Source organism: Candoia aspera, chromosome 6 (assembly GCF_035149785.1).
Source record: "Candoia aspera isolate rCanAsp1 chromosome 6, rCanAsp1.hap2, whole genome shotgun sequence".
NCBI lineage: Eukaryota > Metazoa > Chordata > Lepidosauria > Squamata > Boidae > Candoia > Candoia aspera.
This window is the reverse complement of record NC_086158.1, coordinates 77,299,828-77,876,543: the sequence shown is the minus strand read 5'-3', so window position 1 is coordinate 77,876,543 and position 576,716 is coordinate 77,299,828. Positions and strand designations below refer to the sequence as shown.

General features: G+C 38.9%; 1 protein-coding gene and 1 pseudogene across 1 annotated transcript; both read left to right on the top strand.

Moving 5' to 3' along the window:
* Positions 1-216,902: 216,902 nt before the first annotated feature.
* Positions 216,903-574,753, top strand: PCDH15 (protocadherin related 15). Its single transcript, XM_063307469.1, has 36 exons — positions 216,903-217,023; positions 250,402-250,467; positions 281,135-281,295; positions 296,738-296,893; positions 320,731-320,850; positions 324,172-324,282; positions 329,250-329,420; positions 357,758-357,866; positions 364,918-365,030; positions 373,418-373,624; positions 379,967-380,101; positions 382,527-382,676; positions 389,796-389,989; positions 393,523-393,655; positions 396,443-396,522; positions 402,915-403,008; positions 409,757-409,885; positions 428,037-428,342; positions 429,821-430,045; positions 461,527-461,643; positions 478,155-478,295; positions 481,605-481,717; positions 492,302-492,411; positions 492,605-492,745; positions 511,357-511,484; positions 531,331-531,546; positions 534,739-534,827; positions 539,805-539,981; positions 545,617-545,835; positions 548,643-548,651; positions 549,615-549,725; positions 562,802-562,823; positions 564,244-564,282; positions 566,587-566,660; positions 567,833-567,968; positions 574,038-574,753. Exons 1-36 carry the CDS (start codon positions 216,933-216,935, stop codon positions 574,587-574,589), a joined length of 5,145 nt encoding a protein of 1,714 aa, XP_063163539.1. The 5' UTR covers positions 216,903-216,932; the 3' UTR covers positions 574,590-574,753.
* On the top strand, positions 272,208-272,351 carry LOC134500592 (U2 spliceosomal RNA; annotated as a pseudogene).
* Positions 574,754-576,716: the final 1,963 nt, after the last annotated feature.

Here is a 576,716-nt window from a genome sequence, read left to right as displayed (position 1 = left end):
TAATAAATAAATATAAATATGGAATCCAAGTGGGAAATTTCCATTCGGTAGGGAGAACTCTACATCACCAGCCACCCCCAGGAAGACCTATTGTCCTTCCCATCCCAAGCAAGGTGGCAGAACCAGGTCTTCAAACCCTTACGGAAGGTCGGGAGTGAAGGGGCCTGCCTCACTTAGTGGGGTAGAATGTTCCACAGGGCAGGCGCCACTGCAGAGAAGGCCCGCCTCCTGGACCCTGCCAGATGAAAGTCTCTTACAGATGGGGTCCGCAACATGCCCTCTCTGTATGATCGGGTGGGGTGGGTCAATGTTATCTGGATGAGACGGTCCCTCAGGTAACCTGGCCCCATGCCATGTAGGGCTTTAAAGGTGATAACCAACACCTTGAATTGGACCCGGAAGCAAATTGGAACCCAATGCAGCTCACGCAGTAAAGGTGTTATGTGTGCTGATCTTGGAGCACTCATCACTGTTTGCGTGGCTGCATTTTGGACCAACTGAAGCTTCCAGACACTCTTCAAGGGTAGTCCCATGTAGAGCGTGTTGCAGTAGTCTATATGGGAGATGACCAGAGTATGAGTGACTGTCCGGAGGGCATCTCGATCCAGGAAAGGGCGTAACTGGCGCACAACCTGAAGTGCGAAGGCCTTCCTGGCCACGACTGCCACCTGCTCTTCGAGCAGGAGTCATGAGTCCAGGAGGACCCCCAAGTTACTCACTGGTTCTGAATGGGGCAGTGCAACCCCATCCAAAACTAAAGATGACAACTTCCCGGATACCGAGGAGTCATTAATCCACAGCCACTCGGTCTTACCAGGGTTCAGCTGAAGCCTGTTGTTCCCCATCCAGACCCCCACAGCCCCTAGGCACTGAGAGAGGCAGTCACCGCATCACTTACTTCACCCGGGATGAAGATATATATCTGAGTATCATCAGCATACTGATGGTACCTCATCCCATGGTGACGGATGATCTCACCCAGCGGTTTCATGTAGATGTTAAATAGGGGAGGGGAGAAAACTGAACCCTGCGGCACCCCGCACAGCAGGGGTCGATGGTCGGATCTCTCATCTCCTATCACCACCAACTGGGACCGGCCCTGGAGGAAGGAGGTGAACCAGCACAAAACCACGCTGCCCACCCCCAACTCCCTGAGCCGTCCCAGAAGGATACAATGGTTGATGGTATCGAAAGCCGCTGAGAGGTTAAACAGAGTGAGGATGGATGCACTGCCTCCATCCCGCTCCCATCAGAGATCATCCATAAGTGCGACCAATGCAGTCTCTGTCCCATATCCCAGCCTGAAACCTGACTGAAAGGGGTCTAGATAATCCGTTTCATCCAGAATCTCTGAAGTTGTAATGCCACCACTTTCTCAACCACCTTCCCCAAAAAAGGGGAGGTGGGAGACTGGACAAAAATTGTCCAGAACAGCAGGGTCCAGCGATGGCATTTTGAGGAGGGGGTGTACCAGTGCCTCTTTAAAGGCAACTGGAACCACTCCCTCTCTCAAAGATGCATTAACCATCACCTGGACCCAACTACATGTCACCCCCAGGTGACATCCGAGAATCTCTAGTAGCCTTCAGGGATGCTGCTCCACAGGTGGCCGGTTGAGAGAACCTGTTTTTCAAATTGGGTTCCCAGGAACAGTTGGGAGTGTTGCTGCTGTACCAGCCTCCCTGCTGCATGGCAACCTCCCTGCCTGAGCTGCTTAAGGCCATCTCGGGGCTGGCGGTGGAGTTCCCCAGGCTTACGGTCTTGAGGGACTTCAACCTGCCTTCCCTGGGGCATGCCTCAGATGCAGCTCAGGAGTTCATGGCTACCATGGCAACCATGGACCTGGCTCAGATTATTCGGGACCCAACTCAAGACAGTGGCCTCACTCTGGACTTCGTTTTCTTGTTGGAGCAGTGGCAATGTGATCTGAGGGGAGAGCTAGATCATCAAAACTGGGGTGTAAAGTCATATTTCCCAGTTGAGAAAACTTCTTAGGAAACCTGACAATAAGATTAAAAAAGGAGTTGCTTTCACAAGCCAGGAAGGGGATGGGTCTAGATGACACTTGGTGGCCTTTACAGTCCGGAGGATCCTGTCCACTTCCTCAGGCCCAACACGATCAAACTGTTCCCAGATAAAAGGGTAAGTACATTCCCTCAGCATTTCCCCAGACTCTGCCCCATGCTTAGAGTCCAACTTGGACCGAATCTGAGTGATTTTATCCTGCAGATGCTCAGCAAATTCCTCCACACGGCCCTGTAGGTGGGAGGCAGAGCCACCCCTACCTATAATGATCACATAATTTTAAACAGGGCCGTTGGGTGGCATTCTGCGGATGCAATAAGAGCGGAGAAATATTGGCGTTTCGCCATTCTTACCACCACAAGGTAGGCCTTAATAGCGGCTCTAGCTTGTGTTCGGCCAGATTCAATCTTTGTCTTCCTCCAGTGGCGCTCTAGGTGTCTCTTAACCCTCTTCAAAACCTGCAGTTCCTCCTTGAACCATGGGGACTGCTGGGTTTGAGTGGGCAAAAGAGGCCGCACAGGTGTAATCCTGTCCAAGGCCCCGACCACTCTCCTATTCCAGGTTGCGGCCAGGACCTCCACTGGACCATGTAGCAGATCCCTGGGTATAACCCCCAGCTCCTTCTGAAATCCTACTGGGTCCATCAGTCGCCAGGGGCGGACCAACCGAATGGGTCCTGCCTCCCTGTGGAGGGGGGCAGCACAAGAGAATCTCAGGGCCACCAGGGTGTGGTCTGACCATGACAATGGAGACAGATCTAGCTCTCCCCTCAGATCACATTGCCACTGCTCCAACAAGAAAACGAAGTCCAGAGTGAGGCCACTGTCTTGAGTTGGGTCCCGAATAATCTGAGCCAGGTCCATGGTTGCCATGGTAGCCATGAACTCCTGAGCTGCATCTGAGGCACGCCCCAGGGAAGGCAGGTTGAAGTCCCTCAAGACCGTAAGCCTGGGGAACTCCACCGCCAGCCCCGAGATGGCCTTAAGCAGCTCAGGCAGGGAGGTTGCCATGCAGCAGGGAGGCTGGTACAGCAGCAACACTCCCAACTGTTCCTGGGAACCCAATTTGAAAAACAGGGTCTCTCAACCGGCCACCTGTGGAGCAGCATCCCTGAAGGCTACTAGAGATTCTCGGATGACAACTGCCACCCCACCTCCCCTGCCCTGGTTTTGCGGCTGGTGCCACATCTGAAACCCATCTGGGCACATTTCTGAAAGGGCTACCCCCTGTTCCTGACCCAGCCAGGTCTCGGTGATACACGCCAGGTCTGCCCCCTCCTCTGTGATCAAGTCACTTATAAGGGGGACTTTGTTGTTGACTGATCTGGCGTTCAAAATCAGCAGCCGGAGACCAGGGCCCTCAGGGATCTGCTGACCAGGACCTGGCTATGAACCTGGAGGGCCAGAACATGCTACTTGTAACAAACACCAGGAGCATCTTCCCTGGAGATGGCCTGCCCTCCAGTTCCCGTCATAACTTCCCCAGCCCGTCACCACCTCGATAGTGAAACCTGCCCTATAACCCCCAGAGTTGCCAGGCCCAGTTGCCTCCACTCCCGAACCATCGGCCACCCTGGGATAGCGCAAGGGTCCCCTCCCCCCTGCACACATCCTCCCACCCTCAATCAACCTCAGGTGGAGGCAGGCCCTCCAGTGCACCAGCTCCTGCTCTCGGCGCTCTTAGGGCCTACCCCCCTGTCCACTCACTCAGTGTGTCCACCCTGCCACCTCTCTCACTGGTCACGGGGGGGGCACCCCACCCATTCCTACCCACCTCCTGTCTCTCAGTCAGGGGTGGATACTCTTACACACCTCACCCAATCTTGGGCTCCCTCCACATCTCTCACCCCGGAGGTAAGCCCACATTCACTCTGAGGGGCCCACAAAACCACTCTGCCGCCTCTAACAAAATGCGCATACTCCCCCCTACTGCCAGGGCCTGCTCCATCCACAACCCCTGGGTCCCCTGTGCTATGCAAAACCCCCCAAGAAGTCACCAGGCCTTCCATATACTGTTCACCATTTCCCCGGGCCCCTGAACACGGAGCCCAAGAACCCCCAACAATCCCCAGTCCACCAATGTCTATGAGGGTTCCACCAGAGTCCTGCCAGAGTTCCCAAGATCCACCACTGTCCCAAGGGGCCCGTGGTCTTCTGTTCTACACCATGGGACTCCACCCCAAGGCCTCCCATATTCTGCCACCTTGTGAAGGCCGTCCAGATCTGCCAGGGTCTCTCAGGTCTGCCAGGGTCTACCAGAGTCCTCCAAGATCTGCCCGGGACCACCAAAGATCTCCCCTGGTCTACCAGGGTCTACTGCTGTCCCAAGGAGGCCGCGGCTGCTATTTCCCACGAAGGGAATCCGCCCCAGGGCCTGTCGCATTCTCCCAAAATCTTGCAAGCACTGCCTCATTCTGTCAGGTGTCTGCCAGGGCCTCTGAGGTCCAACCAGGTATCCAGGGTCCACCCGGGTCTGCGGAGGTCTCCCTGAATCCACGGGAGGTTCCCTCATCCAGGGAGGCTCTATGGAGTCTGCAGCCGCCCCAAAGGTCCGCCGCCTTCCTCCACTCTGCCGCGCTCTGCTGCTCCACCTGGGGGGGGGGCTCCCACTGTCTTTAATGCCGGCAACAGGTGTCAGAGGCCAGAGAACCCCAAATTTTAACGGGGTCTGTCTGTCCCCCCAAGCCCCTTACGAAGAAAGGGGCTGGGAACAAGGCCCACTGGGTTCTCAGAGACCCGAATCCCTTCTCCAGGAGCCGCGATCAGCGTCTGCTTCCGGTCGCCATCTTGGTTCCAACTATTTATGCATATTCCAAAATTAGCTTCAGTAATGAATGGAGGTTTGCTGTCAAGCTCTTAGCAGCCACTTACAACCAAAAAGTAAGATTCTCACGTGGAGAAGGCCAGTAACTAGCTGCCAGTTGCTGATCCTGCCTAGAAGTTGCTGTACAAAATTAGCCAAGGCATCAAAACAGCCAGAGTCACCAGCAGCTAATAGTAATGGAGGGTGATAGAAAGGACTGGGAGAATGCCCTATACTAGTCCCTCTGAGCTCACTCCCAAATAATTGCCTGCTGGTGGTGATAGGGAAGAGAGAAGGCTAGTTGCTAAATTAGTGGCAAGGAGTCTGAAATAAGAGGAACAAGCCAGCAGTCCTCTTTTCTATAGGAGAGTAAGGAAGAGGCAGGGAAAAGTAAATTGCAGAGATGCCTTTTGTAAAGTGAAAGGAAGAAGAAAAAGCTGCTGTTTTCTAACCAAGTGTTTTGTGGAAGTCAGACAGCCATGGAAGAAATTCTATGACAAATTTATTCCTCTTCCTGATGAATAGAACATGTTCACCCAAACAAGACGCTGGAAGGTTTCACGTGCTGCCTAGGTAACTCAGTATGTCAGAAGAGAGAAGAAACACAAGCATATTGCAAAGGTGCAAATTATAAAGATTAACAAGGAATGAAATATATATTTGATATATTTGCATCTTGGCAAATTAAAGGTAGTTTATCATGCATACATAATCTCTTTCAGTAAAGGGAGGTTTTATTGACATATGTACTGTATAATGCACACAGAATCAAAAGGTCAAGGAATTCCTTTAGGGAGTATCAAAAATACAATAAACTTCAATTATTTTACTTGAGGATATTAGTAAGTTAAATCAAAATACAAAATAAAGGAATACATTTTAAATGAAGCCCAAAGTGAATGTTACCTAGGCAGAATTCAAACAGAAAAATAAATTGTTTTAGAATTGACACTGGGCTATGGTTAAGACCCTGTTTGCAAATTTGGATGGGAATTGGTATGTCAGACTTTTGGTTACTTCACTTTACATGGAACTGTCTTAAATAGAAAATAAGATTTGCTTGAGAAAGACTGCCTATAGGCCAGGCTGGGAAATAGGGTAAATTGATGAAAGGAGTCTTGAACAGGATATTGAAAAAAATATGGTAAAATTGAAAAGGGCAGATACATATTCACTACATATTCACCTACTGAGTGCATGGGAAGGCTCCTGTTTGAGACCAACCCTTTCCCTTGAGGCAGAAATGTCCCACTCACAGTCTGGTGTATAGCTGGAGAGGGGGTGGTATGCATCTAAGTCACAAAATAACAGTAAGGATCAAAATACCACAGTGATGTAAATCTCTGAGTTCCATTTTCTGTTTTCTTCCTTGTCTGGGGACTTACAGGTAGTCCTCGAGTTATGCCCACAATAGGGACCAGAAAATTCATTGTTAAGTGATGCAGTCGTTAAGTGAAGCATCACGTGACCACACCCAATTTTTACAACATGGTTTGCAGTGCTCATTAGTGAATCACCACAGTCTTTAAGTGAATCATGCAGCTTCCCCATTGTTTTTGCTTGTTGGAAGCCAGCTGGGATGGCTGCAGATGGTGATCACATGACCCCAGGATGCTGCAACAATCGTAAATACATGCTAGTTGCCAAGTGCCTGAATTTTGATCACATGACACTGAGGATGCAGCGATGGTCATAGGTGCGAGGACTGGCCATAAGTTGCGTTTTTCCAGCACCGTTATAACTTCAAATGGTCGCTAAATGAATAGTCGTAAATTAAGGACTACCTGTACTCTATAAGTGGCTGGAATGGAAAAAATAGATGTTACATATTTATAGCTTGATTAACCTAGTAGCTATGAAGTGAGATCCATTCTGCCTGGATTAGCACATGACCAGGAGTATAGATGATGATCAGGTGCCTCCTTGAAGGTATGCTTGTCATATCCAGGTATTTAACAACAGCACAGAGTCTTTTTTGTGTTCCTTTCTTTTCCTAGAAATAACATTTTAACATTTCTTGAGAAATAAGATTAATAGGGAGAAAACACATCTCTTGATGCCTAGGCCTTTTTACCTTGTGACTGCACTTTTCCAGAGTAAAGATGGGGGAACATTGCATTCTAAAATTCAGAGGTCATATTATGGCCAATATTTGGTACATGTAGGCAATAGCAGAGAGCCAATTTGATGTACTAATTGAAGGTACCAGCCTAGAAACCAGGACACTGAGTTCTAATCTCATACTAGGTATAAAGCCAGCTGGGTGACTTTGGAGAAGTCATTTTGTCTCAGCCAAAGGAAGAAGGCAGTGGCAAGCCACTTTTGGAAATCTTGTCAAGAAAACTGACTTGTCCAGACAGTCTTCAGGAGTCAAGACTGACTTGAAACCACAAAATTATTATTATAGACAATATCAACTTTAAGAAGGAGGTTACTTACAGCAGCATTTCAGGCCTTCCCAGACTGGTCCCAATTTGCTAAAATGTATTTCATGCTATTGAGGATACCTCAGCTGGGTCAAGAAGTATTCTCAGACTGATCTTGCAGAGAGATCCTGACTCATTTAACATACTTTGAATCCTCTGTCCCCAAATGAAAAAAATCCATCTATATTATCTTCATCTTAATGAAGGATTGAATCTTAATTTATTTACCCAAGGTCTCAGCAGGTGACAGTAGCTGGCTAGCCATATCTGCTTTTGAAAGTTAAGCTAGTTAGTTCTTGGATGGGAGATGCTCAGAAAATTCCAAGGCTTTATGCCAGACTGGGAATAATTTAAAAAAAAATTCCAGAAGAACACAATGGAAAACTCTGTACATCCTTTTCCCAGCAATTACAGTGCATGAATATGTCCATGAAGTTACTGGACCTGAACTCAACTTGAAGGAGATATTATGTTTTTAAATTTTTAATCGAGCCAAGAATAGCTTAGACTCCAATTTAGCTATCTACCAGACCACTTTACTTAGATGACAAGGACTAATAAGAGCTTAGTGTCATAAAAGCACTGGCAGTTCTTTTCCCAAGTCCCTAGATAATGTATCGCACTTATAACAGGATTAAAAAGCAAGGGGAATAACACTCTATTGATGCTAACCATGCAAATGAGTGCAGAACAATTATATGAGCATTCCACAAATTTCCCAAGTCACAGAGTTAATTTGAAGCTGCTTAAAGAAAATAGTATAAACATAATATTATGACCACCTGCTTTTAAAATAATAATTCTGAATAAAAATTACTGTATTTTGTGTATGCTGTCATTTTAAAGCCTTGGCAACTCTCATCATTGTCAGTCTCTTGCATACTTCTGTCTTTAATAAAGAAACATGAAAATATAAAAATCAATATAAATATAATTGCAAGTTTGATTGCTGCTCTTTTTTTTCTCCAAATGTCACATGTAGCCAGCTCCTGAGAATTCAATTTTCAATATGTTTAGAAGATTACTTGCAATCTAGGCAACATGTTGTATGAGACAAATGCCTTGCAGTTGAGCAATCTAGTCACATTTTCTGCTCTGTTTATAATATATATATTAAGCATTTTTACTTTACTTTTTACGTATTTTAATGTAATGTATAGTGTTTGTAACATCAACCATTAAGTCAGTTCATCTACCTTGTTAAACTTTGTGTAACAACAAAATACAAAATTAATACTTCTATCTTCTTTTTTACCTTTAACTGTTGCAATCAGTCATGTTGTTTATTATTTATTTAATAAAGCAAATATACCCACCACAAACTGTATTCAGCAGATTTAGAATATAAACTCATGTGTGAACTATATGCAGGGCTTCTGAAAACAGATGCTAGTTTCTCTACTTCCAAAACCTGCCCTGTGGTTAGAGCCAACCAGAGCAATTGGTAGAGCAGGGCAGCCTCATCATGCAATTAAAATTTCAAGCCAGTTTAATCTTGATTGTGTGTGTGTGTGTGTGTGTGTTTCAGCCTGTGCTTTCCCACTATTGAAAATGTTGTTAGTCTATTATGGAAATCAAGCTCAGCATCCTCAAACTAGTATTTTAATGTGTGCATAGATAAAAAAAAATCCCTTCTCACCCCTATGGGTGGTATATGTCTTTTTCAACCTCAGGTCCTCTACCAGGGACCTGGGAGTTTGAGGGTTCTGCACAGTATCTTAGCTGTTCCTAGCACTGCACTCTTCTGGACAGAGAGCTCTGATGTTGTTCCTGGGATCTGTTGGAGCCACTCTCCCAGCTTGGGGGTCACAGCCCCAAGTGCCCCTACCACCACTGGGACCACTTTGGCCTTCACTTTCCACATCCTCTCTTGTTCCTTCTTCAGGCCCTGGTAGTTCTCCAGCTTCTCATACTCCTCTTTCCTGATGTTGCTGTCACTTGGCACTGCTACATCTATCACCACTGCTGTCTTCTGGTCCTTGTCTATTACTATGATGCCCTGTTCATTGGCCAGTACCTGCCTGTCTGTCTGTACCTGGAAGTCCCACAGGATCTTAGCCTTGTCATTCTCCACAACCTTCTGTGGAATCTCCCATCTGGACTTGGGAGGGTCTAGCCCATACTCTGTGCAGATATTACTGTACACAATGCCAGCTACTTGGTTGTGCCGTTCAGTATATGCTGTTCCTGCCTGCATCTTACAGCCTGCCACTATGTGTTGGATTGTCTGAGGCCTCTCTGCACAGTCTGCACCTCGGGTCCTGTCTAGTGTGGTAGACCCCTGCTTCTATGGATCTGGTGCTTAGTGCCTGTTCTTGTGCTGCTATGATCAGTGCCTCAGTGCTGTCTTTTAGTCCAGCCCTGTCCAGCCACTGGTAGGATTTCCCAGTCTCATATTTAAGGTAGGCAGGTGAAGCATTAGGGGTCTTTGCCCAAGGACCCCTACTGGTAAAGTAAGTGAAGCTGGGATTTGAACCCCAGTTTCCCGCTCCAAAGGCAGCATTTATATATATAAAATAGTTTGCTTTTCCATGACCTTCAATAGATTAAAATGTACTTCGTTTTCAAATAAGTAAGAAATGCCCAATGCTATTCACAACACAATTTGCATATGCATGACTTACTGATCCATCACTTTACAAATTGCAGGGTTCATTGATCCTTGAGCTTCATGGAGAGCAATCTGAGATTAGAAATACCTGATGTCTATGTTCCAGCAATGCCTTGAAATCTGTTTTGGATCACTAATTTTTTTATTATTACAATTATTCACATTGGTATTATTTTCAGCTGAAATTTATTTCAGATGGCCACACATCTAATGCAGGAAATTATCTGCAGATGAGAAGGATGTCACTGAAATAAAAATTCCTTACATGTCACTGAAATAAAATTTTTGATAAGTTGCATCAGGGAACTTTCAGTGACTATGGCGTAGTTCAACAGTACATTCAATAGGAGTTGGTTCATAGCTATTAGTACTTAATAGCCATGGATTTGATTCCCATTCAAATTAATTGGAAGAATTAAAAAAAATGGGGACTACCAACCCTAGCCATTTTATTTATAAAATCTTCCAAAGTCCCTGATCAATTCAATTTAATTATTAACACATGAAATAATTTTATTTCTAGTGAATGATTTATGCCAATAGCAAATGTGTATTTTTTGTTGGATTTGATTAGTTAGAATTTGTTTCTACTTGAACAACTCAAATTGTGTTGTTAAAGTAAACACCAATAAAACTTTATTTCTGTTTATGTTGATTGTATGATTCTATTTACATTGAAATAGTTTTCTCCAATTCCTAAACCTTACCATAGTCATTTAATTTTCATACAAAATAGCTAACTAATACCTAATGTGATGTATATATTTATGGGGAATTCTGCTGTATTACTGTGATTTTCTGAAGTTCTCTCTGATCCCATTTTTGGAATATGTCTAAAAATGATATTCCTGCAGCAAGTTCTTCACTTTGCCTGCAGCCTGCAACCAAAATGAAGAGTCACACAGATACAGAGTAGGCAGGTTTATTGCAATGAGCAAGAAGGTTATGTTATAGGATCATAGAAACTAGATCTGTGTATATTGGTCAATTTATCAGCAAGTAATTTAAGGCAGAAACTCCCTGTTGCCTTTGATCTTCTTTCTAACGTATTTATCTTTTATTTATTTGCTATGCAGTTATAGACCCAAAAAGACAATAAAGGAAAGGAAGGAAATGCTAACATAAATCACATAAAAGCAATTGACAATGGATTAGAAGCTAAAAGAGAAAGAAGAGAGAAAGGAAGATACGTGTGTACAGTATCTAGGTAGATATGTCAGTGATATCATGGGGGAAGGGTTCTCAGAGTGAATTAGCTGAAGTTGAGGGAATTGTAACTGAATTTTGGCTTAATGGGAAGGAAGCTAATTGTTTATTTGATATCACAAAAATGGCCATTTGTGGTTTTTCTGCAGTACTTTGGAAACATGTTTTCATCCCAAGGCCAGAGAATTCCATCACCCCTCTCACTGTCCCCCCTCCACTCCCACAGACTTAGAAAATAGAGGAACACCTTTTCCGAATGAAGAGCCAGGAGTTTGTCTAAATCAGGGCCTTGCTCCCCAGGGACAGAAGAAGAAAGGGCAGGAGAAGGGATTCCCTCATCGCCACTGTTTTGGAGGAAGGTAGCAAAGCAGAATTCAAGAGAGTGACACAGACAGATACACTCTCTGCATGAGTGGTTTTTGGTTGACGGTGCATGCTGGTGTGGGAGAGGGAAACTTCCACAGAGAATCATCATCAGGATATCTGAAATGCAATTCTTAGCCCTCCCTGTTAGAGGCAGTAGGGGGAGAGGATGTGGTTATGAGGATATTAGAGATGCAACTGACAAAAATGTTGGAGTGGGAGAATATCTGCAGTAGCTTCCCAGGACTTCTGTGCATCAGGGTAGCCTTTCCAATGAATGAAATATCTCAATCTGCCATTTTTTCATCTGGCATCCAAAATATATTCTACCTCAATTTCCCCGCCCCCCACAAACAATAGCAGCTAGTGGGGGGGCTTCCATGGAATGAAAAGCTCAGAAGGGCTTTCAAGAAAAAGCAGGGAACAATGAAATTCTGCATGGATTTTCTGGAAATCTACCAGCTGTAAACAGAAGGCCTTTGGGCCACTTTAAGCTGTTGATGAGAATGAGCCAATAAATTTAGAATCCAATTTCTTGGAGACATGTGAGGAAGGGAAAAGCTTAGTAGAAAGCCTGTCATAATGTCCCATAGCAATAGGAGGAATCATCCAGCATGTTATGCTTAAACATGCTGATGAACACCCTTGGCAAGATCCAGCTGTTTCTTGAGGAGAATTTGTGTTCCTTGTAGCTCTTGTAGGAAGTTAGAGGACTGAGGAATATAAGATGAGGGGGTCATGGGACTTAACAGCCTGGAATGGGATGTTCCAACAGAATTCATGGATTTGTTATATGCAAGTTCAGCTAGAGGTCACAAATGAGGCCAATTGTCCTTCTGTAGTTGAATTAGAGGCACAAGTATTGCTATAGAGTATTGCTATAGAGTTGCATTAGTTCATTTTGTTTCACCATCTTACTGAGACTGATGGGCAGAGGATAAATGAATCTGATCCTCAAGAACCAAGCTTTCCAGAAACATTATATAAATTAAATGTCACAATCCATAATAATAAGATTAGTCATCCCTCTGTATCAGAAGATATGCCCAATGAACAGTTTTGTAGTTTCTGGTGCTGAGGAAAGGTCAGTAATAAAATCCAAAGAGACAGTTTCCCCAGCCTTGAAGGAGAAGGGAGGGATGTAACATCCTGGCTAGCTTAACTGTTAAAGGCTTGGCAAGAAAACAAAAGAAGCATCTGCTTTTGCATCTGCTATTATGCAAGGCTGCCAAAATCCTAAAGTAAAAAAAAAAATAAGGTTTTGAAGATGTCAAACTGCCCAGCAATTTAATTTTCATGGAATAACAGATAATTGTGGTGGAATGCTTGTCCCTCAGCCCAAGAAAAGTGAGAGAAAGCTTAGGCGAGTCCTTTGAAAACTATTAATCTAAAGCTGAACATATGGGTTTTGTTGCTATGATGAGCCTTCCCTGTTCCAAAATCTTAGGTGGTGTTTGGTGATGGCCAAACATTTTCTGGCTCCAGGATAGTGGTTGGAGAATCATAGGAAATATAGTAGTCAGGCTTATGAAGAGCATCTTGCTTGCTTTGTGAGCTAGGAACACTGGTGATGTAAAAGTTAAACCCTCCCAAAATGTGCTCATCCAATTTGACATTGAATAAATTTCTATGCAGTCTGTACATGTACTAAGTTCTTATAATGAGTCCATATTTGGATGGCATGTGCTGAAGTTGTCTCCAGTGTTGGAAAGAATCTTTTATGGCTAACAGTTCTTTGTTGAAAACATCATGGTTCCATTGACTTTGTTCAAGAAGTTTGGAATAAAAGGCACAAAGCAACAGTTCTCTTTGCCTTTCAGTATCAGTTTGAAGAATAGCACCTAACTGTCTGATACATCAGTTGGAACAATGAAAGAATGGTTAAGATCTGGATGGTGCAACAGGGCTGGGATATGGCCATGTGCAAGTAATGGTGGGTTTTGTATCTTCTAAGGAAGATCCATATAGAAATTATCTGACTTTCCAGTGTTTCACTAAGAGAGAGAGCGAGAGAGGAAGCAAATTGAGTTACTTTGAAGTATGATTAATACCTTTCTTGGTGCCTTTTCAGAATTCAACAGACATCCCTCTGCATAGACATTGTATAATGCACCTCCCTCTAGGTCTTCTGCTCAGCCTTTCTCAGTCTGGGGCTTCTCCAAAGGCTCTAGGTGTCTGTGGTAGGCTTGGCCCTCTTGGCAAAACCCAGAATTAAGTACCAATTGGTTTTGTCTACAATTCCAAAATACTGCCACTATTGCTCTTTTCAGTCTGAACGAGGTTTGTGATATTATGGAGGCATTATCAGTATGGAGGAGTATGGGAAGTTTACAGCGTGCTAGTTTGGGAGTGGGTTATGAAGATGGTTCACTATAAAACTCATGTACAAATTAAAGAGAGATAGGGCAAGAATACTGTCCTGTTTCACTCCTTTCTGGACGCATAGTATGTTGTTGGAAAGGGACCCTTGGGGATTATACCTCACTCATATAACTTCTATATCAAAAAAGAAGGCATCTATCTGTGGTTTTATTCCTTAATTTTTCCCAGAGGGCATGTCTGGATATTGAGTCAAAGATTTGTTTAAAATCTAAAAATGCCACAAAGAGTAAGGATTTCTTTTCAGGAGTATATTTTTGCCTAAAATGATGAAGAACAAATAAATAGCCTATTGTTGACCTCCCTTCTCAAAATCTTGCCTGCTCATCTTGGATTACGCCCTCTATCTCTGTCCAGTCTTGAAACCATTTGTCAAGAGTCCAAGAACAAAGGCTACTAAGCTATGATTTGTGGTGAATTCAGCTGGTCTCCCAGAAGTATACAGCTCACATGAGATGGTGGAAGGCTTGTACTGTCCTGAGCTCCATTATAATTGTTTTGTTAAGATTGTGGAGAGTTCTGGAATTGTTAAAACAATGGTATCTCCTAAAGGGCTTGGCACAGCTGTTTGAAAGCTCTCTCTCTCTCTGTGTGTGTGTGTGTGTACTTGATTGGCAGGCCTGATGGAAGTTTGCATGAACATATAGGTGTAAATAACTGGGGAAAACCATTGTAATAATTGCTCCAAGCCTCCTGAGGATGTAACAGTATTAAAACTTCACTTCAAGAAGAGGCATTCCACTTGCATCAAACACCTTACAAAGTATCCTTTTAAAATGTTTTGCATCAATTATCAGAGAATTAAATTATTAAATTAGTTGATATTTTTTAGCCAGTATCTACTATTAATGTTTTTATAAAAATAGTTCAGTCTTTGAGAATATTATAGGATGAAATGTGAATCCTTTGCAGTCATTTCGAACTCCACTATTATTGCCCTGATTAATGACATTCTAGGAGGAATGTGTGTGTGTGTAAATGTTAACGCTAACATTTACTTCTCTGGTTTTCCTACTACTACTCTTGAAGAAATATTCCTCTCTTACTTCAGTTTATGAAAGTGGTGTGAAGGAAAAGATACCGTTTTATAACTGCTACCAGGTAGATATTGGGTTCTCTTTTCGTCCTGCTATTCTCAAAGAAAGCAGTAACAGTAAATAGAATAACAAAAGATAAAACAATGCAATATTCTATTTCAAGACTACATCTCAAAAATGAAACAAGATTTATTTTTCTTCCATATTTGGATCTTTACTTTAAAAGTCCAGAAAAGATTATATTTTAGTTTAGTTATTTTTTGAGCGTATAAAGAAATGTGTATGCACCCTGCATGAATTTGTGTTTTGTTGGTGTTGAGCTTAAGAGAAATTAAAATACTATATCATGGTTTGCATAATGGTCATAGAAAACATTGCTCTTGTCTTTTGCTTGTGAGCTTCAAATGCAGGCATGTGTTTGGCAGAGCTTGGCAAAACAGTAGCAGGAGTTATTAGTGTTGTGTGTTATCCCCTTATAATACATTAACAAAGCTTATTCAGCTTTGTTATCCCCTTATAATGCATTAACAAAGCTTATTCAGCTATTGTAGTTAAACAGCAATAGCTCTTTCTATTTCTATGCAACCAATTCAGCCACCCATATGCAATATTTGGAAACATTTTTAAAGAAACCTGTAGTAGACAAATCAAATTAGGATGTACTAACTGCTAATAAAGAATGAGAGAGAATTGGCTCTTTCTCTTTCTACTTGTTAGATACAGAGCCTCATTGTAGGAATAGAGAATTTTCTGTTCTGTCAGTTAGAGCAGTCTTGGATTTTGCGTGCATGTGTTTTCACTTTTTTTAAAAAAAAAACAAACCCTTTTACTAATCTTTCAACAAGTTGGATGGCCAGTAGAAGTTAGCAAGGAAGGCACCCCAGCTATTTTTATGATGCTGTGGTAAAAAACAAAAGTGAAAGGGTCTCCCACAAGGCTTTTATTGTTTTGCATGAATGGAACATTTGAAACATTTTTAATTTTGCTGCAACGGAACTTTCAAACTGTTCTCTGTTTTATTCTATTGCAGTGTAGCCAAGTTGGATCATGCTTTTATTTAAATAGCATATATTTTCTGTTTTGTGCATATCTGCCACTTCCACTGTTGGATGAGCAATGATACAAACTTCGCATGTATACCTCATTCTGAACTGTTAATATCCAGATATGCTGAGTCTGACGATGATTCAGGGCCATTGGTTTTCCATCTGAGAAGCCTTCGCTGCCTGATCCCCTGCAAACGCCCCTTCTTTTATCCCCAGAAGCAGACAGTGAGATACTCAAGATTTTAACAATGGACAACCTGGCTTCAGCCAGTACTAAAGTTGCAGCCCTTTCCAAGTTCCAGAGTGGTTGAGGCTACATTGTGAACGATTCTCTGAACATTCTAGAGAGCTCAGGTGGCAGGAAATCAGAGCAGAAGCAACATCAGTACAGAAACCTGGTTTCTCTCTTCTCATATCTTTGTGTCCAAGCTTGCCTACTACTGCCTGACAGCCTGCTTATTTGCTTTGATCCCTTTCTGCTTTACATTGTGAACCACAAGCTGCTATCCTTCAGCACAGCTACAATAGGCCACTGGAATAAAAACACTGTCCTGCTTCTGATCTTAACAACCCACCACAACATATCTCTTGTTCAAACTCTGTGACAAGCCAGCTTTGGAGATGCCTTATGCTAGGGTTGACAGTAGACACTCTGGTTCAGTGTTGTTTAGACATATGCTACCTATTTAAAAAGATCACTGTGAAGCATTCAGAGGTCTTCACTCTAAAAAAAAAGTGAATTGGACAAGAATAAAGGTAGCAGAGGAAGCCAGGATGAAAGCTCAGTTGTGCTCTCCAGGTGTTTCATTGTTTTTCTTTCAGTTACATTAAAATTATATCTCGATGGCAACTTTTGGAGGGGTTCTGGGCTGCACCTAACTTTGGAGGGCTATGTGCAGGTCTGATTAACAGCTGTTCTGTAGAGTTTCTCCCAGGAGCTTTTCCCAGCTTTATCTTGTGATGCTGGAGATTGATCCTCTGCCCTTTTTCCTTTTCTGTTTTTTTTTTCCACCCACACATGTTCTTTGGCCCTTGCATGTGCCTTCCTTTGTATTAATTTTAACTGGCCATGCGTTTGTATTGTGTTTCTTGGATTGGAAAAAAAATATGGAAGAAGTCTTGAATTTAAATTGTTTTGCAGCTTTATTTTAATTGAAAGGGGAATGATGAGAACACGTTTAAAGAAGGAATGTGGTTTCTGTACTAAAACTAAATCTCCTCATCTGCCTGGAAACATAGTGTTGAGATGTGTCTTTGTTAAAGGCTGGATTAGTGTTTGGCAACCTTTGCATAAGAAACTTGTTGTGATCGTGATTCCATGCCTCTTAATCATACAGTCTGCTACCAAGAATTAGCTGTCAGTCCTCTCAGTATGTTCTATCTTCCTTATCTAAGGCACAAGAAGAATAGTTGAAAGGGGAAAGGGGTTAAGGTTTTCCAAATTTTAGTGGGCTCTTCAAATACCTGTCGGGGCCTTAGGCAGGTGTCCCGTGTCCTGGAGACTTCTGTTGTCACAATGAAAGTAGAAGAAATTGTCCTAACAGTCAGGAACCATGCTGAGATGAGGAATAGGTCTCTAGTGTTTATTACTGCTAAAATCCTAACAAACTGAAGAAGCGTGGGAAAAACCCAGACAGATAAACCCCAAAAGTTAAGGCGGGTCTGATCTGTATCTCTTTGAATGGCTGCTTAATTCCTCAGTACTATGCATGCGTTTTCCCCCCTGGATAGAGGCCTCCTCCTGCCCACCATCAGTACTCATGACATCACCCTCCCCTCCAGATTCACATTCCATTTCAGCCCCCTCCCTTCCAGAGGTCTCATAAGAGTCCATCTCCCCCTCTAAGCTCCCATGGGAACTGGGCAACGATGGAAATTCTTCAAAGGAAAACTCCTCCAAGGATGAATCAGTGCTGCTCTCCAGGTCTGATAACGCTTCTGGCCCAGGTGGCTGCTGCTGGAAAATAACTAGATAATTAGAAGATTCTTCCCCCCTCCCCCTTGGGAAATGCAAGCCCAAGGTGGAGGGCTGAGGCCCTCCCTCCTCCTCTGTTTCTGGTCTCAAGGCTTCAGGCGGGGGTGGGGGCTGCAAACTTACGAAGTCCTCTGCTTGGAATTCCTCTGCTTGCTCAGCCAAGTGAGGAATCTCTGGTAGACTGCCCTGAGATCTCAAGACTACTGGCAGAGCTGCTGCTGCTGCTGCTGGCACCGGTTGTGGGTTAACCGGAGCTGGTTGTTGTAACTGCTGTAGCATAGCTGCTTGTAATGTGTTGATCTGGAGATCTACTTGTTGTTGGTGTTGTTGCAGGGCTGCTGCCAATTGTTGGATGGCTTGCTGAATTTCCTGGTTTTCTGAAGACATTTTCCCAAATGTCTCTCCTTTATTTTTCTTTGTTCCTCCCTCTTTCAATGGGAGTAAGAGTTTGTTAGGATTGATGTCCTAACAGTCAGGAATCACGCTGAGACGAGGAATAGGTCTCTAATGTTTATTACTGCTACATAAGACAGAAAATCCGAACAAACTGAAGAAGTGTGGGAAAAACCCAGACAGATAAACCCCGAAAGTTAAGGCGGGTCTGATCTGTGTCTCTTTGAATGGCTGCTTAATTCCTCAGTACTACGCATGCGTTTTCCCCCCTGGATAGGAGCCCCCTCCAGCTCACCATCAGTGCTCATGACAGAAATGCTTGTTTAGGTATACAGAAATTTTTCAACTAGTATTTACTTGGTCGGGGTCTTCCCCACTAACTTCATCTTTAATATTTAAAGTTAATGAAGCAGATGCTTTCATTAGTTTGCTAATAATTAAAACAAAATAACACATGCAGAGAAAATATTTGTCAAGTTTAAAAGATTGGTTAATATTAACAACTTCAGTTTTTATATTTTTCATCATTTATTTCTAAATTGGAAACTAAGTTATTTTTGTTGCACTGGAACATGTGTTAGGAAAATTAATGCCTGATAGACATGAATATTTAGCTCTTTTTAAGTAATTTTGCAGTACAAATGCATAAATGATAAAAATAAATCCAAATTACTATACAAATAAAGCAGATTTGATAATTAAAAATAATATCCTTTTAAAACAATAAATTAAGTCTCTAGAAGCCAATTTCTTATAAACAAATTATAAATCTCTAGCAGATAGTGGTTTGGACAACAATTCAACTATTTTTGAGACAACAGATTGCTAAGCATTACAGTAACCTTTACAACTTTGGAATTTTGAGAACAGGCCAAGAAATATTCTTTAAAAAATTCTAGCCTTAGGAAGGTGATCCTATTCACAAATGGTTGCCATTACTGGTTATGGAATACCTATTTAAGGAAGAAAAACTGGTGAAATTCCTTCTAACCATCCCCCAATTTAGCTCTTTTCTTTTCTTCTGGGCAGTGGGCATGCTAAACTAAGTAATAATAGAGGACGCTCAGGGTTGGAGTTGGGAAATAAAGATGACCCTGGTGTGTCTGAAATCTACCTGAGGGACACAATAATTAGGAGTTATATAGACTCTCTTAAGGATCATAAATCAGACAGGCAGTCTGAATCCTGTAGCCTCTTGAAAAGCAGAACTGAAAATCTGCTTCATTCAGGATTCACCTCACCCAGTTATGGGCAGTTAGAAACACATCAATAATTTCCCATCTCCAAAGGAACCAATGCAGACTTCTTTACCCCCTTAAAACAAAAAGGCATCCTGTTATCCCTAAGAGAGGCATTTATGATGTTTACTAAGACTTCACTTCACTAATAATTTATTTGCTAGACAATATAAGCATTTTGGGCAAGGATTAAGAAGACAAATGGTAGAACGTCTGCTCTAAATAGCCTATCAACATGATTGGTACCACAAATTGAAACTGACCCAATCTAGTACACAGGAGAAATTAATGGACACCTCACTTATTGATTCTATATCAAGGGTGGCATATATACTAGCCTGAATGTGAAAGATTTTATTCACTTAAAAAAAATGAAAAACTTTACAACAAGCCATGGAAGTTTCTGTGATCAAACTCAGGGAAGATGTGGCACAGGTGACCACAGCCTGGGAAGAAAAACAAAACAAAACTAAACTAAGATGCTTGTTGATCCCTCTACTAAACTCCAGCTGACTACTTTAGCTATTACAGTTTATCTTTGAGACTCTTATTATGGGACTATTTATAAGCAAGTTGGGATGGGCACTTAGAAGCAATTTATATCAAATACTCTAGTAACTCCAGGACCCAAACAGAACATCAGCAGAATAACTGAAGAGACCATCAATCGTTTCAAGACCTCTTGCAAATTGAAAGTGTCCAGTATTGGCACTATAGTGGGATATAGCCACAACTCAACCTTAAATAGAAGGTGGACCATCCGTGACCCTGGGCTGAAATGAGGTGTCCCTTTCTGTAGGGTACCAGTAGTCAAAACAACAGGAAGATCTCTTTCATGTTTTGACTCCATGGCTAAATTGAGCCTCACTGATTCCACTGGATTCCAGTAATTCAAAGCATGACTGTTTCTGGACCAAATTCAACAGTTATTGAATAAATGACTCCAAATATTCACATCTCTTCTTTTTGTCTCTAACTTTACACAAAGTAATTTACTTCATTTTCTGATGAAAATCTTGTAATGCTTTAGAGCTGTTCAACTGATATTAAAACACAAAGCATTTTCTTCCAGAGTTCGTTTGTCATCTCGTATGAGTCACATGACTAAAGAGATGTCACAAAACAAATCTTAACCACTGGATAAATTGAAAAAAGTTTCCACTCTCTACAGTTAATATATTAATAAGGCAAACAAATCTATGACTAATTAAATATAAATTTATTTCATTTTTAAAAGAGAAAAATCCAGTCTGAACACATGGTTAGTAATTTTGCACTGAGATAGAAAAGAAAAAAATATATTTACTCTGAGATGTCTCTCATCTCTCAATAAAATATGATGACAATTAATGAGAAAATAGCTAAATTTATTGCGGATTTATTAACTTAAATTTAAAGAAAATTCTTTCTTTGATACCACTGGAATTAAAATTAGCATAAACTCACATTCTTTGTTAATACTAATGGAATTTGTTATATTATTTATACAATATTATTTTTTTGCTTTGTTTTTGATTATAAGATTAGAAAGTCCCTGTTTTGAGCTCATAATTTAGAAGCAAAGGCTAATTTTAGATTGTTTTAAAGCACAAAAATGTTACACTACAATGTTTTAGAAACTCTTTTTACTTCTTGCATGTTTCAAAATGTGTTCAAAGAATCTTTCTGGCTTAATCTAAAAACGTTGCTGTGAGCTTTAATTATACTTCTCATAATTATGAAATACTGCCAGAATTGTGATAAGGCTGTTCCGAAATGAAAGTTCCTATTTCAAAAGCTTGATGAGTCACTGTGACAAGACTATTTTTTTATGGGATTATGTTTTTCTGTGTTTAAAGAAAAAAATGGAAAGAAACACAATATAATAATTCTGTGCAGTATAGTAGAGGAAAAATTGCATCTGTCTTCAAATATGCCTTTAATATTTCCTATAGGTATATCAGTACAATGCATGTACTCAAGATTCTGGTTCAACATATTTTAAATTTCAGAGTATTTTTGTAGTAATCTTGGAAATGGCATATAGTACATTAGTTATTCACCAGTTTTGATTCTGGGGTAGACACAAGTCTTTCTGATAGGGTTAATCTTTTTCTTATGTTTTAGCTTTACTCTTCTTTCCCTGCTGATTCAATGCTTCCCTTCTTCTCCATGTTTATTTCTGGCTGATGTTTCCTTCTGCCTGGCTTAGTTACACATATTTTGCAGAGCTTCCTTGATAAAATTGCAGGGTGCTCCCTCCCTTGGGTAAGAACTGATAGCAGCAGGTATGTGATTATCCATATGGATTCCAGTTGCCCATAAGGAATCCATAGGGTATGACCGGGCTAAGCAAAATGTGGAGAGAGCTCTTTTAAATTTTCTCTCCAGTCTATCTCTTTTGGCGTCCACTACTGTCAGTCCGTCCGTCCGTCCTTTATTATGGTTAATGATCAGAAGGTCCACTACAGTTAGCCTGTCCAGAAACAGGCTTGACCTGGACAGGTGTCTCTTTACACTGTGTAGGAAGCATTTGGCTTCTCAGGTTCAGGAGAACCTCAGGCTGAGTGTTAACAACTTGAAACAGCTCTTTAGCAGATGGTATAGCAGCTTTGGACTCAGCCTAATTATCTACAGCCTTTAGTGCTGAGGCTGGGATAGACAGTGTCAAATCATTTTCAAAAGAATCTACGTAAGATAGAGTGGAATCAGAACTTTTAAGAATGTGGAGGGTAATATTCTAAGCTATCCTCACCTTTAAAACATTTAAACTTCTCTTATACAGATGCGTGATTGAAATGAGGGCTGACTCGTTCATAATTTGAAGAAATGAAAGATTCAAAAGTGCTTTTAATATTAACCGTTAATTCAGATTGCTGTTTGAAGCTGTATGAAAAAGAAAGGTGTGTCCATGTAAGGTGGATTAATTTTGTATAATTAAAATATCAAGCTCAAATTTTCTATAACATACCTAACTCAGTCCAAAATGCATAAGGCAATCTTCTCAAAACTGTTGCCATTCAGATGTGATGTGCTGAATTACAACTCCCCTCATTTCCAAACATCATGGCTATTGGCATAGGTTTGAGACAGTTGCAAATGTGATAGATGGATAGCTAGATGAAAAAGCCAAGAAGAAATAAACTTGCAGTGCAAATGTGGCTTTTAAAAATCTGAAATATTTCATCTAAATTTGCCACGTTTCTTTTTAAATTAAGATATATTCTTCACAACAAGAAATGTATTTCCTTGTGGAAAAGATGCCTTAAGATAAAAAATCACATAGGCAGTCCCTATTGGCAGATATATGAGCAAAAGCATTGTACCTAATTAAATTGTACATAAATTGTACATTTACAGTTTATAAATAACATGACAGCATAATGGTAAGTAATAAAGATTACATCTCTGCCTAACAGGATGGATTTATTTCACTGATGATAATCTTAAATCATTTTAACCACCAAAAGAGAAAAACTAAACATATAATTTAAATAATACTGTAAAATTTTTCTTATTTAGGTCATCCATTTTGGAGCAAGTGAGCCTACTGTTTGGTTGCTATATTTAAAACCTCTTTTTTGTTGTTTATCTGTTTAGTCGCTTCCGACTCTTCGTGACTTCATGGACCAGCCCACGCCAGAGCTTCCTGTCGGTCGTCAACACCCCCAGCTCCCCCAGGGACAAGTCCGTCACCTCTAGAATATCATCCATCCATCTTGCCCTTGGTCGGCCCCTCTTCCTTTTGCCTTCCACTCTCCCTAGCATCAACATCTTCTTTCACCTTCATCATAAGGCTCCTCACTTCCTCTTTACTTTCAGCCATCAAAGTGGTATCATCTGCATATCTGAGATCGTTAATGTTTCTCCCAGAGATTTTAACTCCAGCCTTGGATTCCTCAAGCCCAGCTTGTCTCATGATGTGTTCTGCATACAAGTTGAATAGGTGGGGTGAGAGTATACAGCCCTGCCGTACTCCTTTCCCAATCTTAAACCAGTCCGTTGTTCCGTGGTCTGTTCTTACTGTTGCTACTTGGTCGTTGTACAGATTCTTCAGGAGGCATACAAGATGACTTGGTATCCCCATACCACTAAGAACTTGCCACAATTTGTTATGGTCCACACAGTCAAAGGCTTTAGAATAGTCAATAAAACAGAAATAGATGTTTTTCTGAAACTCCCTGGCTTTTTCCATTATCCATCGGATATTGGCAATTTGGTCCCTAGTTCCTCTGCCTTTTCTAAAGCCAGCTTGTACATCTAGCAATTCTCACTCCATGAACTGCTGAAGTCTCCCTTGCAGGATCTTGAGCATTACCTTACTGGCATGTGAAATGAGTGCCACTGTTCGATAGTTTGAACATTCTTTAGTGTTCCCCTTTTTTGGTATGGGGATATAAGTTGATTTTTTCCAATCTGATGGCCATTCTTGTGCTTTCCAAATTTGCTGGCATATAGCATGCATTACCTTGACAGCATCATCTTGCAAGATTTTGAACAGTTCAGCGGGGATGCCGTCGTCTCCTGCTGCCTTGTTATTAGCAATGCTTCTTAAGGCCCACGCAATCTCACTCTTCAGGATGTCTGGCTCTAGCTCACTGACCACACCGTCAGAGCTATCCCCGATACTGTTATCCTTCCTGTACAGGTCTTCTGTATATTCTTGCCACCTTTTCTTGATCTCTTCTTCTTCTGTTACATCCTTGCCATCTTTGTTTTTGATCATACCCATTTTTGCCTGGAATTTACCTCCAATGTTTCTAATTTTCTGGAAGAGGTCTCTTGTCCTTCCTATTCTATTGTCGTCTTCCACTTCCGCGCATTGCTTGTTTAAAAATAATTCCTTATCTCTTCTGGCTAACCTCTGGAATTTTGCATTTAATTGGGCATATCTCCCCCTATCACTGTTGCCTTTTGCTTTCCTTCTTTCTTGGGCTACTTCTAGTGTCTCAGCAGACAGCCATTTTGCCTTCTTGGTTTTCTCTTTCTTTGGGATGTATTTTGTTGCCGCCTCCTGAACAATGCTGTGAACTTCTGTCCGTTGTTCTTCCGGGACCCTATCTACTAAGTCCAGTCTCTTAAATATATTCTTCACCTCCACTGCATATTCCTTAGGAATATTAGTGAGCTCATATCTAGCTGATCTGTGAGTCTTCCCTAATCTCTTTAGTCTGATCCTAAATTGTGCAGTAAGAAGTTTGTGATCTGAACTACAGTCAGCTCCAGGTCTTATTTTTACCGACTGTATAGATGTCCACCACCTTTGGCTGCAAAGGATGTAGTCAATCTGATTTCGGTGTTGTCCCATCTGGTGAAGTCCATGTGTAAAGCCATCTCTTAGGTTGTTGGAAGAGAGTGTTTGTATGCAGAGTGAGTTGTCTTGGCAAAATTCTATCAGCTTATGTCCTGCTTCGTTTTGTTCTCCCAGGCCATGCTTACCTGTAATTCCAGGTGTCCTTTGACTGCCCACCTTAGCATTCCAGTCTCCCGTGATGAAAACAACATCTCTTTTAGGCGTGTTGTCCAGTAGGTGCTGCAGATCCTCATAGAACTGCTCTACTTCAGCTTCTTCAGCATTTGTGGTTGGGGCGTATATTTGGATCACTGTGATGTTAGATGGCTTGCCCTGAATTCGAATTGAGATCATTCTGTCGTTTTTTGAATTGTATCCAAGCACTGCTTTAGCCACTTTACTATTAATTATGAAGGCTACTCCATTTCTTCTGTGGTCCTCTTGTCCACAGTAGTAGATCTGATGGTCATTTGATGTGAAGGGCCCATTCCAGTCCATTTCAGTTCACTGACGCCCAGAATGTCTATCTTTAATCTTGACATCTCACCAATAACCACATCCAATTTGCCCTGGCTCATAGATCTTACATTCCAGGTTCCAATAGTGTGTTGATCCTTAGAACATCGGATTCGCCGTTCACCACCAGCACCGTCGGCCGCTAGCCGTCCTTTCGGCTTTGAGCTAGCTGCGTCATCACGTCTGGGGCTAGTTGAACTCATCCTCTGTTTCTCCCCAGTAGCATTTTGACCATCTTCCGACCTGGGGGTCTCATCTTCCGATGGTGTACCGACATATCTCTGGTTGTACTGATCCATTTAGTTTTTTTCTGGCAAGAATACTGGGGTGGGTTGCCATTACCTTCCCCAGGGATCGCATTTAGTCTGACCTCTCTGTCATGACCTTCCCGTCTTGGGAGGCCCTTCATGGCTTAGCTCATGGCATCATTGAGGTGCTCAAGCTCCAGCACCACAACAAGGTAACGATCCTTTTCTGAAGTAAAACCTCTTGACTGAACTTAAATGGAGACTCTTCCTAGTAGATGGCATAACTATGAAATTCAATCCATCATTATGCAATTTTTAAAGAGATATTATTGTAGAATAATATGTATGATTTCCAAACTCCCTTACAACTTATTTTTCAAGGTACAATATCTGTTTAGAGAGGGAAAAAAAGAGATAGCAAATGAAAGTGGAGGATAATACAGATTTCCACAATCTCTGTAAACCATGATTACATCAACTGAAAGCAGTGAATACTGATTTCGTTGCTGTGATGTTATCATTCAGCTCAGAGTCTTTTCTGAATATAATATAACCTATTTTATTTGAGGAACCAAGAAAAGTTATCTATGGAAGAGTTAATGCCCCAGAGATTCAGACAGTGCCCTCTCTCCTAGGGTTCCAAAGCACTAAATCCCTGGCTGTGTCCCAGCCTGGGATTGATGTATTTGTGGGATCCCTGGTTTGGTTTGGTTTTTCATTGATTGTTTTAGTCCAGGCTGCCTATGGGGTTGTATGTTTTTAATGGTTTTAGTGTTTTGGATTTGTATTAGTATGTTGCCCAAAGTCTATGGGAGTGGGCAGCTATACTAAAGTTAAATAGTAGTAATACCAAGAACAAGAGGAAATAGGAATATTTGCATTAATCTACACAAATATTTTTCACTCTGTGTATTAGAAAAACGAGATAGTTTCAGTAATAAATGTTCAAATAATTAATAATACCCTCATTTTGAGAGGTTATTGCAGCCCAGTTCCTAACAGAAATCTACTTTCCACCTAAATATAGTAACAGGTTCCCTCACTTTTTCTGGATTAATTGTGGAAACAGCATGACCATTCTTATCAGAATAATTATGACTTCTAATGTAATTTCCACTCTCATACTGACACGGACTAGAACCAGTGCAACCCTTTGTGTTCAGAGTATATGCCGTATCTGATATATCTGCTGTACATTCTAGCACTTAAGTGCAAATACAGAAATTACATGTGGGAGAGCAGATTGTTGTTTGGCCTACCTCTAATATGCTGATTTTAATGTGTGTGTGTGTATGTGTGCGTATGTGTGTGTGTGTATGCATGTATGTGTGTGTGTGTGTGTGTGTGTGTGTTTGTATTGCGATTGGGGTGGCATGTAAAGGTGATGAATTCATTTAAACTCACATTGTTTCTGTATTTTATACTTATTTTATTACATCTTGCATTTTTACCTTACAATTTTATCTCTATTTTACCCTACTGTATTTTATTGTATTTTATCTCACCATAGTATATTTTCGTTAATTTTACTGTATTTTAGCTGTTTTATGGTATCATATTTTATATTTTATATCTTATAGCGGCTGATGCCCAACTTTCTGATATGGTCATTTGACTAATCAATAAAGTTATTCATTCATATATATATATTGCCTTAAAATGGTCCTCATATATGTATGAACCAAATGAGAATTTCATCTGCCATCTTGATCCCATTTTATACTGTGTATTTTATATGTTATATTTATATTGTGTGTATTATATCTTGTTTTTATTGTATTTTATTCTTTTAGCTTTATCGTAAACAGCCCAGAGTCCCTCCTTTGGGGGAGATGGGTAGTAGCAAAATTTGATAAATAAATAAATGATGTTGTATTTTGTATATCCACATAGTGGGAGCTTTCAAATATTTAATATCCCTGCAAACTAGACTTCCACAGGCCACTTATAAAGACATCTGATCAGTCTAAATATATAGCTCAGAGACCATTTAGATATAATTAGGAAGTGGCTAAAGTTTCTTCTTGCTGTAAGTCATGCTCTTTCATAGAGAAATCAAAAGCTTCAGACAACTGGTGCAATGCTTGCAGCTGTGTTGCTCCACATTTTTGTTTGAAGAACCCAACATTTTACAAATCTGAGATAAATATACCACTGATTGTCCTTTCTGTCGATTTTTTATTAGTGCTATTGAGTACTTTCAACACAGTCACAGGAATGAAACAAAATTAGAATGAATTGCATTTTTTACATTTCCTAAGAGAACTATACAGAAGGCATACTTCTGTAGTGATTATTTGCAATTAGGTTACTTTAGAGAAGAAGAAATATCTGGCTCCCATAATACCTTTGAAAGCTATTACAGTATTCAATGGCTTACTGAACCAGGGAAATAAAAAGAAAGGTGCTTTTTTTCTGCCTACTGAACATTTGTTGTTTGAAGGTTATTACTCAGTTGGAACACTTGTGTCAGGGTGGCTTCATAAATGACTCAACTGCAGGCACTGATCTTTCACATTTTCAAAATACTGCTTCTATTTCTTTCATTAAGTCTGATATAAAGCAGGCTGGGAACCACACTGCATTTGTTAACTTTAAGTTGGCATAGTTTTTAATCTCTGGCAAATGCTTTGGATTCTTGGCAATTATTTTTTAAAAAAGACAGTTCAGTAGTAACTTCTCTTTTTCCTGTCATGAATACAAAGGGTATTGGATTTTCTAAAGAGGCCACATCAGTTGGAAGAGCTAACTCTGGAGATAACCTGAATGAGAATTCACATGCATTTTCATACTCTGGATATAATTTTTGAAAGCTATTCAAACTATTATAGATAGCTACTGTGTGAAGTGAAAGGTGAAAGGTCCCCTGTGCAAGCACCGAGTCATGTCTGACCCTTTGTGGGGACGCCACTTTCGCGGCATTTTCTTGGCAGACTATATGTACCTCCCATTCATTCATTCATTCATTCATTCAATTTTTGTAGCTGCCCATCTCACCTCAGTGACTGGGTGGCTCACAACAATTAGCGGCTCACAACAATTAAAACAATGCCCAAATCACAAAAAGATTAATTAAAGCTTAGAATGAATGAATGAATGTCGCTCCTATCAGAATGTTTGGAACACTTTGAAGGCTTCAGTCTTGAAGGCCAGGCCCTTATTTATTTATTTATTTAATCATATTTATATAGCTGCCCATCACAAAATGTGACTCTGGGTGGTGTGCAATAAAAAAACAGACCATAAAATGGACAATATTAAAAAACATCCACAGTTAAAACATTCTATTATTATTATTGTTGATGTTATTGCTATTATTATTATTATTTAAGTCTCTTGATGTATGTTCTTCATTGAACGTATCAGTGGAGTTAGAAGCATCGTACAAAGCACTCCCAAAGGAACAAGGGAATCCCTGCTTCATAGGGACTTTATGCGTTCCACTTTTTTCTTACCAATGCAGGCAGTGCACTGTGTGGAAATGGATGGAGTGGGCTGCTTGACTTCAAACTCACAGGCTGTTCCATCCTTTGGCTTTCCATCCTTTGGCCATGGACACTGTGGAACTGAGGAGGAAAAAAAAATAGGATTAGGATGTACATTTGGTAGTCAGGTGATAATAATTTATTGAAACAATTTATCAACTTACATTGACCAGTTGCAAATAATGGAAACCCTCAGCCTGTGTTCTTGTTTTCCTGACTCAGAGTATCCTGTGCTTTTCTCTGCCTCAGAAATCCAACTTTGCCAGTCTCTGGCATTTCCCATTTAACAATGCTGCTAGCAGTACTGATGACATCCATTGCTAGCATTTAGAGTTTGTTTGGAAGAAATATAACACATGAATGTGAAGCTTTGTGTTGTCAGTAAGTGTAGTCACAATGAAATGGATCTCTGGCATATTATAAAAACAACAGATCTGTCACAAGATTATCTTTCTGGATAATAAACAATTGTTTTTCTTGAAGGTTTTTTTTAGGATGATGTGTTCGGCAGTTTATGATTTTTGTATGGCTGAAAATGGCTTTTTTCCCCTCCCAAATATTTCTTTTAAGATTTTGGAAATTAAGTATGGTTCCATTATCTTTTGAGTTGTGGGGTAGGGTAGAATGGGGAGGACTAGGTTACTGCTACTCTGAGAGAGGTTAGGTAGATAAGAGCTCTTTTACTCCTTTTCCATCAAATAGATCTGTGCAACGTGAATTGAGACATTTATTAATGATGAAAAAAGAGATATCTTGCCCCCCACCCCCAAGAAAAAAGGTTCAACCAGCCTTTTCAACCTTTTGACACTGGAGGAACCCTTGAAATATTTTTCAGGCCTCAGGGAACCCCTGCACACTCAGGCTCAAGTATAGGCCAGAAGTTATAAAATTATTATATTCCTGCCATGTGTAGGCCTGTATATATGCATTAACAGTGTTAAAATAACTAAAAATAAAGAATGAAACTTACCTCTTTAATGTGAAGTTGCCCGAATTTGAAATAATTTTTAAAATAAATTGTGATCTCCCATGGAACCCCTAGTGACCTGTCACGGAACCGTAGGGCTCCACGGAACCCTGGTTGAGAAACCCTGGATTCAACACGTATCTGTAATAATCAGGAATGTTCCAAAACACTTAAGCATGTAACCGTCATAGCTAGACCCAATGTGAAAGTGTTTCCTGGATTCAGAAAACAAATAAGCAACTAACTCTTCCACTAAAATTGATATCCCTACAAAATATATGCATGCAAAAAGGGCAGAAATGAAGTTAAGCCATGCCTCCCCCCCACCCTCAGTTCCAGAGTTATAACTTTTTGAAATACCTTTGTCTCAACACTGTGCTCTATTCTAGTAGAGGTCTATGATCATCAAATGTCAGAGAAAATTGCTTCTTCTCCCCAGTGATAATGATCATATTGCAAGCCAAGTCATGTCTTCCCAACCTGCATCTTCGGGTGATGCTGCATTTTAAGAGAGGAGTGCTGACAGATAGCACTGTTTGTTCACATTACATACTGCAAGCAGATGCCATTTGCCGCTCTGGGGGGGGTGAGTTTGAGATTGCCCGAACTGCAGCCGCAGCCTCCGTTTATGGTTTGAGGTTTTTATGGGGGCTGAAGAAAACAATCCAAGCCCAAATTGGGAGTTGGTGAAATCCGCCCCCTGGACAGAGTGGTAGGAAGCAGTGGGCCCTGTTGCAACGGCCTCTTATCGGAGCCAGAGTGGGAGTCGTTCCTCCCTCCCCTCCTGTCCCTGCCTCCACTGGAGTCCCTGGTTGAAGCGGGGGAGGTAGTGTTCCCACGGCAAGGCCTTGTGGCTTTGAGTCTCTGGGGTGCCTGGTGGTGGGCGAAGCAGCAAGCAGCCTGGCGGCTGGCAGTGAGGCATTCGGGCGACTGGCAACTGGGCGGCTGGCAGCGAGCGGTGGGCAACTGAGCAGCTGGCAGTGAGCGGCGGGCAACCGGGTGGCTGGCAGCGAGCAGCAGGCAACTGGGTGGCTGGCACCGAGCAGCGGGCAACTGGGCAACTGGCAAGCAGCAAACCTGGGATGCTAGCCCGGCCTTGGCGGGGCGGCGGAACCGGGCAGTGTGATGGACTCTGGTGGCTGGAAGAATCTGGCAGCGTTAGATCAACCAGCTGGCCGGGGGCATTGGGGCAGAAGACAACGGACAACGAACAAGAGGCTGGAATTGAGAATTCGGCGGACTGGGGGTTTGAGGCACCGATGAACTGCAGCACGATAAAGCAAGCCGGGCAGTCTTGAGAATATCGAGATAGAGATTATAGCAAATTAACTGACCATCCCTTCCTAACCATCCCAGGATATAATTAGGCTATTAGGGATCCCTAGATGGTGAATGGTGGGCCCCTTCAGGTGTGAGAGACGCAAGAGGGTGCCCAGGTTTGGATGGGTAGTGCGAGAATACTCACCTCCTTGAGTGAGAGGCAAGAGGTGAGGAGGCCCTGTTTAAGATTACCCGATATCTTTTAGGGAAAGGGGAGTCAGACTTCCATTTACAGGGCCGTGCGGAGGAATTTTCAGGGCACCTGTAGGATAAAATTGCTTGGATCTGGACCGAGTTAGACTCCAAGTGTGAGACAGAGTCAGAGGAGATACCCAGGGAACGTTTGTTGTTTATTCGTTTAGTCGCTTCCGATTCTTTGTGACTTCATGGACCAGCCCACGCCAGAGCTTCCTGTCAGTCGTCAACACCCCCAGCTCCCCCAGGGACGAGTCCTAGAATATCATCCATCCACCTTGCCCTTGGTCGGCCCCTCTTCCTTTTGCCCTCCACTCTCCCTAACATCAGCATCTTCTCCAGGGTGTCCTGTCTTCTCATTATGTGGCCAAAGTATTTCAGTTTTCCCTTTAATATTCCCTCAACTGAGCAGTCTGGCTTTATTTCCTGGAGTATGGACTGGTTTGATCTTCTTGCAGTCCAAGGCACCCTCAGAATTTTCCTCCAACACCACAGTTCAAAAGCATCAATCTTCCTTCTCTCAGCCTTCCTTATGGTCCAGCTCTAGCAGCCATATGTTACTACGGGGAACACCATTGCTTTAACTATGCAGACCTTTGTTGTCAGTGTGATGTCTCTGCTCTTAACTATTTTATTGAGATTTGTTATTGCTCTTCTCCCAAGGATTAAGCGTCTTCTGATTTCCTGACTGCAGTCAGCATCTGCAGTAATCTTTGCACCTAGGAATACAAAGTCTTTCACTGCTTCTACATTTTCTCCCTCTATTTGCCAGTTATCAATCAAGCTGGTTGCCATAATCTTGGTTTTTTTGAGGTTTAGCTGCAAGCCAGCTTTTGCACTTTCTTCTTTCACCTTCATCATAAGGCTCCTCAGTTCCTCTTTGCTTTCAGCCATCAAAGTGGTATCATCTGCATATCTGAGATAGTTAATGTTTCTTCCAGCGATTTTAACTGCAGCCTTGGATTCCTCAAGCCCAGCATGTCGCATGATGTGTTCTGCGTATAAGTTGAATAGGTAGTGTGAGAGTATACAGCCCTGCCGTACTCCTTCCCCAATCTTAAACCAGTCCGTTGTTCCTTGGTCTGTTCTTACTGTTGCTACTTGGTTGTTATACAGATTCTTCAGGAGGCAGACAAGATGACTTGGTATCCCCTAAGAACTTGCCACAATTTATTATGGTCCACACAGTCAAAGGCTTTAGAATAGTCAATAAAACAGAAATAGATGTTTTTCTGAAACTCCCTGGCTTTTTCCATTATCCAGAGGATATTGGCAATTTGGTCTCTACTTCCTCTGCCTTTTCTAAACCCAGCTTGTACATCTGGCAATTCTCGCTCCATGAATTGTTGAAGTCTCCCTTGCAGGATCTTGAGCATTACCTTACTGGCATGTGAAATGAGTGCCACTGTTCAATAGTTTGAACATTCTTTAGTGTTCCCCTTTTTTGGTATGGGGATATAAGTTGATTTTTTCCAATCTAATGGCCATTCTTGTGTTTTCCAAATTTGCTGGCATATAGCATGCATTACCTTGACAGCATCATGCAAGATTTTGAACAGTTCAGCTGGGATGCCGTCGTCTCCTACTGCCTTGTTATTAGCGATGCTTCTTAAGGCCCATTCAACCTCACTCTTCAGGATGTCTGGCTCTAGCTCACTGACCACACCGTCAAAGCTATCCCCGATATTGTTATCCTTCCTATACAGGTCTTCCATATATTCTTGCCACCTTTTCTTCTCTTCTTCTTCTGTTAGGTCCTTGCCATCTTTGTTTTTGATCATACCCATTTTGGCCTGGAATTTACCTCCAATGTTTCTAATTTTGTGGAAGAGGTCTCTTGTCCTTCCTATTCTATTGTCTTCTTCCGCTTCCACGCATTGCTTGTTTAAAAATAATTCCCTATCTCTTCTGGCTAACCTCTGGAATTTTGCATTCAATTGGGCATATCTCCCCCTATCACTGTTGCCTTTTGCTTTCCTTCTTTCTTGGGCTACTTCTAGTGTCTCAGCAGACAGCCATTTTGCCTTCTTGGTTTTCTCTTTCTTTGGGATGTATTTTGTTGCCGCCTGTTGAACAATGTTGCGGACTTCTGTCCATAGTTCTTCCGGGACCCTATCTACTAAGTCCAGTCCCTTAAATCTATTCTTCACCTCCACTGCATATTCCTTAGGAATATTAGTGAGCTCATACCTAGCTGATCTGTGGGTCTTCCCTAATCTCTTTAGACTGATCCTAAATTGTGCAAGAAGAAGTTTGTGATCGAAACTACAGTCAGCTCCAGGTCTTGTTTTTACTGACTGTACAGATGTCCGCCACCTTTGGCTGCAAAGGATGTAGTCAGTCTGATTTTGGTGTTGTCCATCTGGTGAAGTCCATGTATAAAGCCGTCTCTTAGGTTGTTGGAAGAGAGTGTTTGTTATGCAGAGTGAGTTGTCTTGGCAAAATTCTATCAGCCTATGTCCTGCTTCGTTTTGTTCTCCCAGGCCGTGCTTACCTGTAATTCCAGGTGTCATTTGACTGTCCACCTTAGCATTCCAGTCTCCTGTGATGAAAATAACATCTCTTTTAGGCGTGTTGTTCAGTAGGTGCTGCAGATCCTCATAGAACTGCTCTACTTCAGCTTCTTCAGCATCTGTGGTTGGGGCGTATATTTGGATCACTGTGATGTTAGATGGCTTGCCCTGAATTCGAATTGAGATCATTCTGTCGTTTTTTGGATTGTATCCAAGCACTGCTTTAGCCACTTTACTATTAATTATGAAGGCTACTCCATTTCTTCTGTGGTCCTCTTGTCCACAGTAGTAGATCTGGTGGTCATTTGATGTGAAGTGGCCCATTCCAGTCCATTTCAGTTCACTGACGCCCAGAATGTCTATCTTTAATCTTGACATCTTACCAATAACCACATCCAATTTGCCCTGGCTCATAGATCTTCCATTCCAGGTTCCAATGGTGTGTTGATCCTTAGAACATGGGATTCGCTGTTCACCACCAGCACCGTCGGCCGCTAGCCGTCCTTTCGGCTTTGAGCTAGCTGTGTCATCACGTCTGGGGCTAGTTGAACTCATCCTCTGTTCCTCCCCAGTAGCATTTGACCATCTTCCGACCTGGGGGTCTCATCTTCCAATGGTGTACCGACATATCTCTGGTTGTACTGATCCATTTAGTTTTCACGGCAAGAATACTGGGGTGGGTTGCCATTACCTTCCCCAGGGATCGCATTTAGTCTGACCTCTCTGTCATGACCTTCCCGTCTTGGGTGGCCCTTCACGGTTTAGCTCATGGCATCATTGAGGTGCTCAAGCTCCAGCACCACGACAAGGTAACGATCCTTTTCTGAAGACCCAGGGAACGACCAGGTTATCTGGGACCAGTTCGATCCTGTTGAACCCCAGGAAGTGGACAGGATCCTTGAGACTATAAATGCTACCACGTCCCAATTAGACCCATGCCCCTCCTGGCTGATGAAAGCAGCTCGGGAGGTGACATGTGGTTGAGTCCAGGTGATGGTTAATACATCCTTGAGGGAGGGGGTGTTTCCAGCTGCCTTTAAGGAGGCACTGTTACAACCCATCCTCTAGAAACAATCGTTGGACCCTACTGTACTGGATAATTTTCGCCCAGTCTCCCACCTCCCCTTTTTGGGGAAGGTGGTTGAGAAAGTGGTGGCTTTGCAGCTCCAGAGGATTCTGGATGAAACGGATTATCTAGACCCCTTTCAGTCAAGTTTCAGGCCTGGTTATGGGATGGAAACAGCATTGATCACACTTATGGATGACCTCTGGTGGGAGCGGGATGGAGGCAGTGCATCCATCCTTCTCTTCCTGACCTCTCAGCGGCTTTCCATACCATCGACCATGGTATCCTTCTGGACCAACTTAGGGAGTTGGGGGTGGGTGGCGTGGTTCTGCGCTGGTTCACTTCCTTCCTCCAGGGTCGGTCCCAGTCGGTGTTGATAGGGAACGAGAGATCCAGCCCGCAGCCCCTCCTTTGTGCGGAGTCACAGGTTTCGGTACTATCTCTGCTCCTTTTTAACATCTACATGAAATCACTGGGCAAGATCATCTGTCACTACGGGGTGAGGTATCATCAATATGCAGATGATACCCAATTATACATCTCCATTCCAGGTGAAGTAAGTGATACTGTGGCCACCCTTTCTGAGTGCCTGGGGCCTGTGGGGGCCTGGATGGGGGACAACAGGTTGCGGCTGAACCCGGGGAAGATGGAATGGCTGTGGATTAATGGCTCCTCGATTTCTGGGAAATTGTCATCTTTAGTTCTGGATGGGGTTGCACTGCCCCAGACAGACCTGGTGTGTAACTTGGGGGTCCTCCTGGACTCACGGCTCCTGCTCGAAGAGCAGGTGGCAGCTGTGGCTAGGAGGGCCTTTGTGCAACTTCATGTTGTGCGCCAGTTACGCCCCTTCCTGGAGCGAGAGACCCTTTGAACGGTCACTCATGCCCTGGTTATCTCCCATAGAGACTACTGCAATGCGCTCTACATGGGGCTACCCTTGAAGAGTATCCGGAAGCTACAGCTGGTGCAAAATGCAGCTGCACGGGTGATCTTGGGTTTCCCAAGATCAGCACACGTCACTCATTTGCTCCGCAAGCTGCATTGGTTGCCAGTATGCTTCTGGGTCCAATTCAAGGTGTTGGTTATCATCCTTAAAGCCTTACATGGCACGGGTCCAGGTTACCTAAGGGACCATCTCCTCCCCATCACATCAGCCCGTCCCACCTGGTCGTGTAGAGAGGGCATGCTACGGACCCCGTCTGCAAGAGAATTCCATCTGGCGGGGTCCAGGAGGCGGGCCTTCTCTGCAATAGCACCTGCCCTTTGGAATATCCTTCCCCCAGAAGTGAGATTGGCTCCCTCCCTCCTGGACTTTAGGAAACAGCTAAAGACCTGGTTCTGTAATTATGCCTGGGGCGGGAGGGAGAGTAGCCATTCCTGGGGATGGTTAGTTTCTTAGAAGGACCCAGCTCTGCCTGCAAATCATAAAGAACTTTTAACCATCGAGGTTTTTATTATATTTATTGTATTTGTATTATAGGGTTTTATAGTTTTATATTTTTATCTATGTTTTATTGTAAACCGCCCAGAGTCCCTTTTGGGAGATGGGCAGTGATAAATTTGATGAATAAATAAATCATATTGCAAGCCAAGTCATGTCTTCCCAACCTGCATCATCGGGTGATGCTGCATTTTAAGAGAGGAGTGCTGACAGATAGCACTGTTTGTTCACATTACATACTGCAATACTTTGTAGCCTAAACTATTAATCTGCCAAGTATGAAACACCTCAGCAAACTGGCATAAAGCTCTGTAAGACAACTTGGTAAAATGTATACAAATGAGGGACAAGTCATTTCCACTGTCTCTATATATTATGTGCTGGAAATCTTTAAAATGGCCAATGGTCACAAAAATGTAATCAGTTGTGGCCAGTAGGTTGAGACGTTTCAGAACTTGTGGGCAATAAAAAGAATAATTTGAGAGCTCGTAGGAATACATGGCAGGCATTCTTGCTTTCTGCATGTTTGGTGTCACCTGTGAGATCTTTGGTACTGTCCATGTGTTATTCTTCATGGATAAAATTAATTCTAGTACTAGCAGAATATGTTTCAGTGTCTCCAACCATCATCATCCTTCTAAATGTGTGGGCAATGTTTGTAAAAAGAAATCTTTTAACTGTGTAGTTTAACATACAGTACGTGTCTGGGGAAACACAATGCACTGAATATTGATAGACAGTTTCTCCTTCCTTCTTTTGTTCTGCTTTAATACCCTTCTGATGAGGTTCGTGAAGCATCTGCCAAGGTGCCTTCCTTCTCAGTTTTCATAAAATGCATCCCTATTTTTCCAAGGAATCCTATAAATAGCATAAACCATTGTCATAGAGGAGGGACTAGCCACATTCTTATCCATCAGAGATGAAACTTCTTTGTCTTCTGTTTGCAGGGCATAATTAAACTTGTACTTTCATCACTTAGAAATCAAATTGAAAGGAGTCCAGTTAAATAACTCACACAGTATTCAGTCCAGTTCATTAAATTAGTTGGACGAGGAGGAGGAGGATAGGGAATGAACAAGGCAACTACTTAGGCCTCTATGCCTGCAGAAGTCAGCCACCTTTCTGGGTGAGGACGAGCCATCTCTTTCTTGACCTCTGTCAAACTCCATTTCACTGTCCCTGTTTGCTTACTCAGTGAGTTTGCTCTTTGACAACTGGATTTCTTATACTGTATGTGTCCTAACAGTCAGGAACCATGCTGACGAGGAATAAGTCTCTAGTGTTTTATTACTGCTACATTAGATAGAAAATCCTAACAAACTGAAGAAGCGTGAGAAAACCCAGACAGATAAACCCCAAAAGTCAAGGCTGGTCTGTTCTCTGTGTCTTTGAATGACTGCTCAACACCTCACTACTACGCATGTGTTTTCCCCCCTGGATAGGGGCCCCCTCCTGCTCACCATCAGTGCTCATGACAGTATGCCCCTCTGAGCTGTCTCAGGTCAAAGCAAAGCAACTTTATTACTGTCTTAGGCATATCTAGATAAGATCCTTCATAATTCATAAATACAATAGTAGAGTAGGGTCCAAAAAGCAACAGGAAATAATCTATTTCAGTAAAAAAGGAAAAAGAATTTTCATGCATTTGTAATGTGCATTTATCTGGACTGAATTTGGGAGACAAAGTTGGTATCCAATGAAGACGAAGAGGATTAGCTTTGCTGCTTTACCCCTCCTCCCCAGGCCAGATTGGCCCCCATCTTGGTTTCCTTCAGAAGAACAGTAAAAACTGTTCCATTCTGGAGAGCATTTAGAGAGGAAGAGACTTACTTTGGATAATAGCATGTGGAATGTTGTGTTTATATTTATATAATGTATTGTTTTAATAGTTTCATTTTTCAATGTAAGCTGCCTAGAATCTTGTTAAACAGGCAGCTTACAATCTTTGTAATAAATAAATACATAATAAGCCAGCAAGCCATGCTCTAGACTTTCCACTTAAATACAACTATGATTGAGTCTTGCACATTTCCCCCTCAGGCACACTAACCCAGGCAAAGTGATTGTCCATTTTCCTTTTTTCCTTGGCAGAAGTTTAGCAGGCTACTTCTGCCTGAGCTGATTGAGCAACTGCAATGAAAGATAAATGGCTCAGTTGAAATCGGGATGGAATGCAGGGACAGACAACAGTCTCGGCCATTGGGAGAACGGACCACTGCAAACTCCAGGGTTGCAAAAGAAAAGACCAATTGAGCTCTGGTTTCAAGTAAACAGGTGCATAATCAGAATAAAATCTCAATCATCTCTCAGAACAGGTCAACATGATTTGATCGGACAGGTCCAGTGTAAATTTTGAATGAACACAAGATCTACATGTGGCAGTGCCCTATAGATATTTGCATAGATATAAAGCAACTTAAACATGTTCCATGATCTGGATTTTATACAGGGCTTCTTGTTCTGGGCTGCAAGAATCCAAATACTCAGAAAATGATAGCATCTCTTCACTGCTACCTAGAAGTGATCTGGTTTTTTGCAGCCCAGATCTGACAGTGCTAGTTTATTACATAGGTGCCAATAAATTAGTCTGCAAACAGCCAAGAATATACTTTCATTCTCAACAGAGTGCAGAATAGAGCATCTCCCCTCCCTATTTTTCCTTCAAAGAAGAGGTACCTTATGGAGATATGGAAAGGCTATTTCTGTCAATCAACAAAACCATCCTCAAGCTTCATATGCAGACCTTGTGAGCTTTCCTGCCAATTCCTGCATAATTATCGATATAAATCTTTTAATTTTTATCACACCCCTTCTCCCACCCTGCAAAACTTACACATAAACACACAGAGAAACATACATTTTGCACTGGTGTTAAGAACATAAAGCAACTGTACCCCCAGAGCTGTGTTAAAAGCAAATTATCCTGCTCCTCCTCCTTCATGAACACCACTTAAGCCTTTGCTCATCTACTTAAAAATAACCTTATTTCTCACTTTCAGTGCATTGCTGAGTATTTCAAGAATACCCTCAAAAACAGAGATGCTGTGTCAGAATCTTCTGTGAAAATCTAATACCGAAGCATGCTACTTTGCATTACTGTCCCGAACATTACCTTGCAAGTAGCTTCCAGTGATTTGATTTCAAGAGGTCTATTAAGCCTATCTAGAAGCCTTTTACAACTAGTTTGTCTGTGTGACAGAAATACCATCTGGAATAAAGTTCTCTGAACAAATATTAAATACATACCAATTCATTCAGTTAAGACGATGGCTTGCACGGATCTGGCTGGAGATGATACATTCTTTGAATTCATGCCAGAATATAAAGATGTACTTTTTGCTGTTGTTCAGTCATTCAGTGGCTTTCAACTGTTCATGACCCAGTGGACACAATTTTGCCAGGATTATCTGAGTAATAGCTTCAAGGTCTTGTAAGCTCATGCCTATACTGTCAGTGTTTTCAGCTGGCATTATAGGTAGAAATTTTGCACAACTGGAAAAGAACAGCTTTCAGTTTTCCTCCATGCTCTATTAAATTGAAGATTGTTCTTAGAAGAAAAGGGAGAACATATAGCAAGGAGGGCCTGCCTAAAAACATCCAAGAAGTAGGCCAGATTATTGCTTTCCAGATTTTTTTTTTTTTTTGGCAAGAATCCTGAATATGCACTGAAACCAAAGATCTTATGAAAAGATCTAATTTATGGTTAGGTTAATGAGCAGATGTATAATTCCCACTTTTCCATGTCCCAATAAATTCCTTGTTGTTAGCCTGAGAGTTGGCTTCATTGAAAGGAATTTCTCATTAAAACCTTCCTCCCATGCAATACTGCATAGCTCCCCTTTAGGTCAGCAGAGAGTTTGTTATGTTCTGTATTGCCGTCTGTTTTTTCTAGAACTTGGTTGAAAGGCGGACCCACACAGAAACGCTTACTAGCCTAAGATAGCTGTTTTTCATGGGAAAGCTCTTGGAAATAAGGGTCTGCAAAGAAATTTAAAATTACTCTACCTCTCATTAAGTAAGAGTCCTACATTGTCACAACGACAAGAAAAACATGTGGAAAGTGGTGCCAGTATATCCTCCTTTATGCACAGTCACAGCAGATCTTAAATTTCCCTTTACATTTTTCATTGTATAAAATAAGTATGTTCAAGATTCTGTACCATGACCTTCTATTTATAGATTTGATCTACTGCTTTTATTCACTTTGACATATGCCTCAAGGCCTCGTTGTGGTAGATGTATGCATTAAAACAATCAGGGTGAAATGCCTGACAAGATGTTGAAATGCTGTCAGTTCTAAGCTCAAGTTATTTCTAATATTTCAGGGAAACAGAGACTATTTGCTCCTGTGCTGTTGTTATTTTATTTTGGTTTCCGTTCTATTTACTCTTAATATGAGAACCGACAAAATCAACGTCATGCGTGTTTCTTTCAGTAAACTCAAATGATTGTTCATTCTGATAATGTGGTTAAATCGGTTGGCTTTTGTCAGCTCGTTTGCATTAAAGTGAATTTTTTGTAAAGTTTATTGAGGAATTTTCCACACATTCTGTTTTTGAAACAAACTATTCAGAGGACTTTAAGCTTATCAGTTGGCTTGATAATATTAGAACAAAACAGTCAAACAGATATTGTTGATTTATTTTTAAAAGTCTTGAGACTTGAGTCTTGAGACTTTTTAAATTATTTTGTTGCCTTTGAGTCATTGTTGACACCTGGCGACTGCCTGAACTAATCCCTGCAGTTTTTTTGGCAGGATTTCAGAAGTGGTTTGCCATTGCCTGCTTCCTGGGGCTAAGAGTGAATGACTGGCCCAAGGTCACCAGCTGGCTTTGTGCCTAAGGCCAGACTAATTTTGTGGCTTGTCATGATTTTAAAAGTTAACCTTACTTCCACCCATTGATGTGGTACCATGTCACTCTATCTTTTGGAGTCCTTGGTGCTCTCTGAGCTTGGTTGTTTGCTTGCAGATGTTTCATTACCTGACTAGGTAATCCCACACTGCCTCGCACTGATGATGTTACCTAGTTGGGTAATGAAACGTCTGCAAGCAAACAACCAAGCTCAGAGAGCACCATGGACTCCACAGTTCAGCCCTGAGCTACAGATACTATCTTCTGTTGGGATTCTACCTTGGAATATTATCAAAGCAGAACAAGGTAACGACAGACCACTTCCATATCATTACCAAGAAAATGCACAGATGTGTTGATGGGGTCAGCAACAGTCAGGTTGAACTTGAAGAAGAGTATAGCTTACCTAATCACAGTCATTTACAATTAGTGCACCTGGCAACATTTGCTTTATGTGATAAAAGACACCACCCTTTTATGCAAACATAATTTATCTAGCAATCACCATTTCCCTAGCACCCTAATTATTGTATATTAAAAATTCTCCTTAGAGTGTACTGATTGCCTGGAAAAATATTTTGTAAATTATTTCTCCTTTGTAACAATCATTTCAGGAAGAAGTTTGACACTGCATTCAAACAGAAGAACTAAACTCTTGCTTCAGGAACGCTTCCTTGTTTATAAATACTTGCAATGGTGCTCTAAATATTCAAAGTGCAAAAGTTGACCATTCCAATTATTGCAATCATGAAAATCATTAAAACATTGCATTGAAACAATCACATCCTCAACACAATCTCCATTTGATGGAGTTGTAAGCAATGAAAACCAGACATTTATCAAGCACTGTCATCATCATACTGCTTACTTGCAAGTAGCTCCATTGAATTCAATGAAATTTCTCAATAAACATAGTAATTATGTTTTGTTGTTGTTGTTGTTTATTCGTTTAGTCGCTTCCAACTCTTCGTGACTTCATGGACCAGCCCACGCCAGAGCTTCCTGTCGGTCGTCAACACCCCCAGCTCCCCCAGGGACGAGTCCGTCACCTCTAGAATATCATCCATCCATCTTGCCCTTGGTCGGCCCCTCTTCCTTTTGCCTTCCACTCTCCCTAGCATCAGCATCTTCTCCAGGGTGTCCTGTCTTCTCATTATGTGGCCAAAGTATTTCAGTTTTGCCTTTAATATCGTTCCCTCAAGTGAGCAGTCTGGCTTTATTTCCTGGAGGATGGACTGGTTTGATCTTCTTGCAGTCCAAGGCACTCTCAGAATTTTCCTCCAACACCACAGTTCAAAAGCATCTATCTTCCTTCTCTCAGCCTTCCTTATGGTTCAGCTCTCGCAGCCATATGTTACTACGGGGAACACCATTGCTTTAACTATGCGGGCCTTTGTTGTCAGTGTGATGTCTCTGCTCTTAACTATTTTATCGAGAATTGTCATTGCTCTTCTCCCAAGGATTAAGCGTCTTCTGATTTCCTGACTGCAGTCAGCATCTGCAGTAATCTTTGCACGTAGGAATACAAAGTCTTTCACTGCTTCTACATTTTCTCCCTCTATTTGCCAGTTATCAATCAAGCTGGTTGCCATAATCTTGGTTTTTTTGAGGTTTAGCTGCAAGCCAGCTTTTGCACTTTCTTCTTTCACCTTCATCATAAGGATCCTCCGTTCCTCTTCACTTTCAGCCATCAAAGTGGTATCATCTGCATATCTGAGATTGTTAATGTTTCTTCCAGAGATTTTAACTCCAGCCTTGGATTCCTCAAGGCCAGCTTGTTGCATGATGTGTTCTGCATACAAGTTGAATAGGTAGGGTGAGAGTATACAGCCCTGCCGTACTCCTTTCCCAATCTTAAACCAGTCCGTTGTTCCGTGGTCTGTTCTTACGGTTGCTACTTGGTCGTTATACAGATTCTTCAGGAGGCATACAAGATGACTTGGTATCCCCATACCACTAAGATCTTGCCACAATTTGTTATGGTCCACACAGTCAAAGGCTTTAGAATAGTCAATAAAACAGAAATAGATGTTTTTCTGAAACTCCCTGGCTTTTTCCATTATCCAGCAGATACTGGCAATTTGGTCTCTAGTTCCTCTGCCTTTTCTAAAGCCAGCTTGTACATCTGGCAATTCTCGCTCCATGAACTGCTGAAGTCTCCCTTGCAGGATCTTGAGCATTACCTTACTGGCATGTGAAATGAGTGCCACTGTTCGATAGTTTGAACATTCTTTAGTGTTTCCCTTTTTTGGTATGGGGATATAAGTTGATTTTTTCCAATCTGATGGCCATTCTTGTGTTTTCCAAATTTGCTGGCATATAGCATGCATTACCTTGACAGCATCACCTTGCAAGATTTTGAACAGTTCAGCTGGGATGCCATCATCTCCTGCTGCCTTGTTATTAGCAATGCTTCTTAAGGCCCACTCAACCTCACTCTTCAGGATGTCTGGCTCTAGCTCACTGACCACACCGTCAAAGCTATCCCCGATATTGTTATCCTTCCTATACAGGTCTTCTGTATATTCTTGCCACCTTTTCTTGATCTCTTCTTCTTCTGTTAGGTCCTTGCCATCTTTGTTTTTGATCATACCCATTTTTGCCTGGAATTTACCTCCGATGTTTCTAATTTTCTGGAAGAGGTCTCTTGTCCTTCCTATTCTATTGTCTTCTTCCACTTCCGCGCATTGCTTGTTTAAAAATAATTCCTTATCTCTTCTGGCTAACCTCTGGAATTTTGCATTTAATTGGGCATATCTCCCCCTATCACTGTTGCCTTTTGCTTTCCTTCTTTCTTGGGCTACTTCTAGTGTCTCAGCAGACAGCCATTTTGCCTTCTTGGTTTTCTCTTTCTTTGGGATGTATTTTGTTGCCGCCTCCTGAACAGTGCTGCCAACTTCTGTCCATAGTTCTTCTGGGACCCTATCTACTAAGTCCAGTCCCTTAAATCTATTCTTCACCTCCAATGCATATTCCTTAGGAATATTAGTGAGCTCATATCTAGCTGATCTGTGGGTCTTCCCTAATCTGTTTAGTCTGATCCTAAATTGTGCAAGAAGAAGTTCGTGATCTGAACTACAGTCAGCTCCAGGTCTTGTTTTTACCGACTGTACAGATGTCCTCCACCTTTGGCTGCAAAGGATGTAGTCAGTCTGATTTCGGTGTTGTCCATCTGGTGAAGTTCATGTATAAAGCTGTCTCTTAGGTTGTTGGAAGAGACTGTTTGTTATGCAGAGTGACTTGTCTTGGCAAAATTCTATCAACCTATGTCCTGCTTCGTTTTGTTCTCCCAGGCCATGCTTACCTGTAATTCCAGGTGTCATTTGACTGCCCACCTTAGCATTCCAGTCTCTTGTGATGAAAATAACATCTCTTTTAGGTGTGTTGTCCAGTAGGTGCTGCAGATCCTCATAGAATTGCTCTACTTCAGCTTCTTCAGCATTTGTGGTTGGGGCGTATATTTGGATCACTGTGATGTTAGATGGCTTGCCCTGAATTCGGATTGAGATCATTCTGTCGTTTTTTGGATTGTATCCAAGCACTGCTTTAGCCACTTGACTATTAGTTATGGAGGCTACTCCATTTCTTCTGTGGTCCTCTTGTCCACAGTAGTAGATCTGGTGGTCATTTGATGTGAAGTGGCCCATTCCAGTCCATTTCAGTTCACTGACGCCCAAAATGTCTATCTTTAATCTTGACATCTCACCAATAACCACATCCAATTTGCCCTGGCTCATAGATCTTCCATTCCAGGTTCCAATGGTGTGTTGATCCTTAGAACATGGGATTCGCCATTCACCACCAGCACCGTTGGCCGCTAGCCGTCCTTTCTGCTTTGAGCTAGCTGCGTCATCACGTTTGGGGCTAGTTGAGCTCATCCTCTGTTCCTCCCCAGTAGCATTTTGACCATCTTCCGACCTGGGGGTCTCATCTTCCGATGGTGTACTGACATATCTCTGGTTGTACAGATCCATTTAGTTTTCATGGCAAGAATCCTGGGGTGGGTTGCCATTACCTTCCCCAGGGATCGCATTTAGTCTGACCTCTCTTTCATGACCTTCCCGTCTTGGGTGGCCCTTCACAGTTTAGCTCATGGCATCATTGAGGTGCTCAAGCTCCAGCACCATGACAAGGTAACGATCCTTTGCTGAAGAATTATGTTTTAGAAGTGCTAATCCAATAAATTGAGGCTGCTTCTTACCTAGCTAATTCCTAAATCCTTGTAAGTTTGTAAGAATCTCATTTGTTTTACTGCAAGTAGCAATCATTAATGAGATCCCAAATATTTTTCTGGAATCACTTTACAGTAACTGTAGATATATTGAAAATTAACGAATGGAAGGTACTTTGTTAGTAGAGCTGTATATGCTCTGAAAATGATTCCAAATAAATGCTTTTGGCCTTGTATAAGCACAAGTGTTCTCTCATATTTATTAAAGCACTTACATCTTTTTTCAGCTTATTCGTGAAGCTGAAAAAAAAACATGCTGCTCATCAAAGGAATCTGTTTAGTAAAGCTAATCAAGAGTTTTATTAAAGCAGCCACAACTTTTTTTCAAGATTACATGGAAATCTGAGAAAAGGTATGTGATAATGAAGAGCAATGATGTTCTGTGCTCATGTTCACTTAATGCCCCAAACACTTCTAAATTATTTTTAAAGTATGCACAACCCTTCCTAATATCAGGCTTATTTTGACTGATACCAGAGCTCCATGATGTACAGACTGATTCAAAGATTCACATCTCTGATAAGCAAGTTTAATGCAAGAACCAGAGAAGCTATTAAGAAAGAATTCCAGCAACTACCAAGTATAAAATGGAAGCTCTGTTTATACTCAATTCCAAGTGGAATTCTTGCATGTCTTCTTGCTGCCGATGTGAAGCAACAGGTTCAAAGTCTCCCACTTTTCTTGTGAGAAAGAGTTGCCATCTGCCCCTTGTTACCTTATTGTATAGCCTTGTTTCAGCCTGTTTGGTTCTGCCTTGGCTAAATTAGCTTTCACCCTTCTTACCTCCCTTCATAGATGAATATATGATATATAAATTTGAATTTAAAGTATTAGCAAGAAATTGACAAAATTATTGGATATGGAGGAACACTAAAAAAATACATAGTTTAGTTTCTTTGCCATACCTATTAATTATTCAGGGTTGTAGGTATGGCCATGGGATCATTTTTGTGTTAACTTAGTATCTGGTAAATTGTATAGCATATAAGAGATTTGGGCAGATGGGAATTGAGATATTTCTTCCTACCAACTGAACACGTCTGGACCAGCATGCTAATTACTTTGCCACTATTCTTTAAGCCCCAGCATTTTCCCTCAAGTTTCTTTTCTACAGCCTACATGGATGCCTAATAGTTGCAAGTAAACAGTAGGGCTGGCAAGGAAATTCAGATTCACTTTAATAAAACAATTTGGAAATTGCAAACCTGATCCATTTTGCTGAAGCAGAGGGGCCATTTGATTTGCCCAAGCAAAGAGATTTTGGATCACTGAACCTGCTTTATGCCAGTGCTGGAAGAGGAGGCTCCTCTCAAGGCTTCTCCCTCCAGGCCTTGCCCACCACCCACCAGACTCCCTCCAACACTTACTGGCCAGAAGGGGTGGTTGGATTTTTGGCCAATGTTTTTCTCTAGCACTTGCCAACCAAAGCTTCTAGACAGCAGGTCTGAGAGGGAATGGGTAGGTGGGTGTTCCTGGGAGGCAAGCAAGCAGTGCTACCTACCTAGATGTGAAGGCAATCTGGTGGTGACATCTGTCACTCCACAGATTGCCAGGGATGATTCAATTGATCTGGGTGACTATGTGCATTTCCCCTTCCTCCCTCACCACTCCATGTGTGTACCCCCTATAGCTGAGCCCACAGTGGAAGAGGATGGCCATCCCAGATAGAAGGAGTGTTCTGTTTTTCAATCAAGGGTATATAGTAGCTGTTCTTCCTGTTAGAACCTCCAGACAAGCTACTCACCCGTTGCAATGGTATGTGAGAATGACCTGGTGAGGTCAGGTGAAGAGATACTGCCTAGGGAATGGTCAGATAAGAGAGGGATCTCTTTCAAATGCTGCAGTTCACATAAGCAGTTACTGATGCTGTTATTGAAGCTGTAACATTCTTTCCCAAATGTTCCATGTAATCTTTCCCAAATCCTGTGGAATATCTCAAGTGTAACTATGTTTCTAGTAACAGCCATTTCAATCAAGAAAGGGGGAATAAAAGTGAAAGAAGAGCTTTTTTTTCTCCCCCCCCTTCTGTAGATCATTAAGCCTTAGTCCCATTCAACACTCCATAGTTCTGTAGTCAGATGGTCTTTAGCAACTCTCCATTATCTTTTGTTTTGCAAAGCTAACCAATCATTATCTCCAATTAAAGCAAACAAAACACTTTCCTACAGAGGTGTGTGTGTGTGTGTGTGTGTGTGTAAATTGTTTCAAAAATACTTTAAAGTCTATAATTCCAAATTCAGCTATCCATTTAGTTCATTTTAAACTTTCTTAGTTTAAACTTTTGGCAAGCTTTTTGCCTTTAATTATTTTTAAAACATTTCAATTGGTTTTTTTTGTTTGTTTTGTTCTTATCTTTAATCAGGGATAAAGAATCACTCACCAGGTGGCTTGATTGCTCTGCTGCTCTGAAGATCTCTTTAAGATAATTGTCTTCGAAATATGTTTTAAGAAAGTGGGGTATTTTTTTGTGAACCAAAATGCAAGCTCTACTCTGTCTGTGAGCTCACTGTCTCTTCCACGGCTCCTGACACTCAGACTCACAGGATGCCTGCAAAATCTCTTCGGATCTTGCAGGTCTGTTCATGAGGAGCAGCCTTTCAGGGCACAACTTGGCAATCTCCCAGCTTCTCCTTATCCAGAGAAGCACGGTTGACCCGGGTTTAATGCCTGGCCACCAGTCTTTGCTGCAGCATTGTCTCTGCTGTTCATGGGATGCATCAGTCCTTCATTTCCCCCACCCCACCCAGAAGCCCTGTTTTATAGTAATAATTTCTTATAGTTTTCTATGGGATTCTTATGTGCATTATCAGTTCTGTTTATGAGCAGGCATGAAAAAATGAATCATTTTTACTTTCACTAAGTCATGATATGATGGAAGCAGTACATTTAGCATATGCTATGTTTTTGGTGGAGAAAGTAAACAGAGAATGGCTGACATTCTCAGACTGGCTGGCTGCAGATCTCTGCACACAACTCCTGGCTAATGTGGGCTGAGAGATGATTAGATGAAAGTGCAGGATAAAAGCTGCAGACCCACATATGGATGCAGTCAGGGAAAAAGCAGTGGTATTTGTATCTGTAGACTGCTTGAATCTTTTTGGAATATACAGTATTTATGCAGCATTAAGTAGGATTGAAGTCTAAATATTATTTATGTCTGAATATTATAACTAATGTCTGTGCATTCCTCTTCAAAAATAGGCAGGGCAGCCTAGGCTTGCTCTTATCTGGGATGGAGTGAGTCTGGCACATTGTGAGATGCCATGTTACCTCTGTGTAACACTGGACCAAACATTAACCCTGAAAAGACATTGTTGCAACTTAAAGCAACAGATTTCCACCCGTAATAATCTTCTCAGGAAGCTGGCTGGTACTACTTGCGGTGCTCACCCTACTACTCTACGCATGGCCACCCTTGCATTGTGCTACTCGGCGGGAGAGTATGCCTGTCTCGTTTGGGGTCGCTCTGCACACTCTACGCAGGTGGATAGGGTGCTTAGTGACACATACCACATTGTTACCAGATGTTTACCCCCCACTCCACTTGATAAATTATATATCTTAGCGGGAATAGCCCTGCCAGGCATTAGAAGGAGTGTGGCACAAGGCGTGGAATATGGAAGGGTGTTACATGATCCAGCACACCCATTATTTGGCCAAGTACCTCCTACAAAAAGATTGAAGTCAAGAAGGAGCTCCTTAGACTGCGCTGAGGAGATTGCTATTACACCTCAAACAGAACGATTAAAAAGATGGAAATCCCAAGTAAAACATCTTCATAATTGGATAGAACCGCTTGAGGAGTTGCCTGGAGGTTCGGAGGAGGAGTGGGCGGTTTGGAGATGTTTAAACAGATTGCGCACTGGTTTGGCCAGAACTGAAGATTACATGGAAAAATGGGGGGTTCTCCCTGAGAGCAAGGATATTTGCTGCGAATGCTGCAATATTCAAACAACTACCCATCTTTTACAGTGCACACAGAGTGACTTATTGATCGGAAACACCGCTGCCATCAATGTGGCCCAGCATTGGGCTAGAGTTATTTAAATTTTTACTAAATGTTTTCAACTTTTAAGTTTTTAATTAATACTTTCTATTCCCTGCATTTCTGACACAAAATGAGATGAGAAGCAGAACTGCTTTTAAGATATCCAAAGTGAAAGGTGTTTGGAATATGATTCTAGAGCGGTGTTTCTCAACCTTAGCAACTTTACGTGAAGGCTGAGAAACACTGTTCTAGAGCTCGCCATAAGGTTTGTCTCTCCCTGTCTCCATTGCTTCCAAAAAATTGCTTTTTTGGAAGAAAGTTTGAATTTGAACCTTATTGAAATTTTCTCTGCGTATAGCTTTTCATATAGAATACTTCAGCCACTATGAGTTAAAATTGGTGTAAAAGTCACTTCAGAATTTAATTGAGCACAAGACTTGAGCCCTATATTATTTCCTTACCTACAATGCTTTTATATATATATATATATATATATATATAAACCCAGCTGAAGTCTTGTGAACTGCAACAGTTCCCAATAACTCTTCATTGGACAAGACAACCTGAGCACATTTTAAAAGTGAGTGAGGGACAGCTTTCATTGCTATAAAATGAGAGGTGTATGATAATCCACTTTGCAGATTAAGTATGATAATCCATTTTGTGTCTGATTAAGCTTCAGATCATTGTAACAGCTGCAATCTATAATAGTGATGTCTGTGAGCCCATGCTTCTTCGTATGCATGAAAATTTGTGCGCTTTGTTTCATTTTTCAGCAGTACTGATATGTGTTAGGCATATCTGATCTGTATATGTTTTTCTTGACCTGATTTGCAATGTACTTGAACAGGTCCTTTAAAAATTACTGAAAAGAAACCTAAATATGCACGCACAATGGCAAACGGTTTTCTTGTCTCTGTTCATTGACATTTTGTGCAATGCTCTTTTAAGAAGTTTATTTGTGTACTCTCATCAAACCCCAACACTAGATGTGTTTAGCATTATGTGTTTGTTTATGAAAGGCATGGAATGAGTAGGCTGCTTCCCTACCTCTAGTGTCACCCAGCCATTTATCGCTGATCTAGTAGGAAGGGGTAAATAATAATAAGTTCGCACGGATGGGTTTATCTAAATTATTCCAATGTCACACTGTAATTTCCAGTGGGTCTGCCTTTTTCTTTGTTTTGCCTTTTCCTTTCTTTGCCTTGCAATGTAGCGGGCCATAGGTATACAAGCGGTGGTTCAGTGTTTGCTCATGGCCGCGCAACGAAGTATCAAAGCTGTATTACTGATTGCACGCAAATAAAAGTATGTTGCATCTTCAAAGTGATTTGGTTGCTTTAGGTGAGCCAGGTTTTGGCCACAACAGCTTGGTGCTGTCACTCAAATCGGAAGGATGAGTCAACACCCGCAGCACACTTCTGCCATTTCACAGGCTTGTCTGCCATCTCCCTTTTGCCTCTCCAATCCTGAACCCATTTGAAGATACACTTGAGAGAATTTTAATTTGGCCAGGGGAGTTTTTATTTTGGGACAATCCAGTGAGGTAACAATTCTGGTGATACAGGTAGTCTTCACTTAACAACCAGTCGTCCAGCAACCGTTTGAAATTATGATGGCACTAAAAAATGGCCTTACAGCCTGTGCCCGAAATTACGACTGTTGCAGCACCCCTGCAGTCACATGATCAAAATTCAGGCGCTTGGCAGCCAATCTGCAGTTACTACTGTGGGGGTGCTTCAACTCCCCTCACCTACCTATCTCCCCCCATCTCTGCCCTTTTGGAAGCCCTGCAATCCGACTTGGGGGCAGGAAGTCCACCTGCGTGGGGGTCCCATCCTGTTATGGAATGTGTCTCTGAAGGGGGTGATGTGGTAGATTTCAGCAGTGCCACTGGTTCTCAGGAAGGAGGGAGCACATTCCAAGGAGGTGGAGGAGATAAGTGGAGAAATAGTCTGGGAGGCAGTGGTGAGAAAATAAAGAGGTTCAGGATAGCCCTGCCCTAGAGTCTCACAGATTATTTCCCTTTAGGTTAGGTAGAATAGCTTTAGTCTGGCAAGATTCTGTCTATATGGTGTGAGCAAATAAAGAACTGGAGTTGGAATGGACTGACTTTTCATTGTTCTTGGGCTGGGCCTGACACGTCCTGTCCTGTCCCATCCTACCTGCATGGGCACGAGGCCACCAATAGCAAGTTCTACCCTCCCCAGCCTTCATTCCTTCACCCAGCTGCCTCCTCTCCCACTTCCCTGCACCTATCTTTGCCTTTTCCACTCAGCCCCCACAGGAGGAGCAGAAGCAGAAGCAGTTGCCTGCCTTTTTGAGTCCTTTTTGGACCCAGCTTCTTGATAGTTTCTTCCACATGGCTTCCTTCAGAATGCTATCTTCTCACCTTAATGCTATCAGCAGCGCTGAGAAAATAGAATAAGCTGAGAAGATAGCGTAAGATGAGAAGATAGCATTCTGAAGGGAGCCACGTGGAAGAAACAATCGAGAATCTGGGTCCAAAAAGGACTCAGAAATGCAGCCAGGAGTTTTTGCTTTGGATGTATATCTTACCGCAATAAGCAATATATTTTATTGTATAATATAAATGGTATTTTAATGCAATACATTCATACAATTATTCTAGATATTGTAAGATATTTCAACCATGTTAAAATAATTTTATTTTTATTTTCAGGTTTTATCTGCAGACTTGTGATAATGGAACGCAAACTACAGAATGTCATCTCATTGTGAACCTCAGCCCAGCATCATGTCTCCTAATTCCTGGTAAGAAAAAGCTTTTAATATTGGGTTATAATAAAATCACTTTCAATGGAGAACTGAAGAGAAGACTTGGAAGAAAACTTCCATGAAGGATCATAACAAAAAAAATCATTCCCTTTTTGTAAGTGTTTATGGGGACATTACCAAATGAACTTTGCTTAATCTAAAAAAAATCCAAGAAGGGTCGAACATGTTAGAAATTTAGATGGGAGATCTCCAGGACTGTAAAATATACTGGAATGTTTAAAAGAAGGGGGAAAAGTCACTAATTTTCCTGGAAAAGACTGAGATAAACTAGTTACATATTTGACTCAAAGGAGCCTTGATTTGTTGGCAGATCAAATAACTATTTACTAACAACAAATTATTTACTGAGGGTCAAATGAAATGTAAAATCAACTGCATTTATTCACAGATCAATTAATTGCAAAAGCAGAAAAGCTAATTTTTGCAACCAAATATTCATGTGGGTGAATACAAGCTATTTTTTTTTCTTTCCTTCAGCATTTCCTTATTATGCCCATCATACAAAATGTTTATCTTAGCAGCTGATATCAACACCAAATTAGTAAAAACATGTCTGAAGGAAATTATTAAAATAATTTGTGCTCCATTCCCCACCAGCTTATACCTCTTTGGATATTAAAGATCATATTCTCCTTCAGGGTGTCAATAGGTCAAGTTAAAGAACTCCTGCTACATACAGTTGGATCCTAATTTATTTGTTATTGACATAGTCAACTATATTAAAAAGTGTATTAATCATCTGATATTTATTTTAATAAAAGGAGAATAAATCTGTATAAGAATCTAGCACAAGAAAGACAGCCATTAAACTCACTGTGACCTGCTTTCAGTGCTGAAAACAGAACAAATACTGAAAAAGAAAATGGCAAGCGAGAGAGGTGTAGAATTACTTCCCAGCGGTACTGTAATTAGAAAGCTTTGATTGTTCTACTTGATGTAATGCATTTGGGCTGTAAGAATTATTGTGATGGTTGTAGTTCTTAATATACTTATTCCTGCTTTCAAAGAGCAGAATGATGGCAAGATTAGGAAGAATTGTGTGATGTATAACACAACAAATTTGCATGGTTTTTAAGGTAGCTTTTTAAAAATTAATCAAAATTAGTATTAGCCTACATAAAGCACAGATTATCCTGACATGAAAAGCACTGCTGAGTTGAAGCAAATATTATTTAACTTTTAATAGATAAGATGTAAAAGAAATTGTCCATGAAATTTTAAGGGAACAGATAATCATCTCATCATAGAGGAAAAGCGTTATATGCTACATGCTGGTGTCTATTTTGTTGTTGTTCTTTGAATTTTAAATTTCTAAAATATTAATAACAAAACCAATGAAAAACAATTAAACTTAACTTCAAGAGATTTGTTGATGTATTTTGTTGATAATCTAACAATTATCCATTATTTATTCAAAGAACAAGTAGAGTCTTCCTTTCTCTTAAAAGGTATTTCCAAGCATTTTAGTACCTAGGTTCAGTTTGCCAAGAGTCAGTATCACCCTGTTGAACTCTCAACATCTTAAAGTCAGGGAGAATGTCCTTAATGCTGGCAATTTGACTGATAAATGCCATGATAAATAATGTGAGTTCTGTTTTTGTCACTTTAACATAAACATGTTTTAGGAGCTCTACCACTGTGCCAGTTTAACTCCAGGTTTCATCTGGGCTCTAAAACTGCCAGTGTAATTTATAAGATAACCTCCTGTGTGGAAAGAAGTAATTATGCAAAGCTTCAAAGCATTTCAGAAAAAGTTTTCATATTGTCCTTATACAACTGGAACAAAAGAAGTCTGAATGAATACCTACAACAGAGTTCTGTAGATTGGCTGAAGCTGGTAATGCAAGCAAAGGTTTGGTCTGATGGCAGTAAAATGTTATCTTATGCCTGGAATATTTAAACAATAATAATATGTAGATTAGATATGAGCTGGTAGGCTCCTTTCTCTGTGGTTTAAAGAGAAGATCCATAGGCAGAACTGTACAATCTGCATAAACTAATGTAGTTCAAACTGAAGTTGTCATTTTGCAAATTTGTAGTTAGCTGCATTCTTTTCACTTCTGGATCCTGAATATGTATAAGTATACTGCATGGATCTCTTAGCTGGTGGGATGTGGGCAGCTATGTTGGTTCTCATTAGTCTCTAGATTAGCAATCCTAACTTGTATAGAATAACATGAGCATATTAGAGGGAAACCCAGTCTTTGGTTGCTTTTGTTGCACTTATAGCATACTGGGAAAATGTGACAAATCTGGTCGGTATTGTTGTTGCTGTTAGAAGGTAAATGTGGCATTTGAGTGATTGTGATTGGTATCCTAGTCTAGACTAGTGTTATATTCTTCAAAAACATTATGTGAAGGTTGTTATTTTTTTTTTATTCCGTTCACTTGTGTCCAATTCTCGGAGACTGCTTGGACAAGTCTCTGCAGTTCTCTTGGCACGGTTTTTCAGAAGTGGTTTGCCCTTGCCTCCTTCCTAGGGCTGAGAGAAAGTGACTGGCCCAAGGTCACCCAGTTGGCTTTGTACCTAAGGCAAAACTAGAACTCATGGTCTCCTGGTTTCTAGCTTGATGCCTTTAACCACTACACCAAATCAACTGAAAAAAGCCATTGTGAACATCAGAAGTCAATATCTATGAGCCCATCTGATGACTCCTTTTTTGTGTTAGAATGTAGATCATCTTCCTGTCTTTTTCTCCTATGCTTGCAACTTAAGACAAAAATAATGCAAAAGATGTCAACCTTCCAATGTAATGCAAAGTTCAATAATGTAACACAAAATTCAAAACCATATTTAGACAGTATGCCTCAACAGAATACCGGAATGAATGTAGGAAGGACAGGTATATGCCTCTCAGACCAATCCATCTGGAGATTCAGATGGCTGGGTCTTGGAGATTCAGATGGCCCCGACCCTGTTAGCCTTTTGCAAGGCATTGAAGACCTGGCTATCTCCCCAGGCATTTGAGTCAGGGAGTAGACGTGTTCTGCTACTATTGATGGTAAGTGGGGTTAGCAGTTTATTCTTGGGCACTGGGGGGTTGTGTTTGGAGGGCTGGGTTTTTTAATCTTGCAAGCTGTCCAGAGTCACTTGTGTGAGATGAATGGCTATATAAATCATATATATAAAATCTGTGCGATCTTTTGGTGATGAATGAAAAGATAAACAGGTTCCTTTTACTTTCATTCTCTTGAACACTGATAGATTGCTTTGATTGGTACTGATAGATCACTTTTTGACTGGGGCTACTGATAAATCAAAACTTTGGTCTTCAGCAGTTGTGTAAGAGAGTCAAATAGAAGTCCCTACTCTTCATGCCACAGAATGGAGCCACTTCATGTGTAGTTTCATTCTCTGAATGTGATTAGTGATATGCTTTTGAAGAAGAATATTTACATGTAGTTTATATAACTTAAGTCTAGTTCTCCTTTTCAGCAGGGGGGAGACTCTCATTTTGGGATACTGTGGCCCAAACAGAGTCAGCAAAACCAAATGCATTTGCTAGCAATGCAAAGCAATCTTTAGTCATAGTTTGGGCTTATCTAACCCAAGGGTCTCAATTACGCTCTTATATTAGCAGTAAGATTCCAGTACCATTCCTGTATCTCCTTTATTTTCTAGGTTTAGTTTGCCATAGTCAGTACTGTCCTGTTGAACTCTCAGCATCTTAACATCAGGAAGAATGTTCTTAATGCTAGCAATTGAACGTTGGCTGAAACCCTAGATCTGTAGCCATTTTGTTGCATCTAGATTTAAGGTATTTGAAGCAGAACTAGAAAGACTACAGTGATAAGGAAAGGGTAGAAATTCCACTTCTGACAGCCTGACTGCTTAAATCTGAATCCAATTCTTTGCAGTACTCTGAAAATTACATCAAAACAGTTGTTGTTTGGTTCTTTTGTGACAAGTATGGAATTAACACAAAGCCAGAAAAAAAAACTTGTAAAGTGAAAAGAATGTATAAGTGTTGGAGCATTGGCTTTAGTCACTGGCTCAGATTTTAGGGCTTGTTTCAGTCCATACATGTTATTAATCTGAAATAACTCAAATTCCAGATACTCAAATTCCAGATACACACTACTATTGGATATAGTTAATTCATTTACAAAGCCATTTTTTAATGTCACCCTCATATGGCAAATGTGTTGTTTAAAATGGCAATCATGGCATGTTGAACACATGAGATAAAGAAACTGAAACTTGTGTCAGTCTGAAATGCAAATTTTAGGGCTAGGTGAGCATCCTTGTACTCAGATCATTAAGGACTTGTGGTCCTAGCCACAGGGACAGAGGCACGAGTCAACAGAATATTGAAGGTGCCAGTTAAATAGACCCTGTTTACTTTACACATGCAGTATTTGTTGCAACATTCATTTGGCCTGAATGTCTGTTTCCACCATAAATGCATTCCTTCTTCTATTATTCTGTGTCAGCAGTTTAACATTCTGATGAATTATACACAAGAGTTTGATCTTATTTGTTCAAACATTTTGAAAGTATACACCCACGATGCTTACCTTGTTTCTAATTTCAATTGCTACACTGACTGTCTTCCTGCCACTTTAAAAACTTGTGTGAAAATGTATGAAAAGTAATCTTGCTCTGCCTGGTCATTTCAAAACTTACTCACTTACTTACTTACTTATTTTTGCTACATTCCATAGGCATACACTATCTGTCTCTCTATCTCAATCTCAATCTCAATCTCAATCTCTACCTCTACCTCTACCTCTACCTCTACCTCTCTATCACCTATCATCAATCATCAATCATCAATCATCAATCATCAATCATCAATCATCAATCATCAATCATCAATCATCAATCATCAATCATATAGGTTTATACCTTCAGAAAGTACTTCCTTACATTTGTTCAGGAAGTGAAAAATTTCCTTTCCCTACATCTTTCATCTGCCGAAAACATCTTTATGTTTCAGGCTTGCAAAAGTAGCTGTTCAAAATTCCAAAATGATATATTTCCATGGGACAGTGTCTCCTGTCCAACGTCTTGTGTACCATGAGAATCCCATACATTGTCTTGGTTTGATTCTTCAAGGAGACACAGAGTGTCCTCTCTCTGACCAATTTCAAGCAGAAAGCTGAATCACTGCTTTACTTCAGATTTATCGTATCAGTTATACCACTGATAATGTTATATCATGATATATGGAGTTCACTTGAAAAATACACACACAGATAGACACAGAAGAATGGTTGGCCTTCAAAGAACTTTTTAAAGATCATGGAGTCCTAAATAAAGAACTCTGAATTGTAGTTATGCTTTCCTAGTGGGAGTAAATAATAGGCTATTATCCATCAGATGCCATTTTTATCATTAACTACCAAAAACTCATTAAAAAAATAATATAACAATGTTAACAATATACCTAGATAACCAAGATATAGGGACTGTTTACTTGGTTTTAGTCATTGTGGTTGTTTCATCCATTCTGCATTGCTCACTCAAACAAGGCAATTTGGATTTTCCTGTTTTTGCTCATTAATAAGCACCCATTTTGCACATGTAGTCCCAAGTATTCACACTATATTTCTTCATCTAAAAATATATGCATGAGCTGTAAATAAATTCATGGTAGAGTACAAAAATATAACTAATGTGTAAAATCTGGAACAAATTGTTGCTATATTGAAAGTCAGCCAATAATATGTCATTTCCTTTAAACTCCATTCTGCCTTCTGTGCTGCTGAATGCGTTCAGTTTTCTTCCTCAAACTCTCTTGTTTTCAGGGGGCAGGGAGGGGAAGCTCTGCAATTCTTTTTCCCCAAGCCTGGATATTGTTATTTTAAACTGCAGAATGATTTCTACTATTAATGTATGTGGAAAAACTGTGATTTGTAATTTGGCTTTAAATAACCCAAAGTGATTCTGACAGGTTTGGTTTGAATAAACAGAGGGTATATTTGGTCAGTGAATTAGATAATCCAAATAACAGCTTTACCGAAAAATACGGGTTACGGGTTTTATTCAGTAGCAGTGCAAGCATGTATAATATATACCCCATTCCTCTCTCCAGTTGAATCCTTCCATAACCTTTGAAAAAAAAATATTTAGAATAGGGATCATGGGGAAATGGAATGGGGCTGCAGTAGGAACAGGGAATTGGTAAAACTAGGCAACAACAGCTAATATAAATCAAAAAGGTGCTACACCTCATTTCCACAGAACCCGTTTAAGTTTTCCATCTCAAATACTAGACATTTTCTTTTTTGCTAATGTTGTACTGATGTCTCACAATGATGTTCAGATACTTCAGATGACACAGTCCTTGAGCCACCACTGTCTGCTTATCTGTCAATTGGCAAAAAGAGGAAAAAGCAGCATTTGCTGTCAATTGTTGTCCTGTTTTCTTTCATTTCTTTTCTCCTCCTTCACTAATACCTATTTTCTTATTCTCCAGCCCATTCAGTTTCTAGATAAATAAACAGATGGTCACACTGTCAGATTTGAAGAAATTACTTGCAATACACAACTTCAATACTATCTTATTTAAATGTTTGTTAAATGTACAAGCTCAAATTTGAAGACACAAAATTAAACAATGTCGAAAACTTGGTCAGAAAACAGTTCCATTCACTGGTTTGTGTGGGTGAGTGACATCAGATAAATAAATTGTAGCCTCTCTTTTCTTAGTTAATTAATTTTAATTTTGTGCAGTCCTCTCCAGGCTTAGTAATAAAGATCCCACTGGGTGCATTTACCTGAAATTTAGCCATTATTTATTCATAAGATTTATGCTCTGTCTTTATGTCAATAGCTTTTACTGCCAAAGAAGTACTATATGTTTTGGATTTCAGGATAGACATTTTATTATTTATTTTACTCATTATTTATTTATTTAAATTTGATTTATACATTACCTTTCTACTCAAGTGAATACTCAATATTTTTTTTTCAGTTCTAATATGATCTATCCACAGTCTTTATTATTTATTCACATCCCACTTTTCTGCCTATAGAATGCTCAAGGCAAGTGATGTCTTCCGTTTCTTAACTTTTTTTTTTAATTCAGTTAATCTCTGAGTGAGAAAAGAAAAAAAATGTACTTGCTGGTAGGTTCCTTCTTGTCAAAAAGCTGAAGATAGAACTTGTTTTCTGTCAGTTGCTATTTTCAACCAAGAGAGACATTATTTTGACCTTTAGGATTAAGTTTACATCAATAAGTGTCATCCATCTGATTGTCACTCCTATGCCAGAGCCTATGATCTAATCTTTTATCATGGCTCAATCAACTATGAATAATATGGATTGCCTTTTGCTGCATTTTTAGAATTTTTGCATACTTTTAATCTTGGCAGTTTTGTCTAATGCACAATTCTCATCTGAAACAAAAATATCAAACATTCAAATAGACTGAGGAAACTTGAGTGAACTGTGATTTAAATTTAGAATACGTGCTTCATCTTTTGCTTAATATAAAATGCCTATTGCATAATTTTAATATATAATTCCTTGATAATTTTATTAAATAAATGGGAACATGATGACTGAAGGAAAAGTAGGTGCTACTTTTCTGATTTTTTGGGGGGGGGATGAATAACAATGGCACATGCCTACTGTTTTTTTTTTTTCTTTTCTTTTCTTTTCTCAGAAGGCACTCAGATGATAGTCTTTCCAGGCAATTTTGAGGTGACCAATAGGGCATTTTCAATTTCAGTGTTCTGGAACAGTGGCATTACAAATGATTATCAGCTGGCAACAAGGAAGATAATATCTTGTCATGCTTGTTGTCATCATGTTTGAACAGATTAAAGCAAAAAGGTGAAATCTACCACCTGATGCTCATTGAGTAGTATACTATGGGCAGTTTATGCATTTTTTTCATATTTCAAGTTAACATTAACACATTTTTATTAATAGATTTAATCAGTTTATATAGCCCTCTCACCAAGGTGATCCTGGGCAGCATACAAAATTAAAACCAAAAATCCATAACACATATCAAAAAATTGATATTAAAACCAAATCGTACTATATCATATTTCTGGGGGCCAGAGAATCATACTACTTCAATCACTAAAATACAGATAATCCTCACTTAATGATCACAATTGGGACTGGCAACTCCATCACTGACTTGGACTGGACTTAACGGCATCAGTTCCACTGTAGTCGGTCATTAAGTGAAATAACATGTGACTGTTACTTGTGATTTCACTGCTGGCTTCTCCATTGACTCTGGTTGTCAGAAGCTGATTGTGAAGCTCACAAATGGTGTTCACATGACTGCGGGATGCTGCAATGGTTGTAAATGTGTACCAGTTGTGAAGTGCCCAAATCGCAATCGTGTGACTGTGGGGATGTTGTAACATTTGTAAGTTCAAAGACCAATTATAAAGTTACTTTTTCAGCTCTGTTGTAACTTCAAATGGTCACTAAACAGGGCAGTCGTTAACCAAGGACTACCTGTAATAATAAAACAGTTCTAGATGAGTCCTGTTTGAACTCCTGGCCCAAATGCCTGAGGAACATCCAGGTTTTTAAAACTTATGAAAGGCCAAAAGGCCGGCACCATCCAAATCTGAGATAGTGCTGTTCCATAGGTGCTGGGTCAGAGATGTAGGTTCCACAAGATGACATTGTCTAATAGACAGGAGCTGGTTCATGCCAACTTTCCCAGTTCTGCTGGGATAAGCAGAGACAATTAGAAACCAGCAGTCCTGCATGTACCTGGCCCTATGCTATGTAGGACTTTATAGGTTATAGCTAGTACCTTGAATTACATCTGAAAGCCCATTGGGCGCCACTGCACATCACAGAGCAGAGATTTTATATGGGTGCATTGTGAAATGCCTCAAACTGCCCACACTACTGCATTGTGGACCAGCTGCAGTTTCCAAATACTCTCCAAGGGCAGGGCCATGTAGAACATATTACAGTAGTCCAACTGGGAAGTGGTTAAAGCATAAGTCACTTTGAATTGGGCCATCCAAACCAGAAGTAGTCACAATTGATGCAACAGACAAAGGCAAAGTCCCTCCTAACCACAGCTTTGAGCAAGAGCCACAAGCACAGGAAGACCTCCAAATTGCACACCAACTTTGTCTGGGGGAATGCAACCCCCATTCAGAGATAAGGATGGAAAGTCTCCAGATTCAGAGGATATCAAAATCCACAGCCAATTTGTCTTGTCAGAGCAAAGCCTGTTCTTCCCCATTCAGGTTCCCACAACCTCCAGACTCTACAAAAGAATCTCAATGTGTCACACAGAGATGTGTGATTAGGTATCATCTGCATACAGATGATACCTCAACCCATGTCAATGGATGACCTTACTCAGTGGCTTCATGTAGACGTTAAATAGGAGTAGGGAGAGAAGAGCCCAGAAAACAGGGGCTTGGGCTTGAACTCTCCTCATCTGCCAATATTGACTGGAACCAGCCCTGGAGAAAGGAGGGCTGACATTGGTTCAGTTTTAATTCCTGATCATGGACCTGTATGGACAAAAGTCTCAGATAGATATGCTGAAAGCTTATGGAACAATTAAAAAAAAACCACTTTTCTTTCAAATTAATAGTGGTTCAGCCCATTTGGGGATAGCTTTATATTTAAAGCTTTTATTCATGGTAAAATAACAGCCTATAGCTCCTGGCAGAAAAAGTTGCATTAATCACTGCACTGAAAACTTTAATTAGAAGTAAAACAAAAAAAAATGTTTTACAACAAAGTAAAACAATATCCTTGACAAGAAATTCCCAGGACCGATTACTTTAATCATAATGAAATTAATTTTCATTTTTTAAAAAAAATATATAAGCATTTATATTTTATACATGTGGATATAGTTAGTGAGTAATAGATGCTTTTTAAAAATGTAATAAATCTCCCAGAAATTTTAGATATACAGCTTGGTGACTTGACTGCTCCTCATCCATTATAGGAAATCAATGGTACAATTGATAGGAGGAATGACCCATGGGCCAGGTATAATAAATATACAATGATATAAAAAAAGTAGCTCCTATACTTCTAAAAATATGTTGGGCATCATATGGAAATAAAGCTCTGACAAGTTCCGTGAAGCTTATATCACTGTAATTTTGAAAGCTGGTAAACCATTTTACCATTTGTTAGGACTTTCCATATTATGTGTTCTGTTGCCATTTGATAAAAATGTTTGTTCACTTTAATTTGGTGATTCAACAGTGATTCAACAGTTTACTTAGCGATTAATATACCCAGTAACTTCACATTTCACATTTCTTCAATTTATAAATACATTTTTAAAAAGGTCTGTGTAGTGTTTTGTTTACTGAAAAGGGTATGATTTGGGAGAGCAGCATTCAAGTATTTAAAACAAAAATAATGTGTAATCATTTAAAATTGAGAAATCAATAAAACGTAGTAATGATTTCAGTGAGCCTAATTTTAGTGGATCTATTCTAACTGATTAAATCCAATGTGTTTCTTGTTATCCATTGGATCCAATGGATAACAAGAAACAGTGTCTTATAGTAAACAGAACAAAATCAAAACAAAACAAAACACCTAAGCAACGTGAATGCTGAAAGATTTTAATACACTTTCTAATACTTCCAGGCATGTTCTCCTTTTACATAGGATCAAGAGCTGCAGAACAAAACAAAAGGAAATAATAAAGAAAATCAGATATTAAAGAAGGTAATGTAGTAGCTAAAAGCAAGTTAGAGAGCATGAAATAAACCTATAGTTACATACAAAATAGAATTGATAGCTTCCTAACATCTCTTAGGTAAAGGTAAAGGTTTCCCTTGACGTAAAGTCCAGTCGAGTCCGACTCTAGGGGGCGGTGCTCATCTCCGTTTCTAAGCCTTGGAGCCAGCGTTGTCATAGACACTTCCGGGTCATGTGGCCAGCATGACGACACGGAACGCCGTTACCTTCCCGCCGAAGCAGTACCTATTGATCTACTCACATTTGCATGTTTTCGAACTGCTAGGTGAGCAGGAGCTGGGACGAGCAACGGCAGCTCAGCGGTTTAACCCGCAGTGCCACCGCGTCCACATCTCTTATCCTATGGCAAAATCCTACAAAATACAGTCACTACAATACTAAGAGCAATGTACCTCTGTAAGCAAACAAAAGACTGTTTACCAGAACATGTGAATTCCCATTTCTGTCATTTTTCAGTCAAATTAGTGTTTAATTACAGATTGAACTTTCTGAAGTGACTGAGAGGATCCAAATGCATGTTATCTCTTTGTAAACAAATATTTATGAAAATCCTGTTGTATGAGTCTAAAGTTTTAAGACCTATGAATCAAGATATATGGCAACCTGGAGATTCCCAATGCAATTTATTCAAGACTTGAATAAATTCTTCATACAATATGGGAACTTAGATTTTAGAGTAATGGCATATAGTATGCCTTGAATTGGTCAAAATGGTGGTGGGGAAGGAATCCTTAAAGAAACTTTGGAGTGTTAGTCACTTCTTAATTTACTGGATAACAAAATCAACCATAAAACTACTTTTACAGTGTTCAAGAGACCGAAGCATATAGATGCCATATTGAGTAATTTCATCTACATAATGCCAGTGGTTTTGGTCATCTCATGTTTTTCAAATAAGTAACATCAGATTCACGAAATTTAATGCCCAGAGTCCAGGATATATTGTTCACTTATTAAAGTATCTTGAACGATTTGTGACCTTCCCAAAGAAAGAAAGCCTCAGCTGTAGCGTACAGGATATATCTTGGGGGAGATGGGCGGTAATTAAATTTGAATAATAAATAAATAAATAAATAAATAAAATAAAATATCCAAGGGTAAACAAAACACTTCTAATGCCACGGGGCAATCATTTTATAATGAAAATTTTGTCAGGAACTTAATTCCCCATCAGAGTGCTTGCTGTAACAATGACAATCCTCAATAGAGAAATATTAGGTAACATCATTTTCTTTTAACTGAATAATAAAAAGAGCCTCATGGTAAAGAACCCTCTGTTCAGAGAGCACTGGTAGCAGCAAATAATTTCTCTCCTTTTCTAGCATTAATTTGTCATCACTTCTCCAGACAGCAACCTCTTTTAGCTCTCAGTAACAAAGTGTATTCTTAACAATGTTAAGAATATGCTTTGTTAGGTAAAGGTAAAGGTTTCCCTTGACGTAAAGTCCAGTCGTGTCCGACTCTAGGGGGCGGTGCTCATCTCCGTTTCAAAGCCTTGGAGCCGGCGTTGTCCATAGGACACTTCCGGGTCATGTGGCCAGCATGACTCACGGAACGCCGTTACCTTCCCGCCGAAGTGGTACCAATTAATCTACTCACATTTGCATGTTTTCGAACTGCTTGGTGTGCAGAAGCTGGGACGAGCAACGGGAGCTCACCCCGCCGCGCGGTTTCGAACCGCCGACCTTCCGATCGACAGCTCAGCGGTTTAACCCGCAGCGCCACCGACTAAAAGAGGTTGCTGTTGAAATATAAAAAAAGTATCTTGAAGAAACAGGTAACTTCTCTTTTTAATTAATAGAACTTTATTTACATTTTTGTGGGCATAGGGGATTCTTAAAAGCTGATACAGCTTCAAGAAGAAATAAAATTGCCTGCAGGGAAAAAGAGAAAAGAAAAAAAAAACTAGTTTGATTATGTTAGTGCCATTATGCTGGTCTATGACTGCAACAAAAGCTTGATTTGATTTGATATCAGTGCCACTATTTAAGAAGGACATAAGCCAAAGTTTTTTTTTCTTTTTTCTTTTGTTTTAGAAGAGTCAAGAAGTGCAGAAAAAGTAGTGCTTCAAAAATTGAAATACCTTATCACTGTACAACATTTGAGAAGGCCAGAATTGTAAAAATAGCACCATTTTATCCATAGGATGTAGAGACAAAGTCAGACAGTTGGCAAACACTGAGCCCAAATTAAAGGATTTTGAAGACATCATATTCTTTATATTATTCAAAAATATTGATTATATAAAAATTGAAATGTATACGTTAAACCACTCTACACTTCTCTTAGATCATTTTGGTACTTTTCTGCCATCCTAAATTCTTTATGGTTATATTTTTCACTTTCATCTGCAAAAATGTATCTGTGCACTAGTGATAATACTATCTTTCTGACAAGAAATGTTTATACAATTAAAATTGAACTCATAACATATCAGGAAGGAAGCTACTCAATTACACTGAACTTCTGGGAGTTAAATATCAGTTTTTAATGCATACACAATATTAAACTGCCATGAAAGAATCTGAGGAAACTTGCAAATACCCATATGACCCTCAAACTCTGGATAATATTTTGCTATCTGATCCCCACAATGTATATCTATTACTGGAATTACGTATTCTGCTCTAGTGAATTATAGCTCAACAAGCATGTTTACAAATAGAAACTTTTTAAAATGAAAACTACCCCATCCTTAGTATCTTAAGGATATTTCCTTAATATTAAGGAATTCCCTTAATAGTAGATTCGGCCAGAATTGCTAGCATGCAGATTTTAGAAAGATCTCTCTCTCTCTCATTCTCTCTCTCACATACACAATAATTCAGAATGTTAGGAAATCACTAAATATTCTTCCCCACTATGCTCTATGCATAAGACAGTCAAACTACAGTAGTATATTATCTTCATACCGACAAGAACAGGTTTTATATCCTTAAGGTGAGATTAAGCTTAGCATGTGCTTTATATTTAAGCCTTTCAGTCAATGTCAGCTACATTATAGATCCTGAAAAAGGTCAAGTCGTTCTAACCTTTGATACTTATACCTAGGAAATATGGTCACCCACAGAATAACACGCTGATCATCCTTGCAAGGAAGGCAACAAGAATTTCAGTGGAACTTAAATATACAATAAAGGTTTCGACGTCCCTTGTAAACTTAACATGCTTCTTTGTTTTGGGTTTTTTTTTCCTTCCTCCAGCCTGCAAAATTATGCAATGTGTTATTTTTAAAGTTAACTACATTTGTTCTGGCACCTTTTGCTGTAATTGTCAGCAGCGCCAGCTTTGTATAGTGTTGTGTGTTGTATGAAGAAGCTGCACAGTGGCCTGCAGGTACATTCACAAGTCTGTTTAGTAATGAAAGACTTTTAGTTAATTAAAAAAGTTGCTAAATTGCACAAGCTTAAGCCTTTTCTTCAGAAGCTTCCTTCTTTCTTTGTGTTCTATTTGAAAAAGTTTATACCCAAGTTTCTCGGTGTGCATATGTTTATAGAGCCTGGCAAAACCTGACAGAAATCATAATCTTGAAATAGCCTTGAAAACTGAAAAAAAAGTTGCTGGCAGAAATTTTAACCACATACAATTCTTTTGATAATTGTGACTCTTTAAAAACTTAATGAGAATCTTCCCGAAAGTATATTACACAGTGTAAAGCCTACTTGCATAAGCAATCATGTTTTAACTGTTTTTGAACATGTGACAATTTTGGAACTGCTCTGGAAGAAATCAGTATAACTAGGCCATTCAAGCAATAAAGATGAAAATATAATATTTACCTAGCAGTGGATGGAGACCATTTGGTGTAAATTCTTGTAGTTTAAACAGTTTTAATTAACTTGTTTGTACATTAAAAAAAAATTGATAATGCTAGGAGAAGTTTGAGCCATCAGAATAATTCATACAATCAAGAGAATATTTATATTCATTCATTACCTTCTGAATCAACCACATAATCCTGCAATTTACAATAATAAACATATCATACATAAAAACAAAAAGAATTTTAAAATATAATAAAATCCAGTTACATTTGACATCTATAAAAATCAAGGCTTCTCAGAGTCATTTCTGATTGCAGCAACCCATAAGCCCAATTAACAAAGAAATAAAACAAGCAAAGTAAAACAGACTAGAACAAAGAAATAAATATGTGACAGGTAGTTTCAATACCAGGAATTAACACTGTTGCATTTAAAACATTAAAGGAGGAAAAAAAGAATTTAACATATTTATTTCCTCCCCTGGGGCTTCCTCAGTACTTCAGTTTTACTCATTTTAAAAAACTAATTATCTTTCCTGTAAAGAAGCAAAAAACCAAATCCAAACCAAACCAAAACTATGTATGTTGCACCATACATAGTTTTGCCTGTTCGAAGTCATTTTATGTAATTCATAGATAGGAATAATTTTTGTTTTTGATTTTTTTTATATTGCTTCCTTATAACTTGAAAAATCATGAGACACGCAATAGCCAGGATCTGCAAATAGCCCTAGCCCAGTCAGCCATGACAGATACTGCGCATGTTCAGAGGTGCCTTCATCAAATAGCAATTACCCTTTTTTTACTCCCAATGTACAGACTTCCCAGATTTGGTAAATTTTAATTTCAGTGAATTTTACTCCATTGATTGCTATGAAAAACGCAATTAAATCCATTAGAGTTGAAAATAAAGTCTACATCTTGTAAATTTTATTCATATTGTTAATGAAATCTGGGGTAGCAACTGTGACCTAGTGGAGGAATAACAGTAGGGGCATTGCAAAAAAAAATTGCTGTCTTAGCCGTATTTCCTATAAACTTCAGGCTTGTGAAAGTGTCTGTCTCCCTCATATTATTCTGGCTCCTTATCGGATTATTTATTTATCTATCAAGTTTTGCCAACGCTCATCTCCCCCCAGAAGAGGGACTCTGGGCCGTTTACATTAAGCGAACAAGTTAAAAACGATAACCATAAATAGCATATAAAATATAAATACAAATATAAAAGATAAAGATGAAAGATAAAAATAAAATCCAAATGGCGATAAAAGATCTAATTCAGTTCGTATATATGTGGGGAATACTCTAAGGTGCCAGCCAACCCCAAGAACTACTACTCCCCTTCCCGCCCCAAGCAATTTCGTTATAAATCATTAAATTATAAGATACCATTGTGTTGGATGGCCACTTGGCTTAGAATATGACTCTCAGAAGTCTAATTGCTGACTTTAAAATGACAATGTTCAAGTTTCCAAGGGGGAGGGAAGAAAGGCACAAAGACTTCTGCCTCTTCCTTCCATGGTGCCACAGAAGCAGCCATGATGGCCAAATATGGATATATGAAAGGTCATGCAATTCAAGTCTCCATGGCCCCTAAGACAGGAAACAGTTCCAATGTATTCCCAATGCTGTCCCAATGACAGTGTGTATTATATTAATGTAATTCAGAATAAATTAGAGGTAAACCCCAAAGCAACAGCTAGCTTTGACTTCTTAAGAAAATGATTAAGTTTACAAAGTCCAGTTACAATCCAACTGTTTGTTTTCTTGATTTCTTTTCTGAATTGTGGTTGGCCTACTGAATGCTTTTAGCTATGATTTTTCTTAATATTTATGCATTTCAGACTAGATGTTTGCTTAATTATTATCTATTTACTATTTTTATTGAATTTATGATGTCCTATGGTTCTACTGGATTTTATTGCTTAAACTCCTTGAAAGGATTTTACTCTTGAAGGTGGTGAAAACATTTCCTTAGTAAACGTTGAAAATATTAAATTTGCTAATTGTCTGAATTTTTGAATTCTTGTTAACTAGAATTTACTTTTTCAAATGTGTACAGTATCTGATCAGTAGTTTTGAGATATTTATTTTAAATTCTTTAATTGTTTCTATAGAAATTATTATTCAACAAGTAGTATATGATGTTCTTATGCATACATACAGACATAGTTATATGAACTTACACATTGTTCATATACATACACGCACACACAGCATACAAACATAGTTTCCATCTGCATAAATATTGTGAAATAAGATTGACTCCATCTGTTTTTGATCTTGCAAATAATAACCTCAGGGTATTTTGCTATAAATGGAAAAGTTATCTCCTAATTACACATTATTGCTGACATTTTATCCTAATGCTAACGTCTTATCCTAAATCTTGATAATCTACATTGTTAACATTGTTAAATAATAATCTCATTAATGAACTTGGGGGACTAATTGCAACCAGTTGGTGGTAATAACGTCTATACTTAAGGATAAATAGTTAGATATGAGACATTCATTAGCATTGATTAAACAGTGCTGATGAAAATAATTGCCAGAGCTGTTCAAAGCCCCCAAAGCAGCAGTTGTTGTTTTCAAATAGTGTTTAACAAGAAAGACCTAACTTAAAAAAGAAGAAAAAACTAATAAAAGCAGATTACATCTTGAAATGAAGTCAAGAACAAATTGTCCTCTTCTGTTATTCATGGATATAATGTAACTTCTGTAGTTGCAAAGGTGGCTCATTTGCTATTAGGAATTAGATTGGTCCATTGGACAAGTGTTGGCAGGTGATCCAGGATCCAAGTGAATACAAGTAAAGCCAATTGAATTGATCAGCCAATATTCAGACAGTATGTAAGAAACCTTGTGATCATTTCTGGACAACACAGTCACTTCCAGTTTCAACTTGACTCTTTCATTTTAAAAAAATCCACAAACATTTTAACAAACACCAAAGGGATACTTAAATATACAGTATATTTACCAATCTCAGGGACAATGTGAACAAGTTACCACTAATTAGTTCCCACTAGCAATTATAATTCAGAATCTCTTTCCCAATTAAACACAATACTGGCAGCACATTGGCAACAAGAAATGTAACTTATAGGTATGACATCAGAGATGAGTATGTCCTATGTATTGAATCCACATTCTAATAGCTAAAATTTTCTGAACACAAAACCAGTTAAGTCTTGGTATTTGAAGAAAATATATAGTGGTATGATCTTCTGTGAAACATGAGAAAAATATTAAAAAGAAAGCATTTCTTCTTCATATGGTCTCCAAAGGGCAACTATCTGATTCACATTAGTAATTCAAGGTCCTATTAAAAATACTCACAGAAAAACAGATGCCAATGCACAACAGATATATTCTCAGAGGTTATCCTATTTTAGCACCGAACTCCAAAGAACAGGAACTATAATACAGTGGCCAATATGTTCTGCGTGATGATTAACTTCTTAGAGTGAAGGAGCTAAGGTCAATTTTTAGTGTTTCAGGAAAACTCACTCCAATGCTAGAAAAGCATGGTGTCAGACTTCGGGACACATTGCAAATGTAATATGAGTCTTTCTGTTTATTTTGAGCACCCACAAACACTTCAGTGTAGAGTGGTATAGAATTACGCTTACCATGTATTCTTTATCATGACCTTCCAATTTCAGCAAAACATCATTAATACATGACATCTATGCTTGTTAGAAAAGTTGAGCCTAATACTTGAATGTGAAAATTAGATTACTTGGATGGATGTAATGAGTTCCAGAATATGAGTCAGTGCAGAAATCCTTCCTGATCTTGTATTTCAAATATTGGCATTGATTATGTGTCATGAATGTTGCATGTCGAAATGCTATCTTTATTGAAATATATTCTTTATCTGAGTTTTGATATTATATTCTGAAATGTTTTGCAAGTTGTTGACAAAACATTTCAGTTTCTCTCTCAAAATGGCTCTTAGGCTGGACAAATGCAATGCTTTCCAAAAATATTATTGAATTGTCCGATTACTTTCCTCTTTCACCATCTTCTCTTCTCTTCTCTCTATCTTTTATCATTCTAGGAATGATACCTTCAGAGGAATAAGAAGCATTTGGGTTTTTTCAACTAAAATAGGCCAAAGTATTCTTCATGTCCTTACTAAATCGTCTTTTTATCTTGACAACAAAGAAAAATAGGAATGAACTAAAGGTAATTGTGATTGTCCTTGTTTTCTATCTTTGTGGATAGCAATTGTTGACAAACTGTACAAATGAAACATAATGTATGATAATTTTAATTGTCTTTATCTTGGTCATGCAACCTAAAGAGCTATTTTTTTTAAAGGTTTTGTCTGATATTAGTAAATAACCTATTAAAATAAAGGTAAAAGTTTCCCTTGACATTAAGTCCAGGCATGTCCGACTCTAGGGGGCAGTGCTCATCTCCGTTTCAAAGCTGAAGAGCCGGCATTTGTCCGTAGACACTTCCATGGTCATGTGGCCGGCATGACTAAACGGAACGCTGTTACCTGCCTGCCGAAGCGGTGCCTATTAATCTACTCACATTGGCATGTTTTTGGACTGCTAGGTTGGCAGGAGCTGGGACTAGCAACGGGAGCTCACCCCGTCATGCAGATTCGAACCGCCGACCTTCTGATCGGCAAGCTCAGCAGCTCAGCGGTTTAACCCGCAGCGCCACCGCATCCCAAATAACCTATTACCTGTATCAAAATATGAAGAGTACCTTATTGGAATATACTTTAATGTACTCTTTATTTAGTATATTTATATACTGTACTTTAAGCAATATATAAATATTATAAATATATAATATCAAGAATTCACAAGTGCCATTCATAGTTATATAGTCATATATAAGTTAGTTATAACTATGCCCCATTGAAATTAATAGAACTTAAAGTTTAATAAAGACCAATTGTCTTATCAATCTCAATTGGGCTTCTTACTGAATTCCTCAGTTCTTACAAACAAATAATGAACATTTTGAAACACAGTATTAAATAAAACAGCACAGCTATTATAAAAACCATGTATCAAACAATTTGAACAATTGATATGATAAATTGAGGTTGTTTTTTGTCCTGTTCATCTTTTTTCCATTACTATTGCTGGTGACTGATTGCAGCATTGAGAAGAATCTTGTCAATCATGATCACTATGTAAAAATCAGGACATCACAGATCAAAATGCATACTCACATAAAGCTCCCCATTTTTCAGTTCTTCAGAATAACCACTGCTTTTCTCGTCCCACTTGTCTTTCATATGAAAAACGTGTATCTGGTTGATGCAGGAATGCGTAAGGCAAATGAGCAACATGTTAGTAAGTGCACCAGAGGCTTGAAATATGTTTCTCCACTTCAGAACATCATCTTTCATTTTACTATTCCTAACTTACCAAGATTGCTTTGAGTTCTGTCAACTTATTGTGTAATAGATCCTTATTTAACTGTAACATCCTCAGAAGAGAAAGCTTTTCTACAAAATTGTCTGAATAAAAGATCTAACTGGTACTTTGAACTAACCAATTTTCCTTTGAAAATATGTACCATTTCTCTAGTAATGTTATCACACAGATTAGAAATCCTTAGAAATCTGTGTTTTATTACCTAATGAAGATAAGTCCTTTATTTTGATTTGATTTTATTATTTTCCACTTGTAAACTTGCTGTTTGTTTAGGATCTCTTCTTTCTTGCCAGAGGTACTTAAGGCAGCTATCAGTAAAATATAAAATGTAAACAGTTAAAATCTGAGAAAACCAGTTAAATCAACCAGTTAAAACTGAAAAGGCGTTGTTAAAGAAGAAGGTCCTACAAGCAGAAAGAGTAGGAGCAGATGAAGTTTCTGAGAAATTTATTTATTTATTTATTATTCAAATTTCTGTTAGATTCCATATCTTGGTAGCAACACATTTTAATCCCATATGTGAAACAGTTCTTAAAGAAACAGGTGGTAAGCCTAGAGTGTGGACATAGAGAGAAAGATGGTAAGGAGTCAGCAAGTCATTCCCACTCATGAACTGAATTACTTCAAGTAGACTCAAAGCAAGATCAAAGAGACAGTGGTTATATAGGATTAGATAGATTAGGTTACCAGTAGAGGCATCTGCAGAGAGGGGGATGAAGAGGGGGCAAATAATGAAATAAAATAAAGACACGAAAGGTGGAGTATCTGCAGGACATAATCAATTCAGAGTAAACTCTAGTAACAAGAAAACCACTATAATAAATTGTCCTTGACATTTGTAGTGTGGTTGATTTTATGTGTTATAGTCACATCTATCCTGGACAAGTACTGTGTCAAAGAGATTTATTAAGCATTACGTATTGGGTATTCTATTTGGCACAGCAAGAGTCACGGCATGCCATATTTTTATTGTTCTCATATATTGCTGTAATAATACTTCTTTCTTTCCTTAACAAAATTTATCAGTGGCAAAACATGTATTATTATCTTGACAAATGTTTTATATTTACAAAGATACAATAAAGCAACATCTAATCATACCAATCTAGGGACGCGGTGGCGCTGCGGGTTAAACCGCTGAGCTGTCGATCAGAAGGTCGGCGGTTCGAAACCGCGCGGCGGGGTGAGCTCCCGTTGTTAATCCCAGCTCCTGCTCACCTAGCAGTTCGAAAACATGCAAATGTGAGTAGATCAATAGGTACCGCTTCGGCGGGAAGGTAACGGCGTTCCGAGTCGTCATGCTGGCCACATGACCCGGAAGTGTCTATGACAACGCCGGCTCCAAGGCTTAGAAACAGAGATGAGCACCGCCCCCTAGAGTCGGATTCGACTGGACTTTACGTCAAGGGAAACCTTTACCTTTACCTAATCATACCAAAAACGTAAACATGTAATGTTTATCAAAGATTTGGCTTAGGGAATTGATTGGATTGAATTTCTTCTTAGCAACGATTTATGTTTTATTAATTAAATTAAATTTTGCTAGCTGTAATACACTTGCTATTTAAAGAGAAATTGCTTTTTAAAGCTTTTTAAAGCTCTCCAATGGGTCGTGTCCACTGAGTCCAATGGAACAATGATTTTTTTTTAAATAGTTACTATAGTTTTAGTGGATGGCAGGTAATTACATATAATCAAGGAAGAGGTTGTTCAAGGTTCATATGTGCTATAATTCTTCACTATCTTTCTCATGCAGACATTTGCCCTAGAGGATATCAAATTTTTTATGGTGTTTCTTTTGTAAAGATTCAACCACTGCAAGTGAATTATGTCCTCATTTCTGCAAAGTAGGATGAACTACACTAATGAGATTTGGACAGCAGATTCGTTTTCAGAATGGTAAGTCCTTATCTTTTAGAAATTCCTTCTGTGCAAACCTGAAGCAAATGAGAAATGATGCAAATTGCATTTCTGATTTTAATTTTGAAAGAGATGTCTGTAATATATTCACATTTTAAGAAAATGAATGTGGATATTTCATAACGTAATTTGGTTGGTCTTTTTGGCATAGGCAAGTATTTTGCTTCTGCTTTGGAAATTACCTTCCTTGGAATCCCAACTCTGTTTTCTAATCTATAAACTGAGAAGTAGTATTTGAATATCATTAATATTCTCTTCATGGCATGCAAAAGTTTCTGGCTTGTCTGAGTTAGTTTTCTGCCTTTGCCACAGTGTTTTTATCCAAAGTGAAAAGATTGCAGAACAAAAATTAGTGAAAATCCATACAAAATTCTAATTTTGAAGCAGGAGTAAGAACTGAAGTATACCAGATCTTGAAAAGGCCACTGGAGCAATAGTTAATCGACCAACTTTTAAAAAAATCTTAGTACAGGTACCTTCTCTCCTTATTTTTAAGGGAGCGTCTTCCTTCAAAACAAGATGAAGTGTCCGTTCCTTTTAGATTTTAACAGAATCTATATATTCATTGTTTCTTTTGTATATCTTCAGCTAAATCTTCACATTATCCATAATACTCCTTGCTTGCCCTTGGAAGCAGAGATAACCTGCTGAGGCTCTCAAGCATGACTGACATATAAATTTGTTCTGAACATTAATTAAACACAACGTTACTGAAAAATAAAAGGAATGTGCAGAACTCAGCTGTTTGTGCGTGAATACATTTGTAGCATTCTGGAATCTTGGCAATTAATCCAAGTTCAAAAATCTAATATTCCTTTGCACTATATGGGATATCCTGTTTTAGCAGGAAGTTCTGGACTGGGCATGGCAACTCTTCTACTTCTATGAAAAACATGATTCCCGTATTAAGAATTATGAGTTTAACTGTAAGATGTGAAAGAAACACACAGTTACATTAATGTTTTTCCCACTTCGAATAAGAGTGCCAGTTCTCCAGGACTATGCAAGTCACGTTTTTTTTTTAATTGAACTAATTACATTTAAAGACTTTGAAATTTATTTCAGCTAGCTAGATAGCTAGCTATCCATGTGCTTCAGATTTCAAAAAGTGCTTCAGAGTATAGATGTCTGAAGCATATTAAGGAAGCCATTGTTTTTATCAACTATATTTTTAGTTTTATATTTTTATTTATGTTTTATTGTAAACTGCCCAGAGTCCCTTTTGGGAGATGGGCGGTGATAAATTAGATAGATAGATAGATAGATAGATAGATAGATAGATAGATAGATAGATAGATAGATAGATAGATAGATAGATTGATTATACTTCCCATAGTTCCTGGAAGTCAAGACAGGAAGAATATGAAGAGATCAGGTCTCGCCAGAAATGGTGGCCCATCCTTAAATTAGATAATTTTCTAACTATTTTGAAGTATGAGTTTCAATGAGAGTGGGAAACAATGGAAACATGATTGGAATCTTACTCGAAGCTTTTTAAAAAGAATACATAAAACATAATATACTTTTGATAAAGTTTTTTTTTTTTCTTGCAATAAATCTGGGAAAGTCAGTGCGAAACCTTGACTGGCCTTATGTAGTAAAGCTCATGATGATCATGGGCAAATGTCCTAAATGCTGTAGCTTTCTGAGGTATAAACTATTACTAAAAATGAAATGAAACATTTTTAAGACCTACACAGATTCCATAGTGTGACAGATGACATTGAATTGACATCGATTTTGGCTAAAAATTAAGACTTTTAAATTTTCTGAATGTTAGATAACAGAATTGGAGTATATGGACAAATTCTCCTGTAACTTTTTCTGTGCACTGTTGCAAAATAAGAATCAGGGAAAATAAGAATATCAAGAAAACTTGGAATAATAGCAGTATAAACATTACTGACATGAAAAGGCTCCAGGAAGTTGAGGTCATCATGCCATTTCTCCCCAACACAGACAGAGAAACAGAGAATTTAGCCTGGAAAGAATCTGCAGATGTACTAGATTCTGTTGGAGGAGGGAGCCATCTAAGCAGGCCTGGTTAAAAACAGAGTACAGCAGATGATGCTGAAATGCTGTCTGAACCTTCACCTCTAAATGTTAAAGAAAGAAGATACCTGAAGGTGCAGGTTTAGAGATGTAGAGCTTATTTACAACAGAGTCTTCATAGACCAGTGAAAGTCCTGTAGACTTGTGAATATGTGTCCACACTGGTGCTGCCTAAAGCTTCAGTATATATAGAAGATTACTCCATCTAACTGACATTCTGGATTTCAGACACCTTAAACTTTCAGTTCAGCCTAGCCTGTGACCTTGCACTGAATCAGATTCCCAAACTCTCAATGCCTTTCTAGCTTAAAGTTTGTGAGTGATACTGTTGACTTGGTGAAAGGGAATTGTTTTGCCTTCCTTGACTTCTGGATTCCTGACTCTAAAAACAAATCTTACCTTGTGCTTGCAAGACCTTAAATGTTATTTGTCTGTTCAATGTCTTTCAGCATCATTTAAAAAAGTGATGCAACATAGCATGGCACAGTGCTATCTATTTTTCCTTGGTTGCCCTTGAAATCTAGGCTGACTCATAATGTTGTATCTAGATTATTTTATAAATCAATTTGTTCAAACCAATTTAAATACATAACATGTTTACAGAATTTTTTGTTTTCTTAAGAGAATGTGGAGTATTCAGTGCCATGGTAACAAATGAATTCCAATTCATTGGGGGAATATCTGTAGACAACATCATTGGCATATATTACAGAGAACCAATAGCTTCCCCAGTATTCTTATTGTTGAGTAGAAAACTAAATAATTCTTAACCAGCACCAATGGTTAAGGTGCTGGACTAGAAACCAGGAGCTCTAGAAACCTCTGTGAGTTCTAGTCCCGCCTTAGGCATGAAAGCTGGCTGTGTGACCTTGGGCCAGTCCCTCTCTCTCAGCCCAACTCACTTCACAGGATTGTTGTGAGGAAAATAGGAGGAGGGAAGAATATTAGGTATGTTCACTGCCTTGAGTTATTTATAAAAATAATAAAGGCGGGACTGTAAATCAATCAATCAATCAATCTACAATTCTGAGAATGCTTATTTGAGAATAAGTCCTATTATATAAAGTGTGTAATTTCTAAGGAAACTGTTAAGAATTGGGCCGCAGAAGTGTTGTGGCAGCGTTTGCCTTAATTGCATTAGTAAAGCAAAAAGTGGACAGTTAGAAAATTCCAGTTTTCAATAAATACAGGATGATTATAATGAAAATAATCTTAAAAGAAGCTCATGTCTGTGGTTATTCATATGAATATCTGCAATAGATACGCAGGAAAAGAGAGGTTGTTACTATCAATGATGGACATGAGAGACCAATCAAGGAAACCTATTTTTTATTTTAAATGGTAGAATATAGAATTAGTAATGCAGAATTAGAAGATAATGAATGAGATTTTACTCTAAGCAAAACCCTATTTGGCCTTTTATAGCCCCTCCTTTTCTTCTTCCTCCTCCTCCTCCAATAGAAAATAATAAAAAAATAATAATATTCGTGTTACTGGTGAGGCAGGGATTCTTCTTGTAATTCCTATCTCTGGAAACAAATCATTCAAAATACAGAATACATACAGACATACTAAATTGTTTGCCAACTAACAGAAGTTACTAATAAATTAAGAAAAAGCCCAGAAAGGCATTCATTGGCACATTTAAGTCCTAGGCTCTTTGATTTTTACAAGTCAAACAGTGAGTATATAAAGACCCTACCTGCCTCCAAGTTCTAGAACATTCCAGCCCTGTTCCTGTCCACTCGCCCTGAGCTAGGATTCGAAACATGCCTAGTAAATTTGCCTTCTCACTAATAAATGAGAGCTGGAGGTTCATACTGAGTTCCTTGTTCTATATTTTACCCCTAATTTTTGCATTAAAACTCCTTTCTGAAGTCTGCATAATTCTTGCTTCCTTGATTGAGCTCTGTGGTATGGATCTTGACAGCTCTGACCTTCACTTGCAGCCATGTAATCACTAAAAGTGTTACGCACTTTAACTTTTCGTGCCCCCAAATCTGGGCACTTGCACATGGCTAGTATCAACACATCTCAGATCATTAGATGGTTGCTGTGAAGATCCACAATGGTCCTGATTGCTACCACTGTAGGAAAAAGTGGAGCTGAACTGCATTCCTACCAGGGCAGAAATCTGCCCGTGGAGATCTTGTCAACCATTCTTCACCATGTTTGCTCACACAGGTACTTTTCCTCATCCCCACCTCCAATTCACAAGGGACGTTCATTATATTTGAAGAACAACGTAGATTTATTAGGAAATACATAAAGACAGAAAAGCTTCACTTTGAGAAAGTTCCATTTTGTCTCAAAAGTACACAGATTCATTTAACTAACAATGGGCCAAGTGAGAGACAGAGGAACAGCCTGTGAAGGTTCTTTCCCCCTTTTTATCTCTATTTGTCATAGTGGTCAAAACAGGTCAGTTCCAAGAAACTGAGTTTCCAACATAATGGCATCAAAGCCTCATGTAGAAGTGCTCCTTGCTTTTATGCAACCACTTAAAAAAAAACTTATTTCTGCCACAAAGGAAAGATACTGTATTTGTTCTTACCCATATAAATTTGCTATTAATTGTTTAACACTATGCATTGCCAGCCGTCTGTACTTTTGAACTGGTTAAAAGTGCTGAGGCAAATCAAAGGAACAAATCAGAGTGATATGTTCTGAAGTAGCATCAATAACGGGCCACTGAGTTATGTTATATATGGGTACTATCTCTTTATCTATAACATGGAAAATAGAAAACATATATATTTACGCGTATTACAAAATGCACAGCCTTGTAGCATCCGCAGTAACGTTTCTTCATTTCATCTAAAAATAAAACAGAACGGATGAATACCCCATGTTTGGGATGCATGGTATGTTTGAAAATTGCACACCCAAACTAAGTAGCAACAAACTTCATTGTGCAGAGACTTTGTTAGATAAACTAAAACAGCTATTAATTATAATGAAACTAGTTCTCAATATTCTTGTCCCATGTACAATTATCGATCTCACTGTTATGGTCAAGAAACCAGGATAAGGCTATCCAGGAAAGAACAGGATTAATACTGTATTGTATTATTGGTAGTATAGTGAACACAGTTGATTTAATCTACACTCTACCCTAATGGTAACTTTGAAGGAATGTATCTATCATCTGTCTGTCTGTCTATCTCACCCATCCATTCCTATGAGGAAAGTAAATAAGAGCTAAAGAAGATAGATAGTTAAAGTACAGTAAAGTATTGTTAGAAAATAAGAAAGAAAAGGCAAACTGAGAGAAAAGGAAAGAACAGAGTTGAATTAATATATCTGTAGAGGAAGAATAGGTGTATCAGAATGAAGAGAGGAAAGAACAGGATTACCTTGTCAGTTGAGAACTCCACTAATTAATATTAATACATGAAGAATATTTTGCTATAATGAAGGACATATCAACATATATTGTGAACTATTCATTTACTGCTGTCTTATGACTCATTAAACTCTAATAAATTTATTTTGGCATAGATATTTGGATTAGAGTTCCAGTTCAGATCTCACCCTTAGATGGCTGGTATACAGTATATGATGGACCAACTAGATTAACTACATTAACATTTAAAAGTGTATCCTCATTTTTCAAAGCAGCATTGATTATAATGCAGATATTGTGGTGTGTCTAAGTTAAGCCCTGTAGTGGGTAAAACAAATATCATGATTGAGATTACAGGTAATAAAACTGAACTTTTTGACAAACTGGTTGCTGAATCTCCTTTTCGAAGTGTGTTTATTCATGAATGGCTACTCTAAGGTCAGTGAGAGCATGTCCTGCAAGGTCAAGATATTATCTTACTAACTTCTGAATTTTGTTCTTTCTGGTGACAGATTTGTGTCCATTTATTCTTTTGCATAAAGATTGACCTATCTGTCCTACATAGAATTACAGGAGAGCATTACTGGCAGAAGATGGCATATATTGCATTGAAAGATAAGCAGTTGAATGAATAATTCAAAGCAACTGGAATTAGTCCCTTTTAGTGCATTTTAACATATACCTGTCCTGACTCCCAGGAAACACTCTGAGACAGGGAACTGTTCTCTAATGTTTTATTGCTAATACATAACAGTAATCCTAACAAACTGAACAAGCGTGGGAAAAACCCAGCCATATAAACCCCGCAGGTTAAGGCGGTCCCAATCTGTGCCTCTTGGAATGGCTGACCAATTCCTCAGTGCTACGCATGCGCTTAACAGTCTGGAAGGGAGCCCCCTGCTCGCCATCCTTACTCATGACAATACCAAACACTTCACTAATGCACTCCATTGATGTGCTAGGTACTTCTTATGTGCTTTATAGAAAAGAATTGAGATGCTGAAGCTGGATGCTAGCTTGTTAACAACTATCACCTGTTACAGGATAGTTTTCACTTATAGGTGAAAGTCCTTATTTGGCATGAAAGCCGGCTGGGTGACCTTGGGCCAGTCACTCTCTCTTAGCCCAGCTCAGCTCACAGGGTTGTTATTGTCGGGAAAATAAGAGGAGGAAGGAGTATTAGGGATGTTTGCCCCCTTGAGTTATTTATAAAAATAATAAAGGTGGGATAGAAAATCTAAAACAAAAAATTCAGTTTTTGAGAAGTGTTTTCATGGTAGTCATGGTTTCACTTAGCAACTGCTTTACTTAACAACCAAGTTGCCAGTCCCAATTGTGGTCGCTAAATGAGGACTATCTCTACTTCTCCAAGAAAAGCCTGTGATGTATTTTTAAATGCTTTGTTTTGTAGGACCAACTGTGTTTGAGTGGACTATGGATAACATTATTACATAGCAGCAGCAATGTCCTAGGTACTAGAATTTGTTCCCACCATTTTTCTTTTAAATTTGTCCAGAAAACAATGCAGTCTGGCTCAGTGAAAAAGTCAGTATACAGGTTCCTTGGCATAGAATTAGTGCTCCTGCCAGCAATATTGAATTCTGGATGTTTCTGAGAAGCAGAAAGCCCAGTTGGCAACATGGGAGCAGCAGTGGGATCATATCCTATTTATACCAATTGACTGGAAATCCACCAGGAACCTTCCTCAGTTTTATAGATGTAATTATAGCCAGTATTGCTTTAAGAAAAAGATTAAATGAGGTTGATAACCTGTTCCTGGCATAGTTTTGTGAACCTGACATTCCAGAGGAAAAAAGTTAATCTTCTCTGATGAAGACCTGAAGCTATATTGTTTAGTGGGTTTTTTTTGGTGGGGAGGAGAGAATGGTTAATAGATCTAGAATACTTGTACATTTTCTCACATTATCAAACATTAAAGATACAAAAATAATTTTGTTGCTTTTTAAAGTCTATATCATTTAAAATCATTTGCTTAATTAATTCTTCAGCATTCAACACAGTCAAATATTCTCACCTGCCCCAGAGAAAATTCTTTTCTTTCCTTTTAACCCCAATATTTGCTCAAAACACCTTTTCCCTCAGAAAATAGAAACACAAAGTATCACATTTTATTGACAGATAATGGATGTAGAACTAGCATGACATTGGCCTGTTCCCATAACGTATTTCACCTTAGTCATATCTAGATATCCTTACCTTGGAGCTGATAATCATACTAACTGTATTAAAAAAAAAAACCATTTTCAGAATAGAAAGCTCCCATACCACTGATCTAATATTCCATGAATTGCCTTACACCAGGAGGATACTGCAAAACTTTATTTCATCACTATGAATCACTTCCATACTCCTTGGTCACACAAGCAAGAATAGACATGATTGACCATTCCAATCTGTCACTAGTTGGGAAGTGGATTCTACAAGGGAGAGACTTGCTTCTTCAGCCTATTTTTCTCTACAGTTCTTAAGAGGGTTTGGTTTGGTTTGGTTTTTTGTTCCTTTGGGTCAGTCTTTGACTCCTGGCAACTACCTGGACTAGTCCCTGCAGTTTTCTTAGCAAGGTTTTTGGGAAGTGGTTTGCCTTGCCTACTTCCTAGGGCTGAGAGAAAGAGACTGGCCCTTTGTGTCCAAGACAGGATGAGAACTCTCAGTCTTCCGGTTTCTAGTTTGGTGCCTTAGCCCCTACACCACCTTGGCTCCTTTAGAGGATTAGGTAGGCAAAATACATACATTGACTGGGCTTAGTGTTTCCATAAAATGGCTGACATTAGTTTAAATCCATGCAAGAATGCATCTTATAGGCTAAATCTAGCTATCTTGAGACTAGTTGACATAGACTGTAGTCCCCTTTGATAGTATTGCAACAACATATTACCACTTCCATTGACCCAATTAAGTGTGCTGTGGGAACTGGGCCAAGCAGAAACAGCATTGGAATAATCCAAAAAAGGTCACATTATTGCTAGCAAACCAAACACAATGAATGCATTACACACTTGCATAATTACTAGTACAAAACTTTATTGCTGGGGATCATAAATCAGCTTGATTGATTGGATCATAATTTTTCCCAAGCTATAATGTCTCCACTGGCTTCCTGGTAATAAAAATGATTTTTGTTCTTTATCTCTTCTTCCTATCTTTGCATGTCTTAACCTTCTTACAATTCACTCCTAGTGGTCTAGGTGGGCCTGGTAGAGGGAGTTGGCTATGTTTGGCTTCTTCCTTGTGTCACTCTGATTGTAGCATGTACTGTTTTTTTCTTCCATTTCCTCAAGATGTTACCTTTATTTCATCCAAAATCCATAGTTGAGGCAGTTTAGAGTTGGCCTTACCTGTAAAAATTTTAAAGAAGTGTTTCCCTGAGATTACTTTTGCTCTTGATTTAATGTGGCACACATTGCTGGCAATGGAATTGCTGAGAGTGGGTGGAATCTAACCAACTCCTATTGACCACTTTAGGCTAGGAGAGCAAATCTCCTCTCGTCCAGTTGCTTGGGTCTGCTCTTCATGGAGAAATTACCAGGCACATGATTTCTGCAGAAGTATCTCCTTTCTTAGTTCCTGACTGGCACTTTCCAAAGCATGGGCCAGCTCTTACACAAGCTTCTGATAAACAAGAGTTTAGCACTCTTTTTTCCTGTACTGCACAGACGTTTGATTTAAACTGGGAAATTCTGCTAGCTCTGTGTTGGTAGTTCTATTGGATGAATTATAGAGTCATGTTCTGCCTACAAGGGCTTTTGGGCAGCCATAGAGATTTTATGACCAGGGGGAGAGGGGCACTAGTGTGACTACTTCATTCCAACTTTGGTAACATTAGGTGCCATAGTGATGACTCTTGTTATTCTAAAAGGCCAATCAAATTCCACTTTTCCATGGCCATTCACCCATTATTCTAGGGTGGTGGTGATGAAGTCAGAACTGGGCTTCTTGGTTACTTGCAGCCAATGCTATCATTCTCTTAAGATGGAGCTTGCTTATAATAATTACTTTCTATTTATCCCATGGCCTTCCTCAAAGCCTTATACCTGTCAATCAAACCATTGAATGTAGGTTTAACATTCTTTCAGAAGAGTGCTAGAACCATGTTCAATAATAGCCCAACTGATGGGCAGGGAGTGGGGGATAGGCAGACCAGGAGCACTGGGACAACTCCCTCCTGCCCCTCTTTCTCCATCTATGATTTGTTAGCTGGTCTATTTTTAGTTACAGGTTTAGGACTTATCTGCTGAGTATTAGATCTAAGTTCATAAATAGCTTGAGTGACAATTTTCAGGTGAGGAGAAGGGGGTGTACTGAGCAGAACAATGATACAAGTGCTCCTTCCCACTTCACCTGGCACACCCCTTATGTCTGCATCCTATTAGTTGGACAACTTGATGAGTGGCTAAGCCACCATCTGCCTACACTTGCCCAACTCTGCCCTACATCGCATAAGGATGATTGATTACTGTTTTCCTACCAACAGGTGGAAAAAGAAATGCACTCTGGAAAATCCACCTATCTCTCTTCTTAACTTGCCTGTAATAGAAACTAAGCCATGTTACTGTTGCAGCATAGGAATTGGCAAATGGAGCAGCACACTTATGCTATCTTACATTTTTGTTGGCTCATATACAGGGATGTAGCACATTGAAGTGACCATTAGAAAGAGCCCTAACCAACTCATGTAGCTGCTACTCCTTTATATTAAGTTTTCGTAACAAATGAGCTGTCAAGTGATTGATGGGACTACACTGAATTCATCAAATTAATTGGCTCTTTACACAAAGATTTCAGTGGCCCTTTAAATTGTGCTAAGAGACCAATATTCACACAGCCTTTCTTTTCAGGGACATATTGCCATTGGCTGGAATATTCAGATTTCTATCTTCAGTTTTGATTTAAGCAGCATTAAATCAAATCAAACCTTTATTATGGCCTCCGGCCCAGAAAGCACAACAATAAAATACAGTACACAGACCTGTAATTATTAATAAAACTTTCAAAAATGCAATAAAATTACATAAAATACATTATTATAGTAACTGCAGTACAAATAGCAGTAGCAATCTCCAAAATTTGTGCTAAACTTCAACCATAGGTAGGATGGATACAACAAATGATAGCACAAAATTGGGCAACCTGGAAAGATGTGTCAGGCTCCTAGTCAGACAGAAGCGGTGACAGATAAACCTTGTGCTCTTTACCAGGGTTGTTCATTAAAATGGGATAAATATATATCTACCTTGATTCCCTGTTGAGAGAGCAACAAAGGAACATAGGGCTTAGGGATTCCACAGAGCCATCTCCACATGGGCAGAAGCACTGTGGAAAAGGATGTTTTTATACCACCCCCACAGGACTGCAGAGGGTAGTGCATTCAATCTGGCCAAGGTGAAAGCCCAGTGAAATTTCAGAATTAGAACTGAAGAGAGAGAAAATGATGGCCCATGCCCATTTGAGAAGAAACCATAAACTGTAGGGTTGGATACTAGGCTTAAACTGGTTTGAAAATCAATATCCCAGATACATTGTTTAAGATGACTTCCTGCCATTTTCAAGCCCTAGTGAACAGAGGCTGTCCAAAGAGAATCCTAAGGGATGGAGTTTGCTATTTGCTTTTGATAGCCGGGTTGATTTAAACAGCCTCTGAGAAACAGTGAAGCCAGACCCACAGGAGAAAAAAAAAATCATTTTTTTTTCAGCATTAAAAACACCTCATCTAGAACATTCTGTCTAGCATAATCTCTCCCTACTAGAACTGACATACAGTATTCAACAATGAAATATATTTGTCAGCTGATTTGGATTCTTTCAGAGCATGAACTAAAACAGCCTAGTGAAACTTCACCATTGTCCTTATAAATGACGACAAGCACTGAAATTGGAAGGAAAATGGTACCAAAAAAAAAAGGAAATAAAAAAAAGAACATGCTTTGTTATTTTATTTGCACATCAGAATCTCATTGGTAACTTCTCCACTCCATCTCATATGTATTTGTCTGATTATTATCTCCCTGTAATTATAGGCTTCACTTTAAGGTAACATACATGTCTGTGGTTGTGAACAAAAGCATATATCTCTAACATAAATGTGTCAAGATAGAACTTAGTTCTGAGATAAATCCCAGTTAACTCTGTAAAAAAAATAATTTTAGCATTTACTGTAGATTACTTAGAATACTGATGTGTACATATCTTCTTCTAGATTGTTATTTGGGCAGAGAAGAAACATATGCTGATACATTCCATCATTTCTTTTTATAGTAACCCAGAATAATTGTATTAAATGTTTTTTTTTTTTTTGCATTAGAGGACATGGAGTTGCATTCCCAATCTAATTACAACCTACCATGTAATTGTTTTACTGAGTGATGTTCTAGGGTTATTTTAGAGTTCAGTTACCATTATAGACATTTAGTTATTAATTAGCATTATAATAGAACAGAATATAATTAATATTGAAATAAATGTTTAAAAGTGTTACTACAATGAATAACTGCAAAATTTAATGGACTAATGTAAGTCTCAAAATAATGAGAAACAGCACTAATGTGAATGAATTCAAAACTGAAAAAAATGTTATGCTTAATAATAGAAATAGGTTTGATAGTACTTTCTACCCTTTTTTATGGAAGAGACTTTAATGGTATGTGGGAATAACCTCGGGAGACAGGAGGAAGAGCTGCTGCCTAGACAACCATCATGCAAGAGGTATCTCAGTCCACAGAAGCAGAAGGGGAGTGGGAAGCGTTCCAGAAGGGACCCTCTCTAGTTTTCCAGAGAGTAAAAGGAAAGGAGAAGGGGAATACTTTCAGACTTGCAAGATTCTGTTAATGTAACCTTAGAATAAAGATAGAGCTAGTATTCATTGTTGTGCTTCTTGTCTGGACTACCTCGAAGGGCTAACAGAGACTTATCACCAAATTCAGACTGGGCTCAGATACTGTGTTCAGCTGTTGTTTGTTGAACCAGGGTTCACTGATTTATTAGTAAAGGGTTTGGTTCAGACAACATGCTAATTCATAAAGTAACAGAGCTGGGTTCACGTAGCATGCTATGCTACAGGTTGTATGCCTTGGTGGATATGCTGAAATTATCAATTATTTATTTTAAAATTCCTTGATACACAGTGTGATCAAACCATAAAAATGATCTGAAATGTGTAGTGTTATCATAAAAATGGAAATGTTGCAGCTGTGATTTTATATTTCCTTGTAATGTAATTCATCTGCAACGTATGACAGAATAACATTTTTTTCTTATTTAGAATAAGCCTATATTAAATAAGTATCAAATTCATTTGAAAGACATCTACAGGAAACTACTGTAAATGTTATGTTGATTTCTGTTCAGAGGGAGTTTCTGGCTCTATTCTACTTAAGCCAGTGTCACAAGTATAACTGGACAAATACTGCAACCATAAAAAGGAAAACCACAGGAATTAGTGGCTATGCTGAGTCAAGTACATGTTAGTGCTTGAGAAATCAGCAGAATCTAGGAAGTCAAGAGTATTGATAATGCTTCTGCCCTTGGCTCAATAAATGAACTGGGTGACATTTTTGCAACCAAGCTTTGGACTGAGATGAATTGAAAGACTAGACAGGTAGTCCTTGCTTAACAACTGCCCTTTTTAGCGACTGAAGTTACAGTGGTGCTGAAAAGGTAACTTTATAAATGATCCCCACACGTACGACCGTCGCAGAATCTCCACAGTCATGTGATCGAGATTCGGGTGCTTTGCAACCAGTGGGTGTTTATGACTGTTGCAGCATCCCACAGACACGTGATCGCCGTTTGTGTGCTTCACGGCCAGCTTCCAACAAGCAGAGTCAATGGAGCTGGCAGTAAAATTCGCGGTCATGTGATGTCTTGCTTAACAACTGTGTCACTTAGCAACTAGACTACTTGTATAGACACTTCCACTTGGGTTCTTTATACTTTTTTTAATGCTCACAAAAATGCATGTTATGCTCTATTGATTCAACTTTAAAATGCAGTCAGGATTGACCTTGTGTCATGTTCATCGTTCCAATGTACTGAATACATCGTATTCGTACGTTTTGCATGTCAATTTCCTGATCCGTGTCTCACGTTTGCTGGGAGGAGATTTTCAGCCGTGCCAGGCTGTAATCTCCTTACTGTAACTGAGGAATGTATGTTTGGGTTATTGCATGTGTTCAAGGTTACTTTCTCAGGCTGATGTGTGATGGTTGCCAACACCTGGGAGGGGGTGGTTGCTAAGTGGGAGCTAGGGCAGGATCGGGTTTGAAGCGAGGGTTTTTAGTTTGTATTTGGCACGCTTTTGCTCATTCCCAGCTTTCTTTGTATTTGCACACTATTCTTTCAATAAACCAGTTTTCCTTAAGCACCTGCTTGTGAGACTGAGTCTGTTAGAATAGGCAACCCTTACATAAAGCTGGGAATCCTAAAAAACTTATTCCGCTAGTCCCTATCCAGATCCATCTGTGAAGGGGAGCGCTAGCGATGAGCGAACCGAGATGGCAAGAGATGGAGAGCGAGGCATTGAGTGAAGGGGAACCGGATGCCACGGTGGTGAGAGCGGGGAAGGTACCCTGCAGCGACGCTCCGGAGGGTCGGGCAGAACCCGACCCCAACCCGAAGGAGAAGGAGGGACGTCAAAAAGCACCAGAAACGACCAGTAGTTCGGCCGGTGATTACATCACTTGGGACGAGGACTCGGTTACTGGGGCAACTCAAGCCTCCTGGAAGCGGCGGTACCCGCTGTCACCTAAGGTGGTCAGAAAAGAGGCCCCTGAGGGATCACCCATCCCTGACCGTATAAAGGTGTTGGAGTCAAAGTTAGACTCGGTCAAATTCATGCTGAAAAAAATGTCAATGGGCTGGGGTTCGCCCGAAAGAGGAAGGGAAGGGTCCCACCGCAGGCATTCCACCCCACCATCACCCCTAATATCCCCCAGAGGGAGAAGCAGGACCCAGCGCCGAGGAGAGGAGAGGGGCCCGAGGGTGACAATTTCGAGGTCCCCTCCAGTGGAGAGGCGCTCGCTAGGGGCCGTGCCAAGGGCTGAGTGACCAGAAGCGGCGAGACCCCCACCCTTCACGGTAAAGTTCGATGGGGACCCTACCAAATTGTCCTTCTTCATAACTAATGCTAACAGTTATATGGAGGACTGGGAACACGGGTTCTGGTCAGAACGGGGCAAAATAAATGCCATTGCCACCAAGCTCAAGGGGAGGGCGGCTGATTGGTATGTACAGCTGTGCCAATCGGACGCCCCGGAGTTAGAAGACTTCGAGGAGTTCCTGTGGGCGTTAAGGCAACATTTTGAAGACCCGTTAGCTCAGGAAAGAGCGAAGCGGGCATTAAAGGGACTGTACCAAGGGTCACGATCCGTAGCGGATTATGCGCTGGAATTTAAAGCTCTGGCTGGGAAAGTGGAGGATTGGTCTCAATCCACGTTGGTGGAGATGTTCAGGGATGGACTGGAAACTGAGGTTCTGAAGTGGTCCCTGGGGCGAGAAGACCCAAAAACCCTGTATGACTGGATTCAGCTGGCGGGCAGCGCTGAGCATGCCCTAGAGACATTTGCCCACCGAAGATTGGCGAGGTATGGGAGATTCAGTAAAGGGTCCTGCACCCCGGCTCCTCCAGGGAGATCCAGCCAATGGACCTGGGAGGAAGAGAAGGAGCGACGCTATGTGCAAGGCCAGTGTCTGCAGTGCGGAAAGGAGGGACACCGAGCAGCGGCGTGCCCGAAGGGAAAGACCGAGGACCGGCCAGGAAAGTCGTCCGGGAAATCTCCTTCTCTACCGAGAAAGATGAAGGCGGCGCTGGCGGAGGCTGAACCGGAGGAAGTCCCTTTCTTTGGGTATGAGGAGGAGGCTGTTCTTAATCAACCGGCGGGAAACGCCAGCCACCTGCTTTAAAGGGCACCGCTGGGCAGGTGGAAGAGGAAGGGCGCGATCACGCTTCGGTGAGTGGAAACTTCCCTACACTGACAGTGAAGGTGAAATTGGGGTCCCGCACTCGAACGGTGGAATTGTGGGCGATGATTGATTCGGGGTGTTCTAGGTGTTTGATGCACCCTGACGTGGTGGCTGCGTTAGAATTACCCACGTTCCCTTTGAAACGTCCTATGATCTTCACGCAATTGGATGGATCTACAGTGGGAGGGTCGCCTGCGACTCTTTCCACAGGGTTGGTGGCGTTGCAGATGGGCAGTCACTGGGAGAAACTGCCTTTTGTGGTGGCGCCTGTGGGGGGTCCGTTTGTCATTTTGGGAATGCCTTGGTATGTCCAACAAAACCCCCATATAAATTGGGTGCACAGAACTGTGACATTTGCAGATGGTTTCTACAAAGCCCCTGAGGGGGATGATACGGACGATGGGACAGTGGGGAGGGCGGCAGCGGCAACTCCGCATTTCCTCAACGGTCCGCTAGACGGGCTACCGGCACAATACCAGGATTTTGCAGATGTGTTTGGTGAAAAGGAGGCTGATCGGCTGCCACCGCACCGAAAAACTGACTGTGCCATAGAATTTATTCCTGATATGAAACTGCCGAAGCCAAAAATCTATCCTATGTCCCAAAAGGAGCTGGCAACGCTAAGGGAGTTTGTTGACAAAAATCTAGCTAGAGGTTTCATTGAACCAGCCAGTAGGGGGTCCTGTGCTCTTTAGACCAAAGAAAGATGGAACTTTGAGACTCTGTACAGATTTCCGTGGATTGAACGCAGTATCAATATTAAATAAATATCCGGTACCATTAATCAAAGACATGTTAGCACATCTGGCGAGGGGGAAAATATTCTCCAAGTTAGACCTGAGAGAGGCATATTTCCAGATTCGCATTCGGGAGGGGGATGAATGGAAAACTGCATTCAATTGCCCTCTGGGATCTTTCCAGTATAAAGTATTACCTTTTGGGTTGGCGGGAGCGCCTGGGGTCTTTATGCAATTAATTAATGAGGTCTTGCATGACCATTTATTCAAGGGGGTCTTGGTGTATTTGGATGATGTATTAATTTATACTGAAACCATGGAAGAACATGTAGAACTGCTCAGACAAGTGCTCAGCAAGCTGAGAAAGGCTGAACTGTATGCTAAATTGTCCAAATGTGCTTTTCATAAATCTCAAATTGACTATTTGGGCTATAGAATTTCAGACAAAGGTATTGAAATGGATCCAGCTAAGATTGAAGCCATTTTGGCATTGGAGCCGCCACGCATACGTAGGCAGCTCCAAAGTTTCCTCGGATTCGCAAACTACTATCGGCAGTTCATCCAGGGGTTTGCAGAGATAGCGTTGTCCCTCACTGAGTTACTGAAAACAAAGGGGTAGGGGGACACACGGAGGGCAAAAAATCCGGGGGCGTTGCTCAAACGGACGCCCGCTTGCCAGGTGGCCTTTGAAAAGCTCAAACAGCTATTCACAGATGAACCTATTCTACAGCATCCCGATCCTAACAAACCATTTGTGGTGCAAGTGGATGCCTCTGATTTCTCCATTGGAGCGCTCCTGCTACAAGCAGATGAGTCGGGATGTTTGAAGCCTTGTGCTTACCTATCCCGCAAATTCTCTGAAACAGAAAGGCGGTGGCATGTTTGGGAGAAAGAGGCTTTTGCTGTTAAAGCTGCTTTAGACACCTGGCGCCACTTGTTGGAGGGGGCTACCCACCCTTTCGAGGTTTGGACTGATCATAAGAACCTCAAAGCGCTCAGTGCACCTCATAAGCTCAACCCAAAACAAATCAGATGGGCTCAATTCTTCACCCGGTTTGACTTCAAATTAAAATTTATTCCGGGAAAGAAAAACTTTCTGGCTGATGCACTTTCCCGCAGACCTCAAGATTCCAGTACTGTGCCTGATGTAGTAGGCACACTGTGGACGGAGCCGCAATTGAGTCTGGCAGCTGTGACTCACAGCCAGACTCGCGCACAGCAAACCGACGCTTCACTTTCACCCCGTCCGGGATGCTTGCCAATTTCCTCAGACTTGCAACAACAGTTTCTTTCCCAATTGAAATCTGACACTTGGTTGCAAGCAAATTTACACAGTGTTACTTTTGACCATGATTTCGCTTGGAAGCACGATCGTCTTTATGTGCCTAATGCTTTGTGCAAAGACATTTTGCTCCGTTCCCATGATGACAAGCTGGCTGGGCATTTTGGGTTTGTGAAAACACTCCATTTGGTCAGACGCCAATTCTGGTGGCCAACACTAAGGCGTGATGTTAAAGACTATGTTGCATCCTGCCCTGTGTGCGCTGGCTCCAAACAGAAGATTGGTAAGCCCCAGGGGTTGCTCCAGCCAGTGGCCAGTCCCTCTCACCCCTGGGAGGAAATCTCTATGGATTTTATCGTGGATTTACCTCCAAGCCAGAGGAAGACTGTAATCTGGGTTGTAAAAGACTTTTTCTCAAAACAAGCCCATTTCATTCCATGCGCTTCCATTCCCTCAGCACAGCAGCTAGCCCGCCTCTTCTTTGTACACGTGTACAGGCTCCACAGGAGCCCCTCCCGTTTGGTGACTGACAGAGGCACACAATTTACTTCCCAATTTTGGCGGGCTTTTATGAAATTGGTGGGCACTAAACAAGCGCTGTCCACTGCGTTGCATCCTGAGACTGACGGATCTACAGAGGCGCTTAATTCCACACTGGAGCAATATTTGCATGCTTTTGTTAACTATCAGCAGGATAATTGGGTCGATCTACTACCCTTTGCTGAAGTCGCCTACAACAATGCCATGCATCAGAGCACTGGGCAGGTGCCATTTCGTACTGTCTTTGGTCAAGATTTTGTGCCCATTCCTGAGATGCCTCGACCAACTTCTCCTCCTTCGTCCCCTGCAGACTGGGCAGCACATCTGGCCGACTCCTGGCCTAAAATCCAACAAGCTCTTGCCGATGCACAAGCCACTTACAAACACCATGCTGACACCAAACGCGCACCTCAACCACCTTTCAAAGTGGGTGATAAAGTTTATCTCTCCACAAAATTTATCAAATCCCCGCAGCCCTCTAAGAAATTGGCACCCAAGTTCGTGGGGCCCTTCCCTATTGTGGCTCAAATCAATCCTGTTACTTTTAAATTGGATTTGCCTCATAATCTTAAACGTTTGCATCCCGTTTTTCATTGCAGCTTGCTCAAACCGTTTCACCAATCGGATCGCTGGCACCCACAGCCTTCACCCCCTGCACCCATTATGATTGATGGCCAGCAACACTTCGAGGTCCAGGAGATTCTCGATTCTCGGCGCCTTCGTTCTACCCTGCAATACCTTATCCGATGGAAACATTTCCCTCATCCTGAGTGGGTCGCTGCCCGCGATGTTCACTCCCCTCTTTTAGTGGCCCGTTTTCATGCTGCCTACCCTGCCAAGCCTGCTCCTTAATTTAGTTTTTTTTAAGGGGGGCGGTATGTCATGTTCATCGTTCCAACGTACTGAATACATCGTAACGTTTCGCATGTCAATTTCCTGATCCGTGTCTCACGTTTGCTGGGAGGAGATTTTCAGCCGTGCCAGGCTGTAATCTCCTTACTGTAACTGAGGAATGTATGTTTGGGTTATTGCATGTGTTCAAGGTTACTTTCTCAGGCTGATGTGTGATGGTTGCCAACACCTGGGAGGGGGTGGTTGCTAAGTGGGAGCTAGGGCGGGATCGGATTTGAAGCGAGGGTTTTTAGTTTGTATTTGGTGCGCTTTTGCTCATTCCCAGCTTTCTTTGTATTTGCACACTATTCTTTCAATAAACCAGTTTTCCTTAAGCACCTGCTTGTGAGACTGAGTCTGTTAGAATAGGCAACCCTTACACCTTGGCTGTTTTGAGGCTTTACAGATCCTAGCAGCTTTTACCCAGGTGAAAGGAAATGGAGAAGCATAAACTGCCAATAAATTTATTTGTTTTCCCCTTCCTTTTTTGAACGGGACCAGCCATGCTCAATGTGCCAGACCGCTGGGGTTAGGTGAGAAACCACTGGATCCTGATGACATCCTCCAGTTCTTAAAGTTCTTAAAGTATTGTTTAAAGTCAAATGTGAAATTGCTGATTTCCTAGCAAGAATATTTAACATGCCTCAATTGAAGCTTAGTGCTAGAGGACTAAAAAATAATTAAGGTGACATCAGTTGTTTAAAAAAAGAAGTAATAAGAAAAGGATTGTAATGCTTTCATACAAATTTACAGTACATCATCCACACCCAGAATTCTGTGTACTATTTGCCATCATGAGGCTGGATATGGCAGCAAACAAAACCAATTAATAAATTAATAAATTAATTTGAAAGAGACTATATTAGGGCTGGATAAATTTCTGAAGAGGGGAACTAGAATGAAAATTGGGCTGGGGAAATTGCTGAAGAGGGCAACTAAAATGAAAGGAGGGCTCAGACATTTTTCTTACAAGAAAAAGGCTGCAACCTTTGCATCCTTTTAGATTAGAATGAAAACAATTGGGAAGGGGCATGATCAAAATACATAAAATCAGGCATGATGTGAGGAAAGTGCATAGAAAAAAAGTTCTTTCTAAGCCTCAAACCCAAAATCCTAATCATTACGGTTAAGGATCATCCCATGATGCTCATTTGAAGAGGATAGAACAGACAAAAGAAAGCGCTTCTTCCCGCAACATTTAACTGGCTTGTGGAATTCGTTACATAGAGGTGGTGATGGTCCCTAATTTGGATGGCTTTAAAGGGGGATTGGATACATTCACAGGGGGCAGGTCTATCAAGTACCATGCTATTAGTCCCAAAGACTTAATAGTACTTCTAGGTTTGGTGCAACATGTTTAAGAATACCAGCTGCAGAGGAATAATGGTAGGGGAATGGTTATGTCCCCATCTCCTGGGGGTGAGCACTCCAGAGACCATGTTGGAAAACAGAATATTGGGTTGTGATGGGCTTCAGTCTGTTTCAGCAGTCTTTGCTTAAATACCTTGCAAGTACTTCATAAGTTATCAGAATATGTCTCTTGAAAAAGAGCAGCAGCACAATCAATTCTCCAGTGCAGCATAGTAGTTAATATCCTGTTCTTTACATTTGATTGTATAAAACAGTTTTTTTTAACCTTGGTGACTTCAAGATGTGTGGAATTCAACTTCTGGGAGTTGAAGTCCACACATGTTGAAGTTGTCAAGATTGAGAAACACTGGTATAGAGGATAATACTGCATCTTTCAAACAGTTGGTCATTTAAGAAAAAGCAACAGCGGAAATAAACTATCAATTTAACAAGCTGCAATCATACTATTTTAATCTAGTAAAATAAAGACCATCATCAGGAATATATGTTTATTTCAAAAATATAGAATACCTACCAGGGGCGTCTTGGTATACCACCTTTGGAAAAGTATCATTCATAATTTGGACAAAATAAATTTTATTTAAAAACAACAACTGCATAGTGGCTTTGTTATTGTTGAAATAAGCTGTACTTGAGCTAACTATGGCCAGACATCTGAAGTTGTACATTGTTTAGCAAATGCCACCGCTTACACCAAATCCTGGATCATGTCCATCAATAATAGTCCTGTTAAGGATGGCAAATCTATATACATTCCCAGAGTTAGAAAATGTAATTCTTAAGAATTGTAATCCATTTCTGCTTTTGGGGAATAAGGTCAAACTGCAGAATTGAGATATCAAGAAAATGTTAAGATAAACAAAGTTTTGATCATGAACATATGAGATGTCTGATAGCAAAGTAATAATGGTTTCAGTCTGTAAAAATTCAAATATGGAAATGCATCCAATAACCAATCAGTTGTAATATGCTAAGCAGTTCTCACTTGGTATCTCATAATAGCTAATAGCTGTGCAAGATACTAATGTACTTGTTAGCTGCCATGGTTAAATCAGTATTTTTTTTAGTGATACATATATACACAGTATGTATGTGTATATATATACATATATATATATATATATATAGAGAGAGAGAGAGCAAGCACACTCTCCCACAAATCTTTATGTTTGGATAGATATATCCTAAGAGAGGTATTCTCAAGTGGAAACATTTAGGGTCTTCAATGTCATTACTAAATCTTGAAGTTTGACAAGCAATCCTTTTATGCTTAGTATTATGTAAGCTTCAAAGATGTTCCAGATATTTGAGTCCTTCACAAGGTGCAGCTTCTTAGTTTTCTCCAAGGGCATACTTATATGAAGTGTGTTCACTATTCTAACTCAGAGGTTAGACTGTGGCAAGGCCATTCATATCCAAGAAAGATTGAGCTCAAGAAATTCAAACCAGGCAGTGAAGGTCACATGGCTTCAAATGACAGAGCTGACTCTGGAGCAACGGCAGGGCTGTACGACTTGCATGTTCAGCAGGAGTACAGCCCTACTGTGGGAGACATAATTCCTAGACTCATGGCTTACCAATCTACAGTTTCTCTGTTTTATAAGGAATCACTCTCAGTTTATTAGCCATCATCCATTTTACTGCAGCAACCAAACACTGGTCCAACACTTACACCATCATTGTCAGGCTCCATAGACCAAGTCTTGGCTGTAAATCTTCAATCCTTGACTTTACACAACTAACTAGGATCTAAGCTCTTTTGGGTAATGCAGGTAAAGGGACAATGAGGAAGTAAGTCTCTATGCTGCTCTCCTCAGTCAATACTGCCATCTTCCACACCACCAAGTTGCCCTCCTCCTCAGTTCCAGCACCATTTCTTTCAAAGTAGTAGGGATTATCCCTTGGTGTAATGAGGCATTTAAAAAGATACATTTCCTTGAAAACAAGCTTAAATGGCCATGTAGCTTGCCTGGCAGCAAAGTAAGTATTTTGCTAGTGCCTTTTTCTGAGAAGCTTTTTTAACCTTTGCGGTTCAACCAATAGCCCTGGAGATATCCTATCTAAGTACTAACCAGATTTGACACTGCTTATCTTCTGTGTACAGAAGAGGTCAGGCAGATGCTTACAAATTCTAAGAGAACACTCACTAAATCATCCTGTCAACCCCCCTGTGCTTGATTTTGATACCTAAGATGGGTAAAAATGGAGCCAATAGGTGGTAGGCCAGGCAGATGCATCTTGTCCACATCCTCAGAAACTAGAGTTATGGAAGTTAACACGAACAGGTAATATTATATGAAATATATTCATTATAGATATGAGAATGTTTTTTACTTTCTAACATGTGTAAACTTCCAATTAAGAACAGTGAAAATATAGCTGACTTGAAGACTATTCTTACTTTATTTTCATTCTTCCTTTATTCTTGTATATTTTACTTTTCTCTTGCTATTTCACAGGATTTTTTAAAATTAAAAAAAAAAACATCTCATGGGCCTGAAAGATAAATTTCCTTTATAAAAATATGCTGAATTCTATCTCGGGGTGGGGGGGAGGGGGGGAGAAAAAGAAAAAAAAATCAACAACTTCCTTACTTGCTTAAAAAAAAAATCCCTATCATGATTTTTTTTATCACTTCTGCTTATCAATCTGCTTTATATTTCCGTATCATTTTTACATGAGACATGGTTTGTGTTCTTTATATGAATAACTTTTATTTTTATAGCTTGAGAACTTATATTTCAAGGTTGTCACTTCAAATTCTGAAAAAGATCTCAGGGCAGGAGTATGCATAACTTTAGGGAAGAACACTTTTCCATACATTTTCTGTTAGGTTCCATCCAAGATGCAGAAACTAATATTTTTATTACTTCTTCTATCGCTAGTATTGATGACATTGGAGTTAAGCCTGAAAGGGCCATAATGATGGAAAGCTTGCTCCTATGATATAACCAACCGCTACTAAAACACATTGTAAGTAGCTTCAGGATTCCTAAGTAATAATAATTTAATAATTATCAATTTATTATTTATTAACTTACTAATGCTTTAAAAAGCTGGAACATATTATGTTTGAAATTTGGAGAATAAAATCAATCATAGAAATTCTCCCAAAAGCTAATATGGGTGCATTATCACTCTACTTCTTTTTCCAGAGAGTTTTGCTCCAATATTCTGTAAATAGTATCATGTCATAATTTTACCCTTCCCCAAGTAATTTAATTATATAGTTTATGTTTATAAATGATTATTTGAATCAAGTCCACACTATCAGATATATCCTCAAGCCTGGCATTTACTTCAGGGGTCGCAAAGCTGAACTTTTCTTAATTAGACAGATTTCACTTAATTTGTTTATCTAGTTTGTTTTTGAAATCAGTGCAGTGTAAATAAATTAAAGCAAGCCTAATTAAACTATCTTAATTTTATCTACATCTTGATTTTGTTGAATGGATTTAGTATGTTTGCTATTATAAACTTTGGTTTTTGTTTTTTGCTTTGCTTCTGTTTAATATTTTGCCAATTCTAGCTTGCTGTTGCATAGTAGGAAACCCCCACCCTGGCAATTTAGTATCTATCTATCTATCTATCTATCTATCTATCTATCTATCTATCTATCTATCTATCTATCTATCTATCTATGGAAAGAGAAGAGCTGAAGTGAAGGACAAGTTAAAAATGTGCAGTGTGTATTAGTTTTAAACTCTCAAAGTGATCCAAATATATTTTAAAAACAATATTCATTTAAGGAAGTTGAAATACAGTATTATATCTTGGATCCTAGAATTAGTTAACTGAATTAAATTTATGAGATATGCTTTTTGCCCCCCTCCCCCCCCTTTCTCTCTTACAGTCATCTTTGCCCTTTGCAAAACCTCTCTGAAGACTCAGGGGCCTTTCTAACAGCGTGGGATAGATTTTTAGGAATTGCTAATTATGTATATTAAGCTGGGTTGGATGGTGGTTAGCTGGATTGGTTTCATCCCTCTTCTACAGCCAGTAGGTCAGTCTCTATTCTGCTATATGTTGATGATGATGCAGTCGTGTTTCCCAAGTAGGGCTGTGATGCAGCCTTCATGCATTAGCATCGTATCACCAATCTGAAATGCTAGAAACCAACCATGTGAAAACCAAGGTGGTTGTATTCAACATGTGGCGTGCTAAACATCCCCATGTCTAGAAAAGTCAAGTTTTTCAGATATATTGTCATCTACTTCCAGTCACCTTCTTCTTGGAAGCTTCACTCTTCAAACCTTTCATTGTGAGCTCAAACAGCCTCTAATACAATTAATAGATATTTAACCCATGAGGGTAACAAGTATGTGCCTGCAGCAATTAAATTTTTAAAAGCCAAAATGCAAAGTGTTTTGCTGACCAGTGCATCGTGTTGCATTTACAAGGACTTCCATGTCACAGAAGCTGCACAATCTAAATTTCTGAGTTCTCTTGCAAATGTACTTCTCTGGCTAGTACCTGGCTGTATCTTAGTCAAGGCTTTATTATAACTCTGTTGGTTGAAGCACTGGCTTCAACAAATTTGGGGAGGTGAATCTCTACCCGAATTAGCCCTGACAGACAGATACAGGTCTTTTTGGAAGAAACAAATAATGAATGACCAGGCTTATTGTACACTCATTCCCCAGTCTGTATCAGTCAGCCCTTCAAGGCAGACCAGACTAGGAAACCAAAATTATGAATGCTAATACTTTCATTATAATGTTATAGTAACAGAATCTTGCAAATCTAGATAATGCTTCCCTGCTTCCTCCCTCCCTTTATCTTTGTAATAACTAGGGAGAGTCATAACTGAGATACTTTCTCAAATTACATTTCTACCCAGATTCAGATTTGTTTTGTCTAACCATCGTCTTGGGTGCGGCTCTTCCTCCTGTTCCTCAAGGTTATTCTTTCTGCCCATTACAGTATCCATGGTATGCTTGGATGAAACCTGGAGTGATGGTATGTGGGAAATACCTTGGGAGACTAGCCCCAGAGATGCTGCCAAGGGAACAGTCAGATTATAGATAGCATAACCTGTAACTGGATAGTGGGCAGGGCAAGAGGCTCAGAAGAGACCCTTCCTAGTTTCTCAGGCAGTAAAGGAGATGGCAGGAGAATTGTACCTTCAGACTTGCAAGATTCTATCAATGTAGCTTGACAGTAAAGTAGAATTAGTTTATCTGGTTGTGATTCCTGTCTGGTTTACCCTGTGAGGCTAACACCTAGAGAGATCTGAAGCAAAGAAAGATCTTGATTTACAAAGAGACAAAAGCAACACTTCTCATCTTTACTACAAATTGCTCACATGCTCTCCTTTTCTAATTCCCCAATACCCGTATCATTTATTAGTCCCATCTCACAGGAGGGTCCTCACATTGGCATGTTTGGATGCTCTCCACTCAATGATACCATTGGACAGATATACTGGTATCCCTTGCCGAGAGTAGTTGTCTTTCTGCTCAGAATATGAAATTGAGACAGCGGCACACAGGCTTCCAACACGCCCTATCACTTTTGGAGAGCGGAGTTAATCTCACTGTAACTACAAACTATTCAAACCACTTTCATATGGCAATCATATACTACCTATTAAATGGCCAGGATTCAGAAGTCTCCAGAATTGTAGCCAAACCTTGTACCATTGCTATGTCAATTACTTGATTGTTTTTCTAGGTGTATCTTGTGCAGGCATGAACAGTTGTTTTAATTGTTGTTCTTATTGTATGCTGTGTAATGTATTTTTTTAACTTCTGTATGTTTGATCTGTGAATGTATATTTTAATAAAATAAACTTGCTAGGAGGGAAATACCCATGTTAGAGTTAGACTCTAGAAATTACTCAGAGTTAGAAGTCTCTGTGCTCAGTTGAGCTTCTTACTTCTCACTTCTTCTCTGAAGTTTTTGCTCCCCTCAAAAAAAGAGTCCTGCTCTGAAGGACCTCTCCACCTCCTGGACTAGATTTTAACGATATGCAAGGAGATGAAAGAGGAAAGGCAATTATTCCCCTTCTAGTTTCACTGATACAAGAAGTCCCATCAGTGAAAACAGCATTGGATCCCACCCAGAATCTGGATTGATACTGTTGTATGTGTGTGCGCACATGCATGTATAATCATTTTATTTAAATTACTGTTTTATCTGTGTTGCTGTCTATCAAAATATCGGTGACTTTGTAGAGCAGTTTTCTCCTTGTTACAAACAATATGAAATTGTACCTGAAACATAATAATAGTGATGTTTGACAGAATGAAATATATAATACAGGAAATAGCTGGAGTAATTCCAATTACAGGTCATGAATGTGATGGCCTTGTCATTTTCTTGGCCATACAGAAGTAACAAATGCATTTCATTCTATCTCATGTGATCATCAGAATGGTACCTTAATTTCATGGGAGAAGCACACTCAATTGTGTACAAATTCAGCCCTATTAGAGTAGATAATTTGAGGATGGAAGTTAGGCAATACGACTTTTACAGAGTGCATGAGAATGTTCCTTCATACAGTATCAAATCTACAGAAAGAAAATTAATTCAGCAGAATGAAGTAGAACATTTCTTCAAAGATCTGTATTACCATTTATCAAAGCAACCTTATGGCCTCCAGAAGATGACTGCTAACAATGGAGAACGAATTGCACCTATTGGATGCACAGTTTGCAAAAATCATGTGTACTCTCAACATGTTAGAAATGTCTTCCCACTATATGTCTTTCTGGTTGAAGCACAACTTTTATGGACAATGGAATCAGTGCTATCATACTGACTTTCAAACTTCTTCTACTGAGTATTCCTAACAGTTTTCCTCAATGGGTATTCAGAATGCAGTGGCTATGATTCACAAGTTGATTCAAGACAATATAACAATTATAAAAATTACTGTCCTATGGGATAAGAACGTTGATTCAGATAGATGAATATGGATGATGATTTTATTCATCAAGGAATAACACAGTATAAAGAACAAACAAAAAGCATCACATATTTAATTGATATTCATTGGAAATTAGAGTTCCAGCCTGGAACATAGGAATTATCTAAGTAACATTGGGAGCAAGGTGGGCACAAATTCACAATTGATAGAGCCAAAATGTCTAGTTCTTGCAAAGCATTGTTTAATTTGTTCAATATTCCACCTAATGCACCAATAACTATAGAGATGGCTTGTAAGAGATGACTTTTCCATGATGATCAGTTGTCATGCGCTGCCTACCTCTGAATAACGTTCAGACACTGGGTTGCAAAGCAGGCTCTGGTTTATTTCAGGATAGGTACAACGTTGTTAGAAAAAGCTGAGAGTGACAGGAGCGCGCCGGTGCGGGGTTTAAATACCCCGCGCCGGTCAGCGCCCCCTCGCTCTCGGTCACGTCACCCCCCTTTGTCCCATGCGTTGCCCTGCCATTGGTTGAGGGTTTCTAGGATCGCCCATCCTCAGGTTTTCATTCTTCTGCTGATTGCTTTCAGCTGGGCGATCCCCGTGGTATTGCTGCTGATGGCTTGGGTGGCTCCGTGATCCGTTTATCTATTGTTTGTTAGCCGTTAGTCGTTGTGGGTTGATGGCTACTTAACTTGTACCCCTTCACCTATTTCCTTGTCATTGTCATGAGTGCCATTGCGCTGATTACTTTAGCTCAACGGCACTCATGACATACTGCCCCCTTTCCGAATAGTGTTCTCCCCCGGGTTTCTGGGTTTCCCCCATGGAGCTGTCAAAACGCCATTTTTTTTTTTTTTTTTTTTTTTTTTTTCAAAGTTCCCGCCGGAGTAGTTGTCGCCCCTCCCTTTGCTCCTCCCTCTACCACGTGCCTTCCCAGGGTGTGTCCATGGTGCGCATGCTCGGGTTCTGACCTGGCGTGCGCATGCTCCAACCACACCCTGTTTGTTTGGCTCAGTTCGGCGAGGCGAGAGGCGTGGCTGGTCGGGTGCTGCTCAGCTCCAGGTAGGGCCCTTTTTTGCTTATTTGGAGTGCGTCGCCTTTGTTGTGTCTCCTGGGCGTTGCCCCCAGGTTGCCCTGTTGACTTGCTTGCCACTCCCCCGCGGCCAGGGGGCGGGGGGAGGGTGCTGGCGATCGTTTGTCACCACCCCGTGGGCCCGGGGCGGGGGGAGTGAGTCCCGGGGGGGGGAAGGTCCACCCAAGTCGCGGGCTTGGGGGGGGGCCCTTCCCTTGGGGCACGGGAGGCGGGGGGAGGCCTGCGGGGGGGGGGGTTGGTTTTGCTGACCTTGATTGCGGTTTGTCGGGGTATGCCCGGTGGAATGCTCTGGTCAGGTCAGGCGCTTTGACGTTGTGCGCCGCCACCCATTCCGGGTGGGGGAAGTGTTTCCACCTGACCAGATAGTGTAGGGTTCCTCGTTGCTTGCGTGAGTCGAGGATGTCCCTTATCTCGAAGTGGTGTTGCCCGTCGATCATAAGCGGTGCGGGCTGAGGCGTGCTTGGGTGCCATCGGGAGGTGGTTGCCGGTTTTAGGAGGCTGGTGTGGAACACCGGGTGGAGCCTCCGGAGGTTGTGTGGCAGGTCCAGGCGTATTGCTACCGGGTTCACTATTTGCGTGACTCGGAACGGCCCGATGTACTTAGGCCCCAGTTTTTTCGAGGGTTGGGTTGACTTTAGGAACTTGGTGGAGAGATAGGCCATGTCCCCCGCCTGGAACGTCGGTTGTTGGCGCCGGTGCTTGTCGGCCTGCTCTTTGTAAGCAGCCTGTGCCTCCTTCAGCGCCGCCGTGATTACTGGCCATGCTTCCGCGATCTTCCGTCCCCAGTCGCTGGCGTCCACCTGGGGTTCCGGGGGTTGAGGTAGCTCCGGTATGGGGACGAAGTCGCGCCCCGAGACTACTTCGAACGGGGTTTTTCCCGTGCTCGTGTGGACGGCGTTGTTGTATGCGACTTCGGCGAACGGGAGCAGTTCAGCCCAGTCGTCCTGGTGGTAGTTCGTATAGGATCGTATAAATTGCTCTAAGGTGGCATTAAGAACCTCAGTGGCTCCGTCCGTCTGCGGATGCCAAGCCGTAGACAGGGCCTGTTGGGTCCCCGTCAGCTTCAAGAAGGCCCGCCAGAATTTGGAGGTGAACTGTGTGCCCCTGTCGGTCACCACACGTGCGGGACATCCGTGTAGCCTGTACACGTGGATGAGGAAGAGTTTGGCTAGTTGTTGTGAGGATGGGACTGACGTGCAGGGGATGAAGTGGGCCTGCTTTGAGAAGTAGTCCTTCACCACCCAAATGGCCGTTTTCTTCTGGCTGGGTGGGAGGTCCACTATAAAATCCATAGAGATTTCCTCCCATGGGCGGGAGGGTTCTGCCACCCGTTGCAATAGCCCCGCGGGTTTGCCTGGTGCCCGTTTGGCCCGAGCGCACGTTGGGCAGGACGCCACGTAGGTTTTTACGTCTCGCCTGAGCGCGGGCCACCAGAATTGCCGCCGTGTTAGGTGTAGGGTCTTGAGGAACCCAAAGTGTCCCGCTTGCTTGGCGTCGTGTGACCTATGCAAGATCGCCTGGCGTTGCGAGTCCGGGACGTAGATTCTGCCTTCCCCCCATGCTAGGTCTTGCGCCATCGTTACCTTGTCGGGGTTTGCCAGGAACCAGGGGTCGGTTTTGAGGGCGGCGGCGAGGTCCGTGCGCATTCCCCCTGGTAGTTGCGGTTGCCTTCTTTCCGTCGCCGGTTGTCCCGCCGTCGGCTGCGCCGTAGCGTCGAGCTGCCTCCGTGCGCCGCTTCGGGTGGTCACGGCCATCCCCAGTTGCGAGGCGGATAGGACCGTCCCAATGGTGTCTGGGGCGGGCTCTTCGTCTTGGGGCAGCCGGGAGAGGGCGTCGGCCAGGAAGTTCTTCTTGCCCGGCATGAACTTCAACTGGAAATCAAAGCGGCTGAAGAATTGTGCCCATCGGACCTGTTTTGGGCTAAGGCGTCTAGGCGTTCGTAGGGCCTCGAGGTTCCGGTGGTCCGTCCAGACCTCGAATGGTTGGGTGGCTCCCTCGAGTAGGTGACGCCATGTTTCTAGTGCCGATTTCACCGCAAAGGCTTCTTTCTCCCAGACGTGCCATCGCCTCTCTGTCTCGGAGAACTTCCTTGACAGGTAGGCGCATGGTTTCAGGAGCCCCGTGGAGTCTTTTTGTAGGAGGATGGCTCCCAGGGAGAAGTCTGAGGCGTCGGCTTGGACCACGAACGGCCGTTCTGGGTCCGGGTGCGCGAGGATTGGCTCCGTCGTGAACAGCGCTTTCAGCTTGTCGAATGCGGTCTGGCACGCGGGAGTCCAATTCAGCACTGTGCCTGGGTTCTTGGCGCGTCTGGTGTCCCCCACCCCTTTGGTTTTGAGGAGGTCCGTTAAGGGTAGGGCTATCTCAGCGAACCCCCGGGCGAAGGACCTGTAGAAATTCGCGAATCCCAGGAAGCTCTGTAGTTGCCGTCTGTTGCGGGGCCGCTCCCAGTTTAGTACCGCTTCGACTTTTGCGGGGTCCATCTCGATGCCGTCCCCGGAGATTCGATACCCCAAATAGTCTAGGCGGTCTTTGTGAAACTCGCACTTTGTGGGCTTTGCATAGAGCTGCGCCCTTCTGAGCTTGTCGAGGACTTGCCTGACTAAGGTTACGTGTTCCTCGTATGTTTTTGTGTAAATAAGGACGTCGTCGATGTAGACCAGGACCCCTTTAAACAGATGTTCATGCAGTACCTCATTGATGAGCTGCATGAACACCCCAGGGGCCCCCGCGAGTCCGAAGGGCAGTACCTTGTACTGGAAAGCGCCTAGGGGGCAGTTGAACGCCGTCTTCCATTCGTCCCCCTCCCTGATTCGGATGCGATAGTACGCCTCGCGCAGGTCCAATTTGGAAAAGACTTTGCCCGTGGACAGGTGGGCGAGCATGTCCTTCACCAGGGGTAAGGGGTATTTGTTGGACAGGGAAGCCGCGTTTAGGCCCCGGTAGTCGGTACAGAGCCGTAGGGTCCCGTCTTTCTTCTCCCGGAATAGGACGGGGGCTCCGACCGGTGAGCATGCTGGCTCTATAAATCCCCTGTCTAGGTTTTTATCGATGAACTCCCGGAGGGTTGCCATCTCCTTCGGGGTCATCGAATAGATCTTTGGTCTAGGTAGGGGGACGTCGGGCAGTAGGTCGATTCGGCAATCCGTCTTGCGGTGGGGGGGTAGTTGGTCTGCCTCTGCTTCTCCGAAGACCTCGGAGAAGTCGGCGTATTGTTCCGGTAGGTCTGCAGTGGTAGCGGCGTTGTCTTGTGTGGTCGCCTCCGCTCGTCCTACCGTGGGGTTGCTTTTGCCAGCTGGTACTGGTGCTCGATACTCGCCGTCGCCGAATGTGAAGGTGCGGGTCGCCCAGTTGATCCGCGGGTTGTTTTTCGCGAGCCATGGCATCCCCAGGACTGCAATGGGCCGTCCGATGGGCGTGACTACGAACGATGTGCGCTCGGTGTGAGTGCCCATTTGCAGGGTGACCGGCTCGGTTTGTAGCGTGGCTGGTTTCCCCCCCGCTGTGGAGCCGTCCAGCTGGTGGAATGCCAGCGGCGTGGGGAGGGGGAAGCAGCGGAGTTCGAGTTTGGCGACTAGGTCGGGGTGGATAAGGTTTTTTGAGCACCCCGAGTCCACTAGTGCCGCGGCCGTGGTGGCTCCGTTGCCGGCAGAGAGTTGAATTGCTGCCAATATTACGGAGCTTTTGTCGTTTCGTTGAGGTGGTTCGCGTTGCTGTCCCGCCGCCTGCCTCGCCACGCGTTTCAGGGCAAGCGGGGAGCATTTCCCGCCGGCTGGTCGGGGTCGGTATTGTCCTCTTCTCCCCAGTAAGCGTCCCAGCCCTCTTCCGGTGTCGCTGTGGCCACGGTCATTCGGCGGTGAGGGGGCGGCCCCGGGTTGGGTGGTTTGGGGCTAATTTTCGGGGCGGGCTTGGGCGCGCTGGTCGGCGGTCGGTTGGCGAAGCAGTCCGCCGTCTTGTGCCCTAATTTGCCACACCTCCCGCAGGGCTCCCGGTTGAACTTCTTTTTAGGGTATATGGGGCCGGCCATCCCCCCGTGTGGTGCGGGTACCTTTTTCCCGACGTAGTTTGTGTCTTCCGTGGTTGTCATAAGGAAGGTGCGGTGCGCGTGTTCGGCTTTCCCCGCGAGGTGGATCCACCCGTGTAACGTTTCTGGGTCGTCGCGGTAGAGGGCCCATTGGAGAACGTCGCGGTTGAGCCCCTTTTTGAAGATTTCCAGCAGGGTGGTCTCAGACCAGTCGCAGACCTTTCCCGCGAGGGCTTTGAACTCCAGGGCGTAGTCAGGGACCGTGCGTGCGCCCTGTTTAAGTCTCTGGAGTGCGCTTTTCGCCCGTACTTTGGCTAGGGGGTCTTCGAAATAGTTTTTCATCTCGTTGATGAAAGCAGGGAAGGTGGCGAGGGCGGGGGAGCTGGACTCGTACAGTTGGACGTACCAGTCCGCCGCCCTGTCTTGGAGTTTGATTGCCACGGCGCCGATCTTGTCGGCCTCGGAGTCATAGGAGTGTCCGTGCCTCCCCATGAACTCCCTAGCGTTGGTGACGAAAAACGAGAGTTTTGAGGGGGTCCCATCGAAGAAGATGGGGAAGTCCTTTGGGGCCCGGGCGTTTTGCGCGGCCCCGCCTCTCGCTTCCCGGGATGTGGTGTCGGCCGCCTGTGCCGTCTGCTGGCTTTCCGCTGGCTCGTGTGGGTTCGGTGCTTCGCTCGGGGTGTGGGCTTGTGCGGGGACGTCATTGGGTGGCGCGGGGGGCATAAGCGCCTGGAGCATGGTCCGGAGTTCCGTCAGCTGAGCCCGCATGGCCGCGAGTTCAGCTCGTGCCTCCTCGTCCACAGCCCGCACCGCCGCTGGGGCCGGTTCCGTTGGCGCGTCCTCGGGGGGGGGGGTTCATCGTCCCTCCGCCGCGGGTCCGCTTCCTCCTCCGTCTGATGGGTGTCTCCGTCGTCCTCCTCCGTGTCGAGCACCGTGGGGCTGTCGCTCCACGCCCGTTGCTGGGGTGCGATGTGGGGCGCGGGGTCCTCCGCTGGTTTCGGAAGTCGTGCTGCTCCCTCCCGCGGTCGGGTTGCCTCCGTCGCCATCTCCCCTTGGGGTTGGAGCTGAGGCTCGGGTCGGGTGGGGCGGGCGTCCATGGCTCCGGGAGTCCGCGGTGCCTCTGGCCTCGGTCGGTCCTCCTCTGTCTCTTGCCGCGCGGCTCGCCCTCCTTGCCCGCGCCGTTCCGGCCTCATCTTGCTGGTCTTCTCGTCGTCTACTCCTCCCGCGGCTCGTTGTCGTCCGGTGGGGCTCGGCGAGGCTGAGTTTATGACTCTCAGCTTTATGTCATGCGCTGCCTACCTCTGAATAACGTTCAGACACTGGGTTGCAAAGCAGGCTCTGGTTTATTTCAGGATAGGTACAACGTTGTTAGAAAAAGCTGAGAGTGACAGGAGCGCGCCGGTGCGGGGTTTAAATACCCCGCGCCGGTCAGCGCCCCCTCGCTCTCGGTCACGTCACCCCCCTTTGTCCCATGCGTTGCCCTGCCATTGGTTGAGGGTTTCTAGGATCGCCCATCCTCAGGTTTTCATTCTTCTGCTGATTGCTTTCAGCTGGGCGATCCCCGTGGTATTGCTGCTGATGGCTTGGGTGGCTCCGTGATCCGTTTATCTATTGTTTGTTAGCCGTTAGTCGTTGTGGGTTGATGGCTACTTAACTTGTACCCCTTCACCTATTTCCTTGTCATTGTCATGAGTGCCATTGCGCTGATTACTTTAGCTCAACGGCACTCATGACATCAGTTTGCATGCAAAAATCCCATAACATTTTAACATAATGTTCAACATTTTCCATGCTGTGATTGTAAGAAATTTGAGTAACTCGGAAATTATAACTTTGCACAGATGCTAATGGATCATATTGGCTACTCTGTCGTGACATTATTTTTAGTTAGACTGAGGAATTTTGTTAATTCCATTAATTTTATGATCCATAATTTCATCTTTTATTTCACCAAGTCTGCATTTACTGCTGTTTGATACATGTTAAATCCTTGATTGCATCATGCTTGTTTGTAATGCTGCTTCTTTGGTAGTGAAAATTAATCTTTCTGTTTCCTTCTTGATGGTGCCAGCCTGTAATCTTATCCAGTTCCTCATCTTTCAGTTTCTTTTATGTGTTGGCCATTTACTTGGTTTACTTCTCCAATTTTCTAAATATTTCTCCAACAATTCGTTTTTATTGTCTTTTTTTGCTCCTGCTACTTTTGGGATATTTTCTTTGCTAACTGCAACTACTACTACTACTAATACCTTTTAGGATAACAGATGTATTCTTCAAGTAAAAATTGAATTGGTACTTCCCCCTCCCCCCTCCTTCAACCATTAGACATTATTTTGTTATTTTGATGCTCCGAAATCCTGTACCCAGAATGTTCTTATAAAAAGTTACATGGAGAAAGTGATGTTTGACCCACTTCATTCATGTTGACAAGTGCTGTTTGGAGGCTTCCTAAGAGTTTCAAATTTCATAGGCTTGCAGATACCTATATGAGGTACCGATGGCTACTTTGGTGACATAATGGAGAAGGGGGTGGATAACATTCTGTCTTTCTTGCCTGTTGGCATCTGGAACTCTGTTGTGGTCCTTGGAAGTGTAAGAAGAGGAGATGGCACCCTCTTTCAATACCAGTCACTACTACAGCAACAGACTTAGTGGAAGGGAACAAGATATTTCTTCTCTGCCACTGATTAAAAATTAAACTAGAGGAAATTTTGGATGGCTGTTATTTTAAAATTTAGAATTTGAGCTGCTAAGAGTCATATTCTAAGCCTTCAAGCCATGCAATTTAGTGATATTTAATAATCTAGTGATAATTGGATTTATACTGGCAATTAGAAGCCACTTTGTAATATAATGCAGGGTAGAGACTGACAAAGGAGCTTTTAATTTGGTTAAAAGGGATTTGGATTGAAGTTACATAAGAAGCTGGGTAAACCAGCAATAAATACTTTGGGCTCTATCTCTGTCTAAATGAGAGATAGAAACAACCATCAAGATAAATGTCATAGACATAGAATATTTGCATGTCTTCAAATGTAATATTGTAGTTTGCTCTCAACAAATAACCTAAAAAGTTGAATCAGACCTGAATGCTACCAGAACATTTTGTATTGTTGTTATTGGTCAAAACAACATGGATTTTTTTAGCATATTTAAATTGTTTTTATATAGAGATGAAGGGGGACACAAATGCAATCTGGATGCAAATTTCCCATTTTTAATATAACTAAACATTATTGGAAAAATATAAATGTATAAATTATAGGTATAAACACATTTTATTTTATGAGATTTATAGGAAAATGCAAGCCCTGGAGGGCTGAATGTTCTAAATTTTACTCGATGTCATGTACATCTACATTAATCTTGTGTTAGTGTCTAGATTCTTAATTGACAAATGTTTTCTTAGAATATGCAAACTCTGTAAAAGAATGCCTCAAGTTTCATAATTATTTGTTTTATTAAAGCATCCAAGATAAGAGCATAAAATATCTGCTAAGAAATGTTTTACAACTAATTATGCCCTTAAGAAGTGACATAGGAGCTAGGTGTAATAAACTATAAGCAGAGATTTGTAATAAGTAGATTTATTATTATTTTTTATTTTGTGCATAAATATGTAAGCAAAAGACCTACAAATAAGTGGATTTGTTGTTTCCAGGCCACCACAATAAATGCTGTATAGGACTCTGAGGAAATTCAAATACATTTTGCATTCAACAGCATAACGAAGTTCAAATCCATTATATGGTTTCACTTCTTCCCAAAATATAAACAACTATGCATTCTAAAGTCAGAATATGGAAATTTCTATATAGGAGGAAAGATGCATGGCAAAGAAAATGCCTGTGCTTCTCACTCTCCAAATTCCTTATAAGGGCCCTGCTCTTCCCTTACTACTTGGAGTGCCCACCCTTTAAAAAGGAATCTGGCTGAAGAGAAAACTATAGCAAAGAAAGGAAGAGAAAATGTGGATTGCTGAAGGAGATGCAGAAGAGGAGTTATGGTGGTGGTCATGGTAGTGGTGGAGGAGGGGAAAAGGGAAGGGGAGGAGGAGGAGGAGAAGGAGGTTAGAAGAACAAAGGGTTGAAGAGAAGAAGTACAAGAGAGGAAAAAATAAAAGAGAGAAACTTAGCAAAACCCTCCAGGAAACTGAAGAACATTGGCACTGGATAAGAAGGGAAGATCTGATTAGCTGGTGGTAACCATTCCATTGATAAATAGTTAAATAACATAGAATCCAATTCTAAGCAAGATCCTTCTCCTTGAGAAAAATAACTCCCTGGATACTTCAAGAGTTAGGCATTTAGTACAGAACTAACATTTTCATTATTTCAGTTCTTAAAAAGTATCCATGGAATGACACTGTTTTCTTTCATCATTTTGCAGTCAACAGCAGAGGACAGGACACTTCAGGGGAGTCAAAGATAATAGACAAGTAACTTGATTGCAAGAGTGGGGTCAGAATACCACAGTACACAAATAACCCCCTCCCCCCAACCCCCCCCCCAGCAACCCAACAACGTTCAGATGAATCCACACTTTCTATCTCAATATACATCCAGATCATAAAAAGACAAGCGAAAGCAAAAAAAGGCAAGTGGGTTTATTATCCTGCTTACAGGGGGGAGGAAGAATCTGAATAGTTTTCATCTGCGAAGTAACATGCAGATACGACAAAAAGACCGGATGTTAAAGAAAATAGCATATTTTAAAATTAAGGACAAAGGGGCTCTCAGGCATAAATGTTAGATATACCCTTTCTGTTGGAGTTTGTGCAGAGTGCTGGAAAGTGTTTGGCTCAAGAGATCAGAAAGAAGACACCAGGCATTTCAACAAAAATAAGTGTATTCAAACAAAGCATAGAACATAAACAGTTTCCTCATCCAGAGCCTGGATGGGCTAAAAAGTTTCTTAAATACAAAAGAGCATATTTACAAGTACATGCACAAACCCAAATGTGCTGAGCAGACGGGTTGAAGAGAAGCTGCGAACAAGAGAAGCAAGGGGCTGGCTCTGGCAGAGCTGGCTTATTTAAATGCAAATCAAGCAAGGAAGTGGAGGACAGGTTTCAAACTATAGTATTCCCATATAAGGTCATTTGGAGACTTAAATCTTGTTGACCACTTGAGGCCTGACCTTTTGACTCTGCCAAACACTTAAGAAAATGATTTGATACCATGGTAACCAGGGTGTCTTTGAGTCTTAGTCCAAGCAGAAACAAACAAATACCAACACTTTCCCCATTGTCTCTCTTCCAACCATACATACAGTAGACCTGACTTGTTTTTCACACTTAGGACATTTCTCCTTTTGCATCTAAACTTGGTATAAATATCCTTGGCAGCAACATGTGTTTTCTGCCATATCCTTGTTGGTTGGTTGGTTGGTTAGTTGGTTAGTTACTAAATTTGTATACTACCAGAGACTCTAGGCAGTTCACAAAGTAAAATGTTACATTTTAAAATACTGTCTTCATTCCATCCTCATGTCTTTAGTCATCCTTCATAGTATGGGTGTTAAAATAACATTTTTATTCTGAAGATTCAATGAGTATACAATCTGTTAGGTTTTGTCACCTATTACCTTGTAGGAAATCAGGTAACATGCAGTAATATGTAACAGAGGATCAGAATCGGGAAGATGGATCAACCATGGGACCCATTTAATTCCCACCTGATGGGTGGCTCAAGGGTGGGTGGCTAATGCTCAAATCAGCAGGGATGAAAGGGCCTACATCCACAGTTTAATTCAGCTCTGCCTGCTGTTAATCCCAGCTATAGATATAACTTTGCTATAATTACAATCCATGACCATGGTGTTTTAGTTTAGGGTAACCTTAATCCCAGTTCAGTGACCATCTGGACAAATAAATGGCCTTCTTCAATAGCATCTCTGTTTCTCTCATTTTAGACATCTTGTGGAGTTTTGCCTTGAATTCAGTGGATCTAGGCCCAGTTGGACCACTATGGTGGTTGCTGTTATTCTTCTTCTCCATTTGGGGGGGCGGGGAAAGGATGGGGAGTAATAAACAATGGCTAATCTTGTTTTACTGTATTGTATATGGCTAATTGCTGATAAATGACTTATGCGCTATAATGCTGACCTATAATCTGCTTTGACTGCTTCTCTTTCTGCATCTTGTCTGTCTCCACCCTCTTTCTCTCTTTTTCATCTATTTTGTTTTATTGTACCCTTTGAGGTAGGGCTAAAAGTAGTGTATCTTTTGCAAACAAAGCTCAAGGTACTTCTACATAATACCACTTACACTGCCCAATCCCTCCAAGCCATTTTGAAGCTGGTTGTACAATCATCTTCTCTGCTTCCAGCCTTAGAAAACAGGCAGAAAACATCATGAGCCAGTTAGAGCATCCTCCAGCTGATTAACTGAAATATGTATGTATGTATGTGTTCTCCATACTTCTCCTCCTGAGCAACTGCAGCTCCTGGAGTAACAGAAATCACTTCTCCAATGTTTTATTGTGGAAAAGAGGGAAAAAACTACCTTCTTCTCCATTTTCACCACATGCTATAGATGTTCATTGATTGTGCACACACAGAGACATGCACATATCTGCCACTATATAAATTAAAATTTCCCATTGAATAATAATGGCTTGACACTGTAATTTTGCACCCAGGTATTTTTCCCAAAGGACAACCAAAGTTTATGGTAATAATATAGATCCTCTCTATGTGAATGTGTAAAGGGGGAAGAAAATAATGACTCCCCTGAGCAAAACTGAGAAGACAGGACACCCTGGAGAAGATGCTGATGCTAGGGAGAGTGGAAGGCAAAAGGAAGAGGGGCCGACCAAGGGCAAGATGGATGGATGATATTCTAGAGGTGATGGACTCGTCCCTGGGGGAGCTGGGGGTGTTGACGACCGACAGGAAGCTCTGGCGTGGGCTGGTCCATGAAGTCACGAAGAGTCGGAAGCAACTAAACAAATAAACAACAAAACTGAGCAAAACAGTGAGGAATAACATGGATGCATCACTTACATAAGCTGGGAAAATCAAACTAGATGAGGTTTTTTGTTTCTTTGGGAGAGAATTGACAAGAACTAACTCAAAGGAATAAGTATAAAGGGACTCTCCATGTTTCTACTGCATTGAGAGTAATGGGGAGAGACATTTAGTCTCAACTGCAGTGATCCGATGCAGACAAAATCTCATCAATTTTGCCTGCTTCTTTTGGTAGGGACCTGCTGGCAAGAGGCATTCTGAAGAACACTAAATGCCGGTGAAGTCATTGAGACTTGACTTGCATTGGAAGTGCTGGAGAGACACTTGGTTATTTTGCTTGCGTAGTGAGCACTGGGTGAGAACATTTTATCCCTACTGACATATATGTTTTAATACGAGATACTGAAGTATTCCAAAACTATCTACCTTTTCTTAATGATTCCAGTAATAACTAAATTAGAAATGTTTTCCACCAACACACAAATACTTTAACATTGATAGGATATGATGATAGTTGTAACGCTGTAATATTCTCATATGATAATTATAATATTATAACACTGTAGGTTTTATAAAGTGATTTAAACATTCAGAACCAGTATATGAAGTGTTACCCTTCATATACTGTAAGTGGCAATAACTGCTGTAAAAGTCTATAGAAACCTGAAATATAAAAATAAATTGTATTTGTATATGCTGGTTCTGCAATTTAACAAAAATGCATTGTAAAAAAAGTAGCAGATTATGAAAAGAATAATCTCTGTAAAATTGACATTAGATCTCTTCATACTGAGGATGCCTATTTTATGTTGGCCGCAATGAGACTGTTGTATAAAATGTTGTTGTGCAAAATAATGGTCAGCCATGGCAGTACAATTGATTTCAGAGCAGTAAAACTGTGTGTGTGTGTGTAGGTGTATGTGTGTGCGTGCATGTATGTATGTATGTATATATATATCTAGTCCAATATGCCTTTACTTAAGTAGTTAAAGGAACATAGCTTTTCTATAGAATATGTCCTAACAGCCAGGAAACACGCTGAGACAAGGAACTGGTCTCTAATATTTATTGCTAGTACTTAACAGGAATCCTAAGAAACTGAAGAAGCGTGGGAAAAACCCAGCCATATAAACCCCAAAGGTTAAGGCGGTCCCGATCTGTGTCTCTTTGAATGGCTGACCAATTCCTCAGTGCTACGCATGCACTTGACAGTCTGGATGGGAGCCCCCTGCTCGCCATCCTTACTCATGACAGAATATTACATATTCCTCTGTCTTCCTTGTTATACCAACCACCTTTTCTATGTTAAGTTTTAAATCAGAAAAGCTGGAAATAAGGCTGGCCTAGCCTTCCCACGAGGTGAATGGCAATGGCTGTTTCAACTGCCAGATTGTAATGAGAAGGCAGCACTAGGACCCAGAAGACAGAAGACTGGGTCTCCTGATGGTGCATGTGGATTCCCTCTACTTTAGATGCTCAGGAGGTCCATGCTGGAGAAAGGGGGACACAAGAGGTAAAACAGCAAGAAGGAGAGCAAGTGAGAATAACAGAAAATAGGAGGAGCTGCAGAAAGAAAGGAACATTCCCAGGAATCTGGACTTATTAATACCAGTTTCTCAGAGAGTTTCCTTTTTACTGCTGCTTCCCTGAACCCATTTAAGAACAGGCAGTAGATAGTTCAGAATCAGAGGAAGAGATCTAGGGATTAGATCTCAAGGAAGTGGATTGTTTGGACCAGTTTCAATTGGGCTTCAGGCCAGAGTTTAGTACAGACTATTGTATATTTGACCCCTGGCTGGAGGAGTGATGTCATTAGCCTAACCCAGTGCTTGGAGGCTGTGTGGGTTTGGGAGGAACAGACTCCGGTGCAATCTTGACCACACCAAGTGGCTGTGTCTGTTTAGGCTTCCCAGATCTGGAGACATTTCATTGCTGATTCTCAGTGGGGCTGTACCTCCCCATTTGAGACTTGTGCACAAACTGGGTGTCCTCTCAGAGTTTCAGTCCCTGTTCAAAGAACAGGTGGAAGGTGTGGCCAAGAGGGCCTTTCCACAGATATATCTATAAATAGATTATGTCCAGTTGCACCCTTTCCTGGATCAGGTGGCCCTTCAGATGGTCACTCACTCCTCATTTATGTATTTATTTATTCGATTTCTATAGCCACCCTTCTCAGCAAGTGACTCTGAGCATTTTACAACAATAAAAATGATAAAACTATTAAAAGAATTTCAATTAAAACAATTAAAATACAAAATAAATATATGTGGCCACCAAGTAAGCAATGCATGGATGTTAATATAACCAAGAAATGGGACCATTCACATGCTTGGGGCCCCAGACCCAGGCACATAACGAGGCCTTCACGGTCTTACAAAAGGCCAACAGGGTCAGGGAGTTCCTGATCTCTGTAGGGAGAATATTCCAGAGGGCAGGCGCTATGGCATAGAAAGCACGCCTTCTAGTCCCGCCAACCGACATTCCTTGGCTGATGGGACCCGTAGCATACTCAACCTACCAGATCGAATTGGACGGGCAGAAACACTCATGGCCTAGTCCCCTCAGAACTGGATTATTGTAATTCCCTCTACATAGGACTGCCCTTGAAGACCACCCAGAAGCTACAACTGGTCCAGAATGCAGTGGCACAGGTAGTGATAGAGATGCCACATTATGTGATTGTGACCCCACTGCTTCATGAGCTACAATGGTTGCCAGTTGGCTTCTGGGTGCAATTCAAGGTGCTGATTATCACCCTTAAAGCCCTTAATGACATAGGGCCTGGCTATCTGAGGGACTGCTTATCTCTCTCTGTCCATCCAGTTCTGTCCAGAAGGGTGGGTATAGTCTGGTTCCTGTCAGTTAAAGAATGTCATCTAGTAGAATCCAGCACCTGTGTCTACTCTATTACAATTCCTGCCCTCTGCAATGAGCTCACCACAGAGATTTGTGTGGCTCCCATCCTTATATTGTTTAGGATAGCACTAAAGACCTGATTGTCCTCCCAGGTCTTGGGTAACTATGGTCCTCTTTTTGGTTTGCTTGTGGGGTTTTTTTTTTGGGGGGGGGGTCTGATTTGTTTTGATATTTTGCTCTTCTGGTCAGTTGTATATTCTATATGATGTTTTTTTAGTTGCAAGAGTCATTAGGGAGTTGGATGGCCTATAAATTAAATTAAAAAATAGCAGCAGCCAATTAATCCTGAAGACCCTCATTCAGAACCTGTTGCAAGCCTGTTTGTTTGTCTCCTTCAACTGAGTGTTAAGATCTGTTGCACCTGAATCTGATAATAAATCATATATGTAATGATTGCCTATCCTAACATACTCAGACTCACAAGCAGGAGCTTAATAATATCTGGTTTATTAAAGAATAGTGTGTAAATACAGAGAAAGCTGAGAATGAGCAAAAGCGTGCCAAATACAAACTAAAAACCCTCAGTGCGAATGTGATCCCTCGCCCAACCGTTTCAAATTCCCCACCCCAGGTGCTGGCAGCGAGTTCTGCTGATCTCCTGAGAAGAAAACCTTGAACACACGAGATAACCCAAACACATTCCATTCAACTGAATACAGATAACAAGCCCCAGAGAAGGAGTCCTCGCAACCCCTCCCAACCAGAACACACATCAGCAACTTGACATGCGAAACGTTACGATGTACAATGCACATTGAAACGGTGAACATGACAATATACATAAAACATCTGCTGACCCTGAATAGCTCTTTATAAAGGGGGATTGGGAAACTTTATTAGTATCTCTTTAATATTGCAAATTAATAGTATTGTATGATATTGCAGATTTTCTCTTACTATCTGAAGAGAAAATCTATACTTATATCTATATGGATCATGGTACTAAAGACAATGTTGGCACATGGTAACATAAGCAGTATTGATCACTCAAAAAGAAAACATGCTATTGTTTACTGTGAATACAAAAAAAGTTACATTTGCTGTCCAGGCATTAGTAAGTGACAACATTTTTGAATGAGGCATTGAAAATTGTTAGTTCTTTCTTGAGGAAAGCAGCATAGAGGAATAGAACAGAAAGAAGGCAGAATGAAGCCTACCAGACTTTTGATCCAAGCAAGGGAACCTGGGAACATTATTTGAACTCCCCACTTCAGGTATGCGCATGTTCTTAGCCTCCTTTGGTTGGAAATATAAATGTCATCATTACTTTATAAACAACTTTTTATTTTATTATTCATTTAAAAGATTAAAGAGTTCACAATCAGGAAAAAAGAAAAGTATTCTGCTTATCATTTATGTATTTGCATAAAAGGTAAAGAAATATGGAGAAGAAAAATAGGTCAGCTGCCTTCAGCTTAAGGGTACAAAACTCTGTAATATTGTGTGGGTGTGGATGTATGAGAAAAAGAGAGAATGATAGACTCTGTATATAACACACAAAATTGAGATAAACAGTCAGATTTGGAATATGGCAAATTGTCTGAATTCTGCTTTCCTCAGAAATCACGTTTAGGCCTTTCTATGTGCTAAGAAGATCTTACTAGGTTTTCCTTCATTATCTAAAAGTGGCAGGACTTCAACATAGCGTTACCAATCTACTGCAAACCTCCACTGTCTGAAAAAGATTGCTTTCCTAAACTTTCTGACTATTTTTTTGTTCAAGGGCTTTCAGAATCTTTATCCTTGTAATGACAGTAGTAGGAGTTAAACACCATTGAACAATCATTAGCTTAGACTTTTGACAAAAACAAAAGGAAGCCCTTTTTTGTTAGAAAAGAATGTGATTGTTCACATTTTAAGGTAAAATGTTCAAATTATACCATAATCTTATTATATCTGCCAAATTAGAACCAGAACAAACCTGTTGATACTATGGAGCTAATAAAGCAATTTTTTACACATTTGAATGTGTAACAGTGCTAGGGAATGGGAGACTGATTTCATTTAAAGTTAAGATAGAAGTAATAATACATAGATTACTTAAGCAGACAGTTAATCCAAAGGACAGAGATCTAGGGGGGAACTTGCTAGTGCCTATAAGAATACTACTGGCTCAGAATTGAAAACAGAATATAGAAAGTGAATCAACAGATCTAAGGGTGCCATACATATTAATATTACCATTTACATGAAAGTTTAGAATATAGTATTGCAGAATTCTTTGATACCGTTTGTGTGTCTGTGTGTCTGTGTGTGTGTATATTGGAGCTGCAGGACAAAAATTATCAAGAGTAGGAGTCAGTGCCTGTTTTTCTCTCCTTATCATCCGTAAATCCCTTTGATAATAAGATAAGCATGAGATAAACAAAACAACTTTGCTAAATGTAAAACAGCATACCACACTAGTATTAAGAGCAGAAGGTTAAGAAGATCTAACTTTTCCTATAGCAATGCTGATGGAGAGAGATCAGCATGGACAGCCAGCTTAATAGAGTAAACTCACTCTAAGCCTGCACTCTGTTTCTCTTGTGGAAGAATGTGAGATGGTTACCAAATAGTGTTTAGGCCACAGCTAGAAAATAGATAGGAACACTCATCCAATTTATTGGTTCAGAAATACCTTATCTGATCAAACTTACCAAACTGACGTGAGATAAAGTATGATTTGTTGCCTATTTTCTTAAAGCTAACTTTTAGTACATAGGTTGGGTTTTCATTTAATAAAACAAGACAAGACACTATAAGCTGTTTTGTATATATATCTCAAGAGGGTAAACCATTTTAGAGCTGTTTTACTGTTAAATATATTTGGAGACAGCTTCTTGCTGCAGATAGCCTCGCTGTTCCATATATCTTAAGCAGATCATTAAAAAAATGCTACTGCACATTTACAGATACTACTCCAGAGGCAAGAAAAATATAATAGGTGTTAAAATTAAGGAAAAAGTAAAAGAAAAGAAAGAAAAAAGAAGAAGAATCGGCACTGATCTCAACAGCAGTGAGATATGTGTTATTTTGCTTTTCAAAATAGTTATCTAACAATACTGTGAAGAAGTAAGATATTTTAGTGAAATGTGATCCTAATCTGTAAATAGGAGGAGGCAGAACCAATACCTTATATAGAAAAGCAGACAGAGAATGTAAACAATGTAGTGTATATACTGGAGCTGTTTTAAACAAACTAGGTTTATTTGACTGAAATACTTTGGCCGCATAATGAGAAGACAGGACACCCTGGAGAAGATGCTGATGCTAGGGAGAGTGGAGGGCAAAAGGAAGAGGGGCCGACCAAAGGCAAGATGGATGGATGATATTCTAGAGGTGATGGACTCGTCCCTGGGGGAGCTGGGGGTGTTGACAACCGACAGAAAGCTCTGGCGTGGGCTGGTCCATGAAGTCACGAAGAGTCGGAAGCGACTGAACAAATAAACATTTATTTGCCATTCAATGGAAAGTCTCAGGCCATTTTATTTACACACACACACACATATACACATACATACATACATATAAATAAATAAATAAAATGATATTAGGAATCTGAAGCTTTGGAGATTCTTGCATGTAAATTTGGAGGCCCATCATAGCAATGTTTTCTGTACCAGATTCTTTTGATTTTAACAGATCTGCTGAGTGGAGGCAGAATTGGAATCAGAATTACTACTAGGGCTGTGTGATGCTGCTGCTTGTTAGCGATTAAGCATACTGTATATATCAGAGACCAGACATTTGCCAAGAGACCCAAACCTCGAGATGGAATTATTTCCATCAGAAAATGACAACATCTGCAATCCCTAGATTTCATGCTGCTTTATTTCACCAAACCTGTTATTTCTAAGGCACAGTGATCCAAAAGACTGTGCCTTAATAGAGGTTAGTTTGTATATAGAGTAATAGCACTTTATTTATTGTGACAGAATATTCCCCGGGTGCTATTACAATGCCATTATTCATTACCTCAGGGTTAGGAAAGAGAACTTCTTAATGTTGTTGTTTTTTTGGTTTTGTTTTGTTTATTGTGGATTGTGGATTATATGTAATTTATGTCTCCAAGGCAGGGAAATGCAATGAAATGTGATCCTAATCAGTGAATAAGAGGAGGCAGAGCCAATACCTTGTATGAAAAGAAAGAACAAAGGTGGGGGTTAGCTGAGGAATGAAGTTTTGACTAGGAAAAACAGATGAAGGACTGCAAGCAAGATAGTTATTGTGAATAAATTAAGAATGCTTTTTTTAGCAGAGAGTTCCAGGCCATTTTATAAAGAACAAACAATTATTAGCAAATGTTTAGCTTATATACCTCCAGCATTTTTAAAATTCCAAATAACTAGTTACCATGCCCAAATGTAAGAAAGATGGATTTCCCCCCCCAAAAAAGTAGACAGTTCATTGCGTAAATAAGATTTACTGTACAGAATCTGTATTTCATAGCTACATCTTATTTCACATCTTGTAAAATAAACATACTGTAGATCAACATCATGTGAAACGAAATAATTCAGAACAGCTTTCCCCTATGATTTTACATCAATGACTAGTTTTGCTTAGATAAAAGATTTAGAACAACAGAATAACAGTAAGCAGCATGGGTATTAAGAAAATGAAATTTTCAAGGAAGCCTCTTAATAGTGAGTGGGGTTCACACATCATGTTCAGCCAGGATTTTTTAACATACACTCCACTTCCCATCTTCATATATTATGATCCACCATTTATGAATCAGAAGAATGTTCATTCCGAAGGCTAGTTGAACGAAGATGATACTGGTATAACTCCATCAGAAGTCCTCCAGGGGAAGGTGGCAGGGGGGTGAGGATAAAGAACTTGTTTAGGGAAAAAGAATGAGTTAAAAGCAGCAACCTTACAGATTTAGTCCCATTATCAAATTGTCCATGTTGTTTTGCAGATACTTTCTTTGCAGTGTTATATGCTATCAAGATAGCTATATTGATTTTGTGTAACGGAGAGTGAACTACTGATACCGTTAAATACTCTGAGGTTTTGTGAATTTACATCAAGAGAGAACAGTATCAGATTAGAAATCTGTTTTGATCATTTTGCTTTAAAATGAGGATAATTGAAAAGCGAGTCATGTTCCAATTCCTTGAGTTAAATCACAGTATCTGATTTGGGGGGAGGGGGAGAGCATAGCTGCTATTTGTTTATTCTTGACAAACAGCAAGTAGTGTTATTAATGAGAATAAAAGATTAATAGCATGAATAGCATGAATAGTGTATTGCTTCAAGTGAGCCTTTTCCCAGATATGCTTGCTTAAATATGTTTGAGTATTCTCATTAACTTCCTGATGATTATAGCCTTGTGAAAGCTGTCAGAGGGCTGGTGGTTACAGACCACTTTTAAAAAACTGACTGGTTATGCTGGTGCTGTACTAGCATGACCAAACAAACCCCAAAAATATAACAGCTAGGGCCCTTCTTCCTGCTGTGATTGTTTTAGATGAAGAAATGGAATCCCCGCTCCAGATTTTATTTTGTGGCTCTTACATTATTTTCTTTGGCTATAGCAATCCAGATTGTTTTCAGCATATTCATCTTCCAAGTGTTACATGGTCCCACTGAGCAAACCAAAACATGCCCCTCTGCCTAGAGGTATAATGAGTTTTCTTCTGTGTCTCAGAAGCCATGATAAATAATAAAATAATGTGATCTGACCTGAACTCAGAATGATCTTTGATATTACAACACATCAGTTATCTCAATCAAAGTGACTACTGCAGTCAAATCTGCATTGATTGCACCAAACACAGCAACTTAGGAGTGCTGGAGAGATCTTAGGAGACTTACAGTAGCTGTATGAAGATCCTTAGAAGTAATATCTTTATTAGACCATTTGACAAATAGCATCTAAGTTTTTGGTTTTTTGTTCAGTAATGTAAGTACTGGCGAGAAGAAAATAATGTGAGTGAACTTTAAATGTGACCTGGACCTGGACTAGTGAGACAGGCAAATACTTCGGGACTTCTCAGTTGCAGATCACTGTTGAGATGCACTTGGGCAGGAGTTGACAGTCTTAAGCTTCAGTGTTCCACAAGGTCTCCAAGCTTTTTTTCTGCAGCTCGCAAAGTCTTCTGTTGCTGTACTTGATGGATATCAGTAGCAGGTTTTTGCCATTTTGAAATGGAATGTATACAAGTGGCTTTGTCTCCAAGGTAGAGAAGGCTTGCAGAGTTGGCTGTGGGAATTCTTTCCAACCTTTTAATAATAGCACCGTTCTGAGTCACATGACCAGGAAAGAAAATAGGGAAGGGGGAGCTTGGAATGAAGGAATAAGCCATGTTCCAAGCCATTGTCTAGCTGCTTTTCCCATAGGAATTCATTGGGGATTTTTTTCTGAACTTTTTTCTCCACAGTGCCTGGCCTGATCCAGTCCATTTTTCACCTTAGTCTTCTTTTGCCATTCCACACCACCACCATCAAAAAATTTGGTCCAGTTCTGTTCAGTTTTCAAAGAGTTGTACTGATGTACAGTCTGATCCCCTTTACATAATTTCTTTCCAACCCTTCACTGGGTTGGAAGGAATAAAAAACATAAAAACATAATTCATATCCACCAGATAGCCTTAAAAAAACCCATATCTACCCACATACATAATACAACCCTGCCTATTTTGAAGAATTGCTTGATCCGCTGTAGCTACTTTCCAAAATGCTGTGCCCATTGATTATGAAAAAGCTGCATCCTTGCCTTGGGGGTCTTCCAAAGCTTGCTGAGAAAAAAAACAAGCAAATTATTACTTAATCTCATGGGCTTTTCTCTACCTCAACCTTTGGCAAGCAGCTGTACTATATTCATTATGTCTTTTCTTCATCTTTGGCGCAAAGCCTCCTGAACCTGTCTGAAATTTCCCATGGATATTCTTTATAATATGAGCTATTTTTAATGCCAATTTCATTATAGTCAGGTATAGAAATGAAAAAAAGAGTGTCACCTAAAAACGCAGCACCAATTTCAGTGCATTTGAAATAACAAATTTAATCCATTCTGGTGAAAAGCTGAAATCTCTACACTGACTTCTAAAAATGTTACCATGGTATGTTCCTACATAATACACTAAATTTCCTGCAAATTATATTCCTTCTTTTACTAAAAACAAATTACGTCATTTTATCCATTTCTGTTTTTCCTAGGCAAGATGATGGGACGGCAGAGCTCAGCTTTTCTGAATCATGTTCCAGAACAAATAAATAAACTTAAAATACAAAACAGACTGACCCAAGGTTGGATATTTGTGAAGTCTCAAATGCATCCCACAAAATAGGTCAAGTAGTCTCTCCCTTACCTATCAGTAAAGGAACAGAAACAATAAATTAAGCCTCAGCAAAAACAGTGACAGAACAGCAAGGACAATCTTAAAATATTATCCATTCTGGATGATAAAATATTTTTACTGTATATAAACCCATCTGCAGACAAGCCAACCATTGAAATTTCAAAGTACCATGAAACATGCATTACCTGCAAATATGCCAACTCTCCCATCTTTAACTGTAGTGACAGGTAGGAAACTGTAAACTGATACATCATCATTTATGAAACCACAGAATTTTAAGTTCCTGACAGGCTTTAAAAAATCTGAGCTCTGGCCTGCAGATAAGCTGAACCCAATTTTTGGGGTGTATTTTGAAAGCTAAAATTCTCGGCTTATCCACAAGTATGTGCGATAGTATTGAATTCTGAATCCTTTTCTTTTTGAAATAATTAGGTAAATTCTTCTCCCTTGGGAAGATTCTTAAGACAGTTGGAAAAAGCAACTGAAAGATGCTAATTACTGTATGTGGATCCATCCCATCCCAGGCTTATCCCTGCATGTGAGACTGAGCAGCTTATGCCATCCTGAGAAAGAATGGAAAGTGTGACATTGTAGATTCTCCTTAATTGGAAAGAAGAGAGACAGGGAATGCCACTTTGTTGATCTCCTTGATCTCTCAGCAGTTTTTGAAACCACTGACCTCAGTGTCCTTCTAGAGAGGCTGTACAAGCTGAGAGTTGTAAACACAGATTTATAGTTATTCCTCTACTGTCTTCAATGCTATGAACAGAGGATTGCATTGGATGATCATACCTCAGTGTCTTGGCAATTAAGTGGTGGTGTTTTACAGGGTACTGTTCTAACCCCCTCAAATCTATATTAACTTTTTGGTGGAAGGCATTAAGGTATTTGGAGCAAAGATGCATCAATAGGGTCATGATATCCTACTCTACTTCTCTGCGTCATATGAATCATTGTGGAAACACTAGACCAATGACTGGCCACCAGACTGGACTTGATGAGGGACAATAAGCTGAAAATTTGAAGACTGTATGGGTAGGTGGTTCCCAAGACAGTTACCTGCTTTGGAGGATATTCTTACCTGAAGTAATAGGCATGTAATATGGAAGATACTAGGGCATGGATGTGCTGACAAATTCCAGCCCTTATGTACCTGTGTGTGACATCACAAGTAAGAAAGGGCACAACTCATGTCATGATGTTGCCATATACTTTTGTCACTTGGTGTCATTGTGGATAGCTCCAAATCCTTATTCCTGTAGTCTTTACTGTCAATGGACAAATAAGAAGCACTTGCGGCATGACTTGTTCCAGCTTCAGCTGCTTCACCAGTATAGATGTTCCTAGAGAGGGATCATCTGGCTAGAACAAACCATATCCTGGTTACCTCAATATTCAATTACCATAATATGCTGCATGTGTTGCTGTCACATGCCTCCCAGATCCCTTCCCCTATGTTCTCTACGCTCCTACGCTCCAAGTTGCAGAATATCTGGGTATAGTTGTTCCTCCAGTGGAAATGTTCCATCCAGTGCTGGTAGGTGAGTTGCCATAGCCTATTCTTGAATGTAGAAATGCCCCTCTCCTCCTCAACAGTCCTTGAGGTTGATTCAAAAGTGTGGCTAGCATAAACTCTGTTACTGAATGAAGCAGCATAGCATACACATATTACAGCTGTTCTGGAGGCATAAGATTATTGCTAGTTTCTTACTCAGCTAGGTTCAAGGTACTTGTAGGAGCATATAAAGCCATACACACTTTTTTTTGGTACCATTGTATCAGTCTTGACTCATGGTGACTCCCTAGACAAGTCCCTGCAGTTTTAGTGGTAACATTTTCAAAAGTAGTTTGCCCTTGCCCTTGCCCTCTTCCTAGAGTTGAGAGAGAGTGACTGGCTCAAGGTCATCCAACGTACGATCTTCTGGTTTCTAGCCTGATGCCTTAACCACTGCACCAAATTGGCTCTCTGTATACCACTTGGGACCCTGGATATTAGGCATATGTGGGTCAAGTCAGATTCAGTTCAATTGCTGATCAAATTAGGATTGTCAAATAATTTTCATTCAAATTGATTCAGATTTATAATCATATTGTCAAATCAACTTAATCTGATTTAGAAAGTCTATTTCATTTGGGATAAAGCCTTTTTGTGTATGTGCAAAAGGCTGTCAGCTCATGAAATCAGTTTAGAAGCAAGTGATTCAATTAGGCAGTCTGATTTGGAAAGTTGATCTATTTTGGAATTTGATCAAATCACTTAAGAATTAAATCTTCCCATCAGATATCACACAGATCTACTGGATGTATAATAGAGCAGTCATGTACTTGCTTATTAATAAGGATAATGTTGGAGGGCATTGCATCTACCAGAGATTTACTGTGAATGACTCAAGGAATAGCATTCTGAGTATATGCTTCCTGGTTCTGTTTTGTTTCCTAGTTGTTAAGGCAGGGTTGAGCCTTGTAAAAAATCAACATAATCTTAAAATGTATTTGTTCACTCAAGCATTCAGTTGTACTGATATGATTGCCCCGTCTGATTTGGTAGAGTATTGTTGTCATGTATTAGTTTTAAAGCAATTTGTTTTTAAGCCTGTTGCCTTTATTACTGAACTATTATCTTTAATTGTCTGTAATTTATATATTTTTAAATTTTTTGCCACTTTGGGATTTGTTTTTAATAGGAAAAGCAGATACAGGGAGTCCTCGGTTTACAACGGCTATTGGGATATGGTTGTAAAATGTGAAGTCATGTGACCACACCACTTAGAGATGGCAGATCTGATAGCCATTGATGCCATCGTTAAATGAGGACTGCATGAGTTGTTAAGCAAGGCCTCACATGACCACAACTTCTGACTTCCTGCCAGTTTCCCCATTGACTTGCTTGTGGGAAGCTGGCAGGGGACGTCAGAAATCACAATCATGTGACTGTGGCTTTCTGCACTGTAATTGCAAGCTGGGGCCTAAGCACCCGGATTAAGATCACGTGACTGCAGGGAAGCTGCAATGGCCGGTACTCCGAGGACTGACTGTATACTTTTTATAAGTATACACATACGTTTGAAAACCTTTTTCATTAAAATTAATCATGGAAGTGCCAGGTCATTTTGGGCTATTGCTGTCAAAGCTGTTTTCTCAAGAAATCCCTAATATTTTCCTTGTGGTTCAGTGCTGGTGGCAGATACAGTGGTCAGCAAAGGACCAGCCCACTTGACTGCAGTTCATATAAAAAGGGTGTTCATATAAAATCAAGGGAATTCCCCAAAATGAGGATGGAATGAAGGAGACCTGGAATTCTTGCACTTTGTTCTAATATAATCTGATGACTACTGCCTCTCTTCCAGACCTCTGTTTTCCAGAGTACTGTCTCTGAAGCCACTCTGGGAAGCCAGATTTATGGTTACAGCCAATTTAATCCCTGCTTTGCTGAGAAACTTGCCAATACCTAGAATTTCAGACGGGTGCCTGGACTAATTAACATCTCTAGATGCCTATTACCTAACAATTGGTTTGAAACAGGGAAGTTTGCTTCTTACCTTGGGTTTCTTGCTTGTTCAAAGGAAACAGTAGAGCTGAGTGTGACCTGTAGTTGCTTTTCATTCTCCTTTTCATTCTCCACTGGCCTGATCTACTCTGCAGCTTGGAAAGGGACTTCAGCAATGAATTACCATTTTGCAGTTTTCTTGCCTTAGATGTATTTGTAAAGCAATATAGTTTGTGGAACTTTTCACTTTATCCAGCCTCTTGTACAAACATGAATGTCCAATAAACCTTTTGTTAACTTTTGAAAGATAGTCCCTGATGTGTTATGTGTGCAATGCTTATGAAGATACTCATACTTTCAAAGGTGATGTGTCATGTAGCAAGTGAAGAAGCCTGTATGAAGACACCAAATTCAAGGCGTTTAAGGCATGCCAGGAGGAGGAGGAGGAGGTTTCAGATTAAGAATCAATAGAGAGTTTTAAATTAATCTCTATAATTGATATTATAGGAGTAGGAGGGAAGCTTCAGTGCTCCCATATTTTGTGTGTTTGTGTGTGTGTGTGTGTGTGTTTCTCTAGCTTAAATGAATGGCAAGTTTCAATCCTACACAGTTCCCATCCCCATTTCTTCATATAAATTGATATGTCAAATTATTCTATTTGTTTGTAATACTCTGCAAAAGCTATTAATCTTGCTATTGCAGGATATCCATAATGTAAGAAAAAACTTCTGTGTGTGGTAGGAAGATGACAAACCCTAGGGGATCGCTCACTCACAGAATCAGACAATTTTCAGTTCATGCTTAGATCTGGACCACAAAGTAATTTTTTTCCCAATTCCATGCAGTAGTTTTATATTTTTAAAAAGAATTCTAGTAACCTCTGAATTACACTAAGGAGAGCTTTTGTAATGATCAGAGGAAAAGATTGAACTGCGAATGGCTTTAGAAGCCACTGCATTTATACTGCCAGATTATACTGGGATTATGAGGAGCCAGCCCCATAAGGATGGGGCCTGCTAATTTTGATGGTTTGCTTAAATACATAGCTAAAACTTACAATGAAAGCCACAAAAGTGTCAGTTTATTACTTCAAGAGGAAAGGACATACTTCTGTTTGAACACTGTAACCTAATGACATTGGAAGTAAAGTGAAGTAAGGTTATGTAAGTAATTTGTTTTTGAGGCTGTCCAACTCCAGAAAGACTCTAGGCAGCTTACAATATTTAAAATACATAATTTAAGAAACATGATCACCTAGACAGAACTGTATCAATAGCATTCAAAAAAGATTTAACAGGGGCTCCACAAACACCCTAATCCCAGGTTTGGGAACAGAACTTTTTATAAAAGATACTTACTTACCTGAAGAAATGTAAATGTACATTTACGTTTTTCCAAAGTATAAGTTGTATTTTTTTTCTTTCTTTCCACAGTTCCTTTGCAGGATCTAAAGCAAATCATTTCTTTAAAATGCTGGCTTCTTCAATTGTTCCAACATTTGGAACAATTTTCTACATATAGAAAATATATTTTCTACATATTTTCTACATATAACATTACAATTAAAATAAAAACTTGTTCAGTTTTAAGTACTGATTAAATACTGGTGTATGTCCTGTAGTAGATTTAAAAGCTGAAATATAAACTCTTTTTTCTAAAGGACTGTAGAAGGTAAATTATTTCTTACTTTAACATATTTGAGAAGCACTTTTCTAAATCTTTGCAAAAGGATATTTCACTTTCTGTTAATCTAATTAGTCCCTTTCATAATTTCTTACAGAATGTCTCTAATGGCAACGGAACAGCAGCCTTTTCTGGGGAGTGAAGTAAACCTAAACAGTTCAGGTACATTTGTTTTCTTACAAAATGGGCAAAACCAAAAATCAAAGCGGTGTTGTCCATCCAAATATTATGTTTATTTATTTATTTATCAAATTTATCACTGCTCATCTCCTCTGCAAGGAGGGACTCTGGGCAGTTATTATTATGTCAATAAGGATTAAAAGATACAAACACAAAAGGATAAGAACACTGCCTAAAAATCAAATATATTTATTTTTTAAAAAAATATAAAACTAATAGGATTAATATTATATACTACTGTATGTCCATTTACACAAACTAAATCTCCTTGAACCGAAATCAGGATTAAGGGTTATTTGAGTGGGGATCACTTCAAGAGTATGAATGATAGCATATGAACAATAACTCTTCAAAGTAAATTCTATATGCATAAATATATGTTCACATGTTTTACTGTATAGTTATATAAACATTTGATATCAAAACATCTTTTTTCTCCTCTGCAATTATTTCACAATTACATGACAGAAAACAGGATTATATGTTGGATGTGGAAACGTAGTCACACATCCAAATGTATTCATGGTACAGTATTAAATAGGCATTTAAATGGTCTGAACCATTTCTGTCAATTTATTATGTGACTAGCTTAGGAAATTTTATATAAGCATTTCAGTAAGCATTTTATTTTTAAGTTAACATTTGCTCTGTGTCAAAACTTATTCCCTTTGGTGTATCTACAGTACACCCAAAAATTAATGAACCATTTTCTTGTTGGAGTTATGAAGAACTTTTAATAATAAAATCTCTACAGATTGAGATTATTACTTAGCAAAGAGAGAGAAAGAGATATTGGTCATGGTAATCTTAACTTCATGGTAATCTTGACTTCAGATCAAATTTTGATGTCCCAGTTTGCTGTACATACAGTTGTTTACCAGCATCTTCTAACATGTGGAAAAATAAGATTATTTATTACATGTCAAACTGTTAATTCAGAACCCATAACACGGGGATAGACTATTGTAAGCCAAGAGAATGATGCTGGCAGGAGCAATGTTTCCTAGTGGGATCGCCATATATAAAAGGAAATTAGGAGTGGGATAAAGCTAAGAGTTATCAGTAATGGAGATGAGGGCAGGTGGGGCTCTGAAGGTAAGATGAAAAGACAACCAATTTAGGAGAAAGAACTCCAAAAATCAAACTCTGAAGGAGTCAGTAGAAAATCACATACAGCATATTGTTACCAAGGAAAACATATGGATCTGGTTGAAACATTGAGATAAATCTGAGTACAAAAGGATGAGACAACATGTCCCCAGCCCCAGGTTGAAGACATTCCTCTAGACACTACAGAAGAACATCAACTTTTCTTGACTGGAACAGAAAATGATTATGTGGCCACACCAAATTTCTAAGGAAGTCTGATCATTGATGGTGTCAGTATTCAAAGATGTGTTCTTTGTTTTATAATGAAACATACTGTACAACTGGAACACTGAATGAGAAGGATGAACTGTGGAAAATGGGAAAATGGGAAGCAGAGATGAAACATCTTAAGCTTAGGAATAAATGAACTTAGGCGGAGTTCAAATGAAATATTAAATAATTCCAAGCAATCAGAAAAAAGAATGCAGTGATAATATTAAAAAAGGACATTACTAAGTATGAGTACTTATTACCCAATAAGTTACAAGATCGCATCTATTAGAGTTAGTTGATAATCAGTGAACATTTTTATCATTCAGGTATATGTACCTACTACAAATGCAATGGTAGAAGATACTGAGGAATTCATGGAGGAACCTGGAATTGCAGGAAAATTGTGCAAACACAATAATATAGGAAATAGATTAATACATTTTACAATGAGGATTCTTTGTTTATTACCAACATTTGCTTTGGGTGAAAGAAAGAAATGAAGACTCTAATCATATACATAACTAAATGTAGAGCATCTGAATCAGATCAAATATGTAATAGGAAACAGAAGAACAACTGCCAGGTGCAGATTGTAGAACAGGCAGTTACTTGTTGGTGTCAAATGCAGAGATTAAACTAAAAAAATTAAAGGTAGATGTGCCAGCAAGATCTGACATAGGAGACACAAGTAAGATCAGTGTTAAGGAACAGATTCAGTCAGCTTAATTTATGTGGAAGTGAACTTGAGTAGCTATGGGAAGAGGTAAGAGATATCGTAAGAACCAAAGCAGACAAAAATATTCTCAGCCTTTCCAAGAAGAAAAGTTCTAAGTGGTTTTCAGAACAAGTTATCATGACAGTGAAAGCAAGATGGAAGATGAAAGCCTTGAGCAATAAGTAGGATATATAGTGATTGAATGCAGACTGCCAACATCAAGCAAGAAAAAAAAGGTCAACAATGTCAAAACTAGGGAAAAAAAAAACAAGAGAAAAATAAGGTATGTTTTTAAGATCATCAGAGAAATCACAGAACATTTTACAATTAAAGTAGGAAAACTTGAAACTAATAACAGGAAATTGCTTTAATTCTTCAGATAAATATTGTTCTGTTTAAGAACTTAGAAGAATAGTTATACCTGGAGAGACAAATGCCAAATGAATATGCAGGTTTTAGAAGAGGAAGATATGAGATCAGATAGCAAACATGTGATAGATAATGGAAAGAGCTAAAGGCAAGATTTACCTTTGTTCTATTTACAATATTTGATTGTACAGATCATGCACCATTGTGGAATATATTAAGACTAATGGATATGCCAGAACATTTAATTGTTCTTGTACAGAAGCAAGAAGCTACTACTGTAGGAACTGAGTTTGGAGAAATAGGAATAGAGTTATTCCAGGATGTACACTGTCCCCATATCTACTGTGTGTGTGTGTGTGTGTATGTATAAACAAAATAAAGTAAAATACAGTAAAGTAAAATAAAATAAAATAAAATGGCAGATTTGGAAGAGATGACAGCTGGAATCAAAATTGGAGGCTAAAACCCAAACAATTTGAGATATGCAGTGATACAATTTCTCAGCTGAATGAAAGGAAGATTTAGAACTGTTCATTATGAAAATAAACATGGAAAGAAATATCTGGGATAAGGCTGAATATTAAAAAGACAAGATAATGTCAGTCAGCATCCTGAGTGAAATCACAGTTGATAGTGAAAAAGTGAGGGTGGTAGATAATTTTATTTTCTTGGGCTCAAGATGCAGATAAAGAGGGACAGTCTTCTGGCTTTTCCCCAGTTCTAACAATGGGATAAAAATGCCTTAAAACATCTTTAGCTGTATTGTTGTGAAACTAGTGTTTTCCCCCTTTGCCAGAAGGAACCAGCAGCAGGAGTCAATGACCTGTAAGGGGCGGGATCAGTCTTCCACCTGTGGGCCATTTCAGACATGTCTTCTCCCCTCTTTTCCTCAAGGTCACTCTCCTGTGCTGTCACCCTAGTGTTTTTTGTTTGTTTATTTTTCCTCCTAGCTGAATGTCCTGTTCAGACTATTCACCAGACCGATTCCTAATAAAAACTCTTTATTAAATAACTATTTACAATCAAATAGTCCTTGAAATATGAAGACTAGATGAACCAAGGTTAACTGGCACAGCAAGGCAGCAAAGAGGATCTTCCACTGAAGAAAAGACTGGATTCAACTGGAATACAGGAGCTGGAGTCAACAGTTCTCGAACTGGAACAATACTGGAACAGCACAGATACTACGTAACTGGCTCACTTGACCTGGAAGCAGGACTACGAGCAGCAGACAGGGATGCACTGAAGACTTGAAGCAGGACTCGAACTTGGAGCAAGGTTAGACTCGACTGAGGTCTCTGGACTAGGTTGAATTCTATGACACAAAGGCTGGAAAACAAGGCTTGGAACTCGGAACTAGGCTGGACTTGGCTGGAAGCCTTGGGCTAGGCTGGATTCTCTGGACTGGACATCTGGAGCAAGGCTTGGAACTTGGAACTAGGCTGCACTCGGCTGGAAGGACCTTGTGGTCCACAAATGCAGATCCTGAACAGGATAGGTGTGAAACGTCTGAACACGCTGGAGTCTGCAAGGCACGATCACGTAGAACTGTGGACAAGCGGCAGCGCTGGGAAGCTGAAGCCGATGCACACTGCTGAGAGTATTGTGGAGATTCACAACTAGAAGTGTCATGAGTACTGATGGTGAGCAGGAGGGGGCCCCTATCTGGGGGAAAAACACATGCATAGTTTAGAGGCTTTGAACTTTCCTTCAAAGAAACTCAGAGTAGATCCACCTTGAGTTTTGGGTTTATCTGTGTGGGTTCCCCACACTCTTTCAGTTTGGCAGTATTTCTACCTACTAGAGCGGATAATAAACACTAGAGACCAAATCCCTGTCTCAGAGTGGTTTTTTGCTCTAAGTCAGGACAAGAAGCAAGGTGAAGGCTGCTGGGCACAGCTGACTCTGTTTCCTCTCTGACAGCAAATGCAGGGTTCAATTCATCCCTGGAATGGAGCTCAATTGCTGATTCCTCTTCGGCCACAGATGCTGACTCTGATATCGGTAAGGACTCTTCTCCTGAAGCTGCAGAGTTAGAGGATCGGTTGTCTCCGGCAGCTCGCTCTCTGTGCGGCTGCCTTTTATTCCGATTTTTGGTGCGCTTGAAGTCTCCAGCCAATCAAGCTGCCTTCTCCTTTGTGCTTTTCAACCCGTCTCTGGTGCATGCTGATTGGCGTATTCAAATCCTCCTCTGGATCTCGCCCAATCAGCATTGTAAGTTTTTCCCACTCTGCTGAGTCATGCTGGAGTTTCATTTCTCTGATTCCAGCCCAATAAGTTTCCAATTCTCCTCTCACTCAGAAAGTGAAACTAATTCTGAGTCAGAGGCAAGCTTGGTTCTGACACTGAAAGAGCTGGGCACAGCCATTGGCCCACTGCTGTGATTAGTGGACTTGTGGGAATGTGGAGTTTTGAAAAAGCACTAAAACTTTGCTCTCCAAAGAGCACAGGAAACCAGGAGACCACAAGTCTTTCCAAATGATGCAGCTCTATCCAATCTGGTGGAATGGGCATATGCCCTCAGGGAAAGATGGTCCTGCAGATAACCTGGCCCTGTGCCATGTAGGGCTTTAAAAGGTGATAACCAGCACCATGAATTGCACATGAAAAAAAAAAGGACCTAGCACAGTTTGCACCACAGAGGTGTGACATGGATGGACCTAGGGGCATCCAACACTGCACATGCCACCACATTCTGACCAGCTGTGTCTTCTGGATGGTCTTCAAGGGTACCAATGTACAGCATGTTGCAATAGTCCAACAAGGAAGTGATCAAGGCATGACCATCTATGAGCAAGGCCTCCCAGTCAAGGAATGGGTGTAATTGGAGCAAAGGCCTGTCATGAGTGCCGTTGAGCTGAAGACATCAGTGCAATGGCACACATGACAATAACGAGGAAGCAGGGGAAGGGGCTCAAGATAAGCAGCCATCAACTCACAAAGAAGAAAGAAGAAGATACAAAGGCTAAGCGGATCGCGAGGCACACCCAAGCTGTTAGCGCTAGCGCAACGGAGATCGCCCAGCTGACAGCAATCACTGGATGAATAAGGAAACCGATGATGGGCGATCCCGGAGCGCCAGCGGGGCCTCGCAACCCCTCACCTACCGGCAAGACAGCATGTTGGACAAAGGGGGAGTGACGTAACCCTGAGTGAGGGGGCGCTGACTGGCGCGGGGTATTTAAACCCCGCACCGGCGCGCTGTCACTCTCAGCTTTTTTCTACAACTGGCACTACGCGATGAATAAACCAGAGCCTGCTTCAACTGAACCAGTGTCTGTGCATTACTCGGCGGTAGGCAGTGCATGACAAGGCCCAGCTATGGTTGCCATCTGCACCTTGAACAGCAGTTGTGACTCCAGGAGGACCCTCAAATTTCACACTCGATCTATCAGGGGAAGTGCTACCCTGTCTAGAGACAAAGATGACACATCACCAGAGCTTGATGTGTCAAAAATCCAAAGCCAGTCCATCTTGAACCACCTCCATCCTGAGCCCTCCAAAGATCATCTGCAAGTACAACCAGTATCGTCTCAGTACTATACCCTGGCCTGAACCCAAAGTGAAAAGGGTCCAGATAAACCATTTCATCCAGGGCTTTCTGTGGCTGAGCATCAACCACCTTCTCAACAACCTTCCCTAACAATTTATTGAAAGAAGGCACAATCAGAACCAAACAAAGTCTGAGTGCTGTCTTGGGATGATGATAAGTAAGCAGAAGCTCACCCATGTTCAATATCTCATGTGAGTAGATGGTGGACTAGAAAAAAATTACTCTGTTTTCCAAGAGGGAGGAAGTAAAAGAAAGGGAAGACAGTAAATAAGGTAGATAGATGGGAGTAAAGTAAATGCAGGACTTGAAATAAGTACTTTGGAAGAGCTTTGTTGTTTATTCGTTTAGTCGCTTCCGACTCTTCGTGACTTCATGGACCAGTCCACGCCAGAGCTTCCTGTCGGTCGTCAACACCCCCAGCTCCCCCAGGGACGAGTCCATCACCTCTAGAATATCATCCATCCATCTTGCCCTTGGTCGGCCCCTCTTCCTTTTGCCCTCCACTCTCCCTAGCATCAGCATCTTCTCCAGGGTGTCCTGTCTTCTCATTGTGTGGCCAAAGTATTTCAGTTTTGCCTTGAATATCATTCCCTCAAGTGAGCAGTCTGGCTTTATTTCCTGGAGGATGGACTGGTTTGATCTTCTTGAGTCCAAGGCACTCTCAGAATTTTCCTCCAACACCACAGTTCCAAAGCATTGATCTTCCTTCGCTCAGCCTTCCTTATGGTCCAGCTCTCACAGCCATATGTTACTACAGGGAACACCATTGCTTTAACTATGTGGACCTTTGTTGTCAGTGTGATGTCTCTGCTCTTAACTATTTTATCGAGATTTGTCATTGCTCTTCTCCCAAGGATGAAGCGTCTTCTGATTTCCTGACTGCAGTCAGTATCTGCAGTAATCTTCGCACCTAGAAATACAAAGTCTTTCACTGCTTCTACATTTTCTCCCTCTATTTGCCAGTTGTCAATCAAGCTGGTTGCCATAATCTTGGTTTTTTTGAGGTTTAGCTGCAAGCCAGCTTTTGCACTTTCTTCTTTCACCTTCATCATAAGTGTCATGAGTAAGGATAGCGAGCAGGGGGCTCCTATCCAGGCTGTAAAGCACATGCGTAGTACTGAGGAATTAGGTAGCCATTCAAAGAGACACAGATCGGGCCCGCCTTAATCTTTGGGGTTTATATGTCTGGGTTTTTCCCACGCTTCTTCAGTTTGTTAGGATTTTCTGTTTATGTAGCAGTAATAAAACACTAGAGACCTATTCCTTGTCTCAGCGTGGTTCCTGACTGTTAGGACATCAATCCTAACAAACTCCTACTCCCATCGAAAGAGGGAGGATCAAAGAAATCAAAGGGGAGACATTGGAAATGTCTTCAGAAAACCAAGAAATTCGGCTCGCCATCCAACAATTGGCAGCAGCCCTGCAACAACACCAACAACAGGTAGATCTACAGGTCAACACATTACAAGCAGCCTTCCAAGAATTTAAGCAACGCTTTGCATCCCAGCTGCTGTTAAGACACCCTGATCCCACGAAGCAATTCATCATGCATTCAGATGCTTCCGATATTGCCATTGGGGCAGTGTTATTGCAATATACAAACAAAACCGAGAATACATTGCTTCCGTGTGCCTTTTTTTCACGCATGCTCTCACCAGCAGAGAGAAACTATGATGTTTTTAACAAGGAGTTGCTGGCAATTAAAGCAGCATTCCAAGAGTGGAGGCACTGGCTAGAAGGTGCAGCCTTTCCTGTGAAGGTTTGCACCGATCACAGGAATTTACAGCTTCTACAAAACACCAGATCCCTCACCCCACGCCAAATTAGATGGAGCCAGTTTTTCTCCCGTTTCAATTTTGTTATTTCTTATGTGCCCGGGGCACAAAACTGCTTGGCAGATGCCCGTCTCGATCCTTTCAGGCAACCCCCGCCACTCACCAGGAGGTACAGGCTACTATATTACAACCTCACAACTTTGATCAGTCTATGAGGGGGAGCCAAACAGAGATTTTAGCAGCAGGCAGACAAGCAGAGGACCTATTTACAAGAGTCAGAGCTCAGCAGCAACAGGACCTGTATGCCAGGGCCAGGATGGATGACCTCCAGAGGGGCCTGCAAGACGCTGCCCCCCCCATTCAATGTGGAGGCAGGAATCCTCTGGCATAGTGGGTGATTATATATTCCCCCCTCATTGAGGGAAGAAGTACTGAGACTTTGCCATGACCATCAAACGGCAGGCCACGGAGGTGTTTTCAAAACTCTCCATAGAGCTCTGAGAGACTACTGGTGGCCTAAGATGGCTGCAGACATCAAAGGTTACGTTGCTTCTTGTCACACCTGCAGACGAGCCAAGCCTCTCCCAGGGAAGCCCACAGGACTCTTGCAACCCCTACCCACCCCCAGTAGGCCTTGGGATACAATCTCCATGGATTTCATCACTGATTTACCCCCGGTCCAGGGGCTGACTTCCATACTAGTGGTGGTGGACCTTTTCACAAAAATGGTGCATTTTATTCCTTGCAAGGGCCTCCCATCTGCACAAGACACAGCACAGTTGTTTATGGACCATGTTTTTAGGTATAGAGGCATGGTGAATCACTTGGTGAGTGACAGAGGCCCACAGTTCACTTCCAGGCTCTGGAGGGCCCTTTTCCAGTCATTAGGGGTCCAGATCCACCTGTCATCATTGCATCATCCTGCTAGTAACGGGCAAGCCGAGAAAATTAACCAATGGTTACAGCAGTATCTCAGGTGTTACACCACTTATCAGCAAGACAATTGGCCAGCCCTGCTCCCCATGGCAGAGTGTGGCTCTCTACCAAGTTTTTGAACTCTACCAGACCCTCCAAGAAATTGGACTCTAAGTTTGTGGGCCCTTTCACTGTGGTACAGCAGATAAATCCAGTGGCTTATCATTTACAGCTACCAGCATCCATGAAAGTCCATCCAGTGTTTCACAGATCATTGCTAGCCAAAGACCCTCCCCCAAGTGCCTTACGATCGCAACTGCCCCCCCCCACCTCCAGTAATTGTGGAGGGGGAGGAGGAATATGAAGTTGAGGAAATTCTGGACTCTAGGAGGAGGGGAAGGGGCATTCAATATTTCATACACTGGAAAGGGTACCCTGAGGAAGAGCGCACGTGGGAGAATGCCAGAGATGTACATGCTCCAGCACTGGTTCATTGATTCCATCAGCTTTTCCCTCACAAACCCAAGCCTCGCACTCTACCAGAGATTCCTCACTTGGACAAGCAGGCAGAGGAATTCATAAGTTTGCACCTTCCACCCCCGCCTGAAGCCTTGACTCCAGTTACGGGGGGGGGGGGCACAGCCCTCCACCTCAGGCGTGCATTTCCCAGGGGGGAGGGGGGACAACTCTTCTAATTATCTAGCTATTTTCCAGCAGCGGCCACCTGGGCCAGAAGCGTTATCAGACCTGGAGAGCAGCACTGATTCGTCCTTGGAGGAGTTTTCCTTTGAAGACTTTCCATCGTTGCCCAGTTCCCATGGGACCTTAGAAGGAGACGTCGACTCTTATCAAGCCTCTGGAAGGGAGGGGGCTGAAATGGAATGTGAATCTGGAGGGGAGGGTGATGTCATGAGTAAGGATGGCGAGCAGGAGGGGGCTCCCATCCAGGCTGTAAAGCGCATGCGTAGTACTGAGGAATTAAGCAACCATTCAAAGAGACACAGATCGGGCCCGCCTTAGCCTTTGGGGTTTATATGTCTGGGTTTTTCCCACACTTCTTCGGTTTGTTAGGATTTTCTGTTTATGTACCAGTAATAAAACACTAGAGACCTATTCCTTGACTCAGCGTGGTTCCTGGCTGTTAGGACAATAAGGCTCCTCAGTTCCTCTTCGCTTTCAGCCATCAAAGTGGTATCATCTGCATATCTGAGATGGTTAATGTTTCTTCCAGCGATTTTAACTCCAGCCTTGGATTCCTCAAGCCCAGCATGTCGCATGATGTGTTCTGCGTACAAGTTGAATAGGTAGGGTGAGAGTATACAGCCCTGCCGTACTCCTTTCCCAATCTTAAACCAGTCCGTTGTTCCATGGTCTGTTCTTACTGTTGCTACTTGGTCGTTATACAGATTTTTCAGGAGGCAGACAAGATGACTTGGTATCCCCATACCACTAAGAACTTGCCACAATTTGTTCTGGTCCACACAGTCAAAGGCTTTAGAATAGTCAATAAAACCGAAATAGATGTTTTTCTGAAACTCCCTGGCTTTTTCCATTATCCAGCGGATATTGGCAATTTGGTCCCTAGTTCCTCTGCCTTTTCTAAACCCAGCTTGTACATCTGGCAATTCTCACTCCATGAATTGCTGAAGTCTACCTTGCAGGATCTTGAGCATTACCTTACTGACATGTGAAATGAGTGCCACTGTTGGATAGTTTGAACATTCTTTAGTGTTTCCCTGTTTTGGTATGGGGATATAAGTTGATTTTTTTCCAGTCTGGTGGCCATTCTTGTGTTTTCCAAATTTGCTGGCATATAGCATGCATTACCTTGACAGCATCATCTTGCAAGATTTTGACAGTTCAGCTGGGATGCTGTCATCTCCTGCTGCCTTGTTATTAGCAATGCTTCTTAAGGCCCATTCAACCTCATTCTTCAGGATGTCTGGCTCTAGTTCACTGACCACACCATCAAAGCTATCCCCGATATTGTTATCCTTCCTATACAGGTCTTCTGTATATTCTTGCCACCTTTTCTTGATCTCTTCTTCTTCTGTTAGGTCCTTGCCATCTTTGTTTTTGATCATACCCATTTTTGCCTGGAATTTACCTCCGATGTTTCTAATTTTCTGGAAGAGGTCTCTTGTCCTTCCTATCTATTGTCTTCTTCCACTTCCGCGCATTGCTTGTTTAAAAATAATTCCTTATCTCTTCTGGCTAACCTCTGGAATTTTGCATTTAATTGAGCATATCTCCCCCTATCACTGTTGCCTTTTGCTTTCCTTCTTTCTTGGGCTACTTCTAGTGTCTCAGCAGACAGCCATTTTGCCTTCTTGATTTTCTCTTTCTTTGGGATGTATTTTGTTGCCGCCTCCTGAACAATGTTGCGAACTTCTGTCCAGAGTTCTTCTGGGACCCCGCAGGTTAAGGCGGTCCCAATCTGTGCCTCTTGGAATGGCTCACCAATTCCTCAGTGCTATGTTGAGGTTTTCCTACTAACAGATTAAGCTGCTATTGTACCTAATCATTTTGGCCGGGTGAAAAGGTTGTATTAGATTGTCTCCTCTCACGTGCGTCATGCAAAATAGCCTGGGGGGAGGAAACCTGCCCAGACCTGTTTCTCACTTCCTCTTTTTCTCTCTGCCGGCAATGTAGCCAAGCAAGGCTTGCTCCAAAGGGAGCTAAGTCCTTGAAATATGTTTTGTTTTTGTTTTGCTTTCTGTAAATAAATTATTTTTATAGAAATGCTTGGTGTGTGACTTTTTTGACCTCTCCTGGGCTAAAGGCTTTCCCAGCATCTGCCAACATGCTACGAATGCGCTTAACAGTCTGGAAGGGAGTCCCCTGCTCGCCATCCTTACTCATGACAATATCTGTCTTCTTACATTGGCAACACATGCATTTGAAAGCACATCCCACCATAAATTACAATTCAGTTTATTCATTGAAAGGCACAAACAGTATGATCCCAATCAGAATTCAATTTTAAGATGGCTCAGTCATGATCATCTTTTTAAAGAGATCCATAAGGAGATTCCTGACCAACTGAGCATAGACCTGAAATTTAGACATTAAGGGTTACAAAATAGGGAAGACATAAACACCAGTTGGGGTGAATGTTGCAATCAATATACTGTATGTCACTGCACTGGTATGAAGTGGTTGGAGGATGAGTCAGCCAAAATTAAAACATATTTGCATAAGAAATTAGACTACTCTGTATGTAACACAGTACGCTCCTATTAATACTGCATTATGTCTGTGGCGACTGCATTGAGTTCTGGCACACTATTTTCTTTTATTCACTGCCCTCTAGAGGTAGTAATAATCAAGATTTCCAACAGCACTTTCCAAGCTTGCTCTTTAATGTTACCTGTCTCAACAATATGTACATTTTCAAAATATGTGCTAGAATAATGATCTGAAAGCCACATTCCCCACCCTCATCTGCTAACATCTTCAAATCACAGTGACTGAACTCGGTTGCTGAACATAGAAAAAAGAAGTCAAATTCCTAACGTTAGATTTTTAGAACAGCTGAGCGAGAAGTGCTATGTATTTCTCTCCTTCAAACCTTTTCTCTTTCATATAGCCACTCCAGCTCATTCATCTAACTCTGCCAGATAACTGCTGTATAGCCATTATACTCTGTTTTTCTCCTGCCCTTTTCTTTGACCTTAGACATGGAAGCTACTAGTATCAAAGGTTACTCCTTCAGTGCTGTGTGAGCATTTTTCAGCTTTTGCTGCAAGCTTTTCAAGCACTGTTTCTCCATTTCTTGATCTGACAAATAACTGCAAAAACCTTTCCAGTGGCTTTCCCCAGGAATAAGCAGCCTCATCTTGAAATTGCAAGAGCTTCATGGATTCCATGAGATTCTATGGAGCATGGAACAGGTATCAGTCATGAGTTGAGATGACATTTTTTGAAACTAAACATGCCGTTTGTCATGTTCATGCCTTATATTTTCCTATCAAATTTAAACTGCAGTAATAGTACTTCAAAAGTATATGTATCATTGGCAGAATTCATATCAGCATCTTTTATATGAAAAATCTTGAATTACTTCCTTGTAGAGTCAAATGTCACATTTTTGACCACAGTTGCTAATACAAGCTACCTAAACATTGTAATATAATTCCTTTCCCAATCAACATAAAATTTAGATCAGCTTTTACAGAATATACTTTTTTTTTTACAAGTGAGAACACTGGGACAGTTATGTTACCTTTATTACAACAGGCTGCAAACATCATGGAGCCACAGGTGAATTTCAAATGCCCAATTTACAATATCACATCTCCAGTCCCTCCAAATTTTATTTTTCTTTTGAGCCAGTTTAATAACCTTTTTACAAACTCTCTTGGCTCAGGCAACTGCAAAACGCGAGTATTGCTATATGCCACTACGCACCATCTTTTTGTAATTTGGGGAATCCCAACTCTGCTATTGCTACATTATGGGAGAAATATATTATGTTTAAAATAAACTCCCACTTTTCCTTTTCAAATCAAATAGTAATTGTCATCTTTTATCTGAAGAAAACAATTCCCAGCTGCCTTCCTTTTCACTATAATCGGGCTTTAATAGGCTTATTAAAGATAAGAATATCACAATCAGACATATGATTGAGAAGACTCAGAAAGTAATCTTATTGTTAGGAAAACAAAACACATAAAGCTGTATGCCTGAATGACTACTGTTAGAAATATACTGTATGTAAGCAGAAGTGTGTGTGTATATAAGAGAGAGAATTGGCTGGACATGTGTTAATTCCTGTTAATTTACAAGCCCAATTACCGTCAACAACATTCAAGGAATTCTCCATCAAATTCTACCCCAATCTCAAATTATATCCCTTTAACTCAATATCCAAAAGCCAGTTTGGTCTAATGCTTAAGGTGTGGGATTAGGACCAGTGAAACCTGAGTTCTAGTCCTCTCTCAGGTGCACAAGCCAGACTTTGGGCCAGTCCCTCTCTCTCAGTCGTAGGAAGAAGGCAGCGATAAACCACTTCTACAAATGTCAAGAAAACTGTATAAACTTGTCCTCATAGCTGCTAGGAGTCAAGGCTGACTTTAAGGCACCAAAAGTAAGAAAGAAAGAAAGAAAATAAGTATGTGTACACACACACACACAGAGACACACTCCCCCCTTCCAATTTTATGATGCCTTGATAATTTTTTCTTTGGGGCTCTGGTCCAGTTTGTTATGTTGGGATTCATGTATTCCCAAACAATAGCACTTTCCACATACCTCCTGATGCAAACAAAGATCTCATGTCATTTTCCTTCAGAACTTCTTTCTGCATGAGTGCTTAGTTCTTCAGAAAGAAGAAAGACCTTAGATCTTAGAAGTTGTTAAATCATCTCCTAAATTTTTTTTTTAACTTACTTCTACAGTTTTCCTCCAAACCAAGCCCGAATCAGCTGTATTTGCAAACTTCTTCCTAGTGGTTGAAAATGGCGGGTTTTTAGATTTCAGAATGTTTATATAAGGGTGATTTTTTTCCCCTAAGAAGTTCTCTTCTCTTTTTTCTCTTTTCTCTTTTCTCTTTCTTTTTTCTTCTTTTCTCTCTCTCCCAATTAACACAAACCATAATTCTCAAAAAACTTATAGCACACTGAACAAAGATCATTGGATGGCAGGGGCATTAAAGCTGTGGTGGTGTTGCTTTGGATATTTAAAGCCTTGAATGGCTTATGGACTGACTATCTGTCCTAACTACCAGGAAACACACTGAGACAATGACTTGGTCTCTAATATTTATTACTAGTACTTAACAAGAATCCTAACAAACTGAGGAAGCATGGGAAAAACCCAGCCATATAAACCCCAAAGGTTAAGGCGGTCCCGATCTGTGTCTCTTTGAATGGCTGAACAGTTCCTCAGTGCTATGCATGCGCTTGACAGTCTGGGTGGGAGCCCCCTGCTCGCCATCCTTACTCATGACATCACCCTCCCCTCCAGATTGATATTCCATTTCAGACCCCTCCCCTCCAGAGTCTTGATAAGATATGTTGTCTGCTTGTAAAGTCCCATGGGAACTGGGCAAAGAAGGCAATTCTTCACAGGACAACTCCTCCACGGACGAAGCAGTGCTGCCCTCCCAATCCGATAACGCCTCCGAGCCAGGTGGCTGCTGCTGAAAAACATCTAGAGAGTTAGCAGGGTCAGCCCCCCTCCCCCCTGGGAAATGCAAGCCCGAGGTTGAGGGCTGTGGTTCTCCCGGCTCCTCTGTAACTGGAGTCGAGGCTTCAGGCAGGGGCGGGGGGAAATACACACTCACAAACTCCTCAGCTTGGGCTTCTTCGGCCTGCTCAGGCGAAAGAGGAATCTCGGGTAAAAAGCGAGGCTTGGGTTTGTGAGGGAAATGCTGATGGAATCGATGAACCAGTGCTGGAGAGTGTGGAGCGGCTTGACTCTTGTGGTGCTGGCATTCCTTAGCTGGGAAGGAGATTGCTCCTGTAGTCCAGTTCATCAACGGGTTGTGGATCCTCAGCCAAGGCGTGCCTAGGATTACCGGCACATTTAGCGCTGCAGTAACATAAAGCTGGATCCACTCAGTGTGGTCTCCCACTGTCAGCTGCACCGGTTCTGTGAGCCTTCTAATCGGCCCTGCCTTGAGGGACTGGCCGTCAATGGTCTCCACTTCTATGGGGCATGGTAATTCTCTGGTCGGGATGTTGCAGTCTTGTACGGTCTGCGCATCAATAAAATTAGTTGAAGCTCCAGAATCCACGAGGGCCTCTAGCTTGACCTGGTGCTCTGGGTTGACATGGACTTTTACGGGTAAGTAGTAAAAGTCTTGCCTGGAATCTTCGGAATGAGCCCTCCTTAATTGATTTACGGTCTCCCTGCTGAGCTCTTGGGAGGGAGACCAACGGAGTTTCCCTGATTGGAAACAGAGGCGGGGATGGGTCTTGTTTCAGCTGCTTGCCCTGGGGGTCTTACTGGAGCTGCTTGGCCTCTCGCTGGGCAAGCTCTCACCATGTGCCCCTGGGCTCCGCAGTAGAAACACAGGGCTCTCTCTCTCCTTCTCTGCCTCTCAGTCTCGGAAATCAGTCTCCTTGCCCCAATCTGCATTGGCTCCTCTTGTGCTGAGTGAGAGGCTGCTACAGAGGGAGCTGGAAATCCTGAAAACGCTCAGAGGGTCTTGCTTCTCCCCGGCTGCATCTGCCTAAGCTCCTCTAGCCTGGCATCTATGATCACCAATAGCTGATATAGGGCTTCTAACGTAGCTGGTGTTCCCTGGCGCACCAATTCATTCTTAATTTCCTCATCCAGCCCCTGTTTGAATTGGTCTTTTAATGCACTCTCATTCCAGTCCAGATCTCCTGCTAACAACTTGAAATCAGCAATGTAGAGTCCCACCCTCTTGTTACCTTGCTTGAGCCTCCGAATCTCCCGGCTGGCCGTGGCCTCTCTGATGGGGTCATCAAAGTGTGCTCGGAACCCTGCCAAAAAGTTCTGGTAGTCGTTGAGAATCGGGTCGTTGTTCTCCACCATGGGAATAGCCCATTTGGCAGCTGGTCCCTTCAGCAGGCCTAGGATGAAGGTGACTCTGGTTCTGTCTGTGGGAAACTCTGCGGGTCTGCTGTCGAAGAACATAGTACACTGTGTGAGAAAGATTCTCAGCTGTCCTGCTTCTCCTCCAAATTTCTCTGGTAGACTGCCCTGGGATCTCAATATTACTGGTGGGGCTGCTGCTGCTGCTGCTGCTGGTGCCGGTTGTGGGTTAATCGGAGCTGGTTGTTGTAACTGCTGTAGCATGGCAGCTTGTAATGTGTTGATCTGGAGATCTACTTGTTGCTGGTGTTGTTGTAGGGCTGCTGCCAATTGCTGGATGGCGAGCCGCATTTCTTGGTTTTCTGAAGACATTTCTAAATGTATCTGCTTAATTGCTTGTTCCTCCCTCTTTCGATGGGAGTAGGAGTTTGTTAGGATTGATGTCCTAACTACCAGGAAACACACTGAGACAATGACTTGGTCTCTAATATTTATTACTAGTACTTAACAAGAATCCTAACAAACTGAGGAAGCGTGGGAAAAACTCAGCCATATAAACCCCAAAGGTTAAGGCGGTCCCGATCTGTGTCTCTTTGAATGGCTGAACAGTTCCTCAGTGCTACGCATGCGCTTGACAGTCTGGGTGGGAGCCCCCTGCTCGCCATCCTTACTCATGACACTATCTAAGACAATGTTTCTCAACCTTGGTGTGGAGGATTTCAGCGCTGCCACTGATACCCAGGAAGGAGGGAGCATATTCCAGACAGATACGAGGATTCACAGTCTGGAGACTGTTACTGGGAAACTTAAGAGGTTCAGGATAGCCCCGCCCTAGAGTCTCCCAGGTTATTTCCCCTTAGGTCAGTTAGAGCAGCTTTAGTCTGGCAAGATTCTGTCTGTACAGTAAGAGCAATAAAGAACTGGAGTTTGGAAAACACTGACTTGACACTGTTCTTCGGCTGGCCCTGACTCTTGGCAACTTTAAGAAGGGTGGACTTCAACTCCCAGAATTTCCCAACCAGTATGCTGGCTGGGGAATTCTGGGAGTTGAAGTCCACCTATCTTAAAGTTGCCAAAGTTGAGAAACACTGATCTAAGAGATCATCTCTCGTGTTACAAATCCGTCTGGTTGTTAAGATACCCAGCAGTGGCACTTCAGAAAGATGACTTTCTGAAGTTGCATTCAGTCTGTAAGCATTTAGAAAATGGTTTTACTGAATTTTTACTTATTCAGTAAATAGCAATGCTACTATTAATGTTAGTATTTATATTTTTTAACTTTTTAAAAATTGTATTAGCTGCTTTGAGTTTGAGCAGAAACATGGGACATATCTTAAATAAACTAGGAAAGGGTAGTGAAACAGGATGGAAGGAAATTCATAGGACAGAGTCTCCAGGTAGTAGGTGGGCAGGCAGGTAGCCAGAAAGAAAGAGGCATAATAAACAAAGCCGGTCAATTGTAATCCTGCAAAGATATATTTCCTCTGGTGACCTTGGTCTACTTTGCAAGATCATGCTGTCTGAAGGCTGCATAATCTTATTTTCCTGCTATCACTATTTTGGCAGAGTTTATTTCTTCACTGTGGCACTTATGAAAGAGATAGAAGGATTTCACAGAGTGCTTCGCACCTAATGGTAATCTGTGCAGGCCAATATATAAAATGTCATATGCTTTTATTACTGAGATCTGCATGCTTTCCTAGGATATGTCAAAAAGGTTTGAGTCAAGAAGTATCTTTTAAAAGCTGCTGAATTCATTAAATAGTTCCATGCATTTTATCACTTGAGCAAGTCTGCTTAGTGACTAAAATAAGTTAGGTGACATTTGCGAAACTGACAGGACATATTAAAAAAAAAACAATAAATTCTAATGAAATCTTTTTATTACATTTTATGGATTTAAATATGGCAAACTTGGCTCACCAAAAATCTGAATATTATTCTAAATGGAAATACATATAACGGTCACCTATTCCCATTATTCCATTGCCATTCTCCGTGAAAAGTAATGATGACTTGTTTAAAAGTCAGACCACACATTTCATTTGTTTAAAAGCATGAGAGAGTTTCAACTGAACCAATAAATACTTTGATTTTAATCAGTCAATTTATTTTCCTAAAACTACTGTCTTGGTGCCTTTCTTTTTGCCTTCATCTGTTATTGAGTTAAAGTGAAGGTAAACTTAGATAGTTCAAACTTGCTGACCCACATTTCCTATTGGAAAATACATCACTCTTAATCAAAGCCTCTTGCAATCACTAATTGTAAATCAGAGCTATTAAAGGTTAATGGACATGGTAACAGTAGGTTGTGATATTTATTGTCCTTTCTCTCTCTGCAGCTGTGCTATGTTCTGTTGGTTTATGTTTCATTTTATATCTTGATTGCTCCTTCTGTAACAAATTAATGCTTGAGAAAATGAAGCTTTGACTCCATTCATTCATAAGTGTGGGTGAAACTTACATCACACCACACACATTATAACCCAGAGGGCTGAGACACTTTGGGATATGGAATAACATCATAGAATTATATTAGCCTGAAAGAAATTCAGGCCAGAAGGAGATGTCTAAGAAAGTCTTATTCCCAAATTGAGTTTTCCCCATTTTACTATTGAAATATTCTAGAGGCTCATCTACTAGAATCAAATTTTGAATAGTGCTGTGATAACGATGGGGACTTGATATTCCCAGAGTTCAACAGTTTGTTTGGTTTTGCAATTATTTATTATGGGCAATTTTAAAAGAAGCAACAAGCTCTAAGGTTCATATTTATATTGCTTCCATTATTTTTAAAATGTTCAGTAACTGCTATTTATTATTGACAGAACTCTCTATTCATGTAAGAAGTAAATGCAATGATTTTTTGGTGAAGGTATTCACTATATAATGTTTTGAGAACGTATTATAATTTATAAGAGTTATTTATAATTTATTTAAACTTACTCTAATTTTGTAAATGCATATTTTTGGGAGAGCTGCTTGTTAATTTTCATAATTATATTTGAAGGCATAAATTACTAGTGAACTTCTCTCCCGGCTGTGGACTGCTTATATCTAGAATTCCTCCCATTTCTTTCCCAGTGTCCTAGCAGTCTGTCACACTTACACTTAAACAATACCTAGATAAATGAGAATCACTATTGTAAATTGTGTTTTGCTGGTGTGACATGTATGATGCACAAGTGAGAGCTGGAAAAGAGAGTGAGAGTTCCATAATTTGTACATGACTGTGACCCAGATAAACTCTAGATATAAGGATTCCAGCACATATTAAATGTAATAGAATTGGGGTTGGGGACAAAGATATGGTTTTTGCCAATCTGTTGGCTCTGCATCTCATGATTCAAATTAGGAGTAATCTCATGGCCCATCCCTCCAGTGGCAAACTATGTTCATCTGAGCACCATGAAAGTAGGAACACTGTGCAAAGGGAGAGTGTAAGCAAATGAAGGTCCTGAATTGGCCTAAGGTTAGCTAATCCAACAGATATGATAGAGATTCCTGAGTAACTGGGACAGTTAAATGTCTGAGCCTGCCTTTCATTTGCATTGATTTTAAAGAGAAAAATAATTGTTTTTAATCCCATACAGAGAGGTACAGTTTGAGAAGCTGATGTGATACTGAGCTCTTAAAAAACACCAAGTAATTTCTCCTCTCACCACTCCAAAGCATAGAGAAAAATTATTCTGTAGGACAGGCTAATTTTCCCCTAAAGACAGAGGCAGTAATGAATTGCTGCCTCTCTCCAGCTCTCAGACCTTTGGGCATGTCACTGTTGGAATTTATGCCTCTCTGGATTGGCTCCAAGCTCATCTATTTCCATGCCATCATCACCATTGGCCACTGATCTGATCCATTTCCAGCTCATCTGCAGTGTACTAGGAATCACACTAGACTCAGTTTTCTACTAGAAACCTGAAAGCCTTATGAAGCTTGTGGAGGTGGGGGGTAGGCCATTTTCCCATTGGCTGGAGCTTTTGCTTCTTCTCACTTCACAGTTCTTAGATTTTTTTCCCCTATAGCAGCTAAGTACCCAGATCTTCATTAGGGCTGTTGTTAAATTAATGACTTTCTAGTTGCCCTTGGCCTTTTTCTGGATTCTTGAGTAGCTGATCAAACTACGTGCAAGAATATAGGGTAGGACATTGGTTGGATGCATCGATTGGATAGCATGATGTTCTGAATCAAAGTCATAGCTGCTGACAGTTCTTGAAGGTCTGAAGTGGTGGTTTGGAAATGCCCCTTTGGCTCCTAAAAGCTTGTCAACTGCTGATAGTGATAATAGTGCCCAGAAATCAGTATCTTGGTATTGTGAGGGAGACTGGTTTTTCCATTCCTTTTGAAGATTATTTCTTCATGCAGAGGAAATCTCTCATGGCTAAGATTCTGTCTCGAAGGGTGGGAGACTTAGATGGAGAAGAGCGCATCTCCCTGAAGACATGCTTCATTATGTCATGTGCCCCCCTAAGAAGATGGGAAGCTACAAATCCAGCTTGTGAGTTTGATTTGATCCTTCAACCCTACTTTACTCGTCTTCTGCATAGAGAGAAAGAAATAACTGCATGAATACCTCAGCAGTTTCATTTATTAGTGCATAAGCAAAATATAATAATAAAAATCAGTAGCAATCTGAAATGTATCACCAAGATGATTACATTTTATTTTTTATGAAATATATCATGTTCAAACATCTCCCCCTTAGGGGGGAGATGGGCGGTGATAAAATTTGACAAATAAATAATATTTTATAGTTAAGCTTATTGTGGTGAGAACTGAATGATATAAACTATTGTTAATTTATTAATATAAGAAACAAAATACGATTTATAATTGAAACTTTTTGTACTTCCACCCAGTTGCTAAGATGTGGTGACTAACTAAATTTCTTACATTCTCTTACATAAACAATGAGAATAAAAACTTGCATATCCTTAGATATTCTATTGGCTCTCCTTGCTGACAATTGTACTGAAATATTAAAAAGGCAAGGGATTCTGCATTCATTTAAAAGTTAAATTTATAATTCAGGCTTGTATAGAGATGTATTTTTATGTGGCTTACAGCATTTTTAAATGACAAAATTATTCAACCCACTGAACTATGTTTCTTCTTCCTTTCAAATTTCTATAGAAGTAAATCATATAGCTTAACCAGGGATAAAGCACAAAGGAAATCTTTCTAATATACAGCTGCGTAAGAGGTTTTAAGGAGTTTGAAAAGACATACAAAAATATAAAAAAACTTTGTAACAACAAAAATAATACTGTACTTCTCAATTTTCTGTTCAGTGGTTCTATGATGAAATTGCTTTGAAAGTGACTAAATCACTTCTTTAAAAAGGTTATCTTTAGCTTTGATGGGTATATGTTAATGGAAGAAGAAATTTCAAAAGAAAATAGATAGATAGATAGATAGATAGATAGATAGATAGATAGATAGATAGATACTGTAGATCCTAAGTGCCTTTAATCAGTAATAGCAGACACTTCAGGCAATATTCAATTACGATTTATTTATTCATGTCATTGAAGTTAATGAAAATGAAGGTATTTCACTTAACATAGATTTTCCCCAATGTATGTATTAAGATCACCATGTGTCATGCGCTGCCTACCTCTGAATAATGCTCAGACACTGGTTCTGTGGAACAGGCTCTGATTTATTCACAGTGTAGGTACAGTATAGGAAAAAAGCTGAGAGTGACAGGAGCGCGCCGGTGCGGGGTTTAAATACCCCGCGCCGGTCAGCGCCCCCTCACTCGCGGTTACGTCACCCCCCTTTGTCCAACACGTTGTCCTGCCGGTAGGTGAGGGGTTGCGAGGCCCCGCTGGCGTTCCGGGATCGCCCATCATCGGTTTCTCCATTCCTCCGGTGATTGCTGTCAGCTGGGCGATCTCCGTTGCGTTAGCGCTAACAGCTTGGGTGTGCCTCGCGATCCGTTTAGCCATTGTTTCTTGTCCTTCAGTCTTTGTGAGTTGATGGCTACTTATCTTGAGCCCCTTCCTGTTTCCTTGCTATTGTCATGTGTGCCATTGCGCTGATGTCTTCAGCTCAACGGCACTCATGACACCATGTTTCATTTATGAACATTGTGCCTATCGTTACACTAGAACCTATTTTTGTTTTATCTTCTAAAACAGTTACTTCCAACTATTTTTTTTTTTTTAAACATGAATTTAAATGTTCTTAGTCTTTTTGTGGGCTTTGTTTGTTTGGAAATTAATGTATAATAATCAGCAACAGGATGCGTGATCAGTTTGAGTCATTAATACTCAGTGAATAGTGAACTTTTCCTTCTTCATGCTGTTCTTAAATAATAATGCACATATTTTGCCATAATAAACATGGCATTTGGTATTCAGTGCCAAAGCCTTGTTTTGAAAATAAATGGTAATAGACTGACCTGGAGTTCTGAGAGCAATAAAAAGATCTGGTTATTAAGCTTATTCATTAATAGATGATGTACTGCTGTTTGTCACAGAATCGGTGTACCTTAAAAACGAATGTCAGTTATTTCACTGCCAAGCGGTCAGTTGGCAAGCTGATTTTGGCTATGCAACTTTCCCTGAAGAAATGATAAAGTCACATCATACACAACCAAAGTTTTATTTAGAGTGATTGCCATAGGTGTTTTATTCTGAAAATGGTTCTCAGTGAAATTATACGGTAGACATGACAGTTATTGAATGGAAGTTCGCTCTCAGGGGAATTTTTGGATCTGAAGTTGATTTTGACATTTGTCACATTATGGTATTCTGTTTCTTTCTTGCCCTGCTTGAGTTTAGATCATCTGAGACAATAACTTTCTGAATGCCCATGCTTGTTGCTATGAATATTTTGAGAACTGAAACCAGGTTTTGGTGCCTTCAGCTACAGGCTAATCTACAGAAAACATGGGTCCAAAAAATCAAGATGAAAGCTGTGACACAGTGATCAAAATCCCACCCGTGTGTTAAAAAAAAAGGGGTGGTTCTCTCAAGTGCTCATGGCTACCATGTTGATTTTTTAAATACCTTCTTCCCTTATTTATTTATTCATTCAATCTATGTAGGGGGAGAGCATTGAGAACTTACTTCTTCCCCTCTCTGGAACTTTGCTCCTGAATAGGCATAGTCACTGTAGAAGTCAACAGTACAGAGTACAACAGTTGTGCAGGTTTATTGAATCAAAGGTTGAATACCCTAACCCTAACCCTGTGGCTTTACATACAGTCTGGAATTTGAAATAAATTGAATGATATATCAGTATTCACAGGATACATAACCACACTAACAATATGTATCTCTGTACTATAATCTTAACAAATTTTAACCAAATCAGAATGGTTGAAAAGTACCTAATATGACTTTAAAAGAACATAGGTTGTTTATGTATTTATTTATTCAACCTCCCAGGAATTAAATACTAGATTAACTATTAATCCAGTCTGTCTTGCTTCATTTTTTGGAATCTGCCAAAGTTAGCTAGTTAGTTAGCACGGAGTGTAAGAAAGATGACCTTGATGGAAATAGGCAAAAGGGGCTGATACATTTTTAAACCCAGAGCAAGACGTAATGGTATGTGGGAAAGACCTTGGGAGACTGGGCCAAGAGATTCTTCCAAGGGAACGGTCAGATAAGGGACAGCATAGCTAGATAGTGGGTGGGGCAAGATGCTCAGAAGGGACCCTCCCTAGTTTCTCAGGCTGTAAAGGAGATGGGGGGGGGGAATTGTACTTTCAGACATGCAAGATTCTGTTAATGTAGCTTTACACTAAAGTAGAATTAACTCATCTGGTCGTGATTCCTATCTGGTTTAGCCTGTAAGGCGAACAAAAGAGATTAGATTCAGAAGCAGTTCAGGCAGACACCTTCTTAATTCAATGAATTCACTGTGTAAGGAGGAGGAGGTACACCACAATCAGTCTTGCAGGATTCTGTTATTATAGCCAATCTCAATAAAAGTAATTTTAGCCTTCCTGTGAAGTTGCTTTCCTGATATGGTCTACCTTGTGAGGCTGACAGGTTTATTAATTGAATCTTAACACATTAAGAAGATAGTCTTTTAAATATTTATTGAGGGTAATAGTATTTTTTTTAAAAAAATGAATTTATATGATTGCTTCAGTATTTGTTATGTTGTGATAAAAAGGCAATCAAAGCATGCCCATTAACTTATTTTGGTAACACATGAAGACATCTGGAACATTTATTACATATTTTGTTTTTGTTATATTTCTAAATGAAATTTTTTCTGACACTTTAAGTCTCCCTTGTCAAATACTTGGCTTTAAGCACGTTATGCTAATGAATATATTTTCCAGTAAAATAATAGGATTTTTCCATCATGCCACTTTTGACCTGGAAATAGCAAAGAGGAACATCAAAGTGATCACTTGGGTGTGGAAATTTCTACAAACTTTGAAAGTTGGTAAAAATTGGTTCAGAGAACTGTTCCATCTATAGTCACATTGTGTTCAACCTATTTCTATTAAAATCCCTGACAGTGAAGTTTGAAATCTTTATAAGTCTCTATCTTTGCTGCAAAAGAACAATACAGCTATCACTCTGGCAATATATGCTCAATAATTTTATAACAGTTCATTTTTATAGCATATAACATAAATGTATAATAAATATATTTAGAGCTAAAAAATGCACAATCACATTATACAATAGCAGCCAGTAATAATATTAAGAAACTATTCAGCCAGTAAAAATTGAGACCATAAAATAAAGCATCAGATGAAGTGAAAATGTTGTGTCACAGTAGTTTGCAAGGTAGTTAATTGGGAACCTTATTAGATCATATAAGAGAAAATATTTTTCAACATTGTAAATCTGTCTTAACAATGTCCTAATAGCTTCAAGAATAATTCACTGTATGATGAAATGAAAATAAAACACTTGTCTTGACAATAAAGAGAAACCTTTAGCTACACCAGGCAAGCATTAGATGAAAACTGCTGTATTTCTAGGCAAGAGTTTAGAGGTTGTTTGCTTTTTAACTGGATATTCCTGTGGTCCTGTCAGACTCCACAATCAAGGATTGATAAATTGCCTGATCGAGCACGTCTACCATGATGGGATGACGCATGTCAAGATTGGGATGGGAGGGGGAAGGCATGAGAGTGTGAAACCCTTTTGTTTGGACTAGGAGGAGGAATTCAAGGTCGTGCCACCAGAGTCATCTGTGCCTGGTATGGCTAACTGTTAGAGCTTAGGTGGGAAAGTGAAAGCGAAGGGGGTGTGTGAGGATGGAAAGTTTAATTAGGTAGTTTAGGCAGGAAGTTTTCAATCACAGCTTTTCTTTCATTCTGTAAACTGGTTCTCAATAAAACTGATCTCTGCATATTCCAATGTTGCATGAGTCAGGTCATTTTGGGACCAAAGGTGTCAGTTCTTACATGTCCTTGTTCAGAGATTTAGCCCAGAAAGCCTTTTGGTGCTCCAAAAAGATATCCAGCTGTTGCTTTTTAGATATTATAAGAAAGAGGTAGACCATGATATTCTGCCAAATTATGTTCCCAAACAAGGAAAAATTATGGAAGTACTGGTGATGATGTTTGTTTGCCCAAAAATATCCACTAAAAAGGAAAAAAATAAGGGCTATGTCTTATCCACCTTCTACCCTGCTGTTATAAAATTACAGATTATTGAAAAAGGGATATAGTCACTCAACCATTATTATTATTACCATCATTGATAATAACAAATGCTCCCAGTAGGATTATTCTGCAGTTATATTAAATAAAACAGTGAATGCTTCTTGAAGTTTCTGGACTTTGGCAATCTTCTTTTCATATCTGATTCTCTTTGAAAGGTAAGAGACTAGGACACAGTTAGCTTTTACATTCTACTTTTTACTACCCAATGCATGAATAATGGAACTTCAAAATTCAAGCTTTTGTCCTCCAGAAGGGGATTTCTATGAGGATCCACCAAGTGCCAATGCAGCCATTGCTCAAATTAATCCAGGTTGGGGAAAACTTTCTTATTCACTTCTGTTGGGTTTTCTTTTATTTGTTGAATATTTCAAACTCTGTCTTTTCTCCTATTATTTCAACAAAAGTAGAATTAAACTTTTTCTTGAATGCCAGATTAATCTTCTTATACATAATAGTCCTTGAGTTCTTCTGTAGCTAATCAGGTAATACAAAAATGAGGATACTCTTCAAAAGCATACACAAAACTCAATACCCAAGATCCAAAACCTTCAGTAATACCACTAATCAATGCATCATAAATATATTAAACAACCTTGTGAAATGTGTTTGAATAAAATTCAGATGAGTAATATATGGACACCTGTTGCACACTGAAACAATTTAAATAGTGTATTTTCCTTTAAAAATATTATTTAGGCCTCTGTATTTATTACTCTTTTTTTTTCTTTTGTCATGTATTTGTTTCTGTTCCCACTAAATAACTCAAATCTTTTATTCATAGATTTTGAGGCATAGGGGTTCAGGTGTTTCAAGAGTCTTGAAATAGATTATGCTTTTTTTTTTGTAATTAGGTCACATCTGGACTAAGAGTAAGATTAATAAAAATTAGCATACTTGCATGGAAGTGGCTTAAAAGTGAGCAGATTATTCAAAAGACATTGGTTATTAAACTTTACATTTGTTAACATAGCACCTAATAGGAAGATAGGTCCTGAAAGAGTTGTGAGCTAAAATTCAACACCAAGAAATAACAAAAGACAAAGAAAATACAGGCAGAAGTAATCAGGGAAGAGCTACATCATCAGTTTCAGTCATAGGGTATCAAGCCAAGGGGGACAGAAAGAGTGAAAAAGGAATAACTTAATTAAAAGATTATTTGCTTTACAGTTTTTTTTCTACTTCTGTGTTAGGAGGCATTTCTTGAAAGAGAAGAATATAATCACAATCAAAATTGGTCTAGGTGTAGGCAAATTAATCCCAGGAAGTCTACCTTGAAAGGAAGAGGTTTACTAGCATTTTCTTGAGATTGTCATTGGTTTTTCTAGCCAATTAATTTACTATATCATTTTGATTTTGCTTGCCAGAACAGAACTGATCTAGCTAGGTTTCTTCTTCTGATATTGTCACACCTGCAGCCTAAAATTAGTTCTGGAAAAAAGTGGGCCACATTTCAGAATTCTTCTATATAGCCAGAAGCATTATTTAGAAGTCTGTCCTGAATCAGATTGAAAACAAGTAACAAAAATCAACTCAAAGTCTAACTCAAAGTCTAACTCAAAGCAAATGCTGATGCGTACACTAATCCCAAGTATCATGACAGATGAGTAAAGTTTGTGTCCCTTCCCTGCCATCTTAGGGTTCTCTGGGTTTTTGCTGCCCAGATAAAGTAAAGCTAGATGAGAACATTATCTGAGATGTTTTCATGAATATTGTTTGGTCTGTGATTCCATATTTTATTATCTTCAAGGACAATGAAGCTGCAGGCAACAAAACCTGCTTCCTTAAATTTCCAATCCACTGGGGTAGAATGGAAATAACAGTTCCCCCTTAGTTAATTGTAATGCACAGGCAGTCATCCTATGAAAGTACAGTAACTGCTGAATGTTTCTCTCTCTCTGTGCATATTGCATTTTAATAATATATATAGATTTTTTTTTAAAAATGAACCTGTTAGAAAAAACAAGTTTGTTTGATCTATTTGATTAGAATTATAGGACCCCCGACAGTGCAGTTTGCAAAACTTTACTAATGATCCAAATGGTGATGTAACATAATAGTATTTGACTATATTGTTAGAATGGTAGTTAAATTTCTCCTGTCATAAATATTGAGGTATAATCTAAATTCAACCCATTGTTTTCCTGTGTTTCCCACATTTCTAGTACCACTGCAGGGTTTTGGTCTTATATTTAGAAACATATAATACTGGGATTAGGGTCCTATCATAGTACCTATGAATATGTCCTCACATAAACAAATCAACGTTATTATGTGAATGTTACTGGTTTGGTATGAGAACTAGAACACAGAAAACAACAGGAGCACCAACCATAGTTCTGAAACTTTAGTGGTCTAAATAAATAGCAGTTGTGGGACAGAAACAACTAATTGACAACTAATCATTTGGCACACGAATGGCAGTGTTGCCATTAGAAAATATAATTTAAAATGTGCGTGGAATGTCTCAGTGCATGCTTAAATAGAAACAGGAGTAAACAGATTTCAAAACAAATCAGTTGAAATAATTTCAATTTTCTTGGCCAGGTTTCTGACTCCTTTAACAACTCTCAAATTGGTTTGAAGTTTTGTCTTTACAGTTTATGTGAGCTGTGGTTGGTTGTTTTAATTAAAGCTCTGCAACTTTATAATTCATGAGAAATATGTTTTCTATAAAAGCAGTGTATCAGTTCCATTGCATAAAGTATTACTTTTATTGAGTTTTAATACCAAATATTTATCCTAATAAAATATTGTAGCAGCATGCAAATACTTATTCTATAGATGTATAGAATTTGTCCAGCATTGGAAGAAAAATAGTTGTTAATGTGGAAAACTGAGCTGCTTTGCTAATAAACTAACATAATATTGTAAATGAGATAGAAATTACATTTTTTTTTTTTAAATAGTCAATTACTGCTGTTCCTGGGTTTGTGGACATCGGGTTTAGGTTAAGCCTTGATGGCAGATGTATGGATTGCAGGGCTCTGTGCAATGGATTTCCCTGCTGCCTGCATTCTGAGTTATAATGAGATTAATTTAGCCCTGCCTCTCAGCAACAATAATAGCTAAAGCTGTTCAGCGGGGTCCCTTCAGATTTGTACCTTTCTTCAGTGTCTTAATGCAGGAAGGGTTTCTTTATTCCCAGGCTGTCCTTAAAATCATACCCAAGGGAACAATGGGCAACAGAGATTTTGCTGTTATTGTTTTATGATAGTTTTTTTCTTTAATAATTACAATATCAGTGCTATATATTTGCTTTTAGGGATTTATATCAACCATACACACAAACAATGAAAAAACAAAAACACCACTCACCCGTAACTCAAGACTCCATGGGGAATTTGAGGGAGGGCATTCTGCAGTGGTTTCAGAGTAGGGAAGACTTTACTATTTCTGTAAGTATCTCCTCCTGTTTGCCAGATAGGATTATCAGACGAAAGACCTCAAGGGAAGCTTGTCCCTTTCTGCATGTAGGCCAGCCATTCAGATCCATACTAACAAGAAATAAGATTGGTTCTGCTTTGGATTTTGAACAGTGAAAACAGGTGTACATTGTTACGAATAAATGCATGAATAATGACTAGTACCTGAATTTCTGCAACACAGTTTGAATCTCATTTGCATGAAAGAGGCATCCTTATGCAACGGCTTGGCTTGTTCTTTGTTCCCAAAGCTGGACTAAACCTGAGGAGACCTTGGCCTCTCTTGTAGGAAGCTAAGAAGATCTCTCCTGGATCAGGCCAAATGTATGCTAATAAAACATTATATCCCAAATTCCAAATTTAGCATTCACTTATATATGGACCTTAACAGTAGGACTTGAGCACAATAGTACTGTTGTTGCCCAGCAACTTTTACTAAGAGACTTACAGGTAATGGCTAGCAATCACCAACAGTGACTGCTGTTTTCTCCATGAAATTGTCTAACGTCTAAAGTTGTCAACACTGATGACCAGAATATATCTAGAAAACAGTATTGCACAGGAAGAGACTGGCCAAAACTTTGCATCTCAGTTTTACTCCCTCACAAAATGCTACAAATATTGTGTCTGCTTTGCTGCACAGTACTGAAATCACACGACATTATTGAAAGATCTGTAAAATCTAAAATGGACATGCACTTTGGTTGCTGTACATTTCCAGAAATAAATATTAATTGGACTTTTTTTTTTCTTTCAAGCTAAATAGAGTTTGAGACAGAAATATCTTTGTAGGAAGGAAGAAAGGATGCTCTATTATTGCGTCTTACCTAACAGATTTAGCATAAGGTTAAAGTTAACCAACCAGGCGGCTTGTGCTGAAAAGCTTTAAGGAGCTTATTCCTTTTGGTCAAAAGATACGTTCTAAACGCGTGTAAGCCACTGTACTCCTTTGCAACTGATGAAGCGGAAAAAGCCAATGAAAAGTCTCTGACAAAGGCTGCTTGGATGCATAAGACTTGCAAGAAGCTAGCTCTTGATGATCAGTGGGATATCAATTTGTCTTTGGGCTAAAGCACCTGCTACTAATTGCCAGCCAGAGCTCAGTGGTCACTGCAGAGTTTAGCCCACTCAGCTGTCTGCCTCTGTCCCTTTCCAGTAACTGCTGAGAGCAGGAGAGGTAATTGCTGTTGCTTTAGTGTCAGTAAATCAATGTGCAGAGCTAATAGCTGCAGATAGAGGGCACACAAATCCCTACTTCCAGCATATAGCTAGATATTAGTGATGGCTAAAGGAGCTGGAGTGCACAGCTCAACGTGGAGAATAGGGTTTTTTTTCGGGCTTTCTGATCTAATATGAAAAGGTATCTTTTCTTTCATTTTTTTTGGGGGGGTAATGATTGTGCTGAGTGTTTCTTGTGCAAAGAGATTACTTTGGATCTGCTCTTCAGCTTGTTTACCTTGCAATGAAAAAAGTGAAATCTCATTCTTTTGTGTGGGATGCACATTCTAAACAGGCTTAGCAGAAAAAAAACTTAATGCATAATCTTGCATTGGCTAAGCATGAAACTTTCAATTGTTCTGTAAGTTATTTTCCCCCACTTTAAATTGTTGATGGTAAACTATCTGAAAAGTTGTGATTCTCTCAGAGCAAGTAATTTGTTTACTATGTGCATCATCTGCTTTGAATTTATGGCTGGAAGCTGCAGTAGTGAAGTGGCACTAACTGTTTATTTAAAAGATGCTGAATGTCTCGTTCTAGAAATGTTTTCTTCTGCATTTTAGCTTTGTTTCATTTCCTGCTTTACTTACTGTGTTTTGCTTTTTTTAATTTTTGTCTGTTGGGTATATGCAGTATGATGTGATGTGAAGATACTTTAATTATAAATTTGGCTGCTCTACTTTTTTTTTCTCATAAGAAAACAATTGACAAGGCTGTTATTCAGAAACAAGGGTATATTTTATTTGTTGTCTAATGAGGCACCATTTCAACCATATATTAAGTTAATTGGAAAGCTGTGCAGCAGAAACATCATGTTTTTTTTTATCTACTGCAGTAAGAAGTACTTTAATACAAAGCAGGTAAAGTAATAAACTCACGGTATTTTATTGTACAATGTCGTAATGCAATTTCTTAAATATGTGTGCAGAATTTGCTTTACATACAGGTCAGATACACCTGTGGCATTAAACTTTGTGTACCAAATGCATGCATATTAACCCATCACTGTTGATGGACATTTTTCCCTATTTGGAATTAAATCCTTATATTTTAACAATTGTGCCATTAATTAAAGATAATAAATCTTGTAAATTTGCATCCATCCTTTCTAGATTCTCACAGAGAGGGTCTGGTTAAAACTAGTATGGCAAGACATGAACTTTATAACAAGATAATACTTAATTTACATGGAAGTGAAAGTGAAATTTACATAGAAGGATAGCGTTGTTACTTTCCTAATTCTCTCAGAAAAGATGAATCAACTTTCATAAGCATACATCCATAACTTCTTCCAGTTATTTGTGTTTAATTTCATCTTTCCCTTTTTACTTGAAAGAATTGTCCTGTGGCTGCTGAAGTGTTATTTGATGCTTCTGTCCTCTAATGGTGTTACTCAAGTTTCAGCAACATAATCCACCTGATGGTGGATCAGCTCTATGAAATAAGAGTGCCGTTAATAAGAGTCAGTTGTGCTTTATAAAGAGGTATTGCTCTCTCCAACGATCTAATGATGTGTTTCGGTTTGAAGTTTAGCTTCAATCATATTGTCTCACAAGTTACCCTTGAATGGTAAGTATGTGCAGGCTATAGCAAACTCTGAAATTTCTTCTCCGCTTTATAGTAATCTACTCGTCTTAAATCACTGGTTGGAATAATTGCATTGTCATTTCAGCTCAGATATAATAGCTTTGCCAACAGAGCAGTCACCTGTAAAAGTAGTGGTGCTAAAGTTTTTTAATCTACTTGGGAAAGTATTATTTTTATAGTGGCTTGCTTATTTATTTATTTATTTATTTGCTGAGATGTGTATCTGGTTTCTTTGTTGTAGAATTAGTTGTGTTGAATGAACTATAAAGATAAAGCAATAGTTTGTGAGCTGAACAAAGAGGTCTTCTGTGGGATTAGTTGATTTTAACAGATGTAACATTGACTACCTCAAGCACAGGTCAAAAGTTATAGATAGATAAACAAAAAGTTCCTTTAACTGAGAGTCCTGATAACTGACACATCTATATTATTTATATTTATTAATCAAATTTATATACCTCCCAACTCACTATACAGTATAAGTGACTCTGGGCGGCTTACATATGTTCTTTTAGCAACACCACTGATGTAGTCTGCCATTTTTCCAGATAATTTTTCAACTTCCCATTCTAGCCTACAAACCTGGTATTTCATGGTGGCCTGTTATCCAAGAAATAACCAACTCTGACCCTGCTTAGCTTTTGGAGATAACCCAATGTTGGCTAAGTTTGTTAATGTAAATAGAACTAGTTCTGTGAGTACACTTAAAAAATAGTCTCAGACTTGTCGAGATAGTATTAGACCAGAATAGTAAACATGCTAGGTTGTGGCAGTTAAATTTTAAAAGTTGCATAACAAATTTATCCATATTTTAGGAAGCTGTACATTATTATTTTTTTTTACTTGTTGGTCCAATGCTTTTAGAATCATGATTTTTAACAACAGCAACATCAAACTATGTTACGCTTAATTTGGGCTGCTATTCCTCAAGTTCAGTTCCATTCCTGGCCACTCTGTGGATACAACCATGCATTTGTCTTGGCAAGAATACAAAAGTGATTTGCCATTGCCTTCTTCTGGGATGTTTTTCAATTTTTAATCTAGTTTACAGCCCTAGTATTCCTTTTTCCATTCAGGTACTAGCCAGAACTAATAGCAGCAACTAATCCTGCTTATTTATTTATTTATTTATTTTTATTTATTGCTCATATTTACAAGGCCACCCATCTCATACCAGGTGACTCTGGGTGGTGTACAACAATGAATGCTTAGCTTCTAATCCCAGGCAAGATTGGCCTACACTGAGAGTTTGGATGGTTCTGTGGTTCCTGCTTGCCCTAGTGCAAGGACAAGTTGCCTACCATTTTGGTAGGGCAGGAATGGATGACATCATCCCTAGCTTATCTCTTGGCTGCTGAGAAGGCAACTCCACCACTTTTTTGGGACGGGCTTCATATGAACAATAGTGTTTTTTTTTCCTCATTTCCCCTGGTAGAAGCAGGATGTGTAGCCCACTTTATTCCATCTTACACACATCACTTAGGTCCAATCCACTGGTGTTATGTCTGCCCTGTCTGCTTTCTATGGTCATTCCACACTAGGCTGCCTGCCTGCAATGAAAAGCAGTTTCTTTGTTTTTCTTTTGTTTTCCTTACCTTATCTTGCCTTGCCTCTCTGAAATTGACAACAGTCAATTTCTCTTCTCCAGGTTCTCCCTTCTAGCCTAAGAAGCTGGAAGAACTCTGTGTTCCTCCAGTCCAAAACAAGATATGTCCACCAAATGGAAAGCAGTTGATGTATGTTTTCTTGGCATGGATGGCAGGAGAAAAGAAGCAGGGAATCCACCAGATGGGGTCCATGTAAACTGCCATCAAGGGTGTCTGCAGGGAATAGTAAAAAAAAAAAAAAAGTCAAGATGGCAGCCACAGTGGTGTGATTGAGGTTCTGCCTGTTTTTGATATGTGTTGCATATTTGTTTGTTTGTTTGTTTAATTTCTATCCCTCCTTTATTATTTTTATAAATAACTCAAGGGGGCTAACATCCCTAATACTCCTTCTTCCTCTTATTTTCCCCACAACAGTAACCCTGTAAGGTGAGTTGGGCTGAGAGAGGGGGACTGGCCCAAGGTCACCCAGCCGGGTTTCATGCCTAAGGCGGGACTAGAACTCTCAGTCTCCTGGTTTCTAGTCTGGTGCCTTGACTATCAGCCAGACAGAACAGTTGGTTCTTACCATGTCCAAAATGAAAAAAAAATAAATTGAAACCTGGGGGAAAAAAAGTAAGCCGTTTATTTCCAGGGGTTTTATGCAAAAAAGCTGCAGTGCAAGAAAGCACTTAATCCCAACAAAGAGGCATTAGAAATTGCAGAATTAGCTTCTTATCCTCAAATTATAGATACTTATTTTTAGTTCTCTGACCAGAAGCACTAACAAAGTCCATCACATATCTTATAGTAGTTTATCAAAATTACATTAAAATATTAGTTGTATTTACATACCTTAGTGTTTCCTGCACATTAATAATCATACAAATTCAAACCTAGTTAAGAAATGTTTCCCATTCAATCAATACATATTAAAGGAGTATTCCCTATATTGGTATCTATTACTTTAAGCAAATTTAAATATTTAATCATTTCATTATTTCACTTATAGCCCTCTTTTCAAACAGCAGCCTTCAGCTAATAGCAATTAAAATAACTAAATCATATTACAACTTTTCAAATTCAATTACAAACTTCCCATGAGTAAAATATTGCAGAATGTTCATTGTTTTTAATCTTGTGGATATGCAAAATTCATTCCTTTTTATCACATTTTAACATAGATGAGGTCTTGCTTCTTTGAACTATTTGCCCATGGTGGCCACGCATCACAAAGAAATGGTTACGAACATTGCATTTGCCTCTGTGTGGTGTTGGGCTCTGGCTTGTTTTAATTATAGAAAAGTGTTGCTCAAAAGTCAGGATATGTTATGTCTCCCAGTGAAAATTAACTTTGCTAGGCGGAAGTGAAGAGAGAGGGAGATACACTACTGTATATATCCTTATTTCATCTAGTTCATGGAGGAACGATTTCCACCTCTCTAGAGGAGCATTTTCTGACCTGTTGCCCTCCAAATGCTTTAGGCTAAAATTTCTGATTACGGTGATGTGAGGTTTACATCAAATCATATGCTAGGATCCAAATTGGGAAAAGGATACTCTAGAGGCAACTCCTGAGAGGAAAAAACTAAGGGCCTGCTTGCTTTCCTTGTCATCCAAAGCTGTGTGTGGTAGATTGGTTCAGAGCAAAGATAATTTTATTTAATTATTTGGGGGTATTGTGCAATGTCTTTGAGTGTCCTAAATGAAAAATAGATGCATTAAGCAGTAGGAGGGGGTAGCTTAATGTTAAAGGCTGATCAAGAACTGGAAAGGCAAGTTGCACTTGCAACCTGGTGATTTCATGGATGATTCCATTTAGATTTCCAGGCAAATATAGAAGTGGGTTTCCCACTGCCTTCTCCCAGGTTCTTTTCTAAATTCTGAGTATGGTTTTTACAACTCTGGAATGCCCTTACAGTCTCCCATCCAAATATTAGCCAAGCCTGACCCTGCTTAGCTTCCAGCCTTAGATAATAACAGGCAAGTGCTGCCACCTGCTGCTACTTTGACTAATTATCAAGGGAAGGAGTATATTGAATAGTGTTATATCTATGTTCTAGTAGAGAAGCTGTGAGTTTCAACATTTGTAGGATTATCTACCAAGGCTAATCTGATTCTAACACAGCACATTGTCAAAAGAGCAAGTTCCCAAATAAAAGGAAATAATTATTTGATAAGCAATAGTTCCTGAAGCTTCCTTTTACTTTCTGTGTTGAACTCTTACTACAAACTCCAGATCCTTCCTCTTTGCTTAACCACAATTATATGATTTTCCTTCAACTGAAAATCAGTGGAAATTTGATTTTTTTTTAACCAGAAGAGTTGATTCAGATGTTAAAATCTACCCCCTTTTTGTACATACAACTTTTCAAGTAGGTTGTCTGATCATGTGGAAAAAGGAATCCATGAAGGCAGATCAGCCTTATCCTTAGCTGGTAGCTCTGACGAGACATGTAACATAAACAGTAAAAGCAGGTTTTTTTAATTAAAAGGTACATGTAACATTAATAAAAAAATATATGAGTTGGCTTGAGTCTAAAAATTACAAAGATTGCACCATGACTTGATTCATTACCTACAGCCTCTGATTATTCTCTAAGCTTCCTTCAAGCCGGTCTTGATTCCTGGCAACTACATTGGCAATTTCATAGAGATTTCTTGGGAACATTTTCAGAAGTGTTTGCCATTGCCTTCTCAGAGAGGGTGACTGGTCCAAAGTCACCCAGCTTGGCATTTGATAGAAATTCTTAATATATCAAACATATAGAAATCTAAACCCTAATCTTAATCTTAAAATGAAATCAAGTATGAATCATTGGTTTTAAAAGACTCATTACCTAATAGAATTATATTGAGAAAGCTAATGTCTTTGAATCAAAGGCAGTATTACATATTGATTTCCATCTGCTCTTAGTGTTACAAGTACAGTATATGATGGTTCCAGTGGGCTTTGAATTAACATAATTTAATTCTAACAACTTTAACTAGCTTGGTTTGATCTAATTATTTTACTGGCCATTTGTATTGTGTTCAGTTTTTTTTATAACATTAGAGACAAACTGTTCTTTATCTGAAGTTTGCCCCAGAATGTAACTTCTGCATAGTTAATCATGGATATTTATTGCACAGCTATTTTTTCTTCTTATAATTAGCACTACCTTCTGTGCACAGAATTACCCCTTGGCCATCATCCAGATTTCTCTAGGGCTCCAGTGTGCTCATAATGTTTTGTACAAATTGAGGTTGCCCTGCTCACAAGATTTCTTAACTTTGAAATATACACATTACTCTTCGTTCATAGAATTTCCTTTCCTGGATTGGGAGGCCCTCCGAACAGTCATCTCCCATATAGACAATTGCAATGTGCTCTACATGGGGCTACACTTGAAGAGTATCCGGAAGCTACAGCTGGTCCAGAATGTGGCCTAATGGGCAATTTTAGGTGCCCCAAGATTGGCACATGTAATACCTTTGCTTCGAGAGCTTTATTGGGTACCAGTTTGCTTCCAGATCCAATTCAAGGTGTCGGTTATTACCTTTAAAGCCCTCCATGGCATGGGTACCAGGGGGGAGGGACTGTCTCCCTATTACATCGACTTGTCCCACCCAGTCATGCAGAGAGGGCATGTTACAGACCCTGTCTACAAGGGAATGCCATGTGGCAGAGTCCAGGAAGCAGGCCTTCTCTGCCGTGGCCCCCACTCTTTGAAACATTCTTTCCCCAGAGGTGAGGCAAGCCCCCTCTCTCTCCTGACCTTCCAGAAAAATCTGAAGACCTGCTCTGCCATCTCACTTGGGGCAGGAAGGGGAGTAGTCATTGTTGGAGATGGCTGGTGCCTTAAGGTGGTCCTCATACATGCATGAATTGAATTAGAACTTTTAACTGCCATCTGGATTCTATTTTATATTTCTATTTTGTATTTCTGTTTAGTATATTTTATGTGGTTTTATTGTATTTTAATTTTTTAGCTTTATTGTAAACCGCCCAGAGTCCCTCTCTTGGGGGAAGATGGGCAGTGGCAAAATTTAAATAAATAAATAAAATATTTACGTCTATCATTTATTACAACTGCTGGACTGAATAAACATTCAACAACCACTCAGTTTCAGAGCCACAACTGTTGTGCCAAGTACACCTTCTTAATTCAGAAGAACAAGAGGAAGAAGTTTCAAATTTTTACTGCTGAAGATATATAAGCATTCCTTTCTTGGTACCAGAAGTGGGAAATCAGTTGTTGGTATAGCTATATTCTTGTCTGCAATAAAGATTTGTTGACCTGTGAGAGTCTTTGCCAAGTCAAGTAAGACATTAAGCTGAGACATGAACTTTCTAGAGATCTGTAATTATTGCTGAGACCAGGTCAGGTCAGGAGAACCTGAGATGTTTTGCTACTGTTGCTTCTTTCTTTTTTTTTCAATAAAAGGTGGGAATCTGGACCTTATGGCTTATCTGGAAGTATGACCCAGTTACTCTTCTTGCAAACTGAAATCCTCCTGATCAGTTCAAATGTAGATTGAAGAATAAGGATTCAACCTTTGCTGATGGAGGTTACAGTATATGCCAGGAAGTATCAGCCTGACACGTGTTTCTTTAAACTTGCCACAATCAGGTAGGGTTTAAGTTTTAACCCAACAGTGGATACTGGTTTGATTCAAGTACATACTAAAGTGATATTTTTGAGTCCATATTTAGAGCACTGAAAACTGAGTTGAATTCCCAGAAATGCTGGCAAGACCATCACAGAAAAGCATCATTCTGTTAGCATGAAAGAAACCAAAGTTAAAGTTTGTGGTAGGTCTAAAAGTAGCTGACAGAAGCCCAAAGCATTCTCAAAGAGCTTTGAGGTGATAAAACTCATTGGCCAGCTACTCATGTCAATCTCAGATAGCCATCTGCACCCTTGATTGCCACGCAGCATTTTCCCTCTATGGATGTGAAGTTGCAAAATTGTCTATTCTCTATAACAACTCAAGGGGTAGAAAAGTCATTGACTCATGTACTGTATACAGTTGTATAGTTCTTTGTGGCAGTCAGCTTGATTCATTGCTTCAAAGGAGGTGTCTACTTCAGTTCATGTACCTGCTTTGATGGGAAGGTTTGACGGAAGCTCTGCCAAATAAAAGCATCCCTTCAGAACTTGGCACTACCTTACTTGCTTGGATGGCTGAGGTACGTTCTGCGTGGGGCTGCTTTGAAAAAGGTCCAGAAATTTCAGCTGGTCTAGAAAGTACAGCTATACTGTGACCAAGATAAATGATAAGGGCAGATGTCCTTCTGTTGAAACAGCTTCACAGCCTCTCAGTTCTGTGTTTGGGAGTACAATTGAAAGTGCTAATTAAAACCTATAAATCCCTATATTGCTTGGAACCAGATTAGTTGATTAAGACTGCCCTCTCTCACTTAACCTAGCCCAGGGTTCAGGAGGCTGTCTCTGTCCTGTCCTGATCTTTACATCGCCCAGAGTCTGCTTTGATTGAGGTGGCTGGTAAATTGCATGAATAAATGAAAATAAATAAATCTGAAGCCTGTTTGATTTGAATACAAGGTAATGTCTCATTGGGATTGCTTGCTTGCTCTGCAAGAAAGGGACTGTTTTGTTTAGACCCATTATTATTATTGGCTTTTTTCTTGTGAGCTGATACAGTTTCTGACTTAGGTTTCCATCAGGTGATGCTTTTTATTTTATTGATATATTTCTGCCTGCTTTGCTTTTTTTTTTTTTGCTATTTTTTTTAATCTAAAAGGCAAAAGCAAATCAATAAATTAAATCTAATGGATTATGAAGGCTTTATTTTTATCTTGTTTTTATCGTTGTTTTCTGGATGCTCAGTGCAAAAGCTGCTTTTGGAATATTCAAAGTAGGAAGCCAGAGATCTGCTCTGTAATGGTGTGAGCGCAGCTGTTATCTCAGGCCTGAAACAGCTCTCAGTGAGTTGCATGAACTGGCCTCACTAGCACAAAACTCCACTTGTTTAAGTGTTAAAGCATATAGACAGCATATATAGAACTGGATGGATGGATCCAAAATGGCGACCGAGAGCAAACAGCAGTCACTGCTTTAGGTGGGAGACACTTTACGCTTTACTTTTGCGTCTGATCCTCCACCCCCCCCACCTTGGACGGACTGGTGTAGAACCCCCAGAGGAGTGGATGGGAGTGGCAGCAGTGGACCGGGCAGTGAGGTGCGGTGAGCTTGATTGGGCCATGACAGAATGGCGGGCCCCAGAGGACTGTGCCAGCAGCGCGGCAGCAGACCAGGCCGGCAGCGAACTGGGCCGACGGTGCGGCAGTGGACTGGGCTGGCAGTGTGGTGGACTCTGGAGGGCCTCACCTGTGCGGGGAGCCTTGGTGGAGCAACCTGGGGTGGCGTCAGTTTGTGACCCCTTTTTGGCCGACAACGCGAACCCCGGTGGCACGGGTCTTGTGAGCCATGGCGAGACGGAGGGGCTTCGGGCTGTGCCAGAGAAGAAAGTGGACCAGTTGTTGGCCTTGGTATGGCAGACTGTGCTGGCGAAGAGTGGGGAGTTTAGTAATAACTTACCCATCCCCCCCCAACCACTCCTGAGGCAGCTGGAAGCTGTGACGGCCCCTCCAGAGTGAATGAGAGACTCTTCCCCAGGGTGAGAGACGAGAGGGGGAGTCTGGGAGTGTGTTTGTGTGAAAGGGCACTCACCCCCTGAGTGAGAGATGGGGTGGGTGAAGAATGAATGAGTGCCCCCTGTTGAGCAGTGAGAGAGTTTGAGGGGGGGCATAGCGAATGGGGGGGTGATGGTTGGGCTCTGATGGCGCCGAGAGCGGAAGCTGGTGTGGCGGAGGGCCTACCATCACCCTATGGGAGATTGACTATAAGGATATATGGATGGAAGGAAGGAGCCCTACTTAGAGCCAGAGACTCCCAAGGTCCAGGAGTGGGAGCTGATGGGTCAGGAGTCACTGGGGGCTGTAGGGTGGGGGACATTCTTGTGGTGATGGGAAAGGGACGTTATGGCGGGAGCCGGAGGGCAGGCCATCTTCGGGGAAGATGCCCCCGGTGTTTGCTACCAATGGCATGTTCTGGCCCTCTGTGCTCAGACCCAGGCCCTGGTCAGCAGATCCATAGGGGCCCTGGTTTCTGGCTGCTGCTTTTTAATGCCAGGTCAGTTAATAACAAGCCCCCCCTCATATGTGACTTGATCACTGAGGAGGGGGGAGACCTGGCATGTATTACTGAGATCTGGCTGGGCCCTGAAGGGGGGGTGCCCCTTTCGGAAATGTGCCCAGCTGGGTTACGGTATGGCACCAGCTGAGTTCCAAGGGCAGGGGAGGAGGGGTGGCTGTTGTCATCCAAGAGTCTCTTGTGGCCTTCAGGGGCCCTGCTCCACAAGTGGCCGGCTGTGAGACCCTGTTCTTCAAGTTGGGCTCCCAAGAACAGCTGGGAATTTTGTTGCTGTACCAGCCTCCCTGCTGCGTGGCAACCTCCCTGCCTGAGCTGCTCGAGGCCATCTCGGGGCTGGCGGTGGAATTCCCCAGGCTCATGGTTCTGGGGGACTTCAACCTGCCATTCCTGGGGCATGCCTCGGAGGCAACTTGGGAGTTCATGGCTACCATGGCAGCCATGGGCCTGTCCCAGATAATTCGGGACCCAACTCGAGACAGTGGCCTCACCCCAGACTTGGTTTTCTTGTCGGAGCAGTGGCAATGTGATCTGAGGGGAAAGTTACAGCTGTCATGGTCAGACCATGCCCTGGTGGCCCTGAGATTCTCTTATGCCACCCCCCTCCGCAGGGAGGCAGGACCCATTTGACTGGTCTGCCCCTGGTGACTGATGGACCTGGTAGAGAGCTGGGCGTTATACCCGGTGATCTGCTGCACAATCCAGCGGAGGTCCTAGCTGCAGCCTGGAATAGGGAGGTGGCCGGGGCCTTGGACAGGATCGCGCCTATTCAGCCTCTCTTGTCCCATTGAACCTGGCACTCCCCATGGTTTACATTGGAGTTGAGGGTTCTGAAGAGGGTTAAGAGGTACCTAGAGAGCCACTGGAGGAAGACAAAGACTGAATTCGACTGAACACAGGTAAAAGTCGCTATTAAGGCCTACCTTGTGACGATAAAAGAGGTGAAACGTCAATACTTCTCCACTCTTATTGCATCCGCAGAATGCCGCCTGACGGCCCTGTTTAAGATCACTTGATCCCTTTTGGGGAAGGTGGCCTCAGTGACCCACCTACAGGGCCGTGCAGAGGAATTTGCTGAGCATCTGCAGGACAAAATTGCTCGGATCTGCTCCAAGTTGGACTCCAGACATGACGCTTGGTCTGGAGAGATACCAGGAGAATGGGCTTACCCAGTTATCTGGGAGCAGTTTGATCCTGTTGGACCTGAGGAAGTGGACAGGATCCTATGGACAGTAAATGCCACCACATGTCATCTAGACCTGTGCCCCTCCTGGCTAGTAAAACCAGCCCGGGAGGTGACATGTGGTTGGGTCCATGCGATGGTTAATACATCCTTGGGAGAGGGGGTGTTTCCAGCTACCTTTAAAGAGGTGTTCGTGCACCCCCTCCTCAAGAAGCCATCGCTGGACCCTACTGTTCTGGACAATTTTCGTCCAGTCTCCCACCTTCTCTTTTTGGGGAAGGTGGTTGAGAAAGTGGTGGCTTTGCAGCTCCAGAGGGTCCTGGAGGAAACGGATTATCTAGACCCCTTTCAGTCGGGTTTCAGGCCTGGTTATGGGACAGAAACGGCATTGGTCACACTTATGGATGATCTCTGGTGGGAGCCGGATGGAGGCAGTGCATCCATCCTTGCTCTCCTTGATCTCTCAGCGGCTTTCAATACCATCAATCATGGTATCCTTTTGGGGCGGCTCAGGGAGCTGGGGGTGGGTGGCATAGTTTTACGTTGGTTCACCTCCTTCCTCCAGGGCCAATCCCAGTCAGTGTTGTTAGGGGAGGTGAGGTCAGCCCCATGGCCCCTTCTTTGTGGGGTGCCACAGGGATCAGTACTCTCCCCTCTCCTTTTTAACATCTACATGAAACCGCTGGGCGAGATCATCCATCACCATGGGATGAGGTATCATCAGTATGCTGATGATACTCAATTGTATATCTCCATCCCGGGTGAAGTAAGTGATGCCGTGACTACCCTCTCTTAGTGTGTGGGGGCCTGGATGGGGATCAACAAGCTTCAACTGAACCCTGGTAAGACCGAGTGGCTGTGGGCTAATGGTTCTTCTGTATCCATGACATTAACATCTCTGGTTCTGGATGGGGTTTCACTGCCCCAGACAGACCCGGTGCGTAACTCGAGGGTCCTCCTGGACTCACGGCTCCTGCTCAAAGAGCAGGTGGCAGCCGTGGCCAGGAGAGCCTTTGTGCAACTACGTGCTGTGCACCAGTTACTCCCCTTCCTGGATCAGGAGGCCCTTAGAACAGTTGCTCATACCTTTGTTATCTTTCATATAGACTATTGCAATGCGCTCCAGATGGGGCTACCCTTGTAAAGTATCTGGAAGCTCCAGCTGGTCCAGAATGCAGCCGCATGAGCTGTTTTTGGTGCCCCCAGAAGGGCACATGTAACACCGCTGCTGCACGAGCTGCATTGGGTACCAGTTTGCTTCCGGGTCCAATTCAAGGTGTTGGTTATCACCTTTAAAGCCCTACATGGCATGGGGCCAGGTTACCTAAGGGACCGCCTCTTCCCCATTACATCAACCTGTCCCACCCAATCGTGGAGAGAGGGCATGCTGCGGACCCCGTCTGTAAGAGAAATCCATCTGGCAGGGTCCAGGAAGCAGGCCTTCTCTGCAGTAGCTCCCGCCCTGTGGAACATGCTGCCCCCGGAGGTGAGATTGGCCCCATCACACCTGGCCTTTTGGAGGAGTCTGAAGACCTGCTTCTGCCACCTCGCTTGGGGGGGGGAGGGGAATAGATCTACATGGGGATGGTTGCTATAGACCACTCCTCCCACACTTGGACTGTTTTAGATTCTTTTGCCACCTGGATTCTTTATTCTTACCTTTATTTATATTATTTATTACTGTATTTTTATACTGTGTATTTTATGGTTGTTGTTTTTAATCAATTGTTGTAAACTGCCCAGAGTCCCCTGATGGGAGGAGATGGGCGGGGACAAATTAGATAGGTAGATAAATGTTAAAGCTGTCTTTTTCCTGAATCTCTTTTCCTTCACTACTGCTAATAATACAATAAATATATTTAATGAATTATTCTAGAATAGAGACACTTTTTCTTGTACATTATAATGGAATTATTATGTCAAGCTTACCAGCTAAGGTTAACGTTAGGTTGGTGGACAATGTTAGGAAGAACAGTGTTAGTTCAGGATGAAAGAAACACACTGAATTTATCAATTAGCTTTTCATTTTCACTAGGATAAAAATTACCTTTTGCTGTGAGATGCAGGGGTTGTATTATTTTAAAGTTTCTTCCATTTCCTTAGTCAGTGAAAAGAAAGCTTGAGCAAAGTGAATAAAATTAACAACAGCTTCTTGTATAAATGAATGCAACCATGTATTTAATGAGGAGAATCATTCTAAAAGCAAGTCCAGCTAGTGAATACTTTCCTCTTGTTTTGTTTTAGAAATGAGCCAGAGTGACACTTCTGTAATTCTGGATCACTGAATCCATATGGAAGTACAATCTTGCTTTCATATTATGGAGGCAAGTTGATTACTTGCTTTACATTTCACATTCAACATTTTGCTGATGGCTGTTAATTGTTAGCAATAGTTTTATCATGATGGTCTATATTCTGTGATCACGTCAATCTAAAATTACTTGATGGACTTCCAGGGGAGGCATGGTGAACTGAAGACATTGCCACAGAAGTGAAGCCAACAGCTGTGGCAAAGACCAAAGAACTGGTGTGTAGACCAGTTCTTTGGAACCACTCCAGACAAGGAGAAGATGGGAGATCACCCACATATGGTCTGGACGGCTGATCCTCATGAGAAGACCACAGGACAGTGGTCTTCTGCAGGTTTGAGCATTGGGAGACAAAGGGATTACCCATCTTGCTCACAGCCATGGCGGAGCCTTTTAAAGGACACTGAGTTTGCAAGGTGCAAAGATTACTGCAGATGCTGACTGCAGCCAGGAAATCAGAAGATGTTTAATCCTTGGGAGAAGAGCAATGACAAATCTCAATAAAATAGTGAAGAGCAGAGACATCACGCTGACAACAAAGGTCTGCATAGTTAAAGCAATGGTATTCCCAGAAGTAACATATGGCTGCGAGAGCTGGACCATAAAGAAGGCTGAGAGAAGGAAGATAGATGCTTTTGAACTGTGGTGTTGGAGGAAAATTCTGAGAGTGCCTTGGACTGCAAGAAGATCAAACCAATCCATACTCCAGGGAATAAAGCCAGACTGCTCACTTGAGGGAATGATATTAAAGGCAAAACTGAAATACTTTGGCCACATAATGAGAAGTCAGGACACCCTGGAGAAGATGCTGATGGTAGGGAGAGTGGAAGGCAAAAGGAAGAGGGGCCGACCAAGGGCAAGATGGATAGATGATATTCTAGAGGTGACGGACTCATCCCTGGGGGAGCTGGGAGTGTTGACAACTGACAGGAAGCTCTGGCGTGGACTGGTCCATGAAGTCACGAAGAGTCAGAAGCGACTAATCAAATAAAGAACAAGTTTGCAAGCCTCACTTTCTAATCACTTTTGGAAATTGCCTATTAATCATCATAAAGCTATTGGAGACCTTTGGAATGACAAGTTTGAAAGTTGCCAGGTGAGTTTAACTTCAACTCTGAACAAAAGAAAGATTAATTAGAAGCTTAAAAACTTAAAGAATTTGAAATAAATGGCAAAGCGCTAAATAAGATTTTGATCTAAGAAAGCTATAAACAGATTAAAGGTCGTTAAATTTGGAATATTAACTTTTACTATAAGATTTTGGAATTAACTATAAAAAAATAAATGCATTCTTGTGGGAACCAGACTTATTTTAGCTATCTAAGTTTATAACATCGATAAGTGATTTTATAATTTTAGAAACTGGACACTAGGGGGCACTAAAGTTTCTAAGTAGAAGGGGAAAAAATAAAGCCTTTACAAAATGACAAAAAAAGTCTTAACATTGGAAATATTAAATGAAATCTTTGAAGAATAGAGTCAGAAATTAATAGCTACAATATCAACAGTGTCAGTAATGATGTCTGACTCTGGATAGACTGTGTCCAAAAGATGTTAATAAAGGAATGACAGATGCGGAGCAAATTTTGTCTGACAAGACAGAGAAAGTATTGAAAGCGGAATTACAAATGACAGGCCTAGAGAATGATTTGGAAAAGGACACTTTATTGGATATACAAAAGAAACTGGCTGAAATTTTAAAAATTAAAGGGGAAATACAAATGACAAATCAAGAGAATGACCTGGAAAATGTTTTCTTCTTGGATCTACAAAAGAGCTTATTAAACCCTTGAAGAAGTCTGAGCGATGGGATAAAGAAGAGAAATCAAATCCTATGCGAATAATTGAATGAATTAAAGATTGTTAGAAGTAAAGGGAGGAATATAAAGTTGGTTTATTTGATCAAGGTTAAAACTCAGAGGTTTTTTTGGAAAGTTATGGCAACCCTTTACGGACTTTTTGCTGACACCAAGATTGAAAAGTTGATGTTTTATGGATTTGCTTATAGATAAGGGATGGGATATGGGATGAACAGATAATCTGTAACCTTATAAGGGGTGAAGAGTTACTAAATTTGTGTATACCTGTCATCTACCATATACAGTGTAAGGATTGTACAGCCACATAGAGCCACTATGTAGGACAGACAGGCAGAAGACTAGCAGAGCGCATCCATGAACACCAACTATCAGTCAGAAATCCCAATGAAAACTCCTTAATTTCACAACTCATGGACAGATTCAACCATAGTTTCAACTGGGAAACTGTCAGCATCCTACACCAAGCTAAATCCAAAAACGCTAGGGAATTCATGGAAGCTTGGCATTCAGACAAATGAAACATCAGTAAGATAGAAGTAAACCACATTTACACACCATTCAAAAGAGACAATAAAAAAAGCTGAAAAGGAAACAAAAGGACCAGGACACCACCTTGCCAGCAATCAACACCCAGATAAGCGGGGATTAACACCAGGCAAACAAGCAGTAAAAAGTACCCTGATCAAGGAACTACCAACTCAGACAAACAATCAAGCAGCAAACAACAGCCTAATGAAGGATCTACCAAAGGAGAAAACCACACCCCCACCAACACTGACATGGCAAGCTACTGTATTTAAGCAGAGAGCAAAGCCCACTCACTTCTAGCACTGAAGATGTTACCTAGTTGGGTAATGAAATGTCTGTAAGCAAACAACCAAGCTCAGAGAGCACCATGGACTCCACAGTTTCTGATTGGCCTACATGGCTTGGTTGAGTTGTATTGTTTCATCTTAGCTTATTCCTGCCTACTGTGTTCAGTGTTCACTTATCTACATGTTGATTGCCGGGTGTCTTATAAGGAAGGGTTGCCCATGGCTATTTGCTCCAAAGACAGGCATGTGGACTGCAACAGCCTGATCAAGACAAGCTGAACACACAAAGTCAGTAAACCCCACTCCCTTGTGTCAAAGCGCAGACAGTGTTACTTAGTTTGGTAATGAAACATGTGCAAGAGGAAAACTAAACGGAGTGAACACTAACATTTCGCAAATTCTCCACTGTTGCTATATAAACATAGTAATTATATTATTAGGACTCTGGACATCAAACAATATGTATGATTTCCTTTGTCTCTGCTCAGAATTCGCAGTCTGGAAAAGATACAAAATGGCCAGCTATAACAGTTAAGATGTTGAAATATGTTGCGTTCAAGAGAAGCCCCTCCCCAGAAAACCCAAACCCCACACCTAATTTCTGAGTTTCACCTTTTATCAAAATAATAATGACGCACTAATGAACCAAGCTTCACATTTAGTCTTTTCTGAATGCCACATAAGGAAGACGAAGCACAGGAGAAGGTTGCCTCTGGTCTGAGTTTCTACTGGCTCCTGTCTGATCATGGTTCAAATTCCACAAATTTATTTCTATCCTGTTTTATTCAATGCAGCCATCAAAGGATATGTGTTCTGATTTTGTTTCCTCTCAGGTATCATACCTGAGCAAAATAATCTTTTTTAAAAAAAATTTTTTTTTTCTTGATTAGATCTTGAGGGTTTTGAGGGTTTTGAGGGTTACAATTATTTTTAATGCTTAGAGTTCAATTATGGCTTTGGCTAATCTTCTGCATGCTTTGGCACATAATCTGGTTAAACATCAAGGTACTATATGAATATTTTATCAGAACAAGGCACATCTTAACAATTTATTTTTTTCCATTTAGAGTGTGAGATGTTGATGTGAAATCAATTTGAAATTGCTGGAGGAAAAGAATTTGTGCATGCCTGTGAGCATTCCTGTGCAGAGGAAGTTGACTTGACCTGTGATTAGTGAAGCAGGTTTTATGACTATAAGAGAATGGCAGTTTATCTACAGAATACATTATAGGGTTAGGCAAAGAGTAGCCCTTTGCTAACTACGTCTGACCAAAAGGAGACTCAGAGAGCAAGAGTTGTGTGCCTGAGTGCCTGGGAACAAAGGAAAAGGAAGTGACCTCAGATTAGCAGTCTCTCAGACAAACAGCAGTCAGAGTGATAAATGGAGAGAGGGAACAGAATAAATTCTTAAATCTCTATTTACTCCCCTCCCCCTTGTCAGGTTGCTAAAGTGAAGTCACATTTCCAGTATAAATACTGGAATACTGAAATTTTAATTGTTTTAATTGTTTTATGTTTTTTATGGTTGTACTCCTCCCATGGTCACTTGTTAAGATGGGCAGCTATAGAAATCAAATAAATAATAAATAAATAAATACACTATGGTTTGATTTTCTAAGGACACCTGGAAGCCTTAGGCCACCTCTACGTTGGTGGTGAGAATCTAGTTGAATAATTCCTAGTTATCAGACTTGGGAGAAGTACTGTAACTAATTCACCTTCAATATATTTAATTGCAATCTGATTTTAAGATTCTCTTATTTTCTAGAGGTCTGTGATTTGGGATAGTAAGAACATATTTCATGTTCTGTAGAGGAGAAACAACTAGGCTTACCACATGGTAAGCCTACCATCATAATACTTGAATGAAATGGCCTATTACCAGTCAGAACATGAACTGTAGTTTGTTAGAATGCACTTTAAATGTATTACATTTATCTATTACATATATTGATATACTGGCTTTTTAAACAATCTTTCTCTTGAATTCATGTTGTCTTAATCAGACTAATCATAGCTATGTCCTATTGACATAATGAGACATTGGTCATGATTAATTGCATTGTTTTCAGCGGTGCGTCTGATGCATATCTAAGTCTGAATTGTATACATAATCAACAGCAATAGCAATTTTGAAATATAGAAAACAGAAATATATGGCAATAAATCTCAAGGACAATTCCTGACAAAAGGAATTTCCTTTTTATGCTCCTGGTGCATTTCTTCTTTTCCACTTTTTCCAGCAGGCTTGGCATTCATGATTATCACATGGAAAGATCAAAATTCATTGAACTTGCTAGAAGCTCCCTATTTATGAGAACACTTACTGAGGTTCTTATTGTTGTTGTTTTGAATGTCATAAAATATCCATTTAGCAGAGCCCATTGATGAGGATACATTCAAGATGCCAACAAGATACCAATGTTTGGAAGAATATCAGAAACTTGAAATATGTTCCTCCACTTATCACCCCAATTTTTCAGTGTTCATTTATAAAATGTGCTTCCTTTGTTGATCACTTTACACTGTAGAGATTTCATGATGAATATAAAATTTACTTTAAAGTTTGTTGGATTACTTTCTCAAAAATTAGCAAACTTTTGCAAAAAAAAAAAAAATGCCATTTATGTTTCAAGCCCAGTTCCTTCCTCAGTGCAGGATTACAGATGAAACTGTTCCCAACAGATGATTGCTTAGTATCGGATTCAGTATATTCCATCATTATCCACTTCATTCCTTAACTGGTTCCATTGCCAAACTGATCTTACTCTTAAAAAGTTTGTTTTTTTCCCCCTCTAAAATCTAATAAAAATCTACCCTCCTATGGATATAAATCTATTATTCAATGACCTGCATTTCGAACAATAGAACAGATCTTGTGTGACCCCCTTTCAGGTACTTGAAGAGTCATATCCAATGTCCAGTTCTTCAATCTTGTTGTCAAGTTCTTTCAAGATTCATCTTTGGATGGAAAGTATACTAACATTCTCAAGTCCAAACATACCTATCCTTGCCAAGTAAGAGAAACTAAGTTAGTGATACTTTTGTGCTGTTCCTTTTATTTTATTCTTATGATCCATCTCCTAAATAAATGTCATATTTTTGTCTTGTTCTTGGGTCAGTGCTGTAAGTTTACAAAAGGGTTATAAGATTATTTTCTTGTAACAACTGTGATACATTGCCAATGACTGAAAATGTGATCAAGGTCACATTGTTGTGCAGTGTAAAAGATATATACAAAGCCTCCTTTGAGTTAAACTTCACCACTGATGACTTTATTGAAAAGATCCATGGGATTTTCTTGGCAATGATACCAATTTTGTTTCTTCTGGGAAGATTTTCAACTTCCGTCTAACCTACAGCCTGATAATCTCTCATCAAAGTACTGTCCAGTTCTACCTTAGGAGTTGATAGCTGAAAATATAGGTTACATCAGGACTGTGAAAATTTAAGAACAGCTCAAGTCTTCTTCATTATCTTCCTTCTTCGCTAGACTTTTCTTATCTGCTTTCTTGGAAATGATTACAGTAGCATCAACAATTTACCAAGAAGCAGAAGACATCCACATGCCCAAGTATAGAATTGTTTAGGGACATTATAAGAAATTAAAACAAATTATCTACTAATGAAGCTTTAGATGCTGTGTTGCAAAATAACTCAGGAGCATGCCTTGTATTCATTTCTTTATGCTAGTTCAGCACTGCTGCAAACACTGGTTTTATACTAGCATCTGAAACCTCTCCTACCATTGTGGTTTCAGTAGCAGCACCATATAAGATTTAGCCATATATAGGATTTAAATGTGTATAAAAGGGAAAGTAATTGTATGAAGGAGTTGCCAGGCTGTTTCTCCCCATGTTTCTTCAGCTAGAAGAAAGCTAGAGTGAGCATGTGAATTGAGTTGTATGGGATATGACTTCATGTGTAGAGGGAATAGATAAGGGCACTTTTTCTCTCTAAGAACACTTTAAGCGTTCTGTGTCCAACCAACATAACTCAACCATTTTCTTTCAATCTTGTGGCCTTTATATTGAGAGCCGGTCGGTCAATCTTTATTTCTTTCGTCAATCTTTATTATTGTAGATCATTATAAAATATATACAATTACAACCATTCCAGTAATAAGAATATAAAGTACAGAATGACAAAATAGTAACGTAATTATGGGGATTACTAACATAGAATGGTAAAACTTAAAAAACACCAAGAAATAACTATAAAAATGTATTTTTGTTGATATTGAAAATGTAAAGACTAAAATACATTTTAGTATAAAGATTAAAATGGAGTGACATAAAATAAAAATAGACTCAAAATAGTTGACATATCAAAAAAATCTAGACAATACTGAGATCTTCTCACAGATTTCATGATTTATAAAATTCAACAGGTACCATAAGTGGGCTATGTGAAATTACAGGAATTAGAATTTAAGGTATGAATAACAGATTAACAACAGTGTTTTAGGGGTTACTTATACAACACTGTAAAGCTTACTGAATCTATGGGAGTCTAGTCTATAAAGTTTCTGTGTAATCTAGAACCAGTGAAAATAAGATTTCTACTCACATTGAAAACTTACATGGATAGAAGTTGTCCACTTATTTTTGCTGTTTTAGACATTGGTGAATGTCTGAATGTCTAAAAACGTTTGGAGTGTTGGTTGAATAACAAATAGTTATATAAAGGGAATAAACTAGCATACAAGCATTTGCTTTTCTCCCTTTATTTCCAGCATAATTCAAATACTGTTTTGACAAAATTGTCCCTGATGGTGTGGGTAATAGCTCCACAGTAAGTGCTTATCAGCTGGAAATCTTATTACCGTATCTTCCAATGTAGTGATTGAAATTACTACATTGAAATTACTAAAATTAATATATATATATATATATATATATATATTAAATGTTGAAATATTGAAATTACTGTATTGAAATTACTACAATATATATTGTAGTAATTTCTACTACAATCATACACACACACACACACACACTGTATACACACACACACAAACGTACATACAGTGTATGGATGTATGTGTTTGTATATATGTGTGTGTGTATAAATAAATAAATGTATGTTTGTTGCTTGCCAAATTTATATGAAAGTACTTCCTTAGAATAAGTACCTAACAATTTCAAACTATTTTGCATTACAGATTAATCTTTTTTTTTAATTCAAATTTGTTAGCACATGGTTCAAAGAGAAATGTATGTGAATATGATTTTTATCCATTTTTTTAACGTTTCACTTTTTTCTATCCAAAGTTTGAAATGTTCTTCAAAGTACCTTACCTGATCCTGGCCCAATTGTACATGGAATGTACCTACTCCTGATAATTATCTTTAGAGTTGAACTGATCTATTCTAACTAAAATGCAAAGGTCTCATGAAGTCTTGCTTCTCAGTTAGTTGAAGCCAGAGAGGTTACCATTATAGAAAGTTTAAAACCCACAGCCTCTTTCAGGTATTTTTGAAAAAGTAATTTATTTTGAGTTTGTGGCATTCCAAAGATCACAGATTTATTAATCCCTAGCACACGCAGCTGAAACTCCCTGAGGGGGGATCTCAGAGTTCTTGAGTTTATTTCACTTACTTGTGGAGGTTTTCTTAAAATAGTTTATTGGACAAAGTTGCTTTTATTTTTGGAAAAAAAGGTTAGCTTTAGTGATAGGGGTATGCAGCAATCAAGCAAAATTTAGATAAAGTGCAACTATATCCTTATTAACCTAATGGTGAAAAACCAAATACAATGCAACAATCACAGGACAGAAACAACACCATCCCAACAAGCCATCACATCACATTACTATCAATATCACTGAACACATAGCAGGCAACCACCACAGAGATAAGACAAAGCCACCACCTGATCAGACAAGTAAATAATTTACCCACAACAAGGCATCAATCATTAGCAAAATAGTAGCCCACTCCCCTCTGGACAATCCTGCACTGGCTCCCTAGATATTAGATATGACAGCAGTATATGAAGTTGTGGTTATCATATGGAAGACTAGTATATATAGTCATAATGGGTAGTGCATCAATTTGTACCAAAGTAAATACCTCCTGTGAGAAGCATTTTGATACTACAAAAATAGCTAAGGATTGCCTGGGGCTGGGACAACAATTGCATAATGAAAACGAAGATCTTTACCCCTGTTGTTTTGAAGATCTAAATCCCAGATCATCGGTTTAAGTTTAGCCAAGGCTTCATCTGAGCTGAGGGATAACATAGCCAGGAATTAAAAGCTACAATATGCCAAGTTGGGGCTGAGACACAACTCTAAGGACTCTAAGGAAACAGAGGTCTTCTGGGAGCTTGGATGTTTTGTCAGCCATTAAAGATGCTTGCTTCCTTTCAGAGTTTGAGGGTGGCTGGGTCCTGACTGACTGAATTGGACTGTGGCTTTCAAGTGATTTGGAACTTTGAATTAAATAGGAAGCATTGTGACCTGAACTCATAAAACAGCACAACTAATTTTATGATTAGGCATTTGTCTTCACACTAAGCAATTAATCAGTATATTTAAAACTGAAATGGCTTTCAAAGGCAGTTGTGAAATGGTATAAAGTTACCTATTTCAGGTAGAGGAGGGCATAGAAAGAAAGAAAAAGAAAGCCAGTCATTCAGTCCTTGGAATAGGAAAGGTATAATAAAAAATGTACATAGTCAATCCCTGGGATGGGAATTGTTTAAACAAAATCCCATGCTATGATAATTTTCAAAACAGATGAACAATACTTCTCCAGACTAAATTTTGAAGTATCCAGCTAATAAAGCTGCTCAAAGTATCCTAACATTTAATCATATAGTATAAATGTATGATTTATACTGGAGAATGAATGAAGTGTATCTAAAGAAGATTTTAAAAATGCCGTAATAGTGTATATGTATATATATCTTGCTCTAAATTTTGGTTCAGTAAGAAATGAAATACAGTATCTTAGCCTGTAGTCTGGGCTTATATATTCCTCTCCTCTAAGATGGTCTCATTTATTTATTTATCTATCAAATTGATATGGCTCTGGTTGGCATACAACATCTAACTGTAGCACAAAGAGGACATCTTGTCTTCACCTCATCTCATCTCATCTCATCCCACCATATAAGAGTTTACATTTACCGTGAGGGTCCTAATTCTTGCTATTAATCCAGAAGTTCTTAAACACAAGGCATTGTAGCATATGAAAGAAATTTTTGTTAAAGCATAGTTATCAGTTCCAATTCAAAGACCAGTCTGGCCTAAAAGCCTGCCAGTACAGATACAAAAAAGCCCCGATGCCCCTCCCCATTTTCTAGAAGCTTTCTACGACCTACTGGCAGCTGTGCCTTCCTTCTAACGGTTCCTGATAACACAGGTCAGTTGGCCTTGGAGCACAAGCACTGTCATCTCAGCAATTTACAATTGCATCCCTACTTTTGACCCAAGTATGCTGGCTATTCTAATTACTACGTATCCCATCTACTGCTGGCAGGATCCCACATCCTGACATTTACCTCTAATTTTAAAGTGGTGGCCTTACTCCCACCTTCTGGGACAGCATCCCTCCAGATAAACAGATGGCACCCAGCCTCCTGGAAAGCTCTTAAGACCTGCTTTTGTTCCCAAGCCAGAGGTTAATGTATTTGTGGGGCCCTTATCAAGATTTTATTGTTATGGTTGGTTTTAGTCCAGGCTGTCATGTTTTTTTTGTTTTTTTTATGACTTTAACTGCTTTAACTATGTATTTGGATTTTGTAAGCCACCCAGAATCTCCTGGAGTAGTAGCCATAGCAAATTTAATGCAATAAATAATCAGTTTTCCTGATACAAGTCTTGCCATACAGACTCCCTACAATCCTCACTGACATTGCTGGTGATGATGAAGTCAAGGGATGGGATCTGTCCAGATTTCATTGGCCCTCTTTGTTTGCTGTAGTATGTTCTCTGGGCACAGTGATTTCAGGATTTCTGCAAGGGCATATGCCCAACTGGTGCTAATGGAAGAGGAGTAAACCTGTGTTTATGGGGCAGTGAGGTGGAGAACAGGCCCAGGATGAAAGGAGGGAATTCTTGAGTTGTGCTATACAAGCTCTCTCCTGTTTAACTGCATAGCCCTACCTCTGTAAGGACAGGACCACTCACAAGCCTTATTACTGAGGTAGGCTAGAACATACCCTTCAGACAGCACAAGTTATGCTGGCATAATTTTCTTCCAAAGGATCAAATTAATATGCATTAACACAGTTCAAGTAAAGAGTACTGTATATGCAACAACAACCTTGGAAGTCTTCTGATTAACTGTTTGCTATTTCACCTGAAACTAGGGAGTCATGGTTAGACTTCTGCAATGTGTTCTACATGGGACTGCCTTTGAAGACTATTTAGAAATCACAGTTGGTGCACTCAACAGTGGCCTGCTTGTTGAGTGACCCTAATCATTATGATCATATTATATTTACTTTGTGACCCCTGCACTGGTCACCAGTAAATTTCTGAATATAATTTGGAGTCCTGGTTTTGACTTATAAAGTCTTTTATTCGTTTGTTTGTTTGTTTGTTTGTATATTTATTTTATTTATTTCAATTTGGACACCACCCAATGGGCAGTTCACAAATAGTAACATACAAAGCAGTAGAGACCCAGAACAAGTTGGCATCCAGGCACAAATAACAACACTGCCAAGGAACCCCATTCATCCCATCCCAAGGTGAGGAACCAGGATGGCTTGGCAGCAAGGTACTTGCAGGACTGCCTACGCCAACCAGTGTTGAGTTATTTGAGGAATTTCTCCCAGGAGAAGCTGCTCTTTATGGTCTTTTCTGTGAGATGAGGAAGGCATAATTTTCACTTATGGCACCTATCTTTTTCCTCAATCTCCTCCTAGATGTTAGACTGGCCTCCTTGGTAATGGTCTTCCAGGAGCTAGTGAAGGCCAAACTCTTCTGGATGACTTTTAGCGTCCAACCATTTGTCATGGTTGTTATTTTGTATTATGTTTTTATTGCTACTGTTGGTTTTGTTTTATGAAGTTTTTTTTTTTTTTTCAGTTTTGATGTTATGAGGATTGTGGACTAAATTTATTTCCTTGTTTATTTTTCTTGCCATAGGTAATTTTATTGTAATTATTGTATTGTAATTATTTTTACAGTATAATGCTACAATAAAATATACTATGGATATTTTATTATGTTTTATTTTGTTATTAGCTGCCAGGAGTCTGAATGATACAGAACCATCCAAATTTAAAAATAAATGAAGTGCAATTAATTTCACAGTGTTAGCTTCCAACAAGCCCATTTCAAGCCATCTTTTATTCAACTGAGGTAAGGTCTATCTAGATAGATAGCTAAGGTAAGGTCTAGTTATCTAGATAGGTAACTAGCATTTCTGGTTGAGACAAAATAGAAGAAGTTCCCAAACTTCCCAGTTATTTCGACATCTAAACAGAGACCATGCCTCCAATAATTTTTTTAAACCTTGTCCTTTATTTTCTAAATTAACTGAAATCTTTTTAGTAACACTTTTTCCCCCAAAAGAGAAATAACCTGTTTGCATAACTTCTAATCCTCTGTTTAAAAATGTGCTTGTATTTCCTAAAGATTTTCTTTTTTCCTTATGGCTTTTTGCTTGAAGCATATATCAACTCATTCTTTCCACAAACTCTGTGCTATGTTTTAGAAGCAGATTTATATTGCCAGTTGTGATTAACTTGGGTAATTTAATCTTGTTATATGAATCAGATTATTAGCATTGTAGATAGAAAAGCAAATAATACAATGGCTGTGTGTTAAGTTCTTGACTGTTCACATACTGATGGCTGAAACCATTATGCTTCTTAATGGCTTCCCCCCCCCCCCATATACTCCTTTTCAGAATAAATCCAACCAGATTATGAGGTAATATATCTCCTGAGCTAATATAAACTGTTTCTTGTCTTGCTGAAGAGTGAACAATTTATAGGGTTATAGTCTCATGAAAAGTATTGATGCTTTGTTTTGATTAGGAGGCACAGTCAACTGAACAGGAGGGAAATGGCTTGCTTCATGCAGTAGTACTTGCTAATTCAGTACTAATGTTCTATTGCTGAGTTTGCTCAAGAGTAAAAACAAGTTGGCAGCAGCAATTAATTAATGTATATACATTAAGAATAGAGAGTAATTAACCCCACTAATCTTTCTCTTTCTCTATGCACACACAAAAGAAAAAATTCAAAGAAATACATAAAGTGAAGATGTGCACAATGGAAACCTTATTTCTCCTATTTTCTTTAAAACAGCTCTTTAAAAAAGTAGCTTATGCACTTAAAAGAAGAAAGAAGTAGGTAGTTTAAGGCTTAAAAGACCAACATTTACTTATTTTGTGCATAACACTGAACAGATACTTTTTTGTTAAACCAGAGCCAATCTTAGAGAACAGTAATCACAATTTGTCCCTTTCACAGCTTGTTCTGCCAGTACCAGATGGCATCCTAAACAGCATCAATTTTTCCCTGACTCTTTTGCCAGTACCAGATGGCATCCTAAACAGCAGCAGTAAAGATATTTGCCATCTCACTAGTTGCACAAACAAGGCAAGGAACTTTTCTCAATGATCTTAGCAGAAGCCAAACAAGCTTATACCTCCCCGCTTGGACAGTGAGAATTGATTCCTGTATTGGTTCATCCTTTCTTTCCAAGAGAGACAATAGCCAAAAAAAAAAGCTTATAGCCAACAGTGTCTGCCATTCATGTATGTATGACTTACAGAGAGAGAGAATGAACATGTGCAGGAGAGAGAGACTTTGCATCAGATTTGAATGAAATCTACATTTTAAGGCAGGCTGGGGTAATTCAGGGTAGATTTTCTTTTACTTCCATCAGAGTGGACTGAATAACATGCATTAAGCACCCTGATTTATCATTCTGCAACATCTTCAAATGTAAATAGTGTTACTAAATAATAAAATAAATAAAAAATTGCTTTGCATAAAACACCGTAATGGGAAGGGAGAAAGGAGGAAGATTATCTGCAGTGATTGACAGACTTGTCCTCAGTTCAGAGTGACTCTTGTAATCAGGCCAATATCATTCACCACAAACAGTATCATTGGTAGCTCTGAAAATAGCATCTTGGGATGAATTCTCTAGGGAGAAAGAATCTCAATTTTACACTTCCCTCCACATCATTATTAACCTACTTCTCATCTTTTAGTATGACAATGTTTTGTGTGCTGTTTTAGCTAGTAAATTGGTTTAAGGGTGTTTTCATACATGGAAAACAACAACAAGCTAATCTCTTCACCCAGGCCTGGAACATGTGTGCTATTTTGGAAGCTGTGGTTTCATCCCTCAAAGTGGGTCAGACAGCTATCCTCTGCATAACTCTATAATCCTCTCATCATGGAAGATTTAAAATAAGTAATTCTGATTTCTGTATGGTTGTGTTTGCACAACTCAGCAGACGTGGTCACAAAGTAAATCAAATGAAATACACGAGTAGCAAAAAATTATAAATGCCTCATTCAGATGGGGAGTTCCTATGTTGGATACTGTCCTAGGGACCATGGATTTTGCTGGGAGGCTGTTGCTTTGTGCCCTACCCAAAAAAAAAAAAGACCTTCTGAGATCGATGGAATTAGGATGGTTTTATTACCTTCCTTTCTACCACCATGTGGCTGTCATCAGAAAGAAAGGATTAAATTTCTATTAATATCTGTGTTTGCATGGCACATCTGTCTGTTTTGTTGTTGTTGTTGTTTATTCATTCAGTCGCTTCCAACTCTTTGTGACTTCATAGAACAGCCCACAACAGAGCTTCCTGTCAGTCGTCAACACCCCCAGCTCCCCTAAGGTCAAGTCCGTCACCTCTAGAATATCATCTATCCATCTTGCCCTTGGTCGGCCCCTCTTCCTTTTGCCCTCCACTCTCCCTAGCATCAGCATCTTCTCCAGGGTGTCCTGTCTTCAGTATGTGGCCAAAGTATTTCGGTTTTGCCTTTAATATCATTCCCTCAAGTGAGCAGTCTGGCTTGATTTCCTGGAGGATGGACTGGTTTGATCTTCTTGCAGTCCAAGGCACACTCAGAATTTTCCTCCAACACCACAGTTCCAAAGCATCTATCTTTCTTCTCTCAGCATTCCTTATGGTCCAGCTCTCACAGCCATATGTTACTACTGGGAATACCATTGCTTTAACTATGCAGACCTTTGTTGTCAGTGTGATGTCTCTGCTCTTCACTATTTTATTGAGATTTGTCAATGCTCTTCTCCCAAGGATTAAATGTCTTCTGATTTCCTGACTGCACTCAGCATCTGCAGTAATCTTTGCACCTAGAAATACGAAGTCCTTCACTGCCTCTGTGTTTTCTCCCTCTATTTGCCAGTTGTCAGTCAAGCTGGTTGCCATAATCTTGGTTTTTTTGAGGTTTAGCTGCAAGCCAGCTTTTGCACTTTCTTCTTGCACCTTCATCATAAGGCTCCTCAGTTCCTCTTCACTTTCAGCCATCAAAGTGGTATCATCTGCATATCTGAGATTGTTAATGTTTCTTCCAGCGATTTTAACTCCAGCCTTGGATTCCTCAAGCCCAGCATGTCGCATGATGTGTTCTGCGTACAGGTTGAATAGGTAGGGTGAGAGTATGCAACCCTGCCGTACTCCTTTCCCTATCTTAAACCAGTCTGTTGTTCCGTGGTCTGTTCTTACCGTTGCTACTTGGTCGTGATACAGATTCCTCAGGAGACAGACAAGATGACTTGGTATCCCCATCTGTCTGAGGAAGTTAATTTAGTGGAAATATACGTTTGGTCATTTTAATAATAATGCTCTTCAGCCCCAGGGCTGATTGGGTTTAGTGGTTCAAATAAAACACTACTTTTTCTTCCATAGAGTTAAAAGTGTCATGCAAACAGATTGTCTCAAATACTGGAGGTGACATGTATCATTAAACTAGGCAAACATAAATCTAGCATAACCATTCCCTGGAGACAGCTCAGTGTCTTGGGGGTAAGCAATGGAGTAGGTTTGTGTGTGCATGTGTATGTGTGCGCATTTGAGATATATCACTTTGCACTATAAGGTTGTGTAATAGTCTGACTTAAGGCTTTTCCACACTGCATCCTTAAACTGCTTTAGTCCCTTCCATAAATCTTCTGGAAATGAATCCAGCTTATGAAATCACTTTCTGGATTTCAAATCCTTCCTCTGATTTGGCCTGAATTACTCTCTGGATCATGATATTAGTTAATATTAGTTCAGAACCTATAAAGTTGCAAGTAGCAGAAGGTAAGGATTGTAGATTAATCTTATAATTTAAGGACTACACACAGACACACAAACACACACTCCGCCTCATGGGGTAAACCAGATAGGAATCACAACCAGATGAGCTAATTCTGTTGTTGTTTATTCGTTCAGTCACTTCCGACCATTCGTGACTTCATGGACCAGCCCATGCCAGAGCTTCCTGTTGGTCGTCAACACCCCCAGCTCCCCCAGGGACGAGTCCGTCACCTCTAGAATATCATCCATCCACCTTGCCCTTGGCCGGCCCCTCTTCCTTTTGCCCTCCACTCTCCCTAGCATCAGCATCTTCTCCAGGGTCCTGTCTTCTCATTCTGTGGCCAAAGTATTTCAGTTTTGCCTTTAATATCATTCCCTCAAGTGAGCAGTCTGGCTTTCTTTCCTGGAGGATGGACTGGTTTGATCTTCTTGCAGTCCAAGGCACTCTCAGAATTTTCCTCCAACACCACAATTCAAAAGCATCGATCTTCCTTCTCTCAGCCTTCCTTATAGTCCAGCTCTCGCAGCCATATGTTACTACAGGGAACACCATTGCTTTAACTATGCGGACCTTTGTTGTCAGTGTGATGTCTCTGCTCTTAACTATTTTATCGAGATTTGTCATTGCTCTTCTCCCAAGGATAAAGCGTCTTCTGATTTCCTGACTGCAGTCAGCATCTGCAGTAATCTTCGCACCTAAAAATACAAAGTCTTTCACTGCTTCTACATTTTCTCCCTCTATTTGCCAGTTATCAATCAAGCTGGTTGCCATAATCTTGGTTTATTTGAGGTTTAGCTGCAAGCCAGCTTTTACACTTCCTTCTTTCACCTTCATCATAAGGCTCCTCAGTTCCTCTTCGCTTTCAGCCATCAAAGTGGTATCATCTGCATATCTGAGATTGTTAATGTTTCTTCCAGCAATTTTAACTCTAGCCTTGGATTCCTCAAGCCCAGCATGTTGCATGATGTGTTCTGCATACAAGTTGAATAGGTAGGGTGAGAGTATACAGCCCTGCCGTACTCCTTTCCCAATCTTAAACCAGTCCGTTGTTCCGTGGTCTGTTCTTACTGTTGCTACTTGGTCGTTATACAGATTCTTCAGGAGGCATACCAGATGACTTGGTATCCCCATACCACTAAGAACTTGCCACAATTTGTTATGGTCCAAATAGTCAAAGGCTTTAGAATAGTCAATAAAACAGAAATAGATGTTTTTCTGAAACTCCCTGGCTTTTTCCATTATCCAGCGGATATTGGCAATTTGGTCCCTAGTTCCTCTGCCTTTTCTAAACCCAGCTTGTACATTTGGCAATTCTCACTCCATGAATTGCTGAAGTCTCCCTTCCAAGATCTTGAGCATTACCTTACTGGCATGTGAAATGAGTGCCACTGTTCGATAGTTTGAACATTCTTTAGTGTTTCCCTTTTTTGGTATGGGATATAAGTTGATTTTTTCCAATCTGATGGCCATTCTTGTGTTTTCCAAATTTGCTGGCATATAGCATGCATTACCTTGACAGCATCATCTTGCAAGATTTTGAACAGTTCAGCTGGGATGCCGTCGTCTCCTGCTGCCTTGTTATTAGCAATGCTTCTTAAGGCCCATTCAACTTCACTCTTCAGGATATCTGGCTCTAGCTCACTGACCACACTGTCAAAGCTATCCCCGATATTGTTATCCTTCCTATACAGGTCTTCTGTATATTCTTGCCACCTTTTCTTGATCTCTTCTTCTTCTGTTAGGTCCTTGCCATCTTTGTTTTTGATCATACCCATTTTGGCCTGGAATTTACCTCCGATGTTTCTAATTTTCTGGAAGACGTCTCTTGTCCTTCCTATTCTATTGTCTTCTTCCACTTCGGCGCATTGCTTGTTTAAAAATAATTCCTTATCTCTTGTGGCTAACCTCTGGAATTTTGCATTTAATTGGGCATATCTCCCCCTATCACTGTTGCCTTTTGCTTTCCTTCTTTCTTGGGCTACTTCTAGTGTCTCAGCAGACAGCCATTTTGCCTTCTTGGTTTTCTCTTTCTTTGGGATGTATTTTGTTGCCGCCTCCTGAACAATGTTGCAAACTTCTGTCCATAGTTCTTCTGGGACTCTATCTACTAAGTCCAGTCCCTTAAATCTATTCTTCACCTCCACTGCATATTCCTTAGGAATATTAGTGAGCTCATATCTAGCTGATCTGTGGGTCTTCCCTAATCTCTTTAGTCTGATCCTAAATTGTGCAAGAAGTAGTTCGTGATCTGAACTACAGTCAGCTCCAGGTCTTGTTTTTACTGACTGTATAGATGTCTGCCACCTTTGGCTGCAAAGTATGTAGTGAATCTGATTTCGGTGTTGTCCATCTGGTGAAGTCCATGTATAAAGCCGTCTCTTAGGTTGTTGGAAGAGAGTGTTTGTTATGCAGAGTGAGTTTTCTTGGCAAAATTCTATCAGCCTATGTCCTGCTTCGTTTTGTTCTCCCAGGCCGTGCTTACCTGTAATTCCAGGTGTCATTTGACTGCCCACCTTAGCATTCCAGTCTCCCGTGATGAAAATAACATCTCTTTTAGGCGTGTTGTCCAGTAGGTGCTGCAGATTCTCATAGAACTGCTCTACTTCAGCTTCTTCAGCATCTGTGGTTGGGGAGTATATTTGGATCACTGTGATGTTAGATGGCTTGCCCTGAATTCGAATTGAGATCATTCTATCGTTTTTTGGATTGTATCCAAGCACTGCTTTAGCCACTTGACTATTAGTTATGGAGGCTACTCCATTTCTTCTGTGGTCCTCTGGTCCACAGTAGTAGATCTGGTGGTCATTTGATGTGAAGTGGCCCATTCCAGTCCATTTCAGTTCACTGATGCCGAAAATGTCTATCTTTAATCTTGACATCTCACATCCAATTTGCCCTGGCTCATAGATCTTCCATTCCAGGTTCCAGTGCTGTGTTGATCCTTAGAACATCGGATTCGCCCTTCACCACCAGCACTGTCGGCCGCTAGCCGTCCTTTCGGCTTTGAGCTAGCTGCGTCATCACGTCTGGGGCTAGTTGAACTCTTCCTCTGTTCCTCCCCAGTAGCATTTTGACCATCTTCCGACCTGGGGGTCTCATCTTCCGATGGTATACCAACATATCTCTGGTTGTACTGATCCATTTAGTTTTCATGGCAAGAATCCTGGGGTGGGTTGCCATTACCTTCCCCAGGGATCGCATTTAGTCTGACCTCTCTGTCATTACCTTCCCGTCTTGGGAGGCCCTTCATGGCTTAGCTCATGGCATCATTGAGGTGCTCAAGCTCCAGCACCATGAGAAGGTAACGATCCTTGAGCTAATTCTACTTTATTATAAAATTACACTGACAGAAACTTGCAAATATGAAAGTAGAATTCAAGGCCACCCACCCACCCCCGGTCTCCTTTATTACCTGGGAAATTATGCAGGGTCTCTTCTGAGCCTCTTGCCCCATCCACTATCCATCTAGGGGTTATGCTGCCTCTTCTCTGACTATTTTCTTGGCAGCGTCTCTTTGCCCAGTCTCCCAAGGTCTTTCCCACATACCAATACACACACAGTCTGAATTTAACCAAGTGGGTGCTCTTTTCTGTTTAATGGAGGACCAAATGGATGTAATTCAGCATTTATTCTTGAAGAGCACAGTATTCAGTATGATGCATTAATAGAAGTCTTTATAGATTATTTCCTGTGTGGTGGAGGTACAAACAAGCAAACCATAAATTTTTACCGTATAACTAAACACTGCTGCTGATTTGTTCTCAATCTTAAGGACATATGAGAATTTCGTTTTAAAAAAAGATATTTCAATACCAGATGAAGAATCCAAAATTATCCAATATTTTTTCTTGCTGTAAAAGTTGGTATTCCCGAGCCTTGTGCATTTCTCAAATTCATATATAATTATCTTCAATCAGAATGAAAAGGAAAAAAAAAACTTTATTGTATTCTTCTAGTATTTTTTGAAAAATCAAGTTATATATCAATTTCTTAGAAAGATTTCAGGAAAATGTAAATTACTTGGTTTATATTAACTGAAGAAATATATTCCTTAAAAATAATAAAATGGCTTGGATAAAGATTAAGTTGGAATGGACTGGAAAATAATTTGCATGATTTGTAATTCTGAGTTTAGAAGCAGTATCATTAATTGGTAGACACTGAGCTGTTTGAGTTCAGTTAGTAATATAGTAGAAACAAAGAATGAAGTGCTTTTGACTGACACTGTAAATTATTAGTTTCAAATCCTATATTTTTTAATCACTGCAGACTAGGTTGTCAGACATAAATTAACTGGGGGAAATAGATATAATCTCTTATGCCCTGCTCACTCTTTCCAATATAAATTGTTTTGTTTTCTTGTCTGTCTCTGCTAAGGATTCATCTTGGTTTATTTGTGACATATTAAAAAAAAATGGTTATGTACTTAAGGGCTTTCCACACTGGAGCTTTAACTCTCATGTGTAAACCAGCCAGCAGTGAAACAGGTTTAAGAAATAAATGTGCAGATTTAAATGTCTTTCTCCTTTTTGGACATGATGATGGTTTTATGTTGTTTCCAGGCTGGGTTTACCCTGGCATGTATTTGGTGGATTCCCCTGCTTCTTTACCCATCCTGAGCTGGTAAAAAATGAACAACCTCCTTCCCACACTGTTTACCTTTTTTCTGAATCCTTAACCTGGGCTAGAAAGACAAGTGACTCTTGTCAATTTCAAGAGTCTTCTTCCTGTGGTTGAAGACAGATCTATCTGTTCATCAGTGAACTTGTGGAAAGAAGGCTTAGTTTTTCACCATTCCATTGAGGAAATTAAAATAAATAGCCATAAAGGGCAAGGACAGATGACTGGAGGAAAGGGTTTCCTGCCACAATGCATGGTAGCCAGTTGGAGGGTGTTCCTGTAACAATGAAATGGAGCAGAGCAGATGAACAGGACAGCACCGGTCAAGCCAGCACCCATCAGGAAGGATTAGTTTTGACACATAGCTGGGAAAGGTAGGCACAGCTTCTGTTCCCAGTGGATGGGGGTGAGTAAAGAATGGCATCATGTGTTCCTACCCTTGAGAAACAGTCAGTAGTCCATCCTAGTGCTATGGCAAGCTTGTCACGTGGATCAAACTTTAGTATCTGAAATTCAGAGTAAAAACTAATACAGATTGAACATAATCACTGAATTTCTCTCTTTTGGTCCAAAGTCGGATTATTCTATGGTAGTAAAAACCAGAAGGAGTCTGGTAGCACTTTTTCCAACTAATACATTTTATTAAAAGGCATAATCTTTTGTGAGCTGCAGCTCAGTTCATCAGATGCATCCTTCTGATTTGTTTCTTAGGATATTTAACTGCTTATATAAATGAAAAGGGAATAAAGGACAGGAAGTAATACAGATTGCTTTGTAAGACACCCATCATGCACTATATTCATGGGAAATATTAGAGGGGGAAAAAAGTCTAGTACGTTAAAAGAAGAAAACATACAACTTGGCCAAAGCTCTATAGGGAGAAAGGTGTTATACAAAACAAACAAACAAAAAAACCTTTAACAATGCAATGATTGCAGAAGTAGCATAGATCCTGAATATAACAAACACAGATACATTTGACTGGAATCTTGTGCTATAACAGCAAAAATCAGGGGAGTTATTTATTTAATATACAATAGCAAACAGTATTTATTGTAGTTCCTTTTCAAAGTGTCCATATTGTTATCTCTGTACATGTACTGTAATTATGTGGATGGGGCTGGTATTATTACACCTATATTCCAGGTGAGAACCTGAGAAAAATAGCTGTTTCAAAGAATTCTGACTAAGGCAAAGGTGGGCAGCCATATGTGTCATCCGATAGTCCATTTATAATACCCAAAGCATCCTTGAATTGTACCACTGAAACTTAGTGAAGAACCAGCTAAATTCCAGCTGAATGGAATTATACAGGCAGAAGTGGGAGCAGAAAGCCCCATTTTCATTCATAAAAGTCTTTAAAAGCACCTCTCCCCCAAAGGTAAAAACCTCATCCATCCAGCAGAAGGCTATTTTCTAGTTGTAGCCCCTGGCCTAGAAAAGGTTGTCCATTCTGCTCTAAAGTTTTCTAAGAAAATAGCCTTCACTTACAATAATATCAAGTTATTCCTTCTGTTTTCTCTGAATTAAATGAACTAAAAAAATTATTTATATATGTGACAATTAACATTTGCATAAGTATACATTTATGTATATTTATATACTTATATATAAATGACAAATATCCAATGTGCCTCAAAACTTAAACTTTGTGTGTGTGTGTGTGTGTGTGTGTAAATTTCATCTCTATTTCTAAGGCTTTTTATATAAGGTATGCTTAGGCAACTTTAGGGACGCGGCGGCGCTGCGGGTTAAACCGCTGAGCTGCCGATCGGAAGGTCGGCGGTTCGAAATCGCGCGGCGGGGTGAGCTCCCGTTGCTCGTCCCAGCTCCTGCTCACCTAGCAGTTCGAAAACATGCAAATGTGAGTAGATCAATAGGTACCGCTTCGGCGGGAAGGTAACGGCGTTCCGAGTCGTCATGCTGGCCACATGACCCGGAAGTGTCTATGACAACGCCGGCTCCAAGGCTTAGAAACGGAGATGAGCACCGCCCCCTAGAGTCGGACACGACTGGACTTTACGTCGAGGGAAACCTTTACCTTTACCTAGGCAACTTTGAAAATATATCTTACAGTCCATAATGAACTTTAAAAATCAAACATTGACTTTAATGTGTATCTAAATATAGGTTTAATGGAAAATATTGATAATTTTGATAGTGTCACCATTAGTTGGATTTACAAGAGCAAAACTATGTTTTTCTTAGAGTTCTCTTTTCTAATCACATAAGCAGGCTGTTGTGTCTCTTTATAAAGTTTATTTATTTTTGTAAATAATACAGTTTGGGGAAGAAATTATCAATCAATTTTATTTCAGTCACAAACCAGCATATAACTAATAACATAACAATTATGCTAAAATAGAAATAAAAATAGAAAGTCACAGATTTTTTGAGTTATTATTTTACAGGCCATTTGTCTTTAATGCTGTTGCTTTGAATCGTTTAACACAAAAAAGGTATATTCAGCTCCTTTAACTATGAACCATATTGGTACACTAAATAAAACCCAGTACTAATTTTAAAAAGTTTAAACAGCTCATTATCTTGTTAAAAGAAATGGCCTGTCTGCACTGCAATTTTTAAAATTCTCTACCCTGCTGTGTGTCCAAGAAGAAACTGGCTTAAAAAGAAGACAGCCAGATTTCTCCCACTGAATTAAGTAGTTCTTTCTTCTGATTTGACATATATATTACATTTTCTTTGATCCTGCTTTCTAAGGTACCTGAAGAAAGATAGGGCGACATGTGGCAACACCTTTCTTTGAGCTTCCTGTTTTGGAGGTTTTTAAGGAGGTGTACCTTGTTTATTTAACACCATTAAAATTCTCCACAGGTACTTTTTTGTTCTACTGTATGTTCAATTGAGCACAGTCATAGTCTTTTTCTTCAAACTTCTCTTTCGATACAGAAGTTTTTCTTCAAACTTCTTTCTTCAAACTTTTCTTTCAATACATGCTGGGATGGGGTTGCAGAACAATTCCTATCACTCCTCACTTTCTGTTCTGAATGCATTGTCAACTTAGCTCACTGTTGTGAAGATGAAAATGAGATATCTTCACATCTCTTGATCTAACTGTTGAACACAATGGAATTGCTAAAGCACATTTAATATCTTTGTGGTGTAGCTATCTTGTGTAGTGAGCCATTCAAGCTAATACATGGAACATATTCTAGAACAATGAAATATTTTTTAGCTCTGGAGTGGTTCACCCACTGGGCCTTCTTAGACAGGAAGTGCTATTAAAGTCTTCCTGCTTGACCAACGTTTGCTTGAGTTACAATAGTTAACCAGACTGTGGTACGTTTCAATACATTCTTCAGTTCTAACTTGAGCTTAGTGTCTCAGCCCTCATTCTCTAACACCATTTCTGGCTCCACTTTAGCCAGAAGTGGTTAAACTACAGGGATGCATGATACTTCCTTTGTTCTTCAGTTTGTATTCTGACTTTTGGTTATATTAAAGCAGCTATGTCCTCCAAACATTGTTCAGTTCCAAATTCAAGAAACACTAGTTGGTGTGACTAAAAGTTAATAATTATGGGAGTTATCATACAGCATTTTAAACTCCATACTTTACCTGATTCTGTTTTCCAGTATGGTGTAGCTTAGAAGCTTGGTGTAACGATTGACTATCCCAATAGACTCAGACTCAGAAGCAGGTACTTAATGATATCTGATTTATTAGAAGAATAGTATGCAAATACAGAGAAAGCTGAGAATGAGTAAAAGCGCGCCAAATACAAACTAAAAGCCCTCGGCTCAAAACGTAATCCCTCCCCACGCCCTGCCGATGCAAACGCCCCCCCCCCCAGGTGCTGGTAACCGTTTCTACTGATGTCCTGGGAAAGTGAGATAACCCAAACACATTCCAACCCAGCAGCCAACAGATAACAACCCCACGAGATGGAATCCTCCTCCCTTCCCAGATGAAACACATATCAGCGAAATGACATGCGAAACGTTACGATGTACCAGGAACATTGGAACGGCGAACATGACACTTGAATAATAATATGGATTTTGCAAGAGCAGAATTAAAATAAACAACATTGTTCCTCTTTTCTCTTTGAATAGTAGTATTACAATAAGTGCATTTTCTTTCAAAGCAGCATCCTATAATTTTTACACTGTCATCAGTATTTTAAGAGAATTTTTTTTTTACTGAATTGCTATCTCTTAAATGCACTAAATAATCATCCATCCATCCATCCATCCATCTGTCTGGTTTCTGTCTGGTAACACAGTAATTCATATACCTGAATATTTCTACTTTGTCCTTAATTTAAATCAATAACATTTATTCCATTTTGGACAAAAATACATTATTTTTATTATATTTAGGTTTGTGTCTTAACAATAAAACAATGTGAATTTGCTATTACTTTTCTGTATCCTTCTGGATGTGTAGTTAGTTTCCCAACGAATCTGGAAGCCTATTTAATAGGGCTGTGCAGTGCTTTGGATTCAGTTCCTAAAAGGTGCTTCAGAGTACACAGGGGTGTAAACAAAACACTTGTTTGCAGCTCTTTATGGCACCGTGTGACCCCAGGAAAACACCACGGGTCTTCAAAAGGGCTATTTTTATGTCCCTATGCATTCCAAAGCACCTTTTATTATGGACTCCTCTAACTCAGAGGGCCGGATTCAGGAAGCTGCCAGCCTCAGGAACTGGCAGTCAAGTCAACCACCTGAGGCTCACTAGGCAGATAATCAGCAGGAGAAGATGGGGAAGGAATCAGGTGACACGGGGCCAGATCCTGGCAAGCACCTATGCCTAGGACGCAGCTTCAGGGAGCCCAGCCATGGTGATCTGGACTGCTCCTTCAGAAGCAAAGCCTTGTAACTGAGCCACACTTGTGTCTGACGGATGTAAAAGCAGCTGCCAATGACAGCCCCTCCACTGGAAACAACTTCAGATCTGCGTTCCTTGCTTCCTGCTTTGCGCTGTTCTGCTCATTGACTCTTCAGTTTGGGGCAGTTGAATAACCTCCATGGTGTTTCACTCCTGGGCTGTCACAGACTTCATTTACCTCTCTGTTACTGCTGTGCCCATTTCCCTAAACTTGTGCTCCATTTGTCTCCTATGGCTTAGCTCTGGACTGAACTCCAAATTGTGCATGCTACACTTGCCTATCAGACAAGATCTCATTTCCTTTTATTTTTTTTCAGAGTATATGTGTGTCTGCACAGCTGGCACTCTGCCTGCCTTTGTAATTGACTGCAGTACTACTCATCAGTAAAGCACTTGTAAATCAACAGAGTGTGTCTGCTCAGCCTGAAACAAGACACCTTTTGAGAAATAAATCTGAAGCTCTGCACAGCTTTTATCAAATACAGCACTATTTTAAAAATAATTTGTTTATTTGATTTCTCTTTTCTTGGTATCAGAAAAATATGTTAGAATACTAATTTGATGTGTATTAAACTTAAATTAAAAGGTACTATAATTATCTATCTTGTTCCCAACCTTGACCTTCTATTGATAATAGTACAGGGTCCTTACTGAGCATTTGTAAACCTTTTATCACTTTCAAAATATTTCTTCAATTTTTTTTAGGGTTTTTAAGAAGGTGAAAGGAGCTATAAAAATAGGGCTGGGAGATGATGTCATCCATTAGTCATCAGGGTTTTAACAGCCCAGTTATGGCAAACCGATGCTGTCACAGATACTGTTTCAAGATTTGAATGGGTTCAAGAAAAATTATCCCCCAAAATTCTGCTCTCTACTTGGGCACTGTTTGGGTGATGCTTGCATTGAATTGCAGTGGCAGGGTACCTAGGAGCAAAACACTATTTCCAAGGTGGCGCTACTTTCAAGGTGTGCTTCTTAGCAGTATGGCTGGTTCAGTCACTCTGCTCTCTGGCCCTCAAATTGAAGCAGTAGTACTTAACGTACTTGGTGACTGCTTACTTGCTTCAGATCAAAATACAAGGTTTCAGGGTAGAAGCAACGGAAATAAGTTCTGTAAGCTTATCTCTAGATTCTGGTTGTAATTCCTCCACAGAAGAGCTGTCTTCTGAAGATGCCATAACAAATATCATCTTTAAAGTACCTATAAAACCAGAAAACTTAAGAGGAACACATAGTTTTCACCTGAAAGCGTTCTAGGCTGTAGAACTTAGGGTGCATAAGCAGGTGGTAGAAGCCACAAAACTATCAAAATGACATGTGAATCATGACATTATTGTGCGAATTACAGAGTCCTTATTTGTGTCATTTTGCAAAATGCAAAATTCCACAACTATGAAATTCATATCATTGATCTGATTATATCAACTGCGTGCAATGACCATAATTAGAGGCAATTAGAATTTAGGTTGAGGAACCAGGCTATCAACCTGGGTTTCCAGGCTAGGCTGAACAACATGCATTAATATGCCAAGCTTTAAAGAGAAACTATAAAAGCAGGGATAATAGAAATCAAAGATAAAGGATGTTCATTCCTCTATAAAAAGGCAAGCACCATCAGGGTAGGGCAGAGTAGTTTTACAAGTTTTTCCAGCTGAAGACAATTCTTTGGATTTATACTAAAATTTATGCTGAAATTATTAAACCACTTGGAAGCAAATAGAGGAGGTTATACTGTCGCTCCTCACAGAAGCATTCATCATCTCTCAGGTTTCCAATACTGTGTCAGCAATTTCACTAATAGATGGGCAAACATCATATATTCAGTCCCTGATCAGAGATTGACAAACTGGACAGTTTTCATAATGATGGCTAGATTATTTTATTGTATCACCAAATCAGAATGGATGCAGGTGACTTTATCTACAAAATGGACAAAAATTGGTCACAGTGACTTTCATAGTGAATTTCCAGCCGTTGTGCACTAGAATACCCTAGGAAGGATCTTCACTGCCTAAAGAAGTTCAAATAGATGACATTGCGTGGTGACAATTACACATTTCTGTCATCGCTATAATAGAATTAGGCATAGTGTCCTCAACCATGCTTGATCATATTTCTTAAGAGTATTTGTATTCTAACTGATAATTATTTCACCATCTTCAGGTCATTAGAAAAATATGAAACTGAAATAACCCTTCAGCTCAAATAATTGGGGATGAACAACCTCATCACACAAAGCAAAAACATATTACAGATCTGATGAAGTAGATTTTAACTTAAGGTGCCACATGATTTTGCTGTTTTATTTGTAAACTATCAAAAAAGCACCTTAAGTCTTCAGTTCTATCATTTTAAAAACTGGAACCATTAGTACTGTCTTTGAAACTTCTCACTCAAGATGGGCTAGAAAAAGAAGCAAGTATCAGAACACTTTTTAATAACAAATAGTTTCCATTTATATGTGTGATGATGATAAATGTTGAGTGATAATTAATCATAAAAGCCATGACCTTTAGTTTCTACATTTTTGCAATGCAGAGTTTTTATATTTTGCTGTTAAATTTTTGACAAGTCATTGCTTAAAAAAACAATTTGCTTTAAAAATGCAAAATAATTTTCAAGAAATTAACTCCCATACAGCAAATAACTATTTGTAGCAGATGAATTTATAGCAGCCAAAGATAGTGATGTCCTGATATGAAGTATGTGGGGGGAGCTGGGAGAGAAAGAAAGAAAGAAAAAAGTAAAGCAGGCACACACACACACACACACACACAATGGTCTCTCACATGTAGATCCTATAAAAAGTTACTGTACAGTTATTGACATTTTTCAGTCTGACATAAACTATAGAAAACCTTGGCCATATCTACTTGAATGCTATAACACTGCAGAAAATGAAAGACTGATACTAAATTTTCTAGTATGTCTGAAAACGTGCCAAAGCTAAAAATTTCTTGAAATGGAGACAAATTGTGAAAAACTTTGTCCAAGCAAGTCTTCATGACAACATGAAGAATTAAAAAGTAGGTGGTATTAGCAAAAATACAAAAATTCCAGAAAAAGTGTCCATATATGACCTTAGTATTTGGCAGTTTTGTAAACCACAAATCTGAATAAAATAACTTCTAGGATATTACCAACCATATTCTATTTTTAATCAGGAAAATTGTTTCAGAATGCAAGTAGAATGTTTCACAGAGAAAAAGAAATGGCTAGATGGCATATAAAATCATCTCCAAATTAGGCTGTTTTCCTTACATTTCTGCTCCATTTCTCTGATATTAGGCCTCTCTTTTCATCACAGTACTTCAAAACAAAATCTGCCCCATAACACTGCACACAACATTAGTGGAGGAAAAAAGAAAAAAAGTCCTATGTATTGTTTTGATGAGTTACTTTTCCAGCACTAATCTTGTGATGGCTCTTACATTAAGAAATAATGGAACTACTGCATCATCTAACAAATGTCTGCACAAAGCCTGCTTTTCTTTTTGGGATATCTATGGTTAAGGAACTACTTTGGAAAGCTACCGTACAGAATGATATATGCCTGTTAAAAACTATCCGGAATGTAAAGATACATGTTTGGATCTTGGAACTATTTTCCTGACAATTTCAGAAAAGGTCATATAATGTTGTTATGGAATTTACATGCTCAGTTCTAATCTTTTGAGCAGATGAGATCGCAGTGGTCCATGGTGCAAGTAAGACAAGTACTAACTCATGCTTTGATCACCACTCATTTCGATTATGTAGTGCACTTTACATGGAATAGTCTTTGGAGACAACCGATAATCTGCAACTGATGTGGGATAGATTATTGACAAGACAATCCACTGGAGTAATACCAGAACTGAAATCATTGAACTGGTTACCAGGAGGCTTCTGGACCCAATTCAAAGTGATGGTTATGACCTACAAATGGCATATCACTGGGCTACATCAAGCACCACCTTACTAAGGTTGAATTTGTCCATCTGGTGAGAACATCTCAAGAAGACTTGCTTTGAAAGCCATGTCCCCACTTTATGTGAGATGAGGTGATGGCTTTTCTATTGCAACCTCTATACTTTGGATCTTTTTGGCACTGAAGATTCTAGTAGACCTTTCTTGGCATTTTATAAAGCTGTTAAAAAGCACTATTCCACCATGTTGTTAACCCGGATTGAATGTTTCTTGAACATTGAAAAAAGAGTGGGGCTTCAATTGTGTGAACATGCTAGCCATATTGACTTTTTTTGAGTCCTGTGATTTTTACTTTGTTATATACTGCAGAGTGTGTAGTTTGGCATGGGTTATAAAAATTGTGAAATAAATAAATATGTTAAATATATGTTTTTAATTGATCAATTTTATTTTGGTCATAGACCAGCATATAACTAGTAACATAACAATTATGCTAAAATAGAAATACAAATAAAAAGTCATATTGATAGCATAAAATAAGGTAAAGATGAAATTATTAAGGTAAAATTACAGACTGCAGTTATTGAAAAGCAAAAGAATCCTGTAAAATTACCATTTTACCATGAATAATCTAAATACTCTAAATAACTAGGGCAAATAACTATAAAGGACGTAAGTAATGCTAAAATTTGTATAACACTACAAGAATGTAAAACTATGCTAGTTTATGTTATCAAATCAAATCATTTTTTATTTGGTCATAGACCAGCAATTAAATCAGAAAATTCACATCTAATTAGAATAAAAGAAAAAAAAACCTTAAAGTTCTAAAAAAAAATCTAAGAAAAATTAGAAGAGATATTGTGATGTGCTGTACCAATTATAGAGCAACATTTAGCTATGGTCAATGAAGTAAAATCAGATTGGTCTGATAGAAACAGCTTGAGTAAAAAGAATCCAAACAACCTGGATGTTTAGTAAAAAACTGAGATAATTTCTGACAAGCATCTGCATAGAGGGGACAGTATCAAGTGATATGTTCCATTGTTTCAATTACTCCTCTGCCACATGGGCACAATCTTTGATCAAAAGGGACATTTCCATATCTCCCTTTGATAGCAGCTGTTGGAAGGGCATTAAACCTAGCCAAAGATAAGGCCCTTCTAAATTCTGGAATTGTTAAATATATGTTCGTCTCTCTTAAATAAGGATTCCACACACACTATTCAACATATGTACAATCTACTTGCATACACAGCTTGTAGGATGGCTGTAAAACATTTGTGTATCTGTGTATAATGGACACTATATGTGTTCCTCAGGCACTGATTCCTAAAAGAATAATCCCACCCCCATATGTTGCTTTATTTTAAGAAAATGCAATGGAAACTGTAACTTTCTTTGCCTCTGCTGAAGTCAAGTTTAATAAGAAATGCTAGAATCAGTTTGATTCCAGAATCAATGTTCCTTTTTATTTTGTTTTAAACCAGTCAATTGTTGCTATTCCATCTTAAATGAAAATATATCTCTTCTTAGAGCTTGTGTGACCATCTATTTTAATAAATTAATTATGGCTTGTATAGGATTATATTCTCTGGAAGTTGCTAGTGCCATTTAAATAATCATAAATTGCCTACTGGGCACCAATTAGGTGTTAGCATTGATCTTCAAAGCCCACAATGGCTAATGCTTGACAGTCTGAGAGACTACATCTCTTGTTATGAACTTCCCTGGTTTCTCAGATCAGAAGAGGGCCTTCTGAAGATGTTCCCTACCAGAACCTCTATTATCTGGTTTGCTGGTTTGTGAATGATGTCCTCTGCACTTCTTGAATATTTTCTAAAGGTGAGGCACAGGTGAACGATGCATCTGGAGGACAGGACTGGCTGATTTGGAAGCTAGTTTGTGGAAGCTTAGTTCCACAAGCTTTCAACAGCTCTGAACTGAGCCAGTATTCATAAATTCATCTTGGATCCATTTAAATTAGATCAGTTAAATGTCAAGAGTGAAAGTCTTCCAAAATATGCATCTGATAGGAAATGTCTAGTGTACTGAGCAGTTGTATAAATATTTGAAATGTAAACATTGGTTTTAAGATATGCTGGAAAAATGCCATTATATATGCAAAGTAGTAAAGTGTGTTCACTTATTTTTCAGCTGCAAAGTTTGGTACATATAGTTAAATCAGTTGGAATAATACACTTTCTGGAACATGCATGTCACATTTTATGTCATCTCATCACAGAACATTTTATTGTGTGCTATGGAAAAATCTGTGCTGCATTGATAGTCTGTCTAAATAGCGGCTTTGGACTGCAATAGTTGCAATCAAAGCATTGGAAATTTGTTTCCCCGTCTTTTTGCCTTTGATGAATAGAAAGTATGGTTGCAGTTCTAATTTCATCTATTTATTTTGCCTGAGGATCACATTTAAACTTAGAAGCACACACAAATTCATCCTTAAAACTGATGTGCATTTTTTTTATTTGATTACTATTCTATATAAGAATCAGTTAATTTCTACATAGGGAAGGATGGAAAGTTTGAGAATCCAGCCAAAGTAAAAATGAAGGATGGAGAAAAGGGCCAAAAATGAAAGCTCCCACAAACAGAAAAACATGGATTTATTAGACCACATTTTATTTGTTTGTTTGTTTGTTTATATAATTTATAGAGCTGCCCATTGTGCAACAGTGGGCAGCATACAATATAGCAACATACAGTATAGCAATTAAAGGTAAAGGTAAAGGTTTCCCTTGACGTAAAGTCCAGTCGTATCCGACTCTAGGGGGCGGTGCTCATCTCTGTTTCTAAGCCTTAGAGCCGGCGTTGTCCATAGGACACTTCCAGGTCATGTGGCCAGCATGACGACACGGAATGCCGTTACCTTCCCGCCGAAGCGGTACCTATTGATCTACTCACATTTGCATGTTTTCGAACTGCTAGGTGAGCAGGAGCTGGGATTAGCAACGGGAGCTCACCCCGCCACGCGGTTTCGAACCGCCGACCTTCTGATCGACAGCTCAGCGGTTTAACCCGCAGCGCCACCGCGTCCCTAGATAGCAATTAAAAACATCACAAAATTATAAGTTCCTGACTCCCCAGTTAAACTTTGTCATGGATTCTTTGCTTGAACATCATCATAGAGAGAACTAGATTCCTTGCAATATATTAATAATCAGGGAACCAATAGGCTTTGGGGTTCACCAGGAATTTTGTGAAGGTGTAAGATTTTACAAGGCAACATAGATCTCTCAGCCAGGAATGAGAAGTTTTTTTTTTATTCACATATTTGCTCTAGCCAAATGGTAAGAAAGTAGGTCAAGGGTCATGAAAGAAAAAAACAAATCCTTGGCTTCAGAAATAAGGAATCCAGGATACAATTGTATGCAGAATAGATTCTCAAGCTAGTTCTCAGGCAAAAATTAGCAAAATCCAGAATTACAAGCCTAACATAAGGACACTTAAAGATTTAAGAAGAAACACTATCAAGGACTCTACAATTCTGAGATTGGATTAATTAGGAACAGAGCAAAAAGATCAAGAGTTTAAAATTATTTAATTAAAGCAAAGCCGATTATCTTGAACATTACAAAACTGTACTTTAATAGAACACAGAGCAGAAATACACATTTGGGAGTAAGAAAGCTTCAGGGTTTTTCAGCAGTAGCTGGTTGTTAGGGGAACAAGCTAAAGTTGTATTAAATTGTTCCAGCAAATTTCTATAATTCTGTATTGCTATAAATATAAATGAAACATTTCAGTCAGTATTAATTAACAAACAAATGGTTGGTTTCAAAGGGTGTGATGTGTGCGTGTGTGTAAAAAACAGAATTATGGTGCCAGTATTTTTATGTAAAATATGCCGGGCTCCATCAGACTTTTAGCTTTTTTTTTTGCTTTCAACCCAGCAGCAAGTTAGGTAATGAAACACTAATGATATTGTAATGTACAATATCATCAAACAGCCACACAGCTGTGGATGAAAGTTTCTTTTTCTGCTACTTTTATAGCTTAATAAAGTAAAATAATATTTTATTAAGTTAAAACTGATAATTATGTCTCTAATTATGTTTTTATGCCCACTTTTATTGATTTTTCTATGAAATTCCAGCCTCTGATATCAGGTATTAGTAATATAACAGATGTTAAATGTTTTTTTTTCCTTGAGTATTAGGGTAGCAAGGTTGTACAAAGTGATAGCACAAAAGCAATTGACCAGAAATTGAAAAGTCAGTGTAGAAACCTTTAGAGCAACTAAGGATTTATTATCGAAGTTGTAGCTATGACATTAGCTTTCAGTGGCTTTATAGCTTTCTTGTTATGCACTGTAAGACTTAATGTGCAGATGCCATTCTGTTTAAAACCCCATCACAAAGACCACCAATTTGTGTGGCATGTAAGAATGTCAGGCAGAAATACAGAAAGCATAGTTTTAGAGAGTAGCATAATTTTAAGGATTACAGAATACTAGAGATAAGTTTTAAACAACAACAGTGAATGGTTTATAATACCTTAAAGAGAACACATTTCATAGGGCATAAGCTCTTTTAGAAGGTAAGAAATGTGTTAGTCTTTAAGTTGCCTTTCGAACACCATCCATAGTCCTTTCTCTATCTGCTGAGATATCTGAGCATTGCAGCTATTCCTAAGAATATGTGGAAGATAAAGTGATAAATGAGCCCTTAATATAAAGTGTATATAGTGTTAAAATATGCAAGTCAGCACTCACCTGGTTAATTCTATATTTTGAACATATCCCACTGAATTTAACAAATAGTTCACTGCTGTATATCTACAATAAAACCAATTATTGATTCCTCTATTATCATTATCTCATGGCTAGATCGCTGAGGAGGCTTAAATATGCTTCAGTGTATTTAGAAATCTTGGCTGGATACATTGGCCATCAGTTGTGTGAATGAAAAGTGCTACAGTCAGACAAAAAGCCCCATTACAGGATGATGATGATGATGATGATGATGATGATGATTCAGCTCATTTGCTGTTTCATTCACTGCTGCTGTGAAGATTATTTTGCTGCAAAAGAGCAAAAATAAAGTTTGCAAGAAAAATCCCAGCAGTAGTACAGTGTAACTAGATATATACACAGATAGTTCTTTATCTGGAGATTTCTGGCTACATTAAAGACATTACAGGATAAGAGCCATGTTAGTCTATGGTAGCAAAAAATCAAAAGGCATCTTTTCCAACTAACCATTTTTTATTAAAATTAGCTCTGTCCATCTAACCATCCTACTCCAGCGTAGCCACGCTGTGCATCTGATGAAGTGAGCTGTGACTCACCAAGGCTTATGCCGTTTAGTAAAATTTGTTAGAAAAGGAGCTACCAGACACCACCTGATTTTTTTGGCTACATTAAAGGCTCTTTTTTAGTCATCCTGTATGAACTGGGTCACTGTCTACCTGCTCTGAATGGCCTTTAGATTTATTTTCTCTGCCTCTTCTTTCTCTCTTTGTTTCTCTGTCTCGGTTGGTGCCACTCACATATTTCAGGAGCAAACAAGCTGTTCTCCTCTGTACTTCATCAGCCAATAGTAAGGTCTGTATCGTTCTCTGGGTTGCCAAGATATGTCCACAATTCTTGTAAATAAAAGTTGATGTGGTGGAACTCTATACTGCCATTGGACAAAATCCAAAGCATACTTTCTAATGTTATTAGAGTCCCCTTTTCGGGAGAGATGGGCGGTGATAGAAATTTGAAATATAAATAAAATAAATTATGGTGATAACTACATTAGGAAGGGAGCTACTGTTTCCTCCATACCAGCTCAGAATTGCTCTGGAGAATTGGGTGACCAAGTTTTGAGGATGGTGAGGAAGCTGCCAGCAAGGCAGAGTTATGCATCTTCAGTCCCTCTGACAGAAACATTTTTGTTAGTAGGAGGCTTTCATTGAATGGCTTGCACTGTATTTTGAATTATTTACACAATCAACTCTATAGATGAGTTCAGGGTCACTGTATATTTTATCTGCACTATGTGAGCCTTGCAAGTAGTGGAATAAGTAAATTAGCACATTCGCTTCCTCAAAAGTAGAGGTGAATCTAATTTAATTTTAATATTTGAAACTGAAGGATGTGCTTTTGCATCTATAGGCTGCATCCCATACAGATTTGGAAGTAAGCTGCAGTGAACATAGTGAAATTTCTTTCTGAGTAAGCATGTTTATGCTTGGGATGTCAACCTGCTACAGAATTCACCTATTTCAGCTCTTAAAAAGACTTCAGGGATATTAGGAAGAAGGTGAACGATTATTCAGAGAAACTGCAAAAAGTAAAGTCTTGCTGGCCAAAAGGGGCAAAAAAATCTGTCTTAGAAACAAATCGCTTGGTTTAAATCTCTAGCTGAAGTGAAGAATCCTGTAGCATACAGGAACATACCTGGAAGTAGTTTCAGGTTGAATTACAAGAAGCTGTGACATTCCCCTGATGTTTGTGTCTATTGTCAGATGATCTCCTGTTCTTTGTATGGACACCACTTAGATTCAGCTGTTATATATAAATAAATAAATGAATAAACAAAATATCTCACTTGGGATATTTTGCATATAACACTGATGTTTCTTCTTGTGATTATCTTGTGACTGTTTTTTTCATTACTTGGCAGTAAGTTCAAACATTTAGCAAAGCAATATACTTAACTGCTATGCTAATGGTTCCTATGAATCCATTTGTTGCCTAATGTTAGTGTCATGTCACAAAGTGGTGCCTTGTCTGTCTAACAAAACAAACTGTGTACAAGTTTACTATATAAATATTTTTTGTATAATAGTCCAGATTCAGTGGGCAGAATCTATTGTGACTGGCTAGCTATGTTATAATGGATAGATTCTAGCCTATAAACTCTGATGAGCTGAATATGGTTGTCCCAGGTGCTGAAGAGCTTAATCTTAGAGAGTCTTGAGGAGTGTTGATAAATTCAATGCCTCTTTCCAAGAAGTGGCTTTGGTGTGCCCCTTCCTCAGGAGATCTACCCTGGGCTCATTGGTATTTGGTAACTATAAACCTGTCTCTAATATTCCTTGTATGGGGAAGATTATCAAGACTGGGGTTAGTACCCAACTACCTAGCAGTCTAGAGGAAGCAAACTCACTGGACTCTTTTCAATAGGAATTCAGGCCTGGGCATTGATTGCTCTGAATGATTATCATAACCCAGATTGGGGGGGAGGGGAGGGAGTGTCCCCTCCTGATACTTTTGGATCTCTCACCAGCCTTTGATAACATCAAACAAACATGCTTCTGGACTGCTTGTAGGAATGGATGCTAGTGGCACTGTTTTGCAGTGGGTTCCACTCCTGCTACAGTGGGCAGTTCCAGTCAGTGGTGGTAGAGGAGAAAGATCAACCATGTGACCTCTCCTTTATGGGTTGCTACAGGGCATTGTTGTCCTTGCAAGGTAGTTCAGGCAAGAAGCACAACCAGGAGTGCTAGTTGTATCTTTATTCTAAAGTTTCATTCGCAGAATCTTGCAAGTCTGAAAGTATTCCTCCTGTCCCTCACTATTACTCTCCTGAAAACTAGGGAGGGTCCCTTCTGAGACACTTTTGCCACCCATCCTCTTTTGGGCTCAAATTCAATTTATCAAACTGTTGTCCAGGCTGCAGTTCTTCCTCCTGTCTCCCGAGGTCATTCCCACATACCATTATATCCATCCATCCTCTCTCCCCAACTTTTCAAGTGATATATAAAATCACTGGGAGAAGTCATCCAAAGGTTTGGGTCATGGCATATCAATTGTATATCACTATGCCTGGAAGCTCTGAGGCTTTGGATGTGCAATTCAAAGTGCTTGTTCTTAATTCCTTTAAAGGCCTACATGGCTTGGTATTGGGGCATCTCCAGAGCTGTCCTCTTGACCCAATTTTGACCTGCCTAAATTAGAGCTTCCAGGAGAAACTGCTAGTGGCAAGCTAGCAAAACCAAGGAAGCAAGAACAACATGGCTTTCAGGAAGGTAGTTTAATGCTAATCTGGGGTAAATGCAGTATCTTTATTAAAAAAAAAAGGAATTTCTCAGTCTCAGTTATAGAGAGTAATGAAGGTGGAGTTTCTTTGAAATGCTTTTTTTTTTGCATTTCTAAGAAGCTGATTTTCTAGGATGCCTCTTCTGACATAAACATTCAAACATCCTATTCCTGTCAGCCCTACAAGGTAGACCAGACTAAGAAACCAGCAGCATATAAGCCAGGATCACTTTTATTGTAAAAGCTATAGCAAAAGAATCTTGCAAGTCTGAATGTGCTTCCCTCTCTTTATCTTCATGTGAGCTAGGGAGGAACCCATCTGAGACCTTCAGTCAAGTTACTTTCTTGGTCCAGGCCTTAGCAGCAGTTCTTCCTCCTGTCCTTCAAGACCATTCCCTCTTCTGTCTGCAGTTCCTCACCCTCCTACAATCTCTTGCAGCTAATAGTTGGCCACTTTTGTCAGGTTAGGGAACAAACAAACCCACATTTTTCTGTTGCTGCACTGACATCCTGGATCATGTTGGTCCCTGAAATTCAATCATCCCTCCAACTTTTAGGGTTTGGCAATTATTAAAAATGGGATGTTTAAGAGGTCTTTGTGTGATAAATGCTCCCATCTACTTATTTATTGTTTTATTTGCTGGTGGTTATGATTTTTTTTTTTTTTGAGTGGCTTTAATTTTTTTTTTGGCATTGTTTATTCTGAATTTATAACTGTACTGTGGATGTTAAATTAGATTTATTTATTTACTTACTCAATTTCTATGACCTACTGAGGGGGTTACAGTCATTAGAAATATGCTTGTCACTGTCATGTTCACTGTTTCATTGTACAGTATACATCGTAACGTTTCACATGCCATGGTGCTGACGCGCGTTGCTGTTTGGGAGGGAGCTGCTGTGAGACCTTGTACCAAGCTCTGTATGTGAAATCAGTACAATGGAATGTGTTTGGGTTATGCTATCTGTTCAAGGCCTTTTCCCACAGACCATCAGAAGCCGTTAGGAGCACCTGGGATTGTGAACTTGGGAAGATTCTACGGGGGGAGGGATCTCATTTGCACCGAGGGTTTTTAGTTTGAATTTGGCATGCTTTCATCATTCTCAGCTTTCTCTGTGATCCTGCATACTATTCTTTAATAAATCAGATATCTTTGAATTCCTGCTCATGAGTCTGATAGTGTTTTAGAATAGGCAACCGTTACAGTCACTTATTTAGAACATGTCAATTGCAGCTGGCAAAGAGAAAGAATAAAGAAATAAATACATTATACTGTGAAGCTCATTTTTTTCCCATGCACAGGAGTCATGCATTCTGATTCCCAACATAGTACATGGGCAAACTGAAAATTAACTGATAAAAAGGCTCCAAAATTACCATGCAAATCTGTTCAATGAATTATATTTTGTAAATGAGGGTGCAAATGTTTTTCAGTGATTCACACGGTATTAGGAGGGCTTAAGGAGGGCATAATTTTCCCACCCTTTAGAACTTTTTAAATGCATCCAGTGTGATGGATTTCTTTTGGCTGTGTAATATATGAATGCAAACAAGCAGTAATATTCTATAATATACTGTACCTCAATTTAATAATTCATGAAATGGTCATTTTTGACAAGCTTGTCTGGATCTTATCAATAAAAGGCATATAATTTGCTTATGTCCTCTCATATCTGTTGGTAAAAGATATCATAACCAGGTGTGTTTTGCTCTTTGCTTCCCTAAAATAGATTAAGCCTAGAGGGAGGTTAGTACAAAGCCAACAGGAAATTAATGAGGCCCCTAATCTGCTTTATGCAGCTATATATCCCCTTCTATTTTATCATAAATATATAGGAAGATTGCTGTAGGCATACCATTGCTTTGTTTCCTTGCATCATAGACTGTATTGCTTAGTAGCAAGCAAGAGATTATATAAAGATTTTTTGTTATTTCTTGATAAAATCCTCATGCAATAAAATCCTTGAAAAACATGTACCTTAGCATCACTGATCTCATTAACTTAGAACTAAACTTCATTCCTGTCACTGAGGATTTGAGTTTCTTTTTTAATGAAATTATTGAAATCATAACCACAACAGCTGGCTCCAGAGGCCTGAGAAGGAGTAGGATTTTTGTTTATTTGTTTAAGTTGCAGCCTTCCTGCTGCCCCATTATATCTAGAAAATAAAATATGGCTCCATAAATAAATGGGATCATATGACCAGTTATAAGACTCTCTAAATAGACAAACACAAGATATTTTAATCGGGGGGGGGGGGCATTTGTCTGTAGTTGCGTTCTAGCCCATACTGAGGTTTGAAATGTCAAATTACAAACACACATGCAAATGCTCCCTCCAAAAAGCCCCCAAATTTAACAACAAGAAATCCTGAAAAAAATATATATCTAAAATCGAATTACAGATCCTGAGATTTTTTATTTTAATTGCCAGGAATAGAAATGTCATCAGAGTAGGTATGGGGGGGGGGGGACCTTCTGTTAGTATACCACAACTGTGAAGCTCATTTTCCCCATAGTTGTTAACACTATCTTAGTGTAGAACATGAAGAAATATCTGTAGAGAAGTACAGAGATGACTTTGGAGAACATATATGGTGACTAGTAAAACATGAGCTTAGTCTGAGAAAACAGGAAAGTGTGAGAAAGGAACTAAAGACTGCCCAATCTTGATTTTCCTTGTAAATCAAAGGAGGAAAGGGGAAATATTGTCAGGTTTTCAAGATTCTGTCATTAGAGCTTATATAAATAGTGTTCTAGCATTTCTTGAGAAATCTCTTTCCTGACCTGGCCTATCTTGAAGGGCTGACTATCTCTAATGTGGACCTTAGTGTATAGATAGCCACTTGTGGAGATATCAGCACCTTTAAGTATCCAGGTCCCAGCCCATACATGGTTTTAAAATAAAAAAAAAATATGATTATACTGGCTATTAGAATCTATTTTTATACCCAAGACTAGAATTCAATCCATTTTTTCTGTGTCCTCAGTTACTCTTTCAGAATTGTGATCTCTCTCTCCTAGAAGAATAGCTTGGTTCGGAACAGAGATCCTTCACTTCTGCGTGACACTGACAGAAATAGATATACTTTTATATATTCTGAAACTGGGAAATTAATTTGTTTTGAATCATGGAACTGTTGACCAAGTTTTAAAAGTACCAGAAGAAATACGGAGTACTACATACTGATGGATAGAATAGTGGGTTCATATGTTAGGAGAATACTCATGTGGGGTCGCACAGTTTGTTGTTAAACCCATGTGGTTTCTTTGATTTTAGATTGGTGTGTTAGATAAACCTAACTATTGTGATTTCTGACCTATGGCTTACGGTCTGCCATGTTGTATTATAATTCAGTCCATTGTAATTTATTCATCAAACCATGATTCAAAAAAGTGGTTTAGGACAATGTGAATCCAATTATTCAGGCATGAGGTGGGCAACATAATAAGTTGTAAAATTATTTTAGAACAATGAAAGCAACAATAAAGAGAAACTTTATTTACAAAGAATGGCATTAGGATGCAAATATATAGAACTTTAGTTCACAAAAATGCCACAAGACATTTAACTGGTAGTAGCTTAACATGTACATAATTCTCCAAAAATATTTTTAGAATATTTGTTAAGTAACATTCAAAAGCTTCTTATCTTTTATTTCTAAATGATGATTTTAAGTAAATATAAGTGCATTTTGTATTCTTGTCCAAAACTTGTGCTAAATGGTAGATAGGCAATAGACCTGGGGTCAGAGAACAAGTTGAAAACATGCTGGCTGGGGAATTCTGGGAGTTGAAGTCCACATATTTTAAACTCGCTGAGGTTAAGAAACACTGCTATACACTATTCTTATTCAAGATACATTTTTTAAAAATCTGTTCAATTGTTTCCGATATTCGGAGACTGCCAGGACAAGTCCTTGCAGTTTTCTTGGCAGGTTTTTCAGAAATGGTTTGCCATTGCCTTCTTCCTAGGGCTGAGAGAGAGTGACTGGCCCAAGGTCACCCAGCAGGCTTTGTGCCTAAGGCGGGACTAGAACTCACAATCTCCTGGTTTCTAGCCTGGTGCCTTAACCATTACACCAAACTGGCTCTCCAAGATACTATACTATAACTATTCAATTACTGTTACATATTACTCTATTACCTATTACCATTACCAATATACTATGCTGTGTACTATACATCAACATTTCTTTCTTAAGCCTGTTCTGCCTTAAGTCCCCCCTCACTGAGATTTCTTTCTCTTTTAATGGCCATCATGTAGAGCTCTTGCACCTTTTTTTATGTTGTGGTTTGTCTTGTTGGGTGCTATACTTCTTTTTCCCTTTTTCGGAACATCCGCTCCTTCTGGAGGAAAGATGCCTTTTTTTGTTCATTTGCTGTTCTCAGTTTGCTGCTGGCTGCAGAGCCCCAAAACACACGTCTCCTCCCCCACCTGGGCCAAGGTTGCAGCTTTATTGGCAACTCTGCTATGGTGATGCTGGGGAGAAGGCTCAAGTAGGAGGGGAAGAAGGCAGCACAGGTCCCTGCAATTTTGCTAAGCAGCCTGCTCTTCCACAGGGGGGCCCTCTCAAAATGGCTTGGGAAATGAAAATGGCTGCTGTGAGGACATGGAAAGTCAGAAACTGGAAAAAAAGCTAGCTATAACCCTGTGGGACCTTTGGGGCCTTGTGGCAGATTAATATGATGCCAAGAGTTTGGTGCTTTGCTTTGCAGCTTCCTATTTTCTATTTGTAATAAAAAGCACCCTGAAAGAAGTCAGGCGATGCAGAGCATTGGATGGTCACCAAGGGTGTAAATGGGGGAATTATTATACTTGCATTTTATACCTCTGACTTAGTTTATAGTTGTCTAAAATCAGTTTTGTCAGCCTTCATTCTATACTTTGTTCTTCGTCCTACATCTATCTTTTAAAAGAACTCCAGATGTACTTCGAATACATCAGTATTTATTTGCTAAATGTTCCCCAAATATTTAGTTAATTGAAACAACTGTTCCATTTTTTTTTCCTGGTTACCAAGGGAAAAAAAAAAGTTGAAATACCAAGAATGTTCAGCCATGCTTGCCTTTCCTGGAAATATTTTTTGTCTCTCTCCCCAACCCCCAGGACAAGCCCTGATAGATGAGACAAAAATTTGGCTTCTGGGAGAGAAGGGATAGCAGTGATTGAAATGATTGTAATCTGAAAGCAGAATAGATTGTTTTGATGTTAGTGGTTGTTAAACAAGATGGAAAATGGGAACCTGACTCAAAAAAGACACCAGGCACAAAGCTAAAATACAGTCACAAAATTATGGAACAACAGAATGAAACTTTATTAAATTAGGTGGTTAATCCTGTAGTGTTGTACTGCTATAAAGAATATTGTTGAGGTTCTTGTAATTTAACCCTTCATCTCTTCTCTTTATTATTTTCTTCTGTTGTTTCTGTTGCTTAATATGAGGATGTTTAGTTTTAGGTTTTGCCCAATTAGTTTTAGTTTTACACAGTGAGGACTTGTCAGCATAATTTGTCATTTCATTATGATTGCTGGTTTGCAAAAGGAATTAAGTAAGTATGTGTGATAAAATTGCTATTTTTTTAGAATTAGGCAGTGCCACTATAATGGAGTTGGGAAAATTGTGAGCATCAAAATATTGCCTATATTCCACCAGTCGTAGCCAGCATGGCCAGTGTTTTAATTCATATCCAACAGTAGCTGGTAACAGCAGTCTGCTCTAGAGCAACAAATATATTAGCAATGCATTAGCATTTAGATATTGCACACTTTAAGTGGTCAAAGTATTTCACATGCATTAGTTCAATTGTTTTCACAAGTCTGTAATTTTCACAATGATGTTGATATATCTGAAATTACAGTGGTCAAGTCAGTACCTATCCCGAATCATTGTAGAAATATAAATTTAAACCCTTTCAGTCAATGTGGTGAGGGCTAATTGTAAAGCCTGGCATTGCAACTGTATTACTTAATGGACAATGACAGGACAAGTTCAAACCATGCTCATTTCTGCCATAAGTAAACAACACTAAAAAATAAAGTGAAATGGATAGTTTAAGCTGTTAAAGGCATTACTTAAATGGATATAAAGGAAGACTGTGGAAGTTACAATGGGGAAATGGGTTTCCTAAAAATTGGGATGACTGGGGACAGTTTTCCATGGCAGAGCTCTAATCTATGGCATTTCAGGAACAGGACAATTTGAGGATATGTTAATGAGATGATAGAGATTCTGGACTGAGCTTTTTTTTTTTATGCCATTTTTCATAGCCTTGGTTTTCAAACTGGAAAGAAAGGTCATTCTGGAATCATTTTCTTGAGGAAAGAGTGCTCTGCTACCTATCTGTAATATTTGTGGACTTCGGGAACATGGGAATCCCCTTTGCAATTCACACATAGTTTCACTGTAATTAACATGTAACAACAACAACAACAACAACAATAACAATTCTCTCTCTTTCTAGCTTTCTCTTGATTGAAGCGTGACATAAAATGTTACAGCAGCCTGGTTTTTCAAAATGGTTAGCAATAGGCATTGCAGTTTCGGTTGCCTTCATAGATTGCTCAGCCCAGAATGATGATGGTAAGTGTTTGTTTATTTCTTTTTCCCTGTTGCTACATAGTTTTATATATGGTCCCATGAGAAAAAAGGAAATTATTGGAACAAGCATAACAAACACATTGCAAGTATTTTTCCATATCCTAAGAGGATCTCAATTTAAGTTTGCTTGGCTAAAGTGCTATGCAAATTGCTCTGTGAAAATATTATAAACATCAGATTGCCACAGAGTTATTACAGAGCCAATAAAAAGCCAATCAGTTCTTTACAGTGCATAAGCCCATGGCTTTTATTTGGAATGTAACAGGGATAATCCATTATTGTCTGTCTGTTTTTAGTATTATTTTTGCCAATGTTGACAGAAGTGTAAATTAAGATTCCATGCTCTAGCATTTGGTGAACATCATAAGGAGGGCTCAATTTTCTGTACAATCAATATATATGTGTGTGTGTGTGTGTGTGTAGTTACAAGCAAATTTCAGTGCTTCTGTTCCAGCTATTTAGCACGCACATAGTTCTAGAAATTCCATGCCAAACTGCAAAATCTGTCATAATTGATATTTCTTCACCTTGGATTGGACTTTTGGTTGTTTGGGATATAGGAAATTGGTACCAGCAGATGAACACAATGACACAAGATTGTCTGAATGGTAAAACAAACAAAACAGTCGAAGTTGCTCTGCAGAAGACTAATTTTAGGCCTGTGGGAGATGGCTTTGGCTCACCTCTGAGGCACTTAGCATTGTGGAAATGCCATTGAAGACATGAGGCAATTTGCTACAACAAGGGACACTTCATCATCTTCCAGCCTGCGTGGAAACTTGCAACAGAACACACAGAAGCCTTTTCCTGCTGCTAAAATTGATGAACGGGGCACAGTGGTCAGAGCAGGCAAAACAAAGCAACACACACTATTTACTTTGCCCTTAGAAAAAAAGAATAAAATGCTTCACAGGGAAAATTCAAGGGGCCACTTTGCTTGACCTTCCACCAAAGTGAAGCATCTCCACAAAGACCTGAACAAACCTCTTCATGTTTATGAAATCATTTTGTTCACTGGATATGTGGATTTTCTCTTCCTTTCTCTTTAAGTCTGAAGAGTGCTGGATAGAGAAATGCTGTTATATTTTTTCCCCACCAGTTTTTATTCAATCTCATGAAAGAGAATTTGCATTAGAAGTTGTTGGGAAAGAGAAATAAATTTGGGAGAAATTCTCCTGGGAAGAAGGAAAAATAAGTAGTGTTCTTTCACTTTTTTAGGTATAAAATAGTAAAGGGGTGTGTGTAAACAAGTGTTGTATTTCACTGTGCAATCATCTCCAGCCAACTGCAGCCTCCCAAGCTCCCACACTCTCAGTAAATACCAGAAGAAAACTTCCTAAGGGAATATATTTCATGAGTATTTTTTTCCTGTTTTTTGTAACCATGCTATTGTAACTGCTAAGGGGAAATAGTTTGAGAATTTTTCCACACCCCTGGAGAAATTCAGAAAAAAACTTCCACCCAGTTCACTGCCCATAGTGGTGGAGAATTTTTAAAGATGATTTGTGCTCAGCATTATATTGAGCATTACTGAAGAATATTATATTATGATTTACATGTAATACATAGGTAAAAATAGCATGATTGTAATAAACAGAGAATAGACAAGTCAAAATATTCCATAAATTGAACACAGGACATAATTAGTGCAGGCTGTTTTTGGTGCCCCTAGAAGGGCGCATGTAACACCACTGCTACGCAAACTGCACCAGGTACCAGTTTGCTTCTGGGTCCATTTCAAGGTGTTGGTTATCACCTTTAAAGCCCTACATGGCAGGGGGCCAGGTTACCTGAGGGACAGCCTCTTTCTCATTATATCAGCCCATCCCACCCAATCAGGCAGAGAGGGAATGCTGTGGACCCTGCTGTGAGAGAATTCTGTCTGGCGGGGTCCAGGAGGCAGGCCTTCTCTGCACTAGCTTCCACCCTGTGAAACATGCTGCCCCCGGAGGTGAGATTAGCCCCATTGCTCCTGACCTTCTGGAGGAACCTGAAGACCTGGCTCTGTCACCTCGCTTGGGGTGGAGAGGGGAATAGCTCCACTTGGGGATGGCTGGTATCTTAGAGCCCTCCTCCCACATATGGACTATATTAGACTCTCCTGCCACTTGGATTTTATTCCTATTTTTATTGTATTTTTATATTTATCTATTAAGGTTATTTATATATTTATATATTGTATTTGTATTTTAAGCTCGGTGTTTTAATTGACTATTTTATTGTAAACCGCCCAGAGTTCCTCCAATGGGAGGAGATGGGCGGGGATCAATTTAATAAATAAATAAATAAATGGTGGGGGGTGATTTGTATATCTAATCTATCATATCTTGAATGTGAATTCAAAAGTTCAGAAGGCAACTCCCTTTAGATTAAAAAAGTTATTCCCCTAAAGAAGAGCTTTGGTCTGAAATGTATCAGAACTCTTGAATAAATATTGGCTGGCATTTTCATTTTAATGTTGACTGTATCTAGATACATCCAGGTTTTAATAAAGTACTCAGATCAAATATCCCTCCAGTGGTAGGCCTGTTTTCTATTAGTCTAGTTATATTGCTACTGGAAACTGATTTAAATGCAAAGGTGGGGAAAACACTAATATGCTTGTAGTTTTGTTCACACTGTATTTGGGAGAGGTATATTTACATTTCTTTGGTTTTTGGATTCGTTTGGAGCATATATAAACTGGAAGATTTTGAGGAACCATGGCCCCGTTTCCCCAAAATGAGAATTTTGTACATTATAAAAGTTGCATATTTTTTATAAATTTTTGCCAATGTTTCTCAGTTCAGAAAACCTGAATAGCTATGACAGTCCTCTTTAGGTGGTAGGCACTGCTTCTGATTGATAGTTTGGCAATTGAGAACACAGCAAGCAGCCTGGTGCTGAATCTAGATAAATATGCTGATCTGACCTATATCATGTTTAGTGGGACTGGATGAGTAAATCTCTACCAGCTTTGCCTACTTGCAGCAACATGGGAGAATTGGGGAGTAGAGAAGCAGAGCTGCAGTAGTTTACTCTAGTTCGGTTCCCCCAACGAGGGATCTCATGATGCCATCTTTTAATAATGAATTCCTAAGCTTGTTCAAATTATGAGAAAGTTTAACGGTTTGTTGGCATTGTTGTTATTGTCATGGTTTTAAGAGTGGAAATGGGAGCTTACTAGGAAGCTAACTTCTCTTTCTCACAGAGCCTCCCACACGAATTTCAATCCTTAGTTTTGAAACCCACATAGAAATATGAGGTGCCTCAAGATCTCAGATTGCCGAGAGGCTGCCAATGATGGGTAGGCAACCCGTGGGCCAAAGATTGTTCTCTTTGCATTCAATAAATCAATTGCACTTGGAATATGTTAGATCATAGATTGCATATAGCCGTCAGAGTAATGATCTATATCAGATACTGCCAAATTCCAAATTAAATTATCCTATCCTGGAAAAAAAAAAGTGTATGGATCTCTGAGATAAACAAAGATTCCCATTAAAGCAGCCGGAACCAAATGTCAACTTCTATGAAGCTATGATTCAGTACTTCAAACAGCTTACCAGGGGAAGGAGGGACAGAGGAGAGAGGAGAAAACACTGAGTTTTAAAATGCACCGGTTCTGCTGAGTTTCAGCTGGATACCCTCAAGGATTTCACTGCAATGTTTTTGTTTAAGTATTCATCCCCACACTAGTTTTAAGACAGAGGTAGTGGCAGCAAGGAAAGGACAGAGCAACAGTCTTTAAATTGTCTAGCAAAGAGCCTTTCAAGAATCTGTGCTAAATTAGTGCAGAAACTGCTATACTCCAACTAAAAAATAAAAAATGTATAAAGTGAAAAATCTTCTCTTACAGCTCCACTTGCTTTTCTGTGGTGCCAGGCTTAGCATGACACGGAAGAAGGCCTATTGATTTACTCTTGAGATAGCACAACTTTGCTACCTTTCATCACTGATTTTTCTGGGTTGCCAGGGAGGTTTGTATAACTGGTTGGCAATCTTATCCCTGCCTAGGAAGGTGTCCTCATAACTGTTTTGGTGAGATGCCAGGCTGGGCAGAGCATATTGTCAAAAGTCTGGCCTCTTCTGGTTTTATTACAGTTATGTAATTGGCCAATACTTTATCCCAGTTAATTAGTTAACAAAAGGCAGGAAAAGCTGGCTAGCACACTGGAATAATGCCACAGACACAGGCAGGAGAAGCAGAGAAAAAAATGGCATGGAAAAAGTGGAATTCATATTCTTCCCCCCCTCCTAAATGTTTAAATTTGTTGGTCAGCGCATATATACTCAGTGCATACACCACATCCATGCAAAATTTAAGTAAGTTTTGACCCAAAGTGGATACAGGTTTGATCCAAATGGGCATATCAGACTGTTACCCTAGAGCCCATATTTAGAGTGTTGAGAGTTGAGTTAAACTTCTGTGTACTGTAAGTTGGCAAAATCAGCACAGAAATGTACCTTTCATTAGCATGAAAGAAATCAACATTAAGGCTTGTGGCTGGGTGCATTAAAGAAGCTGACAGTGGAGAAAGTGAATGAAACCTGAAGCAATGTTAGTCTTGCCAACCCCAAAGAGTTTATCAGACAGGGAGCTTAATGAGGTGATAAGATTTAGCAGCCATCTACTCATGTCAATCTGAGAGAGCCCATTGTGCCCTTGAGCACCAGAATTCTCCCTACATGGATGTGAAGTTTAACACTCTCAATTACCAGCAACATCCTGAGAAACCAGCAGTAGAGCCGTTGATTATATCCTAACTACCCTCTTTTCTGAGCTACAACGTCCATATCCATGATACTGAAGTGACTTCTGCCTCTCATTTTTACATAACTTTCTGCATTATTATTATTATTATTATTATTATTATTATTATTATTACTGTATTATTTAAATGTATTGGCTGCCCAACTCCAGTGGACTCTAGGCAGTGTACAAAACTAGAAAAATACATAAAAAGAGCTAAAAACTTAAAATCAGAGAGTCCAGACTAAAGTGATCCAATAAACAACAAAATCAACAAAACAATATAATATCTTATTATATTATTTTTTATAATTTATAATATTTTAAGCAGTTCTAATTCTGGTCAGTTTTGCTTCTAAAGAAAAGTTATTAGAAGATCGGGTCTCGGAGGATGTGCTTGCTAAGATGGTTATTGTCTGTTTTTTTATCATTGTATTGCACTGTATAATTCCATTGCAAAATTGGATGGTGGAATATTGCTGTAAATTATTTCATTTTACTATAAATAACTGCTGTTTAATTACATTAATGGAAAATATTTGATGACGTTGCACCTCAGAATTCTGTTCCTTTCCCAAGTGACTTTGTATGTTATGCATCTATATTTAAATTGATATGAAAAATAGTAGTAATTGTTGTATATCCATGCCTGTTGGGGTATATTCTTAATTATTAGAGGAGTGAAGACAAAAGAAAGAACTAATTCTCTCTCTTGTATAGAAGATAGGGCCAAAAATGGATTTCCTTCCTGTCCCTGGTCTTAGTTCTACCTTAAGAGAAAGGACTTTTCCTCTAACCTCTGTAGGAAGTTAGGACTGACCTTTTGGGATTCCCTATGACAAAAAACAGGAGCCCTTGACTAGCCTCTGGTGGAATGAGACACATCTACCCACCTTATCACCTAACTGAGGTTTGGAATATTCTCAGTGCTAAGAATAATGGCCTCCAAACAGTAGTCAGCTTCTTCAAAGCCACAAAGGGTGAAAGGATATCTGTTGTGTTCATTGCCTAACTACTATCAAGTGTGGTGGAAAGAGCTTGGCATAGAATGATCTTTTCCCAGAACCTGATATGTTATTGGCAGCAAAACACAACTCAAGGAACCAGGATGCTTCAGGTAGTTGGAAGAGGAGGAGGAACACCTGTGCATGGGATGGAATCAGTCATCAGCAAAGGGCTGGGCCACATCTTCTGATACGCTGATTCAAAAATGGGTGGTGCTGGCTATCATCAATTATTGAGAATACAGTGCCATCTCTGAATACAAAAGTTCCCCCATTTGTTGCAAATGGTTCCCTCGGGAAGTCAGTTAGAATTCAGATCTCCAGAGTTGTGAGGACATCTTTTGAGGTAACAAATAATCTCTTCCATCTGATTTTCCATCCAGATTCAGACTACTACACCTCTGCATCTAGTGGCTGAATGGGAACAATTGCTGAAGAGCAGCTTAACAAGCTTCATAATTGTAATCATCATTTCATAAAAATGATAGATGACGTGATAAGCCTTCCAAAGGTAGTGCAAAAACAGTGGATTAGGTTTATGTCAACAAAATTTTATGATTTGAGGGATTTCCTTCAATCTGGATTGGGCAAATGGTGAAGACAGATGCCTTCTGTAGGAGTAGTTCCCTTGGAAACATCAGGAAACCTCTCTATGCATGCTGAACATGCTCATTGTATACCTCCCCCTGCTCATAGGCGGGCATATATTTATGGTGAATCTAATATTGGTCCTTTGGTCACTCCTCCAACCATCCAACAGGTTCTAACTTAGATCCTAACTTAGCCAGGAGTGTAATGGGCTTTGAGAATAACCTTGGGAGACAAGAGGAAGAGCTGTGGGCTAGATAATGGTCCGATAAATGAAATCTGAGTTCAAAGGAAGGATGGGGGTGGACAAACCATATCAGAAGGGACCCCACCTAGTTCTCTGGGAAGTAAAGGCAGGGCAGGGGAAAGTGCTTTCATATTTGCAAGATTATTTGTAACCTTACAATAAAGGTAATGTTAGTACTCATGGTTTTGGTTTCCTATCTGGACTACCTCGAAAGGCTGACAAGGAGGGTAGGAGAAATATGTTCATTGAAATCTCTGCTTTGTGGGAAGACCTAAACCAAACTCAACCATTCACAAATCACAAGAGATGGTGATGTCTAACTTCTGCCCAGGTCTATCCTAGCCCAGGGAGATCTGGCACAGATGGGGCATACATAGAGCATCTAGGATCTTCCTAATATATATTGGATTTTTACCAGCATTCCAGCCTGTTTCTCTCCTAGAAGTTATGGGAATCAAGGGACATTGTTACCTATTTGTCTAGAAAATGCATCATACTGGCTTACTCCGCTAGGAGTAAACATATCCCCTAAAAGCCATGATACATGTAGTGTGAGGAGCATATTTATTCATTCAGGCATGTGTGCATGCATGCATTCATTTATTTTCTATCCCACCTTCATTATTTTTATAAATAATTCAAGGTGGCAAACATACCTATTACTCCTTCCTCCTCCTATTTTCCCCACAACAACAACAACCCTGTGAGGTGAGTTGGGCTGAGAGAGAGAGGGACTGGCCCAAGGTCACCCAGCCAGCTTTCATGCCTAAAGCAGGACCTGGTTTCTAGCCTGTTGCCTTAACCGCTAGACCAAACTGGTCATAGCCTTCCTAAATCAGTGATTTTTCTAATAGTTATGTGTAAGGCAAGGGGCAACTACCTAGCTAGCCAATCTGTATTCATAAGATATTACAGAAAAGGCAACTTTGCTTTTCTCAGATTGCTTCCTTTAGCTCAGATTGATAGCTGTATTTACCAAAGTTTTATACTGGCCATCAGCGGATGGATCCAACAGTCCCTGCCTTGAAATGGGGGATTCAGGCATGCATGTGTCGAATGCTTGTATAGCACCTCAGGGCTAATGTCCACTCTAATTGTGCATAGCCACTACCATGCTTCAATGTTGATTTTATAGTGACATTAATGGAAGCAAGAGGTATTTGATTTTTTTTTATACAAGTGAGAGTAATTCTCCTTACTGACATTGTTTTCTCTCAGGGGACAGGAGGAAATATATATATTTTGGCCCTGTCTTCTACAGAAAGTGTGAACTCTTTCTAGCCCATACTCCAGTGATATTTCACAGCACATCTAACTACATTTGGGTAGGTTTTGGTGTGGTTCTCCCTTTAATATCCATGGAAGAGTCTGGAATATAGAGATAGAAGGAAATGTTGATATAGACAGGCTTTTTCAGGAAAACTGGGAATATAGATTAGCTTGAAATGTATGATTATTTTTTTTTAAAAATCTTCACATTCAGGAACTCATGTTTAACTGTTCTGGTAGTCCAAAACTGATCAAAAAAGGAAATTTGCTATAAAGAAACTTGATTATAACCAATTCTTTCCCCCTTTTCATCTACTTGGTTGATATTATTTCCTTCTGTTTCCTCTCAAAAACTGATCTTCATTTGGTGAAAGATAATTGTGCTTACTAATAATGTATGGTGAAATATTTCCAATTAGTTTGTAATCTTTTGCATGGAAAGTATAGGATATTTGAAATACTTTGTTTTTTGTCTTTCCTTTTCTTTTTTTAGACTGCAGCAGATTGACATATCTTGCAACACCTCCCCCCCCCAAAAATGGAGTTTAAATTATTTTCCAACATTTTCTGGCTGTCTTTTTGTGACTTACTAAATTTACAATTACAATTTCATGTTATTGACAGTTATTTTAATCAGAAAAGCCCTTGATAGCAGCTTGCAGCTATACGAACAATAGTTGCAGAATGTGATTAGTACAGCACAGCAACCTAAAAACTCTGCTGTGGTGATGTTCCCACTTTTTTTTTCCCCCCAAGAACCATAACAATAATTTTCAACATGAAAAATGCAGTACCTGAATTCTGGCTCAATTTAGAATTGTCAGTGAGTTCACAAATCAATAAACTGATTGGCCAGATAGATTTTAATGTGGTGTGTCTGTGTTAAAATAACATTGACAAAGGTTTTAAGATCTGTATCCTGAAACATGGTGCTGAAAACAATTACAGGAATGGAAAAAGGATTCTGTGTTAAGTAAAGAGGTTTTAAAATTATCAGAACTGAAGTAGAGTGCATTCCTGAATTTGGGGTTTTTACACATATCTGAGGAAGAGAATGCTAAGCTGATTAATAAAGAACTTAGTATATTCTTATCCTTAGCTACCAAATCTATCATAAGTCAACAATGGCAACTTAGACAATTTAACAATTGAAAAATGTCATTTAAAGCTACGGTCTGTAGCTATGGTTGAAAAAATCACAGGTAGAATTCTAATTTTAAATACACAGAGGTTTGAATCACTGTTTTGTCAAACCTGAAATGACTATATACTATATAGTAACAAGGTGTAACAATGTTATGTTATCTAAATATTTCAAACATTGTGAATTTCATGCTGTTGGAGTAAAAATAATATTAGGAGCACTTGAAGATTAAACACCATCATTGGAATCTCCAGAATTTATGACACTTCAGGAGTTAGTATTGCTCTTTGGAGTTCAGAATTGGGAGGAGGAAATATTTCAACTCTTTTCTGGTCTTCTTTAGTAGCCCAGAATGGGGAGAGAGTGAGACTTGCTTTCAGGCAATGAGATTTAGGACCCATTTTTCAGTCAAAATTAGCCAGAGCTTAAAAACGAAACTCAAGTAAGATGTTCCATTTACCACATGCATTTCAAAACAGTCAGATTTAGAGAAAAACCTCCAAACTGTTGGGGGAAATTGAACTTGTAGCTCAGTTACCTACTATGGCAGAATCATAAATCCTTCTGACCTATAGTCTTAAAGTGACTTCAGTGAATGCATTATTCTCTGTGCATATGTACTGAAAAGAGTCCATTTTGTTGGAGGGTGACTTTCAATACCGTTCTACGTCTCTAAACCATGGCTGCCCTAAGTTTTAGTTCACACTGCTTCTGTGTCATGAAGTTTACTAAGAACAGACTGGATTCTTAATTTGGGACTTACTGTGCATCTTGAATTTTTTAAATGTTCTCATTTCCTTTACTTGGGACACAATGAAATTTTGCTGACCCTGACTACATTGAAAGGAACTTTTGTCCATCTGCTAAAAAAAAGGCTGATTTGAGGCCAGCAAATCTCTCATTCTATTAATGAGGTTATTTCTAAAGCTTATTTGTAGCATGAGAATTAATGCATGGAGAAAGTACAATCTGGGGATTTCTTTCAGATTTCATTTAGCAATTTATTCACTGTCTTCCTTTCCCTTGCTACATTAATTCACACTCTCAGCATTGTTAGATAGATAGATAGATAGATAGATAGATAGATAGATAGATAGATAGATAGATAGATAGTCGGTCGTTGGGCCACTTTAGTTTGTTTGCTTTTTCTCCGACAATGAGTTTGCAAATAACCCCAAACTGTTACCATGGAGCCGCTACCTTTCATTGTGTTGGATTTTGCAAGCCAAATCTTTTGTAATTCTTTCCTTCTCAGAGTTATGGAAATCAAAGTGTTGTAGGTGATGAATTTTAAACAAAGTTCTGCCTATCTCTCATTTCTAATACACAGCCCATAATATCCTGATTTTGAGGTAGGGAATTTAGGAGCAGAGCAAATAACAATTCTGGTTGTATCATTTCCTGCTTCTCAAGTTGTCTCCTGCTTTTCATTGACATGTACAGTAGGTCCTCTCATTCTCTTGGGCATTTTTACAAAGCCTCCACTTTTAAAATTGTGGATAATTTTTCACAGAGACCTAAAACAGTCTTCCAAATATATTTGGCTTGATCTAGATCTCATAGATGCAAATGATTGGAATATTTAATTAGCAAGCAGATGGTTCTGGCTCTGCTGTGATTTAGAGCAGTGTTTCTGAACCTCATCAACTTTAAGACGTGTGGACTTCAACTCCCAGAATTCCCCAGCTCCCAACATGCTGCTAGAGAATTCTGGGAGTTGAAGTCCACACATCTTAAAGTTGCTGAAATTCAGAAAAACTGATTTAGAGTATTCGAGTTCCTTTGTCCTTTCCTGCATATCTGGAGGTTTCATTGTCCAATACTTAGGTCATCCATCAAAAGTTCTGAAGCTTTTTGATCTTGAAAGACTAGAGAAAATTGTAGTCTTACCAGCTTTTCTATGGCCTGAAACTTTTCTGTCTCCATTCTGAAAGTCACCTGCTTTATTTCATAATTGTTCATTCATACCTCACCCCTTGTCAGTATTTCACAGAACATGTTAGCGGAAGTTATTTTTGTGATAATGGGGACTGGAGAACTAGCCTGAGCAAGACTTGGTGAAGCAACTCTTTGTAATTTTAACTCAGGAAGTATAATACAGGAAGTAAAGCTTATGCCTTTTAATACAATTTGCTTGTTGGAAAAGGTGCTACCAGGTTCCTGATGTTTGCTATCATAGACCAGCACAGCTCTCCTTGTACAATGGAGATAGGCAAAAAGCTTAGCTCCTGCCTAACCGCATTCTTTCAGATGAGAATGGAAAGAGCAAGCGCTCTTGTGAAAACAAAGGCAGGCAGGAAGCATTCATACACAGGAGGCAGAATGAGTCCTGGATACTCTAGCCCAGTGTTTCTCAGCCTTGGCAACTTGAAGATGTGTGGACTTCAACTCCCAGAATTCCCCAGCCAGCACGGGGAAACTAGAAACACTGTTCTAGCGACTTGCCTAGTTATTACTATTAGCCTCTCTCTCTTTGCCTCTTTCCTGACTGTGTAGAAATCAATGGAAAGAGAACAGGCATACCATACCTAGTCTACAGGTTACCACAGGAGGCAGTAAAGAAATCCAGAAAAGCCAATTCCTTTGCTGCTGTTCAAAGGACATGCAGGTTTCTGCAGGCCAAATGAGAGTTTTGCCTTGAGGCCCAGAGAGCACTGTTTTACCCCTGACCCTCACCATAGACTAGACTTAGAAATGGAAGAATATTCTAGAAGAAGGCAATGACAAACCATTTATGTTTTTTGGCAAGAAAACTACCAGGTTGTATCCTTGAAGATAGCAAGAATCAAGTCTGACTCCGACTGTACTTTTTATAGCCTCTTCTTCATTCTTCTCTCTTTTGATATTACCTAAAATGTTGAGACCTGTGGTAACTAGCAGCACTAATCAACATAATCTGAGACATTTTTTATCTCATCCACCTTTCATTGGGATCGCCACAGCAGCCTCTGTATTCTTACAGTGTAAGAATAAAGCAAATGGTTAGATCTACTGTTCAGCTTACTATCTGTAAATAATTTGATGAATGGGGTAAGGCACAAAGGACTAGAGAGAAACACATTATTATATTACTACAAATACATACATTTATAAATTTGCTGGAGGCATAAAGCCAGGACAAGCTCCATACAAAATAACAGATGACTTGTAATAATCAGTGTATCACAGGAAGGCACCTGCTCCAGGCCACACGTTGCAAGCAACCAATCAAAACAGACAATATCATTCCAAGCAACCAATGAATCACCATCTCCCAGGAAACCCCCAAGTGCCAACCAACCCCCCCCCCAAGTCCAAATCTTACACAAACTACAAGCACTGCAAGGCAACCCACAGAACTCTACAAGTTCTGTAGCATTGAGTAAGACTTGCTGGGTCGTGGGATGAAATGTCTGCAAAAAATCTGATCAGTACCTCGGAAAAACTGACAAGTATGAAGATGCATTCACATAGCACTTACTTCATTCTGTTTCCAGCCCTTATCCTTCATAGACCAGTTGGAAGCATTCAAACAATCATCTTTGCTTCTTCTGGCATTAAAGCACTGAGAAACAGGTGGGGCACACCATGAGTTCTTTTTCCAGCTAACTAGTAGATTAGCTAAAAAATCCAGAAAAGCAAACAATATCTTATTCCCTGAGTTGCTACATCTGCTTGGTTAAAACAAAAATATCCCTATCACCTATACAAATTAGGGGGAAAAATGAATTGCTACTCTCTCTTCAAGAGGGACGCGGTGGCGCTGCGGGTTAAACCGCTGAGCTGTTGATCGGAAGGTCAGCGGTTCGAAACCGCACGGCGGGGTGAGCTCCCGTTGCTCGTCCCAGCTCCTGCTCACCTAGCAGTTCGAAAACATGCAAATGTGAGTAGATCAATAGGTACCGCTTCGGCGGGAAGGTAACGGCGTTCCGAGTCGTCATGCTGGCCACATGACCCGGAAGTGTCTATGACAACGCCGGCTCCAAGGCTTAGAAACGGAGATGAGCACCGCCCCCTAGAGTCGGATTCAACTGGACTTTATGTCAAGGGAAACCTTTACCTTTACTTACTCTCTCTTCATCCACGTTTTCATTCATCTGGCTATTTGCAAATTAACATTATTATGTTGTATTTCAGTTTTGAAGAGAAAAAGATACTTTTGAATTTCCATAGGTACACACATAACATCTGTCAGCAATTCTTTAAATTAAATGCATATTTTCCGGGGAGTTGCTACTATAGTGTTTCCACAGACTCTGAAACTGCTTTCCCTTCAAATCTGAAGCACTGAAAAGTAACAGCAACTCAATAAAATAAACAAAGAACTCATTGCTTTGTTGCAGAGGAAGTCAATTTGCTACAAAGCTGCCATTTGTTTCTGGAAAGACATTTTTGTAATAAGGTAGTTTTTTATAATAAGGTACTTTTCACAATAGCTCCGTGGCTTTGAGAACTTTTGAAATATATCCTGATGTTTCACAGCAAATCTTAGAATAAGACAAGATAGGATGGGAAGTACTTCTGTTGAGTGCCTAAGTGAATTAAATGTATGTCAGCTTGGAATTGCAGTGAGATGTGCAGGTTGGAAGAAACTTGGAGGGCTTGGGAAAACATTTTAAGAATTTTTGAACTTCTCACACATTACTCTCCAGGAAGGGAGGAGTATTAGGGCATAAATACTTCTGGAACAACTTAATCTCAATCATCTAGGACACTGTTTCTCTACCTCATGCTGGTTGGGGAATTCTGGAAGTTGAAGTCCACACATCTTAAGGTTAATGAGGTTGAAAAACACTGATCTAGGACAAGGGCTGGTCACACTTCTGTGTTAATTGTTGGATAGCTATTTAAAAAATGAAATGGTGAAGATTCAGAAATGAATCCAAAAGGTGCTCTATTAGAACTTATAAATGTGTTGTAAATTATATTAAATTAAATTATATTATTATAACTCATTACAAAATCTAATGTATTCATTTGCTTCCTAATTACTAGGTCTCAAAGCCAGTTTCAAAATCAATATTATACAAGATATGCAAAAAACAATCCCCCCAAAAAACTGCAGATGTAAATACAGCTTAGATACTTCACTCAGATTTGCTGTTCTTAGGCTTCAATATAAATATATTAATTCAAGTTTGCTTACTATATTTAGCTAGCAATATCATATGACAAATGATTTACTTTGCAAATACTTATCTGTTATATCTTAATGGCTATATTTTTCCTCAGGAATGATTAATCAGTCAAACCTGGGATATTTTATGGTCTTTAATGGCTTTTGTTGATAGATTGAGACTTAGTTTACCAATTATTCTTCACTGAAATGGCAAAGCTAACAAGTACATTATTTTGAAGAGGCTCTGAAAAATATTAATTATGCCACTAGAGAATTTTAGTGCCCAGTATTGATAGTGGTGTGAAAGATCATCCATATTCCTTCTTTCTCCCTTCTACCCACATCCACTCTCCTGCCCTGGGGTTTATAATAATACTCTCTGATGAAGGGTTCTAAGAAACTCAAAAGCTTATAACAATTATATAATTTTGGCTGGCTTCCTCCATGGATTCTATATTCTTTTTTTTCTGATTGTCTAGATGTTTTCTATTGCATTTTATGTACATAGATTGAGATGTTAGTTTTGTTAGGCCATAATGGTAACAATAAAATCATAATTTTATTTTTTTATTTTACTGAAAATTTAATTTAGCTAGAATTAGTTTGAGAAAGCAAATGGTGGCCAAAAATAATATTGGGATGAGTCAAGACTCCAAATCCAAAGAACAGAAACAAGTGCATTTAGGGTGGGGAAGGGCCCAGATTAGATTAGATTGGCTGCCTTTTGACATATGCTGAATAATGCAAAGAAATAAACATAATTTGTAATTTTTTTGGTTTTGTTTCATGTTTGGCAAGGGTACTAATGTTAAATATGCACACCCACACAGAAATACAATATAACAAGAATCTCAAAGGGGGGACAAGAATCCAGAAATTACTTCCTTGAGGGGCAGAAAGTAAATATTTATTTTATTTTATTTTTATTTATCAAATTTTTATTACTGCCCATCTCTCTCCACAAGGAGGGACTCTGGGCGGTTAACATTAGAGTTCCCTCATGCCTTGGCTATGTTATTTAAACCTCTGCCTGGTCAACTACTGCAAATAATTCTTCGAGTCAGACAAATCTACTTGCTCCAAGGCAGTTGTTCTGAATGGTTGAAAAGAGATGGTGATGTTCCTTTCTCTTGCCTTTTAAAAGTTAGTTGTTCTTAAATTTTATCTGTTTTATTTCATTTTGCACTTGTGTTAGGAACATGTGCTCCAGGCTTCATAAATGTCTGTAGTTATCTGCTTTAAGACTGCTATAAATCTATCAGGATTATCTCAAAGTCCTAAATTCAATCCAAGTTCCCTAGGGACATAAGCAAACTCTCAAGAGTAGACAGCATCCAAAGGAGCAACAAGAATGAGAATATCCAAAGATAACCCAAGTCAAATTCCAATGAAAGGTCTTTGCAGTTACAAGTTCAGGGATGGGAATCCATGGAGGTTTTCACAAACTGGCATTGTTCCTGTTGCTCCCCATATGAGCAGTATTTGACCACAGCCAAGAAAACTGAGTTGTATGGATTCCTTTAACATATTCTTCCAGTCCACCTCTTTCTTTGCATAGAAAGCCCTCTTCTACCTCTTTGTCACTTGTTCTTTCTCCTTATCTAAATAGGTCTCTGGTGATCTGGCCACAACACTTGTCCTTTGTCCACAGTAACTCATTTTTTTTTCTAAAACAAGTCAGAATAGGAGACATGGAACACTCCAGGAAAAAAAAAAAAAGGAAAACCCAACCTTCTGTATTTTCATTTCCTATTTTGAAAGCACAGGACCTCTGAATGTATAGGCTAACCTCAGTCATGTTGGCATACTTACTCGGATAAGCTACTGAGTGGGCCTGCAATTCTCCTTGCTTACATTCTTTAGATATGTAGTGACCACTGATTTATCAGTTGCTAATAGCCTCGAGACTATATATTTTCCAAGTCACAGATAGCATATTTTAAGTACCAGCTCCTAGAGAACATCAGTGAAGGAAAGATATCACCTTCCTGAGTATGTTTTATGAGCTTCTTGAATGTACTTAATGGTCTATAGTTTTGCCTTTATTTTAAACCAAATTTGATTTTTATCTTTGTAGATACAGTTCATTTATTGTCTTTTGGTCTACATAATTTGACTACTTGTAATTATCAGATTTTTGCTTGATGGAATTTATTTTTTATTGAGTGCAAAAAGTGCATACTCTGGTTTCTCTTCAGATCGTATAAATTGCATCTTCTGTATTGTAAAATTGTATTGGCTGAAGTAAAGATAAATCAGCTTTTATGTGTATGTTTTCTCAGCAGTATGATGATGTGTTAATTTTTAGATAGAAGGCTAGAAAAATGTGTTTTGCTTTGATCAAAGTTTTATTTTTTTTATTTTTATTTTTATTTATTTTTTTCCTGGTCTCTCATAGGTAGAAAGTATAACTTATTGTTCCAATTAGGCGTATACTTACCATAACATATAAACTCTATTGCATGTCATAGTAAATTTGTCCTTCCTCTTTATATAAGATAGATAGATTAGATAGATTAGATAGATAGATAGATAGATAGATAGATAGATAGATAGATAGATAGATAGATAGATAGATAGATAGATAGATATGAATGCTTATTCAACTTCAATTCAGTGGAAGAATATTTGCAATATTTTTTTCTGGTTCTTTAACTGATCTGAGATGGAATAACATGGTCTATATTTATTATGTATCTATTATATAGATATAGAGTCACTATCTATTATAGAGTCACAATCAAAGCATTCTTAACTGTAGGAGTACTTTCACATTTCAGAGTGAGTATCCTAATGCAAGACGTAGGGCACAAATCATTTTTTCTTCTTCCCATTTGTTAAATAGGGTCTTTTAAAATTCTTGTTAAATAGGCATATTGTTAAGCATTCAAGATAATAGAACATGACAGAAATGTGTCAAACTCTTAAGTTTAGTCCATGTCAACTATTACAGTAAGTAAATTAAATAACACATATAATCAACAATTTATTTCTTATAACTTTAATATATGGACTGTGTCCACTCATCAAACTAAAACATGGTTGGTTTAATAACAGCTCATTAAATAAAACATAATTGCATAAGATGCTAACAACTGGTTTAAACCATACCCAAAAACTCATATTATGGCTTAGGGTGATTTATGAATTTAGCCATGTATTTTGTATGATTTTTTCCTAGATATGCATCTTTGTATTCTATTTTCCCTAATATTTAAAATTTTGTATGCAACTATCCCTAATGAACATTTTCTACCATCTTTGCTTGAATGCTCCTTTTCCAAATGTATTATTAAATTTATATCCTGCCTTCTTTCCTCCAGATACTCAACATGGCATATATAGCATTCCCTCTTAATTTTTTCTTCACAGCAATAGCTCTATAAGGGAAGTTGGATGGAGATAGAATAATTAGCCCAAATTCATCCAAGGAGCTTTCATGGCCAAAGGGAGACATGGACCTGGATCTCCCTGGTTCATATCTTAATTATCACACCACACTGTATAATCTTTTAGCATACCATTTTGAAGCTGTGAAATATTTTGAGATGGCTTGGTGCTTGGATAAACAGCAACCCAAGCAAAACTTACCACTTAGAACCTGCTAACTTGTTAAAACTGATTCATGAAATTGGTTGTGGAATTAAGAGTTAGCTCACCTTTCACATTCAGCAAGCAGAATACATAAATCATTCAAATTATAAAAGCTACATTAGCATATATATTTGGCTAATGGCATTTGACCCTTTCCAGTGACACAATTTGGCAAATGTACATGGTCTTGAGAAACTACATTAATATTAACCTATAACATCTATTTTAGATGATACTATTTATATAGGCCAGTTATATTAGCCTATAACATCTATCTTAATAGTATCTGAGAGGGAAAAAATGGTAAATTATAGAGATGATTTTTTTTTTGCCCATGTAATTTTTGCATGTTTTATCCATATTTCCATTGTTTTCGCATTATTCAGGGTGTGCTGTTTTGTTTTGGTTTTTTTTTAATCTAGATAGCTAGGACGCCCTTAAATATCTGTCTCATTTATCTCTCCACATAGTAATTAAATGCATTCTTTCTCTTAAAATAATGTGTTGACTTTCAGAATATGTGCTTTAAATGTGTGATATTTTTAATGTTTTTAAACTGCTGAGAGTTATGCTGCCACATTTCTACTCTGCAACATTGTTTGGACTATAAAGTCGCAATGCAAAAATTGGTTTGACAAATGTCAGAGTAAGTCATTACGTACAGGAATGCATCATGATTGATTTCCTCCAAGATCCTAGAATAACCGGCCGTACTTTCATTGCCAATACTGAAAGCACAATCTGAAGACACAATTTATTTAATGAGCTCTAGCACACAAACAATTATGCAAAGATAGCTGAATAGCTAATCAGTAAGGTATGGGAATTTTCCTTAAGGATGCTGAAGGAGGAGACAGATTCTCTAGTCAACAGTTTTATCTATGAAGCCAACATCAGGACTGTGTAGGGAGGCATACTGGAGTAATTATGTACCTGGAGGGGCCCACTGCTTAACTTTTAAAAATGTTTTAATTTTTTAAGAGTTGAAGCAAAGTGGGAGGTGTTGTTTTGCTTCAGCAAGCTCAGCAGGGGAATATTCACTTAGGTTGTTTTAGCTAACTAAACAAAAATGCTTGAACATTCTATCACTTTGTAGGAGACATCAGTGTCAAGCGCAATGCCCTGTTTTAATCACATCCTCAGTATTCAACTTCAGTATAGGACTCTGTATTGGAGGATAAGCCTCTGTAGTAGCGACTAATCTCTACTGGTGACCATCCCATTTAATTTACAGCTGTCAGTTTCCATTATCTATGAGTAGAATTGCTCCTTTGTGCAGCTAGTCAGCCTTCAATTCATGGATGCCTGCAGAAATGGGTGGCATCACTCATAATTCTAATTATGGTGAGGCAAAACATTTCTAAGACAAAGATGGCATAGCCAGGTGAATGAGAAAGAAAAAAAATGGGCAAATAGCAAGACCTGGGTCAGTGACTGGGCAGAACAAGGCAAAATGGGAGGAAATTGGCAAGAAGGTTCAAGGCACAGCCAATGCATTCTAGTAGGGGGCAGTCGACTTGCCTGTCCAGAAGGGCTTTTTTTTTTTTTGTCATCACATGTTGCCTTTGACCATTTTCTTATGCCCATTATTTTCTTCTGTTTGATGGATGCATCATTCTTTCAACTCTGAATGAATGTGTTCAAAGTATGTTGGAGAAAATATGAGCTCATGATGGCTTCTTGGAAGGTGACTAAGGGCTGCCATCAGCACCCAAGGGCTGTCCCTTTCTGATGTCCTATGGCAGCCTCTGCCCCAGGACCATAAGAGTTACTGAGGCTAAAGCCTATTACAATTGCATATTCATGCACTTTCCTCTGCCTAGGCACACACTGCACATTATTTGGGGGAAATGTGATACAGATGGATATGAAAAATGTAACCACTTTCCATTTTAATTTGGTGCTACTTGAATTGCATCAAGTATGAAAAACATTTTTAAATACATTTTTAGGGCATGGCTGACATTTAACACACTGCATATGTAGAAATTGTCCTTCATTCCTTCAGCTTGTTCATAAATTAATTAACATGAATTAAACCTTTACAGTAAAAGGTGTTTTTTTTTTTTAAGAGAACAGTGTTTCTTGAGACTACAAAATATTACATTCAGAAATTCCCAGAGAATGAGATTTACTTTACAAATGCTACTGTGTAAAAAGATCATAATATTTGTTATGCATTTCAGAGCTTACTCTTTCCTGTATTAAAGACAAAACCAAAATTGTTGTCACAGTCAGCAATTTGCATCTGGTCAAATTTATGCTATTTTACTTTCTGAAGCTTTGAACTACAGTTTTCTGAGTGCTGCTTAATAGAGTGCCTAATTTATAGTCTGAACCACAACCCAGAAATTGAGTGTAGTTACATGTACATTATGCTACAGTTTGCTAAATGAATACTGTCATTCCTTCCAGGAGCTTTAGAATTGGATCTCTCAGCAGGAAGAGCTAGAAATAGCCTGAAAGCATGTCTTATACTATTTTCAATACAGATGAATTGTACTAGAATTTGGCTAATATAAAGGGCTATGGCAAGCTTATCCTAATTTGCCCAGCTGTCATTTTGAATTCACTCACACAGGAAATGAATACGGTGATTTCCCTGTAACATTATGTTCCTTAGAAACTCAACTGATTTGGATATATGGATATGTTCTATAGCTTGTCACTTTTTTTTCCAAGACAGGCCATTGAAATGGGAAATACTTAATGTGTGCTGTTCTATATCTTTGTTTGTTTTGTGTGTGTTCTGCAACAAGCAAAGACAAGATATTTGAACATTTAGCAAAATAATGTAGAAGAGATCCCCCCTCCCACTCTTCCAGACTTGTTCTATGGAATGAGAAATGACACTATGACTACATGAAATCAAGATCTGTGATCTGTGTTGACTTTAATCATGTTATGCCAAATGCAGTCACATCTTCACTTCAGACCTTCCCCAGCAGCATGGGAAATTTGAGGGTTGGTGGTAGAAGACACAGACTAGAGAACATATCCAATATCTGCTGCAATTCTGATGGCTATTGACTTGTATTTATGAGCCAGTAAGGGAACAGTATTAAGCTTGGGAATGGGCTAGTTGTCTCTCTGTTTTGGAAAAAAAAATGCTAATATCGTAACTTTTCTGAAGACAATCATCCATAGTGCTGATAATCATGATGGGGAAGGTTAGGGATTTTCTGATGCCTTCCAAGAGCCTCCAGAGGAAATACATAGTTCCTTCCTTTGACCATGTTTTGAAAGAAATGTAATGTCAATTCTTCTTTTAGGTTTTATTTTATTATTCTTATTATTTGCGTGATAACTGAAGAGGTAGCATAGAGAATCAGTGGAAAAGTTAACCTGCAGAGTATTAATGTTAAAGCAAAGAACACATGGTCCATTTATTTGCAAAGACATTTTACAGTCACAAGACAATGTAGAGAAAATGGTTGTCTAAGGGTACAACAATTGCAATCTGTAGTGGATTTAGAAATCAAGCTTAGAAAACGATCAGCTATGTGTATTAGCTGATAACCAGAGAGTAACTGATGCTGAACTTTTCATAGACTACTAGTCTCTGCCTTACCAAGAAATTCTAAGCACTTGTTCTATTCATTTACACATTTCTATTTAGCTATCTCCTAATTTGGAGAAAGATATGAGTACCTTAGTCCAATTTCCAGGATTTTTTTTAAAAAAAACCTTAGGTATTGTAGAGAGTAAAGAGGATGACCTTGACAAAGAGAGGGAAGATCTGTTACTGAGATAATAAGCAGGTAAACATTGTAGAAGCTCAGGTGTAGGGGAAGGGGTTCAGAAGCATCTCAGGCAGACACTCCCTCAAATTCACATGAAGATAAAAGAGAAAGGAGGAGGAGCACATTCCAGCTTGAAATATTCTGTTACTATAGCCAGTCTTAATAAAAGTAGTTTTAGGCACCCCTGGAATCTGTTTCTTGGTCTGGTTTACCTTGTAAGGCTGAAAGGGTATGCAGTTTAAGGAATGGAAATCATTAGTACTTTATAATCCTAGAAACTTTTTTAAAAATAACAGTTCATTTCTCGATATGAAATTCCAAATCACTGCATTGTGTGTCCAAATTGCTCCAGATGATTTCATGGAGCACAAGATGTGATATTACCTTGGTGAATGGCTGACTTAGGAAGATGATTCTGAAGAGATTTGGAGATACTTACTTATATGAAGTATAACCAATTTCAAATGTGATGTTTTTCTTCTAATGTTGATGTCGAAGGAGAGGAGAAGCAGGACACTATTACTTTTAATCAATAGATACTGATTAAAACCATCTTCTCCTATGAGAATCTTGGATCTGGTCCTGATCTCTGACCCATTTTCACTGTAGGTTAAATGGATTAGTTGACAGCAATGGATCTGCTCATTGATAGCACTGGAAAATTAGGAACTCCCACTTTTGTGAAAGGCCTAGTAATGGGTTGCAATTATTTTTGTATTAAGGCAAGATTTTTATGTTGAATTGTGTACCATTCTAAGTGTCAGTTTAATGCTATCTACCCTACTGTTACACAGCAAAATTAGAAACCTTGATATGTTTTACTTTTTTGTACTGATTATGGAATTATCATTGCTTTTTAAATCCATCAAGAATGAAAAATGAACAATTTGATCATCTCCTTTCTTCCTTTATCTTGTCATAATTAAATCACAGCATGTACAGTTTGAAAAAAATCTCAATTTCTCTGGTTCCTTTTTTACTTCCTGGAGGGAGGGTGACTATGTACTACAAATTAGCACCACTTTCATGCCCTATTTTTCTTTATCCTTTGTTTAAATTCATGGAAAGCTACAGTCAGTTTTAATGATGATGATAACTTTTACTTATATTCAAGTAGAAATGCCCTTAAGAGTGGAAGGCTTTGAATATCCCAGATGAAGAGCCTCTTCACAATATGATGAACAAGTTAACAGGAAGTTTATACAATTCATTTTGATACCTTTCATACATTTTGATAGCTATCAGTTATGAAAAATGTAATGGCTGAAATGGACCATTGCCTGTTTGAATTCAGAAAGATATCTAAAATGCAGTATTAACAAATTCAAATAAATTCTTACATTCCCAACACATTCTATGTTTTTATATGCACTTTTATACCTCTTAGTCTATATTCTTGAAATTATAAATAAAACTTATTTCCTAATAATTTTTGTTCAACTTATATTAAATAGATGTAAAGGTATTTGTTTAGTGCTTCTTCCAATACAAATTCACTTCACATCTCATACCAAGCCATTATATTTAGACTTGGTTTAATATACGTAGTAGAGTAGAAACCAAGTCTTTTGGCTTGTTTGGGTAACCAAGGTTAAAATAACATTTCGGGTAACCAAGGTTAAAATAAAATTTATTTATTCGATTTCTATCGCCTCCCAGAGTCCCTTGCTGAGATGGGCGGCTATAGAAATTGAATGAATGAATGAATAAATAAATAAATCCATGCTTAGTTAAATGTATTAACTGAATCATTGTTTTGTGTCCATTAAAATGCACTTTATAACTCTTGCACAGCTAGGATAAATGACCCAACTACATAAGGGGAGTATTTTAGTTTATCCATGGAATTGCTATTTCACCCCTAATGGGACACTGAATCTAGTATAATGACCACTGAAATTCAGCCAGTTAATACTTCCTCAGGCCATTGGCAGATGAACAATTCCCATGTGTTTTGGATAATACGTAAACTGCACTTCAGATACACTTCTTTATACGCCTTTCCCAACTGAACAAGTAGGCACAACATGTTACACCCAGCAATATAAACCAACACAAGCACACAAAACAGTAGGCTCACACACAAATATGCAGCTAAAGGGGGAAAAATAGATTTTAATTGTACAGTCCCTACTTGTGACTTATTTGCTACCTTTGTATAAACTGCACTAAATCTCTCAAGGTGATATATAATTGAAAATAATAGCTTATAATCTCAGGACAATTCCACCCAAGGACGCTGCACCAGTTTAAAAGCAGCTCTGAACTCTCTGATCCCATGACATTGGCTTGGCTCAGCTCGGCCGCTGAACTGATTTATTGCTAGCTTCGCTGTGGTATAACCCAAATGACAGAAAGAACTGTCTTTCTTTTTGAAATCCTGAAGCTCTGCAGAGCTTCTCTTTGCTTCATGTTTTCTCTTCTCAGCTTCAGCCGCCTCAGGAGGTCGTTTAAGGGAAATGCCGGCTTTCTTTAGCCAAAGTAAGATTAACAGGAGTTCTGGCCATTTATACCTATTCTTTGGCAGGGAACAAAGATGTGTGCAAAATGCCAGTCGTTTCTTAAACTATTTTCTTTTTCCATGTTTGGGAGTGGGAAGGGAGATTGATATGGTAGCAGTGTGGGCATGCCCTTACCATCAAGTCTAGCTCTTTTTTTCAAATTATTTTTTTATTTATTTATTTTCTATCCCACCTTTTATAAATTACTCAAGGCGGCGAACATACCTAATACTCCTTCCTCCTCTTATTTTCCCCACAACAACAACCCTGTGAGGTGAGTTGGGCTGAGAGAGAGTGACTGGCCCAAGGTCACCCAGCCAGCTTTCAGGCCTAAGGCGGGACTAGGACTCTCATATCATGCCTGATTGGCTCTTGGGCTGAGAGAGAATGACTGGCCCAAGGTCACCCAGCCAGCTTTCAGGCCTAAGGCGGGACTGGAACTCACAGACTCCTGGTTTCTAGCCTAGTGCCTTAACCACTAGACCAAACTGGCTCTCCAGCTCTTGTTGCCTAAAAGGTATGAAGTTGGCTTAGAACTTACTATCCTTTCTTTTTTCATTTCTGCCACTATTGCAGCCTATAAACCTTGTTAGAGGCATTGGGAAGACAGCTTGATTTCATGATAACATGCTAATTTTAGCACTTTTGGTGGGGTTTTGTTGGTGGTGGTTGATTGGTTGGTTTTGCTTACTGTGAGTAGGTTCATGTTTAGAGAGCCAATTTGGGGTTGTGGTTGAGTCACCAAGGAAATTGTGAGCTAGTCCCAGCTTGGGCATGAAGCCAAGAGAACTGCAGGGACTTGTTGAGGAAATCCCCAGGAATCAAGACTGACTCAAGGGCACAAAAAATAACATGTTTTTAATACAGAAGGAATGACAGTTTGATAGCCATACAGCTTCCCAGTATACATATTCAAATGTTTTGTTTTGTTTTAAAACTCACAAATGTACAATGTAACAGTTTGATTCATTTTCTTCTTGGGTGGAGTGGCCAGAATATGTATGTATTTATTTACTGCTAGCTAGCTAGCTAACTCCAGAACAGGCAACAGTTTGAGCAGGGCACTGATTGAATTACTATTTTTTGGCAAGGCCCTATGGATCAGCTGGAGGGAGAGCACTGATTGGCTGATGATGGCGATTCTCAGCATTCTGAGAGAGAAAATAGTCATCAGCTTCAAACTGCCTGGGAGGGACAGGGGCATGGAGATGGTGCTTTGTGGAAGCACCCTGAGATATGTGACATGAAAGGGAAAGGAATTGTGAGAATTGTGGGTAAAAGGCAATAATCAAATTTAATTGCTTAGTTCTTGTACTGTGATTTATTGAAGACATATAATGACCAAGTTGAGCAGTTACTGCAAGACACAGTTTGGGGACAGGAGTAACCGAATGTTAGGGATCGCTACTTCACTCCTGAGAAGCCAGATAGAGCAGCTGAGGATAGATACAACTCTTGGACGTAACAAAACAAGTGGCACACGGGTATTAAGAAAGCAAGCCCCAAAAGGCAGCATCTTGTAAAAACTGAATGCCTTTCTTTTCTATTCTGTAGCTATCCGCTTGCATGTTCCCTTTCAGCTTACCAATATTTCATCAGCTGCTGCCGGTGCAATTTTCTTGAAAGGAACGTACGACAGCCACAGGATAGCTGCTTGGTCTACTCTGCATCCTTTAAAAAACAGGATGATAATCATGCACGCAACAGTCACCCTTGCAGTTTTCTAGTACTTAAAAAAACTGAACCATTCTTCCAAAGTTTGCAAATAAATGATACACTATTGAATCCACAGCCCAGCTTCCTCAGGCAATATTGTTCATATATTTGGACATATTTAATTCACCAACTAAAGGGTTTTCCAGAAGCCTGTGAGCTTGCTCAACCTAGCTAAATAGGCAAGGCCCTTGGCTTTGCATTGTTTTATATATCTCTGTGTGTACACACACACACACACACACACACACACATTTGGGTCTGTGCATATTGAACAGAATTCACAAAAGTTAGAAATCTGTTCTTAGATGCATGCAGTTCTTTCATGAGTGTATCTAGCAGAGGCATTCTATGTAGAACTTACAACCATTAATGAATTTCAAACACAGCTATTGCAGCCTATTCCTTATACCAACACATTCTCCAGGTTATCTATATAGCTTAACACATGCATAGGCTTCTTTTTACAGAAGTTCCACTAAACATGTGGTGAAGTTGGAGGTATCAAGTGAGGATATGGAGGAAATGCTCATAAATGCTAGTTAGTTCCTAGCAAATCAATCTCTTACTTGACAATAGATTCTGATGTGATTCCTTCAGGCAAAAAAATGATTTCCAGACAAATAAACAGAAATAATTGCTTTACTATAATAGTTTCTGCAGTCTAATTTAAATGTTTTAAATTGCAGGTTCCTTCTTTCCCCCTGCCAAGAGATGGTTCTTTATTCCCCTATGAGATTTTCAGTCCCCACACAAGATTTTTCACTTTTCATCTATGGAGGAAAAAACATGTCAGCTACAAGATGGTACCCTTTCAATTCACTGCCAAATAAGTGTGTAATATTGGAAGAAGCTGTAATAACTTCAGAACAGAAACCTCTATAGATTTACTATAGAGGCATTTCTTTCCCTTCCAGTTATGAAAAAGAAAAATCATATCACTGAAATTGAGTAAGCTTTGACCTCTGAGATCTTTAGTACATAGTGCTTGGTAGGAGACCCTCTGTGCATCCATATTGCCTCTGGCCATCCTAACCCTTCACTTTGAATTCATTCATCAGCTATGGCTCTGACCCCTGGCTATATGAGCAAGCATTACTCATGACCAAACTAGAATTGATTCACCTATCATTTCTCTTCCGAACTTACATTGTTTTGGTATACATGATTCTGAAGTTCATTAATATCTGTGTTGACCAGCCTTTCTCAACTTTTTGACTCTGGAAGAACCCTTGAAATATTTTTCAAGCCTTAGGGAACCCCTGAACATTCAGACTCAAGGATAAGCCAGAAGTTACAAAATTATTATATTCATTGCATGTGTAGGCCTGTATATATGCATTAACAGTGTTCTTAAACTGAAAATAAAAGAATGAAAGTTACCTCTTTAATGTGAAGTTGCCTGAATTTGAAATAACTTTTTAAAATAAATTTTGATCTCCCAGAGAACCTCTAGTGACCTCTTGTGGAACCCTAGGGTTCCAGGGAACCCTGGTTGAGAATCCCTGGTGTAGGCAAACTTGTGCAGTTGTATATAATCTACCTCTCATATTAATAACGTAAAAATATAAGCAGTGCCCTGCTAGATCGGACCCCTGGCCTATCTACTCCAGCTCTCTATTCTTACAGTAGCCAACCAACTGCACAAGGAAGCCTAATAGTCTCCCAGCAGATGGCCTTCAAAGGCTAATGTCCATTGATTCCATGTTTTCCATAATGTTGCCCATTAGAATATAATGATCAATTAGAAGGAAGAGAATAGATTTTTGGAAGTTTTTTTTTACTTAATTGCACTGATGCTCTCTATCTAGGCAGCCTGCAGTCATGTATCCATGTTGTCCATTTCATCTGCCCATCAGCCCCAAAAACTTTATATATGTATCTGTAATGGGCCATGAGAATAACCTGAGTCCAAAGAAGAAATGGAATTTGAGAAAGATCTCAGACTTGACCCTCCCTAGTTCTCTTTAGGATATAGTTAAGGCAGGGGGAGGCATATTCAGAGTTGCAAGATTCTGTTACTGTAACCTTCAAATAAAAGTAGTTTTAGTATTCAAAACTTTGGTGTTCAATTCTGGTCTACCTTGAATGGTTGACAGTATACCCCATATATCAAAGTTAGTACAGCATTATTTGATTTTTTAAAATAGTGTTACTATAATAATTGCGTACCCTGATCATGATAATGTATTATCCTGTTTTTTCTTTGATGGCATACTTATTTTAATTGGCTGAAATTTCAAATGAACATGGTAAGCTATTGTTTTTACACAAGAATTGCAGACAATTTAAAGTGTTGAAAATACTTAAAATACAATCATGGGGTAGCTCATTTAATTAACACTCTCTTTAAGAGTATGATACTTTTTTTGTAAAAAGAATATGGTAAAGTTACACCTTTCAAATTTGTTATCAGTTTCCTTTAAATAATCAGCAAGTTCAACAAGCTGTTATGTATTTATTTACAATTTTCAAAAAATTCATTTTCTTACAGCTTCCCTTGTGCTATAGGGCAACATAGCACTGCATTTTGATTTATGGAAGAAGCTTGATTTGCAAAGAAACTTATTTTCAGGCTAAGGGAGGACAAAATGAAGGTCAGGTGTGACAGCAAAGTTCAAAGCTTCTAATATGATGAAATCCTAAATCTATTACTGAGATATAGACCATACATCTACACTATTATTAGTATTTTATGGTAGTTAGTTTCAAAGGTTCCAAGATACTATTGACATATTGTGCATAGATACAAAAAACAACTGCCAACTGGATTCTACTTTAATATGATCCTACAGAAGAAGCTGAGCAGGTGGGCCACATGGGTACCTGGCTGGTTGTTATATTAAGAAACACCATCTCCTCAATTTTTTACTTATTTTCACTTCTTTTCTTTATAAAATGAAGTTAGACATGCAGCAAACTGAGTTAACAAATCAGACCTTGTTTAAAGAAAATGCAACTGATACAAATGAGTTGAGATATGAATGAGAAATGACATATTTATATCAGCTCTTTGAAAATCAGGGTTAAGATCAAGAAACAGGCAAGGCAGGGGTTCCAGGGATGATCTTTATTGTAGTAAGGTAGAATAAAAGAAACTTAAAAAGCCTGTCCACATTTCTCTGTGCCCCATCTTATACTAAACAAAATCAAAGCAGGGTCATTTTGAATTTCTTTCTCATACTCACCTCTTTCTCAGGACCAAGTAATTTCTTCACAAAGTCCCCCCATAATGGGTCACTCATTCCTTCCCTATCCCCAAGGTCAGATCTACCTTCTTTCCCAATTTATGATATTGTTCTGTGATACTTGATCAATATGGAACTTGACAGTATAGTGTTGTAATAGTTTCAGACCTGTTTGAGAATTCCTGTATGGTTGCAGGGGAAAGTATCTTGGTCCAACCTGCTTAGGTCTTTAAGGTTCTGTATTGTCCCCAGTTCTGATTAATACTAATACTGGGGGAAAATATCCAGTGCTTTAGAGCTATATTCAGCACTGTGACATCCAGCTACATTTTCTTTTTTCGACTGAGCATAGTCATGATCTTGAAAAGTATGAATGAGTTGAGTCTTTCTTCATCACTAATTTGGCACAGATATGACTAGAATCACCCCAAGAAAAAGTTTTTGATACATTTTTTTCCCTTATCTTTAAAAGTTAAGTTACCTAAATCATAATGTTAATAATCTCTAGTAAATACTGTACAAATATCCCTGTACCCAAAGTAATATATTACTTGTATCTCATAATAATACAATAAAACAATATTTCTTTTAAAAGAAGGTCTGAAAGACTAGGTTTGGTACAGATCATCATGGAGAAAATCTATCTAGGTGGTCACTAAGAGTCAACAAAGACTTGATGGCACATAATCAGTCAAAGTAAATTAATTGAAACAGTGAATATTTTCCCTGGTCACATTGTTAATAAATGTAGAGGGCAAACTATTGGCTTTGTGGAGCTTCATGTAGCCCTGGAGTTCAAGGCACACCTCCCTAGGTTAAATGTTCTTTATCTACAATCCTATTCCAAAATCTGAAAGTAAGCTCAGTGGAAACTAATGGGAGAGTCTATTAGCAACAAAAGATGATGGGTAATGAATTAGGTGTATTATTTGTTAGAGTAACCTCAGGCCAAGCCATAGAGGGCTTTATAAGACAACACCAGCACTTTAAATTGCACTAGAAGCCTACTGGTAAGCAGTGCATGGCCTGCAGTACAGGTGTAATGTGCTGCTACCAGTAAATGCTGGATAGCCTATAGGCCACTGCACTTTTAACCAGTGGAAGCTTTTGAGTGGTCCAGAAAGACAGTCCCATGTAGAGTGCATTGCAGTAGTTCAAACAGATGATGAGGGCATGAATCAATGTAACAAGTTCCTCCCACCCCAAATAAAGCCACAGGTGAGTCACCAGCCCACACCCTCCACATGCTATTCCAGCACCAGCCATGAGCCTAGAAAGATCTCTACATTGCTGATCTGCTCCATCAGAGGTACTGCTACCCTATCAAGAGACAGACTGGAACTGACAGATAACCTGTGTGAACAAATAGTAATTTTGACTTGCCAGCAGTTAGTTTTAGCCTGTTCTCTTCCATCTAGACCCTCACACCCTCTGGACACTGGGGCAAACGGCTTAGGGTTGTGATGTAAAAATGCCAATCATCAGCATGTTAACGGTATTGAACCCCAAACTGTCAGATCCCAGTGAGTTTATGCAGATGCTGTATTTTAGGGGAAAGAGGACGGATCCTTGTGGCACCACACAAGAGAACAGCATCAAGGTGACCTCCTGCTACCCTGATTGGAACCATCCACTGAAAAACCATCCACTAAAGCAGTGTGTTCAACTCCCACCCCCTGCAGATGGTCCAAAAGGATACCATGGTCTATGGTATCAAAGGCTTTTGAGAGAACTAAAGTGACTGGAATAGTTACACTTCATCCATCCACATACTAACAAAGCACAACCAGTGTCATCTCCATATCATGCCCAGAAACCTGATTGCAGAGGGTTCAGATAATCTGTTTCTTTTAGGGTGCCCCACTGTTGATTCTCCACCACCATCTCAACAATCCTTCCTAAGATGGTAAGGTTGGAAGATGTATTTGTGCAAAGGACCTCTGAGCCACTGCTGCCACCTACTCTTGAAGCAGGCACCTAGGAGGACCCATAGGTTGTGTACCAGGTCTATTTGAGATAGTGTGACCCCATTCAAAACCAAGGATAGAAAATTTCTGGATCTGGGCAGCCCCCAAATCCACAGTCTCACAGTCTTGTTGGGGTTGAGTCTGAGACTGCTTTGTTCCATCCAGACCCCCACAGCCTCCAAACGCTAAGACAAAATCAATAGAATCACTTTGCTGGCTAAGGATTAAGATATAAAACTGAGTATCAACAACATTCTGATGATCCCTAACCCCATGCCAGCTGAGGACTTCATCCAATGGCCTCATATAGATTTTAAACAGGATCAAGGAAAGAATTAAGCCTTGAACACTCTCCAAAGCAAGGACTAAGAGCTAGACATCTCCCACTATCAACCCTATAACATTTTACATGATCAAATGTAAAGTTATCATAGCATTAAAGAAGACATTTAATATAAACTGGGTATAGGTTATTATTTTTACAGTGTTTCTATATCTGTGACAGAAACTTTGGGGGCACAGGTCCTTTGCAAAATCATGATTTAGAATCTTGGAGAAATAAAACTGGATTATAAGACATAGGAGGAGATTTAGGTTATTTTCTCATTAGTAATGTATGGGCAGGATTGGATTCCTACAACATGCTGAAACACAAATGACACAACTCCATTTTGGCCTATTGGCCTATAACTCCATTTTGAACTTATTGTGCAAACCCAGTTAGTGTGTTATAACAGTCATCCCAGCCATCACTATAGCAATAAATCACTAATGAAGACAGGCTTTATACAACATTATAAGACATTATGAAATCACTATTAAATGTCTTTCCAGTTATGAAGCTAAGTTCTCATTGTATGTCTTAAAGCGGTTCTGAGAGTTGGGTTCCTCCAGGGATATTATGGCATATTCCTCAGAAAGTTGCAACCTGGAAAAATCAGCAACTTTCCTTCATGAACAGAAATTCTCTCTCTTAACCTGATAGTTCCAAATTGGTTTCAAAGCATGCAAACTGTATGAAGTAGCTCAAGACAAACTTCCCCATAATTTGAAATTAGTCTGTCTTTGAACATTAACCTCATTTTGCATATTGATATACAATTATTAAACTCAGTTCATGAACTAATACTGATGATTAAATCACTTTGGAGAAACCCGGCTAATGATGTGTTGTATCCTTCATTAACGTGAAAGATGTTGGTAAATTATCTTGATATTTTAATGAACGACTTCTATTTCATTTCCTCAAAGCATTGCTAACTTAATTTTTCTTTCGGTTGTTAGTTGTCAGTTTGTTTTCTTCTGTTCTCAGTTTTTTTAAAGACATCCAATGGTTTATTTTAAACCTATCTTGTTATGGGTAGCTTTTTCACTTTTTCCAGTTCAGAGCCTTTCAATTACTACTAGGTGTAATAAGATCTTTCCTATTAGTACAGTTTGTACTGCTACACATTTCTCTCAATCTTCTACTTTTACTGCTTTATATATGTTTTTAAAATTTTGTCAACAAACCATAACAAAATCTTACTTATTTTTTTTTCCGTTATTCTGCTTTGCTTCCACTGATGACTCTTAACTTCCTTGCAGACTGGCAGTACGAGGGTAAGAAGGCCAACTGTGAAACTTCCTGAAAATTGCTTGTCTGTTTTCACTGTGGCTCTGTTTAAAACTTTGTTGAAATTCTATTCACTCTAATTAGAAACTTGGGTTGCAATTAAATATCAATTATGTGTGTTTCTGTTGTGAAGCTTTAATTATGATTTATTTCTTTAATCATTTTTTTTCTGTTTTTATTGTGGTTTAAATTACCATCACATCATTGCTGTCTAGAAAACCTTCTGTTCTGCAGAAGTCTCTGTTTAGCACAAGACATGATTAAAAAGTAAACAATGATTTTTATTGTGTCATGTTGTGTAAAGACCTGATGTTGGTGGATATGATCTAAACATATTAAATTTAAGAACTAAATCTTAGTAAAACAATCTACATTGGATATAAAGAAAAATGTGTTCCCGGTTAAGGGTTTTCTAGAGAATATCCTTATGTCACAAGCAGTCATAATTAAGAGTTAGGTAAAATCTGGGTTAACGTTACAGAAGTTGATAGTGTTGGCAGATGCTGGGAAAGCCTTTAGCCCAGGAGAGGTCAAAAAAGTCACACACCAAGCATTTCTATAAAAATAATTTATTTACAGAAAGCAAAAACAAAAGCAAAACATTTAAAGTACGTAGCTCCCTTTGGAGCAAGCCTTGCTGAGCTACATTTCCAGCAGAGAGAAAAAGAAAGAAGTGAGAACAAGTCCGGGCAGGATTCCTCCCACCCCCCAGGTGATTTGCATGAAGCATGTGAGAGGAGACAATCACTTGCAACCTTTTTCACCCGGCCAAAATGACTAGGCACATATAGCAGTCTTAATCTGTTAGTAGGAAAACCTCAACAGATAGCACCTTCTACAGATTTTTTTTTACATCTATTCTCACCATACCTGTTAAAATGACTACCAACAAATTTCATTTTATATGCCAAAATTTATGGCATGTACAACGTATAACGTTTATTCTCATATTTACAGACTGCAAGTTGGCCAGAGCAGGACCTCCAGCAACAATAGTTCCAATTGATGAAGAAAGTCGGAATGGTGAGTATGTATCATAAATTATAAGACTATTTCTTATGCCACCATATATAATATATGCGTTATTAACAACATAAAGTTGGTTTATATTCTATCTGTAAAGTGTACTGTGCCTCTGTTTTATTTGGTTCAGTGATTTACATGCTTTTCAGTGATAAATTACTTGCCTAATCTGATTTCAAATGTTAATCTGATGTTTTGGCCTTTAGCCAGTATTTAGCCAGTATTGAGGACTGAAGGAAATCAGAGGTTCAGGACCAAATGGACAGCAACTAATTCCATGGTTTTAGACTGTTATTGTTTGCTTTCAGCCTTATCCATGTGCTTTTCGGGCTTCAAACCAAGGCATCCTATGCAAGTAAGATACCTGTGTGGGTACTCCCCTATTCATCCAAAATCTGAATTTCAGGAGATGTAGCCATTCTACAGTAGTGGAAGCATCTATATACTAAGCCTAGACTAAAACATTTCAGGAGGAGTGAAGGAGCTGAGGTACCATCTGGAAGCCATCAGCCAGAGAAAGTCTGTGTGTGTGTGTGTGTGTGTGAGAGAGAGAGAGAGAGAGAGGGAGGGAGAGGGAGAGAGAGAGGGGGGGGAGGAGGAGGGGGAGGAGGAGGGGGAGGAGGATTATTTATAATATGCTCCTGAAGCATTATTCCCCATTCATCTCTTAGAAAATAAACAAAATTGTTAATTCTCCCAAACGAGACAATGAAGTAAGAGGGGGGATGGCCCATAATACTCTGAAATTAATTCCCTTGTAATGGATAAGAAGTTATATGTGCTTCTATTATCACAGTTAATATTTTGGAGACTTTGAAAGTTATCACTGGGGAAGGCATCCCAGAAGTAATACAACACACCACTGTTTGAAAAAGTTATTCTGCAGGTTCAAATTACTTGGCAAACTATGAAGATAAATAAATAAAAGAAGTGCAAATTTTATCTCATTTTGTTCTGAGGATTTCCAGATCCACTAATCTTTGATGCTTCTGTTTGGCGGTCTATGGTCAAAGTTTCTGACAGTCTGGCTTTTTAACACATACTGTGCTGGCTTTTTTCCCATGTCAAACTTTTTGTGATATTGTCAAGTGTTGGTCTTAAAGGACAGGTTAAGAAGAAATTCTTATATTGGTAGCTTGCTTTGAAGGGGAAAAAAAAGCTGTATTTTTAAGCAAAGACAAGGAGTGTATTAATAGACACATTTTTAAATAGGTTGTACAGACTGAATATTAGAATCATAAACAATTTCACTTTTCATAGTCAGTAATGATATGTAACATATGAACAAGATTTATCATAACTATCTTCGACCTGATAAACTAAATGCATTAATCTTTATGAAAATGTTAGTATGTGCATACTATTTCCCTTGCTCATATTATACGGAATATTATATGGTAGAGGGACTGCCTGTCTCCCACAGTAACTTCCCGGCAAATTTGATCTTGCAGGGTTGGCACACTCTGAGTCCCTTCAGTTAAACAATTCCATCTATCAGGACTCTGGAAGTGCACCTTCCCTGTAGCAGCACCTGCCCTCTGGAATGAGGTTCCCCCCAAGATCCAGATACCTCCACCCTGCTTAGAAGGGCTGTGAAACATGGCTCTTCACCCAGTGTCAGCCCTTCAAGGTAGACCAGACTAGGAAACCAAAGTCATGTATGATAATAATACTTTTATTATAAAGTTACAGTAATAGAGTTTTGCAAGTCTGAATGTGCTCCCCTCCCTCCTTTTACCTTCATGAGAACTAGGCAGGGTCCTGACTGAGACGCTTTCTCAAATTACATTTCTGCCCCAGACTCGGGTTTCCTTTATCTGGCTGTTGCCTTGGTTGTAGATCTTCCTCTTGTCCCTCAAGATTGTTCTCATAGTCCATGTCATCCAGGCCTTTGGTGAAGGACAGTGACATCCCTTGCTTTGGTCCCATCTGGTCTGTTGTTCTTACCATCTTTTATCTTTGTGATTGGTTTTATTGTATCTCCTTGTTTTAGTGGCTGTGAGGTACCCAGAGCTGTTGGGAGTCAGACAGCATAAAAATTTGATAAATAAAAGCAAAATAGAGTGAATCCAACCGAGCATGAGTAAGAGCTTCCCTTAAGGATCAGCAGAAGGAAAATTGGCTCCCTAAGGAAGGTGTTGTGGAATCACAGAGGAACAGCACAAATGTCATATATGGAGGGGAGTTCAGATTTATTAAGTATATAAAGTATAGTGTAATGGATAACCATTTTTTCCCCTGGCTACTTCTGATTTTTGGAGAGTCTTCTTAAATTCAGGGTCAGTTTCCTCTTACTTGTTCTATACGTTCCCAGTGGTAAACTCTATCTTTTTTTCAGTTCTAAATTAATAAGGCCTATTCTGAACACTTATTGAGCAGTATAATTTTAGACATTTCTTCTTGGAGGCCAACCCCATGAATCGTTTACCCTCAGTGCTGCTTCAGCAGCAGTGCTTCAATCCAGCCAGGAGATTCTGGCATTAAAGGGAGTGGTAATCGAACATATCATGTACAAGTATTTAATTATTTAAAATTGAATTCTTCTTAGGTTACAGGGAGGTGACATGGGTCACAGAGTAAGATTCTTGTGATTTCAATAAAAAAAGAAACTTTGCTGTAAATAGTCCAGGTGTTTTTTACGGTTCTAAACCATCTGTTGGTTTAAACACTTTCAAAATTTAGGGCTGAATAATAAGAACACTGGAGTGAGTATGCAACTTTAAAATAATGAAAGAAAATCAGAACCATTTAAACCATTCTAAACTCTTACAAGCAATATCATACTTTGCATTAGAAAGCATTTATGTTCCCTACTCTGGGTTGATGGTTATAGACAGAAATCCATTATTCATAAATCAGTCAATTAAAATGTCAGGTATTTCTGTAATTAACAATAAGAATACAAGGAATTCTGAACACAAATGTTTTTGATGGAGGTGTTGATGGAGGAACAGATGTTTCAGGACTGTGATATTTCTTGGGGGGAAATAACTGGAGCAATATTTCTGCTTCATATGGACTACTCAGTCAAACAAAGAGTTAGAAAATATATAATGAGACTTACTTTACTAGTTTTCTGGCTTAAACATTTCAGGCGTTAAGCAGCAAAGATTCTTGTTTTAAAATGTAAAGAAAAGTAGAATGAAATTCTCTTGCATAACAAACTTCCCAGCTATTTGTGATGGAATGTGAAGACAGGGAGAAGAGATGCTGCCTTGAGAATGATCTGATAAAAGGGAAAGGAGCCCACAATAGGGTAATGGCTAGAGAAAGAAACTTAGGAAGGACCTGCCCTAACTACTCAGGTGGTAATCAGGGAGGGCGGGGGATCTGTACTTTCAGACTTGCAAGATTCTGTTAATGTAGTCTTACAGTAAAATAGAATTAGCTCATCTGGTCAGGTTTCCTGTCTGGTTTACCTGGGAGGGCTGACTCTATTCCAACTTTGGAGTAGACATTGTCAGAAACTCAAGAAGGATGGGAAGGTAACAGATTAATCTCCAGAAAAACTGTGACCTTTCAGTTGAAAGGAAGACACCAATTTGATTGGGAAATCAATAAACAGTGGACCAATCAGCTGTCTTGTCCACTGCAGGCTTCCATCCCTAACCACGATGATGCAAAAATAACTACATGTGTGTCATGATGTCACAGTGCAAGCTCCTCCTTTCATCACTTGCTTTTCTTTGCCCCTCCTTGCAGATGCCTTCTGCCCACTCACTTATGTGCATACTGAAAATTTATAACTCTAGCTTCAGTTACAATGTAATGGATGTTGCTCTAATTGTTTGGAAGAAATGAATAAAGCAATGGGAATTACAGTTCTGATTGACAACAAATTTGATATTGCCCTGGAACTTTACCAAGGAAATAATGAGACTCTTAGTATACAGGAAGCCCAAAGAAAGAGAACAAGCAATAGATTTTGACCTGCACTAATCTACCCAGTGACACCTCTTCGTAGTGGTCACATAGCACTGTATTCTTGGGATTTGTCTTGTTCCTTGCTAATAAGAACACAGTTTAAATTTATACATTCAGACAAGAAGTCTGATGAGAAGATAAAGATTCAGGGATCCCCTGAGACTAAGTAAATTATAAAGAGGTAGTGAGTCCACAAAAAATGAAGATGTGACTGATTTATCTATTAATCTGCAGATTAATGCCAGATTTCCTTCCAGACTCACAAATTTAGTGAGCATCAGCTTACTATAAAGCATTGTTTCTCAACCTTGGCAACTTTAAGCTGTGGACTTCAACTCCAGCTCTTGCTGGCTGGGGAATTCTGGGAGTTGAAGTCCACACAGCTTAAAGTTGCAGAGGTTGAGAAACACTGATTTAAATTATTAAATAAATCCATCCATTTATTCATCCAGGAACTCTTGTGACTTAGTAGGGAAAATCAGTCTCTCCATCCGTTCCCTTAGGCACTCTCTGAAAGGAACTCTCAGCCCTTTGTGGTAGGGCAGGGCAGGAAACAAAACTACTGGGACTCCATAGTTAAAGGGTATAACAACAGATTCTTCAGAGCCTGACAGAAATTTTCCTTCCCCTCTCAATTTTGATTTTTTTTTTTCACTCATCACTTTCAAGACTAAGCTGGTGTTTACATAGTATCTGTTGAATTTCTTCTTCAAGGTTATTGCTATACTCCTCTATAGCTCAGTTTTCCCTCCTGTCAAAGGTTATCTCTGTACTCACCAGACTCAGTCTTCGCTCCTGTCAAAGAAAACACTGCCAAGGTGCTATAGGAAGCAACTACAGACTCAATCTCCCCACCCTCCCTTGGCCACTCACCAGGGTCACTAGACTAGTTTTGCTGCAGAGTCAGACAGTGCTGAAGGGTCCCCTCTCCTTCCTGTCGCATAGTGGCCTGTACTGGAGAGTAATTGTGGTGAGAAGTACAGAGTCCTCTTTATCCTAGGGTTCGCTTAGTCCATTTGCAACTTTCTAAAAATCAAAGTTTTAATCACCTTTTTGCTGTTTATCAAATAAATAAATAAATAAATAAGTCCTTAAGCTTGTATTTAGAACTTCTTTTACTAAGGATTGAAGGAAACTCACCAAGTGCTATAAAACTTGTTGATCCAAATTTCCTAATAGCAGAAATTAACAAGCAATTTCTGAAAGCGATTAGAAAAGGAAGTATGCGAACCCAGTGTCCTTTCAAAGGAGCCAACTGCACTTTGAGCAAGATGGTTATTTCCCTCATCTCCCAGAGCTCTAAACATGCTGGAGACCACTGACTTGTGGTCTCCTCGTGAGGAGCAACCATCTGGAGCACTTGTGGGCGATCTCAAGTCCTCTCCCTGTCTGGAGAGCCAGTCTACTCACTGGCTCTTCATTCTGCCACTGTCATCAGCTCTGCTTTTTGCAAAGCCATCTTCAGTCCATCATTTCTTCCCCAGAAGTTGCCACTTGGTTAATTTGCTGAGTCACTTGGAAGGTGCTAATAAATTTTGAGTCCAGGTTTTTGGACAAGCAGGCAGAAGATAAAAATTTAGTGGAAAGCCACACCAAATCTCCCACCACTATCTTGGCAACATTTTCCCTCTGTGTATCTGCTGTATGCTTATATGCAGACTTTGCTATATCTGTTCTTTAAGAGAAACTGGCCAACATGCCTCTCCTGGAGAAGGGTCAAGGGGTGAGGAACAGGAGATGCAGGCATTCTGGAGGGCAAAATGCAAGGGTGATAACCATAACTTGCTTGAAACCTATGGAAGAATGTACTGAATTATTATCAGCTAATTCAGCAAGAGGCAGCAGTTCAGTCATTGCCCTGCTGATGAGATTTAAATACTGTTCTAACATTTGGTTCACTCTATCAGTTTGTTCAAGAATACCAAAAAGAAGTCAGTAGGGCTTCATTGATTATAGAAAGGCTTTTCATTGTGTTGATCATGTCAAGCTGTGGAATGTGCTTAGAAAAATGGGAATCCCAGAACATCTCATTGTCCTCATGTGAAACCAACATCCAGGTAAGAAAGCCACAGTGCAGACAGAACATAATGAAACAGACTGGGTCCAGGTTGACAAAGGAGTGAGATAAAGAATGTATACTCTCTCCTTTTTTATTCAGCTTATATGAAGGGAAGCTGAATTGAAATAATATCAATGTGATTTTAAAACTGGATCAAGAAACGTCAATAACCTGCACTATGCTGATGGCACTACTCTGATAGCTGAAATTGCAAAGTTCTAGCAATAAAAGTCAAAAAGTACAGTGAAAAAGTGGGTCTAAATTAAATATAAAGAAGACCAAGCTATTGACAACAAGTGCAACAACCAGCCTTAGACCTGATAATGAAGTTATTGAAGTGGCAGATAGATTCTGCCTTTTAGGATAAACCATCAACAGTTAATGGAACAAGCTGTCAAAAAATACACCACAGGCTAGCATGTGGTACAGCAGTCTGTGTAAGTGAAAGTTGGACTTCAAAGCAGACACTTTAAACATGAGTCTCATGCAAAGATGATCTCCGGGGGGTGGGGGTGGGGACAGGATATCATCCAATACACCACTACGTATTTGTCCAAAATATTTCATTCATGAATCTGGAAAAGACCACAGGACAATTAGCTAATCTATAGAACATTGCTGTGAATTCAAATTTGCTATATCTGGTATCAAAGGCAGTTAAGTATTCATAACCGTCCTTCATTCTGATCAAATTGTAAGTGCTTTTCAAGTGGGACTTTATGAAAATATGTGCCTTCTGAAGGTGGTTAATTAGTTTTGAAGTAAAGGCAGTGGGTAGTAATTGCTAATGGTCATAGAATTATGACCAGTGGTAGAAGCCTATGGTCATTATCAGCCCTCAAGAATTACCATTTTTAGGTGTAAAAATTGTAGGTGCTGCGGCTGGGGATATAGAAGGGTAAATGATTTTTTTCCCCCTTGAAACTGAATATCCACAAATTCTTTTAAAATGGCTAACTCTTGAGTAGACATGAGATATTGTCTCTTAGGTGGAATCTGAGCTTATGGCTACAAGCTGATGGTACCATCACATACCCAATAAAGAGGCAATGCAGTTACTTCCTGCTCCACAAAAGCATCAGCAAACTCTGTAGTTTTCAGGCTGGGAAGGAATTCTAAGAGCTGAGTCACAGGCGAAGAAAGGTTAGACTGGGAAGCTTGCAAATACTGTTGTTGCCATCTTCGAGATGGAAAAGAAATTGTTCCTGCTCCCAATGAACTTCTAGTAATTATCAGGTAAGGGATCATTGCCCTCAATGAGAGACACAGAGTCTTTGATTCCCCCTTCTTTCAGCAGACTCAGAACAAAAGTCACTTTGGAGCAATCTGTAGGAAATTCTGGCTGACCTATCCTAAACAATTTACACTGAGCCATGAAAGTCAGAAATTAATCTAGGCTCTTTCAGACTTCTCTGGCAAATTCCCCTGAGAGCTCAGAAATATCACTCCCAGCTGATATACCAAATGCTGATTTAGTTATGTGATAGCATTGTGAAGGTTTGTTATTTGTATATCTACTTCTCATTGATGTTGTAGCAGGGCTTAATCAAGGTCTGGAGACACTGAGATGACCCAAGAATCTGATTCCATTTCCATAATCAACAGCAAGGTTCTAGTCTTCTCTTAATAGAGAATAGTGAGGCTTTCCAGACTGTCAGCCTTTGAGGTAGGGCAGGTCATGAAACAGATGCCACAAAAACCTACTTTATTGTTAAAGGGCATAAACACAGAATTTTGAAAGGCTGACAAAGATTCTCTCTCCCTTTTTTATTCCCCCCAAGAGAACCAAGGAGGGGCTATCTTGAGTTTCTTTCTCACCCACTCTCTCTTTCAGGGCTAAGCTGGTGTTTATGTAGGGGCACTTAAATTCCTTCAAGAGATCTTTATTTATTTATTTTATCAAATTTGTCACCGCCCATCTCTTCCCACCAGAGGGACTCTGGGTGGTTTACAACAATAATCAATAAAACAATAAAATTACAATAAAATTACAATATATAAAAATGTAATATATACAATTACAATCTTCTCTATACTCCTATAGGAATTCAGTTTGAAAAAACTCAGTTTAGAAAACACCACCTCCATTCTTGCCATCAACATGGTTACAACTATCAGCCAGTAGCTAATACAGGAAGAGCCAGTATTTGAAAATTACTGTGTCCTATCTTTTTATTATCATAGCAGTAGTAGGTCTTTAAATACAGTGGAGGAATGGTGGCTTGGTGGCCTCATGGCTAGTCTCATATGGCAACTGTTCAGATTTTTTGTTAACAGCTGTATAAACACACACACACACTATTTTCTGGAAACATAGATGTTCGTGGGGTAATGATTTGTTTTTCCATAAATGGGGATTAATGATGTTTTTCTTGTAGCCTGAGGTAAGGTGTACCTGAATGATTTTGATCTTGATCAGCTAGAGGAAAAGAGCTCAATGGCTCATGATGTTTTCTGCATTCTAAGGTCTCCAGTAGAATGCATCCATGAACATCAATTGGCAGGCAGAAGACATGATGAAAATTCATTAATTTCACAGCTCACAGACAAGTTCAACCAGAGATTCAATTAAGAAACTGTAGGATCTTAGATCTAAGAGGTGTAGATATTTTAGGACTAGGAATGCAGGAAGCTTGACAAATTAGCAACCTTGACAAATTACCAATCAACAGTCTTATGGAAATAAACCCGTTATAAACCATTCAAAAGAATAGCCAAAGCAGTCAAAGAAGGGGGCAAAAACCTTGTCACTCACCTATTAACCAATACCCAGATAAACAGGAACCAGCCCCTGATCACCACAATAAGCACCAGAGAATGCCCATCAAAGAAGGAACAAAACCGCAAATCAACACATCCTGCCTAAAATCACACAGGGCTAGTAGGATAACGTGCTATTTATAAACAGACAACAAGCCTCACTTCTCCAGATCAGAGCACTGATGATAATACCTTGTTTGTTACAATGAAGTATCTGCGGGAAGAAAACCAAGCTGAGAGAACACCAGAAACCCAACAATTCCACCCTAAGCTATATATATTGTCTTCGATTATGAAGTGGAAAGGGCTACCATTTGCAGTAAAGGTTGTGCTCTGAATGGTTAAAGTGCCAGAATAGAATTAGAATATATTGGAACAGTATTTTTCAGTATGCTGCTTATTTAACACCAATTCCATACTCAGAAAAATACCGATTTAAGTGCTTCTCCATTATAAGTAAATACATATTCTTTTCAGAACGAACATGTACTTATTCTAGTTGCTTTATTAAGGCATCATATCTCCATATTAAACATTTCTATATTAGTAAGACATGCAAATACGTGAGGTAAACAGTTCATTTTAACTACCATTTCATGTGAGTGGAACTCATACTAGATCCATTTCAGTTTTTATCCTAAGGTGCCTTTACCAATAATCAATGAAATACATGGAAATCTAGTAATCCAAGATATAAAATCAGGCTCTGCCTTTATAATAATGAAGTATCATTTTTATAGCTTTGTTTTAAAGTTGAATAAGTTTGCAGGGAAGGACACCACCTCAGGAAATCCCTTCAGTCCCAACTTTAGTTCAGAGGCCAATTTCTGAATTGTTCTATAGCATCAGCAAAGCCATATTTTAACAATTTTAACTTAAAAAGGCAGGGGGGAGGAACATTTTGAGAAATGAAAAACCTTGATGTGGGGCCAAGCAACACTTACTTTGCCAAGATAAGGATATGAATATTTTTTAGTAATTTATCACAGCAGGAGCTAGCTATGAATATATGTATAAATTTCCCAGCTTTATGCTGAATAAAGGGACATAATTTTGCATCGCATATGTGCCTGCCAATCTATTTATTATAACATAGAAATCCTTACAAGAAATTGAGATGTAGTTTTTTGTTGCTGTTTGCATTATGAAACATTAATCTGGTGTTTGTGGAATAGCCTCATTTTCCTGGAATATGCAATAAAGAATAGACAATCTAAATAAATTATTGGTTGATATTTGTCCTTGCTTTTCTGTGCACAAAGCCACCTGCTAGTCATTTAGTTATAGCTAATGTAAAATTCTAGGTTCTGGCAAGCTTTCCTGAGTTCCTTTAAATATGAAGAAGTGAGCTGTCTGTTGGCTGAGAAGAACAACTCTTTGATTTCAGTAGAAGCTAACTTGCACAGCTGCCCTTAGTCTACAACTTGAATAGAAAGTAGGCAAACGACTGCCAATTACCACTTAACATGTGACTGTTCTTTCTAATATTGTTGCTTTTAAAATAAGAACCTCTGTTTGTTATACTAATTCAGCAGTTCACTTTAATTTGTATCTCTTTTATTTAACAGTTCCTTAAACAATTCCCCCTTTTGTAAATAAGGACTCTTTTTTCCCCCTTGATATATTCCCTCATACATCGGAATTTATTAATATGCAATGCTTAAGCACACTTACAGGCGTAATCCGTTTGCCCTGGTTAATCATTGTTTCTTTTCAATTTCTCACTGTTATTCTGATGCATCAAATGGGATTCTCATGTCAAGGGCTCTAGATAGATAGATAGATAGATAGATACATACATACATACATACATACATACTGTAGACAGACAGACAGACAGACTTGCTAGGTAGGTAGGTAGGTAGGTAGATATTGAGGTTTGTATGCTGCTCCAGTGGAAGGCTACTCTTGAGTGGCTTACTCAATAAAAAAGGTTAAAAAAGAAAAATGCAATACAGTACAATACCTTAATAAACAACACAGTATAACCCAATGTAATCAATAGCTGCCAGTCCCACTGGGTAGACCAGAAATCAAACCCATAGAAAGGCAAAAACTACCTCTATTGAGATTGGCTATAACAACAGAATCTTGAAAGTTTGATTGCGCTGTACTTCCTCCTCCTCCTTATAATTCAGTGATTTAAGAGAGTGTCTGCGTGAGCCATTTTCAAATGTTATCTCATTTTGGACTAAAAAATGCTTCATCCCTTTTGCCTATCTTCCTTACTGACTACAGTAGCAGGCAACATGCACCCTCTTTTCAAAGGATACAAAACTCAGAGCTTTTGAAGAGTTAGGCTTTAGTAGCCTTCCAAATGCATAGAATGGCCAGGGCCATTCCAATCTCAGGAGCATGATATTCCAGAGAATGAGAGCAGCAACAGAGAAGGCCCGGTGGAAGTATGGATCAACAACGTTGAAGAAGGTATGCAGGAGCAGGTAAAGCAAGATAAGAGACAATTCAGTCCTGGGAAAGGAGAAGGCATGAAAAATAAATTCAACCTCATCATGAATCTGAGATATCAAGTGGGAGCCTGCTCAGGAGAAACTCTGGGCAGGCTTTCAAGATTATGTTATTATACTCTGCTAAAGAAGCATTCCTGTAATCCTTGTGCTGTTTGTTTCCCAACCTGCCCTACCTCAAAGGGGTGCATGCCCATGGTCCTTGATGGTAATCCCAAGGGATTTGGAACCAGAAGTGAGTCCTCTCTGCCAGATCTTACTAGATGGGCAAGTTTTCCTGGAGTAGGTAGTCTTCTAAGGTTGCCCAGATTCCAAGCCATGTACTGGTGACAACCAACATTGAAGTATACCCAAAAGCCAACTAGTAGCCAATGCAGTTCTGCAGTGGAAATGTTACTTAGGTGAACTATGAAGCATTCATAACTATTTGAGTCACTGCATTCTGGACCAATTATAGCTTCTGCAAGGTCTTTGGGTCAACTTATTTCTTTCCCTGGCTGCTTATGAATCTTTGAACACAGTGAGGCTGGACACAACGGTCTTCAACTGAATTTTGTGCTAAAGCATAATACAAAGTGCAGCAGCTCTCAGATTTTCATCCTCTTCTTTACCATTCCAAATAAACAGAAGGAGGTGTTCAGATATTTTGAGCCATGTTATCGAAAGCTGAAAGATCAGGAGTATCCTTAACTTGGGTTTGAATCAATTTATCCTACCAAACCAGAGCATAATTAGAACTATAGCAAGAACAATACAACAAACAGTGGTTAATTGACATCAGAATCAAAAACTTCTAAACTGGAGTAAGTAGGAAGCATGCAAGTCCAAGGCTCATTGCAGCTGATTTTTATCATGTTGAATTATGATTTAGCAAGTATGACATCTTGAAGTGGCCCGTAAGCTGTGTGTTGAGCTCTTTTGCTGTTCCACTATTAATTTCTCTTGCATTTGTCCTTTTAATCATTTAATCCATTTAATGAATGCTTGCTTCCATCTAACTTGAAACCCATGTTTCTGTGGATTCCCAAACTTGGAGCAATCAGATGTGTTAGAAGTCTAATAGAATTGGAAGGCCCCAGATTGTGAAAGGTTGCCTTAATGCCTTAGACTACATCTCCAAAGGACAAGAAGACCAATCTTGCATCACCATCTTACTAACTGTGATGGAGTATGTCTCCATTTTGGCTTTATTTTTGTAAAATGAATAATGACACGGTGTAATATGTCATGTGTTGTTGTTCATCTGAGGTTGTATTTACCTAATTTTAAGACCTGCTAAGGACCAGATGATTTTTATTATGTCCTGATACATAAAACCATAGAACCCAAAGAGGGAGTACTTTCTTTTTCACATGACTGTATATATAAAGATTTTTTTTCAAAGTTAAAAAGATAAATACAAAACAATATAAAGAAAGAGTTAGAAAAGAGGAAAGATAAAGAAAAAATAATTCAAGCAATAAAGAGCAAACAAAAAAAGAAAAGAAAAAGAAATATAGTTAAGGAAGCAACTTCTGATCTTCTTCACAGCAGTTAAAGACATATTTAAAACCATTTTGCCCCTTCGAAATTATATAATGTACTGTAGTTTCATCCTCCCCATATTTTGCTCTTACTAATCCGTAAATCCGGAAGTCATCTGTTCAGTTTTATCCATTTTCAGCAAAAATCCATAAAGGGTTTCCAGACTTTTATAAAAGTAGTAGATATTCCCTCCCTAATCAAACAATTCAGTTTAGCCAGTTCTGCAAATTCAGCCAACTTCACTGTCTATTCCTCCATTGTAAGTATTTCTATATTCTTCCATCTTGGTGCATATAATAACTTCACTGTTGTTACCACATATACATGAACCCATCCCACCCGGTCAGGCAGAGAAGGCATGTTGTGGGCCCCATCTATGAAAGAATGTTGATTGGCAGGACCCAGGAAGAGAGCCTTCTCTGCCGTTGCCCCTGCCCTATTGGACACTCTTCCCCCAGCAGTGAAATGGGCTCCCAGCCTTCCAGAAAGGGGGGAAGACCTGGCTCTGCCAAGTCGTGAGAAGCATGAGGAGGGGTAACCAACTCTGGGGGTGGTTAGCACCTGAAGATGTTCCCATAGATTAAGAATTTTTAATTAACATCTGTGCTTTGGAATACTGTATATTATTTTTGAGAATACTGTTTTATTGTACTTTAAATTAGTATTTATGCTTGTTTTATTGTAAACCACCCAGGGTCGCTCTTTGAATGAGATGGACAGTGACTAAATTTGTAAAATAAATAAATAAATAAATAAAATCATCCATGCGTCTTTTTGGCTGGAAAATTACTATGGGTAATTCCAGTATAGCATGCATCCAGCATTGCTAGTCAATCCCAAGATCTAGATCAGAGCAAGCACATAAGACCCTCTTTTCAGCTAGCAAAAATACTGTAAGTCCTAAAAGAAAAAGTTCTGGTTCCATCTGGATGTTGACTTTTAGAATTCTCTCCATCATCATATGTATTTGTGTCCAATATTTTTTCGCTTTTTCAAATCCATTGTGCATGGCAAAATGTCCCTTCATGCTTTTCAGATTTCCAACAATGATTCAAAGTACCCTTGAACATCTTAGACAATTTCTCTGGTGACATATGCCAATGGTACATCATTTTATAAAAATCCTCTCTTAAATTACAAGATGATGTGAATTTCAGTCCCTTTAACCACATTGCTTCCCATTGATCCATCTGTGTATTATAACCAAAATTCTTAGCCCATTTTATCACGCACTCTTTAACTTGTTCGTCTTCCATTTTAAAGCACAATAAAAGTTTATACATTTTAGCAATTACATGTTCATCATTTGCACATAATTCTATTTCATGCTCTGTTACATGTTGCTCTATCTCTGATAACATGTTATCTGTATTAAACCCACAAACTTCTGTGTCTTTTTGATAGATACAGTTACTGTACCTCTGGCCTGTGATTCACATTTCTCTCTCCCTGCTTTTGCTGCCTTTTGACCCATTCTGAAAGTTAACTCTTCTTTATGTTTGCTGATGTTTAATAAACATTGATCTGTATTTTTGCTAGCTGAAAAGAGTGTCATTTGTGCTTGCCCTGATCTAGATATAGGGGTTGACTAGCAATGCTGGATGCATGCTAAACTGGAATTACCCATAGTAATTTTCCAGCAAAAAAAGTCAGGTTGGGTTCACAATGTGAAGTATTTACTTGAATTGCTTATGATTTGAAATGCCTTTTATCATTTTCTGCTAAAATGTCAGCTGGATGGGGATAGTACATGGACAGAGAATATTTGGCCACATTTTCACCTGGTCTCTTGACAGCTTGTTTAGATATTGCAATGAATTGTACATTAGATTGCCATTAAAACAAGATTGATCCCTACAGTATATGTAGTCCAAAACTGGTTGCATGATTGCTACCCAACACTGGTAATTTTTATTAGATGGAGCTGATATTTCACTCATCATCTGTTTATAAGTCTGATTTAAAGTGCTGGGACTTTCAAAGGGCTTATTGGCGACATCAGCTTATCTAAAACAAACAAAACCATTTTCTTGCACATATCTTCATGCTGAATTCTAGGCCTTCTTTAGAACTTCTGCTTTGTATGTAGTGAAATAAATATACTAATCTTCCACTCAAGGAAGAGCATTCCATCATTTAGAAGTAATACAGAAAGCCCATTCCTGTGTTTCAGAAGAATCAGGTTTTCCACAGATTATCTTCAGAAATGCTTTCCACACAAACTTTAATAACCAGCCAGGTTCATATAAAAATACATTGTCCATCAGCTAGCTAGGCCATAAGTTTGTTTATAGCTTTGACGTTTATGACTACTGTTTGAACAGAGCCCCCAAAACAAATGGCAACCAGTGCAAATATTTGAATCTTAGAAGATCATGTTATCATGTTCTCTAGCTCCAGGGAAGCTCAATTTTCTCACAAATCAGTAATGTTGGCATTCTTCTTGCTCCAGACAAGGCAAATTTTGCACATTGACTCAACAGAGAGCCTTCTCTGACAGCAGGTAATTCTGATGTGCCACCGCTTTGAGGAATGTCTGAAAGAACACATTATAGCAGAGAAATGGCACTGTACCAGCTCAGTCAGTGAAGGCTGATTGGAAGGTGCCAATACCCAATCCATGAATCTTACAGAGAGATGACAAATCTTCAGTGGAGGATATTTGGGGCTTTTATTTCTCATTACATTCTGGTAGTAATCAATTCCTAATCAAATTAGGAATTGTTCTGTCACTATATGATAGTTCTTCAATATAGATATTTAGCAGAAGAAAAGACACAAAGAAAATGTGGAGGACGTAGAAAATGACAGACTGGATTGGAGGAGGGCGTGGATGAACAGGTGGGCCAGGTTGTTTAATTGGAGTTGATAGGCTAGATGTGAGCATGAATCTAAATCAGTTATGAGAAAAGATTTTATAAACGAACAAAAATCCCTTCTCACCCCTACGTGTGAGATTCCCACTGAACTCAATGCCAGCCACTTCAATCCTATACATGTTTCATCTAGAGCAGTGTTTGTCAGAGCAGTGTGGATGTAGGTCTTCTGTCCATTCATAGTTCACTCATACGTTTCATATATCCCCTCTCATTAGTTCTACTGTTATAGTAGCATTCCATCAATTCCAGGTTCTCTTATCCATGCATGGTTTGTTTCAGTAGCCCACTTATTGTCAGATTGTCCTGGTTTCCCAACATCTGGTGCAGACCTTGTTAATCCAGGTGACATCCGAGCCGGCACGGCTCACTTAGTTTGTGTCACTCTCATATCTGAGGTAGGCAGGTGAAGTGTTAGGTCCTTACAAAATGGTTCTGTGGTTCTCACTTTCCTATGATATTATGTCAGTATACTATATTAATACTATATATTCCCTATCTAAGAGCCAGGTTGGTGTAGTGGTTAAGGCATCAGACTAGAAACCAGGAGACTGTGATTTCTAGTCCTGCCTTAGGCAGAAAGCAATCTGAGTGACTTTGGGTCACTCCCTCTCAGCCCTAGGAAGAAGACGACAATGGCAAACTGCTTCCAAAATCCTGCCAAGAAAACTGCAGGGACTTGTCCAGGCAGTCGCCAGGAATCAACACTGACTTGAAGGCATGCACACACATTTCCTATCTACCACAATGTATATTATTTTAATATTATCTACCTCCCTTTCTACCACAGTCAATCTCAATAAAATATATTTTGTCTGCTTTGACTATATTTTAAATAATGAGTTCCTTGTCTAATGATTAATTCATTTATCTAGACTTTGGGGTCAGTCAAATTAGGAATTCTGATGGTACTTTTAATTTTCGTGAGCCAGGGATGAGAACAATATGAGGCACATAAGTGTATTTTTATGTTCAGAAGCTGGGAATGAATGAAATGGAATATTATTAATATAAGGTAAAGGTAAAGGTTTCCCTTGACGTAAAGTCCAGTCGTGTCCGACTCTAGGGGGCGGTGCTCATCTCCGTTTCAAAGCCTTGGAGCCGGCGTTGTCCATAGGACACTTCCGGGTCATGTGGCCAGCATGACTCACGGAACGCCGTTACCTTCCCGCCGAAGCGGTACCAATTAATCTACTCACATTTGCATGTTTTCGAACTGCTTGGTGTGCAGAAGCTGGGACGAGCAACGGGAGCTCACCCCGCCGCGCGGTTTCGAACCGCCGACCTTCCGATCGACAGCTCAGCGGTTTAACCCGCAGCGCCACCGCGTCCCTTCTATTATTAATATAATATTACATTTATATACCACCCAGAGTCACTGGGAATCAGGTGGTATATAAATTTAATAAATTATTTAAAACGGAATGTTCCTGGGTGGTTTTCTCATATCTTTGTGAAACTTCATGTATCCTAACATATCTTGGACATTCTGAATACTTAGTTGCAGGCTGAACCTCTCGTGGAAACCGGCAAAAAAGGTTGCAAATTGCTATCACATGACCACAGGACACTGCAACTGGTCGTAAATGCAAGCCAGCTGCCAAGTGCCTGAATTGCAATCACATGACCACAGGAGTGGCACAACAGTTTCCGATGGTTGTAAGTGTGAGTACAGGTCATCACTTCAGATTATCATTAAACGAACAGTCGTTAAGTGAGGACTACCTGTATAAGCTAAATTCTCTCTGCCATATACCCCAGTATTGCAAAGCAATCATGTAAAATCGTTGTCATGTTAAAACAGGCCCAATTGCTAGAAGGTTTCTAGAAGTGAGGTTCAGTTTTTAAAAACCAAAGTTCTGGACAGTTATGCCATTAAATTAATCCCTAGAAGGTGGCTAGCACACTAATGAGCATAATTCAAAGGCAAATCAGTTTTTTGAAGTTCAATTTATTAATATTTCAATGTGTAAATAAAAACCCATAACAGAGTCAGAAGTCAATGTATTAATATGCCATAAAATTTTAGTTGAGTTTCTCATAATGAAACCATTATATTAATTTTCATGGCTTTAGAGCTTTACTGATGCCCATAATCCATGTTTAAGTTTGATGATGGCATCCATTATAATTTTATTGGTTTATAATTTCTGTGTGCAATTTCCATACATTTGATTCCACTGTTAGCATCATGAAACCTTTCCTATGTTTACACATAGGGCAAATGTAACTGAAGGAGAGATAAGTACCCACTTGCTTTTTTTACATTTTTCTTCTTACCTTATATTTTCATATGGAAAGAGTCACTCCAAAATTGTGAAGTTGCACTGATTCCATTTGGATTTCTACACATAATGAGCTTCACATTCCAATGATTTTCCCACTAGCAAATTCGAGTCAGCCAACCATGTTCTGAAATACCAATAATCTTTGTTCTAGCAGAGTAAGACACAGAGCCTTATTGACTCTCATTGGCTTCCTGCTTTATTCAGTTATTTACCCCGTAACTATTTAACATTCAAAAATTAATATGTCCAGTCAAAGAAATACAAGGCACAGATATATACCTCAAGATAATGAAAGGAAAAAGATGGGAATACATGCATAATTTTCCCCCAAAAATATTTTAAACAGGCTTGCAATCTAAAAAGAGAGCCAGTTTGGTTTAGTGGTTAAGACAACGGACTAGAAACCAGGAGTCTGTGAGTTCTAGTCCCGCCTTAGGCATGAAAGCTGGCTGGGTGAGCTTGGGCCAGTCCCTCTCTCTCAGCCCAACCCACCTCACAGGCTTGTTGTTGTGGGGAAAATAGGATGAGGAAGGAGTATTAGGGATGTTCCCTGCCTTGAGTTATTTCTAAAAATAATAAAGGCGGGATAGAAGATAAATTAAATAAATAAAAAATATAAGCCATGTAAGATTGGTAATATTTTTCTAAATTGCCTATATAGATCATGTTCCTTGGAGAACAGGACAAAAGGGAGGCTGTAGTCATTTTGACAAGTTATTTAAAATAGATACCTGTGAAATGTTATATGCTTTCCAAAACTGCTCACAATTATGGATATTTATATAAAAATGACATAATTAAAGGTTGTATCAGTGAAATAGAATTTAGAATGCTTTTGTAAAAACGATTCAACCAGTAATGTATTATTAGTTGTAACTGCCCCAATTGCTGGTTCCAGAAAATAAAACGATCACTCCCAACACAGAAACACACAAAAAGCACGTAAGAAAGGAAGTTAGAAGTGTAACATAATGTTTGAAGTGGTTAATTGACTACTCGGGAACTGCAATTGATCACCGAATCACTTACTGTAGAATATTTTATTATTAAATACAATCCAGAATTCAGAGTAAACACACAGAGCAAATGTTACAAACTTTTAGGAATGCTGTATTTTTCTTCAAAGCTTCCTGATAGGAATTAGTATTCTGAAATCCCAATGTTTATAACACTTTTCTTACTATACCTTGGTCAAGTTAGTTCCGGTTATTTGGGTTAGATAAATTTTACTCAGTCATCTTTGTAGTTCAGAACTCTAGGCAGCACCTGGTTAACTCCCCTGATTTAATCACTGGGTTTTGATTTATTTTTCATTTTGTGCAATCATGCTTCATTCAAATGGAGGAGGTTGCATTTGGGAGAAGAGGGTAAAACAAGCATAAGCTACTGTTCTTTGCTGGTATAAATAGGAAATGACAAAAGATTTTGGCCTGATTTTCACAGGTAACAGAATATGAAGGCAAAGTCTTAATGTGTGAGAATGGATTGTGCCATGTACCTTATGTATCACGAACAGTCTTTTCTATATTCCTATGTTTCAAAACTCTAGTTAAGTGGAAAACTATTGGGTTAAGTAATTTTACTGAATGTGGAGTTTGTTTGTTTATACTATGAGAAAATCCAAAAATGCCTGACCTTCTGAAATCTTATGTGGTGTAGTCCACCATAATGCTTGGAATTCTACCAAAATATGTCACATCCACAGGATTTATTAAGGAAAGAGAAATTAGAAGGTCTGAATTCTCTCTTGATCTCTGGGTTGCAGGGATTACGTAAAGCTGCCCTGGGACTGAACTGAACTGCAGGTTACAGCTTCTCAGTGAAGGTTCTTCAGCCTTGGACTGACTCCATTTACCCTGTGTAACCATTTGATCTTTTTTATGCCATTTTGATGTCATTGATACCCTACTCCCCAGATGCCGATGCTGTCATATATACCAACTGCATGTTAAATTAAAATTTTAAAATATTTACTGTGTTATTGGCAAGTAGATTAAATACATTGGGGTATTTATGGAGTCATTAAGATTTACCTCACACATTGTATCATTTTTCAGCAACAGCTGATCCAGGGTGCCTTGTTTCCTCTCTCCTCTCTGGGCATTTTTGCCAGTGTTTCTTCTAGTTTTTGACTCTTCAATCTTATCTATTTTTTAGAGATTTGTTCTTAATGACATTTCTCATCTTGTAGGCAACACAAATGTTTCATAATAAATGGACCAGAATAAGGCCATAAAGCTATTTAAATAAACATTTGGCAGAGGGTTAAGCTTACATTCCTCAAGATTATACAATGATTTTTCTTAAAACCTCAGAGACATATCTCAATTGCAGTTTCAATTAGCTAAATTTCAAGATTAGTTATTATAAGTCAGTGCCTTGACCATGAAACAGTGAAGATTCTAATAAAACACTGCCTATAAAGATTGTGCACCATGAAATACATAAAGTCACCTAACACCCCATTACATTTAGGCATAACATAAGGGGCTATAAGTCCAATAATTACAAAGCTATAGAGAGTTATCCTCCATAACATTACCTCTGCAATTAGAAAAATATCAGAATTTCTATATAAATAAAGGGTAGAATGTCACACTAGCACACTACTATGACTTAGCAAAGAATTATACAAAAATACTAATATTCTAGATAGATCCTCTAATCTACTTGTTCTTATTCACTGTATGTTGTTGATTAACTTTAAATGCAGCACCAAAGTAGGCAACATTGTGTATTATTGAGAAACTGAGATCTGGTGGTATCATGTAAAGAAAGGGTGATCCCTATGAGCTGGGACCCTTAATAGTATAGGAGAAATTCAAGCATTTTGGATGAGTGTTAAAAGGGGAGATGCTCAATTAATTCAATTTGCCTAGTCCCAAACAAATACAGATATTCCAGCCAAGGAGAGAATATTAAAATGTATTAATGTAAAGGGCCTTTTGTGTTTTGAGTGATCAGGTGTTTGAGGTATGCTGTGTGCATTGCTACAAATCTCCAGTTATGGGGGAACAGAAGGTTGCATACCTTTTCTAGGTCAACCTGTCGCTCTGTATACAGTTTGATGTTTAAATGTGCAGCAAGCCTTACCATATCCCAAGGAATCAGGTTAGAGGGAGAGAGTCCTCAATATGCTAATTTTGTCATCAGAGTCATCAGCAGGATCAGGTTTAAAAATTAACTTTGATCATTCAATTGCTATGTTAATTAACACAGATAATCACTGAAACAGCTTCAAGAAGACAGGTGGCTTTAGATTTCTATTAGTAATTATTAAAAAGGACTGACACCAATTAAATGTCATGGTTATGACCCTCTTCTATGCAAGACTGAAGCAGAACTTAGATCATGGCAACTTCTTTGCTAGGCGGAATAGCTGCAGTTAAAATGACTTTATTTGCAAAACAAAACTTGAAAGATCTTGAGTGTTTTGCCCGAGCGACACTTGAAACTTTTTAAATATTCTGTATAGAAGAAACAATCAGAACTTGGGAGCAACTGCTGGTCTCATTTTCTCTCTTTCGCTCTCAACCTTCACTCCAAGGCCACAGTCATAGGTAGTAGTAGTAGGTAAGTAAGTAAGTAACTTTATTGATTAGTCAAATGGCCATATCAGAAAGTTGGGCATCAGCCACTATAAGATATAAAATATAAAATATGATGCCATAAAACAACTAAAATACAATAAAATTAGCTAAAATATACTATGGTGCGATAAAATACGGTAAAATACAGTAGGGTAAAATGGAAATAAAATTGTAAGATAAAAATGCAAGATGTAATAAAACAGGTAATAAAATACAGAGACAATGTGAGTTTAAATGAATTCATCACCTTTACAATCACTTCTCGGCCTTTTGGCTAAGATCAAGTGTAGTAGGTAAGTAAATGCTGAGGGTATATATCATCCAAATTGTAGAATATTTGGCTGAGAGGATAATTTTAAAGCAACTTACAAGAATTACAGCAGTGTGTAATAGCTAAAATAAAACTGTTTTCATGGTCTTCAATTAAAATCCTGTAGTGTCTGTAAAAGCATCTCAGTCATCATAGAATTAATTGTATCCCTTCAGCCCAAAGATTATGGAGAGAAATTAAAAATGAAAACTTACATACCTCTGCCAGCATCTGAGGCCAGTTCCTACCAATGGTGCAACAGCTAACAAGGAGGGAGGGACTGGCTAGAGCCTGCTGTACCTGTGGGCAACAAGGCATGCTGCAACCCAGTTTGACTATACTTATACTATTTTATGGGTCTTCCTTCCTTCCTAAACTTTTCTCTTTATGAGCTAAACTGAATGATAGGATCTATTTTTAAAAAATTAGCCTGCCATTATACGTGATGACCTCTAAAGGTCTTCAGTGTGTATCACTCAGATGCCTTTGGTGTTTAAGGTATTGTTGTCAATCTGCCACTGTTTGTGCTGCCACAATCTGTTGCTTAACAAGTTGAAGAGAGTGTCATGTCATCATCTCTGTGGAACACAGTGGGCTTATTACGGAAAAGATGTGTTTTGTGCTATGTGGGGGTGGGGTGAGGGGAAAGTGTTGCCAGTGAAAACACAACTTCTGTGTTTGTGGATATTTTTAGTGGAAAAATGTAATTTTGAAATGAAACTGGATTTTTTTTTTCTCCCTGAGGAAGGATTGAAAAGACTTTGCTAAAAGCAAAAACACAAATTTGTTCTCAGAAAGATAGGGGGCAAAATCCTTCCTGATCCCTGCCTTTGAGACAAATTTAATTCCCACTCATTCTGGCTCCCAGCATTGTCAGGAGCAGAGATTAATCTTATAGAAGTTCATAGATCTATGAACTCTTTCATACTTTCATAACTCTTAAGGATATAGTTGTGTGGATTTAACCAGATACATTATTTATGCACAATTGGCTGTAGTTTTTTTCTTACTGTTTCAAAACTTGTGGCTGAAATAAAAGTCATTAAGGAACTAAGTATTGCCCTTGTTCTGCCAGTGCTGATGGACCACCTTTTAGCTTTTTATATATCGCCTTTACCTTGTCAAATTCTTCCATCCAGGTCAAGGAGAGAACTAGTACTGAAGTGGGTAGCTTGCCTGTTTCCTTTCTTTTTGTTTCTATACCACCCATGGCAAAATGAAGAAGAAACTCTGAAGACCCAAGGAGTCTATGATATTTTCTTTGTCCTTCATCACTGAACACTGAAAAAAAAGATGTTCAAGGCATAGTTGGCTTTGCATCCTTATGTAATTTTTGTAAGATAGCTGAATTTTCCGAACATCCATAGCAATTTCACATTCCCTGCAGCACATCCTAGCTGAATCTCAGTTTATTAAACCACAAGGTGAATGAACTCTGTGCTGGTACATAAAATCTGTTCATTCCCATTTTCTTTATTCATTCCCCCCCTAAAAAAAAGACTTAGAACAGCCAGATCTAAGGTTAAGTTTTATTCTCCCAAAATACATTAGGATTTGTAAGCCATAAATGAAAGATTGTTAAAAGATAGCAATCATGGCATAGTTTGGCACAAGAAGTCATTAAATTAGTTCAGATGCACTGAGGAGCTTTGTCTCTTGTTGCTTGATTCACTTATGAAGAGGTGGGAAGAAATAGGCTACATGGAGTGGCATGCTGCTTGTTCGCATCATATTTTAATAAAAGGATTTGGAGCTGAAAGTAGCATGTAAACATGGCTATTAGGTAGAGATTTCTAATATGGTAACAAAAACAAAAACAAAAAAGACAAAGCAACAGCTTTTTAAAATGTAAACAAATTAAAAGAGCTGGTCTCCCAGTCAATTTTATTGCATGTATTGCTTGTGTTGCTTCCTGGAGTTTTTGTAGTAAGATTTGGTACAAAAAGGATGGTGTTTGTCTGTTTCCCTATCTATCTACAGCAGTGTTTCTCACCCTTGGCAGCTTTCAGATGCGTGGACTTCAACTCCCAGACTTCCTCAGCCAGCATTGCTGGCTGGGAAAGTCTGGGAGTTGAAGTCCACGCATCTGAAAGCTGCCAAGGGTGAGAAACACTGATCTGCAGTATATGACTATGGAGATACTGTATGGAGATACTATGAAGGGGAAGTAAGGTTAACATACAGCACTCATCTGCCCAAATGGTCTAAAACCAAATAATTTGGATTTCCCAAATGTTGTCCATCTTTGCATAAAAGTCAGATGCCTTCAATAGAATATCAAACAGGGTTTCTACAGTGTTATTCCAAATGTGTTGGCTGCAAACCTAGTTTAGCAGGCAGGTATTTAGGATTTGGATGCTTAGATTTGATACTGGTTGCTGTTCAGAGCTTCTGTGTGACATAGAAAGATCATTTGTTCTTTCCTTGCTGGCATTCATGACTGTCTAAGCTAAAGCCTGATAGATTAATATCTGAACAACTTGGGGATAAATATTCTTGTCATGTGCCTGTTCAATACAGAACAGAAAAAGAAACTTATGTATCAACGTGTCCTAGCACTTGGAAACATGTTTATGACTGGCAAAACAATAAAATATAACTTCACTCATATAGAGGTAACACAATAAGCTAGGTATATTCCTCTCCATCTGAAATTAAGGCTTTCAGTTGCTCTTCCATCCCACTGGTTTAGTAGTTTAATTGAAGCTTCTGGCTTTGCTATTGATTTTGTTCTGCTGCTCAATTTTTATATGGTATCATATTTTTATGTTACTGAATGGATACTGGTTTGTAATGCTTTCTTTTAGGGTGTTGTAATGGAAACATATTTAAAAAGATAATATAAATAAATATTTTTACTAACCTACCTTCATTTCAAACTTCAGCTGGCCTCTCTACAAACTTGGCTATTTCCCTCTAATTTTCTTTGACTCTGAGGCTCCACTTTTCAGTGCCTTTGTTGCTTAGAATTTAAATTACTCTATTAACTGGTGGAAGGATCCATTAACATTCTGCTGTTTGACACAGCCTCTCTAAGGCATGACACTGATATCCTCATCAGTTTTTGTATAGTCACAGATATTGCCTCTTATTTATTTTTATCTTCTGACTGAACAGAGTGCTTTAGATGGAAAGAACCAAAGTATTTATGAGTTGACAATTTTATTGAATATAGTTTTACCTGCCCTGATAGAGAGATGGCCACTTATTCATTAGTTTCTAGAAAACTATTCTGATATATGTAATGTTAAAAACAGAATATTTATTATTTTTATCCCTTGAATCAAGGGACTTTTTTTTTTCAAATCAACAGCATAATTGTTTGAATATACACTACTCAGAGGCAAATCCTATTGATTTCATTAGAAAATATATCTTAGTTAGGCTATACAAAACTGCAGTAGTATTTTTATTATGAAACTATGAAAGGATTATATAAATCAGAAAAGCTGCTCTGCCATTAGAGCCCTATAATCAATTTGCTCTATGACTGTAGCTCAATTCAAACAAGATTTATGGGGCTCAGCCTTGGGCCTGATTATGGGACTTTTTCTGATGCAGACTATCAATGTCATATTCAGCTAGTTGGTTCCATTTTTTAATTTCTTTACTTGGCCAGAGGCAGTTACTCCATATAATCTAAGTTCCAAACTTAATATTATTTAACAATCCTGAGGTATGGATCAGTCCTTGATAAAAGTATTAGATGCATTTCTGCATTATTTTAACAAATGAAAGACTTTTGGATTCTTTACCCTCCAAGGCATGTGTTCCATGGCAAAGAGTAACAGAGGCTTTGACTAAGCAAAACTTATTTTCCTCTGCATTCTGAATTACTATGTATTCATCAAATTTCTTAGCTCCTTCTCCACATTAAAAACTAATATAAAAGCAATTATTTTGTTTTAATCTGGGTTGGATTTTAGATAAGAATCCATGTTCTTTTGCTCCTGAGTATTATGCACATTGGCTAACGATCAGATTGTCCCAAATTCTCTGGAACTGCCACATTATTTAAACTGTAGTCCTGCCTGCGGCAAAATATTTATATTGGACCCCAATCATTTGAAACCAGTAAATTTATTCTGAACACTGTCAGGTTGTTCCTTCCAGACACTGTTTTCCCCATCCCCCACTCCATATATTTATATTTATATTTATATATTTATTTCTCCCTATAGGAGGCTTCTTCTAGGCATGCTGATTGAATGCCCATTGTATCAACAGAGAAATGGTTCCCCGACTATTACTGGAATTATAATATTTTTTGCTGTCAGTGAAAAGTAAAGGCAATCTCATAATGATAAATTAATGAATTCAGAAATCGCCTGTCATTTCAGCTTAGGGCTGCTCTTCCATTTGTATCCAGGATCTCAGGATTTTGTGGCTTGTTTGAGCTATAGCAAAGAACATATGGCATTTCCATGCATTCTAAGCATTCTAAGCTGCTTGTCTCCCAGAAGAAATTCCAGTTTGGACTGCTGTGTTTTGGCAATGGGATCGGACTGGTTGTTCATCCAGATAAAACCAACACAGAGCCCTGATTGGTCATTCCCCTGCTTCTTGTCCTTTGTATCTGTGCAGGGAAGTCAAGCATTATTGGATGGCCTTGGTGTGGGTGGGCCTCCTGGTGCGTGTCTTTGCCTTTTAGGGATTGGTCCTGCCTCATTAGTGTCCCTGTTTGCTTTCACTCATGAATACCACCCCCCTCTACCTTTCTGCATTGTGCTACTTCAACTTTATGTGATCCCTTTATTTCTCCTTTTATTTTTTTTTCTGAGTTATTTTATTTAACATTGTACCAATGTTGCCTCGATGAAGTGAGTCTGTAGAAGAATCCATTGTTCCTTCGAAGGAATGATTAACATACTTCCCAGCGTCCTTCTTTTCAACCCCATTGCAACTAGCAGCATTTTGTTTAGAAGCTTGATGCGGTTTTTCTATCTTGAGATTTTTCTTCATAAATTGCAGATCCAAGGGGAAATATTGCATGCTGTGAGCAGGGGGTGGGTGAAGAAGGGAAGAAAGCCTCACATTGTCTCTGGAGGAACTGAAAAGGGGCTTACTGGGGATAACAAGGATTAATCATCGCAGGAACTTTTATAGAAAGTTGGGAAATCACCATCAAGCCACCCTTGGATGAACTGCTAGATTTTTTAAAATAAAAGTATGTATAGGTAGTCCTCATTTAGCAACTGCCTCAGACAGCAACCATTCACAGTTGTGATGGTGATAAAAAGTAACTTAGTGACCAATGCCCACATTTACGACCTATGCAGCATCTCTCTCCTTCTCAGTCATAAGTTTGCCATTACAGTCAGTTATTATGCATTATCCTGTGCCTGATCCAGTCTTTTATTTTCTTTCCCTCCCATCCCCACATCCATATTTCCAATATGTGGAAATAAAAAGGGCTATACGATATGCCCTCTTTCCCGGCTTCCTTGTGAGTCAAGTTCCAGAAACCTTCCCTGCCGTTTGGACTCACCTGACTGTTTCAGGTCGTATCCTTCTGACACTGTAAAACAAAGGAAATCCCAGGAGGAAATGGCTGCACAGAATAGTGACCAGCCAAGGGGAGGGAGCATGGCAAGCCATGCAGCTAGTCATAGCTGTGGCTAAATTGGAATGGAGTGGTTGAAGCTGTGAAGTCTTAAAGCAGCTCAGTCAGAAAGCACTACTTTGAATCATAGCTAGAAGATAAAAGTGGGGACTACTTTTTCTATGGGCTAGGAGGAATATGATGTTATCCATTCCTGCACTCCAAAAGAGATGGGTGGCCTGTACTGGTGAAGCTAAACAAAACATACAAATACAGGTAGTCCTCACTTAATGACCAAAATGTCAGTTCCTAAAGATGCTGTTGTTAAGTGAATCCAACCTGATTTTACAACCATTTTTGTGGTGGTCATTGAGCGAATCACATTATTATTAAATGAATCACATGGTCACACTAATGGCATTTGCAACTTGGCAGCAGCTCAACCTTGTTTAGGCTGGGAAGCTAAGCAGGATCTTGTCAGATCAGTACTTGGATGGGAGACCTCCAGGGAAAGTGTAGACTAAGCTGAAAAATAAAAAAGAAACACATCTTAGGAAGAGGCAATGGCAAAACCCCTCCATGCTTGCCAAGAAAATATGTGGAAATAAATCCCCAGAATCCAGCGTGATTGGATGGACTCTGTAGTTTCTGTATGTATGGGAAGTAGAACCAAAAATTATTTCACCAAAGACTGGGTGTGTTCAGCAGCTATAAACTGCTGATGATACTTCAAAGGAGAAATGGGAAATGCCAGAGATGAGAAGCAACACAGTATCTCGGAAAAGAATGTGGCACGTATTTATCCGTCCAGCATCTCCAAAAGAATACACTATGCTACAATCATGGGCATCTGTGTGTGTGTCTCAAAAACTGCAATGCAGCAGATGCAGCATCACAATTGAAGTCCTGCCCCTTTTGTGTGTAAGTGTCGACACACACAGAAGAAGTAGGGCTTCAATTACAACTCCAGAGGCACCATCTTGCAGATTTTGATGCCATTCCCCTCCTGCAGACATTGCTGGCTACTGTACTTGATTAGAAATAATGTAACAGTAAGATGAATAAATGTAGTGACCATGATGATCATGTTGTCAGTATACAAGCAAACAGCTCTCTACTCTCTTTGTAAACTTCAAAGGTGAAAAAGAGAAGTCCATGACAGAATTGTTTGCTTCTTCTGTAACTCCTGCTGTTTCGTGTGATGCATCTAAGCTGCTTGTTCCTCTTAACATCTGCCATAACCCTTTCATGGTCTTGAACAACCACCCCAGCTGATCCTTCTGTCCATGCAGGAATAGATGACAAGAGTTCGAAAGATCTGAGTTTGTTCTTTGGTTATGCAAAAGGAAGTCAGTAGGTGGAACTAATGCTGTTGGCCTTTCTGCTCTTGTGTGGTTCAGATTATAACTCCAGTGAGAAATTAGTTGTCAACCTGGGGTTCACATGACAGCTGTCTACTTTGTATTTGGCAATAGGCTGAAGTAAATGTATGCCACATCAAAATCTTATCACCAGCTTTCATATGTATGTAGAAGGAGTAGGTTATCAAGCTGGCATTTTAGCTGAAGGATGAAAGCTGGCTCTGAACACCTAAAAGAAATGTTCAGAATATAAAAGGAATTTTTCCAAAAAGCTGACATATGAAATTGAAGTTCATAAGTGTAATAGCAACGTGGTTAGCTTAAAGAACAGCCTTAGAAATTTTTAAGTAAATGAGAAGAGAATTACTGTATGTGTATCTGTGATTAATTCCACAGAAATAGGAAAGTGAAACCTACTCTTGTGATAGATAAACAAAGAAACAAACAAACACTATCTGAATGTACTAAAGGTCATGATCCAATATGGTTAAAAAAAGAAATCAGAACCAAAGTAGATGCTGTACTGAATGTTCATTTGAAATTATAGAGTAGGTCTTCATCACCTCCAGCCCCAAATTGCAGTCAGTGACAAGATCATTTTTAACCTTTTTCCAACCACTTTTCCAGGTAGAATCCTGGAGCGATAAAAAAGGCATGTTTAATAGCCTTTGGGTTAAATAAAATTCAATAGGTCCAGTGGTAACTTCTTCCCCACCCCCCACCCCCGCACCACATTAGCCGTATTAGAAGGGAGGAATTTTGTCAAGTTTGGAGTCAGGAAGAAAAGCTTAATTTTCTTTCTGAATATTATGTTCCATTGCTTCCCATTACTGTTATTATTATTATTTTTTTAAATGATATGGTTTTCATCCCATCAAGTTGGCCCTTCAGGGTGAAATCAAGTTTTATATCCAAAATCCTTGAATTATGAAGGAAAAGGAGTAGAGATTCAATCAAATCTGAAAGCCCAGCCCTTTAATTTAAATTGCAAAATAAGGGGGCAGGCCTCTTTTGTCTCTATTTCTTCCCCCCACAATGTACCTAGCAATTTAACTACTGTACATGCTATGCTATGAAATCCTTGGTGCTCTCTGAAGTTGGTTGTTTGCTTGTAGACATTTTATTGCCCAACCAGGTAACATCATCAGTGCAATAATGATGTTGCATTGATGATGTTACCTAGTTGGGTAATGAAATGTTTGCAAGCAAACAACCAACTTCAGAGAGCACCAAGGACTTCACAGTCCTGAGCTACAGCTATTCTCTTCTATTGATATTATTCTCTCCAGATGAACCAGGAACGTGTTTCTTACCAAGCACATGGAGGCTCACTGGCTGACTTTGGGTCAATCAGTTTCTCAGCCTACCTGATGTTTATGTACACCATCTTGAGTTCCTGGAAGAAAGATGGAATATCAATCTAACAAGGATTACTATAAAACAATATAACAAAGATGCATTAACACTGTTTCTTTAATTGGAGTAAGGCACTTAAGCTGAACAGGGCATTTCTTTGGGCTAAATTTAATAAGGACTGTTTATGTGCAGTTTATAATACTTCGTGCTTCAAGTAACTAGAAAGTATAAGCATGTACAAATCTAAATGTCAATATAACCTAAGGAAGGAATCAGTTTGTTGAAACTACAGCTCCCTTCTGTGCATAATCTCAGACCCCTCAGTTTATAATTCAGTGCATAAGGTCCTCTTGCTGGGAATACTGAATAGATACTATTACTCCTTGTGCTTGTTCTCTTTCTATCCTATTTGAAATAGTTTGGATATAGCTTTGATGTGGCTGATTTTGTTTGTTCTTTATGTTACATTATTGATGATAGTTGACAGTATCTTGAGCAGGTAAACTCATCACAGGTCAATGTAGCACATGGAAATTACAGATTTGATTTCTTTCTCAAAACTGTATTCCACTTACAGAACACAAAACCTGGCTTCTCTGCTTTCTGTTTCAGGCACAATCTTGGTAGACAGCATGTTGATCAAAGGAACAGCAGGAGGACCTGATCCCACCATTGAACTCACATTAAAGGATAACACAGACTACTGGGTCATTTTAGATCCTATCAACCAGAGACTTTATCTTAACAGCACTGGGCGAGTTCTGGACAGAGATGTAAGTTGGCTTCTCCACCACTCATGAACCCAATTCTTTTATATTAAACTTCTAATTTCAGGCTTTTTTTAAGAAAACAGACAAAAAAACCCCAAAATCTTCATGAGTAATGAACATGGGAAATGACAATTCCGTCATAAGCTTGTTTTTTACTCTGAAAGAAATTCCATTGAGCTCTTCTAAACATGTTTAGCATTGTAGCCATAGAAGGTGTCTCAAGTAGTGAATATGAGCTAGGAACCAAGCATTCTGTCAAACAGATTTATAATTTCTTGGTCATATTCAAAATAGTGATGTAATTTTTATCACAGGGCTTAAATAACTTGATTATTTAATAACTTGATTATTATTGAATATGCTAAGGCTTAATATAGGGGACGCGGTGGCGCTGCGGGTTAAACCGCTGAGCTGTCGATCGGAAGGTCGGCGGTTCGAAACCGCGCGGCGGGGTGAGCTCCCGTTGTTAATCCCAGCTCCTGCTCACCTAGCAGTTCGAAAACATGCAAATGTGAGTAGATCAATAGGTACCGCTTCGGCGGGAAGGTAACGGCGTTCCGAGTTGTCATGCTGGCCACATGACCCGGAAGTGTCTATGACAACGCCGGCTCCAAGGCTTAGAAACGGAGATGAGCACCGCCCCCTAGAGTCGGATTCGACTGGACTTTACGTCAAGGGAAACCTTTACCTTTTACTAAGCCTTAAACTGTTAGATACAAATGACTGTCAGAACTCATTCAAAGTCACAAATAAGCAAACTCTCTTTTACTTGGTGTGATTAATTAATTAATTACAGGTAGTCCTCACTTAATGACCACAATTGAGCCCAGAATTTCAGTTGCTAAGCAAAGTGGTTATTAAGTGAATCCAACCCAATTTTACACCCTTTTTTGTAGCAGTCATTAAGCGAATCACCATGGTCATTAAGCAGATCATGCAGTTCCCCATTAATTTTGCTTGCTAGAAGCTGGCCAGGAAGGTCAAAAAAGGTGATCACATGACCACGGGATGCTGCAATGGTCATAAATGTGAATCGGTTGCCAAGTGCACAAATCGTGATCACGTGACTGTGGGGACACTGCTACAATTATAAATGTGAGCACCGGTTGTAAGTTGTTTTTTTCAGCACCATCGTAAGTCTGAACCATCACTAAACTAATGGTCATTAACTGAGGACTACCTGTAATACATTAAGAATTGTGTATCTGCACTGAATGCAAGCTGTATATGCATTTTTTAATTTTAACATCTGTACCTGAGGTTTTATATGAAAAGCAAATAAGCCAATGATTTCATTTTAGTAAGTTAATAATATTTGGTTTGGTTTTTCATGAGCATATCTACCTACAATGGTTGGATTTCAAACCATTGAAATCACAGCTGAGCAACATGTGGTTTGCAGTGTATTTGCAGCCCCCAAGGGCCTGTTTTATCAGTTGCCAGAGACCCATTCAAATCCCACCACCACTGCTGCTGTTATTCAAATGCCATTATCACTGAAACGTAAATGAGAATGTTAGCAACTGTTCTGGCAGATACCGGAAGAAGAGTTTATGGTCAGTCATAGAACTTTTTTAAGGCATTGCTAAAAGTGCTCTTCTGGCCCTGTAACATCTCTGAAAGGCCTCTAGGATCCTTAGAGCAGCCAACACATTAGCTGTTAATATTCTGAGCAGCTGCATTTAATAATATTAGCAGTAGTGGTGGCGTGAATAAAGTTATGTATTAAGAGTGGTGGGAAGATATGGAGATAACATTGCTGGGGTTGTTGCTGCTGTTAGAAGTGGCACTGTTTCCTGAAGAGTTTGAAGTCTTTCTCTCCAAACATGTTGCACATGTATGCATGGTAGTATGATATGCATGAAGACTTATCCTATGTTTAATCTGCTTCTCTCCTCAAAATAGTAAAAACGGTGAATTCAGTTTCCAGCACTCATGACTGAAAAGGGTCTACTATAAAGAGAGAGAGAGAGTTGGGAATATATGCAGCTCCAGGGCACTGCCCACCTCTGTCCAAGATAAAAATAAAGTAACTTAACTATAAGTGGTATAAATGTGATGGAGTTTTGGAGAAGCCTCATCAAGAGTTGTTTTATGAATGAATGATAGTTTGCAATTTTAAGACTCTGCTATTTGTTTGTGGCTAATTTCTATGAAAGCCTGTAATACAACTTTTTTAGATTTACTTGGTTTCCTAGGATTATAAATGCAAGTAGTACAAGTATATTGTGAGTTCTGTGTAACTAGTAATGATGTTGATGTCATAGGTTCATGATATAGAGAGTAAATCTAGCAATTACAAGATAAGGGAAAAAGAGAATTATCCTCCACTATCAATTATCATATGCTATTCAAGCATATTGTTAGTTCATTATCATTTCATTAGGTAGCCATGATTAATCCTAAAAAGAATTGGAGGGTTCTGGCCCTCAAATGTATTATATGGCAAACAAAGAAGTTGCCAAGATTGACCAATATAACCCTAAATCATTTTTGTTTGATTGATTCAAGGAAGCTTATTTGGAAATTGAGTTGAAATGTGAAAGTATACATTGAAGAATCTTCCCATAAGTATGAATTACGGTAGGGACATGGCAGACTGAACATCTGTGCCCGTGGGCTCAGTGAGCAGAACTGACAACACAACAGTTTTTTGGGGCTCAGGCAGTTTTTTCCAGAAGTCCAGGAGTGTTTTTCCAGAAAAAGGAAAACACCTGGAATCACCGCATCTGTCCTCCAGAGGGCTGCTTGCAGCCCGAAGATCACAAACAGCATTTGCCTTTGACTAGTAAGAGCTAGCCAGGAGGCTGGGATGTCACCATTTCCAAGCCCTGCTGTAGCCTTAAAGGGCCACTAAGACTGGCCACCCCATTTCTAAATCACCCAATTTATATTTCTTTTCTTTTCTTTTATTTATTTTCTATCCCACCTTTATTATTTTTATAAATAACTCAAGGTGGTGAACATACCTAATACTCCTTCCTCCTCCTATTTTCCCCACAACAACAACTCTGTGAGATGAGTTGGGCTGAGAGAGAGTGACTGGCCCAAGGTCACCCAGCCGGCTTTCATGCCCAAGGCAGGACTAGAACTCTCACTCTCCTGGTTTCTAGCCCATTGCCTTAACCACTAGACAAAACTGCCTTTTAAGTATGTGTACCCTAAGTGAGGCTTTCTACAGCAAGGAGAAGCGGGTTCTCTTGGTACTTATCATTATTTTTGGGGGACAATTAAAAAAAAATCTTTTAAAGTTTTAGACTTTGTTTTCCATCCAAATATTAAGGAGGACTGAGAATAAATAATTGTCTCCCTGTTTTTATTTTTGCACTAAATTTGAAGATATTAGCATTTTCCTACACATTGAATCGACTGTTTTGAACTTTGAGTTTTCTGCTTCCACTTTCCCTGGGGAACTGTCTGCATATCTCACTGTTGCTTATTTAAACACATTTTGGAATTCTTTCATATCTTCAACTTTTGTTTGTTAAGCTCCTGGGGGCACCATAATCTACTGCTTGAGACATGGAGGATTTTAAACAGACATCCTCTGACTTCCAACAAGATTTTAAACAGATTCTTTTTGATTCCTACCACGTTTTTATTATCTGGTTGGGTATGTCGTGGATGAAACTGAGGAATTTAACAGTGAGAGAAATGTCTCTTCTAAGAGTAAGATTGGGACTTCTATCAAAATGCTGGATGAAGATCAGATAGTTGAGTTGGAGAAATTAAAGGGAGAGATCAAGTTGCAAGCCATAAGTGAAATTGATCTTCTGATGAAATTCCATGGAAAAGAAGGAGTTATTATGTATGGGAGGTCTCCTGAAAAGAAATTGGAGTTTTTGAGGGGGGCAGTTGGGCTGTTTGATTTTTTTAAGAAAATAGCTCTATGCACATTGTGGGGATAGGTAAATGCTCTTGTTTATTTTAAAGTGGGATAAGGATTTAAGAATATTGATCTGGATTGCTTTTAGGGTTTGGCTGATTTCATTTATCTTTAATGATTTGGATTAAGATTATTAAGATATAATAAAAAATAATAATAAATGTCTATCTGGATGGTTTGGGGTTTAATATGATAAAGATTATTAAAATTATTTGTCAGATTCCTCCAATCAAAGGGTTCACAGAACCCCTTATCGGAGCATCTTCCATCACTTCCATATCTAGGGGTTAGACTCTCTGTCACCGGATGGGAGTGGGTGTTAAGTTGGAGTGTGAATTGCATTATTATGGCTACAGATTTATGATGGTTCACATCAAGGCCAGTCGTTAGAGATACACCAGCAACACCACCTGGATGGGAAAGGGGGGTGACATACTTTCGTGGGAAAGGAAAGCGATCAAGGGAATGTGGTTAAATGTATGTTTTAGCGGGAATTCTCCATTTGCAGCTTTACCTGTCGTCATTTCGCTTCATTAAACAGTTAAAGGATTCCAGGCTCCTGACTGCCATTGTGTGAATGCTCGAATGGTCTAGTGCTGACATTGTTGTGTTATCAAGTACAATGGCAGACAATTTTTAAGTTTTTAGTTTGATCTTTATTATAGTAGGCAGGAATAAATGTTATCTTTGGGGGGGAGTTGATTAGGAGGTTTATGTGTATATTTTTTTTCTTTTGATATAAGGGGAGGGAGCAACTGTATTTAATGATTTTTATAATGTGCCAATGGAATGATTTATAGAAATAATTTGATTTTGGTTTAATATAGAGTAAGGGATTGATTATGGAAAATTTTTGTATATCCTTGCTGTTAAAAGTCGGAAGTCACCTCTTTTTGTAATTTGGAAAAAAAATCTCTTGTGTTTCTACACTTTTTTAGTTTTTCCTCTTTTGTCTTTGTAGGGTTTTTTTTGTTTTTCTGTAGCTTTTATCTTTGCTTGAAACTTAATAAAATTCTTATTTAAAAAAAGATTCTTCCCATAAGCATGAAAGTAAATATTATTTGTATTGAACAATAGGACAGAAAAATAAGAATAGTTGTTGCTATACCCCAGGAAGCTAAGAGAAAAGGAACAGATGTTGATTTCTCATTTGCCTGATAAATGAAATAATAGTTTTGTTTTTGTTTACCATACCTTGATTGCAATTTGGTTGAGCTGCTGGTGGCCAAATAAATTTGCTTGGATGAGAGAAATCTTTCCACGGACTGCTAATTAGCTATTCCTCTTATAAGAGATATGTTTGCAAATCATAAATTCATACTGTGTACAGAATAAATTATGCTTTTTAAAAAGAAAGCTGGAGGTGATTCTGTAAAATGTTTATAAAAATTGCTTATAATATAAATGATCACTTCTTCAATCTCACCATTGTCTTTAACCAAACCAGGCTCATATAGTTTTATGAGTTCACATACATTCCTGGTAATATATCCTGTACTATTGCAATGAGTATTTAGCTGTTTCTGGCCTTTACAAAACATAGTTAGTGGACACTACTACTGTATAGTAAAGTTAGTCCTTGAGTTATGACCATTTATTCAGTGGCTGTTTGAAGTTACAGTGGCACTGAATGAATGGTACTTACACCCAGTCTCTAAAGTGCCCCCACAGTCAGGTGATCAAAATTCAGGCACTTGGCAGCCCCCCCGCACTTCAACTCCCCTACCTGCTGTAATGGTATGTGGGAAAGACATTGGGAGACGGGGCAAAGAGACGCTGCCAAGGGAACGGTCAGCTAAGAGACAGCAAAGCCTGCCGCTGGATAGTGGGCAGAACAAGAGGCTCGGAAGGGACCCTTCCTAATTTCTCAGGCTGTACATGAGATTGGGAGGGGAATATATTTTCAGACTTGCAAGATTCAGTTAGTGTAGCTTTACAATAAAGTAGAATTAGATCATCTAGTCCTATATGGTTTGCCCCACAAGGCCGGCACCTGCTTAACTCTCCCTCATCTCTGCCCTTTCAGCCCGCTGCACTCCAAGGCCCCTGTCACCCTATGCTCTACTGCCCCCAGCTTGCTCCTGCTGCTGATGGCACCTGGACCTTCGCAAGGCAGCTGCTGGCCATACAAGGTTTTCTTCCTCAGGTCACACATGGCGGTTTCCTTGTGAGACTTGGGGAAGAAGGCCTTGTGTGGCCAGCAGCTGCCTCGTGAAGGGCCAGGCCAGGCACAACTTGTCAGCAGCGGGAGCAAGAAGATGGCAAAGGTCAGCTGGGGCAGCAAAGCACAGAGTGGCAAGGGTCTTGGAGTGCAGGGTGGCAAGTGCAGCTGGAGCTTTGCACTGTGGGGCTGGGCTGGGGTGGCTGGGGCTTCCCAGGGGGGCTGTGGCTTCATGCCGCACTGTGGCTCAGGAGCTTCTTGCAGCCCCAGAGCTACTGCGTACCAAGAAGCCCTGAACTGCAGCATGGCAAGCAGCCCCAGAGCCATGAGGTTCTGGCGCTGCTTGCCACCCTGCCTTGCAGGGTGCAGGGTGGCCAGACGGACAGAGATGGGGGGTGAATAGGAGTTGGGGGGAGTTGAAGGAAAGGCAGGCCCTTACCTTGGAAGAACCAAGGCTCAGAGCTGGGAGGGACCAACCCAGGAATGGCTTGGATTGGGGTGGGTCTTTGGGTAACAATCAGTGGGATATGGTTAACAATGGCAATGGGGAGTACTGGGATTGCCTTCGCTAAGCAATGCAGTCACATGACATTGAGCTGTTGTAACTTGAGGTAACCTGTAATACCTAAGGCCCAAGGATATTCTGCAGGGAGAATTGAGCTGTTGTAACTTGAGGTACGACATTGAGCTGTTGTAACTTGAGGTAACCTGTAATACCTAAGGCCCAAGGATATTCTGCAGGGAGAGGTAGGAGAAACCTGTGATCTGCTTCCCAACACACACATGCCACGACCCCATTTCATGCATTCCATTTCATGAATCCTAAAAATAGTTCTTCTATTTATCTATAATTTATAAATATATTTAGAGTAGTATTTATAACTTATTTCAGTTTCTATGGTAAATAACTCTGGGCAGCTTATAAGGATTCAAATAACAATATAAGAAGATGAGAATAAAAATGGCCATGCCAGGGGGAAAAATCACCATAGATGAACAATGAACAATTCAAACCCAATCCTCAACCCTCAGTCATGGGCTAATATAACATCCTAGCCCAGTGCCTATTTATATTTTATTTATTTATTATTCAAATTTTGTTACTGCCCATCTCCCAAAAGAGGAGATGTGATTTTGGTTTAATATAGAGTAAGGGATTGATTATGGAAAATTATTGTAGGCATATTGAGGCTTTTATCACTTAAAGTCTTACTTGGTTTTGTTATATTTGTTTAACATTATTCACATTCTGGAAAAGAGTCCTACAGAGTAACTGGTTTTTAATTCTTTGTTGGTCCTAATCAAGAGCCAATCAATGTTTTCACTGTTATATCCTACAGAATAATATCCCAGATAAAGCAGAACCATTATATAATCTCTGAGTGGGTGTCTTCCAGTCTCAAGGCAGTGATGCGTATGGCCAAATTTCCATTGATTCAAAAAGGCAGGAAGACAAAGCCTAGGATTTAAACCCTGGAGCAGATGGTATTTTGTTCCTGCATAGGCAGATTTTTCTGGGTGTATATGGCTTCATTCTTACTAGCAATAAAGCAACTTATCTAATCTTGTCCTGTCTGAGCTCCTGCTGTAAGCGATTTTCGTACCATGCAATGAAGTATCTATATAATTGAGATGTATTATGTGCCTGGCAAAAATACAAAAATCCCCATATGTTTTCATATCTTGTTTCTTCCCTCTCTGCCAAGTTCACAAACAATGTTATCTTCTCCCTGTGTAATACTATGGTGAGACTTCAGCTCATAAATGCTTATTAATTCTTTTGGCTGAAAAAAAAAGAGCCCTATGACATTTCAAAATCCATCTTTTCCAGTATTTATTTCGCTTAGGAAGTGAACAGATATATTCAAGAGCTTCTCCCTCTGACACTGTAGTTTATATAATTTTATTCTCTCCACAAAAGCAGCCATGTTGTGAATCTGTACACCACAATTAAAGGAACTACTAAGTAACTCAAAAGAGTTTCTACCCTCTGGCCATGCCTGCAGCTTCTGTCTGCTCTCAATCACTTCCCTTATTTCTTTATCTTTCATTGGGTTTGGGGGCTCCAGAACATACATTATATTCTTCAGTGATCTGGTGAAGCCTTGAAGCATCTCGGTTTTGAAGCAAAGCTTCAGATCCCTTTTTCTTTCTTTTTATTAATCTATTTTCAAAAGAACTTTATTGAATATTTTTAGAAGACAGGCTTTTAAGATCATTCATTTATTTGAAGAGCAAACCAGTGCGTTTCAGTTTAATTTCAACAGATTGAGCGTTTTATTCAGTGGCAGACAGGGCTGCAACTGGTGGGGGGCAAGTGGGGCATGTGCCCTGGGTGCCACGCTGGGGGGGCACCAAAATCAGTGCTGGGAGGGTGTCAAAATGGGCACAAAATCCATGTTTGCCCCAGGTGACACAGACCCTTGTTGCGGGCCTGGTGGCAGAGAGCAAGAAAATGGCAAATGCAAATGCGAAGTAAGAGAATGTGTCTTCTTAGTAAAGGTAAAGGTTTCCCTTGACGTAAAGTCCAGTCGAGTCCGACTCTAGGGGGCGGTGCTCATCTCCGTTTCTAAGCCTTGGAGCCGGCGTTGTCCATAGGACACTTCCGGGTCATGTGGCCAGCATGACTCACGGAACGCCGTTACCTTCCCGCCGAAGCGGTACCAATTAATCTACTCACATTTGCATGTTTTCGAACTGCTTGGTGTGCAGGAGCTGGGATTAACAACGGGAGCTCACCCCGCCGCGCGGTTTCGAACCGCCGACCTTCCGATCGACAGCTCAGCGGTTTAACCCGCAGCGCCACCGCGTCCCTTCTTATGGTATGGTAATTTAGTAAATAATGGGAAGGGGAAAGTAATATAAATTTAAAATTCTCAGGGTAATTCTTTTCTTGCCAAGAAATCCCAACTTCACTGGTTTACCAAAGGAATCTTACTTAGCTATACACATCTAAGAATGAAATATTTGGACTCAAGAATTATCTCAGTGAAATTTTAGTATATTATGTACAACCAACCAACAGATATGGCTGTCATATTCATTCATTCCATTCATTCATTCATTCATTCATTCATTCATTCATTCAACAAATGCATATAGCTGCCCATCTGTCACTGGAATTCTAGGCAGTAAACATCTCCTACACTCACACTGGTCTCCATTAAAATTCCAGCCTCAGGCTTGGGGGAAAAGCCAGGTCTACATAGCCTTCCAGAAGGCCAAGAAGGTTGGAGGCATTTAAATCTCAGGGGTTGTCCATAAGGCAAGTGCTATGACAGAAAAGGCACACTTCCTAGGCCACACTAGGTGACATGCTTCACCAAGGAGACTGAGCATGCCCACTCTAGAGAGATGGGCAGAAACCATCAGGGATAGATGCTCCCACACGTAATCTGTCCCCATGCTATGTAGGGCTTAGTGGGAACCAATGCCTTCAATTTCACCTGAAAGTCTACTGGGAGCCAGTGCAGCTTTTATGACTAACATGGGACCATTTAGCACACTGCAAAAAACTTTCTAAAATTTTAAATTACCATTTTTGTGCAGCTTAGAAACATTGCCCTTAGAAACCGGGAAGTTTTTTGTATTAAGCATGTCATATCATGATGCTTCATGTAAAACTGTGTAAATGCCGTAGTTGGAATACAATTTCTTATGGCTGTGCCCCAAAACAAATGTCATAGGTCTAGAAAAGGGATAGGAAAGAACAAACCAAAGGATCAGGGTCAGGAACATCTGTGTTGAAGATTTTGGTCTTTTAAATTTAAAAATTAATTTAATTTAATTTAAATTAAATAATTAAAATAAATTAAAGTGGGGTATGATGAAACTTTGTAAAATAATGGGCATTATAGAAGGAAGACAGATAAAATGTTTCATTCTGGTAATGATAAGAAATTTCACCAAAGAAATTGATGGATGGGAAATCTGGAGTAGTTTAAACAATGTTTCTTTTCATGCCAAACAATACATTCTATAATACATTCCTAATGATGTGATTGAAAGTGCCGTAAATGAAAAAACTTGATGAATCCATTAAGGTTAAGGAAGGATTTGGGTAGGAAATTTTACATGAAAAATTAGTATCAGTTGTTGCTAAGCACTTTACTGGTAGGATTCCCAGATGTATCAGAGCAGTCACTGCTGAGTGAAGAAATCTGGATTCGATTGAACTTCAGTTTTATCCATTAGGTCCCTCTGTGCTTTTCTTATAATGCTTCTATCAGTAGGAATATAGTCAGAGTAATTCCATTGGAATTACACATTACACATAACAACTAAATCTTAGAACTAAAATCTTTATAATGAAATCTACCTGGGTTTGAATTTGTGATGTAATAGTTGTCAACAAGTTTCTAAAACTCTTTATTAATTTATTATTAAACTATAACTAATTGTTTTTTTTTCTTTTCCGACAAAGCTGAAAATAAAGTTAAAAACCTCCTTGACATAATGAAGTAACTGCACGGGTTTACAATACTGATTGACTGTTGGATCACAGTTTACGTGAGCTAGGAAATGGATCTCCTCCCAAAGCAAAAGCTGGTCAAAAGTCTTGTAAGTTTTTTTAGCTCCAAACAAAGAGAAGAAGAAACAATGGCCTAATTCACACACTGTACAAAGTTGTGGTGCCTCTGTGTTACAAACCAGGAGAAGAGATAATTTTAAACTTTGCTGGAAGATTACAAATTCCAAAATTCCTCAGTTAAAAAAAAAAACCTTAGACTGCCACCACTGAGACTGAACCTCCTGGCACCTCCTAGTTGGGAAATTCTTAACTCTTCTACCACCAGCTATAGTAAAAACAGAAAGGAAGTGGGTTACAATTTCCTGCCTAATACAGACTTTAATTAACCTGTTGCCACTCATGAAACATGAGAGGCAGCTGTGAAACTATGCAGTCTTGCATGTGGGGAAGTTAATGAAGAATGCTGCCAAATCTTTGGCTATAAAAAGGAGTTTATTCAGAAATATAGGGACACAAGGAAGCCAACAATCACAGGATTCCAATATTGTAAATCTTCCATTTGAGGGAGAAGGGTTTGTGAGGGAGTGAAGTTGCAGAACACTTCTCAACCCGTTTCCCTCATACATTAATGTTGGCATTTCTTTTTTTTGCTCAGACCAAGCCATTAGGTCACCATGGTAATTAAGTACTTCCTTAAGTATCGGCAGGGTGAAGAGGTCGAATTTAATTGTCCTGTGTTTGGGTGTTAATAGCTGCATTGCCTGGGGGAGGGCAGCTTGCTTGTTACTTGTTTAGTTTATCTTTTGCAGCCAAGTAAGCAGCTCAGTTCTTTCTGAGCACGTGTGTGAATGCAGAAGCTTGTAAAATATGGTTTTGTGCTTTCTGTAAATACATTTATTTTTATAGAAATGCCTGGTGTGTGATTTTTCTGATCTTGGGCCAAACACTTTCCAGTGTTCTGCCACAATTCATCCATTTCCCTCAATGTTACTCCCTAGCATCCAAACTGGTGTTCCAGCTGCCTGTGATAATTAACCCACACCCTAGCAATTTCAAGGACATGGACATCCAGAGGCAGCCTCACCCAGGCTCTTATCTTACAAAAACAAATGTTGAGACAGAATGGAAAGAGTGTCTGTTAGGAGGCAAGGAAGTGGAGGTGAAGTCTGAAGATTGGTCTGCTTGCCTCAAGCAGGCAAGATGACTGTCATTCAACTGCTAGGACCATAAATTATGGTGAATAGCATATCCTGGTGGGAGTTCTTCCTGATGCTTGGAGCTTTGCCGGGAGCTCAGTAGCAACTAGGAGAGGAGCAACCGCACAGAGACAGCACCTCAACCCAACTAGTGCAAGAACTTTTGGAAAAGGCTCTGTTTGAACTAAGTATTAAAAGACTGAGTATTAAAGATGTATTTATGTGGCAACAGCAACTTGCAAGTCCTAGATGGGTGGAGTTGACCAATAGTAATACCCTGTTGTCAGGGAAGGTGTGTACTGAAATAAAGCATTGTGTACAGATTTGCTACACTGTGGTGTGTCCAGTCCCTGGAAAACAAAGAACCCTCACAGGGGTGTGCAACCACCATCAAGACCATCTCTAGGGCAAGATGGAAAAAGGAAGACTAAACTCCATATTAAACTGCTCAAGCTAAACCCAGAATCAAACAGGTACCCAAATGGGTTGTCAGGATGTCCAGCTGCCCACTATCCACCACAGAACACAATATCCTCCAGAAACATCTCAACTATAACATAGACAATGCTAATTAGCTAATCTTTGCACCTTAGAAGCAGCATTTAAAACCACAGGACTTGCCCCAGAGACCCAAGAAAACATAAGGCAGACAATCATACCACAGACCAGAAGAACACAGAAAAGGCACTGATGATAACCAGTTGGTAATGAAATATCTGCAAGCAAACAACCAAGCTTAGCACCAAGGTTCAACCCTGAGCTACAGATATTGTCTTCTATTGGAATGAATGGGAATCATCTGCTGTAGAGGTGCTGGATTTTGGCATGATGTTGATACTGGATGGCTGCTTGGTTTTAACTGAATCTTGGAAGTGTGCTGCTTCTATATGATTCTCTCTCTAAAATCTTGGAAGGAGAAATAATAAGGCTGGACTTTATGACCATCAGGTGTGATTTGAACACAGACAGCTTGATTTGGGGACTTGTGAGTTTTCATTCCTCGCTGTCATTGCCTTCAACTTCCAGTAGTGGCCTCTATGGCTATCTCACTTTCTGTCAAAACCTGGAATCCATCTTCCTCTGGCCACTGCAAGGTGTTGTCCTCATTTTCTCCCTCTTTGCCATTTTTTTGTATGAAGCTATAAAAATAATATCTGACTTCAGATCCCCCAATTTATATCTATGTTTTGTATTTTACATTTATATATTGTATATGTTGAATGTTACAGTATATGATCTGGCGGTGGGTTTTTTTCTTGACGGGTTATTTGTTTTTATGGTGTACTCTGCCCAGTTTGAGTTGGGTGGCCTTATAAATATTAATAAATAAACTACAAGTCTGTGTCAATGTTGTAAAGTAATTTTGCTAACCGGTGGCAGTATTAGAATTTTGACTGGTTTCCAAGCTGTAGCAAAAGTGAAGATTGATGGCTTAAAGTTATAGATTCTGAAGTTTTTAAAGCCATCTTGTGTCACTTTCTTTATGAGATTTGTCCTCCAACACAACCAACATTCACCTCCTCAAAAAAATTTCTTTGTGTAATTTTTTTCAGTTGGTGGAATGATGCCCTGGTTCATGGGCTGAATGACTATATTGTATTTTTGAGCTGAAACACACATCTTTCATGCACATTTTTTTTCCAAATAATGAGCATAAAGATAGTTCAGACTTAGAACAGCCATCATGCTTCAGTTGATATTTTCGGCATCTCATCTGGAATTCTTCTGACTGCTGGAACAAAGGGATTGAAGAACTGCTGCTGTTGACGTAGACCACATCTTCTGTGAATCCTTGCTGGCAGTTGATGCATAATGCCTTTTAACACTTCTGAATAATGTGATTTGCCAACAGTGACTGACGTTAATCTACAGTATGCAATGCAGTGGCATTTGCCCAAAGAAACATTGAGATCCATTTCATGCCTATCTACATCTTGTTGATTTTTTACATCTAAATGCTTGAGTGTTCTTAAGAATCTAATGTTAGAACAAAGCAGTCTCTTTTGCATTGTAAATTTTGATAGTATGATGTCTTCATCATTGATTAGTTTGTTTAAACTTTTCCTGCAAGGTGGTATCTCCTCCATTGCTCCTCCATATTCAATGATTTATTGACAATTTGTTCATTAATGATTCCATGCCATTTATAAAATCACCAAAGCTATCCATCACTAACCTTAAAACTTATTTTCACATGGTTGGTCTACTATGTGTACGTTAGCACCCTATGAATGGCATAACATACCATTTCAGCACTGTTTCACTGAGTGCTGTTCCTGTGCCCATTTTTTTTCTTGCCACAATTTCAGCTTTTTAACTAGTAGCATTTCCATCATAGAGAATATATACGTACCTACTTATTTCTTAAGTTAAATAACTGACTTGGTTTGTTTATTTGCACCATACACTTCTTACATGTGTGTAACAGGCAGTCCTGATCTTATCCACTCTATTGCTTTACACTGAAATTTACTTTCTTTTTTTAACCACCTTCCCCTTGAAGCCATGATTTGTTAACTACTATATTTGCAATATATTCACCAAAATATTACAATAGTATTCCAAACCTCAGCAAAGGTGAAAACACATAGTACTACATGTATTACAGTGCTACAATGCTTACATAGGCATAGAATTGCTTTACGCCTTTGCCAAATAACAGACTCTTGTTCACTGATTGGGTAAGGTCTGAATTCTGATTGTGTTCATTAAATCCAAAGTACACTGAATCATGGTCTGCAAAATCTAGGTTTACTGTAAAATTAATATAATCAGTCTAGCCAAGGAGAGAGATCACTTACCTTCCTGCTTCAATACTTATACACAGGCCTTCCTTATTCCTTCTCCTCCTCTTTTTCTGAAAATGATTTCAGATTTATAGACTGTAGAAGACAAGGGAAAGCCAGTCTCTTGGGAAATACTGATTTTTTACTCAGTCATGGTGAAAGTTCCCTCTCTGATATCTTGGGCATACCCAGAAATCAGAAATTTTAACTAATGGCTCAATCTATTTTCTTAACAACCCTTGGCAGAATAATAAAAATGCAATCTAGTTTTCCCCAATTACACCATTACATAAGTAGGGTTATATGAGGAGAGTTTTTCGGGGAAAGAACAATCAAATTTCATTTCTTCAGACCTCTTAGCATGTGTCAGTTTATCAGATGCTTTAGGGCCAACCTTGCATCATGTTTGTGTCAGATATTTTAGAGGCATATTTGTATCAGATATGTTAGGGACCACATTGTATCATATTTTAGGGGGTGTTCACATTGTCATCCTCTCAACTTAGGTGTGTTTGTGCATGGAGAGACAAAGAGAAAGATTCCAGTACAGCAGTGTTGAAACATGCCTTCTGTTAAGATGGTCTACCCAAAGTACATTCATGAATAGATCTAGTAGCTCTCTAGTTAGGCTTCACAACCCAACATCAGGCTCTCGTTGTAATACAGTGATTACCTTATATTACAATATATTGTATAGGTATATAATATAATGTGTGCTACAATACTTGTATCTGAGATATACTGAAATCCAGACACATAACCAGATGCCAAGTGTTATTCTTACGGACTAACTACAAGCCTGGTCTGGGAACAAGCCTAATGAACTAAATGAGCTTTACTCCTCATTATGGAATTAGAGAATCCTATCCTAGAGTAAGTGTACATACTCCAAAGATACAGATGCTACTTGAATGTACTTACGATTTTCTTTTGTTTCCTTTACAGCCACCAGTGTCCATTCAGTCTATTGTGGTCCAAGTCCAATGCATTAATCGAAAAGTAGGAACTGTTATTTACCATGAAGTTCGGATCGTGGTGAGGGATAGAAATGATAACTCTCCGCAGTTCCAGCAAGAACAGTACTATGTTACAGTGAATGAGGTGACTTTTATTATTCGTATTGTTACTACTAATAATTTATTTTCTTTTTTCTGATGGATCAGAGCTTGGAATATAATGTGTTTCCACATGGCGACTTTATTTGCTTAAGTAAGGTTTATTTATTTATTTCCAGGTGATTCTGAAGAACTTGCTTCATGCAGAATCCCTAAATTAAATAAACAAGTAAACCTAATCCAACCTATCCACAGCATACTGCCATCATTATATAAATTAGTACAACAATCTAAGAGCAAGATGAAAATGAAATGTGATAAAACCTTGTTTTAACAGACCATTTGGGAGGAAAGGGATATCTGTTAAACCTGAATATTGGTTAAATCTGAATTTACATAATTACATAATTTATATCATTTGCATCATTATGTAATTTACATCATTGGTGGCAATTTATGTCATTTGCGTAACAAATGATGTAATTATGCAAACGATGTAAATTGATATAAAGTTAGATTTATAAGCAGCGCAAGGTGACATGGATTATTCCACAAGGAAACACCTTCTGACTGCTAACATTACTGTTAATAGGAACAACTGTTACCTGATCCATTTTTTGAACAGACAAAATTAATATATTTGCTGGAGCAAGTAATTGTTGATCACTATAAAATGTCAAAGCCATAGGTTTTCAGGAAACAGAACATAAATGAGTGATTGCTTGTCATGTATGGTGGCCATTAGAATATATGAAATGTGAATTATACACATTAACAGATACATATTCATACATACATACAAATACACCTATCAACACATAAAACACACTCATACATAAAAGCTGCTAATTCCACACCTAATTAAATATCCTGGTCACTCTGATCAGTTCTATTTAAACCTTTTACTCTAGGGTTGAAATGACTCTGTTTCCCTTCTTGTGGCCAAATTCCCTTCTTGTGGCCAAATAAGATGACAAATCTGTTAGATTGACAAATCTGTTGCTTAATTAGCTAATCAATATCAATTTTACATATCCAAGTGTTTTATGGAATTCTCATTGACAGCAATAAAGATTCTGATTCTGATATAAATGCCACCAATTACTTCAGTTCTCCAAACTGCATCTGAAAGAGTGGACTTTGTCATTATCTGGGTGAAGTCCAAACTCAGATTTTATCTCTTGCATCCAAATCTGCCAAATGGAGACCCATACAGCTGAGGTGTAGCTGTATTATCATCGATTCTGTTGCATTTTACAAAAGCACTGTTCAGCTGGAACACTTCTTTAGATACTGTGGTACAGGCTGGAAACGTGCAAATCAAATGAAAATCATCACTCTTCCTTGGTTACCATGATTGACCATCTAGCAATGAAGATCTCCCTTGGAGTACAAATGTTAGGATAAGTTCACAATCCCTGAAATGAACAAGCCTTATCCTTTCCTTCACTTACTGTCACACATATCCCATTGTGCCATGGATTTGGGTAATTGTATTTATTTTACATATTTATAGCCAGAGGATCTTATAGTACATTACTGTCCATAAACAAAATAGAACTAATAAAACAAACTAACCCCACCCCCAGTATACCTTAAATTTCATGTTTGTGTGTGTGTGTGTGTGTGTGTGTACACACACACACGCATACATACACACACACACACCTGTGTGTGTGTGCGTGTGTATATATGGAGAGGGACTCCCTTAAATATTCAGGTTTTAAACTACTAAGGCCTTAATTATTTATTTATTAAATTGGTATGCTGCCTGACTCACAATGACTCTGAGAAGGATACAGTCAGAAAGACAGATAAGGAACAAAGATAGCAAGGTGACATAAATAGGCTAGAACAGAAAAAAGGATCCAAGGGGACTTCACTCACCCTCACTAAAGGCCTGGGAGAAGAGCATCTGGATCTCCGAGTGGGGGACACGTTCCACAGGGCAGGTGCTGCTCCAGAGAAGGTGTGCCTCTTGGGTCCCGACATAGTTTAATCGAAGGAACCTGGCGCGTGCCAGCCCTGCTAGATAAAATTGGCTGAGCAGATACTATGAAAGAAGTTCTTACAAAAATCTTGCAGCCACTGTTGTCATTCTTGCACTGATGTTACACAGTTTCTGAAGGGTATTCCTTATACCAGTTTGCTGCCACATTCACCATTAGCTGCAATTTTGAATAATCTTCAAGGGCAGGCTCCTGGAAGATAATACCAGGAAATTATCAGAGCATGGACTACTATGTCCAAACCAGCTTTTCTGAGGAAAGGCTGCAGCTGCAGGACAGCCCATCCCAAGGCACTGTGCCTCCCCTTTCATGGGAAGGCAATCCCATCCAGAATTAGAGACATACCCAGTTTCTTGACACATGAGCTACCAATTCACAGGATTTTCATCTTCTCAGATGAGGCTTTATTGGTCTTCTTCCCCCCTTTACAACATTCAAATATTGATCCAACACCACTATCACACCTGACTGCTGACAGGCAGAAAAAGAGCCGAATGTCATCAGCATACTGGTGGCACTTAACCCCAAGTCCCAGTGATTTCACCCAGAAGCTTCATAATAGGCATTAAAGAACTGTATTTAAAAGGAGCTATCTTTAAGCTAGCCTACAGAACAATTACATCCAGGAAGGTAAAGAGCACGACAGTGTAAAAAAGTTCCCCGCAATCCTCAAAACAGCCAAAGCCTGAGACAACCAGATTTGTGTTACGGGAGCTCTGCCAGCCAGTTGATAGTAAGGCCTGTCATTATGGGCACAAAATGTTTTTTTCACAGCTCTTATTAGCCAACTCTCACAACAGCCAGAAACTCTCAGATATTATGAGATTGCTCTTCTAATCTTGCAACAGCCAGGAGCCATTGCAAGACCACTTCTTTTTTCATGCGGGCAGGGAAGTCTCTCTCTACTTGAAGTCCCAACTTTCTTTTGGCAGTCTCTCTTCACCTCCAAGAAAGAAGAATGGATGAAACTGTGTCTCCCGTGTACCCTTTCCCTAAGGTGGCATAAAATAAATGAATAACACACACACACACACACACACACACATGCATACACATATACATACATACATAAACACATATACACAGCATCTGCAAGGGGGGGGGAATCAAACCGGTCAGTCTGACAAGAGCCCCATCTGTTTTGTAAGTGGTTTATCAAGTCACATATCCCAAAGAAGCATTTCTTATGGCACACCCTACTTCCATCATTTTGCTGAAATGGGCATGCACAGCTGGATCTGTGCATGCCCATGTATATGCATGTATAAATGAAATTATACAAAGATCAACATTGCAAATATGAAGATTTTCTATTATGTATGGATCGCCTACACAATGCTTGTTTTGACAGTAAATCCCAGCAAATGGCTTAATGTTTGATTCCCCTCCCACCACTTTTTTTTTTTTTAAATCAATGGAGTTCAAGGCTCATGAGTATTCTTCAAAAGTATGTTTCTTCATAATTCAAAGCCAGGACTCTAATTTTGATACCATCCTGCTGAGTGTGAATTTCATTCGAGCTTAGCCTGGCTGAATGTTTGAGCTAAATTGGCAGTGTGTGCAATTTAGCACAGGGTTGTTCTGGTGTATGGGTCCTGCACCATCCATGTGAGAACCAGTGTGCTGAGTGTTAGTTTATATTGTGATCTTTATCCAAGAGGAATTACAGAAACCATGATGTGGAAACAGAGACAAAAGAAGTTAAAGTTAAACTAAAATTTATCAGGAACTAATATCTCAGAAAAAGTAGAAGGAACTGGAGACCCAGGCAAGAAGTGGGAGGACAGACAAGAGAATGGGCCCTTACCAGGGTGTCCACATGTTGTGTTCAGAAAAGTTGAGATAACGGCCACAACGGTGCAATCAAAGCTCTGCCTATTTTTCAAGTGTAGACTGTTAGAGGTCCTGGAAAATCCAGCATGCCTCATTAGCATGTGCAGTAGCATGTAAATTGAGTTTGTCCCATGATGCTTGCTAGAGAAAGCTGTTTGTTGCCACTTCTGCTTCCCCCCTCTCTCTCTCTTTCTTCCTCCTTCTTCCACCGATTGAACAGGCAGCATGGATGCTGCTCTCTTCATCAGGACCACATGCTCCGGCCTTGATGAAGAATTCTTCCCCTTTCTTGCACGCAGCTCTTAGTAGCTATAGGACTAAGGGTGAATTACGTTTAGGGACAAAAGAATGAAGATTTCATCTTTTTCACTGAACATGGATATAACCAAAGCAAGAATAAAAATGAGTAAGATCTTCTTTTACTGATCTTAATCCTACTTTGTCTAAGTGTGTGATTCTTTATGCTTGGGAGGGCTATGTGTGTAAGATCAATAACCTGTGTTTCTCTGACATGCCCACTGAAGCTATTTAAGATAATATACTTTTTCTGTGTGTACAGCTTCTCAGCTCTGTTAAACTCTGTTCCATTTCAATGGTTCTAGCAGGCCACTAAATGGCTTCATGGACACCCCTGGCTCTCATAAAGACTGTGCTTTGCTGGGAAGATGGGAACCATGCCTTAGGTTGAAAGAGAGGCTGTTGCAGTCTGGAGAATTGAATAAGCTGAGAGGCTGAATCACAGGAGGGTTGTGAATTAACCTATTTGTGCCTGCACACACACAGGTAGCCAGGGTGAGCCTTCAACAAAGCCATACCACTTTTCTGAATGATGTGGCACCTTTCATGCTTTATTTGCACTATCATACCTTATGAAGCACTTTTTTTTCAAATGCTCGGTACAGCCCTTAATTGATAACTGTATTTCTTCATTCCCTAATTCTGTTAAAATAGCAGAATGGACTGTAAGTCAACTAATCTTTTAAAAAAGTTTGATTTTATGCATAAATCATGTTCTTGTTCAGTCTCCAAATAGTTATGTTGTGGCCAACATGCTTAGTAAGCAGATCAGGTGCTTGAAGGCTGGCATTGCTAAGTATAAGCTATTGTTAATGTGGGACATATGTCTGACTTCCTTCTTCATTGATGGTGAATTAGTAGATCCAAGAATCTTTATTCTAGTCAATGATATCATACTGGCAGATTAAAGCTGCATGGATCCAAGTTACTTGATTTATGCCTTAATTTTAGCCCTTCTACCATCTCTCCTGAGAGGTAGGCCCTTTGGTGGGAATGAGAAACAGGAAACCCTACTGTATGAGTAGATGGCAGTTTATCTATCACTAGATACAACTCTAGTTTAGTTTAGTAGTAGTAGTAGTAGTAGTAATAGTAGTAGTAGTAGTAGTATTTGCACATAATTCTCATAGTTGAATTTTTACCATGACTAATATATTAATCATTGCTTTAATTAAAAAAATAATCACAGAAGTAACTGAATGAGTAATGGCTGAGTTTTGTCAAGCTTGTTGGATATATTTAGCCAATGTATAATTATTGTGAAGATAAATAATTGTATAGAAGACATATATAGTGTTTGTGTCGTATTACTGTCCATTTTAGGGAATTATCCATTTAAAAATTATCATACAATATTGTTGCTGTTGCCTTTGTTTGTTATTGCAGAATACATTCCTGAATCAAGCCTGATACCTGGTGAATATATGAATTTATCTTTGAAGTTTTCTTGGCAGTGGTTTCCAGGATCTCTTTCCAGGATGCTTTTTCATCTTCAGTTCTGAGCTCTCTGGTAGTCACCCATACAAATACTAACCATGTCCAATCCTGCTTCAGAGCCCAGATAAGGTTGGCAGGTGATACTACCAGCTGAGACTAGTATAACTGGGTTATATTTAAGTACTAATTATCTATTGCCATATAGATGGCAAATATTAAATTGGACACAATTTAATATTTGCCATCTATATACAACTTGTAATCTTCAGAGTAAAAATAGTTAATGAGCTCTGAAAAGTGGTTGAGCAGAAGTTTGAAATTATTCATTCTAGCTGTCTATCTGGAATGGACTTCCACTGATGGCCATATTTAGCTGAAGGTTTATGATTAGCTTACCAAACCACAAATTGAACAGGCTTGTCGTATATGAAAATGTGCCTGGTTTTTTTTTTCTCTTTCAAGATTATTGGTTTGATTTTCCATTGTTTCTGATGAAGGTTTATCAATAATAACTTTATCAAAGAAATGAACATGCATCAGTCTAGCAAATGAAAGCTTAATAAGATTGTTACATGGGATACTGCAGAGCCTCACACAGAAAAGCAACAGAAATGGTAAATGGTGCAGTTTTGTCATATGAGGAAAAGTTAAAGCCACTTGTTTTATTTAGCTAAATGAAAATAAGATAGCTTTTATTGATATGTTTTTAATAGTCCATTGGATCATTGATTCTTTTGTTTTTATAAGACTTTTATTATGAGGAGGAAAGTTCATTACTGATCACATTGCTCTGTATATAACTCATAATACAGTATGCCTAAAAGCTAACTTTAATAGTCTTTGATGTGTTTTGAATAATAAAAACTATTGGGGAAATCATTCAGTGTTTTAGGCAAAAAAATTGATGATTAGCATTTAGCTCTTGCTCTCCCTGCAAAAACTAAACTATTGCATACAAGCCAGGATTTAGATTCAGATGTTCTCTATTCTAATGGTATGGGAAATTGATGTATTTCTTCCTTGCTTTGGGGCCATCTTAACTATTAAAATAAGTGTAATTCTTTAAAGCCTTTTGTTTTTGTTGTTGTGATGCTGTTTCCTTTTCTGGCAGAAATAGAACTTATATTTAGTTTGTGCATCAGTTCTGGTGATAATTATAGATTATACATACTTTCCTTTATTTTCAAGTAATTAGTCTTTTTAACTTCCTTATGGTAGTTCAATAACTAATCACAACTTGTGTAAAGTAGTGGCATATTAGCGTGCAATAATTATCTATAGTAACAAGTAAGACATAGACTCTCCTTAATAAGCCAGAACTAATGTATATTCAGATTATGAAAATAATGAGTCTCTCTCAAGGAAGCTAAATTAATACACACTGAAGAGGATTTCTAAAATTCCAGTATTTCCTATGTAGATATTTATTTATTTGATTGATTGATTGATTGATCGATCAATTGATTTAAATCCTGCCTTTCCTCCAGCAGTTCAGGCTGCTGTATGTAGCACTTCCTCCTCCCATTTTTGCCCCAAATCAACAATCCTATGAGCTATGTTAGGCTGAGAGAGAGTGATTTTATTTTTATTTGTTTTATTTTCATTTTTCAAATTTTGCCACCACCCATCTCCCCCCAGAAGAGGGACTCTGGGCAGTTTACAATAACATTAACAAGTTAAAAACCGTAGTCATAAATAGTATATAAAATCTAGATACAAATACAACATATAAATATAAAATAAAAATAAAATAAAATCCAGATGGCAATAAGAGATTGAGTTCAGTTTGTATGTAGGTGAGGAGCACTCTCAGGTGCCAGCCATCCCCCGGAATAATTACTCCCTACTGATTTGGCTCAAAGTCATTCAGTGGACTTCAACCTGGGACTCCTGGATGCTAATTTGACACCTCAGCCACTATTTCACACCAGCTCTTTTTTATTACCATTTTAGATTTATCCAGCTTCTCTATTGGAAGCAGGAAATGTTTGTTTTATTATTAATGTATGGGATCATTACTCCCTTTTGTTAGCTGTCTTATAAAATAACTACATATTCGGCTGTCTGTAGGTTGAGTCATGACAACTGGATTTCTTTCTTTTTGGTAGAAACGTTTTGCTGCTTGTCCAAGCAGCTTCTTCAGTCTGACTGAAGAAGCTGCTTGGACAAACAGTGAAAGATTTCTACCAAAAAGAAAGAAATCCATTTGCCGTGATTCAACCTACAGACTATTCAACCTGGATGACTGAGAATCTTCATCGATACTTATCCGGTTGTTTGCAGTATTTTCGCTGGTTGCATCTTCAAGGCACTTGTGAAATGGATAGGTTGCGTCTTTTCATAGGAAGGTGATAGTCTGAAAGAACACCTGAGAATTATATAAAGACTGAATTTTCCATGAAAGAGAACTACCTAACATAAGCAGATTCTGGATTATTCAGTTTGTAAACTGAGACACACAAATGTATTCATGTTTCATTTATAAGGAATTGTTTATTTGACACCTCAAAATCTATAATTGTACAAATAGTCTAATACTATTTTTCATTGCTGAAGAACTTTGATGAAAAAATAAACATTTATAAAAACAAATTGGAAAAAATAAATCGGCTTTAGGTAAGTAAGAAGAATGTCAGTCATCTAAAACATACAATATTGTTAAACAGATATTGAGCACAGAAAATAAGCAGGAGGTCTTAATGACAATAATTCATGCCCTCAATGCCTCAGGATTAGGTGACTGTCATGCAATGTGGCTGCTCTTGAAGACCACACAGAAACTGCATTTACTATACAGAGCAGCATCCTGCATACTGATGGGTTAGAATAAGATGACACTGGTATTGCACTGCCATAGTCATTTCCAGTAAGTCTCTGAATGCATTTCAAGACCCCTATACAACTTGGACTCAACTTGGACTTCGGGGCTATCTTCTCCAGGTAGAATCTGCCCATTCTGTTTGTATATCTGAACATTGTATAGATGTTACGGATTCCTTCATCCAGGGAAGTTGACAGTGGGCGCAGGAGCCCAGAATGAGACTTTTGGATGCCCCTCTTCCTTGGAGATAATCAGTAAATACATGGTTTTCCAACAAGTTTTTGAGCTGGATAATCATCTATGGTTATGGGGTTGCCTTGAACTGTTGTAAGTTGAATTTTGAATATTGTGTTTGATTTGGTGTTAATGTTTATTGTGTGGTCTCTATGTGGTCCAAATATACTGCCACATCTATGAAACTCCTAAAGTTTGGCAGATAGGTAATATATGAATTTTGGAGAGATTGAGAGAAAGGAGAAAGTAAGGAGCTTTGATCATTGAGGCTTCTGATATGAGCAGATTACAATCTGTAAAACAATTATGCATCTCACCTCTACCTTAGTCTCCCAAAGCTAAATGGCAAAGGGCAAGAATTTCTGTCTCACTCTTAATAATGCATAGCACCTTCTGACATTTTTATTGGCCTTCATTACTGAAAACCACTTTGGTACTGCCAAGTCTTGGTCAGTAGTTTTAATTTATTTTCTTGGTTCATTCAAAGTAACTGCAAATTGTTTTCTGTGTTGCTGCAGATTAACTAAAATCTAGAACATGCCTCCCCAAATTCCATTAATGTGTTTGTTACTCTAAAGTCCTAGTCAGTTCACTTAGTTGATAAGAACATGGTGTATTTACGTATCCCACTCTAAGTGGCTGATTTGCTATGATGCGGGAGTATTTTATTTTAATTCATTTAGTATTTTTTATTTTAAACAAATTTTGGATCATAGTATATTGATTGCTTTTGTTTTTACGTACATATATGTATTAATGTAAGATTGTTGTTATGTATAGTTTTATTGTGCCTGGCCTTAGGGCTGTAATAAACGTGGTTGATTGCTATGATGCGGGATTATGCAAATGGAGGTGGGAAGGGGAAGGAATAGATAGTTTTTGAGTTCAGGAGATATCAGAAATTAATTATGGGTGCAAATTAGTTGGGATATTGAGAGGGGATGGAAACAGACATTTAATCTACAATATACACTCCCATTTTTCTGTTCTCCTCTAAGTTGCCTTCTGCTAAAGTGCATGGCTTAATAGATGGATACTTGTGAAATCACAAAAGTACCCTTACTTCAGTGAAACTGGCATTCATTTATACATTGGGTACACTTAATATGATGTGTCAGTTGGTTGGCTGAGATGCAATAATAGCTTCAAACAATTGTCATCAATTACTTTTTAAAGTTCATACGCTGTTTAGTGCTGGATGCTGGAATGTGTCTTTCAAATTGGTAAGAGTTTAAGGAATATTTTTTTAAAAAAACACTCAAATGATTTACAACAGTTCTTTCTTTCTTTCTTTCTTTCTTTCTTTCTTTCTTTCTTTCTTTCTTTCTTTCTTTCTTTCTTTTAAAGTAATCAGAAAGGACAGACTCTAGGCTGTTTATTGTCTCTGTGTGTGTGTCTTTTATTTATTTATTTCTCACATTTCTGCACTGCCCATCTCGCAAGTGACTCTGGTTTTTGAGTTTACAATTGAGTAAATTGAGTTTACAATTCAATTAAAATAACAAGAGATTAAAATCATAAAAACAAGTACATCATAAAATATAACTATTACATATTTAAAATATTTAAAATTTATATAAAATATAAATTCCTCAGGGCCACATCTTGGCACCCCCATGATTGACTATCCCCCTTCCCACCCCAAGCGAGGTGGCAAAGCCAGGTTTTCACTCCCTTTTGGAAGGCTGGGAGAGCAGGGGCCTGCCTCACCTCTGGGGGCAACGTGCCTAATATGCTCTTCCCTTCAAATGGAAACATAATTTGCAAGCTTTTTTACAATATTTTATGGAAAGAATTTGGTAATAAAGCAGTGCTGTATGAATAAGAATGTAGTAAGACCATTCTATTTGTCTGTGTAAGGTATTTTGATTTCATGACTGATTTCCAAAACACAGCAGTTTTCTATTACAGCATTCTGTTAAAAATGAACTAATTATTCCAGCATAGTGATTTGTTGTATAAAACTATATTTGTAATAATTATTATAGCTGTGGCTTTCACATAGAGTTATCTTATCCTTTACGTTGATGATGGAATCCCAGAACATCTCATTGTCTTCATGAAAAAAAATTATATACGCAGTAGAGACAGAACATGGCAAAACAGACTGGTTCCAGATTGGCAAAGGAGTACAACAGGGCTGTATATTCTCTCCTCGTTTATTTATTTTAAGTTTGGAGGAAGAAACATGAGTTCTCTTGGATTTCTGTATATCCAAATTCTCCTTCCAATACAGTACTGACCTTTGTATAACATGCCTCTTAACAAAACTTTACTAGAAATTTGCAGCATTGGATATGACAGTTACTTCCTGAAGCACAAATATGTGCTTTTCACAAACTAAAATCATTTGTTTCAGGTTAATGAACTTTGGAAGCATTAGAAGGCCTTCTCTTGTATCCACAGATTGGCAGTGCCGATGCAGAAGCTTTACCTGGATTCCTAATGCCTTGCCCTGCGGCTGTATATCAGCTCCCTTTCCACAGATAATTTTTTTCTGTGTCAGGTGAAAAAGATCTATCTGCAGAAAATTGCTTCTAGGCAAAAGTTGTATTTGCTAAACAAGGAAGTTAGTTTTTGAAAATCAGCACACAGGAAGATCTGAGTAATGGAAAGTGAAAATAGGGATACATACAGCAAGCAATGGCAGATAACTAAGATAAATTATCACCCAACTTAGGCCGAAACTGTTGAGATAGTAAATTGATGAAGTGATGGGCAACAACAGCATCAGCTTTCTTTCTAATAAATATTTAGAAAGAAAATACTTTCTGAATACATTTATCTTTCCCCAAACACAAACATAGCAGCCATTTTGCAATACAAGTTATCAGTTCCAAAAGGCATTAATGCACCAATACACACAAACACCACACATAGTCTATCCCTCATGTAACAGTAGTTAGAGACAGTCTTAAAGGTTATGTGTTCAAGTCACAATGCAACAGTTTCTGAAGGGCCACAACCTCCTTGCCCTGCCATGAAGTACCATGGACCCAATATATTTATGTGTATATAGAGCCAGTTTGGTTTAGTGGTTAAGGCAATGGACTAGAAACCAGGAGTCTGTGAGTTCTAGCTTGAAAGCCAGCTTGGTGACCTTGGGCCAGCCACTCTCTCTCTGCCCAACTCACCTCACAGGGTTAGTGTTGTGGGGAAAATAGGAGGAGGAAGGATTATTAGGTATGTTTGCCACCTTGAGTTATTTATAGAAATAATAAAGGCAGCATAAAAATTAAACAAATAAATAAAGTCCTTGAGCTTATTGTTGGTAATTGTTGGCAGTTTTAACATGTGTGTGACATGCTCTCCCAACCCAAATTCTGACCATCTCTCTGTCTTGCCACAGTTGTAGTCCAACTGAAGTTTCTGGAGGCTTTTGAAAAACAACTGAAAGCTGACCATGTTAAAACAGAAGAGTCTTAATGTAACCAAAAATCAGAATGAGAATGATAAGCAGGAGTTGTCTGCACCCCCAGCCCTGTCAGATAGGACAGGATGCTATCACTCATGTTATTTACAAATAAATAAATCTGCCAGAATGCACAAAAATCCAGGCCTAAAGATTTTTTGCACTTATGGAAGAGGACAGGGCCCTTGTCCAGAATTTTCCTTTTCTACCCTTAAGACCCAACTAACTGTATACACCTAGTAGCCTGGAACAATAATCCCCACTATATGAAAAAATATATATCAACTGCAATTCCCACTTCAGTACTTTTATTAAATAATTCAGCACAGCAAGTTAGAAATGCTTAGTTGTAATTAAAGCAACACAGAACATAAGCTTGACTAACTAAAGCTCATCAGACTTCACTACCAAAACTTAATCAGGCTTGAGGATGCTTGCAGGATTTTAGGATATTTGCGGGATGATTCCTTAGAATTTTCACAGCTGGATTTAGTCTTTCCCTGGGGGAAAAAAAAAGTGGGTTCACTCAATGGGATATTTTTTTCATGGAAAAGGAGTAGCTTCTAAAGAGGGAAGTTCAATATGATCAGTCAGTGCCTGGAATAACCTTATCCCATATTGTTCAGATGATTCATTCAGTAGCTGTTTAGCATAAGGTCCAGTCATAGCAAAATCAGTCTGAGGTGCAGTACATCTTCAGGTAGGTTTTGATTTTTGCATGTCTGTCTTTTTCTAAAAAAACAAACAAAGCTCTAGCAGGTAGGATACCCAGTCTCAATCCATCACATGACCACGGTTCACTGCAACTGTCGTAAGTGTGACCCAGTTGCCAAGTACCTGGATCACAATCACATGACTGCAGGGGTGGTGCGACAGCCAGAACTTCAAGGACCAGTGATAAGTACCACTTGTCAAACAGTTGCTCAATGAGTGGTCATTAACTGAGGACTACCTGTCAGGTAAAACCTGTATAATACAGGTACTTTAGACAAGTTGGATTAATTCGTAACTAAAGTTCCAAAACTCTGTTGGTGGGTTTTTTTGTTTGTTTTTGTTTTGTCACAAGAACATAGAGGCTTTAATAGAAAGAACAAAGCAATCAGTAGAGATGTCTGATTTCACATATGGAAGACTCCTCTGATATTTGCCAACATTTGTGGAGCTACTGAGCAATTCCTTCCATAGATTTACATCGAGAGACACACAGCATGATTTCTTAATGCACACATAAACTGCTTTTCTGCAACGGGATTTTGTCCATCTAACAATTTTAACTTCTCCTTGGAAGAGATGCTTATATTGAAATATCTGCTCTGGTCCTTAAGAATATTATAGGTGAGACTGTGAAATTACTTACTTTTATCAAACCCAACAGTTCTTGAGATAATATTTAAGCTTCCCTGTTCTATCAACTTGCTAGCAATAATTATGTAATTGATCACTGCCCAGCTTTACTTGGGTGTTTGCTTGAGAGAAAAACAGAATTTCTTGTCCAAAATAACATTAAATGAAGGGGAAATATCTACTTGATGATTTTTAGGTAGGAAAATGTATTTTATTCAAGCTGTAGGTTGAGGTGCTCAAGCTACTTCAAAAGTGGTATGGACCAATGATTATTTCCAAATGCTAATCTCTTAGCAATTTACATTTAAATTTATTAAAGTATCCCATCATGTGTGTGTGTGTGTGTGTGTGTGTAAACAACTCACAGAAAAAAACCCCAACTCTTAGCCATATATCCCATACATTTAAATGGCTATAGTTCTGAGAGTCTGAAAGCAGGGTTCTGAATCACCATATGTGAACATGCCAAATATTTATTTTAATTGGGAATTTTCCAAGTGATAGAGGAGAGTTCAGGGCTGCTATTATTACTCTTATAATACAGAGAATCAATTATCCATAAGCTTCATAAGCAAATGTACCTTCTAATAGGAGTTACAGCTACACTTTGTTTTCTGCTAGGACGAAGAACCAAAAAAGGTGGTGCAGGTTGTATCTCTTTTGTGGTAGCTGAACTGGAAACAAAATATGCCAGTTTTGAGGAAAGTAGTTTTATGAAATAGGAAACCCTATACACTCCTTAACAAGGATCTAACATCTGCTTGGCTGAACTGCCATTTGCAGTTCACTCATTCACCATGCGGCTAGCTAAATGCCTTTCCTGACATTTTACTGAAAGGCAGTAAATTTCTTTTTCAGCACATGGGGCAGTGATCAGCAGTTCTTACAGACTAAAAAGAAAACATTGATTTTTCTATATGTCAAGTTCCACACAGCTGGGAAGACCAAGGAAACACAACAACACAGATTTCAGGAAGTATCTTTAATGCTAGTTCTGGGGTGAAAATAGAAACTTAAAAACTGTAAGAGTTAAATTCTCAGCCAGATTTATAGTGAGTTAATTAATGCGGAATCTCTTTGAAATGCTTTCTTCCCACAGTTCTCCATCTCAGTTGTGTTGTCTTTTCTTGCCTAGACTGCTCTCCTCCTCTGCCTTCCCTTCCCATAGTCTCTCTCACCATTGAGATTTCAGCACAGGTCTCATAATCTGTAAATGCATTGACCATATCATTCCTGTTGGGGATTAGGAAAAAACATTAAAACCTGGCTGTTCCAGAAGGCCTTCAGGGGCTGACCTGATTTAATTCTGTCCTACAGCAAAATTATGGCTTATATAAAGTTCAGATTTTAGAAGCTATGCAGGTATGCCTTCCTTTTTTTTATACGTTCCCACACTGGAGAGTTTGGGGGATTTTTATTGGTCTGGGCCTCAGGGCTGCCTCCCCTTAAGTGGAGGGCTTCTATAGCTGTAGATTAGCTACTGACCAGTTTCATTCTTATTGAGACCCTTCAGTATCCATCTGATAGTATGGAGGAAGAAGAGCTAGACAGCTGGAAAGTGTCCCTCCCCTTCTGTATGACGGCTGCAACTCTAGGTCCAGCATGGAAGCAAGGAAAGTGAGTCCTTCATCCTGGGCACTCTAAGAGGAGAGCTGTGTTGTCTATGGTGGCAAAAACTCAGAAGGAGTCTAATAGCATCTTTTATGACTAGCATCTTTTGTTATAAGGCAAGGTGCAACTCACTTCATCAGTGATTAGACAATGTAGGTTTTAAATTCAGGTGAAGTGAGTGGGAAAAGGATGGAGGAAAGGAAGGGAATACAATTTGGTTATGCAGATGCAGATTACATTTGTACAGATTACAAGGACCTTATCAAGGACTTTATCAATTAACAATTATAAGGTGTTTAAAAAAGCCTTGTGTTTGTTGAGAACCTTCTAAGATTGACTGAAACCTGTTGATATATGGAATTCAGCAATTTTTTGCTCAATGGTGTTGTTAAAATCCCATTTTTCCAAACCAGTCACTCTATGGTGTGTACGTGATGGTGCTGTTGAGGTAGATGTGGGGTCAAAATAGATGTTTGGGTTTGTTGCAGTGTCTGGTTCCCATGCTGGCATCATTGTCCTGCTGTTTGTTGTTGCTTATGAAAATCTGATTCAGGTTGGGTGGTTGTCTGTATGCAAGTATGGACCTGCTACCAATGCCTGAGAAAATGCATTGTGATTGTTCAGTATGGGTGATTGCTTATTAGTAATGCATTTGAGTGGTTTGAGCAGTGAGTTGTAGGTGTCAATCAGTGGTATTCTGTTGGCCTGTTTCAGTGGTCTGTCTTTTAATAGGTCCTCCCTGGGAATTGATCTAGCTGTACTGATTTATCTATTGATCTCTTTGTGGATATTTCAGTCTCCTGAATGCCTGATTTAATTCCATCAGTTGAGTATCTCTGTCAAATGGGTCAGAATAAATGCATTTGTAGTGTAGAGTCTGGCTACAGAAGATATAGCCTGAATCCTTTATTACATCCTCTCTTTTATTTATTTTGTGGCATCCTACCTCAATATTTTACCTATCGTACAAACCCAAAACTTTGCCCTGCAACTTAAAAGTTCCTGGTGTTACGGGGGAAGAAAAGAGACATAGAACCAACCCTGGAACCCTGAAACCAGCCAAGGTAACCAAACAACTGAAGATAAATGAGCCTCTCACTAGAGTCCTATGGAAGACCTTATCTCCTGGAATCCTGTGAATTCTGATAATAGATTCAAGGTCTTTTCCCAGCAATCTAGTGAATCATTGGGCTCCTCTCTCCTAAAGGAAGGCAGTGGATTCCTCCAGAGTGATGACTTTTAGGAAAGCATTGTGTCCGGTATGTGTGCTACCCACCATCTGAACCTAGTTCCCTAACGAGTTTCTGGCTGATGAACTAAATAAAACCTTTCTGATATATTTTAGTTAAATATTGTCTTGTTTTCTGCCCAGACTGTTATAGCTTTGTTTGAGCATTTATCAGCTATTTCTGTTTAAATTGGCGATCTGAGAAAACATTTGATGCCCATGTAAACTCTTTCCAAGGGAAAAAGATAAGGGAAACAGATTTTGAGCTTCCAAGACAGAGAGGTGGTATGAAAGCAGCAAATTCAGTACTTAGGCAAGCCCAGTTAATAAACAGGATGTTTCCCTCACTTATCAGCAGATAGTTTTATCTGTTCTTAATAACAATATTAATGCAGGAGGATAGGCTACTAGAGGCTCTGTTCATTTTTCTCTAAGCAAGTTGCTTTGCTGCCAGCTCTTCACCATTGATTGTGTGCAGATTAATTGGCTTCCTAATATGAATGACAGGAAAAAGCTCCAGCTGTTTTTCACCAACTCATTAGTACCATCAATGCTATTAAAAATGAGTTCCTTTCTGAAATCTTTTGAAATCTCCCCATTCAAGTGTTTATTGATGTAGATGTGAGACCTCTTTTAGACAATATTGCATCAGCTCATTCACTCCAAAATGCTGTGTCCAATTTGGGCAGCTGCCACACTTCCTCTGTCTTATCTCCATCCTTGACAGCAAAGGCGTGTATCCAAACATTCCAGCAGCATTAGGGAAACATTGCTGGGCCTGGTCAAAAGTGACCTGATTAACTCTTACAGTACAATGGCCCAAGATGGACAGTCAGAGATTTTATCTAAAATTGAAGCTTACAGAAACTCTACAATTAATTCAGGAGACAGCAAAGCCCTTTTTCCTCTTTAGGGCATGTAAAGAAAGACTGTAATTTTCTCTGCAATGCACAACTAAAGACAACAGAGAAAAGACCATCAACCAAGGACATGATTTTTTTTTTATATGCATCAAGAATCTTGAAGATGCCCAAATAGCATCATCTAACCTTCACATAAAATGCCTGTCCCTCTCTTTTGTAGTCTTTGAAAGGAAGGTGAATAACCTCCAAGAAACCAATACTGGCTTCAGCCTTCAACCTGATCTTACTGAGGACCCTGTTGGTAATATCTACCATCCGACATTTTATTTCCCCTAACATTTTATTTCCCCAGGATTAGCTTCTCAGTTGACACACCATGACCTTTGTCTTCCTCCTTCCTCCTTTTTCAAACAGATCCTGGGAGACTTCCAACCACATGCTCTACTACTGGACAATGCTGCCTGCTTAACTATCTCAACCTATCCCCATCAAGAAAGACCTTCCCCTTAGTTGACCCAATATCATAATCAATCTTCCAGCTGACTGAGCAAAGGCCAAAAGGGGTCCTTTTCCTGGAACATTGCTGGCTGGAAGTCCAAAAGAGATGATCCATATTTTTAGACTTAATTAGTAGATATGATTTCATTTTGTTACAGGAGACTAGGTCTCTAGAGCCCCCATTACTGCAAGATTAATTGATATACTTTCCTAATGCTATTTCTGGTAATATAAGGAGGTGATTGAGGAGGCATTTGTACTTTTATATCAAATAATCTGCAGTCCCCAATTTCTTGGTTAGGGGCAGGTAAGAAAAAGGCATTAACCTCGGGGGTTAACTCGTGTGGGAAAGACCTTGGGAGACTAGACCAAGAGATGCTGCCAAGGGAACAGTCAGATAAGAGACAGCTGAGCCCACAGCTGGATAGTGGCCAGGGCAAGAGGCTCAGAAGAGACCCTCCCTAGTTTCTTGGGCTGTAAAGGAGATGGTGGGAGAATTGGACCTTCAGACTTGCAAGATTCTGTTAATATAGCTTTACAATAAAGTAGAATTAGCTTATCTGGTCGTGTTTCCTGTCTGGTCTATCTGGGAAGGCTGAAATCAATCTTGCAAATCTGAAGGTACAATTCTCCTACAAGATTGACACAACAACTTCTTGCCTCTGATCAGATCCTTGTGCTCCAAAACCTCCTGATTGAGAGCTTAAACTCCGCAGAGGTGTTTACTGTGTATAACCCAATGATGCACAGGTCTCAGAGGTCACTATCTACACATCAGCATGAGTAAACTTCCATGCTCCAGGCAGAAAGTCTGGTTTGATCTGGACTGTTTACCAGCCAGGGCAGGTTTAGTGGCAGCTTTTCAGTGTTATAAATCTAGTAATTGGCCTGTCACTAGGAATGGATTTCTAGATCTTAAGGGAAGCTATAAAAAACTAATGAAAAGGAAGAAACAAATATACACACAAAATAACCAGGAATGACTTTTCCAAGCTACAAGAGACAAAAATCCTACTCTCTTTTGGAAGATGATTGTAAGCACCTCAACTAATCGGTCATGCTGTCCAGAAGCTAAGATTCCATTAAAGAAGTGGGTAAAGTTTTATAGCCAATTATACAGATTCCCCTTCCATCAGCTTTTCATTTCAAAGTACCTCACAATGTAGATAATATTCCTCTTTGTCCACCAGTCTCCCAGATGGAAATCAACAAATTGATTAGTCAACTAAAAAATAGTAAAGCCCTTGGCAGTGATTAGATACCCACTGAATTGTTAAAAAGTGTTGCTGCCTGGTGAGCCTCTCCTCTGGCCTCCTTATTTACCCATATCAATGATAACTTTCATATGCCTGAAGACTGAAACCATTCTATTACTGTGCCACTGTTTAAAAAGGGTAATAGCAAGAACCTTTGCAGTAATCATCCAATCAGTCGTCTTAGTATTCCAGTAAACCTCATACCCACTTCCTATCTTACAAGCTTCTCAACTGGTTAGAACAGGAGAAAGTCCTCACTGATGAAGAGGCAGGCTTTAGGGAGGGCAGATCAACCATAGATCAATGTGCTATCCTGCAGTTTTTGGCAGAGAAATACACATACACATACCCCTGCACTTTATATGTTGCTTTTATTGACCTAAAATCAACATTTGATTTCATATCCAGAGAAAGGCTCTGGTGGAAGCTGTCTCAGTCATCCACAGGCCAGAGGCTATGCTGTCTAATCAAAAGGGTGTGTGCTAATATTGTCATACAAGTTAGATCCAGTAGCAATGGCCACCTTTCCACTAATATTCTCATTCAGAAAAAAGTGAAACAGGGCTGCATCTTGGCTCCTCTTCTTTTCACTTTATATATCAACTCAATGATCACCACTCTTACCAAAGCAGGATTTCAGTCCCCATACTTAACAGATGGTTGCCCATGCTCCATTACTCTGATGATATGGTTATTCTTTCTCTTTTTTGTTCTAAGAAGTTTACAGACTTTAATAGATTATTATAGATATTGGGAGAGCCAGTTTGGTGTAGTGGTTAAGGCACCAGGCTAGAAACCAGGAGACCGTGAGTTCTAGTCCCGCCTTAGGCACAAAGCCAGCTGGGTGACCTTGGGCCAGTCCCTCTCTCTCAGCCCTAGGAAGGAGGCCATGGCAAACCACTTCTGAAAAACCTTGCCAAGAAAACTGCAGGGACTTGTCCAGGCAGTCTCTGAGAATCAGACACAATTGAATGGATTAAAAAAATAGATACTGGAATATTGATAAGCTATGTGTGTGCCCATGACAGGGCAAAGTGGCATTTCAGGATCTGAATATCAGATCCCACGATAGCAGAAAAATACTAGGAAGAAGAAGATGTGTGTGCCCATGACTATACCGCTGATTTACAGGTACATGTTGTTGCCAAGGGTGAAGTAGTTATGGCTGTGTGTAAAGTCACACAGTCTGGTGGCAATGCATGCTGTTTCGGCATCAGCAATGATGTCCGTGATAGCTTGAAGCTCATGTTTGGCAGGGACATTGGTATATAGTGCCTCAGTGTCCATGATGGCTAAGATGATGGTATAAGGGACAATCATTCTATGGAGTTCAGTTTTGTTTTTGTTTTTTTAGGAAGTCTGTGATGTCTCTTATGTAGCTGGGAGTGTTGATGGCATAATATCCGAACACAGTGTTCATGAAACTTGATATTCCTGTTGCGATAGTTCCAAGGCATGAGACAATAGAACAGCCCAGGTTGTCTGGTTTCTGTGCTTTGGGAAGTAGATAGAAGATGCCTGTTTAGGGCTTCTGAGTTATTTTCATGTATACCTATTGTATGTCCTTAGGAAATTCTTTCATCAGATTTTGTAGTTCTCTCTGATATGAAAATCAAGGCAGGGTTATTTTGAGTTTCTTTCTCAAAATAGTCTTTCAGTCATTCTTAGGACTGATTTTTTTTTTTCTGAAACTCCTCCCTTAAATTTTCACTCATTCCTTCCCCATTCCCAAGGCCAGGTCTACATTGTTTCAGAGTCTGGCCTCACTTAGAGATCACTTAAAGTTCTTAGAGATCACTTAAAGTTTAAAAAGTTTAGACACTTTAAGACTAAAAAAAGTTACTGGTGAGCTTTACTGCCTTGGACTCTTATTGGAGAGCTTTTGCCAATTAGGCTTTGAAAATGCTGGAAGTTTTCTAAAACAGCATATCTGGGACTTTGATCTTCAAATTAATTTGGAAGCTTAATTTTGTGCTTCTATGTGCATTGTCCATCTCCTTGTAATTGAAATATAAATACACACACACATAAACATACAAGGTGTACCAAAAGTCAGGCCCTCTAGACCAATTGCAATATGTTATATTATTATTTTTTTCAAATAAAATGTTACTGTACTTATGACTGTTTAAAGAAGGTCAAGACTTGACTTCATGAAATAATTATTTCCCAATATCATTACTTGTTGAGATGGGCGGCTATAAAAATCAGATAAATAAATAAATAAAATTATAAGTTATTTATGATGATTTTAGCTGAGAGAATGAAGATGGTTTTACAGGGCTTTATTCATGGGGCTCAATGTGATGAGGCTAAAAGAAAGCTGAGGGACAATATTAGAAATATATTGGAATACTTAGAACAACATAATGAAAAGCAAGCAGCACTGATTTTTCTCTATGCAGAAAAGGCCTTTGACAATTTGAACTGGACTTTTTGTTTAAAATTTTGGAAGATATGGACTTTGGCAGGAATTTTATCAAATGGGTAAAATTGATTTATATCTCACAAAAGGTGCAGATAATTGTGAATGGAGAATTAACAAAACCCTATTAGATACAGAAAGGGACTAGACAAGGATGCCCCTTGTCATCATTGCTATTTATTTTATTCGGAAATGTTGAACAGAGATATAAGACAATATGAGAGAATTGCTGGAGTGAAGAGTAAAAGAGAAACATATAAATTACAGGTGTTTGCTGATGACCTGGGGATAATTTTGGAAGATTCTCTGGAAGGAATAGAAATATTAATGGAAAAACTAAAGGATTTTGGGGTGTTAGCTGGTTTTAAAATTGATAAACAAAAGGCAAAGTTGTTAACAAAGAATATGGAAATGGAAAAATGAAATTGATGGTAAAAACTGGTTTTAAGATTGAGAAAAAACTGAAATATTTGGCTTTCACTATGACTAACATGAATTGTATGTTATATCAGAATAATTAAGTTAAGACATGGAATGAAATCAAGAAGGACATGTTAAGATGGGAAAAATTACAGTTGTCATTGTTGGGGAAAATTTCTGTGATAAAAATGAATGTTTTGCCAAGAACGTTTTTGTTTCAGACAACATCTATTACGACAACTTATGTACCATTTAAACAATGGCAGAAAGATATAACCAAGTTTGTATGGCAAAGGAAAAAAAACCAAGAGTTAAATATAAAATACTTCAAGGTTCAAAGGAATGAGGAGGATTGGGACTGCCTGATATGAAATTGTATTTTGCAGCCTGCTGCTTAGTCTGGATTAAAGTGTGAATTTTGCTGAGAAATAAGAGAATTTTAGAATTAGAAGGGCACAATCTGAGGTTCAAATGGCATGGTTTTCTATGGCACAATACAGTTAAGGTTAATGTAGACTTTAAGAATCATAATATTAGAAGTGCCATATTGAGAATACGGAACATATATAAACCCAGACTGTGCCCATAAATGCCTTTATGGATCTCAGCAGAAGAAGCATTTTACAAAAAGAAACAATAGGTAAAATAAAATGGTTAACTTATTGGGAGTTGTTGGAACAGGAACACGGAGAATATAAGATGAAATCAAAAGAGGGATTCAGCTGCAGGGGGATTTAGTTTTCAGGGGTTTTCATATGCACAGTTAAGAGAAAGATTTAAAGTAGAGAATAGGACATTTGGAATTGAGATGCAGAAGACAGAATTTGAATTTGAACTATGTACAAATGATGAACATACATAAAATGTATAAACTTTTACTGAAATTTGAAATGGAAGAAGAATAAGTGAGAGACTATGATAAAATGGGCTAAGAACTTTGGACACAATATACTGATGGAACCAGGGCCGCAACTAGGGTCTGTGTCACCTGGGGCAAACATGGATTCCGCATCCATTTTGGTGCCCCCCAGCACTCATTTTGGCGCCCCCCCCCAGTGCTCATTTTGGTACCCCACCAGCACGGTGCCCGTTGCACATGCCCCGGTTGCCCCCCACCCCCAGTTGCGGCCCTTCATGGAACAGTGGGAAAATAAGTGGTTAAAAGGATTGAAATTTACATTATGTTATAACCTAAAAGAGAATTTTTATAAAATGATGTACCATTGTTATATAACTCCAGAAAAAATGTCTAGAATGTATAAAGGTACTTCAAATTTATGTTGGAAACATGGACAACATGAAGGGTCATTTTTTTCATGCCTAGTGAACTTGTAAAAAAGCCAGAATTTTCTGGATTCAAATACATATAATGATAGAAAGAATTTTAAAAATCAACATTTAACTGAAATCAGAACTTTTTCTTGCTGGGATTATGGACACTCAATTAGAAAAGAGCCACGGAAGATTATTCTTATATACTGTATGATTGCTGCTGCAAGACTCTTAAATGTGCACAGTGGGTTGTGTTCACTGCTTGTGGTCAAAGCAGAGGCTTTCCAGCCATCTCTTGAGGACGCTTTACACATGATTCCTACACAGGGTTGGAATTGATGGCATGAATAGTTCCTTCCATATCTATCCATATCTTTTGTGATTCAATATTGATGAACTACAACTCCCAGCAACCCTAGCTAGTATGGCCAGTGGTGAAAGTTGCAGAAAACTGTAGTTCAAAAGCACTGGGAAGCCGATCCATGTTCCCATCTCTGAGAGGTGATTGAATAATTAGAATCAGGAAGCCTAAGATATCAAGTTATCTTATTAGTTTCAGCTACCTTGCAAGTTTTAATTTGGGTGCCTTTTTCCTCCATGAAGTCTTATCTATGACAAGCTTGGGTGGGAGAGTGGAAGTTTGTAGTATTAATCTTGTCCTTTCAAATATACATATTTTTTTTAAGCTAAGCAATACAACTGAATAATTTTTAAGTAAAGCGTGTCTTCCTATTTTTCTCCTTATTTGCTTTTTTAGCTTTTTTTTCTTCAAAGATACTGTACTGTATATTGAAGTTATAAATGGTTACTGACAACCTTGTTTCAACTGGGGGAGTTGCCAGCATTCTTATGAACATTTGAATACAGAATTTGGGCTTTCCTTCAAGGATTTTTAATCGTGCATCTTACGTTTGTTCTTTCAGTTAACACCAGTTGGAACCACCATCTTCACTGGATTCTCTGGGAACAGGGGTGCCACAGATATAGATGACGGTCCCAATGGCCAGATAGAGTACATCATCCAATACAATCCCAGCGATCCAGTATGTGAAATTTTATTTTCAGTAATATATTGTTGGAAGAAAAGAGAAACAAAAATAGAATACAATTCATTGGATTTACGTAATTCTTTTATTAATTTATGTATCTTTTGAAATGTTTGTGTACCGTTTTTTGTAATGTATTTTCAACTAAGGTTTTGTCTGACTGCTATGGATGGACAAGGTAATATTCTTAAAAGAGGTGGTGGTGGTGGTTCTTTGAGTCAATTCTGACTCCTGGTGACTACGGGAACAAGTCCCTGCAGTTTTCTTTCAACATCTTTCAGAAGTGGCTTGCCAGTATCATCTTCCTAGGGCTGAGAGAGACAGGCTGAAAGTCACCCAGCCGACCTCCTTGCCTAACGTGGGATTAGAACTCAAGGTTTCCTGTTTTCCAGTCCAGTCCAGTCCTTTATCACTATATCACTATATCAAACTGGCTGTAGGTTGAGTCATGGCAACTGGATTTCTTTCTTTTTGGTACTGAGGGATCTCAATAAGAATGAAACTGGTCAGTAGCTAATCTACCAAAAAGAAAGAAATCCAGTTGCCATGACTCAACCTACAGACAATTCCACCTGGATGACTGAGAATCTTCATCGAGATATACCAAACTGGCTCTTTAAAAAAGGTAGTGGATGGGAAATGGCATAGTATTTCCATTTTTTAACACAGAGAATCATTAAGTTTGTTGTAAGATGTTTTAATCATACACTGTGATGAATGAATTAAATTTGGTCACTCTTCTGGAGATTGTCAATGACATATCTGCTAAAATAACGATAAGGTCATATTCTGAAGGGTCATGGCAGTTAGTTAGTAAGGGCATAACTAAGCCCCTGTGGCAGACTGAATAGAAGGTGAAGGACATGGGCAAACAAGGTCAGAGGCCTTCTAAAAAACAAATGGAGTTCAATTCCTCTCCTAATAGTCATGAAGGCAGCAGCATATTGAATCTAGCTAATGTAAAAAGTCCCGTTAGCACTTGATAAAGAATGTTGGTAAAGTAACAGGCTGCTGAGAAGGGTTTTCCAAACAAGTTTGAGCTATATAATTTTGGACTGAAACGTAAATCTTTCTGTCCATAATCTCTGGTCTATAATAATCTTTTTCAGTTCTAATGGGGCTCTTTCAAAGCCAAATGAGCTTAGATGGTGAGTAGAAAACCCACAGAAGTTATTATTATTTAAGTTATTATTCCAGTTATCCATTGAGATGTAAATTTATCCCATAAGATCAGGCAGGCTAGAAGGCTCTCAAAATAGGTTAATTTAACCAATATTTTCTATCTGTCCTGAGCAAGAGAGGCATGCTCTGGGTCCCGTCCACAAAATAGTATCACTTGTTGGGACCCAGGAGGACAGCCTTCTCTGTCCTCCTGGGTTCTTCCCTCTAGAACATCACCCCCCCCCCCAGAAATCTGACCCTGACCCTGCTGGTTTTTTGCAAGGGACAAAAAACCTGGCTTTGCCATCAAGCCTGGGGCCCTGATAGTATGGATGAACCCATTTTGTGGTTAGTTTGAAAGTTTGTGTTCATGGCTGCTATTTTTGTGCTATTTCTGTTGTTTTTTAAAAAATGTTGGTTGTTTTTATTCTGTTTCAGTTGTTAGCTGCTGACTCATGTATATGAGATGAGTGGTCTATAAATATATTAAATAAATAAATATGAGTTCTACTGTAGTCAAGCTAGAATGAAGCTTTAATGAAGAGTTAGATACATATCTGTGCATGCAAATCAGATCCATTACAAAGTTTGAATAACTTTGAAGGAGGTCACATTATGATAACCTTCTCCTCATTTAGTGACCACAATTAGTTCCAGCAAAATGGTCACTAAGCAAAATGGCTGCTAAGCAAACCACATGACAGAGAGAGAGAGAGAGAGACTACAAAGATTGATGGTTCCTGCCATCTCATTCAGATAAAGTTCTCTAATGCAGCAGTGCCAGCATTACTCTCACTCCGGCATGCGTTGTCAGGTACAGAAATTTGGGCAAGCACACCCAAATTGTCATGCAGTGCACGCATTGGTCGGAAATTTTTTTTTTTTTTTTGCTGTTTATTACCATTGTGTTTGTGGATGGTCGCTAACTGAGGTAGTCACTAAAAGAGGAGTGCCTGTATTTGAAAACCTGTGAACTCCAGAGAACTCATGGTCTTTGCTCTATAAATCTTGATTTTATTTATTTATTTATTTATTTTCTATCCCACCTTTATTATTTTTTATAAATAACGCAAGGCGGGGAACATACCTAATACTCCTTCCTCCTCCTATTTTCCCCACAACAACCACCCTGTGAGGTGGGTTGGGCTGAGAGAGAGTGACTGCTTCCAGAAAAGACTTCTTGCCACAGTAATTGGCAAAAGAAAGAAAGGAAAACCTGTGGGGGAGAGACTGCCAGTTCTTCAAATTGCTGAAACATTTGCATTAATATTTCAACAAAGAAAAGGCCATGATTTTATTTATGTTGTATCAGATTGGAAGGATCTACAGCTGTATTAGTAAAGAGTGTGTATGTCAATCAAAATCACTTACATTAGTCCCATAATGTCTGTATGTTCAAGGTCCCAACTGCATGAGGGCCTCCTGTTCCTGGCCTAATATATGTATGTTTCCAGTCATGGCCTTCTATGGAAGACCAACGTTTAGCAAGATTTCTCTGCATAACTAAAGATCCTTGCAATTTTTCAAGTTACACTGTGCAGGGATGGAGTGACCTCTTTACATGCTTTCAAGGGAAAAATGAAGCAATTTACATGTCTCACTTTCAACACTCATCAGCAGTATACAATAATCATAATCATCATAGAGTTAGGTTGTGTGAGCAGGCTCTATTTCTCCAACAGTTGGCTATTATTACCAATTTGCAGTTGGGTCACTACATCCCTTCCTGCTTCTATTTAATTCTCTTTGTATCGCAAGTGAAGAGCTTTAGTTACACATTTATTGTTGAAAGTTACTGCTTGGTTGCATTTTGTCTTGTGATCTTTGAGAATGAAGCTTTATTTCACTGGAATGTAATTCAGCATTACCGTTGTGCCAGTTTTTAAAAACTTGCTGAGTACAGTTTAACACCAAACATGTTTTAGATGCAATAGACATTCCTGTTTTCCTATTTTTAAGAAATTCACCCAGTTCATGTGGGTGAAAACTAGCTGATTAAAAGTTAAAAGTAGAACGTGTGCAGTAATGTACATTTTCCTGTAGCTAGAGGCATTGTCATTAATTGCCACTGGTCACTAGTCTCAAACTGTTAACTCACTGTTTCCTGCAATTTTTTATCCATCCTCCCCTCCTCCTCCTTTTTTTTTTCTTTTGCAGACATCAAATAGGACTTTTGACATCCCTCTGACATTGTCTGGAGCAATAGTTTTGCGTGAGAGATTAAATTATGAAGAAAAGTCACGCTATTTTGTCATTGTCCAAGCAAATGTGAGCATGATGTTTTTTAGGTGTTTATTATGTATATAACTGCTTTGGAAGAAAACCTGAAAATATTTAGATGTTTTACCTTGTCATATTCAAGCAAGCATATATTATTTCTCAAATTTCCCACTGAATTTCTGCAAGTCAAGTATTAGTTTAGACATCCAAATGAACAATTGTACATCAGATGCTACACAGAGCTTTCTCCAAAGTGGGAAGACATTAACAGGTAAATAATATGCCAATGATACTCAGCTGTTTATCTCTGCCCCTAGCTGAGGACATGATGCTGTCTGTGTTTTATCCCAGTGTCTGGAGGTTGTGGAGGGTCTGAATGAGGAAGAATAGGATTCAATAAAATCCCAGCAAGACCGTGTGGCTGTGGTTTTGGGACGCTCCTGATCCCAGGAGTGAAGTTTTTCCATCTTTGGTTTGGGGGAAGGTGGCACTCCCCCACTCAGAGCCAGTGCACAATTTGGGGGTTCTTCTGGACTCACAGATCCTGCTTGAAGAATAGGTGGTAACTGTGGCCAGGAGGGCTGTTGCATAACTTGGTTTTGTGTGCCAGTTGTGCCATTCCTGGATCAAGCTCTGCTTGCTGTTACTCATGCCTTAGTCACCTCTGTACTGCAACACCCTCTACCTGGCACTGCCCTTGAAAATCATCTGGAAACTATAATAGGTCCACAGGTAGTTAAGGGTGCACTTCAGTATACCCATATAACACCGCTATTTGTGGGCTGCATTTACCCACAAGAGACTTTCAAATCCAACTCAAGGTGCTTGCTATCACCTATAAAGCCCAACATGGCATAGGATAGACCTATTTGCAGGACTGTAGCATCTCTGTCCCTCATACTTTAGTGGGATGGACACACTTTGGTCCCTTTCTTGAAGCAATGTCATCTGATGGCACCTAGGAAGTGTGCCTTTTCCATTGCAGCAGCTGCCTCCTGGAATGATTGCCTTAATATATGGTTGGCTCTCACCCTGTTGGTTTTTAGAAAGGCCATAAAAACTTGTATCTTTCCTCGGGCACTGGGGCCAGGATGATTGGAGTTCCCACCTGGATGGTGTAAGGCAAATTTGAGTTCCTGATTGCCTATTAATTGCTGTTGTTGTGATTTTAAGCATAATTGGTATGTTGTTGGCTTACTTTGTTGCTTGCTTTGTTGTTTGCTTATTGCATGCTTTCCAGAGTTTGAGTTGAGTGGCCATATAAATTTCTTAAATAAATATTTCAGGTCTCTAAGTGATGAGACAGCACTTGCATGTCTGAGAATCAGCCTAATGCTTTTGTTATTTGTAACACTGTCTTTCATATATTATTTCACTCACACATTTTGATTCCATAAAAGTAAATATGTACATACATGCATATCTATCATTTTTGGATGAGCAACACTATAAAAAGCACAAAAAGGAGTAGTAAATATTAAGCCAAATAAAGTAGATACATGAGATAAGAAATAAAAAATAATGTACAAGTAGTCCTTGCTTAACAACTGTTTGTTTAGCGATGGTCTAGAGTTATGACTGCACTGAAAAAACTGACTTGTAGCCATTTCTTGCATTTACAACTGTCGTAGCATCCCTGAGGATACAGGATCGTGATTCAGGCACTTGGCAACCATCACACATTTACAACGGTTGCAGCATCCCACGGTCACAGAATCGCCTTTTCCGACCTTTTGTTTGCTTAATGCCCGTGGTGATTCACTTAACACCCGCCACAAAAGTTGTTGTAAAATCAGGTCCAGATTTGCTTAATGGCCTAAATTCCAGTCCCAATTGTTATCGTTAAGTGATGACTACCTGTATAGTCAAAACTAGTTTATATCAGTACTATTCCTATTCTTCCCCATACTTTTCTATCCTTGCAAACCATCTTTGCTTTGACCATGTCTATTCACTGCTTAAAGCAATTGCCTTCTCACCTTACTGTTTATGAGGATCTCATCAGCATCATGCAATCATTTCAACTTTCACACACACCAATAATAACCTAGATGACACCTATTCATACTTTCTGACAATATATTTTCATCCCCTCATTCATAATTAAACCTTCTCCTTCACATCTCTTCATGCATTCATGAACTCTACTCCACAGGGAGTCAGACTACCTATTACATTCTTAGTTTCACTGATATGCAAGAGACCTATTTTTATTTATTTAATTTCATTTGTGTTCTTTACCATTTATTCCTCTTACATTCCAGTTTGTAATCTTCTATATGACATGGTCATTGCCAGATGGACCCACCGATACTGACTTCTTCTGCCCATCATGGCTTTGGTCAATTGAGGCTTTCACATAAGACTTTTTAGTAAACAGAGAAGGCTCAGAATAGTAGATAAAATATATGCAAGCCAGGATCTTTAATCTAGAGACTGTCATACAGTTACCTGCATCTAGGTAGGTAGATGCATACCTCCATCCCACTAGGAGGTATTGGCAGTATATTGACGCATACTCAGGATACAAGGAAAGTTAAATAAATAACATGCATATAATTCCACTAAGGGTTGCCTTTCTGACATAAATAGTAATAGTAATGTTGTGTGGTGTTAATTTAATGTCATTTACCTGTATTATTCAGCTTTGAAGTGCAACTTTTGGTAAGCATTTTACCTAATTAGGTCCAGTTGCATGTATTTTTGTAGGAAGCAATTTTATAGTACATTGTATAATAAAGTTACTTTATTACAGTTCCAGAACAGCAACATAAATACATGAACTCCAGGTTTAGAATAAATAATCTATTTATAGATGATAGGTGAATCCACAATAATCATTATACAGCAAATAGTCTAAGCTGTGAAGCCAATTAATACTTGTATTTTGTGTCAAGTCTGAAATCCCTTCTTTGTCCCTGAAAAATAACACTTTTTCCAAATCAAAGGCTTATTTATGATTAGTTCTGAGTATGCAAGCAGAGCTAGTAAGTATTCTCTGCACCTCTGAATTATACAGACTACTTACAGAGTACTTAAACTGCAAAAAAGTTGGTCCAACTTTATATCATCCCTACTCTCATGTTCATAAATTAAAGGATTTGAATTACCAGAAGATAGATTCTGGCTGAATCTTACAGGGAAGTAAAGAGCAATTCAACAATGGGGCCCATCATGAATGTGTTCAAGCAGCAACTGGACAACACCTATCAAGCATTCTTTAATTAGAATTCCTGTGCCGAGCAGCAGTTAGAATTGATGGTCTAAATGGGCCTTTCTGATTCTATATTGCTGAGCTACATCTCGCAAAACTCAATAGTTCCTTTTAAGTCTATAATTACAATTCTTATTCTAGGTCTCTTAACTCCAACTCAGCCCTCTCTTCCTCTTCCCCCATTTGGTAGGTATGACACAGTAAGGGAGGGGAATGGGATGGGGAAGAGCAAGTGATGAGGAAGGATGAAGTGTGACCAGAATATTTCTGATTGTATCATGATTGGCTCCTGCCAGGCTGGAATATTTACAGCTATTTCTAGTTCTCTCCACAGTTTTAGATTAACTTGCAATGGTGCTTTCATTTCCTGCTCTTCTGCTGTTAACCTAAGCTCATTACTTGCTGCTGCTTGATTTCCTTCCATCTAGCTTTTTAACATTTGCCAGATTCTTGGGTTCCCTGGGAACTTCATTTGCCATACCTTATCTTTTCTAAGGCGAGCAGTTTGCTTCCACCCAGCTTCTGAGTATAGCGATCTTGGAGGCTTCCACCTTTTTCCAGTTTAATGTTTCCTTGTTTTTTAAATTTCCAACTGATCCAAGAGAAACTGAACGAATTTAGGAATAATACATGTGGATGTCTCCGCTAACCAGATTGCCCCTCCTCAACTGTTCGTTTACCAAGGACGAGGCTGTAATTCTCATTCCAAAACAATCTGTTTATAACAGCATGCAGTAATAATATTTTACTACAGTTCCTCAGTCAAAAGAAGGCTAAAAAGCAGAAATGGCAGGCAAATATCAAATAAGAATCTCTGCAGTATGATAATCTTCCTACAGTCTTGAGTAAGGTTGGTGTACCATTTGCACTGGTATGAGTTCACTTTTTTCCTGCAGAGCACTTAGTCTTTTCTGTTTGAAAAACAACAGAATTGATTAATTCTTCTGCCAGAAAGCAGAATAGATGGAGCATGCTTATCAGGGCTGACTGACAAATGATTCAGTAATTAAAGCTATAGAAAGTTTTGTTGAAATAAAGGGGATTAAACTCCCATGAAGTTCTGTGAAGAAAATAATACTGATTGAGCCTAAATTTACAAAAAGGAAAATTAATCACAAAGTCTCTTTTATTTGTTCCTGTTCTCAAATATTCCATCGGGGAGGGGAAAAACCCTCTGCATTTTGAAAGCTGTGCTTCTTACATGGCTGATACTAGAATTCTTTGCTATTGGATAATTAGCTTTATTTCCCAGAGATATTACAGAGTCACTAAAAGTTAGATTCTGCTTTCAACACTCTCTCAAGCACATTTTACCTGTGTATCTGTGTGTGGTATCAGCTAACATCTCACAGAGCAATTTAAGAGGTTGAATAATTTGGAATACAAGGAAAGGAGAAAGAGGCTTAAAGGGAAAACATACAGAAGAAGAGATGAGTTTCTGGAAATAAATATATAATGGGAGAGGTAGGAAGAAAGGTATTACCTAAAGTAATGGAGGGAAGGCTTTGTATGATATGATAGAGAAGAAAACTAGTGACAGGAAGAAATAAAAACAAATCCAACATCACCTGATTTGAAAAAGAAAGTAAACCTCCCATCCAGCTCCTACTGCCACCTGGTGTTACCTGGAGTCTGGCAGCTCATTACTTCTGTCCATCTAATTTTTCAAGAACATCACAGAATTCAGTTTGAGATTCCATGTTATGAAATGACACCAAGATATATTTTTTTTAATTGAAAGACATAATTCTTTCCGGAGGAATCGCAGGATTAGTCTTTAAAAATTCTATTTTCTATACAGGATCGAGCTCAAAATCTTGGGGAACGAAGAACAAGCACAACCACCCTCACTGTTGATGTCCTTGATGGGGATGACCTTGGACCAATGTTCCTTCCATGTATATTAGTTTTTAACACCCGCGACTGCCGGCCACTCACTTATCAAGCTAGTTTGCCAGAACTCACTGACCCTGTAAGTACAAGCATTTTAATTGAATTCATTCATTCTGCATCTACATCTAGTCACCACTAATTGTGCAGTACAAGCTTACAATCAGCAGACTCAACAGTGCCCAGCCGTATATCCTGATCTGTCAGATACTCAGCACAGACAGTCTCATTTTTGCAGTTACATGCAAATTGCAAAACCTGACTTATCAGAACCTTGAGTGGATTCTTGTCAGTCTTCACACCCAGGCTGGCAATAAATCACACACATCCTGGCACTTAACCCTTAATTCAGCTCTTAGCTAGACTTGGCAGAAGTCTCCCAGGCATGACTTGGCTAAATTGGTATCTTTACTGCAGGCAAGAATGGAGCCTCAGACGCACCACTTGATTATTCACTGCAGTATAAAAATGTTGGAGACTTTCTATACCTGTGCTCCAGAGTTTAAACTCTAACCTACTTCCTCCTGCCCTTCTAAATTAACAGATAGTTGGCTGGTCACTTGATGGCTGGGAAAGTGATATAATGGTATGTGGGAAAGTCCTTGGGCAAAGAGACGCTGCCAAGGGAATGGTCAAAGAAGAGACAGTGTAGCCCACAGCTGGATAGTGGATGGAGCAAGAGGCTCAGAAGGGACCCTCCCTAGTTTCTCAGGCTGTAAGGGAGACGGTAGGAAAATTGTACTTTCAGATTTGCAAGATTCAGTTAATGTAGCTTTACAATAAAGTAGAATTAGCTCATCAGGTCGTGCTTCCTGTCTGGTCTACCTAGTAAGGCTGAAAGTATGGCAGTAGGTACAATTGGGTGGGAAGAAAGCATGGCTTTTAACATACAGAAGCCGTGTGGGATCTTCAAAGCCCCTTAATAGTGTAATCAGATAAATGTAATCAATTTAATTTTTTTTAAAAAATTGAACTCTGTTGTGGCCACAAAGCCTGGAAGATTAATAAAATGCATAATACAGAAATATATGTCAAGATCAGTTAATGAATTAAAATTAGAACAGAAGCATGCAGGTCAACAGAAAAAAAAATCCACCATAAACTAAAACTGAACTCATTTCCATTTGGGGACATAAAATCAAGTTCTTTTTTTTAATGGTCAAATAAGAGGCAGTGTAGTCCGCAGCTGGATTGTGGGTGGGGCAAGAGGCTCAGAAGGGACCCTCCCTAGTTTCTCAGGCTGTAAAAGAGATGTGGGGTGAAAGATACTTTCAGACTTGCAAGATTCTGTCAATGTAGCTTTACAGTAAAGTAGAAATAGCTCATCTGGTCATGTTTCCTATCTGAAGCTGAGAGGTGGCTGAGATATATTTAAATAATAGCTTTCCCTAGACTGGGAGTTGCTTATTTCTTCCTCTCCAGCTTCAGTCCTGGCCCCCTTAGCCTATATAGTTGTTATGTTTAATATGTAAACAGTACATAGACATAAAATACTAAGCATTTATTGGTCATAGACATCCCTATACACCACATCAGAGAACTTTTGTGTCCTGCTGAGCTTTTATTATAATTTTATAGGATTTAGTATTTACAGCATTCCCAAAATGCTGTAAATCAGTTAACAACTTCAGATTTTGGTTTCCGTGTTTTTCCCCAAAGTGATGAAAAAGAGATTCAATTAAATATATGTCATGAAAATAAATGGACCTTTGTAGACAACATGGGAAAAATTATAATAATTTATAAACATCCTCATGTTGTATTTTTTTTACTTGCTTAATTTCTCTTTTACAGTGTACATTGACCCTTCAGTTTCTAAGATTTTTTTTGTCTGAATATTGTTAGCACTTAAAAAATAGTATCACACTGAACTGACCATAAATATTTCTTAAACGTAGCTCTTTGGTGTATTTCATAGCATAATGTTTTTCAGCTGGTTTTATTAAAAACATATCTGATGTAAAAAAATAATACATTACATTTATAATGTAATTATTTCTTTTCAGAAACATTAAAGCAGCATTAGATTTGCAACATCATAGAATCAGGAGGAGTGCATTTTATTTATCTTTGGGACAATTAAGAGGCCTGGTGTAACTTAATGTTCTCTATTGAGAAAACTGTTGTTGAAAGTTTGTTGTTTGTTGTTTGTTGTTTCATGACTAGAACTTTGTAATGGACTGTGAGAATAACTGTAGAAGACAGGAGGAAGGGCTGTAGTCTAGACAATGGCATGATAAGTGAAATCAGAGTCCAAAGGAGGGATGGGGATGGAGAAAGCATCTCAGAAGGGACCCTCCCTAGTTCTCTGGAAAGTAAAATCCGGGGAGAGGGGAAGTGCCTTCAACCTTGCAAGGCTGATGTCAGCTCTTGAAGGTACTCCAGGCAGGAAACCAAAACCACAAGTACTAATGCTACTTGTACTATAAGGTTACAGTTACAAAATATTGCAAACCTGAAAGCTCTTCCCCCCTCTCCTGCCTTTACTTTCCAGAGAACTAGGGAGGGTCCCTTCTGAGACTCTTATTTCACACACACCCCCATCACTCCTTCAGACTCAGATTTTGTTTATCAGACCGTTGTCTAGGCTGTGGCACTTCCGTCTGTCTCCCAAGATTATTCTCACAGCCCATTACAAAGTTGGTGCTAAAAATGTTGCTGCGGCCACTTCCATACGTTATTGACTTCTTCCATGGTAATTGGGGAATGACAGAGGATACTGCAGAACCTTGGCTACAAAAGGAGGAGAAAATACTAGGCAAGAAGGAGGAGAGAGAGGTCCCACCAATGGGCAACTATCTTTGTAGAAGCAGGAACTGAACTGATAGCTGATTAGCTTAGCTTCCCATGATGTGCTCAGGTTTCATGGTCTCACTGGACTATAGGATTAGTTCATCTCATGTGTATGGAAAGAAATCATAATCACCACCACCATCATCATCACCACCAGCAGCACCACAACTGTCTACTGGACAGCTGGTTGAGGGCCTTGCAATGTTTTGCTCTGATGTGCTATATCCCTAGAAATAATTTCTTGAATCCTGGTTGCTGTAATATAAATCATTCCCAACTGCCAATCCTGTAAAGGAAGTTTTCTTAGGGTATAGAAAAAGTTCTATTACTTCCCCTTCGTTAAGAATACTTAGGTGACCACCTTCTAATTATAATAGATTTTGCTGCCTTTTGACTCAGTAGGCTAGATGGCTAACAGCAAGGTTTGAGCAATTCAGATTACTAAAAATGAAATAAATTATTGAGCAACTTGCAAGGTATATTCTTGGTGCTGACTTTTCAGACCAATATTTTGCCTTCTTATCCTGCCATAACTTTGATGCTGTAATGGGTATCTAAATGTAGTGAGAACATCTATAGTAATGGTGTCGAATAGTTGTGATGTGTTATGTAGCTCAGTAATGGGGAAAAATGAGTATATTGCTTGCCTTCAACCAATAATTGTGTAATATGAAATGAAAATTTTAAGCAACAGGGGCAGCATTGCATACAAAGCTGTTATCCATCAAACAACTGTATGTAGTGTTAGTTTCTAAATGAACACAAGGCTAAAGCATAGTTGCATAGTTTAAAATCACAAGGACATGTGGAGTTTCATTTGTTTCAGAAACAAAGTATACTTTGGCAGTTCATGCGTCCAGCTTGATGGAATGCCGACAGACTTTGATAACACAGAGAGGTAGCAAGACAGTTAAGGGAGGAAACAGGACCATAACTGAAGAGATTCTTGAGTCCAGGGGAGGAATAAACATGAGAAAGAGACTTGGAGTAATTCCACCTTAATTAGGTATAAGTTGTGTGAGAGAATTGCTCTGGTAGGCTTTTAAGATTCTGTTACATTACCCTACTAGCAATAAAGATCTTTCCAGAAATCTAAGTAATTCTTGTTTCCCAACCTTGTCAGCCTTGGAGGGCTTGATGCTAGCATAGATAATTTATTCATATCCCAACTTACATCCAAAGAACTTGAGCTACTCGGTGAGAGACACTGCATGAGTTGGGTGTGAGGGGGTGCCTGAGAGGCGCTGTGTGGGTCAGCGAGGGCTGCACGAGGGGGTGCATGAGAGGTGTCGCATGGGTCAGGGAGGGTGCACAAGCTGTGAGGGAGGCACAGCAAGTAGCTGGTGTGGCACAAACACAAAGGTTCTGGGGGAGAATGCACTGGTGGGGGAGATTTACTTCAGTGACTTCCGACATTCCCTGCTGGCTTCCCCATTGAATTTCTGGGGAAGCCAGCAGGAAAGGTTGTAAATGTTGATCACACGGCACTTGGCAACTGGTCATAAGAGCAAACGGGTTGCCAAGCACCCAGATTGTGATCATGTGACCATGGGGGTGCTGGGGTGGCCGGAAATCCAAGGACCAGTCATAACCACCATTCATTCAGTGCTATTGTAACTTGGAATGGTCACTGACTGAATGGTTGTAGGTCGAGGACAACCTGTAATAAACTGTTTCTGATCTTATTTCTAATTTTACCAAGATGGAGAGACAGCAGATCTTTTGTTATTTTGTTACTTTGTTAGATCTTATTGCCTCCTCTGATAACTGCTCTGTGGCTCTGCTTAGGGTGATCCATTCCCAGCCGGAGAGTGGGGGGCACTCAAGAATCATCTACAGGGCAACAATAAGGAATATTAATATTTGTGCTATCTGATGAACAAAGTTAGTCAGATTTGTCTGAAGGTGGACTGATTGAGCAGGTCCAAGTGGGGCACAGTCTTTTGATGTTATCTGGACTGAGTTTAAGTCTATTACTCCTGATGAAGTGGACAAGTTCCTCCAAACTGTAAATTCGGCCACCCATCTGCTAAAGGTAGCCCAGGTCCATGTGATAGCATTGGCCTCTTTGAAGGAGGAGGCACATCACCCAGCCTTGAAGGAGGCGATGGTGTGCCCATTTCTCAAGAGGCCATCACTGGACCCCTCCACTCTGGACAATTATTGTCCAGTTTCCAACCTTCCCTTTTGTGGGGAAGGTTGTTGAAAAGGTGGTTAGACAGTTGTTCAAAGCACCTTCAAGGAATCAAATTATCTGGATCCATTCCAGTTGAGTTTCAGGCCAAGCATAATATCAAGACAGCCTTGGTCATGCTTCTAGATGACCTGTGGTAGAGCAGGATGGGGCTTGTACCTCCATCCTTTTGTTCCTTGATCTCTCAGCAGCTGTCAACCACAGTATCCTTTTGGAGTGGCTCTGGAGGTTGGAAGTGTGGGATGCTGTGCTTCAGTTGTTCATCTCCCTCCTCAATGGCCAGTCCCAGTCTGTGTTGACAGGACGGGAGAGATCACACCCATGGTTCCTCACTTATGTGGTGCCTCAAGGTTGAATGCTTTCATCCCTTCTATTTAACAACTACATGAAACCACTGGGTGAAATCATCCATCAGTTCAGTTTACGGTATCTTCAGTATTCAGGTAATACTTAATTGTACATCTGAACCCCAGGCTGAAAAGGTGAAGCTGACAATGTACTGACCCAGTACCTGGAGGTTATTCAGGTCTGGATGGGAAGAACAGACTTCAACTCAGTCCTGACAAAACTGAATGACTGTTTGGGCCCCCTGGGTTGGGGATGTTTTCACCTTTGACCTTGGAGGGGTAGCACTTCCCCAATCAAGACTAGGGCACAACTGTGGGGGTCCTCCTGTATTCAGAGCTACCATTCTTTATCTTATCTGCAAGCCTTCTCTATCAACCATTTTCCATAAGAAAGAGCCTTAACTTTCAGACAATGCACATTAGTGTTTCTAGTGTTACATCTATGTATATCAGCATGACTGTATTTTTTTAAAAAATGGAATAAATTTCTCCCTCTTTTTTCTCAAACCTCTAAACTGAAAGCCAGGAAACCTACTTAGACATAAAGGTTTCGAAGCAATTTATTTGTTTGTTTGTTTATTTATTTATCAACTTTGTCACCACCCATCTTCTCCGACCAGAGGGACTCTGGGTGGTTTACAATATAGAATAAATATACAATAAAAATTCAAATAAATATACAATAAAATTCTAATAAAATCCCATTAAAACTAAAACAATTTCTTAACTACCCCAGCTCATAAAATCCAGATGGCTATGATCTCTTCAATCATTAGGTAGGAGGGGCACCTTAAGGCACTAGCCAAGCCCAAGTATGTCGATTCTCCTCCCTGCCCCAAGCTTGGTGGCAGAGCCAGGTCTTCAACTTCCTCCGGAAGGCTAGGAGTGATGGGGCTAATCTCACCTCCGGGGGCAAGATGTTCCAAAGGGTGGGCGCTACTGCCGAGAAGGCCCACCTCCTGGACCCCGCCAGATGGAATTCTCTTATTGATGGGGTCTGCAGCATGCCCTCTCTGCATGAGCAGGTGGGACGGGCTGATGATACGGGGAAGAGGCGGTCCCTCAGGTAACCCGGTCCCATGCTATGTAGGGCTTTAAAGGTGATAACCAACACCTTGAATTGGAGCCGGAAGCAAGCTGGTACCCAGTGCAGCTCACGTAACAAAGGTGTTATGCATACCCTTCTAGGAGCGCCCAAAATAGCCCGCACAACTGCATTCTGAACCAGCTGAAGTTTCCGGATACTCTTCAAGGGTAGCCCCATGTAGAGCGCATTGCAGTAGTCTATATGGGAGATAAGGGCATGAGTGACCGTCTGAAGGGCTTCCCATCCAGGAAAGGGTGCAACTGGTGCACAACATGAAGCTGTGCAAAGGCCCTTCTGGCCACGGCTGCCACCTGCTCTTTGAGCAGGAGCCATGAGTCCATGAGGACCCCCAGATTACGCATCAGGTCTGTCTGGGGCAGTGCAACCCCATCCAGAACTAAAGATGACAAAGTCCCGGATACGGAGGAACCCTTAACCCACAGCCACTCCGTCTTACCAGGGTTCAGCCGAAGCCTGTTGTTCCCCATCCAGACCCCTACAGCCCCCAGGCACTGAGAGAGGGCAGTCACAGCATCACTTACCTCACCCGGGATGGAGATATACAATTGAGTATCATCGGCATACTGATGATACCTCATCCCGTGGTGACAGGTGATCTCGCCCAGCGGTTTCATGTAGATGTTAAATAGGAGAGGAGAGAGAACCGAACCCTGAGGCACCCCACAAAGGAGAGGTCGAGTGTCGGATCTCTACCCCCCTATCACTGACTGGGTCCGGCCCTGGAGGAAGGAGGTGAACCAGCACAAAACTATGATGCCCACCCCCAAGTCCCTGAGCCGACCCAAAAGGATACCATGGTTGATGGTATTGAAAGCCGCTGAGAGGTCAAGAAGAGCGAGGATGGATGCACTACCCCCATCCCGCTCCCACCAGAGATCATCCATAAGTGCGACCAATGCCGTTTCTGTCCCATATCCAGGCCTGAAACCTGACTGAAAGGGGTCTAGATAATCCATTTCCTCCAGAATCCTCTGGAGTTGTAATGCCACCACTTTCTCAACCACTTTCCCCAAAAAGGGGAGGTGGGAGACTGGACGAATATTATCCAGTACAGTAGGGTCCAACGATGGTTTCTTGAGGAGGGGTTGTAACAGCGCCTCCTTAAAGGCAGCTGGAAACACCCCCTCCCTCAAGGATGTATTAACCATCGCCTGGACCCAACCACATGTCACCTCCCGAGCTACTTTCACCAGCCAGGAGGGACATGGATCTAATTGGCAAGTGGTGGCATTTACTGTCGGGAGGATCCTGTCCACTTCCTCGGGTCCAACAGGATCGAACTGTTCCCAGATAACATGGTAAGTACGATCCCTTGGTATCTCCACAGACCCTGCCTCACTCTTGGAGTCTAGCATGGAGCGGATCCGAGTGATTTTGTCTTGCAGATGCTCTGAAAACTCTTCTGCATGGCCCTGTAGGTGGGTCACTGCACCCACCTTCCCCAAAAGGGATTGAGTGATTTTAAATAGGGCCGTTGGGTGGCATTCTGCAGACACAATAAGAGTGGAGAAATATTGACGCCACCAGGTAGGCCTTAATAGCGGCTCTAACCAGTGTTCGGTCGGATTCGGTCTTTGTCTTCCTCCAGCTGCGCTCTAGACGTCTCTTAATCCTCTTCAAAACCCTCAGCTCCTCTGTAAACCACTGGGAGCATCGAGTATGATGAGGCAAGAGAGGTCGCACAGGCTCGATCCTGTCCAAGGCCCCTGTTCCAGGTGGTGGCCAGGGCCTCCACTGGACCATGCAGCAGATCCCCGGGTATAATCCCCAGCTCCCTCTGAAACCCTGCTGGGTCCCCAGTGTACAAAGGATGGATTTGGATTATTTAAAGTGATCACTCAAGGCTTTGATTGTCAGCTGAAGTACATCTTTTCACATATAATTACAGAATGTCCATATGCCAAACTCCCTGTGTTCCTCTATGAATAATGAAATGGTTGCTCTTTCTGCTAGCCAAGTCTTAGAGCTGTTATCTTTAATCTTCTCGGGATTTATACGGCTTGGAGCTCTAAGGTTCACAAGATGTGTGATAGGAATTTTACTAATATACTGTAGCTGTTTTGCTGTTCTCACCTGCAAGAGTAATCCTTGTATTTCAGTACAACGTTGTGCACACAGTGAGTCTTTCTAGTGGGAAATTGTGCATAGGATTGTAGTGTTAGTTATGTACAGAATGAATCCATTGGTACTTGTTTCAGGGTATGCATTTTTAAAAAAAGAATGTTGATATGCCAACTCCTATGAAATGTGTGTTCTGTAAACAGTTAAAATTATGCAAATTAATGAGATTTGTAATTATTCTCAAATTTCATTCTGGTTCTGTTATTTCTTTAAGCGTCAGGAATCTCTGTCTATTGTGTGTTTGCGTACACCCACACTCAGGACTGAACAAAACCAGCTATTTACCCCAAACTTTCTAGATTGAAAGGGTAACAGTAAATAGGTGAATCACTCTTCCACTAATTTCATGCTGTTTTATTTGCTGTGCAGTCAAAATATTAGAACAAAATTTACAGTACATGGGCATATGGTAATGTATTATGAGGGCTGAACAAAAAGTACTGCCTCTAACATTGTAAACCACTAACAGAGGGCAGTATTGATGCACTAAAAGCTCTGATGTGTTCCTTACTATCTGTTACTTCATCTCAGTTGGTAGGAAGAAAAGTTTGTGTTGCTGTTGTTCATGAAATGGAAGCTGCTACTCATCACTGCACTTTAAGCAATGTGCCATGATTGAATTTTTGAATGCCAAAGGAATCCCTCCAATTGAAAGTCACTGCCAAATGCAGGCCATTTATGGTGATGGCTGTGTTGATCTGACTAGTGTTGTGACTGGGCCAAAAAATGTAAATATGGTGGACTAGGAAGAGCTGATTTGTGTGGATAACCTGTGACAGCAACAAAAGGGTTTCGCACAAGAAAAGTTGATGAACTGATTAAGAACCATTGGTAGATCACTCAAAGGGAAAGTGATGTCAAGCTTGGCAAGAACACGTCAGTCAAATCATTGATCTTCTTCAGTGATTAGAAGGTCTGTGCAGGATGGGGTTCCTTACATGCTGATGGAAGAGATGAAAGCATCAAGAATTGACATTTGCCAGCAACTGTTGTCACACTGCAACAGCCAATGAAATATGTGCTCATTATTATAACCCAGAAAAGAAGCATCGTCCATGGAATATCATCACAAAGCTTTGCCAGTTTAAAAAAAAAATGAAAACCCAGGCTTTGACAGGAAAAGCCTGAGTTTTCGGGATACAAATGGTGTTATTTACATGGACTTCTTTGAATCACTGTCCACCACCGTCAACTGAAAGCATTTTATTCCAACATTCAAGACATTGATACAATAGTTAGGCAGGGTGCAGAAGCAGAAGACTTTTTTCTGCAACATGAGAATACTTGGCCCCATAGCATACAAGCACCCAAGAGGCAATTAACAGATTGGAGCTCATGTGTTACTCCATTCAGTCCAAACGTGGTACCGTGTAACTTCTGCCTTTTCCCAAAAAGAAGGAATACCCTTGTGGGCACGTGTTGGACTCAAATGAAGAGGTGGAAAGGACTGTCAGTATCTGGTTGAAGAGGCAGCATGTGGAGTTCTTTCATAACAGCTTTAAGAAACGTGTCCATCATTGACAGAAGTGTGTAGTGAACAGTGGTGATTATGTGGATAACAAAGTAACGAAATAGCTCATATCAAGGATTTTTGTTTGTTTGTTTCATTTATTAAAATATCCCTATTTAGTATAAATACTTTTGGAGGTGATGTAATGGGCAGTAGGAATAACCTCGAGGAACAGGAGGAAGAGCTGCAACCTAAACATGGTCAGATTAAAAAAAAATCCGAGTCCAGGGCAGAAATGTAGTTTGAGAAAGCATCTCAGACATGACCCTCCCTACTTCTCTTGAAGATAAAGGGAGGGAGGGGAGAAGCACATTCAGACTTGCAAGATTCTGTTGCTGTAACCTCATAATCTGCTCACAGTCATGCATGCCCTCGTGACCTACCATCTGGATTACTGCAATACGCTCTACATGGGGCTGCCCTTGAAGAGCATTTGGAAGCTTCAGCTGGTGCAGAATGCAGCTGCATGGGTAGTAAATGGTGTTGAATATCTGACACATGTAACACAACTAATTCATGAGCTGCATTGGTTGCCATTGTGTTTCTGGGTGCAATTCAAGGTGCTGGTTGTCACTTTTAAAGCTCTTCATGGCTTGGGACTGGGTTACCTGAAGGACTGTCTTCTCCCAGTTGTTTTTACCCATCCAATTTGGTCTGGCAGGATGGGAATGCTCCGGGTCCCATCAGCCAAGGAATGTCGGCTGGTGGGGACTAGGAGGCGTGCCTTCTCTGCCATAGCCCCTGCCCTCTGGAATATTCTCCCTCCAGATATTAGGACCTTGTTGGCCTTTCATAAGGCCTTGAACACCTGGTTGCGTGCCCAGGCCTGGGGCCCCGAGTGTGTTAAGGGCCCTGAGATGGGTGGCCATAGAAATTGAATAAACAAAATAAAATAAAATAAAATAAAAAATAAAAGTAGTATTAGCATTCATAACTCTGGTTTCCTAGTCTGGTCTATCTTAAAGGGCTGACAGGTGAAGACATTGATTTTCATTCAGTCCTGGTAGATAATCTAAGTAAACATGGTATGTTCATGGTAAGAAATTCTAACTGAAATTCCCAGTACTTTAAGACATTATCTCTGTGTCACCAGACTATTTTCTGCTACTGTTTCTGCAAACTGAAATGCATTAGCCAAACTGTATCCAGGTCAGTTGATCCTGTAAGCATCTGACTGTGTCTCACAGCTCTGAACCACTTAACAACTGAAAGAATCCTTTTGCACTTTGATTGTGTTTGTGGCTACTTACTTCCTGCTGAATTCTGTGATAATCCCATAATGATAGGCTTAGAACAGCAGTAGACATAGAGAGAGACAAAGGGATTTCAGTTTTTCTAACATCCCATAGGTTCAAAATCATGTTTTTGATTTTGATAGTGAATAAACTCTTCAGTTAATCCAGATTTAGAGATGAGAACAAGGGATGCATTTCCATGAGGAACAGCTTCTTTGATAAGATTTAAAAACTGCACTTCTGAAATAGTTTTCTTGTTAGTCCAAAATGACAAATTTCATCCTTTTTCCAAACATCATCTAAAATATTTTCATGCTGTCGTTCCTTTGATCTTCAAAAGATACACATTAATGTGTATGAGGGTGGAGGGACTTCGTAGCAATATGGATGAGACATTCCTGACACATTTTAGCTCCTTAATAAAGAAGCTGCATCGCTGTTGCCCTGCATGTACCAAATAGCTTCTTCCCCTTCAAATATACAGTATGTTCTAAACTAGCAAGCTTCATTGAAAGCAAAATAAATCCCAAGAAAATAACTTTCTATTCTAAGAAATCTAAGAAATGAAACTGAGCATTTCAAAAAGACAAGATCAAGCAAAGCCATTTTTGTATGTGTGTGAGAGTAACGATAAAATGTAGGTTATTCGTTTTTAGATACAAATGTTTAGCTGTGCAGCTAAGTGTTAGGCTATCTGTTCACTGCATAGAGAATTGTTGCAAAGTCCCAAACTGCACAAGGAGCATCAAAGAAAATGTCAAAGTCTTCTCTGTTCTCAGTGGTTGTAGATCAAGCCTTCATAGGCCTTCACTTTTTGTAAAGGCTTCCATAGTTCCTGTATAGCAGCAGTTCAAATGTCCTGCAGTCCTTTCTGCTTTATGAAAGCCTTTCTGGCTCTCCTTCACTGAGAGAATTGAACTTTAATCGTGCTGTTACACCTTAAGGAAAGTAAGTACCACTTACTATCCACATACGTATGGAACCAAACATTCAGTCTTTCCACCCAAAGATTATAACCTGCATCTGCTGTAGGACATAGTCTTGCCTCTTGTATTTTGCAAGCAGCAAGCAATTGTGCAGTTATGGGATTTGATATACAAAGCAATACCAACCATACCTATGCAGCAGAGTTTGCACAGAAGGGCTAACCCTATCTTCTGATAGGACTTATTAAGCTCACGTTCCTACTTAGACTTGTGCGGTATTCAGCATTGTTGGCCATCTGCTGTGACTGACATCCTAGTGCAGCCTTTCCCAACCTTTTGACTCTGGAGGAACCCTTGAAATTTTTTCAGGCCTCGGGGAACCCCTGCACATTCAGGCTCAGATATAGGCCAGAAGTTACAAAATTATTACATCCATTTCATGTGTAGGCCTCTATATATGCACTAACAGTGTTCTTAAACTAAAAATAAAGAATGAAACTTACCTCTTTATTGTGAAGTTGCTGGAATTTGAAATAATTTTTAAAATAAATTATTATCTCCCAGCGAACCCTGGTTGAGAAGCCCTGTCCTAGTGGGATCCTTATACAAGCTCTGGAGCTTCTAGGCCCTGGGCCTTCGGGTTATGATGTGTTGGAGCCCCAATTAGATGAAGTCTCACAACTATTTCGTTTGCCATTTTATTGTTTATCAGTTTGGGGTTTCTGCTTTGTTTTGTTATTGTTTTTGGTTGGGTTTTGTTTAATTTTCTGTAAGTCACCAAGAGGCACTTCAGTTGAATCGGCAACCATACAAATGTTTTACATAGATAAACAGGGCTTTCTGTTTTTTATCACTGCTGTCTGAGCCTTTGAATAGAGTATATTTTGAAAAATATCAATTAAAAAAAACTTGATTGGATGCAAAGGGAATTTCAAGCCAAAGGGATATGATATTGGCAAGATGATAATGGACCCATTGAAGAATGGCACCCAAATCTGGCACTAGGATTTCCTAACCTTTTGTCAGATGTTAGGTATTGATTTATATTTTTACTTTTCTCTCCACTCCCTTCTGAATCCACATTTTATTTGTAGCCAGTTCCTTTTATTTAATTCTAACAAATAGCAAGCTCACTATTCCGTTCTTTGTCACTTTAAGATTTTGCTATGCTCTGCCTAAAAAGTATTGTCAGATGATAACAGTGCAGAAGAATAAGGTTAGTTTTAAGATGTCGAAGATAAAGATAAGACCAGATATTACAATAAGACCGATATTTCCCATGAGAATAAAAGCTGGGAAACAGCCTTCAGCCCAAACCTCCTATCCTACAGGTTTATTTCCAAGCAGTTTTGCAGCCAGAATCCCCACAGCCCCCTTGCCATCTGATGCAGTGACTAAGCCATGAGGAGGATGATTTCCACAGATGATTTCCACAGTCTGGAAGACTGCTGAACTTATAACAAGAATGCCTCCTGTAGCTTTGGTGGTACTGCACCCCTGCGCAGTATCCCTACCTACTCCTGCAGCATGTAGGCCTGTTTTCTGGGACATGGCAGAACAAATCTAAATTGGGACGCAGGAACAAAATGGCAGTCTGTCACTACCAAGGCCTAGTTCATAAGTCATTTTTGTTCCTTTTCAATGTCTCCCACTCACTAATGATTTCTCAATGATAAGGAAATTATACTAGTTCCAGACTGGTGTACTTGTTGTACTTAATCCTGAAATATCTAAAGGGATGTCCTAGGCCCACCACTCTCCAAAATGCACCTAAGAATGATGAGCACCAGTGGAAACATGCACCTTTAGGTTATTTTTTTCAGCCAGTATATAGCAAGCTCTGGGCAGATGTGCTACCTTGTCAGCAGAGTTTCTTTTCATAAATGTATGATCCTTCTACCACATGCTGAACTGCTTTTAATTGCCATTTGAGTGGTTTCCAGGATGCCCTTGAGCTCCCACTGAATTCAACAATATGTATAATGGGCTCCGAAGCAAAAACCTAGGTGCAGAGTTATAAAAAATTGTTTTCTTAAGAAGTAAAGGAATTCCTTTTGCCATTTTCTGTTGACTTTTTTCTAGTATGTTGGTTCTTGATAATAAGAATTAAAAGAATCCTCAGAAAAAAAATGATATAAAAGCAAAGTGAAGGGGAATGTTCAGTCTTTAACAAATTTACAGCAAGATTTGCCATGTAGTAGATACTGCAACTTAATGAACACTGCATGGGCATATTAATGGTGTTTTAATGGGATGTGTGTTTCTGCAGTCTCAAGGCAGAAACCTTCTCATTATGTGGCAGCTGAAGTTTAAAGTTTTATATGCTATTTATGTGTTGATATTTTTCTTCAAGTCTCATCCACCCTCTCTCTCCCCCTCTTTATTTTTTTAACCTTTTGATACATTGTCTGTTCTCCATGTGCAATCTCCTGATAACTGTGTTCTTAAGAAAATGTCACCAAGAACAAGTGAAGTGAAAGCTAAAAATTATGAAGATGTGAATTTACAGATAATTAATTTTTATATCCATGGGGCTGCATAAAGAATGAAAGGCTAATTAAAAGAAATTGGCACTAATTTTAATATGGAAATGCATGAAGCTTAGAGGTTGGGTGGGTTGTCTTTTCCTCTTTGCAGACAGGGAAGCATTTCCATATTGTGAAATGTTTTTTTTTGCTGGCAAAGGAACTGTGCTATAGTTCTGCCTCACCTGTGATTTTTTCCCCCCCGGAATACAACAGGGTGGATTTACATCAGCATGTCTATATGAAACACATCCTAACCATATTCTAATATTTTAAATATAGAAAAAATATGTGAAATCAATTTTCAGAATCATCATTATCTCAATATTTTTTTTAAAGAAAGTAATTGTTTTCAAAAGCCAGTTTGTACAATTTTAGAAGACTTTGACAAATATTTGTTTGGAACTAGGTGTGAATGGATGTATTTAGAAATATAAGCAAAACCAAAAACATTGTGAGAATAAGCACTTTCAAACTATATTCATTTTAGCAGGGGAAGTAACAGGGCAAAACTAATTTATTTCCACTCCCCCATCTGTCTCTTTGCTCCTCATCCTTTATTGAGGGTCCCTTAATTTTCTGCAACAGACTTTGAGAATTCAGAGGTCTTCAGAGAGAGACTAAAGCAAAATCTGATTGTGTTTTTGCCCGTAGACCTTGTGTTTGCTTCTAATGCTGAATTCACTCCCAGCATGCTAGAAGCATTGTAGCCAGTGTTTTTCAACCCTGGCAACTTGAAGATGTGTGGACTTCAACTCCCAGATTTCCCCAGCCTGGGGTATTCTGGAAGTGGAAACCCACACATCTTCAAGCTGCCAAGGTTGAGAGACACGGATTATAGCCAGCCAGATCATCAGGACCAAAGGCAAGCCGATCAACCAAAAAGGAAAGAGGAGAACTGCAGGCTAGGAAACTCACAGAGTTTCCGAAGTACACAAATATGAGGTGAGGAGGCACTGGGACCAAAAGGCTTTGAGGCTTTGAATATAACTCATGTATACATACAGTATAGGGACGCGGTGGCGCTGCGGGTTAAACCGCTGAGCTGTCGATCGGAAGGTCGGCGGTTCGAAACCGCGCGGCGGGGTGAGCTCCCGTTGCTTGTCCCAGCTCCTGCTCACCTAGCAGTTCGAAAACATGCAAATGTGAGTAGATCAATAGGTACCGCTTCGGCGGGAAGGTAACGGCGTTCCGAGTCGTCATGCCGGCCACATGACCCAGAAGTGTCTATGACAACGCCGGCTCCAAGGCTTAGAAACGGAGATGAGCACCGCCCCCTAGAGTCGGATTCGACTGGACTTTACGTCAAGGGAAACCTTTACCCTTTACCTTATACATACAGTATAGGCCAGAGCAATTGGGGTGGGTATTTCTTTTACATCCCTAGTAAAGAGATGTAAACGTAAGATTTATAGCCGTAAACGGGGGATCTTCCCATATGAAGTTGGACTGTGGAAGCAAGGCCTCACATATAAAGCAATGCATAATTGGCTTTTTGTGGACCTTGAACATTTATGTTCTATGCAATCAAAATCATGAACGATGACAGAAACCCTTTCTGACTCAGCCCTGTAGCTCCAATGTCTATATATTGCAGGTTTCTAAAGTTCCCACCTACCATCTTTCTATCGCTCTTCATTTTTATTTTTCTCCTACCTACCTCATTGTCAGTGATAGCCATAAACTAATGGTAGAACATAGTTTTCAGAATTCAAGATCTCAAACAATATTCTCAGAATATGGTCCTATTTGTATATCTATATAAGATATATATACATTCAGTACAAAGGATTTACTTCCGGATAAGTATTTATAGGATTGTAGCTGGTAACAATGAACAATACGTAGAAGAAAATATACAGTAAAAAAGAGAAAATAAATTGCACATTTAAAAATATATTTTCCAAATTTGGTACATTGTAGTATGGACTAGAAGAGGTTATAGTCTATGATCTTCAGAATGTCAAGAAAGTATTTATGTAATAAGGACTCCTCCTTCCTATATTTTTTTCATCGAAGAATCAACATTCTTCAGCATCAGAAGTTTGTGTGTGTCCATGTATATATACACATACATAATGTATTTGATAAGAGTTATCTCCAGTGAAGCCAGCACATGCATTACACTCCTGCCTCCAGATTTTCCCAGTGAAAAGGTGAAAGGTCCCCTGTGCAAGCACTGAGTCATGCCTGACCCTTTGGGGATGGTGCTTTCATGATGCTTTCTTGGCAGACTATAGAGCAGGGTGGTTTGCCATTGCCTTCCCCAGTCATCACCTTCCCCAGCAAGCTGGGAACTCATTTTACTGACCTTGGAAGGATGGAAGGCTGAGTTGACCTGAGCTGGCTACCTGAGAATCCAGCTTCCGCTGGGATCGAACTCGGGTTGTGGGGAGAGTTTCAGTTGCAATACTGCTGCCTACCACTCTGTGCCACTACTTACAATTTTTGCATTTATTAAAATTAACTTATTCCACAGAATATTTTTAATATAATAAAATGCCTCAAATGTCTCTTCTGTAAAACAAAAACTTATAAGAAATCAGTAGGGAACAGAAAAGAAAATGTGTTCTGTTATTTTGATCTAATTTTATACACATAGACATACAGATACAGTGAGACACACACAGAATGTGTGTGTGTGTGTGTGTGTGATTACCCAACCATTTAAAGGTTTTGAAATATCAGTATTTAGATAAAGCATTATTATGAAACTATCTTACTGCTGATTTTCATCAAAAAGATGTTTCATCTTTGTCAGATTGCCAATTTTCACAGCAATAATTATAATACCAATTGCCAAGCTGTCCTGCAAATTGTTCATTAAAGTTTTTGAAAAGATTTTGTGGTACAGTATTAATGCCACAAAGCTTGTAGTTTGCTATAGGTATAATTAATCTCTGAATCCGTGCAGTTTAAATTTTGTTTGCAATAATTGCTAAATACACATTTATGAATCACACTAAAGGAAATTGTCCCTATATAACTATGAAACATTAACCACAGAAAAGGGAAAAGATAATTACAGATTTTCCTTCCATTATTATAAACAGATTAGCAGGACTATGCAAGTGTAACAGCTTTCTTCCCTCTATTTAATTTTTTATTTGTTCAGTCTTAATATGAATGGACAAAATCACTTGTATCTTTAATCTACCATACAATAATAATGTGAATAGATCAGTTGGAACATCTACAAATTTTCAGTCAGGAGCTAGACAGTAGAGCAAAGGATGGGTGAATTAATTTCTTCCCAGTCCACCCTCCACCTGCTTTCAGTTTCTCGTTTTCCTGAGAGCCTTTTGGCTGTCTTTTTCAGGAAGGAGGGAGGGAGGGAAGGAAGGAAGGAAGGAAGGAAGGAGGGAAGGAAGGAAGGAAGGAAGGAAGGAAGTTGTGCGCAGAATTTGGATGCATTGCGGCATGCATATGTATGTTTTTTTTAAATACACTTTTATGCTTGGAGGGCAGAACTGTGAATGGTCTCACAATATTATGAAAAAGGGCAGAATTGAATAAACATGTACATTCCAAGTCATCTATAGTCTTTAAATGGAACATACAGTATAAGACCTGGAACCTAGGGCCATTCCATTCTTTTGGAAAGATAGGAACATAAAGTACATTTCTTTGTAATAACACCTCTCTTAGCCCCTATTTGCACTGTTGGAAGCATCCATTGGTTTCCAGTTGGGAACATCCTTCTTGATGTTAAACTTCTTTGAACTAATAAAAATTTTGTAATAGAAATTGTATTCATGGTCCCAATATGTTCCACAGGGTGGGTGCCATGGCAGAAAAGGCTCTCTTCCTAGTCCTGCCAGATGACCTCCTTAGCTGACAAGCCCTGCAATGTGCCCCTACAGCCAGATATGATGGGCAGGTAGATGTAATTGGGGAGAGGCAGTCCCTCAAGTAACCTGGTCCCGTGCCATTTAGGGCTTTTTGATTTTTGTTATTATATTAAGGTTGTTGTGAGCTGCCCAGAGTTTTGGTTTGTAAGATGGATGGCCAGGCCCACAACTAGGGTCTTTGTCACCTGGGGCAAGCATGGATTCCACGCCCATTTTGGCGCCTCCTCGGCACTCATTTTGGGGGCCCCCAGCACTCATTTTGGCACCCCCCAGCGTGGTGCCCAGGGCACATGCCCCGCTTGCCCCCCCCAGTTACAGCCCTGTGGATGGCCATGTATGTCTCATAAATTAATAAACAAATTTAAGTGCAGGAAGATTTTCAGAAGAGAATGAGCTTCCCTGTGACCAGCACTATCCATTTAGTGCAAAGCCATACCTGGTAACAATAGATGGGGTTAAGGTTGGCGACAGCTAATGAGTGTAAGTTGTAAGGATTGGCTAGCTTGGCTATCCCAGACATTTACAACTTCTGATCCAAGCTGCTGAAACTGAAATAGGAAATATGCAAATCTTCCCTTTTCTCATATATTTGTAGACTTGTAGATATGCATTTGAACTTTTAATAATTTGCATAAACAATGGAAACAAATCACTTTTTACAGTATAGCTTGCTTTATAATACCAGTGGCTTTTTACAAGGTGAATATTGAACAGAGAACGTGACTTGTGTGTTTGCATTCAAAATGTAAATGTTCACAAGGGAAATATTTTGGAAATGATCTAGCCTGAGAGAAACATTACTAAATACCATTGGATGTAGCAGGAGAATTAAACTCTTGCTTAAATTGTCCCCAAAGTCCCACTACAACCAAGAACACTATAAAGCAACTTTGGCTGACTGTTTAAGATTGCTAAATCTGAAAATTTTCTGTAAAAATCAGAATATGCCAGCACATACATCTTGAATCAGACCACTGATTTTCACGTGTTTGCCCAATTTCTTACTCATTTCTAGTTGTCTATTTATGAAAAGAGAGCTGGTTTGGTGTAGTGGTAAAGGCATCAGGCTAGAAACTGGGAGACTGTGAGTTCTAGTCCAGCCTTAGGCACAAAGCTAGCTGGGTGATCTTGGGCCAGTCCCTCTCTCTCAGCTCTAGGAAGGAGGCAATGGCAAACCACATCTGAAAAACCTTGCCAAGAAAACTGCAGGGACTTGTCCAGGCAGTGTCCGAAAATCAGACATGATTAAACGGATTTTTTAAAAAAATCATGAAAAATCAGGGAGAATGCCTGTGACTATCTTCTTCTTTACCAGAGATCTTTAAAGTTCTATCAGACTATGAGTGGGAAGTAGAAGTACAGGTAGTCCTCGTTTAACAATTGGGACCGACAATTCGGTTGTTAAGCATGAATGGATTCTGTGTTCTTCCTTTTCTTTCCCTTTGCACTTTTTGAAATGAATGTGATAATAGTATTCTTAATTTACTGTATTCTTGTATTTTCATTGTTCTATTGTAAACCATTTCAAAATTTACTATAATGGATAGTGCTATGCAATATCTGAAATAATACTTAATGAAATAAGGGGAACTACCCTAAATATCTAATAAGAGCTTCTGTGTAAAACTAAATGAAACTATACCAAAATTCTGGGGGGGATCAGGTGGGTAAGGAATTACTACCTACTTATCATTTGGAAAAGTACAACATCAGGATATGCATATGAACAGATACCAGCAGCACATCTTGTTTCTAATGCATCCATTCAGTATAACATTTTTTGCTAACTAGAATTATTTTTATTAATTACAGCGCAAGACATTTTTAAAAAGAAAACACTGTACAATATAAAATCATAAGCTAAAATATAATTTAATGCTTTGATAATTAGCAACTTGAACATTCATGAATTTGTTTTTTATTCTGGAACCTACATCTGGAATAAGTCTGGCCACTTACAATGGATGTATTTCAGCTCAAAAGTTAAAATGTATTCTTACCTATACCATCAACTCCCATTGTAGTAAACCTTATAACAGAACATCTATTAATGCTGAAATCTCATCTTCTAATAACTAAGTCAGGTGAGAAGTGCTGACATTAGCAGAACCAAAATGAGGACACTGAGAAACAAGAAGAGAGATATTAGCATGCTCAGGGGAACACTGAAACTTACAGAAACACATGTATTAAGTAATTGTTCTTCCCCGCCCTCACCCCACATAAAAACCACCATATCCTAATGAAGAATCATCATACTCAATATAAAATGTTTACTCTCAAAAGGAAAGCCAAGGAAGGCAGGCAGGCAAAGATTGATAGATTGATTGATTTTTGATTTGCAAGGCAGGGATAGCTAGGATCCTAGACATAAATACATGAAGTTGCAGGTTCAACTTGCTTATAAAGATCATTGTGAAATACCTCAACGTATTTAATTCTACTTTTGAGTAAATAGCAAAGGGCAAAAGATATTACATAATTTGGATCACAACAAGAAAATGACCTGACTCTTAACTTGAATTATGATATGCTTTTTGGTGGACTAGAAATGTAATGCCCAGTTTTAAAATCTTATCATATGCTTATTACCATATTATGGGATAAGCATATCAAATTTATCTGTTGATGACTACAAGTTCTTAGTTTCTAAAATTTTGATGAATTTATTTTTATTAAAAAAAAAACAGTAATAACTAAAATGTAATTGATCATAATATTTCTGACCAAAGCATTACATGAGTAAGCACTACTGACTGAAATACCTCTGAAGAACCAGTAATTTATGTAATGGTATATGGGAATTTAATTGAGACATGCATGGAAAAATAATATTCTTGAAACACAAGCATAATAGTAGACCCCAGTGCAATATCACAGTGTCAGGGCCCAGGCTGTATCACTGTTTCCCCCCCCCCCCAAGACAAATAGAGAACAAAGGCCCTAGCATTGCCAGCCAAGTGGAAGAATTCACCACTCCCCACAGCTTTCATATCCTGACAACCTTTCATCCTGCTAACTGAATTTATAACCAAGTCTTGTACTGTATATCTTCAGTAATAGAAGAGAGGAATTGAGATATAGATTAAGTCAGGAGTTTCAGAACAGGTGACAAAAAACTCAGCTAACTTGATGTACTATCCATCATGCAAAATACTTGGATCCAGAGGAAAGTCCATGTATTTTGTGCCTGTCTGAATCACAACCTGCTCATCACGTTTTCCTTTCTGCAGCACAAATATACACCACTAGTTATTTGTAGGGGACATATCCTCATGACAATGATCATCTGCCAGGTGCTGAGCAGCCAGAAGTCAACATCAGGTGTTCTAGTATGAAACAATGTTTTCACTCTTATCCCAGCACAAGACTCTTCACTGTTTAATATAAGGTGTGCAGAGAAGGGGCTTAGAAAGAACCTGGTCCAATTTGTTGAACTGCTTGGCTTCAACTGGCCCTGCAGGTCTCATGGTGGACTGTCCCCTTCCATCTGATTGCTGGCCTCTGTGCAGTGCTATTTTGGCTGTAAAGAAGACCAGAACCCTGCCTTCTACAGCCACTTATGGTAATTTGCTGCATTTCAAAATAAATATTGATCTATCAAGGTACTGAGTGGCTGCTGCAAAAAACAAACAATGATAACAACAACAAAAATAACCCAACACTCTTTCTTAAACTCCTCTTCAATACTTATCTAGTGACTGCACCTGGGCTGAACAAATCTGGACAACCACTAGATCACAGCCAAGAAAGGCAAACATCTCAAATTCTTTGCCACTATTTAGTGCCTGGCTGGCCAATAAATAATCATCTGGTAAAGAATTAAGGGGGTAATGGAATTATGGCATAATTGGAACATGCTAGAACTGTTCCAAGAGGCATTCTGTAGGGCAGTTGATGGTGCTTTTCCCACAACTGGGGACATTAGGCAGGACTGGAATGTCAGGAAGGAAAATTACCAATTGCTGTTCTTATCGGGTCACACAGTAGAGCTGTAAAAGCAACAGCTCAGCAAGCTCTATTCCAGATGATATTAAGGCCATGCTGTGAGGGCATGCTGACATGCTTTTCTCCAAGTTCTGGGAAGGGAGGGAGAGCCAGGGGAAGTGGCTGTGTCAATGAGCACCAAGAGCTAGAAACAGGTGGTATCTCCACACTCACGTAAGCTCTTAATTTGAGCTACACTGCTGCTGAAGTAACAGAGATGTCTAATCTCCTGTTATGGTCCAGTAACCTGTAGATCTTCCAGAACGAAGAAAAAAAATAGCCTGGGACTGATTCATAAACAATGGTAATGTCAAGTGATAAGATTACTCCATATCTCTTGATATTATATCAAATACAGTGCTTCTCAAAAATATAAGCTAACATACTAGCTATGGATCAAATGTACCACTGGCCTATAAAGTAATCATTGCATCCATGACAGCACTAGGTAGTGCCCACAACTCCCCTGTTTAATGTTAATAATCATCTTGCACGCTATTTTTGTTTCTGGATGGGATGATACAAGTTTTCAGCCATTTTAACATGTTTATTTTAATTTTTTAAAAAGATTTGGCACCTGCAGCATAGAGCGAAATCAAAGGTTGATGTTTGCCATTTGAAGAGGTGCTGGCCCACAAGTTATACAGTAATAATGTATGCTGTACTATGTAAGGCTATGTGAATTCACTTCCATAGTATTGCCAAGAAAACTACATGGACATCATGCTGAACGTGAGGGAGACTTTCCCTCGTTTTGTTCAAAGGATTGTTAATATGTAAATTTGTCCTTTAATTCCTTATAAACAAATGAAACTATTTTGGATCTGAAATGTTGCTTTGCAAGGGGTGAATCTCAGTCCTTCTCTGTGAAGATCAGGCATACCATGCTGTATTTCGATATTTATGTATGTGTACTGAGAAAATTGGACTTGCATATCAGGGAAGAAAAGTGATAAATGAGTATCTGCTATTCCGTGGGACCTACTCTCTATCCTTTGTAGTAAAAACATATTGTTACTTATTGAATAATTTCAGTGTAATCATTAAGATGCAGAGAGTTGAACAAAGTTTAATTATTTGACTGGATGCATGACAATGGCAATATGGAATTGTAGTTTTTTTTAAAAAAATGTCTGCTTTTTTTCAAAAGGTAATGTTCAGTTTCTTTTCGTATTACCAGCATCATTAATTTTACCAATAAATATGCAAAAATATTCTTTCTTTGGCACCAGTAAACAATTGAATAACAAACCAACCTTCTCTTTTAAGGAAGAAGGAATAAATCAAATGCAATTTATTTGTAAATCAGAGGAAAATGTGAGAAATGGTGGCTGTGCACAAAATTAAATTTTGTGAATTCCTCCATCTTTTGCTTTTATGTTTATTTGAACTATTCAGATCAGATAGTTTAATTCACACACAAACACTTTTTTTTTTAGTAATAACAAGTCAGGCTTTGGGGTCAGCATCATCTCTAAAAATAGAAAACAAAAGAAAATCAGATCAATAATATTGATTTTAATTTTATCTAGCTACTCTGTGTTAGAATTGTGCTGAATACTTGTGTTAAGGCAAATCATTAACTTTAAAAGATTCCAAATTTCCTAATAAGATAATGTTGTTGTGATAGAACTTTGAAGTCTGCTAAATTATAGCATACATACTCCAATGTGGCACCTGTAAGTAAACGTTTCACAGTTTATCTTTCTGTCACATTACGTGACAAGTATATAATGCCAAATTAAAGAGAAGCCTGCTATGTATAATTGCTTGTTTTTCTCTACTTCTATTTTTTGAAATTTATAGCTCATTTTGCATACATGCTTTGAATAACAGCAATATATTTCCAGGGGGGAAAAATGCAGATAAAGCTCATTTTCTCCTGGTTTGAAATTTTTTTCTTAAGAATGTTTCTTTCTGTACAGCATTAATTGATTGCAGCCTATATCAAATCAAATCACATCACATCTATTACAACACTGGGATTACAGTTAAATTGGTTTTGGATTTAGAGCTTGTATTTTTTAAAAAAATATTTCCTATGTTCCACCTGGTAAAATATGGTACTAGGCAATACAAATCTTGGGAAGAAGAGCTTCACAATGAACATATGTACAAAGCACCTTTGTTTCTATTACACATTGGGAAAATAGTGAAGCAAAATGGCTGTTCTCACACACATGTGCAAGACTACCAGGAATGGTTTATAAAGCAGGCTTGCAAGCTATGGCCTCTTTAATTATTCCCAAAGAACACTGCATTGCCAAGTGGTTCTTTCACAGGGATGTATAACCTACCAGCATAGTGACCATACATTCTTTGTTATAACGGACAGTCCTTTATTTCAAACAGCTGTCCTTTAGATTTATTTATTTTTCAAAAACTCACTTTTGTCCTTTATTTTGGTTATTTAACTTTTACCATACAAATGGTACCACTTAATGCACAGTCTGATTGCAGAAGTCCTTTTTATTACTTGCTTCTTATAACTTCATAGCTTTTTATGGTTTTTAGATATTTTTATAAGAATATGTGTTTTTGTAAGGGTTTTTTTTTCGTTTTGCTCTTGAATTTCCTTTGTAGAGCAATTTTTTTTATCCTTAAGAACTTCTTTCAGATTTACCTCTTTTTCAGGTTTGTCCTTTATCTTTTCCAAGAAAATATGGTCACCATACCTATCAGTGAATTGCATTTCTAAAAGAAAGTCTATTTTCCCATTAATGACCTTACCCTGTGATTTTTGAAGAGCTATCTTTGCATAGATGTCAGGAATAGAGCAGCTTTGAGTGCATATGCAGTTCCTGAGGTCTTTATTGTCCAAATAAAGGTGGTCATATCTCCACGTATGATCTGGTTTTAATTTTTTGGGGTGGGTGGATGGGTGGGGGGGAATGAGTTAAACAGTACCATGAAATCTGTTTTGTATAATAGTTGAGCAGATTTCCTCAGCATTTAGCTGATAGCTGTCATCAGTGGTACAGTCATCAGAGGCAAAAGGAAAAGAAGGGCAGAGCAGAAGGACTGCATGGGCTCATTGGTTGTTTATTTCCTAGGAAGCATGATGGGGACTAAGGTCATGATTGATGTGTTAGGATTCTTTGTTTTCCAAGGACTGGACACACCAAAGTGTCCAAAGAGAACTGTATACAATGCTTTATAGCGCACACCTTCCTGAACAATAGGCTGTTGCCCTGGGTTAACTCCACCCTCCTAGGCTTTACAAGTGGATGTAGTTATATAAATAAGTCTTTGATGCTCAGTCCTTACAAGAGGTAAAAGTCTTAAAGTTTGTAAAGTGGCATATCGCCTTTGCCTCCCTCCGACAGTTCTTGCATTTGTTGGGATTAGGTGCTGCCTCAGCATGGTTTTCTGATTGCTGCAGAGCTCCAGGCCAAGCTCGAAGCTCTGCTCTTAAGCAGTGTTGCTTTCAAGCACTCCAGCTGAGCTCCCAAGCCAAGCTCCAGGCAAGAATTGCACCAAGATGGGCTGCTTAACTTAGCTTGTGGTCCTGGCAGCTTACATGCAGTCTTCTTGCTTGCCTGTAATGTTGAAATTGCCCAGATGTCGCTTCCTGCTTCCTTGTCCACTTGCTTTCTCCTTCTTATCTCCTTTTCTCCTGCCCTCCATCCCACACACGTTGTTAGTTTTCCCTTTTCTAGACTAAGGTCATGAGTGGGGTAAAGTTGCCAATGGACATCAAGTTGCCAGTGGACATCTTTGTTTTCCAGGACTGAACACACCACAGTGTAAAAGTGCTGTGGCTCAGCTAGCCAGATAGCTAGATGTGGCCAAATGACTAGTAGGGATACCAGCGTGGATGCTGATGAGTGAGTCTATGCCAGCCAGTCCATTTCTCGCAGCAAACTGGGGTGCAGGGGGGAATGAATGAGCCCATGCCTTCTCAGATTTCTGACTTTGTAAATTTATATGTCCCTTTGGGGGAAGGGATAAGTTGAGCATCACCTTGCGGAAGTGAGGGTAGGAAGCATTTCTGCCTGGCTGCAGCTGCTTTTGTGTTTTCAGCATTACTTTTCCTAAGCACAGAGAGCAATCTTAGCTTCCCTCCTCTCTTCCTCACTAGGTGTCTCAGAAGCTTCTCCATAACTTCCTGCAGGGGTATGGGACATGTAGCATGACAACCAAATAAATTTAACAGCTGAATCCTGAGGTTAATGACATATTTCACAAGTTCTTCCCAGCAAACAGATTGGACAATACTTAGAGCCTTCCTCTCCAAATGTTAAACTGTTCAAAATGGCTTTGTGATTGTGATCTGCATTCATTCAGCACTGGTTTATTCTCATTCATCTTTTCAGTGAACAGATACATCTTTACTATTAATTTGATGTTGAAAGTCAAGTTAACTACACCCGTTGCTGCATATAATCCTGAGCCACTCTTGATTGAGTGACTGCAGTGATTGACTTGATTCCATGGATACTGAAGTACAGTAGGTCTTTGCCACACCAAAGGATACCCTGGCTAGCTAAGAAGAACAGACTTTTGTTCAGTAGGCTAGATGGTACACTGACAATATTCCTACACTACCCCAGTCACCCAGAGAGAGTTGAAAACACTCAAAATTGGCAGACAATAAAATGAAACCTCTGGCTAGTGAGGCAAAACTTCTATGGACTATGGCCACATCATCTATGGCCTTCCAGCCCTCACCTGCTGCATCACAGATTGACCTGAAGAACAGAGCTGGAAGAGTGGAGTCCTTGGTACTCTCCAAGCTTGGTTGTTTGCTTGCAGACATTTCATTACCTGACTAGGTAACATCATCAGTGTGAATGAGTGTGGGGCTTGCTCCCTGTAGCTTGCCCTGCCAGTGTTGGTGGTGTGGTTTTCTCCTTGGTAGTTCCTTGATTAGGGTATTGTTCTCTGCTTGATTGTTTGTCTGGTGTTAATCCCTTCTTAGCTGGAAGAGATTAACTGACCCTGCCTGTTTCAGCCAAATCTCATGTCATGAATCTCTTCCTCACAGTTCCTCAGATCACCACAATTACATCCCTGAAAGACCTGAAATGGTTGCCAGTTCATTCAAAATAAGTGTTAGGTTTAGCCTTGAATGCCTTTAGCGTCTGAGTACCTAAAGGACCATTTATCTCAATATGAATCTGTTCTCAAGTTAAGATTTGGAGGAGGGGCATTTTTGAAGACTCCCTCTTCTTGCAGAAGATTTCTTGTCAGTTTCATGGATGGGGTCTGGATTTGTAGAATGTTCCCCATTAATAATATAAGCAGCCTTCAATGTTTGCTTCCAGAAACTCTGAAGATGCATCTCTTCTAGTCAATGTTTTCAATTGTTTTAATTTGTTTCAATTCTTATTTAATCATGGCTTGATTACTGTTTTACATGTTTGTTATTATATTCTGTTTTTTTATTATTATTATTAATTTGTGTTATCAGCTACTGATAATAGGTGGGCTGTACTCCAAATAAATGAATAAATAGAATATTACATCTTATATCTAATAAACTCTGTCTCCTTTCAGAGGGAATAAAATATACCTAAATAATGCCCTTGAACCTTTTTGTTGTTTAGAGAAATGGGAAACTCAAAACATTATGATGGAAACATCTTCCATTATGTACTTATGTACTATAGGCAGAGAACCTATAGATCTGGACAACTCCTGAAATTGCACTTTTAACTATATTTTGGTTCATACTTAGTTCTTCAAGCTGATATGTTTATGCAACAATATTACTTGTATTTATAACTGTAACCTTTCAATGTACTCAGCATCATGGGTTACTATTAAATAAAATCCTCTGTGTAAGAATACCACTATAACACATCTAATTTTCATTCCAGGCACGGGTAAACCCAATCAATGTTACACCACCAATACAAGCTATAGATCAGGACCGCAACATCCAGCCTGCTTCTGATCGCCCAGGAATTCTCTATTCCATCTTAGTTGGTTAGTATTTGAAAATTTCACTGTCTTTCACAAAGACTGCATTAGGAGGAGGCAGGCAAAGGTTAAGTGGGGAGTAGAAAACTAATAATGGATTCATGCTGAGTCTAATGTGTGATATGGGGTATTGTTCTAGGCAAATACTTTTTTGTATGGTTTCTTACTGTGGTTGTTTGTTCTGAATTATGAAGATTTAGTCCCTTCCTTTCTCCTTTTGTTGATAATAAAGCAAGTGGATTAGAGGAATCCAATTAATTGCTTATCCATAGATATAGATTCTGCTGTTCCTTCTGGTGTGTTGCATTAGTAAAAGAAAAATAATAGACTTAAACAGGTAAAAATATATAGACAGGAAGGGAGGGAGGGAGGGAGGAATCAGTGTGATTTTCACATTGAGACACCAGTGGCAATATGCATGAAAACTAAGGTGGTTTTTTTCTCTGAAAGAGTATCTCTCTTACATTCAACTCTGTCAGACAAGACTATCTTGTCTTCTGATTATCATTCAACTCTTCACCTTACATTCAACTCTTCAGTTGCCACTTTTCTTCTGAGTAGTAGGTTATAAATCATCATAGGCCATCATAGCACAATAAACTATTGCAAAAGATCCCAGGATCACTAATGGTATCTCCAGTTAAATGAAGCAGATTGCAGGTGATGAAAAAACTTGAAGGACCTCTGTGAATCTGAATAGGCAACCCTGGGTTGAAGAAACTAATAATATGGGCTGATAGAAGGCAGCTATTTTATTCCTCATTGTGCCGTTAAATATCACCTTATTAATGTTACATTTAGTGGTAATCTCTTCTCAATTTCTTGGGCAGCCAAGCACATATTTGCCTTACATTTGTTTCTCAGTGCATTATTGTGTTACAATTTCATGGTAAGTAATCATTGCAATTAGCAATGCTTAGATAATCAACAGTGGCACTTGTGCAATTTTAGCTGCTTGATTCAAAATAATGCTCAAGACTGAAAATGCACTGCAAAGATTCAAAGGATGGACCTTTGAAGACTTGAACTTCAAGTCATGTGTAGGGGTGAGGACTTAATAAGTAAAGAAATAAATTAAGAATGCTGTTTTAACACTGTAGCTGCTGTGACACATACCTCTTTTACCAAAGCAGTGCTTGATTAAGCTGTCTCATAGGGTTAAAACAAACCACTAAATGGAATAAAATGCATTCCTGTTTTAATTATTCAGCTCCTAAGGTATAATCTGGTTTTCCTGTTGTATATGAGTTGAGATGATCAAATCTCCAATGACTTAATTTCCAGAGATAATCAGGAGTTAATTTCTGTTTGAATTTAAGATGGGTCATTTAATGATGCTGTATCTTAATCTGAATTGGTTTATGGAAAAAGTAGATGGGGGTGTTTTGCTAGCAATTGCACAACCATCTCCAAACATACAATTACAGGCAGAAGTTATCCAATGAAGTTGTAACAAAATATAACAAAAGTAGCTTGCTGCAGTGGAATCAAAATAGAGAATTTGACACTGTATCTAAATAGAGGATGAAACAGGGTCTCAACAGATGTTGTGGGATGCTATTAGATCCCAACTATCATGCCAAGGATTTTATAGTATAAATCCAAACTTCATCAACCCAAGAACAAAATAAAAACATACCACCCTTAATAACTGGGATAAATAAAGTTTCCACATTGTAGATTATTTATTCTCTGAACCCTATTTTCTAGAGCCACAAAGAATCTCATGACATTTTAGAAACATATTTGCTATGCCATAATGCTTTTGTGAATCATAGTTTATTTTATCAGAAAGATGGAATATTTCTCCCCTCTGGTGAAGCAAACAATAATCCACAAAAACCTATGCTCTACTGCTTTTATGAAGTCTTAAAGATGCTGCAAGATTCTTTGCTCTTTGGTTTCCAATCATAAGATAATTTCTTTACCAATATGAAGTAGGTGTCCTGAATCATTAGATTTTATGCCCCCAATATTCAGGAGTCCCATCAAATATGATGCCAAGCACTATCCAGAACCAATTCCTTGCTCTGTGCTCTGTCCCAGGGCCCGACATTTACAGCAAGCTATTTCAGATGCTTTGACGATGTGTTGCTAAATCTAAACTTTCCAAAGTCTAGAATCAACTGATAGAAGTCCCAGCTACTGATTTTCACAGGGTTTTTTTTACCAGCTGAAGTGGCATCGCAGCAGCACTCCATCTTAGCAGATTTCAGCTAAATAAGGTTCTAACATACAGTAGATCTCTAAAACAGTTTCTCTGTCCCCCAAAAGTTTATAGACAGTTACAGCCTCTCTTTTACCCACTAAACAATTCATATAACTATATGCCTAAGTAATTCAGATGCAATTTTGCAATTATTTTACTCTTCCTGAATATCCAGTTGACCTGTAAAATATATTTACTTTCTGTTTAAACACCTTCAGAATTTACATCCCTTTTTTCTATTTATTAGTTAAATTCCTTTTGCTGTTCAGCTGTCTTTGATTGCTACAATATTGCCATGTTTGGGTAAGAGTAAAGATAGTAAAATAGAGAAGCATAGAGAGTTGATTATATTACAGCTGGATTTATAGAGCAGGGACGTTTCAGACTTCTCAGTCCATTTGATGAACTAATTATAAGTTGGTTTACTAGGTGAAACACCTGTTTTCACATTTCATTTAACATATGGTTAATTCAGCAGTTACAGAACCCTCCATCGAGAGCAACCTGTGGAAGAAATAAATTTGATTTTTGCTGTATCCATTGTGACACTGCTCCAAATGGCAACTGCGTCCGATCACCACAGCTATGTAGTATTGCTGATGAGAAGCGCTACCCAGCAGCTTTAGTTTAAAGGGAAAAAAATTGAAAGTTTTAAAAAAATTCTTTCAACATTTAGTAATGACTGTGTAATGTAGAGCATGAGGAAAAACACCACAGAAAATATCAAAAATCAAAGTGTAACAATATTTGAAGATATTCATAATTAACGTGAAAGGTGAAAATGAATATGTGAACTGTCTTATACCCATATAGCTCTCTATTATATACTGTGATTGATAGCAACTATGCAGGGACCCAGGCAGCAGTCTTTGTTACCTCATTGTGCAAACTATAACTCCTGTAATGTTCTTCATAAAAAGCATTCAGTTTAATCTTTCTCTCGTATCCGTTGCAGGCTTGTGATATGCCATAGGAGCATTCTGATATGCTCTTAACTTGACTATCCTTTCTCAGCTCATGTCATTTTTTACTGACTGATCTCAGTAATGTTTCAAATAATACTGTTTTCTGAATTTTTCCAAGTACCCATATATAGCTCTTTCTTTCTTTTCATGGAGGGTAGGGTTCAGAATTGCCTTTTTGTCTAACAGCCAAAGCTTAAACATGTTTCTTTGGAAGGCAAGTTTGTGGAGGGGTGCAATTTATTACTATGGCTCTAAGTCCATGTAAGATGGAAGCAAATCCTCTTGTACACTAGCACTTTCTTTCCCCTGGTTTCCCAGGCAACTCTACTGTCTGTGATTTCAGGGAATTGCCCTGGTATGTCTGGGATGTGTCCCAGTGGGAAGCATAGGCAGATTTTAGTCTTGCATTGATGAAATATGCTCAGGTGAGATCATTGCTTGGGGAGACTCATGCCTTAAGTCATGGAGGTATTGATACTATACTGAGTCCCTGTTATTCAGCTGATATTATCAAATAGGGGCCCTTTAATGGGATACCAGGAAGAGGATCATTTAATGAATCAGTTTTTTAGCTAGAGTCTCCTTCTTCTTAGTGCTTGCTTGTAGGCAGCCCTCTAAAGCTCACAGTCTTCAAGAGGTCCGAGGAGGCATAATTTGACCTATAAAGGGTAAGAATCAGCAGTTTCTGAGTCAGGGAAATTGGTTGTTGTTCAAAGTTGGGCTTACAATAGAGCAGTGTTTCTCAACTTTCAAGATGTGTGGACTTCAACTCCCAGAATTCCCCAGCCAGCCGTTCCAGCTTCTTATTTATCATCTATCACAATTTTGAAATTTTGTAAAGCTTTCACTTTAGCCAGGCTGGACACACTGCCCTCAACAGTCCTTTTTGGACATTTCAAGGGTACTCCTATGCACCTTCAGCTATGTCCATGTGGAGATGGCTCAGTAGAAACCCTAAGCCATATGTTGTTACATTGTTCCCTATATTCTAGACAGATCCTTATATATCCATTATTGAAGAAATTTCCAGGCAGGGAGAGTGATTTCTATCTAATGCTACTTCTTTCGGACAAGGAGCCGAAAATATTCTCCCAAGTTGCCCAGTTTTGTGCTACCATCTGCACAATATGCCGCACCATCACTTAGATTTAGATCTTCTTAACATAGTATTTTATTTCAATTCATTTTAGTGTTTTCATTCTTAATTAATTTGGATAGTAGTATATTAATTGATTTTGTTTATATATATAGTGTGTGTGTGTATGTATTAATGTAAGATTGTTGCTATTGTATAGTTTTATTGTGTCTGGCCTTAGGGCTGTAACAAAGTATGTATGTATGTATGAAGTCACCGTGGTTGAGAAACCCTGCAATAGAGGATGGCAGATAGCAAATCTTAGACAGATGGGAATAAATTTAAGATATAAAATAAACTACATCTGTAAATAATAGGGTTTTATCCTAATGTGACTACTAGTTGTTCATACAACTATGAACAAATGTTATAACAATCAAACTGTATAAATTAATTTTGCCATGATGTTCATCTAAATTGAAATAGTTGTTTGTCAGAGAAATACCACAAGATAAAAAAGGAGTAGTTTAAAAATATAGTTATACCATACTACAGTATGAACAGTATGTCTACATTAACACTGACTTTTCTTTTTAAAAACAAAACAAAACTTAGACTGACTTATACGTATGGCTTGAGCAATTCCAATACCGTTAAATTTTTAGGATAAAATGTGCCCAGTTGAGTCAGTGTTTCAGAAGGCCGCTCCATCACCTTTTTCCCCTGACTGAATCCATGTAACTGTTCTATATAACAGACTTTTTAGTATAATCAAAAATAAAATTATAAAATGCACAAAATTACCTTCTTTTCCTCCTTTTTCTTTAGAAACTAGTCAACTTCCCCTCCGTAATAGATCAAAGCTAATGTTTTCCTTTTCCCTCCCCCCTCTTTTCTTTTTTCTTTTTTTACAATATTCTATTAGACCAAGACAACCCGACTTGCACCCAAGATTTCCATGGTTAAGGTGGAAATGGAAAAGCCCCAGGAGACTTTCCAGTCCCATTCCTGCCTTAATTCTCCCCTGCTAAAAAATGGGTGGTAGCCACTTGCAATGGTGTCACCATATCACCAGATGGCCTCTTCTGTGCCTGCAGAAAATCAGGAGATAGAGGTGTGCCCTTGGACCCTCAGCTCTTGCCTACCCTGCCATATATTGTACCTTCCAGAGCCCTGAAAGCATTTTCTGAAGTCTGGCTTTGAGTATTCCCACATGTGAATAGCAGTGACTACTTGGAAAACCTCCTGAAAACAGGAGCATCAAAATCCTCCCCAGACACACATACTGGGTGCCTCCTTTGTTATTTTTGCAGCAGCAGAATCAGACCTTTTTATTCCCTCTTGCCTCCTTTTTTTTTTTTTTTACCTTTCTGCAACTTTATTGCCTTTTTAACCAGTATTTTCTCTGTAATATTCTTTTAATCTTCTATGTGCATGCACAGGGCTTCTTCCAAACCCTGCTACTTTTCACAGATTGCTAGTTTAATTATCAGTTCAATATTGACATTTAGATTTATATTGGCTTTATTTGCCCACTTGCATGGGATGGAATTGTAGAAGGTCTTCAAAACTGTTAGTGAGAGCCTAGTAAATCTTTTAATTAATTAATTAATTGATTGATTAGGAGCAGGCACAGGGATATAGTTTCATTGAGCACCCCATGAACCGTGTACAATGTCAAATGCTTGCTTAGCAATCCTATCACAACAATCTCTGCTTATCATTTTGCAACTTGAAAAGAGAAAACAATGTCTTGTAATGACTACCATTTCGAATGAGGAGTCCCCGGCTTCAAAATGCAGCCATAAAAGTAGCTGTACAAGCCCATGCGGTGGAAGAGGTATTTATCTGCTTTGTGCATGATCTCCAGGCACATATTGCCAGCACAGCAATTGTTAACACTTGTAAGTGTTACTTTGTTGGGAGAGATGGGCTGTGCAGTTGAAAAGTAATACTGGTGGGAAAATCGAAACTTGTTTCCCAAGGGAACATTGCAAATGGTTATATTGCAAATAGATGTTATATTTAGTTATGTTTGTATTTGGAGTTGTTATCTATATATTTTTTCACAAACAGAAAGATATGCACACAGAGCAATAACATCTTTTCTGCAGTTATCTTGTTCCAACTTCAAGATACAGGAAATGCTATTGCCATTCTTGATTGTAAAGGATTGACCACAATGTGGCTACAAGGATAAATTTTCAGGAAAAATTCAGAAATGTCAGATCAGAAGTTCAGCAACCTCTGAACAGTCAGAAATTGTTCATCCTTGGCCTTACCAGATCTCCTTGCAGGGTATCTTATAAGACTAAACCAATCAAATATAAATATATGTAACTATATTAAATATAACCAGCAGCAAATAAATTAGTGGAGCACATGAGTAACTATTTAGAATTTTCCTAAAAAATCAATATAATATATCCAGGTGAGGTTAGGGAAGATTCCTGACTTGAAACTCTGGAGGGACAGTGTCTACCAATGCAAAATTATTATTATTGTTATTATTATTTTCAATTATCTTTCTCTAAATCTGCTTCCTATAGCTCAGTACAGAAGCTAATGATCAGATATATTTTGCTATTTATATTGGTAACTGAGGCATCTGATATTAAAATTTATGATCAAGGTACATTATTACTTGTATGCAAATTGTCCAAAATGCATCCTTCATTCTTTTTTTATGCAACAGAATTTGATTGCTTTATAGACAAATGACATGAATATGATTTAAATGAAGCTGTGATTCTCCAGAGTGATTTATTTTTTTTGGCCTTAATTATCAATTTTATTGTCTTTTTCTAGGGACTCCTGAGGATTATTCCCAATATTTCAGTATGAATGTTACCACCGCTGTAATCAGCCTCCTAAAGCCAATAAACAGGGACTTCCATCAGAAATTTGATTTGGTTATTAAGGTAAATTCACTGATTTCTAATTTCTGTACATTTCTACTTTGATAAATAGTGGAATCTATGGAAAACTGTCAGCTTATAATGAAATATTTTCAAAGAAGTGTGGCTTCTTAAATATATTAACTTAAAGTTCATCATCAATTTAATGTCAAAGTGTAAGAAACTAATATACATCACTATAACAACTGTTCTGATTAAAATGCTCCATGGGAAGAAAGTTACATATTTTATAATTAAGGAGACCCAGTTCCAGATTTTTAACATGCAATGAGTATTATGGCTCATACTTCTACATGTTATGCTCAGTCAGAATGAATTCTTTTCTACTGATTTACTCCCAAGTTCAGAATTTTAACCTAAGTCATACTTTTTCTAAGCTGTGCTTCAAGTGTGTCTTGTGAAATGTAGAATTTAAAATATCTTACAAAAATAGTGTTAAATTATTACTTGCCATATTGGGCGCTCCTGATTCACCCAGAATCAAGTGCTTTTTAATTTAATTTTACTTTAATACTCTACTTTTGAGGCCTCCTGATTCTGCAACGATCCTGGGCAGCTTGCGAGTATGTAAAATTTAAAAATAACACATACACTTTTGAACCGTTTGAGTGAAGACAAAGTTATAACCTCGTCTCTTTTATTCCTGATCAAGACCATTATTTTTCCAGGACATATATTTGTGGGAAAACAGCTTCTTGGCTTTGTGGAACACAGATTAAAACTCCCCACCCACACTGGTCCTGGTGCAAAGTGATCTTTCCCGATAGTGTTTACCAATCTCCTTGGATGGACAGTCAAGATTAAAATCTCTTCCTCCTAGTGATTAGGATTTGGGTGGGCAAACAACGGTTTTAACCTCAACCCTAATGCTAATCTTGATCAGGATCACATCTGAGGAACAGGCTTTTATTTAGTTTTCTCCAATGACTCTTGAATAGAGACAATCACCAGAAACAAAAGATTATACTTAAAACTATACCCAGAAAAAGAAAGTAAATTTAGTGCAGTTCTTAGCTATTTTTTAAATTACTCCTTTAGAGAACAGATGACCCTTGAATCAGCTATTAACTCTGTGCCAATTTGTTCCCTGGAAAATGCAAATTTCAGCTTTATTCAGAAGCTAGGGGACAATCTTAGTTTTCTTTTTCTCCACCATGTGAGCACATAGCTTCTTGCTTGTCTTCTTCCTACCTGCAATTTCCGAAAGAACAAAAGCTTTTCTGGCTAAAAAAGAAGAGGTTGTGAAGGGTTCTTCCTTTTGCTCCATGCTAAAAGAAGCATTTCCTCAGAATAATCCTGCTTGAGACAAGGAATGTGTATTCCTTGCTGGGAAGCAGCTGCCAATCTTGTGAATGTTGGGTGGCATTGCCACAGTCACTTTGACTGTTTTATTATCAAGTACAGTTTCCTTAGCCATCAATGAACAGATTGCAGGATTAATATTTCTAAAAACAGGCTAGTACTGGTGTTAGAAATAAGGCTTCATATAATATTCTGATTATTAACAATGGGGCATTTCAGGACCAGTGGACCCAAGATATAAAAGTTTTAAGGAAAGGTTTTAAACATTTCCTTCATGAGATTTCTGGTGTCAATATTGTTTCCCAGAAAACTGGAAAACGTATGCATGACAGACATGCAGGCCTGAAAAGTATAACCTCTCCCAAAATATGCTTTCTAACTAAACAAGCAAAGTGATAGTGTTAGACTTGTATCCATCACCCAATTTCCATTCAAAACCCACTGAAAAACTTCATTATCCCATTGGTTTTTTTTGGGGGGGGGATGGGAATGGCTTTAAAATAGATTGTACTGTAATGGCTTTTGGAGAATCCAAGCCTTCCTAACCAATGGTGCTTTTTGACAAGACTCAGAAATCTAACTTATTTATAACAAGAAGTTGGATTTATAAGCAGCCCAAGGTGACATGGATAATTCCACAAGGAATCACCTTCTGATGTCAAACATCACTGCTAATAGGAATAACTGTTACCTGATTCATTTTTAGAATAGATGAAATTAATATATTTACTGGAGCAAGTAATTGTGATCACTACAAAATGTCAAACCCATATTCATTTCAGGAAACATAGAACATAAATAAGTGACAGCCTGTCGTGTATTGTGGCCATTAGAATATGTGAAATGTGAATTTTACACACTAGCACAATTATATAGTATTTACAGATACAGTACACCTATAGACAATACAAACACACTCATACATAAAAGCTGCTAATTCCACACCTAATTAAATATCCTAGTCATTCTGATCCGGTTTATTTAAAACTATTTAAATTCTCAGATTCAAATGACTCTGTTTCCTTAATTGTGGCCAAATTCTGCCATGTAATATATAAGATATACAGCAGTTTGATTGATGAATTGGTTTACCGAACTAGCTGATCAATATCAATTTTATGTATCCAAGTGTTTTTTTATGGACTGGGCATTCTGTTCTGTTCTCTACTACAAAATAAACTATTCTGTTTGGTTAGCATACATGCACGTATCTGGTAAAAAGTTACAGTATTTGATGGCAATTATTCAGATTTTATTATTATTATTATTATTCTAAGTTTTTCATCCTAGTACTCTGTAATTTTCATATTCTTCTTTGGATGCTCCAAATACAAATATTGGAATTGACACAAATGGTTCCATATAAGTTTCATGTTCCCATTCAATTTGGCAAAGGTCTATTCATTTGTATTGAAACAATTGGTACTAGGATAAACAGTAATATAGTTATATACAAATTTTGAAAAATCCATTATAGTTCTCTGTGGTCATATTCTAGTGGCTTTATAACTGGCTATATTATTAATAGACTTTTTTACAGGCATTATTAGATTCAAATTACTGTGATTAGCGTGCAGCTGAGTGGATAATAAGCAAGGGTATCAATCTGTAAGACTAATAATTGCCACATGCTTTAGGCACATCAGTGCTTCATTTAGCAGAACAGTGTTGAAAGATACTAGAAAGATATGGCAAATTATCCTCTACAGATTTATGTTTTACAATGTGTAACTCAGCAGAATACCTTGGTTTAGACTTGAATACATACTTTTTTTTTTTCAAAAATTCAACTAAGACCAACCTGAAAAAGATTTGTGTAATAATAGTTGGGTTCACACATCACACCAAAGCCAAAATCAAAACCAAACAAGCAACATTATGGCTTAGCATGTCTGAACCTAGTAAGAGTTACCAACACTTTTCCATGATCACCCTTCTTGTAGTTAGCGCTAGAGAGTCCTGTTCTCTCCCATATGTAAAGTATTTGCTCTTTATCTTTTCAGCTGAGAGAGAAGAAAACTTCCCTGTCCCTATCAATATTCTGCTCTAAAATCTCACTTTTTAGGGGTGCAAAAAAGTTAACAAGAATAAGAAAACATACTTATTAGGCAAAACCTACCATCACCTTCCCATGGGGCTAATGCAGGATTAGACTGCTTTCCTTTCTGACTCACTAATCAAGTATTTTCCCCTTCTCTAAGTCTCAGAAAAACTTAAGGTAAGGTTCCTAGGAAGTCCTTAAGGCCAGAAGAAGATAAAGTATATGTTTGCTTAGACTGTCTTTGCTATTTCTCCATGCAGTGTTTTCTCACCCAGCTATCTCAGCACTAGCCTGAAAGAAGCAGATACTTTATGATGTGTGAGACAGTAGCAACTATTCTGAGCATTTTCCTTTATTGGAGTCAAAATAGTAAAGCTTCCCTTGAGTTCAGTTCAACTTCTGGTGATTACATGGCCCTATCCATCTAGTTTTTATGTCAACAACAATCTGGAAGTAATTTGCCATTGTATTCTTCCAGGATATGATTTTTTTTTTCAGCTTCTCCATTTAACCTACCGTCTTAAAATTTCTTCTGATCTCCCAATCACTAACCAGGTTTGCCCTGCACTAATTGTGCTCAGACAAGGTTAACAAGGAATTGCCACCTGCTAGGTTTGTTGAAATAGTGTGCTAAATATTTCAGGTAGCCTTAATTGCATTATCCAAACCAGCCTGCAGCATTCATTTACAGCCAAGAAAACAAACAAATAGATTGTTGAACGAATCAAATAGAGTTCTCATTTGAGGCACAAATGACAAGGCTCAAATTATCCTACTTTGGACACATTATGCAAAGACTCTCTGGAGAAGGTGAGGAAGGAGAAGAGGACAACCAACAGCAAGGTAGATGGACTGAGTTATGGTAGCAATGAGGGCACCATTGGAAGACCTGAAAGACCAGGTTAGGGACAGATTGTTTTGGAGAAAATCTGTCTATGTGGTCACTAGGAGTCAAAACTGACTTGCTGGCACATAATCAAAGAGTCATCTGTTAATATGTTCAGATTCAGGACCATTCTCCAGTATGAGTTGTAACTCATTACTAATATGTTTGAGTGGCTTGAACTGTAAGCTGTAGGTGATGACTAGTGCTGTTCTGTTGTTTTCTTTTTGTGGTCTGTCTTTTAATAGGTCCTCCCTTGGAATTCATGTGGCTCTATTGATTTGTATATTGATCTTGTTAGATAGGTAATTCCATGTTCTGAATGCCTGGCTTAATTCCATCAGTAGAGCATCTCTGTGAAGTAGGTCAGAACAAATGTGTTTGTAATGTAAAACCAGGCTATAGATGATAGATTTGATGGTGTATTCTGATAGGAAGCTGGAAGCATGTAAGCTATGCCTGATGTTCTGTAGATATCCTGATATGGTGTTATGCATCCATTATGTAGCTCTAGCATGATATCAAAGGAATGAACTTCTTCTGTAGATGGTCAAGGCTAAGTCTGATGATGGGATGGAAGTTGTTGAGATCTTGATGAAATTTTACAAGAGATTCTTTTCCATGTGTTCAGATGATGAAAACATAATAAATCTCAAGTAAAGGAAGGTTTTCATGGGGTAAGTATTATAAAAGTGTTGTTCTAGGACAGCCATGAAGATACTGGCATATTTTGCAGCAATGCATGTGCCTATAGCTGTGTCACTGATTTGGAGGTAAAGTACTTATGGAAGATTACAAGATCACGTAGTTTAGTGGCAAGACATGCTGTGTTGACAACAGTGTCCAAATGTCTTAAAGACCATACTGAAGGAGGGGGAAATGTCCTTGGTAGCTAAAATGATGTTAGGGAGGTTGTTACTGGATTTCAGTCTTTATAGGACTTCTTAGGACTATACACAATGGACACAGAAAAGGATGTTGGGGGGGTAGGGGAAAAGAGAATGGGTAGTCCCACTGCATTTGACTGGCCCTGACCACTGATTACTATAGCCTTACCCATCAGTGGCCCTGACCACTGATTACTATAGCCTTACCCATGTGATTTTCATAAGGAATTTTCCCCACCCCCAAGAAAGAAGACTTTGATAGAAAAAAACTGGTTTGTAGACTAGCTTGAAGTATCAACAAATATATCTGGATTTATTTTTGTATGATTTCCTTCTGCAAATGCAGTTTAGCATTAGGATAGACTGGACAGTCATGTTGCTTATTCAGACAGAATATTAGGAACTTGATATCCATCCACCACTATTCTTATCAGTGTGTGTTAGTAAAAGTATAGGGACAGAAAGGGAGGAAAGAATTAAAAATAGAATTTCAATAAATCTACCTCTTACACAATTGTTGTTTAATGTGTGTACTTTTTAATATTGAAAATTAATGGTTATCTTTTGAATGCATGAAGATTTTTATTACATAATTTAAACTGTGTTGTAGTGAGGTAATCTGTAACTTTTTCTTAACTTTCCAAGAGTACATTTATTATTTTGATGTGTGTTGCTGTGATAAATAGTGCTGTAGGAAAACTTTAAATTGGACATCTGTTGCATGCTCCTCCCTCAAGATCCAATTATGACCAGAGAGATCTCCTCTGAAGTTTGGGCTCAGTCTTAATTGTATCCATTTAATCTTGCTCCCATAGCTAAGCAAAGATAATTTGCTGCCTGAAGTGAACAATAAGATCATACATACTCCATTTTGCAGGTGAAACCAACAGCTGGATTTTACTCTCCACAAACCATCTGCTATGCAGAGCTCCACATCCCAGCAGAAAACTCTTTTTCTCACCACTGTCTGCTACTTGAGGAGCATGTCCCACCCTACCTAATATAAAATCAGTCCTATTTGCCACAGTAGCCAAATGTTGTGGCCAACTAGTAGTTTTCTGGATTTCTGCAGCTGATTTGGCACTCGACTGGTCACTGCTGCTTTCTCTTTGTTTTCTAGACAAGCAGCTAGACAAGGGAAAATATTGATGCTAAGTATTCCAGTCAAGTCTCCATTAGGCATGAACACTAACATGAACATAGTGTAGTGATAGCCAGCATACTGGAAATCAGGGGCAACATCATTCCTACGATGCTCAGCTTGTCTCACTGTTGTTCTGTATTCCCACAGGGGCAGCAAAACTAACCTAGACATGTCTAGTTCTTAAATCCTCTCATCTGTTTTCTGCATCGCCTGGACATTTTACTGGTCTGGGGAAATGTTTTCTTCTTCTTTTTAATCTATTTAAAAACTACCAAGCCAAATAGGGGAGATGGTAATTTCACTTTAAAAAAAAAGAAAGAAAAATCCCAGTACATTTACAGCAATGTCAGTTCCTCTGCAGAGATGCTTCCCTCTATTCTCTAGCACCCTCCAAAATTGCCAAGTGAATTAAAACCCCTCCAGAACGATGACAGTTTGTGGAGAGCTAGATTTTGCTTGCTACCATTAATCTCACTGTGGAATGCTTGCATTGTGGACAAAACTGCCAAATCCATTGATGCTATCTGTGCTCTATTGAGTAATTTCAAAATCAAGTGAGGACCAGCTTCAGATTTCACCATCTCCCCAATATATATTTTACTGATACCTCCGTTATAGAACTGAGACAAATATTACCTTGAAAAAATGTAGGAGGACCAAATATTCACATTCAGTGTGCTCTTTGTATGTTCTTGTTCTTACACTGACCTCTTCTGAGTAAATTTATTCATTCACTTTTAGGTAAAAGGCAAGGTAATAGTTCATCATCATAACAGTTCATAAAAGTTCTGGACTCTGGAGCTAATTTTTCCTATACTTATATCTTTTATATCTGTACATGCATTATCAAAGGGAATGGTGTTCCTTTTCCACCAGAAAAAGAGATGCTGACTTTCAAGAAGAAAGCAACTGGCTTTTGCTTTTATTGTTTTGATACTTTCCAAAACTGAGATTATGATCCAGAAAAAAAAATCAGTTGTTTACTTATAAACAAAACAAAAAGTTGAGCAAATGCATACATAATTCCTTTGTTTAGAAATGCTTAATTTTATTTATTTATTTGATTGATTTCTATAGCCGCCCATCTCAGCGAGTGACTCTGGGCGGCTTACAACAATAAGCAAAACAATAAGACAAAACAATAAGTTTTGTCTGGCTTCTGGTAATCTTTTTTTCCAAAAGTGTTGTTTTTTTAAATTGCTGTAATTAATGGAATGTATGCAGAATGAGAGCTTTTAAATTGCAATAGCTCTAAAAAGTTTGCACGCACATCCACACAAACCTACCTGATTGATTGATTGATTGACTGATTATGTGTATGTGCCATCAAATCATTGTTGATTGTTAGTGACCATGCAGATGTTTTCTCCAGAAGGATCTGTTCCCAACCTTGTCCTTCAGGTCTTGCAGTGGTGCACCCATCGCCACTGTAACTGAGTCCCTCCGCTTTGCTGTTTGTGATCCTCTTCTTCCTCATTCCACTTTTCCCAGCCTTATGGACTTCTCAAGAGAGCCAGTTCTTTGCAAAATTTGTCCAAAATATGGTAATTTGAGCCTGGTCACTTGGGCATTAAGTAAGAACTCTGAATTTTGTTCTATGATCTATTTGTTTGTTTTATTGGTGATCAATTATATTCTCAGGAGTCTTCTTCATCACCAAAGTTCAAAAGTGTTAATATTCTTTTATACTGCTTCTTTTCAACTTTCACTTCCAGAGACTATCACAGGGAAAATATTTTCCTGCGTGTACACTTACCTACATGTTTGTTAATGAGCTGTGTAGTTTTGTGACTTTAATATGACTGTCTTGAGTGTAATGTTTCCTTTTATGAGTTAATGAAGGACTTCATTTGAGAGCTAAATTATTTCCCTTTCCATGATGATGCCAGACATTCAGAAAGAAAAGTCTATATAGTTTGTGACTTGCTTCTGATTTTGCATTACACCAATATGTGATGGGATGTTGCCATCTAGGTTTGCTGCAGAATCTAGCTGCAATTAGAAAGAAGCACAAATAAGCCAGGAAAATGCATCTCCACTCTAATTTTCTGTTGAGAAAATACAAAACTCAAACCAATTGATGTTAAAAATGGCAGCAGAAATCTATACTATATTAACTTTTTGCTTTTGCAGGCTGAACAAAACAATGGCCACCCTCTTCCAGCATTTGCTAATCTGCATATTGAAGTTTTGGATGAAAACAATCAGAAACCTTTCTTCACCGAATCAACATACAAAGGCTTTATTTCAGAATCTTCCCCTGTTGGTACAACTATTTCTGATAACCAGAACCTGACATCTCCACTGCAGATCATAGCTTTAGATAATGACGTTGAGGAGGTTTGTATTTGATTATATACATTGTATTTTCTGGGCTATGCCACAGCTGTTCCCAAATGTTAGATTCTGTTGTAATTTAATATCTGCGCCACACTTAACATGAAAACGGAGAAACTAAGTTTCAGAACTTTGAGAACCATTTATCAACAGCTTATCCTTCTATTACATTTCTCATGTTAATCAGTAAAATAGTTTCCTTAGTGGCTTCAGCAATTGAAGTGATTTTAGCCGATGTTAGAATAAAAATAATATGGATTATGGCTCCAATTAGTTTTAATTGGGCCTAATAAGTTCAAGCCACTAAACAAATTTGTGCAGAAAGAAAGAGCAAAGTTTAATGGAAAGCCTGATTAAACATTAGAAGAAATACCTGAGGAAGTTTGGTAACTCCATCCAAGATGTATTTATATTTTTTATATATTTATATTTATTTATATATATATATATATATATATGGGGGGGAAATGAAACGGTTTCTACTCTGTAGTGAATAAAAATGAAAATCTCTATGAATTCAAGACAGATCATGATTTCAGGCATACAAACAGTTGGAGCATAATTACTTGCTATAATTTCAAAAGTTATGAAGAAGGCATATTTACAGATAGTCCTTGCTTAACGACCACAATTGGGACCAGAATTTTGATTGCTAAGCAAAGCAGTCATTAAATCAATCCAACCTGACTTTACAGCCTTTTTTTTTGCGGTGGTTGTTAAGCAAATCGCTACAGGCATTAAGCAAACCACGTGGTTGTTAAGCAAGTCACACGGTTCCCCATTGATTTTGCTTGCCAGAAGCTGGCCGAGAAGGTTGCAAATGGTGATCATGTGACTATGGGACACTGCGACAGTCATAAATGCGAACCAGTTGCCAAGCATCCAAATTGTGATCATGTGACCATAGGGATGCTGCAACAGTTGTAAGTGTGAGAACCGATTGTAAGTCAGTTTTTTTCAGCACCGTCATAAGCCCGAACCATCACTAAACGAATGGTTGTTAAGGGAGGACTACTACCCCAAAGAAAGATAAACCTTTATTTAAGATGGCTCTTCCCCAAATAGAAGATAGGAAAAAATATAGATAATCAAAGCTTTCCACCTTGTCAGTCAAAGGTTGCCAAATCCACCTGAAACTAATTCTGGGGATTTCTTCCCCAGCAATAAATGTGTCCTGTCACACACACTCACACCCCTACCTGTCAGAAGCCACATGCCATATACGATACCGCATTTATCCCCATTTATAAAATTAATTGACCACCCAGTGTATTCTAACCATTCTGCCTCACATATGAGAACTGCTTCCACAGCAAGAAACACAGATATATCCTCACACATAGTTACACTCCCTTCCCTTCTATCAGCAGAAACAACAAAAAAGATAGGGAAAAAACTAAGAAAGAGATGGGAGGAGGGATAACTGTGCTAGGAGAAGAGGGGAGAGAAAAAGGACGATGAGATAACAGAACAGAGAAGGAAAGAAAAGCAATGGAAACTGTGTTTAGGAGTTAGAAAAATGTTAAAATTCAGCACGCACAGCTAATCTTCAAAAACGCTGATGCCTTTCAGCAGCCTACGGTGTCTTCTATTCTTCTTAGCCAGATTACCTCTTAAGTCTCAGGAAATGAGACTTAAGGGTGAGGGGAGAACTCCTCTTCCTATTGGTAAATATGATATATCTTTTCCTTCAGTAATGAGAAAAGCTACTTTTCTCATGTTTTAATCCCTAATTGATCTGCAGACTGTCTTCATTGCTCTTTTCTGCTTTGTGTGTATCTTTTTAGATTAGCATACATCTCTTCTTTAAAGTTACTCTATTCTGCTTCAGCGCTGCCCAACTCCAATCAACTCTGTGTGGCTCACAGCATAAGAACAAAACAACAATATGCAATCAAAAAAGCATATAACAGTAACAAGATGGCAAATCCGGTCAACAACACAAACATATCAAACACCCCCAGTAGGCTCCAAGCACTGTAGCCTAAAGACTTTTATATCTCTTCCCCCCCAAAACACACACACACAAATATACCCTTTGTAATGTTCCATCAATTCTTACATTGGTCTCTCTTTTTTTAGAATGTGCATTTCCATACTTGACAGTGAAAAGTTACACTTGGTGAAATAAGTTCTATCATTTGTATCTAACTAGACAAGCTTGGAGTTATAAACTAAATATCAGTTCTGGAAATGTATATAGCTGTTTAAACAAACTAAAACAAATCCTAATTATTTTCTTTTAAAAACTGTATAAACAGTTATATCCTGAATGTCATTTAGGATTTAAATTTGGGAAAATGTTGTTCAGCAGCATCTTGCAATGCATCAGGAAAAAAATTGTTGGCTGGAAAAACAAAATAAAGCCTAATGCAAGCAGACTTTCATAGCTTGGTAATATCCATGTTTAAAAAAAATTGCAACACAAGAGACACAACTCAAAAGTTGGACACTTTCAAGCCTGATATAATTTGACTGGGGATTTATGCATGAGTATAAACCTTTCTGCTGAAATGTAAAGGACCCAGATCATGGCCCATGTTAACATGTCATTTTTGGCATTTTCATCCCCATTTGATTGGTTTAAAAAAAAAGAATGTTGAATATTACACTCTTCAGAAACATTAATACTGACTGCTATCAAATACTGCAGTTGTCTAAATCAGAGTACTATTACTTTCCTCCATGTAGATTCATTCTTCCAAATCATACAATATGATCCTAAGACAGTATAGGGAGTAGATGTTAAGAGTATGTAGTTTGGCTGTTTTCCCAGATGCCTTATCTGATTTAGCTCAAATTCCTAGTAAATTGCTTGTTTTGCGAGACCCAGCTCTGCAGCAGATTTTAATTTGCTGTACAATTTGATAGTTTAGATAATGTAGATAATGCTGAATAATTTGGTGATCCATATGACCAGGATATATATAGTAGTATTCAAGGAAGAAGGAAGGAAGGAAAACTATTCTTCCTGGATGGAGTTTAACTTCTCTTGATTATTTTGATCTGGAATCTGGACACGGTCTCAGAATCATACCTATTTCAGAACTTTAGGTATAGGGACTATAGAAATAAGGATAATCAGTGTGCAAGTTTTATAAAACAGTAGCATTTTGAGGAGAAGAAATCTCCTTATCCCTTTCTAACCTCACAAAGTTATCACAGAAGGCCTCTGAAGATTCCATCCCATCCCCACCTGGTTGATTTCCATAAGTCACTTAGTACTAGAAAATCTCTACTGTACAGCTACTTAAAGCTTAAATACAGGCAGAAACTCTGGCTGCTTTGCAACTATCACTGCCACAGATTAGATACTAAAATCCTTGTAGTGAATGTTGATCACCTAATTTTCTGTCTTACTTCAATAGATTATTTTACTGGATACTGTGTATTATATAGAAAAGTACTTCTATTTAGTCTTTTTATTCGTTTATTTTTGCTTTTTTAGCTTCCATCAGGTGCCATTCCTGTGGGTATTTTAAGTGTATTAACACCTTCTTTTTGCTGTGTTACCTTTTACCCCTTGAGGGTTTTTTTACTAATTTTCTTTCTGAGGAAATCATTCTTTTTTTCCCCCAAATATCATAATGTTGAATTTATGTCCAAACCAGTTTTATATAACCAACTTATATAATAGTGTTTGAAAGCATCACAATGAGTATGTACTTTGTGCTTTCTTTGAAAACTACCCATTGTTAAAGCAAGTTTCATCATTTGGTTTTGAACCTAAAAGTAGATTTGACACTATACTCATTTACTACTTTTATAATATTGTCTTCTTCAGGGTTCATAACAATAATTTGTTCTCTACTTTCAGAAATGAAAAGCCAAAGCTTTCATTTTCCTACACAACAAATACAAATCCAGCTTGTCATATTAATACTTACTTATTGTTTTACTTATTAAACAAATCTATATGGCTGCCCATCTACCAAAGAATTCTGGGCAGCAGGCAAAGATTAAATAGAATGAACAAAATCAATTTAAAGAAATACATGCTTCCTTTAGATTTACTTAATATGCTTATGAGTGAGTAAGACCCACTTAATACAGTAAGAACAATCTCTATGACAAACAGTAGAAACATGAGTAAATATTTTTCTGGATTGTTTCTTATGTCTGTGTTTCTACATCTTATCTCTAAACTAAACTCCTTTGACCAAAATGCATGGATTACTTCACTTTTTCTCATCTTTCTCATCAAGTTATGTTTTATTAGGTTGTTTTCATATATTGTACTCTTCTACTTTCTGTGTATATATAGCAGTCTTTTCTGTGCTACTGCTTGACCTCAAGCTTAATGTGTAAGAGAGTCAGTGGAAGAAAAATCTCAACCTATCAAGAATAAAAAATACTTGTAGTTCATTCCCTGACTGCTGTTTCTCTTCCAAATGATCGCAGTGGTGTGGTTATACTCCTGAAGTATATGTCTGCCCCTACGAAGGCTACCAGATCTGGACTGTAAAAACACAGATAACCACTATACAGCGCAAAAGAAAGTTTTATACAGGTAGTCCTCACTTAACAACCATTCATTTAGTGACAGTTCAGACTTACAATGGTGTTGGAAAAAACAACTTATGACTGGTTCTCACACTTATGACTGTCGCAGCATCCCCACAGTCACGTGATCATGATTTGGGCGCTTGACAACTGGTTTGCGTTTATGATCATTGCAGTGACCTGTGGTCATCTGATTGCCATTTTCAACCTTCCCAGCCAGCTTCTGGCAAACAAAATCAATGGGGAACTGTGTGATTTGCTTAATGACCACGTGGTTCACTTAATGCCCATGGTGATTCACTTAACAACTGCCGCAAGAAAGATCGTAAAATTGGGTTGGGTTTTCTTAATGACCGCTTTGCTTTGCAACTGTAATTCTGGTCCCAATTGTGGCCGTTAAGCGAGGACTACCTGTATCTCTCTTTGCTGCCATCTAGTGATTGTGACAGGTTTTACAGCCCAGTTTTAGGAGCAGTAACTATTATTTCTTTCAGATGTTTCTAAGATCTCAAGTTTCTAATTAGTCAACAGAAGGGCTGTTAGATGAACTGACATGCTAAACATCTTCACAATAATATTGCGAAATGTTTCCATAATTAACTATTACTACATGGATAGAGAAAAAAAATCATTGCAGTAGTTTTGGAAAGGGGAAGTCCTGATGCTATGGTTTTTTGGTCTGAAAACTGATGGTATTAAATCAGTCCTTTATTTCTCTGCACAGCTGGCTCACTGCCTAGGAGCCCAATGGCTTTCTGTTAACACAGCATCCTTTACAAGAATGGAGAAATACTATTTAACCCCAGGGGCACTGTCCTCTGCTACTTCTGTGGTGCACAGGGTTATCTTATTTATTCAGAAGTCTAGAGTTACCACTCTGCACAAAACTGGAACAAATCAGGTCAAGAATGAAATTCAGGAATACAGAGCAAAACATGTACCATTTCTCCAGAGTGTCTGATTTGCCTATTTTTAATTGTTTCGTGTTACATCATCTTTGATTATAGTGTTACAATATGTATTGTCAGGCTATGCTACATTGAGGGCACATTGTCAGGCGCTTCTTCAATGTTTTTAACAATTCTGTGGTGATTGTTCACACATGAGAAAATCAAAAGAAATACAGGGTTCCATCACTCTGCCAGTCTTGTACTCTCTATCTCCAGAGGATGTGGGCCCTTTTTCTGATTTTTTTAAAAGATTATTCATTGCCGTAAAAATTAACCTCTCAGTCTTTTGTTTTATATCACAAAATTCACAGCTCCAAACCAACTGCCAAAATTTCAAAGCTGTTGTGCTTTCCGACTGCATTAAGCATCCTGGCAGTTTTCTCAAGACCTTCAATGAAGGCTGGTTGTTTGGAATCAGAAATTATCCTTTTTCTATTGCTGTGTTAAAATTCAGGTTGTTGAGAACTGGCTTTTGTAGTAAATATGTTATCAACAAGCCAAATTATTTTGCTGTGGTCTGAGGTTTTTGTTCATCTGGCAGGTGTCTGGAGTCTTTACCCTCCCATTGCTTTTTAAGTTAGTTATAGAAATAATTGTTAAATACCTAATTGCCCTAAACCTGCTATAATCAGAGTCTTAATTACTGAAGAAAATAATGAAGGTTTCTCTCTCAAATTTTGGTTAAAAGCAGTGAAGTGGGAATAGGTCTTACTTCCCAATATCTCTCTCCAATTCAAAAGAGAAATTGTTATTCCAGCAATTTATGTTGATTACATTTTTCTCCTGAATGTCATTGTTAATCCAGATATCTAGTGCTATCATTAAAATAGTCTTTCTGTATATTGTTGTTATCCCTTTGAGAATGCAATTTTCATTTTGTTTCACTTTGAAGACAAAGGACCCACTGCTCCATCTGTTTCTAAATGACTACAATACATTTTTCACGGTGACTCAGACTGGAATAACCCGCTACCTCACCTTACTTCAACCAGTTGACAGAGAGCTTCAGCAGTTGTACACATTTTCGGTAAGCAATGGGATTTAAGAGTTTTGTGAGAACCATACTGGTCATCTTTTCATCTACAGCAAAAGCTTGACCATTGACATTTCTGTTGGCAGAGATCTTAAGAAAACTGTTAGGATTTCACAGAATTGTATAAGCTATTGAACATAAAATAATTAAATGGTCTGGGCTTGCACAACATGTTAAATAGCAATGCTCTAAGGAAGGTTAAAACTAACACAGCTGTGTAATTATACAAATACAGCTGATGGGTCTCTAGTTGACCTCTAGTTTTGTGTAAATTCAGCCATACAGTTGGAAGGTTACGATTAGAGGTAAGGTTAGATTTGTCCAACTCGTCGAACGTCCTGAGAATCCCTTGAAGTGATATCTGTCCATCCATCCATCCATCCATCCATCCATCCATCCATCCACAGAATCCCCAACAGATGACCATAAAACATTAGATAGTTCTTGGCTCTTGGGGAAACAATTAAACCTTGGGCCTGTTACATATGTTTGACACCCTGGTTTCAGATAAGGTCCTCTTCAGTCCTTCAATTTGTCCTAAAAGCTGCTGCTGCTGCTGCTACTGTTGTTATTATTATTATTATTTACATTACTGGTTATCTTTATCACCTGTTTGTTAACAATATAGATACAAAGACTATGCAACATCTTGTCCTGCACAAGTGATAGGTGTTTTTTTTTTTTTTCCCCCAGGAATTTTCTGGTCATTATATGCAGCCTTTCATATGTCAGACCAAGGTTTTTCAAACTGTGTTCCTCTGAACCTTATCATTCCTTGAAAATTTGTTGTAAGAAATTAAGGGCAAAGAAAAAAAATTACTCAAATGCAGCCAATTTTCTAATATTAGAGCTTTGACTCTTGCATAGGCATTCTGGGATTTTAACTAACAGGTTCCACAGTCTGAAAAAGTTTGAAAATCCAAGCTGTAGACAGTCTTAATTTGTTTTCCTTATATTGTAATCAGTTAGAATAATTATATGAGTATTATTATGGTTAATGTCAATCAGCTTTCAAGTTTTTTTTTTTAATCGTATGGCATAGCAGTTCAGTATTCCTGCTCAAGGTCACCCAACCGGCTTTCATGCCTAAGGTGGGACTAGAACTCACAGACACCTGGTTTCTAGCCCAGAACCTTAACCACTAGACCAAACTGGCTCTCCAGCTTTCAAGTGATGCTTTAGAATGGAATAGGCTGTGCAGAACTCACCAATACAGGTAGTCCTCGCTTAGCGACCACAATTGGGAATGGCAACTGTCACTAAGCAAAAAATCATGTGACTAATGGACTTAAGCCATTGCTTCCCATTTGGTCATTAAGCGAGTTATTGCAGTCATTAACTGAAACATCACGTAACTGCTTGTCACATGCTGGTTGGGAACTGCCCAAATAGTGATCAGATAAAGGCAGGATGCTGTGACAGTCATAAATGCCTTAGACCTCCACAGTAGGCCTCTTTAGACCTTCACAGTAGCTATTTTGCTTCTTCAGATCTCCCTGATCTGTCCAGCCTGTTGAAATTACCATTCCTGGTAACTCCAGTACTCTATGCTTAAAGTATTTTTACTTTAATTTACAGTATTTTACTTTAAATTGTCACTTTGTTTCTATTATGTAGGCTGTCTTCCTGTACTTCACAGCATTATAGTAAATTGTTATGTGCCTGTTTATCAATGTCTTAAAAACATTCTAGATTGTAGGTGTCTTACTGTTTTTGCAGATAATGTTTGTTTTCTCTTCTAATGCTGTAGCTTGCTCTGCTCTATTCTGACTGTTTAGTTTGCTAGTCAGGGACTGTCATAAAGACTATATACAAATCTGTGTTACTGAAGTCTTTGAAAGGTGAAAAATATAATGAAAGTATGGTCCTTGGATGAAAAGAAAAGTTGATCCTTGCTTTGGACTATTATATTTACATGATAATCATTTTAAAATGGTCAGAATTGTTTCCCTGCAAAGACACATTTTTTACACATTAGACAGGGAAAATATGTTTACTGTTAATTTAAAACTATTCTTAGATCCTTATGGATTATATGTACCTTTGTAAATTCTGCTGAATATGCACCTAAAATGTGGACTAATTCCAGACTAAACGAGACAATCATGATTCCCATTGAAATCAATCAGACTTAAAATGAGTCATGGTTAACTACAGTGGGAATTAAGCCTACACCATTCATAAGGTATGATGAGATCCATAAATGACCTTGATTTTCTTAGATGCAATTACATGTGAAATGTAAATTATGCATATTAAATACATGCTTAGAGATGGCTTCAAAGGGATTTGTTTCTCACTATTCAAACTAGCAGGTGAGTGTTTTAGTAAAAATAATAAGAAGCAGAAGCAAAAAGTCTCCTTTGATGTTACATACATTATTTTCACAACTATTTCCTCACGTCTGTTTATTTTGAAGGTTACAGCCTCTGATGGTGTTCAAGAAAGTTTACCAGTCACAGTCACTATTTTTGTTCTTGATGCAAATGATAATTCTCCAACCTTCTCAAACATATCATATAATGTGAAGATCTACACAGACATGAGGCCTGGAGAAAGTGTTATCAAGGTAATAGAAGTTCCTTATCTCTGTGTTTTCTACCAGTTCTTTTATAAAAACTTTAAGACATGTGAAAATAAATTTGTATTATGGAAAGAAGGGAGAGAACTTTAGAGAGAGAGGATAAAAATATAAAATGCATTTATAACTGCTGTAAAGAAGATTAGAAGTCATTTCTTTATATTTTTTCTTTTCTTTTTCTCCTTTTTCATTTCTTCATTCTTTTCTCACCACTTTTCCCTTTTTTTTTCTTTAAATGTTTTTATTCTGTAAAAATTTTGTTAATAAAAATTAATTTTAAAAATGAAAATAAATGTCTGGGGCAGGAATTAAACTGTTTTTAGGACCACCCTCTTTTGGGGGGAGATAGGCGGTAGCAAAATTTGATAAATAAATAAAAATACATCTTAATTTTTGCTATTTGCTAGAATCTTCTAAAAAGCAGGGCACATCAGATAGGCTCACAATATGACATGGCTGCTAGCCAAATAGACTCATGCTTGGTGTCAGACAAACTATCATTGTTCCTCCCAAGTTAAGATGGCACGTCTTCCGGCAACTTGAGAAAATATCTCAGTACCTATATTAATGGATTCTTAGGCCAAATATCTACTAATGACTATCTGTTATATTCTCTTTTCTATAACATTTGGCTCTTCATTCAAATCAATTGACGTGGAATGTTATACAGCCGAGATTCTGCTGTTCCTCAGTGTATAATCATTATAAACTGTTGCTGAGATAAACATTTGTCCTGATGGTAATTATTCAGCCAATTTTTGTATGTATTGAGGATGGTAGTAGAGACCTCATCTTAGTCGCCTAACTAAGGATACATCACACATCCTTGTCTTACCCATGATTGAACTATTCACTGAACATTCCATTTATTATCACTCATGTTTTATTTCCACCAATACCACTCTTACCACATTCAATAACTACCCTTCAATTTCATGTTCATGTAAAATTTTCAGTAATGTAGGCCTATTTGCTTACCATAGCTTTCTCTAAATGTACAATAAACTTTCTCACATTCATACATGTTTCACTGACCTGCTAAAAAGCATATATCTGATCTGCACATGGCTTTCAGCATAAAACTAAATCCTCCTCCTCCTCCTCCTCCATTCTATGGGTTATAGAGAATCACTGGTTTGTTTTGAAAGCAATTATATGCACCTATAAGGTACCTGGGGGGGGGGGACTGGAAAAAATACAAACTCAAAATTGTTTTACCTAGTCTTTGACAACTTGAAGATTCTCCTGGTGAAGGAAAAATGAGACATTGCTGGATTATGGGACATACAGTATATCCCTTTTAAACTGCTGGTGAACACATGTCTTCAGGCTGACTATTGACCAAATAGTTTTCTACTGATAATCTCCCTCCATTCATCTACATCTTATATATTTAAAAAGTTTGTAATCAGTATTGGCTGACTTAATGTTGCAAATTTTCCTTCAGATCATTTAATAATAAACACACCACTCATCAACCAATACTGCCAGCTATTTGTGGTATTTGTACTATTTAGGTTAACTGTTAAGTAGATTTAAATAGATAATCCATGCACTTCCAAGGCTGATTCTCCAGATAGTTACATTGCTTTTCCCTAATTCAGGCCTGGCTGCCCTTAAAATCCTTTCCTTGTGCAATTAAAGTAGAACATCTTTGGATTTCCAGGCTGGTGAAAACTGTTAGCTACTTCTCTGAATGGAAGAATAACCATGAACTATCTATTACATGTGTTTGATTTCTTCATTAATTAACTGTTACAGCCAAAGAACTGTGGGTCTTTGCCTTTCTCAATGAGACCTTAACAGTAACTTTCAGAACTGTGATAGTGAATCTCATAGTTCGTTAAATACTTTCTCCTTTTATCTTTTTCCTAACAGCAAAAACTTCAGGTTATGGAGAAGATTATTTTTTATCTATCCCCTGTACAGTATATGTTAGGAAAAGAAGCTGAAATAGATTCATCGTTCTGAAAAAGAACATTGAAAATAAATCCTGTGGTCTATTCACAACTTCCATACTCTATTTTTCTTCATTTTTTCCTGCTATTTCTTGTCTCCTTAGGTGTTTCTGGTCTTTTCCAACCCTCCTCCTTGCCTTCATTTCTCTTTTTAAATAAAATGAACAGCAGCATAAACCACATTTATAAAGAAAAAGCTTTTCAATCTGGGTCAAAGTTGCTTATACTATAGAGAGATTGTCTAAGCCTGCAATCCAATGGAGAATAGAGCTTAAGTTTGAGAAGGAAGGTATATAACTGCACTGTTAAATAATAGCCCGTATCTATTTTTTTTTCCTTAACAGACTATTTTTTTGGTGGCCATATACTAATGAAAATAAAATGAACTGCACAGTTAAAAAATAGCCTGTATTTCTGTTTGTGTTTGTATGTCTTTTATTTGTTTCCTTAACAGCCTATATTTTTGTGGTTATTTTCTAATGGAAATAAAATGAAATGCATGTTCTGGGATGGAAGAATCAGCAGAAGATAAGAAATGGAAATTAAGACCCGAGTCCTAGGTGCCAAAATGGATTGGGTGGTTAACTATATTGATATTAATCTGGCCACAATTGCATAGCATCCTAACCTCATTTGTTTTAGAATGCATAATTCAAAAGGAATTAAGGTTATTGAGTTTGTTTTTGTTGTTGCTTTGTTTTAGTCTGGAAGTTAGCTAGGCCTAGTCTAACACGGTATCACGATGTTTGAGCCGTCTTGAACAATTACCAGAGTGGAAATGTGGGATAGAAATCAAATAAATACATAAAACACTTGGGATTTCTGCTGGTAGATTTTGACAAAAGTTTTCAGCTGATACAAATAACGTATGTCTAAACATTATCTGAATATACATTGTGCTGCATAGCAATGGCCTAACTTTCACACAATTTTCACACACTTCAGACAAGTACAATGTGCATAGTGTTCTCTGTGCTGCTAAGAAAAAATTTTATTGTAAACTGCCCAGAGTCCCCCATGAGAGGGAGATGGGCGGTGAATAAATGTATAAATAAATAAAAAATTTAAAAAATGGACAAACTTCAGTTGATTTGAACCAAAGTCTGAAATGTCTAGTTGGAATATAGTAAATAAATGACGAACAAAATGCACAAAAGTGGTTTTACAACTTCTGGTTATATTTGTGTTGCCTTCAGTCTCATGGGTTTCTGAAGTGAGCAAAGAAGACTGGATGTACCTTTCAGGGAAGACCATGTTTCAAAACCATGAGGATATTAATGCTCAATGTCCTAACTGGATGATGGCCAGTTTCAGAGAAAGAATGCTTCTTATATACATACCCATGCTGGAGAAACATGCTTTGACCGTACAGGTAGTCCTCGCTTAACAACTATTTGTTTAGTGATGGTTTGGACTTACAACAGTGCTGGAAAAAACAACTTATGACTGGTTCTCACACTTATAACCATTACAGTGTTTCTTTCCCCCACCCCAGGTCACGTGACCATGGGATTTCAATTTGGGCACTTGGCCAACCGGTTAACATTTATGACTATCACAGCATCCCATGGTCAAGTGATCACCATTTCAACCTTTTGGGCCAGCTTCTGTCAAGCAAAATCAATGGGGAACCACATGATTCACTTAATGACCACATGGTTCCCTTAACACCCACAGTGATTTGCTTAATACCTGCTGCAAAAATGGTTGCACAATTGGGTCGGATTCGCTCAGTGACTGCTTTGCTTAGCAACCGAAATTCTGGTCCCAATTGTGGTTGTTAAGCAAGGACTACCTGTATAAAAAACTTGGATTTTCTAAGTTCTCCAGTTCTTATATATTGCTGTTGTTTAAAATTTAAATTTTATCCATGCCTGTTTTAGATTTCAGATGATATTTATTGTAATGTTCTTCAATTTTATGAGGTACCTAGAGAGCCTTGCCTCTTGATAACAATGGAAATGTAATTAATAAAATAGGTTCATACCTATGTCTTTTGATAATATAAATATCATGTCTTCATTCCCATACTTTCAGGACTGTACTCATTCTGGTCTCACACTAAGTACATAGCAGAATCCTACAGTATCCATATAACCCCAGATGTGATATCACAGATTTCTCATGTGCCATTTTGTCCCTACTTTTTCAAATGCCTTCCTCCATCCTTACTAGTAGTGTTCAAGAAGAAAACTGGAACCAGAAAAGAATCCCACACCCATCCCGTATCAAACTGAGTCTGAATGAATGATTGAGGCAGTTTATAAATATTTCAGATAAAGAAATAAATTCTTGCTCTGTATTAAGTGTAGGGCTGAGACCACAAAGAAAGAATCCATCTGCAGGAGCTATGTACCTTTTGTCATGGCAGACCCCGATAATTTATTAATCCAAAGGTGTCAGCTGCACTGTTCCACAGCAATTTTCTCAACACAATTCAAATAGCTAAAATAAATGTATGCTAATAGTGTATGCCTGCAAGACTGCTTGTGCACAACAACTGCAAGCTTCAATTTAGATCAGCAGGAAATAATCATGTTAGGCATTTGGGAATGAGACCAATTTGCTTGAACTTTTTAGTTCATGACAGATATTGAACTACAAAAGTCAAGATGTCTTATTAGCTTTTCCGTGTTTTGGCCAAAAATATCTCTGGTAACGAGAGCTCTGTCCAGCTGAACTAACCTTTGTTTAAAAATGACAGTAACAAATGAAAAGTGGCATTACTATAAAAGGCATGGTATTGTTAAAGACAGGATGCAGTGTAAGTTTCTTATAGCTTGCTTTCTGCGCAATGCAAATCAGGCCTTGCTTGAGCAGTAACTGAACAGATTCATCATTGTCAAGTTGTGAGTACTGCTTATTTTGAGTGAACAAAATTGCTGCTCCTGCATGAGATATGCAGGGAAAGCAGAAAGGATCCTTGTTTCAATGGCTTTTAGACATTCAGGAATTTCCAGAATCGTATAAACTGTTGCCAATCTGCCAAAGACACCTGCAGTTTGCACATTCAAAATCATAGGGCACTATGACAGTTCTGTGACTTTAATGCTCACTTTCAGACATATTTTTGCCCCCCAAATGTTAGTCAGATAACTTAGCATTTCAAAGCATGCTCATTTGTAAATTTAATTAACTTTGTTAATTTACGTGTTTGTGTCTTCTACCAGCTTTCCTTTTCATGTTGTCACAATAAAACTTGGCCTGGTTCCTAGTATGTAATTAAATGATTAGGACCAGTATTTTGTGGAAGACTTTAATTTATTTTTTCTCCCATCCCCCTTTGCTGCTGAACTGGAGAAGGCCTATTATAACACTTTTCAAAGAAGCCCTCAACCTTTATTAATAGCATTAATTTAGGAGGTCAACAGCTATGAGCAGCTCGATGAAGAAATGTTTACATGATTAAAATAGTTGATAATTTCACAGTTTTAGCAAGAAAAAAATGCTTCATTGAGTCGAGTACTTTAATACTGCAGCTGATGTTGTCAACCATTCAAAAGGTGTGTGTTTATTTCGAAGGAAGTCATACTGTGCTTAATTGGGTTTACTCCTTAGTAAGTGAGTTTTCCGGTTGCACCTTTAAAGTAATTATCCTCAATAGAAGTCTCAGCATGCTGTGGCTGTTAATCATTCAGACATAGCTTATGTGCAGAGGCCACTGGAAAACTTCTCACTCATCCCTGTCAAGGAAGGGAGGGGAGGGGGGCCTATGTGAACATACATGATGAACAGGTGGATACATTTAATTTAACCGCTGAGCTGTTTCAGTTCAGAATGACTGGTACAACTTGGATTGTGTTCCTCTAAGACAATTATTACTGTTTACTAGTTACTAATCAGAATATCCATTTTTTGCAATTGCTTCCATCCCTTTAGGCTTTTCATCTCCCCCCCCCCCCTGCCCCAAATGTTCCTGAGGGTAATGGTACAGATCAGAGCCAAACGGGATGTGGTACAGAAGGCTTTTCAACTAGGCTTTTTGAATTTAACCTGTTTTTTGTTAGTTTTTAATTATTTATCTTTTATTTTAATATTTTAGTTACCTTAAATGCCTCCAGATAAAATGGAGAAGTATAAATCAATGAATAAATATTAATTGATAAATAGTGCCCAGAGTTCCCCAATGGGAGGAGATGGGTGGGGATAAATTTAATAAATAAAAATAAAAATAAATAAATAGTGATGTCCTGGGGCAAAGACATCACTGGATATAACTCAGTAATCACATTCGGGGGTTAAATAATTTTTTTCTTCTCTTTTTACTATTTGTTTATATTCCAGGATGTGGTTTTTCTGTAACATTCTGTAACATAGGATGTCATAATCCAACACCTGACTGTTTAGGTCTGATATCATCGCATATACCTGTAGAGGCAACATGGAAGACCATTGTTATTTTGAGGAGTTTAAGTGACATATTTTGATTTTTCTCCTTTACACAAAGAAGCTTAGAGTTTATTTTGAGTTGTACTAATGATTAGCTGGCTTTTTTTTATTATTATTTCAGTTTGAAATGGGGAAAGAAGAGAAAACACCAAGTTTAACAAGAACACCTAGTTGTTTTTGTTAAACACTAGCTTATCTGTATAGTTTCCCAGGCTCTTGGATTAAACAGGTGCTCCAGACCCTGGGAACTCTCCAGTCAAGGTTGGATCCTGCGGTCTCTGTACCATGGAAACAGGGTCACCAGATTTTAGGGCCAGACTTTGATAAAAACTTTAGGATTGCTTCTTGAGTTTGGGAACTTCTGCACAGACTTGAGTACTGGGTGCTCTGGAAATTGAGCCATCCTGGGGTATCTCCACTGTCCTTATTAAGGGGCTCCTGACAGCCTATGGGAGATGGGGTATCAACTTGCTTGGTATGTTATGATTTTTCTTTATGTTATGCTGTTTATGCTTCTGTTTAGTCTGCCTAAACTATGTTTCTGTTTAAATCTGTTTGCTTAAGTTAATAATAACGCTTAAAATCTCTTTATTCACTGGTGTGCCTATTGTCTCTGCATCTAAAAGAAACAATTGTCTGGGCACCTGATCACCGCTTGGACACTTGGCAGAATAATACCAAAAGCTCCTTTTGATGCACTTTAACTCTTCTTGTTGCAAAACAACAATAAACCTACAATGTTAATTCTTTTCAATTGCAGCTTACTGCCATGGATGCAGATGAAGGTCCAAATGGGCAGATTAGATATGAAATCTTGGCTGGTGATCAAGGAGACTTCATGATCAATGATAAGACAGGCCTCATCACCATTGTACCAGGAATTACACTGGTAGTGGGTCGGTCCTATGCCCTCACTGTCAAAGCATCTGACAGTGCTCCACTTGCACAGAGAAGGTAAATCTTACCTGATTTTATTTCTTTAGCTGTTCATAACTGAGAAATTAGTTTTTCAACTCTATAATTTATAAAGAACTATGAAGCCAAGGTGAGTAATATTTTGGTGGCCAGGAATTTTATTTATTGGGAAAGTGGGACAAAAGCTGTGAGGGATGGACCAGTGTAGGGAGTGGAAATAGATGGAGCTACATCAGAAATGAACTGGGCTGGAATTTTCCATTCTTTCTAGGTTGAGAGCAGGAAGCAGGTTGTCATTTTTAAACAGTGTTAACTCTGTTGTATATGATACTACAGTTTTTCTATATTTCCCTCCCAAGATGATACCCCTAATGCTGTGGAATACCCTGACCTGTTTTAAAAGAATAGTAATCCCAAATTTGATCCTGATGAACTGGCTTCTTTAAAAGAAGCACGTCTGCTATTCCTTTACTAATTGTCGTATTGAAAAGTTGCTTTGCAGCACAATCTTATACTTCAGTCTACCTGGAAATAAAACTATTTTGTTTAGTGGATCTTAACTCCCAGATAAAGATATATAGGACTGCATACTTTGTATTTGCACAAATATGGATCATGAAGGAAATGAAAATATACCCAGCACATACCTGTCTCTATGCAGTAAGTTCAGCAGATCAAATGTGTTTTGACTTTTCTAAAAAAAAGTCAACTCTTGTTTGTTTAGCTTGTTAAGTGTCAACTTAAATATCAATGATTTAAGTCTGTTAATTTTGCTTCACCCATATCAGTGAGCGTCAATTTAAGAGACTGAGAATGAGAGAAAAGAAGAGAGAAAGCTTAAGCAATGAAAGCACAAGTAGCAATTGCTTCTGTAAATTGCCATATATCATTTAACGGTAATATCTCCAACTATCCTGGAACTGAAAGGATCACTGAGCTGGAGATAACGTTTTTCCCCAGGCAGTGCCTTCTTATTGTGTCCTTTAACTCAGTTTGGAGCACAAATTGCAAACTATGCAAATACTGGACATGGAATGAAATATGCTCCACTGAAATCCACACTTGAGCCAGCAGACTCATTCAGTTCCTAATTTCTCACATGTTAGAACTGGGAAGCACAGAGTAGAAAGGGGTGAATTTTTCTTTTAAACCAAGTTGGAAGAAGAAAAATAATGAATGATTTAAAAAAAATTACATCTTACAGTTAAATAGAAAATTCTGCATGCAGATTATAGCTTGCAGGGAAGTCCTCAGGTGTGAATGTCATATCTGCATATTTCACAGAACAAGACCTAAAATATACCATGGTATAATTATATACATAATTACAAATCCAGATTATTCCAACAATTTATCTAATCAATGCACCTGTCCTGCAGTATCCAAATGGAATGCATATGACTTTTTTCTCTACACAGATGCAATGTGACTACCCTTTTATAATCAAAAAGGTCTTCTGGAGCATTTGGGGGGGGAAGTTGTTAACAGTAGCACCTACCTGCAACTCTTAAAACCAGCCACATCTTTTTCTGGAACCCTGTGGCTGTCCACCCTACAGGACTACTATTTTGGCAGACATAAAATCGGAATTGATCATATTTCCAAAAGCACAGAAAAGAAATCGTAGGTTGAGGAAAGGATTCAGAGGTCTTCAGTACTAAACGTTCTCGGTTTCACTATCCTGTGCTATATCAGAGAAAAATTAAAAGGAAAATACAACAAAATAGAAGAAATGCAAGCAAGCCCACTGTTGGCAAAACTTGGAAGTCCAAACCATATATTGTAACTGTAGGGTTAGCCAGTCATTAGTCCTCTGTTCATCGTATGGCACACATTAATCTCTCTCTTTCATTCATTCATTCCTTCTTTCATCTCTCTCTCCCTCTACAGTATATGGAAGCAGAAAGTCATGTCCACCTTAGTAGAAGTACTTTCATTGAATTTTGGAATGAGACATAGGCCATAAATCCTAGACCTGACTGGAAAGATAAATATGCAGGAAGCACATTTAAGTTGAAAGGCACTTTCTCTCTCTTCCACCCCTCTGCAGAATTTTCTCAGAACCTTTTCCACAATGTTTGTTACAGCAACATTACTTTCTCTTACGCCCTCCCAAAGAATTCTAGGTCCTCAGTAGGGTAGAGCAAGTAAGATGGAGGCTGCAGCTGTACTGTTCCTCTGCTAATGGTGAACCTTTCCTTATATAAAGCTAATTCCCTCAATTTCTCTGCCCCAAAATAAATTGTTCAAGAAAGTTGTGAGGCTTTTCGTGCACAGCTCTTTACTGATTTTGCTTCTCCTTTATGGGAGTCTTTGTGGACTTTGGGTCCACAAAGTCCATAAAACATCCATACCTACATCCTTTGGGTCCACAAAGTCCTCTACATGCATACCCAAAGTCCACAAAATTTGGAAAGGGAGGGAGGGATTGGCCCGGAGTCACTCAGCTGGCTTCCGTGCCTCAGGCAGAACTAGAAGTTATGGATTCCTGGTTTATAGCCTAGCACCTTTAACCCCTTTCCTGGCCTCTGGACTGGCCTCTTTCAATTTCTGGCCTCTTTCAATTTCAAAATTTGTGGACTTTGGGTATGCATGTAGAGAGTAGAACCAACATACGTGATCCCATTTTGCTACTGTCTGCATTCTGAATAACACAGAAATAACTCAGAATTACTGACTAACTTATCCTAATGAACATGTGTGGAAATCTATCAAGTGGACAATCCAAATGTAATACTTAAATGTCAATAGCCTTAACTTATTCTTACTAAATTATTAGCGTTAAATTATTCTTATTATTCTTCAAACAATATTAGTAATTTGAATCAGAGCTTACATTCACCAGTCATTTAGCACTGTAACCATCTTAAATTCAAACATATCTTCACAACTATAAGGCTTAGAGACTTTAAATGTACATTCTTTCTAAAGTGTTAGAATAAACCCAGACTGAAAACTCTATTGACCAGTAGCATGTACAGCACTTAGATTTATTTTCTTTCCTAAGGCCTGAATTAGAAAGCGGATTCTTTTTTTCGGTCTTCTTTTTCTGCTGATGCCATTTTTAATGGCAAATTTCAAAAATCAGTATAATGCTTGAGACCTAGACATTCTTTTGATTTTTTAAAATAAAAATAATATATTTCTATCAGGCTCTTCTAATAAAAGAACTGGGTTCATAAATATGTGAATCTGAACATTCCTCCCCAAAAGATCAAGGGTTGTTTTTTTTTTCTGAGAAAGTGTTACAGTCATTAAAAGCATACTGCATATTATTTTAATCCCTACTGAGTTAGCTTTCATATCATTCCTTAGAACTCAAAGCTTAGTAGGAAATTAAAATTTTCTTAAGGCTCCTGCATTCTTCTCAGTGCAGATAGAGCTGCTCTCAGTTTTAATGGGAATGGAAACAGCTTTGCCTGTTTATCAGGACTGTAACACAAATTAGAAGCTGCTAGGTTGGGATTCCTTTATTTCATAAGATTGTGTAATGTGTGTATAATATTTGCAGTTTGATGAAGGGAAAATGCTATGCCAGAATTTGATTTTGATTTTTCTATTTGTCATTTCAGGAGTTCCATCACTACTGTTTACATTGAGGTACTTCCTCCTAACAATCAAAGCCCACCCCGCTTCCCTCAGCAGATGTACAGTCTTGAACTCAGTGAGGCCATGAGAATTGGTGCCATTTTGCTAAATTTGCAGGTACAGAATGCTTCAATGTAAGCATTTACAGAGCTCTTTCTGATTATGGGTATGAGTTGAATTGTAAATTGCTTCTGATTTTTCTGGGACAACTTTGCATTGTTGGTTGTCAAACTCTTAGCCACCATTCAACATTTCCCCATTGGTTTGTCTGCAGTGTAATCCATGCAATTTGCTACATAGCTTGAAGGTGATGAGATGAATATGTACTTAAGAGTTTACTCTGTAGCACATACATCCAGTATTCTCTTATCCTTGATTTTGTGTCGCAGAATTCTGTGGATCAGTTGCCTTTTCAAGGAAGCACATCCATCATTGCAAATCTCACTGAGGGACCTTTGCAAGGTTTCTGGAGTCCAAAACTGCTGTTTTGCATTATCTGTAATAACACTACTCATCCATCATAACTGATTGTATCATAGAGATCTTTTGGATCTTTATGGGAAGCTATTTAAACCAGTGAGATATCTGTTCTGCATTCTTTTGTTCCTCTGCATGCAGTGGTAGAATGCATGCTTTGCATGTAAGATTCAAGGTTACATTTCCGGTATTTCGAAAAAGGATGGAAGAAGTTGCATTTGGCACATAGTAAAGCTCTACTAGTCAGCTTAGATAGTACTAAGATTGACCAGTGGCTTGACTCAGTGTAGGATAACTTGTGTTATTTCATTTTAACTTCATAGCATACCAAATATAACAGTTGTCCTTGTGCTGTTTCCAAGACTAACTTGATTCTTTCAGAATTAAAGGGGGGAAATGCTTTGCTTTTCAACAAGTGTTGCCAAAAAGAACACCAATCCTACTGAGGAGAAAGGAGAGTATACCAAGAAAATTAACATTTCGTTGGTTAGGACTGCTGTCTCAGGAGGCCCAAAATTTGCAATGCAGTATATGTGATCATTTTAGTCCATGCTGCCCTTCTCCTGGGCAGAGGCCTTGTGCTTTTTACAAAATCCTGTTTTTTTCATTATAGCTGTGTCATGCCCAGAACCAGAAAGTTGAGGCAGTTGAATTTTTGCCTGAGAAAAGCATCCCAACATTTTCCCCTTCCTAGCATTTTTCCTGCAGGTGCGGGGTCTGCTTTTTAATCCCAACAAATGTTGTGCTTATATTGCAGCAGGGAACCTGCAGGGGCCAATCCTATGCACATGGTTTGCTCTCAGTAATAGATTTCCTGACAGATAAAGGACCTCCATCTCCTCAGGGTTACAACCATTTATGGGCTGTTCCTGCATCTGTACTTTTCAAAGCAGCCTTCTGGAAATAATTTCCAAGGCTGGAAGTATTTTAGCATGGAAATAAATGGATTGGAAGGGGTTCACCTGTGTCACTTCTGTTTCTCTGGGTTTGTTAGCTGTTGAAAGCTGTGTAGCTGGATCAGGACAAATGCTGGCAATCATGCTTAGGAGGCAAGAGATAATGACATAGCCCGAAGGATGGAATCAGCAGGTTCAGTCTGATATTTTTTTTCTTTCAATTTTTTTAACTTTAGCGATGCCTTTACTCAAGCACCATTAACTCCATGGTTTGCCATCACATTTTAGCCGCATGATCTGGAGGCTCCAGAGACCACTAACAAAGAAGCTTGAGGGGCATGCATCCTGCAGTTGGCCCACCCAGATTCAAACAGTGAAATTTCCCTGATATTTGCTGCTAGGCAAGACTTACTATGAACGAGTAACTTACTTAAAGCAATCCAGATGTAGCTGAGCAAGAGCAGGGGGAGAAGGCAGAGTTCTGGGTTATCTGGCAAACAGCAGCCCAAAGACAGAGTGGTTAATATTAATTTAGTTATGGGTGAGGAATTCAGAAGCTTCAGTTAGTATTTTTCCATTCTCCAGCATGATAAGAAGACGACAACTTTTCATACCAACCAATCCGATTGTTGCAGCACGTCTGTCCCATTAAATTAAGACTTCTGTACGCATTTCTAGTTTTCAAGAAAGATTTGAATCCAGTGATTTTAATGATGCACTTGGAAATTTGGGATAAAAATGTTCTTTGCTTAGGTTATTTGTTCTTATGACTGTTACACTAAGCACATTTAGATTATGTTTACAAATAGTATAAGCAGGATCTGGCTAAAATCAGTAATTTCAAAGCTGCATTTCTCTATTTATAATATTGAATTCAAAGGGATTTGTTTCTGAGTAGACATTTATAAGATTTCCATGCCAATAGTACATTAATATGCTGAATTTTGATTGGAATGTGTTTTCTGTTATTAAACAGTTAGTTTTTTTTCAAGGTCTTTGTTATTATCTTGCTTAATGGTATTATCTAATAAGCACTATTTTTTCAAACCATTTATTTCTCAGTAGGATTTTTATATTGCATATTTTTAGAAGTGTACAAATAAGTGCATGCTTAAACATTGCTATCATGTTTATTGTGCTATTTTTTTAGAAATTCATAAGTATTCCCTTCTGAGTCATTCTAAAAATAATGTAGAGAATATATTGCCTGTAAAAAAAATTTTTTTTTATAATCTCATTGTTGACTAAATCTTAAGTATGCAAATATTTTCATTTCATGAAATTCCAATAGGCAATTATCATTCGTATCATAGCATACTCCCACGCAGCCAAAATGCAGGCGTCCTCCAAAGGCGATAAACAACATAATGATCAGTCTGTTGAGAGTTAAAGCTGTAAAATATTAAAATTTTATGAGCTGATTAGCATTTAAAATGTGTTGTCCATCACTACTGATCCTTTTAAAAATATATATTAATAAAAAAAAAAATCAGACTCTAATATGCTGCTTATTTGTGTCATTCTTTTGAAGGCAACTGATCGGGAGGGTGACCCTATAAAATACATCATACAAAATGGAGACCCCCAACAAGTATTTAATCTTTCTCAAACGTAAGTCAAATTTTTCTTTTGACTGACTGAACAAAATCAATTTTAGTTAATCAACTATACGAAATGTAGAAATATATTTATATATCAATTTAGAGTTACTGTTGATGATCTAATAATAATCTCTAGGAATTTAAGGCAATTTTCATAGTCATGTCTAAGTTAGACCTACCTAGAGAATTAAGTAGAAGCTACAAATCAGAATAATCTATATTACAATAATCTTTCTTTGCCTTATAAAAATTGCAATGTACTAGTATATTTATAGATGCAGCATTGCTAGACTTGTCAACTCTTTGAGCCAATGAGATACCTTTATGATAGGCTTCCAAGCACTGCAGAAGACATCTGTTTTCTCTTCATATTGTATTACTAGCAATGCAAGCTTACTCAGGTTCTCAGAAGTAAGCACCATTGGGACTTGCTTCCACCTATGTAATTATAGGGTCACATCATGCATTTCCAACTTCTCAGCCCAATTTAAATAGCAGATTATGTGCAAATAAGTTTCCAATCATAAGTATTCAGCTGTTTGAAGCTGAGCTCTCTCATACTTAATAGCAGCTTTGTAAATGGTGCTAAACTTTAAAATTGTACAGCTGAGACCATTTATTTATTTTAAATGTTTGATTGGGTAAAAACCTACTGAGATGGAAACTTCCATTATGAGAACAACCTGGGATTAATTAGAAGCCTTTAGATTTGCCAGGTTTTCTGCTAATGATGGTGACTTTTTAAAAAACTTGCTAATTCTGGTCTTGAAAATGAAATGTGCTTTAATGAAAAAGAAGACCTTTTGTGACTCTTGTTTGAATTCAGCCCCAGGTATTCCAGACAATACTATGGAGAAAGCTTTTAGCTTTCTTCCTAGATTAATGCCACATTAAAGAAAAGCCATAATAAACTGAAAGGTCCGTGTACTACAAATAGTGAAAAACCGCTTTCCTTTTAGAATCTGTCATTTGCAAAGGTATTATTTGCCTGAATATTAATTATAATAAAGAAGGAAGGCTGTAAAAATTAAGAAAAGAGTAAGTTAGAAACTTATCATTATGTTCTCAGAACTCAACAGCTATACTAAAACAAAAAGGGCTAGTTGTTCTCTACTTGAGTACTGCCTAAGCAGGATAGAAACTAAAATTGAGGATGATGTGGTAGTTTCTTCCAAAGCTTATATTGTAGTCTTATTAATGCAGAACCAGCTTTCTTTATGTGATTTACTTTCTGCTTATGGAAAAATGTATCAGAGACTGAAAATATTAATTTTCATGGAATGTACTTGGACACATTTGAGATATCATGTTGAAAGTCAAATATAACATCTACTTTTGCATTTATAGTTGAGATACACTAGTATGGACTGGGATACATATATAGAACCAAATCCTACTGAAAGTAATGAATACCAGAATTATGAATACTAGAACTGTTTTTTGAACTGTACAACTGATATATATGCACCATGGAAATAGGGCCAGCATTATGGCTTTTTCTCTCCACTTCTCAGGGACATACAATAGAGGATCCTAGGGTGGTGGAGTTACATTTCATAAGATAGGAAGCTGAAGAAACTAAATAATTCTGGGATTTGGCTACTATGATTCCATTTCTCTGTACTGCAAATCATAACATGGAGTTGTACTCTGTGGTTTTCCATTTTACTAAACCCTGCCTGTAGGAAATATTAACAAATTTATATAAACTGGGAAGCTACCCTTGATTTTATAAGAACCTTCTGAAGTGGAAGGTCCCACCAGGTTTGACCTTTCTGTAATGGAGGAGTGAATCAGTGCTGAAGCAGCCTTGCTAAAGTGTAGAACTATGAATTCTAGCCAAAGTTGATCAGCTTCATTTCAAACCTGGTGGGACCTTCCACTTCAGAAGGCTCTTATAAAATCAAGGGTAGCTTCCCAGTTTATATAAATTTGTTAATATTTCCTACAGGCAGGGTTTAGTAAAATGGAAAACCACAGAGTACAACTCCATGTTATGATTTGCAGTACAGAGAAATGGAACACCATGTTCTTTGCTTTTGGTGAAGCCATTCTAAGTCATGAATTCGTCCAGTATGCAAGGTTGTGAACAAAACTGTATTGCTTATATAGTGAAATTAAGTTTGCTATAAAAATAGTGCTTAGATTACTCACAGTGCAGCAAAGATGCCTGTAACCATTCTGATTCCCGACATCAGCAGAAGTTAATGAAGAAAATGTACTTCCCTTGAAACACTCATTCTTTTGCTATATTCCCAGTACAGCATTTGGTTTCTGTTTTAGTGTTCAAACAAAACAGAAAGTGGTAAAATGTTCTGAGAATGCAGCATAGAGATCACTCCATCAGTGAAGACAAAACTATCCTGCAGGGTGACTTCCTTTCAGAAATTCCCCGGAACATCATCAGAATTTTCTATCAAAGTAGATACTCTGTCAATAGAGAAGAGGACAATTCATGTCCTGGGGGGTCAGGGATCCAGCAAGACATTGACTAGGACTCACAGTGCAGTGAACCACAGGTTATCCCAACTCAGTGCTACATCCCCTCATAGTCATCACCCCTTTACCTGAAAGTTCACATTAAGCCTCTTTTGTAGCACGTACAGTTTTCCAGCCACATAATTGTCTCAGACTTCAGTAAGAGTCAGGAGCTTTTTAGGAAATAGCAGGAAACACTTGGTTCTTCTTTTCCCCATGGCTCAGTTAAAGTGCAATCCCTATCCTCTCTGTTGGCTACTATTCTTTCTTGTGGATGAAAGGTGGTGCCCTATTTCTTGTGTATTATGCATTTTATTTTTTCATATGATTGGCTAATTCCTCAGGTTTTCCTGACCTCCACTCTTCTGATTGTCACTAGCTTGCAGAAAGAATCCACCAATATAGAAAGTGTCACAGAGGTGGGGAGAGGCTTGACATTTTAACCTTGACATCTGAATTTTCTTTGTGCTAGGAAGAAAGTGTCCTGGGGATTTACAGTATGGCTTCCAGATCTTGGCTGAAATCAAGATAGATCACTAGATAGATACAGAAAATTCTAACTCTTTGCTGCTATCGAGTAGTCATCCATACTACTTTTGCAATCTGGTTCTGGTAGCCCTAATTTTCAGTTGCACAAGCACAAATACTGAGTTCCAAACAAAATTTATGAATTGCAAGGGTGGAGAAGGCATCTGCCTGACATTCCTAGAACTCTTGTATATTTCTTAATTTGTGCAAGCTCTACATTCTCCTGTTCAGGCCACTGAACCAGTCCAACCCCTCTTCTCCCTTCTAGGCCCCTACATGGCTATAAAGTATGGTCAGACATTAACTTTATCTGATGGCTTGCCAAGGTGACAGCCCTATCTCCTGCTCTACCACACGTTCTCAGAAAAGTCAACTCTTTCCAAAACCCCTGAGCCTGCTTCCTCGCTCTTATGTGAGGATGAGAAAATAAGGAATGGTAGAAGTGGAGAATCTTCAGGGACCAGATAGAAAGGAGCATATCTGCACTAGCCTGAAGTAGTATCAATCACCCTCTATAGGTCATCTGACTTCCACCACCAGCAAGTTTAGGAAATGCTGCAAATTTCAGAAACCTGAAAATTCTTGTTCGTTGGGGGCAAAAACCTATTGTAACACCAGTACAGCTCACTGTAATTTAAGGCAGCCCCACCCAAGGGTTGGGAACAAGATGTAAGTAACAACATGAGACATGTCCGAGGACTTTTGTATATTGCTAACATGCAAGTGGCGAAAGGCCCTTAAGTTCTCAGTTGTGGATAGTCAGGTGCTCAGTCTGTAGTCTTATACTGTTAACTTAGCCTATTATTTCCTGCATTTTGCTCTCCAAGCACCTGACCTGCTTTGTTCTGCCAAAGCACACTCATGCTTCACCCACTCATTTGTGAGTACTGTCCCTTATCTTGGAAAGGAGCAGGACAGAATTGGAACATTTGAACAATGGACATAAAAATGCCATTCCCATATCCTTCTTCTCCATAACATGCTCAGAAATGTAAAAGCCTCTATATCAATCCTTCACTGGCTCAGTTAAATTATTCTCCTATGCTATAATGGAAGGGATAAAGAAGTCCTTCTCCCAGTTTGCAGTGGAGCAGCTGGGCATTGGATGCAGTAGTTGGTGTGCCAGAGAGCTTCTCAACTAGCTCCTTTGTAAATGAACTGTAGCATTACAACTCAGTTGGATGCATTATTATTCACAAGTTCCACTGAGTTCACTAGAGTTTATTCCCATGTATGTGTGCATATGAGTGGTGCCTCAACGGGATGTTAGATTTCTGGTTGATTTCAGTTTGAGAGACTTAACTCAGGCTAACTTATAGGAGTGGCACTTCATCAAATACTCTGGTTTTATAAGCAGGGTAGCATGGGAGATACAGTAGCAACTTATATATAATGATTTTGTCATCTTTAGAGTTCCTTGGTCAAAGAAATTTCCATTAAATTATTCGTAACATTTCTTAGGGTTCCACTGTCTGGCTGTTTTATATCACACAAGTACAGATACACACACTTACACAAACACACATACACACACACATCTATTCATTCCTTAGGCAATCTTAACTTTCTTTTTATTAAGGCTGTCTAGTCACATAGAAGCCAGTTTCCAAATATCCCAGCCAACTTGTGCATCATGCTTTGTTACTCCATTCACTTTCATTTTAATGATTGATTTTGATTGATTTTGATTTTAATCATATTAATCATATTAATTAAGGGGGAGGGGTTCTTTATTGTGTTGGGAAAAAAGAGGTGAGATATAAATTTAATAATATAATCCAACATTCTTTATTGCATCCTGCTTCTTGTTTTTTTTTCTATTTATTTGATACATATTAATCATCATTTGTTCCCTTCATTTTCATTTGATGTCAGGCAGGTAAATTCGGTCTATGAAGAAAGTAGCAATTAAATTTTATGGTAAACACCTATCTCCCCTGGCAGCCACTATTATATTTACCTGAAATATCCCAGGTATTTTGTGATGGTTCCTGCTTTTGTTTTGTTTTGCTTTCTGGGATAGCATGGAACAATATAATGTTCTGGTCATTTTGCATAAATAAATGTTGCCCTCAGAAGTAGCTCTGAGACTGCACAAGTAAGGGTTCTTTTCCCTCTCTTGGATATTCATCTGTCAGGCCCACTATGTACCCCAAACCAAGAAATCAACTCCACAGGACTGTGCTTTATCCCCACCCCCACCCCCACCCTTATACTCATGTGAATTAGAGAGGTGTCTGCCTGAGTCTTTTGTACATGTTTTGGAATTAAACCATGTTTTCCCCTTGTTGTTTTGGTAATGGATCTGGCCTATCTCTGTCAAGATCATCTTCCCTACACTCTACCTCATCTCATTTTTTAATTCAGTTCAATGTGAACCATTTCTCTTTAATAATGTACCATTGGGGGCTCCAAATGAGGAGCAAGGGAGTCTCTGGCTTCCAGACATTATTGAAGTACAATCCCTAGCATCTCTTTCCATTGCCTATATTGGTGAAAGTGCTGGAAATTGTATTTCAGCAAGACCCAGTGATATATAAGTTCCTTGCACCTATTTGAAACAAATTTAGTAAGAGAAACTCAGTTTCTACCTCAGTGATATCCATAAATTCTCAACTCTAACTGGACTTATTTATTTATTCTGATTAATAGATTGATTGATTCTTATAGGGTAAAACTTGGTGGGAAAAGGGGAAGCCTGGGAGGGCAGAAGAGAACTAGAATGTACTGTATAATATTATTTATTTAAGATATGCCACTTCTCATCCAGGTCTCCCAGGGTACTTCACAAAAATAAGCATTAGAATTGAACTAAAACCTAAAAGCCCTTATAGCAAATGGAGGCAAAATCCCAGGGGAAGAACTACAGCTTAAACAACCAGACACGTTGCCAAAGGTAGGGATGTCCCTAGCAAGAGTATGATAATGGAGAAGACCTTGTGCAGAAAAAAACAAAAATCACACAACCATTATTTTATTTGTGGGCAATACTCCCAATGAGCACCTTTCAAAGATCTTCACGGCCAGGCTGGTACGTAGTAGCAGAGTTATTTAAATCTGGGTCAGTAATTTTATTACAACTGCATTTAAATAATCTGATTTTTAGGGGAATGACATTGTTGTAATGTAATAGTTCAAGAGAGTGACAGGATTGTATTCATGCTGGGGCCCTCAATATAATCATATAATACAAAAACTTCAAATCCTAAACTATGCATATATGTGCAGTTAGCAAATCTCAGAAACTGATCTTACGCAACAGGAAAATCATCCCCCAAAGTCCATTTTAAAAGAGAAATGTTTGCTAATGGAAATCAAGCCCACTGCAAATAACTATGCTTCCCACTCTTTAGGAGCCATGCTTTGTGGTAATGTACATATTTGTTTCATTGCTAGATCCGGGCTGCTAGCCTTAGGAAGGCCTTTAGACAGAGAAAGCACTGATCGCTACATTTTGATTGTTACAGCCTCAGATGGCCAACCAGATGGGGTAAGTTTCTCACAGAAATATAAAAATGTGTCTGTATCTGGGATCAAACAATTAGGGAGCTAAGAACAGTACAACCACAATCTTTCTGATACATGGTTTTTGTTAATGTTTCTAATATATAACAATTCCCCTTTATGTCCAGAACGTTTCTGTCAATGCCTGTAATGCTGCAGCTCCAGTGGTTTGTACCATATTCTCTGACATTTCGTTGTTCTGTTTTGGCCAGTTCAGACATCAGGAGTATCCCCAAGGACTGATCCAACACGATATGGGAATCCATAGCCTGAGCGACTTGTTTTGACCTCTAAAAACGTTTCATCAGATTCTGTCCTGAGAACTTCCATATGGGCAATAGGAAATGGGCACAATTTCTTTTCTTTCCTTTTCTCCCAGACCCTTGAGAAAGAATTTTGAAATGATGTGTGACAAGTCATAATGAAAATAACATTGAAAGTTTTCTACTACTTCTCAGGGTAACAGTTCACAAGTTAGAGTAGCTGCTGGAGAATTGGGATGCTTCTTGTATTTATGAATTAATAGCAACTGAGTGCATTCAGATCTCTACCTGCAAGGTTGTACTCTCTCAGATAAGCTGTTTATTAGCTATTTCAAATAATGCATGCAATTTGCCTGTTATATTTTTCCTTTGGAACATGGGCAGTCCTACTCCACACTTTAGCACTTCACAGCCCTGCAATAAATAGTTATTTTGATAAATTGAGACTGCTTTTAATATCAGCATTTAGTAACACTTATACTGCTGAAGTAAACAATTGGAATGTTTTTGAATAACAGATTGTAAATGGCTCTGGGTTCAGTGTGTTTTCATACCAGAATAGACCATGTGCCTTGTTAGGATAGAAATAGATCTTGGGAAGTGAAGGCCTGTTTAAGAGGGCCTTCCTCATTTATCTTAACATCAAGACACATTCCTATAAACATGATGTCTCAGGCTTTAAAACTTAAAAACAGCACCTTCAATGGTACTCATCCAAAAGCTGGCAGTTCATGTAAATCTTTTAATGGGGTGCATGTTCTGAATCTCAAGCACTGGCAGTCAGCTTTGCAGATACATTGTGCACTACTTTAAACTTTAAACTGATATTCTTCAGGTATAGCCCAGTGAGGATCATGTTTCAGTAGTCAAGTCAGAATGTAACAGGACACATAAGTGGTGCCAAATCCCCCTGACTCAGGAAAGGCTGCAGCTGATGCACTAGATGTAATTTGCCAGTGCACTCCTTGCCTTTGTTGCCATCTGGGAATGCAAAGAGACCTGTTGTCACCTTTGAAAGGTAGGCCAGACAGGAAGCACGCCCAGATGAACTTCAGGTAGTCCTCAGGTTATGACCACTCATTCAGCGACCATTCAAAGTTACAATGACACTGCATAAGGGGGACGTACAACCAGTCCGTGAAGTTGTGGCTGTCATAGCAGCCCCATGGTCACATGATCGCAATTCAGGCGGCTGTCAACCAGCTCGCAGTTATGACGATTGTAGTGTCCCATAGTCACTTGATCACCATTTGCAACCTTCCCTGCCAGCTTTCCACAAGGAAAGTCAATGGGGTCGCAAGTCACCCCCACTCATGCTGCTTTTATATCCACCTGCTGGCAGCACCCGCCTACTCCCCACACTCATAGCACCTGCCCATGGCACCCGCCTGCCTGCCTGTGCTCCTAGCAAAATAATCTTGTTTTGCCCTTCCCAGCTGCTCCATGTCTAGGAAGCTTCCTTCCTATGGAGATAAAGGGCTGGCTCCTGGCGAGAATTTCCATGGAACAGAGGGCTATACATATCTTTGAGCAGTTTCCCGATGTGATCCACATTCTAAAAGTGGGTGGGGCAATGTCCAAAACAGGTGATGTCATTGAATGTGTAATGGTTTATTTCCATGCACGTGCCCCACGTTACACACCATCATAAGCTTTCTCTCTCTCTCTCACACACACACACACACAAACAAAACCTTTCCATTCCTCTTTCCAGACCTGCACAAAGATAAACACCCAACATGCACAAGTAGAGGAGTATGGAGGGGTAAAGGCAAAGTTTAGAAAGAGAATTAAAGGAAGCTGAAGAACTAATGTAAGGTGGGAAGGGGAAAACGGGTGGGGAACACACCTAAGGCAATGGGATGGGAGGAAAGAAAATAATAGAAGCTTGACTGCAGGGGCCAGTTGGGGACAGGTGAGGGCAAGATATTGTTACAGGCTGCATTACACTATGTTTTTGTTCCTGTGCTGCAGACATATACTTGACTTTTTTCTGTATTTGATAATATGGCTCGACTGAAAAGCTCTGTGTAAGACAATATGGGAGTTTCTTTCCAGTAGTGTAGATAATGATCCATTCAGGCATGAAAATCATCCCTTGGTATAAGATTATGAAATAATGAATTCCTGGCATACTTTTATCTAAATTTCGACCCTTCTTCATGGAATGCTCTATTCTCTAGCCCAGTGGTGCCCAATCTATTGGCCTCCAAGGGCCCTAAGTGACAATGGGTAGACCACCAAAATACTAATCAGAAAACTAAAGATAGAAAGCCCCATATCTATAGCACCTATCTGGAGATTGGGCACAACCTGTCTGATTCACAGTGTAGTTTTTCTAACGAATATATCATTACTGAAGGAGAAAATCATCCTGAAATGCAGGCTCCACTTATTAGCTCTTCAGGTATTAGTTCATTTTCACTTATTTCAATTTAAATAGAAAGCTTGGTATGTAGGGGGGGAAAAAACCATAATTTATAGAATTTGAAGTTGCATTTAACTGCATCAGCAAGAATATAATAAGCTATGGAATGGAATTCCTGCTTCACTTGTTTCAGGCTGGTTAGTTAACTATCACTGTGGCTACACCTTTTCAGCAGAAAGGTCACATTTGCATCTTTTTTTCCTCTAATTACTGCAACCTCCATTGTATAATGGATGAATCGAGTTTTTCATTAAGAAGATGTATACTCCAACTGTGCATCACACAGTACTGGAACTTCAGTTTTTGGCAGTACACCGTGGCCTCTAATGAATGTCTTACTCTGTTGATGAGTCCCCTTCACCAGTAAATATAATAATGAGTTATCAGCAGCAAATAGACTTTTTTAAAGCACATGCAACTTATCTTGTTACACGTAACAAGTTGCATGCAGTTGCTAATACAGTTACCCAGTCTTGTTTTTTGTTTTGTTTTGTTTTGTTTTAATTCTACCTTATTGTTAAAGTGCCAGGAAAAGTGTTAGAACAGCTAGGATAGGCAAAATTGGTGGCACTTTGATGTGTGATTCTCAGTAAGACTGTTTGTTCCATCCTATTTCATAGGGAAGGGGGGAGAGAATAATTTGGAATCCATATTAATTTAGGAATGAAAAAAATTAAGTATTTTATCTGAGGGTTTCTTCTCTCCTTTTTTTCATATTTTCTATTGATATTAGTTGTCTGAAGCAGCTAGCGTGCATATTTCGTGCTGCACATCTTGAAGTATGTGGAAATTGCCCTGGGAGCAGTGGGACGTCATGATATGTCATTACTCTGAGAGATTAGGAACACTGTACTTTTAAATAATAGTTTCTCCCATAGGTTCAGGGACCAAATATTTTTTCCCATACAGTCTACTTGAAATGGTCAGTTGCTCTCAGCAGGAACTGCAGCCATATTTTCTAAGCAATGCTTAGAAATAAAATATTCTAACTCCTTTGGGCATTTGGAGGTTGTAAAGAACAGAGAAAAGAGAATCACCCTTACTGTGGCATCCAGGAGAAGTGTGAATTCCAGAATAAATAAACCTCACTGGACAGTCCAGTTGTTAAGCTTTCAGTAGGAGTAGGTCAATATCAGGATTAATCAATTAGACAAATTGGTTATTTTTAGTGTGATGTCAAAGTTTATAAATGTTTCACACTTGCTGGAAAATACAGGTAGAAAACAATCCAAACCTTCATCTCAGGAGTGTCTGCAGGGGGTCAAAAAAGTCAAGATGGCAGCCACAACCAGGTAATGGAAACCCTGCCCTTTTTATGTTCATCATGACACATAATAAAAAGGGATGGGGCATCCATCACATGGTAATGGCTGCCATTTTGACTATTTTGACCTTCCCTGCAGACACCTCTACTTTGTCTCAAAGAATTGTGAGTCATAATACCATGCTAGGCTGACAGAGAGGGCGTGGAGAGATGTCTGTCCTAGCATGTTTGTTTGTTAAATTGCTCCCATTGCACGCAAAGGGAGAGAAATCGTTCAGAGAAGTTCAGTGTCTGTTCTAAATTTCCCCCACTTTGGAAACGTGGCAGAGGGTGGAGAAGGATCCTCAGCCTCTCCTAGCATGCATCTTATTCCCTCTTCCCAATACCAAAATCCAGTGTCAGGGATCAAAATCCACTTCAAAGATTGTCAGGGGGAATGGAGAGGATTTTCCGATATCAGATTTTTGTAGGAGATCAGAGCTCTTTTTTTTAAACCTGCAGTGGAAAATTCAATTAGCCTCAGATTAAAGCTTTCAATTTTATAAAGAAGAGGTGCAATAAACTTAAGTCAGCTGAACATTTTCAGTGCCTGAACCCCTGCTTCTTTCCTTGACCTATTTAGATACTTTGCTATCCTTACAAAAATGCTTCATTTCAAAAAAAAAAAAAATCACCATTGCTTAGTTCAGTGCCTGGCACCTAATAAGATGTGATTCAGCTCCCAATCTTTTTTGCAATCTTTTGCTGTCTAGTAGAAAACACATCTACCACTCAATTTCGTAGCATGAAGAAATTTTTAACAGGCAAGTAAGGGACACACCACTGGGGAATATTGCTACCAGACGTTTTGGACTACAGTTATACTGATTGACTGTTCTTAAATCTATTTTTAATTAAATTGCTTGATTAATTGCAACAACCAATACCATAGGTTTAAAAATAAACAAGAGAATCAAAATAATCATAGGACGCAGCATCAACCTAATGTGCCACCAAGTTGGGGTAGACTAATTCTCACTTTATTCCCAAATGCTTTTCCAAAGAGCCATGTCTTCATGGCACTTGGAAACCTCAAAGGGGTAGTCCAATGTTCAGGAGTGACCTGTTCCACAAGGGCGGGGGGTGGGGGCGGGAACCACTGAGAAGGCTTGACAGTGCGGTTCCTACAGATGGCATTCTCTCAGTGAAAGAGCCTTCAGCAATCAAATTGGCTGGACTTCAAAAAAACCACCAGGCTTTTTCTTGTTTTTCTCTCTCCACTATTGAAAAGAGGCTTGATAACAATGGTCTGCAGACAAGGGAAGGTAGGGAGAAGAAGTGTTCAACACATACATTCATGTGACCATTTTTGGGGAACCCCTTCCCTAATTTTACCCATTGTGGTCTGTGCTAAGCATAACAGCTTAGTTCAGATTATCAGTTGACCACTTATCAAAAGTATCAAGAAGAAATGTATCAATTCTTCACCTGATTCTTCACTGTGTATCAGTACAGACAAAGGGTGTCACTCCATGCAAGAGATGTGACAAATACATTATTGGTGGTTTAGTGGGGTTCATATTGTTTTGAATAGCCACAATGGGTAAAATTAGGGAAGGGGTTCCCCAAAAATGGTGCACTTTATAGTGCAGATTTTGGGACCCTATCTTTTTTCCTGCTTTAGGGAAAGAGGGTTTTTATTTTTAAACTATTTTAGGACATAGCATGCTACATTTCGAAGTGTTTATTACCTTAAAATGGTGGAAGGAAGGAGGGAGGAATGGATTCAGGGATATGGGCTTGTAGAAACAGGAGGTTGTTTGTACAAAATCTTGACATTCACAGAGAATGAAGAAAATGAACCTTAACATTCCCCTTTTTTTCAGAAATCCATTGTAAGTTGCATATATACGGGACAAGTCAGAAAAAATAATTGAAATGCAAATTATTAATGTCGTTAAAATACATTACATTTCTTACACAGTCTCATGAATATATCTTTTAGAGAGTCTCAAAGCTTCTAATAATTTCGGGAGATGTTTCTAGTTGTTTTCTGACTATTCCTCCTCTATTCTTGAACAAGACTTTAAGTGCTCTGGATAAGGACTCGGCACAACAGTGGTCTCTAGTGACTGTTGACATTAAGTTTGGAAATGAAAGAGGAAAGTTATGCATGTAGAATTTTGTTACAGGATTTATCAGAACTTTTTTATGTTGTCTGGCAGCTTAAAACTAACTTATGCCTTTCTCATACTTTCTGTTTCGTATCCACTGCTTTAAGTTAGAAAAGGCTAGATTAAAACATTTGCTTTTTTTTACACTGCAATCCACTATCCATTTTCCTAGGAGTAAGCCACAGTCAACCCAATGGAATTTACTTCTGAGATAACGTATACTTTTGATAATGCTATTCGTTTCTGTGTGTAATAGTTGTGTCGTTGCATTCTATTGTTAAATACTGCCATTTTTATTCTTAACCAGTTTTATAACACATTGAGTAAACTTTTGTATTCTGCATGGATTCTAGGATTATTTGTGGGGATGGAGGGACTAAGCAGTCCAGTTTAGAGTAGGTTCATTTAACTCAAAACTATTACTGGATGCCAAACCTTTGTGAGAAACTATCTTTCTGCCAAAAAAAAAATAGAACAATACACAGCAGATTCCATAAAGAAATAATGCTAAGTAAGCTCTGAAGAATGAGCATGAAATACTTGTCAGAGTGTAAGCCTTAATTTTATCAGCAAGATAAAACTATATGGATCATCACTTTATTTTTTTTTATTTTTTTTTTATATAGACATCAACTGCTACAGTGAATGTGGTTGTAACAGATGTAAATGATAATGGGCCAGTCTTTGATCCCTTTCTTCCAAAAAATTTTACAGTACAAGAAGAAGAAACCAATGCATTTGTGGGTCAAGTGAGGGTAAGATACTCATAGTATTCTACTATTAATGATCCTAATAACTTGAAATATTTTCTATTTCTTTGGAAATAAACTGTTCAATGGGCAACACAAAGTTCCTGTTCATGATACCAGCTTAGAGAATCATTGTCTGGTTTTAACTACTTCATTTTCTCTAGAAATTTAGATTAAACATACAAATAACCCCATTCATCTCTGCCTTCCAACTGCCTTCCAACAAAACTGTAAACACTATTGGAGATGGAAAATAGGGCTTGATAAAGAAGTGCTTGAAGTAAAATATGTGTATAGTTTATATTAGCTGGCATCCAGCTCTTAACTTTCCCCTTTGCTACTGTTGTGGTGGTCATTCCACTGTTTTGCAAAGTTTTCAATATGCATGATTGATCATGGTGATATAGTAAGATATTGGCTGGCTTTTTACTCTTTGTTGATCAAGGTTCTTTAGAGCAGTGTTTCTCAACCTTGGCAAGTTTAAGATGAGTGGACTTCAACTCCCAGAATTCCCCAGCCAGCATGCTGGGAGTTGAAGTCCACACATCTTAAACTTGCCAAGGTTGAGAAACACTACTGTGGAGGCATCCCACTAATTATGAGCCGATTAACATTGTTCACTTCAGCTTTAAAATTCCATGCAGAGGCACCATATCTGCTTGGGACAGGCAAGGGTAAATACAACCTCATAAAGAGGTTAGCTGAACACTTTTCTTCCAGGAGTTACACAGTACAGAGACAGATTTTCTTTTCTTTTCTCTGCCCTGCATTCACTTTCTTGTGAAAAGAAGAAGCCACAAGAGGCTGTAGGTTGTAGAACTTCCTGTTCTGCCGCATTATAAGGTTGCCAGCTGCAGTAGGAACTTAGCTGGGCTGGTATAGCAGTTGGATGTTTGACTGATTGAGTGAGTGAGTGAAGTGGAGGCTCCAAAGGCCAATGTATGCTTTTTCTGGGAGCACAGATCAAGACAAGTACCCACTGAAGGCAGTTAGATGGCTTACTGGGAGTGAAACAAGCTGGCGTCAAACACAGTGTGGAGGCAACCCAACTCAATTTGATCCAAGAAAAAAGACACTAAAAGCCATGAGTCCACAAAGCAAGCCAAGCAACTGAGGCAGTCGAGCATGATGGGACAATGAGACTGGCCCAACTGAAATGGTTAAGTGGTGACTTGAGTGATTTTGGTAGGCAGGTAGCTGAAAGCGCAGGAGAGCATCAAGCAGCTCACTGAACCAAACAAAGAAGCTATGGAAAATAGGAAAAGCATGATACAAGGGGATCTCTGCCCATCATCTACTGTCTTTAATGTCCCACATCTCTTTTCTTGGTTGTCTCATGAGAGAAGAATGGTAAATGGAACTGAAGAAGTGCAAAACCAAGTTGCATGAAGCAATAAAAATTTTTTAAGGGAACACATTATCTGGAACTGGGTTAAACTGGGTTAAAACCAAAACTGATAATCTTTTGGCTTTCTGTAGGACACCATTATGTGATTTTAGAGTAGCAATAAACATTTTTAATCCATTTTGTGTTCTCTCCATACACTTTTTTTTTTTAATCATATGGCATAGCAGTTCGGTGTTCATGCTGCTTTTTCTTGTCGGGAAATCCTTGTGAAGTCCAGCAGCCAGATGTGTAGACTATTTAGCCGTCACAAGTCATGTTGCCGAGGGTGCACCACGAGGAGGCTAGTCTACATTGAACCAAGTTGGCCTGAGAGAAAGCGACTGGCCCAAGGTCACCCAGCCGGCTTTCATGCCTAAGGCAGGACTAGAACTCACAGACTCCTGGTTTCTAGACCAGCACCTTAACCACTAGACCAAATGGACACTCTTTCCCTACACTGACAACATATCATCTCAAACAGCTTTGAGATGCATCCTATTTCTCTACTTATATAATGGAATAGGATTTGTCAGTGTTCCAACATATTCAATATCATTTTAACCTTTAAATACTGTGAAGTGCTGCAGTCAGGACTGTAGTAAATATTTGCTTGTTTTGTTTTCATTTTGTATTTAAAGGATAAATTAAGTTTCAGCAGAATTTGTTTAGCAGCCAATTTCGTTGAGTCACATAGTGTATGTCCACATATATCTATCCATCACTTTATTCCATTTGGGGGTAAGCAGCATTATGCAGAGTGCAAAAAGGGAATAAGAAATAGCAAGCCAAAGAATATAAAAGAATGAGATAAGAAGAACCATAGCTAAAACTGTTTACATCAAGTATTTCACACTGTTATTCCATGCCCTTCTATTCTTCCAAACCATCCTGACTTCCATCAAATCCATAGACCAATTTATGCATTGCTTTTTGTTCTTTAAATTTCTCCTTCTCCCTTTTTCTGGATCTTACTCATTTCCTTCCTTTGCCCTTCTCTCTTCCTTCATATATCTGTTTTGAGATTTGATCCTTACTTATTCTCTCCTTATGACCAAACCATCTAAACATTTTTTTTTCATTCAGGGTATCACTATTGTATTCATTTTGCATTTGTTCAACACTTGTTCATTCTTCATTTTCTTTTACTACACATGCACACACTTCCTTTTAATCTGTTCCAATTGCATTCAAGTGACTTTTGTTTTTTTGTTGACATACCCAACTCTCACTTTATTATATAAAAAACTTATATAAGTTTTTTTTTTTAAAAAGTCCTTGTACATACTATTTTCTCTTCATTTGACATTCATTCCTCAAAACACCACAACAGGTATCATCTTTTCCCTTTCTGTTAGCATTTCCACATCTTAAAATTTCTCCACCCATTTCCCCCTCTTTAATAAGCATTATAACAAGGTAGGAAAATTAACCTACTTGCTCTAGGTTCTTTTTCCATTTATGTATCACTTGCAGTCATTCCATCTATTTTTCCTGTCATTTCCCCCACTTTTTATTATATTAATTTTCAGATCTATACTCCTCATGAGATCATACAATCTGTGTAACATTTGCTACAAATAATTTGGTTTGCAGCCAAGAAACATGGCATCATCTGCTTATAAAAACACCCATATATTCACATCCCCAGCCAACACATCTAACACACCAGCATGAGCATTCATTATACATTTTCCCATAAATTTATTAAACAACCATCACACATCCTTGTCTTATTCCCTATTCTATACGCATTCCATTTATTCTCTCTTCCATCATATACTACTCTTATCAGATTCAGAATCCAACCTTCACCTCCATTCTCATGCAAAAGTTCCATAATTCAAAACTGTTCACTTTACCAGACACTTTCTCTAAATCAACCAACACGGAATAAACTCTCTGATTCATAGTGACCTAAAAAGCAATAATCTGGTAGTATACCCCTTGTCTGTCATAATACTTTGAAATTTTGCTCAATGTCTCAAAGTCACAGTGGCTCTTAGAGCTTTAGTTTAAGGCTATAAGGTTCCTAGATGAAAGAAATTGTTGTGATTCTAACCCATCTGAGTTGAAATGTGGATTTGGCATGGAGAAGAATCTTGATCAGCTTGATAGATAATCTATACAGGAATGGAGACATGGAGAGTCAACTTCGTTGACACTTAACAGATTTCTCAATGACTTTTAATACTGTTGACCACCTCTGGGCACAGAGCAGGAGACTGGAGATTCCACTTTGCACTGATCCTTCCTATCTCTCCAGGAGATCTCTGCTCAGGCCCTGGGGTCCTTCATGTTTCTATTTTGCCTTCCATGTGATTTAGTATAAAATGAAGTCACTAGGAAGGTGATTCACAGCTTTGAAAAAGATACCACCTATATGCTGATAATGTTGTGGTTGTACATCTCCAGAACAAGTGTATCCAAGCTATAAATGACTGATCTGGGAAACCAAGCTGAAATCCAGCACATACAAGATGGACTTTTACTGACTTCAAGATTTGAAAAATATGCCTTGTATGAATGTAGTTGCACTTCCCTTTAAAGATCATCTTTTCAGTCTGTGTGGTTCTCCTGCACCGACACTGGATAGCCATTTAAAAAAAAGTGGGGGTGCTTTTATCAGCTGTGGCTATAACTGATAAACTTGCAGCATCTCTAACTAGAGGAAAAAGCCCTCGCTTTAATGACACAAGTTGATTTTACAAAATGTATATCCCATCTGACTCTGAGTTGGATCAGATAAAAATACATCATAAATATCAATAAACCAGCAAATTATAATATAATAAATATAAAATAATATAAGATAATATAAGATAAACATTAAAACAACAAAGTACCAGAGGCTGCAGATCAAAAAATAGCAGAATCCTTGTAGCTTTTCAGGACTGTCCATACGAGTGAGGATTAAAACAGATTTGTACAGATTTGTATCTAAGAGGGAGTAAGGATTCTAAGATTGTAACTATCTGTTGAAGAGAAGGTCAGAAGTCATTATATTTCATAACTTTAGTTTCTTTTCTTTTCTTTTTCATTCTTCTTTCTTTTCTAGCTTTTTCTTTAGGTTTGACTGATGATATGTAAAATTTGTAACATATAAATAAATAAATAAGGACTCTCCATATAGAGTATTCCAGAGGGATGGGCCACCACACAAAAAGCCTGCTTTTGAGCCCTTTCACTCATCTAAAAGGGATCTGAGCCATTGCTTCCCTGGCTGGCTGCATAGGATAGCAGACACTATTTGGAGGAGGTGGTCCATAAGTGACATGGACCCAGGTCATGTAGTGTTTCATGTATACAGTATATGAAAACCAGCACTTTGAATTGTACTTGAAGCATACTGGCCACCAGTACAATGGGCCCAATGTAGTTGTAGCAGTGCTAAAACAGTGCTTACCTGTTGGCATGTGAGCTGAGGCTTCTGCATAATCTAAAGTTATCAGATAGTCTTCAGAGGCCACCTCAAGGAGAGCACAGGGCAGTAATCCAATCTCAGGACCATCAGGGAAGCAGCTGCCTGAGTCGCTTCCAAATACTATCTTGTTTCTGAGGGCTTAAAAATGTTTCATCCCTTTTTGCTTAGGTAATGGTTATTGCATATTTCTGTCAAGGTCATCTTCCATACTCTCTAGAACCCAGGACCCAAAGAAGAGGCAGCTCAGCTTGAAGAAGGAACTGGCACCAAACTGCCATCCCTCTCCTTTTGGAACACCCAGCCTATTTCCTCCCATCATATCTACCTCCAGCAGCCATTAGTAATTTGCCTCCCCCTCCCATAATTATCTTGCAATATTCCAGATCCTCTCCCCACACCTGAGTTATGGGACACTGCTCCAGTAGGCCCTACCTTTCACCAGCAACTACCCCATAAAAGTTAGTTGAGCTGTGAAGTTTAACAGCCTTACCTGCCACCAGTACTATTACCAGTACTAGATTGATGTAGTACATTCTTTGTGTGGTAGCTCTTGAAGATGGCTTGGAAGTTGCAGCTGATGATGATGAATGGCTTCTCTCCAAGGTCCCCACAAAATCACTGTGTTCAGTTTCACTGCTTTCCAAGCCCAGGTAAGGCTTATGATTATGTATATTATACAGTCCATTGGAGTTGGGTGGCAGGCAGGCAGGCAAGAAGGAAGGAAGGAAGGATGGAAGGCTTACATGGCTTAACCTAAGCTGCATTCATGCTGCCTATTCCCATAATCGACCCAGTTCTCTAATGTTATCACTGCACCATTTGCAGAGTCCGCTGTGGAGATGCACAACTTCTAAATTGCCTTTTTCTGTATCAGGGCCTGTGTTGTTGAACAAATTGCCATTGGCATCGAACCATCCCCATTCTCCTTTTTACATGATTGGAAGGAGCTAAAAGCAAAGTTACTAATTCAAACCTTTTAAAGTTTTTTGCATTTGACTGCTTCTGTTTCTATTTCTCATTTTAATTATGCTTTATTCTTGTTTTGTTCTATTTTTATAAAATAGCCACTGAGGCATTTTCTAAATACACAAATAGTGGCTGTACTTTGCAAGGATCATGATTGTTTTATTTATTTATTATTTAAATTTATATCACCGCCCATCTCCCCCCAACAGGGGAGGACTCTTATGTAGTTCAGGTATCTTGAAACTTTTGCCTGAAGGCACTGTTGCTACATTTTTTAGTCCTACTTGGGCTTTACTTTACTTTGAAATGATGGCATGAAGAACTAAAGTTGTCTACATTGGCCTTAACCCAAATCTCCCCATATTCAAATACCCTGTTTCTGCATAACCAACATTCATATGCTCCTGTACTTAAGATTCATAATCTTTCTCTACCCCCTCCTCAGGATAGGTTTTTTGCATATACAACACTTAGACACATGGCCCCTCAATTAGTCTTTTGTTGCTATGGTTTAGGAGACATTAATTACAGATTCTATTTAACAACAACCATTAATAAAGTCCCTCTAATAGGAAATAGAAGCTGACTGATAAAGAAACAATTAAAGGGCAATTCAGCATTCATCTCACGCTGGCACTGAATACAATTTGCCAGGAAGAAACTTTTAATTAAAGATGCAGCTGTGCTTAAAAGCCTCAGTGGAGTCTTGTCAGTCCATATAGGAAAATGGTTTATTGTCAAACAAACAAACAAAATATGGATTCCGGGACAAAGAAACTGAACAAAGAATGTTGTTATGAGAGAGAGAGGGACTAGTTTTGTAGTAATATTAGTATATACAATTCAAAATCAGGTTGAATCTTAAGCAATATTTCTAGCCTTCGTTAAGGATTGAAATGTTTATTCAAAAGAATTATTCCACCAGAAGTGTTTGTATTTATGTATGTGTGCATTTGGCAAAATGCTGAATATATCCTTCCATTTAAAACAGGGAAATCCTTACTTTGCTTTTGGGGGGGGATCAAAACAAAAGAATATCTACTTAAATTCTGAGAAATGCCAAGCTCCATCAATATAGTTTGTGTGTACTAGGAACTGGTGAAAAAATGCTAATAGCTCATGAGGGAAAAGCATTCACAGCTGAATGCTTGTAGTCCCTGACACTGATTGGCATTGTCTGCTAGGAAAGGCAGAATGCAAAGCAGATGAAAAGGGCTAAAACTAGAAAGGACAAATCTTGAAGAATTGTGAATATTTTTCAGACCTATTTAACTCCACCTTATGGATACTGGCATTATAAGATATTCCTCACTGTTCATTTAATTTTATCATTGGGATTTCCCTGATGCCCTGTTGAGCCTTTCAATGCTCTTTCTTTTCTGCGAAGCAGGAAGACTTGAGAGTTCAAACGCATGAAGCTCACGCTGAAGTTGAGGCATATCAAACCATTTTGATTTGTTAACATTTCATGTACAGACCATGAAAATATTATGATCCTAAACTTATATCTGAAATTTCATGAAAGATCTAATGAACAGCTACAAACTAGCACATTTTCAGGAGGCATCAGGGTAGCTCTCCTGTCCGAGGCAGCAAGATAGATGGCGTATTAACAGAGAAGAGAGTCTATTAATCGCAAAACTGTTGAGTTTAGAATGCTAATTATTTTGTTAAAATGCGTAGATCTTTTCCTGACAAATCATTTAATATTTTAAATGAAACCAATATGTGTACAGAAGTTGTGTACTGAAGACAGAGGGGGACAGTGGTATTAGGAAGAGATGGCTGTTTGGAGCTACTAGGATTCAGATTTTACCTTCAGTGTGAAGAATACAGAAATAGAATCCTGTGATAGACACAAGGAACCAGGGGACATAATGCTGACTGAGGTAAAACCAGAGGGTTTTTTTATTATAACATAACCCTTCCCAACATTGTCCCCTCCCCCAACTGTGTCCTAGTTCCACCTCTGAAAGCCTGCCCTACCAATCATTTCTAGATTCCCAGGGTAAAGATCAAGTGACCTATTGCCCTACTAGGATCATGAAACCTCCTGCTTCTTGAGAACAAGGCTACTTCTAAATCCTGGCCCTGTACAGTTTAAGTGGGCAGGCTGTTGTACAAATTACCCATTTCTGGTTGCCCGGTTTGAATGCTACAGCTCAAATGTCATCTTAAATGTAAATAATTTAAAACTGTTTTATCTGGTTCTGAAAGAAGTCCTAATTTGATTCCAGATTTTCCCATTTCTTCCCTGATTTTGATGGTATCTCCATATGCATATACCAAGAACAGACCCGTTAGTGCAAATATATTATAAATTAGTACAAGAAAATGTCTTAATGTATAGGCTAGTATGCTTATAATTTATATTTATATTTCTTTAGAGACACTTTTTCTTCATGAGGGCTTCTGAGGGCACATGATTTAAAATTTTGTTACTTTCTCGTTGCAGAATTGCATAAGTATCCCATAGCTCCCTCTCTTCCTTTCTTCTATATAGTTTCTTTCCTTTATATTGTTTAACTCACATCTATAATCATTTTTTTTAATCCTACCATCCAGGAAGAGTTTAGCCAATCTGAAAACAAGTGTGTATAAGTGTGTGTGTGTGTGTGCACGCATTGAAGGTGACCTCCCTATTTAATTCTATAATTCTATGACCACCTCTGGAGAAAAAAAAAGCCTTAATTCTGAACAGGAAATCAAGCTCACTTAGGGATTAGTAGAAAAACTGATATTGACACTGAACAAATACAATAAAACAGCAGTGTAGTGAATAACATACATCATACTGCAATTTGAAATATTGACCAAACAAATTGAGTTTATGAGAAAATTACAATATATTCCCTAATATTCTATGAAACTAAACCATTACTTCCTAGGCAGAGATCGTCCTGTTCTTTAGTTATTTTTCTTAATGTCACAGTAGGAGTCCTTGCACAAAGCAGGAAAGAGAACAGATTATGTTGGAATTAAGCTTCTGCATTATTCATAATTGCAGAGTTTGAATATCTTCCATTTTGGAGAAGCCTGCTTCGTACAATATAGCATAGCATATCGCATTTCCTGGGCTAAAGCATAAAATGTACAACTGCCTACATCTCTTTACTATGAATATTTTTCTTCTTTTAGGGATGCAATGGCAAATTTAATATCTGGGAAACATAGAAATTGCAAATGAGTTAAGTGCTTCTTTTTGTGTGTGTAAAATGCTTAATTCTACCCAAGATATCATCTTAAGAATGGCATATTGATTGATTGATAAAAGCACCACTAAATTCTTGTTCTTCATTAATTTCACCTGCCACATCCTATGAAGGGCTTGAAATGGGCCAAATGTTCATTGGATCTTTCTGACAATAGTGAGATACATTTAGAAGCTTTTTATGGTGGGAGTTTAGAGTAAGAAATTGAAAGATTTTGTTTTGTTTTGTTTTGTTTTTGGTGGGAGCTTAGAAGAAATGGAACGCACAGAGTGTTTATCCCTTTTTTCTGGTTTACCTATTAATCTTTCCTGGCAGAACTGTTAATGCTAATCTATGCAGCTAAGTATTAGACTGTGGTTATAAATCAGCTATATAGAAAGGAAAATACAGACTTACACACAAACATATATAATATCCATCTGCCTGTCTGGCATTTTCATTCAGATTATGTGTGGTACGACTCTATAAATGGGACAGGACAAAAGTCCATGTCTCACCATCTGTATCATTTCATTTCACATAGATAAACATGTTCAGGTGGAGGTATAATATGGTAAGATACCTTCCTTCCCACTGGGGCAAATGTAGAATTTTAAAAGTCATCTTTTGTTCACAGCTGTGAAGTTATAAAGGTATCTTGTAGATGTAAAACTTGCTCCAAAACTATCTTTGCTAAAACAAGTGGCCATCATGCTCAAATCCTTTTGAAATTCTGTATCCTTTACTTCCTGGACCCTCTCAGATGGTATTTTCACAGATGGGGTCTGTAACATGCCCTCTCTGCATGACCAGGTGGGATGGTAGATGTGATGGGGAAGAGGCAGTCCCTCAGGTAACCTGGCTCCATGCCATGTAGGGCTTTAAATGTAATAACCAACACCTTGAATTGAACCTGGAAGCAAACTGGGAGCCAGTGCAGCTCGCATAGCAAAGGTGTTACATGTGCCAGCCTTGGGGCACTTAAAATTGCCCGTGCAGCTGCATTCTGGACCAGTTGTAGCTTCCAGATATTCTTCAAGGGTAGCCCCATGTAGAGCGCATTATAGTAGTCTATATGGGAGATGACCAGGGCATGAGTGACCATTCAAAGGGCCTCTCGATCCAGGAAAGGGCGTAACTGGTGCACAACATGAAGTTGAGCAAAGGCCCTCCTGGCCACGACTGCCACTTGCTCTTCAAGCAGGAGTGGTGAGTCCAGGAGGACCCCAAAGTTACATACCGAATCTGTCTGGGGCAGTTCAACCCCATCCAGAACCAAGGAAACCAAATTTCCCAGATACAGAAGAGCCATTAATCACAGCCACTCTGTCTTACCAGGGTTCAGCTGAAGCCTGTTGTTCCCCATCCAGACCTCCACAGCCCCCAGGCACAGAGAGAGGGTGATCACAGCATCGCTTACCCTCACCCCGGATGGTGATGTATAATTGAGTATCATCAGCATACTGATGATGCCTCACCCCATGGTGATGGATGATCTCGCCAAGCGGTCTCATGTAGATGAAAAGCTGTGCCACCCACCCCCAACTCCCTGAGCCGCCCCAAGAGGTTGCCATGGTTGACAGTATCAAAAGCCTCTGAGAGGTCAAGAAGATGCACTGCCACCATCCCGCTCCCGCCAAAGATCATCCATAAGTGCGACCAATGCCGTTGTCATGATGGCCCCCTGGGGACCATCCTGACAACTGGCAGCCACCAGGGCACCTCAACTGGGCACTGACAGGAAAGCGCTTATCATCCCATAGATAGAAATCACCAGCGGAAGAAGGCTGAGGCGCAAACTCAGTGGACAGGCTTTGTAGATTAGCTGATAGGCAAACACGGCAATTCAGCACCCTGGACAGATTAAAGCGAACAGCCATGCTGACAATGAATTCTCACGAAGGAGTGCAAGACAGGGAACTAAACCAAGGTGCCAGGGACTTCTGGAAGGGAGGGGAGATGAAGGTACTTACACTGTTACTCATGTGTCATTAAGATACTGGAATCTTTAACGTATTTTGGATGCTGACCCAATAAAGACTCTTTCACACCTGCATTGTGCCAAGAATGCTGCTTCGTTGGGTTCAGGCTGGAACCATGACAGCCATTTCCATCCCATAACCAGGCCTTAAACCTGACTGAAAGGGGTCAAGATAGTCTGTTTCATCCAGAATCCTCTGGAGCTGTAACACCACCACTTTCTCAACCACCTTCCCCCAAAAGGGGAGGTGGGAGACAGGATGAAAATTGTCCAGGATAGTAGGGTCCAGTGATAGTTTCTTGAGGAGGGGGTGTCCCAGCACCTCCTTAAAGGCCACTGGAAACACTTCCTCTCTCAAAGATGTATTTACCATCGTCTGGACCCAACCACATGTCACCTCCCGAGCTGCCTTCACTAGCCAGGAGGGACATGGATCTAATTGGCAAGTGGTGGAATTTACAGTCCAGAAGATCCTGTCCACTTCCTTGGGCCCAACAGGATTGAACTGTTCCCAGATAACTGGGTAAGTCCGTTCCCTGGGCATCTCCCCAGACCCTGTCTCATGCTTGGAGTCCAACGTGGAACAGATCCGAGCGATTTTATCCTGCAGATGTCCAGAAAACTCCTCAGCACAGCCCTGTAGATGGACTTCTGACCCCCTTTCCCCAGAAAGGATTGGGTGATCTTAAATAGGGCCGCCAGGCGGCATTCCGCGGATGTAATAAGAGTGGAGAAATACTGATGTTTTGCCACTCTTACCGCCATCATGCTCAGATCCTTTTGAAATTCTGTATCTCTTACTCATATTGGATACTGTGCCAAGTTAGCACAGTATCAAAACAGGTGATCATAAAAATGAAAGGAAAATCTCTATGACAGTTATATTTTTTCTGTCAAAACCCTCCTTGAAGCAGCTTGAAAATTAACTAGCAAACTAAAGGTGCAAGGCCACTTGAGCAAATAAATAAAGTTAAATACATAATGGGGAATTGGGAAAATAGCCCGTACAATTTTTTTATCTCACTATTTCTAAGAGTCCATAGTATCTGTATGCTCTTGGCTGCCCCCATTCAGTATGACCTGTGTCAATGCCCTTGACCTTAATTACAGATGATGACCTAGAAAAAGCTACGAAGAGTGACAATACTTTTCTAGGCAAGCTCATCTGCTTTTTTTTCACTTTTCCATATTGCATGGAAGACTAACTTACAGAAATAATAAGAGAGCATTTTGCTGGTTAAGAAAGCCTAACTTCTGTAGTACAAGAAAAACCTTTGTGTAAAAATATTTTGTTAACGTTTTTTTTTTTTTTACATTTCAAGATTTAAACAATGGTCTTCCGAAATATATTTGTTACTTTACTCTGCTGGTTGGAAGGCCTGATTAAATATTTAATTAAACATCACTAAGAGCTAAACAAATCTACAATACTGGGAAAAAATACTGCTGTTTTTGGTGTACTGTATGTGTGTGTGTGTGTGTGTGTACACACTCATTTAGGCACTGAAGCCAACTGAATGACTTTGGGCCAGTTTAATGGGTTGAGTATGTTTAACAAAGTAAAGAACAAAAGTGAAAACAATGTGTTCTATAAACACATTTACCTGTGTAACAGACACAGCAGAGATGACATCCTAGCTGGGGTTCCCTGCCTGGGAGCCCCAAGTCAGATGCCACCCCTGATTGTAAGCAACCCTGGTGTTTTGGTTGCTCATTCCTTGTTGTATCATCTATTCTTGGTATATTTTGGAAGTGAAATTTATAGATATATTTCATTTTACAATACTCCATTCTGATACAGAAAGTTTAAAAGAGAGTTGAAACTGATTTGCAGATTCTGGCCCATGAACAACTTTACTCTGGAATTCATGCAGTCCTTGATTAAGCTAAGAAGTGCAGAACAATGTGTATGTGTTTTCAATTTTCATCATGCCACCTTGAACTCTGACAAGATATGACAGTGTTAAATCCAAACTCTGCTTCTACCATCTCTTTTCATAGAACCTGCTTTTTAATTCCCAGATCATCTTTGTTGCTCCTTACAGAATCCGTGTCCGTTAGAATTGCTTTTTCAATTGTGATACTTAGAATCAAACACAATAGTTACATAAACAATGAATAACTAATTTTGAAGTATGCGTGCTCTCTTGCTTCACTGATAACTGAAGAATAGCATATTAACACGCAATTTAATTGGGCAGCAACATTTCAGTTAGCAATTAATCTTTTAAAATTTTACTCTTTTCTATTGAGTATTATAATCCAGCTACCAGCTGTTCAATTGCTTTTGTGTGCAAAACTATCTGTGAACACACATTGTTTTTGCTTATATACATCTGTCATATATTAAACCAATGAAAATATAGTGTGCTGCTGTTATCTCAGCTAAAATCCCCATGATACATTATGCCCAGTTCTCCACCAACAAGGCCTTACCTCTTTCTAAATAAGATTTAAAAGTAATAGTTTTAATTTATGTGAATCATATTGTTAATAGCTATTTGCAATTTTTCAGAATAGCCAGTCTTGGGAAACTTGACTAAAATCCCAGCTTGAATGAAGACAAAAGGTTTATTTATTGGTTCAGTCACATTTTCCAGCTTTTCAAAAGTTAAATTGGAGATGATTCTGTAATATTTCATCCTCATCTCCAGGTTCTGGACTTCACCTCTTATTTAGACACGCTGCTGGATATCATTCATTTCCAGCAACTGATGCCATGGAAGATTTAAAGCAGGCTTTCCCAAACAACTGAAGCTGTTCAGATTGGGATCCTACCCATGCATCATTTACTATGTATTTGTGTCTCCATGAGCCAAGGAAAGCAGTAATAGGTTTTTCAGCCTGATTTGATTTTCAACCACTGATCTGGAGTAGCAGCTGCCGAAGAAGTCGAGATATACTGTATATAGGCATCCATATTAAGAAGTTTGTAAAGATGTGCTGCAACCAGATAGAAATCATGGTGAAACTGTTAATGTTTATTGTATTGATGGAGTGCAAAAGGGAGACCACGGTATGATTTTTATTAACCGTTTTAATTAAGTTTTAATTGATTTCCATGAAGATAAATGGTTTCATTATCTGCTCACACTGAGCACCCTGTGGCAGGATATTAAATGTCTTTGAAAACTTCCTGACAGCAGTACAGATAATTAGGGACTTCTCTATTGCTTATCTTCTGAAATCATTTGAAAGCTCTTTTGTAAGTATATGCAGAAGGAATTGTCTCTGAGAAGCCTGCCCTTCCTAAGAGCTACCTGCGCAAATGAATGTGCCTTCATTTAAGCAAGGGAAGGAAAGAGAATGGGTTATGCAGTATCTTTTTTTTTTCCTGATAATCCCAGTCTTGTCTTGATATTAATGTCCAGGCATGGCTTCCTATCACAGAGAAGAACTGGCTGAGGGTCCAGTAGGACTAATAACAAGTCAGAAAGAAAGAGTTATTACTGTAATAATTCTCAAGCAGATGATAACTCTTAACGGAAGGTGAAAAAAACCAAGTGTTTTTGGTTTTCTCTTTTGCCATGCAATTCTGATCTGAGAACTTCAGGGGAAAGCAGAAGCTTTATGAGGTAGGCCATTTATTGTAGACTTAGTAATGCCTAATAGGGTAATAGGGCTGTGCATATTTTTAGTATTTTTTATTTTATTTTTTTAATCCCTCCTTTATTATTTGTATAAATAACTCAAGACAGTAAACATACCTAATACTCCTTCCTCCTCCTGTTTTCCCCACAAGAACCCTGTGAGGTGAGTTGGGCTGAGAGAGAGTGACTGGCCCAAGGTCACCCAGCCAGCTTTCAGGCCTAAGGCGGGACTAGAACTCACAGACTCCTGGTTTCTAGCCCAGCACCTTAACCCCTAGACCAAACCGGCTCTCTTATTTCGAAAATGATTCAGAAGTAGGAATGTGGCACCTCTTTAAGGTAGTTGCAACTTTTTCTGGCTATTTTAATCAGTCAACTCATTAAACCAGTTGCATTAGTGCAACTCCTGAAACACACAGTTTGTTATATAGAGAACAGAACCTAAGATCAGCTTCACCCTAGATCAAGTAGCATTCATAATTGAATGAAGTCAGGGAAAGTACATATTTCCCACTAAAATGGCATTCAAGGTGTTTGGCAAGTCCTTGATACTGCCTTTTGAATAACCTTTGTTTAATTTGGATGAAGCATTAATTTATTTATCTTCATCAGTCCATGACTGACATCAAGCATAGTTTTAGTTCTTGGACAAATTACTTTGATTTCTACCAGTGAGGATTTTAGCCAGAGGTAGAAGAAGAATATTCATAGCCCATATTTACTAACCGAAAAAATGGGGGAAAGCCAAATATACCAATTTCAAAACATCTGGCCTATGTCAGTAGATCTGCTGCATCAAATGCACAGCTGCCAGAACTATCAGAAAAGGCAGATTTGTTCTTTGTATTAAATGTGTTTAACCGGATGCATATGCAGTTCCAGAAACAAACATGCAGTTCCAAAGGCACTTGTGCAATATGAAATTCAATAATAATTTAAAGTGGTATTATGAGCATCTCATCACTAACAATTTATAGCATCTTTGCAAGCATAGCTGTGCTAATATATCACTAATGAAGACAGGCTTCATATCACCACGGGTCATATAAATTGCTAGTGTGGAAAGCTCTACTCGCTGATGAGAAAAGTGACTGATCAACAGTGAGAACTCCGGACTGTGCTGAACTATATCCACATATCCTATTCTACTACAAAAAAAAAAACATTCACTGATGCACTGTTGCTTTTTAGAGAATGTTGATGTATTGTTTCAAGATAAAGGACAGGGATATAGAGGCAGAGTATCTGTTTGGGCAGGCCCAGGCTTTAATCCTTGGGTACTTCAGATACAGCTGGGAAAGACTCTAGTCCAATGTTTCTCAACCTTGGCAACTCTAAGCTGTGCAGACTTCAACTCCCAGAATTCCTCAGCCAGCCTTGCTAGCTGGGGAATTCTGGGAGTTGAAGTCCACACATCTGGAAGTCACCAAGATTGAGAAACATTGCTCTAGTCTGAAAGCTGGAGAACTTCAGTTCAGGGTAGACAGTGTGAGGCTGGATAAACCAAAGATCTGATTTATACAAGACAGCTTCCCTTGTTTCCTTTATGTGGGTTTTTTTCCTGACAAGTCATGCAGAATTGTCAAAAATATTCTTAATACTGCAGTATTGTAGTTTTTTATCATAGCATATGGCACTTAGCCATGAATAATAATAATAATAATAAGCAGGTAGTGTTACAACACTGAACTATTCTGCATGGGGTCATGGTCCCTTTTTCTTCCCTCCCCTTATCCTGTGTCCAAACTTCTTCTGAGTTCTAATTTTTGTTTTTTTAAAAAAATGCTTTGTAATAATAGTGAGTTACCCTGCAGGCCACATGAATATAGCAGGAATGGATTTTATCGGTGTACATTGACAGAATAGCTATTTCAAAATGTTTAGAAATTCAGGAAAAAAATATATTTTCTAAAAAAAGTAAAATTGGAGTTAGACATTTTCAAGCTTCTGTTTCTGCTCCTACATTTTGTTTTAATTCTAGATAAAATTAGTCTTTTGTTCTCCTAATTCTGTTCATCATTACTGATAGATTTGATTCTTCCTAGGAAAGAGATGTAGCCAAGGATCTAGCCTACTGTGTTTTCTCAGTTCAAGCCTTGATTTGCTTGGCCAAGATCCCAAATTTCCTGATTTGGGCTTGCAGAGAGACTGAGTTAAGGCTTTGAATTCCCACAATGGAAGCCTTCCTTACAAACTCTTCTACACCAATTGTTCTTATGCTATCTATTCCTCACAGGAGACCCTTTACCCTAGTAAAGTTTAATGCTTTAGCCTCTAATGTTATGGCTAGGTATGGCTGTTGAAAAAGTTGTGTGTTCTTGCATTATCCTTTTGGTGCTTTTTTACTCCATCTGGCACTCCAAGATAGTAAGCCATTCATAACACAGGCCCAGGTTATTTGGGGAACCACCTGGGTTGTTTCTGCCTGTCCCACATGCTCCAACAGAGTGACCACAATGTCATCTACCAGGACTTAAGAGATGCACCTTTCCAGTTGTGGTGCCTACCCTACAGAATGAGCTCCCCACCCCCATAAGATTCTACTGGCCCCAATATTGTGAACCTTCAAGAAGGCACTAAAGGCCTGCATGTTCCAGAAGGAGTTGGGGCCAGGATGTTAGGTGGGCTTATCCTGGGAAGTTGAATGTATATGATTATGACTCAGTTGTATGATTTGTTTCATTCCTAGGGTTTTTGTTGGTGGTGTTCTTGGGATATTGTGATTTGTTTTACAGTTCTGTGCTGCCTGGAATTGCACTTTGGCAAGTTGAGTGGCTATATATATATTTAAATAAATAAACAAACAAATTCAACTACTTGCTAAGGCTGTCTTGTAGAGGATGTGGGGTATTTTCTACAAGGGCATCATTCCATTGCTACGTCCAGGAAAGTAGTCAAATTCTGTTCAGCTGCAGTTGTCATCGGAAGCATTGGATGTGAACCTAACTATATGGTTCTTTTCATTTCTTCTGAGTCTTACACACACACACACATACACACACACGCACACAGTATGTGTGTGTGTTTGTGTGTGTGTATATATATTACTTGATTGTTGTACTTGACTTTCTTTCTTTGGTGTTTGACTGTAAATAAAGCCACAGTAATAATGATAGTTTTTGGTTTTGGTTTTTTTTAATAGGGCATCAAACACTTCCCACCAGGGAGGTAAAAAAAAAAAAAGGCAGTTTTTGATATCTTCCTTCTCCAGAACTGTATAAATATAAATTATTGGCTCAATTGTTCATTCTTTGACTTAAGACAATGAATTAACCCTTTCTTACAAAACAAAGAGGAGAGAATATAGCTATAGGTTTTGGTTCCTATCACAACATCTAGAAAGGCTCGAGATAGCTCTCTTGAAAAGGAAAACTGGCTAACTGGTAATCTGTGGCTTGGAGTAGGATTCGCCTTCCAGATGCCTATGCTTGTTGGATGTCTATCCTTACAGTAAGATGGTTCCAGTTCAGACATTAAAAAAGCTTTCATTGGCTTAGAGAAAGTCTTCTGATGGTATAAGCTGCTTTCATCCATGTGTATTTTTTAAGCAAGTGATCCTGATGTGGGTGTAAAAGGCTATTATGATTTTGTAACTTTAATATATATATATTTATCTTTTAGGCTACTGACCCAGATGCTGGAGTAAATGGCCAAGTCCATTACAGTTTAGCAAACTTCAATAATCTTTTTCGCATAACGTCCAATGGTAGTATTTACACTTCAGTGAAACTAAACAGAGAAAAAAAAGATTATTATGAACTCATTGCTGAAGCCACAGATGGAGCTGTAGATGCACGTCGTACAACATTAACTCTGGGAATCAAAGTCCTAGATATCGATGACAACAGCCCTGTATTCTCAAATGCCACCTACACTGTTTTAATTCCTGAAAGCCTGGCTCCAGGCACGGTATTCCTTCATTTAGAGGTAAAAGAGGCATGAGTTTCAAAAGATATTGATGGCCAAGAAAACGTGTGATAAAATGTGTGTGTGTGTTTTTGTGTGTGGTTGGGTGGGTATGTATGTATGGGTACCATTGAGTCAGACTTGACTCCTGGTAATTACATGGACAGATCCATCTACTTTTCTTTGCAACATTTTCAGAAGTGGTTTGCCCTTGCTTTCTTCCTAGGACAAAGAGTGACTGGCCCAAAGTCACCCACCTCATTTCCATGCCTAAGGCAGAATTAGAACCCACAGTCTTCCAGGTTCTAGTCTAGCACCTTTAACCACTACATCAAACTTCCTCTTCATGTAACTTTTCTGTATATAAAAGGGTTCATTCAATTACCAAAAAAAAAAAAAAAGAATAAGTAAACTCCTTATCACATATTTCCAGACTGTATTTAGGATTTGTAATCTGTAGAAAACAAAGAAAAAAAAATCACTAAAATACTAGGAGTTTTTATAATAAATTAATTAACAATAATGATTTTCAGTACTTTAAATCAGAAAAATACTAAAAGGCCTTGAGTTAAAAATAAAAATTAAAAATATTTCCAGTCCAAAAATAAAATAAAATAAAAAATAAAATGCTAAATGATTATAGCTTTGTGCCTTCAAGTCAGTCTTGACTTCTGGCAACAGAGAGAGTGACTGGCCCAAGGTCACCCAGCTGGCTTCATATCTAAATCTCCCAGTTTCTAGCCTGTTGGCTTAACCACTACACCAAATTAGCTCTCAGCTAAATTATTATCCTTTGTCAATTTTAATATCTGTTTGAATCTGTAGAAGCTTTTTAAATTCCTTTTGGGACACCAGTATAATACAATTTGGCATATTTATTTTCATGACCACAAAGCTATTCTTAAAAAATAAAAGGAAAACATGAATCATAACTAGAGCTTGAGTTAGCAGTGGACCACCAGTGACTACCCATCACACTCTTATGTTATGTTATGTTATGTTATGTTATGTTATGTTATGTTATGTTGTGTTGTGTTGTGTTGTGTTGTGTTATGTTGTGTTTGTTATGTTAATATATATATATATATATATATATATATATATATATATATATAAGAATAAAAAATAGTGAAACTCTTGTGAGACTACCAAATCTCATGAGATGTGATAGTCTTATAAGATTCCAGCCATTTTTATATCATTGGTGTTTCTATTTATTAGCAACTCTGCCATCTCACAAAATGATGTGATAGTATCCAGCTCCTGAAGATGTCCCTGACTCTTGATATGTAGGTTTGATGCCCTCAGATAAATACATGGGTTTGAGGGAGATAATTTTTGGAGAGGTGGTTTTTTGTGTGTGTACACCTGTGTGTATATGTGTGTGTGTGTGTGTATAATACATAGACATGAAATCAACGATGCAAAAATGTTTGGGGATATCATTTTTTAGCAATGAAATTCATAAACCCTAAATCCCTGTTCTTCATTTCCTCAAGGCTAAAGATATTGACCTCGGTTCCAATATTACCTATGGAATACGAACACAGGAACCACTCCAGTTTTTTGCACTGAACAAGTTTACAGGAGAACTGTCACTTTTAAAGCCCTTGGATTTTGAGTCATTTTCTGGCACAGAAGCAACATTCACTTTTTTAGTGGAAGCCTTCGATATTGGAGGAGCAATGCCTCCAGGCCTTGCTACTGTGACTGTGAGAATAAGGGTAAGAATTGCACTTTTTTTCCCTTCTCTGTTCATATAATCTCTGCTCAGTGATGCTTTTAAACAAGAGCCAGATGCATTTTGAGAAGGACAAAAATACCCAAGGAAAGCTGCTTTTTCTGTTAAGGTTTTGTAATCTTCATTCCATTTCATTCATATACACAGACTTTACAGGAATAACTTGTTCAAATTTATAATGCATTACATTACATAATTAAAGAACAATTTCTTGGTTCATGGATCCGTGAGCTACAAAATTGAACAGGTGAACCTTTTAAAATCCCCCCTAGATGGAAAGAAACACTTGACTGAAGTGGTAATACCGATATTGCAGTTTAAGTCCACAGAAATCCAGTTTTATTCTCTTCATTTAGGGATCAGGTACTTGTATGAACTGAACTAACATTTCAACTTCTGTTATTATAAAGCTCCAACTTTCTCTCCACAACATGTCTAATCTCCTATTCCAATAGAAATGTTTCTGCTTTCATGTGTTGCCGTGCAATTTGCTTATCTGAATCTTGGTAAGTTTAAAGGGTACTTCGCTTACTGAATGTTTAAGTATACATTCCAAACATTTTAAATACAAATTTATGAATGGGCCAAACGCATTTGCAAAAGTGTGTCAAGTTAGTACACAACTGATTGCTTATCCATTGGTGAGCTATATGTATTTGCTTATGTATGATGTGTGAAACAACTGTAATGCCCATTTGTGAAATACTCTCTAAAGTATGAGTTGAAGACAAGATGAAGACCCAACAGGACAAAGAGGTTGCTGGGACATGTCCAAACTCTAGTTAGGTTCAAGCAAGGAAGGAATGAAGTAGAAGGAGTGGGAAAGGGCCTACTAAAGAGCAGAATTGCAAACAATGTCAATGAAGAAAAGAACAGCAGCAAAAGCCAATGTGGCTGAAGATCTCTATAAAGACATATATAAGAGGAGTCAAAAGTGACGTACCACCAAGGTAGCATACATACAGATTGCTTCTCAACCTTTTGGCTAAGAACAAGTGTGGTGTAGTACAGAAAGCGTAGAAAGGTAGAGATGGTGTCAAGAAAGATAAAGCTCAGAATGAGCTGATGTTGGCAAAGGAAGTTAGGAATAATTTTTAAAAGAATGTTTAAGTCCCAAAGAAGCTTCACCGACTTATCCTTATTCATGCATAATTTCAGTTCTAAATACTGTATCTGTCTTGCATGGTTGCCTGAGGGAAATTCTTTCCAGTAGTCTCCCCTTATTTTACTACATATTTCACTTCATCGCATGAGTAATGCCTGTGCTGAACATAGTTTGCCAGCAGGAAGTACAGAGTATAAGGATAACTCTGGCCCTCAGGTTGATGGGCTGAAGAGCCAGGAGAGTCAGGATTTTATCACAGCTCTTTATGGATCAGGCCAGCTGTCTTCCTGTGCCAATTTTCAGCCTTAAATGTGCTCATTTTCAGTTTTCCATGGGAAAGCTCTCTTTATCAGACATACCACAGAAAAAAAAATGTGGAGAAGAGTCAGAGACCGTTCTGTATTCCAGATAACACGGTGTTTTAACAAAATGAAAAGCACAGGGCAACACCACAGTAATTATATTTAACAGCACATTATTATTATATTATAAAAAATAATAGTTTATATATAATAGTTTATTTGGTCAATGACCAACAAAAATTAAAATACAGCACCAAAGTAAAATCATATAGATGAAATAAAATACTAGCATAACAAAGATGAAATAACACATAAAACTGTAACATACACTGCTATAATGGTGCATTAATTACCTGTGCAAGTGTAAAACTAAAATATTACAGACTATGAAGTAAAATATAATCTAAAAACAAGATAGCTAGTATGTGTTAAACCTAAAGTGATAAATAAAACAGAAGAGATTCAGCTGTAACTGTAAATTCCATTTAAAATCAAGTGTCCTGCAGAAGAAAGTCAAGGTCTCTCCCTCATTCTAGAGTGTAGGACACAGAATAAGCAGTTTAAGTTACAGAAAGGCTGATTCCAAATGAATGTGAAAGGAAAAAAATCCCTAAAAGAGTGAAGTCAGTTATCTAGAGACATGGTGGTCTCCCAATCACTGAATTCATTCAAGTAGATGCTAGGCAGCCATCTGTCAGCGATATTTTCCTCATTGAACATCGACCTGATGCCTGAATTCCCCTTCCAACTTCTTCAAACATTTTTGTTATTCTTTCCCATCTTTAGAATAAACAATATAGTTCTCTCAAACATTCATGCAGTCCTCATTAAAGTATTCTTGTCTTGGACTTACCCTGCATTTTGCAGTAATTCCTTTGGACAAATGATGAAAGCAATCAAATTTGAGGTCAGATATATATTTTTTTAAAATAGCATATGAATCCATGGTGTTGTTCCCACACATCTTTATGCAATTTTGAAGTTGATTTCAGATGATATTTTATTTTGACCATGATTTTATGGGCTGGACGTAACGGTGAAATGAAAGTGGAAGAGGAAGGATGGTACTTGCTTAGCCATGACAAAGTTTTCACCTGCTAATTCCATTGCTTTTATCAACTCATATATAATGTTTATACTTTATGTAGGATGTAGTAAGTAGAAGTTAAGTTACATTTCCCAAAAGTACATGAAAGTGAATAGTCACTGGTCAATAAAGTCATTGGTCAATAAAGCCACCAGTATTTACAATCTGGGAATGTAATAGAGTTTTCTTAAGAATTAATTACTACTGATGTCTGCTAACATGTCAGTCCATTCTTCTTTATATTGTAGTTTATTATGTGATGGTAGTTGTGCTAGTTAATTTAGGAATCCAAGTCTCATGTCTTTATATATTAAGCTTAATAAGTGGGTAAACAAATTAGAAAAATGGGCATTACCCAAATTGCAAAATGGTTGCATCTCTGTGCACACGTGAAGCTACATGAGATTCTTTTTATAATAAGCACAAGACCAATCCCACATTTAACAGGGGAGTCTACTACTAAACATGTTTCTTATGTGAAGATCTGACACAGTGTCTTCAAATCAGTAGGCGGTATTTATTAATGTATTTATTGATCAAATTTCTCTGCTGCCCATCTTGTACACAACGACTCTATATATCTAGTCCAACAGCAATATCTCCAGACCTTATATTGGCTGGGGTACAAAATAGCTGGAAGGCACCAGGTTGCTAGTGCATTCTCCAATGAGTCCACATATGAGAAACAGGAGCAGGTTGCTTGAAAAACTATATCTGGACTAATGAGTTACAGTCTGCTTGGGAGTCTAGCCCAGCTTTTACAATTACTTCTGATTATCTGGCTGAGGTGGCCATGATTCAAATTCCGAAGAAGGAGTGGGTGACAGAAACCAGAATAAATGCAATTAGCAAAGCATTATTGATTAATTCTGTATATTTACAGAAGAGAGTTCCTTTCCCAATCACCAGTGGTGGGTGCAGGGAACAGTGCGAGACATCAGCCATGGTGAAACTACCTACAAAGAGCTGCTTTTTTGAGCAAATTTTATAGCCTTTCAACCTTCCTCTACTCCCCCCTCCTCTTTTTTGCTTATATTGCTTATGGGAAAACAAGGCAGGAACTAGTTCCATAGTTTAGGCATCAGCAAGGGAAAGTTACATATTAGTGAGGATTAGCTACATTGTAAGTGTCTAGCAGGGATCAGGTGCCTAGTTAAGGCAAACATGGGCAATACTAATTGGGGACAGAGCAGGAGGCTCCTTATCACTAAGCTTCTGCAAAGGAAAGAGGACACCTGTGCCTTTGTGGAGAAAACAAGGAAGAGACTAGCTTGGCCAAGCAAGTCTTAGTGTGCTAATTAAAGGTACAGTTCATTCACAGAACAGCAGCATCACCTGATCTGTATTTTTGTGGAAGCCAGGAAACTCCAGTATAAAAGCATCTACCTTTCATTTGGGTGGTAGTCTGAGTTTGTGTAGTCATTCTAAATATGGTTTGACTTTTTGGAACGCTGACTTTCCCTGGACCTGATGATATTTTGTTCTTCCACCCTCTGAACTTAAATTGCCAGTACAGTACTGAATTTCTTATCTTGATACATGGTTTGTACTTTAAGCATTATTTTGACTCTATGGTTGGCTTTCAATGTGTTTCACTTTGGAAGTGCCTTTTAGGAAGCCAGTAAAGATGCTCTATCTGATCTTCCTCTTTGTTAAGCAGAGGCTGAACAAAGCTCATGGGAGTAAATGTTTGTCTCTATAAGCTTTTTACTTTGGACACTTATATATCTCTATCTATCTATCTATCTATCTATCTATCTATCTATCTATCTATCTATCTATCTCACTACATTCTTTTACAACCCAAGGAATTATGATACTGATTTTTTTTTATCATGTGATCAATGAAAAAATATTTTAATTATATAATAGGTTGTCCATCTCCCTCTGTGAATTTTGATCTCTGTGTTAGATTGTGCTAGAAAAAATGAGTGCATCCAAGCTACAAATGTCAATATTTTTGAACTATGACATTTGGAGTGAAAAATGCCCCATTTATAGCACTCACATTCCTTTATCAGCCAGGTTATTTCTTCTCAATCTTCAGATAATAAAGGAACTTTCAGACTGAATCTTAAATAGAAGCCATGTTATAACCACCACTATTTTGCTAAAAGCATTTTTTTTTTCCTGACAGTATCATCTGAGATTTTATTGGCTCATGTACAAGGCTAATGTACACCTTAGATGCTAAGCTTTCTCATTCATTTTTTAATAATGTGTCATCTTTATAGTAAATAAAGATATCGCTGGGGAAAAAAATCTAAATGTATCCATCTGTCTCTTGATAGTATTGATTTCTTGTCTGAATTCTTCAGACAGTTATGTTACAGAAAAATATAAGAAAATAATGTTGGGGAGTATTGCACTGAATGTTGAGTTAAGGAGATCCCAGTCCATAGAATAAGATTTCTCATGAAGAAGGCAACATGGGGATTAAACTTAACTCAAAGGAGATGTCTATCTTGATTGAGAAGGAGGTACTGTTTCAGCTCATTTTGTCTCTTGATGAGAAACTAGACATATAATGTGATGTATAGGTAACGTTTTTCAGGAAATTACTAACAGTGCAATCTTAGGTTTGTCTATTCAAAAATAGGTCTCACTGAATTCAGTTGGACTCCCTGTTAAGATAGTGGGGTATAAGAATGCAGCTTAAGTGTGTGTTTATGTGTGAACTAAATGAAGGGAAAGTGTTAGAGGCACTGGACATTAAGCTCGTGCTTCCCCATTTTTTAATAAAGTTTAGATACATTGTTCTGAGATTTTACTGATCCTGTTTAGGACATTCAGTGATGCAAAAACAATAAGGGCAATTGCCTGTGTAATGTCACACAAAGGATGTGCCTCAATATGGCTCCAGAATCATAAAATCCTTGACATGCTCTTCCATTCTGCAACAATTGTATATTAGGTCTTATGTCCTAGAGTCTATGACTCCTCACAGCTCTTAGAAATTCATTTATTTTATCATGTGGCTGTCATGCAGCAATTTTCTTCATCGTACCCTGCCATGTCAGAAGTTAAATCATTCCCAATATTATTAATTATTACTATTCTTAATCACTGAATTTACTGTATTCTACATTTAAACTGTAGCAGCTGATTGTCCCCAAATATAACATGAAATGTAGTTACAAATTTATGGAACATTTATAATGTAGCTATAAATGTATGCTGCATCTATAATGTAGCGGCCAACAGCCAGTTTGGTCTAGTGGTTAAGGTTCTGGGCTAGAAAGCTTAACTATGGCCCTCTGTTTACCCTTCCTCATCCTTTTCCTAAGAAACCTCTACTTTTTTCACAGTTAGATTTCTGTTTTACTTTACATCAGAGTGAATTTAATCTAAAAATGGACAGTTCATGGGATTTCTAGTCTCTGCTCATTCAGTTGAAAATTCATTCTGTCTTGTACTCTATGATTTTTTTAGGCACACAATTTTTTTAGGCTGCATCCTTTCATGACTTCATGTTCATGTTCCATGTTCAACAATTTTTCAATCCTGGAATATTGGAGCTTTGGGCAATCTCACTGTCTGGGACACCAGAAGACTTGTTCATCACAGATGCCTCTGTACCCAAGAAGGAATTTCAGCTCAAGTAAGAAAGAGATTCTTCAGCAAAGGATCGTTACCTTGTCATGGTGCTGGAGCTTGAGCACCTCAATGATGCCATGAGCTAAACTGTGAAGGGCCACCCAAGACGGGAAGGTCATGACAAAGAGGTCAGACTAAATGCAATCCCTGGGGAAGGTAATGGCAACCCACCCCAGTATTCTTGCCGTGAAAACTAAATGGATCAGCACAACCAGAGATATGTCGGTATACCATTGGAAGATGAGACCCCCAGGTCGGAAGATAGTCAAACTGCTACTGGGGAGGAACAGAGGATGAGTTCAACTAGCCCCAGACATGATGACGCAGCTAGCTCAAAGCTGAAAGGACGGCTAGCAGCCGACGGTGCTGGTGGTGAATGGCGAAGCCGATGTTCTAAGGATCAACACACCATTGGAACCTGGAATGGAAGATCTATGAGCCAGGGCAAATTGGATGTGGTTATTGGTGAGATGTCAAGATTAAAGATAGACACTTCGGGCGTCAATGAATTGAAATGGACTGGAATGGGCCACTTCACATCAAATGACCATCAGATCTACTACTGTGGACAAGAGGACCACAGAAGAAATGGAGTAGCCTTCATAATTAATAATAAAGTGGCCAAAGCAGTGCTTGGATACAATCCGAAAAACGACGGAATGATCTCAATTCAAATTCAGGGCAAGCCATCTAACATCACAGTGATCCAAATATACGCCCCAACCACAAATGCTGAAGAAGCTGAAGTAGAGCAGTTCTATGAGGATCAGCAGCACCTACTGGGCAACACGCCTAAAAGAGACGTTATTTTCATCACAGGAGACTGGAATGCTAAGGTGGGCAGTCAAATGACACCTGGAATTACAGGTAAGCATGGCCTGGGAGAACAAAACGAAGCAGGAGGTAGGCTGATAGAATTTTGCCAAGACAACTCACTCTGCATAACAAACACTCTCTTCCAACAACCTAAGAGACAGCTTTATACATGGACTTCACCAGATGGACAACACCGAAATCAGATTGACTACATCCTTTGCAGCCAAAGGCGGCAGATATCTATACAGTCAGTAAAAACAAGACCTGGAGCTGACTGTAGTTCAGATCACAAACTTCTTGCACAATTTAGGATCAGACTAAAGAGATTAGGGAACACCCACAGATCAGCTAGATATGAGCTCACTAATATTCCTAAGGAATATGCAGTGGAGGTGAAGAATCGATTTAAGGGACTGGACTTAGTAGATAGGGTCCGGAAGAGCTATGGACAGAAGTTTGCAACATTGTTCAGGAGGCGGCAACAAAATACATCCCAAAGAAAGAGAAAACCAAGAAGGCAAAATGGCTGTCTGCTGGGACACTAGAAGTAGCCCAAGAAAGAAGGAAAGCAAAAGGCAACAGTGATAGGGGGAGATATGCCCAATTAAATGCAAAATTCCAGAGGTTAGCCAGAAGAGATAAGGAATTATTTTTAAACAAGCAATCTGCAGAAGTGAAAGAAGACAATAGAATAGGAAGGACAAGAGACCTCTTCCAGAAAATTAGAAACATTGGAGGTAAATTCCTGGCAAAAATGGGTATGATCTAAAACAAAGATGGCAAGGACCTATCAGAAGAAGAGATCAAGAAAAGGTGGCAAGAATATACGGAAGACCTGTATAGGAAGGATAACAATATCGGGGATAGCTTTGACGGTATGGTCAGTGAACTAGAGCCAGACATCCTGAAGAGTGAGGTTGAGTGGGCCTTAATAAGCATTGCTAATAACAAGGCAGCAGGAGACGACGGCATCCCAGCTGAACTGTTCAAAATCTTGCAAGATGATGCTGTCAAGGTAATGCATGCTATATGCCAGCAAATTTGGAAAACACAAGAATGGCCATCAGATTGGAAAAAATCAACTTATATCCCCATACCAAAAAGGGGAAACACTAAAGAATGTTCAAACTATCGAACAGTGGTACTCATTTCACATGCCAGTAAGGTAATGCTCAAGATCCTGCAAGGTGGACTTCAGCAATTCATGGAGCGAGAATTGCCAGATGTACAAGTTGGGTTTAGAAAGGGCGGAGGAACTAGGGACCAAATTGCCAATATCCTCTGGATAATGGAAAAAGCCAGGGAGTTTCAGAAAAACGTATATTTCTGTTTTATTGACTATTCTAAAGCCTTTGACTGTGTGGACCATAACAAATTGTGGCAAGTTCTTAGTGGTATGGGGATACCAAGTCATCTTGTATGCCTCCTGAGAAATCTGTATAACAACCAAGTAGCAACAGTGAGAACAGACCACGGAACAACGGACTGGTTTAAGATTGGGAAAGGAGTACGGCAGGGCTGTATACTCTCACCCTACCTATTCAACCTGTATGCAGAACACATCATGTGACATGCTGGGCTTGAGGAATCCAAGGCTGCTGTTAAAATCTCTGGAAGAAACATTAACAATCTCAGATATGCAGATGATACCACTTTGATGGCTGAAAGCGAAGAGGAACTGAGGAGCCTTATGATGAAGGTGAAAGAAGAAAGTGCAAAAGCTGGCTTGCAGCTAGACCTGAAAAAAACCAAGATTATGGCAACCAGCTTGATTGATAACTAGCAAATAGAGGGAGAAAATGTAGAAGCAGTGAAAGACTTTGTATTCCTAGGTGTGAAGATTACTGCAGATGCTGACTGCAGTCAGGAAATCAGAAGACGCTTAATCCTTGGGAGAAGAGCAATGACAAATCTCAATAAAATAGTCAAGAGCAGAGACATCACACTGACAACAAAGGTCCGCATAGTTAAAGCAATGGTGTTCCCCGTAGTAACATATGGCTGCGAGAGCTGGACCATAAGGAGGGCTGAGAGAAGGAAGATAGATGCTTTGGAACTGTGGTGTTGGAGGAAAATTCTGGGTGCCTTGGACTGCAAGAAGATCAAACCAGTCCATCGTCCAGGAAACAAAGCCAGACTGCTCACTTGAGGGAATGATATTAAAGGCAAAACTGAAATACTTTGGCCACATAATGAGAAGACAGGACACCCTGGAGAAGATGCTGATGCTAGGGAGAGTGGAGGGTAAAAGGAAGAGGGGCCGACCAAGGGCAAGATGGATGGATGATATTCTAGAGGTGACGGACTTGTCCCTGGGGGAGCTGGGGGTGTTGATGACCGACAGGAAGCTCTGGCGTGGGCTGGTCCATGAAGTCACAAAGAGTCGGAAGCGACTAAATGAATAAACAACAACAAATCCCTAATCTAATCAGCCTAATATACTGCATGTGATGAATTTACAGGGATCTATTAGCATTCATGGACAATTCTGGCCACTTGTTACTACAGTACGGGGAGGTTAATCTGTGTCCAAAACTAGTATGTCAGCCCTTTCCCTTAAATTAATACATACCAAATTTCACAAGTTCTGGGACATTCTACTATAAAAACATGAACATTTAAATTAGATTTAAAATGTATGTTTATTTGTGTCATGAAGCTTTCAAGAATGCAATTTTACCCAGGTGGCTCAAAAGATAAAACACTTGTTTCAGGTCACTAATACATTCATGTTGTACAGGATCCTGTGACATCACTGTACAGTCCTTGTCCTTTGAATATGTCTAAGACTTCAGCAACATTATTTTACACTTACATTATATTTGAAGTTCATAGTCATGACCAGGCTATTATGTCTTCTATCTTTCACTTGCTTCTATCTGTTCACATCAGTATTTAAGGCCTTGGTCCTATAATATTAAGCACTTTTCTTGGACCAAATAATTATATTTCTCTGTTTTTCTCCATTCTAACTTCTATCAAATGTATTACATTGCATCAAATGTATTCTATTCTATCCCCTGATACTTTCATACTCAAAAAAGTAACCAGTACATTCACAAAATTGGAACCCCAAAGCTGTCATGTACAAATTTGTTTGTGCTTTTATTATATTAGTAATAGTGGTAGTAGTATATATTATTATTGCAATTGTTAGATTTATTACCATTTGTTTGTACATGCATGATCTCTCTCATAGTGTCCAAAATCCTAAAATTTAGGTTTGTGAACTTTTCAATGATATTTTTCGCAGATGGTTTCTTTTTTCTATTGCTTGCACTTAGAAGCTTTAGTGCCACCCAATCTGTTGCTCTCTACAGTAGCTGTGCTTGATTACCAGTCCCATCTTATGAGATATAGTTCACTATATCTCAGAGCCATATGTTGGAGAAAGCTGCTTCAGCAGATCTGATTTCTGAACTTCACTCTGATGTTTAATTGTCTGCATAAGCCTTTTATTGCCTCATATACTTCATTGTGAACATTCTCTGTTAATTTAAACAATTAGCTTCTTCAGGGCTTGCCCAATATTAAATATGAAAACGGGGCCATTGCACAGCATTCACAACGTGGCAGCAATTAGTTGGAGATCTATTTAGTTAAAGAGAAAAGTTGTAAATGTTCACTTTATCATAAGAAGAAAATGGTTGAAAGTAGTACAAGGAAATTCTCGTCATAAACAGAACAAGCTAACCCAGCAACATTCTCCTCTTGAACTGTATTTGCTCATTGTTCATCCTATCAAATCAAATGGTGCTTCTGCAGGGGACTCATTCAAGAGGCAACTGTGATGTAAATGAAGAAGGCTTCGCAAGTATTGCATGGCAGAGAAAATGCTATTGGAAGGCCCTGAATGGAGAAAGGAGAAAGTGACTGCTCCTTTCTCCAAGAATCTGAGCAGATGGAAGGGGAGTTCCCTAGGTTTTAGGCACAAGGGGAGAGAGAATGGATCTGGCCCTGAGCCATTAATTAGCAGTGCAAACAGTTGTGAAGGAGGGGAGAATGACAATGGGTAAGAATTGTACTATTTTTTGGAGTTACCAGGTAGCAATCATCAGCTAAGCCTTTTAAACAAATGAAAAACTCAGCTGATTCTTCTTTTTTCTTAAGTTCTTACAGAAGGTGCATCAGTTAGTCACAGTGATTTATTTCTCCCAACAGGTAGCAGTTTTCATGATAAGGTCATTTTACACAATATTGGCAATCCCTGCTATATGACTGACTTTAAAATAAATTCCTTGTTTCCTTTCAAAGCCCTGCTGCTGTACATTACCACTCCAGGACAAAAAGATAATTATTGATTATTTAAAAACAGAAAGTAGACCAAGTGCTTGGTTTAGGGCTAATACTTCCTATGGCAAATAGAAATAATTGCACTAAAAACAAAGTTGCAACCACAGGACGTAACTTAGAATTTGGGGTTATTGCTAGCATTTTGGCAGCTTTATATATGATAAAATATCTATGTCTAGGTCAGTTTAATATAGATTTTTTTAATGGTGTCACATAAATATATTCTTGGAAACTGAATGGTCCCTGTGACTTCTTCTCTGCAATTATACAACTGCTCACATAGGTGATTTTCCTACTCAGAAGTAAGTCCCATTAAATCTCTCAGTAGATAAGTGTTGTTAAAGTATGCATGGTTAATCACCCTCAAAAAGTCACAGGTTTTCTAATTTACTTTTAGATAATGTACATAAAAAGGCTCACAAGGTGTAAATATGAGAAATTATGAAAATTTGAAGTGTCATAGGAAATCATGCAATTAACGTTTTTCCTGTTTCAATCAACATATCTCCCATCCTTTTCTTGACATGAGTTGACTCATCATGGCAGACAAACACAATCAGACAATTCAGCAATCATCTCACAGCAGTGACACCTGGCTGTGTACAAGGATTAAAACCCCCACTACAACATGTAACCTATAGCACCTTGGTCGAAACAACAACACCCGAAACGAAAAGGCACATTGCCAGCAGCCTTGCTTAACCTCCTGGCCCAAATATCTGGGAAACAGAGCCTCATGACAGGGTCAAGGCCATCCAGATCTCTGGGGAGATACTGTTCCACAGGACAGATACAGCCACAGAGAAGGAGTCTAACAAGATGGCAATGTTTGACGCAAGGGACCCATGGCATACCCTCCCTGCTTGACCTGGTGGGTCAGGCAGAAACAATGGGAGACCGCCAGTCCAACAAATAGCCTGGTTCTAAGCCATGTAGGGCTTTATAGGTGGCATGTTGGACCCAGAAGCCTTCTGGGAGCCAGTAAAGTTCGTGGAGCAGAAACATTATGCAATCGTATCGAGAGATGCCGAAAACTGCCTGCTCTGCTGCATTCTTGACCAGCGGCAGCTTCCAAATACTCTTCAAGGGCAGCCCCATGTAGAGCACATTATAGTATCCAAGCAGGAGGTGGCTAAGGCAGGAGTGAGTCCAACTGGTGCAGGAGACAACCCTCCATCCATGGCTGCCTTAGTGGCCCTAGCCTAGATAGAAAGCAGATAATGGGAATTTGTGATCCCAAACATCAGAGGGCCCCAGAATTGGGAAGGCTGCTTTAATTTATCTGATCCAGAAAGTAAATAAATGCAGGAATCAAGTCTTAGAAATTTACAGAGTCTGCTTTTCTATTAAAGTTATTTCCTATTTTAAAAAAGGTTTTTTTTTCCAGATAAATACTTTAAAAGGATGTATCAGAAAAATCTAGTCTGTGGGTGTGGGTGTGTATTTTAATAATTTTAGTTTTCCACTTTTGTCATAGTGTGCTTTCAATTTTTAAAATTACGTTCATTCACTCAGTCATATATATGATCATTATTTTTCTATTTATTTTAAAATCTAATCTTCTGTACTAGTTGAAGTACTGCAATATTTTCCATCAAAACTGCATAATACTGCAGCTTTTTTATGGCTTCAGTCTTATTAGCAAAATAATTCCTCCTTTGTACACAGCTGGAAAAAAAGGGTATATTCTATCATCTTCCAATTAATTCCAGTGAGAGACTCACCTGCAATTCTTATAATTTCTATATTGATCATCTTATTGGCATGACATTTTATTCACTATATTGAAAACACACATGGGGAGCAATATTGCCTTAGTCTGAACAGATACGGGAATTACAGACACAGCCTGAATTTTCTAAACTAAACATAGATGTCAACTTTTTACTTGTTGAATTATCCCTTCACCATAATTTTTCTGTGATCTGTTTTCTAACTAGAAAGTCCTATTTTCCACTGTTACTGCTCTTCCTCTTTCTGATGACAGTCTCAGCTACTTTTCAATCAAAACAGTCCTTTTGGCGGCACAAAGGCAACCAAGAAGGGAAGCAAGACAGTTTTGGAGAATTTCAGTGCTCCTGTTTAAATTCTTCATTTTAAAAAGTAGCTCATATAGCTTCCTATCACAGCAAATTTCTATGTGCAGATCACAAGGCAAAGGCCCAAAAATGCATGCACTGAAAAACACAGATGCTACCAATTTGTTTTTATGGGGTGGGGGTAGGGGTATTCTTGTTAATCCATCACTGTTAGTAGTTCAGGGGCTGATACATTGATATATGATGTTTTTTGTACTCATCTATTGGCCAAGTGACAGCCAGTTTGGTGTAGTGGTTAAGGCACCAGGCTAGAAACTGGGAGACTGAGTTCTCATCCTGCCTTAGGTGCAAAGCCAGTTGGGTGACCTTGGGCCAGTCTCTCTCTCTCTCTCTCTCTCAGCCCTAGGAAGCAGACAATGGCAAATCACTTCTGAAATCTTGCCAAGAAAACTGCAGGGACTTATCCAAGCAGTTGCCAGGAGTCAACAGTGACTCAAAGGCAGGAAACAAAAAAAGATCAACTGGAAAGAAGATTGACCTTCATGGTGGTTCATGTAGCTCTCTACATGACCTCTGCATTTCAAGGTTAGAAGAAGTGGTGATAATCTCAGGTTAGATAAATGAGCAGAAATGGTGGTGACGTGGAAATTCCCAATGCTTCACTGAGATAAAAACAAATAAGCGCATTTCTCTTCATTTCTCTTCATTTGATTCCATTTATTTATACATGTATTTTGTTTTTTCATTCCTTTCTAAAATGGGTATAGAACTATAGAAATGAAAATACCGTAGATGAAATATATTAGGGTATCCTAATTTAACAGAAAATTAATAGAAATCCTGTCAGTTATTTTTATTATGGCAATGATTTCAAAGCTAGTAAGAAAACCGAGCTCATAATGTACTGTCTGAATTCAGAGACATTCCCGCACTACGGCACTCTTCACATATATTTAGCTGGAAATTTGAAATGACAGTCTACTGCTTTCAGATTTTACAGAAATAAGTCTCATTCTCTCACTCTCCCCTCCCTCACTGTTAATATGCAGATAACATTAAAATATTGGGCATAGAAATGTTTGTGTTTATGTAGAGATAAATCATTCAAATAATTAATATATAGAAAAAGTAAACCCTGAGAGATCTTTGTCCTAGGCATACATTCAGGTTTCTGGTATGAGTAGTCAAATAATCAAGAAGATAATTGAAATTATACATATTTTGATGTGAAAACATATGAAAAGAGAGCCTAGCATAGCATATAATCAGAACATCAGTATCTGACAACTATTTAGTGAAGTATCACTACGGTTCTGCAAAATTACAAATAATAAAGCAGGAAAATTATAATTGAAACATAAATGGCTAGAATCATGCCCAGCTGGAGATGAAATTAAAAACTCTTACGTTCTTTTTCCTGGGGTTGATAATGTCAAATGATTTTACCACTAACATTTCCCTGTGCAGTGTAGTATATAGAAATTGTGTGGACTTTTTACACCTTGGTTTCACCTAGAGGAGAACCAGGATCAAAACATGCTTTAAGAACAGGCCTTGTGTATGTTTACTTGTATTTGTATGGACACATTTATAAATATATACAAATTTTACAAATTTTGCTTATGTCTTGCAAATCTAGGGAAAGAAATATTATTTCTGATAGACCATATGTACAGGAAAGGAAGTTGATCTTGAATTTAAGGGAACCTTCCCTCAAAAAGGGAAGATTAAACAGAGATGAAAGCATCTGTTTCCCTTACCATATTCTTAATGGAACTTCCCATTTTAGAATTTTTTGGGGGAAAAGTATTTTAAACTTTTTGGGAGAAGTATTTTCTTTCAGGAAAATACATTAAGTTCTGATACGATGTACTTTCCAAGAGAAATAAATTGGGCGCAGAGTGATGTAGTGTAACACCGGTCATCCTGAGAAGAAAGTAATTGATCTTGATCTTAACAGAGTTCCAATGCAGGGACGAGCAGGAAGGTCAAATGACATGTGCATCATGACATCACAATGCAATGATGAAACATATTTGTGACATGCATTATGACAGAAATACATAATTGTATCCTTTCCACTATGACATCATGGTGCTAGTGTCAGCATGCTTTATTATGGAAGCTACTGGGAGAATGTTCTGTTCATGAACATCTTAGAAATTTCAATACCATCAGCTATAATTTCCTGTTAGTCAGGAGTGCAAATAGAGAGGCCCATACTGCTATAATTCTGTTTCTGCATGACAAGTAGATTATGGAACATGTTGCTTGATGGCTACCACTGGTGTACTCAGTGGAAACTGTCCTGAGGTGTGCTGTCATATTGTTCAAGATTTAGTAGAACTTCATGCTATACTGTAATTTCAAATCTCAGTACAAATTATTGTCTCAAACAAAAATGTACATGTTTAAGATACTACATCAAACTGTCATTTCATCTTGGCTATAATACAATTACAGATATAAAGATAATAATGTACATGGCAGTTATGCTAAAAATGTATTTATAGTAGTAACCTTGATAGGTAGATAGATAGCATTTTATAACTCAGTTCAATGAGAAAAAGCTAAGAAGTACATTAACAAAACTGAATTCTTTGAAACTTTGTAGCTATTATTTACATTTTTAGAATTTGGTGATATGAATGAATTTAGTCTATTCATCATCAACACATATTTGTCACCATTGGTTGAGATACCAAATTTATCTACTTTACTGTCCTGCATTTCTACCTGTGACAGATATTTTGTACCTATAAAGCATTCTTTTCTATGCCTTTATATATGTTGACTAATTTTACTTGAACATGTAAAGCTGCATTGCTAACCACATGAGAATTTTAGAGTTTAATTTTCTACAATGAATTTAATTCATCTCCTATAAATAATCCATAGCAATTGCTCCTTCTATGTTTTTTGGTTTGGTTTGGTTTTTTTGCAGGGTAATAGCTCTTCCATTCCTTTGAAATTACAAGCTGTGTATAAATCAATTTTCATTGAAAGAAAATAGCTGTAATTCTAAATCTACCATTTTATCTAATTTTGATAAGCACCGTCTTTTCTAAATTACATTATTCTGTATTTCCAGCCTCTTCATGGGATTTTTCAAAGGTCATGTAACTATTTTTTTTTTAGAAATATTAGGTGAAAAGAAATTAAGAACAAAGTTGTATCACACTAAAATTATGGGTTGTATCTAAATGTTTCTATTTAAGAGAACAAGTCTATTGAAATGTTCTCCTTGCCTGCCTCCTTGATGAATTTGTTTTGTGCTGCCCTTCTAAATACATCTTAGAAGGACTAATCTATGTGATATGTAAACTAGAAAATAATCAAGGGTCATAAGCAATCTTCAAGCAAGTTTCATGTGAATTTTTGTTTAATTTCAAAGGGTTAAGTAAGAGTTCAAGTTCAGACATTTGGCAAAAATTACTTATTTCTAACATTCTAATGTCTAACTTTAAGCTTGATATCTAGGAGACGTAGATAATTCCATCCAAGTTAAGACAGTTGTTCCCAGATGATTAAAGGGTGTCAGGCCCTTAATAAACAGGTGTTTGCATAGGTGGCATCTTTATATATTTCTTTCAAAGAATGTTCATGCTGTCCCACTCACAATTCACCGAGTCACTTGTTGAGATGGAAGGCTTTACAAATTGATTAAATAAATATATTTGTCACTCTGGGCAATAAACAAAATGTTTAAAAAAGAAAGAGAAAAGAAGAAAACCAAATAATCAAACAAAATCAAACAGGAGCCATAACTTCAAACTGCAAAGTGGCTCCAAGTGGGGAAGTGCATTCCTGCCCAGAAACAAGGCGGAAAGTCTTCAGAACTGGATCCTGTTACCCATGACCAGGCAATGTTCAATGTGTAAAAGCTGGTAGCTCAGGTTGGAACAACATGTGACATCACTCAAGTCCAAAAAGTAGGCCCAACTTCCCTTACGCTGCACAATTAATATATGGTGAGAACTCTTATACTGAATTTATTCTGTTTTATTTAACACAGTTACAAAATATTTTTATTATCCAGAGGATCTTGTGATAGGTTACCAACGATGTAAAATAAATATTAATTTGAATAAAAATGCATGTTAACTGATAGGAAGGCATTTAAAGGGCAAAAGATACAATTATGTTGTAAATACCAAGTTCTGAATGTGAGAGTAAAAAGCCAGACATTGATCTGGTTCCAAAAGGGGAAGATTATTCCAAAGCTGGAATGTCACAATAAGACAGACTCCCTGCCACATTCCTCATATTATAACATAGTCAACACAACACATGGAGAATCGCTACCAGTTAACAAGACCCATGGGTTCTGCCCACTGCAGCATGAAGACACTTTGCTAACAATTTTAAAGAGACATTTGTTCTGATGTCACCTCCATCTCATACCCAGATGAGGCAGCCTGAAATCATCTTTAGTTGTCCTGCTTTAAAAGAAATGTTTGCTCTCTTCTCCTGACACAGTCTTGCCAAAAATCTGCAATGTTCCAGTGAAAAGGCTGATAACAAAGTCATCAGGGCTTGGCTGTTCTGCTGTGGTCGTTCTCCCTCTATCCAGTCATTGGGTAGTACCCTCCATGGTCACTTTCCCTTGGCTTGTGAGAAAGCCAAGACACCTGGCTTATGCAGACTTTTGTTATTATTTTGACCCAGAAATAACCATCTCCTGGAAGATCAGTGCTTTCCAAATGCATACCAGTCCTCCAGGAGATTGATATTCATGTGTCAAACAAACAAGCAAATAAAAACCCTGGCTGTCAGGCCAGTGGGATTAGAAGAGGCCCTGGGTGAAGCCAGAAGGGGATATGTCAATCAGGGTGTGAGTTCTACCCCAACTAAAAGGCTAAGATGTGTTTTTTAACATGGATCTATCAATCTCTCGAAAAAAGCAGGACTTTTTTTTAAAGTTAATGTAAGAATATTAATCTCCCATTTGTTGGTGTATTATTCTGAAAAGGGTAAGTCACAAAGCAATAAGCCTTGTTAATTAAGTACCCACACGCTCCAAAGTCAGGTATCAGGTACTCTCACTTACAGAAAGCTGAGTCACAGTGATCCAGGTTAAAAAGTATATAAAAAAAACCTGTCTATAATTATGTGCCACCGGTGTGTGGTGGAAGATGTTTTTGCAGCGGTTTCAAGTGCCTGTACATGCTGACTAAGGAAAAAAAAGGTCTGTGTGGGGTTCTTTAAGATACACGGTAAAGGATCTGAGAATTGTTTGGAACTGTAAGAAGCTATTTGCTTGCACCTATTGTTTTGTATTTATAGCTCTTCCAGGGATCTGGAAGAGAACTGTAAATATCTGCTTGTATAAATAACTAATACAGGTACAGCTGATTTGCTGCAATGCCTGGCGTCCTTACTGGTCTCTACTGCCAATATGCTTTCTGATACTCTACACATGCAAGAAAACCCACACCAACACCATTCTCTCACCAGGCACTGCCCTCTACAGACATTTGTTGAGATGCATTAGAGACTGTGTGTGCATGTAAATTTGTTAGCTGGGTTTGGGGGGGGGGGGTTCTCCTTTTTGGTCATGTGACTTGTTACTCAGTCTTAACAACTGATTGCAGAACCCTGTTTGGGGCCTGTCAGTTGTGGGTATAAGAGAATAAGAGAAAAACCTGGTTGTAAAGGTTTGGGGGAAAACGCCTAAGAGTTGTCTAAAGATGCTTTCAGTATACAATTTCTTCCACTGAGAATTATATGTAGTGTAATGGATTTCTGCCCTCTGGGAATGCTTCAATGTATGCCTCGCTGTACGTTTTTAAACAAAGCAAGTCTTACAAAAGCACTGTTAAATTTCCAGCCCTGTTTTATTTAAATCTTCAATAGTGTTCTACCTGTAACTTTCTACCACTCAGCATACCGGGGAATGTGCTACAATATATTGCTGTCAAGTTTTACAAAAATGCTGAGAAAAGGCAGTAGGCTAATGCTAATACGCCGCATATAGCTAATTAAAAAAGGGGTGGGAAGGGGAAACTATTCAATCCCATGCTGTTAGCTGGAATTATTCCCACAGCCTTCTAAAATTTTATCTTCTGAAATCTACATAAGCCAAGGCTTTTGTATTGATGTGACCAACCTTGGAATTAGTTAAGCCATTTTTCAAAAAATCTTTGAAGATTAAGACTACGAAAACAGAAGAAGGCAACTCCCTAGGTTGCTTCAACAATTCCATACTTAAACTTAAGGAACTCAATTACCAAATCGATCCAGTTTATAGTTTGAATTCACACTTAATATATTAATCTATAAACTAAGTAATTTTTCTGGATTCTCACAACATGCTAAGCCACAAAAACCAAGATGTGACTTGGTGGGGGTTGCCCTGATTTATTTATTTATTTATTTTTCATGTATAAGAGAAAAGAGAAGAAAAAGGTCAATACAACAACAGCAATAAAATGTGTATAAAGGTTTCTCATACACACACATATATATATATACCTCCATAAAATTTTAAACAGTTTCAGTAAAGGATAACCATGATTCATTCTACTCATTTATACATAAGCAATTCTTTTGTAAATCACAAGTAGCATCTGGTCTTTAATCCACTGCATAATTGGGGCCATACATTTACTTTCCAAAGAAAACAATCCAAGATCAACACTAACCAAGCTTAGCAAATTGTGTGGAATGCAACTGTTGGGTCTTTAACTGACCTGCTATAAACACGAAGTTCGTAGTATGAAAAATATCCCTGGAGACATTGAAAGACTATTGTGCAGACCAAACTCAGAGCCAATGGGATTTATTTTCAAGTTGGATTGTTTAGAATTCCAGGCTAAATATGTTTTGAATCTAATCTTTCTGGAGAGATGTAGTTGCTATTTCAAAGACTTCAGAATGGATGAGAAAACCATTTTATGTTGCTAACTCTGCAACTTGTTCCTATGCCAGATTCTTGAATTAAGATTTGTCTCAGCTCCAAAATGTGCCTTCAGTACAAAACTATTCATCTCTTAGGCTTTCTAAGTGATGTTGTATTTATATTTGTGTTGTTGCTATTGATCTGTTTACCATGAAAAAGTAAGCATAACCATTCTAGTCATTTCCTTAGACAAAGCAATTCTGTATCATCCTTATCAGGGAATGTTCTCTATCATTTCTCTTCTTGGCATTTCTATTTAAAGCCCCTTTTCAGAACACTAAGGACTTGCAGAACATCACATAAATGTTTAGGTGTTCTGAATTTTGTCATCATTTAATTGGAAACAATAAAAAATAAATGAAGGTAGCAATGTCTGACAAGCTTAAGTATTCTTTTCCTTCTGAAATGTTTTATCATATGAATACATGCACAAAAACACACTTCTTCAAAATATATTTTTGATCTATTACTTTGCCTAAGGAGAGTCAGTTTGGTTAAAGCATCAGGTTAGAAACTGGGAGACTGTGAGTTCTAGTCCCACCTTAGGCACAAAGCCATCTGGGTGACCTTGGGCCAGTCACTCTCTCTCAGCCCTAGGAAGGAGGCAATGGCAAATTCTGAAAAGAAAACTGCCAGGACTTGTCCAGGCAGTCTCCGAGAATCAGACACGATTGAACCGTTAAAACAAAATGTACCTAAAAATGCTATATTGCCTCAAAAGATAGACTGTTTTTGCTTTGTTTTGTCTTCAGATAATTTCTCTTAAAATAGGGTAGTCAATGTGCCTCTCCATATTATTTCTTATTCCTAGATCCTGTCTAGGAATAGAAAACTTTTTAATCCTATCCCTACTGTATCCTACACTGCTTTCCCAGACAACAGGCACTATAGTTATTTTTCTACCCAGAAGGTGGAAATCTGATGTTTGGACCTGTGGTCAAGTGGGTGCTGGAGATTCTAATAGATCATTTTCTTCTGCTGCTACTCTCTTCTTGGTGCTATGTGCCCATGTGAAACTGTGAAGCTCTTGAAGCTGCAGTGATGGTTGCCTTATTCCCAAAGAAACACAGACTCACTAGTTAGGGCTAAGGATTTCTGGTTTATTGGGAATAGAATGCATACACGAAAAAAGACGGGAATGAGCACATGGCATGCAAGGTATCCGGTAAAAACCTGCGGTGCGGACCTGATCCTTCCCCACCCCCTATTGTCCCAAAGTCCTGATCCGGAGTCTTGATGGGAGATCAGGGTGCGATTCCGGAGTCTCGATGGGTGATCGGGGGGATTAGCGCTGATTGCCTCTGTCCTCTTCCTGTGTGCGGAGCAGGTGTGTCCCCCGTGGTAATGCAGAGATGTCAGGGAGATAGGGTGATGGCTTTTCAGGTCAGGACAAAGGTATGGCTCCTTTGTCCTTTATTTGTCTTTGTCTTTAAGTGTTTGTGAGATTATCACTGATTCCTTCCTCCTTCCTCTCCTTCCCCAGGAAGGCATGTTCCCCGTTGTGATGTATGTATACATCGCAACGGGGGACATGACATACTGCCTCCCCCCAAAAAACATCAAGGCGCCGGTTTGGAAGGATACTCTGCATGGAAGCGTTTGACAAGCCGTTGCGCTGAGACATCCCGGGCATGCACCCACTCAGGGTGGGGGACGTGTCTCCAGCGGACCAGGTACTGGAGGGTGCCCCGTAGCCTTCGGGAATCTAGCACCTCCTTTATTTCAAAGTGCTGTTGCCCATCGATCATGATGGGAGGAGGCGGGGGGGTTTCGTTGTGCCACTTTGAGAAGGTAACCGGTTTCAGTAAGGCACAATGGAACACCGAGTGTATGCGTTTCAAGTTGTGTGGCAATTCCAACTTAAAAGTTACCGGGTTGATTATTTCCACTATTGGAAAAGGGCCAATGAACTTGGGGGCTAACTTCTTTGAGGGCTGTGGTGACTTAATGAACTTAGTGGAGAGGTAGACCTTATCTCCCACTTTGAAGTCTGTCTGCGCAGCCCTGTGGTTGTCTGCATAACGCTTGTAGGTTGCTTGGGCTTCGGAGAGAGCCAGCTGAATGATTGGCCAAATGTTGGCTAGCTGAGCCGCCCAGTCATCTGGGGAACAAGGCGGGGCAGTTGGCTGTGGCAACTCCGGGATCGGAACGAAGTCTCGACTGTAGACTACCGGGAAGGGGGTGTAGCCCGTGCTCTGGTGCACTGCATTGTTATATGCCACCTCAGCAAAGGGGAGTAAGTCTACCCAATCATCTTGCTGGTAGCTTATGAAGGAGCGCAAAAATTGCTCCAGGGTGGAGTTAAGGATCTCGGTAGAGCCATCCGTGTGGGGGTGCCAAGCAGTGGACAGTGCCTGCTTGGTTCCAATCAACTTCAAAAATGCTTTCCAGAATTGTGAGGTAATTTGTGTACCCCTATCTGTGACCAAGCGGGAGGGGGTACCGTGTAATTTGTAGATGTGATTTAAAAAGAGGCATGTCAGCTGTTCAGCGGAGGGAATGGAGATGCATGGGATAAAATGTGCCTGTTTCGAAAAGTAGTCTTTAACCACCAGATGACCGTTTTCCGCTGGCTGGGTGGCAAGTCAACTATGAAATCCATCGAGATTTCCTCCCAAGGAAGGGAGGGACTTGCCACCGGCTGCAATGGTCCCTGGGGCTTCCCCACTTTTCGCTTGGCCATGGCACATGTAGGGCAAGCAGCGACATAATCTTTTACATCCCTCCTAAGTGTAGGCCACCAGAATTGTCGCCTTACCAGATGTAACGTTTTCACAAAGCCAAAGTGCCCTGCCATTTTGTCACCGTGAGAACATCTCAGAACCTCTGCTCGCAATTGCTCCGGCACGTACAGGCTATTTTGTTTCCAGGCCAAATCATTATCAAAAGAAACATTGTTTTTATTGTTTTGCAATCATGTATCCGTTTTTAAGGCTTGTACAAATTGCTGTTGCAATTGCGATGAAATTGACCTGTGTCTCCCTCCCCTTGCGGGCGGTTGTGCCGGAGTCCGCTGCGTTCCATTTTGGCTGCGCGTGGCAGCTTGGCAACCCAGTTGTGTCAGTCCACACAGTACCTATAATGTCAGATGCCTGACTGGCATCCTGGGGCCGCCTAGAGAGAGCGTCAGCTAAGAAGTTCTTTCTTCCTGGTATGAACTTCAGCTTAAAATTAAAGCGGCTGAAAAACTGAGCCCAGCGAACTTGCTTGGGGCTGAGGCATTTTGGGGTACTGAGCGCTTCCAGGTTTTTGTGGTCCGTCCAGACCTCAAAGGGGCAAGTGGCCCCTTCCAGGAGGTGTTGCCATGCCTCTAAGGCAGCTTTGACGGCAAAAGCCTCTTTCTCCCATACATGCCATCTCCGTTCTGTTTCGGAGAACTTGCGGGAGAGGTACGCGCAAGGCTTCAGCTGATCATTTAAATCCCTCTGAAGTAGGAGCACCCCAACTGAGAAATCAGAAGTATCCACTTGTACTACAAAGGGCTTGGTGGGGTCGGGGTGTTGTAGCACCGGTTCGGCTGTAAACAGGCTTTTGAGGTGATCAAAAGCCCTTTGGCATTCAGGTGTCCAGTTAAGTAGCGCTCCTGGGTTTCGTGCTTTGCGCATGTCTCCCAAACCCTTGGTGCGGAGTAAATTAGTTAGGGGCAAAACGATTTCCGCTAGTCCCTTGATGAACCCCCTGTAAAAATTAGTAAATCCCAAAAAACTTTGTAGTTGCCTCCTGGTGCACGGGTGCTCCCATGCCAGGATGGCCTGGACTTTCCCAGGGTCCATTTCGATGCCCCTCTCAGAGATTCTATAGCCCAGATAATCTATCTGAGATTTATGAAACTCACACTTAGAAAGCTTGGTGAATAGCTTGGCTTTGCGGAGTTTCTTGAGCACCTGTTTAACCAAGCATTCGTGCTCCTCTTCAGTCTCAGAATATATCAATACCTTGTCTAAATACACAAGGACCCCCTTGAACAAGTGTTCGTGCAAGACCTCATTAATCAATTGCATAAATACCCCCAGTGCCCCTGCCAAACTGAACAGTAACACTTTGTATTGGAATGATCCCAGTGGGCAATTGAAGGCCATCTTCCACTCATCCCCCTCCCATATGCGTATGCGAAAATAGGCTTCTCGCAAGTCCAGTTTAGAGAATATTTTCCCCTTTGCCAGATGTGCTAATATGTCTTTGATTAGGGGCAAAGGATATTTGTTGGATATGGAAGCCGCATTCAATCCGCAGTAGTCCATACAGAGTCTTAATGTCCCATCCTTTTTTTCTCTGAACAACACTGGGGCTCCAACTGGCGAGTTTGCGGGCTTGATGAAGCCTCGTGCTAAATTCTTGTCCACAAACTCCCGCAATGCTGCCAGTTCTTTCTGGGTCATTGCGTAAATTTTTGGCTTTGGCAACGGTGTGTTGGGGACCAGTTCTATTGCACAGTCAGTCTTTCTGTGGGGTGGGAGTTTGTCTGCTTCTTTCTCCCTGAACACATCTGCAAACTCCGCATACCTGTTTGGCAAGCCTTCCAGGGCCGCTGAAGCCAGGTGTGTGGTTGTAGACGCCGCCCTCCCCACCGCAGCACGAGGAATTCGGTCCCCTGTGGGTGCTTGGTAGAAGCCGTCTGTAAACGTGATCGTCCTGGTTTCCCAATTTATGTAGGGGTTCCTTCGTACCAGCCACAGAATGCCCAAGATGATTAAAGGTTGGCCCACCAGTGCTACGACAAATTTCAGTCTCTCCCGGTGACTGCCTAACTGCAGCGCCACTTCTTCGGTGAATTGGGTGACCGGGCCCCCTCCTGCTGCCGAACCGTCCAATTGTGTGAACACTATGTGGTGCTGAAGTGGACAGCAGCGGAGATTTAAAGCGGCAACCATGTCCGGGTGCATTAGGCACCTAGAACAGCCCGAGTCTATTAGGGCCCAGACTTCAATCGACTTCTCAATGGACTTTAGCTTAACTTTTACATACAGGCTGGGACAGTTGGCACTCACCCAGATGTCGCTGCGCCCATTCACCTCCTCCACCTGCCCTCTGGCGCTTCTTAGGGCAGGTGGCTGGCGTTTCCCGCTGGTTCTACTTGGTCGTTCTCCTCCTCGTCACTGGAGTAAGGTAGTTCTTTTGCTCCGATCTCTCCCCTGGCCGCTGGCATCTTTTTGGGCACTGCGGTGGTTTGCCCGGCGTTCTTCCTGGTCTGTCAGCTACCTTTGTTTTTGGGCACGCTGCTGCTTTGTGGTCCTCTTTCCCGCATCGAAGGCATTGCCCCCTGGCGAAGTGTCTCTCCCTCTCCTCTCTCCAGGGTTGGGATGTTGTCCTCACTGGTCCTGCAGCAGTTCGGGATCCCTTTACTGTCGCCTCTTGTTGCGCCGCCCTCTTGGCTTGTAGGAAGGTTTCCTGGGCATTTTCCGCCTTACCGGCCAGCAGTATCCACTCATGTAGAGAGTTTGGGTCATCTCTGGATAATGCCCATCTCAGAGCGTTCAAGTTCAGGCCCTCTTTGAAACGTTCAATTAGGGTAGACTGCGACCAGTCCACCACCTTTCCAGCCAGTGCTTTAAAGTCCATGGCATAATCTGCAACGGATCATTGCCCTTGGCTGATTCCCCTTAGGGATCTCTTCGCTCTCTCCTTTTCCAAGGGGTCTCTGAAGTGCAGATCTAGTGCCCAGAAGAACTCATCAAAGTTATCGAGCTCTGGGGCATCTTCCTGGCATAGCTGCACATACCAGTCAGCCGCCCTTCTTTTAAGTTTGTTCGCAGTGGCATTTATTTTGCCCTTTTCGGAGTGGAAATATGGCCCAAATTCTTCCATGTAGTTCTTTGCGTTTGTCAGGAAGAAGGATAATGTTGCTGGGTCCCCGTCGAATTTGACCCCGAAGTCTTTCACCCCCGCTCCCGGTGGGCTCCAAACCACATCTGGTCGTCTGGGCGTACCTCGGGCTGCTGGGGTTCTCCGGTCTCGGTGTGGGGATTCCTCAAGCTGGACTCCAGGCGGCATTGCCTCCGTTTCGTGCTGACTCCAGCCTCTTCCCAGCAGTCGCGTCCCCAGGGTGGGAGGGAGGGAAGATGACCTCCTGGCGGATTCCGCGAGGTGAATTCTGCCCGGCGCTGCCTCAGCCTCCTGCCATCTCCTTCCTCGCCCCGGCTCGCGTCTCAGGGATGGGAGGGGGGGTGATGTCCTTCTGGTGCCTGGTTCCAGCTCACCCCTTCCTCGGGATTCCCACGCCACCGACCATCTCAGGAACAGCTGTTCAATCGACTCCAGCCTCGCCTCCATTATCCTCAGCCTCTCAGCTGTCTGGGGGCTTTCCTCGGATCGTCCGATCTGGCGCCTTCCCTCGGCTCCTGCGATCAACGATGACAGCAAGTCCCACAGCTTCCTAGACGCCCCGAGCGTCCCTGGCAGGGATCTCGGTGTTTCATCCAAGGTGACCCACTCACCCTGCGATTCTCTGGTGGCTTCAAGTGTCCTGCTTCTTCCGGCCTCCTCCTCCTCCAAGCTTGATCCTGAACCCTCCTGGACTTCGTACCATCTGGGAATAGGGTTCTCACCGATCACCTGTGCCGTGGAGTCGGGAGTCCCGTTGCCGGTCCTCTGGTAGCCACCTCTTTGTGGGTTGAGTCTTTCCATCGCCAACTTTGATCCCTCACAGACGAAATCTGGAATGGTGCTAGCAGAAAAAAAAAATTTTGGATTCCCGTCTTTAAGTGATGGTTGCCTTATTCCCAAAGAAACACAGACTCACTAGTTAGGGCTAAGGATTTCTGGTTTATTGGGAATAGAATGCATACATGAAAAAAGATGGGAATGAGCACATGGCGTGCGAGGTATCCGGTAAATACCCGCAGTGCGGACCTGATCCTTCCCCACCCCCTATTGTCCCAAAGTCCTGATCTGGAGTCTTGATGGGCGATCAAGGTGCGATTCTGGAGTCTCGATGGGCAATCGGGGGGATTAGCGCTGATTGCCTCTGTCCTCTTCCTGTGTGCGGAGCAGGTGTGTCCCCCGTGGTAATGCAGAGATGTCAGGGAGATAGGGTGACGGCTTTTCAGGTCAGGACAAAGGTATGCTCCTTTGTCCTTTATTTGTCTTTGTCTTTAAGTGTTTGTGAGATTATCACTGATTCCTTCCTCCTTCCTCTCCTTCCCTGGGAAGGCATGTTCCCCGTTGTGATGTATGTATGCTGCCTGCATCTTGGGCCTCTAAAGTGGCTGAACAGCTATCACCCTGGACCTCTCATGTGAAATGCTAATATTCTCTGGAGAAATTACCACTGCTCTGGGCTTCTAGTGAAAGCTCAGCATCCTCTTAACATTGCTGACCATTGTTGCCACTCCTGACATTTTTTTTTTTTACCACTTCTGCTCTCCCCCTTCTGTCTTTAAGGCTTCGGGTCTCTGTCTCTTTCTTCTTTCAGCCCTCTTTCCTCCCATATGCCACCATATTCAGCAATAGCTGAGCTCTTTTAAAGGGCCAGCTTATCTGGTCATGAATGGTGGGGGGCGCAGTTAAAGGTAAATGGTGGAAAAAAGGTTACAGCCATTTCTACTGTCTGATCTCTCTCCTCAGGGTAAATCATCTGGACTTCTTTTTTAAAAAAAAGCAGATTGAAAGTTGGAAGGAAGGGAAGGAAAAAACAAGTAATTTAATAAGTTTCGGCTGTGTGTTATGGATCATTCTGAATCTTCAGATTCAGAGACTGAAGAGCTTGACCAGACTCAGTGTCAGCCTGCATTACAAGAATTAACTGAAAAGAATACACCTGAGGAGAGGCAGGGGCAGCTGAGTCAGCTGACTGAGAGCTTGAGCTACGTAAGGTCCTGAGCATAGCAACACATCACGAATTATGAAAGCAAGCAGTATGATTTGGCAAATTTGTGAAGCTGGTAGCCAGGCTCTATAAAATAAATCTGAGTTTGATTGGCTTGATATGGCAAACAGTGTTCTTATTCCCTGTGACTATCCATATGTTGTACTGGATCACCTGGAATCTTTGATTGGAAATGGACTATACTCCCTAAACGTGAGAGTTGTCTCTGCAGACTCTTTTCCAAAACTAAGCTCTTGTTCCTGTTTCCTATGCGGATGCATTAACATTGTAATGTGCATTGTGTTACTTCAGTGAAATATTTATGACTGCAATAAATGCCTTGCCTTTGTAGCAGAAACTGACTATGTATATGTAATTGTCAGCACAGAACACTGTATTTTAAGCCACATCATTCTACATACAAAGCAAGAATTATAGCCATTGTGCTATTACAGCACTTGCGGTAACAGTAGGTCTGAAAGACATTAGAAAGACACAGGACAGTAGGAAAGGTGTTTGTTGTTGTTTTTTTAATCTGCTTGTCCTATCTGTCAGTATATTTTTATGCTTTCACTTGTATATATAAATTCAACTGTGTGTGTGTATGTCTAGGAAGACCTGCCCACAGGAAAGAAAGTGATCGGTTACTGCTTTCTCAGTAGAATGTCTGGATGAATTGCTGCTTGCATAGTGCAGTATTCAGATGTTAATCAGAGTTCAGTGAGAGTTATTCTTAGTAAAAGGGATAGGGCTGTATCCTTGCCAGCAATGAGAAATGAACCCAGACAAATACAAGTTTGAAAGTAGTCAACCACAATGTTGTAAACTTTCTGATAACAACCAGGAATCAGTTGAGTAATTATCCAGAAAACACTTAAGACTTAGAAAATTCAAATTTGCCATGTAACATGAGTCATAGTGATCTGTTAGCAGGGAAAGGCAGAGGCTGAGCCATAGGAGGTGTCCATCATAGTCCAGGCTTCAAGTTCCAGATGTGACTATGTCCAAACGTCAACACTAGGGTCTGATTGAAGAGCAAGAGTGATAAGATGCGCATCTGGAGTCTGAGTTGTTTCCCACTGAGGGCAAGGAATGTTGCTAGCTTCTCCTCTCAAGGAGATATACTGGTCACCTGTGCTGATCCCTTTGTAAGTACTGGCATGATCTTAGACTAGATGCTGTGCTGGAATCTGGCTCCTCATTATCTGAATTGTATTGCACTTGCTGGGGGTAAAGGTCTCCTGAAGCTGCTGTAGGTGTCGGATTGCCTGCTGGCTCTGCAGGTTGATAGTCTGTCTGGTGCCTAACTGCCTCTTCAGTCTCTGACTCAGAGGATTCAGATAAGATTGTAACAGACTACAACCTTCTAAAGCAGACTTAACCAACTCAAGCAGAATCAGGTAACACTTGTACTCATAATTTTTAACAGCTTTTGAAAAAGAAAAAAAAAATCCTTTCCTTGGCTTCCTGAACTTCTGACCTTTGGCTTATAATATATAAACAAAACATCAATGGGAAAAACAAATTTATAATTGGACCTATTACACCCAGCAGAGTTTTTTCAAAGATAAGTTTATTCACAAATCTCTCTGCTTTGCCCCTACTCATTGCTCAACTGAATAAATTCATGAAATCCTGGATGCAATGGCCAATCTTATACTACAGATGGAAGCCAATTAGCTAAGGTTGTTAATTTACCATTATCAGGTTGCATCTGCCCTTAATTAGCTGTAGAAAGATTGATAAAGTGGGCATTGAATGTCTATATCCAGAAGAAGCCCATTAGAGAACAAGAGAAGACAAAAACAAATTGAGCCAGGGGGAGCCACATGAAAGGGTTTTTTAAAAGCATACTGATTTTGACTATTTAGGGCCTAACATTTTTCCTACGCAGGATTATCCAGTGGGATCTAGGAAATATGTGACTGTTGGTGGTAGATATGTCAGGGAATACATATTAAGAGTCTATGCCCACTTAATCTCCTATCCACCAAAGCAGTGTGTGTGTGTGTATTCATTCCTTTCTGTTGTACAGCAGACCTCCCAGATAACAAAGCAGAAGTAGAATTTCATGCCTTGGCCTGACAAACAATTGAACATCTGTATAAAACAGTAGCATGCTCCATCTTACTGTAGCCGAATCTTCTCCATTTTACTCAGAACCAAAGTTCATAGAGTTAGAAGGTATCTATTTGCAGGACCACTTGTGTCTGGTTATCTGTATTCATCCCACTAGATTCAGCAGGATGGGCATGCTCTGGGTCCATCTATTAAACAGTGGCATCTGGTGGGACCTAGGAAAGGTGCCTTCCCTGTTACAATGCCTATCCTTTGGAACACCATATTCCCTGAGATTTGTGGATCCCTGACTCTGCTACCATTTCAGAAGTCCTTGAAGACTGAGATGTCCCCTGGGCATGGGATCTGGAGGTTAGGTGAGCTTGTCACTGTGAGTTTGTCTTTTTTTATTATTAGAGTTGGGTTTATCTTCAGCCACCGTTAATTTCATTATTTTTCTGACCAGGTTTGGTTTGGTTTTAACCCTTATGTGCATACCCTAGACTCACAGTTGCAATTGTGAGATGGGTGGTTATATAAATTAATGTAATTAACATCATTATCATCTTTTTAGAGGTCATCTAGTTCCCTGTTTAGTATAGGAGCCTTACAGCATTTCTGACAGATGACCATCCAGTCTATATCTGAAGTCCTTCAATAAAAGAGAACTCACCACTACATGTAGCATCTTTTTTCCACTAAGTGACATCTTGAACAATCAGAAATTTCCTTTTGATATCTAGCTAGAAACTACTTCCTTGTAGTTTTAACCCATTGGATCTGGTCCTGTCTCTAGGGCAACAGGGAATAAATCTCTATGTAACAACCTCCCAGATATCTGAAGATTGCTATTATGTCTCCTGTCGATCATATTTTCTCTACACTGAATATACCCAGTTCCTTTAACTGTTTGTCAATAGATTTGGTTTTCGGATCTCTTATCATCTTGGTTGATCTTTTTTAATCTTACCTCTCTCTTCTAAAATAATAGTTACCCCTCCCAGTAAATATGTTCAAAACTATATAAAGCAATTGGTTGAAGAGACTTCAGAATTTGAACTGGATGCTGAATAAGTGGTCTTATTTTTTCTCATATGACTTATAAGTGTCGCTCATCTGGTTTATTTAGTTAATTAAAACTGTAATCTAGGTTGTTATTTGAAATGAAACTTCTGCAAAAATTGATGCAGTCCTATTTGTTTGAGCAACCATATTGTTTTGATGAAAGAGACAGAAGGGTTTTCTGGCAATTCTGTACAGGTTAATATTGGCCTGCAAATTTCCTCTTGAGTGCCAGGCTGGTGCACAAACAGTTGCAAAATTGAGAATCCAGACAATGGGTACTGGCAAATGGGCTGTTTGGGGGGGGGGAATGAATGACGTAAAAAGCTTGATTTAAAAAAAATGTGTCTTTATAATTTCATTCTAGATTTGAGAATATTTTTTAATTAATGTTTTGCAGGATATGAATGATTACTCCCCAGTATTCAGCAAAACTCTGTACAGGGGCATGGTTGCTCCTGATGCAATCAAGGGGACCATTATCACAACAGTGGAAGCAGAGGATCAGGACCCTCTGGTAAGCAAAGAAAGGTTTTCTTAATACTTTTCATGCAAGAAGGATTTCTTTTAAAGCCACATAAATGGACTTAATCCTCTGAACAATAGAAGTGATTACTGCATATATATTTCTCAGCAGTCACTTTTATACTAGCCTATCTTGAAGCTGCACTTCAATTATTGTTTCCAAGATTGCTAAGCTACAGTGCAAATCTTTCTCCCACCACCATCACTTCCCCCACTCCCTGGCCCAGGTCCTTTTTTGATGGAATGATTGCTGTTAGAAATCTTTATTGGACTTCAGCATGCAGATGAAACAAGGATAAGCAAGAAACACATTTCAAATAGCTAATCAACTAGTCCAAATAACTCCGTAGTTCAACAGGAAATAAATATTTTGAAGGGTTATTATTTCTGTGTTTTGCCATTTCTTTAAATCTTTCAGCATGAACAACACCTGAGGAAAAAGCCTCATTAAACTCTTAAAAAAGAAATGCAAGTTTTGACAACTGCATGCGATCAAGTATTTTCTTCCCAACGAGGTTCACTTTTCAAATACTGACACTGAATTGAAAGAGCTGTTAATGCTAACTTCTGGCTTCCTTGTCAAGGCACTGAAGAATATAAATAGTCAAATATATAGTTTGAATTTTTAAAAAGCAACATTTACATTAGCTTGTCAGAAAGGTTAATATTAATAATTGTTACAATGTATGTTTTCATGATTGATTGCTAGTGGGAGAATGCCACATTTATGGCATATGTTTATTGTATAGGAAGTCTGATATCCTTATCAGCTAAATGAAGGATCTAAGCCAGCTTCAAAGAGAGGGGTATTTCCTAATGTTCCCCAATAGACAAACATTTCAATGTAGTGATTTCTTCCCAGTGGATCAAGTTACCATAGCTTCATGATCACTGTATATCTTTCTAAATATCTACTGTAGGTTTCAGAAGTTGTGGGGCAAGTGAATTCATGGATGGGGTCAAAGGCCTACTCTGAATTGATTACATTTCTGGTTGTTTTTAGTATATTTATAAGCTGGTAATGTGAAACAGCAAAGATTCTCCAAGGTTTTTGGAACAATGGGCACATTTGGAATTCTGAAAACATTATTATAGGCTGTCACAAAATGGCTGCAAAGTTAGGTTCAACATTCATTGATCAGAAGGCAAACAAGGGGGGTTGCTTTTGCCTCATTCACTCTAACCTTCTAGAAGGTTCTCTACCACTTCAGCTTATCTTCTGTTTTCTCTGAGCAAGCAAGCATGTATCCAGACAAAATTGTAGTCACCCACCATTTTTTATTTTTTATTTTTTGCTACGACGGCTTAAGGGAGCAGGGTTGATATGTAGTCACAATGCAGGATAACAAAGGATGAAGTGTTGCTACGTGCCAGCTTCCCTTCTACTTTTAAACTGAATATTCTAATAAATAACATAAAATCATGTAAGCAGAAAAAATTATGGGCATCCAGGAAGGCATTGCCAAGCACGTTGAGACTCAATGAGTGTGATATGGGGGAATTGGTTTTTAAGGATGGATATTATGGTATTATGATTTCTCAGGATAGATTCCACTAGCAGAAAGAGCAGATAATATGCTTTTTTTTTCTCTAAAGTAGAATTTGGTAGAATTAGCTTTAAACTATTTCCTGAACTGTAATCTATAGAATTATTCCACACAGCAATCTGTTTATAGAGTTGCTCAGTATGATCATCACTGTATTCCTTGCATATATCTATATCTGGCTCCTCTGACAAGAATTGGGCAGAAACCACCCATCTCCTGACAGTTTGTGACTTATCTCAACTCCTTGGCTAGTTTTGGCAGAAGGCTCACAGGTATGACTCGGCCAGATTCTTATTGAGAATCTTTACTGCAAAAAGAACTAAGCCACACACAAAAGTGAATTGTCTGCTTCCAGTGAGATAGTTCAGATGACTTTTATATTTGTAGACTGCTGGCACTATGCTTAGTAGCCTTGAAGCCAAGCCTTTCTCTGTTTAATAAATGCCATATATGGCCTGAGAACCACTGGCTCTCACCTCCCACAATAAAAGATATCAATCAGAGTAAAATGAGACCTAATATGGAGGGAAGTCGAGATGAGATACAAGAAGAAAACAGAGAGGGCCACTTTGGTCATCCTCAAACTGATTGAATCAAGAAGATATTACTTGGTAGTACAATTATGGTGCCTCCCAATCACTAGTTCTCATCTAAAAACCATACATCAAGAGATAATATTTGATTTGACCATCAATGGAAAGTTAAAGATGTCCATAAATGAGAACCACTGGCTCCTACCTCCTCACAATTAGGATATGTATGTTATTTTTCTAGAGTAATAATGCTGTAAAAGTACAGTGGCCACAAGCTCTGCTCATGTAGCAGAAGAAGCCCAAACCTATTATGAAAAAGTGATTTCCCCCCCACCCTTCTGTCATTAAATCCAAGCTTTTGGCAGAGATTTATGGACATCTTTAACTTTCCATTGATGATCAAATCAAATATCTCTTGATGTATGTTTTTTAGATGAGAACTAGTGATTGGGAGGCACCATAATTGTACTACCAAGTAATATCTTCTTGATCCAATCAGTTCGAGGGTGACCAAAGTGGCCCTCTCTGTTTTCTTCTTGTATCTCATCTCAACTTCCCTCCATATTAGATTTCATTTTACTCTGACTGATATCTTTTATTGTTTTAAGAGGAAAACAGATTTCTTGAGCTTATTTACTGTAGACAGTTCATGTTTATTGAAGCAGTGTAATGCTACTGAAGGATACCATTTAACTCTACCTAATGTTATCAAAAAGCTTAAACTTCAGAACAGTAATTCAATAACACTCTACTAGCGGGTGGTGAAACTGAGCCATTAGGACAATCAACAAGAGCACACATAATTTTCTTGCTTTATTTAAAAGTAAATAAGCCTGGGGCTAAGATACTAAGGAAACCTGAATGCCATTTTACTTATGTATCCTTGTTTCCAGCATAGTTGCAATAGTATTTTCCCTTTTGGCTTTTTAATGTTTATTGATTAGTGCAATTTCAGACCTGAAAGCAAGTAGAAATTGTAAAGATCAGCATGATCCCTCAATTGTACTGTATAGAACATTTAACTGGGTATATTTATTCAGTAGTGCCAAGGTTTACATATTGTTTAAGCATTGGCTCTTCACTTCCTTCCTTACTCTCCAGTCTACACAATTGCTTAGAAACAGCTTTTTCAGATGTTTTATCTGTCCTCGGTATCTTAAGTATGGCTTTTTGACCTCTGTTCCATGGTCCACTTATTATGTTGGACTTGCTTGTTCCTCACTTTATACCTAAGCATGGATTCCTTGGCAATCATTGAGTAGTTTAGAATCCACTGAGGGAGGATTCAGAGCATTTAAAACAAGGCTGGGCAAACTTTTTCAGTCTGGAGACTGAGTTATAACTTTCAGTTCTTCTCAAGAACTTCAGGTGGTATAGCTGGTGATATGGTGATATTTCCAGAATAGGCAGAACTCACATTTTTGGAACTGCATGTTAGTGGGGCAGGATTGAGGAGTCAAAGCACTAAATTGGCCCTGTTTTGCTCCTTCTTCCCCAGTAGTAAAATCACCTCACTTTGTGAGGCTCATGGCTTTAAAAAGATTCGTGTTTTTGAAAACCTTAAAACCCTCCACCCCCAGGCTGACAAATAAAACTGCCCATAACACATTCAGTGCAAACAAATGGACTCAAACATTTCAGCCCTTTTCAATCCGGAGGTTGAAATGAGATGCTGGCAATGAATCACAGTTTGTCCCCTTTCCACTGCATCCACAAAAAAATTGAGCACAAGTGATACCTTACACTTGATCTTAGCCAAAAGTGTGTACATGGCCAAATGTCCCTGCTTTAAATTCTCATTCTTTGCCTGCACTGGAACATGTGGAACATTTAAAAGCTTCCCAAACTCCACTGTTTAACTAGTGCCAAAAGAACAATGCATTAGAAATCAGGTGAATCTTTCTAGGAAGAGTGTTCTAGTGCCATCACTGGATGTTGCCATACGAAGATTTTCTTAAGGAACTCTATCTTTCATTTTAGGTTACCATCTACAAAAATTTTCAAACACTTTTGTTAAAAAAAATCTAAGCATCCAGGCAAACTTTCCAACAAACCACTCAGGGCTCCACAAACATTCTACCCTAAGATCTGGGACAACAGCTGGGTTTTTAAAGACTTCTAGAACCTCAGAGTGGGAGCTAATTGAATATCTAGGGAAATATTCCAGAGGGCAGATGCTACAACAGAGAAGGCAGGATTGAGCCTGAATCTGTTCCTCCCCATCTAGACCCACATAGGCTCCAGAGACTGGGACAGGACATTGATGGCTTAATTTGGCTAGTCCAGGGTCAAGATGTGCAGCTGCATAACATCCTTATATTGGTGGTACCAATATAAGGATATAAGGACCCCTAACCATCTGAAGACCTCGCCCAGCAGTTTCATGTAGATGTTAAACAGAAGGGAAGAAAGTGTTGAGTCCTTAGGCACCCCCCAGATGACCTCTTCTCACTTCCAATATCAGAGCACATCAAACTGCACCCAGAAAAAAACATATCTAAAATGCAATCACTAGTATGTGTTGGGTATTTGATGGACAGCTCCATGGTTGCCATGGAGGCCCAAAACTCCTGAGCTGCCCTGGATTCAATGTTGCCAGACTGCAAATTGAAATCCCCAAGAACGTATAGTGTCTACTGCCAACCCAGTCATGGGAATCTAGAAAATCAGACAGAGATGATGCTGGGCAGCAGGGAGTGCAGCAGATCAGTAACTATCCCAACTGTTCCCTAATGCCAAGTTTTAAGAAGAGAGTTTCATATCTGGTTATCTGTAGAGCCCTCAATGACTCAAAGAGGACCACAGCCACTCCATCCCACCCTGCCCTGGACTCTCAGTTGATGCAAAGTTTGAAACCTGAGTGGGCAGAGTTCCAAGAGGGGAACACTCACCTCTGGGTCCACCCACATCTTGGTTACTCTTGCCAGATTGGCCACCTCATTCATTCACAATCAAATAATGGATGAAAGAAGACTTGCTGCAGACCAACCTGGCATTCACAAGCAACAGAATCAGAGCCCCCAAGGATCCGGTAATTAGGTATTAAGTGTGGGGCTGAGGGCTGGACCGAGGGACTGCTCTCAAACAATGGACCTCCTGTACCTGAGTGTGGCCTGTTTGTCACTGTGTCAATATTCCTGTCTGCCATCTCATCTCCCCAGCCCTCTCCCACCCCTTGTTCCCCCCTCTCAGGGTAAGGAACTCATGCCTTCACTCACTTACCTCACCCACACATCACAATTATCACACACAACATATTCACCAGCACCCCTCTGGCAGCCCCAAACACAGCAGCTCCCCATGTTGAACTACACCAAAACCCAAGCAAACCACCTCCCCATCCCCCCTCTTCCTACCCAGGGGGAAGAAGATCCTATTCCTAGGCTATGAAGGTCAGTATAGCTCAGAAAAAACCCTTTGAACTGGAGGTAGAAACAAATTGTGAATAAATCAAAAGGGCACAGCACAGCTATAGTCAGTCACTAGCAGTCACAGTTCTGTTCTTCCTGAACTTCTTTCGAATAGTCCAACCTGAAGGATAAAAGACGTGGATAAATGATGCCAAATTAGCTCCAGGTGTGCTTGCAGTTGACAAACCAAGCTAAGCTAATAAAAAGCACACCATGCTTTTTAAGTTACTAAAGGAACTTATGCTTCTAGCAATAAATATGGATTAAAAATCACACCAGTCAATGAGCTTGCTCCTATACGGAAATTGCACCCCTGCTAGTGCAGAACAAATACCTCTTCATCTTTGCTCAATTTGAATTTCAATTTATTGGCCTTCAGTTTATTATCACAGTCAGGCACTAATTTTGTATTTCTAAGACTTGCCTTGAATTTTATGAAAATATTGATGGTCCATCATCATAAGATCTAGATAGCATTACAAAGGGATTTGATGCAGGTAATGAGTTGCCTTGGATAAAATAAAGCCCTGTTGGACTTCCAGCATACTGTAATTAGAAACACTTGAGAGGAGTCCTGCACAGTATGACCTTAAGTTTCTAAAGAGCGGATGACTGTATCTTCATTTCTCCTGTTTCCACCACTGCAAACCGATCTAGAAGGATACCATAATCAATGATACTTAAAGAAGTTGAGAGACTGGGAAGGAAAAGTAGATGTCCTAACAGTCAGGAATCACGCTGAGACGAGGAGTAGGTCTCTAGTGTTTATTACTGCTACATAAGACAGAATCCTAACAAACTGAAGAAGTGTGGGAAAACCCAGACACATAAACCCCAAACGATAAGATGGGTCTGATCTGTGTCTCTTTGAATGGCTGCTTAATTCCTCAGTACTATGCATGCGTTTTCCCCCCTGGATAGAGGCCCCATCCTGCTCGCCATCAGTACTCATGACAGTAGAACTGCATTCTTCCTGACTTCCTAACATGTCATCCCTCAAGTCAACCAATGTTGCCTTAGTGTGAAAACCAGACCTAAAATGGAATAATATAATACAGTACAGTATAGTAAAAGTAAAGGTTTCCCTTGACATTAAGTCCAGTCGTGTCCGACTCTAGGGGACTGTGCTCATCTCCGTTTCAAAGCCGAAGAGCCGGCGTTTGTCCGTAGACACTTCCGTGGTCATGTGGCCAGCATGACTAAATGGAACGCTGTTACCTGCCCGCCAAAGCGGTAGCTATTAATCTACTCACATTTGCGTGTTTTCGAACTGCTAGGTTGGCAGGAGCTGGGACTAGCAACGGGAGCTCACCCCATCATGCGGATTCGAACCGCCAACCTTCCAGTTGGCAAGCTCAGCAGCTCAGTGGTTTAACCCATAGCGCCACTGCGTCCCCCTACAGTACAGTATAGTACAGTACAATATACTGTATATAACTTTTTTTTGGCTTAAGCATCTTGCCCAAGAAAGAATGCTAGAGACTAGCTGATTATTATGAAGCTGTTCCAAGTCCAAAGAAGGTTTCCTTACAAGTAAGTGATCTACTGTCTCTTTTAAAGCCCACGAGATCCCTGCATTTCAGTGGATATATTTATTATCTTCTGGAGTCCACTTATGACACTTACACTGTGTGATGTAATGACGCTGGAGGAGTAAGTGTTGATTTGGCAAAAAGAAGACTGCACTTGTCTGCAAACATTCTTCCAACCCCAGACCTCAGAATTCATTTGATACAGAGTATCAGACATTGCTTTGTATACTCCAGTACACTGACCTGAATCAATGATTGCCTTGAAGTCACAATGGACATGTGCAATTTTATCTTCCAAATACTTTCAAAACATTTTACAAGAGGCCTTTTATGTGTCTTAACATCATATCTCCAGATGCAGTAGTAACCAAAAAAAACCCCACAACAATATAATTCCTGAGTGAGTACTGAATACTGTGGCAGGTTCAATTAAATTCACTGCAGATTTCCAACCTGTTGTAGTGTGGCTATCTTCCTAGTTGTTCCATTCTCCTCAGTTCCTCAGAAGACAGAGAAGCTTACTAAAAACTGTTCAGTAGAAGAGAGTGTTTAATAGTAATTGCATCAAATCGTGGTCACTTCTGCATTCCGTATTTTGACACATTTCAACAGGAAGTACCTAACAGACACTCCCTAATGGCTGTTCAGAACTCTGTAGCCTACTGGAGAAAATCCATCATAATAGATCCATGGAAGAATAATTTATGCGATCAGCTGAAATTTTATTAAAAAGCAATGTGACCATAATACAGATCAGAAATGACAGTCTCCATTTGTGGACCATCCTTCTCTTGTCTCGTTAAGAAAATCAAGTCAATAACGTACATTGCCAGCAACATTTTGGGACAGTCCTGCAATTGCTATAATAGCCTTGAAATCCTGAACTGCCTTTGTCAAGGCAGACTCAGCATGAAAGTATTTTGGGTGATCTTCAGTGTCAGCCCGAGTCTACTCCTAGCAGGGAGACAGCTAGGAAATGGATAAATTCATACTATAAAAGAACCTCTAATTGTTCACCAAAAACCTGGAAAAAGAAATGGAATACTTTTAGATAGGGTGAAACTAAATAATTAGGTGGATGCTGCTGAAAGTAATCACCCAATTCATCCCTTGGGTTTTCATCAACTTGGATCAAAATATGGAACATTTTAATCTTATTAAAGACTGATCTAGCATTTAGCAACAGTATTTCTATGAGTAAACTGGGAGAGATACTGAGGCTGGAAGAAAGGCCAAACGAAAGAGGCAGACAGATCATGTGTTCTATAACCTCCCATGATTCCTTTCAACTGAGTCCCTTCCTTTTTTCCTTCATCAGGCTATAAATACAATTTTGCATAAGTATTTTCACTCAGCCAAAAGAAACAGAATAAGGTGCTAAATGTTGTCAGATATAAAAATGTATTCAAATTGTGAAGATGAAAGTTAAAAGTTCAGATTCCTTGTTGCTTCAGTTCAAACACACATTCTTCCAAGACAGAAGCAATGCTAAAATTAAAATTGTTGATCCTATGCAGCTGGAATAAGAATGATAAAAACTGGATAATTAATCTTAAAATAAATAAAGCAGGTAGATCCAATTCATCTTAAATTCAGTCTGGAATAATAGAAATAAGAGTATAAAATAGAAATAAACTTTAGTAAGTTCTCAGTCATCTAATCTTGAGGGCAAGAGAGGGCAGGATCTTAAATAGTCTCAAAACATTCCAGTTTTGTTTTGTTTTGTTTTTCAATGCATCCCATGCATTGAAGAATTAAAAGGCTGTAATTTCATTAAAAGGCTACAATCTCATCTGACAAGTGTAGAAGTATTCCTGTTTTTATTTTGTTTACTAATAAACCTGTGAATGCTTTGTCTAAGTTTTAAATAATTTGGTACAGTTAATACTGAAGAGGAGCTAGGGAATTCATGCTTGAGAGAAGAGGAAGTAGAAACATTTTTCTAACCATGGCTGTTGAATTTTCAGCCTGTGGTTCACAATAAGCCAATTTTAGCCACATGTGTTCTCGCCTATCCTCCTCTTTTCTGAAACATTGGTTTCCCCTATATTTTCACTGTTGTTTTAGATATAGTTTAATACTACATCTAAGCACCCATTTACTATGGTTATCAGATGCAATGATAGCTAAGGGGTCATCTTCATGTCCTGCTTGCAAGGACAGTCCAGTAACCATTTCCTGAAGTGAGGAATGTCATCCTCAACTTTCCTACCATAAAGTCAGCCTTTGTATCAAAAGTAGTATTTTCTGACATCTGCCAACACAAATGGGGCCATGGAGTCTGTCTGTTGTATTTCATTTAATTGTAAGTAACTGTGTCTGCACTGTGTCTGCAGTGTGGCAGGAATGCCCCTTCTCCATTGTCCTCCATGACCCTTAAATAGTGTGTGTGTGTGTGTGTGTGTGTGTAACAGTTTCATTGATGGACCTTCCTTCTTTTTGTTTGGTTTTTTAAATTTTACTGGGTAAAATTGTCTGGTTCCTCTACTAACCCAAGTGACAAGAAGGAAGTTAAAACTGGTGTTTCCCTTCTGCTCATCCCCTGGCTGATCAGGGAAAGTGTCAAGAAGGAGGGGGAGTCAGGAGACCTATATAAAAGGTCTATCAGTGGAAATATGTTCTCAGAAACCCACCTATGGAAAGGAAAATGATTGGTGCTTCCTTTCCCAACATGAATCAGAGAAGTACAAAAGTTGGGGAATCCGCCAGTTAGCAGCCATGGTAACCAGCATCCAGACAGAGCACCTAGCCAGCATGATTGCCGAAGCTGCAGAATGGCTGAAAGCAATTTCTTAAGCTGGCTTCACTTCTGGCCAGTTTCAGCATGGGAGATAAGTAGCTTAAGGCTGCTATGTGGAGTAGGTCTAAGACTGACAAGATAAGGGAAGGAAGATTTGTTCTGGAGTCAAGCATTTAGAGTTGATTTCAAAAGCATCCATAGGGAAGGAAAGGTGGGGGGAACCATCATGATGCAAACATGACCCCTTTTGTATGTGTATTGTGATGACTGTTGCGGGTACAAAAGGGGCACAGCTTGCGTTATGCGGTCGTAACATTCTTTTACAAATTTTCAGAACTGCCAAGTCCTACAGTTGCTGCTGGCTGTACACAATGGTTAAATATGGGAAGTCTAATCAAGTTCCTTACAGGGAATGTACTTGTATTTGTGGAGCTCCAGAGATACAGGACATAGCTCATATGTTATTTGAATGCCGACTGCATATGAAAGACAGAGATCAATCAGTATCTTGGATCACACATTGGACGAATGCCCCATTGGGATCCATGCATTAAAACAACATCTGCGGTCATAGTCCAGTTATTACACCTAACCCAGACCCATTATCTGAACAAAACAATACAGTTGAGGAATGTATGTGTGAATCTGATTGAGGTAAATTGTACGGGTGACCCAGAAGATTTGTATTTCCTTTTTGTTCTGCCTTTTACTCTACTTTGTTACACATGGTCTTATTATTACGCATGGTCTTCTTGTTGTTCTGTATTTTGTATTCTGATATTGCCTAATGGCTAATCAAGTGAAATTATTGTTGTTGTTGTTGTTGTTATTGATGCTTCTGGGTGAGTTACTTCTTATTCTACAAACCAGTCCTTTGAGTTGAGTCAGTTTCATATTGATGTTGGATTGCTATTTTTTCTATTGCAACCTAGCATTAGCCTGTTTGTGGCAGGCCAGGGGTGTCTTCAGCAATTTTTAAAAGTATTATTGAAATCATAACAATAGTTTATTTTGGACACCACCGCTTTAATATTTTGTGTTAGTTGCTCTCTCAGTCCAGTTATCTCACTGGATTGTTATGAAGGTAAATCAGAGGAGAGATTGCTATATATACAGTATATCTCCTGCCTTAAGCTCCTAGAAAAAGAGAGAACTTAAACCTAACAAATAAATAATGCATTTGAAACTCATTTTCTGCATCAGATCCCATGCATATTAACATGGAAACGTGGTAATAAATTCATAGACTTCAGTATATTACAGTACTGTTATTTAAGAATGGCAAAGGTTCCATTGTTTTATTATACTTATTTTCATAACAATTATTACTTTAGAATATGAGTAGGCAATCTGATGAACCATAATTCCCAAAGCAGTGTGGCTAATGATGAAGAATACTGGGAGCTGTAGTTCCCATCCTTGTCTTAGATTTACCCAGCATGCTAGCAGTTCTACAAAATATACAATATTTGCATATCCTAAGTGTTTCTGTGCCATAAGGGTATAAGTCCTCTCCCTAAATTAATGTGATAAATTGGTTGATGTTTACAACAGAAGCAAGGTGGTTTTTTTCAGTGACAACGTAAAGGGACAATGACATTGACAGATAATAAAAGCCAGTTTATTAACAAAAATGCAATATTGTATTCTCCTTTGATGAACTCTGTCAATCATTTACAGTATTGTCAGTAACGGTAATATCTAAATGGTGTTTTTTTAAAAAAGACGTGATGGAATAAAAGAAGCTTCATTAGAAATAATGATTTCATGATCGTTTTTTGGATTATGTAGCAAGTGTGCGCAGATGGTTAATGATAATCCTAAGTTTTAGTCATTGGAATAGAAAACCTTTTTGTATTACTGAGAACAAAATTATCTGGTTTTGAGTAATTTCTCGTTAAGTGTATTTTGGAGAAAAAAAGCTGTTATACCAGATTTATTTCTGACATTAAGAGTATAATTATTGTTCAGTATGTTAATCCCATCAGTATTCCTTCTGTTTGCAAAGGATACTTTTGAAAATTATCAATTTCAATAATAGACAATGTCCTGCACATTGTGAGCATATCATACTTCACCAAGAAGAGAAGAATATGACAAAGAATCATGAACTGAGAAGGGGGTCATTTAGCCCATTGAATCCACACACTCCCACTCAATGCAGGAATCTAAAAGAAAGCATGCCCAACAGATGGTCACTGTAAAACCATCTTCCTCATTGTCTGATCAAGTAGGCAACAATAACATGCCTTCTCTTAAAATATTATAGTAGACTTTTAATACTGTCTGCTGGAGTTTATAGTATGGGTCATACTCATCTTTCAAATATTATCATGGATTGTGGTACATCACAAGAATATTGGCCAGAGGCCTATAAGTTCTTTATATTAACTAAATGACAATCAGAAGAGAGAGAGGACTAATGGGCTTCTTGTTTTTATGTTCAGATGCTGTAGTCCAGGAGCTTAGACAACATTAGCGATCAGATGGCATGTATTGTAATAGCTGTTGCTTAGAAAATCTTGTAAATAGTAAGTGTAATTTAAAAAAAAAAAACATCTTGAATGTAATTTTACACATATGTTCTATGCAGGAAATATATCTTGGTGATCATCAGTCCTTCTAAATGAGAAGGATATCCAGATACCCTTAGCTGAGACAGATTTTCCAGTTCTATTTCATGTGAGTTTAACACCTAGTTTTGGCAATTCACCAAGGAATGAGGAAAGCATTGATCTGCCTTGTTCTCTCTGGGTGAACACAGGGATGTTTGCTGGGTACTTGGTAAGACTACCAGGAACTCCACCAGTGGACCCTTTCCAGGAATACTGCTATTCAGAAATGGGTCCCTAAAGCACAAAGTTTTTCAGTTAGATACATTTGGAACGAGACCTAACTAAATCCATTCTCAAGCATCAGACGAGAAATTTATTTTAGTCCCAGTTAAGTAATAAACAGTTTATCCTTTACTATCAGTATAGAAACTGGGTGTGTATACTGATGCAATTATTAGTTAGTGTTAATTACTATTCACATTTATAATGCAAATCCCAAACAAAAATGTATGCATTTAAATGAATATTTCCAAATTACATTTATAAAGGGAAGCACACAGAATATTAAGTATCACACTATAAGCTATCTAAATAATAGAATGTCAGTAATATTTATCCATATCATATAAATATCACTGTATTGAAACTATACACTGTATCAAAATTTCTAACAATATAATAAAAAGGAAAAAAAAATCTGCAAAAAACCCCCAAAATATTAAGTGTCACTGAAGAGTATTAAAAATGGATATATTGTCAGAAATTGCAAATATTAGGCTAATTTTGTACACTGTGTGTACATACTGTGTTTTTAAAGGTTGCATGTTTCTGCAGAAACTGAATAGGGCAAATGTCAGGTGGATAAAATGAGAAACTGAAAGAAATAAAATTCTGGCAAATTTGCCCCACTCAGTTAAAAGATAAAACCAGTACTATGCAGCTGACATAGCATAAAACTAACACGAGAACAGTACTCATAGATAGCAATGAAATTTTGGACTATCTACAGTTTCCAATTCATTTTAAAGACAGACTTCTGCATAATTCATTGCAATAGATTGCATCTTCTCTCTCATGCTGTTTAATATTTACATGCTGAGTGAGATCATCTACAAATTTAGAAAAATTGAACAGCCATGTTCATCTATGATAGCCAAAATCAGGAGTCTGGTAACAGCTTTTCAGACTAGCAAATTTTATTAAAAGGCATAAGCTTTGGTGAGCTACAGATCATTTCATCAGATGCACAGAGTGGCTAAAATGATGTAGGAGTTCAGTTGGGATGAGATGGGCATGTAGTGAAGGAAGGGGAAGAGGTCTCAGTATGCAGTCCATGAAACCTGATATTCCAGCTCTGATAGCTCTGATGCTTAAGGCAAGGGATGGTCTGTGTTGCCTGGTTTGTGTATTTGGGAAGCAGGTAAATGATGCCTCGTCAAGGCTCCTGGGGTGTCTCCATGCAGTTACAGTCTTGTATGTCTTTAGGACTTTCTTTCATCAGGTTGCATAGTTCCTTCTGATACATTGCTGTAGGATCCAAGGATAGAAGTTGGTAGAATGTGGTGTTAGACAGTTGCTTCTAGGCTTCCTTGATATAATCCACTTTATTCATAACAACAACTCCTTTGTCAGGTTGTTTGATTATGATGTCATTGTTGTTCTTGATGCCATGGTCGACATCTCATTCAGCTCTGCTGAGATTGTGACATATGGTGATTTCTTAATTGATAATTATGGCTTGAGCATGTTGCAAAAGCTTTCAGCATAGAAATCCAATTCAGTTTTACCTCCCTCTGAAGGCATCCATGTGGTATTATTTTAATGCACCTGGGATTTGATGTGATCCATAGTTGTTGCTATCAGGGATCATGAGGACAAGGCTTCTCCACAATGTCCCCCTTTCCAGTAACAGTCCCACCCTAGAGATAATGACCATCTCACCCTTGCTGCTGTTCCAGAAAAGCAACCAAGACCTAACTCTTTCAGTGAGCTTTTGGGGTGGGTGAATATTGAGTTGCTCCTGTGGAAGTAGTACAAGGTGACTGCTCTGCATTATGATGAGTATAGCTGCATGAACATGAGTTTATTTATTATTTATTTTATTTTTATCCCACCTTTATTATTTTTATAAATAACTCAAGGCGGCGAACATACCTAATACTCCTTCCTCCTCCTATTTTCCCCGCAACAGCAACCCTGTGAGGTGAGTTGGGCTGAGAGAGAGGGACTGCCCCAAGGTCACCCAGCTGGCTTTCAGGCCTAAAGCGGGACTAGAACTCTGAGTCTCCTGGTTTCTAGCCTGGAGCCTTAACCGCTAGACCAAACTGGCTCTCTTTATGGTTGTGCTATTAATGGTTTATTGATTTAGTTGTATGTCAGTCCTTATCCTAGAGTGGAGAGTGTAAGCAACTTGAGGTCATTTCTGATTGTAGTGGCTTATAAGCCTTAGGGAAAAAATAAAATAAAAGGTTCTGCTCTAAATTGTGCAGTAATTTTCCCTATTGCACTGAGTTTTTCTGCTACCTGCATACTTGTAACCCTTCTATGCCTCCTTCAAAACAAAGAGGGATCTTTTTTCTAATATACCCCCCCCTTCTTATCATTTACTTTAATGTTGCAAGGAGTAACATGTTATGATTTTCAAACCAGCTGCCATGAACTCCTAGTACAAGAACGACATAGAATCAATCCAGCCAAGTTCAGTTCTTTATTTGCTCACACTGTATAGACCGAATCTTGCTAAACCTACCCTACTCAAACCTAAAGGGAGGTTCTAGGACGTGGCTACTCTGAATCTCTTTCTCTTCTCCAGGTTCTGCTCCAGGCTGTGTTGGCTTTTGTCCTCCCCCCCTCCTTGGAATGTGCTCCCTCCTTCCTGAGAACCAGCTGGGTTAATGTAGACCATCACAAGAGAGGATAGAAGTCACTCCTGCAGCTTTGCTTTTTCTGTTTTCTCCTTTGTATTTCTTTTGGAGAGCTTTTCTTTTAGAATTGCACATAATGATATGGGACTGGGTTATCTGAGGGACCACCTCGCCTAGATTATGTCTACCCATCCTGTTAGGTCTGGCAGAAGAGGCAGGTCCAGGTTTTGTTTTGTTAGGGCATGTCATCTGGTGGGGCCAGGAAAAACCCTTTTCTGCCATGGCACCTGCCCTTTGGAACATCATCCCCCCCCCCAGATTAGATTAGCCCCAACCCCAACCACATTGGCTCTTAGTAAGGCCTTAAAGATGTGGTTCTGCCACTAGGTTTGGCAATCTGGATGTCTGGTAGAGCCTGTACAGTGGTTATGTTGATCGTTGGTGGTGGTTTCTTACACCTCAGCTGCTGGTTGTATTGTATGGTTTTTATATGTTTTTTTTTTAAATATGGTTTTTATATTGCTGTTTGTTCTTTTGCAATTGTTCTAAGCCACCCAGTCATGTATTTGAGATGAAGGCAGCCATATAAATTTAAAAAAATAAATAAGAGAGAGAGTTTGGTATACTGTAGTGGTCAAGGCATCAGGCTAGAAATTGGGAAACAGTGAGTTCTAGTCCCGCCTTGGGCACAAAGCCTGCTGGGTGACCTTGGGCCAGTCACTTTCTCTCAGCCCTGGGAAGGAGGCAAGGGCAAACCACTTCTGAAAAACCTTGCCAAGAAAACTGCAGGGACTTGTCCAGGCAGTCTCCAAGCATTGGACACAATTGAACAGAATGTAGATAGATAGATAGATAGATAGATAGATAGATAGATAGATAGATAGATAGATAGATAGATAGATAGATATCCACAATAAAATGTGATAACATTTATGATATAATTTCTAATTAAGGGGAAAAAAACCAGCTTGTGTTTCATAAGTTTAGAGTCTGAATTTAGTCTTAGGAAACAAATTTTGGTTTGATAGCCAAATTGTTCTCAAGAAAAACTTCCTCTTGAGAGTATTTATAAAGATGTTCACGTGCATTTATATTTTTTTAATATGAAAAATATTCCTTTATATTATAAAAGTATACACCTTTACAATATTTGTTTAATGTTTTGCACAGAAATGGTTGCCTAGTATATTTAAAACACAATAAAATGTAGGAATATTTTAGAAGCAGTGTCCCTGGATGTAATGTGAGGATCTGTTTGAATATTTCATTCTTACTGTCTAAGCTACGCCATCTACAATTTAAAATGCACCTATTTTTTATAGGGGACACCAGCAAGTCACGTACGATATAAAGTGGATGTTGTCCAGTTCCCATATAGTGCAAGTATCTTTGATGTTGAAGAAGAATCTGGACGTGTAGTAACCCGAGTGAATCTTAATGAAGAACCTAGTTCGTTATTTAAGGTAATTGTATGCATACACATTTCAGTATATTTAAGACAAGATTGACGGGAGCTCACTCTGTCACATGGCTCACACTCTCGGGTTTCAAACTGCCGAGCTGCCAACCTTTAATGGTCCTCTGACTCAGCGTCTTAACCACCGAGCCACCGTGGCCCCTAAATTAAAATTAAATTGCAATATTTTAACCAGAAGTGAAAATAACATTTAAATAAGTATGCTTTGGGCTGAATACTTCCCCAGGTTTCACTGAAGTTTTGTTCTCTTTTATTCTTAATATGAACCATGCTAATGAAATACAGATAGTCCTTGAGTAACAATGGTAGTTAGGACCAGAATTTCCTTCACTGAGCAATGTGGTCATTAGGCAAAACATCACATGACCACATTGCTTACTGACTGCAATCCTAGCATGCCCCATTGCCGTTGTTAACCAAATCCCAGGTCGTTAGGTGAGGACCCACCCAACCCAAGCCATTCCCAGCTTGGTTTCTCCCAGCCCTGAGCCTTAGTAAGGTAAGGAGCTGCCTCTTCTGCCTCCTCTTGAGCTCCCCTCACCTGCCTATCTGCCCCCCATCTCTGCCCTTTTGGCTACCTTGCACAGCGACATTCCTCAGTAGTGGAGTGGCAGCACCAGTGGCACTGGGTCTAAAGTAGAGGTCTGGGACCTTCAGCAGTCTCAGCTAGCCACCACTACCTCTGGGCCTCAACTTCAGCCCCAGCACACCGCTGCCAAGAAGTGCCCCCTCTGTGCTGTGGCCAGCCACCTCAGCACCACAGTACAAAGCCCCTGCCGCCCCCGCCACCCTGTGCCCCGCAGGCCCTGCTGCATCCAGCTGACCTTAGCCCTCCACTGCTGACAAGGCCCTATGTGAAGCAGATGCTGGCTGTGCCAGGTCTTCTTCCCGAGGCTGCTCATGACATTCTCCAAATAGCTTTCTGAAGGCTTTCTGAAACATCGTGAGAACAGGGTGTGCTATTGGCATGAGCGGCCTCAGGAAGAAGGCCTGGAATGGCCAGCAGCTGCCTTGCGGGGCTTGAGGCCATACTCCTTAGCAGTGGCAGTGCTGGGGCTGAAGTAGGCCTAGGGGCAATGGCAGCTGGCTGAGACTGCTGAAGGCCCCAGTTCTCTACTTCAGCCCTGGTGCCACCACCGAGGAATGCTGCTGTGCAAGGTGATCAAAAGGGCAGAGATGGAGGAGGAGATATGCCGGGGGCAGTTGAAGTGCCCCTGCAGTAGTAAGTGAGGGCAGGCTGCCAAGCACCCAAATTTTGATCATGTGACTGCAGGGACACTGGAAGAGCCATAATTTCAGGGACAGGGCGTAAGTACCATTTGTTCAGTGCTGCCATAACTTCAAAAAGGTCACTGAACGAATGGTCGTAAATCAAGGACTACCTGCATATCTAGAAAAAAATATATATTAATGTATTAAACCATCCAGCTTCATGAATTACATGCTGTTTTCCTTTATGAAAAAATTTCTCCTCTTATTGTGGGAGGAGAAATAAAAGATGCTTCCTAAACACGCTGGAACAGTGTTTCTCAACCTCAGCAAACTTAAGATGTATGGACTTCAACTCCCAAAATTCCCCAGCCACCGTAGATATAACCTCTTCCATCCCGAAGGGGGCTTTTCTCCATAATGATGTTTTCAGCTTCAGAGTATTATTGAAATATCCTTTTTCTTTAAGAATCTGTGACACTTTACACAGTAATAAGCATGCATAAAATTGTGAAAATTGCTCTTAATTAATATATGTGGTATCTGAAATTCTGTTTTCAGTTCAGCTTTTTATGAGTTTAGATGACTGTGAAACTTTAAAGTTCAGATTTAGACCAATACTTACAGAAAATCAAATCCAGCTTAATTTAGGAAACAAGGTTGCCTCATTTTTTTTTCCCCTGAAGGAAGGACATGTTTGCTTGTGATGATTAAGTTTCTCTTATATATTTAGTTAAAACAGTTCATTTTAATCTTACCTTCTCTTAATTAAAACACATGGCATCAATGAAAAAAGGTATATCAATGGTTCCGATTAGTTTTAGAACATTTATCAGTTTCCTGGAGAACACCATCTGTGTTTTATAACTTTAAACAATGGTTTTCTAGTTTATTTGCTTATATATGTAGAAATTATAGCCTATGAAGCTTTGCTATGAATGAATGAATGAATGAATGAATGAATGAATGAATGAATCATATTATTCCAGCAGGACTGCAGACATGTCCTTTTTGATAATGTAGCATACCATTCTAAACCTATTCACCAGAGTAAGTAACTGATCAAAGCAAAGCTTTCCTCTGATTAAATATTGACAGGATTAAATTAAATTATTAAAATAATGTACAAGAAGGCAGAATGCCCTACACTGATCTCAGCAGATTCAGTTTTCACAGAAAGAAAAATCTTGATGAACTAATTCAAAACCCCATGGATTATCTTGCTGGTGGATTTTGCCAATTCTTCCCTTCCTTACAACTTCTCACCTGCTTCAGAGGCTTCCCTGATCCTCTGGAAATGAAGTGTGGAAGGAGATAGCATCATTTAAAAAAAAAAAGCCACCCCCCTTTCTGTACTTCTTTTGTTAGAACTGTTTTGTGTGGGATTCCTTTCAAGGGATACTTCTGCCAGCAAGACCAAAGTTGGCCATAGAAACATGCATAATTAGGAACTTTTTTTATCAGAGAGTCTACATCAAAATGCTTCTCATTTCATGTAAAAGCAAACAGTATGGGAAACGTATGAGCACAATGGTATTGTATATGTGGCAAAATTTTATTTAGGTTTATACTGAGATTGATTGATTGATTGATTATGTGCCATCAAGTCTTTTTCACCTCCTAGTGACCTCATAGATAGATTTTCTCCATGACAATCTATCCCTAACCTGGTCTTTCAGGTCTTCCAATTACGCTGAGAAGAAATGTCTAAATAATTTTGAGAGAAATAGAAAAAAAATTCAGTAGGACTAAGGAAACTTCTCATGAGATGCCTGCACATCTCTAACAGTGATTTGTTCTACTTATTTTTCCCTAACAAAAGATACTTTTAAAATGTGATGGTTCAAAATATTTATATAATTGAGCTTTATAGTTAGGATTGCACTTTTGAGTAGAAAAAAAAATGTCGGATTTTTTTTTTTTAATGTGTTAGCTCTTTTGGATCTATTGTGCATGTTTTATTTTTTACATTTGTTACTTTTTTTTTTTTTGGTAATCCTTAAGATTACTCAAAAAAACCCACCAATCTCTAAAATTATTGCATTGAAATGAGCATGATCAGTCATTGTGTTTGTGTGCTTAACAGCTTGTGGTCATTGCCTATGATGATGGTGACCCTGTGAAGTCTAATACCACCACTGTAGAAATTTCCGTATTGCAACCCTCAGTAATTCCACGGTTTACCCACGATGAGTACAGGTATAATATCTTCTTTCATTAATATTATTTTTGAAAAATTGGAGGCCAGACATTGGGATTTTTAACTCTTATATTCAAGGTGTTGACCTTAACCTTTAGAATGCTAAATGACCCAAGACCATGTTTCCTTTGCATGCATAATCCTTCAATACACTACTATCTATGAGGGTTCTTTTTCTTTGTAGCGTTTTTCCTGCAGGTTCAGGGTCCACTTTTTCAGATCAACCGAATGTTGATCTGTTGGGTGCAACAGGAATTAACTGATGGCTTGTCTCCCAAGCCTGACATCGTGGGCTGAGAGAGAGTGACTGGCCCAAAGTCACCCAGCCAGCTTTCATACCTAAGATGGAACTAGAAGTCACAGACTCCTGGTTTCTAGCCTGGAGCCTTAACCACTAGACCAAAATGGCTCTCTCACTACTATCTATGTGTGTTATAAGAATATTGCTGGTGTACAAAAAGAATGGAGTCTTTGTGGAGGTGGCTCTACACCAGTCCTGACCCTCTGCACAGATGTTTAGGAAAGCAACAAATGTCATTCTGTTTAGAACTGTTTTCAGTTGAATGTATGTTTTGCATGATATCCATCATGTCTTCTACTTTGCTAATATTTTATTACTACACTACATTCTGAGAACCATGTATTTTAAAATACCAGAGCAACAAATACAAAAACAGTCTTCTTTGTTGTGCATATTTTGGGCTTAGGTTAAATAACTAGAACACACTAACATTTGTGTTAAAGTGTTTATATCCTGAAGCTTTTGACAGAAATATGTAGAAAAATGTAGAAAGGTCTGTTTCTCTTAAATGCAGGAAATTTATCATAAGTACTTAGAACATTGGTAATAAAACAGCAAGGGTGGTTCTGTTCTTGCCATCATTGTCAGGAGCTGGGGGGAAGGGTGGAATGGGGAAAAAGGTCATGGAAAGTCACTTGAGCACATGCTCACAATATTTTTAATATAATGTTGCTGTTTGTGTTTTCTGATTGTTCAATTGTCCTTTTTTGGCAGGTTGCCAAATACAAAAGTGTGCGGTATACATGTGCTTTATACATAGGGTTACCATGCTGTTAAGCTTTCAGGATGCCAAATGCCAAAACTCAGGTTGCTTCTTTTGTTGAGCTGAAACAAAAGTTAAAAAGGCTGTACGATGGATATGCATTAGGAAGAAGCCTCAAGTCAGCTGCCAAAGAAGAGTGTTTTTGCTATTCTTGTGTTGTGCATGAGATGTGTTGAAGTGACTCCTTCGCTGTTTTTTCACTGGTAGCCTGTGTTCTGGACTCAAATCAAAGCAAGCATAGGTGTCCCCTGCTAGCCACAGTGACAAAAAACAACAAAACACTTATAGTGACATCATAATGTAAATTCTGCCCTTTAGTACTTGGATCCCAATATGGATGCAAGTCACATAGTTTGTGTCATATGTTCATAATGCACATTTGGCCATTTGCCCCCGCCCCACACCTATGAAAACATCTTTTTTCCCCCTTTTAGGGTATGCAGCAAATAAAGATCCCTAATGTTGTAATCTTGCTTATCTTACTATTCCACTGATGCAACTTTACATATTTCTATGAATTTACTTGCAATAGATATTTTCAGGTCAGTAGAAACACACACAAATAAATAAGAACAGAGTTTACACAAGAATTAGTGCATATATAAGGAAGTGATAAGCTGTGATTGTTTGAATTCTGGAATTCTACAAAAACAACTTACTAAAAAAAATAGGAATAAAAAGATATTTCTGCAAAAGAATAATGGAAAGCCTCCTTTGTCACTTTATTCCAGTACAAAATTGTGAGACCAGATGGGAAATTAAACCCAAAGCAGAAAATATTGTTGTTGTTGTTGTTGTTTTCCCTTCAAAATAGTATTCTCTTGTGATTAATTATCTTCTTAATAAAGTAAAAGTTCAAAGACATCCTCTTTTTTGTTAATTAATGCATAGCTTCTCTTGCCCTCTTCTGCAGTTAGAAAGTCATAGTTAACAGCCTTGGATTCCTATTCTAGGCAATAAATTGCCAACCAAATGTGCGATCAATAATATTATGCATTGCCTGTGGACACATTTAACAGGTGTTCAGACATTTTGTTTTCAAGCACTGAATATAGTAACATATTTCAAATGCTTCCAAGTAGTGTAGTCAGCCGTAGGCTGAATTTTGAGGACAGATGCCGATTCTTAAGAAACTTTTTAAAAGATTTCTTTTTTTTTCCCACAAAAATGTTGATGGTTTTAGCAACCGATATTGTAGTTTGTTTCTTTGTTTGTTTATTTATTCAAATAATTAATGTATCTAGTTGCCCATCTCCTATATATAACTCTGGGCTGCTTACAAACAATCAAAACAAATATAAAAAAAACAAAAAAGAACAATACAACAATTTAAAAACAAGAGAAAACAATATAAGAGCATATAAAAAAACCATCACGATCCCATTAAAACAATCAGTACAGCCACTGCACTGGCTCCGCCACAAACACCCAGGTCCCCATGCCCATTGGCAAAAGTATGTCTTCAGGGCCTTATAAAAACCCATCGGGGGTGGGGCCAATCTGATCTGTGGGGGGGTGATGCTCCACAGGGGAGTGCCATGGCACAAAAGACTCCCGGGGACCTGCCAGACAACACTCCCTGGCTAATGGGACCTGCAATTCACCACTTCTGCCAGATGTGATGCGACGGGTAGATGTAATTAGAGAGAGGCAGTCCCTCAGCTAACCCAGTCCCACGCTATGTAGGGCTTTATAGGTCATTACCACCTCCTTGAATTGAGCCTGGAAGCAAACTGGCAGCCAATGGAGCTCACGGAGCAGAGATATAGCATATGCGGATTGTGAGCACACATAACTGGGTGCATTTTGAACCAGCTGAAGCTTCCGAATGCCCTTCAAGGGATGCACAACGCACCGCAGTAATCCATACAAGAAGTGACTAAAGCATGAGTGACCGTGAGCAGGGACTCCCAGTGCAGCAATGGGCGCAAGTGATGCACAACACACAGTGGTAGAAGGGCCCTCCTGGACACAGCCACAACCTGTTCTTTGAACAGGAGCCATTGTTGCCCCAAAACTCAGGCACGTGAGTTGGCGTGGAGCTGGAAAGAACCTAGTCCCTGAATTTGAGAGCGAAACACCCAATACCTTTGCAAAGGGGCTTTTTTGCTCCCCGACAATATGAACCACAAATACTTCAGGCAAAGCAGAAAGGGGTTTATTAAGGGGGAGGGTCAAGTCTTTATACAGAGTACAGAAACAAACTGGTAACATGCATTTGATATATGATAAGTGTATCAAAACAACAAATCATTGATGTGCAATAAAGGTTGTTGTTGTTTTGTTAGATGTGAGAAAAGATTCCTTAGATAAAATTCCTCAAGTGGCAAATCTATGTGTCTTGAGATAGCTGATGGTCACAGGAACCCCTTTGTCTTTTGCAAAATATGTTGCATCAGCTCCTTTTCCACCCAGGTTTGTTTCTTTCAAGGACTTCAGAATACAATCTATTGTTTGATTGCTCTCATCACTGTCCCTGAAGAGGCTAGTTTTTGCACATCAAAGGAAATGCCTTTGGCTCAAAGGAAAAACATGGTTTCCTAAACTTAAACCCTAAAATTCTTCATAACACCATGAGTCCAGACAGACCCTCAGATTGCCCACAGGTCTTCTTTGATGTAGTGGAAGGTAGTTTCAAGCATGGGGTTATTCATAATAATTATGAATTATAATAATAATATATTACAATGTATTATCTCTTAATAGAATCGCAGCTCTGCTGTTGTTTCATATCAGGTGCTGGTATGAACGTTCATAAATTTTATCAGAACTTGTGACACTTACTAAGGAATTAGATGTAAATAAGTGTTAGGAGACATTTGAGTGAAAACACATGTATGTTGTATTTCAATAGGAAAGTAGAAGGGCTGTTAATGCTCTTAAAGCCAATGTAAATTTGTGTGTGTATCTGTGTATGTACACGCACACATACATGTGAATGCAAATTTTACATCTCCACTTGGAATAGGCTGAAGAAATTGTCTATAGTGGATGCCTGTTCGTTATTCCCTATCTATGATTTAATTTTGCAACTGGATTTAAAAGAATAGTAACTTGGCTTTTGTAAAACAGTGCACATTGCACGCATGCATATACACTATGTGTGAATGCACATGTGTGTATGTATGTGTAAAACTGAACTGTACAAATACAGACTTTTACACAAACCCCCAAATAAGGGGCAATGGTTAAGAGTTGCAAGCAAATTGCTAATCCAGTATTTGTTTTGTTGATATGTATGTAATATAAATTTTGGAACTGAGTTATACCACATTGAATATTTGTGTTAGAACTGTTCTTAAAACATAAGGATTATTGTCTTTCTTTGTTCATATAATAATCTGATCTTTCACAAAACAACTCTTTTTAATTGCTGGAAAGCTTTTATAGCAGCCAATCACCAACAGAGGGTTTTTGGGCATGATTCAAAGTCCTTGCCTATACAATGCAAATTATAAATTTGCCTATACTTGCATTTATATAAATCTTCCATATTCAGCCCTGAACTAGTTATAATAACTTTGAACAACTACAAAGCTCTTTATTATCTCTTATTTACTCAAAATTTCCTCTAATGCCCCAAAAATAGCTTAAGTCATGTTTTTGTAGGTATTCTGGGTTTTTTCCTCTTTTTTGTTTATTTTGTATGCAGACCTCTGTTAGGGCATTATCCTAACATCCTTTCTTCTTAATAACAATAACATTTTCACTGAAAAATATAGAAGAACTTTCTCTTCTGAGATGCTCAGAAAGGGACTACAACGTATTCTTCCTCAGAAGATTCTGTATGAGAAGATTTTATTTCTTTGTTTCCACCTTCCACCCTTAAAATCCAATAACTGAATCTCAGAACATCTCCTTAAGGGAATTTAATACAGAAGACAGGGGGCATACATAGTAATCAAAGCACGATTTTGCATCAGTAGCCACAATAACCAAAGGCTTTCTTCTGACCATTGCAGTGAAGCAAAACTAATTTTTTTAGCCCCTACCATTAGCAAAATAAACAAAAGAATTGCCAAATAAATCACTAATGGCAGCATCATTTAACAAAATTATTTTAAACAAATCAAATAAATGTAGCATCTGAATTTGATAACCCAACTTATTTATCTAGGGACATATCTGGCTTTTCACTTCATTTCAACTAAGAGAATAACCTTCCATATTTTATTTACCTTTAAATTATCTCACAATATTAACTACTGAAGTTATTTAATAAGGATGGTACACTTTCCAATTCTAATGATTCTACTGAACCCCTGACAAAAATATTTAAGATTTAAACTTGTAGCTTTCACCAAATTATTGCAAAGATTACACAAAGTTGCATTGCACCTGATGGCATTAAATCCATCAGAATGAAGTTTGACATTTAAGGATAATAGGCCATGTCAGTGGTTCATTGTAATAATACCTAAATTCCTTTGTCATCACTTTTTAGATGTAAATACCACTGAAAAGGTCAAAATTTTGTGAACTAATATGAGAAGTTTGAAGAGGGTGCATAGTGAAGGACAACACAGCCCTATGGAACATTCTTTGCAAATAATATCACACACACTGGGAAAATACATTTTATTCCAACGGTTTGGCATATGCAGAGACAAATACGTGCAAAAATGAAATAGTATATCTTGAAATATCCAGAGAACTTTATAATAGAATACATTTCTCCTTTGGTGTACATTGAAACATAGCTTTAATTACGGGGTCCCTTATCTTTCATGTCATGGAACTGCCACCATAATAGGAAAGGATGACCCAGGTAATTGTCAATGTTGCTTCAGGATCCAGGAGTTACACTGATAAATGAAATGTATGCATATCCATAGCTGGCAACAGCTTATTGTGTGTGTTCGCTGTCACACACACAATCCAGTTTTTAACAATGTGTCGGCAAAAGCTGCGGGCAAAATGGATGTTCTGAAGATGTGCTAGAAGTTGGATTTTGTTCATGGCTGACAGGCTTCACTCACAATCAGGCAAGCTCACAAGAATCCTAGGACGACTGATTAATGATCTTTACTGAAGAAAAATGAGGAAGCCCTAACCAAAAAAATTCCAGGGACTGCTGTGTCGCTAGACATAAGACCCATATAGAATAGCAATATACTTGCTATATATATCATTTATGTGTGTCTGATTCCTTCCTTTCCTGTGTAACAGTTTTGTGTGGGAGAACTGTCCTTTGTTTTTTGTTCAGATTAGCTATACCAGTGTTTCTCAACCTTGGGAATTTTAAGATGCTGGCTGGGGAATTCTAGGAGTTGAAGTCCATGCATCTTAAAGTTCCCAAGGTTGAGAAACACTGAGCTATACTCTTGTTTGAAAACTGTCGCACCAGTATGGATACAAAAAGGGGAAGTCTACAGCATTTTAAAGTTTTTCAGTATCTTTTCTTAGACTTGCATCATTCGGCAGGCTTAATTTGACACCCAGGCTGTCCTAGGAAACCTTTACTTGTTTTCCAGTACAATATGATTAACTTGGTTCTTAAAATAAAAAAAAATGCAAGGTAGAAGAGAATGATACTGTTGTTTTATTTCAGAATCAATGATTGGAACACATTTAAAGCAAAGCTTATGCAACGCTCTCAAAGAAGCCCAAAGAAATAAAAGCAAATACTTAATTATTTTATTTTATTTTATTTTAAAAAGGGGAGGGGGCTTCATTCCAATTCTGCTTTACATAAGAAACCTGATTACCGAATCCAAAAGTTGCTAATGTTTTAAAGTGCATCCAAATTAATTTGGAGTGCAAGAGGCAGATTCTGCCGGTCCCTAAATAAATTGCTTGAAATATAAAACAAGAAATAAAGTGATAACATATTGATTTCGAGACTCTGGCCCTGTGTTCAAGTACTAGCTTATTTATTATTTAATAATACACTACGTGGTTTGCATATTCCAAGGTTCTGCATCATTATCTGGCACCTCCAACTAAACAAAGCTATCAGAACTAGGAAAAACCATTTCCTGAGTCAGTGACAAGGTCATTTATTTAACATGGAAAGATATTGTTAATCTATGCTGAACCAACTCACTGATTCAATGTAAGGCTTCAGTTTACATGTGACCCTACATGCATCAAGGCACACATCTGTAGACTTCTTCTATGCAGTTGTTGTGACTCAATGCTTGGATGCTAAAGGCTGGAGCTAAGGAATTGCTGAATCTCCAGGACAGGACTAGCAATAAACTTCTGTTACCCCTTGATATACTGTACATGGAGTCTTCTCTGTAGCTATTCTCCTAAATAAATTTAAGATTCAGAGAAGGAAAAGCCATTTGAGCTAAAATCTGGAAGACAAACACAGCTGCAAATTAGCTGGTAGATCATTTTTACCAATGTATTTATACATATTTCATCCAAAGTTTCAAGACCTCAACAATAAGATTTCACTGAACTTTTGTATTGTACTTTGAACCTGATTGCGTTAGTTAGCTCACAGAAATGAAATCAGTAAAGCCCAATTACATTAGAATTACAAAGAATATGAATTTGGATGTTTCTATGGGCACTTACTTCAAATTCTGCTATTCTGAATGCAAAAGAAGCTTCCTAATCAATGCACAGAATTTAGCAATATTAGAATCAGGGTTATAGGGACATTATGGGGATGTTACTTTAAAAATGTGCCAAAAGCCAGCAAAGATCAAAAGAATGGTTTAAAAGGTTTTACATTTTTCAAACATTTCATTTTAGAAGTACAGATATGAAAAGAGTAAGCTTGGCAGGTTTTGAAATAACAAACCAGGAGAATTTTTTTTTTAAGATTTGCAAATGTGGCTTGCTTACAATTCTGAAAATAATCTGTCATCCCAACTTGAATCTAGCTGGTATTATTTAGCATACAGCCCCAGTTCAAAAATAAGAGAAAATCAACTAAATCCCACAGAATGCAATTGGCTATATTGTAATGACCTCCCTAACCATGCTGGCAGATGTAATCTCAGGTGGTTGGAGAAGAAGTATGGTGTCATGGGACACAAACTCACCATTTATTGGGCTTCATTGGGAAGCCTAGTTTAGGATTTTGTGGCCTCCATGGCCGTGTCAGGTCTACAGAAGTTGCCATCAAATATTCACATAGGAACAGCATATTGGGGTGGTGATCAATTTAACTTTCCCCTAGCATGATCACACAACAACCAGATGAAATTTGATCTCATAGCATAAATCCCCCTGCAAGAATGAGAGGGTTACTATGATAGTATACCCGAGATTGAATCTTAAAAGCTATTTAGCAGAGCTGTTTAGGATGATAAAGAACTTACTGTTGTGATGCTGAAGTCTCAAAAATCTATTTTAGAAATATGAAAGGCACTTGGTGGGGGGGGAGTTAATCTTCGTGTTGACTTTTAACACAGTTGATTCTGAGACGTTTGGAGCTTCATCTGGTATAATTTCATGAGGTTCCTTCCAGCTTTTGAGTCAACAGCAGTTTTTGTTCCTGTCCATCTCAGCTTATTTGAGTTAACTAGAGTGGCAAGCATCTTTTTGCATGATGGAAATGTACTGTTGAGCTCAAAAGAAGCGGTGGTCCCCACCTCCTGAAACCACCTGTGGATCCAGAGAATTTCAATAACTACTTCCAAGTCACAAAAACAAACTTTTCAGGGCAAGATTTTTGAGAGAATAAAATATATGCAACTATGGTCATTTTTAGGGCTCCTAACAATCTCAATGGCTTGATTCAAGCCTAGTTTGGGGAGAGAATCAGGCATCATTATCCTGAAGATGAGTTTTGTTGGAAAGAAAAAGCAAGTGTGACTCTGTTAATCTTGCCCAGTCTTTCAGATGCTTTTGCTACTGTCAAGCACAGTAGCCTTCTAAACTGTGAGCTGCAGGTTAGAGACACTGTATTACAGTAGTTTCACTTCTACTTGCAGAAAATAGATGCAGAAAATGGTATTGTTCCTCTGCACAATGACAGCTATGCTGGGGTATGTTGCGAGTGTTGGAAAGCGTTTGGCCAGAGAGATCAGAAAAAACACACACCAGGCATTTCTATAAAAATAAGTGTATTTACAGAAAACATAAAACATAAACAGTTTCATATCCAGAATCCTGGATAGGCACAAAAGCTTTACAAGCTCATATTTTACAAGCTCATACACACCCACACATGCTCTGAGCAGAACAAGCTGCTGCTGCTGCTGTGCTAAACAGGAACTAAAACCTTCTGGTGGCAAGTTTCCCCCCAGGCAATGAGCAGCTTTATTTTATTTGGTAATCCTTTTCACACCCCAACCTGAGGACAATTAAGTTTGACCTTCTGACTCTGCCAATACTTAAGAATGTATTCAATTACCATGGTAACCTTACTCCTTGATAAGAACCTGAAATACCAACAGGGTATGCCTCAAAGTACTAGGTTGTCCCTGGTCCTGTTCAACAACTACCTGAACCTCCTGGAGGTGGTCATGAGAAGTTTTGGTGTCCTCAGTAAACTGATGCTCAGCTCTACTTCTGTAGAGAATAAAGAAGATAACCTCGATGGAGAGAGGGAAGATCTGTTACCAAGGCAACAAGTGGATAAACATTGCAGAAGCCCAAATAAGGAGGGAGGGGTCAGATAGACATTCCCCAAATTCCCCTGAAGATTTAAGAGGAGGAGAAGCACATTGAGACTTGCAAGATCTTAATAAAAGTAGTTTTAGGTACACCTGGCATCTGTTTCTTGATCTGGACTACTTCATAGGGACAATGTCTAACCTCAGTGTGACCAGCTTGCCAAGTGCAATTAAAGCAACAGCACTGGCTGCCAATTAGCTGCTACACCACCAGATTCAAGGTTCTGCTTATGACATAAAAGGCCCTAAATGACTTGAGATCAGGATGGTGTCAGATCACCTTCCCTGTTGCAGAGCTGACTGGTCACCTTGCAGTTATGGATGGAACTTCTCTGTGGCAGCACCTTTGCTTTACAGTGCTCTTCCCCATGAAATTTGAGAGACACTTGCATATTTTAGGTGGCATAGAACTGGAGTTTATTATCGTTATTGCTATTATTTGGTGTTTCCCGAATCAGAGGTATATTTGCCGGAAACTGGTAAAAAAGGTCATAAATTGTGATCGCGTGACCGCAGGACGCTGCAAATGTGAGCTGGCTGCCAAGTGCCCAAATTGCAATCATGTGACTGTGGGGGTGCTACAATGGTCATAAGTGCGAGTACAGGTTGTAAAGTGCTTTTTCCAAGTAACTTTGAACCATTGATAAGTGAACAGTTGTAAGTTGAGAACTACCTATATATGGATTTTGGTTCTTAAAGGTGAGCAGGAGCACACTACTTATTAAACCCTTGAAGTTGCCTTCCCACTGGCCTCACTCTCTTGTCATTCATGCTGTCAATGTTGATTTCTGCAAATGGTGATGCTTACATTACACCTTTATTGTTGTTCCTTTACTTGGTTTACATTTCTGCTTCAGTTTCATAGGTGTGTTGAATAGATCCGGAGAGTATTGACAATGTGAACAAAATAAACAACAATCTGTTTCAACCAATTCTATAGGCCCCCACCTGTGCGTGAAGGTGCCCCCAAAGGAACCCAGATTGTTATGGTAACAGCTGCTGCCTTGAATCAAACAATTGTCTATTCCATTGTTTCAGGAAATGAAGATGGTAAGTTAAAGGGTCCGTGCATTTGGTATCAGTAAAGTATATTTTTTAAGGAGGAGGAGGGAGAAAGTAAAAAATCCTAGAAGGAAAAAAGCAAATTTGACATTTTCAGTTTCAGATACATAGCATGATTTTGAATGAACCATTCTATCCGTTCTTAAAATGTCTATAAAACCTTCTTTTTTCTGCATTCCAGGGGTGTTTGCTATTAATGACAGAACAGGTATTATCTCCATTCAAAAATCTCTGGATTATGAAACTGCAAAAAACTATTTGCTTCGGGTGCAAGCTGATTCACTGATAGTAGTCCGTTCTAATTTGCCAGTGCCATCCAAAAGTAAGTTAGTTTAATTAGCTGTCCCTTCCTTCCTTCCTTCCTTCCTTCCTTCCTTCCTTCCTTCCTTCCTTCCTTCCTTCCTTCCTTCCTAAAAGTTGGACGTCTGTTGTTCTTTCCCTGACCTCCAGTTACTTTGAAAATCAATTCACCTTTCATTTGGTTATATTGTTCTATGCTAAACAAGTAAGGGGTCTATCAAGCCTTGAATCAACAAGATAGGAATAAGCTCCACCCTTCTCCACTCATAGGATATCTGTCCTCTTATTATTAATCTGAAACATCATGAGCAAAATAAATTTATTCTATTTATTCTATTTTGTAGCTGTTATATTTTTTCATGAAAGATATGAGCATTCCAGAAAATCTCATGTACATTCAACATTAAACCAGGATTTTTTAAAAAAAAGTTTCTTAGCACTATTCCAGAAAGAAGTCATTATTTAAATGAAAAGCAAGAATTGAAATTAAACATTGCAGTTCTTAACAATGATATAGGAAAATTTGGAGAAAGTGCCACAATTTCCCAAAACTGGTTGTTCCAGCAATTTCCAGTGGCAAGAGTAGCTTTGTGTTTTCTGCTTCTTGGCAGTTCAGTGCTTATGTTTTTAGTTACAATGTTTCCTCCCAAAGAAATGAATGGGAGAGAAGCTGTCTATGACAGCACCAAACCATATGGATCAGCTGTCAACTGCAACAGCTAATAAGAGAAGCCAGAAGGACCTAGGGTTGAACAGATCTAAGGCTTACTAACATACCACCAGAATTTTCCATTTCAATCCCTATCAGCTATAGAAACACTGAAAGTGGAAGTTCTACCACCTTACATATTTCAATGGCCTCTTCAAGGCTTTTGAGAAACATAGCATCTTCCCAACTAGGGAGTTCCTTTTTTTGCCAGGGGTTAGTGTTCAGTAGCATCTACTGGGAGTGGGTCAAGACAGGCCAGATGGTAGACACGGCATTGTTATCCAAGCCCCACCTTGTGTCAACATTACACACGCATACAAAAGGTGTGATGTTGATCACGATGCCATGTCCACCATTGTGTCCTTTTTGTTTTAAAACTAGATATTTTGATTCTACATCATAAAAGAATATGTGTAGCTTTTAGAGAAGACAAAAAGTATTTGGAACTTTTTGGTAATCATAAATAAACATTCTTAGAATAAAATGATGATGCAATCATTATGAATTGTAACTTGAAATGATTAGAATGTATGGCACTCTAATTTATGAAGATCTACTTGCTTTAATCCAATTACCAAACTTAATGAGCTAAAGAAATAGAACAAGGAATGGTATTTTATAGGTTATTCCTTTTCCACACAAAAATAGAAAGAGTGTACTTTTTTTTTCTTTTTAACTTACCTTTCCTACAGAAAAGAAACCATTTTCAGTTCTTTTCCTTTTGGCTATACAACGTGTAGACCAAACTAATTTGAAAATTTCTATTTACATCAGAAGTGAAATGTAATAAAATCTTGGGTTTGTTCTTATATATTCATTACTGAAGAATTGGATTGTCTCCATTATTGACTGTTGCCCATTATAAACACATTATGCAGTTAATGGGGAATACATTAATGGAAAAGGCCATGATTTCACTGTGACATTGTTTGTATGCTAGAGGTCCTAGGTCCAATATATGACACTCTAAAACCCTGGAGAATAGTAATTGTAAGTCCTGTTGAATTACTAGTTGGATCGCGAATGTAATTTTGTATGAGGGAGCTTATACGGGAAAAAACCCCAGAAATTTTCTATTATACAATATGCTATTAGGATAAAGAGTGAAATTCAAAGAAATAATGAGGCAGAGCATGTATAATAAGCAATTGTTTATATTAATCCATTTGGTTTTAAATCATAATAACCATAAACCAAAACATTACATCTTCCAAGAAACTCAAAACACTTGGCTAATCGGCTTTCTAAATTTAATGAATTGCAAAGCAATTAAAATAAATTTTGTGATTAAGACAACTTGAATGTTTCCCTGCATTTCATTTTATGTTTTTGTTTCAGGGCATATCCTTGTGATTTTTTTTTTAGAACCTAGGTGATATGCCAGAACTGAAACCAAAGATGAAGTGAGTGAGTGAAAGTCTTATTAACAACAACGTTCATAAAAAATACATTCACCACACAGAACTGCCAGTTCTTCCAGAGCAAAGAAATTCATATTTGTACTCTATGTTATTTCAGTGAGTGTCCCTGAAATACTATAGAAGACAAGAAGCTTACCATATGATTAATATAACGGGGGGTGTGTGTGTGGCTAGTGGGGAGTGCATTTTAGAAAGTGGGAGACAAAAAAAATTCTTATTTGCTAAAGCACAGTTCAATAAAATAAAGCAGTATTCTGGAGTTTCTTTTTTTCCTTATTAGCTAATTTTATACATTCAGATTGTATAATGTTTTAGTTTTATTTTTTTAATAAATGCCCCTCTGCTACCCTTAGCTCTAAAACTTTGGCAAGAGAGATCTATCAACATTATGTTTCTTTCAGTTCTTTGATATAATTTTAACTTTGATGTAATTTTATCTGTAAGATAAGAACAGCAGCCCTCTTGTCCATATGTTTATTTTGTCATGTTCTTTATTCCTCTTCTTTGTGTTTCTCCATGCCTTTTTGGATTGTGAACAGCAGCCATCAATTATGCAGAAGTCTAGCACAATCTAATTCAAGGAGTTTTATTCATAGTGGAAAAAATCTAAACATAGGGCATTTCTTCCAGATTGGCAAGACCTTCACAAGAATTGAGAGGATACCTTAGGATTTTATATGATTCATACACATTCTAAAATGTACTTAGACATCACCTCCCTTGAGCATCTATACTCCTCAACCTCTGGTTTGGTAGAATTCCATTTGTCTCTTTTACATCTTTCATGGTTTGTATCAATCTAAAATTGATAGGGTAGGTTTGTCTTGGTATTCTAAACTAAAATGAAACTGTACAGGTTTGTAGTTTGTGGGCCGAGAGTTAATTCTCAATTTAATACAACAGATAAAACTTTCTCATCTCTATTAACTTATTTTTGGTCAGACTACTGTGCAATTCTCAAGAAAAAAAGCACATTTTGCTGCAAGGATTTTCAGAAGCCTCAGGAAATATAAGCTCTCATTCTTTCAAGCTCTTTTTGCCAGTCAGTTCTCCTATTTTCCTGACATATTTCCAAATGTATGGAGGTGGTAGGGAGAAATCAATACTGAAGCTGACTTGAAGAGTTGAGAATTCTTCCTGAACTTACAGTTCTCTGCAAAGAAAGTTTATAAGCACAATGTTAATATGTTTTCTACTACAGATTAAGGTTACTATGGTAACTAATCATTTTGGCTGGGTGAAGAGGTTGAATTTAATTGTCCCCTTTTCAGTTGTTAATTTTTGCACCTGGGGGGAAGAACTTGCCTGGACTTTAGTTTCAGTTCCCCTTCTGTGTAGGCATGTAGAGAGTTAAGCAGCTCTCACTGAGAGCCTGTAAATATGTTTGCTTTCTGTAAATAAAATTATTTTTATAGAAATGCCTGGTGTGTGACTTTTCTGATCTCTCCTGGGCCAAAGGCTTTCCTAGCAATCTGCTAACAGGTTATGGGCCCAGTAAGCAGCCCGGTAAAACCCCAGAGAGAATAGAGAGATCAGCTCCACACCTCATGCACAATTTAAAGGCAGGTAGCAAAGACCTGTGAAGATTTTCTTTAGAGCCACCTGGAGATTTTCCAGCAACTGCCGGTCTACAGGACAAAGAAGCCAGCTGAGGTGACTTGCAAAAGAAGGGAGAAGCCATGGCTACCTCCCAGCCCTCAGCTATGCCTCTAGAGCGCCTATCAGAGACCAACTATTTGAATTGGGCCCTGAAGATGGAGATGTATCTTTGCAGAGAGAATCTTTGGCTGCCAATTGGTGAGCAAGCCCCCCAAAATCCCAGTGCTGAATGGATGAGACAGGATGAGCGGGCTAGAGCCACCATTATCCTGGGAGTTGAAGACAATCAGCTAGTCCACGTGTGAGGTATGCAGTCTGCAAAGCAACTTTGGGATGCTTTGAGAGACTTGTATGTAAAGGCAACAGCAGGGAGTAAAGTTACCCTGACAAAAAAGCTGTACAAAGCCTACCTTGCAGAAGGAGAAAGCCTTCCTGAGCACCTGCATTTTATTCAGCAGCTGTTTGTTGAGTTGCAGGAGAGAGGAATGGAATTTACACCTCTCACAAAATCCTATATCCTCCTGTCCTCACTGAATGAAACATGGGACATGCTGATTTGTACCCTGGAGGCTATGCCTGAAGCAGACCTCACCCCATTGTATGTTACACAGCGCTTACTCGCTGAATGGGAGAAGAGAGAGGAAAGGTCCCCCCCCCCATCTCTTCTGGAAAGCTGCAGCATCAGAAAACAAGGGAAAAGAAGGGAAAGGAAGCTGAGGCCACAGCACTAGCCAGCCAGCAATGCTTCACTTGTGGTTCAGCTGGACATTTGCAGAAAGACTGTGCCTTGAGACCCAAGAGTAGAAAGACAGAGAAGAACACAAGGGCAACACAGAAGAAGGCTCTTCAGACAAGCCAAATTGCACAGGTTGCTGAGAAGGGTAATTCTGATGTATGGGTGTTCTGGGGCCAATTGTCATTTATGTAATTGTAAAAGCTCTTTTGTGTCACTGTCTAAAACTGAAAGACAAAGTGTATCTTTGGCTGATGGGTCTGTGACCAAAATTATGGGACAAGGTGACTTGTATTTATCCTGCTTGGGAGAAACTGTAAAAGGTGTGTTGTATGTGCCAAATTTACAGTCAAACCTTTTATCTGTGGCACAATTGGCTGCAACAGGGTATGTCATAACATTTAAGAAAAATGGTTGTGAGATACATAAAAATGGGAAATTGTGTGCTACTGGTATGTTAAAAGACTCCTTGTACATTGTGCAAAATGCAAGGAAGCCAAGCTGCAAGTCTGCAGTTGGCAACACTCCATATCATGACCAATGTGTACACCTGATGCACAGGAGATTTGGTCATGCTAATTTCAAGTATATAGCACAAATGCCACAGCTGTGTGCTGACCTAAAGATAAAACCCTGTGACAAATAATTAGATTGTGTAGTTTGCAAAGAATGCAAAACACTAAAAGCTCCTGTGAGTAAGCACAGTGACAGAGTTACAACTAGACCTTTGGAAATTGTACACTGACATTATTGGTCCTTTTGCTCCAAGTCTTGGACAAGCAAGGTATGCAATGACCATCATTGATGATTTCTCAAGATACACATCTACATCTTAAAACAAAGATGAGGCATTTGAGAAATTTAAGTTTTGTGACATGGGTAAATGGAAAATTCCCTAGGCCTGTATCTACACTCCAATGTGATAGAGGAGGAGAGTACCTTTCTCACAAATTCAAAAGTTTCCTAGTGGAAAAGGGGATAGAACAAATTCTTTCTAACCCTTACACCCCTCAGCAAAATGGTGTTGCTGATAGAAAGGGCAGAACCTTGCAAAATGCAATGGAATGCATGCTAAAAGATTCCTATTTATCGTTTAAGTATTGGGGAGAGGCCATATCTACTGCCTGTTATGTACAAAACAGATTGTATAACTCTGTGATTCAGGACACTCCATTCCATTTGTTTTATGGTGTGAAACCAAAGGTAAACCATCTGAGAGTGTTTGGTAGCACTGCTTGGGTTCATATTCCAAAACAACAGAGAAGGAAAGGAGGCCCCACAACAAAGAAAGCCATCTTTGTTGGCTATGAACAAAGCCAGAGGAGCTACAGGTTCACAATGGGAGAGAAATTAATTAGCAAAAGCACTTCTTTTGCTGAACAAAACTGGGGGAGATTAAATTCTAGCTCTCCAGTTGATCTGACCACCACACGAGAACAGCAAGGACTTGCTGATAGTGATCTTTTGCCTGATGAGGACATTAAACCAGAAAAGCAAACTGAAGATCTGTCTGATGAGACAGATGCTTCTCAGGAAAGTGATAGGAGTGGAAATTTAAGCCCTGTATTACCTCGCAGATCTCAGAGAAGTAATAAAGGCTTCCTCCATCACGTTTTCAGGCTGAAACAGTAAAGGCTTTTCACATATTCACAGAACCTGAGTCTTTAGAACAAGTGAATGCTTTACCACCTGAGATTGCACAAAATTGGCATTCTGCCATGCAACAGGAGTTACCATCCTTGAAAGAAAATAACACATGGAAACTGGTAAATCTACCTCCCAATGAACGCTGTCTAGGTTGTAGGTGGGTTTTCAAACTGAAAAGGGATGCTGATGGCAAAATACAAAAATATAAAGGTTAGTTGCAAAAGGGTTCACTTAAAGGAAAGATTTAGACTTTGACAAGACTTTTGCACCAGTTACTAAAGGTGAATCAATTAGATTACTGTTAAAAATTGCTGCACTCAAAGGAATGTCAGTTCACCACTATGACATTCAAACTGCATTTCTCTATGGTGATTTAGACCACAAATTATACATGCAGCAACCCCCTGGCTATGAAAAAGGGGAGAATCTAGTCTGTGAACTGCACAAGTCAATCTATGGGTTAAAACAAGCTGCTAGATCCTGGAACCAAAAATTAGATGAAAAACTGCAGAATTTTGGTTTTGAAAAAGGAAAAGCAGATCCATGTGTATATATGAAGAAAGACAAACAAGGCTGTATGTATCTATGCATTTATGTTGATTTGCTGCTGTTCACACCAACAGAAAAACAAAGGCTTGATTTTGAAGCCTGTATGAAAAGCCATTTCATATTAAAAAGCCTTGGAACTGTAACAAATTACCTAGGTTTGGAAATACACAGGGAGAAGGATGGTAGCTTTCTGTCAAGCCAACGTAGTAAAATTCAAAAGCTCCTAGAGGATTTTAATATGCAAGACTGTAAACCAGTCTCTACTCCAATGATAACAGATTTTCAGAAAGATATAGGAGAAACTCAACTGAGGCAGAGAAATATAGATCTGCAATTGGAAGTTTACTGTACATTGCAAATCACTCTCGCCCAGATATCTCAAATTCTGTGGTCATTTTAAGTAGACAGGTAGAGAAGCCTACATCTACTGGAAAAGCAGCACTGAAAAGGTTAACGAAGTATTTGCAAGGAACAAAGAATTATTGCCTGAAGCTAAATGCCTCTGGAACAGAGAAATTGCAGGCTTTTGCGGATTCTGACTGGGGAGCAGATGTCAGTGACAGGAAATCCACTTCTGGGATTTTAATTCAATTTGCTGGTTCTAGTTTAGGCTGGCATTCTAGAAAGCAAACACTTGTTGCTCTTTCCACTGCAGAAGCAGAGTTTTATTCTCTGATACAAACCTGTAATGAGGTTATATGGTTTAAACATTTGTTAAAAGACATAGGCATAGAAGTGAACCAGCCTATAACTGTTTATGAGGATAATCAAGCTTGCATTGCTATGGCAACATCTGAAGCCTGCAAAAATAGGACAAAACATTGATATTAGATATCAATATATCAAAGATATGATAAGCAAAGGAGAAATGTTGAAATATTGTGAATCAAAAGACATGATTGCTGATATTTTAACCAAACCTCTTGCTGTACCAAGACACAGAGTTAACAAAGCAAATTGGTTCGCATCTTATTCTGTAGTATAAAAAGGAGTGTTAATATGTTTTCTACTACAGATTAAGGTTACTATGGTAACTAATCATTTTGACCGGGTGAAGAGGTTGAATTTAATTGTCCCCTTTTCAGTTGTTAATTTTTGCACCTGTGGGGAAGAACTTGCCTGGACTTGTTTTAGTTTCAGTTCCCCTTCTGTGTAGGCATATAGAGAGTTAAGCAGCTTTCACTGAGAGCCTGTAAATATGTTTGCTTTCTGTAAATAAAATTATTTTTATAGAAATGCCTGGTGTGTGACTTTTCTGATCTCTCCTGGGCCAAAGGCTTTCCTTGCAATCTGCTAACACACAATAGAATCTTCAGTGTCAATTGGGACTCTGAGAAATGTACATTAGCTATCAGTAGGCTGCACTTCTCAAAATCCACACTGAGAAGACTAAATGTGTTTATTCATATACCTTTATTGCAAAGGTTTTTTTTTTTAAAAAAACACTGTTTATAAATAAAAGAATGCTTATTTTTTTTCCCCATAAGTACAACATGCATGGCTTGTGTCAGCTATTCTAGTGATTCTTAGAGTGAATTTTGAATGGAATTGGCCATTTCCAAGGAACCAACTCGTATTTGAAGTAGATGCTAAGACAGAGAGAATTGTCATTGTGGCCATGTTTCTTTCTTATCAGAGGTTTAAAAACTCTTTAGCTGGTGAACACATCTGACATTTTGAGAACTTGCCATGGGCACTCATACAAAATAACTTAAATTTTATCCATGGCCAACCATGAAACAACCATTTATTGTAAGGCAAAGTGGAGAGATTACTACCATCACCTTCATTAACTTCTCAGGATTCTCCCTTCAGAATACTCCAATTTACCTTTGATAGGAGGAGGGGAATAGGGGACAAACTGACATAGGTCACTACTATTTCTGTTTCTGTATGTATCTATGTGGAGCCCAGATACATTCTTGGAACTAAGGAACCAAGGAAGGTGTCCTTGCACCATAATTTAGATGAGTTCTATGTAAAAGTATTTTCATGGAAAGCAGATCTGAGATGAAACGTTGCTTATGTAACAATAATTGATGACAGAGAAAAGAAAAAAAAACATATTTTACAGGTTTTTATATAGGTAAGGGTTTTGTATATGGTTCTAGAACTTTCCTAAAGGAGCATTCTTCTTTTGGCATATAATGTTCATGCTGTATTCTTGCTGGCCCTCCTGCTTTTGATTGCCTCTTTTTCTGACCTATGAACAAAGTGCTATTCCTGGGATTAACTCTCCTTTCCTGGTATCGCTAACAGTACATCTATGCAGAAATAGTTGCTTTTCTTCTTCCTGGCTTCAGAGCTTGTCAGCCAATTTGTAAAACATTCAAAATGCATTGACTCCCCCCTGCCTTGAAGCTGACTACAGAAAGCATCCTATGAAATGGCTGGAGGATCACAGGAGAACCCACCCCTTGTGCTTAGTGAACCAGGCCAGTTGTTGGTGACATCCTGGCTCCACATTGGGAGACCCTAAGTACACACTGTTTTGATGCATTTAAAACTGGTACTGTTCTTTGAATGGTTGAACCTGTTTTGATTAACTGAATAAAATGTATTAATCCATTCTGTTAAGAAATGCTTTAAATGTTGGGTGATAATTACACTGTGCCTTTTATGAGCTGTCTCTCATCTTATTCTGTCCCACCTGTTTAACAAGCTCATATTGCAAGCTGAATAATGTAGGCAGTTTATCATGATACAATGCATGCCATTCTTGATGTAAATCCTGCAAGCTATCAAAATATGTGGCACGAGAGAGTTCCCCTTATCGTTTTAAGATATATAAATAACTGCCTCCTTCATATATTTGACGGGTGAATGTAAATGCTAACCAAATTGTGGACAAGATCATAAGACAAATCTAGATACAGTTATAATTTATTTTGAAATGCTAACAGGAAGAAAATTCTTTAAAACTGTGACTCTCTAAGGAATTTGCACAAACTTTGTGACCCCCTTTAAAACATGAGACAGTACATGAAATAAATATGAAGCAGAAAATACACAAAATCAGAAATCAAAAATATCGCTTTTAAAGACAAGAATTTAGAATTAGATTGCTCTTGAAATAACCATGAAAATCTTCCTTTTAAATCTGGTTTCTTATAATTTTCCATGATTTAATGGAATTTCTCCTCCATTTATTTTATTTATGTATTTAAAGAATTGACAGTCATTTGGGGGAAAAAGAACTTTTACACTCCACTTGTGCAGGATATTTTAGTATAAATGTATGCATATAAAAGGCTCTGAAGCCCTTAAAAATACGAAATTGATTATTGATATTGCATAATACTGTTCTATTTTCCACAATTAATGTGAAATGTCTGTTTTAAAAGCATGCCTCCTGATTTTTAAAAGGATTGGCTTTTTGGTGAAGAAGTGTACACACTGTAGTAAACTGATACATACAAATCCACAGGCAAAGAAACAAACATGGGCAGACCCTTGAACAGTACTATAATCAATATGACAGATATTACCCAGTGCTATTGCCATTCAGTGTAGCTGAACCAGTGCTTGAGCAGGGTAATGGACTGTAGGTGAGCCAATAAACTGAGATGCAAGCCAGACAAGAGAGAAACACTGTTTGTGGGTGGTTTATCTGTCCAGCTGAGTGGTACCTTGCCAGTCCTGGAAGGGCAGGTTCTGTCAACCCCATGAGTTAGACCAGGCCAGGAAATCAACTCCACAGGAAGACTGGAACTGAATTTTATTGAGATAGGCTCAATTCATTTTTATTTTTATTATACAATAATAACAGAATCTTGCAAGCCTGCTCAGGTTGTACCTGCCCTCCTCCTCCTACCCCAGTGAACCAGGGAGCCCCATGTGTGAGTTGCTTCTGAATACTATCTTGTTTCCCAGGACTTAAAGACTGTTTCGGCCTCCTTTGCCTAGAGAACAGTGTGTGTTTATTTCTGTCAAGGTCACCCTCCTTAAGCCCTCAATGGCTTCAGACAAGGTTACCTAAAGGAGCCCCTTCTCCTGTATGTACCTACCTGGACCTTAAGACCTTAAAATGAGATCCTCTTCCAGGTCCTCCCACCAGAGTAAATGAGGTAGTTCTGTACAAGGGAGGGACAGATTTTCTGTAGTGACACCCCATTTATGGAAAGCATTCCCCGGAGAGGCCTGACACCCACATGAGTATCATTTTGGTACCAGATGAAGATCTTTTTATTTTCCCAGGCTTTTAAATCATATTTTAATTGTATTCTAATCATACATTTGTTCATATTGTTTTAGATTTGAACAACAGCCTTCTTGCTGCCTAGTTTAGTATTTTATTTGATTTTATTAGATCTATTTTAACTAGAATTATATTATTGCGGTTTTAGGTAGAGGGTTTGGATACTGGGCAGTTTTAAAAATAAATAAATTGTCCATAAGAAATACTGGATGTCAAGGGGAGTCATGAAGCAGAGAGCTATAAAATAAATTTAAAAAGAGAAAGAGATTATGAGAACAGCTACAAGAGGTCAATGTAATATCCAAAGATATATTTGTTGGGCAAATTTTAAAGGCAGCCAACATGTACCAAAGCAAGGTCAGACCAGATGTGGCACAGTGATTCCTTTTTTTTAATTGGGAAGTCCCCTCAATATTAAATTCCATGTCTTTAAACAATTGTTCCCTCAGTTTCCGTTCTGTGCAACACAGGATGATAATTATAGTGTGCTTAGCTGTCAGGTTGTTAGGCAGCCATGGCGCCACTAAGACCAGCAAGATCATGGGGAGCCCTTTGAAGTGTGAGGTGACACTCTGACACTTCGAAGTGAAATGGCCAGGTATGCGAACTGCGAAGCCTGCAGGCGATATAACCAGGAAAGTGCTGAACACTTCAGCACCTAGGACAGATCAAAGGGCACTGTAATCAATGGAAAGGATTCCACCTGGGAAGAGAGGTGGGGGCTGAAAGTCCCATTGATTTAAACCCTTGATTGTGCAGGCTTTCCTCACTCAAATCTTTAACATGTACCAGGTTTCTGACTGTAATAAAGATTCCTTCATAATCCTACGTGACTTGTGTAAGGGATACTGATTTATGAGCTACAGAATCAGCTCGTTACATTAGCATGGGTTTAAATATGCTTTAGGATGGGATAATATATGCATGTTCATTCACTATGCTAAAAGCATGACGTAAAATGAAGATTATTATCATTAATATGACATTGCTTGAACACAAAAAACTAGGTAGTGAATTACATTTCTTTATGTAAGTGCCATAGAAAATCTTCCCTAAGAGCATAGAATCATAGAGTTGAAAGGGACCTAAGAGAGCATCACGACCAACCCCCTGCACACTGCAGGATTCACTACACCATATCTGATGGATGCTTATCCAGCCCCCAGTGAAGGGGAAGAAACCACTCACCACATTTCATTGACTGACAGCTCTTACTGTTAAGAAGTTTTTCCTAATGTCTTATCTGTATCTACATCCTTGAAGTTTAATTCCATTACTTCTAATCTTACCCTCTGGAACAAATGAGATTAAGTCTGAATCCCCTACCATGTGACAGTCTTTCAGATAGTTGAAGACAGCAATCATGTCACCTGTTATCCTTCTTTACCGCAACTAAACATACCTAGGTATTTTAGCCATTCCTTACAGAACTTGGTTTCCAATCCTTTCACCATCTTGGTAGCCCTTCTCTAGACTTACCAATGTCTGTTTTAAACTGGAATGCGCAGAACTGAATGCAATACTCTAAGCAAGGCCTGACCAAGACAGAGAAGAGCGGGATAATTACTTCCTGTGATCTGGACTCTGTGCTCTTTTGATACTCTTCATATTTCATCCTCCTATTCAGCTTGTCCTGGAGGCCTATAATAAACTCCCACAACTGTGTCCATTTTATTTCTCTTTCTGTTTATTCTTCTCCAGAGACTCAAAAGGGCTCCCATACTCTGAAATAGGACTTTCTGTAGATTCATAGGTTTTCCTCACATAGAATGCAACACCCCCTCCCTTTTCATTAAATCTATTTCTTTTATATAAGCTGTAGCCTTCCAGCACTGTGTTCCTCTCATTTGTATGATCCTACCATGTTTCAGTAATACTTAGGACATATACTTATAGTCCTGTGCTAGGATGTCCAGATCTTGTTTGTTTCCCATACTTTGTGTATTGGTATAAAGGCACCTTAGTTTGTAGTTGGCAGTCCTTACTGGCCTGACTCTTGTATTTTCTTGCCTCTTTCTTTAGCTATTTCCTACCTCTATGACCACCTTCCCCATCCTCACTTGTCAGCTGTATACTCCACTCTGGTGTTTTATAGCCCTCCCCCCTTTTAACTATTTTGAAGATCTCCTGATGAACAGTGCAAAAGCCTGCTAGATGTTGAGTTATTCTTTTGAATTCCTTCATGGAATAAAGAAAATGCATGCTGTGGCCTACAAATACTAAAGTACCAATAAAATCTAATGAAAAATGTTTTTGCAAACAGATGTTCACTGGATTTGGGATTGTTTTTTCTCATGTCACATTTTTCATTAAGTCAGAAATAGCTTTTGATGAACAGGTCTTCCATTAACAGAAGGGCATCTCTGGATACTAATCAACATTTTGAGAGTCGTAAGCACAATATAGGTGATGTACAGTTTTGGTAGGAGTGTTATTTTTTTTCATGATTTGTAGATATCACAGATTAATACCTTTACACTAAAAACAAAGTCTGATATTTAAAACATTAAAACTTTGTTCAATTACCACTCTCATGTAATTAATAATCGGACTAGGAATTTTTATCCAGCCTGCTGCTATATTCATATGTTGTTCCTTTGTTTCCTGTTAGAATCAGTTGGAAGTTGTGTTGTTTGATGGATGTCTTTCTGTTCTGCATGATGTTTTGTTGGTATTATAGTATTAGTATTCTCTTGCATCTTTCCCTATGTACATGACAAACAAGATAAGGGATTTTACCATCAATAAATCCATGCACTGGACAGCAAACCTATATTACTATATTGACGTGCAGATCTTTTATTATAGTCAGCTACTGCTGGAACCTTGTTAGAAGGATAGAATTAAGTGCTGAATGACTCATGGATGTGCGAAAGCCAGTGAAATATATGCCATATATAAAAATGAAGTGATGAGACAAAATGAAGATTGTTAATTAAATGTCAGTGAAATTTAATCTGGTAGATAGATGGATATAATCCATATCTGAATGGACTAAACTTTTTAAGAGTTTCATATCAGAAATCAGAGCAATTTTCATTATTGTGGTTTATTTGATACAGTATTAAAAATTCTTGACCTGCTCTTCACAATATAGCTGCCAAGTAACAGCACCATATGACTATTCTTTTATTTGTACCAGCCATGGGGATAATACCCCACTGTGTTTGCTTATAACTATATTGATGTCAAACAAGACTGATGACAAGTCTGATAAGAGGGAAAAATCGCACTGTGGCAATCATTTTAAATGGCATAAAAGTATGCACAAAAGCTCATAGCACATGTTTCTGAATTGTGAAAACCTAGTTTTCAAATCTAGTTATGGTAATAACATAACCATAACTAATGGTAACACTGAAAGTATTATTTTTAGGTGGCATAGGCTGCAATCATATGTCCTCTGACTTATTAGATCTGTCTTCAGACATATTGGATCATTCTTTGTCATAACGTCTTTGACAACAGACTCTACTATCTGAAGAAAACGTAGAATGAGGACAATTTGATTGAGACAGGAGAAAGGGGAAAAAGGGATTCTGGTCATGGATTCAATGATATGGAGGAGCAGAATAGTAATCTCCCATTTCTACCATTCTACAACTGGTGTTTTGGGGGGTACTGCCTATGAAATTGGAAATAATATATATCATCAGAAGTACTGATAGAATTATTCTGTCAACTTTCTGTCAGTATCCTAGTCAAGCAATGGTTGTCTGGGAAACATGCTTAGGAATATGCACAATTCCCTGAAAAACTGCACTTGAAGTATTGTTGGAACAAATCTTAATTCATAGTATATATAGCTGGTGAAAATTTATATTTTCCAGAAAACATTTAACAACCTTTCTGCTTCCATTTGCTATCAATATTAGCATTTTATAACTTCTGCTATTTCAGAACTAAACTATAGGTGTGCACTAATTTCTAGCTAAAATTTTGAAGCTAGAACTACAAACTTACATCTTATTATTCATAGAAGAATATAGATTTGTTAAATTTAAAAGAGTCTGGTTTAAATTTCTAATTTAAATATTTTCTTCATACTGTCCCATTCAGAGTATGTATTTGAATATGGTAAAGAGTGATTGCACCAGCTGACCCTTTCCCCAAACCCCAGGCCACTCTTAATTCTAAGGTTAAGAGTTGTTGTCGGTGACATATACAATAAGCTCTGCTGATGTCAAATGTTGCAATTGTGTACTTGCAATATGATATCTAATGCAAGTATGTCAGTTGCAGCATTACGCATGTGATATCATGTGCCCCCATAATTGTTGCTTGAATCTTCTGATTACTGAGCAGATGGATGACATATATAAATGTAACAACTCATACAAAACCCAGCAGTTGCTATTTTTAATGTTTCAGTAAACCATTAGTTATTGCTTAAGGTAAAGGTAAAGGTTTCCCTTGACATTAAGGCCAGTCGTGTCCAACTCTAGGGGGCGGTGCTCATCTCCGTTTCAAAGCCGAAGAGCCAGCGTTTGTCCATAGACACTTCCGTGGTCATGTGGCCAGCATGACTAAACGGAACACCGTTACCTGCCTGCCGAAGCGGTACCTATTAATCTACTCACATTTGCATGTTTTTGAACTGCTAGGTTGGCAGGAGCTGGGACTAGCAACGGGAGCTCACCCCGTCATGCAGATTTGAACCGCTGACCTTCCGATCGTCAAGCTCAGCAGCTCAGAGGTTTAACCCGCAGCAGTTACTGAGTCATAAAAATGCAGTGCAAGTTGTAAAACAATAGTTTTTGCCAGAGGGAAAGACATCAGTCCGAGCAGTACTTTTTTTTTTGGTCACTATCAGCACTAGTGGCAGTAATTCCTGTAAAGTCTTCCATAGCCAGTTCTTTGATTGTCTTAACAATTGCAAGATCATTGATCCACATTGTTCTTCTTGTTTTCAACTGTTCGTTGAAACATTTGGGTGGCCAAGGGCTGCATTTTGTAATTTATTTTTACATCAAGAGTTGCACTGGTAGGGGCCTATGAAGCCAAGTGGTGGGCCTTGGAAAAAATAAAAATAAAAAACAAGATAATGTTTAACTACAAAATAAAATGCACTCTTTCAGCCCTATATTGTTCTTAATAAGTGGACTATCCCCAGACAAACAATGATTTGCTGCCAAATTTCAGCAGTAAACTTATGCTTTCTCAGGGTTCTTTGAAAACATATTGTTGATTTCTCTGCCAATATCAAAAGTGGCATGCTTCCACTCCAGTTACAGCTGTGGAATGCTTTTCAGCACAGTGCTCAAAAAGAAAATAAGCCAATATAATCAGGGTGGCAATTATGAATAAAACGTGACCCATGTATGGCTCTTTGAAACATCCATAACTAGGTGTCACGGAAAAGAATCAGCTCTGCACGTGTATGTAGCCCACAAGGAAATCATTTCTTGCTGGCAAATGAGATTTCTTCCAGCAAACAGACTTTGCACTATTTTTAAGAAAGTGCCAATTTATTTTATTAGGAAGTCTGAAAGAGATGTGGGTGCTTTTGATTTGTTGTTGTTGTTGTTGAGCTTGGGTTTTTATTTCTAATAGTTGTATTTGGTACTCTTTCCAGCCCAACAGATTGGAAGAAAATTGGGTAATGGGACTCAGGATTCTGTTTGTCTCTGACCAGTCATCAGCACAAAAACTGAACAGAATGGGACCAGATTTGGTGTGGAGAAGCTATCAAAAGACAGGTGGTTGAAAATGGGCTGGTTCTGGCCAGGGGCTGTGGAGAGAGAAAAAGAAGCATCTATATAGGATAGGACATTGGACAATGGCTTCAAATGTTGCTGATACCTCCATTCTTACTCCCCTTCTTCCTCCTTCCTAGTCCTGTGACCCAGGTGTAGTGTTTGTAGCCTGACTTGTGCTTCCCAGTGTACTTATGGAAACGTAAGTACATACATGTATGTAACATAGGGAAAAGTTAGTAACACATATATAGACAAAGGAACAGTGTGTTGCTTTCTCACGCAGAAGAAAATATAGTCGCCTCCTAGGACCATTCCTGGTAAAGGTATTAGGAAAACAGTTCCAAAAGCCATGCTCTGCATGTTTTCCTTACCTTGTTTAGGGATTGCTGTTTGCTTTCCATACTGTTACTGAGTCTTGAATGCAGTTGTGGCCTATGGTTAGTAGAAAAGTAGTGTTTTCAAGCCTAAAATGCCACAAGCTTTTTATGAGTCCAGCTGCTCACATTGAGACCATTCTGGGTCTCGGAACATGAAGCCTGATTTTATTTTATAACACCTTCATCTGATCCAATGGTAATGTCAGAGTTTAAGGACATAGAGCACAATCTTCTACAGGTAGTCCTCACTTAACAACCATTTGTTTAGTCACAGTTCGGACTTACAACGGTGCTGAAAAAACCTACTTACAACCGGTCCTCACACTTACGACCGTTGCAGTGTCTCCATGGTCACGTGATCACGATTTGGGCACTGGGCAACCAGTTCGCATTTATGACCGTCTCAGCATCCCATGGTCATGTGATCACCATTTTTGACCTTCCTGGTTGGCTTCTGGCAAGCAAAATCAATGGGGAACTACATGATTCACTTAATGACCATGTGGTTTGCTTAATGCCCACAGTGATTCACTTAACAGCTACCACAAAAAAAGTCATAAAATTGGGTCAGATTTGCTTAGTGACTGCTTCACTTAGCAACCAAAATTCTGGTCCCAATTGTGGTTGTTAAGCGAGTACTACCTGTATACTACTGTCTTATCTAGGGAGCAAACATTCTTAAATCTGTAAGGCCCTGATATGCCAGGGATTCATCTTTTTTGAGCAGAAGCCTGAAAAAAGGTAGGCTATTTTAAAGCATGCACAGCCCCAATGCACCTATCCATTTTCGAAGTAAAGTTCTCTGTATTTTGCAATTTAAACCTCTGAAACTTTAACCCATTCTTATACTGAATTTATTTATTTATTGAACATATATCTGTGCTGCCACTATCAAAATGACTCTTTGTAACTCACATAGATAAAACTGCAGTTGCTCATATAGCAGGCCTGTGCTATGATTGAGTGATGTCAGTCAAGAAGCCTGATCCATAAGATGGCATGTTAGTTTTTTTTCCTGTGACCATGTTTATCTATAAGGCAGTGATTCTAAACAATATAATTATATGACTTATACTTTAATTGTTTGCCATTCAAAACCTACACAGCCAATATCCAAGGGATAATATAATGGAATTGGAAGTGACCAGCAAAGAGGATGACAAATCTTGCACAAAATACCATTTATTAATAGTGGCAACAAGCAACCTTGAAAATAAAGGCATCTTTTTAAGCCTTTAGGATCAAGAATTTAATGCTATAAACTAATTGCCGAGGTCTGTGTTTGAAATTGCCTGAAGAATTGAAAACAAGAATAATTGAAAACAAAGATATAAATTTTAATATTCATTAGGAAGTCTTAAGGAAAAATGAAACACTTGAAACACCTATTCAATATTTCTGTGCTAGCAAGGGCACTCAAGTTTGACTTTGTCTTTCACTGTAGAGTCTTCAAAACTCTTTCTCATGTTAATTTTTTGGTCAAAGCAATTTTGTTTAAATGCCACTGAGGCAGCAAAATATAGTCTTTGTTTCTTCAGAAACTTTAGACCAAAAACACGACTAATTATGTATAGATCCCAAAAATATAAATATGTGGCAATTTTCTTTACAGCTTTACTAACAGAATCTAGAAGAGAAATGCCTATGACTTAAAGCATTCAGTGTGTTCTAATTTTGCTAACCCCTTGTTTTTACTTTCAGGCAATACTGCTAAGATATTCATTGAGGTTCAGGATGAAAATGATCATGCTCCTGTCTTCACAAAAAAACTCTACATAGGAGGAGTCTCTGAAGACGCTAGAATGTTTTCCTCTGTGATCAAAGTGAAGGTAGGAATTATGCTGAACGACACTTTTTGCTTCTAATATTTTTAGAAGGTGAACATATAAAGCAAATCTACCTATACATTCAAGTACATACCATAGGGTCTTATCTGGATGCAGAAATACCAGTTGGCATGCATACAGATTTTCAGTTATCTGCGAGTGTAAGATTTGCTTATTGAAAACCATTTAACAGAAATCTCCAAACTGCAGAAGAGTTGAAAGGAATTCGAAAATGGGAGCCATGAGAGGGCTGAAAATTGCTTTACCCCCTTAAATACAGAAGCAGCTTCTACAATAATTTTCTGAGTTTTTATAAATGAGGTTTTTCATTACTACTTTCTTTTTAACCCCGAAGTATGCTATTAATACTTTCAGTCAGAGCCAGCAATTTTAACATGTTCTACTTATTGATATAGTAAGTTGTTTCTACTACATGCTGCCCACACTTTAAGGTACAATTATTCTTACTTAGCCATTATAACTTCAAAGTCTGAACTCTTGGTATCTTTGCAGTCTTCTTCCCAGAAGATGTTATTTACTGTTGCTACCAGTAGGAAGGATGAAAAAAGATGATTGATGAGAAGTATGTTTATATAGCTAATTCTAGCTCTTACCATAGCTTCAATATCTGTGAATTAACATAATGAAGAATTGCCTTGAAGAAAATGTGGCAGAAATACCTGCTGTTGTTGTTCCATTGGATTTTTAGCTATAGAAAAAGGCTCAAAAAAGAGAATTTCTGATAAATCAGGCTTCTGGAACTACTTTTCTGTAAAAAAGTTGGCAGCTTTATACACTTTTCCAGATCCACTACTGTATATAAAATGCAAGATGAGGTAGATAACAAACTAAATCCAAAAATGTACTGAATTATTTTGTGTATCGTAGACAGCAATCATGTGTGAATGTAGGGATAAGCTATGCACTGAGTATTGCGTGCTGACAGAAAAATAACAATATGAAATATTTCTCACACTTCGTAGCTTTTCACAGGACCAATTTTGTCATGTGATATAGCAATGACTATAAAGACGTTTTATTTATCTGATAAACAGTAGTACGCTTATATAGTTTAATGTGCATATTCATTGCAATATCTGATTTCTTTATATTATGCTCACATTTAAGTATATCAATTTTATGCCTTTAATTCATTTGTTAGGTTTGTATTCTACCTTTCTCCAAGAGTTCAGGGCAGTATGTACCCCTCCCTCTTCCAAGTTTCCCACATCAACTACTGTAAGAGTTTTCATTTGGCTGCTTACTAACAACATAATCTGAGCCACAAAGGAAGTATGGAACATAAGGAAACATGGACAAATCATATGAATCAAAGATCCCTCAAATTTCTTACAGTGTCATCACAGAAAATCCAATGTGCATCCTTTTTTAAAATATTCTTTGTGGTATACAGTAGACTCAGAACAACATGTTTAGATGGATTAACTTTGTCGTCAAATCATATGAAACACTTATTTAAACTTGGGTTTATTGATTTTCCAGAACTGGATATTGCAGTGCCTCATTCTACAGATCATAAATACTACCAATATTAACCTTAATCATATTATTTAATTTCTGATTAAAAAATAAATTGTTGCTTTTACTTTAAATATAGTTCCTCTTAAATGTCAAAGTATTTTAGGTGTTTCTGAGGCTGCTAAAACATGTGGGCCACACTGTGATCAACCAAACTGCATTGATGGCTTTTCTGATTCTATTATTCCTGCATCTTATGAGAAGGCATTAGAAAAATGGGAAAACAACCAATAAATAAATTGGTTATAATTGGTTAAAAATAAATAATAAAATACTGTAAAACTAAATACCTTCTGCTTTAAATCATTTTTAAAATTCTTCTTATTCACATTGTAGGATTCCAAATTCACAGTAACCCTTCTTGTATTGGGGAAAGCCTGAAGGAGTAAATAAACCTAAGGATTAAAAAAAAAGAATGCCACTTTGATTTTGAACTTCAAAACTTACATTAATAACAAAATCAAAGGAATATTTCTGATTAGTTAGCTGGGTTTTCTGCATGTTAATGTAAAAGGAAGTCTTATCAGTGCAACCTTAATAGGAAAAATCATTAAAATGCACACTTTAAAATAATATGTAAGAAAAGAAATAGTTGATCTCTTGAGTGAAAAAGGAAGGCTCCAAATTTTTGCTGAGGTAGACATGTTCCATTATTATTGCTATTCCTATGAGTTTCTCAGCAGGTCATTGACAATGATAAATGTATGTAAAAACTTTTGAAGTGGGATTTTTAACTCTTCAGAAGCATTGTGTATTTTACATTCTGAGCCAGGCTCAGGATTAGTATCAGTTGATCACAGAAGATAGTCTGTTTCCAAATAATGTGGGTTAATTGAATCCCAGAAGTAAGAACCATCACAGTGCTGATGAGTTTTCATTCTGAATGAGAAAACTGTGGACATTTGTTGTGTATAGCGCTGCCAACTCACCAGTCTGGAATCAGCTAAGAACTGCAGGGTAGATTTTTTGCATTCCAGCCATATAAATTCAAGAAATGTAAGCTGCTATTTACATATGTTCAGATTAAAATGCAAAACAAGCAAATTATTCCCTATTGCTAGTTAAGACAGGTGTGACGCTTTCCGCAGCAGGATTTCTTCCCGCTTGCGGTGTGCTCTCAATGAAAACCAAGCCAAATAGATGATTCTTCAGATGTGTGCTGTTTTTCCTGGACTGGGAGGAGGATAGGAAGCTGCCATAGACATCACTGACAATTTCCTTCCTTGGGGGAAATTAAAACTTTTAAGAAATAGAAAAAAGTTTTTAAAATATCCTTTGCATATGCCATAATCCTGATCAAGCTATCATGTGGCTATTAAAACCAGTCATATTAAATGTATACACACGTCTAGCATACCATACAATTTGCCTCTCAGGACTTTGATTTTCCTTTAGCAAAGGAGAAATCAATCTACAGTTGTCCCAATAAAGAAGAAAAAGAGGAATAAAGAACCCTGTCTTCCACACTGAACTGCCAAAGGGTGTGGTTAATGTGTGATCAGAACTCTCCTTTGCAGTGTAGAGCATGTAAAGAAGGTCAGATGTGTCAAAGTGAAGCTAATTATGGACCTTATCATGAAGCTTTATTTCTTCATTATTTATGTATTTATTAGTTTGGAATCATACAGAAGCTCAAGATAGCATACATAACACATCTCCTCCTATTTTTCCCCCACATCAATAATCCTGTGAGGTAGGTTGAACTGAGAGTCACTGGAGCTTCCATGGAAACTGGAGCTTCCATGAATTGGGGTGGATTAGGATGTAGGCATTCCCAGTCCTAGTCCAACATCTTAACTATTATATCACACTGGCTGTTTTTATATAGCAGTGTTCAAATTTGTCACTTACATGTACAAGACTTCAGGCCATAAACACAACCCTGTCTCTTGCTGAAGAGATATTTTCGTTAGTTTCTTTAAAAGCCATTCACAGAAATGTTATTCCTGCAGTAAGCAGTATTAAGTAAGCAGTTATTCTTGCAGTAAGCCAGTCACTCTCTCTCAGCCCAACTCACCTCACAGGGTTGCTGTTGTGAGGAAAATAGGAGGAGGAAGGAGTGTTAGGTATGTTCGCTGCCTTGAGTTATTTATAAAAATAATAAAGGCAGGATAGAAAATAAAATAAAATAAAATAAAAATTAATTAATTATGATGAATGCACTAGAGAGATCTGATCTGCTGAGTAAGAACGGTGTCATTTCTACGTTTTCTGTTTTCCACTAGATTAAGATTTGTACTTTGGAGGAAAAAAACCCTTAAGGAAACAAAACAAAATCTTGCAACCTAAAATGTGAGAAAATGAGGATAGATGAGTAGAGTGTAAAATTATTTCCCCAAAAATAAAGCCATTGATAATTAATAAAAATTGTTATCAACAGTGCATTCTCAAAGAAAATAGTGTCTATTCCCATTAGCCAAAACATCAGGGTTGGTCATGGGCATTTGATGGAGAAGAACTGACTGTTAGGACCTGTGGGAGAAGCCACTAGTGAGAACCAACAAATAAACCAGAAGTCTATATTACTTGGCATCAAGGTATTTGAAGGATTACCTATTCCAATTAGTGTCAATTGTCCAAGGAGTCCCTGTAGAAGATGGTGCTTGGGAGTGCCCCATTTTCATAAGGCAAGGAGGAGCCAAGGCTAGTAAGCCTTATATCTTATATTTGGCACCTATTCTTTGAAACAGCCTCCTTCTGTTAAGCTACACCTCTTCTGTAGGCTAGCAAAGCTGAATTCTTCTCAAAGAGGTTTGGGATGTGATTCTTCAACACCATTGTTAATTTTTTATTCTAAACTGTTGCTATTATTGCTACTTTTGATTCTCTCTTGTAAGCTGCCAGGAGTCTGAATGATTTGGTGGCATACAAATATAATAAATAATAATAAGTCAAAACTAAATCAGGAGACAGGATAGAGGTGCAAAGCAGAAATCGAGATTAAAATGAATACCCAAATAACCAAGGATACAGGAATACATCAAAACTCCTTCAGTCTTTCTTGGTGGGTTCATGATTCATGATAAACCATAGTTTGTTTTAGCCATGTTTTTATAAACAAACCTTCATGGTCATCACATTAAGTGAAAGACACACAGACAGATATGCTTTAGCGTAATATGTCAACCAGTCCTGTGTAAGCAAGTATTTCACTGTGTAACCCATCAACCAGTCCTGTGTAAGCAAGTATTTCACTGAGAAAGCTGCTACCTTCAGTTTAATGATTCATCACTTGGGACAACTACATAGACTGAGCTCCTCATAAGTTGTTGTCTCCTAAGAATGCCTGTGGGAACAGGTTGCCAAGGGCAGCTAGGCCATTTTCTTATTAAACTATCTGTGTCTTACACATCTCAAATTAAGGACTGCATTCGTATGGCCATTTATCTAGAATTCTGATCCAAGAACATGGATAGACCATGCTTAGAGGTTCTCTCTAAGACAATGGATCATTTTTAACTGAAGAGTAGTTTAAAGTATCCAAATAAACTTCTTTAATCTCCCACTCATTTTTAGTTATCCATCTATCATTGTTATTCAACATGGGGAAATGTTTTAAAGTTGGGTCTCCGACTATGGCAATTCTGAATGCCATAGTTTCCACACAACTGGGGGAGAAAGTTTGGAGAAGACAGTTCTAAAGTATATTATGTATTGGAAGCTAAATAACAAGCTCTTTTGGCTTGTACATTCTTCCAGTCACCATGTATACTTCCCTCTGGAGTTGTGTCATCTTAACTATCCTGGATGATTAATTTTCTAACTTAATTTTTACTGTAGGAGTTTATGTGCATCACCTTGGAAAAAAAAATAAAGTAGCTACACACTTCTAAATTGGTGTCCATTTATTTTTCTGCAAGTCATGAAAAATGGCTTCAGTCTGATGGATGCTTATGTAATAATTTAAGTTGAAATTAATTCCTAGGATTTTTACTATAAGAAATGGCTGTAGCTTAAATGTCTAAAGAGTAATGATGTACTCCTATTTCCCATACTGAAATACAATACTAACCAGAAATACTAGCCATTATTGGCTGTCTCCTATTAAATTTAATTAAATATTTTGGACCAAATCAGGAAGAAAGCATTTTCTAAAAGGCTAATGAATTTAAAATGAATATCATCGACAGGCAAGGAATTATAATCAGTTCACATATATTTCATTAAAAAGTAAAAAAAAAAATGTGCAGTAAATGTGTCTTTTAACTTTACAAATGTAACCATATTAGATCAGGAAACTAATGAAAAATATTTAAATCTGTCTATCTATATATGATATGGTTCTTAATAAAATACCTACTTTTGAAAAAGAATAAATGTAAAGATTTTCTAAAAATATATTACCTCATAGAGCACATAATATATGTGCTCTATGAGGTAACAAGCAAAGATCAATTTAACCTAGGGATGTTCACAGTAATCTACACAGACTAGGATCTCTTATATAAATTGAAAAACAAACAAACAAACAAACAAAACTCTTATCTAGAGACCACATTATAAGCCAAAATCCTAACAACTTGGAGTTATTTTCAGGATACTGACATGCTACACCACTATGTTCCTACCAAGCTCTTGGTCTCCAGCAGTTGAGCCAATTAACTACTGGTTCAGCAGCTGTTTCTAAGAAAACATTGCAAATATAGTATTGCATTGTATTGTTTCTCCTAGAGTTTAAGGCAGATGATTAATGAGAGCACTCACTTAGAAGCTCAGCTGTCTCTCCTAGCAAAGCATTGTTGCATCTTGCTGCTACTCCCTTGCCCTGCTTTGTGGATTTGAGGAACTTTTCTCATTCCTGTGCTATGGTTAGTGATGTCTACTGAATCCAGAGGCTTTGTCATCCCTCCTGCCTCCACTGTGGATGACCATGACTAAAGTCTTGCCATCTCAACATATTAAATTATGCCTATGTCTCCCTCAGAGAAGAAAGAAAGAGAGAGAGAGAGATTCTTTTTTGTAGTAAAGAAATATTTAAAAAATAATAATTGAAGCTATTTGTCTATGAAATTTGCTGAGATTTTTAGCATGAATTTGTGTAAATATTTTTCATTTCAGTTGTGTTTTCAGACATCGTTTTTTCCTCAAATTATCTAGTCCTCTTTCTTCATTCAGTCTGCAAGGTTCAATTAACACATTACCCAGTAATTGATTAATTAAAAGACTGAGGTTCTCCATTTAATAGTGTTGACATATTCCCTCAGTGTTTTACAGTTCATTAACATCTGGTTATAACACAGAATGCCTTAAGTGATGTTTGGTTTTTTTGCTCACCTTTTCTCCAGACTTCCTGACAAGGAGTAATGAGAGGTCAAATAATGTCCTTTGCATTATTCAGTTTTTAATTAGTTAAGTAGTAGTTTTGTCAAAATACTCTGTCAGCTCTGAATTCTCCTAGATTTATTGTAAGTAAGGATATAATAATTATTACAAACAGTTAATTTTTCTTACCAGTACTAACCATCTTTCCCACCCCCTCATTGCTACAGTGTCCTAGAATTGGAAATTCAGGTTACAGAAGGGGATGGTGGGCTGCAGGTCCCATGCTCCCCAGAAGCTGCACCAAAATCTTCAATATTCTTGAGTTCTGTTGAGATAGGTCAGATTTCCTGAGCATATACTGCAAATCTCTGAAGAAATATATTATGAAAGGGGCAAAGTCTGAAACCCACTGAGCTCTGAATCTTTAATTATAATTTGATATAATAATCAACATTAAATTAGAGTGAGTAATAGTTGTACCATCCTTAGACATACTGAGAAAAGCCTGGAGCATGTTTGCTATACTTCCTGAAATCTCAGATATTTGCAATTGCATATCCATTTGTGCATTTTCTGGGATCAAGCTTCTTCACTGAAGGTTGCTTGAAGCAAGCTATAAGGATTGGCGGATAATTTGAGTTTCAAATGCACGGTACCCCTTTCCAGTGTTTGACCGCAAACCAATCATGTTTAAACAAGCATTCATTTTTCTGCTTAAGATCTCCACAGTTGCGATAATGGTCTGGCCTTGTAACTCTGGCTACCTAAGAAGCACCTCAGTTGCATTCCTGAGCTAGTTACCTGATAGAAGCTCATCATTTTCACCCTGTGTTTAGAAAGCTATTCTCCATTAGTGTACCACCTTCCTTGACTTCTATTAATCCTATGCATTCCAAATGTATTTTATCTTCTGCTTCTGACTGAACATGGCCTCCATTCATTTCTCTTTCTGTGCAAATATCAAGATCAGAGGGGATTCTTTCATTCCATCTCCCTGTTTAGGCTCTTCACAATCTTATTACTATCTTTTTTTTTCTTTTCCTGGAAGCATATATCAAAACAGGGTGAAGGTCCATTGGTAATTCCTATCTGCACCTATCTGGAGCTGTTTCCACCAAAAGAGGGGTAAGACAAGGGTGCTTCTACCGCCTTACTGTTTAATTGGTACCCCGATTCAATAATTCTGGCTCTCTTATCTTCTAATCATCACTCTCCAATGCTAGCAGATTATGCAATTCCAGCCTTGCTATAAGTAGGTGAAAGAGGAATTGTGTTGGTCTCCCAGGTAGGAATGAGGAGGTCACTGAGGTCATTGGCTTCCTTTTGCCTAAAGGAACAACTTGTAGTAAATTACCAAAAAACTAAAGTGTTAGTGTTTGCATGACACAACAGTAGGTTACATAAATGAATGGGACCCACTAGAGCAGGGACATACAGATATCTTGGGGTGCAGTTACAGGCTTCCTTATCTTGGGGTGCACATTTCTCTTATAGGGCAAGTGTGTCCCAGCGCAGCTCCACAGAATCTTAAGATTCTTTTATTCAAAAGGGACACATTTTAATCCAGCAGCTTGCAAGGTTTTTCTTGCTAAGGTCATCTCTCTGCTTCTTTATGGTTTTCTGATTTGCATTTTTACAAAGTTTAATATCCTGGAAGCTGTCCGGTTCAAATTTATAAGAGCAATACTTGCAATTCCAAGATGCATCAAGAATACTGTTTTCCAGTTAGGGTTAAGTTTGGTTTCTGTGGGTGCCAGAGCCTGGTTCTCTCTCCTTAATTTCTGGTTGAACTTGATTTTTTCTCCTGTGGGTCTGGCTCCACTTGTTCTCAGAGACCATTTTAAATCAACCTGGCTAACAAAAACTAATATCAAACTCCAGTCCTTAAGACTCTCTTTGGAGACTCGCTGTCCATTAGGGCTTGAAAATGCCAGGAGTAATCCTGAACAATGTATCTGAGATATTGATTTTCAAACCAGTTTAAGCCTAGTATCCAACCCTACAATTTATGTATTCTTCTTAAGGTCTATCTGTCACTGCCTGACTTATCTCTCCAGGTTGCCCAATTTTATGCTACCATTTGTTGTATCCGTCTTATGGCTGAAGTTTAGCACAAATTTTGGTGATTGCCACTATCTGTATTACAGTTACTTGAATAATGGATTTTGTATAATTTTATCTCTCTATTATTAATTTTATTAACAATAATTACAGGTTTATGTATTTTATTTTTGTGCTCTCCGACCTAAAGCCATAATAAACGTTTGATCTGATTTGATAGGTAAGTCCTGGGTCTTGAGGTCTGACTTCCCTCGTATAAAGCCCTCTATAAGGACAATTTTGTCAGCTTCTGCTTCAGGCCATAAAAGATTATTTGAAACTTGCATATAAACCCTTCTTTTCCAGAATCTTCAAACACTGATTGTTGTTCCATACAAATATTTTCCTAGATTTCTCCGTGCAAAAGGGAAGTCTTTAAAAGACATCTTCCGTATGCTGCAATAGTGAAAAAGCTTCCTTATTGAATGGTGTTCCAACTGGAACAAATGTCATGCCATAATCCTTTTTGGCAATATTCCTTGGCTGTTAATCTGAACTTCTAATGCAGAATAGCCTCTTCTATACCATGACTGATTTTAAAGACCCATTTGCATACTACAACTTTTCTTCCTCCAGGACTTTCTGTGAGTGTCCACATATGATTCTTGTGCAGGAAATTAATTTCTTACTTTAAAACATAACTAAAAAATCTTGCTACAGGGAGGGCTTTTGTGTCTCCTCTGCTTTGGCAATGAAGGGCTGTCTTTTGTGTGGAATTCAGATTCAGTTTTCTGCCTAGCTTTCTTGTCAGGTTCACTGACTGTCTCAAGGTCACCATGAGTTCTTTTCTTGGTTGGTGCTTCCTTGACACTGCCTCTACTTGAAAGTTTCATCCAACATCTGCATTTCTTTACACTTGATTTCTCCTTCCCATCATAGTATGCCACACTGCACATCCTGGTTACTTCTATAGCAGCATGCAGGATATTAACTTTGTGCATATTCTCGAGGATCACCTCTTTGCATCTACAGTTCAATATCCTATTTTTCATCTTTTTGATATATGGATCCAAACACTCTGATATAATCCATACTGGTTTTTGGTTGGTTGGTTTTTGAGGACCATGATTTGGATGGTACTAGTTGTCTGGACATGGTTGATAACCTGTCCTGAAGTTAGATGGTAGTCTTGATTTCTTCTCTCAGAAATTGCTTGATAGCCCTGTGTGTACCTTGTCATTAGGGCCGCAACTAGGATCTGTGTCATCCAGGGCAAACATGGATTCCGTGCCCAGTTTGGCACCCCACGAGGGCTTATTTTGGTGCCCCACCAGCGCAGCACCCGGGGCATATGCCCCGGTTGCCCCCCCACTAGTTGCAGCCCTGCTTGTCATCTCCATTTTATGTGTGCTTTTGAGTCAGTGTTGACTCCTGGTGACTGCCTGGAAGTCCCTGCAGTTTTCTAGGCAAGATTTCAGAAGTGGTTTGCCATTGCCTGCATCCTAGAGCTTAGAGAGAGTGACAGGCCCAAGGTCAGCCAGCTGGCTTTGTGCCTAAGGCAGAACTAGAACCCACGGTCTCCTGGTTTCCAGCCTGGTGCCTTAACCACTACACCAAACTGGCTGTCATATCCATCAGAGAACAATTATTTCTTTCTGCCATACCATTCTTCTCAGGTGTACATAGTATAGTTGCTTAGTATCTTCTTCCCTTTTTGTTGTTTATTCATTCAGTCGCTTCCGACTCTTCGTGACTTCATGGACCAGCCCACGCCAGAGCTTCCTGTCGGTCGCCAACACCCCCAGCTCCCCCAGGGACAAATCCATCACCTCTAGAATATCATCCATCCATCTTGCCCTTGGTCGGCCCCTCTTCCTTTTGCCTTCCGCTCTCCCTAGGATCAACATCTTCTCCAGGGTGTCCTGTCTTCTCATTATGTGGCCAAAGTATTTCAGTTTTGCCTTGAATATCATTCCCTCAAGTGAGCAGTCTGGCTTTATTTCCTGGAGGATGGACTGGTTTGATCTTCTTGCAGTCCAAGGCACTTTCAGAATTTTCCTCCAACACCACAGTTCAAAAGCATCGATCTTCCTTCTCTCAGCCTTCCTTATGGTCCAGCTCCCGCAGCCATATGTTACTACGGGGAACACCATTGCTTTAACTATGCGGACTTTTGTTGTCAGTGTGATGTCTCTGCTCTTAACTATTTTATCGAAATTGGTCATTGCTCTTCTCCCAAGGATTAAGCGTCTTCTGATTTCCTGACTGCAGTCAGCATCTGCAGTAATCTTCGCACCTAGAAATACAAAGCCTTTCACTGCTTCTACATTTTCTCCCTCTATTTGCCAGCTATCAATCAAGCTGGTTGCCATAATCTTGGTTTTTTTGAGGTTTAGCTGCAAGCCAGGTTTTGCACTTTCTTCTTTCACCTTCATTATAAGGCTCCTCAGTTCCTCTTCGCTTTCAGCCATCAAAGTGGTATCATCTGCATATCTGAGATTGTTAATGTTTCTTCCAGAGATTTTAACTCCAGCCTTGGATTCCTCAAGCCCAGCATGTCACATGATGTGTTCTGCATACAAGTTGAATAGGTAGGGTGAGAGTATACAGCCCTGCCGTACTCCTTTCCCAATCTTAAACCAGTCCGTTGTTCCGTGGTCTGTTCTTACTGTTGCTACTTGGTCGTTATACAGATTCTTCAGGAGGCATACAAGATGACTTGGTATCCCCATACCACTAAGAACTTGCCACAATTTGTTATGGTCCACACAGTCAAAGGCTTTAGAATAGTCAATAAAACAGAAATAGATGTTTTTCTGAAACTCTCTGGCTTTTTGCATTATCCAGCGGATATTGGCAATTTGGTCCCTAGTTCCTCTGCCTTTTCTACACCCAGCTTGTACATCTGTCAATTCCAGCTCCATGAATTGCTGAAGTCTCCCTTGCAGGATCTTGAGCATTACCTCACTGGCATGTGAAATGAGTGCCACTGTTCGATAGTTTGAACATTCTTTAGTGTTTCCCCTTTTTGGTATGGGGATATAAGTTGATTTTTTCCAATCTGATGGCCATTCTTGTGTTTTCCAAATTTGCTGGCATATAGCATGCATTACCTTGACAGCACCATCTTGCAAGATTTTGAACAGTTCAGCTGGGATGCCGTCGTCTCCTGCTGCCTTGTTATTAGCAATGCTTCTTAAGGCCCATTCAACCTCACTCTTCAGGATGTCTGGCTCTAGCTCCCTGACCATACCGTTAAAGCTATCCCCGATATTGTTATCCTTCCTATACAGGTCTTCTGTATATTCTTGCCACCTTTTCTTGATCTCTTCTTCTTCTGTTAGGTCCTTGCCATCTTTGTTTTTGATCATACCCATTTTTGCCTGGAATTTACCTCCGATGTTTCTAATTTTCTGGAAGAGGTCTCTTGTCCTTCCTATTCTATTGTCTTCTTCCACTTCTGCAGATTGCTTGTTTAAAAATAATTCCTTATCTCTTCTGGCTAACCTCTGGAATTTTGCATTCAATTGGGCATATCTCCCCCTATCACTGTTGCCTTTTGCTTTCCTTCTTTCTTGGGCTACTTCTAGTGTCTCAGGAGACAGCCATTTTGCCTTCTTGGTTTTCTCTTTCTTTGGGATGTATTTTGTCGCCGCCTCCTGAACAATGTTGCAAACTTCTGTCCATAGTTCGTCCGGGACCCTATCTACTAAATTTAGTCCCTTAAATCTATTCTTCACCTCCACTGCATATTCCTTAGGAATATTAGTGAGCTCATATCTAGCTGATCTGTGGGTCTTCCCTAATCTCTTTAGTCTGATCCTAAATTGTGCAAGAAGAAGTCCATGATCTGAACTACAGTCAGCTCCAGGTCTTGTTTTTACCGACTGTATAGATGTCCGCCACCTTTGGCTGCAAAGGATGTAGTCAATCTGATTTCGGTGTTGTCCATCTGGTGAAGTCCATGTATAAAGCCGTCTCTTAGGTTGTTGGAAGAGAGTGTTTGTTATGCAGAGTGAGTTGTCTTGGCAAAATTCTATCAGCCTACGTCCTGCTTCGTTTTGTTCTCCCAGGCCATGCTTACCTGTAATTCCAGGTGTCATTTGACTGCCCACCTTAGCATTCCAGTCTCCTGTGATGAAAATAATGTCTCTTTTAGGCGTGTTGCCCAGTAGGTGCTGCAGATCCTCATAGAACTGCTCTACTTCAGCTTCAGCATTTGTGGTTGGGGTGTATATTTGGATCACTGTGATGTTAGATGGCTTGCCCTGAATTCGAATTGAGATCATTGTCATTTTTTGGATTGTATCCAAGCACCGCTTTAGCCACTTTACTATTAATTATGAAGGCTACTCCATTTCTTCTGTGGTCCTCTTGTCCACAGTAGTAGATCTGGTTGTCATCTGATGTGAAGTGGCCCATTCTAGTCCATTTCTGTTCACTGACGCCCAAAATGTCTACCTTTAATCTTGACATCTCACCAGTAACCACATCCAATTTGCCCTGGCTCATAGATCTTACATTCCAGGTTCCAATGGTGTCTTGATCCTTAGAACATCGGATTCGCCGTTCACCACCAGCACCGTTGGCCGCTAGCCGTCCTTTCGGCTTTGAGCTAGCTGCGTCATCATGTCTGGGGCTAGTTGAACTCATCCTCTGTTCCTTCCCAGTAGCATTTTGACCATCTTCCCACCTGGGGGTCTCATCTTCCGATGGTATACCGACATATCTCTGGTTGTACTGATCCATTTAGTTTTCACGGCAAGAATCCTGGGGTGGGTTGCCATTACCTTCCCCAGGGATCGCATTTTGTCTGACCTCTCTGTCATGACCTTCCCGTCTTGGGTGGCCCTTCACGGTTTAGCTCATGGCATCACTGAAGTGCTCAAGCTCCAGTACCATGACAAGGTAACGATCCTTTGCTGAAGCTTCTTCCCTTTAGTATCTTGCTATTTCATTCATTTTGTACTTGCTTCTATTATCTGAATGCTGAATCTGTCTCACAATATATTACTAATATTTCTCCAGGATTTTGCTTTTCTCGCTAATCAGATAACAATATATATATTCAGAGAAGTTATTAATAAATGTTAGTAGATAGCAGTTTCCCTCTGGAGCTTTGGTCTTCATGGTCCCATGAATACCACTGTGAATCATCTCTAAAGAGCTCTAGGTGACTATTTCCTTCCACTGAAAAAAAGGGGTTGGGGGGGTTGCCTTTAGACAGTAGAAACATCTATAATTCACTTTGAAAGGATCTGTTTTCAAGCCTCTTACTAAATCCCCATTTTCACTTAAGTTGAGATATTGCATTTGAAACACTATGACCTAATTTCCTGTGCTATTCATTCCTGTGCTATATATAAGATTTGTTTGGCATGACCTGTTCTTATCAAATCTAAACCTGCTCAGTTCATGAAACTAAATAAAAGTATCTCTGACAGATGGCTCTTAGTTATTAGGAAGATTAGGAAATTACAGACCAGTCAGCTTGACAACAATACCTGGGAAAATCCTGGAAAGGGTAATCAAGCAGGTAGTTTGTGAACACCTAGAAATGAACAAGGTGATTACTAGAAGCCAGCATGGGTTTGTTAAGAATAAGTCATGCCAAACAAATCATATTGCCTTCTGTGATAAAGTGACTAAATCAGTGGACCAAGGAAATGCTGTGGATATAGTATACTTAGATTTCAGTAAGGCATTTGCTATAGTAGACCACAGCCTACTTCTTGGTAAGATGTGGGATAGACAGTACCACTATCAGATGGATTCGCAGTTGCCTGACCAACTGCACTCAGTGTGTGGTCCTTAATGGGACTGTATCTACATTGAGGGAAGTATGCAGTGGGGTACCTCAAGGTTCTGTCTTGGGCCCAGTGCTCTTCCACATCTTCATATATGACCTAGATGAGGGGATTGAAGGGGCAATCAAATTTGCAGATTACACAAAGCTGGGAGTAGTTGCTAACATTTTGGAAGACAGGCTCAAGATTCAGAAGGATCTTGACAGACTTGAGCATTGGGCCCTGTCCAACAAGATGAAGTTCAATGGCAAAAAATTAAGGTCCTACATGTAGGCAGGAAACACCAGATGCATGAGTACAAGATATGCAGTAGCTCAACACTAGTGCCTATGAGAGGAATCTAGGTGTCCTGGTGGACCACCGCTTAAGTATGCCAATGCAGTCCTGGACTGCATCAACGGAGGGATAGTATCAAGATCATGGGAAGTAATAGTACCACTCTATACTGCACTGGTGAGACCACAATTGGAATACTGCATCCAGTTCAGGTCACCACAATAGAAAAAAGATGCTGAGGCCCTAGAAAGAGTGCAGGGAAGAGCAACAAAGATGATAAGGGGTCTGGAGGCTAAATCCTATGAAGAACAGCTAAAGGAACTACGTCTGTTTAGCTTAACAAGAAGACTGAGGGGGAACATGATAGCAGTCTTCCAATACTTGAAGGGCTGCCACAGGGAAGAGGGTGTCAATTTATTCTCCATAGCACTTGAGGGTAGGACAAGAAGCAATGGGTGGAAGCTTGTCAGAGGGAGATCCAACCTGGAAATAAGGAATTTCCTGACAGTGAGAGCTATTCAGCAGTGGAACAGTTTGCCACCCGGAGGTGTGGGTGTTCCATTACTGGAGGTTTTCAAGAAAAGATTGGACAACCATTTGTCCGAGATGGTATGAGGATTCCTGCCATAGGCACGGAGTTGGACTAGAAGACCTCCAAGGTCCCTTCCAAGCCTATGATTCTATGATTTTGGGGGGACTGAATTGGGACTGAAAACTGGGAGAAAAGCTTCACCAAAAGGTTGTTTTAAAAGGGAAGGAGGGAGGAGGATGTAATGGAAATATCATACTTCCTTATTCACAGAGACTTTGTCAGGGAGGAAGAAACTCTTGTCCATGTCCTCATATGGTGTCCTTTTTATGATGCCCCAAGATGTGCTCTGATCTCCCCAATCATCTCTAAATTTGAGGGTCATACTGATAGATTTTACGTTTATTTCTTTTTAAGGGATGCTGACTCTACACTCCAACACCAGGTGGCCAAATATTTTTATCAAATTATACAATTACGCAAAACTTTTAATTAGGTATGTTGTTTCACTGTTTATTGTTTTCCTTTTTCCTGACAACAGATTGTTGGATTAAACTATTTTCTTTTATTGTAAAGGCTGGTCAAAGATCCTAATAAAGATGCTGTCAAATATCATACTTCAAGCTGGACCGATTTTGCCAGAAACCTGTCTCTATGAAACTTATGATCTTTCAATAATTTAAAATAATAAAAAAAAACAGTAAAAAGTTCATACATGTCACATTAGAAATATATTACACAATTCCTTCACTTCTGTTGGACCCCCTAAGTACTATTGTAGTATCCCATTCCCCTGCATTTTTCTTGAACTCAGAAAAATGTTCCTCAGCAAAATTTGAGGATTGCTGAAAAATGGCCACTTTATTAGCAATGAGAGGCATCCGGCTTAACCATTCTTCGTCCTTTTTTTTTTACAAAAAGAAGCCTAAATCAAACAAGCTGCTTAAATTCAGGGGAGGAAGACTTTATTATTAGTCCTTTTGGGCATTCTAGTCTACTTTATCAGGTCATTCTTAATTTTTGTTCCAATATATTAAATAGGATTATAAATTGAATGATCTTTTCTATTAAACTTTAGGACCACTAAAACAGATGGCAAATTCAGATGTTTCCAGGCACAGTTTCCTGCAAAATATAATAGCTTTTTAAAACACAAGCACTTTTCTCCCTGCAGGAATTGACAGCTTGATGTATATTTTTAGTCTTAAAAGCTACACCTGCTAACTCAGTATGGCATCATGTCTTAGCTCATGTATTGTCTCTGCATTTCAATATTCTTTCTTCTTTCTGACTTGTTTTAGCACCACCAAAATGTCATTTTATTGTCACTATCTCCACAACTAGCCATAACTTATATTGTTCTGATGAAAACTGTCTTCTTCTATAAATGCCCAAGGACATTGTTTTGTTTTGTTTTGACTCATCTAATGCATAGCATATTTTGCACATACTGTACGATAAGTGTTCAGTTAAGAGCATCCTCAGGCAGAAAAACAAATAAACCGATCACTCTAAATTGCCATTCTGATAAACGATTATGACATTTTCTATAGATTAAAAAAAAAAAGCCATGGCAGTGAGTAAGAAATTACAGGAATTTGTTATCTATATTTTTCAGGCTTTGGAAATATTGGAAGGGTGGTTCCAAAAATCCTGTTGTACACATAAAGTTTGCAACCAAGCACTTTACCCTATTGCTTTTGTCTGCAATGCCTTTTGTGTGTGTGTGTAATGTTTAAAGAGTTTGTTAACTATAAGAACATTTATATGATCAAAACGTTGGTTATTTCCTGGTACCTCATAGGCAACTGGTATCTTTCAGGTTACAGTTCCCACCATTCATTGTCACTGGACATGCTAGGAGGCAGGGCTAAAGAAGTGCAGATTATACAGGCTGCATTACTCATCATGAATGCTATTTTAGAATGACAGCTTTTTTAATGGATTTAAAGAATCTGCAGAAGATGCCATTATCATTTATGTTTGAAACATTTTCTAATAATGGAGACTAATTCTGTACTTGTACTTTAGGTAGGTATTTTTCTAATTTGCCTGAGGTTATTTTTAATACCAATTATTCTATTCCTATTCTTTGATCTAAAGAACCCATATGCAGGCAAATTTCAGATGACTATACATAGCTTTAGGAACTGTTCAGGTCCTGGTTCTCAATGGTTGCAAGAAGGAAAATCTAGAAGCTATCAGAATATACAGTACACCTTCGCTTAAGTTCTCAGAGCAGAGCGATGCAGATGTTACATTATGTCATCCTCCTAGTATCCCACATACATGGGGACATGACATAATACCTATATCTGTGTGCTGAGAGCTTAAGGGAAGGTGGACTGTATATGCCATTTGGACAGTAACATTTTTCTGGTGAAGTTTTGATTAGGGAAAGATTAAATGTAAACAGACTTATTTTGAAGCTGGGTCTGAGCTATGATTCTCATCCACTGGGGTTCACTCAGAAGAATCTGTGGGTAATTTTATTTTTCACATCTAGTTGTGGGCTAATGGAGTTAGAAGGCATCCAGTTGGTTTCTTATGGTCTGGAAAACCTTAAACAAAGGGCACCCTCTTTCTCATTTATGGTCTACTTGAGGTGTAATGTGAATGTGTTGTGTAGACTACTTGTCTCCTCTTTCATAATTACAAATAAAAGCTTGCTCTTCCAATTTCAAACAAAGCCAAATTATTTATTTGTTAATTCAAAACTTTTATAAGCCATTTATCATCCATGTACAATGGCTTTCTCTGACTGCTGGACTGAATGTATGAAATAGCTCCTTTTTTATATATGAGTCAAAAGCACATAATGGGGACTCTTGTGCCAAGAGACTTCAATCCACGCTTAATTTTGAAAACAAAAGTTTTAAACATACTTCAGTCTGAGTATAATTGTGCAGCGAGTGGTATACAGTTGCATCTAATTAGCAGATTAAAATTGTCCTTGTTATAAAGCATATCTATTTCTCACATCCGTTCATAGCAGTTGTCAAAACATCTGCATATTTATATATGCCATATAAACAAAGGAGAAGATATATTGCTATTAAGATTAACTGTAGTTCTTTCTCTTCTCTGACAGGCATATCAGAACCCCTGAGGCATCATATATCTCCCTTAATGAAGTGACAAAAATATTTGCCTTTAGGGGAAATTATAGGGATTGCAAACATCTTTCCCTTAGGATAAAAAGGGTTAGGGCTCTGATATTGGCAGCACACAAGCTCTCTCTGGTGGTTTTAGAACAATTGAAATGTGTTTTCTTAAAAAACTTTAGTTCAAAAATCTTTGAATATATAACAATGAGATATTAATGAAGTTGATAAAAAGAAGCAATGCAATGTACGTGAAAATGTTGAAATCTTGATACATTAATCAAGTGCTAATTAGAGATAGCGGTGTTGGTCTATTTCTGGTCCATGTCACCTTTACATGCATTTATGTGCATTCATTAAGCTGTCCTAGTTTCCATTTAATTTCTGAATTTTTAGAAATTATGCATGAAATACTTAGTCAAATCTATACTCTGGCTTAACATGGATTTAAATTCAGTCCCTCCACCCCCACATGCACATTTCTTCTATATTTTGTCATAAATTGACAGTTTGTTAAACATTCTGGTATGTTTTTGAGCTGAAAACTTTATTATAACATTTGGAAAAAAAGGGAGAATGCAAAGAATAATTTAATTCCAGTCTGTACAACAGTCTAGAGGTAAAAATAAGGTCAGTCCTTATTTTTTAAAAAGGTTAATTCGTTAAATATTCTTAGTTTCTAGCTTATGTTTTTCAACTGCCTTCTAACTGAACAGGCGATACAGAACGGGTCAATGTTCAAATCCTGATCAGTCTGCATGTCAGTATCCCAGCATAGTAATGGTTACACAGGTTACAATAATAACTTCTATGATAACCAAGTCTGTTTCTCTAGTAAACTATCAGACCCTTTCTGAAATGGTAAGGCTTGGCAAAATCATGATCAATGTCTAGTGTATGTTTTCATTTATTATTATTATTTCAGTGGGAGACACTAAATATTACTTAACCTTTTCATTTCACTAATTTCACTCTAAAATTTAATTTTGAATGAACTTTTCCATAGATTTTTATGAATATGGGAAAATATATTTTTCACTGATAATATACATGCTCTAGTAATATTTTTAGGCAATTCTGTGTGCCCATGTAGTTCTGTAAATTCCCCTTGATGCTATTTTTGAAGATCTAATTTCTTTTGGAAATCTTGATAATACTAAAAAATGTTTGATGCTACTAATGTTTGTACTTCAAAATTTGTGCTGTTAGTGATATTGTATGCAATACTTTTTAGTTTAGTTTATTTACTATGGATATTTTTCTTTATGTCATCTCTCATTTTTACCTATCAGGCCCATGATAAAGACACTGGCAACTATAGCGCCATGCAGTATAGACTTATCATCCCTCCAATCAAAGATGGCAAGGAAGGCTTTGTGATTGAGCCATATACAGGGCTTATCAAAACAGCAATGCTCTTCAAAAACATGCGACGATCTTATTTCAAGTTTCAGGTCATTGCAACTGACAATTATGGAAAAGGGTTGAGCAACAAATCAGATGTACTTGTAAGTATAGTTGAATAGATACTTTTCGAGGATCGTTCTTGTACATTTATTTTAGGACAATTCACCTGTTTTTGCAGAAATTTGTCTTTGTAGTTTCTTGATCTGATTGCATTAGACAGAGCTTCTGTTGCAGTTAGTATAGGTAGCTGCGAGTCTTTTCTTGCTGATGTCTGCTTGGGATGGCAAAAGCAAGTCTTATCAATCACTTGAAGATGTTGATTTTTATTTGTTCGTACTTAATATATTTATTTATAAAACCCTAACATTTTATTTTATCTGGAATTACGTGTGAGAGACGGTTTTTCTTTTATTTCCCTTCCCCTTGTTTTTCTGTATGTTCCTTTCTCTAATAATTTATTTTTTACATCTAGAGATTTGGCTTCATTTGCTGTAGTTAATAAAATAATTTCCTGTTAAAATTCCTTTACGTTTCCTGTGAAATCACTCCCATGTGCATTCTTGCCCATTGTGTTTCAGGACTGGCACAAGCTTTGTTAAGGCTTGTATTTCTCAGCATTGGGCGTGAAAATCCAATGCACCTTCCTTTTTATTTTTACTAGGGCTGGCTGAAGAGAGAAATCATGGACATTTTGTTACTTTCTCTCAAAGGAGTGTATGTATGTGTGTGTGCGTGCACATGTGTGCACATCTGTATGTGCAGGGTTATGTCTAGCCCTTGAAATCAAAATGTTTGCTCACACTTATTTTGGAAAGGACCTTAATTCATTGAAACTGCATATGTTTTGAATCGGTGTATCTCCAGGTATGGCTGGAAAAGGCTTCCATCAAAAATCATAGACAGTTGTTGCTGGTCAGTGTAAGCAGGACTGAACTGGATGGGCTGATATGTAGAGATGTCATAGATGGCAAAAAAAAATACAGATAACTGAAAAATTAAGGCAGTTTTTTAATTGCCTTGCAGATACAACCTCACCCCCCGCACGAACACTCATACACATATAGCTATGTATGCTATTCCCGATGCTCACTGACTTTCAAAATGAATTTTAGGGATCTGCAGAAAAAGTCTAGATGCATGTATAGGACTAGAAGACAGTTTCAGCTGGAAATATTATCTGGCCTAAATTATCCACCTGTGACAAAATTAAATTTGAACTCCGTTTTCATCACTATAACCACGACACTGCTTTCCTTTTAGTTCAATAGCATTATTTAATGTAGTTTTGTTGAATTTCAAAAAATGTACACTAGTGCTTATTAAAATTCCTGCATTATCTCAAAGATGATTTGTCATGCATAAATCTCCCTTCAGAGAGCAAATCAGGCTGGTTTTTTGTTTGTTTTAATATACTTTTGGCATTGCCCTAGATTCTAAAAATTCATCAGAATGATCCTCCAGAACAAGGGAATGGACAAAACATCTTCTGTCTGTGGATAGTAAACAAGTTTTAACAAAGGTCATTTGGGGTTGTTCTGAGCTTTTCCAGTCATTGTGGAATTCGGGGTGCTATGAGGCCAGGCAAGCTTAGTTGCAGGGCATAACCAGTTAATCAACACTTGCCTTTTTGGGCCAGCAACTGTGCATAGGGAATTGACAGCCAGAATCCTGGTCCCCGTCTGTGTCCTTGTTTAGACGTTTTGCTCTCGTCAGTCTTGCACAAAGCATTAACCTCTTACTTAGGTATATAATAATAAGGGGAACAATTCTACTCTTTCAGGGTCTATCCTGATAGCATAGGGATAGACTGACTTTATCGTGTCTTGCATTCTCTATTTGGACTCCTTTTTGAGCAAGGACACCAGTATGGTGGGAATGCAGCTGGGAGCAAGGTGCAGATGTCTCCTGTGATACCTCCCACACTAAAAGGTAGTGGAATGGTTTTCTCTCCACAGTGACATTCACTCACTTTGCAGAAAAACTGGAATTAGCTGCATTGTTGGAGCTACATCTCTGCTTGGAAGAATCCCAAGATTTTCCCTTCAAGATCTTGTGTGTTTGGAATAAATTTATTTATTTAAAAGACTTATATCATGGAGTGCTGGTTCTTTTCATAGCCTTGCAGAAGATCATAACTGCAGAATATCAAATTATGTTTCTACCATCATGATGATCAAATTGTTTTAAATGACATTAAGTAACCAAGCTACTTATGCAGTTCAAGTACTCAGATAGTCTAACGAAATTAATTGACCTTTGTGCTACTTCAGACATTATCAAGAGACTTAGTTTTGTCATCAAGTATATATACATCAGGAAACATGCTTTATATTTTATACATATATCCAACTGCTTGATTAGTTTCCGACTGAGTTGTGGTTGGTGCTATTATAGAATTTGTATGCTGTGTTGCCAACGGTTTAACTTAAGTTACTTGACTAATTTGTGAGCTGTAGAGGTCATTGTATCAATTTCACTCTCCTCTCAGCAACCCAACTGCTTCTTTTTCCTACCCAGATAAGCTGAAAAAAGCATGGCCTTATGTGACCAAGGAAATCAGGAATTTCCTCTGCTTGCAGCCTCAGTTGTATGTAGACCACGCTATTCATTCAAGCCCATTTCCTAAGGGCACACCATTCTTGCAACTAAGGTTATACTTCATTTGAGGTGAAGGGGGAGTAGAAACACAGCTTGATCAGCTCTTTCAATGTTCATGTGGATAAATTCTCCTTTTGCTTACACTGTACCTTGTGCTTGCCCTCCTTGTGTACTCTATACACAGAAGTCAATATGACCTGAGATTTTCCAGCTTTGTTTGTCGTGCATTACAGATAGATGGATAGAGACTGATGGGAAATGGTGTAGAGGGTCAGTTTTGTGTCATAAATCCTACACCCAGTTACACTCAAGTGCACAATTTGGGAAGTGAATCTCCATATAAAAAGACACAAAACTGCACCCAGATTTTATAGAGTTATAATACAGGTATGGATAGTAAAAGGCAATATGCAAATGATGGTATGTTGTATATTACTTAATTATAAAACCTGGTTTGTTTAAATGAAAACATGTCATTTTTTTAAAAAAAAGTTGGTACTCCAGCCATATTTGTGTTTTAAAATCCCACCATGTTTAAGGAGAGAAAATTGTCTTGTCATTTTGTTATAGAAAGTTTCTCCATTCAGGTTCCATATCACTGGCAATCAAAGGGAATTCTCAAATGAGATCCACTTTCTACTGAGAAATACTGCATGTTTTGCAGACTCAACTACGTTTTTGCTTCTCTGTTTCAGGTCTCAGTAGTCAACCAGCTGGATATGCAAGTCATTGTCTCAAATGTTCCTCCTACCCTTGTAGAACAAAACAAAGATCAGCTTATAGGGTAATGAATATGTTCATTCCATAATCATCAAAATGTCACTTATGCTTTAAAACATACTGATCCAAAAACCTACAACAAAACTGGTGATTTTTGTAATTTATTTATTTATTTAAAAGAGTTTTATGGCCACCCATCTAAAAACAACTCTGGGTGGCTCACAACAATAAAACCCAGAAGTATAAAAATCATGAAGCATAAACTCATAAAACTAAAACAGAACCTGGTACCTCGATCATCCCCTTGGGATGCCCCACAACCAACTTCACACTTCCTCACTCTACCTCAGCACCTGGGTAAAAAGCCATGTCTTGATGGCTTCCAAAAGTCTAAAAGGATACCTTTTGGAAGCCTTCCAAAAGGCTACAAGGATGGGAACCTGCTGGATCTCTGGTGGGAGGGTGTTTCATAAGATAGGAGCAGCCATAGAAAAGGGACACTTCCAAGATCCCACTAGATGGCAAGATTTCAGGGAAGGGACCTGGAGCTTGCCTCCTGCAATCTGGTAGGATGGGCAGATACTCTCAGGGAGAGGCAGTCCCACACATAACCTGGTCCTGTGCCATGTAGGACTTTAAAGGAGATAACCAGCACCTTGAATTACACCTGGAAGAAACTGGGAGCCAGTGCAGCTCATACAACAGAGGTGTAAACATGGGCAAATCTAGAAACACCCAATACTGTGCACACTGCTGCATTATGGACCAGTTGTAGCTTCCAAGTGGTCTTCAAGGGCACCCCAAGTAAAGTGCATTGCAGTAATCCAAACAGGAGGTGACTAAAGAATATAAATGGTCAATCATAAAACCAAAAGAAGAAAAAGAAACCCTAGAGATTAATCAAACTGAGTACTACCTAAACAAGGCAAGTAAGCATGGTTCAGGCAATCCTACTAAGCTTTGGTAGCAAGGAATCTGTGCAGTCCCTAATTGTTTAACTTGGCTCAGACATCTTGGTTTGATAAGCTAAAACTTAGATCCTGTTCACGTATTCTCTCTGAGTCAGTCTCCAAAGCCATGTGACTAGAATCACCTACGCTGCAACCCTGTCTACTGACTCATTTACGTAAAAGTATAAATTAACCCAAGTGTTTGCTGAAGGGGCTTCCCTAAGCTTAATTAGCTTTGCACAGCTCTCGTTTAAATTAGTACACAGGGCTTAGAAGGAATCAAAGGATATAGCAACTGCAGCAAGGAATTTCAGGCTGGTCCTGCAAGATAAACCCCTTTCCTGTTTTAAAAATATTATTAACAAAACTCCACTATAGTTGCCTTTTTAGTAAAACAAAACAGAACAAAAACTTGCCCCTATTAAAAATTACTTTTTCCCCCCTATTCCCTATCAAAGAAGGTCTCTTAATGGAGACCTCCACAGTACAATTAAATTATTAAAATTGGTGATTCGTAACACAAATGAAAACTTGCTGTTCTGTCTGAGAATGATACTAACTTTGAAGGCAAAAATACTTGCTTTTCAGAAAAGTAATAATAATTACTTCACAGTTATCAAAAGTAGTTTGTAAGGTTGAGGATTTTGCTAGATTTCCCTTTTTAAAGGATGATTGTTGTTGTTTATTCATTCAGTCGCTTCCGACTCTTCGTGACTTCATGGACCAGCCCACGCCAGAGCTTCCTGTCGGTCGTCAACACCCCCAGCTCCCCCAGGGACAAGTCCGTCACCTCTAGAATATCACCCATCCATCTTGCCCTTGGTCGGCCCCTCTTCCTTTTGCCCTCCACTCTTCCTAGCATCAGCAACTTCTCCAGGGTGTCCTGTCTTCTCATTGTGTGGACAAAGTATTTCAGTTTTGCCTTGAATATCATTCCCTCAAGTGAGCAGTCTGGCTTTATTTCCTGGAGGATGGACTGGTTTGATCTTCTTGCAGTCCAAGGCACTCTCAGAATTTTCCTCCAACACCACAGTTCAAAAGCATCGATCTTCCTTCTCTCAGCCTTCCTTATGGTCCAGCTCTCGCAGCCATATGTTACTATGGGGAACATCATTGCTTTAACAATGCGGACCTTTGTTGTCAGTGTGATGTCTCTGCTCTTAACTATTTTATTGAGATTTGTCATTGCTCTTCTCCCAAGGATTAAGCGTCTTCTGATTTCATGACTGCAGTCAGCATCTGCAGTAATCTTCGCACCTAGAAATACAAAGTCTTTCACTGCTTCTACATTTTCTCCCTCTATTTGCCAGTTATCAATCAAGCTGGTTGCCATAATCTTGGTTTTTTTGAGGTTTAGCTGCAAGGCAGCTTTTGCACTTTCTTCTTTCACCTTCATCATAAGGCTCCTCAGTTCCTCTTTGCTTTCAGCCATCAAAGTGGTATCATCTGCATATCTGAGATAGTTAATGTTTCTTCCAGCGATTTTAACTCCAGCCTTGGATTCCTCAAGCCCAGCATGTCGCATGATGTGTTCTGCGTACAAGTTGAATAGGTAGGGTGAGAGTATACAGCCCTGCTGTACTCCTTTCCCAATCTTAAACCAGTCCGTTGTTCCGTGGTCTGTTCTTACTGTTGCTACTTGGTCGTTATACAGATTCTTCAGGAGGCATACAAGATGACTTGGTATCCCCATACCGCTAAGAACTTGCCACAATTTGTTATGGTCCACACAGTCAAAGGCTTTAGAATAGTCAATAAAACAGAAATAGATGTTTTTCTGAAACTCCCTGGCTTTTTGCATTATCCAGCGGATATTGGCAATTTGGTCCCTAGTTCCTCTGCCTTTTCTAAACCCAGCTTGTACATCTGGCAATTCTCGCTCCATGAATTGTTGAAGTCTACCTTGCAGGACCTTGAGCATTACCTTACTGGCATGTGAAATGAGTGCCACTGTTCGATAGTTTGAACATTCTTTAGTGTTTCCCTTTTTTGGTATGGGGATGTAAGTTGATTTTTTCCAATCTGATGGCCATTCCTGTGTTTTCCAAATTTGCTGGCATATAGCATGCATTACCTTGACAGCATCATCTCACAAGATTTTGAACAGTTCAGCTGGGATGCCGTCGTCTCCTGCTGCCTTGTTATTAGCAATGCTTCTTAAGGCCCATTCAACCTCACTCTTCAGGATGTCTGGCTCTAGCTCCCTGACCGCACCGTCAAAGCTATCCCCGATATTGTTATCCTTCCTATACAGATCTTCCGTATATTCTTGCCACCTTTTCTTGATCTCTTCTTCTTCTGTTAGGTCCTTGCCATCTTTGTTTTTGATCATACCCATTTTTGCCTGGAATTTACCTCCGATGTTTCTAATTTTCTGGAAGAGGTCTCTTGTCCTTCCTATTCTATTGTCTTCTTCCACTTCCGCGCATTGCTTGTTTAAAAATAATTCCTTATCTCTTCTGGCTAACCTCTGGAATTTTGCATTTAATTGGGCATATCTCCCCCTATCACTGTTGCCTTTTGCTTTCCTTCTTTCTTGGGCTACTTCTAGTGTCTCATAAAGGATGATAATATAATAAATATAATATGTAATATATAATGAAAAATGTTCATGTTCAGAACTGAGCAGAGCCACATGGACCATCGCATATATCACAATTCCCAAGAAAATGGTTTGGGGCTGCTGACACTGATACTAAGTGGGCATGCGCTGGACTGGTCCCATGGAGAGTAGTCACTGGGACTCCATCTAAAACAGGGTTCCCCAAAGTGGTCAATATCGACCCCCAGGGATCGATGGGACTGTCCAAGGGATCAATGTTGTTGTTGTTATTTTTATTATCATTCATAATACTATTAGTTAAATTAGTATTTATTAAATTATATTCATATAATAAATGTTTGGGGTTGATGGACAATCAGAAACTACTTCAAGAAGGGGTTGATGAGCATGGGTTTGGGGACCTCTGATCTAAAATGAGAGAAAAACTAGTTTCTTTAATATCCCCAAAAAGGATTCCAGACAAAACTATAAGTTGAACTAACTTCCCAGTGACTCCCCAGTGCCTTATACTCAATAGATCCATGAGGCATGGTAGGAAAGACAATACACAAAGACATAGAAAAGAATTGGTTGAAAATTATGTGAAGAACAGTAAATGGGGAAAAAGGGAGAGCCTCTTTTCTGTTCATCTTATGACAGTGGTTGGTTGTGAACAATTTAAATATAGCTGTTTATTACTCAAATTTAGCCACCATCCAACTCCCTCAAAAGAGGGACCCATAGACTGACTATTATTTTTATATGGACTCAGATTTTTATTGTAGGGATTGAATTTATGGATTTATGTAATGTTGGTAATATTGATTTAATGCTCTATTACTGTGCCACATGGACTACTTTTAAAGAGTCAAACACATGCAGTTCCACATTGACTATATATGTGGAAATCTTTTTTTGTTTATAGATCACAATGGCTGGATCTCTAACAGTTGTCAGCTGTGTTTTACATGTTCCTGACCCATTGTAGCTCTGCACTTGCATTGTTTAAACAATCTTTTAACAACCTTTTCAGTTTCTGAAAATACCTGTGACTTAACTGCCAATCTTGTTTATTCTGTTCTAGTAAGCCTGACAGTCTGGCACTCCAATTTTTCTCAGAGGTGTAAAGCTTGGGCATGTGAGATGTATGGCCACTTTTTTGTTATATACACTCATACTTATTGCAACTCGCTGTGAACAGAGTTTGTGGAATTTAATAGCTTCTGTAAAAAGATAAAACCTATTCCTTTATCATGCCTACCAGTTCCATCTGTAAAATACCATTGCGATTTCCCTCCAAACAATTTAAAACTCAAATCCTGTCATAAATACTACAAGGTAGCATTAAATACCTCATGCTTGCAAATAGTTTTTCTGGACTCCCTTCCTTCCTTCCTTCCTTCCTTCCTTCCTTCCTTCCTTCCTTCCTACACACTTTTGAACACTGCATTTTCTTTATAATATTTTAAGATCTGAACATTGTTTGTCTTACTGCAAAAAAAAATCAAAGAATATGGCCAATAAATTACAAAAAAATTGCCATTATTAGGATTCTGGAACGTTATGTTCAAGACCAGATTCCTGGTGCCCAAGTTGTGGTGGAATCCATTGGTGCTCGCAGATATGGTGATGGATACTCAGAAGAAGATTATTCCAAATCTGACCTCATGATCTATGCAATCGATCCTCAGACTAACCGTGCTATAATGAGGAATGAGCTTTTCAAGTAAGTAGTTAAGCATATTAACGCACTAAATGTCATTTGAGAAAATAGGCCTTTGTATCCAGGCACTGACTGCATTTGTTGCAAAATTAGCATTTCTGTTCTTTTATGTGCCTAATGTTTACAGCTGCAGATAATATCATACGGAGAGCATATGACAATTTTGGTGCCACACAACTGCAACTACTTAAGAGATCATCTTTGGACTTGAAAATACCACAGTCATGATTTAATGCTTGGGTTCTGATGAATACACAGACTCAGATGGGGATAATCCTAGAAAAAAAAAAGTAGTCTAAATGTTATCTATCTGCCTATGGTACATTTCAAGCAGACATATAATCACATATGCTGAATTTCACACACAGTTTATTGGCAAAACCAACTGTTGTACCTCAGTTATGACACATTTGCAGTAATGTATTTGTGTTCTGTTATTCATAAGATTGTTCTTCTTTGCTGTAGTTTCTGTGATTCAAACATATGGGGTTTTGTACCTGCACAGCTCCAAATGTTTCAGAGGCTCAGTTTTTTTGGCAGAGCCCTGGCTTACTATAGATCACATATGAGACTGTAACCCAAGAGATGAATGGTCCCAAATCTGTTGTTCCAAGATTTAACCAATGAGGTGACTTTCAACAGTTGCTGTTTCCCTCATTAGCATCAGAATAGGAGAGGACAAGACAGCTGAGGCAGAACAAGAGGTACTAATACCTTTGTCAATACTGTGGGACCAAAGGTAGAATTGATGGCGTATCCATTTTCTTTCTCCCTGGATTTGACAGTTGCTTATTTTTGGAGTGCATTCTGGAACATGGATATTAGGGCCACCTGATTTCTCATGATCAAACATTCATTATTGAATAACCTCCAAGAGTTAATGGTGCCAATGTTCCTTTTGAGACCAAGGCCACCAAAAGTACAGGCAATTTATCCCAGTGGGAGACAGTGGAAAAGTAAAGAGTTAGTGGATCTGTCTGGGACTGGCTTACATTTATTGTATCTCCACTGTACTAAGGAGAACTAGGCCTGGTGATAGAATGTGATGTTTTGTGAGCCATAAGCTTAAGAAGTAAATGTTTGTGAGCTAACAAATGAATTGTGATTTATTGGCAGTATTTTTTTTCCTCTGGACTTTCAAACCTTGTGTGGGTAAATTAATACTGACATACAAAAATATGTTGATGTTAAGAAAATTGGCACATTGTCACTTGATGGATGGAGAGGGAGGTTACAAATCGCTATTGTATTAAAGTAAAAAAGAAGAGTCTTTATGATCTACAAACAGCAAATATATAGACTGACAGTGACAAATGTTTGCACATAGAACTAAACAAGGAAACATTTGAGTTTTAGTTTTTTTCTTTTTTTGGTGGTGGTGGTGGCACTAAACTTTTGCAGCATTGGTTCTCTCTTCTTCCACTCCCGATTTTGAAATAAATATATGGTAGACTGCATTTAACTGTGTTTTAAAAATGTAATGTAAACTGTCATCAATGTCACTCAGCACAATCATTCCTTAAGATAGGAATAATTTTGTAAGTATATTACATATTTTTTCTTCATTATGCCAGTGTGATATTTCTATGCATGGTGCTTATCTTCCACTCTAAAATTTGTAATAAAATGCACCTAACTTTGAAATTCAGTATTATAATAATTCTGCCATTGATTACTGTAAAAAGCCTCACTTGTTTTTAGGAAATAGTGTAAGCAAGGCCTTCGGAATGAGGGAATGTTTTTTTTTTAATTTTTCAATATATAATTATGCCTTTTTTTTTACACTCGTGATATGTTAGCAGAAGATGACCTAGAATGCCAGCGGTTCTAATTTGCTCTTCAACGTGAAAGACTAGCCTGCCTTCATCCTTGATTTATTTCCTTTTATATGTATGTCAAGTGAAGCCAAATATTAGAAAGAAATAAACTGACCAAATTTCTAGCTTTTTATAATGCAGAATATCCAAAGAATTCAGAGCATCTTGATTGGAGGGGGGGAGCCAAGATGCAGCCATGATCATATGATCGAAGCCTTGCCCCCTTATACTTCTGTTACTGGTATACTGCAACTGGTGATATTATTTACATGGCTAATAGCTTGAGCCTATTCCTTTTTTCCTCAAAATTTTTATAAATAAGACTTCATGGGATTGACAGCCAAATAGCAAAAACAAACTATTTATTTATCTGATGTGGTTATAATCTGTTTCTCCAGAGCAATATAAATATGAGACAATGTCTGCCTTTGGTCTTATTGTCTCAAAAAAGAATGATGCAAATAAATACATAAAAGTTTAAGCAGAAAAAGGAGAATTAAAGTAATGAGGAGCTCATTCTTGTAAGAACCAACCATCATGGCCTTCATTCATTCAAGACTTATTTAATGGATATTTTTGAGATCTAATATCCTGGAAAATAGGTTGAATTTTCTCTCCTCAGCACTGGACTAAGGTATCACTTTGAACTACTGAGTCTATTTAATCTACAGTCTTGGTACTAAAGAAGATTAAAATATGAAAAATGAAGAAAGGGTATTTTTTTTTTTTTTAAAAAGAGCAGCTACTAATTAACACAGGCTTAGAGGCAACCTAATTACATTTTTCTTTAGCTTGCACAACCAGCTTTATTTTTCCTCTTCCAAAGCGTTCAAAAATTGATAGCATCAAAAGGCTAGGGAATACTTCCTTGGCCTTGGGATAGAGGTGAAGGAGTGTCAGTTTAGCAAAGTGAAGAAAAGAAATGAAGTGAAAGTTTCAGTCTGAAACATTAGCATACTTTAGACTTGGCAGGGAATCTCTAGCGGTTTGATCCCAGTAAGCTCAGATGTATTTCTGAATTTCAAAAGCAACTCCAGCTGGTACTTTCCTTTCTTTAATCCTGCAATGAGAAGTCTTGGAAGGGTCTCAGTCACCTTCTGCCATACTGTACACTGGCAGGATAATTTGCAAAGTAAACCAGATTTTTCAGCTACCTCTTCTGTGTCCCTCAGGATGTTCTGATCCCTAGACTAGTTTTCAAGGAATGGTATCTTGACGAAAAGGAGGATTTGGGAATAATAAAATGTCCATAATGTTTTGACTATGCCTAGAGTTTAATCAAATCTTTCTCAAAACAAGACAAAGCACAGATCTGTGAAGAGAGGCTGTATAGTATATTTTTCTCAGATTTTTTAAAACTTCCACAGTGATAATGAAACCAAAGCCATTTGACAGTGATGTTCATTCCCACCACTACCACATTATATGGTTTTAAGGAAACCTTTCTCTCCCCCTTATAAAATCACCATCATAATTATCAAGATTATAGTGTACCATATCCTACTTTTCAGATACGAAACATCCCCAATCAAGACTCAGTGGTTACACCACAGTGTCTTTGTGGTCACCCAGTGAAGATATGAAATTGTCCATGCAGGATCTGCAACTGCATGACTGAAGCCCTGCCCTTTTGTGTGTGTGTTGCACCTGCCATCTTGAGGGAGATTTTTTTATCCCCTGTCTCTATACAAATCACTTTTCCTCAGAAAATAGACTTAGCTGAAAGCAGCAAAACCTATTCAATGAGCACATGTTTAGTTTTTCCAACAAAATTACTGGTTCTGTAAAAATAAGAATGCAAATAATGCAGTGTGCTGCATATTGCAATGACTTGGTGCCACCTTAACACTAAAAAAGTTAGACAGTATATGAGTGAGATTTGGATTTCCATATTTTCACTTTCTTTCATATGCTCCTTTTTCTTCCTGTACTTTCTGATTTTAAGCAACCCATACTTTACCCAAACTATTATTTGCCTGCATATCAACAATAGAAATTGCAACTGTTTTAAAGAAAATGTGGTCCTTTTGCCCAGGTTTGCCAAAACGTGGTGTGTGTGATTAAAGAGAAGAACATCTCCTAAAATAAAAGATGCAGAAGGCAAGATGACGGCCACTACAATACGATCAAAGCTCTGCCTTTTTTAAAAAAAATGTGTGTTGCCTGTGGGCACAGCTTCAGTTGCATGTTTAGCCACCATCTTCACCCTTGCTGCCAAGACCAGGGGGGTCTGATTATCCCCCTCCCCATGAGACACTTGTGCTGACCAGTAAGGCAAGAAAAAGTCCTTTAAGGAAATGCCCATGGGAAAGGAATCTCTCCAACCAGTTCTATTGACTAGGAGTGTTGATTTAAGCTGCTGATTGGAAATGGTGCTATAGCTGTTAGGCAGTAACTGAGTAGTTTTCTACCATTCTTGACTTCCACTCCATTCTAGGCCCAAATCCAGATCATACATAGTGACTTCTTTCTCCAAGCTGAACGTGGAAAAGATGCTTCAGATGTTCATTGCACCTTCTCATTTATCTAGCAACTCGAATTTATAAGGATGGACAACTGCTTTGGTATCTCAAGAGCCTATGGCTCTCTTAACCTAGTGGTGTCCATTATGGATCATGATGAGAGCAGCAAGTTAGGGAAAACTGGTTACAGTTATGGCATATTTGGTGATGGTTGTTTAACCCATTAATAAAAAAGGTTCACATTTTATTTGGTCTAGTGTTTTTGGCCAGGTCTTCAGGTAACCTTACTGGGAAATTCCACTGATTTATATATGCTTTTATTCTTTGTATTTGAACATCTTGTGGCATTCAGGATCAAAATGCAGTTGTAGATATTCAGAATGTCTGTGTGTGAAGTTATTTGCTAACACCACCCACACTGTGACCTGCATGTTTTTTTTTCCATTCTCAGTACTAGGAGAAAGGTACTATTAAGATCAAAAATACTTGCATTATCCATTATCATTCATGAGGACAAAAAAGAGGGATAGCTTCTGAGACAAACTGGCTTCCTAAAAATAAATTTTAAAAGCCCTCACCTCATTTTGTAGTTTATGTCATGTTTCATCTGGAGGATAATAAGCATAGATGAGCTATAAAAATTGTAGAAATAGAGATTTGTAGATAAATTGCTTATAAAATTTTAAAGAGACAGTGTTACAACTCCCTGAAGGACACTTCACATTCTTAATCAGTATAAATGGCATTTAATCCATGCAAGCATTATGTAAGAGAAGGCTTTCACTTTTCATTACACCTGAATTGTTCAGTTTAATGGACACTAGTTACTTTGACTCATGTTAACACAGAGCCCAACTGTAACAGCCCACAGTTTAGCTGTTTTTATTGTATTCATGGTTTATAGCCTGGTCTTTGAACAGTTGGAGTAATTTTGCTCTAAAGCAGGATAATCACTTTTCATATTTTCAACATCATGATTCCAATAGATTTGTTTCAGAACTATTTTATACTCTTTTGTTCTATTGTTCCTGGCTTTTAAAAATTACGCATCATCTTCACTGCCATTTGAGACAACCAGTGCGTTTTCGTTATGAAGCTGTGTCTGTCATCACAGATGGCACACTATAAACAACACTACTGCTATCAATCAATTAGAATGAAAATGAGATCAAAGAAACCCAAGAGAGGGCAAAAAGGGGATGAAATGTTCGAAAAGAACCATAGTGGGGAAACACAAAGTTGGCCAGGAGTGGTGGTGCAGACTATTAATACTTTTTAATATTGATTCAGCCTTTAAGAAAGAATGGGGGTTAGCTTGATCTTGCTTTGTCCTCTTGCTTTGTTCTCTTAACACTGAAGGTTTCTGGATGGCAAGCTTCTGGATATCAATAAAGAATTTCAGCCATACCTTGGGCAAGGAGGCCGTATTTTGGAAATCCGAACTCCAGATGTGGTGGCCAATGTCAAAAAGCAGGCACAAGCTGTGGGCTACACAGAAGGAGCTTTGCTGGCTCTGGCTGTCATCATCATCCTCTGCTGCATGCCTGCTATTTTAATAGTTATGGTCAGCTATAGACAGTAAGTATACAAGCACCATTTACAGTAGCTTGCATAACACTTACTATGTAGCAAAGATGGAAGTAGAAGGATTCAACAGAAGGCACTCGCTGCTGACACCCACAAACCCCACAAAACTTTTTAAAAAATGAAATAACTTCTTTAAATGGCAGCCTCCTCTGAGGTGTTGTGTGTCCTCACACAGGAACACCTATGATTCTAGTATTCTCATTTGAGATTCCATACAGTCTCAGGGATGAGATTACCAACTCTCATGAGATCTTGAGGTATTTTGGGGTAATTGAAAAATAATAATTGCCAGCCTGACTCATTGTGTGAGATAGGACACCTTTTCAGGTGTCAACTCCTGTTTTAAGTTGTGGTTCTTTTCAGTGAGCATCAGTTATTCACATTCAATATAATCAGATATTACTGTTTTTTTCCTGATCCTTATACTTATCCTCTCTCTCTCTATATATATATATACACATATATATACACACACACACACACACACACACACACACACACACACACATACACATACACACATATACATACACACACATACATACTTACACACACACATACACACACATACATACATACATACATACACCTTATATATAGTCCTCAGTTTATGATGGCAATTAGGACCAGAATTGCCATCACTAAGTGATGGGTCATAAAGCGCAATGTCACATGACTGTGCCATTTAGCAATGGCAGTTCCGGCAGTCCTGGCTGCCATCGTTAAGTGAGGACTTCCGACTTCTTGTCAGCTTCCCCATTGACTTTGCTTGTGGGAAGCCAGCAAGGAATGTCAAAAATCATGATTTACTCATTGGGTAAACCAGATAGGAATCACAAGCACAAGCACATTAGATGAGTTAATTCTACTTCATTGTAAAGCTACATTGACAGAATCTTGCAAGTCTGAAAGTACAGTTCTCTCCCCCGCATCCCGTCTCCTTTACCACCGAAGAAACTAGGGTGGGTCTCTTTTCTTGCCCTGTCCAGTATCCAGCTGTGGGCTATGCTGCCTCTTATCTGATCATTCCCTTGGCAGTGTCTCTTAGCCCAGTCTCCCAAAGTCTTTCCCACATACCATTACATCGACTACCTCAAGACAACATCATAGTGAAAGCAGATTTTTTTTCCCCAAAGGAATGTGAAAGTCCTGAAAATACTATTCTTCTATGATCCTGACTTACATGTTTTAGGAAATATATCTATTTTCCTATTTCTATAGCTTCTCTTATGCCTTAATTAGCAGCTATAAAAACTAGCAAAATAACCGTTCAAGACTGCTACTTAGTTCAAAGAATATACTTGAATTAACATAACCATCATTAGTGATGCACATAAAATACAAGCATTCAGTTCTGCTTTCTAATAAAACATTTTTTTCAGTACATTGTAGCCCACCAATTTAATATCAATGAATTTTTGCCTTTCATTTTTTTAAAAAAAGTTGTAAATTTAAATGAATTTTTAATTGCTTGCTTGCCCATGGGAATTAGTATTGTTGTAGCAATGTAGGAAAATAATAAAAAAGATATATATCATTACTCTTTTCTATTTAGTGGTACCTTTGAAATTTCGGTATCCTACAGAAAAGAAAATAATTATGAACCAAAGATTAATGAATTAATAATGGAAAAGTTGCATATTCATAATGAACAAAATGCAGAGAGATCTCATTATTTTTACATTTTCTGTAATAGTTTATGTTTATTTTAAAATCCAGAGGAAAAATGCAAAGACACAGATTTGTATACAATTTGTATGTGCTAAAATATGTATACATGGAGGTGTAAATGTAAGTGAATGAATGAATCTCTATTATAGCCAAAAGCCAGAAACAGAAAGTATAACTGAAAACAATTAAATTAATTAAATAAGAAGTGGAGTAATACAGGCAATTGTAATAGTTGATATAAAAGTATGTTACAATTGTGGGAGACCTTTCACTAATTGATGCCTAAGTTTCATACCTGCTGCACAGTATTACAATCTGAATAAGGGCTGAACATATAAGTAGGTGTGAGCATTTCAGTACAACTATGGTATATCTCATTACTGCCAGGAATATATGATCAGGTGGCTTCTGCTAAGTCTGCAGTTGATGGGCAACCTCAAGGCCTTGTTCACAGAGAACATCTTCAAATGGAGGACTTTCAGATAAAGAATTGCAGTGAATAGCTGCTATTGAGTAGGGTAAAATACTAGACAGGCAGACAGACAGACGCACATGACCACTCTGTTTAATCCCTGGCTATTTAAACCTATGGGATTAAGGCTTATTTCTGGCCGTTTCTGGCAACAAGTCTGGTATATGTCCATCAGAAGGAAGGGTTTTTTTCCAATTATCTAGGCTTTTTTTTTAGTTCACAATAACCTATCAGGTTGTCCCCTTATTAAGAGTCAGCTCATGTTAGCTTTAATCTATTAAATCTGCATGAATCTGTGTTTTTAATAAAATATTCTCTCTCCTTTTTAGTTTGCCCTTAGAAGAGGTATTATTCCCTTGCTCTTTCAAAGGAGGGAAGGCTTTTTGTAAGCTGGTGTTTGGCAAGCACTTATCAAAAAATTAATTGCAACTAAATACTTACTTTCAGTAGGTGTTGTCTAATTAACAATACCTTATTAATGTATTAAAATATCTGTAATTGGTTAGTCCAATCAATGAAAGATTAAAGATGCAGCCCTAAAAATGGGGTTCCATAGCCTATGAAGTTTATAAGAATTTTCTGAATTATTTTTCTACATGAAACTCACTGTTCATTCTCTTTTATTTCTGTTTTACCATTCTGCATTACAAAACAGATTTAAAGAGTAAGTATTTATTTTTAAACTCTATTTGCCTTGTGTATGAGTATGCAAAAGTTTAGCTTTTGCTTGAGGTACAATGATTTCAAGAGGAAGAGGGAGGTGTGTATCAGTAGAACAGTATATAATGACTGAAAAGTGTGAAGCTTTCCACAATGGGCTTAGGACATTAGAAGTGTGCTAGGAACATAGATGTTTTGCCACTCAACCAAAGGCAAGATATTCACCCAGGTGATGTGTCCCTTTACAGCTTTTAATATCTAAGGCAATTTGGTTCTATAGAAAAAAGTTATTAACTTATAATATTGAGATTGTCCAGATTAGGTTCACTGTAATATGTATAAGTAAATTTATGTTAGATAAAATTTACATTGAAAATGTGCTTGAAACCAGGTGTTTGTGTGAGTCAAGAAAGGTCATTTTTATATGAAAGATAGAATCTTAAACATGACTGGGGAGACAAGAGGAAAATACAGTCTAATTATATAATCACATTGATTTAAAATCCCAGAATACTATCCTAATACAGGTGAATCTGCTAATTCAGTAGTCACTCTTGAGATAATCTAGTATTATCTACTCTGTAACCCCAACATGTTTTTTTTTTTCCTTCCTTTGGCATAGGTGTTAAAAAATTGTGGGTATAATTCACATTCAGGTTTAGGTATCCCAGTTATTGATTTTAGGAAACTGGAGTTTATAATTCAGCTGTTCCAGAACCTTCTAGCCAAGCATGCACAAAAATACTGTTACAATAATCCGTTATAACAGAACTGACTATATCTGCATTAAGGAGTCAAATTTCATTCTGTTTGCAATATATTCAAATGCTTAGCATTACTATCAATTACTAGGTGAAAAGTTCTAATGAATACTCTTCACATGGCTATTTCTACCAATGTGGGCTTGTTAGAAAGACTCTGGTTCTCTTCAAATCTCTTCACTTCTTCTCCATGCAATTCACCCAAGGAGGCAAGCTGAATGTGCAAAGACAGCTCGCATCCAGATGGCCTTACCAGCTGGCAAATCAGCAAGCATTCCTGCCAATAATCTCTATGAAGAACTCGGTGACAGCACCATGTAAGTCCTCAATGAAATTTAAAATGTTAATAATGCAGGCTATAATTTTGATACTTTAGAAATTACAGTCATCATAGCCAAGTAAATTAATATATAATCTCCTAAATATCAACCACATGATGGAGATCATCACAGGGGAATTATGCTGGTAAGACGGGCAATAAAGAAATGGTAATTATGTAAGCAGAAGCCTGCAGGTAAATTTTGGAGCACACAAGAGAAATGTTCCTCAATTGTTACAAGCATTATTGTTAATTTGGTATACCAAGTATCATCTTTTATCGATTTTTTATAATTTTATAGATTCAGTTACATATTTTAAAGTATATATATTTATTTTTGATATGACAGAATTAAGTAGTTTCTCAGGTCCAGCCTACTCCTTCCTGTACAAGTGAATTCTGTTTAGAGCATTGGGAAGATCTGATCAAAGCATATGTGTCTGTGTGTGCATTAAAAGGCTTACAGAATCAATGCACCCAAAAACTGGAACAGGGGAAGGAGAGAAAAGTGAATAGTTTAGCATTTCTCCCTAGGCACTCCAGAGGAGACCAAGTTTCATCAGCGTATGAAAATAAGGTAGGCCTTAGCACGGTTGGCCTCTGGATGCTGTGTGTCAAGACCAAAGGGAGCTCAGTGGAAAAGAAAGGGGATACAGGCATAGTCATAGCAAATTTGGGGGATGGAAGATAAGGATTTACATGACCGTAGGCAGGAATGTAGTCAGAACTGAAGAAGAAGTCCAGAGAATATAGAAAGCCAAGTGTCTGCATTATTACTCTCCCTGTCAAGCTATTTGGAATATGGAACTGATTCCACCTCTGAGGATTTGTAAAGTTCTGTCAGGCTAAACAGACTTACAGCTCAGCTGACAGTAGTCATGGTAGCATGTAGGTCAACCTGGTCTGTCAGCCTAGCCAAGGAACTAGTACATTGGAGATGCAAGATATATGTTGTCAGAGCTCAGATGAAGGAGAGTTTACTTGAACTTGCCTTCCCAGTGACTTAACAATCATCCAATGACCCCAGTCCTTGGAGAACCACAATATCACTCCCCTCTATATAATGGCTTGTGGTTACATTCGTTCACTGCGATTTTCTGAGACGTATTTAGAAATTTTGGGTTTCACTCAACATAATTAAAGCAAGATATGACTAGTAAGTATAATGTTTGTATATATGTATGAGAATATATAGACATGAACTGGGAAAAATTGACATGAACTGGGAAAAATTATGACCTACTATGGAAAAATTCTCGTTTCATTGTAAGAGCATGGAGGGTGGGTGGGTGGGTGGGTGTTTTTTTAGATCCTACATTCACACTGCAAAGGTCATCACCATTATATAGCCACTTGAGACTTCCATACAACTCTGCCCAAAGCCAATGTTTTTTGAATTCTGGCAAAATGTCTTGAATGCAATGTTTTTCTGATAGTTAGAAGATTGTGTCAAGAAGTTTAAAGGCCACATATGAATAGGAGGACCTATAGTAACATTCAAACATTTGTATGCCATATAAGCCAAAGAGCTGAATATACTAAGGTGTGGAAAGTTGAACAGTCTTTTCAACCTGTACAAAAACTTTGTACTCATAGCAAAGCTTCCAGCTGAGCACTAATCAAGCTCTATTGGTCAAGCCTGCCTCAGAGAAATGGGTAAAGCTGCCTTTAGTAATTGGACTTCAAAAAATCCATTGAACTCCAAGAAAGCATACAGAAACTCTTTTGATTAAAACATCATGTATGCTTAAGTGCGCCATAGCAAAATGATCTTCAACAATGTTTTTGCAAAATAACATCTTGTATCGTTTTAGTAAGTATCTCACTTTCAATTTTAAATATTTAATGCCAATACTTAATGATGCCTGCAAACTTAAGCAATAAGTGCTCTGAAGACAATAGCTTTTTTTCTTTTACTTTTCTAATTTCCTTGGGACTCTCATTCTGTTTTCAGTTGAAGTCTGTTTGGGTTGTGATTTACACAAAGCTTCTACAGATAGTATTTTGAAATTAAATGTATATATTATTTTATTTTTCTCTTATTTCTCTGTCTTTGGACATGTAGGCATCAGTAAGTAAACTCTCATAGTGGTGGCTAATATTGTAGCAAATGGAAACAGTGTTTTTTTTAAATAAATGCAATTATTGCATTTTTCTAGTATGTAGTACCTAGATTTCATTTACTACTTTCCAAAGGGAACTAGATATAGAAGATTAAAAACAGTATGAGTGAATATCAGTAACTTATAGCAAGTAGATTCTCTGCCCTTGAGCTTGTTTGTGTTAATGGCATTTCTCAATAATCAAAAACAAACCGCAATCCTGAATCCTTTCATTTATTACAGGACTCATTAACATCAGTAAGAATAATCTCAGTTATATGTTTTAAGATTTGCAATCATCAGATTCACCAATTATAGCCTTATTTTGTTCCTCATGTCTGCAATTAGGCTATGCTAAAACGGGACTGATCAGAATAAGCAGAGGAGAGAAAGAGAAAGATGGTTGACCAACCACTGTTCCTAAACCTGTTTTCCAGTTCTGGAAAACTGCTTCATGGGCTGACTCTGTTTTTCATTTGAAAAAAGCTTTATGTCTTCACAGATGACTCAAAACTAGGAGGAACCGTAGAAAAGCAGAAAAAGAAAAGATTTGAAAAGGCCTAGACTGGCTTGAACAATGGGATTAAACAAACAGGATGAAATTTAGGGAGCGAAATAAAAAGAGCCACAACTGGGGATAAAAAAATGAAAGGCGTGTGTATGGGATTAGGGACAGCGAATATGGCAGGCAGAAGTACATGTGAGAAGGATTGGGGTGTTCTAAATCACAAGCTGAACATGAGCTGATGGGATGATGTATCGGCTAAAAGGTCAAAGACCAGTTTAGACAATATTAACAGGAACATGGAATCCAGATCATGTGAAGTCTCACTCTTGATCGGTCCTTACTTGGCATACTGAGTCCAGTTTGGGGTACTGCACTTTAAAAAGGAATTGACAAACTGGAGTGAATTCAGAGGAGGGCCACCAAGATGATGAGGAGACTAGAAATCCAATCATATGAGCAACAGTTAAAAGGATTACAGAAGCTCGAGAGGAGATTTTTTCCAGTCTTCACATATCTGATAGTTGTCATATTTCCCTTCACTGAAGGTCTTCAGACAGATGATTAGCCATCTGTCTGAAATGCTTTAACAGATCTTGGTACTGAGCATGGGGTTGGACCAGGTGACTCAGAGGTCTCTTCCACATCTATGATCCTATGAAAAGCACAAGTGCAATTGGGATACCACCAAAAATGTATTTTCTGTAATGCTTTGTCCCTCCAGCAATATTAGCTACAAGTAGTTTCTAGACAGAGAAATCTGAACCTATTTCAAATGTGGATTGCACTTACATATTATAATACTCTATCTTGCTTATTATATCCCCTTCCCTTGTGAAGTAGTAAAAAAACTTGCTTTGGTTTAGTAGTTTAATTACATGTAGATTAATTACACTAGATCTTGATTCCTTAGAAGAACTTAGACTTTTTATTCACTTTCTGTTTCATATGTCCTGCATTCATGTTGTTTTTCTCATGCATGCTTTCTTACTTATGATTATTTTCTTTTCTTTCAAGTCTTTTTCTTCTCTACCATTTTCAACAAAGCAGGAGAAAAAATATATTGTTAGAAGAAGGAGACCGTCAAAGAGCTATTAGCAACTTTGCTTCTCGTGCAATTGAGGCCCACAAGCAGTCTAATATCAGAGGAACACTGAATAATAATCTTCCCAAATCTGCAAGTAATATTACATTTTTATCTGATGAGACTCCCTTAACTGTTCAAAACCCTCTGTACATTGAGGGTGCATTGCAGAGTTCCACTTCTGGGTTCTTACATGAAAGAAAATACGTTGTGCCCCATTTTTCTCCTAGAAGGTCAGCTTTGAAAAATGTTCTGTTGGGAGGCCCTTTGAGAGACATCCAGCAGGCATGGACTTTACCAACTCAGCTTACCAGGAAACATATTTTGGTCATTATGGATCCAATTCAGTGGGACCAGGAGAGAGACAGAGTAAAGAATAAAAGAGTTAGAATCCAACAGAGAAGATCTGATAGTATCAGTCCAGTCTTTAAGACCACTGCTGGCACAAAGACATCAGTTAAAGAGAAAGCAAGGCAGTTTGAGCAACAGGCTCTGCAGGAAATGAAACAAGTGAAATGCCAAGAGAAGAAAATTGTGCATTCACTGATGAGCAGCAGCTGTGCTCACGATGAAGAAAGAATGGTAGAACCAACTTCTGAATGTTTCCTTCCATTTCCAGACCATCCCGCACTTTCTTTTTCTTCCTTCCAAGCATGTTCTGAGGTGACTGAACTCAGAACATCAACAGCACCATCCATTACCATCACTCATCATGATGTTCCTGAACAGTTATCCCCTCCACCAAGCCATAAGCCAACTACTCCCCCTTTTAAGATCAAAATGCCTGTAGATGAAATGAAAAGTGTTGGAGACCCACCAAAACCTCCTCTCCCACTTCCACCTCCTTCTCCATTTCCTCTGCTACGACCTCCTCCCTCATTCTCACCTCCCTTCCTCATCACTCAGAGGCTTTCCCTGTCTTCCTCACCCACTCATGTTACAAAATGTACTAGGTCAACCTCCAAGCAAAACACGTTGCCATCACAGGCTTGTGTGTCAGAGCCTTCTGACTCTTCTCGCAGGCAACTAAAGGGGATTCTTAAAAACATCCAGAACTTAGCCGAGATTGAAAAATCGGTGGCCAATATGTATGGTCAGATAAATAAAAATTTCATTCTGTCTAAGGACATAGACAAGCCCAAGCCAATGACAAGTATGGAAACTGTAGCTGAAGCTGCTGAGCACAACCAACGGAATGGTAATTTGAACAGCTTAGTGGAGGAACTTGAAAAGCAATTTCCATCTCAGTCCACTGCTCTATGACAGTCCTGCGTGACTTTATGCATGATGTGTGCCAAGTGCATCATGCATCCCATACACCCTAGATCCGATCAGATGTTTATCTTTCTTCTTCTCTTTCCTCCTTCCCTTCACAGTCTGCTAATCTCTGATATCACTCTTCTTGAGCTGGTCCACTATTTCATTTTGGAATATTAAATTGTTCGTTTCTTAGTTTGCTCGGCTATGTTTAAGGAGGAAAATGAGACATTACAAACCTAAGAGCCGTAAGTGTGTTTTAGCACAGTTGGGATGCTAAATAGCAGAGGGATATTTTGTTTGGTCAAAATGGATTGTCTCAGGAGAGCAACTATTACGGCCTGTAGAAAGGGAATGTGGTTAACTTCTCTGGTTAATCTTAACTTTTCACCGAAAAGTATGGTTGGATGTCATCAGAAAACAAGTGATAACAACAATAACAAAAAACAGATTTGGCAAAAAGAAAAAAAGAAAAGAAAGAATAAAGATATTACAGTAATGTATCATCTTCTTCTGTAAATTAGAGTGCTTCGTGCCATGGCAACAGGCTTGTAGCTTTGATGAAGATTCTCCTGTTTGTCATTCACCCTGTTCTCCCTCCTGTTACCACAGCATGCCTTTTATTACTTCTTTATATACTGACACTGCACATTCTAAGTCTTCACTTTTGTAATATATTTTCTGTAAAAAGCCATTTAAAAAAAAAAAAAAAAACCCTATTAAAAATACTTTTCTCTCTACTGCGTGCTACATTGCTAAGCCTATTTCTTTTTCATTTTTTTCAGCCTGTCAAAAATAATAAATGATTTGAATAATTACTACAAAAAAAGAGGAAAGTATAAGCCCGAATTTCCCCAAAGCCTAAATTTAGCAAGAGTGTGGCTTTTAAACACTCTAAACAAAATCTACTTATGGTATTAACATTGTATTTTTTATTAAATTAGCTGCCTTACTCTAGTGAAGGTAGCCTTGTTCATAGTGGAAGTGGGTTAGAGGGAAAACAAATATTTGAGCCAAGGGCCAAAGCAGGAATAATGTAGAAGATCCAACTTCAAATCTTTTATCATTTGCTTAGGTTCAAAGCAATCAAGAAGGGAAGATGCTATGATTTTTTTTCTTAGGAGTACATTGCTGGGAAAGGGAAGCAAATAATTGTTTTGTTTTCCATCTTCCTTCCCCACATAAACAATCATGAGTACATACAACAACAGTTGACTTATTTTTTATAAAAGCTTTTATTAACCACAAATAAAGAAGGGAGGAAGCTTGGAACTGGGCTTGGAGCTTAATGGGAAATGTGGTCCAAAACAGCATTAGATTTTTTTTTATCCATGGCTTAGGAAAGGGGTGGATGCCATGAGAAAAACGTGGGGAGAAAGGATGGAGCATTTTTCGCAGTTTTCCAGGACTCCAGTAGAACTCTTTTAGAGCACCATGGTCCCAATATAATAAAAATCTATCTTGTGACATCAACTTTGATCCTTAGCTCACTGTTTCTTCCCCATCCCCTCCATTCCTTACTTTAAAAACAAAATCCTAGGCTAAAGCTCATATTTTAGAAGTATGTGTAATTAATGTTAGCAAACCAGGCATGTGGGGTAAACATCAAAAAAACAGTTTTCTGGGCTAACATTATCCATCATCAACAGGTAAGAAATCACAAATATCCTTTAGTTAAAGGTCTCAAAATACCCAGTTTTGCTTTGATGGTTGACTTTTTCTTAGTGACACAAGAATGGATGACTTGATCAAAAGTTGTCCAAGAGCCAGGTTCTGTGAGCTTCATCACTGCTGATACACTAGAAATTGAAAATCCACCTACATTTCTATGTATGCTTGCCTATACACATATAACCGCTGAATGCTATTTGGCTTTTTTTTGTATGGATACATATGCACACATTTATTTATTTATTTCAATTTATATGGCTGCTGCCTTAAATAATTCTGAGTGGCTAACAAGTATAAAATGCCACCTCGCTTGGGGCGGGAAGGGAAGTAATCACTCCTGGAATTGGCTGGTGCCCTAAAATGGCCCTTTAGATATACATAGGCGGTATCTATCGTCGTCATCTGGATTTTATACTATATCTATGCTTTACTTTATATTTGTTTGATATCTATTTACAGTATGTTTGTGTTACTTTAAGGCTTTTATCTTTATTGTAAACTGCCCACAGTCCCCCCTTTGCAGGGAGATGGGCAGTGGCAAAATTTAATAAATAAAATAAAAATAAAATAAAAACAGAAACCTTTATATGAAAATAACAGTAATAAAAAAACAATCAAAGATGCCAGATAAAGAATAAACTGCACAATCAGCACAAGGCTAAAACATAAACAGTCACATCCTGATGACTCAGGTTTTTAAGGTCTTCTGAAAGGCCAATAGGGTTGGGATCATCCATGCCCCAACATGGAGGCTATTCCACATGGCATGTGCTACGACAGATAAGGTATGTCTACCAGGACCCTAACCCTAATCCTAATCCCATAAGGCAACACTATTTCACAGAAGGGACATAGAGCATGCTCATCCTTAAGGATCTGGTGACAGGCAGAAGACAGGTGGATGCTTGGGTATTCTGGGCCTGGGCAACATAGGGCTTTATATGTGATAACCAGCACCTTGAATTGTACCTGGAAACCTACTGGAAGCCAGTGCAGTTCACAAAGCATATGTTTTATATGGGTGTACCGTGGTAGAGCACATTGCAATAGTTCAACTGGGAAGTAATTAAGGTATGAGTGATCATGAGCAGAGTCTCATGATTCAGAAGGGTTGTTTTTCTTCTTTTTAACGATGACAGTAGGTTGCTAGTTGGTGGACTCCTGGATGTAGCTGTTCTCTTGTATGTTGATGGTTTTGGGGGACTTCAACTTAGGCCTGGACTCAGAGTTGGCTCAGGAGTTCATGACCACCGTGGCAATCATGGACTTGATCCAGGTTGTTGATGGCCTGACTCATTGTGGGGGTTCATTCCTTGGATCTGCTGTTTGGCTTGGGCCAATAGCAACAAAGTTGGAGTTGAGGGATATAATTAACACTCCCTTGTCATGGTCAGATCACTCCTGTTAACCTTGGAGTTGTCCCCCTGCCCTGCAGTGATCTGTCTCAGGTCCCTGAGAGACCTGTTGGGGTTCCAGAGGGAATGTGGAATAGTTTCTGAATCTCTGCTGCAAGGTTTGACCAAGGCCTTGGTCACTGCTTGGAATGAGTGGGTGATGGTGGCCTTGGATGAGGTTGCCCCTGTGCAGATTTTCTATGTGTATGGATGTTGGAGGGCCTCTGATTTACAGAGGAACCGCAGGAGATGAGATGACACAAACGATGCCTGGAGCATCACTGGAGGAAAAGAGCACATCCAACCAGGCACAGGTAAGAACCTTATTAGGAATTACTTTATGGTGATAAGAGCAGTGAAATGTATGTATTTCTCCCTCTTACCATGTCTACAGATAGCTGGCCAGTGGCTCTGCTTGAGTGATTTGGTCCCTCCTGAATAAGGAGAAACCTGGAGAGCCTCTGCAATGTTGTTATGAACCTTGTTCTTGGCCTCTGTTAGATAAAGTTGCTTAAATTTACTTGGGGTTGAATTCTGGCTGTGCAAGTCCTATGGAATTGATTAAGGCACAGTCTTGTTCAGTTATCTGGGGAGAGCTTGAGTCTCCTATTCCTGAGGAAGTGGACCAAGTCCTCTGGGCAGTGGTGAATGCCTCTTTGCAGAAGGGGATGATGACACCTGCTTTGAAGGAAGTGGTGATTCATCCTCTTTCAAGAGCCATTGCTGGATCCAGCAGTACAAGACAATTTTCCTCCAGTCTCCCCAACCTTTTTAGGGAAGGTTGTTGAGAAGGTTGTAGGCTTAAGGCTCCAAGGGCTCTGGGGAAACAGATTATCTTGTCCCTTTTCAGGCTGGTTTAAGTCTGAGGTATAATACTGAGACAGCATTAGGTATCCTTATGGGTAATTTTTGGTGGCCAGGGACAGAGGTGAGATCTCCATCCAGGTCCTCCTTGATCTGAGGCTTTTGATATCATCAATCATGTAACCTTCTGGATAAGCTTAGGGGATTCAGGGTGGTGGGGCACTGTTCTTTGATGGTTCTCCTTCCTCCAGTTAATGGTGGTGGTGGTGGTGGGGATTCTAGCCCTAGGCCCTGATTTATGGAATGTTTCAGGGCTCAACTTTCTCCAAAGTCCTATTTAACATTTAGATGAAGCCACTGGGTGAGGTCATCCAATGGCATAGGGTTAAATATGCTGATGATACTTAATTATACATCCCTGCTCCTGGCTGCCCAAATTATGCTGCTGAGATTCTTTCCCATTGCCTGGAGGCTGTGAAGGTCTGGATGGGGAGGAACAGACTTCAACTCAACCCTAGACGACCAAATGGCTGTGGGCTTTAGGACACCCTGAATTTCAAGTCTCTCAATTATTGCTATTTATTAAAAAGGAATGCTAGGCCAAAATCTGGTATTACTGCAGCATATTGCAAATCCTAAAAAAAAGTTTATGGCATATATTTGAATTCATAAAACTAATTTATATAAGCAAAGGTGGACATGTAGATCTGAAGGACAGATACAGTCAATCAAAGGAGGCTTTTGAAATTTACTACAGGAGAACATTTTTTTTCAAAGTCTTAAATTATTCCAAACCAAATTGTCACCATTTTTCAAAATTAGTTTCTGGTGAATCTCAAGGGAATAATGAATCTCTAATCATCTGTGACCTTCCATTAGCAATTGGGTTAGTCAATACAATATAAGCTTGTTTACAAAACTTTTTTTTTTAACTTCAGCTCAGAATTAGTTCCTGAGATAATACTGTTACTCTGAAAAATGCTAATGCTTATAATCATAATCATAATAATACAGTAATAATTTATTAAACTGGTATGCCACCCAACTCTCAATGACTCTGGGCAGCTCTCAACAATCAAAGAAATTGCAATCATTACGATACAATAAAACATCAAAGATAAAGATAAAAGATGGCAAGCACAATGAAGCGAAGAGCCTTCCTCTCCCTCTCAAAAAGATCTTCATGGCTGTTCTAAATAACAGCAGAGCAGGGGCCAGAAAAGTAACTTTATTATTTAGTTTATAACTTGACTTTCTCTGTTTGTAAATACAGAAGGCAGCTTATATTTGGTGGATGTAACTAGATCTGGCCTGAGCAGCTTGCTTCTTTCCCCCCCCCCCTTTCAACTTAGAATAGATATTTTTAAAAAATTTATACAATTTATGTTTAATTTCAGCATTAAAATGCAAAATCATTTTTCATGTACCAGTAAACCCTAATCCCACTTTCTATTAGTTTTGGTTTTGCATTTCTGTAATATTTTAAAATAGTGCACACACACTTGCTGCCTTTCCTTCAGTCAAAGATACTTTCCGTACCTTCCATAAGGGAGATTTCTGACTAAATGCTCAACCTTATGCAACATGAAAACAAAAAGTTTGAATGTCACTTCCTGCGTTAGTATATCTAAAGGTGAAAATGCACCATGCAAAGGGAAAGTGTGTGAATGTTCACACATCCTGTACCTTTGCACGCAGCGTAAGATGAAATTGCACTAAGTGTTCATCTCCTTCTACATGTTTCTACAATGTACCATATAAGTATAATAAATTGTATGGCTTCTGAAGCCACTTAGAAATGGGAGATATTTTTTGCAGTCACGTGTTATTAACCTTGAGGACCAATTCATGCATAGTCAAAGACATAGTTGCTATTAACCTCAAGGACCCTTTCCTGCATACAGTAGAGAGACATGAATGCACTGGAAAATAGACTCCTGTTAAGGCAGCTCAGAGTAGCAAGGATTTCTGCAGCTCTGCTTGATCAGAGGCCAGAAGCAAAATATCTCCACCATACTATACTAAAAGCCTCTGGAAAATTTTATTCTGTACCCAGAAAAGTTGAAAGAATCTGATTTGAAAGAAAAATGATCCTTCCACTGGACACTGGGAAACAAGGCTTATGTGTCAAAAACGGAGATAGATAGTATCTTTCAAGCTTTCACATTTTAAATAATATTTTTTTTATGTCCAAGCCAAAAGGTAAACACAGACTAATTCTAAATTCTCTTTCCTGCTTTGATTTTGATCTATGCTTTTGTTCTGTTGTAAGATATTTTCAAACCAATGATGTTTATCTGAGAAACAGGAAATCCTTTAGATCTATGTAAACAAAACCATGCAGGCACAGTTAGCAGCCACTAAGCATTCTGCAGACTGCCTTCTCCCAATGTCACTTTGTTAAAGAGAAGTGAGACCTAAGTTTTCAAAAAAAGAAGGGGGCATTGGAAGATGTCATCCAGGAAAATAAAGCTGTGAGTTTCACTATGGCTTCAGTAGACCTTGAAATGTCATTGATAATCTTCATTTTAAACATTCATTATTTATCTATCAAATGGCCTAGAGCAACAATTCACCTCTAATAATCCTCTGCATAGAATGAATGCTAATTGAAAAGCTTTACAGATGGTAATATTAAAAATTAAATGTGATCCTCCAGATTGTTCTTTATTTTTCCCTTAGGTATGATAAAATTGTTTCTCTCATCTGCTGTCTTTCTCCTAGTTTGAACTTACCACAATTTTAAGCATTTATTCTTCTCAAACACATGTACTGTATATCCCAATTAAGCAAAAGATCCAAATAAAATAGAAAAGCCCCTATCTAGAGGATATGGATATACATACAAATATACATACATATACATATACATTCAAAATCAATAGTCTGTAAATGCATAATGAGGGGCCTAAACTGGCAATCCTGTACATACTAAACAGGAGCCAGATTGGATGGATGATTCCATTCCTTTCAGTAGCATTTGGAATCAATTCTGAGAATTCAGCTCAACAAACTCCCAAGAGGCATTGATTTTTCCCTTTCTTTACAACAACAAATTTGGTTCAAGAACTATTTAATGGTGTGCAAGGACACCACACTGCAGTACAATTTTAGTAATTGTAACTGAAATGTTGAGAGCCTGTTTGGTGTGGTGATTAAGGAATTAGGCTAGAAACCAGGAGACTGAATTCTACTCCCACCTTTGGCACAAATCCAGCTGGGTGACCTTGAGCCAGTCACTTTCTCTCAGCCCTAGGAAGGAGGCAAGGGCAAACCACTTCTGAAAAACCTTGCCAAGAAAACTGCAGGGACTTGTCAAAGCAGTTTCTGAGAATTGTACATGATTGGACAGACTAAAAAAAATGCAATGTTATGTTCTTCAACAAGCTTAAGAAGTGTAAGTGATTATCATCATCATTGCTCAATTGCAGACTAAATTTGTGCACAAGAGCTTCTGATCTACTGAACTGGTCTGAATTGTCCATCCCTATCAATCCTCTTTTTGATATAAGGGAAGTACTCATGTAACAGAAGTTCACTAGCTTTGTGAAGTGATTTCTGGGTAGCAGAGAAGCAGAAGCAAGGAGATGGAAATCAGATGTAAAATATGGATAGCAGTTCCAAAGCACAGATAGAAACTCCATTTTTCCTGTAATGAATTGCCAAAAGATGAAGGGGAAACTAAGACAATAATTGCTTTCAAGGCACCAAAGATTAAGATAACATATATAGCCAATATCAGACAAAACTGATACAGCCAGTTTGGTCTAGTGGTTAAGGCACCAGGCTAGAAATTGGGAGACTGTAAGTTCTAGTCCCACCTTAGGCATGAAAGCCAGCTGGGTGACCTTAGGCCAGTCATTCTCTCTCAGCCCACCTTGCCTCAAGGGGTGGTGGTTCTGGGAAAATAGGAGGAGGAAGAAGTATTAGGTATGTTCCCCACCTTTAGAGTTATTTATAAAAAAAGTAAAGGCAGGATTAAAGAAATCTAAAAAAAACCTTGTTCTCCTTAGCAATTTAGAATTCATATTTCCTTTATTCCATTATTCAAGTTCATAGTACTCCTATGCTAGATATATTTATGACCTATGCATTTATTGTTGCCATAACAACCAATCCTTTCTTTCTCAGTATTTTCAGTGGATTTACCCACAAGGTTCCCACATATTGTTTTTAATTCCTTTTTTGGAACATATATTTACAAATGTAGTAATTGAATTAATGTCATCTTTTTCTTTTCTTTTTCTTATTATTCAGACGTGGATATACACAGCAAGAGGTAAGATATATATTCCCTACATTTATTTTAGTAAAAAGTTCTAATTTATAGCTATTTTCTTCAGCCTAGCCTAAAGAATTTAATCCACTGAATTAGGTTATTCACCAAATACAAAATATAACATGTTATCAGGGAGAATTATGGATGTGCATAAGTCTTCCTGAGCTTTTAAATGTAGCACCTCTGGTTGCTTTTTCTCTTCCGTTTGCTACATACATTCCAAACTTTTAAAGTCACTAAAATACATTATTTATTATAATATAAAAATAATTATGACTTAAATGCTTTCAGAAAGGCTAAACACTAGAAGAAAGATTTATATTGTGCTACCCACAACTTATAAGAATGACCAGGGAGTATCAGGAATCCAGAAAAGATACACTTTTAGATATTATTCCTAAAAGTGTGTCTTTTCTGGATCCCTGATACTCCCTGGTCATTCTTATAAGTTGTATGATTAAGTGGCCAGTCTTGAGAAGTGTGAAGGGTGGAATCAGTCCAAGCTATGCTATTTTGTAACTGATTTTTTTTATTTGGACACATAAACTGGACTATGAAATATATAGAGCTTCCTTCACTTATTAATTGAAGCCTACACCTGGTGCATGCACTTTGAAATAAAAGTTCAACTTGTGAATTTGAAATGAATTCACAAGTTTATTCTGATAAGAATACTGAAAACTGTGAGGATAGAGGGATATGGAAAATGAAATATAACAGTTAGGGGTAGTGACCTTTTTAACAGGAGTCCTTCTAAAGTAGTTGTTGGGTGACAGAACTGAGACAGTTTGTCCTGCCAAAGCAAATCATTTTAGCAGCTTATAGGGACCTTGTTAATGCAACTTATAATGAAGCCACAAAAGGAAGTTTAGCACACAAGCATGTTCATTTTCTGAATCTGAGGTTGCTTTGCCCTTTGGCATTGAAGAAAAGCCACTGTGATACTGAACTAAATGATAGCTCTATTAAAATCCTAAACAAATTCACTGCTGTTATAATGATGTAAAGATTACTTTGCAGCTCTTCAGCTTCAGTAAAAATTATTTGCCTTTTACCATTATTTACCATTGCCTTTTACCGGAAGTGAGATTGGCTTCCTCCCTCCTGGACTTTAGGAAACAGCTAAAGACCTGGTTCTGTAATTATGCCTGGGGCGGGAGAGAGAGTAGCCATTCCTGGGGATGGTTAGTTCCTTAGAAGGACCCTGCTCGGCTTGCAAACCACAGAGAACTTCCAGCCATCGGGGGTTTTATCATATTTATTTTATTGTGTATTATAGTGTTTTACAGTTTTATATTTTTATTTATGTTTTACTGTAAACTGCCCAGAGTCCCTTTTGGGAGATGGGCGGTGATAAATTTGATAAATAAATAAATAAAATATTATGAACGTGTTTCTATTTATAATTTTTCTTTGTCAGCAACAGCAATTGCTGAGACCTTCTCTTCTCAGACCTGAGGTACCATTTTCTCCCTTATTCTAGAACTTTCAAAGCACTTTCTTAAGCCCTAGATTCTGGCACACTTTTGGGGACATATCTGTCTTTGTCAGCAAAGGAAAAGGAGATAAATATACGATATAACTATTTGGATGCACTGACATCTTGTTTGATGCCTTGCAATTCAGCTGTCTGATTTCAGGGCTTTTCAAGTTGATATATTTCTGTAAACTCTGTTGGAGTGTCTTTGGCCTTGTCCTTAATTCATTGTAGTCCCACATAACTGTTGTTATAAGGTTTCAGACAAATTACATCTTCACAAAATAGATAATTAGAAGTGGACAACGTATTTTACACATCATATTTGATATTTCTAATCCAGCAGGAGGGAAGGGAACACGACTATATTGAAACCCAAGCTAGTGAATCAAAGCAAAGAAGTGCCACCAGAGGGGTCCACAGGGTGTGGTCAAAAAAAGTCAAAATGGTGGCCACAACAGTGTCATTGGAGCTTCAGTTGCAATGTCACAGCTGCCATCTTGATCTGTTTGACCATACACTGCAAAAATCCCTGGGTGCCACTTAGCTTAGAATCCTAGAATTTGGGGCAGCTTAGAGTCTTCAAGTACAGCCATCGTTCAGTGCAGGTGTGAAGAGTAAGGAAGATAACCTTGACAGATATATGGAGAAACCATTATCTAGGCAAAAGGGGCTGGACCATTTTTTTAAGTCCAGAACAACTTAACATTCAGAAGCAGCTCAGGCAGATGCCTCTCTGATTCACTGGAGTACAAGAAGCAGGAGAGAGGATGGTATAGCAAAATCAGAGTTGCAAGGTTCTGTTATTATAGCCAACCTCAATAAAAGTAGTTTTAACCTTCCTGTGGAGTTGATTTCCTGGTCTGGTCTACCAGACAGCAGGATCTATTAGAGTTTCTCTGCCAGATGACAATCCAGTCTTTCTGTTTGTTTTTCTGTTCGTTTTCAAGATCTTCAGGAAAGAATTTACAACTTCATGTAGGTAACCTGTTCCTCTGTCTGACAGTCATACAGCCAGGCAGTTGCCCTAAATAGACTTGAGAATATTGAAATGGATCGATTGACAGGTGTTCCCTTCCATCAGTAGGGGGAAGTTTATGTGTCTGAAAGAAAGAAAAAGAAGGAAGGAGAATGTTGGGAGCAGTAAAAGCCCTTTGTCCTTTTCAGTAAATTACTTTGTGATGTTTTCCTGAAGAGATTGTGAAAATGCTTACACATACACACACAAAGATTTGAATTGCACATACCTGATATTATGAAACCTTCAGATCCAAGTGACCCTCATTATCCAGTCTCAGTTTCCCCAGTTTCATGTATCCATAGTTATATAGAAAATTATGTACTAGATTGGGGTATCTATGGTAACTAATTTCATGTATCCATGGTATTTGGTGTATTTGTGTGTGTTTTATGCATATGCATGGATTTTTGTACGTATGTAAAGTACTTTTTTTACAGTGTCGTTATATGCAATCTCATTATCTGCTGTTGTGCAGCCAGAACAAAAGTTCCACCAAGAATGAGTGCCAGCCTTACAGAATAAGTTATGAAAGGAATAAATCCCAAAATGAACATTTATTTATGTATTTATTTATATTTCAAATTTAGTCACCACCCATCTCACTCACAGAGCAACTCTGGGTGGTCTACAATAAATAGTGTATAGTTGTTTTATTTATACACACACACACACACACTAATATATATATATATATATATATATATATATATATATATATATATATAATATACTACTATAATTATGTAATGTCTTTTATAGTTTTGTTCAATAGCTGTCACATCCTGTGAATAAGTTAAATTCTTATTGAATGTTGAACAATATTTTTAAAAAATATTTAGCAATAAAGTAAAGAGTTGGGATAAGAAAACATGTTAAACAAGAGTGTGCATAAAGCACAATAACAAAATACTGTTTTTTCAGCTTTAGCATAAATGTGCACCATCTGTCAACTGGATCTTTTTGGAATTCTAAATAGAGTTGAACAAAATCCTAAAAAGCATTTATAGAGGGCATTGGCCTAGAATTACTACAATGTCAAATGTGAATTCTGAACAGAACCACAGAACTTTGAATGTTCCTGCGTCTGAGCATAAAGCCATATGGAAAAAATCATCCAGAAATGTCACTGTTGTTTTGATGGCCAAAGTTTAACCTCAAAAGGCCAAGCAACAATTCTCTTTATTCCGTTGCCATTTTGACATATTGTACTCGGGGCTGTTTACATTTAATTACATATGGATTTGCATATTCCTGTTGAATTGCAGGAACTTTCAATGGAGTCCGGTATTGATCCTGGCCAAGAGTATTATGGGCAAGATTACTACAGTTACGAACATGGGTATGATTCACTTTTTATTTTCAGTATGACTTCATAGATTATGACTCTCTACTGTTATTATTTATGGCAAACGTATCATGGCTGGAATCTGAAGACTATGTCCAAGAGTATTTAGCATTAGTTAATTTAAACATCAGACCTCCTTTATCAGGCTTCCTCAGTCATGAAGTACAATTGAAATGCAATTCCTATAATACACGACCTATCTGGAAGACACCAGATTGGGAAAGATTTACCTATCCATAATATTAACTTCTTGTCAAAATCCATTATGTTAAAAAGCACTTAACTCTGATTATATTCACGGTTTATGTTCAAGAATGAATCCTCATAGATAGGTAGTTAAAGTTTATTACAGTCATAGGCCAGCATCAATAAGTAGGTAGGTAACTTGGCTGGTAGATAGATTTGTGGATTATTGTTACGTTATTGGATCTAGTTGCATAAGAGATCTTCAACTGGTAAATCAAATAAACAACAAAGAAATTCTTTGTTAGATGTGATATAATGCATATACATTTTATTTTAGGATGGTGGTGGCATTATTTTTGTCTCCACATCACAGAACCCAAAACAAAGTATGAGCACCTGAAAGGTGACTTAAAATTCTTAAAAAATAATCTGTTCCAACATAAATACATGTTTTTCTCTGTTGATATGTTATCATACAGGAACTCTTCCTATCCCAAGCATTAGGCAGTAGAAATAATGTTATAGTCACAAATCTGGCTATGTTTTAATAAAGTTGAGGTATCTAGTGCATTTTGGTCAAATAGCTGTGCCATAAACTGGAATTAATGAGATTTTGTTTCTCGGGAAATAGGATGTTATGGTATTTATTACTTACCTTGTTTTTTTAAAATGCCTCCTTTTGCGTATACAACTTCCTAATATAATTATAACTGCAACAACAACTGCAAATCTAGCTGTTAGTATCTGATTATTACTTTTTTGGTTTTTGTTTATATCTGTGAATGTAGAATGTGAAGACATCTCTCAAGGGTAAGCCAAGGAAAAATTACGTCTTTCACTGGGCAAGGGATGGAGAAACTGAAAATGGTGGAATAAGTAAAAAGAATGTAGTAGAGAAGTACATTAGTTTGTCCTTGTAAATACATTTAATCTATTTGTATAAAAACATGGAAGATGTCTGTACCTGGCTTTTCCCCCAGGTACGAATTGCCTCAATATGGAAGTCGGCGGCGCCTGTTGTCTCCTTCTGGGATGTATGATGAGTATGGTGAAGTGGTTGTGGAGAGTGACGGTGGATATTATTATAGTCCACAGGGGACTTCAACAGAAGCAGAGGTAGGTTTGATGCTGTTCCAAAATTCATTTAAATTCATTGTTCTGTTAAGCAAAAGCTCTAATATTCTGTCCATGCAGTAGGTTACCGTTTTTGTATTCAGAGACTTCTAAGAATCCTAAAAGAAGCAAATGGAAAGAAATTCAGAGAAGGGAAGTTTTGCAGTTTTTGCTTGCATGCCCCAAGAAAGAGGCATGCTTACGTTCTTGAACTGTTTGAGATCATAGTGCTGGTAGAGCGGTCTAAAACCAGGCAAACTTCTGCCCAATGTGGTTTAATTTTGTTCTTCCTCAGCAGCTTGCCACCCCCATACCAATGATCTCATCCCATAGTCATAAGGAAGGCTCTTGTCTTTCCTGGGACAAAATAAATTCAGGGAAATGCAAAATTGCAAAGTGCAAAAATTGAACTGGAGGGGGAGTCTTCCCCAAAAACATCTGCTTCCATTCATTTATCTTAGGATCCATATCACTATCCGTGTTTGCATTTCTGCCAATCAAAAAATGTAGGAAAAAAAATAGAAAACCACACTCAATATATTTCTAAATAAGGGCCTCAAACTACCACATTCATGAAATCAGAATTAAAATGCAACACAGACTTTTGAAAAGTTCAAATATATACAAGTGGATCCTTTAGTGCTTATAATACTATAAAGTGAATGCAGGAATTCTAATCAGCAGACCTTGAAACTGTCATTCATTATATATTTCTTAAGTGGATCATCTATCATTATTTCCTGCCTTTGGAATAATAACCAACTGACATTATCTTAAGGCCAAGGATTAGTTCATTTATTATTTCTGTAGTAACATTTTTCCCCTCTGAGCATTGTAGAGGCCTAGTTGCATCCAGTAGCATAACTGAAGTGGCATGTTAATTAATGTGACTGTTGTTCTGAAATAAATACATCTTCTCCGTCCCTGAACTTTATACCACATTAGTAACTGTTCTTTCCCTTACTGTCTTCAGGATGTTTAGTATTGGTAGGCTGAATACACAACAGCCAATAACTCATGGGGAGTAGCATATATTAGAGTTTCATTCCGCTAACCAGCTATACCACATTTATAGTTATATATAGGCTACTCCCTAAACCCAGGATTTTTAAAAAATATATGGTTTTGACATCTCCTATTCTTGTTCAGATCTGTAGTACCCTCTAGTGGTCAGAGTACTAATAAAAATGTTTATCATAATAAAATTCAAGTTTTTCAGCTAATGGATGGATAATCTAAAATCCTTTGTAGAATATCAGGGTGATATGAGATATATAATTAAAGGGGAATGATCTCTGCTAATCCCCCACATATGTGCTCTTTCCCATTACAAGTCACACAAAATGCTCCCAAACTAGAGTTTCTTTTAGGAAAATATTATTGCCCATATTACTTGAATACACAGCTATTCAAGTTTTAAAAAGTAATAATAATAATAATAATCATGCTTATTGAGGCAAAGGTTAACTGCCACCGAGGGAGTTTAACAAATGCTGCACAGACATTCTAGACTCAAGTTTCCTGTGATGCTGTAGAAATTGTGATCCACATGTTTATTTTGGTTCTAGGTAAGTGCTGGATATTAATTGCTCCATTTTTTCACTCCCTGTGTATTCTATGGTATCAAGTTTCATTCCAAAAGGTTTTCCAAAATCATGCTGAAGCCATATATAAATTCCATTTATATAATTAACAGGGGACAAGTCAAGTTGGAAGAACTGTAACCCAGAAACCAGGATCTCAATTAGCTCTTAGTACTATAGGTAAAGAGAAGACTGTAAAAGAAGCTCCAAAGCAGGGAAGGAGAAAACTAAGAGCAGTGATGCAGCTGAGCCGAATAGCAGTTAGTGCTCACAGGCCAGCAACAACTGAAGCAGCACCATCCCCGTGGAAAAAAGCAAAAATATCTCCAATGATGCTACAAAAAGGAAGAAGCAAAGATTCTGATTATGCCAAGCTAGTGGCAGCACACCAAGTGGATGGAGGTTTCCAGAAATCAGCAGATGATGTACCATCTTCAAAGAAGCTTGGCCCTGCATCGAAATGTGCTAGCGTTTTGAAGAAAAGTCAGGAGCGTGGTACCTCTGAGGAAGTAAGTGAATCTGAATCTAAGTCAGGAATCTCAATTAGTGTCACAGCTGAAAGCGAGTACGAAGGTAGTGATTATGGAAAAAAGGAAGGAAGAACGTCATCTTCTATGACTGATCAGTCTACATCCTCATCCTCATCCTCTTCATCAGAAAGTAGTTCTTCAACTTCTCAATCAGATAAAGATTATTTGAAAGTTACACTAGACCGAGATGAAACTACTGAAAGCACGGTGGACTCTGATGAAGAACATTCAGATTCATCGGGATCCACATCAAGCAGTGACTCAGAAGACGAAACAACCAATTCTCAGAGCAAAGTTTCTGACACTGTGGAAGATGATACAGAGTCAAAAATCTCATCATCAGTACAAAGTTCCATCAGCAGTGAAGTTACTCCAAAGGCAAGGAAGAACAAGAACTCTGGGTCCAGTTTCAAAAAACATTCTAGAGCTGGAAGTGAGTTTGATGATGCAATAGCTGAAATATCTGAAGATACTGAAGAATCGCCTTCAGCTGTAGAAGAGGAGGAGGAAGAGGAAGAAGGAAAAGAGGAAGAAGGAGAAGAACACGAGGAGGAGGAGGAGGAGGAATCAGGTGACTATGAAGCCATCTCCAACAGTGAAAAAATTGCCTCCAGCCAACAGTCAGGGAGCAGTGAAAAGGAGATTGATCTAGATGCTAGTGAAAAGGAGAAAAGCACTATCAAGAAATCAACATCAGCAACAGTTTCCAAAGAAGACATGAAAAGTGAAAATATAAAGAAAAAAGTCCCTGCAGGATATTTAGGGGAGTCAGCCCATGATACCAAAGATGTTCCAGATACTACAGAATCAGATATTCCTAGTGATTCTACATCCTTTTAAAAGAAAAGTGAGACTATAGTTAGACAGTTTGAAGTAAAGTGGGTTTTTTTGTTTGTTTGCTGTGCACTCTGTATTGCTTTTTGCAAATGAGAAAGCGTTATGAAAATCTCACAGAACAAACTAGGTAGACAAAATATGGAAGTTAATCATACTTTTGCAGAAGTTAAATTACATGTTCCAGTCTGAAAAGGTCAAGAGGCCTCAAGAATTAAATATGTATAATATTCTTATAAATCCCTCAGTACCATGTGAAGCATTCTAGAATAAGGATATTGGGGAAATAAAAAAAGTGTATATATTGGAAAATATACATACAGATAAGAATTTTCAAGTACACTTTTTATTTTAGAAATGCTGCTAGATGTGGAAACTAAGGTTGGAAAAACGAGCCAACTCAAATTCGTCCTCATCAGAGGACACAACCAAGAAGACATATTTAATGAATGTAGCCTGCTTTTAATTATGCACCATTTCTAGATTACAGGAACATTTATAAAGTTTATTTTGAAGCTATTTCAAGCAGTATAAATCATAGCGCTTTCTGGTTCATTTGATTATTCAGCAGTAGAGATGTTTGAAGTGGTGTGAACTGCTGTGACCCTTCTTTCCAGTGATGGTTCATTCACACAAACAACTTGTCCCATGATGCTTAATTATGTGAATTAGTTGTGCACTGAAACATATGTAAAATACTATAATGCATGGTTTGCATTTCCTAAAAATGCATGCATGCTTTTAAAAAACAATTCTATTTATAACCAATCTTTTCACTGTAAAATTGTTTGCAAATAGTCTATCACTTTATTCCTGAAGCTGATAGATAGTTTTATTCTTTTGCATGGAAATTAATCTTTAACTAGACTGGTACTTTTTCATTATACTTCCTTGGCTAGTGCTAATTATAAGGATAGACTCTCTTACTACAATCTTTAGCTGCTTGTTTCTGAATTTCATATTTGGATAAAATAATGAATTTAAGTGATGAGATACATGTACATATTAGATCCTTGTGGTCAGAGCTGTTTTGTATGGACAGTCACATTTTCATTTTTTCTAATCATGTCCATACCTTGCACTTCCTTGAGACATGAAAATTATTGTTTCATTTGATATAATGAGCCATGATAAGAAGAAATATCAAGTGTTCTTCATAAACTCTTGTTACTATATAGTATTTTTAATGACTTATTCTGGAAAGAAGCAATTATTTTTTAAAATATTAACCTTATTTGCATGAGTACCACCCCTATTGCTAACAAAATTTGTCATTTGTCAGTTTTAATTTTGTGATCATGTTGATAGTTGAATTATGTCATAATAAGGCTATCATGCATGGAACTTTAAGTAAATCCTCATTATCTAATCATGGAAGGATGTGCATCAAGTTATGGGAGTTTTGAGCTACCAGCTCAAATGAACAAATTTTGGAAACTAAATCAATGCTGAGAGATCCCTCAGTAGGGTGTACAGTATCCCCTACAGTTGTTTTATGATTTATAGGAAATGTCAGGAGATACCTACAGATGTAGCTCATCTGTTCCTCAAGAGATACCTTCATATGATTGAAACATGGAGGTGATGCAGGCACAGAGACAGATATACAGAGGCCCTTGTGAACCCTTTTGAATTTTCAATATTTCTGCATAAGTATGACCTTAAAGGCTGCCCAGGGTCACTTTTTTGTGAGATGGGTGGCCATATAAATTTAATAAATAAATAAATATTCTCCACACGTCCTAAAACTAGATAAGAAGAAAGATCCCTGAGTCATTTTCTGACTCTTCGGGGGACGCCGCTTTTGCGACGTTTTCTTGGCAGACTATAAAGTGGGGTGGTTTGCCATTGCCTTCCCCAGTCATAATTACCTTTCCCCCAGCAAGCTGGGTACTCATTTTACTGACCTCAGAAGGATGGGAGGCTGAGTTGACCTGAGCCAGCTACCCAAGAATCCAACTTCTGCTGGGATCGAACTCAGGTCGTGGGGAGAGTTTTGGTTGCAATACCGCCACCTATCACTGCACCACATGAGGCTCATAAAACTAGATAAAGAGAACCAAATTAAGTGAGTCAAAAACCTATTGAAATGTTTCAGAAATACTGAAAATTCAAAAAGGTTCGCAAACTTTTAAGCACTACTGTAAATATATAGATCAGAGTTTCTCAACCTTGGCAACTTGAAAATGTGTGGACTTCAACTCCCAGAATTCCCCAGCCAGCACCTATATCACTGATAGAGATTTGTACCCATGTTCTATCCATAAATGGCACCAAAGGCCATCCCTAGGTATTTCTTCCCAAGTTGGAACATTTTAACTAATATAAACTCAAGACTAACTTCAAGTATATTAATTTAAGGTCATTTTCAGTATGCTATATAAAATGTCATGATATGGTGAAGATCTGTGGAGTCCTTGGTGCTCTCTGAGCCTTGTTGTTTTCTTGCAGACGTTTCATTGCCAGACTAGGCAACATCTTCAGTGCAAAGAGGGAGTGGGCCTTGCTCTCAGTTTATATACCGTGGCTTGCCCTGCTTGTGTTGGTCGGGGTGTTGTTCTCTCCTTGGGAGTTCTTCGATTGGGCTGTTGTTTGCTGCTTGGTTGATTGCCTGAGTTAATAGCTCCTTGATTAGGATGTATTGTGCTGTTTGATGGTTCATCTGGTCTAGTCTGCCTAGTCTGGCACTGAAACATCTACAAGAAAACAACAAGGCTCAGAGAGCACCAAGGACTCCACAGTTCAACCCTGAGCTACAAATATTTGCTTCGAATGATAAAGATCTTATATTCTCTACTTTCCAAGTTCCACAACAGATTGTCACTGTCTCCTACTTTCCACATGATTAAAAATAAACTTCCTTCATGCTACAAACCAGAGAGGAGAAGATGTTTAAGGGAATCATTGTTTCCTACTAATTCTCTCAATGTTATTACAAGTTATGCACCTACCTTCAGTTTCCAAGAGCATGTTGTGAGCAACTAGTGTAAACTGATACATTAATCAGAGGGACAATCATAAATCTTATTTCTATGCTTTAGTAGAGACAAAAAACTAGCCTTGTTCTGCGTTAAAAATAAACAAGGAGGTACTTAAATAATTTCTCTCTTTTTGTTGTCCTCCAGTGGGCCAAAAAGAAAAGGATTAAGTTGGTCCTCGATCCTGAATATGAGTCCAGCTCCACCGGAGAGGACAGTGCCCCAGAAAGCCAGAGGAACCGTCTCAGCAACCCCAATATTCAAGCCAATATCAATGGCAATATCTATCTAGCCCAAAATGGGTCAGTTATTAGAACCCGTCGAAGCTGCTTTTCGAACAATTTGAAGGTCACTTCTCCTGCAAGACTGGGAAAACAATTCAAGAAGCTTGATAAGTTAGGAGTAACACATGAGGAAAACATCCCGCTGAACACATTTCCAACAGGGGCATCATGTAACGATAAACTGAACACCAGACCCTGTAGTGTTTCCTTTGCTGCCTCTGCTATAGACCCGGAGAACACAGCAACAAAAGCAGGGGGAAGCAGATTGAAAAGCACAGAACCCCAAGAGTCCGTTCTTGATCATGAAGGTATCAAAGAAGCTTTGGAATTGCCCAGTGATCATGCACAGTCAGATGATGAAGAACTCTGGATGGGTCCTTGGAACAACCTTCACATACCAATGACAAAACTGTGACCTCTCTTTTTCATTTTAATTTTTATTCCCATTTATAATAATTATAATAATAATAAAACCACTTTTTATCGTCACCAAGGGAAACCGTACAAACTTTGTATTGTGCACATAAAGTTGTATACTTCAAACAAAATGCTTTAAAGTAAAAGGAAAAACAAAACAAAACAAAAAAAGTCCAGAAAATTTGCACTCACGTTTGTACTAATTAATTTTTCTTCCCAACAAGTCTTTCTGATGGGCTCCAAATTCACTGAACAAATACTCATTAAAATGGACTCGTTTGTTGGCTTCAGAGTTATTGCCTAATAATAACAACCATAAAACAAATACTCGAATTGACCGTTCAGTGTTTATAACCGAAAAGGCAACCGTCACATATTTGATTGATTGGTCTGTAAGACCCACAGAAGCTTAATTCACAACATGTAGACATGCATCAGGTTGACCTAATAATAATGACATATTCTTTATGTTCCAAGTTGTTTCCAGACTGTAATGATGATACCATGATTCTTTTTTGACTATATCCTGTACCAGCTAGACTCACATTGATCATTCCAAGGTTAGCTTTGATCTTGTCGGGATTTATTCCTTCTTTGAATTATTCTTTATAACATATTACAGCTGCCTTTGAAATTCATTATATTCCTTTCAATGTGCCTTATACCTAATCAGAATGTATTCAAGAATGTAGCCATCAGCCAACGCTATACCTTTCTCTGAGCCATTTATTCTACAAGCAATATTCCATGTCCTCCAGATGATTTTGTCCAAATTCAGGTTGACTCAAATTTCTTTATAGTGACAGATATATTGTTATAGTTCACCTCAAGATCTCCTCCAGTTTAGAGCATGGTTTTTGTTTTTTTTAATACTCTGGAAAGGGATATCAGATGGTATATACATATACTGTAGTTCCATTCAGCTGGGAAAAAGCACTTTGATTCTTTTATTCTGTCCATTGTTAGTGGACAGAAAGGACTTTGCACAAAAGGTTTCCATTGTGGCTATCAACGCCATTTTAGGACCACTTGCCAGGGGAAATCAATATGATGGGAATGAGGGTTGGGTAGATTCGTATAAAGTTCAGCATGTACTGATGCAGCTATGAGAACTGCTTTATCACTGCTTCATTGAGCACATAACCCAGCAGTCTGTAAGTCCATTTTAGATTTAAAGAATGTCTAAAATTAGCGGGACCAGTGATGGCAAGCTAACAAGCCATATGGGAATTTGAAAAGCCAATAAGCTCCAGATCCTTTCATGCTCAGCCTACGAAACTCCATGTTCCATTATTGAAATCTGCTGCCTTTTGAATGGACTAAAACTGTCTTGATCTGTCTTAAGCCAAACAACTGTATGCTGATATCAGCACATTAAAAATTCTGCACCATTTGACCCACTGTACATTCTCAACAGGTTTGCCCTGTTAGTCATCCAAGCTTCCTGCAGTACAACTTCCTTATCCTACAGGATTACCATCATTGTTCCTACATGTATAGCCTTGCAGATGAGCGCATGGAACCGCACTGCAGAGTGGGTTCAGAATATTAATTGATCACTCTAACTGTACTTACTATTTAACTGCTTGAGACTCACTACATTTACGCCATAATCGGCTGCACAATCCATTCAGTGTACATTTTTAAAATCTCACATTTATAAGGGCTGTTTAATAAACAAAGGAAACAATCCAGACCTCTCCGCATTATAAATTATGAATATTTTTCTTGGATAGGATGCTCAACTGAGGTAAATCAGCATAACTTTACTGAAGCCAATGGAGCTTTGTAAATTTACAGCTGCTGGGAAGATTTCATAATGGAATTCTGAAGCTATAAAGCTGCTCTAAATGAAACATGAAACAGGCCCTTGGTATCAGCAATATGCTCATTATATAACGCAATAACCTCTATGTAGATCCATTGAACGGAAGATTAAAGATGACGCTAAATCATTTATAGCAGGGATTTTGTGATAATTAATCTTTTTTATTTTTATCATCTTCACTGGTAAAGCTCTTCCCACCCGTGTTTGCATAAGTTCTGTTTGTTTTAATGTCATTGTCTGGAGCTTGTACAATTAATCTTTAAAAGAAAGAAAGAAAAAAGACCACACACACACACA

Bases quoted from the DNA above. Each gene is read 5' to 3' on its own strand.
- PCDH15 (XM_063307469.1), top strand. From the start codon at position 216,933: ATGTTACAGCAGCCTGGTTTTTCAAAATGGTTAGCAATAGGCATTGCA. The intron at 382,677-389,795 runs GTAATAGAAGTT...TTTCAATTGCAG, and splicing joins CTGGAGAAAGTGTTATCAAG to CTTACTGCCATGGATGCAGA. The intron at 534,828-539,804 runs GTAATGAATATG...TGCCATTATTAG, and splicing joins AACAAAGATCAGCTTATAGG to GATTCTGGAACGTTATGTTC.